This window comes from Leptidea sinapis, chromosome 16, assembly GCF_905404315.1.
Source record: "Leptidea sinapis chromosome 16, ilLepSina1.1, whole genome shotgun sequence".
Classification (NCBI taxonomy): Eukaryota; Metazoa; Arthropoda; class Insecta; order Lepidoptera; family Pieridae; genus Leptidea; species Leptidea sinapis.
In genome coordinates, this window is record NC_066280.1 from 403,893 (window position 1) to 980,608 (window position 576,716).

General features: G+C 35.6%; 9 protein-coding genes and 2 long non-coding RNA genes across 27 annotated transcripts; 6 read left to right on the top strand and 5 right to left on the bottom strand.

Moving 5' to 3' along the window:
• Positions 1-91,371: 91,371 nt before the first annotated feature.
• Positions 91,372-227,500, top strand: LOC126968620 (titin homolog). The gene is made up of 24 exons (XM_050813638.1): positions 91,372-91,647; positions 180,980-181,078; positions 185,232-185,404; positions 188,155-188,380; positions 192,729-192,887; positions 194,764-194,945; positions 197,424-197,595; positions 197,773-204,542; positions 205,497-206,823; positions 207,778-208,731; positions 209,209-209,789; positions 210,267-210,743; positions 211,221-211,697; positions 212,178-212,373; positions 214,288-214,464; positions 215,419-215,756; positions 216,234-217,895; positions 218,601-219,015; positions 219,769-220,220; positions 220,602-220,668; positions 221,392-222,426; positions 222,934-223,107; positions 223,459-223,491; positions 227,493-227,500. Exons 1-24 carry the CDS (start codon positions 91,491-91,493, stop codon positions 227,498-227,500), a joined length of 16,311 nt encoding a protein of 5,436 aa, XP_050669595.1. The 5' UTR covers positions 91,372-91,490.
• On the bottom strand, positions 212,601-213,734 carry LOC126968614 (uncharacterized). The gene is made up of 2 exons (XR_007730263.1): positions 213,615-213,734; positions 212,601-212,654 (listed from the first exon to the last, which is right to left on the bottom strand). It is a non-coding gene; the product is annotated as an uncharacterized LOC126968614 (long non-coding RNA).
• Positions 227,501-229,856: 2,356 nt separating the features above from the next.
• On the bottom strand, positions 229,857-292,665 carry LOC126968589 (myogenesis-regulating glycosidase). Of its 4 annotated transcripts, none has more exons than XM_050813596.1 (9): positions 292,573-292,665; positions 281,280-281,825; positions 266,807-266,901; positions 252,193-252,325; positions 249,131-249,353; positions 238,276-238,455; positions 236,098-237,509; positions 234,350-234,527; positions 229,857-233,500 (listed from the first exon to the last, which is right to left on the bottom strand). In XM_050813596.1, exons 2-9 carry the CDS (start codon positions 281,793-281,795, stop codon positions 233,361-233,363), a joined length of 2,877 nt encoding a protein of 958 aa, XP_050669553.1. In that variant the 5' UTR covers positions 281,796-281,825; positions 292,573-292,665; the 3' UTR covers positions 229,857-233,360. The 4 variants fall into 4 exon arrangements, with proteins under 4 accessions (XP_050669553.1, XP_050669551.1, XP_050669554.1 ...); XM_050813594.1 differs by lacking the exon at positions 292,573-292,665 and adding an exon at positions 285,392-285,539; XM_050813597.1 differs by lacking the exons at positions 281,280-281,825; positions 292,573-292,665 and adding an exon at positions 278,924-279,529.
• Positions 244,667-245,859, bottom strand: LOC126968606 (uncharacterized). Its single transcript, XM_050813633.1, has 2 exons — positions 244,883-245,859; positions 244,667-244,819 (listed from the first exon to the last, which is right to left on the bottom strand). Exon 1 carries the CDS (start codon positions 245,597-245,599, stop codon positions 244,937-244,939), a length of 663 nt encoding a protein of 220 aa, XP_050669590.1. The 5' UTR covers positions 245,600-245,859; the 3' UTR covers positions 244,667-244,819; positions 244,883-244,936.
• An 11,076-nt stretch (positions 292,666-303,741) lies between the features above and the next one.
• Positions 303,742-315,440, bottom strand: LOC126968615 (uncharacterized). The gene is made up of 2 exons (XR_007730264.1): positions 315,384-315,440; positions 303,742-312,348 (listed from the first exon to the last, which is right to left on the bottom strand). It is a non-coding gene; the product is annotated as an uncharacterized LOC126968615 (long non-coding RNA).
• Positions 315,441-316,978: 1,538 nt separating this feature from the next.
• Positions 316,979-335,083, bottom strand: LOC126968599 (sorting nexin-27). Of its 2 annotated transcripts, none has more exons than XM_050813625.1 (8): positions 334,787-335,083; positions 326,951-327,065; positions 325,834-326,104; positions 324,942-325,039; positions 324,074-324,169; positions 321,615-321,765; positions 320,583-320,746; positions 316,979-319,884 (listed from the first exon to the last, which is right to left on the bottom strand). In XM_050813625.1, exons 1-8 carry the CDS (start codon positions 335,053-335,055, stop codon positions 319,609-319,611), a joined length of 1,440 nt encoding a protein of 479 aa, XP_050669582.1. In that variant the 5' UTR covers positions 335,056-335,083; the 3' UTR covers positions 316,979-319,608. The 2 variants fall into 2 exon arrangements, with proteins under 2 accessions (XP_050669582.1, XP_050669583.1); XM_050813626.1 differs by having other exon boundaries at positions 316,985-319,884; positions 326,963-327,065; positions 334,787-335,082.
• A 4,015-nt stretch (positions 335,084-339,098) lies between these two features.
• On the top strand, positions 339,099-381,859 carry LOC126968596 (ATP-dependent Clp protease ATP-binding subunit clpX-like, mitochondrial). 4 transcript variants are annotated; one of them, XR_007730256.1, is made up of 14 exons: positions 339,099-339,513; positions 346,456-346,581; positions 350,989-351,190; positions 357,260-357,438; positions 358,640-358,750; positions 360,180-360,324; positions 362,234-362,325; positions 363,595-363,748; positions 365,537-365,732; positions 367,147-367,239; positions 368,617-368,745; positions 375,638-375,803; positions 376,508-376,570; positions 380,002-381,859. XR_007730256.1 is itself a non-coding variant. In XM_050813611.1 (14 exons), the coding sequence occupies exons 1-13, from the start codon at positions 339,441-339,443 to the stop codon at positions 376,562-376,564; spliced, it is 1,707 nt and encodes a 568-aa protein (XP_050669568.1). In that variant the 5' UTR covers positions 339,099-339,440; the 3' UTR covers positions 376,565-376,570; positions 380,002-381,859. The 4 variants fall into 4 exon arrangements, 3 of the variants coding, with proteins under 3 accessions (XP_050669568.1, XP_050669569.1, XP_050669570.1); XM_050813611.1 differs by having other exon boundaries at positions 375,638-375,787; XM_050813612.1 differs by lacking the exon at positions 376,508-376,570 and having other exon boundaries at positions 375,638-375,787.
• Positions 381,860-382,858: 999 nt separating this feature from the next.
• On the top strand, positions 382,859-394,621 carry LOC126968600 (cytochrome b-c1 complex subunit 2, mitochondrial-like). Its single transcript, XM_050813627.1, has 8 exons — positions 382,859-383,127; positions 385,487-385,716; positions 386,759-387,047; positions 389,320-389,453; positions 390,377-390,546; positions 391,950-392,069; positions 392,921-393,088; positions 394,437-394,621. The coding sequence occupies exons 1-8, from the start codon at positions 382,942-382,944 to the stop codon at positions 394,508-394,510; spliced, it is 1,371 nt and encodes a 456-aa protein (XP_050669584.1). The 5' UTR covers positions 382,859-382,941; the 3' UTR covers positions 394,511-394,621.
• A 2,171-nt stretch (positions 394,622-396,792) lies between these two features.
• Positions 396,793-400,064, top strand: LOC126968607 (uncharacterized). Its single transcript, XM_050813634.1, has 3 exons — positions 396,793-396,961; positions 397,027-397,412; positions 399,733-400,064. The coding sequence occupies exons 1-3, from the start codon at positions 396,931-396,933 to the stop codon at positions 399,970-399,972; spliced, it is 657 nt and encodes a 218-aa protein (XP_050669591.1). The 5' UTR covers positions 396,793-396,930; the 3' UTR covers positions 399,973-400,064.
• A 60,711-nt stretch (positions 400,065-460,775) lies between these two features.
• Positions 460,776-515,110, top strand: LOC126968597 (cytochrome P450 6k1-like). Of its 10 annotated transcripts, none has more exons than XM_050813624.1 (9): positions 460,776-461,022; positions 462,238-462,438; positions 466,924-467,073; positions 470,488-470,672; positions 472,403-472,554; positions 474,024-474,148; positions 475,635-475,737; positions 476,324-476,572; positions 514,925-515,110. In XM_050813624.1, exons 1-9 carry the CDS (start codon positions 460,864-460,866, stop codon positions 515,095-515,097), a joined length of 1,497 nt encoding a protein of 498 aa, XP_050669581.1. In that variant the 5' UTR covers positions 460,776-460,863; the 3' UTR covers positions 515,098-515,110. The 10 variants fall into 10 exon arrangements, with proteins under 10 accessions (XP_050669581.1, XP_050669577.1, XP_050669579.1 ...); XM_050813620.1 differs by lacking the exon at positions 514,925-515,110 and adding an exon at positions 479,362-479,756 and having other exon boundaries at positions 460,778-461,022; XM_050813622.1 differs by lacking the exon at positions 476,324-476,572 and adding an exon at positions 513,366-513,614 and having other exon boundaries at positions 460,779-461,022.
• A 23,393-nt stretch (positions 515,111-538,503) lies between these two features.
• LOC126968621 (cytochrome P450 6k1-like) lies at positions 538,504-544,812 on the top strand. Its single transcript, XM_050813641.1, has 6 exons — positions 538,504-538,517; positions 540,073-540,083; positions 541,029-541,147; positions 541,297-541,390; positions 543,093-543,335; positions 544,592-544,812. The coding sequence occupies exons 1-6, from the start codon at positions 538,504-538,506 to the stop codon at positions 544,771-544,773; spliced, it is 663 nt and encodes a 220-aa protein (XP_050669598.1). The 3' UTR covers positions 544,774-544,812.
• Positions 544,813-576,716: the final 31,904 nt, after the last annotated feature.

Below are 576,716 nucleotides of genomic sequence, written 5' to 3' on the forward strand. Positions count from 1 at the left end.
CTTTCTGTGCAAAGGAGCCTCCCACATACTCGTGTAGTTGCAGCCTATCTTGTATTTAACTGATAACTTTGTTTGTAAGTTATATACTTATTTTTTTGATTTAAAAAGTAAATCAACTCAAAGTGATTTCATACTCGTAGCATACTTACTTATTTTAGCAGGATCAGATAATAGGTGAATTACACACGAAATGCAGCGCCCATTAACACGCGAGGACCAGCCATCGCTCAACACAGTAGAAAATCATTTTTTTCATTTGTATCGCGTTCATTTTGAACTTTTCGCGCTTGTATTTTTACTATCTGTTGTCATAGTAGCTGTACACTCTCTGAAAATTTTGCTGACGGAAAAATAAGTCTTATGAAAAGGACTCCCGTTTGTTACACTTTACTTACGGACCCCTTATGAAAACTGTTCCATCTAGTCTGTAGTAAGTCTCGGGTTAGACATGCGCAGTTCAGTTATTCAATAGTTATTTCAGTTGTGCATAATGTTATTTTGTAAGCCCCAGGACATATTCAGATATTATCTATACATCTATACACACATATAAATAAAATTGGAGTGTCTGTTTGTAATATTGAATAAAACGATTTTTACTACATGTATATGAATATAATATACGGTACACAAAAATAACATTCTTAAAATTTTTGTCTGTCTGTCTGTCTGTTTGTTCCAGCTAATCTCTGAAATTGCTGGACCAATTTTGACGAGACTTCTATTGACAGGTAGCTGATGTAATGAGGAGTAACTTTAGCTACGTTTATTTTAGAAAATTAAAGTAATACAAAACAACGTTTGCCGGGTCAGCTAGTTTATAATAATATCTAGACAACTGCGCCTTGCTCACATTTTTTTTATAATGTACATATCTTGAACAAAAAACAGCTAATAGGAAACTTGGATTCGAACCGGGGTCTTGCTTTCCGGATCACCCAATGTCCCATCTGAGCTATTATAGTCTTGTACATAGTGGCGAAATTTAACTTTGTATTCTAATATTATTGTAGCTGTTTCTCATTAAAACACGGATAAAACTACTTTTTTTTTTAAATTGAAACCTAGCTAGATCGATTTCTCACCCCCGAAACTACCTGTATACAACATTTTATTTCTATCGTTGGAGCCTGAAGGAAGCCGGAGTGGGTGAAGGGCAATGGAATTTCAGTACTACACTAATAATAAACCATCACAGGTTCGCTTTATGCAGAACGTCAATTTTTTTTATATTTAATTAGGTACAAATACATTTGAAATAAATACCAATAGCGTGTTTTAAAACTATTGTACACCAGTACTAGAGCCAACTAGTCATGCCTATGGGAAGTAATATTTAATTGCGGTTACATAAATAAATGGTTAAATTCAACGTTAACAGAGCCGATTCCGAGATTCAGAATATATTATAAAAGAATTGCTCATTTTAAGATATAAGATTACTATCCCACTTGTTACTGATGCTTTTTACAGTTCCATACCCTAAGTCCATATTATGTTTACTGGGCTGATTTACTTACAGCCGATAATCATTCAACGGTAATTCCCAATTGGAGACACTTATTTTTTTTAAATAGTTTATTTAAAACAACAAACCTTATAACTATATTTACAATACTATCATTACATAAAATTAAAACTATCATTACGGGGAAGCGTACCAAGAATACTGGCAGCATTTCCACGTTCGATAGCTAGACTGATCCTTGATGATTTGTGGTAAGTTACCTTTTTATGTCTCAAACAGACTGTAGTTTTTTGATTTGAAATATTTTTTTTTCCACCTTATTTCGACTTAATATCGAAAGAGAATCCTAATTTTAATTAATATTTTTTTCCACCTTATTTCGAATTAATATCGAAAGAGAACCTTAATTTTAATTAATATTTTTTTCCACCTTATTTCGAATTAATATTGAAAGAGAACCCTGCATTTCAATCGAAATTTCTTCCGTCAAAATTCAGATCAAACGGCTGATGATAACTATTTTAAAAACAATTGCATGGCAACTCATAATAATAGCAATGAAGGCTCTATTTATAAATGACCTGCGTAGTAAATAATAATTCGTCTCTATGAATAGTTTAGTTTGACAATGTTCCATTGTGTAGCAACTTTAATCCAAATTAATAGTAATATGAGAACATAATAAAGCAAACGAATTGTGCACACAAAATGAAGCGTTTATTAAAACAAAAAAATAAATTTATTAATTAGGTGCTAACTACTTACTGCCTTATTCATAATAAATTTCTTTTCGAAGGTACATTAGTTAAAACGTGTTTTAAGCCTATCGAACGTTCGATAAAATTCCTTATTCATATTCGTTAGATAAATCTAATACGTCTCTATAGTACGCAATGTTTTCCATTTCGTACAAAAAAACATGATTTTAACTAATTCAATGAGGAACTGTGAATTGAAACATACATCTTGTCAATGTCAATGGTTTGTCAGTTGTCAATTCGATGTCAAAATAATTTCCAACTTCAAAAATCAAAGTTTTGAAGTCTGTCGGCTGTCAATCTATGACGGATATCCAACAACTTTGAGCGAGAAGCTATTTATCACATTATTTAACGAACAGCTGATCGATGTCAGTCATGTTTTTTGCGTTCGAGAGCATAAAATAGGTTTATAGAAGGGTCCTAGCTACTATAAGTCACGTCAGCTTTATCAAAGAGATAATGAGCGTTTAGCTCTAATATGCGAAGATGAATACCATTTTTTAACAAGCGTATATTAGCGATTTTCTAAATCACCACTAAGTCATTATGAATAAGACAGTTATTATATAAATGTAAGGCAGTAAGTAAGTACATCGGAACAGAAAAATAGTATTAAAAATATTTATTGCGAAACTGACTTAAATTCAAAGTCAATAATATTTTATTGACATAAAATCAAAAGATTGCTCGTCAACGTCAATCACAATAAAATACAATTCAGTGACAAACATATTAATTACACAAAAGTTTAAACATATACATATTTATAAAATAATGCAATCCAGTAAAACAATACAAGGCTGAACAATAAAATCCATAAAAAAATCAACTATAATAACTATTCAATTCTATATTTTCGTTACGTAATCTTCAATACTGTAAGCCTTCGACATAAGTCTGCGTTTAAAAAAGGATTTAAATTTATTTATTGATAATCTAGATAAACTTTTTGGTATTTTCTTGAAAAATTTAATACCATCCTAGAGCCTAGTAGGGGGCACTATTAGCTTGTAGTTATTTCTAGTGTTAAAATTACTTATATATGCTTACATAAAATTGTTAATAATAAAACTTCTCAAATTTTAATTTTATTTATTAGGCGTCACAGGAGGACTGTTTTCTTTATATGAGAGCATTTCACATTTTTCTAGTAAAAAAAATATCATCTTTAAAACATCTATAAATATATAAAAATGAATTGCTGTTCGTTAGTCTCGCTGAAACTCGAGAACGGCTAGACCGATTTGGCTAATTTTGGTTTTGAATTATTTGTGGAAGTCCAGGGAAGGTTTAAAAAGTGAATAAATAGGAAAAAAATAAAAACCACAAATTTGTAATTCCTTTGATGTGTTCCCCGTCGTTCAGAAAATAAATTGAAAGAATAGTTTCAAATGAATAACTAACTAGAATTTTTACATTTCTTTCTAACTTTCTCAGGAGGTAAAAAATAAATTGAAACTTAATTTTAGAAAACTATAGTAGGTAGATTAAATACAGTTGTTAACTATCTATCAGATTATGTTTATGTATATTGATATATCTTAAGTTTTGTCACAAATTAAATTTCTGAACGCAAACAATATTAATTGACATACGTACAAAATTTTAGGTCTTTTACTTATCGATTGAGGCAGTACGAAGTCTGCCGGGTCTGCTAGTTAAAAATAAATATAATAAATACACATTATTTCGTTGTTAGTTTGTCAGTATGTAAACGCACATATTAATTTATATAAATTGTATGAATTTAGTGACGCACGGTTTGACAGTTCCACTGTGAAATAATTTCATAATAACAACAGGGAGCATATTTTACGAAATAATTCTTGATATTTTGAAATATTATTGGCTAATTACTATAAAACAGTATTTATTTTTATTATCTACAGAACAACGTCTGTCGGATATGTACATAAACCATATAAAAATAATATTATTAAACCACTATATAATATTTACCAGTGGGAGGCTCCTTTGCACAGGATGCCGGCTAGATTATGGGTACCACAACAGCGCCAATTTCTACCGTGAAGCAGTAATGTGTAAGCATTCTGTGTTTCAGTATGATTGACGCCGTAGCCAGTGAAATTACTGGGCAAATAAGACTTAACATCTTATGTCTCAAGGTGCCGCTCAGAATTCTTGGGTTTTTCAATAATCCTGAGCGGTACTGCATTGTAATGGGCAGGGCGTATCAATTACCATCATCTCATCGTCCTGCTCGTCTCGTCCCTTATTTTCATACAAAAAAAATACAAATTACTTCGTTGTTAGTTAGTTTAGTATGTAAAAGCATATAATAAAGTAATAACCATATGAAAATAATATTATTAAACAACTATAATTTGAAGGTAAAGGATATTGACCAAAAGTTTTCTGAAACATTTATTTCATAACAACTTTCAGATGAAATGGTTCTTATTCCAGAAATACTGAGTGCACATATGTTATAAAATAACGTTGGTATTTCAAATCAAATCAAAATCGAAATCACTTTATTCATGTAGGTCACGGAAATGACACTTATGAATGTCAAAAAAATATTTTTCTTATTGAATCTACCGCTACTTCGTAAACGGTTGAGCTAATGAGAAGAAATAGCAAGAAACTCATTGCCACTCTATCAAGATTAACATTTTCATCGATTTACAAGTCATTTCAATTACAATATAATTTGTAATTTAAATTTAATTAACATATTAGTGTTGTAAGAAATACATTAGATTTTTACTTATCAAATATTTCTGTATATCAGGGTATACTATTCTCATGAAAAAAAAAACATACATACAAGAATACGGGATTGTTTAATTTCCACTCGATCTCCCTCGACCTATCGAAGTCGGTTAAAAATAGTCACGTCACCTGATGATCGAATATAAACTGTTTACTGATCGATATCCTCGACCTTGGGTTCATTGCCCTTTGGAAATGGGTCGAAGGACACACACCCCATCCCAACCCCATCGGCAGGCTGGGGGACACAACTGACAACCTGTTTGCCATTCAATTATCCGAGTTGTTCATTGTGTATTCTCTTGGTTGGTACGTACGCAACATAAGTGCAGTTTTCCAAATTTGAAACGACAATTCGTTTCAAATTTATTAAAAATTAATTACTTACTTAAATAAATTCCTTTGTGTAGAAAATTATTTAGAATATGTAAATACATTTTGAAGTGAAAACTTCTTTTAGCGCGGTACGCATATTTTTAGATGAGATAAAACCTCTGGACTCGCGACACCGTTACGAGACGCGGCTATAGCACCCTATAGTGTGTGCATATATGCATGTACATATAGCAGACCGCGAACGCGTCTAGATATATAAAATGTAGATATATTATTATTATATATTATTCGAATCAAAAATTTATTTCCTATTTTAGTTACCATGAACCTACAGTTTCTATTATAGATTGTAATCATATTATTAAAAATGACGTATAAAAGTTGTTATCGTCATAATATGCACACGTTTCCACGCCACCTATGAGGTAGTGTACTTAGCGCGTTTTTTATAACTTTTTGAATCGTTGTATCTCAGAAACGGTGGCTCGTAAGAAAAAAAGTATTGATACATTTTTTATAGACAATTTTGTGATCTACAATTTTTGTCTGACGTACTTTTATGATAAAACTTACCGTTTTGCTGAAAATGGCGATAAACTAATTTTTTGACCTTTGACCTTGAATAAAAAATTTTCCATACACGGGAATGATGGGGAACTTTTAAACATTATTTATAATTATGTTTTGAACAATTTCACTGATTTTCAGCTTGTTGGGACCTTATGTAACTTCACTCTCATTTTTTGGTCTAAAATGACCGGACTAATGATGCAAGAGTTGTCGAAAATGTGAACGATGATTTATAAAAGAATATTAAATGTATTTTAAGGATTCTAATAATTAATAAAATACAAGTCATAAATAAAATGCAATTCATAACCCTAGTACCCATCTAAAAAATGTCTAACGCGCCAAAATAAGTTTTTACTTCTGTCTGCACTCCCGGAGTTCAACTCGTATTTTTTTTATTAATACAACGCGTGTTTGTTTCTATTCTTTAGATTATGTTACGAGTTTTGAACCGTACCATAGCTAAGCATAATACTTCGCTGTGACTCAGTAAGAACGTTAATTAAATATTATTATAAGCATGAATGTGTGGCTTTTCCACACTGCGATTTTCAAGACATTTTCTGATGTTTCCATGACGAGATGACGTAAAAACCTTCTGAAAAAAAGTATTTTAACCTATCTTTGAGGGCGGTAAACCGCCTGAGAGTCTTCTGGTGCAGACAAAACTCTACGTTAAAAAAAATTCAGAATCAATACCTGCTAGTATTGGAGTTGTTATGACGAATATAATTTGAGTGATATTGACCCGAATATTGCTAAATTTTTATTCCTCACATAACATATAAGTACCTGGAAGTCCGAGACTTGCTCGGATTTTTAAGAAAGAACAAAACTTGAACAAAAATAATAGGACATCTGGATTCGAACCGGGGTCTTCTGCTTTCCAGATCACCCAATGTCCCATCTGAGCTGTTACAGTCTCATATATAGTGATGAAATTTACCTTTGTATTCTAATTATTGTAGCAGTTTCTCATAAAAACACGGATAAAACTTCGTTTTTTAAAATTGAAACCTAGCTAGATCGATTTCTCGCCCCCAAAACTACCTGTATACATTAAAATCATTGGAGCCGTTTCCGAGATTCAGATTATATATATATTTACTAGCTGACCCAGCAATCATTATATTGCCGATATTAAAATCGCAATACAATAGTATTTGTTGATCGTAGATGGATGAAAATTTGAAGTTGTATGTATTTTTTAATGCTGACTCATGATAAAACAAATTTAAAAAAAAATATGTCATAAAATTAAAAAAAAAATCATGTGGACCACCCTTAACATTTAGGGGGATGAAAAATATATGTTGTCCGATTCTCAGACCTACCCAATATCCACTCAAAATATCATGAGAATCGGTCAAGCCGTTTCGGAGGAGTTCAAAGTTTAACACCATGACACGAGAATTTTATATATTAGATATACAAGAATTGCCCGTTTAAAGAGGTTACGTACATAATATAATATTGATTATTATATTGAAGTAAGTTGTGATAAAATCATATTTGCGAAATATCTTATTTATTTGAAATTCAAATTAGTCCTTAAATAGTTGAGATGTGTTGTATTTTTTAGTCATAAAAACATATACGGACGAATTAAGAACTTCCTCCTTTTATGAAATCGGTTGAAAAACATTACATAATATAGTAATGATTTTAACATTCGAATCGACGACCTGCTATACTTACTAATATATACAAACATATATTTATATAATCGTTTTTGTAAGAGAAACTGCGGTTTTATTATGTATTACATTAAATTTAAATTTTTCATTCAAATCATAAAAAAAAATCAACAATTTAGTGACGTGGGAGTTAGGCACTCTCTATTTTGGCTTCGATAGTAATTTATTTATAGTTTACACATTTTATTTAAGGTTAATAACTTCGATTAAGGATTGGTCTCCGCTGCGCTCCAACTAGATACCGCACTACCTAAGAACAATAGCTTTTTTATTACGGCAACTATTAGATTCTTATGTGCGTCGCATCTTGACACTCAATGGCATCTAAAAAAAATTATAACATACACTTCGTGCTATTTTACATTGAAATGAATAAAAGACGAAATACACAAATAAAATTGAAAACAAAATTTTATGAACGGGTCTCGAACGGTTAGCTCAGTTGGGAGAACCACTCGCACGGAACGCGAGAGGTCGTGGGTTCGAGTCCCGCATCGATCATAAAATTTTATTTGTGTATTAATCCTAGAAGTGAGGGTATCACTTTAAGAACTACAAATTGCTTAAATACAAAATACTTACTGATGATTATATGTGATCCCAGTGTTTTTCTTATTAGCAAAGTTTAACAGAACACGTGGCACTTCAACGTCCCACATTGTTCGAGACCGGCTCGAGTACGCCAACTTGGGCATAGAATTAGTTGCCACACTTTACGACTATGCCTGCGGTATCTAATTAGAGCGCAGCGGAGATCAATCCTTAATCTAACCGAACTCAAGCACATCTCACCTATAACTATGTATGTAGTTAGAAGCCTATCTTGGATGACACCGACTCCAAATATTACAATAATCGTAACTAGAATGAGATTGTATAAAAATACGCAAATATTTTTATACTTTTTAGTGCATATTATATCTATTGTTTTGGAATAGTGGTTTTGAAGCCTGTATTTTTTATTTTTTTTTATTTTTAGTGAACTTGAAGTATACTAACTACCAACTTGTCTAAATATGTGCAGATATACAAAATTTTTCTATGCAGCAATGAACGTAAGCGCTTTATTGAAGAGTTCCGTTACTTTGCCATGGATTCCGCATCAGAACCTTACCAAACTCTCACGAAACTATCTTTGAAGTATATCATTTCCAATAAAAAAAGAAACATCGAAATCGGTTGGCGCGATATTGAGTTATTCGTAAATTTATCATCCAATTTGCTATACGTATGTATAGCAAATTTAAGACTTTTATGATTTTTCTCATGGATGCCACTGTCAGATCTGGACCAAATTACAATGGGACTACACGGGAAGCACCAGCTTTCAAATAAAAAGAGAATTATCAAAATCGGTTCACCCAGTCGAAAGTTTTGAGGTAACAAACATAAAAAAAATACCGACCAATTAACCATGCTAAGACACAGGAAAAACTAAATGAGTATTGGTAAAGGTTGGCACAAGTAGAGGTCACTGGAAGGTTATCGAGTAAGCGGACGTAAGCCGGTTTGTAGGCTACGCGTACCACACATCTGTAATTCGATATTAATTTACTGAAAACTGATGCGCGGGGCTTCTCTATACAGGCTTATAGGGTGGGCTACTCAGGTCAAAACATATGTTTTTAAGAAAGTTGAGGGCAAATGGTCATACAGGTTGTCTAATAATTAATCACTATTTCTAACACTCTCTTGCAACCAGTGGCGTGCATTGGTTTTCTGGCAAAGTAGGCACTGTGGATCTAACGTGTCGTAGTTGAACTTTGGAATATGCAAATATTGCTTACCGAAGGTATCTAGTATCTAGCGTAAGGAAAATTTTTAAGACTGCGTATTTAATAGAAGCTTAGTTATAAAATAAACATGGATTGGAATATGGAACCAAATTAAACTAAATTGACTTTAACCAGTGCTATATTTACGCGTTACGTTATATGTACGCCCCTGCTTGCAACACCAGAGTACTCACAGGAGCACTGCCCGCCTCTAATCCTGGTCTGGGAAACACTGCACAAGAAAGGCAGCGCATTATTGAGTATTTCCAAAAACAGATTAAGAAATGTATATAAAAGAACAGTACGTAAAGTGCAATGTGGAGTTAAAAAGTAATAGTCGTTGAGAAGCGAATGTGAACATGTTTTGTGATTTGTCTTGTAGAAATAGATAAAAATAACAAGGCTCCAAATATTTATTTGAGAAAGTGGATAAAGAACTTTCTTTATTAAAAAAAACTTATAACTATATTTACAATACTATGATACATTGAATTAGAACAACTCAATGCACAAGACACTAGGTCCGAATCTTGCAGGTTTCACAACATGTTATCGCTTGAGGACAGGCGCAAGGTTCTGGATTTCTCTTTCCTTCATAATATTGTTCATGGTAGGATCGACAGTACAGAGCTAACTGAACTATTCTTACAATTACGAGTGCCGTCAGTTCGCACTAGACACACGTCTCTATTGCAAGTCCCGCTGAGTCACACTAATTATTATGAAAATTCGGTAATCTGTCGCACTCTATGCAACTATAATAAACAGTACTGAACTTTTTAATAACAGTAAAGTCTACGTTATGAGGACTAAAGAAAGGTATTAATTAAAAGTAATTCACAAACACACACGCACTCAGAGAAAAACAAACACGCACAGATACCACGTCTTATTATAAATATTGTAAATCTGTTATTAGACGTAAGTTGTTTAGTAGTATTATTATAGCCTAAATTAAGTTCTGTGGATTTTGTGATGTATTAAATAAATAAATGAAATTATCATTACGGGGAAGTGTCTAAAGAATGCTGGCAGCATTTCCACATTGGATAGCTAGGCTGATCCGTTGGAATGAAAATTCAAATAATTATAATATAACGAGGAAATAAGATCAAAAAGGGTTTTTAAGCCTCTAAGAATATATTTCAAACAACACAAAGACTAATATTCGAATAGAAATCGGGCAGAGTAACGTCCTAACTTGTCAAAGGTTACAGATATATTATTATACTCTTTGGGTTACAGCGAAAATGTGTCAACGTTAGGGAGACGTCGGTCCCCTTTTATAGACGTCTTCACCCTATCCACCTGTCACTGTCAACACAATTTAAATAATTAATCACAACAATCAATACGAAAACGGACAGAGCTTCGGTGAGATGTGCACAGTCCGACGACAAACGAAGTAATCGTCGCCAACATGGTGGGTCTTCCGCGTAGGTCCTTACGGGCCTCGGGGTAACTGTTCGGGGCGATGGCCCTTTTCAGTAGTATAAACGCCGCCTGCAACTACAGACGGGGCACTGGGTGGGACCGGTTGGTCCGTGGTGTCATGTCCGGTGGTATCTTGCTACAGTGCGATCAAGCCCGCGTAGTGTCGCGAGCGATCTGCGGACTGCAGCCGGTTTGTAGGTCCGTGGTTAGCTTGCGCCCGCCGCTCAGCGAGGTCGAGCCCGCCGGTAGTGTACCGGTGAGCGCCCATCAGCTAGCGGCGAGGAAGCAGTCGTGTCCTAGGAGACTAGGTCACGTGGTAGTCCTCTTATGTCCGGCGGTCGTCGATGGTATGGCGCGATGCCACGCAGATGCTGGGATCGCGCTCCATCGGCGCGCGAAAGAAGTCGTCCAGGCTCCCCATGCGCAGGTCTCTGGAGATGACCTGATTTCGTACGAAGCGTGGTGCTCCGGAGATGGTGCGGAGCGTCAGCGACTGCTGCACTCGCAGCGACTTGCGACCCGTCTCGCTTGTCAGCGCAAACCAGGCGGGGGCCGCGTAGGTGAGTCGCGTGCGAACTGTTATGAACAATTGTCATACGAGGTAAATATACATTAAGTTAACATATTAGTTTTATATAAAAGCGATAGCCGCCACGCGGTGCAGAGAGTTGGCTACACTCGGTCTTGTGAGTAAGTTCTGTATAAAATTGTGTGTGGAGATTAAAGTAATTCGGGAGTCAAAAAGTGTTTTTTTAAAAAGGCCACCAGCGCGTCCATCCTAACAAAATTGGTGTCAGAAGTGTGATTTCGGGAATGCCTATAGTTAGGGAAGACCCGGAATCAAGGATAAAGAGCTACGCCTGGATCCTGTAAGAGATAGCTATTAAGTCTTAGCCTTGTAGTTGCAAGCCAGCATCTCTTAAACACCTCCTAACAGTTGATCGACGATAAGCCTACGCTATCAAGCGTGAGCCCACATCAGACCTCCGACCAGTGACCAGAGGGTCACCTGCAGCCATCCTCCCCGTGACCGTCCCACGGAGAACATCAGGTCATTGGACGAGTATGAAGATTTTATTAATTCTGTGAGTTATTTCCAATCTTTACTAAGAGTCCTAAAGTGAATAAATCACTCAGTGAATTTCAAAGTGAATGGTGAATTTCTATTTTATTTCTCAAGATTTAGAACTTTATTTCCAATTTGATTTTATAATTTTAAATGTCATTTTGAAAGTAAAAAGATCTTACTTTTTACAATTGTTACTATTTTATACAGCTTATATTTTAAATTTTATTGTCTGTTTATAATTTTGTCTGTGTGTTCTGATGCTCTGTACGCTTTTGGTTATTTTATTAATAACTAATGCCTAAAATAATTAAACCGGAACAGTCTGTAGAAGTCGATTCAAATAGCGACTCAGACAGTTCTCTTTCAGAAACAACACCCCAAAAGCCAAAAATTAAAATGAGTGAAAAACTCACACTCTCATTTTTGACGAAGTTCATCAAACCATACAATGGGGATCGCAAATCACTTCCTGCATTTTTAACGAATTGTGAAAATGCAATTTCTTTAGCGAGTACAGAACAACAGAACGTTCTTTTTAAATATATCGTGTCACAACTTGAGGGGAAAGCTCAATTAGCTTGTTGTCTAAAGAAATTTGGAAGTTGGCCCGAAATTAAACAGTTTTTAAAATCAACTTTCGGAGAAAAGAAACACTCAACTCATTTATTACTTGCTTACTGCAGAACTGCAAACAACTTCCCAATGAAGATGTGACGCAATATTCATTGAGGATTGAATCCTGTCTCACGCGTCTTCAATCTGATATACATTATAGTTGTGAGAGTGATAAAGAACTCATCGGTAGAATTGCTGCAATGGAAGACTTAGCTCTCAACACATTTTTCTTAGGCATGAATTCAAACTTTTCACACATTGTGCGCTGTAGAAACCCCAAAACTCTCTCCGACGCGATAACCCACGCGATAGAAGAGGAGAAGTTATTTAACTTAAATAAATTATCACAGAAATCTTCTAAATATTGTACTTTATGTAATAAAAATGATCATTCTATATCTGAATGCTATAAAAATAAGAATAGACATTCAAAGTCTCATAAAGTTTATAATTATAATTCGCATCCTTCTAATTATAATCAAAGTTATAATAACTTTTCAATTCTTACAACGGTAACAAAGTATGCGTTTATTGTAAGAAGCGCGGTCACTTGATCGGTGAGTGTCACACGCTCAAGCATAAGAATGCCCAGCGAAATTCGAAACTTTCTCATGCACCGAATCGGATCGCATTCGCACCGAAAGGTAATAATTCCCATGTGAATATTATTGATGTAGATGGATGTAATGATAATCAAGACCATTTAAACTAAAAAGGGCTTCGGTTCCGTGTCTATCGAAGCCTTGTCATATTAGTAATGTCAATGTAAATCACACGAAAAAAAATTATGTTTCTAAAGGTTCTACTTTTCCCCGTGTTCCTAAATATTATAAATCACGGTCAACATTAAATAATGGCAAAAGTCATAATAAAAGGTTTAATTGTAGTACTGAGCATTCTGATTTTGAAGGACATTTGCCCTGTGGTCAATCCATAGTTGCACAGAGTAATGTTCCTCATAGAGTAAATAATAATCGTAAGTTATTTTATAAAACTCAGTCTTCTAATAGGTTCAAACAAACCGAATCTTCTGATTCTCAAGAACATCTGCTCTGTGGTCAATTCACGGTTGCACAGAGTTGTGTACCACAGAGAAATAAATATAACCAGAATAAATTAAATAAGATTAAACCTTCTTCCTGTGCCTCTGAGTCGTTCTTATTAGCACAGGTTAATAAAAAGGGTAAACCTAATGGAAAGAAAAATTATAATTAAAATAATAATTCCAAGCAATTAATAAATATGGATCAGTTTGTGGTTAATAGAATCGATAAAATATCATTGCCACATGTTTATTTTAAAGTTAATAATAGCGAGAAACCTCTCAGCTTCTTAATCGACACTGGTGCTTCAATTTCGATTATTAAATATTCGAGTTTATCAAATCAACCAGTGCTTAATTCACATACTGTGAAAATTCAAGGTCTCAATGATAGTAACTCATACTGTGAATCACTTGGCTATATTTTATTAAACCTTGAATATAAGTTTTCAACAAAAAGTAAGATGCGTATTAATTATACTTTTCACTCCATCAACGACACAACAAATTTAGAATTCGATGGAATTATAGGAAGTGACTTTATTAAACACTTCAATATCGATGTTCAATATTCTACGAACTCTCTTTTAGTGCAAGGTTATTCTATACCAATAAGTTTTTCAAAATGTTCTTATGTGATACCGGCATGTTCAGAAAGCGTGATCGAGTGTCAAGTTGAAAATTTAGATGAAGTGCATCATTTAAAAGAAGCTTTGGTTTTAGACCAAACTATTAGAGAAGGAGTTTATCTTGCAAACTGCATAGTCCGAATAAAGGATAATAAAAGAGTGAATGTTACTATTTTGAATAGTACTGATTCTCAAATTGAGATTAATGATTTTATGGTGACTGTTTGAATTTTTGAATTTGAAAAAAGAGATACCCTCCTCTTTAAATGCACAGCCTGTTCAATTAATAAATCATATTAATAATTTAAAAAAGGATAGGATCAATCAGGTTCTTGAACAAACACGCTGTTCACATTTAAATCCTCAAGAGAAGAAAAAGTTATTAATTTGCATATCAAATTATACTGATATATTTCATCATGAAGGCGAACCTTTATCGTGTACAGATGTAATTCGGCACTCTATCAATACCGGTGATTCGGCACCGATCTATGTAAAATCCTATCGCTTTCCCGAAGTTCACAAAGATGAGGTTTAAAAACAAGTAAAGAAAATGCTTGTACAAAAAATCATCCAACCATCTACTTCCCCGTGGAATGCCCCTGTCTGGGTAGTTCCCAAAAAAATAGATGCCTCTGGTAAGCAAAAATGGCGTATTGTTATTGATTACCGTCGGTTAAACGATGTGACTGTTTCCGAGGTATATCCTCTATCCCTAATAACCGACATATTAGACCAATTAGGTCATTCCAAATACTTTTCAACTCTTGATTTGGCGTCTGGCTTCCATCAATTAAAATTAAATCCCAGTGACGTTGCCAAAACTGGCTTCAGTGTATCAACAAATGGTATATCTGGACCCTTTGAATTTACCAGAATGCCATTTGGTTTAAAAAATGCTCCATCAACTTTTCAACGTTTGATGAATATTGTCCTCACTGGTCTTCAAGGTCTTCATTGCTATATATACCTTGATGATTGTATTATATATTCCCACGACCTTGAATCACACATAAATAAGTTAGAACTTGTATTTTCTAAGCTTAGAGAAGCTAATTTAAAACTACAGCCGGATAAGTGTGAATTCCTTCGACGTGAAGTCGCTTATCTTGGTCATGTCATTACTGACAACGGTGTTTCGCCAAATCCTGAAAAAGTTAAAGCAATTTCAAATTTTCCAGTGCCCAAAAATCCACGAGATATTAAATCGTTTCTTGGTTTAACTGGTTATTATCGCCGTTTTATTGAAAATTATTCACATATTACAAAACCTCTTACATCTCTATTAAAAAAGGATGTTATTTTCAGTTGGTCTTTTGAACAAGAACAAGCGTTTAATATACTGAAACAAAAACTTATAAGTGCACCATTACTTCAATACCCTGATTTCTCTAAAACTTTTATAGTAACCACTGACGCATCAAACTACGCTGTTGGCGCAGTTTTATCACAAGGTGAAATTGGTATGGCAAACCAATCGCTTATGCGTCTCGCACTTTAAATAAAGCAGAAGGTAATTATTCAACCACAGAAAAAGAACTTCTAGCAATTCTATTTGGTGTGAATACATTCCGTCCATATATTTATGGTTACAAATTTAAAATTGTCACTGACCATCGTCCTTTAGTTTGGTTGTTTAATGCTAAAGATCCTGGTAGTCGATTATTAAGATGGCGGTTAAAGTTAGAAGAATACGACTACGAGATTATTTATAAGCCCGGTCGAATAAATTCAAACGCTGACGCTCTGTCTCGTAACCCGGTTAACGCTGTTGTTCATTCAAATTTAAAGCATTCTACTTATAAACAATACTTTAAAGATCAATTTACTAAATCTTTTTCAAGTGATACTAAAATTGAAGAACTAAATGAAAGTCTTCATTTAACTAAACATAAAATAATAATTTGTCCGATATCTTTAGATTTTGATTACTCTATGCCACATTGTGAGCAATTGTTATCTATGTTGAGTAGAACTACAATAGCTGGACACCCAGGTATTAAACGGATGTACAGTAGGATAAAACAATCCTTTTATTGGAAGAGTATGTGTTCAAACATAGAACGATTTGTTAAAGAATGTAAAATGTGTCAAATTAATAAACCCTTACGAGCATCAAATAAAGCTCTCATGGTTATCACTTCATCAAGTACTAAGCCCTTTGAAAGATTGGCTCTAGATATTGTTGGAATTTTAACTGAAGCAGGTTTTCAGAAATTTAAATATATTTTGACACTTCAAGATGACCTAACAAAGTTTTCATGTGCATACCCTATGGTGACGAGCACTACTGATGAGGTTGCTAGAAACCTTATACATTTTATATCTTTGTTCGGGTTTCCTAAAATGATCCTTACGGATCAAGGCACATGTTTTACTTCAGAATTATTTAAGCAATTAACCAACATTCTTAAAATTAAAAATTTGTATTCTTCTCCTTATCATCCCCAAACTAAGGGTGCCCTTGAACGTTCTCATGCAACATTAAAGGAATACTTAAAATCGTTTGTTAACGAAAATCAAAATGATTGGCATTGCTATCTAGCGACGGCAATATTATCTTATAATACAACGCCGCACTCTACAACTCTTTATACACCATTTGAACTTTTATACGGTTATAAGCCGACTATACCTAGTAGTGTTTTCGAAACAAACGACAATAATACTTATGATGAGTATATACGAGCTCTTCAATATCTTTTGCGATTTAGTAGAGAAAGAGCACTTGAAAATATAAATAAAAGCAAAGAGACTTCAAAACGTTATTATGACTCTTCTTCTTCCTCAAAGTCGTATAAAGTAGGTGACATGGTTTATTTAAAACAGCACCATAGATTAAGAAAAGCGCTCTCCCCAGTGTGGAAAGGGCCTTATAAAATAATAAAGGTTAACGGAAAAAATAATGTTACCCTTTTAATAAATCGCAAGCACGTTAAACATCATATTGATGAAATAAAACCAGTATAAATTATTGTTGTTTCAGATTATTCTTCAATTCATGTTCCACGGAACCAATTCATCCAATTTCAAATAGCCCAGGAATTTATTTTGACCCCACTTCAGAAGCTTACTTTTATAATGACTTCTGGAACATCGTTACTCATATTGATATTTTAAGGTTACGACCATATTTATTGAAAATTGAAAATCAATTTAAATAATTTTTGTGATAAGGTTCAAAACCTAGCGGTCATTAGTATAGACTGTAAGGATTCTATTAATCCCCTTGAAATTTTAATAAATGCTAGTTTTCTTAAATATGACTCTTTATCACATATTACTTCTGAGAACCCCGAAAATCGAACAAAAAGAGCCCTCGAGTTCGGTGGTGAAATTTTAAAATTCTTTTTCGGTACTCTGGACGCCGACGATGCGAGAAAATACGACGAAGCTATTTCAATATGTCAAGAAAGTGAGAAAGAAATCTACACTTTAAACAAATAACATACACATAATGAAATCAACTATAGGAAATTTTAATGAGTATATTATAAAATTAAATAATAACGAGATAAAATTAAATAACCGCATCGAGAAATTAAATATTATATTTCAAGATCAAAGTAAGATAAATTCTAAGATTATTAATATAGAAAAGATAAATTCAATTTTGAATATAATTGAAGGTTCCTTATTATCTGTAACGAATATTTTAGATGCAATTTTAAACTCTATTTTGTTTGTAAAAGCGAACATTTTGCATCCTTATGTTTTATCGCCTAGCAAGCTTTATGATGAACTTTCAAACAGTAAATTTTCTTTAAAAAGAAATGTTGAATTTCCATTAATTTTAACTTTACAAAATATACATACTCTTATTTTTATAATAATAGGTTGATATTTGTACTTAAGATACCATTGATCAGTTTAACTAAGTTTGATATTTATAAAAACCTTCCATTGCCTACACTTCATGGAATTGAGCATTACCAAACTTTTGTTCTTATTCAACCTTCTAAGTCTTACATTGCCGTAACTGATGATAGATTGTACTATGCATTATTTGATGATTGAGGTAAGTGTAAAAATGTTAATTTTGAATACACGATTTGTCCTCAGCCTGCAATCTTGTCTACTATAAATAATCCATCTTGTGAATCTAAGCTATTAAGCGAGGTGACTTTGTCGCTACCTGATATTTGTGTTTCTAAGGTAATTTATGGCAATATTAACTTATGGCAAAAGTTAAATTTTGGCAGATTTTGCCATTGCCTTCGCAGCTTCCTCTTCTCCTCGATCATCGCTTGTATGTAGGCAGGGAGCTGGGGTTGTCTACTAGTAGATGCAGTGTCGAGTCTGGACTCTCGAAGCGCATTGGACACTGTTGCGCTGAGGTCCGTGGCGAGTCGATCAACGTCTGCAGGGCTCTCTACTCTAAAGGACGGCGAATGTTCGGCCATGTGTTCGGCGAAGATTCGCCAGTGCTGGCGATGCTTCGGAGAAGGCAGCGATGTCGTCATCGGGGTTGTCTTCAGCGTCAAGAGGACTGCTTGGTGGTCGGAGATGAGGTGGTCATCCAGAACGTCTAACGACGGTACGGCAGCTAGGCCGCACGTGACGGCTATGTCAAGGACGTCTGGCATGTGGGCTGCACAGTACGGGTAGTGCGTCGGGACCTCTGGTCCTAGCAACTGGTAACCGTGCCGATCTGCGTCGTCCAGGAGGCGTCTGCCACCTGGTCTCACGATATTGGAGTTCCACGCCGTGTGTTTCGCGTTGAAGCACACGGCGTGGAACTCCACCAACTGTTCTGCTACTGCTTATATAGCGGTCTGTCGCCTGCTAGTGGGGAGAGGTGACGTAACGTCTTGATAATTTTCTTGCGATTCTATGAATATAATATTCACTTATTGGGAGAAAGATACTATCTCCTTTTTGGGGAGAAATATGCTTCTAACCATAGAAGCATGGAAAAACTGACACTGGAAGTCCTGACTTGTTAGGTTCATATTTTAGTTATTTTTATTACAAAAACTCTTATCACTCAACTATTTCTGTGATGCTGCCGTAGAAGCATATATCTCGGATATATGGATTAAGGAAATTAATTGTTTACCGTAGTTATTTATAACAATAATTCTATATAGTCACAAAGATTTTGTATAACGCTTTATTATATTGCCACAAAATCTAATTTAACAATAGACCAAAAGTATCTGATAATAAAACTAAATCATAAAATATAATCTAAATGATTTTAACTATTTATGTTTCCGTTAACTTGTCTGAGTCCATTGTTGTGAATAATGCCACTACACTTAAAGTTCTTTTAATGGCGAAAAAGTGAATAAGTTTACCTTTCTTGCTTATAAATTATTCAGTAAAAACTGTATATCACAATATCAGCGCGCAGATTTCCGTGTAACTGTGATAATTTTCTGTGGAAGTCAATGAGATTGTTACGACAAAATAATATCGTATCGTGCTAATTATTATGATATAAATTGATATTGATATATTTTTACATAAATTTTCTAGTCCCAAACGACATATTATGTAATACATACCTCAACACACAAAAATCCATAACTCGGAAACAAACATTCACATTCATCATAATATAAATATTCTCACCTACCGGTATTCGGGCAAATTAGAATATCATCCCTACCATCAGGGTGTATGGCGGTCCCGCACAGTGTGGTTTTCAAGAGGATTTCTTCCACGTACTACAAGCCTGTGGAATGAGCTTCCTTGTGCCGTGTTTCAGGGACGATAAGACATGGGTACCAAAATGCGCGTAAACCTTTCTTAAAGGCTAGCAACTCTCCTGTGATTCCTCTGGTGTTGCAAGAGACTGTAGGTGGCGAAGATCATTTAACAGCAGGTGACCCGTACGCTCGTTTGTCCCCCTTTTTCATAATGTAATTTGTAATTTGTTAACCTAAGTAAATCAAAATTTGGCTTAATAAATCATAGGCCCAAATTTATTAATTCACAGATCATTTTTTTTATGTTATTTTACCCTTTCGGCCATACCAACCTTTGCTTGCCTTTATCGATTAGTATCGATCCATCATGACTTAGTAGTCATGATGGCTCGTATCTTCCAAAATAATAGACAGTAAATTAATTATGTCTTATAATAGTAAGTAATAATAACAAAGAGTTACTTATAATTTTGATGACAAATAAAAATAATCAGAACTCCTTCGGAATAACGTGTTAATATCGTCTCGATAATTTCGTGTCACATTCAACGTGTCGCTCTTAATTTATCGGACATGAAGTACCTCCCCGTTTCTTCTTGCTCTACATATCACACTGTTTGACATCTCACGGTTGATGGCCATTGTGTTTTGCGCTTTGTGTACACTTAACTCGGTGAATATCTTCACAAAGGCTTCAAAGGAATATTATTTTCACAATTCAGGTTGCGTAGAGGCGTGCGTCGCTTCATCGCTTTTAAGTTCTACCTAGTATATTACGAGGTGTGAAGTATTTTGAACAACAGTATAAGTCAGGTAGACTTTGGTAGGAGATAACCAAGATCCCACCAAGCATCACTAATTGACCGCAGCTGAGCGGAGCTCCCACCGGGTGACTCCGATTTCTGTGTTGAATTGTTTCTCCACCATTTTTTGGCCCAATTTTAAAATTTTTGAACTCATAGAAAGCTTTCGAATTTTCAAGTTTTTTTTTATGGAATGGAATAGGTTATTGTCGAGACAGAATTTTAAAATTTCGGCTTGATTAAATTATTATATTTAGAAACAAACATGAATTACAAATTATTCTAAATTAGTACGCGCTATTTTAGAATATTTATTTAAAAATTGAGCCGATTGATCGAATCTTATTTGATTAATTTTGTTTTGTTTTTGTACACAGACTTATATTACCTCGCTTTGCTCAAATATACGCCACAGTACGACGAGCGACTGCGGCATCCTAGTTTAAATACAATCCTTAGTTTTTCAGTTCTTAAGAATATTCAACTATATTTTATTGCAAGCAACATTGGAAGCGACTTTCCATAAACTGAACGGAATACGCATTAACCATAGATAATGTATATGTATAGTATAGGTATACTTGTGACTTTATTTAACATATGGCTTGCGTTGGTGACCTCACTTTCATAACATTTTATCAATAGATGTTTAGTATCTAGGCTTTATATTTATATACTGAACGATATGAAATTTAATCTATTTCTTATAAAATAAAATAATTTGTAAAAATTGTAATAATATGGATCATTCAGAAATACGTTGTAGCTTTATTTCTTACTCCTGTCATTGGTTTAAATTTTTAAGTGATGACTTTTAACAAATTCTTAAAAACTTTTTTATAAAGGACAGAACAACGTCTGTCGGGTTAGCTTATATATATATATATATTTCTATTTCTTATACAGAATTCAATATCTTTTTTTTCTCATTACTTAGAGCCGCGCTCAGTCGTTAAGACGATAATCAGATGAGTTGAAAGAGGTTGGGGTTTGGTGAGGTGGAGAAGTGGCTCCATCTCCATCCAACCAAACATTAGCGGCATCAAGCTGAGTTTGCAGTACGGGCACTTCATTGGGATCACTGTTACAACTAAGAAAAGCATTACCAGCAAAAGTTGCTAGATCTGTATCTGGTGACTGAGGTAGGTCACTAGTAAATATGTTCTAGAGGACCGGACCAAGTACGGAACCATGGGGCACACCGGTCCTGCAGCTAAAAAAGGAAGATGAGGTGTCACAGATCCATTAGCAGGTAGTAAGAGTGTGGAAGGTACGTTTTAATTTGGCAGAGTAGTCCACCATGCCAAATCTGATGGAAAACATGTTGTGCGACGAGAGAAGCAGGCGAACAGTATTCCTTCTTTTCCAGACATTGTATTATTGTGTATATGTGTACCTGCTCTTTGGTCAAGTGGTGCTTGTGGAAGCCAAATTAGGTCAGGTATTACATGACCCATATCTGGGCAAGGGGATAATCGTACAAGGATGAACCTTTCCTATAATTTTGACAGTACCAGCGTCAGGCTAGTAGGGCGATAAAATGAGACATCAGTAGGTGGCTTATCAGGCTTATGGATCATTACAATTGTAATTGTAATTGGGATGTTTTCCACAGTGTGGTTTTCAAGGAGCTTTCTTCCACGTACTACAAAGCTATGGAATGAACTTCCTTGTGCGGTGTTTACGGGACGAGACGGTATGGGTACCTCCAAAAAAAGCGCTTAGACATTCCTTAAAGGCCGGCAACGCTCCTGTGATTCCTCTGGGGTTCCAAGAGAATGTGGGCGGCGGTGATCACTTTACACCAGATGACCGTATTACCCGTACGCTCGTTTGTCCTCCTTCTCCATAAAAAAAAGAGTGCACGGACCTTCTCACTGCCATGAATGTGGCAGTGTGAAGGGTGGTCAAAGAGGCAATGCAATTCTTATGAAGCTCTTTCAGTAGCCTGGGGATGATTAGATCAAATCGAGGTGCATTATTAGGGTCCGTTGTGGTTATTTATCTAGCCATCTCTCTTTGTTGTAGTAGGATTCAAAAGCAGACATAGTTGCAGGTCTTATTTTAAGACTTGATCTATTTCTGAATGTTCTACTATCGATATTGTTGGGTTTGAATACGCCGGCCAGATATCTAGCAAAGACCAGAGATTTATCTTGGTTAGATTGCGCTCACGTATTACCGGATCTACCAGGTGAAGAACTCTGTTCTTAATGTGGGAGGAAATTCGCAGCCTTCCAGAGGTAGTGTTTTTTGCAAAAAAAATATTTAATCACGATCAAAATAATAATTAATTAATATTAGACTTCATAAGGAGAATAGTCCATAGTCATTTGATTATTATTGAAATTTCTTGTTCAAGGTATCGTTACTATTTTATTATTCTTACACTCTTTTCTTAATAATCTTTCTAATATATAAAATTCTCGTGTCATAGTGTTAAACATTGAACTCCTCCGAAACAGCTTGACCGATTCTCATGAAATTTTGAGTGCATATTGGGTAGGTTTGAGAATCGGACAACATCTATTTTTCATCCCCCTAAATGGTAAGGGTGGTCCACACGATTTTTTTTTAACGTTTTTGACATTTTTATTTAAATTTGTTTGATTATGAGTCAGTATTAAAAAAATACATACAACTTCAAATTTTCACCCATCTACGATCAACAGTTACTTTTGTATCGCGATTTTAATATCGGCAATACAACGTTTGCTGGGTCAGCTAGTACTTTATTATAATGTAGATTCAATGGTTATGGAGATATCTCTCTTCTTTGTATACATCACAATATATTATGACGCAATCTCTCTGTATATAAAATATTAATGCGTTCTAAATTATTCAGTCTGTTCCACAGTTATACCACAGAGTAGGGAAGCATACTCAGATTAAATATATTAATAGCTGAACCAGCAAACGTTGTATAGCCATTTAAAGTATTAAAAAAATCAATAATTAAAATTTTTGAGGTATAAAAATAAATGAAGACTGATTCTAAGAAATACCAAATACTAATCAATTGCCTCTTGCAACCCTATTGCGGATCTGTGAATGGAAAATAATAATACAAAAATTGTGATACATAAAAAAACTACGTTTAAAAAAACCGACTTCAAAAACTAAAAAGTATCAAATAACTAAAAATTTAATTTAATACACCTCTTATGCAAACCTTTACCCTTTAAGTAAGCTGCTTATAATATTAAGTATTTTTTTGTTTAGGGCTTGGCACCGACTTCAAAGCACTCAATATGCAGCACATACAAATAATAGTATTTTATTAATATTAAAGGTAAAGGTTTGTATAAGAGGTGTATTAAATTAAATTTTTAGTTATTTGATACTTTTCTGTTTTTGAAGTCGGTTTTTTTAAACGTAGTTTCTTTTTATTTTTTACTTTTTAGTGTCACTTTATAATAATATATAATCAACCTGATTGAAAACTCCAAAAGAAAAAAGCCGTACACAGAAAACAATTATGTCATCCAGGTAGACGAAAAATTTTATATAAATGTTCATAAAATGAAAACTACTGGGCCAAACTATGTAAAATTTTTATGGGACCAAATGGCATCTACTTTGCATCAAACAAAAGAATTGCGTAAATTGGATCATAAATCTCAGAGTAATCGGTGTACATACATAAAAATACCGATCGAATTGATAACCTCCTCCTTTTAGAAGTCGGTTAAAAAATAGTATTTTAAAAAAAATATTTAGGGGTAAGTCAAAAATTCGGTTTTGGTCGATTCTCTGACAAACCCGCTATGCACACAAAATTTCATACAAATCAGCTTAGCCGCTTCGGAAGAATTTGGTAACAAACACCGCGACACGAGAATTTTATATCTAAGATTTTCATCTGAACCGACATTAGTAACAATCATGTGACATTTGAAACATAACCGCTTGAACAGACGCGGAGGAGTTCAATTAACGACATATTAAACAAACTAAGGCGATACGCTGTGCGCCACTTTGTATGGCAAAGCTCAAATTGAGCTCATTATTCGACTTATCTTCGGTTCAGCGATCTTTATCAACAATATTGTAAAGGTAAATAATTTATGTGTATACCTTAATAACAATGAGGTTTTATATTATATAATCATTCATCTGAATGTGTGGCGTTCCTCCACAGTGCGATTTTCAAGGAACTTTCTTCCACATACTACAAAGCTGTGGAATGAGCTTTATTGTGCGGTGTTTCCGGGACGATACGACATGGATATATGCCCGCAAAAAAAGCGCTTCCACCTTCCTGTGATTCCTCCGGTGTAGCAAGAGAGCGGCGGTGATTACGTCTTTACGTATTCTCGTTTGTCCTCCTTTTCCATAATAAAATTTTCCTGGTGGTTTTACACTTTCAATACCCACTATAATTTCATTTTTTTTCAATGAATGTAAAGTCTATACGTTACATTCTATTGCTTAGACACAAAACCTTATTTCATATTAGAATGACCTTATCATGCATTGATGATCATCATCATCATCTGCCGGAAGACACAATTGCTGGACAAAGACCTCCCAAAGATCTCCACGACGATCGGTACCGCGCTTCCCTCATCGGTAACGTATTTCGGAGATCTTGAACAGATCACCGGTCCATCTTGAGGAGAGCCTCACAACACTGCGTGTATATGTATCATGTATACGCAACACTGTAAATAAAAATAAAAACTGTTATACTGCAAAATTGGGATGGACACTTAAGTATTAATTAGTAATACTTAGCACATCATAAGCCATCTCTACCAGTGACAATGACTTTCTATACAAAGACATATTAACTGAATTAACACAATAGTTATTGTGTAAATATGAACACTATTTATTTATCGAAACGTTTCGTTGTCATTTCAATCCAAAGAAACCTTTAGTAAATACTGAATCAATGGTATTACAAACATAAAAGTGTCCTTATCTTTCTGCTTGAAGCGGAAGGCTCTACATCATCTGTCATATGATTCACATGTTAAGTTTCTCATTTCAATACAATACGAATTCTAAAATGGACTTATATTTGTTTATTTTTTTTTATTTATGAAAATAAGGGACGATACGAGTAGGACGTTCAGCTGATGGTAATTGATACGCCCTACCCATTACAATTCAGTGCGCTCAGGATTCTTGAAAAACCCAAAAATTGTGAGCGGCACTAAAAGTGCACTTGTCACCTTTAGACATAAGGTTTTAAGTCTCATTTGCTCAGTAATTTCACTAGCTACGGCGCCCTTCAGACCGAATGAAGAATGTTAACACATTACTGTGTACTGGCGCCGTTGTGGTACCCATAATCTAGCCGGCTTCCTGTGCATAGGACCCACCCACTGGTAAATTGGTTGCTTACTGTAAAGTTAGTGAAACTCCAGTAAAAATAAATTTTAGTAGCAGATTTGGGGTTTTCTGTATTCTTTGCATTTGTCAATTCTTGTCATTCAACTTACATTACTCATGTGGCAGAAGCAGTATCTTGGCTCTCACTGTTGCGGTTGAAAAAGAACCGTTTGCCCATTTTAAAATTACGCGTGAGTTATTTCGTCAATGAAAATGTTGTTTGAGTGTGAACATTTTACTTGTCGCTCGTAAATTATACGTAATTATTTATTCCGTTATCTACCCCTACTTTGTACCTAGTAGGTACCAGCGGATATGTTTTTTTTTGTTTTATAATTAGCTTGACTACTTTATGAATTGAATGTTTGATATAATTTTTCTGTAAATGATTTAAGTTTTCTTTAGTGTTAATTCCGCCAATATTTGTTTTTAAAACAATTCGACACGTGGCACAAAATCTCGTGACTACTAGTCTTCTAGACTACTCAGTCTCGTGCCAAATTTTGGCGAGATAGCACCTCCTGAGGATGCCTCGTGTAGAGGCGAAACACGTGTCGAATTTTTTTAAAAACAAATATTGGCGGAATTAACACTAAAGAAAACTTAAATAATTTGTATAATTATGGATTTCCGCAAAGTAACGCCTAATTCAATAAATTTTCTATAATTTTTCTCTCATATATTTCTAATGATTGCTGCACATTAGCGTGTTAGTGATGAAACGGAAATTCGTACATAGTTTCAAATCAATACAACGAAAGGCTTGCAAAAATATTTTGTAGCGGTATTTCACAAATTCATCCTTTTTGGACGTTTGCCAGCGTGTGGCGCATCGTCCTGGATTTCAGTATGAAACTCACGAACAGGCAATTAGGCAAATTGGGTATGTACGTTGGTATATTTTAATCAATATTAATAAAGCTATTGTGAAGACAGGCGGGTTATATGACACGCTTGGATGATATTGAGACTCATTTCAATATAATATGCCATATTAAAGCTTATCGATTTATAAGAATATCTATATCTACGCCTATGTAAGAAAAATAAAATGTCTGTTTGTAATTTAAAACAACAGATAATCGAAAACACTTTATAACGTGGTAGAGTGATACCGTGTTATAGGAAATCGTGTAATAAGTTATTCTGCATAACGCGTTTTCGCAATCTCGTAATTCGTAATCATAATAATTAATCACTGTTCGTAACAAGTATTTCCAATTGTTTGCCAAGTTTTACTATTTTATTAAGGTTTAATACAGAAATAAAATAAAATAATTTAATTTTGTAATAATACCATTGACACACGTGCAAAGGTACGAGAAGCTAATTATGAATTGTACAAATCATTATAAATTTCACAGTTCAGAAATATGTATGTGGGAAATCCTCGCGTTATATAATGCTATACCCGTGTTAAAAGCAGCATTGAAATAGCGTTATATGAAAACACATTATTTTAAGAGTACCGCCTTATACGATTACTTACTGTATTTGTATATAGATCTTATACAATAATATAGTCTCTTTGGTGCGGCTTGCATAACTTACTAACATGAAACGGCTGAGTTAATTAGACGGAACCTTTTTTCGTTTAAACCATGTTTTGTACAAAATCTGATTCTCTTTGGTGTCCCGGAGATTTCTTTTGTTGATATAAATTATATAAACGTGTTTTTTTTTAATTTATCTGCCTGTAAGTGATCGCCGGAGTTCGTGCAGTCATCTTAAAGCTGGAAGGATTTTCTTTTGGCAGCCCTGATACTTAGATATATGAGCGTCATCAAAGTAAAATGGTTCATCGTGGAATCCAGGCAGTGAATGTAAGACTGCAATATATCCATATTATAATGAGGACGCCATGAGGATTTATGGTGCTTAGACGCGATACAATGGTAACGTACATTTCACCAGTGGGAGGCTCCTTTGCACAGGATGCCGGCTAGTTTATGGGTAGGTACCACAACGGCGCCTATTTCTAACGTGAAGCAGTAATGTATAAACATTACTGTGTTCGGTCTGAAGGACTCCGTAGCTAGAGAAATTATTGGGCAATTGAGACTTAACATCTTATGTCTCAAGGTGACGAACGCAATTGTAGTGCTCAGAATTTTTGGGTTTTTCAAGAATCCTGAGCGGCACTGCATTTTTATGGGCAAGGCGTATCAATTACCATCAGCTTAACGTCCTGCTCGTCTCGTCCCTTATTTTCATAAAAAGAAATGTGAACTAACGGGTTCAGAACTACTTAGCCGTAATCATAAAAAATTAAAAAAATAATAATTGTATTTTATTAAGTTTACAAACAAACAAATTGTAAAATAAAAAAATGTTTTTTTTTATTGACAGGTGTCACTCATCTACGAGTTAAAATATCACTGAACGGCTACGGCGCGCCGTGGGTCAAGTAGGTGTCAGTATCTATGATAGCACCGCGGCTACTAGAGTACTTACAGATTGTTCCAAAATGATATTTTGCAAAATTGCTTTATTTGGGTGTATTATGTATTTAATCTAATATTTTTTTTTGTGATAATGGTTAAGTACCTCTACCTAATAATTATTGTAATACTAGAAATAAGGGATTGCTTGTGTGCATAATAGCTTTAAGGGTAAACGTATGTGACAATTGCGTATTTTTATACAATCTAATTTTAGTTACGATTATTGTAATTTTTGTAATCGGTGTCCTTCCACCGCGACCCGCTCTCGTCTCTCACCTCCTCATTACTCAAGCACATCTCACCTATAACTATGTATGTAGTTAGAAGCCTATCTTGGATGACACCGACTCCAAAAATTACAATAATCGTAACTAGAATTAGATTGTATAAAAATACGCAATTATTTTTATACTTTTTAGTGCATATTATATCTATTGTTTTGGAATAGTGTTTTTGAAGTCGGTTGTTTTTTTGTTATTTTTTTTTGTTTTTTGATTTTTAGTGAATTTGAAGTACACTAACTAACAACTTGACTAAATATGTGCAGATATACTAAATTTTTCAATGCAGCAGTGAACGTAACCGCTAAATTGAAGAGTTCCGTTACTTTGCCATGGATTCCGTAATCAGAACCTAACCAAACTCTCACCAAACTATCTTTAAAGAAATAATAATCGAAATCGGTTGGCGCGATATTGAGTTATTCGTAAATTTATCATCCAATTTGCTATACGTATCTATAGCAAATTTAAGACTTTTATGATTTTTCTCATGGATGCCACTGTCAGATCTAGACTAAATTACAATGGGACCACACGGGAAGCACCAGCTTTCAAATAAAAAAGAATTATCAAGATCGGTTCACCCAGTCAAAAGTTTTGAGGTAAGAAACATCAAAAAAAATACCGACGAATTGCGAACCCCTTTTTTGAAGTCGGTTAATAAATGCTCTTTATGCCTTTTTATTCCGGTGCGTTCATTTCATTATGCCGTTGTGGTTCCACGCTACAACTATACATGAATAGTTGTAAATTTGTTTATGAAAATTATTGAAATTGTAAGAAATCAATAGGGAACTTATTAGTAAAACATCGCAATTCATACACGAATATAAAAGCCGTGAAGCCAATGTTGTACGTAATAGCTTCAGCAATTACTCAACCTTAACTAGTTGTGTAAGTCATCTGAGAAATGCGCTATGTGACAGAAACGGCTCGACAAGTTCTCGCTAGCCAATAAAATCAATAGATAGCATTGAATCCCGAATGAAACAGACCAAGTTTTACTAGGGGTAATATAAGTGCTTCATTTGAATTTAAGGCTTTCAATTAATTATATATAGCTAACAAAGTACGCGGACTGTGTCCACTACGGAGTAGAGTTTTAAGGAAATTCTTTGTAATAAAAAGTTCTTCATTAGAAACATTGAACAAAGTCGCTTTCTTTTCAATTCGACATAATACTTAGTTGTCGCAAAGCTCTTCTTTACGTTAGAGATGGGCCAAATGTTACCAATAAAATTAACAGAATTTTATGTATCGATTTGCCAGGTGATAGTGAAATATAAAAATAATAATATTAAACTTTATTAGCAATATAATTACACTGCAGGACATATGTCAAAACCTCTTACAAAATAAGTAACTTTAACATAATTGTAACAATAAAAAAAAATCCTAGACCTAGTGGAATATAAAAAGAAAAATGAGAATCATAACACTGAGGAGCAGTGCAATCACTTTAGCATTGCCAATCGAAGGCCCACTCAGAATACGTCGAGCCGTCTGAGGCTCGACATTGATTTTCCGTGGGCGCCTTGTTTCACAGCACGGACAGCGACTACGACATATAAATACATCTATGATTTAAATTACCTAAATATGTGACGAACACTCCGACTCTCGCTTATATAAATTATATTTTATGAGACAAATAATGGTAAATGGTAATGATAAATGATAAACCCTTTCTTGCCGCTCGGGATTCTTAAAACTAGATATAAAGTATATCTAAATCAAATCAATCAATAACAGAATTGAAAGAATAATAGGGTGTTTATTTGCACTCTATGAGAAATGACTTCTTCGTACAAGGAGCTCCAATAAATCCGAAACTCTAAAAGAATGATACATTGTAACAACTAAATTTTTCGTAAATAGCTAGTATATTCCTAGACTAGGAAAGTATACAATTAAGACTAACCCCGCATATAAGATACTTATTTTCCTTTGATTAATGCGAGTGTTAAACAATATTTAAATAAAACACTTTTAAAGGATTATAACGCGTGTAATTGTAACTGTGTTAAGTCCCCCTGAAAACGAGATCAGGAAAGGTCTTGAAAGGTCGATTTAACTAAAATAATAATAAAAATGTAGCATTTACGCAAAACTCTAATAATGTAAAAACACAGTTACAACAAACACGCGTTTTAATCCTTTTATTATCAAGGACTGATTTTTCAAAGGCAACCCTATGTAACCGTGTTTGTAATGAAATAAACTTTAATTTTATTTAAGTTTCATTCAATAACCATACCGGTGCAAGTTACTGGTAACCTGCTTATACCTGGCAACCCATGAATTGTGACAAGAAAAAAATAGGCAACCTAACTTTTGCATATACTATAGACTGCATACTTTCAATTGGTATAGAATTTGTCCAGTAAACAAACCGGTGAAATATGAAAAAAAATTGCGTGCGTACAAAGTACACATGTCAGAAGTGAAACCTGCATGTTGCATGAACCTCTAAACTGCATATGAATTCCTGGTACTTGTTTCTAGGATGACACATGATTTCAACCGCTATGAAGGACATCCCTACCACCACTAATCTAAAAACGAGTACTTAATCCGACATTCAAGGTATTTATTTATTAATTAACATACAATACAGTAGAAGAATAACATACCTACTATACTTATTCCTATGAATCATATATGCTAATTCTAAAAAAAATGTTTATAAATCATTAATACGGACTTTGCTTTTGATATTGTAGATATACCGACCATTGCAACCTCTCGAAGGTGCACAGCATAAATTTTTACAATTATACTTCATAGGCACCTTGGAGAATTGGTTTGATCGATGTCAAGAGATCAATGCAGTAATGATAATAGCCATTCTTCAAGATCTGCGGCAACTACTTCATGAACATTTTGCATGTCGTGTTAGCCCGCAAGTCTTTCATTTGCGATCCGTCCCGCATTCGCCCAGAGCATTCAAATCTTAAGGCCAATCCTAGAAAGTTTGTGGTCTGAATCTAGAAAATCAATTTCCCATGCTCAATTAATTATATGTGGCATGTTCACGGGATGGTAGACCATCAGCGTTATTTGCTTTTGCGCATGATAATAAAACAGTAAATGTCGCCTATCACAAGGTGCTTCACTGAAGAGTCCAACCCATGCACCAAAATACACAGCCAATAAAGAATCATTCACGAACTTGATTTTTTTTTATTTCCTTATATTTATTATCCCATTAAAATATTGAAATTAATTAAATCCAAAATCTGCTCATTTATTGCCTATAAGGCGAAGCAATGTTCGCCGGGTCAGCTAGTATATAATATATGTGTCTATGTAGTATGTGTCGTGCGCTTGGAGTCAGAATATATTAAGGTATACTCGCGCCATACTTAGGACAATCTCTTCTTTAACTATGATCACCTGGTACCAAAACATTGTATTATGCTTCCTATCTCATTATCTCCCATGTTAAATATTATGAATTGATGTGACTGCTCTTTTTACTGTCGCTTTTTCGTTTCATTGACTTTCAAATCACAACGGTCGCGCGGGTAATTTAAAAGATTATTTTGAGTGGACTGTATGGAAAAAAGGTAGCGGGGTTCGTCTCCTAGTAATACCAATTAGCTCAAAGCAGTAAAATTCCAGGGACTAACCTTGATATCTTCTGCAGGCCTCGCCAGGACGTGATTCACTTTATTACACCACAGACATAGCTTATTTTCAAATTAATGTAAATTATGAAGAGCTCAAAATATTAAATAAAAAGTTTATAATATGAGGTAGCGGCGCGGGCGCGTATCGAACGCACGTTTTGAGATGCGGGGGTCGACGTATACTCTTCACGGTCGCTTCGCGAATAATGTCGCGATCCAAGTTATCCCTTTCATTCTACGCAATGAAGCTAATTGGCGCAACCAGATGATAAAGAAGTTTTCACTTCAATAGTATGCATATTTCTGTCTCATTCTTTGCCGGCTTCATCCTACACATTTTTGTATTTGTGTCTCTTACCAGTCGTTTTTTCCGATGCATCCGGTTTGAAATTACAACGATTCTAAAGAAGTTTCACTTAAAAATTCAATAATAATTAACCGTATCCTGGACTGAAATTTGCTAGGCAACCCATATGCAATATATTAATTGACATATTAAATTTCATAAATAAATTGTTTCGTCCAGTAACCAGCTCGGTGAAGGTCGTTCTATATCGGAATCCTATACTATTTAAAAATGTTTTATTTAGATACTTCTTTGAAAGTTACTTTTGGAAAAATGTTACTATTCTATTAATGGACCCCCAGGAGGGTACCAGTAGCTTCAGCACTGAAGAATCCCTCCCTGAGCCTAGCTCAGGCTGTCCTTCGTATTCGGGGGGGGGGCAACGTTTTGCGTGATAAACAAATACAACATATATATAAAATAACGACGACAGAAGACAACCTCCACAAAGACCTCAAAAATCCCAACAAAATAGAAGAAACTCAGAGCACGTGGCACCCAGACTGCGCGAACAACACTTTCCTACACTGGAACAAAGATTTGATTCGGACATAAAGAAAAATACTATTTCCACGTTAGAAAGACATAAAACAATATCAGGACAAGGCAAATCCTATGCTGTAATGTTCAAAGAAAAAATGGTCGACAGACACGCGACCATAGCCAGCAGCTTACCAGATAAAACTGAACTGGAAGTAATCATGGACAGAATGTTCAACAAATTCCAAATTATTATAGCGGACATGATTGACAAAATGATGAATCGAATATTCCAACTTTTCAGCAGACTGCAAATAAAATGATTAATAATATTAGAATAACGACATGGAATGCCAATGGCCTGACAGAACGTAAACTAGAACTAGAGACATTCCTAATAATAGAGAAAATTGATATAGCTCTAACATCTGAAACTAGATTTACTGCAAAAAGCCATATTGAATTCATAAATTATAAAATATTAACTACAAATCACCCTTCTGGGAACGCTCATGCAGGGGCTGCCGTTATTATCAAAACAAATATAAAACATTACCGCTTAGAACCCTATTCATCAGAAAAAATACAAGTATCAATCATTAAAATCATCGACACATTATCAGAAATCACAGTAGCAGTAGCACCAAAGCATACCATAACAGTGAATGATTATAAAGAATTCCTAAATACTCTAGGCAACCGCTTCATCTGTGGACTGACTGGAACGCTAAACATACACAATGCGGATATCGTCTGATTAACCCTAAAGGCAACTTTATTATGCAATGGGTGAGTTGAATCTCGACTATCTTTCTGCCCGCGAACCCACATACTGGCCTACTGATAGGGCAAGGCAACCTGACTTAATGGACTTCTTTGTGACGAAAAACCTTGCACTCAATAACATGAAAACAGAGCATATAGCCGACCTCTCATCTGACCATACACCAGTCTTATTGAAAATACCACCGTTTCGCAATCTGAAGACTGTTGGAACTATCCATAAAAATCTCATCCTTATGTCTATTTGAATTATTAAGTATCTGCTCACAAATTATGTGCATAAGTCCTACATTATAAGATATATCTTATTAATAATACATACTGGGATCGAAGTTTTAGTTTGTTTCTACAAATATTTCTAAAATTGCTATTATTTTAATATTTATGTATGTATGAATATTTATGTAATATTCTGAACAAGTAGAACCTAATTTTAAATTATCATCTTTAAAAATAATATTACGGAACCTTTAATAAAACTAAATTTATTTTTAACAATAGTAGTTACTCAATGGGTCACCATTGGAGGCTGCTGAAAATCAGCGCTGTGTTGGTATAATTCCAATGCAGCATGACGCTGAGTCAGTTCCTTTTGATAACAATAACTGCTACACAGTACTTTTAAATTAAGATAATCACTATAATATTATGCATACATTTGTTTCTTTTTTTTATCATTTGTAGATTTATATGCTATAAGTTTTTAATTTTTTTTTTACCTCTAAGTCTTTTTTAGTTGTATTATTCTGTGTGGTTTGTGTTTGTTATTAATAAAGTTTTCATTCATTCATTCAAAATTTTTAGTAATGTTATTCTTCAAGAGGCTCCTTCGAAAATACACAGCCAATATACTAGCTGGGGAAAATATCAAAACATCATATCAAACAAGTTAGAACTAAATATACCTTTAAAAAACTCAGAAGTCATAGAAAAAGCTATAGAAAAATTTAATAGAGTTGTACACATAGCAGCTTATGAATAGACCCCGAAACATAAATCAAGAGTTCCCAAAGAACATATCTATCGAATTTATATAAAAAATAAAATATAAGAGAGACGGGAGCTGAGAAAAGTGTGGCATAAATCCAAATACATCAGAGACAAAGCAGCATTTAACAAATCCTCAAAAGAACTGAAACGACTAATCAGAGAAGTTAATAATAGTAACTTACAGGAATACCTAAGTTACCTCAGCCCTGGCAGCGACACAAACTATTCTAAACTAAAACGTCCTACAATGCAAATAGCCTCTTTAAGAAATCAAGCTGGAACATGGGTCAGATCGAACTTGGACAAAGCCAACGCATTTGCAAAGCACCTAGAGCAAGTATTCTAACCTTTACCTAGCACGAGTAAGGATCATGACGATGAAATACATACCTATCTTAAATCAGCTAACCAAATGTGCCTACCAATGAAAAGTGTATCACCGAAATAAGGCTTAAGTGAAATCAGTAAACTTAAAGACAAAAAAGCTCCCGGATACGATCAAATAAATGCAACTCTTTTAAAAAACCTCTCACAAAAAGGAATAGTCTTTCTGGTCTTAATTTTCAACGCATGCTTAAGACTTTTGTGTTTTCCAAGTCAATGGAAAATAGCTCAAATTATTGTGATATTAAAACCTGGAAAGCCGGCACAAGAACTTTCCTCCTATAGGCCTATAAGTCTACTACCAATAGTAGGTAAATTACTCGAAAAAATCATATTATCCAGATTGACAAATCATCTTGAGAAGGTGTTGCCTCAGCACCAATTTGGCTTCAGAGCCGGTCATGGCACGATCGAGCAAGTCCACCGCCTGGTTGAAATAATCAACAGAACTTTAGAGAACAAACAATACTGCTCTGCCATATTTCTAGACATCAATCAAGCATTTGACAAAGTCTAGCATGATGGCCTTCTTTATAAAATCAAGCGAAATTTTCCTCATTGCTTCTTCCAAATCATCAAATCATACTTGGGAAAAAGATGCTTTGAGGTTAAATACAATGACGAAGTATCACCAATGCATGAGATTAAGTCAGGTGTACCCCAGGGCAGCATTCTGGGACCAGTGCTTTATCTTATTTTCACAGCAGACTTACCAACCCTTGATGAAGTTACCACAACAGCTACATATGCAGACGATACAGCGCTCCTATCTGTACATGAGAAACCACAGACAGCATCTGAAAACCTACAAATACATCTTTCTTTAGTTCAGGAATGGTTTGATAAATGGCGCATTAAAGCAAACAACGATAAATCCATACATGTAACTTATACACTCAGGCGAGAAACATGTCCACCAGTTTTCATCTACAATGAGCCAGTGCCGCCGGCGGATAATGCAAAATATCTAGGGATGCACCTGGATAGACGACTTACGTAACAGAAACATATCTGGACCAAACGCAAACAGTTAGATACCAAAGTCCGAAATCTATACTGGCTGCTAGGTCGAAAATTCAAACTCACATATTAAGTCTCTCGACATAAAAAAACTGCTGATATATGGGGCATTTCTGTTAAAATAATAAGTTCAATAATTGATGTCATAGCACCATATCATGCAATAGTATTTAATAATTGTATTAATCGTGGCGTGTTTCCTGACCTTCTGAAACATAGAAAAATCACACCAATATTTAAGTCGGGATGCTCTTCTGACCAGAACAACTATCGTCCTGTGTCGGTTTTGCCGACCCTTAGTAAAATTTTTGAAAAAATAATTTTAAGCCAAATGCTTACTTACTTTAACTCTCATAAGTTACTTCATTTGAAACAATTTGGCTTTACTAAGGGACGTTCAACAACGGATGCATGTGTTGAGCTGATCAAGAATATTTTTGATGCCTGGGTGGAATGGCAGAATGCACTTGGCATCTTCTGTGATTTATCTAAGACTTTTGATTGTGTTCAACATTCAACGCTGGTGAGGAAGCTATACCACTATGGCATAAAAGGAACTGCGCTCGATCTTCTGACTTCATATTTAAACAATAGAATTCAGAGGGTTAACGTGAATCATTGAGAGCAAAATTCAAAGAAATTAACATCTTGACTGTTGCTTCCCATTATATTATTTATAATGTAATGTATGCTCATAGGCACATAAGTGAATTTGCCAGAAACTGTCATAACCATAATGTTAACACCAGGAACAGACATAAACTGATGATGCCTACTACTCGGCTAAGTCGAGTAAGTAATTCTTTTGTGGGGCGATGTATATGCTTTTACAACAAGATCCCAGAAAATGTTCAAAACAAAAGTATTACGTTATTCATAAGAATTGTTAAAAAACGTTTGTGTGGTAAAGGTTACTATAACATAAATGACTTTCTTAATGATACCACAGATTGGGAATGAAGCGACCGCCCTCAGGCTATTAAATAATAAGTTTAATTGTACAATGTTACTTTAATTGTAAAACATATTTTTGATGAAAAAAAAAGCCCGCTGAGTTTGTTGCGCCCATTCTTCTCAGGCCTGAGACATTCATTTTGGAATGGGTGGTTTTTTGACTTTCAATAAGTGATTTCACATCCTATTTTGAATAAAAATATTTGAATTTGAATTTGAAGGCAAAATGGCTGTTTACAAAGCCATTCTAAAACCTATTTGGACATATGGAATTCAGCTCTGGGGATCGGCACAAACACAAGTAACATAGAAATACTGGAGAGGTTCCAAAGCAAAACAATCAGAAACATGCTTAATATTCCTTGGCATGTTAACAACAAACTGTTGTACGCAGACTAAAAACTGGAAACCATTAAGCAAGAAATAGAAAAGTACAGTAAGAGCTACCAGTTTAGACTTAACAGTCATAAAAACAAACTTGCTTTTCAACTTCAGGGTCCTGGCAGCCTTATATTCACCAGGCTGAAGCGCCACTGTATTCAGGGACTAGCAGCAAGATTTGTGGACAAGAATTGAGAGACTTCTCACCGGAAAAGCCTCCCCTAAACACAACGCCAAAATACAATCATTTTCAGACAGCTTAATGGATCATTGTTGAAAGACAGATTGCCAAGACGCAGAATACAAAATTCTATCAATGAATACCTACAGGAAAAATATTTTTGAATGTCGGCCCATCTGTCGTTCATTGCTATGCCTTATTACTCGTACGAGGTGCATGTGATAATTATTTAGTACTACAATTTTGTTTACTAACTAGGTCGCATGTAACGCAATTTAATTAAATAAATAAATGAAGTCTATCTCGATAGAAATATACGGGGCAAGTGAACTTGGCGTCACCACCATTAATAAAGCTCAGTATTCCAAATCTTCTCCGTATCATAACAATTTATCAACTGCTACACTCAATATATATACAATACAAAATAACTTTGTTGGTAAAACATTCAGTTTAAAATTCTTTTGGCACTTCGCCAACTGCATAAGAATCTCGACTCGTAATGTATGTAGTTTTTATATGATAAGTACTACTTTCCTCTGTTGACAAAGATAATTTGCTCTTCTGATTATATTTCTTTATGGCTGGTGACTTCATATTTGCAACATTTGCACAACAATGAAAGTAGCAAATTGTAAATTTTGATAATTTTGAAGTGAAGTTTTCTAATTTGACTATAACTTTGTGGAAAGTATTGCAGACTGCTTTGCTTTCAAGACATATCTAAATATTATGTCAAGTTAAAATAGCATTGTTAACCAGTTACAGCTCCTTTGCACACGACGCCGGCTTGATGATGGGTACAACAAAGGCGCCTATTTCTGTCGTAATGTGTAAGCATTATTGTATTTCGGTCAGAAGGGTGCCGTAGCTAGTGAAATTACTGGGCAAATGAGACTTAACATCATATGCCTATAGGTAAGGAGCGCAATTGTAGTGCCACTCAGAATTTTCGGATTTTTCAAGTATCTTGAGCGGCACTGCATTGTAATGGCACGGCGTATTAATTACCATCAGCTGAACGTCCTGCTCGTCTTTACCCTTATTGTAATAAAATAATAAAATAAAAAAACCAGTAGGACATAATTACGCAATAGAATCATAAGCATTAGAACTTTTAGTATTCGTCCGATGCAGTACTGCCACGATACCTTAGCACCCCTCCGCTGGTATATGGTAAGTGCATTGATTCACAAGTCTACAGGTGAAGGGTAACGAGTTTACCTACATTACGCAATGACTTAGGTCGCTTGGAAAGGCGTTGTAGCTATAACCAGTGTTACGGGCATTAGACTCCGTTTTACATCAGATAGATAAAAAATCGTCATGACTAATTTTATTTTAATGGAATCTGAATCCGCGGGATATGAATTTGAAAAAATACACTAAAGAGTTGTGTTAAATATTATATTAAGTGTTCTACCTTTTGATTACATATTATTTTTTTAATTAAGAAGTTATCACCGCACATTATCTTGCAACAGAGAAATCACAGGAGCGTTACGGCCTTTCAAAAGGTGTACGTGATTTTTTGTAGATATCATGTTGTATCATCCCGGAAACACCGCACAAGGAAGCTCATTCCAGAGCTTTACTGTACGTTAAAAAATTTCCTTGAAAACCGCACTATGGAGGATCGCTAGACATCCGGGGATGATATCCTACTTTGTATTTGACTTCGCATGAATCAGGTCAAACAGCTCTTCGAAACACTCCCCAAGATAAATGCGATAGAAAGTAAACAATGACCTTTTTTGACCTTTATTTATAACAATTACTTTTGTACGTTAGTAGCTTGTTTGTGAGTGTTACTCGTATTTATTCTGTTACTTGTTAACTGCTTGTTTCTATAATTGTAACCTGAGTACCGATCTAGATGAGATGTACCACCCAATCTCGATTATATAAATCCAAAAAACCTTAAGGGTGATCCGTATCTGCTCTAGTAATTTACGTTCGATTATTCACTCAATCATTTTATACTTTTTTATTTAATTAAGTAATAACACTAAGGCAATGTTGTCGAAGACACTGGCCATTAAACTGTCGAAAAAGTTGTAATCATAAATTTTTGTTTATTTTTTTTCAGATAAGAGTGGGGGGGGGGCAAGATGCTCAGGTGATGGAGAATTGTGAGGATTACCCGTGGACATCCGCAGCATCAGGGGCCAAAGATGCGTTGTCAGAATTTTAGTTGGGGTATGCTCTTGTCATGAAGGCCGCTTGAAAGTTCATAAGAAGATCCTTGAAAAACACGCTGTTGAAGAATGTCAGATGTCAATATGGTGCGGATGGACTTAAGCATTTTGACGGAATTCAGCTGCTGTTTTCAACCGGAACAACTCTGAAATCTCCCCGACATATATGCGGTAGAAGAAGAGAGACCTCACATCTCCACGCAACGCCAAAGAATCAAGCGGATTGGATGATGGTTGCGAACAAATGGAAGAAGCTGGTACCGGGCAACATCTGTCCAAACGGGAAAACTGTACTCCATTTGAGGCTGTTTTTGCATCTCTTGTAGTACTGAGTACACCAAAAGGCTACTTTGTCCTTTTCTTCCAAGTGCCCACTAAACTAACCGTCACTCGATATATTGCTGGACAAAGTAGCCTTTTGGTGTACTCAGTACTACAAGAGATGCAAAAACAGCCGAGTCATAACAATTTATCAACTGTAGCAATTGTTATGATACAATGATGAACAATTTATCAACTGCTACAGTTGATAAATTGTTATGATACGGAGAAGATTTGGAATACTGAGCTTTATGTAATGGTGGTGACGCCAAGTTCAATTGCCCCGTATATTTCTATCGAGATAGCCTTCATTTATTTATTTATTTAATTAAATTGCGTTACATGCGACTTAGTTACTAAACAAAATTGTAGTACTAAATAATTATCATATGCACCTCGTACGAGTAATAATGCATAGCAATGAACGACAGAGGGGCAGACATTCAAATATATTTTTCCTGTAGGTATTCATTAATAGATTTTTTTTCTTTTTGTATTCTGCGTCTTGGCAATCTGTCTTTCAACAATGATCTACTAAACTGTCTGAAAATGATTGTATTTTGGCGTTGTGTTTAGGGGAGGCTTTTCCGGTGAGAAGTCTCTTAATTCTTGTCCACAAATCTTGCTGCTAGTCCCTGAATACAGTGGCGCTTCAGCCTGGTGAATTTAAGGCTGCCAGGATCCTGAAGTTGAAAAGCAAGTTTGTATCTATGACTGTTAAGTCTAAACTGGTAACTCTTACTGTACTTTTCTATTTCTTGCTTAATGGTTTCCAGTTTTTTGTCTGCGTACATCAGTTTGTTGTTAACATGCCAAGGAATATTAAGCATGTTTCTGATTGTTTTGCTTTAGAACCTCTCCAGTATTTCTATGTTACTTGTGTTTGCCAATCCCCAGAGCTGAATTCCATATGTCCAAATAGGTTTTAGAATGGCTTTGTAAACAGCCATTTTGCCTTCATATGTGAGTTTGGTTTTTCGACCTAGCAGCCAGTATAGATTGCGGACTTTGGTATCTAACTGTTTGCGTTTGCATATGTAGCTGTTGTGGTAACTTCATCAAGGGTTGGTAAGTCTGCTGTGAAAATAAGATATAGCACTGGTCCCAGAATGCTGCCCTGGGGTACACCTGTTTTAATCGCATTGGTGATACTTCGTCATTGTATTTAACCTCAAAGCATCTTTTTCCCAAGTATGATTTGATGATTTGGAAGAAGCAATGAGGAAAATTTCGCTCGATTATTATCTCGAATAAAGAAGGCCATCATGCCAGACTTTGTTAAATGCTTAATTGATGTCTAGAAATATGGCTGAGCAGTATTGTTTGTTCTCCAAAGTTCAGTTGATTATTTCAACCAGGCGGTGGACTTGCTCGACCGTGCCATGACCGGCTCTGAAGCCAAATTGGTGCCGAGGCAACACCTTCTCAAGATGATTTGTCAATCTGGATAATATGATTTTTTCGAGTAATTTACTTACTATTGGTAGTAGACTTATAGGCCTATAGGAGGAAAGTTCTTGTGCCGGTTTTCCAGGTTTTAATATCAAAATAATTTGAGCTATTTTCAATTGACTTGGAAAATACAAAAGTCTTAAGCATGTGTTGAAAATTAAGACCAGAAAGACTATTCCTTTTGCGGGAGGTTTTTTAAAAGAGTTGCATTTATTTGATCGTATCCGGGAGCTTTTTTGTCTTTAAGTTTACTGATTTCACTTAAGCCTTATTTCGGTGATACACTTTTCATTGGTAGGCACATTTGGTTAGCTGATTTAAGATAGGTATGTATTTCATCGTCATGATCCTTACTCGTGCTAGGTAAAGGTTAGAATACTTGCTCTAGGTGCTTTGCAAATGCGTTGGCTTTGTCCAAGTTCGATCTGACCCATGTTCCAGCTTGATTTCTTAAAGAGGCTATTTGCATTGTAGGACGTTTTAGTTTAGAATAGTTTGTGTCGCTGCCAGGGCTGAGGTAACTTAGGTATTCCTGTAAGTTACTATTATTAACTTCTCTGATTAGTCGTTTCAGTTCTTTTGAGGATTTGTTAAATGCTGCTTTGTCTCTGATGTATTTGGATTTATGCCACACCTCTTGTAGTACTGAGTACACCAAAAGGCTACTTTGTCCTTTTCTTCCAAGTGCCCACTAAACTAACCGTCACTCGATATATTGCTGCCGAGTATGCCGATACAGGCTGTGGTAGTTAGAGGACTAATTTGAAATCAAGATATGACAGAGGGAGACTTTTAGCGGTGAACAAATAAACTCATAACGTTATGAAAGGTATGTTTCATAATTGGCATTGGCAGTAATTATAGCAATGGTTGACTACAGTGTCTGAAGACGAAGGTTTTTAATCAATGTGTTGCAAGTAATGCCATACGGAACGCAGACGTGGTCGCAAACTATAGGCCTTATGAGGCAGCTCATTGTCGCTCAGCGAGCGATGGAGAGGGCTATCTATGCTTGGAGTTTCCCAACGAGATCGAATGAGCAATAAGGAGATCCGTATGAGAACCAAAGATATAGACGACATAGACCAGATGGTTGCAAAATTGAAGTGGCAGTGGCCAGGGCACATAGCTCGACGGACAGATGCCAGTAAGGTCCTCGAATGGCAACCCCGTACCGGAAGACGTAGTGTTGGTAGACCCCCCACAAAATGCAACGGAGTGGTTTGGATGAAGACAGCGCAGGACCAATCGTCATGGCGATCTTTGGGGGAGGCCGTTGTGCAGCAGTGGACGTCTTCCAGCTGAAATGGTGATGATGATAGCAATGATGGTACAAACAGTAAACCATCGTTATAAAATTCACAAAAACAATTAAATTCAACTTACTCCATCCGAGAAATGGTTACGAATATAAAATAAAACTATGTTAATATATTTCGCAAACTACATTGTAAGTTAGATGTAAAGGTTAATATATTCTAACATTTTCTGTTCGATCGAGAGTCTCAACTTCGGTTTCTGAAAGTTTTAATGGCGCTTTCATATTGAAACAACTTTCACGTAAGCTTCTCGTTCGTTACTGCTACCACCCTTCAGGTTAAGTTTCCGATGCTTTTAATAATTTGGCTGCTTATAATGTTGGCTGTATACAAACGTGTCTATAAATGAATACTTAGATAATTTACACGCCTAGATAGAGTATCTTGCTGTTAGACAACCGATAAAAACAGGCCAGGAATATTAGTTTAGTGTGCGTGACAAGCTACGTCTAACACTCACGAAGTGGGTGAATCAATGGATAGGTTAGTCTTCAAAAATGATATTGAGGTTTCTAATATCATAAAATCATCGCCACATAAAAGACTTGCTAACTTGACTAAGTATTTCGGAATTCGCTTAAACCTGTGAAGTATTGATTATAGAACAATATTCTTTCATAATACATTTCACAATGTCGATGGTGTCCACGTAATAATTAATCTCCTGGCGACAGACTGCCGAAAGTAAATCGATATCTGTCTGAGGTTCCACGACATACACCCGTCGTCTGTATTACGGTGAAGAAGTTTTAAACGGCCTTGTGAACTTGTAATTTGTACTAAAAGCGATATATGAATCTATTTGTCTTAAGTATACATATTGAGAAGTCAAAGTTCGTTATTTGCCAGAAACATTCACAAATAAAGTTGTTACAAATTTAAGAGCAGGCACATGTTTCGTCTTGACAAACATGCAAATATTTTTGTGGTTTCAATTCACAATATTATAAACCTAACATAATCAATAATTACTGCTACATTTAATTTGACCAACGTAAAGCCTACTAAAAGACCCTACAATGCACAATTACAATAATCAATGAAATGCTCAGAGATAATGTAGTAAAAATACTTACAACAAAATATAATATTATTGGTAAAAATAGGATCTGAAGAAGGATTAAGAGTATACGATTTATTTATACAACGTAAATTAAATCAGCGCTTCATTCGTCAACAGTGATTTGTTCTTGAACAAGAAATATATAAATTAAGATTTGGTTTACAATATAAGATAGCTTATGAATAACAAGGGCAATAATTTCGTCAAAATCGGTCCAGCAGTTTTAAGAAAATCATATAATAATATCCTACGAAACCATTATTTTGGTATGAAACAGAAACTTAATTTTTTAAAGTTTTAAGACATAACTTATAAATATAGCAAGAATAATATAAAACTATATAAAGATACTTTAAGCAAGAGAAAGCTATCTTAGCTTATGAAAATAACTCCTTGTCCTTTGCTTGCCCCTTCCCATTCTACATCAAGTCACTCCTACAAAAAATGTCTTATATGACAAATAGATCTGTTATGTCATATCAATTTACTCATGATAGTTTATACAACCTTGATATTTTATGACAACATTTTCCCACTGAACGCTTTCAAATTACCTTAAGATACAGATTGACGAATTCCAGTTAAAAAAAATGTGACAAACTTGTCCGGTGTCAGCATTGTAGCGCCAACGAACGCCTACGAGTTCAAACTGCGTAGCAAAGTCGCGCCGTAGCAAAGAAAGGTGGTTGAATATTGTTAGTACGATGAATTTTCTGAATTGTGTTGCCTTCAATTTTTGAGTCTTCACAATTCGTTTCATCATCAGCCGGAAGACGTCCACTGCTGGACATAGGCCTCCCCCAAAGATCTCCACGGTCCAATCGGTCTTGCGCTGCACTCATCCGGCGATTTTGACCAGATCGTCGATCGGTCTTGTGGAGGGCCTACCAACACTGCTTCTAGTACGTGGTCGCCATTCGAGGACATTTCTGCCCCTCCGACCATCTATCCGTCGAACTATGTGCCTTGCCCAATGCCACTTCAGTTTCGCAATCATTGGGACTATGTTCTTTGGTTCTTCTACGGATCTCCTCATTTCTGATCTCAATACGTTTATCATAGTTAATTGATTGACGTGCTTCGGTAACTTAAATTTACTATATTATTGATATACAACATTAAAAACTACATAGAGGCGTCGCTTTATTGTATATCTTCTACCGCATTTATCACGGGGAGTGTTCCGAAGATTTGTTTGAACTGTTTCCTGTCGCTGAATTTCATTTGCGCATAAAATGCCACTAAATTAGAAATGGCTCTACTTACCAGTGCAGTTTTCAAAAAACTTTCTATTACTTATAGAATGAGCTTCCATGAGCGGTGTTTCAGAAGACGATACAAAGAGTGCAAACATAAAAAGCTGGCAAGGCTCCTGTGATTTTTTTTTTTTTTTATGGAATAGACAAACGAGCGTACGGGTCACCTGGTGTTAAGTGATCACCGCCGCCCACACTCTCCTGCAACACCAGAGGAATCACAAGAGCGTTGCCGGCCTTGCGTTCCTGTGATTCCTGTGGTGTTCTGAGATAGTATTGGCAGCGGAAATCATTACGATATCCTACCTTGTCAAATACTCTGCCCATGTCTGTAAGTATAACGGAATACAACAGTACACAATACGCTGTTACACTCGGATATAGGTGACAGAACATACAGATAACGATACTGTTATTTATGACTATGAGTTGAGAATAAAAAGACTTAAAACATGAAAAAAAATAGATAAGCAAACCTTTGAACTTAGCTATTATTTATTGTGAAATAACAAGTCATTTTTGATAACAGTCGCAAGTGATAAGTAAGTAGGTAAAAGTCAGCCGTCGGAATGTCCCTAAATTTTTGTAATGTTAAATAGCATAAGTACCAGCTTCATAAATAACTTAACAAGTAGAAGAATAGGCCAAAGGTCACGGTTGCTATAACTTGGCAGATGGACACATTACGACCACTAAACGAGCGTCACTCAATCCGATTTTGTCCGTGTGTGTAACGTGTTCTGATCTGATGATATGTGTGGGTCAACAGCAATATAAGTAATGTTCAACTAAATGTAGGAATAACTTTGTGTGTCTTCACATTATTAATTACCAGCAATATTAATGGAGTATATTTCATTTTTGAAAGGCAACTTATACACGATTAAAAAGTGTTTTATTATTTATTATTATATTATTGTTTTATTATATTAATATTACTAAGATTTTTTTATGCCAATACGGGACAAGACGAGCAAGACGTTTAACTGATGGTAATTGATACGCCTTGTTTATTACAATGTAGTGCCGCTCAGGAAGCTTAAAAAACTCAAAAACTCTGAGCGGCACTACAATAATTGCGCTCGTCACATTGAGACATAAGATGTTAAGTCTCATTTTCCCAGTAAATTCATTAGCTACGGCGATAAAAAATTAAATACGCAATGCTTTGGTATTGTGGTTTTTTATTTATTTACTATGAATTATTATTAGAAACGTTATTTCATAACCTTGTCAAAAAATATGCACCTTTTATTTAACCTTGAATTAATTTAATTCCTCTCACGATCTCACTAAGAAAGCATTTGAGCATTCATAGAATGTAAATATTTATTGTTAAAATTTCATGAACAAAATATTTATTTATTTATTTATACCTTAATAAAACGGCGTAAGCCAATTACAATATAAAAGTAAGAATTAATTACAAACTAAACATATTACACAAATAATAGTTAATAAATACAAAGTTTACTGTAAATAACTAACAATTAATTAATATTCAAATAAATCACAAGCAGGGTTGGCTTCGAGAAGAGCGTTGAGAGCAGAGAGAGACGTCGGTATAGGTGAGTTGGTGCGAGAAACAGTACGATGTGTCGGACTCGCGAACAATCTATGCGCCTCGAACAGTAATTTTCCGGTACAAAGATTCTACATAGCTCAACATGCAAACTCGGCGCATCTTTATCACCTCTGAGAACTCTACACATAACTGTGAGCTGCTGTCGTTTTCGCCTAACCTCGAGGGAGTTGTAGCCTAATGTACCCAGAAGAAATTTATATTTATCTGAATTCACAGAAGCATCAGTGCGCTAGTAACATGATTTAAACACTTATCCAGTTATATTAATGATAGTTATTAAACACTGTTCAAGTAATTATTGATAAATGAACAATATTAACGATAAAATGTATTTAATTGTGTAATGCTTTAGTTAACGGCTACTTTCGTGGCCCCAATAACAAGCCGTCGCAGAATAGCCTAGTATCACGCTAGTGGCCAATAACAGACATAACGCCCAACTAGCACATCATTTTGCTTATTTGAACCTTTTTCTCTAGATATAAATACTTTTTAAGCTTAAACCTATTATATATTTTCTTGTCAAAGGGAAAAATTTCAGATATGATAAAACCATGACTCTAGTTTGGTTGAGTAACAAGAGACACTTGCAGAAATATCTCTATTACTGACTCATACTTAGATCTTGACTTATTCTGTAGCAGCTCTGAATCAATTAAGCGTCAGTTAGGAAATGAGTTCTTTGGTCAATTTGGTGGTCGAGCTGATAATATGTAATTAAATAAGTAATACAATAGTGTTAAGCATTTGATGCGTGTACATAAGTCTTACATTGTTTTTGTTTAATATTTTACCTAGCTACTCGAGAGTCTGTAAATGGCTTTCTGTTATATTATCATGTATCTATTGTAAAGTATTCAGCTGTAGATTCTGGAATAACATAAATAAATAAATAAATACCCAAGAATTTATATTTTAGGTTTATATCAGCACAACTCTATGCGTAAAAAAAATGTACCTTCTATAAACATGTTCTTAAATCATATTTGTCAATGAATCATCCTCATCATCAGCCGGAAGACGTCCACTGCTGGACAGAGGCCTCCCCCAAAGATTTCCACGACGATCGGTCCTGCATTGCTCTCATCCAACGTATTCCGGCAGTCTTGACCAGTTCGTCGGTCCATCTTGTGGGGTCCACCAACACTGCGTCTCCTGGTACGTGGTCGCCATTCGAGGACTTTAATACCCCAACGGCCATCTGCCCGTCGAACTATGTGCCCTGCCTGCTGCCACTTCAGTTTCGCAATCATTGGGACTATGTCGGTAACTCATTTCTGATTCGATCTCGCAGGGAAACTCCGAGCATAGCCCTCTCCATTGCCCTCTGAGCAACCATGAGCTTTCTCATAAGGCCCATAGTTAGCGACCACGTCTGATGAATATGGATGTTAGTTTCCGAGTCATTCAAACATCCATGTTTATATCTATTTGTGTATGTTGAAGTAAGTATATTGTGTTAAATATATCGTTGTCTTGTACCCATAGTACCGGCTATGTCTAGTTTTGAGCAAGATAATTTGTGCAAAAGTGTGTTAATATTATTATATTATTATTATTATTATGTTGATTAAAATCTATTAAAGATATAATACAAATAGTAAGCCACGCTTGGAATTAGTTCCGAAGCAATTTCACGCATTACGGGACTGTCAGGTTTAAACGCAAGTGTAGAAGGGGTTGGTAATTTAAACGCACTTAAAATAGAAATCTGCATTTTACTATTTCCACTAATAATTTGGGCAGCGTTACCCCTTACAATTCACAATAATTAATGTTCTCTCGAATCTGGCTTATATAGGTCACAACCGTCACAGTGATGATGCTACAAACTGTTAGTTGGCACTACTGTAGTGCTTACACGAATCAAGTTAACCAAAGAATTGAATACAATTTGCTATTATAGTTATTTCTAAAATTAAAGTTATAATTATATAAAACAATACTAACACAGTAAGTAGTTAAATAAATGTTATATTTATTTGGGATGTCTAATCTAATCATGAACTTAATATAATGTCAAAAATGTCAAATGTCCTATGACGTTGGTACTTCATGATGTTGGTAGTGCTTGAAAGCACATCAAGCTGGCACAAGTATATTCTAAGTGTAACGTCATTGTAATATAAATAAATAAATATTGACTTTAGTTTTAGTTCACACCTGGGCCTTTGGCGTAGTACACGATATGACTCCAAACACCTCGCCCTGCGTTGGTCGGGTAGAGAGTGTCAATGGCTCATGTTTGTTTTTATAAAAATAAGGGACAAGATGAACAGGACGTTCAGCTGATGGTAATTGATACGCCCTGCACATTACAATTTTGTAGAATAAATAAATCATTCATCCATTCATTCAGTGCCGCGCAGGATAATTGAAAAACCCGAAACTTCTGAGCGGCGCTACAATTGAGAATTAAGTTGTCAAGTCTCATTTGCCCAGTAATTTCACTAGATATGGCGCCCTTCAGACCGAAACATAATAACGGTTACACATGACTGCTTCATGGCATAAAAAGGAGCTGTTGTGGTACCCTTAATCTAGCCGGCATCCGGTGCAAAAGAGCCTCCCACTGGTAATGCATCATTATTGACACCAGTATTAGAAGAAGTTGGCGGAGTATGGCCTCTGCTTTACTTTCTATCGATTACATACCAGTGACAGGCTCAGGTAAAGTGCAATGCTATTTCTGCCGTGAAGCAATAATGTGTAATCATTATTGTGTTTCAGTCTGAAGGCCGTGGTAGCTAGTGAAAATTCTGGGCAAATGAGACTTAACATCTTATGTGTCAATGTGACGAGCGCAATTGTTGTGCCGCTCAGAGTATTTGTGTTTTTCAAGAATCCTGAGTGGCACTGCATTGTAATGGACAGGCCGTATCAATTACCATCAGCTGAACGGGCTGCTCGTCTCGTCCCATAATGTCATAAAAAAGCATAAAAATAGCGCAGCATGTATTGGTATTCTCCGCCAGTATGACAATATATCTTAAAAACAATCAACTGATGAGACGCGATATTGATAACTAGAAAATCTTTTTACATTACCGACAGCATCAATATAAATAAATATCGGATAATACGCTCCATCTCTCGCTGGACACGCAAGCCCCTATCTCCCAGACTCCCTCCCCACCTCCCTCCTGGACCGCCCATTAGCCTCCCCACACATCCTCCCTAATGGAAGGTAAGCAAGGAAAACAAACATTCCTGAAAACTGTGCGCTGGCTATAAATTCAATTAAAGTTAATGAAATTAAAAAGTAAATGATCATGAAGAAATCTTGAGTGTACAAAACAATTGATTGTGATATGCGCCTTCGTGTGGAAGACCTACTTACTGTCCTTGATTTAAATTTTTAGGGCCAAATATACTAGTCTATAAAATTAAGTAACGCTTTCCACAAGATGAGAATAGGTGAGTCACAATCTGAAAAACTGGCAAATGAAGTAATGAACATCAGCAGTGAATAAATAATAAGACACTGGTAGTATATTTATAGTGCCGGGTATGTTTTGATTATTAATCCTATCAGGCACCTTAATAGTGAATCTATTTCGCTGTCCGGCTGACAGATGTTTTTCAGGATGCCGTGGTAATGTAGATTATCTGCTTTCAATATTTCTTTCTTTTTTTATTGACAAACTTTTATACAAATTATCTTGCCCTCAACTATTCGTAGATTATCTGCTTTCTTCCACGTACTACAAAGCTGTGGAATGAATTTCCTTGTACGGTGTTTCCGGGACGATACGACATGTACCTTCAAAAAAAGCGCGTACACTTTCCTTAAAGGCCGGCAACGCTCCTGTGATTCCTCTGGTGTTGCAAGGGAATGTGGGCGGCGGTGATCACTTAACACCAGGTGACCCGTTATCTCGTTATTCCTCCTTTTCCATGAAAAAATTAAAAAAAAAACTAGGCATAGCCTATACTATGGGTTGCAATACAAAGATATATTTAATACAATATATATTCGGAAACAAGCATTTACATTCATCACATAAATATTTCCACCTACTGGGATTCGATCGCGCACCCTCTAGCTAAGTAGACAGGGTCACTAACCACTAACCAGGTTATATGAAATGAATGAACCTATGAATTAAATTTTTGATGCACAGTTTGACAATTTTTGCTGTGACATTTTTTTATCACAAGAACAGGAAACCGCCTTATTATTGTAAAGATCCAACTTCTACAGATATCTTAAAACAAAAGAAGATTTTTCATCAAGATTTTCATTCAGAAAGATTTGTCAGTTCTGCCGTATGTTTTTTTTACTTTGATCGAGTAACAATGGTATGACGTGACTGGAGGAAGCCAGAGAGTATGTCAGACCATGTCAAGTCTGAGAACGTAACCTTTATCTTTTAATTGCTAAGATAATTGTGGTGACTCGATGGAGAGAGTTGCAAGGAAAAAGAAGTAGAGGGTACCATCGATGGGAAGAGGAGAAAGATGGATGTGTTACGATCGCCGCCACAAACTGGCGCCAAATAACAAAAATTTGAAAGAATTTGCGTGTTTGGAGGAGGGCTTTAACCAACCTGATAAACTAAAAATAACTATAAGACAACTGACACACTAAAATTTAATCTTACTCGTATATCTAATAAAATAATCTTATATAATTAGTGCATGAAATAAAAGGCTTTTTTATATACATAGAATTTATGAATGTGTGAAGTATTGTTTGTATAAAATATTAAAAATAAATTAAATCAGTAAAGGCATGGCTTATCCGCGTGCTAAATTATATTATCGCGATATCAGGTAAGAGGGATAACAGGGACGCAAAATGATGCGATACTTAATAGTTACTTCACATACTGCATTATTTAATACTAAAACGGTAAACAGTTATGTAAAGGTATGTTATGTTTATATATATATATTTTATATATAACCAATGGCACTGACATACCCCAAGTGATTGCAAAACTGAAGTAGCAGTGGGCAGGGCACATAGTTCGACGGACAGATAGCCGTTGGGGCAGTAAAGTCCTCGAATGGCGACCACATACCGGAAGACGCAGTGTTGGTAGGCCCCCCACAAGATGGATCGACGATCTGGTCAAGACCGCCAGAATATGTTGGATAAGGGCAGCGCAGGAAGAGATGAGAAGGAAAACACATTAATATATTTAATAGAGATAGTGACTTTGGCCGACTAGTCGATTAGTCGGTTGTAAAGATACCGACTAGTCGGCATGTATTGATACAAATTTTATTTAAAAAATTATCACCGACTAGTGGCCGACTACAATAGTTGCCGGATAGTCGGAGTTTTTTGCCGAATAATCGCTGCTAGTGGCCGACTACAATAGTTTTCGGATAGTCGGAGATTTTTGCCGAATAATCGCCGACTAGTGGCCAACTACGATAGGTGCCGGATAGTCGGAGTTTTTGCCGAATAATCGCCGACTAGTAGTCGACTGCGATAAATGCCGGATAGTCGGCATATCCCTATATAATTTAAGTTTCAGCAGACAACATAATGAAACAAAGAATAACATTATTATTGAAAGATGTATTTTTATTACACTAATATAAAACTAAATTATCTACAATGCTGGAAAAAAGATCTTTAATTTACACATAAACTGAGCGCAACACTCAAGTAAAAGTCACAAAGCTCATTTCCATATCATTGATTTGCAGAGAGCGTGTCATAATGTATTTGTTTCGAGTCTACTCACGTCCGCTTTCATTTTGTAATACAAATAGGAGTCCCTGTACTCGTTGTGCGGTTGAGAGGCCCTTTCATAATTTCATACACTCCAGTTTAGATTCTGATTATATTATGTAGAAGGGGTTGATAATTTGAACGCATATAATTAATTTGTTATATATGTAGTCTGAAATTTCTAGTAATAATTAATTACAATCATCACTGACGATCACAATTTGGGGAGCCTTTCCTCTTACAATTCACTTTTTTTTGTGCTCAGACAGTGGGAAAGGACTACCCTCTGGGATAACAACGGGAGGCAGGTGGTGAATTATCATGAATACACTCCAACGCAGCCTAAGTCTGCGTTGGTTATGTGGGACTCACGTAAAACCTAACCTACCCATTAAACACCACCTGAGGTTGGCTTTGGGCAAGTGCCCTCTAAGCCTTCATCGAAGGCGATCTTCTTTTGGGGAGAGAGAGACGCAAGCGGCACTCCCTATGGAGTATCCGCTGGTCTAAGGCCTACTCGAACTTAGCGCACTGGCTTATATAGGGCACGATCATCTACCGTGATGCTACCAACTATTAGTTGGCACTGCTGTAGTGCCAACTTACTTACACGCATCAAGTTAACTAAAGATCTGAATTATAATATGCTGTTATAGTCATTTCTAATTATAGTACTAATAATATAAAATAACGTTACTAACACAGTCAGTAAGTAGTAAAATAAATGTAATGATTGATTGAGATATCTTATGGCAGTTCATGACGTCGGTAGCGCTTGTTAATACATCATCTAAAATCGTCAATATAAAAATATTGCTGACAATCATAATCATAACTGCAAATTATATGTTCAAATCCCGGTAGGTGCTATCATTTATATGATGAATATGGATGTTTGTTTCTGAGTCATGGATGTTTAAATGTATTTATGTATGTTTAAGTAAGTATATTGTATTAAATATATCGTTGTCTCGTAACCCATAACACAGGCTATATATTATGCTTAATTTGGGGCAAGATAATTTGTGTAAAAAAAATTATGTCAATATTATTATATGTCTGTACGGTATACTTAACTTATACTTAACGAATAATGATAATAAATTTTCACTATGGCCTTCTAGCTAACGACTACTATAAAGGACTTGTATCCTATATATGATTCAGGTATACTTTAGCTGTAAGGCTAATAGTACATAATAAGCAAAAAAGTACATAGTACATAGTACATAGTAGTAGCGCTACATAGTAAGCACCTTCATTGTGAAATATTTTTAAACTTGCCGTTCCCGCCCGCTTCGCTGTGCGAATTTTAAAAGAAAATAAATTATTCAATAAAAAAAATAATGTAGCTATATACCATGAATTTAAAAGAATTTTTAAAATTTAAAAGAATCCTTAAAAAACGTTGATGTGGTAAAGGTTACTATAACATAAATGACTTTAATAATGATACCAAAGATTGGGAATGGAGTAACCACTCTAAGACTATTTAATAAAGTATTTAAAAAAAGAACCCGCTGTGTTTTTTGCTTTCTTCTTACTGAGAAGAACGAGCTTCTCAAGTCTGAGAGCGGTCCGAAGTAGTACAACTATTTCTACGGTTGACGGAAAGAAATCGGATGACGGAAGCCGAATCTAGTACGTAAACTACAATAGAAATAGTTCCATGACTACATCGGACCATGTTTTCACGGATACGGATCCGACTCTGATCGGACGGAAAGAAATCAGATTACAGAAGCCGGATCTAGTGCGTAAACTACCATAAAGTTTAAGTTCGTGGAACTTTTTTTGGCTCATGTGACATTAAAATTCAAAATTCAAATTCAAATATTTTTATTCAAAATAGGATTTGAAATCACTTATTGAAAGTCAAAAAAATAACAATCACCCATTCCAAAATGAATGCCTCAGGCCTGAGAAGAATGGGCGCAACAAACTCAGCGGGCTTTTTTTTTCATCAAAAATATGTTTTACAATTAAAGTAACATTTACAAAGTAACAAAGTAACATGTACAATTAAACTTATTATTTAATAGCCTGAGGGCGGTCGCTCCATTCCCAATCTGTGGTATCATTAAGAAAATCATTTATGTTATAGTAACCTTTACCACACAAACGTTTTTTAACAATTCTTTTGAATAACGTAATACTTTTGTTTTCAACATTTTCTGGGATCTTGTTGTAGAAGCATATACATCGCTCCACAAAAGACTTACTAACTCGACTTAGCCGAGTAGTAGGCATCATCAGTTTATGTCTATTCCTGGTGTTAACATTATGGTTATGACAGTTTCTGGCAAATTCACTTATGTGCTTATGAACATACATTACATTATCAAGAATATATTGAGAAGCAACAGTCAAGATGTTATTTTCTTTGAATTTTACTCTCAATGATTCTCTAGGACCTAGGTTATAAATAGCACGAATAGCCCTCTTCTGCAGCACAAATATTGTATTAATATCGGCAGCGTTGCCCCATAGCAATATACCATAGGACATAATACTATGGAAATAACTAAAGTATACTAGTCGCGCCGTATCTATGTCAGTTAATTGTCTAATCTTTTTAGCCGCGTATGCTGCAGAACTAAGTCTGTTCGCCAATCCTTCAATATGGGGGCCCCATTGTAATTTGGAATCTAGAGTTATGCCAAGAAATATAGCAGATTCCACCGGTTCTATCACCTCTCCGTTTAACAAAACATTTGCATTTACATTTTTGACATTTGGTACGGTAAATTTATTGTATTTAGTTTTCTTGCTATTTAACAATAGGTTATTAGCGCTAAACCAGTACACGATGTCAGATAAAATATCGTTCACTTTGTCATACATAGCTTGGTTTCTTTTCACTTTGAAAATCAGTGATGAAAGGGGATTATAATGTATTTTTGCGCAATCCAAACAAGACAGGATCTATTAAGAAGCTATCAAGCCTCGGATCAAGCTACAATCATCTCAACTGAATTCCCTCTTTGTAGTAAGTAGCCAATAAAAGTTTGTAGTTACTAAAATGTTATGTAATAGTGTTTTATGATCAGAATGCTATTACCCGCACGTCTGGCTGTCCAGACTACTAGGCGCGGCTTACCGCCAACCAACAACCCCTTCCCGGAACGTATTGCTGATAGCTTGCAGTTTTATCTTCGTAATAATTTATTATATAGTAGTAACGTAAAGTATAATGTTAGAACTTTCATAAATAGTTTTAAAGTACATAATATTATTTCATTTGTGTAATTTGCGTAGTAAACAAAATGTCAAAATTATATTTTTATTAGTGAACTTTTACATGTATAAATAACTCTTAAGTATAATATAATTTTGTTTGTTATAAATAAAGGTTAAAGAGCGGTGACTCCCAACACAGGCGATTAGCTTAACGGGAGACACCTGCCACTAGTTTTTAAGTACTTTTTGTTAAAGAAATAAACAATTTATTATTATTATTTATTCATATATATATATTTATATATATTATTTATTATATATATTTATATATATTATTATTATATGCATTACGTACATTATAAACCTATTCCAGATACATTTAAGAGTGGGAGGCTTCTTTGCACAGGGACCTAGCTAGATTATGGGTACCACAACGGCGTCTATTTCTGCCGTAAAGCAGTAATGTGTACACAGCAGCAGTAATGTTACTGTGTTTCGGTCTGAAATTACTGAGCAAATGAGAATTTTTGAAAAATTAATAACGTTTCGTGTACTCAAAAGACTGTATCGAATTTAATTGCCAAGTCACATGTCTTCTAGTGTCGGTCTAGTGTGATACTTCATAAAGCGTGGTCGACTTTATAAGGCGTGCAATTAACGTAGATAATAATTTGAAAACCAAACAAACATAAGAACGTGGCTCTCACCTGCCATCCAACCGGGGAGAGTGTGGTTAGAGTTAATCTACTGCGTAATCGACGCTTCTATCGTATCTATATTGTACGGCAGAGATTATCAAACTTATTTCTTTTACCGCCCCCTTTGAAAATCAATTATTTTTCAGCACATGTCTTAAAAACTGCTAGTACAAGTATTTCTAGTTTTATACGATCATAAAGGGCAGAAATATAAACTTATTAAAACGTCTGTGCACTCATACGATTTAAATTCGTATCCGTGATTCACACTGGCCGTCATACAAAAACGTACATTCAATTCGTATTTTTTTCGTGGATCCGTAAAATCGCGGATTTGTGTACAAACACCTTTATTCGAAATTTTAAATATATAGTATCTTAATGACAATTACAAATCAAACATTGCTTCTCTTAAATTAGGCCAATGCCCTCCACAGTTAAAAATAAAACATCGCTCACTTAAATCAGGCCAATGCCCTCAATTTTTTCTGGGCCCTTTAACGTCTCTAAACGAAACGTCACCTTGGGAAAGACTGTTCTACGACAACATTAAATGACCACTAGTAGAGCTATCTAACTATTATCATAAAAAAATAATTATAAAATTTTAAGTAAATAGTTGAAATTACGAAATTTTCAAATAAACAAATGAGAAACATATGAAATAAATGAGAAAACATATGAGAAACAACCCCTTACGTAGTCTCATAAGACAGTACGAAGTAGGTGTCAGTACCTACGCTAGCACTCGGCTACTAGAGTTCTTACAGGTAGTTCCAAAATGGTATTATGAAATATATTTTATTTGTTTATGTGAATTGTGTATTCTTAAATATTTTTTGAAATGAAATTATTCTATTTGCAAGTAACATTGTACTTAAAATGTTAACACAATATTATTAATATTCCAATATATTTCGTCAATTGACATGCAATTTTATGATTCGGACGAATTGGATGATTCTCATTCCGTCATAGCACCACGCTGTATATTGACTACCCAAATAGAATATACTTCTACTTCTCTACCTGAATGAATTATCTTCTATTGTCACCCAGTCAAGTCAATTCTGTTGTGTTTTTATTTATAATAGCTGACCCGACAGACTTTGTTCTGTATATAATAAATAAAATAATGTTTTTATATGAATTTGTCAATAATATGTCATAACATCAAAAATTACTTCGTAAAATATGCACCTTGGTGTCGTAATGAAATTGTTTCACAGCAGAACTGTCATGCCGTGCGTCAATAAATTCTCTCATAGAAATATGTATGGACACATCAAAGGAAAAACAAATTTGTTGTTTTTATTTAATTTAGCAGCATTTTCCTATTTATTCACCTTTTAAACCTTCTCTGGACTTTCACAAATAATTCAAGACCAAAATTAGCTTAATCGGTCCCGCCGTTCTCGACTTTTAGCGAGACTAATGAACAGCAATTCATTTTTATATATATAGATAATTAGCTTATAAATTACTAGCCATTGGCCGTGGTTTTGAACGCAATTAAACATAAAGATAATAATTAGAATAATTCATAATTAAATAGAAATCTCTGATACATTTTTTCTGATGTTAAATGATTTTCAAATAATCTTATAAAGGCCTATTTTATCTTCGCATGTAGTATTTACGTATCTATTATGAAATGTTAAAAGAAGAAACTGTACTCGTGGAAAGATCAGATAATGCCTTTGTACCTTTCCGTTATGGGAAACTCTGATCGCGCGGTATGCCTCAGATCGGCGTAATTTTGGCGCACTAGATTGCTTATAATTATGATGATTTGAGTGAATGTATTAGAAAGCTATTGAAACAAGCTATAAGATCATGCAATATAAACCTATATAAAAAAAATATAAGGGTCAAAACTTGGTGAGGGAGTAGTGTGCCGTACGGCACACTCGGTTTTGGTGTATCTGAATAAATCTAGTGCCCCGGTGCACTTTTCAAAAATCCTGAGCGTGCTACTCGGCTCGTCCCGTATTATCATTAAAAAAATGGAACACCTAGAAAGTTGTAGCACATTCATATATTAGCATCTAGTAAACGTCTATTGTTTTCAAAGGCAACAATGTAGTAGTAAAAGTAGGATAATCTAAAGTGAGGTGAGGTGCAACCATCAATCTAGGTGTCCAATGTCCTGGTGTCGGCCATCAGTGGGGACCGATGAAACAATTATCAGGGACACAGATTGATGTTGGCACAATTTGTTAGCTGAGGTGTCGTCCTCGCCCACCCTCACGGATATATTGATGAATTGTTTCGAGTCCTAGAAGTACTGAGCTATATCCAAATAATGCTGACATCTGTGCGACCGATAATCCTAATTTATGTTTAAAACATATGTTTAATAAAGTTTAGTACATTACTAACTCTTAGATAATTAATACGTCTAGATAGAGTCTCTTGCAACAGCAAGTCTCAGTGTCTAACAAGAGAACCGATAAAAACAGGCCAGGAATTAGTGTGCGTGACACTTTGTGTTTGTGTGCGTGAATTGCTCAAAATAGAGGTTAGTTCAAAATTCAATTTTTTCGAAGTTTTCACAGCTGTCATAGTCTATCTAGACGTAATTTCAGAAAAACGTTCCAAACCACAATCATGTCAAAATTGAGTTAAGAACACAAAACGGTCACGGGATTCATATTAACGGACTGACAAAAAATGGCAGCCTTACTGTCACTCTTTAATTGACATCATCACTTAGTAGCCCAACCCACATGTATCGAATACACTAACATTTATAAAACTTTAAACACGAATTCCTTAAGATGTGATGAATGTGGTTTGGAACGTTTTTCAGGAACTAGGTCCAAATGATCTGAGACATAAGTATTGGAAGTTATTATTTATTGTCTATTTATTTTGTGGGTATCGAATGAGGCTGAGTAGTCATGCTTGGCTGTGTAACGTATACTCGAGGCGACTAAGGAGAGCGTTCAATTAGAGCAATATTTACAACATTTACTTAAACTGTATAAAAATAAGAAAATAAATATATTTGGTATTATTAAGCTCGATGATGAAGATATCACTTATTTCGTGTATGTTTCTTCTTAAGTATATACCGTTTTTTGTTTCTCTAGAGCAATATAGACAAACAGAAAAATTAGTTCTAGCTGCCCCAAATACCCTTTCATAATCATTTCGGCTACTACCCACCTGTATGTAGGTAGGTACATCTCTTCACTATCTAACAAATAACTTGAAAACACTTTGAACACCCAATTCTATTAATATATACTTCAGCAAATATACTGTTATAATTCAAATTATATAAAAGTTACAGCAATCTGGAATTGAATATAATTCAGATTATGTTAATGAACCGTTCACGAATGAATCCCATATTAATTCATCTACGTATTCCAATCAAATTCATCAAATATAAAACGAATTCTGTCAGATGCTTATCTCATCGGATGAAGGATTGAAATTTTAATAAATATGATTGATAAATCAATTCGTAAATTGTAGGAGCAGATTGATGATGATATTACAATCTTTATAATCACGTTATCATCAGATTTTTTTATGGAAAGGGAGAAGAAACGACCAATCAGGTCAGGTAACAATACGTACTTACCGTCATTACATCCACATTCACTTTTACAAATTTGGATTTTATTAGATATCATCATTATTATCACCATCATCATCAGCCGGAAGACATCCACTGCTGGACAAAGGCCTCCCCCAAAGATTTTCACGACGATCGGTCCTGCGCTGCCCTCATCCACCCTATTCCTTCGATCTTGATCAACGATGCGTCTTCTGGTACGTATTAGCGATATGGTCACTCTAAATAAATTATGAATGTCATAAATTCCATTTTATCATTATTTATGAAGATATTAATTATCTGAGCAAATCAAAATGTGTCATTTTGTAAATACACATGTCTTGAACGCATAGCTCAAGATCTGTAGTATGTATTCCGCGATTTTTCATTATTTTCGGCTTAAATTTTTTGAATTTCTGTCTTAAACCTGACACAGTTTAATCCCATATTAATTTAAACGTTAATTATTAATTAAAACTCGTACAAACGGTGCGAGAATGATTAAAAAATCATTGGAAACATTTTTCCCAGACTTTTCATTAAAACTTGCCTGACCAAACGTTGCCCTGTCCCATTTTCAACGTGCGGCTCTGTCTGTGTCATAATTTCAAAAGCAGCCTCCTTTTAACTGCCACTTACAGTAGACACGCACGACGCGGTTATAAATGTCTGTAACTGTAAAGTGTATGAAACTAATTCTTTTTCTGCTTTTCAGTTACTCTGAAGCGGGGTGGTTATGGTCTTATTATATTAAAGTTTCATTTCTATGTTGTGGTTGCTAGAAAAAGAGAATTTTTGAATTAAAAACTAATGCTATTATCATTATGATCATTCAAAAAAAATCATATTTAATACCCGGTGTTATCCTAAGATCGCCCCTATGGTACTATAGTTACGTAGTTGATATGGCATGTAGGTATATATATATATATATATATATCATCCCCACCATCTGGATGTATGGCGGTCCTCCACAGTACGGTTTTCAAGGAGATTTCTTCCACCTACAAAGCTGTGGAATGAACTTCCTTGTGCGGTGTTTCCGGGACGATACCTTCAAAAATAGCGCGTACACCTTCCTTAAAGGCCGGCAACGCTCCTGTGATTGCTCTGGTGTTGCAAGAGATTGTGGGCGGCGGTGATAACTTAACAACAGGTGACCCGTACGCTCGTTTCCTATTTCTCGTCCTCCTATTCCATAAAAAAAAAGATAACTTGACTCATCCAGTTCACAATATCTACGTTTATAACATATTACTCGCAATTCGAGCTCTGATTTAAGTCTCGAGATAATGAAACTGCTCCTCATGTTTGAATGCTTAAAGCTCTCTCCGATATTGTGGAAAATGTCACCCGAATCATCAATCATCGGATTATCATGAGATTTCACTCAAAATTAAAATTGGTCTAAATTTTTCTCATCAGTTATTTGAGTGATGTTCTGTAACTTTTAACATTTTTTTATTGATTTTTATGATGTTTACCCGACGGTACGTTCTACGCCCTGCTCATTAGTTACAAGGCACAGTCGCTCAGGATTATTGGAAAATCCAAATTGTGAGTGACATCACAGTTGAGCTCGACAATTTCAGACATAAGATATTAGATCTCAGTAACTCAGTAATTTCCTACGACACTCTTTAACACGATAATGCTTGCAACCCGTTATTGTGTCCCCTACTCGTCTTCCCATCGAGCGCACGTACTTTTCAAATTCAAATTCAAATAATTTTATTCTTAAATTGGATGTGACATCACTTATTGAAAGTCGAAAACTACCACATATTCCAATACGAATGCCTCAGACCTGAGAAGAATGCGCGCAACAAACTCAGCGGGCTTCTTTTATCATCGCAAATATATGTTTACAAAGTATTATTGTACAATTAAACTTATTATTTAATTGCCTGAGGGCGGTCGCTCCATTCCCAATCTGTGCAATCTGTGGTATCATTACGAAAGTCGTTTATGTTATTGTAACCTTTACCACACAAACGTTTTTTAACAAGACTTTTGAATAACGTAATACTTTTGTTTTGAACGATTTCTGGGATCTCGTTGTAAAAGCACATACATCGCCCCACAAAAGACCTACTAACTTTGATTCCTATTTCCTCCGTGAAGTGGAAACTGAGGCATTAACTAACCAATAAAGTTAGCTAAAAGCTAATATTAACTAATAAAGTTAGCTAAAAGCTAATATTAACTAATAAAGTTAGCTAAAAGCTAATATTAATTAATTAAGTTAGCTAAAAGCTAATATTAACTAATAAAGTTAGCTAAAAGCTAATATTAACTAATAAAGTTAGCTAAAAGCTAATATTAACTTATAAAGTTAGCTAAAAGCTAATATTAACTAATAAAGTTAACTAAAAGCTAATATTAACAAATAAAGTTAGCTCTTGCCCTGAAGAGGAGGCCAAGAGGCACTTTTTTATGCTTTCACGCTTTAAGTATATAGCCAATGATGAAATCTTACGTGCATATTTTTTGAGAAAGAATATATTTTTGAGGGTCACGAGCAGACAATAGTTGTTCATATATAATATCCAAAATATAGCCAATCGCATCATCTAACTATAAACCAATTTCCATCAAGATCGTGCAAGCCTTTTCTAAGTGATTGAAATTCGTGTTTTATTATCACTTGTGGGTGATATTTTTAAATATTATGTAACATCAGCATGTATGGGTTTTAAGAAGGAGCTTACGAAGATAGTGACCCATTTTAACAACCTTTGGGGAGCCCGTAGTACAGCAGTTTCGCTTTTAGCGCTTCACGATATCCCAACTCACCGCCAACGCCTCTCACTTTGACTCAACCTCTTGTGCCCATTTATGGGTAAGATAGGCAAGGAGATCCTGATGGAAACCGTACTGGCAATCGCTGGCCAGCTTGTGCTTCTCTAGGTATCCCAAGAGCTGGCGGTTACCCACGGCACTATCGGGAGCATGATATCGGGCCCGTTTAAGTTATGAATGTCCAAGATGATTAGCGTCTTACATCCAGTATTATGAGTCATACTGCGGAATACCTATGTGTTAGGCCATCAAGAGTCGAGTTGGACCAATCCAGGTTAGTTTGCCCATTCCAGCTAAGACTCCTTTCTCTGTCAAGTGCATTACTTGCACTCTTCTTGTCATTAGTAGTAGAAGGTCAAATCTTATGGTGAAGGTCTGTTACGTCATTGGACAAAAATAGACTATTTGTAGTATTTACTTTATTATTTTACTATGAAGTCGTTTCAAGGTAACAACCAAATATTAATGATGTGATGGAATTTAATGAGCCCACATTGTCATAGAGAAAAGTGGCATGCTATTGATCTCGAATTGGAAATTACTTTTTGTCCACTTTGAGGTATTCGAATTCTTTCTAGTAGTAAATTCGACATGGAGCCTCTAAATCTCAAATAATTACCCGTTGTTACTAGCAGTAGCATTTTAATTCAATATAATAAATAAGGTGATCACCTATCATTACAAAAAAAAATAAAAAAAGACAATGAGAACAACAAAAGCTGTATAATATTTAGAAATAAAAGTGCGACCTGTAAAGGACAAGGCTTTCAATCAATATATTGTGAAGGTTGAGTGAAAACGAGTACGTGCTGATATCCGACACGGAGCTGAAGCCCCACTTAGCGGAACAAACATACTGCTAGAGTTCCGCCAATATTACGGAGGACATCGAGAGTGGGCCTCCGGTGTCTAATAATAATTACTCACAGCTGTATCTTAGGTTTACCTAGATACAATTTCTATACATCTTTAATCTACATTTATAAATCCAGTGTAATTTACATTGACTACCAAGAACAAAAGATTTTATTTGTTTTATCTTAATATATATAAATTACGTGACACGTTGTTTGTCCGCGATGGACTCCTAAACTACTGAACGGATTTTAATGGGGATTACTTCATCGAGTGCAGTTTAGTCCAACTTGAGAGATAGGATAGTTTTTATTACGATTTGAGTCCCATAATTATTTTTAATTTCAATATTTGTTTTGTATGGACATATTTTCTATGAGAGAATTTATTGACGCACGGTTTGACAGTTCTGCTGTGAAACAATTTCATTATAGTTAACAACAGGGAGCAATGACGTTCTATACAGTCATAATATAGATCGTCATTGACAGGGAGCATATTTAACAAAATAATTCTTGGTGTTATGAAATATTATTGACAAATTCATAAAAAAAAACAGTATTTTATTTACTATGCACAGGACATCCTCTGTCGGGTCAGTGTAACGTATGTCTGCGAAGTTTGTGGCAATAACATTTCGCATCATTTATAAGCTTAGTGTAATAACTAATAAGTAATGATTTTTATTTATTCATAACAATAATTTTGATTGTTAGTCACTAAAATAAAAGGTATACATTGTAGATACATATTAATTATACTCTATAAAATATATAAAGTTGTTCCAAATTTATAACTGTCTGTCTTTATCTTACTGGTACCTTTGTCACAACAGAATTACGTGACAGTAGGAGTAAAATTACTCCTACTGTCACGTAATTGGTCACGTAATAAACTTGGAGTAACTTTAATTGCACTTATTAATAACACAGTTTAGGTTTCCGTGGCAGCCTATTGCACAGATAAGCATAAAATAGAATACCTAAATCAAAATTATTATTATCCGGACACTGCAAGCTGAATGGGCACCTAGCTAGAAGGAGTCTCAGTGAATCAAACCTGTGCAGATTCTGCTTTGAAGCCGCTGAAGACCCCAACCTTGAATGCGAAGCCATTGCCAGAATCAGGCTGGGGTATCTTAAAATACCTTCACTCAAAGCAGACGACGTGCCCTGCCTTTACGGTTTTTCCTATGAGGATTCTACGCCTCTTAAAAGTAATACATAGGTTTTGAGGATATAATTTAAATTTCGGAACAGTTCCTCTATTTTTCCAAACCTCTTTTTAGGCGCGCTAGCGCAAGCAGGGGATACAATAGATCCTAGGATTATTTATAGCATCTTAATCTCCAAATCATAATAATAAGAATAAGGTCAGCTAGGTTCTTGTGATTCCTCTGATGTCAAGACATGAAGACAGTATGGGACGCGACTTTCGGTGATCGCTTACCAAAATGTGGCCCTTATAATATGCTCGTGTGTCCTGTCCTTCCTTTCCATTAAAACTAATAATACACTAAGGGATAAAATATTTTCCTGATTTCACTAATAATATATATGTGTACACTTTTATAATCAAGTCCCAGCCACTGTTCAGGCATTATTTATAAATAAATATAAATGTCTTATTAAAAAATGGCACTGTCGTAAATCCTACTACTCCACAGCTGAATATCTGAGTGGTTGGACAGCCTGGGACTAGATTATGATTATTATTGCTAACAATATTGTATTTTTTAAGAATGCTGGTAGAGTTTCTTGAGCCACATCTTCTCTCTCAGAGCGATATATATTAGAAATGACATCAAAAATAATTCTAAAGGAATCATTTATTATTTATCATTATTTATCACGGGGAGTGTTCCGAAGACCTGTTTAACCTGATTCCCGCCGCCGAATTCCACCTTCGCACGACTCGCCACAAGTTAAGATATCATCCCCACCATCTGGATGTGTTGCGGTCCTCCACAGTGCGGTTTTCAAGGAGCTTTCTTCCGCGTACTACAACGCTGTGGAATGAGCTTCCTTCTGCGGTGTTTCCGGGACGACACGATATGGGTACCTTCAAAAAAGCGCGTACACCTTCCTTAAAGGCCGGCAACGCTTTTATGATTCCTCTGGTGTTGCAAGAGAATGTGGTCGGCGGTGATCACTTAACTCCAGGTGACCCGTACGCTCGTTTGTCCCCCTATTCTATAAAAAAAAACTAGTTTGATGATCTAAATGTATATTTAAAAGACGTCCGGTAGGGTAGAGGTAAGGAGATTTAATAAATAATTTTAATTATTTCGACGCCATCTGAATTTGATATAAGGCCCTCTAAGCGTATCGGAGCCGTAAGCGGAAAATACCTGACGTAAACGGAATTTTACGTGCAAATAAATATGATTTAGGGCGAGAAATATTTCGCAGAGTTAATTAAACGTCTGTCATACAGAATCCTATCTGAACATAATTCAATGTAAGATTAACAAATGCTTATAAAATGTTTTAAGATTTTGGATGTTGCTGCGGGAAGTTACATAGTATAAAGCATTTCTATGGACCTCTATAGTCATGCTTACAGCATTATGTATTCAGGTGCATAATATGTATTTTACCAGAGGGAGGCTCCTTTGTAGAGGATGCCGGCTAGATTATGGGTACTACAACGGCGCTTATTTCTGCCGTGAAGTCGCTCAAGATTATTGAAAAACCCAAAAAGTTTGGGCGGCACTACAACTGCGCTCGTCACCTTGAGACATAAGATGTTAAGTTTCATTTCCCCAGTAATTTCAATATCTACGGCGCCCTTCAGACTGAAACACAATAATGCTTACACATTACTGCTTCACGGCAGAAAAAAGCGCAGTTGTGGTACCCATAATCTAGCCGTCATCCTGTGCCGTTCTGACTTTTTGTAAAGTTCTTTTTCTGCCTCGTAAAACCTTCTTGTGCATCTGATGACTGTTGTATTTTCGAACGAATACAATTTAACCTTCTTCCTAATTCTTCGGACCTTCAATCTAAGAGCGTACTCCGAAATTCTAGACCAACAACTCATCTCTTGAGCCCTGGCATTGCGAATTCCCTGGAGGCTCAAATAAAATTTGAAAAACAAAATTTTATGAACGATTCGGGACTCGAACCCGCGACCTCCGGCGTTCCGTGCCGGTGCTCTAACCAACTGAGCGAACCAGTGGGAGGCTACTTTGCACCAGATTATGGATACACAACGGCACCTATTTCTGCCGTGAAGCAGTAATGTGTAAACATTACTGTGTTTCGGTCTGAAGGGCGCCGAAGCTAGTGAAATTACTGGACAAATGAGTCTTAACATCTATTGTCTCAAGGTGACGAGCGCAATTGTAGTACCGCTCATAATTCTTGGGCATTTCAAGAATCCTGAGCGGCACTGAATTGTACTGGGTGGGGCGTATCAATAACCATCAGCTGAGCGTCCTCCTCGTCTCGTTCCTAATTTTCATAAAAAAAAACCGTTCGAGTGACGCATCGTCATAAAATCTTGTATGCTTTGTTCAACTCTCAGGTTGTGGCTTCATCTGCAGGCTGATTGCATCCCAGGAAGCTGATCTTGCACTTCCCATCATGCAAGTCTTCTGCCCGATAGTCTTTTGTCTTGTATAAGTGTCATACTATTCTTGTTACTAGTTCCCCATCTTATTAGTGTGTGCTATCAAAGGTCTCGGCTAAGCTCCGTCATAGGTGGGGTGTCGGCGGCCTGCGTGATGAAGTTACAATCGATCTCGTCGCAATGCGGTGGCACGCGATTCCTCAACTGAATCTGACCTGCCGCGCCGTTCCAACATTTATGTAACTTGCAACGTGGCTATATTGCACTTGGCATCAACACAAATCTGCTAAAAGTACATCAACTTTGCGGTAGTTGGGCTGCGAAGTATCTTAAAAGAAGTTCCAGAATACTCTTTTATTACCACAACGGCGCCTATTTCTGCCGTGAAGCGTTTATGTGTAAATTTCAATTATGTGTAAACATTATTGGTTCGGTCTGCAGTGCGCCGTAGCTAGTGAAATTTCTGGGCAAATGAGACTTAACATCTTGTCTCTAGGTGACGAGCGCATTTGAAATGCCGCTCCGATTATTTGGGGTTTTCAAGAATGTCTTGTAATGGGCAAGGCGTATCAGTTACCATCAACTGAACGTCCTGCTCGTCTCGTCCCTTATTTTCATAAAAATATATAAATAATAAATATATTTCATAGCAGATTTTAGCACAGCACAAGAAACACAAAACATGCTTTTAAGTACATTTTTTTATGAAAATAAGGGACGAGACGAGCAAGACGTTTAGCTCATGATAATGGATACGCCGTACCCACATTAATGCAGGGCTCAGGATTATTGAAAAACCCAAAAATTCTGAGCGGCACTACAACTGGGCTCGTCACCTTGAGACATAAGATGTCAAGTTTCATTTGCCCAGTAATTTCACTAGCTACGGCGCCCTTCAGACCGAAACACAGTAGTGTTTACACGTAACTGCTTCACAGCAGAAATAGGCGCCGTTGTGGTACCCATCATCTAGCCGGCATCCTGAGCAAAAGAGCCTCCTACTGGTACAAAGCATCGCAAAAATGTAATCATATGACGTGCTCAAACACATATTGTATCAGGGCGACGGATAAAGTCGCGAGGGACACACTAGCGATCAATACTGAGAGATTTGAAGGAAGCACTAGTTCGTCGAACAGATTGAATCTTATCGGAGCCCGACATTTCTAGGATTAAACATTTTGTGAAGTTGAAATTGAAAAAGATTTCGAGAAAGGAGATTTTATGTTCAGAGTACATTTACAAAGTCTATGTATGCTATTGAGTCATCTAGTTATATTGCCAATACTTTGTCTAGAAATAAAAATAAAATGGTATAGAGTATATTGTATTCTCTCAAATGATGCGCTGCGTTATCATAAATCTTATTATAGATACTGATGGTAATATAATAAATATTTAAAATCCAAAAAAACTTCTACTTCAAACTACTGACACTGTCGGCAGTCCTAAATGTCCGTTGTTTATTTTTTGAATTAATTTTCAGCACAGATTGCAAACCACATCATGTGTTTGTACAGTCAATAACTGAACTTTTGGGTAGTTTTTACACGTACATGGATTTATATTAACCATAGACGCTTTTAAGCTAACTTTGGAACATTGGAACAGTAAAAATTTTATAACTTCTGACATGCCAAAAAATCCAAGTTAATCTACTTATAGTTATTTCTCAAATATAAAAAGTAGATCCAACCACTCAAAAGAAACGTGTCAGATCTGTCTGCACACTAAAAGCAACTGAATCATGTAAACCTCACTTTATTAAATTAAATATTCTTAGCATGCCATCAATATATATTTATGATGTAGCAGTTATGCTAAAGAATAATATCAATAAATATGAAACCCTAATTTCGAAACGAAACGACAACAAATTACGACCTTTGAAGTCCAGAACAGAGTTGTATCGAAACAGCATCTTTTGCATGACACCAACAATTTACAACAAGTTACCTGACAATATTAAGCGCGAAAATATATTCTACTTTAAAAAGTCACTCAAATCTTACTTAAAAAACAAAAGCATACTACTCATTAAAAGATTTTCTTGACGATAAAATAGTAAATAATAAAAATTAACTTCGACTGAACTCAATATCATTGTGTAGCTAATGATGATAATGATAATGATGTATATTATAAATTAAAACGAATAAGCCTGTGAAATAATAACTATTATATGATTGATGTTGATCTAAGTTTGCTTGGGATGTATATCTTTTTTTAGTATAGTACAGTATATCATAATGGTTACAGAAATTAAAACGTGAACTGACTATGTATTCCACTATAAGTTTGCATGCCTCATGAGTTAGGATAAGAGCACCTGATAATTATAAGCCAACAACATTATTACCTTATCCAATTAAAGATGATTTGATTTGATTTACTATCAGAAAAATGTCTTTGATACTGGAAATGAAATGAAATTATTTATTTTGCTTTCAAATAGGATATGTCCAGATCTTAAATATTACAATGTGTCCTCTATCCAGCTTAAATTATAAGCATGCAAAAACACTTATTTAAATATTCATTAATTGTCTCCTCACGCACAATTATAGATCCTATTATTTAAGTGTTACAACTACAAGTAAAATAAAAAATTATTGTATTCTCCGTCTCCACTCCTCTGTCAGATTTTCACTCCAAGACAATATCGGTAGCAATAATGCTGAAGCCTGTCGCGAAGTTTCATCGAGACGACTCTATTGTTTTGTATTTACTATTTCATTGTCTATTCAGCTTTATTATGAAGAGAACTTTGATTGGTGGGATTTTTTAGCTTTTTTATAATCTGGTGTGGATTGTATCTTACATTTGTATTTCTTGTTAATGTTATTTTGTATTTGTTTTGAATTAATATATTGATATCATGCTTAAAATGTGTATAAGTATCAAATATTATAATTATTATTTTTTGTGTCAAATATATTATACATATTATGTATGTGTAAAAAATTTCCATATTAGGCACACCTAAGGAACTATTTTATTGGTATTGGACCAAAATAACTATTGTCTAATTATTATGTTGATTTTTTTAGATAATATATTTATCTACACCCATGCTTTAAATCCTCTAATAAAGATACTAAAACAGCTTATTGCCAAAAAACAACTGATGTCCTAATAACCATTTGGTGTATTGGATTTGGATGAATCCAAACGAGTGTTGTAATGAAATTCAGTACAACATTACATCATCCGTTTTCATAATAATATTCCTTTGGATGATATTATGGACTAGCTAATTACCAGGACTGGCTTTTTTAATGTCAGCAGGAAGCTATCTGATTCAGAATCTTTTATAGAGGATTCATATTATGAGTGTAGATACAGTGTTGTATACAACTGTTGATAATTAGGAAATAAAACACTCATGTGACTCTAATATCATATTCTAACAATATAGTGAGAGACACCCACAAGAATCAATTATTATAACTCTGCATTCATTCAGTGAAATTTTCACAGATAATTAAATATGTTTCAATTAAATTTACATTCGTTAAAAATATTACGCAACACTTGAAAATTTCATGCTGCATATGCATAATTATTAATTTCATTTATATAAGACCCTGCACGCTAACTTTACAATTCCAAAACGTAATAATTCAAAATAAAAGTTTTAATTAAAGAAAAATATCACTTCGCTTTACTTTTATTCCAGTCTATTAGTGTTCGTTTTCCTAATCCAACTTAACCTACTTAACATAAAATGTTTCTAAGCGCCTGCTGCCATGCATTCGCAAGAATGCTTTTTATAACTTTTGCCGTAGCAAATATCTGGCGCTAATGTATGCAAGCATTGTCTTGAAACGTGACTTGAGAGCAAACTTGTTATGATAAACTTAATGTTATTTAGTATATTTTGTTTTAAGTATAGCTCCAGTGTAGTTTATTATTAATAGTCTTTCCTCTAAAAGATGAACTCAAAATCTTAACCTATGGGTGGCGGCGTCTATACAATCTTGTAATCAGGCAACTTTAGCAAGACTTATTAAAATACTATAAATTACAAACTAACACTTAAGAAAAACTTCATAATGTCAAAGGCAAGGTCAAATTTCTTTACATAAATACTTCTATATTCAATTAATGTGAAGTTGTTACAGATTTATGTGTTTTATTTATTTATTACTAGCTGACCTGGCAAACGTTGTTTTGTCTAAATCTATTACAAAAGATTTCATTGAGATCGGTCGAATAGTTTAGGAATTACATACAAACATACATTCTCTTTTATTTATATATAATAGATAAACAGACACTTTGTACCATAAAATTTCATAGTATTTGGTTCCTATACTAGGCATAGCTTGTCCTGTAGGCAACCAATTTACATTTTATGGTTGCCAATATGAATCGAAAGGTCAAAAAGTGCACTCTGTATATATAATACTAGCTGACCCAGCAAACGTTGTAATGCCGATATTAAAATCGCGATACAAAAGTAACTGTTGATCGTAGATGGGTGAAAGTTTGAAGTTGTATGTATTTTTAATGCTCATAATTAAACAAATTTAAAAAAAAAATGGCAAAAAAATTTAATAAAAAAATTTGGCGTGGACCACCCGTAACATTTAGGGGGATGAAAAATAGATATTGTCCAATTCTCAGACCTACCTAATCTGCACTCACAATTTCATGAGAATCGGTCAAACCGTTTCGAAGGAGTTTAACTACAAACACCGCGGCATGAGAATTTTATATATGCACCCTGTATATATATATATGTGTGGGTGTGTGTGTGTATGTGAGAGAGTATCTGATTAATCAAGTTACAAAGTATTCACATTATATAAATGCTAACCTATCACTTTCAGAATAGCTTCCAAGTCTACATAAGTGTGTGTAATCATCTCTGTATTTGGGTGATTTTATGAAGTAATAGGGCCTATTAGGCCTATTTTTTATGGATAAGAAGTACAAACGAGCGTACAGGTCACGGGATGTTAAGTGATCACCACCGCCCACATTCTCTTGCAGCACCAGAGGATTTTTTTAGAGGAACTTTACGCAAGGTGTCGAGCAATAGTCCCTCTGGACACTGCGACCATATTTGAATCCTTTGTGTCGTTTTCCTATCCATTTAGTCCATTAGTCCTTTACCATCTAGTTAGGTAGTAGGAATTGATTAATAGGTAAGTATCCATTCCTACTCTGTGGTGTTACTAATTTAAAATTAATTCTGTTAAGAGACAGTGTTATCTTGTTTAATTTGACCATTTATTTTTAAAAGCTCGGCGTAATTTGCAACAAATTTACGGAGAGAAAGTAAAGCTTGAACGTGAGTGTATCAATTACATTTTCCTTTCGTCCCTGTAAAGCTTTGTGATTTAATTCAAAGCATTTTACTGGTGAAAGGAATACTTTACAAATGAATTCTAACGACCAACTTGGCTTTGTACCGCTGCTCATAAATCAAAAAGGCTTTGTAAAAATTTTCTCATGTGTGTTTTTCAAAAATCTGAAACTTTTCAGAAAAAAAAAAGATTCTCAGTTCTTCATTCATGTTGCTGTGATACAAACTTCTATCAAAATTATATTCTGTACGAGATGGTAAACCAAGTTGGTCTTGCAAAAGATAGGTCCCGTAGAAGATATTTTATTAACTTTAATAACATTACATAACTTTCATAAGAGAAACATGACGTTTTTAATACATGTCATAACAGCGGATACCATTGTACAAATTCAGTCCAACCATTCAGATGTTTAACTGTTGTGGCTTATGGGAGACCATCCGCTTCTAGACTGGCTGATGGACGGACAGACAACTAATAATAAAAAACAGAGGGGCTGCTGATTCGACTGCCAAAGACACGTCTGCAATCGTCGCAAATCTGTCTCAGTGAATCTTTCATCTTTGTGCCGTTTGGTGTCCAGACACTTTGTCCGTGGGGCCGGAGGCGCGGAGAATGTACAAAGTACTATATTCTCGCCTCAATAAGGCTTTGAATAAATTACATAAAAAATTGATACTTGTGGATACGGAACATGAAGTCGAAAAAGCACTACGTACTTAAAAATACAACATATTGATATACAACTAACTCTAGTTCGTAATTAGCACAAGTTGTTCTCCACATTGATTTTCTGTAGTCCCCGCTCGAAACGTGACCCAACCCTAACAGCTGGAGCAAATAAACACTGGTTGCTAGGGGCTTCCTAACTGGCGATATTACACAGAGTAATTAGTTATTGATGGAAACATTATTAAAAAGATGAATTATTAGTATTAATTTACTAGTAGTTACTAGTATTAATCTTTATCAAAACAAGAATTAGAACAAATCTAATTGATTATTTAAAAACTAATTTCCATTCTTGTAAAGTATCAGACGTAATTGCAACAGGATGTTTCAAATGGCGACCGAACCAGCTCTAAAATTGAGTATCGGATACACCCACATGATACCCTCCTCGAGAAGGGGCGATAGCCACCACTCCTTTTCATTAAAAAAAAATGAATACAATGTGGATTTATTTCCTGTTTCTCTCAGGCACTTTTTTCACCCAATGTGGTGGATGATGATTTATCCAATTTGAATAATATTATATTTATTTGAGATAGCCCTGTATAATTTACCATAATTTGTCAAATAGTAAGAATTTAAGCTAAACCTAAGACTGAGAGAGATTGAGAATCGCATGACTAAATGACCTATGGCGTAGCATACCGTGAAACAACTCCGAATACATCACATGACGCCAATAATTATCATGAGGCTTAGTTATAGAATTTTTAGTAGTATAACTCCGATATAATTTTATTTATTTATTTTAGAGGCTTACAAAAGTGAACACAATTTACACCATACTTCAAACACCAAAGCATTAGACTAAAACTTAAGCCTCTGCTAGGGCTGTCGAAATATCATCGGCTAAATTATAAAAAAAGTTTATTAGTTGATGATGATGAACCTAACTAAATTTAATTATTATTAGTTTAAACAATTTGTTATGTTTTTAAAGTGATAACCCTCACTTCTAGGATTAATACAAATATAAAATTTGAAAAACAAAATTTTATGAACGATGCGGGACTCGAACCCACGACGAGTTCGAGTGAGGTATCGTCATAAAATCTTGTATGCTTTGTTCAACTTTGATTATCTAAGAGATTTCTACGTATACTCATCACGATATCTCTGGAACCATAAGCCGTAGAGACTTGAAATTTGGTAGGAATATTCCTTTCGCTGACAAGACGTAAGCTAAGAACGTATTTCGAACGAAATTCCACTCGCAAGATTTTTTTTTGTAAAAAACAGAACAACGTCTGTCGGGTCAGCTAGACATATATATAGTTAATGAATTCCTCTGATAATAATTCTACTCCGGGGCGGCGATGATCAATAAAGTCATCAGAGAAAGGCTGTGTTGGCGTCGCTCCAAGCTAAGCTTATCTCCACGAGCCGCTCAAGGGCGCACTACTCGTCTGGTTCCGCTGACACTTGCGTCTTGCAACCTCAAGGGCTGCGTTTATGAGCCCTTCTCCAATGTTATATAAATTATGTTACGGAAAGATAATGGAAGAATCTATACTAATATTCTCTAGAGATTTATAGCAATTTTGAAGGTCATTGAGGTGGTTAAGTCATGCGACGAAGATGGATTGATGTAATGTTTTACCAGTGGGAGGCTCCGTTGTGCAGGAAGCCGGCTAGATTATGGGTACCATAACGGCGCCTATTTCTGCCGTGAAGCAGTAATGTTTACACATTACTGTCTTTCGGTCTGAAAGGCGCCGTAGCTTGTGAAATTACTGAGGCTTAACATCTTATGTCCCAAGGTGACGAGCGCAATTGTAGTGCCACTCAGAATTTTTGGGTTTTTCAAGAATCCTGAGCGGCACTGCATTTTAATGGGTAGGGCGTATCAATTACCATCAGCGTCCTGCTCGTCTCGTCCCTTATTTTCATAAAATAAAATTAGTGCACAAGTTTAGAGCTAATCTTGATGGAAGTGATACCACGTGGTTAATTTTAACGCTCCTGTGATTCTTCTGCTGGAGGAAGTGGTCAGTGGTGATCACTTAACTTGACTTTTATGTCTCAAAAAAGTATTTTGAAAGCCGTACGTTCCATGAATAGATCGGGGATATACTAAAAAGGGGCAAGTCAAGATTCCATTGCACTGGAAGAACCCGGTGATATATATCTACGTTGGAGAGCAAGACATAAGGAACTATTATTCCTTTAGCAGAGCTGAGTAATCTAGTCCACATTGTTAAACGCCTAAATATTATACTTTACCACCTATTATTAAAGAAAAGCATTCTGTGTAGTATCGAAACCATCTTCTAAATTGGCAGAGGTGAATTTTCAATCGATAGCTGGCTACAGATCTTTAATATTACTTGTAACGTTACACAAACATTTGTTTCCACACTGTTCAATTGATAATTTATAGTTTACGATAGTTGGAATACTCACCGGACCATAAATAGTTTACATTTAGAAAGGTTATTGGACAACCACATGAGGTGCAATTACTGACGACCGCTGAATTTTAATTACCTACGCCAAGCCATATTGTTGGAACTAATGAAGCCCACAGCCACCGACATTGTGAAGTGACATTTAGATATTTTCATGTAAAATGATCACATGTTGGAGATCCCCATAGCTCTTGAGGTCTGATTTGATTTGTATTTAGGTAAGTAGCAACAAGAAGACAGCCCAAGTCTGTCACCCGCAACTCCAATGATAAGGTCAAGAGACCGTGGGTTAAATTACTAATGAAATAGTTGAAAAATATTTACTTGAGCCTTCGTTAGCGTGTGATTCATATCATGATCGTTCGAGAGCTCATAAAATTTTTGCGATAAAACGTACTAGATAGCCCGCTAGAAGCCTAATCTACGCCTGTGAGGCGCAACCGATTATCGGTTGTGTTTTTGTAACTTTTTCGCCAACTCGGTGACCGATGGGAGTTAGCGGACGATGCCAGTGTCATTAAGGTAAGTCCCACGATTTTTTATTTATCGAAGCATAACACAGTGTGTTACGACCTTATGTAACTTTTAACTAGGTTTGTGTAATTTTACTTTTGTTGGTTTTTTGGATATATATTTGTATTTTCGGCATTGTTCCAGGTTTAAATACGTCATGGCGTAAACCAATCATGGTTTCAAACCAATGACGTAACGTACGTACGTTTGACGTTTTCATTCGTTGATACGAAGATGATATTTTATATCTTAAACCAAGAAGATAATCCTTTAAAAGATTCAGTCTCCCAAAGATGAGGATGACCAGATGTGACCAGTGTGATTATATAGTTATAATTCATAACAGTGTTGTTTTATATTAAGTTTATATTTCTAAGTTAAGTTCCCAATAAATAATATTTCGAAATGCAGCTATTATTGTATACAGGTTGTAATTTATTTGCCTCTGAAACATATATTACGGCTTTGTGTACGCCCAAAATAGATAAGTCTTCTAAGGCTGAGACAAAAAACAACTAGTGCTTGCACGCTAATATTTCGGAGTAGGGTAAAACCTTAATTCAATTATGTAATTATTGTTATTGATTTGTTATTTTGTTGCACAGTGCAATTGTTAGATATTAATATTAGTTTTGTATGAAGATATACGTTACATGTAGTGTTTATAATAACAGTATTAGAAAACTAATGAAATAGATCAATTAAAATCGATAATTATTTATTCGATTTCTTTAACTATTATTTGGCAACATCTATATTATTGTAAAATGCCAACATACAAATCAGCTTCCGTTTGACGTTTTCAATTTGTTTTTCTCTGTTATTGCTATTTAACCGACGCACACTGGTTCCATATCACGAAATCGTGGACTTTGTGTGAGGTCAATTTGAATGTCAAGGAATCGAACAGTTTTGGTGCTGCAACTATTACAAACACCTTTTACTGATGTTGTTTTTCTGCGATATGCATTAATTTAAGAGAAAAAAAAAGACATTGAATTATCTTTTAATTTAATTTCTAAATAAGATTTCTTAAAATCTTATTTAGAAATTAAATTAACCCCAACACGGACTTGGACTCGATTTCTTGTAATTATGATGACCTCAGCTTTCAACCTGGACCAAGTTTTTCGCAGCCCTTAGGGTCAACTCCTGGTATTTGCAACTTATTGTGTATGACCCGTAAATAATGTGTAAGATAGAAAAATGTATTTGCCATTCGATAAAAAATAATATTATGAAATATAAAAATATTTTTTTCTTAAAGACCCATTCTTTTTTTAAGCCAATTCCTAACTAGTTTCTTATTTATAGTTCATATTGTAACACCCTTATAGGTACTTTTCTATGTGTGCATCAACCTTAATTTATTTAGTATATTTAAGTTACGGTGCTCCCACACTGCTGTTATTTAATGTTTACAAACATTCTATAACAAACATATAATCACAAATTGTAACTTTTAGAACAATTGTTGCTGGCAGGGTCGCTCAGCTGGTGGTTGTGTAGGTTGCGTAGAGATGTGGGTTCTCTCTGCATCTTCTACCACATTTTTCGTTGGGAGTGCCCCAGAGGAGGAATACCACAACCGGACGTTGACGTCTGGACGTTTGCAAGAAATTTCTTGCGTCGCACTGTCACTTTGTAGAATTAATTACCAGCTGCTCTTTTCCCGAACCGATACGACTTTGGGACCTTTAAGAAATGAGCATACATTAAAGGCCCGCAACGCATCTCTTGACATTTGATGTTGCGGATGTCCATAGGCGGCTGCCTCAAAACTCCCCATCCTGTAAGACTCTTGTTCGTTTGCTTTTTTTATAAGGTTGTCTATATATAAAAAAAACATGTATTGTGGCTCATTTAAATGTATTCCAAGTTATCTATGCAACAGGCTGATGTGACACTGATGTCTACTGTCCGAGCAGGCCGGGGCTGGTTGCTATTTAATAATATATCTATTATTGTTTAGTTGTTAAGCAAAATATTCAGTTCCGAGGAATCGATAATGTAATAAATAGTGAGTGCGGAAGTGACGTCATTCTCACCCTTCATAGACTTCCCCTTTTCCAATAAGCGTGTCGTGCAGTCGATGTGTCACGCTCGGGGTGGGCGACTTCTGTGGAAAGAATCCTTGCATGGCTCGCATTGTTTAAACTGCCGACGAACACATTCCAACTTAATAAGACCCACGCTTTTTATAATACAGCATTACAACGATAAAAATATTAGTATATTCATATATGTATAACTAGTGGACCCGACAACCGTTGTCCTGTACACACGTCTTAAATTTGAAAAATTCGGTCCAACCGTTAGGAGGATTTCACTAACATACATACACATGGGCAGGAGATTTATATATATAAATCTAATATATAAAATTCTCGTGTCATGGTGTTAAACATTGAACTCCTCCGAAACAGCTTGACCGATTCTCATTAAATATTGAGTACATATGAGAATCGGACAACATCTATTTTTCATCCGATCCGAGATCCACACGAATTTTTTTTTTATTTTTTGACATTATTTTTTAAATTTGTTTGAGTATGAGTCAGCATTAAAAATACAAACAAATTCAAATTTTCACCCATCTTCGATCAACAATTACTTTTGTATCGCGATTTGATTTTAATATCGGCAATACAACGTTTGCTGGGTCAGCTAGTATAGACATAATTTAGTATCTAAACCGTTCTCAAATTCACTGGAACACACAAAAATCATCAGAATCGGCCCAGTCGTTTAGGACGTAGTTCAGTTGTGAATCTAAACCACCAGTTAGGACATGAAGGGAAAGTACCTTAAATATCGAAGATAGGCTATTTTACTGAAAGAAGACTTTATGTTATTTTTAAAAGTTAGTACTTCTGCATTGCAAAATTGCAAAGATTTTCTAAAAATTAATTGCCTCGTCTGGGAATCGAACCGACTGAAATGTAAAAAAAAACACCCCTACTTTTATAATGTCAATCAAAAGAATGACCAAAAACTAATAACTCTTCTTAAGTAACATAGTATTTTAAAAGAAAGTAGTCAATTAAGTGGGTATTTTTTGTAAATTAATTAATTAAATGCTCATAATGTGATCCCTCTTGTCTTACGCAAATCGCCAATCTTTTTATGAGAACATATTGTGATAGGAACTAAATATGTCATAATGATAAAATAAAATATTACAATTATTTTCCAGATAACGATGACTATTTATTAAATAAACATTTATTTTCATTAAATACAAAAATTTACGAATTTATTTCAAATCGTGACTACTTAATTCGTTTAATCAGTGACTTCGGTAATAGTTATATTCGATGTTGCCTCTGAGGACGGTATTACTGTGACAAGGCGACGCGTCGCCACGGCATGCGTCGCCACGCCAGAAATCGGTTTTACGTGCGGCTATAGATGTTTCACATCAAAATCTGAATATACAAGGTTAGGGCAATATGATTGATGCATTTACAAATTCTCTTATAATGTTTGCTGAGTGTTTAAACATTTTTGTGGTCTAGCGATATCGTGATAAGATACCACTCTATTATTATTTATATTTCCAAGTGAATGGAAAAAGGGGATGTTGGTGGGTGCCCCCCATATTCAAAAAGGGTAATAAATAAAAAAATATAGACCACGCTAAGTACACCTGCAAAAATATTTGAATCTTTTGTCTATATATATCTCATGGTACCTAAACTAAAAAAATTTTAACTGAAAATCATAGTTTCTTTAAATACTGAAAGTAGTTAAACTAAAACTCAATCCAAAAAAAGAAAAAGCATCTGGCGTTGTTCAAGGCTCTAATTTAGGCCCATTATAGTTTACACTATTTAAATACGATATTTCCAAAAGTATTCAAGAATCAAATTAATGCGAGAATATGCAGATGATAAAAATATATCGTACAGTTACTTGTTCAGAGGATCAAACGAAACTACAGAATGACATCCATCGTGTATTGTTATGATGTAAAAATAATTTGATGGAATTAAATGTGTCCAAATATTATTTTATAAAATTTTATAGGAAGCGAAAGATATTTGAGAGTAAATATACTATAATATTATTTTGATAAGCACAAATAAATCATATAAACTATATAAAAGATTTGGGTGTCATTTTAGGCGAGGAGTTGATTGTTGACAATTAGCTCATAAAAGTTTTAAAATTCTTGGGATTATCTTTTGCAATACAACAAAAAAATTATCTCTCAGAAAAACAAACTTTCATCCGTAATTATAACGTCTGTCTTACGAATTTACAATCAGGTCACGTGTCCTGACGCGCAATTAACATTTTATACCCACCCCAAGAAAAGTGCTCAACGCCGCTAATGAAGTTTTCAATTTAAAAAGCTATTTTTATGTGAATATCATGTCCCCATAACATAATGCCATATTTAACATACTATGAAAATAACTTAAATACAATTGTCAAAATTACAAATTTTTCTGACTCAACTAGATCAAGGGTGGGCTGGAGGTTTTCATCAAGAGTATAATAATAGACAAGTCTAGCGCACACAAAGTAGATCCCTTCCAAATTTCATGATCACTGCAAACTCAAGGTCGAATCAAGGTCATTGCGAACTGCCTTTGTTTTATCCTAACAAGCTCCTGAGCTTTTTTGACATCTTTGAATGGTCAGTATATTTTAATGCTTATTTCGTCTTGGTTCTTATACCTAATATATGGTACGAGCGATAACTGACGCAGGGTTATTTCATAATCTTTTAGACTTAACTAATGGGAATGATTATTATGTAATTTATTTTTAAAAATCTACATTATCGTATCCATATAATTCTAAACCAACTTCGAAAACAAGGAACTCTGCCGTTTTTGAAACGAATCGTAAACATTTTATGTAATATTTGATTTATGACCACCCACACTTAATGGAAAGAATGAAGTCTTTCATAAGTGGTGATAAGATGGTAAAGCAACTGGGGATAACTTCCAGAATGGTCTTAATTTATAAATACCTGTTTCAAATAATAGAATTTACAAAAATATGCTTTAAAACAAGGTTACCAAAATTTTTTTTATTTAATAATATCTTCCCGTTATTGTTAAGTTAATTCATGGTATTAGCCTGGATTCAAATTTCTTTCACAAAATATTTTTTGCGGTTAACTTTTTTTACCTTGTTTTAAATATAAACTTAAGATTTTTTACATAAATTCTATTCACTCAGATCTAAAGAGCTGAAATTGAGTTAGTCACTAATTTAATTTGAGATCGTTCAGAGATGAGAACACGTTTTCTTGTCTAAGTTAAAACTAATTCCTACAGCTTTAGAATTAAGTTTAAAATTAAAAGGATAAAATGAATTCTCATTTTAAATTAATCAACTATATTTTAAATTGAATTAGAAACACATATTCATAATTAAAAAATACATGGCATCAAATTATTTAAACTGGATTTTAGCTAATGAAAAATTACTACAATGTAACATAATATAATTACTGAATGGTAAAAACAAATTTATAGAATTATTGAAGATCTGTTGATTATTTAAAAGATGAATAATCATTTTATTGAATCTTTTGTAAATACAATCTCAAACCGGACATATTACTTTAGAAGGCAATATATGAGATCATTTATACGTTTAGAAAAACTATAACAGCCCAGAAAACGTCGAAAAAAATTAGGTTTAGAACTAACCTCTATTTTGAGCAGTTCACGCACACTAAACATACACAAAGTGTCATACAAATCGCGAGTGTAAGACGAAGCTTGCCACGCACACTAAACTAATATTCATGGCCTGTTTTTATCGGTCTAACAACAAGAAACTCTATCTAACCGTATAAATTGTTTAAGGGCAATATAAATATATTAAAAAAAAAATATAAATGTGAACTATAAATAAGACTAAAATTATTGTTATTCTTGAATAAAGAATTATTATTCTACATTGAAGAGAATGATGAATAAAATATATATCAATTTATTAAGATGTAATTTTAATTATACCATAATTTCCAGTGTTTAAATCTTATAATATAGGCTTTTGTTATAAGTAATTAGCTGACCCGAGAGTCGCTGTTCTGTCAATAGAAAAAAAAAGTAAGTATTCGATAATTATGTAGTCCAAAACCCACGAACCAGTAAAAAAAGAAGTACTCCGTGTACCTTACATAACAGCGAGGCACCAAAACAAGCCGGTAAACGTGTAAATACATAGTCCCACGCATACACGTACACTAATACAAGCCGATCGGCCGCCATTATGAGATTTGCCATCGTCTTTGACAGATGAGTTTGCGTCGCAATAAAATATTTTAAAAATGCCATCGTGTGTTGTGAAAAAGTGTTAAAGCAATACTATAAAAGTATTTGTGGATATATCTTATATCTTTAAACGAGCAATTCTTGTATATTCTTGTATATATATATATAACCTGAATCTGGGAAACGGCTCCAACGATTTTCATAAAATTAAGTATGCAGGGGATTTCGGGGGGTGATAAATCGATCTAGCTAGGTTTCAATTTAAAAAAAATGGTTTTATCCATGTTTGAATGAGAAACAGCTACAATAACATTAGAATACAAAGGTAAATTTCGCCACTATATACAAGACTATTATAGCTCAGATGGGACATTGGGTGATCCGGAAAGCAGAAGACCCCGGTTCGAATCCAGATGTCCTATTAGTTTTTTTTTTGTTCAAGTTTTGTACATTCTTAAAAATCCGAGCAAGGCTCGGTCGTCCGGATATTGATTATTTAAGGGAGAAAAAATTGTGTAACTGGTATACCCCGTAACTGCACTAGCATAAAGGTGCTTCACTTGCTAATATCACGGCGCGCAGTCCTTCTTTTTTGCTAGTCCGTGTCTAAAACTATCAGAAATATGTAATCTTATTAAGTTAAAAATTAAACAAAAAGGTTTATCTTAGTTATGATACCCTTTAACTACCGTTTTTAAAGTATTAAGATGGAAGTTTGTTATCCTTAAGAGATATACATAATATGCCATCGCGGACTATTCTTCACACCTATATAAGATACAAAATTCCATCAAACATTATATATATCTCAAAGGGTTTAGACAGCGCTTTCGTTGAAAGCTCCCAGACGGCTTATTTTTTCCGACACCTCCAACAAATATCGTAAATATATAAAATAAAAAATTATTAACAAAAAAACAACCGACTTCAAAAACACTATTTCATAACAATAGATTGATGCACTAAAAAGTATAAAAATATTTGCGTATTTTTATACAATTTAAATAATTAATCTAAGTCTAGTAATCGATACTACACTTAGATTAATTATTTAAATTGTTGTCATTTTTGACAGATCTGGGCCAATGGGACCACACGGGAAGCATCAGCTTTCAAATAAAAAAAGAATTATCAAAATCTGTTCACCCAGTCGAAAGTTTTGAGGTAACAAAGATAAAAAAAAAATACCGACGAATTGAGAACCTCCTCCTTTTTTGAAGTCACTTAAAAAAAGGTGATCACAGTGTGAAAAAAAATGCAATGGTATTGGAGTTTATCGTGAACAGAGAGACAGACAGACGTGGCGGTAGACTTTATTTATAATATGTAGTGATGAAAAGTTTTAATTATATTTTAATGGGAAGACTGACAAATATTCCCCCGCCAACAAAATGTAAGGTTGATTTTGCGGCTCAGAAAATATATTATCTGTCGTTTTATTAGTAGAGAATATATTGCTCGGATTTTTAAGAAAAAAAAAACTAAAAGGACATCTTGATTCGAACCGGGGCCTTCTGCTTTCCGGATCACTCAATGTTCCATCTGAGCTATTAAAGTCTTGTATATAGTGGCGAAATCAGCTATAGTATAATTGTAGATGTTTCTCATTAAAACACGGATAAAACTACATTTTTTAAAATTGAAACCTAGCTAGATCGATTTCTCGCCCCCGAAACTACCTGTATACTAAATTTCATTAAAATCGTTGGAGCCGTTTCCTTGATTCAGATTATATATAAGATAAATGAATAACTTGCGGCGTTGTCGCTGTGGTTTCGTCCAGGAGTCAGGACGCGTCGCCCGCAGGAGAGAGGACATTGAAATGTCAATAATCCAAGCTCAGCCCACTGCGCATGATAGAACCGGAGACTTGGAGCCAGGGCACTGTGTACCAACACAGCTTTTGTTTGGATAACATACAACTTCATAAAATCTGTTATGTACTTATTAAGATAAAAGCGAATATTATGAGATACTAAGTGACCCGCCAGACGTTGTTCTGTACATAATAAATTAAATAGTGTTTTTAATGAATTTGTTAATAATATTTCCTAACATCAATAATAATTATTTTCGGTCTTTTTTAAACTAAACCGCTGTTTTTTTCAACTCAATGGCGATCATTTTTACACTGATATTTATCTTAATTTTTTTGTATGAAAATACGGGACGAGAGGAGCAGAACGTTCAGCTGATGGTAATTGATTGACGCCCTGCCTGATTATTGAAAAACCTAAAAATTCTGAGTGACACTACAATGCGCTGGTCAACTTGAGACATAAGATGTTAAGTCTCATTTCCCCAGTTATTTCACTACGGCGTCCATCGAACAAAAATACAGTAATGCTTACACATTACTGCTTCAAGGAAGAAAAAAGCTTCGTTGTGGAACCGATAATCTATCCGGCATCCGGTGCAAAGGAACTGGTAACCTGGCACTCTCCAATTGGTAGTTTTCGTTGAGAAATAACAAATCTTTCACACGTGGGCCTCAAGAAGAACCTCGAAGAAGGAAGAAATATCCAAATCAATATATCATAATATAGGTCAGAAGAAAACTTCTAGCTACCAATTGCCCAGCCCGGAGATACAAAACTAAGCTTTGTGTGTTATGGAGTCAAAAGAACTGGGATAGGATATTGCTCTCCGATGCAGCCAGGATATCTCTGTATCGTAAGACTGACGTGACTTGACTTTTGTCGAGGACCGGAGGCCATCCCTTCCCCCCCCCTCCCCCCAACAACATATGAGAGCGGTCTTAAAAAAGAAATTACCCCAGGAGGCTCTACCAGAGCCGGAGAATCCCTCCCCGAGCACTCTGGCTGCCCTTCGTATTCTGGGGAGGGCACAGAACCGCGCATGATCGAAGACAAACGAGGCAGTAACACCACAGCACCCCGCTCCACGCTCAACGTGGACTCTTGCAATATCAGGGGAATTCACTCCAATTTAAACGCCGTCCACCACCACCTTGAGACGGCGCAACCGGCCTTGTGTTTCCTTACGGAGACTGTGTTCCGGGACAATACGACATGGATACCTTCAAAAAAAGCGCGTACACCTTCCTTAAAGGCCGGCAACGCTCCTGTGATTCCTCTGGTGTTGCAAGAGATTGTGGGCGGCGGACCCGTACGCTCGTTTGTCCTCCTAACCCATAAAAAACATAAAAAAAAACTGATGTCAGCGCGTAATACGAAGGCGGAGGTGAATAAATAGGAAAATGCTACTAAATTACATAAAAACAACAAATTTGTTTTTCCTTTTATGTATATACATAATTTCTATGAGAGAATTTATTGACGGTTTGACAGTTCTGCTCTGAAACAATTTCATTACAACAGCAGGGTGCATATTTTACGAAGTAATTTTTGATGTTATCATATATTATTGACAAATTCATATAAAAACATTATTTTATTTATTATATACAGAACAACGTCTGTCGGGTCAGCTAGTAACAATTAAAAAACGTGGTAATTTTTCTCAGTTACACTACAGAATACATTATAACGTGAAATTCTGAGGTAGCAACCTTATTAAATAAAACAGAGTTGATACCTCATCTTTTTTTGGAGCTATAAAAAAAGTAAGAAAGAAATATTGAACATAAAAGTACGTGAGATTACGGAAAACAAAAAAATATCACGTTCGCTCCGGTTTAGATTGAGTCTGAATTTAATAAAAGTATTGTGTATTATAGAACGCGTCTCAATACTTAATCCATGATCAGTAATAAACTTAATGTCAAAACAGAAATTCAAACTTTTATATTTGTACCATTTACCACCACATCGAATAAATTGATCTATGTGAAGCGAAACAACAAAAATAGTGTAATGTTACGATTTACTTGAGTCATTAAACAATGAAAAATTTAAATTTATCATAAAAAGACTACAAGAGTCATTGAGAACATTATAAAATATAAAGATAATGCTATAAATCAACTTTATGAAGTTTCCACAGAACTAATAGATTTATAGAATAACTTAAAACAACATTAGGAATAGTTCTGGATGATCGTGAACATTTGTCATTGCTCTTAGGCAAACCAGACTATATCAAAAGAAGCTGCAATCATTGCTTATTATGGCTATATAGCATCTATAATTAGGTATGGTATCTTGCTATGGGGTAACTCCACGAACATAAAAAAAGAGATGTATCTCTTTTGAGCGAGTACTCAAAAGAGATACATCTCTTTTGAGCTGTGGCTGGTATAGGGCCCTTCGATAGCTGCAGACCTCTATTTTCAAATTTAACCATACTGACTGTTACCGAAATTTACGTACTAGAGGCTAGCTTATTTGTTAAGAAAAATTCAAATCTATTCATTCCGCTGGGCGACTGTTCTTTGTTTCCATCGCGTGATTCTACGAGACTTCGAGTAGCCCACATTTGTACCAAAAAAAATGTGATGGTATGTGTGTAGAAATATTTATTTAATTACCAAAAGAAATAAGAGAGGACACAGTGTTAAATAGATTTAAATTGTTAACACTATTTAAATACTGTTATTACTCAATAAATGAATATTATCAAACGAAGTGGTAACACTAGCACCAATACTATTTTTACCAATAATATAATATTGTGTTGTAATTATTTTTACTACATTATCTCTGAGCATTTCATTTATAATTGTAAATGTGTATTGTAGGGTCTTTTAGTAGGCTTTACGTTGATTAAATTAAATGTAGCAGTAATAATTGATTGTGTTAGGTTTATAATATTGTGAAGTGAAACCACCTAAATACATATTTGCATGTGTGTCAAGACGAAACATGTGCCTGCTCTTAAATTTTAACAACTTTACTTGTGAATGTTTCTGGCAAATAGAGAACTTTGACTTTGACTATAAAATGCGTTTGAATTGTCTGTGTATTCAAAATTATCAACTTAATCGATATCGAAGCTTTTGAAATTACTTTTACGACTTTTTTTTTTTGCAGATCCTTTTATCATGTGCTGCAGCATCACACAAGTTAGTACGTTCTGTAATTTTTAATGCGAAAAAGTGACGAAAGCCTCGCCTAGTGTCGGAATACTGAATCTCGAAATTTCGAGCGATTGCCAATTCCATGGTCATCTGGAGGACAAAGCCAAATTGGCTTTGAAGAAGCTGGGCGTCATTAGTATTGCACGGCAATACTTCAAGCCGGCGCACATCTTAGCGCTCTACAAGCGCAGGTCCGGCCACACATGGGGTATTGCTGTCATCTCTGGTCTAGCGGACCTCAGTATCAGCTCGACCTATTGGACCACGTGCAACGTAGAGCAGCTCGAATTCTCGGGGACCCAGTGCTCTGTGAACGACTGGATCACTTGGCGTTGCGTAGAGATGTCGCTTCATTGTGTTTCTTCTACCGCATAAATCACGGGGAGTGTTCCGAAGAGCTGTTTAAACTGATTCCTGCTGCCGAATTGCACCTTCGCACGACACGCCACAAGTTAGGATATTATCCCCACCATCTGGATGTGTGGCGGTCCTCCATAGTGCGGTTTTCAAGGAGCTTTCATCCACGTACTACAAAGCTGTGGAATGAGCTTTGTTTCCGGCGAACGATACGGCATGGGTACCTTAAAAAAAGCGCGTACTCCTTCCTTAAAGGCCGGGAACGCTCCTGTGGTTACCCTGGTGTTGCAAGAGATTATGGGCGGCGGTGATCACTTAACACCAGGTGACCCGTACGCTTTTTTTATGGAATAGGAGGGCAAACTGTCCTCCTATTCCATAAAAAAAGAGACGACCAAGACATGGGCAGCGCGTAATAAATATGACACCCTACCTATATAACATAACATAACTACATGGTAGTGACGCTAAGAATTCCAGAAAAATCCCAAAATTGTGAGCGATATTATAACTCAGTACCTAATGTCACTTGGCTACGGTGCCCTTTTAACCGTAACACAAAATATACTAGCACAGTATAGTGTGGCCGTTGCTGTGTGTGTGGGACCTACCAATATTTAGCAGGAGCCCGTGAGCCTCTTGCCCGTTTGCCCCCTCTCATATAAAAAAAAAAAGGAATAGTGTGCGAAGAATCCTGGTAAATTAGGTCCGTTTACAATATCGGATTTCTCATTTAAGATTATTTAGTATCCAACTTTTACGTCCTCCATCAATCGATCCTAAATCCGTATTTCAATATTACAATGTTCCAAAACCATATAACAAAAATAATAAAATGCTAAATATTTTTATTCAAACAAAACATATCCTATAACTATATTTACAATACTATGATTACATTAAATTTAAACCGAAATAGCTGCCAGTGCAGCGATTGGGTTACCAGTACCTCTATTGAGATGCGTAGCAAGTACTTAGTACATCCTCCACGGGTCAGGGCCACATTGGGCCCCACGGGTGAAGTGTCTCGACACCAAACGGCACAAAAATATAAGACTCACTGCGACCAACATATTTGCGATGCTTGCTGTCTTCGGCAACTATGACTAGCATTTAATAGACAACGCTAATCCATTATATTCATATTATAAATATCAATCTTAAAAAACCGAGTCCGAGCATCGACCTACAATGTCAAATAAACTTTATTCAAATAAGCTTAAATTAAGTGCTATTGAATCATCATTATAAATATTTAATTTTAATTACTGAATCTATATCGAACCTTAAGTAACCGACATAGTCCAAGCGATTGCGAAACTGAAGTGGCAGTGGGCAGGGCACATAGTTCGACGGACAGATGGCCGTTGGGGCAGTAAAGTCCTCGAATGGCGACCACGTACCGGAAGACGCAGTGTTGGCAGGCCCCCCACAAGATGGACCGACGATCTGGTCAAGATCGCCGGAAAACGTTGGATGAGGGCAGCGCAGGATCGATCGTCGTGGAAATTTTTGGGGGAGGCCTTTGTCCAGCATTGGACGTTTTCCGACTGATGATGACCGAATCTATCATAATGTTCGGAAATAGTAGAGTTCGAAAAAAACATACAAGAAACTCAACGGCCACACTTTTAAAAGAAATAGATTATTTTACATTTCTATAATATACATAACAAATAAGTTGGTATGATGTTTCATGCAATATAATACGAATCATGTTCAAAGTTAAAAGTGTTTTAAATATCAAATATTTCATGTAAAGTAATAAAAAATAAACTATATGTATCCAAATTATATATGGGATGCATCGACCTTTAGGGCTCGAATTCATTATTAGTGTTAGGATGATTTGTGAGTATGATGGTCGTGATTACTGTCGTAACTAACTATAACAGGTCGACCAACCACCACAAGCAGCACATTCTACCAGCTATCGTTCCCGTCGCACATAAGAAAAAGATACGGAATGAGTCGAGCCCCTTTAGTGAGCATGACGAACCATGTTATTAGCTACAAAATAAAAAAAAACTCACAAAATGGTTTTATATATGGATTTTATATAAACCAACAAAATAAAGATTATACAATTATAACATGGAGTTAAGTGTTAACTGGACCAGGAACATCCATTTTTTTATCCTCTATACCTAATGCTAGTATGCTGGGCCATTAAAGAGGCTGATAGCCATAACCAAACCAAACCAAACGCGATGAAAGGCCAACTATCAGAGTGGGAGATCACCAATGGAAGGTGGAATGGCAGTGCAGACCACAAGACCGCGAGTCAATAGACCACAGCGAAATCCATTACGGTAATTGATCAACCTTGGGCTCATAATTTCTCAGGAAGGCAGGTTATGGCAATGGGCGTGCTGTAAGCCGTATTCAAGCTGGTACCTAGTTTGGATTTCCATAGCGACCAACTCCCGTAACTCGGGCTCACGCCTTACTATTAAAGATTACCGTTGGTTTGGTACAAAATCTTCAATACATTAATTATTTCTTTCTACGTTCTAATAATAACCTTCTCTGAATACCTGCCACTATTACATATTCTATCATAACGCCTTTAATAGTTTAAATATGCTACATTACTACTGATATCGTCAATAAACAATATGAAATTAAATTCTTATATATAAAATTGTCGTGTCCCGTTGTTTGTTACCAAACTCTTCCGAAACGGCTTAACCGATTTGTTTGAAAATTTGTGTGTATATCAGGTAGGTCTGGGAATCGACCAAAATCTATTTTTTATACCCCTAAATGATTAGGGTCACCTACCCCTAAGCTTTTTATTATGTTAAGTTTTCACCCGTCTACGATAAACACCCATTTTTTCACCCGTCTACGATATACGATACGGTAGGTCTGAGAATCGGTCGTCATCTATTTTTACACCCCAAAAATTTTAATTATTGAAATTTTTTTATTTCTTTATATGGCATTACAACGTTTGCTGGGTCAGCTAGAATATATACATATTTATAGTATACATTTATTCGAGAAAGGGATTACAAATATTAACCACTCCTACTTCGATGCATATGACCTTTTGTACTACAAAAGAGGTAAGCTGTATCTGAACCATCGCATGTTGTGTTGACAGCTCGCCCGGTACTGGCAGTAACCGATAGGAACACCGGCGACCGGCAACCGGCAAGCCATACATTCAGGATTATATCATTATCGATCGGGCACGAACAGCTGAGCGAGGCAGCCCGGCTGTTTAGACGCAATGCAGATCACGTGTGCGTCTTGGAGCCTAGACCCTCATCCGAACCCGCCCTAAGCCACCCGTCTCTCTCACTCGCGCGGAGAAAGCAACGCGCGGCGCGAGAGAGAAAGCCGGAGGGATGAACCGAGACGCCAGTCGCCAGTCGCCAGCGCGTCTATGGCCCGCGCATTAGGCTCGGTCGATGCGGAGTGCGCGCGCAGGGGCTGCGGCGCTCGCCTTCTAGACTCATTCTGTGCTCAGATCTCGTCCGCAGCGGTCGGTTCTCGCTAACACTTGGCGAACGGTCGGCAGTGAGCCGGCGCCGCCGTCGGCCATGGACCACGAAGAGGACAAGTCCCTCTCTCTGGGAACAGAAGTTTCCGCTTCCGCGCCGCCGCCGAGCCCTCTCACGGGATGCTACCTGCTGGCGGTGATCGGTGAGCCCCACACGCAGGAGCATAAGGAGATAATTCTGCAGCGCCTCGTTAAAGGTAAGGACTCACCAAATTCGCATTTGCTCAGCGTAATTCTTGGAGAAACTAGAAAGTTGTGGTTCTGAGTAACTGTCAAGTAGTCGCATTTCTGTCCTTCGGATGTTTTTTCGATTTCGCGGCCGATCGCGTTTTGTTGTTGTTACGTCATCCGTGACGAGCTCTGCGGAGACGGTTCTCTAATTGAAGTAACTGAAGCAGTGATCTGATTGTAATGATTACTGGCTTCATTTGTTATTGTCGCGACCGGCGCTAGCAAGAAATGGTTGTATTGTCAAAACATTATCAGATATTTTTTCATTATCAGAGGTTTTTAATTGGATAGTTCTTTATATAATAAAACCGCTGTAAACAGTCTAGATAATAATAAAAGAAGTATCTAGTTTTATTTTTAATATCTTCATAATATTAATTTCAATTCAATCAATCTTTGCCACTAATTTAACATTGTCGAACGTAGAGTTTTACAACCAACGGCTTAATAGGTTATTTTAAATTTATCTCCAATAAAGAAAAAAAAAATTTAAATAAAACCAGAAAAAAAGCCGATGGTTATAGTAAAAATTATTGAAACAAAATTATTATTCACATAAATAATAATAGCAATTTTCCTGTGTCACGGAACGGTCTCGGTCTACATAAACTTATGCTGCAGTATTTACATTTTCTAAATTTTTACACGGAGGCGATGAAATAAAATAAAAAATTAGTGGAGAGACATTATTCACAATTGTTTCATTAGTCATAGTTGTATTAAAAGCATCTTGTGAGAGTGTCACCGAGACTCTATTCTTATTTCCGATGTCTGCATAATATCCTTCCTAGTTCCGCCGGCAAGTACAAATCCATTCATTTAATAAATTTTGGTATATACAAGCTGACGCGACAGACTTTGTTGTATACATAATAAATAAAATACTGTGTTTTATGAAATCTTCAATAATATTTCATAATATCAATAATTATTTCGTAAAATAATATGCTCCCTGTTGTTATAATGAAATTGTTTCATAGCAAAATTCTCTCATAGAAAATATGTCCATACAAAACAAATATTGGAAATAAAAATAATTATGGGTCTTAAATCGAAATAATCTTATCTCTCAAGTTGAACATGAAGTAATAATTCCCATTAAAATCCGTTCATGAGTTTAGGACTTCACTTGAAACAAACATCAGAACACTGGATTGATATATATATATATTAAGATTGTGTACCGTACATATAATAAAATTAAAATAATGTTAATGATTGCGTCACGTATTTTTACGGTTCGAAGATTGCAATATTTTATAATGCTTACTTATTATATAAAACACACAAAGTATGTTATGTGTCTAACACAAAAAATAACACTTTTTAATGAAATGCGTGTATTTGTAATTGAATTTCTATTGGTACTTATATCAAGATGAAGATTTAAAGTTCATGTCATTTCATTTACGACCTTGTGATCACTTTGATGTTATAAGAATGTACTGGAGGCACGGTCACTTAGCGTCACAAGATCTGTATATTTTTCCTTCTAACTTAAAACATTTTCGTCTCTTTTATTCAGAATTATATTTCACCGTTTCTTCATAAATTTTCCAAAAGGCGGACGCTGATACTGAAATGATATTTTTTTAATGAAAATAAGGGACGAGACGAGGCGTTCAGTTGATGGTTATTGAAACGCCGTGCCCATTACAATGCAGAGCCTCTCAGGATTATTGGAAAACACTTAAATTCTGAGCGGCACTACAATTGCGCTCGTCACCTTAAGACATAAGATGTTAAGTCTCATTTGCCCAGTAATTTCACTAGCTATGGCGCCCTTCACACCGAAACACAGTCATGGCAGAAATAGGCGCCGTTGTGGTACCAACAATCTAGCCGGCATCCTGTGCAAAGGAGCCTCCCACTGGGTGACTATGATAAAATAAGAAACATTAAACATTCAAAGGACCCGTGGCAATACATAAGTGAAAATGTATTCGAATAAGTTCTTCAGTTTCTAAAATTTTTGGGCACAAACAAACAAATAAAATTGTTTATTAATATGCATAGATATCTTAGATAGTTTACTAACTTACGTCTAGATAGAGTCTCTTGCTGTTAGATAACCGATAAAAACAGGCCAGGAATATTAGTTTAGTGTGCGTGTCAAGCTACGTTTACACTCGCGATTTCTATGACACTTTGTGTTAGTGTTTTGTGAATTGCTCAAAATAGAGGTTAGTTCTAAAATCTATTTTTTTTGACGTTTTCTCAGCTGTCATAGTCAATATAATAGAAGTATAAATGATCAAAGATAGATATGTAGTATACAACGAGCTATAATCTGGTGGCCAGTGCTGGCAACACATTACTGAGAGTAAAAGTAGTGCATTATTAGAATGCTAGTCTCCGTTTGTATCGCGGTATGTTAAGAACAATAGTTAACTATATTTGTCGGCGGAAGTAACGGTTAATTTAACTGTTGTATACATTATGATATTTTGTAATTATTTTACATTCGAAATTTGAGAACGGCTTAACGACTGCACGAACGAGTAACAGCTCTTTTGCACAGGATGCCGGCTAGATTATGAGTACCACAACGGCGCCTATTTCTATCGTGAAGCAGTAATGTGTAAAGCATTATTGTATTTCGTAATGGGTAGGGCGTATCAATTACCATCAGCTGAACGACCTGCTTGTCTCGCGGCTCATTTTCAAAAAAAAAAATTGCTTCAGATAGACGGATCGGTAATAGGGTTCCCATTGTTTATTAATCCAGTGCGTAACCCTAAAGACGTTGTTCGTTATTAGTTTTTACTACATTGACCTGATGGTCCAGTTGATGTTGAACCTACTATCGTCTTTCGACAGCTGTCATAAAAAGCACGACTTTTTCACACTCTTCGTAATTGAAAACAGCGAAGTGAAAGTTGGCATCGTCTGTCAAGGGTAAAGCTATTTCCTCAGATCAATAAGAAGATAGTAATACTAAAAATAGAAATAAGAATCTACAAATACATAGAATGAAATTATTTTCTCTAAGAATTGCATCCTTGATAAAATATTCACTCGTTTAAATATTTACAAGTAATTTAAGATTTTCAATCAATTTTGAATGTAGAAAATAGACTCAATGTTAAAGTATTTGCAAGTATTTAATAAGGTGGACGTATTTTTTAATTACGGCATTTGAGATGGACAAACATGGCTTTTATGTTGAAGTTTGAGAATATACTATCGATATATGTTTAGAGCGAAAGGCCATTTCAAAAGTATGTGTGTTTATGGGCGCCGTAGCTAGTGAGTAGTGACATTACTGGGCAAATGAGACTAAACATCTTATGTCTCAAAGTGACGAGCGCAGTCGTAGTGCCGCTCAAAATTTTTGGGTTTTTCAAGAATTCTAAGCGGCACTGCATTGTAATGGGCAGGGCGTATCAATTACCATAAGCTGAACGTCCTGATCGTATTGTCCCTTATTTTCATTAAAAAAAATTTAGTGCGAGAGGCCGTTTAATAATTATGACATTGCATTAAATAAAGCATGTCATTTCGTTTTAGTAGCCTCACAGACACCCTTGTGTGTCGATAACCAACGTAAGATACTGCGGTATGCAAAGTCAGCACCCGTTAAAGAAAGTATCTGTAATAATTAGTCATTAGCCAAGTCGCATACCGCGACTATCAGCTATCTCTCTTTGTACGACACTCGGTCTTAACTTCAGGGTTATTAGCTTCATCGAATGCTTTTATTATCTTTCCTCGGATGGTAGTTCAAAGATTCTCGTCACACTTCAGCACATTGCCATATATCAGGTATTTTCTTTGATGAAAATTACATTCAGAAATGAATCATCATAGTATTTGCAAAAAATCAGCATTTAAATTGTCTATAGTGAATATAGACAATTTAAATCAACCCGTAATTAAAATTCAAATAATAGGGTAAATACACAAAAGTTATAGCAAGAAATTTTATAAATTACTAGCTGACCCAGCAAACGTTGTATTGCCGATATTAAAATCGCGATACAAAAGTAACTGTTGATCGTAGATGGGTGAAGATTTGAAGTTGTATGTATTTTTTAATGCTGACTCATAATCAAACAAATTTAAAAAAAAATGTCAAAAAAATTAAAAAAAAAAGTTTCGTGTGGACCTCCCTTAACATTTAGGGGTATGAAATAGATGTTGGCTGATTCTCAGACCTACACAATATGCCCACAAAATTTCATGAGAATCGGTCAAGCCGTTTCGGAGGAGTACGGGAACGAACATTTTGACACGAGAATTTTATATATAAGATAAAGGCGAATAAATTTCGAATACGGAATATACGAATCGGAGAAACTATCGCTAATACCAATAGTTCTGAGCGGTATTTTGATGATTACAACAAAATTCGAAGAGAAAAATAAATTCATTTCTCAAATCCAGTGTCCTGATGTTTGTTTCCAGTGAACTCCTAAACAAATGAACGAATTTTAATGGGGATTACTTCATGGAGTGTAGTTTAGTCCGTCTTGAGGGATATTATAGTTATATATATATATATATATATATATATATATATATATAATATGTCATATTATAGTTTTTATTTCGATTTGGGAGCCATCATTATTTTTATTTCCAACTAGTTGACCCGACAGATGTTGTTCTGTATGTAATAAATAAAATAATGTTTTTTATGAATTTTTCAATAATATATTATCATAACATCAAGAATTATTTCGTAAAATATGCTTCCTGTTGTTATTATGAAATTGTTTTACAGCAAACCGTGCGTCAATAAATTCTCTCATAGAAAATATGTATATACAAAACAAATATCGGGGACACATCAAAGGAAAAACAAAATTGTTGTCTTTTATTTAATTCCGAACACTTTCATATTTATTCACCTTTTAAACCTTCCCTGGACTTCCACAAGTAATTCAAGACCAAAATTAGCCAAATCGGTCCAGCCGTTCTCGAGTTTTAGCGAGACTAACGAACAGCAATTAATTTATATATATATAGATATTTGTTTCGTACGGACATATTTTCTATGACAAAATTAATTTACGCACGGGTTGACAGTTCTGCTGTGAAACTATTTCATTATAACAACAGGGAGCATACGAAGTAATACTTGATGTTATGAAATTTTATTGAAAAATTCATAAATATACAGTGTTTTATTATTACGTACAAAAAACGTCTGTCGGGTCAACTAGTGAATCTATATAAAATAAATCGTCACAAGGTTAACATCTCTATATTATTATGATAGTCTTTGCAACTAAGTTTTAATAAATCACAAATAGTAGAGAATGTATTATAGAATAGTAAATCCTCCGAGTCGCAGTAATTCTTCGTTAACAATGACATTTAAAGCTACAAACACTAATCTATATATATATATACTAGCTGACTCGGCAGACGTTATTCTGTAGATAATAAAAAAAATCTGTTTAGTATAGTTTCATAGGAGCCAATAATATTTCAAAACATCAAGAATTATTTCGTAAAATGCTCCCTGTTGTTATAATGAAATTGTTTCACAGCGGAATTGTCAAACCGTGCGTCACTAAATTCTCTCATAGAAAATATGTCCATACAAAACAAATATTGAAAATAAAAATAATTATGGCTTCCAAATCGAAATAAAAACTATCCTATCTCTCAAGTTGGACTAAACTGCACTTGATGAAGTAATCTCCATTAAAATCCGTTTATTAGTTTAGGAGTCCATCGCGGACAAACAACGTGTCACGTAATTTATATATTAAGATATAAGAGATTTCCACGTATATAGTCACTCATCACGATATCTCTGGAACCATTAGAGCTAAACACCTGAAATTTGGTAGGAATATTCTTTTCACCGGATTTTACGAAATTCCACCCGCAAGAGTTTTTTTTTATTTTGAACAGAACAACGTCTGTCGGGTCAGCTAGTACTGTGATAATTAGGTATCGCTGGACTCGTAGCAATCACTGAGAATCATCTACTTCTCAGCGTTGTCAACGGGCACCGGTGAATAATAAATAAATAGCCCGGATGTACATCGTTGTATTTTGTACCATACGTTTATTGCGTAGTTGTCGATTTGGCGAACTTGTTTATTACATTTGATTCACTTAAAACTTCAATAAAATATATCATCCCTACTAATATTCTAAATGTGAATGTTATTTTGTTTTTTTACGCTTTTACGCCGGAGCTACTGAACCGATTCTAATGAAATTTGGTACAGCGATAGACTAGAGCTTGGGAAAGGACATAGGCTAGACATTTTATCCTTGAAACATCCATGGTTCCCACGGGATTAGTGAAAAACTGAAATTTACGTGGATGACCTATAACTATACAATTATTAGGTTTAGTTTGCCAGAGCAATCTTCTTTGAAATAAGACTCATATAATATGTTGGTAACGGGATAGAAAACGGGAAACGGAACTAGGATAGGACAAGATAATCAGCAATACAAAACTTGGTTATTATTTTTAAAAACCCTTTATCTACACGGACGAAGTCGGGCATCAGCTAGTATTACATATAAGGTACCAGCTTTAAAAACAGAAAGAAAATTAAGGACGAAAACGTGTGTAATCAAGGAAGCCTATTATAGATTAGATGATTTTATAGATGCCAAGATAGCTTGGCCAGATGTCGCTCGATTTCGCAATGACAGCTTGACAATACCTTAGGTTCTTGTAAACCGGTGTAGAGCTATGACTAGTTTTTGTATAATATAGTGCAATAGTATAATTATGGATACAACTTTGTATTTTTGTATATTAGAATAATTTATTTTGTGACGATTCAATGTGATCCTCGAGATTTTATTAATTAGAGAATAAAGATATTCTGATTCTGATTCTGTGCTCTTAATTGTGTTTAGTGTCGTTGAAGCACAGCCAACGTGCGGACGATACCTCAGTGTATTTTATAAGAACAGTGAAAATAACCACCGTAATAATAAGGTATCAAAACAATCCGTATTAATACTGTGTTGGTGCTATTTTCCATAGTGAAAATCGCGTCACTTTATTTCAGCCTATCTGGAAATATAATCATAAAACTATATTTAAACTAGCTGACCCAGCAAACGTTGTATTTCCGATATTAAAGTCGCGATACAAAAGTAACTGCTGATCGTAGATGGGTGAAAATTTGAAGTTGTATGTATTTTTTAATGCTGACTCATAATCAATAAGATAATAAAAATTAAAAAGAAATATTTGGCGTGGACCACCCTTAACATTTAGGGGGATGAAAAATAGATGTTGTCCGATTCTCAGACCTACCCAATATGCACTCAAAATTTCATGAGAATCGAGCCGTTTCGATGGAGTTTAACTACAAACACCGCGACATGAGAATTTTATATATTAGATAATACAAAGATTATGACATCGATCAATCGTCAAGTAATTAAAAGTTGCAACGTGTTAGGAGTATAGGAACTCAATAAAACTTGATTCCTTAGAGCGCTTTTGCACTACGTCCGATCGACTAGTTTATGAACTAGCTTCTTCCGGCTTCTGTCATCCGATTTCTTTCCGTCTACCATTAATATCCGTTTCTGGAGAAGATTATTGATGGACCGAAGTAGCCATAGTATTATTTGTATAAACGCTCCCGCACTGCGTCCGATCCGAATTCAAGGGATGTGTTGTGTTGATCTACCTTCATAAATTATTTATACATCAATAATAATAAATCTTCATAAATAATAAATAAGTTTTACTTACCTTAATGTGACTGCAAGCATGTCTTCTGGCGTTATACATTGTCTAAATTTTATTTATTTAATTAAGGTACAAAAACGATTACAAAGTAAAACATGTGATATAAAAATAAAAAGAAATAAAGATCTTATCACTATAAAATTGTAAATCTAACTATTGTACACAGCGTTATATTATTTACAATCACATTGAAAATATGTAAGTACAACTAATATTTGAGTTCTATGTTACAGTGCTTCTTAATTGTTATTTTAAAATTATATAAACTTTGACTAAATATGTCGATTTTGTGTCTTATCGCAAATTATTATCTTTTATGTGATGTTAAATAAAATCGAAACTCGACACACTCATTCAGTAGTAATCATCAAATTGTATTAACTATTATAACAGTCGGTCTACCAAGAACGGTTGCATTCAGGATTATTTACTTCTTCTGCGCCTTCGTACGTACAAACGCATTAGCAGAAGACGACACCGATGGAAAGGATTCATGATCAACGATGTGAATGCTCTGCTATGGCTTCGCTTAAAATACCGTATGCCAAAAATTTCCCCAGAGTTGGTTGGAATTCGTTTGGTCGATGGATTTGGATCAGAGATCCGACTAGTGCGTAAGTAATATCGGAATTCGGTCCGAGATTTCTAGATCTGTGTTTTCCCGGGTACGGATCGGACTCTAATCAGACGTAGTGGGAAAGCGCTCTTAGTCTTTTTCATTAATTATCATTCATTCTTGATTAAATGTGTACTGGTCAATCTTCCATATCAACAGAGTGCAAGAATGCGACATGGGTCAAGTAATTTGAAGTATTGGGGACAGTCTATATCAAATTATATTTCACCCTTATTTTGACCTTATTGAGGCTTCTCCAATCCTTTGTACGAGTAATCTATACGCCTTTATGACGATGAACAAATAGCATTTTAAGTATTTACTATTGAACTATTTCAGGTTCAAAAAAGCAGTAAGAAATTCGTTTCATACTATTACATTACATTGTTGATTATAATCCGAATTGAAACATTTCAGTATTCGCATGAGAACACAGCCATGTATAATGAACATAGCGTTAGAAACGTTCTGATGGGTGTCGTCCTTGCCCTTCAACCTCGCCAAGTCCCGACCTTTCTCGGCTCAATTATGTGGCACAATATCCTTTTGTCTACTAAAAGGGTTGAACTGATTTACTGTACCTTTGTTTTATTATTATCTTGTTCTAATTGATGTAAGATAATCTTATAATTTTTTTTAAACATAGAAAATAAGTCAAAGGTTGAATATTTTTAGGTTCAAGAGATTTTTTAAATAATTCGCTCCGGTAAGGCTTTAATCCACTGCTCGCAAATATAAATGGACATAAAGTAATATTGTTTTATTTCACTACATATAAGTGAGCCTGACGCTTATCAGGCGATGATTGTCATTTTAATGACGATTAATGGTTCTCAAGTGAGATTATTTTTTGAAGTTATATTTACCACAATAGCTTAGTTAACTAATTCAACTGTTCATTGAAGAGCCTACCATCAAAATAATGGTTTTATTTTTCCCTGTTACTCATTCTGTGGATATTACTTAAAATAGAACAAGAGGTTATATTATATGATTAAAATATATTTTCTCGATAAGAAAAAACACCCAATTCACCTTTGCGTTACATAATTTACTGTTTTTTGTTAAAAAACGATAATTATAATTAATGAATTAAATGTTTATAATTTTTTTTTTGTGTGGTAAAGTTTACTACAACATAAATAACCTTCTTAATGATACCACAGATTGGAAATGGAGTGATCACCCTCAGGTTATTAATCAATAAATTTAATTGTACGATATTACTTTGTATCCATATTTTTTATGAAAAAAAATGAAGCCCGCTGAGTTTGTTGCGCCTGTTCTTCTCAGGTCGGAGGCATACTTTTGGAATGGGTGGTAGTTATTGACTTTCAATAAGTGATTTTTTATCCTATTTTGGATAAAAATATTTATATTTGAACTTGAAACGGTCACCCATCGCTAATTGGAAATTTAGCCTAACGTCGAAATAAATAATGTGTTATTTGTAATTATTGGTAAGATTCAGTTCTAATTAAATACAATTTGAACCCTCAGCAGTGTTTAATGAAAATAAAAATGAGAGTTGAACAAAGCGTACAAGATTTTATAACGATACGACACTCGGTTAGCTCAGTTGGTTAGAGCACCGGCACGGAACGTCGGAGGTCGTGGGTTTATTAATCCTAGAAGTGAGGGTTGTCACTTTAAAAACATAACAAATTGATCAAAATGTGAGTTATATTAGAATGTGTACAATATAAGCAGACCTATACTTTTTTTTGAGTAGCCCCACGCTTATAAGGAAGCGTGCATTGCACGTTTCCGTTGTCAATTATGATTCAGCTGTTGTGTCCCGGCGCGCTCGCGACCCATTGCTGCGACACTTGACTAGATAGTAGATACTACAAGTTTCACTGTCACAGTGTTACTGGTATTATGATATATATGACATAACGGGTAGCACTCCGGGAGTGCCGGCACAAGTCAAAACTTGAACATTAACGTTGTGCATTTTTGAATATTTTACCATGTTTAAGGAATAATTTCGCACGAATTGCTTTGTTTATCAGTCTAAAAGTACTCGTATTTATTTAACTCAATATTCATTTATCGTACACAAAAATGACAGTTATATTATTAATTATATATCACATAAAAGTGTAACACTTCAGAACTATTAGAATTATTTTACATTAAAGAGTTTATCTCTCAGAAATATCAACTTTCATCCATAATCCCAAAGACTGTCTTACGAGTTTTCGATCAGGTCACGTGTCCTGACGTGATTTTAATATATCCCGACAAAAGTGCTCAACGCCGCTATAGAAGTGCTTGCAAACATTTTTTGATAACTCCGTTCATGTGCCAATCTGACCTTTCTATCGGATTTCACCAAATCTTTTTAAATTGCATGGGTCGTGGTCTATAGTCTAAAGAAAGAAGGTAAAAAAAGGCAATGAAAGTATCGTTTAAATCAGATCGATTTCAACGACGAGGAAGTAATAAGCCGAGACAGATTGGCAAAAAGAAATGGTTTTCGGGCATACCTTCTCTTAAAAATGCATTTATATATTAAGCTACAAGTTTATTTTAACATTACAAACATACACTAATTAAATTTCATTTACATACTGTATCGATAGATATTCATTAAAGAATCAAGGAACACATCGTTCTATTTGGAATTCCTTTGATGTTAAAAGAAATCCCGTTTCTTTGAAAATTAAACCCAATAACGACTCAATATTACGGTTCAGCTCTCTAAAAGTGTTTTATGTGAATAAATTATCGTTACAGTAAACTAGACGGATATTAATTAGTTTAGTTTATACGTACGTACAAGGGAACGTCACATGTACACTAAGTACACTTGATCCGACATTAATCCAATTAGCTCAGTGAGGCTTCGTGGAAATTTGACTACTGGACGTTATATTACTAGCCAGACATCTTTGATCACACTTTTATAGGTGACTTGGTCTTACGTAATTTATTTAAGAACAACAAATCCAAAATTATCCAAATGTTTTGAGTTTTCTTTAGAGTTAATTCCGGCAATATTTGTTTTTAAATAATTCGACACGTGTTTCGTCTACACGAGGCATCCTTAGGATATGTTGACTCGCCAAACTCTGGCACGGGACTGAATTTGAGTCATTTGGGTTATTCGTTTACATGTTTAAATCATGTGAAAACTTCATCTATAAAAATGCAACCGTCATCTAAGGAAGATCTAAGTCTTTTCGGGATAAAAAATCATGTATCTTTTAAAATAGACTTAAGTATATTAATCTGCAGACGCGGGGGCTAATGAAACTCGACCCACGTTGTTATGCTTCATATAAGGTTTCTTTAAACACTTAATATTTATTTTTATTGGATGCGAAGAGAGAATCACAGAAAATTTAGATTTTTCGTATTTAAAAGTTTTGCTTACAAAACATTCTGGTATACATTACTGTACAATAAATGACTTGATAAAATTATACCACATTATAGAATTTATATATGCCTATTTGAATATTTGAATTTGAATGCAACGCTTAGTTTCTGGCCTCCGTTCTTCTCAGGTCTGGGGTATGTCTTTTCAAAAGAGCGATAAATTTTAACAGGTAATTTAAATATCCCACCTTGTTTTTATTATTGAAGTGAAAACTTGTTCATTGTGATTTGAAAGTCGATGAAACGAAAAAGCGAGACAGTAAAAAGAGACAGACAGACACATAAATTCATACATCGACAACATGAGAACATAAATGTGGTAGCGGTGATAGTAATGCCTTTAATAACGGTTGAAATCATGTGTCATCCTAGCAACATTTCAATATGTGGAAATAGAAAATACTAACTTCGAGACTGGAAAGATAGACCACATAAGATCTAATAAAGCTCACTTATCAGGATCGATTCCACAGGGCAGTGTGTTGGGTTGTATATTGTTTCTCATATACATAAATGATCTTCCTAACTTAATAGATGATGATTGTACTCTTTTTGCTGATGACATTTCTATTTTGATCCCATGCTCTAATTTAAAACAACTAGAAGAAAAATTAAATATTACAATGGACAAAATCTTTTATTGGCTAAATAATAATAATCTTGAACTTAATATTAATAAAACTAAAATTATACCTTTTAAACCTTATCAAAAATCCCCCTTAAATATATCTTATTCTTACAAAAATTCACAACTTGAAACAGTTGACACAGCTACACTACTGGGAATTGATTTAGACACACACTTGACATGGAAGCCATATCTACAGAAATTAAAAAGCAAAATGTCATCTTTTACTTATGCTCTTTACCAACTAAAACGCGTAACAGATTTCAAATCTGCCCTTGCTGCTTATTATGCATATGCACATTCTAGATTATCATATGGAATATTAATATGGGGAAACTGTAGTGAAATAAAAGATATATTTATTCAACAGAAAAAATGTATCAGAATTTTAGAAAATATTCAGCAGTGGATTCATGTAGACCATATTTTATTAAACACAAAATTTTAACCCTTACTTCAGTTTACATCCTAGAAGCATGTAAATTTGTTATAAAACATTCGGACTTATACTCAACACTACCAAATAACAAGCAAAATAATAGAAATTTAAACAAATTAAAAATTCCCCAAACAAGTATGTCATTAGTGTCATCGAGCCCTCACCACATGGCAATAAAAATTTATAATCACATCCCAAACGAAATTAAAAATAAAGAGAAGCCTTCTCTATTTAAAAGACATCTTAAAAATTTTTTAGTTTCAAAATGCTTCTACGATTTACCCGAATTTTTTAATTACAAGTATGAGAATTAGTTACAATATAGTATAAGAATGTAAAAAATGTATAAGACTTATTTATTTTATGTATAACGTTTCTGTGCCCTTGCAGGGCGTCACATATTGTGTACCCATTAATGTACCAACCATCCTACTGTAAAATGTGACTTGCAATAAAATATTTTGATTTGATTTGATTTGAAACAAGTACCAGGACTTCATATGCAGTTTAGAGGTTTAATGTAAATTTTGCATCGGATACAGCGATTCCGTTGATTTAGTTTTCGGACGCCAAATTTTATTTGAAAACTAGTGGACCCAACAGACGTAGTCCTGTACACTCGTCTTAAATTTGAAAAATCTGTCCAGCCGTTAGGAGGAGTTCACTAACATACACATGAGCAGTAGAATTATATTATATGGACGTAATTGAGAATCTAAACCAATCTCAAATTCACTGAAACAAACAAAAAGACATCAAAATCGGTCCAGCCGTTTAGGAGGTAGTTTAATTGGGAATCTAAACCATTCTTGAATCCACCCGAAGACACACATCAATCTCAAATTCACCGGAACACACAAAAATCTCATCAAAATCGGTCCAGCCGTTCAGGAGGTAGTTCAATTGTGAATCTAAACCATTCTCGAATCCACCTGAAGACACACAGAAAGTTTCAATAAAATCGGTCCAGCCATCTAGGAGGAGTTCAGTGACATACACACGCACACAAGAATTATATATATAAAGATATGCAGCAGTCGCACTGTATCAACAACAACTTTTTTAAGGTTTCATATTTTCCATCATGTGTGAATTGCTCACGTTTTTTTATGGATTTTTGGGAAATAAAGACAGATACGATTCATGTAACTTAAATTACGTCGCATTATAAGTAATGAATGAGAAGCTGCTTTACAGTTTCTATTCGTTAATCGTCATTATATTCGTGTTAAATAAGAGTCATGCGATGTATTTATTTAATTTCTTTTAATTGCGAGCTAACGTTATTCCATCCAAGAAATTTAATAAATATTTTAATGAAATGTTTTTATTAATTTTTACGTAATACCAATCACTCTATACTATTAACTATCTCTATTTTATTATAATCAAAAATTTACAGGTTTTAAAAACAAATAATAGGAAACTACGATTTGATTAAGTATATCATCCCCACCATCTGGATGTGTGGCGGTCCTCCACCGTGTGTTTTTCATGGACCTTTCTTCCACGTACAAAGCTGTGTAATGAAAAAGTATAAATATTTTACAAGCTTATATATATTATATTATGACTTAATTGTGATTGTAATAGAATCGCCACACTAGTCGGAGACTGTATCGTGGGATCAAATAAAGGTATGATTAACAGTAAACCATTATCTTGGGAGTCATCATTGGTATTAATTACTATTAGAAATTTTGAAGATACTATATTATACTGTAAAATAATAATTTAATTATATAACTACTAAGTTATCAATACTAACTAAATTTAAAAGAGAAGAGCTTCCTTGTATGGTGTTTCCAGGAAGATACGATATGGGTACCTTCAAAGTAAGCGCGTACACCTTCTTTAAAGGCTGGCAACGCTCCTGAGATTGCTCTGGTGTTGCAAGAGAATGTGTGCAGCAGTAATCACTTAACACCAGACCGTACGCTCGTTTGTCCTCCTTTTTCATAAAAAAATATTAACCCAAGTTTCCATTACTATAAATTTCAACAATTAATCAGTAATTTTTATTAGTATTGCGTCGCTGATAGATTTAATTACTAAATCAATCCCGCCAACGATTAAGCGTTCTTATCGATCGATTTGATAATTTTTTCATACACACATCACCTAACAGACTACTGAGCACACAAGTTTGCCTGTTGACATAACCTTGGTTGTTCAAGCGATGAGATCACACCACTTGCAAAAATAACTGCATTACGACAAACTCGTACGCTTTCTTATCTCATTCTTTACTCAGATGAACCTTGAGTGAAGCTGGTTTGAGAGCTATATATGATAGCTAGTACATACGATACAAAAGTGATCGACATAGCCCAGATGGTGGTTGTTGAAACCGAAGTGGCAGAGAGTGGGGTCGACGGACAGATGGCCGGTGTGGCAGTGAAGTCTTCGAATGGCCACGAATGACCACGTACCGGAAGACGCATTGTTGGTAGGCCCCACAAGATGGACCGACGCTCTGGTCATCGCTCGAATACGTTGGATGACGGCAGTACAGGACCGATCATCGTGAAGATTTTTGGGGGAGGCCTTTGTCCAGCAGTGGACGTCTTCCAGCTGATGATAATAATGATGATGTTGAATGAGTACGTACGATTTTCAGCTTAATGCAAAAATTAACATCAGAAATTTGCGTTGGCCCAAAGGTACTCCTTCGGAATATTTGGAAATTTAGACTGCTATCCCAAGAACCATTTGTTGACGGTTTATATAAAGCTTTAACTTTTACAAAAAATAGTCATATGTCTACAGAATAAGAGAAGAAAATTAATTTTTTCTTTATATATCTTTAATAGACGTTGCGAAAAAAAGTCACCAAAGTACTCCTAACTTTTACAGTTGGAGCCAACTTAATCATTCAATCTAGATAAAAATTGTATGAAAAATTATTTACTGTTTACCAATACTATTTAACATGATACAGTTTTGTTATTTTGTAAAAAAAAATATGTTATGTTTGTCATAAATTAAAGATGCTTCTAATTCTGAATTAAAACTATTACACGCCTTTCCTTAAGCACATTGGCACGGTCTTCGGCCTTAAATTAACTGAACAGGAAAAGAAAAGGATGCTCGTTTTACCTTTTATCATAGTGTGGAATATAACCAAGAGTAGAGGTGTGAATCACCGAGCATCTAACTGATGTTTATGACTTTGAAAACAATGGCGTCATTGTTCGTGTGAGAAGTTTTATGAAACATGTTACAAAGTCTAGACGATGGACTCTGCACGACCTACATGTCTGTCTGTTTATCATACTGACCATGGGCAACATAATAATAGACTTTATTATAAAAAAGCTGATCGACTTAGACTCTCAGCAGGTGTTCCATGTCGGTAAATATTAAACCAATAAAAATGGGGAGTAAAATAATAAAAGTAAAAAAAAGTACTTTTAAAAAACTGACTTCAAAAACTGAAAAGTATAAAATAACTAAATAAAGATTTAATTTAATACTCCGGGTGATTTAATATTCAATAGGTTGTTCTGTAAACTACAGTAGGGTTTTTCTTGATTACATTAGGTAAACTAACATAAGATTTTGTTGCTTTTTATTTACATAATTATTTTAAATAGATTTTTTTTAAGTAACTATCGGTAGGCCTGCGAAAAGTGCCCCTCGCCGTTAATAATATAGATCCCAAGAAACGGGAACAGAAAAATGGAATCAACTCCGAAAAAATGCTTTTGAAACTTGTTCGTTGAAAAAGAACGTGTTCTAGTGAGACACTGAAATATCGTGAAGAACTATTGTTAGCTTTGAACAATTTCACCTTTTTAAACCTATTTATGAGAAAGTTAACGCAAAAAACGTACCATTTTTAGTTAAAAAAAAATTGTGACCGATGTGAAAAACAAGACTATTCACGATGCGATATTTTACACAGGACGATAAAATTATAATTTATTTTCTCAATGTTGGTGTCGTGTAGTGTAAAACTCATTTTAAAATACATTTTATTTGAACTTTGTGAGCTTCTCTCAAGGGTCCATTAAATGCTAGCCTCCACTTAACATCTTTAGAATTAAAATAAAATCATGAAATGTTTCTCAGAGCGGTTTAGCAAATAACGTTTGAGTTAAGGCTTATTTTGCTCCGGTGATATTTTTAAATTAGGTTAAAATCTTTCCCATAGAAAAACCTTTTCAATAAACTTGCCGAAAGAGTTTATTTCATTAACATTTCACGAAGCAATCATAAATGTTTCTTGTAGTTAAAATGTCTTCAGGCGCACTCAGAACTTTAGATAGGGGCAAAACATCCACGGGCGCGGGGGTTATTTAAGTGTAAAACTAGAGCTATGAGTATAACGTACACATGCGATATTTTTTTGGTGGGTAGTGGGTTCTTAAAAATACCAAAAATAAGTTTAAAAAAAATGTACATTAATTAATAGTGTGCATTTTTTTAAATAACACTAATTAAATATTTGATCTATAAATAGATAAACTTGCCGAAAAAGTTTATTTTATCAACATTTCACAAAGCAATCATAAATGATTCTCGTAGTTAAAATGTCTTCAGGCGCGTTCAGAACTTTAGATGGGGGCAAAACATCCAAGGGTAATCTAAGTATAAAACTATGTCTATTAGTTAAAAGTACATGTGTTTTTTTGGTGGGTAGTGGGTTCCTAAATATACATATATAATTTTAAAAATAATGTTAGTGTTTATTTATTTGATCTTTAAATAGATGCCTTTAGTATAATAACTAACATAATAATTAGTTATTGAATATTTTTAATAATAATCAATTTATACTTTATGCGGGCAAAATCTTTGCATGAATATAATATTATATAAATCATAAAATAAGTTATACACCCATATATATATAAATTAATCTAAATCCGATTAATTAAAGCCCTAATCAGAAAATGTCGCTTTGATAAATATCGTAAGCCCTTATCTAACCCATGTGGCTTTCAGCAAATCTATTTTAAGTTAAACTTATCCAATGAAACACATTACTCTCCAAGGCTAAAAGTTGACCTCATAATAAAAGATATTTACAGGATACTCATCGTATTTACAGACCCCAGAAAAAGCCCATATATCCTTTGATTAATCTTAAAATCACGTCCGAGGTAATGGGTCATAATGGCCATTTAATAGCATTGAAATAGCCTCCAAAAGTACTTTGGTTGCTCGATGTAATGGCCCAAAAGACATCCATAAAATGAGATCACAACGCATTAATGGAAATGTGTCATCATATTAAGGGCGTGTTTGGAAAAGATCTGGGCGAGGGTAAATCGAGGTGCGAGGACAAATACGTCACTCTTTAGGTTTGCGAATGTTCTAGATACTCTTTGCTAGTGTAACTAAAGTATCAATCTTTAAGCTTAAGGTTGACGGACGCAGTCCAATGTGGTTGGAACTTAGTTATATCGTATTATAAAATATATTAAGCTATGATGAAACCGAGCATACTATCAATTAAAAATTAATATAACTTAATATATATATTTCATTAAGTATATTTATTTATAACTATTTGCTTTATCTATTATAAGATATAATAATAATATACCTGATATTTAAAAAATAAATAGTACTATTTACATTAATTATTAACATTAAATAATATTACATAGCAGACGGTAATTACTGGTTGGCTCTGCATAGGAGTTCCTAGACAGCCATCCAGAGGAATTTAATACATTAAAGGTGCCTCTTTGTTTCTATTTTTGAGATTGACACTTTAAGTATAAGGCATCAAGGACAATGTATGTAATTATAATTAATAATAAATAATTGAAATGAAATTTTATATAAAAAAAAGCCCGCTGAGTTTCTTGCGCCCATTCTTCTCAGGTCTGAGGCAGTCTCTTTTGAATGGGTGGTAGATTTTGACGTTCAATAAGTGATTATAAATCCTATTTTGAATAAAAATATTTGAATTTGAATTTGAAATAATTGAAAATGAAATGAAATATTATACACGGTCAGGTCACAATATAAGCAAATATTAATTCAATGGACTTACAGCAATGTAGTCTTAGAAGACTTTCCTTTTTAGTTTTAGTTTAAATTTCGGATAGTAAATTATTGCCAAGCTAGAACTTTTTCTAGAAAATACAAATAAAAAATCTATATCATAAATCAAACAATTTCAAGCCTATATCAAATCATGGTATTATATTAAAAAATCAGATATTTTAAGAATTGGCAAGACTTAAAAAACTCGGTTTACATACGGTTAAAAACTTACCCATGTCCCATTAAAATAATTCTTCTGTATTTGGCTAGGTAATACTTACATAGGAACACTAATTTTACAATACGTATTTTTTTTTTTTTTATAACAATTATATACTTAATATTGTATTATTGTGAGTTAGTTACTACCCTACCTATCTAAAATGATAATTAGATTTTTTTATTTAGATACATATTTTTTGACTTGTAACAATGGTGTTATTAATAAAGGATTTGATTTGACTACTCCTTGAAGTCTGATTAAAATTATTTAATCACCTACTATTAAATCTCCCACAAATATTAATCGTTGCGTCGCATATGGATATAACTGTACAGTCAAGTGTCGATAGCGCAACATGCATATGTTTCGTATAGTCATCTAGAAATCTGTGTCGAATCGATAGATATCTCGATCGTAAACTGTCTATCTCAATGTCTAGCGTCGTAAACTAGGTGCGCGTGCCCAATTATAAGAGTTTGGTAAAGACTATGGCCAAGTTATGAAATTATAGCGATTTGACACGATATAATATAATAGAATAATCCTATATTTCAAATTTTTGATATTCAAATGCGGCGTTTGTAAGTAATATAGCTCAAATAAAATTTGTGAACAAAATTTGATGAAAGATATCTAAGACGTCTATCTAATCCATATCTAATCTGTTAGATTTGTTCATAAAATTTTGTTTTCAAATTTTATTTGTGTATTAATCCTAGAAGTGAGGTTTATCACTTTAAAAACATAACAGGTCCATGTTCAAGTGTGACTAGTTCCTGAAGGTCTTTATACTGATACGCTCCACTCAAACTTCTCAGCACTTAATTACCACAGCTCACAAATAGCTGTGCCAATCGTGATGTAACCTATTTATCTCCTCTCTTCAACTGATTCCAGGTTTAAAATTTAGTTTGTTCTGCATCGAAGTTCCTGCTTTTAAAATTTCAAGATGTCCTATTTCTTTTTTGTAATGTGTAATTTCGTTTTGAACACAAGCGTAACAAACAAATATTCAGATAATATTATATTAATGTAATAAGTAAGTGTGCCGTTGTCTGTAAATTAAATATTTTTTTTAAATAGTACATACACGTATTAATTTACACTAAAATTTAATTTAAGGATAGGCTGTACTTCAGTAATCGAGATATAAAACATAGTTTTTAGGGTTGATTCTGTTTTTGTGAGTATGCTAATCTCAGAAAAGTTATTTCTAAGTTTCACTCTTCTCCTGCAGAGACGAGGTGAGATTTTATTTATAATATCATATTATATTTATTACGAAAAAAAAAAAACAATATTATTATAAGTATTCTTAAAAACACTATTTGCTTGAACATCCAGTTAAACGGTTAAAAAAAATCGATGTTGCTCGCTCAAATCGCTCAACGAATCTCTAGTAGTCCGTTTCATGATGGTTTGACTGAGCGCGCGCTCAACGAATAACGGCCGTTCCTAATATTCAGTCTATCTCTTACTTGAGATAAAACTCGTAACTATCGTTGAATTTTCTGTCCCAATAAACTCGTCGACGATAACTCACCTTATCCGAACAAACTGTCTGTCAATGGGACGACGTATAGCTTACCAGCGATAATTAAGTTTGTATAAAAATTGCAATTCACGCGTCCCAATATAAGGCGATAAGAATGACTTATCGGGTAAATTGGGATAGCTTTAGATTATTGACAGCTAATTACTGACAGTTGAAGGTAGTAATTTACCTCTATCTGTAGATAGTATATTGGGAACGGCCGTAAATAAATACACGTGTTATCTGACAAAACCCTTCCCTCATTCTTTGTGATATTTCAAATTATTATATTTATGCCTCTCTTTAGAGCCTGACGCAATTAACAGACAATCCCTAAGTGAGGCCCAATCAGCAACACAACCAAGACAAGTAATATTTAGCCCTCCTATTAAAGCCTACAGCATCAATAAAATCGTTATTTACGACACAAAAAGTATTGTTCGTAATAAGAGAAGTCTCATTTTCATTTTGTTTGCTGGCAACTTAGCGTCGCCATGTTATTGATTGAGGCATTTTACATAAATTCTTATGAAAATGTCTCCGCCGCCCTCGTCGAGGGAAACGGAAATTTTATGGCAACTCTATTAAACATAATTTGACGGGGAAAAGTATTACAAATGAATTGGACTAATGTTTTGGTTGTACAAGTGTTCCAGCTATTAATTACATATTATTTATACTCACCTTTCAAGACTGAGGCATTACTTATGTCAATAATTTTATATTCGTTCGACAACGCATAGAATTGCAAAAATATATAGCAATAGCTGACCCGGCAAACGTTGTTTTGACATATAAATTGTATTGATCTTTTGCTTGCTAGTTGAAAAGAGATGGCGCTAGTTGTATTCTAAATTATAGTATGTTTTATAAATTATAGCCTATGTGTTATTCTGGTAAGCTATATTAGTGTAAAGTTTCATCAAAATCTATTCAGTAGATTTTCCGTTAAAGACTTTCAAACATACATCCAGACATACAAACTTTCACATTTATAATATTAGTAGGATAGTCATAGTGGCATGTCAGTGCGATAGGATTTTAAAGTAAAGGAACGTTTAATTAATTTGTATTACATACCTCTCATATATATAATAAATATCGCTTGTATATAATATAGATCATTTATACGTCTTATCTAGACTAGTACTTACTATCGGCCGTTTTCAATAATCTATCTTTAGATTAACTTACTAGAGGTAAGACAAATCTATCATTTTTCGCTTACTTAAATTTCAATAAGCTATCGACATAAAGCATTGGACTATAACTATATTGGACAATACTATGGATAGATAAGATCTTGTCATTAAACGGTGACAGCAATGTATCCGTAACTAGAGATACGTTATTGAAAACGGCCGTATGACAGCTGTGAAAATATCGATAAGGTGGTGGGTTTATAAAAATAATAAGCAAGTTTGGAATTGAAGATTATCTCATGTCCTATTCCAGTTTCGATTCCCGTTTTCGCTCCCGTTCCCAACATATTATATGAATCTTATTTAAAGTAAGATTGCTATGGCAAATCAAACCTACTATTGGTACAGTTATAACTCATCGACGTGGGTTTCACTTTTTCACAAGTCCCACGGGAACCTTGGATTTTTCCAGGATAAAAGCTCTAGTAGCTGTAACAAATTTCATCAAAATTGGTTCAGCAGCACATTTATAATGTTAGTAGGTATTACTTATCATCACGAACCAGACCCGAAGCCACTTATTCCATTAAAATAATACCCGTACCTAATGTAAAACAATGTTTAAAAGTAATTGTAAATAATTATTGTAAGCATTCTATAATAAATACTTAAACAACCACTTATAGATAAGTGAAGGTGGAAGTGAGTCAACTCGACGATGGGTGATGAGTTAATTAGCATTCCCGATGTTAATTAGTTAATTATGAACAGAGGAACAATTGTGAATACAGGGTGTTCTCATTAAATACAAGAATAATAAAATATAAATAAATACGCCTTTATTCTGACAAAATACCTAATCTTTCTACACAAATAAAATTTGAAAACTAAATTAATGAAAGATGCGGGACTCGAACCCGCGACTTCTCGCGTTCCGTGCGAGCGCTCTTCAAACTGAGCCAACCGTTCGAGTGACGTATCGGTGATAAATTTTGTATGATTTGTTCAACTCGCAGGTTGTTTTAAAATTTTATTTGTGTTATTAATTCAAGAAGTGAGGGTTATCACTTTACAACATTTGCATATTAGGAAATTGACTTGATATGTCGCTCTTGCAATCCGGGGTTGAGCAGGTTATTAGCTACAAAGTAGACCTGTAGATGAAACCACAACAAAGCGTACAAGATTCTATGACGATACGTCACTCGAACGGTTAGCTCAGTTGGCAAAGCCAGAGGTCGTGGGTTCGCGTCCCGCATCGTTCATAAAATTTTGTTTTCAAATTTTATTTGTATGTTACTAGCAGTCACCAGCGACTTCATCTGCATTAACCATAGTTACCTTATAAGTTTGTATTATATGATGGTAACAGGCATTCATACAAAACATTCATAATATGTCTCTCGTCGTTGATAAAGCGTTCGTAAGATAAGTTTTCGTTCTATCATTTTTTCTCTGACCTACTTTGCAAGTCCGACTATCACAAAAAAGTATTTTCACTTGTCGGGTTAATAGCCTCACACTCACAAATAATGTTTTTTTTTATGAAAATAAGCGAGGAGGCGAAAAGGACGTTCAGCTGATGGCAATTGATACACCCTGCCCATTACAATGCAGTGCCGCTCAGGATTCTCGGTCCAAATTCTAAGCAGCACTACAATTGCGCTTGTCACCTTGAGACATAGGATGTTAAGTCTCGTTTTCCCAGTAATTTCACTAGCTACGGCGCCCTTCAAACTGAAACACATTACTGCTTCGCGGCAGAAATAGGCGCCGTTGTGGTACTCATAATCTAGCCGGTATCCTGTGCAAAGGAGGCTCCTTTACTGGTAACTTTCTTTGTAAAATAATTTTCTGAATTGGTTCAACATATCTCAGGGATTACTCCCTAAAATCTCACAAACATTATCATTTATAATATAAGTATAGATATATCGCTAGTAATTTCTTGGGTTCAATCAGATGATCGAAAAATAAGTAAAATTTTAAGAGGTTATACTTAAAAATATATTATAAAGAGGGCTAAATTGATACAAATCCCTGCTTTCTTCAGGAATCTCACCAACACAAAAGTACTATTTACTATAAGACTTAGTACAATATAATAGAACCAGATGGAAAATTAGCCGCACTTGTCAAAGAATCCAACTGCAGAAATTTTAAGTGTAGATAAAAATATATCTTGCGTGTTTAAATTGAATATACATTTGTAAGCATTTTTACGAAATTTCCAGAAACTATTCCTTGCTAGCTGCGATCTGTAAACGTCTGGTGTCCTGTCTCTGAATTTGCCGCTTATTAGTTGATTCGCTTTCTTGGTCTTTTAACTTAATCTAATATATAAAATTCTCATGTCCCAGTGTTTGGTAACAAACTCCTCCGAAACGGCTACACCATTTGTTTGAAAATTTGTGTGTATATTGTGTAGGTCTGAGAATCGGCCAACATCTATTTTTCATGCACCTAAATATTTTTTGAAAAATCATTTTATTTTTATTTTATTATGATCCAGCATTGTAAATTCATACAATTTCGCCCTTCTACGATCTAAAAATATTTTTATATCGCGATTTTAATATTATGCTTTTCCATCCACAGATTCGCAATAGAGATGGCAATTGAATTTAATGATTATTTCGTAATCTATTTTGTATGCCCCAAAAATTTTCAATATTGAATTTTTTTTATTACTTTATATGGTAATACATCGTTTGCTGGGTCAGCAAAGATGCCAATAATACTAAAATTACAACAACAGCGCACGCGGTGGAGCGTTCAACAGTCGAGAACTGCACACTTAACACAAACGCGTCGGCAATCATTAAACAATTTCAAAATGTAACAGGAAAGTCCAGGCGCCATTAAATGACTCATAGCAACCAAAATTACTTGGACTCGGTTGTTCTACCGACCGCGGTGAATTGATACTGACACGCACAGCGACGGGGGCTCATGTTAAATGGTCGTCTCTCGCACGTCTGGCAAAGTGACCTTCGGAATAATTTGTTTATTACGTCATTGTCACTTATGTGCTGAATTATTTCATTGTTAGGCCAAATTTTTTAATAGGCAGTTTATTAGGGATTCGTATAACATTCTAAGAAATATTACCAGTGGGAGGCTCCGTTGCACAGGATGCCGACTAGATAATGGGTACCACAACGGCGCCTATTTATGCCGTGTAGCAGTAATGTGTAAATATTACTGTGTTTAAGTCTGAAGGGCGCCGTAGCTAGTGAAATTACTGGGCAAATGAGTCTGAACATCTTGTGTCTCAAGGTGACGAGTGTAATTATAGTGCCGCTCAGAATTTTTGGGTTTTTCAAGAATCCTGAGCGGCACTGCATTGTAATGGGCAAAGCGTATCAATTACCATCAGCTGAACGTCCTGCTCGTCTCGTCCCTTATTTTCATAAAAAAAATGAACTAAGATTAGAAATATCTAGAAAACATGAATTTAGTGAACTAGCTCCCTGCTATTAATACCAATATCTCTCGAACAAGGGCTCCTAAAAGCATTTGATTCCAGTTAGTATTCACGTCCTCCGAGGCAGTGTTATGAACAAGTAAGTTATTAATTGGTTTGCATAGTAATATTATAGTTTCGCGTACATCGTACGTTGGTAAAGTTGTTGGATAATTGTTCGGAAACTGGTCTCCACAACGAGCCAGCTCCGAGCTAAAGTTACTTTATGAGTTTTAATTTGTTTCGTTTATGAGCACTCTACTATATCGTGTTTGCTTATTAATTATATAAAAAAGTAAGACCTTGATACTTTTTATTATAAACCTTAAAAATAAGCTTTGGATAATTGTGTATTTTTTTTATCGTTGCTTTTAAGGCCTGACATAAAATATACAAATTTTCAATGAAATAGTCTTTCATATAGTGCAGTCTTATAAAAAGCTGTTACAAATTGCGCTGTCTCTACAAAAATTTAACGGTTACACGAGTAACTGTCTATCTTGCCTATGTTCAAATCTATGTTTAAACTACAATTGCAAAGTAAAGTATTCACAGACCAGCAGAATATTTAATACGATTTCGCGGAATCTCATTTCAAGTTTTTTGTTAACATTTTAAAATTTCAAATATTTCTTATGATATCTTATTGTTCAGCCGGCTCGTTCTATTTTTCTTTAAAATACAGTATAATAACTGTGATAATTAATAAGACAACAGTTAAAAACAGGCCAGGAATAATACTTTACACAGGAAGCCGGCTAGATTATGGTCACCGCAACGGCGCCTATTTCTGCCATGAAGCAGTAATGTGTAAACATTACTGTGTTTCACACTGGAGGGCGCCGAAGCTAGTGAAATTACTGGGCAAATAAGACTTAACATCTTACGACTCAAGGTGACGAGCGCAGTTGTAGTACCGCTAAGAATTTTTGGGTTTATTAAGAATCCTGAGCGGTACTGCATTGTAATGGGTAGGGCGTATCAATTAATATCAGCTAAAGCTATCAGCGTCCTGCTCGTCTCGTCGCTTATTTTCATAAAAAAAAGTGTGCGTAACAAGATACGTCTTATACTCGCAATTTGTATGACACTTTGTCTTAGTGTCTAGGATTTTAAAAAAGAGGTTTGTTTTAAACTCATTTTTTTTTGACGTTTCACAGCTGTCATGCTCTATCTAGGCGTATAAATAATGTTAGTATAATATCAAGTTTTTTTTAATGTTCTACAACAAGTAATTTGTGTGTAATGAATGCTTAAAAAAGTTAATTATTATTGAACCTAGATAGATTCATTTTTGTATATTTTAAATTTATCTAATTGTGGTTAAGCATGAAATAACCCGCTAGGTCGCTTTTAGGAAAATTTATTACCATATTGAAATCAATTCTTATTTATAGATTCCCAAATTAAAAACAAAAAAATTGCCGTAATTGTTATGGTTACAGAGTGAACTGAAAATAAAAGCCAATTATATGGAGTAAGTTTTCTGCGAACGCAAATTTAAACAGAAAATTAACTTTTAAATGGAAAAGGCTCTCAACAATACTTATTGTGGAAAATTTTGCTGAAAACCTTAATATTTCGAAGTGCAATTTTAACGAAACCGACAGAAGTGAGTGAGTCAAGATTAATTAACTTCTCGTTCTTTTGTGAAAAATATTTTGTTTTTCAGGGCTTAAACACACTATTAAGGTAGAGTACTTTATTGTTGAATTTATAAATTAAAATATATATTATTACTTTTATTTGTATGTTTTATAACCATAGATAATCTGAACGTCGAAATAGAGTCTCTTGCTATTAAACAACCGATAAAAATAGGCCAGGAATATAAGTTTAGTGTGCGTGACAAGCTACGTCTTACACTCGCGATTAATATGACATTTTGTGTTAGTGTGCGTTAATTGCTCAAAATAGTGGTTAGTTCTACAATCTATTTTTTTCGACGTTTTCCAGCTGACATAGTACACCTAGATGTATAACCTACCAGTAATGTGTAAACATTACTGTGTTTCGGTCTGAAGGGTTTTCTAGAGTAGGTATTATAACGTATAGATAATCTAAGGTTATTATAACTTGTAATATTCATGAACCATTAAATTAAATTGGACACTACTTTAAAAGATGTAACCTGAAATTTTTCAACTCTTTACCCTTTTAAAATCAATCTTATACTTAGTACGAGAGGCAATAATTCAACACAATATTTTTAAGTACACAATAATTTGATAGGCATATTAACTTTATGAGCACAGAAAATCTCTTAACATTTACGACGACCTGTATAGCCGAGTGGTTAGCGATCCTACCTACTAAGCTGGAGGTCCCGGGTTCGAATCCCGGTAGGTGCAAGCATTTATATGATGAATATGGATGTTTGTGTCCGAGTCATGGATGTATGTTTAAGTAAGTATTTATGTATGTTTAAGTAAGTATATTGTATTAATCGCAATTGTAGCGGATCTATTGGTAAAGGTTCTTTTATAATATGAATTCGAAACAAAATATTCGTTGTGCTGTTTGTACAAATACTATTAGTGATAAGAGATACATAAGTTGCTCTGAATCAAAATGTGTAAAACGATTTCATCTTACTTGTGTAAATATCACAAGTATACACACCGATTCGAAAAATACCTGGGTATGCCCAGATTGCTCGTCTGTGTCTAAAAAGGGCGCAGATAATAGTGCGACACCAGCTCAAAGAGATGAAAACGTTACGATCAGGAAACCTAAAGTGACTAACCCCACTTCAGTGAACCAATTGCAAGAACCACCGTCACCCTTAACGTTGTTGACAGATGAAATCCGTCTGCTTAGGGCTGATATTGGTGCAATGAAAAATGAGTTTGATGTGGCTATATTGGCACTGAGACGCTGTGAAAATAAAGTCGAAGAATTGGCTAGCACTATTGTTAAAAATTAGAAACGTCTTTAGGTAGCAGAAGAAAAAGCAACTAAGGTTGAGGACTTGTATGCAAAATGAAGTACTCCAAGGGCAAATAAATTCCTTATACCAAACAATGATGGCAAATGAACTAGGAATTTGTGGGATACCTGAATCGCCCAATGAAAACCCGCCTCATTTGCTCCTGACTATGGCTGCATTAGTAGGATCTAAGCTGACGGATATCGATCTCGATCATGTCGTTCGAGCAGGGCCCCGAGTTCCCACCTCCAGCAAACCACCCAGGCCGTTGGTGGTGCGATTTCTACGCCGTGAAACCCGTGACCAATTCTATAAATCAGCTAAGTCAAGACGATTATCGACCGCGGATGTTGGTGTTACTAGTTCACCCAAAAATATATATGTGAATGAGCGATTGACAAAAGCCAACCGAATCTTATTTCGTGAATGCAGAAAACGCTTTAATGATGCTGGATTTAAATATTGTTGGACAAAAGGAGGCTCTATTTTGGTTAAGAAGTTTGAAGGTAATGGCAAAGGCTCCGAAGTCATTAATATTAAAAAATTCGAAGATTTTGATCGCGTTCTCGGTTCTCAGAATTTGCTTCCAGACCAACAGCAACAAACTACACAGTAAGCAGTGTATTTCCCTGACATCATTGAATAAGTTCTTCGTGATCTCTTTATGTACTTTTGATTTGCATAGTTTATTTTTGGCTTTTTATTTTGTTAATTACTTTTTCAATACAAACTATACACGAAACACACCCACAACATATAACACAACACAAAACACTCACGCTACCTTCCAAACACCAACTGTTTTATCACATTTAAATATTCACTTCACCTGTTATATCTCTCATAAATACTTAACCGAACTACTTAATTTAAGTAAATTACATATTATATATTATACTACGTCTGGACTATCTTGGCAAACGTTCAGTATGGATATTTTTCCAAATCTTATGATTGATAGAGAACTCGATACGCCCGACGACTTTTGCCATATTGCACATAGTCCTGACTGTTGTAGAACTCTTGTTAACACTAAATTTGATATTAAAATTCTGACCTTTAATATCAGAAGTATCCAACGTAATTTTGATAACTTTTTGGTGACCCTGTCTAGATTTAGTATGCTCTTTGACGTTATAGTATTGACCGAATACTGGATACATGAGGACTCTACCATACCACAAATAGAGGGATACAATTTTTTAGAACTAATAAATACATAAATAGAGCAGGAGGCGTAGTTGCTTATGTAAATGAACGTTGGTCACCGCAAGTTGATGAGCCCGTTTTTGAAGATGCAAATTGCTTAAAAATTACTTTAAAAAATCAACTTGTCGTACTAGCCCTATATCGATCGCCGTCATTTATAAATACATCGCCTTTTCTAGATTCTCTAGCTACAGTAATCCAAGATATTAAAGATGCTCGTTGTGTAATTGTTGCTGGGGATATTAATATTAATATTTGCTCTAATGATGATAGTCAAATGGCTACTTGCGCGAAATATCTGTGTTTGTTAGCAGAGCTAAACCTTCAGCCTATCGTAAATAAACCTACACGAATTAATTCGTGCCTAGATCACATTCACGTAACTTCTAAGTACCACTTGGAGTCAGTTATTTACAAATCAGATATTACAGATCATGATATTGTAATTGCCGGAATAGTAACTAAAGATACCAAACAACATTAAACTTGCAGACTCACAAAGAATTATAATCTAGAGCGCATTGTAGAAGAATTAAGACAGGCTGACTGGACAGAAGTCTACAATAGCATAAACAAAGCAGTATCTGTTTTTAATACTATTCTAACAAACATTATAAGCAAACATTTAGAAGAGAAACGAATAAGTCGATCCAGAATTACTTTCAAGCCTTGGATGACGCCTGGTCTAATTAGGTGTGCTAGGCACAAAGATCGCTTACATTTACCCTTACGTAATAATCCCAACAATAACACGGTCAGACTCATTTACACACGTTACCGAAATTTTTACTATGATCTTTTGCGAAAACTAAAACACAAACATGAGTCATTTGAATTGGAAAAAAACAAACACGACCCTAAAAAGCTCTGGAAGAGTATAAGAACAATTTCTCACACCAAGAAAATAAATCAAGTACCACTAGAACTCACCAATATTAAAGATACTGTAACGGAATCTCTGGATTATTCCAATAAATATGTTGCAGGCATAGGTAAAACTCTTGCAAACAAGATACTCACAGCATGCAATGAAACAGAAGTTTCACTCGCTAGTAAAATAATACTCGAAAATACTCCAGCGCAATCATTTTTCTTAGGACCCACTGATGAACGAGAAATCGAATCCTTGATAAGTAACTCTAATCTTGACAGTGCTCCTGGACTGGATGGAATATCAAACCGCCTTTTGAATATTAGCAAAAAATATATTACTCCCCCCCTGACGAGCATATGTAATCTAAGTTTATCTCAAGGCATTTTTCCTACTGCCTGGAAAATGGCTGCAATTGTTCCTATTCATAAGTCGGGTAACAAATTGAATCCTACGAACTATAGACCGATTTCTTTATTAGGATCATTCTCAAAAATTTTGGAAAAACTAGTACACAAGCGATTGACAAGTTTTCTTGACGCACATAAAATAATATCTGACAGACAATTCGGGTTTCGCACTAAAAAATCAACGGAAAACGCTGTAGACTTAGTAATAAAAATTATTTCTTCCAAACTAGATAAGCAGCAAGCATGTATCGGTATTATTTTTAGACCTCGCGAAGGCTTTTGATACAGTCTGTATTCCTATACTTTTACGAAAACTTGAGCTCCTAGGTATTCGAGGTAATTGCCTGAAATGGTTCAAAAGCTATTTAATGTGCCGAACTCAGTGTGTTATAGTGGATCATAAGAAAAGCAATCCAAGTACAATAGATTTTGGCGTCCCCCAAGGAAGTATATTAGGCCCCACGTTATTCCTTTTGTATATAAATGACATCAAAACTAAAGTATCCAGCTCTGACGTCATCTGTTATGCCGATGATACAGCTCTTTTATTTTACGGGAAAAACTGGGATACTGCACTACACACAGCGGAACAACGAATGAGGAATATTGCAACTTGGCTACAAAATAATCTTCTCACCTTAAATCTCACTAAAACACAGTACATCTGTTTCCATAAAACGAAAACTTCATCCCCTTCCCACATTTTTGATATTAAAGTCCACACATGTCCTGTTGCTCTATCTGGCCCTTGCTCTTGCAATAGTATAAGTAGAACTACTCATATAAAATACTTAGGAGTCGTCATGGACGAAAACTTAAACTTTAAGCAACATCTTAATACAACAGCGAAAAGAGTCCGCAAGCTGATCTATATTTTTAAGAACTTACGCGCTTCGGCATCTTTAAATCTGCTAAAAACCATCTATTTTGCAATCGGTCAATCTGTATTATCTTATTGTATCACCGTATGGGGAGGGGCGGCTACTTCACACATGATACTCTTAGAAAGAGCATAGAGAGCTGTCCTAAAAGTGATTTTTAAAAAACCTATTAGATATAAACTATAAACTATATAAAGACTTAGAACTTCTTTCTGTCCGAGGTATATTTATCTTGCGTGTTATGACAAGGAGGCATAAGGAGGTCTTGAATTTGCCTAATTATAAAAACCTACTAGATAGCCGTTCGTACAAGATTCCAACACCAATAATAAATACAACATTTGCAAGTAGATTTAGCCCATTCTCACATACATATATATACAACAAGGTAAATTTAAAATGTTCTATTAAAAATTGCTCGGTCCATCAGGTCAAATTTAAAATACAGAGATGGTTACACACACTCACTTATGCAGACATGGAAGCTATTCTTAAAGTGATAGCTTAGCATTCATATAATGTTAATACTTTGTAACATGATTAATCAGATACTCACACTCACTCACACCCACCCTCACACACACACACACACACACACACACACACATACACACACACCCAGAGACACACACGTGTATACACACACATATACAGAGTGCACTTTTTGACCTTTCGGTTCATATTGTTAACCTTAGGATGTAATTTGGTTGCCTAAGGGACAGGCTAGGCCTAGTGTAGGGACCAAATATAATGTAATATTATGTGATAAAGTGTCTGTATATAATAAATAAATAAAATAAAATTATATCGTTGTTTTGCAACCCATAAACACAGACTATGATATGCCTAATTTGGGGCAAGACAATTTGTGTAAAAAGTGCGTCAATATTATTATATTATTATTTACCAATGTAGTGGACAATATCAAGTTTCTAATAAAACCAAAAATATATATTTGTACTGTACAGTACTGTTTATCACTGTCTCATTTATTATCTTTGTAATATATATTAATTACGATACACGTTGCTTGTCCGCGATGGACTCCTAAACTAATGAACGGATTTTAATGGGGATTACTTCATGGAGTGCAGTTTAGTGCAACTTGAGAGTTAGGATAGTTTTTATTCCGATTTGGGACCTATAATTATTTTTATTTTTAATATTTATTTTGTACGGACATATTTTCTATGAGAGAATTTAATGACGCACGGTTTGACAGTTCCGCTGTGAAACAATTTCATTATAACAACAGGGAGCATTTTACGAAATAATTCTTGATGTTTTGAAATATTATTGGCAAATTCCTATAAAACAGTATTTTTTTTATTATCTACAGAACAACGTCTGTCGAGTCAGCTAGTAATATATAAAGAAAAGTGAATTGAAATGAATTGAACTGGATCGTCTTTGGTATTATTTAACTATGATACTCATAATATTGACACGCTTTTTACTCAAATTAGGCATATATAGCCTGTGTTATGGGATGCAAAGCAACGATATATTTAATACAATTTACTTACTTGAACATACACAAATTCATATAAACATACATAAATACATATAAACATCCATGACTCGGAAACAAACATCCATATTCATCATATAGATGCTTGCACCTACCGGGATTCGAACCCGGGACTTCTAGCTTAGTAGGTAGGATCGCTAACTACTCGGCTATACAGGTCGTCAAATATACCCATATAAGTATTATATTTATCTCAAAACCATGAATTCTGATAATCTCACTTTCGTAAGTGACAGTGACATGTATATTGTAGTTGATGTGATGGTCGCGCCCACACGGTTTAGCCAGTGTTTATCTGAACCATAATTTGATTAGAGCTGCGAAACTCGTCCTCACTACTATAACCATGATTTCAAGACTTTTATGCACTATCTTTAAGATCATTCATATGTATAGATAGACTATGACAGCTGTGAAAACGTCAAAAAAACCTTTAGAAATAACCTCTATTTTGAACAATTCACGCACACTAACACAAAGTGTCATACAAATCGCAAGTGTAAGACGTAGCTTGTCAAGCCCAGTAAATGAATATTCCTGGCAGTTTTTATCGGTTTTCTAACAGTTAGAGACTCTATCTCGACGTATTAATTATCTAAGCACTATCTCATGCAGAAAAAAATTTTGCAAACAAAGCTCGAAAAATCGTATTTTAATGTATCTCTGATCTCAAGTAAATACTACAAAGTTATGAAATTTAAAAGTGTAGGTAATATATGTTCATATTTATAATAAATAATAATAATAATTAAGCCTTTTTATTTCCTTAACTAACATAATAATATAAAAAAAATAAGAAATATGTATATACATTTAAATAATATTTTTATAGTTAATAGTGGATATAGGCCTCCTCCAACAATTTCCAGGTTGTTCTTGACTTTGCTTTCTGATTCCAGTTTTCTCCAGCAATTTTTTTGATCCCATCAATCCATTGTTCCTTAACAACTACAGATGTTCATATTTACCTTCTCTTTTATCACGAGGAGTGTTCTGAAGAAGTGTTTCACCTGGTTCCTGCTGCCGAATTTCACCTTCGCACGACACGCTATAAATTAGGATATCAGCCCCACCATCTGGATGTGTGAAGGAGCTTTCTTCCACGTACTACCACTACTTGCTTGTGCGGTGTTTCCGGGATGATACGACATGGGTATCTTCAAAAAAAGCGCGTACACCTCCCTTAAGGGCCGGCAATTCTCCTGTGATTCCTCTGTTGTTGCAAGAGAATGTGAGAATGAGTACGCTCATTTGTCCTCCTTTTCTCGTGTCTGGTTTTCTTCAAACTTAAATCGTTGAAAATTCTTCAAACTTGCTGAAGCAAGAGAAAAATCTATCAATATTTATTTTTCAACAAAATTATGTTAGTTTACTGAAACTAGCAGAGCGTACGTCTGTACCAGATCTAATTTACTTCGCATCACGAGCACAGAACCAATTTAAGCAAAGGCTTTCAATGCGAGCTAAAGCATTACGATATTGCTTCGCACACCGGCCAAAATATTAAAACCGTATGTGACTTTAGACATATTGGAAATATAAGCTGCTTTAACTATGTTATTCATATAGAATGCTTTTCTGATCCGCTATAATCCACACTTAATTGACAATATGCACAGTTGATTGGGTTGAAATAAATTGGAATATCATGTTTTGTTTACTCTTTAATAAATGAGATGATGAAGAATGATTTAAATAAAAATGAAACTTTTTTTGCTAAGGCAACTATTTTTATAACTTGAATAGATTTTGATAACACGGAATTGTGTTATCTTTACTATATCTTAATAATATTTTCATTAATTTATATAGGTAAATAAATATTTTAAATAAAAAGTAATAAAAGACCACCAGTAGGAGGCTCCTTTGCACCGGATGCTGGCTAGATTATGGGTACCACAACTGCGCCTATTTTTGCCCTGAAGCAGTTATGTGTAAGCATTTATTAGTTTTTGGCGTATTCACAGCCTTGCCAGTGGGAGGCTCCTTTGCACAGGATGCCGGCTAGATTATGGGTAGTAAACAACGACGCCTATTTCTGCCGTGAAACAGTAATGTGTTTCACTAGCTAATGAAATTACTGGGCAAACGAGACTTAACACCTTATATCTCAGAGTTCCGAGTGAAATTGTAGCTCAGAATTGTTGGGTTTTTCAAGAATCCTGAGCGGCACTGCATTGTAAGGGGCAGAGCGTATCAATTACCAAAAGCTGACCGTACTACTCGTCTCGTTCCTTATTTCCAAAAAAAAGGATAGTTAAAGTTCCAAATATACGGAAGTTAGCTCAGAGATACATTGGCAGTATTCTGTTCTGTGCAGTAAATCTGTTCAATGATTTTCATATAATATTTATATTAATAAATCACATTAATCTACAAATGTTAGTTCTGAAAGCCAGACAACTGTTAAACGATCGTTTGATCATTTATTAAATTGATTTCGACTTCGCTTTGAACATTATTTATGGCCTGGTCTTGCCTTGAACCGAGCAATGAGAAATGCAAATCCAATGAAAAACGAAAACTTGACTCTATTATCAGATGCGGAGCGTTTCTAAAAGCACAAAGCAAATCTAAGTTAAAATTAGATGCCGCATCGTGGAGTACCCAGTGTGAAGTACGAAAGTGGAGCAATTTGCATGTAGCGGGGGCCGGCGGAGCAAATTTAGACTTGCGACAAACCAGCGCTGTTTATGGCATGCGTCATCTGCAAGCTCAACGCTCAACGCGACGTGCGACTTAGATTTTTGCGTCAGAACCTTAATTTCTGGAATTTTCTCGAAACTTCTATGACGATGATGTAAATTACACTAGTGAGTAGATAAAGAAACGTTTATTTTATTTAAGACCACAAACAAATGAGAATGATTTGTATGAACCAAGTGATACCTATAACTAACTGTTCAAATAGTTAAGTATTTGTATAATCAATCCCACCAATATTCTATGCTTTTTTTTTATGGAATAGGAGGACAAACGAGCGTACGGGTCACCTGGTGTTAAGTGATCACCGCCGCCCAAATTCTCTTGCAACACCAGAGGAATCACAAGAGCGTTGCCGGCCTTTAAGGAAGGTGTACGCGCTTTTTTTGAAGGTACCCATGTCGTATCGTCCCGGAAACACCGCACAAGGAAGCTCATTCCACAGCATTTATAAAGTGCTTAACTACTACTTATAAGCTAAGTTTACGAGATGTTTCCTGAAGCAAACAGTCTTAAAAATCTAAAATTTATCTACGAGTATTTTTTCTATTTATTTATTTATTATAAAGAAACAGTTTCTTCTTAAAATAATACAAAGTCCTGTTAAACTGTTTACACAGTTTGTCTACAGGATCGAGCGAGTCTTATCAAATAAATCTTGATACTTATTTTACAGATGTTACTGCAACAATATCTAATACTTAATTCTATAGTTTTTTAAATTTATTTTTATTTGGTGAGCACCTGTATCTATGATTTTTTGCATTAAAAATGGCGATGTCGTTAGAATATTACTTGTATTAATCTACTGCCCTATAGGTAAACTTTATAACACTCTCCGTAATAAATGTTTCAATACAAAGCCAAGGTATTAAGTCTAGAGGTTTTTCTTTATTTATATGTCTGTATGTATGTATTTGATATCAATTAAAACGTCACACATTTTTTTATTACACTAAGGAACATGACGAGCAGGACGTTCAGCTGATGATTATTAATACGCCCTGCCCAATACAATGCAGTGGCGCTCTCCTTTTTGAAAAACCCAACAATTCTGAGCGGAACTACAATTTCGCTCGTAACCTTGAGACATAAGGTGTTAAGTCTCATTTGTAGAAAGAAATTTCACTAGCTACGGCGCCCTTTTAAGACGGAAACACTTCACTGTAGAAATAGACGCCGTTGTGCTACCCATAATCTAGCCGGCATCCTGTGTAAAGTAGCCTCCCACTGGTAAGGTTGTAAAATCTTCGAAAAAAATTGAGTTTAGAGCTAACCTCTATTTTGAGCAATATTTGAGCAGCACAAAGTGTCATACAAATCCGAGTGTAAGACGTAGCTTGTCACGCACACTAAACTAATATTCATGGCCTGTTTTTGTGGGTTGTCTAACAGCAAGAGACTCTATCTAGACGAATAAATTATGTAAGTACCTAGCTCGCTTCGGATGGACTGTTATATAGCGATAAACAAAAAATTTAAATTATCCTTAATATTTTTGTTGACAGCTCATGTTGCCGTGAAGCAGTAATGAACATTACTGTGTTTCGGTCTGAAGGGCGCCGTAGCTAGTGAAATTACTGGGAAAATAAGACTTAAAAGAGTGGCAATGAGTTTCTTGCTACTTCTTCTCATTAGCTCAACCCTTTACGAAGTAGCGGTGAATTCAATAAGAAACAATATTTTTATATTTTTTTTTGACATTCATAAGTGTCATTTCTGTGACCTACATGAATAAAGTGTTTTTGAATTTGAATTTGAACACCTTATAAAAGTCTTAAAGTGACGAGCGCAATTGTAGTGCCTCTCAGATTTTTTTGGTTTTGTAATAACCCTGAGCGGCACTGCATTGTAATTTTCGTATCAATTACCATCAGCTGAGCGCCTTGCTCTTTTTCATAGAAAAAAAGCTGTCACAGTCTATCTATAGCTTTATCTACACCCATGCTTTAAATCCTCTATTATAGATTCTGAAACAGTTAGCTTATAGCCAACATTAAAACACCCAATGTTCTAATAACCATTACGTCATCCAAACGAGTGTTGTAATGTTGTACTGAATTTCATAACAACACTCCTATTTTTTTTTTCATTCCCTTCATGCTCAAAGAGTTTTAACAGACAGCCACATTCTTATTGCTCGATGCATGGCATCTGTATGAATTTCAAAAAAAGAACATTTTGGTTAACGCGCGTTCCACACCACCAGAACGTCGCGCGCCGTAAAAAAAAGTAGGTTATTCGAATCCCCGCCATTTTTCTTCGATATTTTTATTGTTATGTTTGAAAATGAGCGATTAATTTCCAAAAGAACATAATATTCAAGTGAATTTTAATTATTGCACTATACAAAATGTAAATAACTACTAAAATAAATAATTCTTTCATTAATACTTAGTTTATTTGTATATAATCAGTAATGGGTGATATTAGGTTACTAATAGGACTGGCTGTTTTAATATTAGCAGTAAGCTAACTGTTTCAGAGTCTTTTACAGGATTCATATTTTGGGTGTAGATAACAACTTGTATGCAACTGTTGATAATTAGGTATTAAAACACTCATGTGATAATATTATCACACTCGGCTTCGCCTCGTGAGATAAATCCACATTCGTGTTTTAATACCCCTTATTACACACCAGTTGCATAAATAACTATTATATGATCTAAGAATAAGTATTACAAGCTGCTAATCATGATTCACCATACTATTACCTCATTGACCCACCAATTATAGTCATCAAGCAATCAAATCGTTATTCCACGCGCGCGACCCGACGTAAAATCTTCATTGTCTTAGCGCCCAATCTGATTTTTAATTTTTAACCGACTTCATAATAGGACAACTGGGTGAACCGCTTTTGATAATTCTTTTTTAAAAAAATGATGAGAGTGAAATTTTAAGATGCGCTGTAACACAAAAGTAACAGGTTGAAGTTGGTTCCTAAAATTTTCTGACATTTGCGTCATTCGTTTTTTTTTGGTTCCGTTCATTAGGATAGGAGTAGGATAGGCAAAGGGTTCAAGCCCGTACAGCCGTATTCATTATTTAATAATTAATTGTCAAAGCCATCGTTGCAAGATTTTTACAATATTGTTCTTTCTACAATCGTAGAATAGGACGAGGAATAAATAATTTTATGGATTTTTGCTTTGTTAGGCCAAAGAAGTCTTGCGTACATATGTACACACACACTTTTTTATTTGAAAACTGGTAGCTACTCGTGTGGTCCCATTATAATTTGATCAAGATCTAATGGCATCCATGAAAGAACCATAAAAGTCTTTTATTTGCTATAAGTATGTGCGTGACAAGTGGACGAATAGCTCAATATCGCGCCAATCGATTTCAATGATTCATTTTTTTTATTGCATTGTTACTATATACATACTTGTGGGAAGGTTGTAGGTGTTATGTGCTTGTGTCGCACGCGCAACGAGACAAGGCGAGAGGCGAGGGTGGGCCCGCGGCGGAAGGACACTGATTCCAAAAATAACAATAATTTTACTAGAATTACATTGATTGGATTGTATAAAAATGCGCAATTATTTTATATTCTTTTTATTTAATAATACTTCTATTGCTTTGGAATAGTTTTTTATGACGTCGGTTATTTTTTTGTTAAAATTTTTGATTGAATATTATGATGGTTGATGTTAAATATTACCTAAATTTATTTATCGATAGTCTTATTCATCATCTCTATTTAGTACATAATATATATAGGTATTATAGACAGGCATTATTAGATAACATATACTTGAAAAATAATTTCCTGTCTAGTTATTAAAGTTCTGATGCAATCGCTAGCAGTAATTGAGTGACGATTTCTGATTGCACAGAGGATTGAAATGATTGGATTTTGTGAAAATTTTATTACTGTCGCAGAATATCCGTTGACACGTATTTCTGTTGACCTAACTGAAGCGATACAATTAATGCTGTTTGATTGGTCAGTATTTGATGAGAAACCTAACCGCAGGCGTTTTTAATTAAATGAATATCTATGTATCGAAGTACATTGGAAACTGTTTTTATGAAAAAAAAGGGACGAGACGATCAGGACGTACAGCTGATGGTAATTGATACGCTCTGCCCATTACAATGCAGGGCCGCTCAGGATTCTTGAAAACCCAAAAAATTCTGAGCGGAACTACAATTGCGCTCGTCACCTTGAGACATAAGGAGTTAAGTCTCATTTGCCCTGTTATTTCACTAGCTACGGCGCCCATCAGACAGCGCCATTGCGGTACCCATAATCTAGCCGGCATCCTGTGCAAAGGAGTCTCCCAAAAATAGCGCATAATTGAAACCATTTCTTATCAGATATGTGTAAAGCTTTAATTTTTACAAAAATTAATTACATATATATATACAGAAAATGAGAAGAAAATTCATTTTTTATTTACACTTCTATCTTTAATAGACATTGGGAAAGAAAATCACGAAAGTAGCCCTTACTCTTACAGTTGGAGCCATGCTAATCATTTAATATAGATAATAATTGTTTGAATAATTATTAACTGTTTACCAAGGCTATTTTACATGACATAGTCTTGTTATTTTTGTAAAGAAAATTGTATTATGTTTGTAATAAATTTAAAATGCTTCAAATTCTGAATTAAATCTATGGCGATCTTCTACGGTAGAGGTAACCTAGCTCCGTTCGATTCCTCAAGGCCGTTGGCTCGGTCCCCAGCCTTAATGTGCTACGTATTCGACTAATTTCGAAATACGAATGAAAAGTTACCGATGTATATTATTACATTATTATTCTGAACGGTTTAATTATTTCACGAGTGAAGTGAACTCAGATATTATAGACGTGAATGCAGAATTCTCGCGTACATTTTCCACTTGCTCGATTCTGGCTCTTGTCGCTATTGTGATGTTGAGAAAGGAAATTGTTTCACAAAGGAATAGAAAATTCTGCTTTTAGCTTCGTATTACCCGAGGAATTTCTAGAAAAGATTTTTAAATGCACGCTGCTATTGAAATTAAACTTTTCTTTGCGAAAAATGGAACCCTTATAGATTCGTCATGTCTATCTGTCTGTCCTTCGGTATGTCACAGACACTTTTTTCCGAAACTATAAGAACTGTACTGTTGAAACTTGGTAAGAAGTTGTATTCTGTAAGCCACATTAAGATTTTTACACAAAAATAGAAAAAGAAAAAACAAATTATAAAAATATCTATACTTACAGCGCTTTCGCTATATTAAGTACTTTTTGACGATTTTGCGTATTTATTACCAATCACTTTGACTTTATATTGGGTACCTATTCGTATAAGCGGCCATATCATATTTTCAATGTGTGTTTTAATACTACAAAGATACAAAAGATTACTGAAATAATATTTGAAAATCGTAAAATCTGCGTCCACTAAAAGGCTGCTGCTTTAAAGTTTATTTCTTCTTTTAATAATAACCTATTTGATGAATATTAATCTTTTTTTACTATCTTTGCAGGTACGTAATAATTTCAAGATATCAGCTGATCCAGAAGGTAAGTGAGGACATTCTACACGTCGACGAAAATACCTGGAGTAAATTACATCTAGCGGCTATTCTACCGGCAGTGAAGGGGCGTGCATTGGTTTGCTAGAAGGTTGTCACTGTAGATACAACTGGTATTCTTTATGTTCCTAATTCATGAATACCACCTTAAAAAAATTGTACCAAAAAAACAATCGACTTCACAAACACTATTCCAAAAGAATAGATATAATTTGCACTAAAAAGTATAAAAATAATTGCGTATTTTTATTAAAATTACAATAATCGTAAATAGAATTAGATTAATTAATTAGATTGTATAAAAATACGCAATTATTTTATACTTTTTAGTGCACATTATATCTATTCTTTTGGAATAGTGTTTTTGAAGGCGGTTGTTTTTTTGGAAGAAAATTTTTATTTTATGATTTTTAGTGAATTTGAAGTACAATACAACTAACAATTTGTCTAAATATGTGTACATATACCTAATTTTTCAATGCAGCAATGAACGTAAGCTTTGCAATTTGATTACAGGCAGTAAGAAATTGTGCCACAGATCGCACCCTTACTGTAAGTCGTTAAGGAGTCCCATTGATCATCATATTCGAGTACGACAATTACTTGACCATAATTGTGTTATGGTGGATGACTTAAATATGCGGATAGCGTAAAAAAAATTCAGCCGAGTATCGTTAATTTGCTCCTAAGAATTGAAGAGTTCCGTTACTTTGTCATGGATTCCGTTATCAGAACCTATCCAAACCCTCACCAAACTACTTTTAAGTATATCCTTTCCAATAAAAAAAGAGTCAACGGAATCGGTTCGCACGATATTGAGTTATTCGTAAATTTATCATCCACTTTGCTATACGTATGTATAGCAAATTTGAGACTTTTATATTTTTCTGATAGATGCCATTGTCAGATCTGCACCAAATTACAATGGAACCACACGGGAAGCACCAGCTTTCAAATAAATAAAGAATTATCAAAATCGGTTCACCCAGTCGAAAGTCTTGAGGTAACATACATAAAAACAAAAAAAAAACATACCGACAAATTGAGAACCTCCTCCTTTTTTGAAGTCGGTTAAAAATAGGAAACAAAGAGACAAATAGCCTATGCTACTAAACGTAATTTGCAAACAAGATAATAAAATGGACAGAAAATTGGATAGACGATATTTTTATCACGATATTGTGACAATAACAAACACGGTTGAAGAGGGTACGGGTTGGCGATTATATATGTCGCTAAATTGAATATATCTGAAAGGTTACAGTGATCTCATCTCATATTTTATGAATTATAACGAACTTCAGACTTGCCACCGACATGACATATTATTGTTTTTAGAAACAATAATATATCTGTTAGAAGTAAATCCACCGAACAGCATTATATTACAAATATTGTTTAGTAGATAAAATTGATTATTTATAACCATGTGTTGCCTTCCGTAATTCAGTACGCGCATAACCATTGATCGGTCCCGTCCTAGTTACCATTTACCATTCGTCTTTAACCATTACAGGACCGGCCCGAGTAACCATTTTAACCAATTAATAGTCTCAAAAATCCGCGTACTCACAAGTAGAACCCTTAAGTATAGTTATTTAGCAAGTGTCATAGATTAATTTAGTACCTTAAGCATATGCTTAAGGTAATTTCCAGTTCAGTTAACCAGTAACTGAACTGGAAATCTAATAGGTACCAAAGAGGATGAAAATACTACGTGCTCGTAGAAGCGGGACTGCCTAAGGAAAAATTGAAATTTAGTTTAGAATGAAACATGCCGTTTGACATTAGTTTAAAACAGTAGTAATTACAATAAGGCGATTGGCGACGAAGTATAATACGACTAAGTTTGAAAGCGAAGTGAAAAAAAAGTGGCAAAAACGCCTATTTTTTTATATATTTGTTACATTTTCAGGAAGTTATAAATCATTCAAAATTTAATTTCGATTATTCAAAATAGTGTTGCAAGGCGCGTTAAACATTATAATCGAAACATTAGCATACGATTAAATCATTGCAGTCGTTAGTGAACAGCGTCGCTTTGCGGCTCATTGAGTTACAACAAGATGGCGTGTGCTCGTGGCAGGCGCGGGTAAAAACCACCAAATGCAACGCTAATCAATGAATAATTATATAAATGGTTACACATTGATGGACACACTAAGGAAACACTGACTGTTGATTGACAAGCCCGTCCCAAAGTCATCGTGCATTTATAAACGCACAAAATATAAGAGCTGCAGAAATTTTTCTTCATGATTGAAATGATGATTAGTTAGACAGTATGAAATGGGTAACTTATATAAATATTTTTTGAAGTGAGAGCTTCTTAAGCATTATTGTTATTTGAAAATCGATGAAATGAAAATGCGAGACAGAAAGAAGAGACAGACCCATAGATTCATAAATTTATGAGAGAAAATGAGATGGGAAGCATTTTGATACCAAGCGATCATAATTGAAGTACAGATTGGCTAATGTATGACTCCAGTATACCTCTGACGACATACGTACGACGCGCGTAGCTTACTAGCTCATTTTTTTATGGAATAGGAGGACAAACGAGCGCACGGCTCACCTGGTGTTAAGTGATCACCGCCGCCCACATTCTCTTGCAACACCAGAGGAATCACAAGAGCGTTGCCGGCCTTTAAGGAAGGTGTACGAAGGAAAGTATAAAAAGGTACATAAAATTAGAATTAATATTATTCCATTAATAAATGTTCCTATCCGCAAGAAATACTAAATGCCTATACTAAAAAATATTTCTTTATAATGACAAACGTTTCTCCTCCAAATCATTCCCACTATCCCGTCAATATTATTTTGTCGAATATAGAGACATAAGGAGTGGATACAACAGCGAGTTTTGCTATTATTTTTTGTAAGAATAATAACTTTGTGGTGATTCGTGCGGTTGACGTTTCCATTTGTTCCAATACTTCCAGTCTCAGCGCAGTGACCAGGTATCCTACACAAAACAAAGATCTAGGTGTAATGCGCACGCGCAGGCGAAGGCCCGTCTAAATGCGGCGGGGCGACGATCCCGCGAGCGAGCGCCAATGTCAACGAACGAGTCAAGGCGACTCAACCAACATGCTTTCAATCGATTTTTTTTGGTCAAAACAAACATTTTTGCGGCCAATTTAAATATAATTTGTGGTTAGTTCGATTATAATTATAGTTACATATAGTTATATATAGGTTACAAATAGGTAAACGGAAAAAATGGCGAAGAACAAATACTAGATAAATACTGCTACGGGAAAAGAAATAAAAATGGCGAAAGATTGATAAGCTTTGCACTGCAGAATAATTTATTCATTCTGAATAGCTCATGCAACTTAAAAGAGAACAAGAAATGGACATGGATTTCACCCGATGGCAAATACCAAAACGAGATAGATTTCATTATGACGAACAACAGAAAATACTTTAATAAAATAAATATTATAAGTCAATCTCAATTCAATTTCGACACAGACCACAGAATGGTTCGATCAGAATTGATGATTTCTATGGCAAAACGGCCAAGAATATTACAGAGAGCAGAAAGGCCACTACGGTGTAAAGCTAATGAAAATAAGTTAACGCAAATATTAAAGTCTATAAATAACATTACAATGGGAAAATGCACGACCATAGAAGAAAAATACAACAGTTTTATAACAAATCTTAAAACAGAAACAAAAAAACATAATGAATTGAATAAAACCAAAATTTCCGATGATATTAAAGAATTGATGGATCGAAGAAAAATATTATTGGAAAATAGAAAAGAACATATAAAAGAAATTACGACATTAAGTAAAAAAATTAAAGAAAATATAAGGAAAGAAAGGAAATCAAAAAGAACTGCAACATTACAAAGACACATAGAAAAGACAGGAGGAGTAAAGAAGGCTTTCAAAGAACTGATACATGCAAAGGAATGGATGCCAAGTTTAAAAGACAAAAACAACAAAGAAATACTAAAGAGACAAAAAATAGCAAACACAGCAGCAAATTATTACAAAGAGCTTTATAAAAGAAGGGAAAACCAGGTAGACCGAAAAATTAGAGCAAACCAAGGTACTGAAGAAATACGAAATCAAGAACCTGTTCCCAGAGTTCTACTTTCAGAAACCCTAAGAGCCATAAAAACCCAAAAAGATGACAAAGCGCCGGGAGAAGATCAAATAACGAACGAATTATTAAAGGTCACAATAGAAGAATCAGCACCAAGACTAACAGAGCTATATAATGATATCCTAGATTCAGAAGTTATTCCGGCAGACTGGACAAAATCAACTATAATATTAATACACAAAAAGGGTGATAAAAAAGACATTGCAAATTACAGACCGATAAGTCTTATGTCAAACGTATATAAAATATTTTCCAAAATCTTGCTTTCTAGGTGCACAAATATATTAGAATTTAACCAACCGAAAGAACAGGCAGGATTTAGGAGTAAGTTTTCAACTTTAGACCATATCCATGTTGTCAAGCAAGTCCTGCAAAAATACTCTGAATATAAAAAGAAATATTACATAGGCTTTGTAGATTACAACAAAGCATTTGATACGTTGGACCACAATGCTATATGGTGTGCACTTGAACAACAAGGTGTACATCAGAAATTCATTCGCATCCTGAAAAAAGTATATGCCGAGAGTAAAGCTATTATAAGACTCGACCAATTCAGTTCAGAGTTTGCCATAGAAAGAGGCGTCCGTCAAGGAGATCCAATCTCGCCAAAATTATTTTCATCCGTATTGGAAATGATATTTCGTAATATGAATTGGGAGGAATATGGCATTAGAATAAATGGAGAGTACCTAAATCATCTACGCTTCGCTGACGACTTGATACTTTTCTCTGAAAATGGTAAAAACTTAGAGGTTATGCTTCAGCAGTTAGCAGAAGAAAGCATGAGAGTTGGACTCTCTATCAACACCGAAAAAACGAAAATAATGACCAATTCTGACAAAATTATAATAACAGTAAATAATGAACCCATAGAATATGTAGAAGAGTATATTTATCTCGGACAAGTGATAGCTACTAAGGAGTCAACAGAAAAATAAATCAACAGAAGGGTTACAAACACTTGGAAGAAGTATTGGTCATTAAAAGAAGTGATGAAGAACATGGAAATCTCTATAAAAGACAAGAGAAAAGTATTCAACTCTTGCATACTGCCTTGCCTTACCTATGGTTGTCAGACCTGGGCCCTTACCCAAAAACAACTAAGTAAGTTAAAAGTTTGCCAAAACTCAATAGAACGAAGTGTAGTCGGGGTAAAGCGCCAAGACAAAGTGCGATTGGATCATATCAAAGGAAAAACTAAGTTCAAAAGCATAGAGAAAACAATACGCACTTTGAAATGGAGATGGGTAGGCCACTTTATGAGGGATGAAACACCAAAATGGACTAGAATAATAACCGAATGGTACCCCAGAGGAGATAAGAGGAATAGAGGAAGACAGTTCATACGATGGGAGAATGAACTGAAACAGATAGGAGGACCACTATGGAATAGAATAACAAGGAACCGGAAAGAATGGAAGACCTTGGAGGAGGCCTTTGTCGAAGGACAAACAGTTAACAGAAAGAGGACACAGACTGTTTAAAAGTTACTGCTAATAATTAGGTTAATAATATAGTTATGTAAGATAAATTAATTAATTAAAATGTTTTATGGTATGTCTATTAGCTAGTAAGTAAATTTTTGTTTTGTTAACTGTAATAAAGGCTTTATTATTATTTATTATTATTATTATTATATAGTTAAATTTAGTGTACAATTGGGAGGCTCCTTTGCACAGGATGTCGGCTAGATTATAGGTAACACAATGGCGCCTATTTCTGCCGTGAAGCAGTAATGTGAAAACATCACTGTGTTTCGATCTGAAGCGCGCCGTAGCTAGTGAGATTACTGAGCAAATGAGACTTAACATCCTATTTCTCAGGGCGACGACCGCAATTATAGTGCCGCTCAGAATTTTTGGACATTTCAAGAATCCTGAGCACAGAACACATCAATTAGCGTCTGCTGAACGTCCCGCACGTTTCAACTACATAAGAAAAAATATCATTGCGCGCTGCCACTAATACCGAAAGTTCTCTGCGAGACGACAGCGGGCAATGGTCTGTTTGTCATCATTACTTTTGATTGGTGATTTTTGAAGTGTCCGCCTGGAGCTTACGTCACTATGACGTCACTTAGATGGCAGCCTGTCCTCTTGCCTATTAACGGGCGACTGCGACTTTCGTCGTACAACTGGATTGTAATTGAATAAAAACCTGGTACTACGGGAAGATTTCCATAGTAAATGAGTTACCACCGTATTTAACAGCCCTTTAGTCGATCAAAAATTAAAATTATCTAAACTTAAGAATGGGATCCTCCACCTCCTAACACAGGTGCCGTGTAGCTGATCACCACATCAGCTCATTTTTCTACCGTGATGCAGTAGAAAGTGGAAGCTTTTGCTACTGTCACTAAAAAGGCATAAAATGCATTAATTTTCTCAAAATTGATTCCTTTAGAATTCTTTTTGATGTCATTTCTAATAAACTAGACATTACTACCGCTTCGGAAACAAATGGCGCTCTGAGAGCGAAGAAGCGGTGCACGAAACTCCCAGATTTTTTTCGCGCTCTTTTTAATCAAATATAAAATACTGTACTGTCATTGCTTTTCTTGTCTATGCTTAACTTCTTATCTCTCAACGTGACGAGCGCAATTGAAATCTCGCAAATAATTTTGGGTTCAATCAAGAACCCTCATTGGCACTTCATTGTAATGGGCCGAGCGAATCACTGGCCAGAGAGACAGACAGACACTAGGAAGAGACTTTATTTAATACCAGTGATTTTTATTGAATATCAGACTCTTAGATAAGATGAAAATGATTCACGTTCTTCACAATTATTGAGATAAAGGTAATAATATAATAATAATATTGACACACTTTTTACACAAATTATCTTGCCCCAAGTTAATCATATATAGCCTGTGTTATGGGTTACAAGATAATGATATATTTAATACAATATACTTACTTAAACATACATCTATATATATAAAAATGAATTACTGATCGTTAGTCTCGCTAAAACTCGAGAACGGCTGGACCGATTTGGCTAATTTTGGTGTTGAATTATTTGTGGAAGTCCAGAGAAGGTTTAAAAAGTGAATAAATAGGAAAATGCTGCTAAATTAAATATAAACAACAAATTTGTTTTTCCATACATAATTTTTATGAGAGAATTTATTGACGCACGGTTTGACAGTTCTGCTGTGAAACAATTTCATAACGACAGCAGGGTGCATATTTTACGAAGTAAATTTTGATGTTATGATATGTTATTGACAAATTCATATAAAAACATAATTTTATTTATTATATACAGAACAACGTCTGTCGGGTCAGCTAGTAAATTCATATAAATATACATAAATACATTTAAACATCCATGACTCAGAAACAAACATCCATATTCATCATATAAATGCTTGCACCTACCGGTATTCGAACCTGGGACCTCTAGCTTAGTAGGTAGGATCGCTAACCACTCGGCTATACAGGTCGTCAATGAAATGAAATGTTAATGTAATGTCGGTAATGAAACAAATCAAAATGCGAACCAGTAAAAAAGGGCAACGGCAAATAATATTTTACCACAACGCATAATTTTCACTATAATTCAAGCAACTTTAAGCCTAGTTCTCTCATTATTTATAAGTGAAACGAGAAAAAATCGACCGCTTTCATTTAAAAGCCGACATTCACTCATGCATATGTAATACCTCTTTGGCCGTATAATGTGAGTTCATATTGCCACAGTATAGCGACGCCCGGCTCATACAGCCACAGCGTGAATGGGACCTTATGAAAAATTCAATAGCCTTAGTATAAAGTTATTTAGTTTATTCTGGATGGAATTGAATAATATTACGGAGCTCTATATTAACGCACATACATTTGTAAAAGTCCATAAAACTTCTTTTACCAAGATCTATTTAGATCGGTTTACGGCCGTTTTCAATAACGTATCTCGTAATAGTTACGGATTGATTGCTATCGCCGTTTAAAGACACGATCTTATCTATCCATAATTATGTCCAATATAGTTATAGTCCAATGCTTTATGTCGATAGGTTATAGAAATGTAAGTAAGCGTAAAAGGATAGATTTGTCTACCTTCAGTAAGTTAAACTAAGGATAGATATGTTTTTGAAAACGGCCGTTAAACACATACATGCACGCTGAATACCTAATTGATCGGACAGCCTGGGACTAGACTACTATTATGATTATTTAATAATAATAATAAAAAAATAACTATTTATATTATCTGAGAAATTCTTCTAAATTCTTCTTCAGAATAACAAATTCTGACACTTAGCATAATTAAAAAATTCGGGCAAATCATAGAAGGATTATATAACAAAAAAATTTTTAAGGTGTCTTTTAAATAACAAAGGCTTCTCTTTATTTTTAACTTCATTTGGGATGTGATTATAATTCATTGTAAGCCGCTAAAGAACTTTGCCTTTTATTGTTAAATATTTATAAATGCCAGATATTAGAACTTCCCGTAATATTTACAAAGGGATAATTGAATTAAGGCCTATATTATAATCGCTCGTAAAGAGATATTAAATTTTCCAGTCCGTCGTTAGTCGTGAACTAATTTTCAGCTAAAACTCATTACCGCCGCTTAATTGCTGTTGAGATATTTAATTTGTAGGGTCGCAGGTGAAAATTTAATATTAGAGGATGGATAAGCGAGCTGTTACGGGAATGTATGTTATTAAAACGTTGCTATTATACCTCATCCGGGGCTACGTCGAGGAGCATCAAAAACCTAGTTGTTGCAGTTAAATTAAATAAAATATAATCATAATCACTTTATCCATGTAGGCCACGGAATTGAAACTTATATATTTAAATAAAACACTTTTAAAGGATTAAAACGCGTGTAATTGTAACGGTTTTACATTAGATGTTTGTTAAAGTTACGTTTTTATGGTCTAAAATTATCTAACACCTGGGATCCAATAATCTCTAAATTAAAACCCATAACTACACCATACCAAAAAAGAAGACGACACTGTCAGTAAATTTTGCCAAAAACCATCTATGTACAGCAAATACCACCTCCGAGAAAATAAATGGCGCTAAACTTCGTAATGACAACTATGACAAATTCTATCGTTGACTCATTTCATCTGCAGTCCCCCTGAAAACGAGATCTGGAAAGGTCTTGAAACGTCGGGGTAACTAAAATAAAAAATCTAACTTTTACTCAAACATCTAATGTAAAACCGTTACAATTACACGCGTTTTAATCCTTTAAAAGTATTTTATTTAAATGTGTAACACTCGCGTTAATCAAAAAAATACTTATGAATGTCAAATAAAAATATTTTTTTCTTATTGAATCTACTGCTACTTCGTAAAAGGTTGAGCTAATGAGAAGAAATAGCAATAATCTCATTGACGCTCTTTTAAATCAAGATTTACATTTTCATCGTTTACCAAACCATTTCATTGACGATATGTAAAGTGATGCAACCAAAAATACTCAAACGTCAAATAGTCAATGCTTTACACGAGTCAGTCAAAAAAGTAAATGTTAATTAATACAAACCAAAAGTTATTGAGTACAGTAGCTGCATCATCCACACACACCATAAATAAATAAAGGTATTCTTTGAGCATTTTATAAGGGACTAGCTGACCCAGCAAACGTTGTATTGCCATATAAAGTAAAAGAAAAAAATCAATAATTAAAAATTTTGGGGTATAAAAAATAAATGACGACCGATTCTCAGACCTAACAAATCATAAATCGTACATAAAATCTACCAACTATAGGTAGCTAAAATTAAGTTTGTTTTACCTCCTGAGAAAGATATAAAGATTTTATTTAGTTATTCATTTTAAACTATTCTTTCAATTTGATTTCTGAACGACGGGGGACACATCAAAGGAAAAAACAAAATTGTTGTTTTTATTTAATTCCGAGCATTTTCATATAGTTATTCACCCTTTAAGCCTTCTCTGGACTTCCACAAATAATTCAAGACTAAAATTAACCAAATCGGTCCAGCCGTTCTCGAGTTTTAGCGAGACTAACGAACAGCAATTCGTTTTTATATATATATAAATTATATAAAAAATTAATATAATATATTAACTTTTAAGAATCTGTATCCAAGCCTCCGGCAATAGGATCATCCAGGATATAATATCTGTACACCGGAATGTTATACTAACATCAACTGACTATCCTTTTAAATCATTTCCTCGGCAATTTTGTTCCTGACAAGTATCTTAACATTAAAGATACCTTAGCCAAAAGTGTAAAATAAGATCTCGTTCTTGGATTAAGGATTGCTCTCCCTTGCGCTCTACCTAGATACCGTACTCCCTAAGAACAACAGCTTTTTTATTACGGCAACTTTATATTGTAGTGTCTATTGGCTATTTGTAAGGATGCTTGTGTGCACAGCATATTGAAACTCAATGTCATCTTTCAAATTTTGTTACTTATAGACGCTTCGTGTTATTTTACATTGAAATTAATAAAATACAAAATACTTACTAATATGTGATCCCAGTGTGTTTCGTATTTCTTGTATTATTATTTTTAAATAGTTTTACTACGCAACCCGGCATTTTAGTTTCAATTATTAGCAAAGTTTAACAGAACATGTGGAACGTTAACGTCACACATTGTTCGAGACTGGCTCAAGTCAAACTTGGGCGTAGTATTAGTTGCCGCACTTTGCGACTACGCCTGTGGTATCTAGTTTGGAGCGCAGCGGAGACTTAATGTAAGATCCCGTTACTAATAAAACTAGTTTTCCACTCCCCACTCAAAGTCAAAGTCAAAGTCATATAAACATTATTCAAATAGCCCAAACTAAGCGCTTTTGAATCGTTATTATTAATATTTCTTTTAAAGCAATGTATAAGTTTGTATCTGCATCTAATATATGAATCGTATTAAAACTTAAAGCGTTTTAAATATCAAATATTTCATAAAAAATAGTGATAAGTAAACCAGTGGGAGGATCCTTTGCACAGGATGCCGGCTAGATAATGGGTACCACAACGGCGCTTATTTCTGCCGTGAAGCAGTAATGTGTATGCATTACTGTGCTTCGGTTTGTACGGTGCCGTACCAAGTGATATTACTGGGCAAATGACACAACATCTTAAGTTTTAAGGTAACGACCGCTGTTGTAGTGCCGCTCAGAAATTTTGAATTTCAATAATCCCGAGCCACGCATGAGCAGGGCGTATCAGTTACTATCAGCTGAACGTCCTGCTCGTCTCGTACTTTATAATCATTAAAAAAAAAATCCAGTTACAGAACTGAAATGATTAATATACGATATTATAAGTAAGTTAACTGAGTAACATTATTTATACCGATTCCCTTCACACGACCAAATCACCATGTTCTCTATAGGTGTTTCCATCAATCTCACAATACCTCAATAAATCCTCTCCATACCTCTCCTTTCTTCACGAGGATTCCTTCTTTTGTCAACCGATATATAAATATTTTCACAAATTATTCGAAGCACAAGTCCCCTTTGAATATTGTAGAATAATAAAATCATTCCTTACGAATAGATTTCTTAGAGTTAGAGTCAAAAATAGTTTATCCTCCCCACATCCAGTAGTAGCAGGTGTTCCACAGGGCTCCATCATCACACCGAGGGCATTTTTACTCTATATGAGAGACATCCCAAAACCTCCGAACACGGTCCTCGCCCTGTACGCTGATGACACAGCTTGTCTGTGCAGCAGTAAGAACATCAAATCTATAGTCTCACACCTTAATACAGCCCTACATTGTGTAAGCAACTACTTCTCTAAGTGGAAGCTTAAAATCAATGACACAAAGACCGAGGCGGTTCTTTTCTCATACAAAACTTCCCGTCAACTCAATATCTCTTTAAAGCCACATATTAATAACCACCCGGTCGAATGGCAGTCACAGGCTAAATACCTAGGACTTATCCTCGACCGGAAACTTTCCTTCACGCCTCATATTAATTACGCCCGCTCTAAGGCACTTACTGCCTTGAGCCTGTTGAGACCCATTTTCTATAGGAATTCCACTCTCTCAACTAGTAACAAGCGTCTACTATACCAGTCGTACATACGCCCGGTCATGACATACGCAAGTCCGGTATGGATTAACACAAATCAAAACAATTATCGTAAACTACAAACTGTGCAAAATAGATCCCTTAAAACCATCTACTGGACCCACCCGCGTACAAATCTTAAACGACTTCATGTAAAGAAAAACATCCCAACACTAGAACAACACATACAAGAGATATCTCATAACTTCTACAGAGGGCTACGCCGACTGAAGGACGGAATAAACCCCGCCCTCCGGTCGACTTGTAGTCGTAAGTCACTCACAGAGTACTGCCTCAGCATAAAACGTTATAAACATGCATTACCACATCACAACTGGTTAGAGCTCACAGAACACTAGCGTATAGACAAACAAACACTCACGCACACAGAGTTCTAGCTAGGTCTGAATAAATGTAAAACCAATATATTGTAAATTGGTTTAGTTATAAGAATTAAATAACGGCGAAAACTGGCCTCCTATTCCCTCTCCCTCCTTCCCTTTCCCAAGATCCCCCCCCCCCGTCTTATATTTATGTTATATATGTATGTATACATATCTATGTATTTATTTACCTTAGTTTTTAAGTTAGTTTTAAGTTCTAGTCATTAGTCTTAAGTTAGGTTAAGTGATAGGTTACGATTAATATTACGTTATATCAATAGCAAATAGCCAGGTTTTCCCAGTTTCCTGGATTCCCCCCCCCCACAAACCTCATGTATTAGTTTTTAAGCATAATAAAGTTTTATCCCTCAATACGTAGATAGGGTTGTAGAAATAAGTTTTCTGATACCTACATATATAAGGCTTAATTGTAAATTGCTTTAATAAGTAGATTTAAGTAATTTTGTAAAATGTATTTAATACCAAATATAGAAATCTTGAATTTGATTTTTTTTTTTTTCGATATATAAATAACTGTCTCAAAAGAGGTTTTGTGATCACTCCCCTCATTTAAATATTCCTGGATACTTTGTCAGTTTTAAAAGTTTTATCTCATGACACTGTAAAAGACAAAATTTTATGCAAAATTTTATTCATTTAAAGTCCAAGATAATTTTTAATAACATGTATATATGAATAGGTTAAGTCTGATTTAAAACATGGAAGTAAAAGTTTAATGTACGATACAAAGATTAAAAATATAACTAATCTAGCTTTTACCCATGACTTCGTCCATTATGAAGTTGTATCTCTATCCCACGGGAATTCTTAAAAAAAAATGTCACATTATGCCTGAAAGATGTAAGCCGTGTCAATAAATACTCATAATTAAGAAGATTACGGGCACCACAATACTACTACTATTTCTGTCGTGAAGCAGTAATGTGTAAACATTATTGTGTTTCTGTATGAATGGCGCCGTAGCTAATGAAATTACTAGGTAAATAAGACTTTACATCTTACGTCTCAAGGTGACGAGCGCAATCATAGTGCCGCTCAGAATTTTTGGCTTTTTCAAGAATCCTGAGCGGCACTGCATTGTAATGGCTTATCAATTACCATCAGCTGAACGTCCTGCTCGTCTCGTCCCTTATTTTCATAAAAGAAGATCACATCCGCTACTTCTCATTTAGTAATCAAAAACAAAAAAAAAAAAATGAATAATAGAAATATAATATAGCTGATGTAGGCTTTCAATTCGATGTACCATGATAGAAGACATGCAGGCAGAAACATGAGTTGGCTCTAATGGTTTTGGATTTTATCACCCAGACGTACAGAACCCATAGACATAGGTATGATAGTTAATAAAATAATATTGAGTTCGATCTAGGCCACTCTAAGAAACTTGAATTGCTATATTCATGCTCCCAAATTCATCCTCTACTGCTCTGAAAAACAACAACACAACATCCATTATTGAAATATTTGTGTAGATATTCCAAATGCGTTTTTTGTGTCACGAGAACTTTGAAATCGATGTGAAATCATAAAATTATGCGTAATTTTGGAAAAAAGATCTCAAATTCGTTTGACGTCATTCCGAGAATGTTTGAAATTATTTTCACTCCTTCCATAGTTATTTTTCACTCTCATTCCTTATGTGATATGAACTAGGCCTGAAATTCCTATCGCATCTTTTTGAAATAAAAATTTCGAAATAATATTTACCATATTGTCTATTGTTCTATACCCCTGACAAGTTGTGTGCAAAGTTTTATGATGATCAGTTGAGTCGGTAGTAAAGGCGTGAAAACGTAACAAACCAACTTAAATTCGCAAATATAATCAATAAGTATCTCAAAGAGTTTCAATCACGCACGTTTTACGTTGACACATAGTTTGCTATTTTTTGTGCAACAATTTAATCATAACTCACAATCATTGTATCTGTAGTACTGGATTTATTCTGTTCATTCCAACCTTGAATATATTGCGTATTAAAAATGTAATTCACTCTTAGTATTTTTCTACGACATTTATTTACTGACTCAAATATAATTATATAAGTTTTACAAATTGACATTCTTTGTCTGTTCTACCTAGTCTTGCCATATATACTGATATAAAAAAAAAACTATTGCAAATAACATTTATTTCTTTTACATTAATATAAAACAATTTAAAATATAAAAAGCTTATTCGAAGTGGTCTCCATTGGCTGCAATACAGTCCTTTAAACGTTGAGGTCAGTTATCAATAGAAGCACGCATTGTTCACTGCCAATCGAACGTATCGTTATAGGGACTCGAAATTATCATGGTATTTAGAGCATGCCGTAACTCTCTAAAACTGACCATAAATCATAATCCAGCGGATTAAGGTGGGGACTAGACGACGACCAGTCTTCAGCTCTGATGAAACGTTCGTTTCCAACCAAGACTGCGTAGACCGCTTTATGACCCGGCGCGGAGTCTTCCTGGAAGGACCATTCATGATACACTTGTGCCGATGTTTTGATACCTTTTTTACAAAGGTATGGCTCAGTCACTCCTTCATACTTAATATCCCATCAAACTATCATTGAAGTCGGATAGTGCTCACGTTGCACTCTGTCGACTAATTGGGAAGCATCCTTAGAGCTTTGAGCATAAATACCATTATTTTATTTGTTAAAATGTTGCTTAATTATCATATTGAAAGGCAGATTTAGAATCGATTTACAGATACTTAATGCAAACAATACAACATACATTTGTGATGGCGATCAAATAAAATATTATGACGATAATATAATATATGTCATGCCATGTTTAAAGGCTCTATTTTAATTACACAAGCCATGTTCCCGCACCGCTGATTGCAGGCCATAGAGGATTCAAGTTGGATTTAACGTCGAGCTGAGCTCGTTTTATTAAAGTTGTGGTTACTTTGTGATCAGCGCTCGGCGGTACTTCTGAGTAAGCGATAACTTTTCAATTATGTGTTCGTAGATTATTTAATGACAAAATATTAATTGAACCGTTAATAATTGCTTTGGAGCATGTTATGTCCGACTGGGGATTATATTTAGGATTATATTTTCTTCGGATGGGTGTTTGCCCATATCCCTACGAAATTTTGACTTGATCATCGTTGCAACGATAAGACTCGACCGCTCTTCGTTGTATGCAGTCAAAAGGAAGAAGCTGGTACTGGGGAGCACCCGCCCAGAGGTTAGATAAGTACTCCCTATTTATACGTCTAGATAGACTATGACAGCTGTGAAATCTTCAATAAAAATTGTATTTAAAACTAGCCTCTATTTTGAGCAATTCACGCACACTAACACAAAGCGTTATACAAATCGCGAGTGTAAGACGTAGCTTGTCACGCACACCAAAAGAATATTCCTGTTTTTATCGGTTATCTAACAGCAAGAGACTCTACTAGACGTATAAATTATCTAAGGCGGTGGCTTATAGTGAAGCACTGTCTCGCCCAACGGAGTATACCAAGAGTTAATAGCAATTTAATTTAATAAAAAAAAAAATGTTAAGTATATAACATAAATATATTATGTAACTAAAATATGATTCATAATGATATTAATTGAATAAAAAAAATTGCTAGCGTACAAAGTACACGTCATGTCAGAAGTGAAACCTGCAATGTGCGTGAACCTCTAAGATGATATGAATTCCTGGTAGATGTTGCTAGAATGACACATGATTTCAACCTCTATAAAAGACATTATTAGCACCGCTACCATATTTATGTTCCCCTTGTGTCGCGTTATACATAAGACAATCTTCTTTTCAACTATGATCGCCTGGTTACACGTTAAATCTTATTAATTTATGTGTCTGTCTCTTTTTAGTGTCCCTTCCTCGTTTCACCGACTTTCAAATCACAACGATGCTAAAGAAGTTTTCATTTCAATAAAAATATATTGAGTAACAACAGAAGTATTGGTTAAATAATTCAATTATATTTGCAACTGCAATGGCGTTATTTGATTTCATCACAGTGAGCTTTCAATATTACCACTCTTCGCTGATTGGTACATTTATATTCAGTGGAATCCAAATTTGAATAGTTGTCAAAATGTGATATAACGTTATTACAAACTTGATTGGATTCGTAGTTTAAATTAAAAGCGATTCATGGAAATACGGAATTCCATTATTGGGGACGTTGAGTGAAGTCAAACAGCGCTACAAGCGGAGAGTATTTTGAAGAGTAACGCTTCGATTTGAATCATAGAGATAGGGAATATATATCACTCTGAAACAAAACAAATCTTATATCTTATATTTACAATACTATGATTACATTAGATTAAAACTATCATTACGGGGAAATGTACCAAGAATACTGGCAGCATTTCTACGTGGATAGCTAGAGTGATCCGTTGCCCGAATTAGGTGCTAGCACTTCGGTTGCCAGTGGTAGTTTTAAGGCGGGAAGATAGTACTTTGTACATTCTCCGCGCCTCTGGGCCAAGTGTCTCGACACCAAACGGCACAAAGTTGTAAGACTCACTGAGATCGACATATTTGCGACGCTTGCTGTCTTCGGCAGTCGAAGCACCAACTGACGTAACTTGGACATGAGAAGGAGCCAGAGTGTCGACGCATGTAGCGTCCCACACCAGCGCCCTTCCCCGTGCCCAAGCCACCAGGGTCATTCCATCAGGACGCTTTCCATCGCGGCGAGTATTATATTATTATGTAAAAGGCATAAAAGGCGTAAAAGGCATTTATTTTCTCAAAATTGATTCCCTTAGAATTCTTTTGATGTCATTTCTAATACTACTAGATACTACTACCGCTTCGGAAACAAATGGCGCTCTGAGAGAGAAGAAGCGGTGCAAGAAACTCTCCCAGCATTCTTTTATTTTTTCTAGTAGTACTTGTAGATATTAAATATTCGATTTATTTTTTCGATAATTTAGAATGCAGGCTCTATATCATCCTTCAGTCAATCTTAAGTCTGTTGTATTCTTCAATATATCTTTAATATCAAAACCGTATAGTTTGTTTTTTTAAGATTCGACCGCAGCAGTCTAAGAACATCAATACGTCATCCCATGATAACAAAGCTCAAAAAACGTTCCATAGATTTTTATTAAAAAGATAAAAAATAAAAACATCAATTGAATACTATATTGATTGTATGCAAAAATCGGCCCTAGTTAGGTCGTTAATGGTTCAATTCAAAGTTGATTCGTAATGATATATAAAAGCTGATCGGGATCATAAAACATGGTGAAGTTCGCTGAGAGAACAGAACAAGAACGGAGAGAATGAGAGAGAATCTATCTATTGGATAGTAATAATGCGAATGCTACATTTTTTTAAATTAAATTTTAAATCCACTTTCGGAAATAGACAGCTACTTAAATCGCGTACACTTTTCTAAAAGCCAGCAATGCTCCTATGACTCCTCTGATGTTGAAAAGATTATGAGCGGCGGTGATAGCTGTGATACAATAAAAAGGCATAAAAGGCATTTAGTTTCTCAAAAATTGATTCCTTTAGAATTCTTTTTGATTATTTCTAGTGTTATAAAACTTACCTAACATCCATGAATGTTGAAAGATTATAAGAAGACTCAATTTAAATTAATCTAAAGTGACTGTTACTGTTACTACCCGAAGTGGCTGCTTGCGAAATGGGATTCACGAACAATAGGGAATCAAATACCCTTTTGTGAATCGTATTTAAACCGCCTTTTGTGTCGAGCTTTCCGTATCTCCGCGCTACATACATCCTTCGTTTGAATTATCTATATGTCAAGTTATATAAGTACCAATTTCAGTTTATTCGATTCATGTGTTCATAAAATATTACATCTGTATTCAATCTTTTAATAAAAAAAATGGCTCTCCGGTTTGACACCCCTGGTATGTGGTGAATTCGGATATATTATATATACGTTTAAGGAATTTATTTATCATAAGAATTTACAAATTCACTTTTTGTGAAATAATTTTATAAATTAAATGTAAAAGTAAATGCCGGTAAACTCAGATTAAATATAGTAAATAAAAAAAGATAAAATATCTTAGAATTTACACAAATATTTTTTTAATGAACGATGCGGGACTGGAACCTACCACCTCTCGCGTTCCGTGCGAGCGCTCTTCCACTGAGCCAACCGTTCTAATGACGTAAAGTTCATAAATTTTGATGTCTTTGTTCAACTCTCAGGTTGTGGCTTCATCTACAGTATTTACAGTTGATAACCTGCTTAATCACCCAATGTCCCATCTGAGCTACTATATTCTTGTATATAATGGCGAAATTTACCTTTGTCTTCTAATGTTATTGAAGCTGTTACTCATTAAAACACTCATAAACTTGAAACCTAGCCTAATTTAAACCTTAAGCCTAACCTATTTTATGAAAATCGTTGGAGCCGTTTCTAAGATTCAGATTATATACAAGAATTGCTCGTTTTAAGATATGATATAATGATTATCTATACTGGTCCTCAAGGTGTCTTGAATAAAAAACACAAAAGCAAATTGAAGAAGAATTGAAACAAAGAGTGAAATGTCAAGAGAGCGACCCACTGACCTCAATGAGTGCTCTCATAACTAAATGAACATGACTCTCTCCAATTACTCCCGGACTTATCTCAACTTGCACTTAATGCCAATTTAAAATAAAGGTCACTCCTGTCTGGATGGTACGTTTTTTAGTTATTTTTTCACTGAGTTGAGAAACTTGTATGATCAGTAATTACTTGATGATAGCTGAGACTATTATAATAATAAAAGACAAAAAAGGCATTTATTTTCTCAAAATTATTTCCTTTCGAATTCGTTTTGATGTCATTTCTAATGTACTAGATACTAATACCGCTTCGGAAACAAATGACGCTCTGAGAGAGAAAAAGCGACGCAAGAAACTCTCGATAGGGGTTAATAGGGGTAAAGTATAAAATTGCCGTTTTATTGTTATAGGTACTTCGAATTGACATAGAATCTTCATGGTTTGAGATGGTTTAATTTTTTGAGAGACTTATGATTCGATCTTTACCATTATTACTCCAAGATAACGCGACACCTCACACAGCACGAGAAACCGTTTTAACTCTACAGGAACTGCAACTAGAACAACAACTCGTCACCCTCCGTAGTCGTCAGACCTTGATCCAACGGACTATAATTTTTTTCGTGATTTGGAGAATTTTCTACGCGATAAGAAGTTTTTTTCTTAGGAGGCAGTACAAATGCTTTCATATAGTTTGTCGAATCTAGATCACCACAATATTATCGCAAAGGCATAAATGACCTTCCCATTACATGGCAGCAATGTATACATAATAATGGAAATTATTATATAAATATGTTAAATTAAGAAATATATTGAAAAAACAAATTTCATTTTTTCAGTACAAATCGGCAATTTCAAACTTTAACTCCTAATATTATAATCGTCAAACTGGCTAATTGGTTCCAAATTGTTACGATTTGAATATATCATAAATAGTTTCTGTATTCTCCACGCCTCTGGGCCCCACGGGTCAAGGTACACCAAATGGCACAAGCAACATATCTCCGGCAGTCGAAGCACCAGCACCAGCACCTGACAAGCCCTGAAATATATTTTATACTAGTAGCATTACAATACCGCGGTGTTCAATCAATAACGTTAAGCCTTTTATATGTCCACTACACATCTCACATACAGTAGACAGTTGGCAGGCTAATTCAATTAAGACCCGGCCTCTCTTATCCATATTCGGTTAATTGATGAAGGTCACGCTGAATGTAGATCGTAATATCTGGAGGGTTAGGGTTTGTGTCATAAATTTGCAAAAATCTCAAATTTTTACCTGTCTACGAGGCGAACCGACAGGCGTTGACCTGTACATAATAAATAATTTGTACTGTGCTGTAACTGTTTTTTATGAATTTGTCAATAATATTTCATACCATCAAGAATTGTTTCATAAAATATGCTCCCTGTTGTAATTGTTTCACATCAGAGCTCTCAAACCGTGCGTCAATTAATACTCTCACAGAAAATAAGTCCATACAAAACAAATATAATTATGAGTCCCAAATCGAAATAAAAGCTATCCTATCTCTCAAGTTGGACTAAACTGCACTCTATGAAGTAATCCCCCATTAAAATCCATTCATTACTTTAGGAGTTCACTGGAAACAAACATCAGAACATTGGATTTATATATTAAATAAAGATTTCAAACAGGAGTGTAGCCTTATCAAACACAATAATTTAATAAATATAACGCAAATAAGGTTTTAGTCTTTAAACCTTCACAAAATGTCGTAAACCAAGATAAATTATTTTCTAGAAGTATAAATTTTGGTCCACACTATTTTATATAATGGATCACTTCTCATTCAGTTCTTCTTGCATTAGAGACAGAAAAGAACTACAGACATCGGAGCCTATTTGAACAATAACAAGTTTTTAGTTATTAGAGTATGCAAACTTTCATTTCGATCTGTCAAGCCATTTTGTAGTTACAGGTACATGCATGCAGAAATTAATTTAAATAATAGTTGAAGTAGTTTAAGTCAGTCAAAACCAATGCGTTTTACATTTTGCAACAAAATAAATATACAGACAGAACTAACAGATTTATATTATTCCTTCTACAGATCAATATGAAATAATTACGACAGTCAAAATAACTAATGTTGTGATTACATTTGCGTCTATAAAATTCTCATCATAATACCCAAATGCCCCACATAAGATATACACATAGCCACACATACCCACACACAACCCACACACAACCCACACACACACACACACGCAAGTAAACTGAATGTTAAACGTACTCACTTTGTTTTTCTTGATTCAGTTTATCTTTAGGAAGCTATTTAAGAATTTTGTCTTGCCTAAATAATATAAAATCTCTGTTGGCCCATGTTTGTGCTGTAGTTTTTATGAAATAAATAAATAAAATAAAATAAAAAAATAATACCCTTGAACCTTAGATTATTAACTAGATACCGCACTACCTAAGAACAATAGCTTTCTTACTACGGCAACTATTAGATGCTTGTGTGCGTGGCATCTTTCAAATTTTGTAACACACGTTTCGTGTTATTTTACATTGAAATTAATAAAACACGAGATGCTTACTGATGATATGCCATCCCAGTGTCTTTCTTATTTCTTGTAGTATTATTTTTACAAAGTTTTACTACAAAACCCGGCATTTTAGTTTCAATTATGAGCAAAGTTTAACAGAACATGTGGCACGTCAATGTGACATATTTTTCGAGAGTGGCTCGAGTTCACTCACTTGGGCGTAGTATTAGTAGCCGCACTTTGCGAGTACGCCTGCGGTATCTTGTTGGCGTTAGCGCAGCAGAGACTAATCCATTAATCCAATTAAATATACATTGTAATTGTCTGTGACAGCATACCATTCTATGCATAGTATTCAATAAATACTTTAGAAGATATGAAAGAATAAAACACCTATAAATTTAACAATGCACGTTAAGAGTTGGGCGTTGATTGCTTCTCCCATGGAAATGGTAGAATGTCGCTTATTTCCAAGTATCCGTGCGGAGTCGGGCGGGTCGCTAGTATAATATAATATATCGAAGGTGATCATTAAGTACTCGTAACCACTAAATTCCGTATTAAGTAGTACATTATCGTAGGTACTTTAGCTAAGAGGTAGCTAGTTATAAGCGAAGAAAATGTAAATGTTAGTGAACATTGTGGAAAGCTCTCATCGTGCAAGTCTCAATAGGAGAGCTTTCAAGAGCTCATTATTGAGCTCAAAGCTCGTCTCGAGTTGGTACATTCAAATTATTCACGTCTTTATGTCACCTCGTTATGTCTGTACATCTGTAATTGTACTTTAACTAATTTAAGCTTTAATATTGGTACTATGACGTATATATAACTTTCATTTGTTTATATTAAAGAAACTCTTCTTTTTTATTTGTGTATAACATTTTTTTTATTCAAGTTATATTAGGTATACTATTAATCTTAAACTAATCAATAGATAATTATTCCAACATACATCTTTGTGACGTTTGGTGTCGAGACACTTGGCCCGTGGGGCCCAGAGGCGCGGAGAATGTTCAAAATACTATCTTCGCGCCTCAATAAGGCTACTGGAAACCCAAGCGCTGGCAGCTATTTCGGTCAACGGATCAGCCTTGCTATCCAACGCGGTAATGCTGCCAGTATTCTTGATACGCTTCCACGTAATGATAGTTTTAATTTTATGTAGTCGTGGTATTGTAAATATAGTTATAAAATAAATGGATTATTCTAAAATTTAACAATAAAAATTTGCAAATTTAATACAAAAATCTGAAAAATTCAAAATTAAAAATGTAACATATTATAGCTGTGAAGATATTATATGAATGTTATTACAAGAAATAAGCGTAAAACGAAAGTAATTACAGTTTAACATAATTAGTGCTTCTAATAATTAATTAAAATTATTTATATTATTTAAGTTACCACTGCATTAAACTAGGCCGGGCCTGTATTTCAATACTAGTTACTTCCAGAGACATTGTATTTTACAGTTACTTCATTACATTAAAGCTTATATAACAGATCAACTTATATAAACGTCTTGTGCAATTTTTTTAATTAACAATATATTTAAATAATAAAAAATAAGTTACGTGTTAAATGTAATGTATGTTAAATGTGGATGAACAAATTATTCTTAACATGTCGAATTTCTCCAGAAAGACTTGTTAGTCAAGGAACCTGGGTTTGAATTTTCGAGTCGCGTTACAAATGATTTGTTTTTTTTTTCACTATACTGGATTGACTCTTGACACTTCAAATGCGCTATGCGTATACAACTTTCATTGATATTTAAAATTGAATATTAATAACCGATAATTATAACTGACTATATTGGCATTAATGCATTAAAAACGAAGTATTTTCTTTGATTAACGCGAGTGTTACACATTTACGTAAAACACCTTTAAAGGATTAAAGCGCCTGTAATTGTAACTGTGTTTTTGCATTAGTATAAATCTTAAAAATCTAATGTAAAAACACAGATACAATTACACGCGTTTTAATCCTTTACAAATTGTTTTATTTAAACATAAAAACCTTATTTCTGGTATCATGTGAAAATAATCATGTCTTCTTGTATTGTTTGACATTTATTATCGTTCTATACTTACGGCCGTTTTCAATAACCTATCTATCCTTAGCTTAACTTACTAGAGGTAGGTAAATCTATCCTTTTACGCTTACTTACATTTCAATAACCTATCGACATAGAGCATCGGTGTGACTATATAGGACATAACTATGGATACATACGATCTTGTCAATAAACGGTGACAGCAATGTATCCGAAACTAGAGATACATTATTGAAAACGTCCGTAAACGGCAAAGCATGTCATACTACTATTCAGGACAAGCACTTCCAAATTTTGGCGTTGTCATCTGTGCCCTTAATGTCCCTGATTGATATTCTGTAAGAATCTCATTTCGTCAGAAAAACTGTCACTGTTGGCGACACTCGTCACTCGGGTCTCCCGCCTGCGCCTCAATCAATCAGACACTAAATGGATTAGTTCGGCGTCAGGCTGAAAGTTCTGCGGGATTTAATGTGAGGCTTAGAGTAACGATGTGGTGCTGGGAAAATATTAAAAGTATTAAGAGTAAGTTTTAAAAGGCTATTAATTTTATTTGAGCGACTTTTAATCTTGAAGCCCACGTTTCAGGCCTGTGGCTATCAAGGTATCTAGTGACCACCAGGGACTAGTAAAAAAATTAAGACTCCGTGTGTATAAATACATAGCCTCACGCACACACTTACACTACTACAGGCCGATAGGCGGACATTATGAGAACTGTCATCGTCTGTGACAGATCAGTTTGCGTCTGGATAAAATATTAAAAATATGCAACAGTTATTGTAACCAGTGTACTGCAAAATTACTACATTAATGAAAGAAAACTGAATAATTTATTGGAACTGACTTGTAAAAATTATAAAAATTGTACATACTTGACTTTAGCAAAATCGTACCCTGGCAAGAAACACTTCATTCATGATTTTTGTTATAGAATAAATAAGCTTATCGACTCAATGTATTATAGGCAAAAATATTTAGTACCCGGTAGTAAAATTATCATGGCTCGTAGTGCGAAAGGCAGTCAACATCAAGCTCAAATATCGCAGTCTGCCAAAACTATCACCAATAGTAAAATAATAAAAGGTACTATACCATATTATTTCAAACTAAAAAGTAAAGAACAAAATAATGACCTCAAAAGCGATTCATTTTTTCGAGTCCAAATTTTATCTTAATATAATGCATCAGAATATAGCAAGCGTTTTAAGTAAAAATGATCTACTAAACATAGCTCTAACTGAACTTTTTGAAAATGGAAAAGTAGTAGATGTTATATGTCTATCCGAAACATTCGTGAATGCAGAAAACAGATCTAATATTAAGTTGAATGGATATACAATGGTATCTGCTTTTTGTAGACTTAAGCAAAAGCGTGGTGGGGTCTGCATTCTAGTCAGAGACTATATTGAGGCTGTAAAATTTGATGTCATGGATGAGCTATGTGTAGAATATTCTTTCGAATGTTGTGGTTTAAGAATACCAAAGCACAAATTAATCGTAATATGTCTATACAGGACGCCGAATTCGAAAGTTGCTGAATTTTTGAATAAGCTTGATTTACTTTTACACAAATTAAGATATTGGGAGACCAGTAATATTGTGATTGTTGGTGATTTTAATATCGACACTCTAAAAAATACTAAAACGAATCTGGAGTTTACAAATTTATTGCGAAATTATAATTTTTTTAAACATATTAATGAACCTACTCGGCAAAAATCCTGTATTGACCTCTTTGTTAGTAATATAGAAAATGCCACAGGGGAGATTCGTCAGTTAGGCCTATCGGATCATGACACAGCACAATTCTTATTAGTACCGACAAAAATAAATAATTCAACACCGTCGTATAAGTTAATTTTCAAAAGAGATTTATGTAATCAAAACATAAACAAATTTAAGGACTGTATAAAAAGTCTTAACTGGATAGACGTGTATGATGCCCAGAAATTGGACGAATCTTTTGATGATTTTTACAATACATTAATCATATTTTATAAATTATGTTTTCCTCTTCTTAAGTATAAAATTAATGTTTCAAATTCAAAAATAAAATGGTTGTCCAGAGGTATAAAAAAAATCATGTGCAACAAAACGAAAATTAAGGTATCAATATTATAAGAATAAAATACCTGCTAACAAAAACAAATTTAATAATTATTCAAAGATTCTCAACAAGTGTATAGACCTAGCTCAGAGAAGTAGTAACAACAAATATATACTTTACTCGAAAAATAAATGCAAAGCGTCGTGGAATGTGATTAAAAATAAAACTAACTCTAATGTAGGAAGTATCGATGAAATTAAATATGAAAATAAAATTATAAATAATCCAACTCAGATTGCTACTATTTTTAATAATTATTTTATAAATACAGTCACACAAAGTCAAAGTCAAAATGTAAAAAATAAAAAACCTACATATAAATTAAAACATAACAATTCAAATATTTTCTTAATGCCAACTGATGAAATGGAGATAATAACCGTTATTAAGTCACTTAATAATTCAAATTCCACGGGCTGCGAAGAAATAGCAACAAAGGTAATAAAGGAATGTGCAAAGGAACTAGCTCCAGTCCTAGCCTACTTAATAAATCTATCTTTTGAAGAAGGTACTTTCCCATCAAATTTAAAAAAGGCAAAAGTAACACCTTTACTCAAAGCGGGTGATAAAAAGGATATTAACAACTATCGACCAATCACACTCATTCCTGTTATCTCAAAAATTTTTGAAAAGATACTGCACAAGCGATTAACATCTTTTTTAACTAAACATAATATCATTTTGGAGGAACAAAATGGTTTCCAAAAAGGAAAATCAACAACTTTAGCGTGTTTTTCGCTAATAAAAGAAATATCGGAATGCATGGATACAAAAATTCCAGTAACATCAGTATTTTTTGATATGAGCAAAGCTTTTGACAATGTTTGTCATGAAAAACTATTAGATAAATGCGCTCAATATGGTATTCGAGGTCTAGCAAATGACTGGCTTAAAAGTTATCTTTCAAACCGTACTCAATACGTTGAAATTGCTAAATTAAATAATAAACAAGAAGTAATACCTTATCGATCAGAACTTAGACTTAAAACAAAAGGTGTACCACAAGGAAGTATATTGGGTCCACTTCTATTCATAATCTACATAAACGACTTACCTAGCATTACTACTAATAACTGTACTCTTTTTGCTGATGACATCTCTATTGTAATTAAATGTAACAATGAATTGACATATGATATAGAAATTAATAAAACAATAAAGGACACAATTGAATGGCTTACTGAAAATAACCTGACTGTAAATATAAAAAAAACAATGTATATGCAGTATTATAATAAGAATGGGAAAGGAAAAGATATTAATGTTAATTATCATAATGAGAATATTAAAGAAGCACAACTTGTCAATTTTCTTGGTATTTCTTCAGACAGCAACTTGTCCTTCAAGTCACATGTTGACAAAATTAGCAAAAAAATTAACCAACATGTATTTGTCCTCCAACGCGTATCAAAAACAATAGGTGAAAAAACAGCGCTAATGGCATATCATGCACTCGTGGTTTCAGCTTTAAGATATGGATTGGTCATATGGGGCAACTCGGTGAGCATAGGACATTTATTTATTGGACAGAAGAAGTGTATCAGGGCGGTTTGTGGAGCCGGCCCCCTAGATTCTTGTCGACCGCTATTTAAAAAATTGAAAAATCTATCTCTGCCATGCCTACACATTTATGAAATAAGCCTATTTGTTCAAAAACATATGTGTGATTTCTATACAAAAAAAAGCCAGAAGGTTTTAAATACAAGGTATCCAAATAAACTCATAATGCCCTTCTGTAGAACTGCATCTTTTAGTAGAAATTGTTTCAGCATGTCTGTGAAAATATATAATAAATTGCCCAATGAATTGAAAGATTTACCGTTCAAAGTTTTTAAAAGAAGACTGCATCAGTGGTTAACAAATAAGTACTTCTATAGTTTAAATGAATTTTTCAATACAAAATGAATTAGTCTATTTGATAATAATATATGTAAATTAATATACTTTTATGACATTGAATTTGTTAATATTATACATAGGTACTAAATGAATTATTAAGTTATTTACGTCTCATATTATAATATTATATAAGTATTAAAATTTCATTTTATAAATATTATTGATATCATTGAGAAATCCGACATGTTTCAATATAACAGTACGATTAGTGTTTAGACAATTTTGTAACATATTTTGCATGTCAATTGACGAAACATATTGGATTATCCATTATATTGTTAACACCTTAAGTACAATGTTTCCTGCAAATAAATTTCATTTCATTTCATTTCATATGCCGTCGTGCGTTGTGAAAAAATGTAAAAACGATACTATAAAGTATTTGTGGACATATAAGATTATTTATGGAAGAAAAAATTGTGTAACTAGTATCTCCCGTAACCGCACACACACTAGCATAACGGTGCTTCACTTGCTAATCAGGGCGCGGAGTCCTTCTTTTTTTAGTCGTCCGTGGTGACCACTGTTATCGGCGATGTTTATAGCTGGCTTCACTTCTTATTAACGAGCACTTGCCCGATTGCATCCTCTAATAAGCCCGAAGCTGTAGTAGTATCAAGTATATTAGAAATGACATCAAAAAGAATTGTTAATGAATCAGTTTTGAGAAAATTAATGCTTTTTATGCCCTTTTATGCCTTTTAATAAATAAAATAAAATTGTTGTTCAGAGTTACTGTAGGTACGTACATCGGCGGTGCTGAACATTTCAAAATTGATATTTTATGCAATATCTAAGCGCGTGTTAAAGTAATACCTACAATTAAAGAATATTCTCATATTACAGCTTTAACATTTGCATTAAATATACATAAAAACACTAAAATATCTTTCTCAATTAACACACAGTTGATAAATTTCTTTCACCTCAAGCATAATTCTACAAAGTAAATGAGGACAGGACATATTTTTCATCATACAATAGATTTGAAACTATTTATTTATATAAAATAACATTAGCCACTTTATTAGTCGACTTAATAAGTTGTTGCATCGCATAATATTTGTAACTAAAATTATAAATAACGCCTAAGCCTTATTTACCGTTCATCATGTTCAAATATAATTTTACTGTATACATTTATCAGGCGCTATACAAAACGTGCTTACAATAGCTCTTTGTTGCGAAACTCACGTGTACTTATTATATTATGATATATTATTGTTATAAATTTGATTGAAGACTGAGCTCGTGAGCTGAATATTTATAGTAGTAGGAAGATTTGGTAGATAGAATTTCAAGTAATCGTGTTTCTGTTAACATTTATAGATCTATCGCTCCAAGACTGTCTCTTGGAAAAAGTAAATTGATATTAAGTTATTACATATTATAACACTAGAAATAAGGAATTGATAATTCTAGTAGGCTTCATTAGATACATAATAGCCTTAAGGGTAAATGTATACACTTTCATAAGTCCCAGCCACTGTTCAGGCATTATCAATAAATAAATTTAAATGTTTTATTAAATAATGGCTCTGTTGTCAATACTACTACTCCACAGCTGAATATCTAAGTGATCGGACAGCCTGGGACTTGATTATGATTGTTTTATAGCAATAGCAGTGACAATACAATATTGTATATTTGATTAAAAAGAGCGCAAATAAAATGCTGGGTGAGTTTCCTGAGCCGCTTCTTCGCTCTCAGAGCGCCATTTGTTTCCGAAGCGGTAGTAGTGTCTAGTATATTAGAAATTACATCAAAAAGAATTCTAAAGGAATCAATTTTGAGAAAATAAATGCCTTTTATACATTTTATTAATAAGTTAGGTATTTTAATATTAATTTCATCTTGATTAACAAAAACTCTAACATCTTAAGTGGGATATATATTGACTGATTGCTACAAATGAATTAGGTGCTCATTCAATTACTTGCTAGAAGCTTGCCGATATATTCAAGGTAACAAAATATGAATGGTGTGATAATATATGGGCTGCCTGCTGTCACTCCTAATAGGATTGCCATCAGCTGAATCAGCCGCATGACCAGCCAACATTACGCCCTTTACTAAATACAAGTCATTGTAGTTTTTCTTTTATTATTTGATGAATTCGTAATTATGATTCCAAACAATATGTTATGTCTTTAAAGTGACAACCCTCACTTCTAGGATTAATACACAAATAAAATTTAAAAAACAAAATTTTATGAACGATGCGGGACTCGAACCCACGACCTCCGGCGTTCCGTGCCGGTGCTCTAACCAACTAAGCCAACCGTTCGAGTAACCCATCGTTACAAAATCTTGTTATGCGTTGTTTCATCTACAGGATCTACTTTAAAGTTGATAACCTGCTCAATCCCAATATTTGCATATTTGGAAATTGACTTGAGATGTCGCTCTTGTAAATCTAAACAATATGTTATGTTTTTAAGTGATAACCCTCACTTCTAGGATTAATAAACAAATAAAATTTGAAAAAAAAAACAACTGTAAAGTAGATCCAGAGATGAAGCCACAACCTGACAGTTGAACAAAGCAAACAAGATTTTGTAACGCTACGTTACTCGAACGGTTGGCTTAGTTGGTTAGAGCACCGGCACGGAACGCCGGAGGTCGTGGGTTCGACTCCCGCATCGTTCATAAAATTTTGTTTTTCAATTTTTATTTGTGAATTATGATTCCCTTTCAAAACAGATCAGCATATAGGAAGCGTGTTATTGAAAAAGTGATCGGGCTTACGATTCTTTTTTCCTATTTAAGGCAGTCTTGAATCAAGAAATCGCCAAAATAGCGCATAATAGAAACCATTTCTTAACAGTTTATATAAAGCTTTTATTTTGACAAAAAATAGTTAATGTGTACAGAATATGAGAAGATAATTCATATTTTCTTTACATTTCTATCTTTAATAGACATTGCGACAAATAATCACCAAAGTAGTTACCCCTAACTTTTACAGTTGGAGCCTTCTTCATTCAATCTAGATAAAAATTGTATGAAAAATTATTCACTGCTTACCAATACTATTTAACATGACATAGTTTTGTTATTTTTGTAAAGAAAATTGTGTTATGTTTGTAATAAATTTAAAATACTTCTAATTCTGAATTCAAACCATACCGCTCGATTTCTCAAGGCCGTTGACTCGGTCCCCAGCCTTAAGAAAAACTTAAGTCTCAATATCTCTATTCTCATGGAATCTAATTTCGACAGCTTAATATGTCTTTGTCGACGCCAGATTTCCTATCGTCGACTGGATTAAATTTTATTTTATTATTATATCGAGTCATACACCTAAGCCTATCAAACAATCACTCTTATATTACTTCATTTACCTACTCTGTCAATTATACTTCATCCTTCATCTATCTGTCAAATACAACATTCATTCATTCACTCTTCTACTTCAACTACTTGCACACGACACCTCAACTACACAAGAACATACAAACATACATTCTCTTTTATATATATAGATTTCGCGTAGCCTGAAGTCAACAATTGTTCATGGGTAACTGAAATAAGTTCGTTACGATCAAAATACAGTTAGTAGGTACATACTGAATAAGATGTGAATAAATATTCAAGTCATCTTGCCCGTTTGAATTTACGCAGCTGAATAGCATGTTATTGAAATGGCGTTAAAGTGAATGAAATGTATAGTTCAATAAATCCCGTACCAATTGGATCGCAGAATGGAGAGCTGTTGAGTGAACGACGCACTGCTATTAAAATCGATCTCCATTGTGTCGGGTTTCTCTTGTAGCACCGCTCTGTATGGCTTCGTTAAAATGTTGCTCATATCTGATGTTCAAGTTTACTTTGTAAATTGAACAGTTTTGAGGGTTCCGTAGCCAAGTGGCAAAAAACGGATGACGTCATGCCTGCCTGTCCGTCACAGTATTTTTTTCCGAAACCATAAGAACTATGGTGTTTAAAATTGGTAAGTAGATGTATTCTGTAAACCGCATTAAGATTTTCATACAAATATAGAAAAAAAACAAATAAATTTTGGGGGTACCCTACACTTAGACTGAACTCAAAATTTTTTATTCATCAAACCCATGCGTCTATCTATGGCTAGGGCTTCAAAAAATATAATGAGGTTTCTAATATCAATTTTTTCTAAACGGAATAGTTTGCGCGGGAGACACTTTCAAAGTGGTTAAATGTGTCCCACCCCTGTACCTTCTTAAATATGAGAATGATAAAACTAAAAAAAATATGATGTACATTACCATGCAAACTTCCACCGAAAATTGGTTTGAACGAGATCTAGTAAGTATTTTTTTTTTCAATACGTCATAAATCGTTACATCGAAGTACAAGAACTTTTATAATATGTAACTTGTTGCTACGGAACCCTTCATGGGCGAGTCCGACTCACACTTGGCCGCTTTTTGAGTTGCTTTCCCCTGAATCTATCAAACCAAATCAAAATCGAAATCACTTTATTCATGTAGGTCACGGAAATGACACTTATGAATGTCAAAAAAATATTTTTCTTATTGAATCTACCGCTACTTCGTAAACGGTTGAGCTAATGAGAAGAAGTAGCAAGAAACTCATTGCCACTCTTTTATAACAAGATTTACATTTTCATAGTTTTACAAATCATTCCAATTACAATATAATATGTAAAGTGATGCAACAAACATACTCAAACGTCAAATAGTCAATGACTTACACGAGTTGTTGCATGTCGCGTGACGGTCGGGCGGCGCCTATAGTTCGCAGCAGCTGACCGTGTAGTGTATAGACTCTTACTCATTTGCCAGTGCTCCACGCTATTTTGTTTTATTACATTGTATTTTATTTTCTGAACATAAAATGTATACCATATATACATATATATATGTGTGTGCGTTTTTTTGTAATGCTGATATTAATATGCAATTTTGTGAAAATTAGTTTCACTTGCATCGTGGTTTCATAAAAACCCACACAATTGCCTTTTTTATTTTGCTTTGGAATAGGGTATGTCTAGCTCTTAAATATTACAATGTGTCCCCTATCCAGCTTATATATCAAAAGTATGCAAAAACTTAACACTAATTTAAATATTCATTTAAACTACAAAAAATTTATTTGAAATTGTATAAACATTTTATTTGACAGTATTTTAAAGTCCTCGGGCACTTTGTTATATAGTTTTATACACATGTTATGCCTGTGTTTAAGAAAAAGTGTTGTTTTAGGACAATGTTTCAAAACCAGTCTATGCGGCTATCTTGTTACACTAGCATTCACCTTAACAGCTGATGTGAATAGATAACTGTTTATCTTTCTATCTTAGTGTCACGTCTTACGGAATTATATTGTGGGGTAGGGCTGCAGATATTGAAAACATATTTGTGCTGCAGAAAAGAGCAATTCGAGCAGTCTATAAAATGCGTTCAAGGGATTCATTGAGAGAAAAGTTTAGTGAAATAAATATTATGACAGTACACTGCCAGTACATATACGAGAACCTCCTATACGCTCATAAAAATATTAGCCAATTTAAAAAGAATAGTGATGTATCAGTGTCAATACTCGAAACAAACATAAACTCGAAATTCCATCTACTAGGCTCCGTAAAATTGCTAAATCTTTTAAAGTGGATTGTGTTATATTTTATAATAAACTCCCAAATGAAATTAAAATGTTACCTATTAAAAAATTTAAATATATCGTAAAAAATAAATTAACATCTAAGGCCTATTATAATGTGAAAGATTATTTGAATGATAAAGATAGTTGGAATTAATGTTCTAAATTTTGTTAATGAATATTGTTATACTCATTTCAATGCTATTGTAACTTTTGAACTTCGTCCTGACTTGCACTAAATAACTTATAAAGTCTTACGGTGAATAAAGATTTCTTGACTTTGACTTTGACTTATCTTTGTCATTCTCGTAGTGTTCTTGTAGACACATCGTAACACACGTAGCAGTGAACGTAGAACGGTTTCGTAGTTCAACCTCATAGCCTAGCGGTTACTAAACCTGACCTGATAGCGAAGGTTTGAATCGCGGTACGAGCAAACATTTGTGTGATAAAGTTGGGTTAAATCCCGGTACGAACAAACATTATAAAAAATATATGATAAAAAGAGATAAGATTGATTGTTTCTGAATCTTGATTCTTCCAAATATGTTTGTATTCAAATTCAAATATTTTTTTCAAAATAGGATTTAAAATCACTTATTGGACGTCAAAAACTACCACCCATTCAAAAGAGACTGCCTCAGACCTGAGAAGAATGGGCGCAAGAAACTCCGCGGGCCTTTTGTTTAAATATAAAATATGGATTACAATGTGATATCGTACAATAAACATGTATAATTAAAGAGCCTGAGGGTGTTCACTTTATTCCCAGTCCGTGGCCTCATTAAGAAAATCGTTTATGCTATAGTAACCTTTCCCACAAACGTTTTTTAACAATTCTTTTAAATTTCGTAACACATTTGTTTTGTACATTTTCTGGGATCATATTGTAGAAGCATATACATCGCCCAACAAAAGACTAACTAGCTCTACCCAACCGAGTAGTAGGCATAGCAAGTTTATGTTTGTTTCTCGTGTTAACATTATGAATGTCACAGTTTTTAGAAAATTCCTCAATGTGCTTATGAACATACAAAACATAAACATATGTGAAAGAATTAAATGATTTCATTCACTTGCCGGCAGAAGTAATAACTTGAGCACATTGTGTATTTTTGAATATTTTGGAATGGTTAGGGAATTTAAAAGTACTAGCATTTATATGGTTAAATACAATATTCATTTATTGCGCTATCATACACACACATGAAAATCTATATAACATAAAAAATTTAACACTTCAGAACTTACATCCATAATTTCAATGAGTGTCTTACGAATATTCGATCAGGTCACGTGTCCTGACGCGACTTTAACATTTTACACCCATCCGAACAAAAGTGCTCAACACGGCTAAAGAAGTTTTCAATTAAAAAAATTAAAACTTTTACAAAGATTTACGCACGATGAGTCATTAGGACGATAAACATATCGGTAAGAACCGTTGGGTTAGAGAAGCGAACTCTATAGTCCATAAAGTTTCAGTAGGTATTTATTGTATTTAAAATATCACTGTGTGGCACCCATAGTAAAGGCTGTGCTAAATTTGGGGCTCGAATATTATAACTAAAAAAATAAATAAAAGAAGTATACCGCCACATCAAATTCAAATTCAAATTTAAAAATACTTTATTCATGTAGGTCACGGAAATGACACCTATGAATGTCAAAAAAAATAAAAAAATTGTTTCTTATTGAATTTACCGCTACTTCGTAAAGGGTTGAGCTAATGAGAAGAAGTAGCAAGAAACTCATTGCCACTCTTTTAAGTCAAGATTTACATTTTAATTGTTTTAATCATTTGAATTACAATATATGCAAAGTGACGCAACAAAAATACTCAATGTCAAAAACTTAAAGGCTTACATCAGCTACTACCATTATCAGATTTTGAGTAATATATCAGTCTCATTAAAATCCATACATAAAACCATGTTAAAATAAAAATATTTATTGTGGTCTAAATACAAGTCTTACATCATTTATACATCTAGATAGACTATGACAGCTGTGAAAAAAATAGACTTTAGAATTAACCTCTGTTTGGAGCAATTCACGCACACTAACACAAAGTGTCATACAAATTGCGAGTGTAAGACGTAGCTTGTCACGTACACTAAATTATTATTCCTGGCCTGTTTTTAACTGTGGTCTAGCAGCAAGAGACACTATCTAGACCTATAAATCATCTAAGATATAAGTCTAAGTCCGCAGAAAGTTTTGGTAGTTTCCATCTCTATCATACAAGGATTATAGTACTCAAGGTCGCCGCTAGATGGCACTGAACAGCAAAGAGCACAATCAGCTGAGGGCAACAGGATCGATACCGGTCTCTAGCCCCGCCCTGAGCCTTACGCCCTTCACCCCACTATTATATATTATATATAAGTTAATATTGATGGTCCGGAGACCTATTTTTAGGTGGTTGCGTGCCACCCGCGTTCCAGTTACGTATTTGTTTAGCGATTAAAAGATTAAAGTTCTGGTTTAATTTTATGCCTCAAAAATTAACTTAAATAATTAACTAATACTGTTATATTTATCTAAGGATTTCCTTTTGTCGTTAATTTTGCATTTGATATTAGGCAAGTTATTGTTGTATTTTTATTTCAATGTACAAGCTGCATTTATGCCAAAACTATATCCAAAAATTGATCGCTAAATTTTGGTCAGTCTTTTCCTCAGATATAATTTTTATCACCGATACTTTGCTTTTCAATGGTGATTTCTTTACAATTTTAATAAGCCTTCATTCCTTTACATAGTAATGTAGAGCTTGATTCAATTACGAGATATCCTTCGGGACAGGCTGTGCTTGTGAGTTAAAATTAGTTCACTTACTCATACTTACAACTGTAGTGAAATTTACCGATAGGCCGCGTCACAAAGAATATTGTAACAGAGATATTTTTTTTAATAATTTAAAAAAAAACACAAGAAAAAACAACTGACTTCAAAAACACTATTCCAAAACGATAGATGATTTAATTGCGTATTTCTATACAATAAAATTAATTAATCTTATTCTAGTAAGGATTATTGTAATTTTGGAATCGGTGTTCTCCCGCCACGGCCTCGCTCTTGCCTCTCACCTCTTCACGGCGCGCGTGCGACTCAAGCACATCTCACCTAAAACAATGTATATAGTTACAAGCATACCTTGGCTGATACCTCCTCCTTTTTTTAAGTCCGTTAAAAATGTAAATATATTTCTGCTATTGCCCGATGATTCATGCTTCACACATAATTATCTTTAAGGAAATCAAAGTAATGAATTGATTAGTATAATTTATTTTTTAATTTAATTGTTAGAATATCAATTCTTAAAGTTATCTGTCGTTGGAAATTGTTTCGGTTTTGTACTGTAAATATTTCTTTCAAATGATATTTCAACAAATTGGACTCTCTTGTCTACAATCAACAGAAATATAATCAGGCTGTATTTCGTTATGTAGGTCCGTTAGCATACGAGCAATTTTTGGTACAGTAGGTTTGAGTCATCATTAATACGTCTAAATAGACTATGACAGCTGTTAAAACGTCGATAAAAATAGAGTTTAGAACTAACCTCTATTTTGAGCAATCCACGCACACAAACACACAGTGTCATACAAATCGCGAGTGTAAGACGTAGCTTGTCACGCACACTAAACTAATATTCCTGACCTGTTTTTATCGGTTGTCTAACAGCAAGAGACTCTATCTAGACGTATAAATCATCTAAGGTTTGAGTGATTCATTAGTTATTTGATCAAAAGAAAAGAAATGACTCACTCTAAAAAACTATTTATGTATCGATATATATATTTTAGAGAGAACCCGAGGAATGCGATGTAACAGAAACGTCTCGATTAAATTAAGTGTGTACTCAATGGTGCCTTGGCTCAAGACGCCGCCATTTTGCGTTTCGAGAACATTCCACTTAAATTATTCAAATGAACCCCTTTCAGTGAAATGGCATGATAAAATGTTGAATTAAAATTAGCTCTGTTATATGCTTGGTGAGATTACCTATTCAGAGAGGTGTCAGCTTCAATTATGTTTGAATTATTTAGGCATTTATTTCGTGTATTTTGTACATAGTCTCATTTGCTTAATTTCACTAGCTACAATAATGCATACACATTACTGCTATACGGCAGAAATATGCACCATTGTGGTACACATAATATAGCCGGCATTCTGTGCAACGGAGCCTCCCACTGGTGAATAGCCATTATACGTTGTTTTAATTTATCTCGTATGCAATTCTTACAATATGAAATACATTTATTACTTACAACATAATATGGTTTAGCTTAGCAGGTACCTACTTGTATAAACTTTGTAAATAGTTTATCGAGTTTGTTACAAAATCTAGTTTTAGTAATTATAACCGCTTTATGCCTACTTTTTTTTTTTCAATGTTCCTAGACCTGCTGCTTTGCCTTCGAGTTACGGCGTTGTCAGATTTTATTAGTGCAAGAACATGAGATAGTTCTTCTTTCTAGCGTAGTGGTAGACATAGTTTCAATAATTTTTATCTACACCCATGCTTTAAATCGTCTTCTAAAGATTCTAAAACAGTTAGCTTATTGCCAACATTAAAACACTCAATGTCCTAATAACCATTACATCATCCAAACGAGTGTTTTAATGAAATTCAGTACAACATTATATCATCCGTTTTCATAATACTCACTCCTTTGGATGATATTGTGGTTACTAGGACTGACTTTTTTTTATTTTAGCAGTAAGTTAACTGTCCAGATTTTTTTATAGTTGATTCATATTATCAGTGGAGATAAAATCTTGTATGCAATGCTCATGTGATACTATTATCAACCACAATCGTGTTTTAATACCCCTTATTATACAATAGTTGCATAAATAACTAAAGTATTGCCATCAAGAACAGCTTAGAGAATTTTAATAACGTTATGACCTCAACATAAATGACGTATAATTTTAGTCTCTGTTAGACGCATTTTTTTATAATGGTAACGCAACATACGAGCAACATTTAAGTAAATACGTTATTTAACTTATAATTTCAAGTTATAATGTTAGTAGGGCACACTTGCCTCACTAACATTATAACTTATAAAGAAACGGACTTAGCAATCAAGGGGCGAACATAATCAAGACAATAAAGGGCGTGGCTCCAGACTGGGTTGTTCAGAGTTAAGATATCGGTCGATGATCTCCTAACCTATAGAAAAAGGTTGAATATAGGTCGCTCAGTATATTTGGGTATTCTGTGTATTCATAGAAAGAGAAAAACTTTTCTATGGAAGCCATTGGTTATATGATGGACATGTTCCATTACCGCACATAAACTAGTGAACATACTATTGCGAGTAAATGTGATAGAATTGAGTTTGGATAAATGACTTTCTTTCATCAGAAAATCTATTTGGAATCAGTTCCTCACGTGGAGTAGGAAGGAAGTATGCACGATTTCCGACGAAACGCGCCGTTCCGGTAATAAACGTCTTTAAATATGCATAGACAGACAGAACCTTATAATTTTTTTCCAGTTTTAAAATTGGTACTAATAGTTAAGAAACATCACCTAAGTATGGCTAGCGTTGTCAGAAATCCAGTAGATCGCTAGCAGTCTGGTCTCTTGTCGGAATGTAGTGCGTCTGCTTTCTCATCCATCTTGGAGCAGGTCGAACGGTGATCCTGGTCGTTGCTGTGTGAGGAGGCACAATCAGACACCTTGCTTTTATTAAGGAATACGAAAGAAGTTTACTCAAAGAATCTGTATACATGACTATGGTCAAAAATGGAAGGGCTTCGTCCCCACTTACCAACACACATGGAACAAATACCAATGTTCCTAAATTGCTCCTTATTTGATTAAAATACATTGTTCAGATAAATCAATATTAAAAAAAAAAACAAATTTACAAATATTAATAACTTTTTCTTATTTTTATATTACATTTGTAAGATACTTTGATTACCCCTTTCACCTGGGCAACGTCGCTATATTTATGTATTTTTTATGAAAATAAGGGACGAGACGAGCAGGACTTTCAGCTGATGGTTATTGATACGCCCTGTTCATTACAATAAAGTGCCACTCAGGATTCTTGAAAAACCCCAAAAATTCTCAGCGGCACTACAATAATAGCTACGGCGCCTTTCAGACCGAAACACAGTAATGCTAACACATTACTGCCTCACGGCAGAAATAGGCTCCGTTGTGGGTCCCTTAATCTAGCCGGCATCCTGTGCAAAAGCCTCCCTGGTAAAAAATTTAAAATACAATTAAGCGACATTTCATGTTTGTTGATGGGTGGGGATGTTTTCGCCCATGGTCACAAGCAAGAGCACAAATAGTGTAGTTAACAGAATTAATTAGAACACATCTCAAAGTTGCAAAGAACAATAGGTTTGCAGATACGAGCTATGTGCTCGGAGACAAAACAGGCTCTCAACTGGGACGAGACATGGCACGTCAACTGTCACTAACACTCCGCACAATAGCTTCTCTATTCCCACTCATAATTCACACTGTTTCTCAGATATCAGCCTTACTTGTATATTATTAGAAGACCTTGCGGATACTTCGCAGTATTCGCAATGCATTTTAAAATTAGTACAACTTCGGAACTGCGAAAATCTAACTGTTGTTAGTGTTAATTTATTAAAAACATTAATTTTATATTTGCGGACATTAAAGGAAAAATAATTTTGTAACAGTGTTAAGGGAGATATTTCGTACCGAGTAATAAAATCACGTTTGAGAAATCTTTTTCTTTTAGTGCCAGTGCAATCATTAACGACCATTTCCAATATTCAGTCTATCTCTTACTTGAGATAATCGTAACTATCGTTGACTTTTCTGTCCCAATAAACTTAACGACGCTAATTCACCTTACCCGTACACGCTGTCTGTCAATGGGAGGACGTATAGCTTACCAGCGATAGAAGTTTGTATGGAATTTTGTAATTCACTCGTCAATATAAGGCGATAAGAATGACTTATCGGGTATATTGAGACAGCTTCAGATTACTGACAGCTAATTACTGGTAGTAATTTATCGCTATCTGTTGATAGTACCTATATTTGGAACGGCCGTAAGGCTAATTGGATTTTGTTCACCGCTGCCCTAATCAGTGATTTTGTACTCGTACTGAACCACTGGGGAAGGTATGAACCTATGAAGGTATGAAGGCGAAGAGTAAGCAGAAAACACGCAAACATGGTATTTTTAGACAAGTTTTGTGTTGAAAGTATAGCATTTGGAGCTATGAACACTACTTAATCCTGTTACACATATACTTAAGACTTATTTGTAGGTTGCTAATGCTTGTTGTTGGTTATAGTTAACACTGCCGAGCCTTTTTGAACTACCACTTTTCTTTGAAGTTAAACAAGTTTTTTGGCATGGCGTGACGCATTTTTTGGTACTTCTCTCAGAAAAGTTATTCTTATAGCTTGTACTTTTTTGTGTAGGTTCATTTATTCAGATTAGTAGTGAATAACGAGGATTGTAAGCATATAAACTGTTTTCCACCCAAGAACTTTGAAAATATTGGCTTTGTTACATAGATGGCGGGCCGGCAGCCGTGAACTCATATCGCTCAAGGTCGCTGGCATTTAGTGTCGCCTTAAATCAGGATGTTCGTCTGCAGCCAGGTCTTTGTTTGCCTTTTATCTTTTAGCTTGAGAAATAAATATATTTGTTTTAACAGCAGACTAGAGAAACAATAAATTAAAATATTAAATGAAGTGAAGGAAGTAAATCACGAAGTATGAACGAATTATCAACACATTTTGATTTACCACCGTGATTTCGTTTCATGTATTTCTGCAATAAAATTGAGGACCTTAACATAAAGTTTCATCGGGATCATAAATAAAGTCGTAAAATACGCAACCTAAGTTTAATGTGATCAGTATTGTAAAACGTGAATATTTTGTACATGAAATGAAGCGCCGTGATTGGTTACTTTACTATACTATTCTACTTCAATTTTTTTTTATGTGATCCTCTTCAAATTGCCTTACTGATGATATAAATGCATGTTGCCGTAGGGCAACCCCGTGCCATATTGTCCAAACCGAAATTGATTAAACAATGCAAGGAATTGTTATTTTTCAACCTTTTTTATATTTTCTATTAAAATACAAATAAAAAATGTCCTATGACTATTCACGATAAAGTTAATATTATTAGATTTATGAATTTTTAAAGGTTTGATAAATCTCAAATTTGCGAACTTTTAACCCATAAAAATATATTTAAAAAAACACCTGCTCATGCGCCGATTCCTCCGGGACTATATGTGAAGTCTGCAGACTTCAATACATATTGCCTTATGTACTGTTTTTAGACAAAATTTGCCTTCAGATATTATGCTACATTAAAATGTTCTTAATGTAGTGGGTCTATAGATTACAATATTGTGGCTACATCTTGCTATAGAAGTATATTTCATTTAGAAGACTTTTTAAGCAGTGAGATTGTTTATTTTATTTTAATGTAAGCTGTATTATTGGTTAATTTATCATGTTTTTAATGTGATAACCCTCAATTCTGAGATTAATAACACAAATTTATGAACGATAGATGAAGCAACAACCAGAGAGAATAACACATAGAAGATTTATCAACGATACGTCACTTGAATGATTAGCTCAGTTGAAAGAGCGCTCGCACGGAACGCGAGAGGTCGCGGGTTCAAATCCCGCGTCGTACATAAATTTTGTTTTCAAATTTAATTTATGCATTATTGGTTATTTAATTTTAATCACAACTGTAACCAAGATTAGCAAAAATGAAAAAAGTAATCCGATGAATATTAAAATATTAATTGTTACGGATATCAAGACTCTTCTGATTTATTTCAACAAATCATTAAAAGTTTCCCAACGTTTTAATATCGCGGAATATTTTGTCAGAATTTGTATAATTTGAAGGACAAGCCGGTGTTATCTCCTACCCTTTGTTAGAACAGGGGGATAAGGGCACGAAGTTGTTTGAGGCTTTTGCCTTAAATTACTTTGTTTTGTTTTAGAACCGACGATAATAATGTACATAAATAATAAGAATTGTTTGTCAGAACAAATGCAAAGCCTTTTAACGTAATCTTTACGTAGGTACACATAAGTACCTAATCTCAATATACAGGTTGTCCCAAAGTTATGGGACGCGAAGGGAAAGTACCTTAAATATCGAAGATAGGCTATTTTACTGAAAGAGGACTTTATGTTATTTTTAAAAGTTAGTAATTCTGCATTCAAAGATTTTCTAAAAATTACTTGCCTCGTCTGGGAATCGAACTGACTTAGATGTAAAAAAAACACCCCTACACTTATGATGCCAATCGAAAGAATGGCCCTTCATAACTTTGGGGCAGCCTGTATACTAGCTGACCCGGCAAACGTTGTTTTGTCATATTTTTAGAGTTACACCGTTTCTTGGACATAACAATACTACTTTATTTTTCTAAAACAAAAGATTTTTTCTAAAATAAGCGCCTAAGTTACTCCTTATTACATCAGCTATAAAAGCCTCGTAAAATCGGTCCAGCTATTTCAGAGATTAGCCAGAACAAACAGACAGACAGACAAAAATTATAAAAAATGATATTTTTGAGTATGTACCAATGATAATAAATAAAATAATATATATTCATATGCATGTAGTAAAAAATGGTTATTTCAATATTACAAACAGACACTCAAATTTTATTTATAGATAAATCCAGTTTTCTGATGTTTGTTTCCAGTGAACTCCATAACAAATGAACGGATTTTAATGGGGATTATTTCATGGAGTCCAACTTGAAAGATATGATAGTTTTTATTTCGATTTGGGACCTATAATAATTTTTATTTCCAGTATTTGTTTCGTATAGATATATATTCTATGAGATAATTTATTAACGCACGGTTTGACAGTTCTGCTGTGAAACAATTTTATTATAACAACAGGGAGCATATTTTACGAAATAATTCTTGATATTATGAAATATTATTGACAAATTCATAAAAAAAGTATTTTATTTATTATGTACAGAACAACGTCTGTTGGGTCAGTTAGTTTTACTATAATTATATTTATTTAGGGTAAGTTTACCAGATATATACATATAATTTTTAATTTTAATCAGCTGATTCATTTGGGATTTTTTACTGACAATTTTTAAAATTAAATCATTAAATTTATATTATTATAAAATATAGTCATTTTTTTTTGACAGACAGAGGAATTCATATGTTTACTTCATTTTACAAAATGAACTAGCAATCATGTAGTAACTAACTGTAAAATTGTGATCAAAATCTACTTCGATCGTCTGATTGTTATATAATTTCTAGCTGACCCAGCAAACGTTGTATTGCCGATATTAAAATCGCGATACAAAAGTAACTGTTGATCGTAGATGGGTGAAAATTTTAAGTTGTGTGTATTTTTTAATGCTGACTCATAATCAAACAAATTAAAAAAAATGTCAAAAAATTAAAAAAAAAACGTGTGGACCACCCTTAACATTTAGGGGTATGAAAAATAGATGTTGGCCGATTCTCAGACCTACTCAATATGCTCACAAAATTTCATGAGAATTGGTCAAGCCGTTTCGGAGGAGTACGGGAACGAACATTGTGACACGAGAATTTTATATATAAGATTAATAACACATAATGTACACAGGTATATAATTATTAAACTTAACAACGCTTGTTTACCCTGTACTGAATTTATTCTGTTTTTTATGTTTTTAATAGGCCTAAGTACACACAAAACAATATCTAAAATCACGATACTGTACTACTCGGATCTACATTTTAATATTGACACACTTTTTACACAAATTATCTTGCCCCAAGTTAAGCATATATAGCCTGTGTTATGGGTTACAAGACAATGATATATTTAATACGATATACTTACTTAAACATACATAAATTTATATAAACATACATAAATACATTTAAACATCCATGACTCGGAAACAAACATCCATATTCATCATATAAATGCTTGCACCTACCGGGATTCGAACCCGGGCCCTCTAGCTTAGTAGGTAGGGTCGCTAACCACTCGGCTATACAGGTCGTGGAACTGTCTACATACACTGGTTTTGTACATAACTTAATTCACTTGTAATAATAATAATAATAAAGATATTTTGAAATTGAAGTTGAAATTGAATGTCCACAGGTTCGTATGTATCACGTATGCATTAACTTTGGTACAAATTATAATCTATATAATATAATTCTAGTTGGAATATATTAAAATTAGAGCGTCGGAAGTCAATCAGGGACCACCAGCTAACGAGAATACATTCACCCTTCGGCCACCCTTCGGCCACCCCACGCCAACTGACGAACTAATTGTACAATAACCTACTTTTTAACAATACAAAATTAAAAGTCAACGCTGCGTCCGAGTTTCCACAATGGACGCGCTCTTAATTAAAACTTATATTCTCAATACATGCGGGGCTGGAAACATTAGTAATCCCACATTCAACGACAAATCTACTCTCAAAGTTACATGTATTGTAGAAGTACCAAAGAACTACCCATTCTAAAATGTCGAAATGAAATGAAATGCAATTTATATATAGCGTCGAATACAGTATACGTTATAGACCTTAAATTTGTTGTAGTGTCTTCTATTCGGCTAATTTAAATTAGCATACAAAAAGTTTACTTAAAATTAAAAAAATCCTAAACAAAAAACATTTTGTAAATTCACCATTTAAAACCAGGAGTCCAGTAAATCATTTCTGTTGAAGTCTGTAATATTGTTTCCTATTCTTATGCTTAAGATCTTTCTGAAGTATTTGTTGCTGACATACCTATCGATTGAAACGAAGTAATGACGATTAAACCATATTATGAAAGTTATCACTTTTTAATATGCAGGTATACAAACATATACTATAATTCACACACCAATATTGCATACGAAAACCTAAGATCCGATTACTAATTGTGACAGTAATCACGAATATCATGTTCTCGAAGCATCCTTACACAAACAATGAGTTCAACTATAAAGGTTGATGCATCCAATACACGATCATTTATATTTATACAGTTAATTATTTTTTACTTTTTATGAAATAATTTATATTATTTAAATACGACTCATATATTGGATGCAGCACCTTACAAACTAATTTGTTAAGTATATTACAGCCATTGTAAAATACTCCATTTTCAATGAAAAGAGTGACCGTTGAGTTTCTTGTATGTTCTTCTCACGAGTTCAACTTTTTACGTAAAAATCGGTTTGAAATAATTATTTGTAGTGAGGATGCATAATCGCTTAGTTAATGCCTAATTGAATAAAGTTTATTTAACTTTAACTTTGAATTCAGTTGATTCTTCATTTTAAGTTAAGTACCAGACTCAGGTTAAATGATATTTAAGCCTAACCTGGTGTACTTACTCCTGGAATCTCTCAAGGGAGATGTTATTATGTTTCATCCATCGCATAGAAAACCTCCTATGTGACCTTTGGCTCGCTAAAACTTTATTATGATAAAAAAACACTGCATTATAATTAAGTAAGTAAGTAAGTTTATCTTTTTTTTTATGAATTAGAATATAATTCCTCATTTGTAGCAAACAAAGAAAAGCTGAGGGGCATCTACAAAGAAATGGTAGCGTTATATTTGTTATAATTGTATTGTACGTTGTGTGAATATTTCCCCAAGGATACAACCTCATTGTTAGGGGCTACATATAGTGTATTGCCACTAATGTAATGGATTATTGTGAACTTTCACCTTTTCACAAAGTTCATAGTAGGTCACAAAATATCAGCCAATCAGATAAATGCTTTTTGATTTTAATAAACTAAGCTATTAATGTGTGAATCTTTTATTAATATAATATAAGATTCATAATAGTAAATTCATTTTGCATTTGCCAACATCTGCCCAATGGAATTCATACAAAACATCTTACAACTTCTTAATATTGGCAATTATTCGATGGAAAATGGAAGAACCCATATTAATTATACTTTTAATGCTTGAATCTGCTATAATGTGGTAATACACCGCTTTACTTAAGAAGTAATGGACAGGGCTGTAATAATCTCCACTTGTGGTGTACGTGACCTCAAACTAAGAGGCTCCTTTGCACAGGATGCCGGCTAGATTATGGGTACTACAACGACGCCTATTTCTCCCAATCGAAACACAGTAATGTTTAAATATTACTGTGTTTCGATCGGAAGGGCGCCGTGGCTAGTAAAATTACAGGGCAAATGAGACTTCACACTCTTTGTCTCAGGCTGACGAGGGCAATTATGGTGCTGTTCAGAGTTTTTGGGTTGTTCAAGAATCCTGAGCGATACTAAATTGTCCGATCTGTTTTCGTGAAAACACGGTCCGAAGTAGTCGTAAAACTATTTCTAGGATTGACGGAAAGAAATCAGATGACGGAAGCCGGATATAGTTCATAAACTGTCAGAGAAGCAAACACATAAAGCTATATGGATAACAGCGGGCCTACCATGAACTCTTATTGCGATTCAATTGACAACCTAAAATGAACTGCTTTGTTATTTCGTACCATGACGTGATTCGAGCTATCTAATTTAGGTTGACATCAAATCAACTGATGAAATCGCAATGATGTCGATTGAATGTCAAAAATGATATCAATCGAATCGCAAACTGATTTAGTTCGTTCATTCATTCTTATGTGTCAAAGTGAGCGATTCAAAGAAAGTTGCTACTTCCTTAGATAAAGTGAATCGTGTTCTTAATAACTTTTAAAAAATCGTAAAAATATACAGAAAAGGAAAATTTTATTGATGAAACATGAGATGAGAATACTTTATTGGACTTTTTTGTAAAAAAAAATACTGCAAACAAAAACCAAAAAAGAAAATACTAAAGACGAGGTAGTAAGGGCTCGGGCTTTAGCCAGTTTGCAAGAACGAATTAAAAAAAATGTACTCTGTGGTCCTGTCAAATCAAACATCAATGGAGGTTTTTACATTTAATTTATAATTCAAAGAACTATATTTATTTATATTACTATTATGATAAAGTACAAAAAAGGTCTTAATGATTTATAATTTGACGCTATAATGCGCAATTTTAAAATGTATTTTTAATATTTTCTTCGCAGAAAACCCCTAAAATCATATCAATTTAGGTTTCGAAACGCAACGCATATGGTTCGAGTAAGAGAGACAAACTAATACAACGACTGTAGAGCATCATATCTTTCTCACACCGCGAACCACAGACAAATTTATTTCATTCATTCTTCATGCGATCCAAGCGCCATTCAGTAAAAGGCACTTCATGGTACTATTTTAGTGATTCAGTTTAGGTACCTAAACTGAGCTGCATCGAAATCGCATCGCTTATTAAAAGTTGATGGAGGCCCTCTGATCAGTTTATTTTGTCCCATTGATTTATTCCAGTCCAGATCGTAGGATTTATTTAATGATAATAGCAAATGATCAGGAGAAATGTAGGACGTCGAGAATAGCATTTGTGAACGCAAGGCAAACTGTAGCCGATGTCGATAGAATTATTGTTTAATGTTAATCATTTATTAACTATTTGCTATTATTAATTGATTTTCCTCACTACCTGGATTTTGCTCACTGCGATTGTAATTGCCAGGGTGTTTAATTTTCCTTCAGGTAAACATTTTGGTGGTGTCGCCACTTCTCATAAAAATATAGATTAAAAAACAAACGTCAGCAACCATAAATTTTGATATAAATTACAATTTGTTTACGTTTCAATAAAAATACCTCAATCTACAATAATGGTTAGGTTAAAGTAAATATAATAAGGTGTTTACTTAAATAAGAGTGACAATATAGGATTCTGTTTGTTCCAGGACTGCTATCATGGGACTCCAGCGAACACCAGGTCGACTTGGAGAAGGAGTTGGCCACCCTCACGGCGCAGGCACCCGAGGGGGAAGAGGCCAGAAATGGTACGTAAGAGATTCTAATTATTCAAATATTTTTTTTCGAGAAGAGGTGCCTCATACCTGAGAAATTGAATTACTATAAAAGTCAATGAAGTATAAAAAGTCTTCATCGATTCGACACCTGGGAAAATGAATATTTTTTTTTTTAAATTACGTTACATGCGACTTAGTTACCAAACAAAATTGAAGTAGTAAATTATCACATGCACCTCGTAAGGCATAGTAATAATGTAGTAGTAATGAGCGTAGGGCAGACATTCAAAAACTTTTTTCCTCTGAGTATTCAATAATAGAATAGTAACGGAAAAACCAAAAGGAACTTTTTCAAAGACCTTATGAATGTTTTAATATTGGTTTTGGCTTTTAAGTGTTCTGGTAAATGACTATAAATTTTGATTGACATCATTTTATTTTACTCGGGGTCACGATAACGGGTTTTTCGCGATTTCCAGCAAAACGGTAAAAAAGCCGAGACAAAAATTGTAGATTAGCTAAATATCTATAAAACATGTTGTATAGTATTTTTTCTCAAAGCCATCGTTTTTGAGATATACCGATTCAAAAATTTTAAGGAGTTGTTATAAAAATTTGAAAAACAAAAATTTTTTGTACGATGCGGGACTCGAACCCACAACTTCTGGCGTTCCGTGCCAGTGCTGTAACCAACTGAGCTAACCGTTCGAGTGACGTATCGTCATAAAATCTTGTATGCTTTGTTCAACTCTCAGGCTGTGGCTCTACAGTTGATAACCTGCTCAACCCCAATATTTGCATATTAAAGTAGATCCTGTAGATGAAGCCAAACAACAACAACAAGACAACCTAATTTAACATGACTTTATATTTATTGTAATTGTATTTTACAAGTATCTTACATTAGAATTTCGCGTAAAAGTTCCATCCTAATTTATCTAACCTGAAATTTTATGACCTAAGAAAGGTTTTGCTAATCTACAATTACCCGCGTCTTAATCAATTAGAAATATATTTTAATAAAATATGTGTAACATTCATGTTAATTAAAGAAAATACTAAGTGAATAAATATTTAAATGAAAACATCTTCTCAGCATATCAACGAATGCCTTTTAAAACAGATTGTCCTTTTGACCTTTAATCCTCCTTATGAAGGGCAAAAGGACAGACATCTCCAAAATTGTAATAAGGATTCGGAAAGTTGGGCAGTTGTGCGTGAAATATGACCTTCAACCTTTTCAAGGTCAACGAAGTACACAACAGAATCTAATGTCCCTTTGAATAATTGTTTAAAATATCTTATTACATAATGAGATCTTATTTTTAAAGTAAAAGAAGAATAATATTCTGAATACATTCACTAATTACTATAAGCAGAGATGTTTTTAAGTGCACAGGTATATCATCATTCCATATTATAAAACAAAGTCCTTCGCTGCGTCTATCTGTCTATCTGTTCGCGATAGCCTCAAAAACCAGTGGGTAGCATGGTTCTCGAGCAAGGTTTTTAGTATATAATTTGTTAGGTTTATGTATAAAGTTTTGTTTACATTAATGATGTTTGTCGGAGGTGTCGGAAAAAATAAGACCTCTGGGAGCTTTCAACGAAAATGCTATCAAAACCCTTTGAGAATTTACAAAATAATTTTTGGTGAAATTGTGTATCTTATACAGGTCTACACAAAAGTTTTAAATTACATATGTCTATCTCTTAGAGACCCCGCAAACTGCAGACTTTTTATCGGCCGATAGTTTGGTTGGTTTCTTAATCAGTATGAAGATGTATGAGAGTGCGCACATTATAACGATTCGGTATTGGCAAACTGAACCGTCAGCAAACTATCGGCCGACCGTTTAATCAGTACAGCGCTCTTCTAGGCGCGCACACCACCGATTGTTTAGTCGGCCGGACTCATCAATAGCCGATTTAAAGCTAATAGCGAATCGTCCCTAAGACTGTCGGCCGATAGTTGTCTAGTGTGCGCACTCATCACAGACCCAACTGTTTATTCGGGCCAGTGTGCGCACTTAACAGCCGAACTCAACCAAACTATCGGCCGATCGAAAGTCTGCAGTTTGCGGGGTCTCTTAAGGATAATATACTATATCCATTTTAATTCTTTAAAAAATTGGTAATTATAAAGCGACAATGTAAAAGCTACCCACATATACACAGTTCCACCATACATTATTTTATTATATCTCAAAGGGTTAAAGACAGTGTTTATGTTGAAAGTTCCCAGACGGCTTTTTTTCCGACACCTCGAATAAATATCGGTAATGTATACAAAAATGTATAAAAAAACTAAATAAATTATATACTCAAACCTTCCTCGAAACCATACCATACCGTACGATGGATAGCGCCATTAGTGAAAATAGCATGAAAATCGGTGCAGAAGTTTTTGAGTTTATCGCGAACAGACAGACAAACAGACGCGGCGAAGGACTTTTTTTATAGTATGTAGTGATAGTGATAGTGCATAGAATTATAAGTTGGCTTTTTTAATATTATTATCATGTATATAAATAAACTACATTTCAATGACTAAAATCCGTTATATATAATTAATATCACCAGAGATCACGCCACAAAGTTAGTAAAAAGTCATGATAAATAAATTATGTAACAATTCCAAAAATGGTGAAATAAATCAATTACACGTGCATAAGTCGTTCAAACCCTTGGTATTAATTTAAATAATTTCAATCAGAAAACTGAGAATATAGATTTAAATAAATGTTGTATGTAAATCGTCATAAATTATATTCTTTATGTAAGAATGTTTAATTTATTGTTAGCAGACCAACTTAATAAAGTCAAAGTGATAGGTATAAATACGAAACTCTCATTCAAATTCAAAAGTTTTTAGTCAAAATCACTACTGAATTATTACTATAGAACGTCAAAAACCAAAGAGAATTTAAACACTACCTGCAAGAGACGGGAGTGCCATAGAAAATGATGAGAAATGTTGCTTGTATGAAACGCGTACTATATCTTGATACCAACATAATCACATAGTGACGTAATAGCAGAGCTACCAATATAATAAACCAATGTAAGGGTTTTTATAATCAATCCATAATTTTTATCAATATATAATTTTAATTCAAGTTTATTAGAAAGCTGCACCAGGCTGGTCAAAACTACTCATTCAAAATATTCGTGAAATACATCCCGTGTAACTTTTTTTAAACGAAATAATTAAGGCCTTTTTGATTTTTGAGAAAGAAAAAAGCAGTTGTTAACGATATTGTCTAATAAGAGAGTCAGTAAAAGTAAGAAAACCTTTGTAAAATGTTCATTTTCCCTTTGAAACAAGATTAATATTACTCCTTTGAACTCATAAACATCTTATAAATAAAAAACTTAAATGTAGTTCATACCTGCCTTCGTTCGCGTATCAGAGTTTCTAGTTCAGTGGTTTCATTTAAAACCGACCCATTCGAGCTACTAACAAGCTAATGAAGATAAATGACGTACCTACTACTGCGCATTACATATTATTAGGTGACCCTACAGACATTGTTCTGTAGATACTAAAAAAAATACTGTTTTATAGGAATTTGCCAATAATATTTCAACTAATCAAGAATTATTTCGTAAATAATGCTCTCTGTTGTTATAATGAAATTGTTTCACAGCAAAACTGTCAAACCGTGCGTCACTAAATTCTCTCATAGAAGATATGTCCATACGAAACAAATATTGTAAATAAAAATAATTATGGGTCCCAAATCGAAATAAAAAGTATCCTATCTCTCAAGTTGGACCAAACTGCACTCCATGGAGTAATTATTATCCACTAAAATCCGTTCATTAGTTTAGGAGTACATCGCGGACAAACAACGTGTCACGTAATTTATATATATTAAGATTATTTATGTCAGTATGTGCTATCAAATTTCGTATATTCAAAGACAATAAGGTGCGGTTGTTACTGTACTATTTTACTGGTAACATAAAGGAAACTATAATATTAATAACCACATAATTATTTTGTCCGTACGAACAAACACAGTTTCATATTTATAAAGTAGATAATGTAAAGCGCATTTTTGAATTTGTTTTAGATAGTGTTGGTATTCATAATTTGTGTTTATAAAAGGTTTTACAAATTAAAGCTTATGACCCAATTTTAAGTTTAGGTTTTACACTAAAAAGGTACAATTTTCAGGCGAGCGTCTGATCCAGTACGCTTCAGAGAACCTCGTGACAGAGATCCTCATCCATCCTCAGATGAACACGCTGATGCAGTGCATGAGGAATCTGCTCAGCTCATTTACACGACATAGACACTTGGTCCACGCTGGTTACACCTTCGGTGGAAACGGCTCCTGGATCATGCAGGTGAGCTTTCCGATGGTCTATAATATCCTGTTAGCTGTCGACGATAACATCTCAAAGATTTTTATTCTATTTATTGATACATTCTTTCTTTTCAAATTATAACCCATGAAATGGCTAAAAAACCATTCTAATGTTCAGTCCGCAAACACATTGCCAGTCTGTAAAATTAATATTTACAGATTCTTCATTTGACTAATTATATAGAGACACAATAACACTCAAACATTTCTACTTGTCTAACTAAAAACACATTAAACTGATTTGCCTGTTGTTTTTTCTCATTTCATAATTTAAAATTATTAAGAATCCATAAATGTAATTAATTATTTGACTAGTCAAATTCTATCAAAATCTATATATATAAAAATGAATTGCTGTTTGTTAGTCTCGCTAAAACTCGAGAACGGCTGGACCGATTTGGCAAATTTAGGTCTTGAATTATTTGTGGGAGTCCAGGGAAGGTTTAAAAGGTGAATAAATGGTGAAAAATTCTGCTAAATGAAATAAAAACAACAAATTTGTTTTTCCTTTGATGTGTCATATATATATCATACATAATTTCTATGAGAGAATCTATTGACGCACGGTTTGACAGTTCTGCTGTGAAACAATTTGATTATGACAGCAGGGTGCATATTTTACGAAGTAATTTTTGATGTTATGATATATTATTGACAAATTCATATAAAAACATTTATTTATTTATTATATAGACAGAACAACCTCTGTCGGGTCAGCTAGTATATAATAATTATTTATTTCTTTCTTAAAGAATAATTATATTGTGATTTGTATTTCAATTTTAACTTTCACCCCTCAAGGCATGACCACTTCCTACAACCTTTTCAGGGTCTCAAACTATATTAAAATAAAATTTAATCTAGATCGATTTAGCGGTTTAAGCATGGAAAAGTTAATACATAGACGATAGAGACAGGAAACAGAAACTTATAGAAAACGAATTCTCGGATTTCTAATCCGAGAAAAGCAAAATATAGAGATGATATTCCAAAGAAAATTGAAATGAAATCGTAATTCTTGTGAAAAGTTCGAATCTATTACCTCTTTTGGTTCATTACTTCTACATCATTAAACTCGTTTTGACATTTTTTGTGTGAAATCTCTTCAAATTTAGCAAGCACTCATTAAAATTATCCTTACAATACCTTTTATAAAGAAAGAAATTTGCGATAAACTTGTTCCGAGCCTGCTTCTGATGGTCCTACTTCAAACTCCATTACTTCAATGGATTCTTATCTGAAGATTTCGCGCAACTTTTCTTGATAGCGCAAATATTAAAGAGAAAATTTTTCTCCTAAATGACACTAACTTCAACTCAAGGTTGTAATAAATTTACACTTTTACTTTCTTACGTCAAGAGAATAAAATCTTTTAATCCATATATATAAAAGAGATTTCCACGTATATAGTCACTCATCACAATATCTCTGGAACCATTAGAGCTAAAGACTTGAAATTTGGTAGGAATATTCTTTTCACCGAGTAGAGGTCAGCTAAGAATAAATAGAAATAGGAATTTACGAAATTCCATGTTTTTTTTTAGTATGAATAGAACAACGTCTGTCGGGTCAGCTAGTGAATTAATATATTATTTGGAACAGAATTATCTTGCAGCTTTTATCAAATTAAGGGCGATACTGAGCATTTACTTTTTTAGGATTTGATCATCGATCATTCGCTCATTGTAATATTTGTTAATATCAGCTAGCCGTCTTAATTCAACTCAGCTTGGGAAATTTACACGTCGCTTCAACGGTGATAAGTAAATGTCGGCAAAGCTTAAAACCACAAAATCGTAATGTCTTAATCCAAACATTATATTATTTTATGTTTCTCTTCTGTACCTGCAAATAAGCATGCTGTGCAAATAGCTATTCCAAAGAAAATTAATATCTAAATCACGGCTCTTGACGAAAATTCCCCTTAAAGCCTTGCCTTGTATCAGAATAGTGTAAACAGGAAGGCAAATCCAAATGGGTTTCGACGAGACTGGTGAAGGTGCCTGGGGATCGTCCATAGAGTGAGACACTACATCAAGTCGGTCTACGTTTTAGTGCTCTATAATGCACAGGGCCGGCTACTCATGGAGTGTTGTTGTCATGTCTGGTGCAACCCCATTATCAGCTTAAGCCAATTGATCGTGTGATACGCAGTACTGCCCGAGTAGGCTTGAGCACTTGGCGTTGCGTAGAGACGTCGGTTTGTTGCATGTTTTCTACCGCATTTGTCACGGGCGTGTTACAAGAATCTGTTTGGCCTACTCCCTGCCACCCATTTTACCTGCCATCAGCCAGAGACCTAATTATTATCCTTACCCTCTGGACGTGTGACGTTTCTCAACAGTGCGAATTTCAAAAAACTTTCTAACACATACTACTAAACTTTGTAATGAACCTTAAAGGCCGGCAACGCTCCTGAGATTCCTCTGGTGTTGCAAGACAGTGTTGGTAGTAATTATTACTTTCCATCAAATGTTTCGCTCGCTCTCTTTGTTTCCATGTTTTGGAAGGAAAAAAGAAAAAATCTTGTTGGGATTGAGGGAATGGACGCTTCAAACTCGAGAGACCGATATAACATAATAATGTACAATAATGCTTATATTTTTTAGTAGTATGTTTATAATACATGATATAAAAAGCTGTTTTTATCAAATTAATTATCAAATTATTTAATAATTTTTAATTTATGATTGTGTATTATCACCCAATTTGAACTATATTACTTTACAGGACGGAACATTTTCCCTTGCTGACTTCACAGACGCGTACCAAGAAAATGAGGTGCAACGCGTCATACGTGCTTACGAGAATTCCATCTCGATTGATATACATTGCTCAGTGGCAGGTGGCGAGTGGACTAACCTTCCTAACATGCCTTTCGTTAAGCACTGCAAGATTCGTGTTAACCCAACAGATAAATTAGACTCCGGCTCTAAAGCCATCAAGGATTTTACTGGTAAGATGCCAAGCTGTTTTTATTAGATTTACGGCCGTTTTCAATAACCTTTATATCCTTAGTTTAACTTACTAGAGGTAAGACAGATCTATCCTTTTACCCTTACTTACATTTCAATAAGCTATCGACTTAAAGCATTGGACTTAAACTATATTGGACATAACTATGGATAGATAAGATCTTTTCATTAAACGGTGACAGCAATGTATCCGTAACAAGAGATACGTTGTTGAAAACGGCCGTTAATCGATCATTAATAATCAAAGAAGTTACCTTCTTTAATAAATGACACTCAGAAAGGCATGAATAATAAATGTAATGAGTATTTCAATTTATATCCTTAGAATATGGCAAAATTTACAGACAAACATTAAAGCTCTTTTCAGACTACAACTATAGTAAAATAATAGCACACAGTTCATAACACAACAATATCACGCACCATATATTATTATGGGCTCGTTCACACTTCACTGTACGATATATTATTGGCTTACTTCTTCTTCTACTTCAAGTGCCTCTCCATTACTGGACGTCAGCAGACAGTTTTTTAAACTTTTCCTTATCCATGGCTAAGTGATATAGTTCTTGGTCTGTCTTGATGCCAGTCCACTCCCTTATATTTCTGAGCCATGATTTCTTTCTTCTTCCATTTTTCCCATCGATATAGTTTGCAGCATGCGGTTCCTATAGTTACGCAGTAGGTATATGACCCAGGTACGGTATCTTACGCTGTTTGATAGTTCTCACTAACTCGATGTTCTTCTGCATTCGGATAAAGACCTCTGCGTTCGACACTTTAGCCTTCCAACCTATGCGGAGCATTGGCTTTTGTATACGCAATTATATTGAGCATGTGATGAGTTCATGCTTTGCTTTATCGTGAGCCGTCTGCCCTCTTCCTCCTTCTTCCATCTGCAAAGTTCCAATCACCACGTTCTCCTCTGAACTTTATATCATTTGATATCCATGGTCTAGCATTGTTCTTCTTTCGTAGCATTAATGACAAGACAGTGTCTGATTCCGCATTGTCATCACCGTTCGATGAGCTTTCAAAACTATCCAGTTTTAAATCCATTGTTTCGATCGTGTGCACACTCTTCATAGATCGCAGTCAACTGAGCTTGCCATATACTATAAATAAAAAAAAAAAACAAAAATCAAAATCAAAAATTTATTTATTTAGTTATTATTTAATAAATAGTATTTGAAGGACTTCCCTTTTAAGTTTGCAGAACCTGTGTTAGGGAAGACCGCTCTTTCCAACTGATAAGAATGCTTACATATAAATACTGGCGTAATGTGAACGCAATGCTGTATGCTAGGTATAGCAATAGTTCCTTATTTGCTATATATCACAATAGTATAGCAATTCAATTTCAAAATATCTGTATTAACAAGTAAGTTAAGTTATGTACAAAACCAGTGTAGGTAGATCCTAATAGTACAGTGTCGTGATTTTATTTATTCTTTTGTGGCTACTATAGCGTACTATAGCGTAGTCTGAAAAGAGCTTAATTTTATTGACTTGTCTAGCACTATGATAATTTCGTGAAATTATAGCAAATTAGTACGTAATATAATATTATATGGGTGTAATAGATAGACATGGCAACTCTGTCGTCATTAGTACACTTTGTACAAGTGAAGTGACGCAAATTGTTTTATTCAAATGCTAATACATAACGTGAACAGGCTGAATTCAAGTTTATTGGTAGAGACCTTATTTATTCAAAATAGATGATTTTAGTCCGAGGTTCAGGACGATTTACTGCATGTGTATGGTGGACACATTGCCGTAAAGTTCCGAGCTTTTTTATTTTACTTAAAATTAAAAATTATTTTTTATATATTTATTTATTTCATAAAATCTACAGCACATTTGCTAAAGTATTGTATAGCAAAACATGGGCCAACAGAGATTTTATATTATTTAGGCAAGACAATTTTTTTAAGTAGCATTCTAAAGATAAACTGAAACAAGAAAAAAAAGTAAGTACGTATTTTACATCCAGTTTAATAAAAATAATAATTTTACGTTTATAGAGTACAACATTATAAACATAACCATTACTACGGAATCCCTAATCAAATATCAAATACTACGTATAACTTGCGACTTGGTCCACGCAAAGCTCTCTGAGAAACTCTTAAAACTATACATTCGCCTTTTTTGTACCCCTAACAACGGTTATTCAATCAATATTACACATCAACTTAAATACATAATACGTCAAATAGTAACAAATAATTAAAGTCACATTACTATTAGTATAAGTAAGGATTAAAATAAAATTAATTTCTAACATCGACAATTTCTATTCTAAGTTTAAAAAGTAATAATGTTTATACTTTTTTATTAATTTAAAAAGACGCAATAATTAATAACAGTCTTTAAGTAAAAAAATAATAAAATAAAACAATAATCTATTAAAATATCACAATTAATTACTTACAAATAATATCGCGAAGATCGCTGTCGGCAGCTAAGGCTAGAGTTACTATGGATGCGAGTTCTGACGAAAATTTGTTCTGACGAGTTCTGACGGATTCGTCAGAAGAAACAAACGCCTGGTATCCAATTACAGTGTTTAAACTGGCAACGCTCGAGCGGTTCTGACGACGTCGTGCATGTTCTGACGCGTTCGTCTTTGCCAGTGTAAACACTGTGATTGGGTACCAGGCGTTTGTTTCTTCTGACGAATCCGTCAGAACTCGCATCCATAGTAACTCTAGCCTAAGGCTGGCAACCCTGGGTCACCTGTCAAATCGGTTAGAAGCTTGGATGACTCTGTTATGTTATAATGTCTTAATCATGTTGGATTTTGATACCTACCATTTATTGAAAATCAGTCTCTATCTAATTCGCATTAGACCAGAGCCGAAAAGTAGTGAGAGACTCAGCGGGATCTTCTTCAACATAGTAAGCTACGCTTGCTGAGGCGAAATATAAAATAGGAGATCCGGGATCAGATATTAACAAGTCAAAACATTATTGACCGACATTTCTGCGGTAGCGTACCGGGTGCCGGGATGACGTAGTCAGTGACGTGGACGATAGCCTGCACACACTAGGTCACTTTCCGGAGATATCGATTATTGACACTTGATACAATTTATGTAGTGATCGTGATGAAATTGCTTAGAATATATAATTCTGTGACATTGTATTGAAGCATTTCTTTATTTTGATCGATTTCAATGAAATATACCGCGAATGAAAAATACGATAAATAAATATATATGTAGCACTGGCATAATACTTAAAGCTCGTTTGTCCCATTACAATAAAGGGCTCTATCATCATCATCAGCCGGGGACGTCCACTGCTGGACAGAGGTCCTGCGCTGCCCTTATCCAACGTATTCCGGCGATCTTGACCAGATCGTCGGTCCATCTTGTGGTGGGCCTACCAACACTGCATCTTCCGATACGTGGTCACCATTCCAGTACTTTTCTGCCCCACAGGCCATCTGTCCATCGAACTATGTGCTCTGCAAATTGCCATTTCAGTTTCGCAATCATTTCGGCATTGGTTCTCCTACAGATCTTCTCATTTCTGATTCGATCGCACAGGGAAACTCCGAGCGTAGCCCTTTCCATTGCAGTCTGAGTGACCATAAGCTTTTTCGTCAGCGCTCTACCTACTCTGATTAAAATATAAGCGACGCATAGGCAGCCCCTAGTCGTTATACCGCGGTTACGCCACTTGAAGTAGCAAATTTTATAATAGTTTGTATCTGTATGTGGCCACAGATTTGCTGATGCACATTTTTATACTAGTGTATGTATTGTTGGGAAAATTATGGGGCTTATTAGAGGTAGACTACCAGAACTTGACATTGTAACAAAATTACTATTGACTTCGTTAAGCTCTTGCCGTCATTAGAGTGGGTAATTTCTGATTTGGAAGTACTCACTCCGGAAAATATTGAGCGCGAGATGACCTTTTTTTTATATAAGAGGGGACAAACAGGCAAGAGGCTCACGGGAAGTGAAGTGGAGAGGCAACACATCTGCAACAACAGGCAAGGCATAAAAGGCATTTATTTTCTCAAAATTGATTCCTTTAGAATTCTTTTTTAATATCATTTCTAATATACTAGATACTGCTACCGCTTCGGAAACAAATGGCGCTCTGAGAGATGAAGCGGCGCAAGAAACAGGTGTCAAGATTTGCGTAGCTGGCCTTTAAGTGGGAGTATGATCTTTTCTTGAAGGTCCCTAAGTCCCTTTCGTATCGGTTTGGCAAGACCTACATGAAGACCAGCTGTCTGGCTTATTATCAAATACGTTCTGTATTGTGTTAGCTGTGAGTGTAGTAACATGTGTATATATATATCTGCAGCGTACTTGGAGCCGTACGTGGTTCCAGCCAGTCTAGAACAGCTGCTGGTTCCCAGCGATGTGGTGGGAAACATCCGCTTCACTCACCCCACCCTCTACGTGTTCCCGGGGGGACAGGGCGACGCCGCACTCTTCGGGATCAATGGATTCAACATGCTTGGTACTCACTAAATCTTAAGATCAACTTACACTTACATCTAGATACTTAATGGCTTACCCCCTTATTCATAATGGTCCGCTAACTTTAAACAACCGCTAAGGAGTGTTTTTTCTCATTCTGACTTAGGTCAATAGAAGAAGACAGAGTGAGAATTAGCAATGCTTTAAGTTAGCAGACTATTATGAATAAGGGGGTTAATGTTTACTGTACACAATAAATATATTATCTATATCTAGTAAAGCTAATATTTAAGAGAGAAAGAAAGCTAAAAGTCTTTTCAATGCAAAAGCATAAAAAGAAACTATTTTAATTTGCCAATGTTGATGAATAGATTTTCTTTATATAATTTCAACAGGGGAATTAAATAGTCTGTAAAAATGCTTTTATCCCTAGACACTTACCATAATCTTATTTTTCACATTGACATTCACCTGATGGTAATTGATACGCCCTGCCCATGATATTGCAGGCCGCTCAGGATATAAAAATCAGGCACTATAATATTTGCGCTCGTCACCTTGAGTTATAAAATGTTAAGTCTCATTTGCCCAATAATTTCACTAGCTACGGGGCCCTTCAGACCGAAACACAATATTACTTTCACATTACTGCTTCACGGCAGAAAAAGGTGCCGTTGTGGTACCCATAATCTAGCCTCCCACTGGAAAGAATGTTAATGTAAACAACGTTCCTATAATCGAGCATTTTTTACAGAAAACTAATAATAATTGTTATTATTTGTGTCAATTTGCTTTCTAAGCATTTCAAAAATAACTTATTCAAATTATTTTATTAAATACTGCCTGGATGACTTCGTTCTGTCAAAAATTAATAGAAAAAATTAAATAAATACATAATGAAATGTCCGAGTAATCCCGAGTTATTTATATCTTAATAATAAACGACAATAACATACATAATATACACAATATGTTTCGTAGACTACAATACTTTATAAAATTGATGATACTCGTTCAAATATTTTCCTTGCTGGTACCTTCGCAACCGCTATGTCCCTGCATTTAAATCAGGAATATCTTCGAAAATATTCATTTTAATTACATGCTTTAACAGGCTATAATAATCTATTTTAAATGAACAATATATTCATTAAGGCACTTAATTGTATTAAGATTAATGCTGTATTGCTTAAAATCGCTTCGCATTAAGTCATCAGTAGGTATTTCTAGTAAAAAGTAAAGGATAAAAAAATGGCTATTGTGGGTTATACCTAAGAGATAGACTACTACATTATTGTACATCTTAATTTATCTTATGGGGTTGAGCCACTCAGGGGGTATCCTCTAAAAATGTATTTATTGACGTTATATATTGGAAATATAATATTGGAAACCTCTAAATGTATCACTATCTCTACTATATTACGCAAGTATTATACATATGAACCTTCCTGTTGAATCACTATCTATTGAAAAAACCGCATTAAAATCTTTTCCATAGTTTTAAAGATCTAAGTATACATACGGACACACAGCGGGAAGTCACTTTGTTTTATACTATGTAGTGATGATAATTATGAGTAAATATGGCTCAAGGGTTTAATTCACACAATATGACAATCGTGTCAAATTAAATAATCAGTTAAAACGCTAACAGTGCACAGATGCAATGGTCATCTGATGTTGAGATGATGCCCTTTTCCCGTCAGTACTGGCGTGATAGGAAGGCAACGGGGTCTCCCCCCCCCCCCTTTAGGGGAATTCAAAGCCAGAGTGATCGTAATACAGCCCATAACTGGAAAAAAGTAATGTAATGGTTAATAGTAAGTGATTACCTGCTCCATGGTCCCGTGTCCGCCTCCTACCTTTTGGGAGAAAATTTTGCCTGGAGTAACGAAGGTCATGTTGGTGTGCAGTGGACGGCGGGTTCTCTCGCAAGGCCTGCTGGTGGGATTTCGCGCGGCACCTGGACCGTCTGGACGCCGTGCTGCTCACCAGGCTAAACAACTGCTCGGCGTCAGGCATAGCGGCCGTGTTGCGCCGCAAGGCCACCGCCAACGTGTACCCGCAGATCGGACACTTCTTCTGTAACCTAGAAGTGAGTACCGTCTGAGATAAATTTGGATAAGATACACCTACAGGATGCCGTAGCCAGCTGGAGAGTACCACAGCGGCCCTCTGGAGCCTGACACTAGAGTGCGACCATGCCGTCGCGCTGTAAATCTCATAATTTCTACTGATTTATAAAAAGCAAACACTAGCTAATTATCAATATTAAAACAAATAAAAATCACAAAGGAAACGGGCGGAAATTTGTATTTGAACTAAACTTAAGGTCTTCCTTAAAATTTCCATAAAATTAATTAAACACGATACATAATATAAGTGAAACAAAAAATTCATTTTGTCATTTGGCCTAATTAAAGTTGCTGCGTTTCTATTCTTGTTTTGAATTCTTCTGCGGGTGACACAGGCGAGATGTCGTTAATTATAATAATGTCTAATGTCGGGATTTCAAGTGGCCCCAGACATAGAAAGCAACCGGCGTTAAGTCCGGATTACTCGCAGTCCACTAAATTGGTCCTCCTCGCCCTATCCAATGTTGCAAAAATTTCATATGTTAAAATTTTTTCGTAAGCAGCAGGATTTAAAATGTTCAGAAAAATTTTGATAAATCAAATGTTTGACGTCGTCGAAGAGGTGCCTTTGGCTACAAGGCAGAACATTGGCATTGGAATGCCGATTTGTGACGTTGAATGTAACAGGAGGAATGAATGAGAAACTGTATGAAATTTACGAGTTAATGAATGAAGGAAAATTTTATTAAATTTAAAATTAATGTGAATGAGACAAAGGGTAAGGGAGAATGACATGCTGACGCGCGGCCCGTTCACAGAAATATGGTCATGAGTTACCTATGAAGAACATGGTAGTAAAGGCGTCGGTATAATTATTTCAGAACGAATGGCAGAATGCATGCCATGAGTTAAAATGAAATGAGTGCGTAAGTCCTGCATTATCTGGGTCCGGATGAAAGTAGGTCTGACACCTCTATGTTAGGTAAGAGAGAAATTCTGGGAACAAACCAGAGAGGCTTCACTATTGCGTAAGTGGAATGAACGTACAGTCATGCTTGGAGATTTTAACGCAATTAAGCGAGCTAATTTGAGTACCTCGATGAAAGTGATTAGGAATGAAATAAGAGCTGGAAGAACTATTTTGACAGTTTATTCGAGAAAGATATAAGAGAAATTGAAAAACCCAATTATTTTGAGAGACACTACAGTTGCGCTCGTTACCTTGAGACATAAGATAATAAGTCTCATTTGCCCAGTAATTTCACTAGCTACAGCGCCCTTCAGACGGAAACACAACAATGCTTACACGCCACTGCTTCACGGCAGAAATAGGCATCGTTGTCGTCCCCATAATCTAGCCGGCATCCTGTGCAAAAGAGCCTCCAAAAAGCAAAAGAAGTTGAAAAGTTTGTATATTAGAGTAACATGTTTACAAGAGATGGCATTTACGAACTTCCAGAGTGTGTCAGAAGAGGTGCTATTGGCAGTTCATAATGGAGTATTTGTTTATGTATGGAAGAGAAACTTAGGCATGGATTAAAAAGCATGAAAGCAGAATTAATGCAGTTGAGATGCGATCACTGCAAGTAATACGAGTGCACTATGGTTTAAAAGAGGATGTTGTGACAAGGATTGAGAAAGTAATGCTCAAATAGTTTGGACACGTGGAGCGAATGATTCACTCATTGTCAAGAACATCTAATCATTCACAAGAATTTCTAATCAAAAATATAAGGTACGTGTGTGTGAGCCAGTCGGTCGCGGGTGACATCGTAGGACATTCGTCGACTAAATTGGGGACGTTTTGAAAAAAGGAAATGTCAGAAACACCTGGAACCGGCGAGCATGTATGAAAAGAGTAATGGATGTAGAGGAAGGGCGTGAGGTTTGTAAGGATAGAAGCAAGTGGCGTTCTGTTGTCTCTGCCTACCCCGACGACTTTTTGTGTACTGTTCGTAACAGAAATTAATCATTTGTTTGCCGTCTTTACAGTTGTGCTTTTATGCTTGGCTAGTATACAGTAGGTACTTTAAACCTTTTTTTTTGTTCAAGGAACTGATCTTTAATTAAAAATGAACACAACAATTAAAAATAGCTAAATACAGCCACAGTAATGTTACATGGCATGACGTCGTACAAGAAAACATGAGTCATGACTGCCTGAAGCTTTTTCGAATCAATCTTAAAAATGTTTTTTCAAAACGCAACAAATAAGTCTAATAAATAATACCAATTTAATTAAATGTTCAATTATTTTAGAATAAATACAAATAATAATGTACCAAAGCCAGTCACACTTTGTTTATATCAACATAAACAACTACGCTTCAGGCATACCCACGACCTAGCGGCCAATCGCAGGTGTCATCCCGATGACTGATAAATTCAAATAAATTATCTTTTTTGAAACATATCCTGGTGTTCTCCGTACAAGTTTATATAATTTATATGTAGATACTAACCTGGCGTTATTTGAATATCCTGGTTCTTTGTTTCAGGAACGTCGTGGAGCGTCAAGTCCTGACGGTGACAAGGATGGCGACCCGCTCCTCGTCTCCCTCATGCAGATGGGAGGGGACATGATGGGCGACCTCCGACACATCAACCTGAAGCCACAACACTGCTACCGGAGCCCTGACCCCGTCAACCTGTACCATAAAGTTGGACACGGTAAGTACATCACCATAGACATGCTTTTGGGTTTGTGTGTTAAGGGATCTCATAACTTCTTTAAGTCTGTCTGGGCAATTTGCTATTGCCGAATTTCTTTATGATCTAAGATTATTGCCATTGATTATTAGAACCCAGATTTGATTAATATATCAAACTTAATTATCATTATTTCAGGAACGTTGGATATGTACGTACTGAATCCGTCCAAAGACTCCAAATATGTGCGAGAATTTTTAAAAGAGTGGCATAACAGCGAACATAAATTATTTGAAGGTGCCACTGCATCAGGACCTTTTAATTTTCCAATTCCAAACTTAGTTTCAATATGTGCATTATTAGTCTGGCATCCAGCTAGTCCCGAAGATAATATAACACGTATAATGTTCCCTGGATCAACACCTCAGCACAAAATTTTTGAAGGCTTGGAAAGATTAAAACATTTAGAATTTCTTCAGCATCCAACGTTTACCGGTAAACAAATGACACCAACGCCTGTTATCAGTCAAACTAGGACTGCAGCACCTGTAAAATATAGTAAAGTTGTTTCTACAAAAGTAGTGAAAGACAAAGTACCATCCGACAAAAAAGATGAGAGGTTACTGGAGGCTGAGTTCCAATCATTAAAAATTGATAAGATTAAAGATGATGTGTCTAGAAATATTATTGATAATAAACTAATAAGTGAGCTGGTGGATGAAGGGGAGAAACAACTAAAGTCTGTAATTCAAGACGCAATAATAGCGAGAGGTGATTTGCAATTAGATAACAAGTTTTCACATGATGAAACCACAGTTGTAGATGGATTAACAAAAAAAGGGGAATCTAAAAAAAGAGATAAAGTTTTCGATAAAAAATTAAAGCGTTCTGATATTCCTGATACTTATAAAGATGTAACACATAAAGGTGAGTTAAAAAAAGGAACTGACATTGACGATAAACCTAAAATTGAAAGTAAGAAAAAGAGTGAAAAGTTCCGAAATGAAACAATGTCCACGGCCATTCACAAAAGTGGAAAAATAAATCAACGGCTACAATCTAACAAAGTTATTGAGAAAAAAATATTATCTTCTGTTATAACTGAAAAGAAAGCTACAGATGAAAAGAAAAGTCCACCAATTACACCGAAAAAAATAACTGATATTAAACTACATTCACAAGTTTTAAAAGAAAAATCAAAAATTAAATTAAGAAAAATGAGTCCAGGCAGTACACCTGCAAAAAGTGTCAAAGATGCTAGTAATAGAAGAGTGGTAGAGTCAAGATATAAACAAGTTTCTCCAAAACGAGATCTAACTGGCAAGGCACCTGAAAAAAAGGAAACAAAAACAAAGCGAGAACCAATTTCTAGAAGGCCAAGACCTGTATCATCCCCAGTAAAAGGATTAAAATCAAGCAAGAGCCCTATAAAATCAACAAAAACAACCAAAAGTGAGCCATCAAAACTGAAAGGCTTGCAAAGGGTAAATTATGAAGACATCTTAAAAGAAGCCAAGAAGTCGGACGAAGATACTTCCAGGTCTTTTGATGATATAAAACAACAAGAAATAGATGAAAGAGAAGAACAAGAAATCGTAAGAGAAATTGAGGCAGTCTTCAATCGTGACAGTGAGGCAGAGGAGAAAATTGAATTTGTGGGTCGATCCGATATAGAAAAAATCACTTATCTTCTTAGAGAAAATAAAACAAATGAGATTATCGATGGTGATTTTGAAGATGAATATCTTATAATTGAAAAAGAAGAAGTGGATGCACCTGAAAATATTGACAAAACTGAATTACAAAAACACCTACAAGATGCACAAGAAACCGAAAAAAACAAAGGGTTTCGAGATGATGACGCAGACGATGGGTGTAAATATATTTCAATAGAACAGGCAAAGAAGGCCGAGTCAGAACATTCAATAAGTGTTGAGGAAAAACAAGATAGGAGTAGTGAGAAAAAGACTTTAGATAGCAAAGGTGCTGTTGTGAAGTTAAAAGATTCAGTCGAAAATATTCTTCACGAATCTCATCACGACGAAAAAATTTCAAATACAGTAGAATCGGGTGCTACAACTGCACCCACGCTTCCAGAAGATGAAAAAATTACGCTAGATGAAATTAAAGAGAATGGACAGTTTGAGCAAAAAGATGTTGAACCATTGAAACAAACAACATCTCAACAAGTTATGGAGAAATTACAAAAACCCACTAACTTTGAAAAAAAAACATTACATGATTCAAAGCCAATGCCAATAAGAGATATCGTCAAAACGCCCGATGAAGTTGCTGACTTACCACTGCATGAAGAAGTTGATTATAGAACTTTTGACGATAAAAAAATATCACATAAATTCGATCCTAATATAAAAGATCTAAGGACATCGCCCAAAGATTTAACACTTCCAATTCATAAAGATATGACGGTTCAACAAGATTTAGTTATTAAAACTATAGAGCGTCCGTCCCATGCTGAATTAGTAACTGTTACTCCGGGCTCAGCACCTGAGTCACCTATGTATCAAGAACAATTTAAGATAGAACAAGACTCTGTTAAAGAATTTGGAAGTACTGAATTCAGTTATCAGCAATACACAGAAAAATTAAGCGAAACTCATATAACAACGCTTGATTCTCCCAATAAGAATATTGAAGTAGTAGTAGACTTACAAAATGTACAAACAGACAAGATACCATCGATACCAGAAGATATTGAAAAAGAAATGGAGGAAGAGCATGGATTGAAACATTCTGAATTGAATTTAGTAATTCAAAAAGATGTTGATAAAATAGTAGCTGATGTAGCTGAAATATTAAAGTCTGACAAAAGTTTAGAAGAATTGATTGCAGAAAAATCTCCAATAATTACCTCAGAAGACAAAAAGAATAAAGATGATACTACACCAAAACTAATGACTACAGAATTTGGTGTTACACCGCAATCATTACAAAACACACCGAAAACAGATAAGCTTTCTATGGTGGTCAGTGATTCATCGGAAAAAAGTGCAGAGAGGATGTCTCAAATCCAAAAACAAGTATCTCCGATAAAGTCAATCGAATCTGAAGAAATAAGTGATATTTCTGAGAAAACCATTTTAAGTGATGGTAAAAAGACATCTGGTTTAGTAGAGGATAATAGTGAAGAAAAAAGTGAAAACGACTCCTCAAAGACACGTATCAGTGTAACCTTGGATTCAGCTAGAACACTTGAGAAATTAGAAGAAAAAATTGCAGAATTAAAGGAATTAGATTTATGCCAGATGGAATCATTCATAAATGAAACTAAAGACGATATCAAAATTATTGATATTAAAAGGCTAAGTGATAATTTTAAGCATGAATCGAAAGATGCAATTGATAAGTTAACGGAAAAAACAGAGATTTCCGTAAAAGAAAAGAAAAAAGAAGGAAAGTCTGTTATTGGTAGTTTTATGAATAAATTTGATGAAAAGCTAAGTAAAGCTAAAGGACTTTTTTCACGGAAACCTACTCAGAACATGTCCCAAGAAAAGGATGTACAAAAAATAGAAGAAACACAAAAAGAAACTTTACATAATATTGAGGAAGAGTTTGAAAAAAATTTAACAGTAGAAGAAAAGTACTTGCTAGAGTTAATCCAATTTGACACAGATATCCAAGATTTTTTGAATCAATATTATATTTATTCAGAGCCTGACTATAATATAAATGAAAAATGTGAAGAAATAATTGAAAATGGTATAAAAATACAGCGGTTCACAGTAACGAGAACCATAAGAACTAAACTTACAAGTTTTAATGGAACTGTACACAAAATGAAAACTACAGCAATTGTAACAATCAGAAATGTCTACCCTAATGGTACTTTTAATGTCAAAGTAAGCGGAAATACTATTTTAACAGATTTAGATGGCGATGATGAATTTTTAGTAAATGAATTAAATGATTTTAATTTGATTGAGCACAAATCTATAAGCGAAGATAAAAAACAGAAAGATCTAAAAATAAATGATAAATATATTAAAGAAATTATAGAAATCATAATGACGAGTGAAATATTGACTAACAAGTTAAAAAAAGCTTATAAAATAAAGAACACAGCAACAAAAACGAAACATATTTTGATATCTGATTTACGATACATAACACAAATAATTTCAGTAACTTTAGCTGATTATGATATGAAAACAAAAAAAGCTATTGGAAGAGAAAAGGTTACTAAATTCCTTGTGACATACAATCAACTTGAAACAGACTTAGATCATACAAAGGATGAAAAGCAAACGCAGAAGAGCCCCGTTATAGATCGTGTGCCTGAGATTAAGGGTCAAGATTTATTGGCTGCTGCTAAGGTCAGTCATTTGAAGGAAGAGAAAGATAGATCGCCTGAAAAAGATCTAGATGAAGCGAAAGATATGCCACTTGTCGTAGAGCATGCAAAAATGGATGCTGCTAAAAGTCCATCTCAAGTTGAAACTGAACAAAAACCAGGTAAAATATCATCACCTGAATTAAGTGAAGCAAGTGAAAAAGAAGTGGTCGAGGAAAAAGTCAGTTATTTGAAGGAAGTAAAGGTAAAATCACCGGAGAAAAGCCTAGATGAGGAGAGAGTGTCGCTTAGTGTCGACAAACTAGCCAAAGTGGCTATAGGTAAAGTTCCATCCCCAGTTGATACGGAAAAAGAACCCGAAAAGCCTTCATCGCTGGCATTGATTGACGCAAGTGAAACAGAATTGGATCATACAAAGGATGAAAAACAAATGCAAAAGAGCCCTCTATTAGATGATTTGCCTGAACTTAAGGGTCATGATTTATTGCCTGATGCTAAGATTAGTCATTTGAAGGAAGAGAAAGATAAATCACCTGAAAAAGTTCTAGATGAGGCGAGAGCGATGCCACTTGTCACAGAGCAAGCCAAAATTGATGCTGCTAAAAGTCCATCTCCAGTTGAAACTAAACAACAACCCGGTAAAATATCATCACCCAAATTAAGTGGAGCGAGTGAAAAAGAACTGGTCGACGATGAAGCCAGTTATTTGATGGAAGAAAAGGAAAAATCACCCGAGCAAGACGTTGATGAGGCAAAAGTATCCCTTAGTGTGGACAAACAAGCCAAAGAGGATATCGGCAGAGTTCCATCCCCAGTTGATACAGAAAAAGAAACCGAAAAACCTTCATCGTCGCCATTGATTGACGCAAGTAAAACAGAATTGGAACGTACAAAGGATGAAAAACAAACGCAAAAGAACCCTGTATTAGATGATTTGCCTGAACTCAAGGGCCATGATTTATTGGCTGATGCTCAGATCAGTCATTTGAAGGAAGAGAAAGATAAATCACCTGAAAAAGTTCTAGATGATGCGAGAGAGCTGCCACTTGTCGCAGAGCAAGCCAAAATGGATGCTGCTAAAAGTCCATCTCCAGTTAAAACTAAACAACAATCAGGTAAAATATCATCACCCGAATTAAGTAAAGCAAGTGAAAAAGAACTAGTTGAGGAAAAAGTCAGTTTTTTGAAAGAAGTAAAGGAAAAATCACAGGAGAAAGACCAAGATGACACGAAAGTGTCGCTTAGTGTCGACAAACTAGCCAAACTGGATATCGGAAAAGTACCATCTCCAGTTGATACGGTATATGAACCTGAAAAGCCTTCATCGCCGGCATTGATTGACGCAAGTCAAACAGAATTGGATCATGCAAAGGATGAAAAACAAACGCAAAAGAGCCCTGTATTAGATGATTTGCCTGAACTTAAGGGTCATGATTTATTGGCTGATGCTAAGATCAGTCATTTGAAGGAAGAGAAAGATAAATCACCTGAAAAAGATCAAGATGCAGCGAGAGAGATGCCACTTTTTGAAGAGCAATCCAAAATGGATGCTGCTAAAAGTCCATCAATAGTTGAAAGTAATCAAACACCAGGTAAATTATCATCACCCGAAATAATTAAAGCAAATGAAAAAGAACTGGTCAACGATAAAGTCAGTTCTTTGAAGGACGTTAAAGAAAAATTACCCGAGAAAGACCTAGATGAGACGAAAGTTTCACTTAGTGTCGACAAACAAGCCGAATTGGATATCGAAAAAGCTCCATTCCCACTTGATACAGAAAAAGAAACGGGAAAACTTCCGTCGCTGAAATTAAGTGACGCAAGTGATACAGAATTGGATCATGCAAAGGGTGAAAAACAAACGCATCGGAGCCCGGTAATAGATCATGTGCCTGATGTAAAGGGTCAACAAGATTTACTAGCTGATGCTAAGGTTAGTCATTTAAAGGAAGAGAAACATAAATCTCCTGAAAAAGATCTAGATGAAGCTAGGGAGATACCACTTGTCGTAGAGCAATCCAAAATGGATGCTGCTAAAAGTCCGTCTCCAGGTGAAACTACACAAGAACCAGGTAAAATATCATCACCCGAATTAAGTGAACCAATTGAAAAAGAACTGGTCGAGAAAAAACTTAGTTCTTTGAAGGAAGAAAAGGAAAAATCACCCGAAAAATACCTAGATGAGACGAAAATTTCGCTAAGTGTCGACAAAGAAGCCGAATTGGATATCGGTAAAGTTCCACCCCCATTTGATACAGAAAAACAACCCGCAAAGTCTACATCGCCGACATTGAGTGACGCAAATGATACAGAATTGGATCATGCAAAGGATGAAAAGCAAACGCAGAAGAGCCCCGTAATAGATCATGTGCCTGAACTTAAGGGTCAAGATTTACTGGCTGATGCTAAGGTTAGTCATTTAAAGAAAGAGAAAGATAGACCGCCTGAAAAAGATGAAGATGCAGCTCGGGAGTTACCACTTGTCGTAGATCAAGCTATAATGGATGCTGCTAAAAGTCCATCTCCAGGTGATACTTACCAACAAGCAGGTAAAATATCATCACCCGAATTAAATGAAGCAAGTGAAAAGGAACTGGTCGACGATAAAGTCAGTTCTTTGAAGGAAGTAAAGGAAAAATCACCCGAGAAAGACCTAGATGATGCGAAAGTTTCGCTTACTGTCGACAAAAAGGCCGAATTGGATATCGGTAAAGCTCCATCCCCAATTGATACAGAAAAACAACCCGCAAAGCCTACATCACCGACATTGAGTGACGCAAGTGATACAGAATTGGATCATGCAAAAGATGAAAAACAAACTCAGAAGAGCCCCGTAATAGATCATGTGCCTGAACTTAAGGGTCAAGATTTACTGGCTGATGCTAAAGTTAGTCATTTAAAGGTAGAGAAAGATAAATCTCCTGAAAAAGATCTATATACAGCTTTAGAGATACCACTTTTCGAAGAGCAAGCCAAAATGGATGCTGGTAAAAGTGCATTACCAGGTGAAACTAAACAACAACCAGGTAAAATATCATCACCCGAATTAAGTAGAGCATATGAAAAAGAACTGGTCGACGAAAAAGTCACTTATTTGATGGAAGAAAAGGAAAAATCACCCGAGAAAGACCGAGTTGAAACGGAAATTTCGCTTAGTGTCGACAAAGAAACCGAATTGAATATAGGTAAAGTTCCATCCCCAGTTGATACAGAAAAACAACCCGCAAAGCCTACATCGCCGACATTGAGTGACGCTAATGATACAGAATTGGATCATGCAAAGGATGAAAAACAAACGCAGAAGAGACCCGTAATAGATCATGTGCCTGAACTTAAGGGTCAAGATTTACTGGCTGATGCTAAGGTTAGTCATTTAAAGGAAGAGAAAGATAGATCGCCTGAAAAAGATGAAGATGCAGCTAGGGAGATACCACTTGTTGTAGATCAAGCTAAAATGGATGCTGCTAAAAGTCCATCTCCAGGTGATACAAAACAACAAGCAGTTAAAATATCATCCACCGAATTAAGTGAAGCAAGTGAGAAGGAACTGGTGGACGATAAAGTCAGTTCTTTGAAGGAAGTAAAGGAAAAATCACACAAGAAAGACCAAGATGAGACGAAAGCTTCGATTAGTGATAACAAAAAAGCCGAATTGGATATCGGAAAAGTTCCATCCCCAGTTGATGCAGAAAAACAACCCGCAAAGCCTTCATCGCCGACATTGAGTGACGCAAGTGATACAGAATTGGATCATTCAAAGGATGAAAAACAAACGCAGAAGAGCCCCGTAACAGATCATGTGCCTGAACTTAAGGGTCAAGATCTACTGGCTGATGCTAAAGTTAGTCATTCGACAGTAGAGAAAGAAAAATCTCCTGAAAAAGATCTAGATGCAGCTAGGGAGATACCACTTGTCGAAGAGCAACCCAAAATGGATGCTGCTAAAAGTTCATCTCCAGTTGAAATTAAACAACAACCAGGTAAAATATCATCACCCGAATTAAGTGATCCAAGTGAAAAAGAACTGGTCGAGGAAAAACTCAGTTCTTTGAAGGAAGTAAAAGAAAAATCACCCGAGAAAGTCCTAGATGAGATGAAAGTTTCGCTTAGTGTCGACAAAAAAGCCGAATTGGATATCGAAAAAGTTCCATCCCCAGTTGGTGCAGAAAAACAACCTGCAAAGCTATCATTGCCGATATTGAGTGACGCAAGTGATACAGAATTGGATCATGCAAAGGATGAAAAACAAACGCAGAAGAGCCCCGCAATAGATCATGTGCCTGATGTTAAGGGTCAAGATTTACTGGCTGATGCTAAGGTTAGTCATTTAAAGAAAGAGAAAGACAAATCTCCTGAAAAAGATCTAGATGCAGCTATGGAGATACCACTTGTCATAGAGCAATCCAAGAAGGATGCTGCTAAAAGTCCATCTCCAGTTGAAATTAAACAACAAGCAGGTAAAATATCATCACCCGAATTAAGTGAACTAAGTGAAAAAGAACTGGTCAAGGAAAAAGTCAGTTTTTTGAAGGAAGTAAAAGTAAAATCACCCGAGAAAGACCTAGATGAGACAAAAGTTTCGCTTAGTGTCGACAAAAAAGCCGAACTGGATATCGGAAAAGTTCCATCCCCAGTTGATACAGAAAAACAACCCGCAAAGCTATCATCGCCGACGTTGAGTTACGCAAGTGATACAGAAATTGATCATGCAAAGGATGAAAAAAAAACGCAGAAGAGCCCCATAACAGATCATGTGCCTGATGGTAAGGGTCAAGATTTACTGGCTGATGCTAAGGTTAGTCATTTAAAGGAAGAGAAAGATAAATCTCCTGAAAAAGATCTAGATGCAGCTTTGGAGATACCACTTGTTGAAGAGCAAGCCAAAATGGATGCTGCTAAAAGTCCATCTCCAGGTGAAACTAAACAACAACCAGGTAAAATATCATCACCCGAATTAAGTGAACCAAGTGAAAAAGAACTGGTCAAGGAAAAAGTCAGTTCTTTGAAGGAAGAAATGGAAAAATCACCCGAGAAAGACCAAGATGAGACGAAAGTTTTGCTTAGTGTAGGCAAAAAAGCCGAATTGGATATCGGAAAAGTTCCGTCCCCAATTGATACAGAAAAACAACCCGCAAAGCCTACATCGCCGACATTGAGTGACGCAAGTGATACAGAATTGGATCATGCAAAGGATGAAAAGCAAACGCAGAAGAGCCTCGTAATAGATCATGTGCCTGAACTTAAGTGTCAAGATTTATTGGCAGATGCTAAAGATAGTCATTTAAAGGTAGAGAAAGATAAATCTCCTGAAAAAGATCTAGATGCAGCTTTGGAGATACCTTTTTTCGAAGAGCAAGCCAAAATGGATGCTGCTAAAAGTGCATCTCCAGTTGAAACTATGCAACAACCAGGTAAAAAATCATCACCCGAATTAAGTGGAGCTTATGAGGAGGAACTGGTCGACGATAAAATCACTTATTTGAAGGAAGAAAAGGAAAAATCACTTAAGAAAGACCTAGATGAGACGAAAGTTTCGCTTAGTGTCGACAAAAAAGCCGAATTGGATATCGGAAGAGATCCATCCCCAGTTGATACAGGAAAACAACCCACAAAGCGATCATCGCCGACATTGAGTGACGCAAGTGATACAGAATTGGATCATGCAAGGGATGAAAAACAAACGCAGAAGAGCCCCGTAATAGATCATGTGCCTGAACTTAAGGGTCAAGATTTACTGGCTCATGCTAAAGTTAGTCATTCAAAGGAAGAGAAAAATAAATCTCGTGAAAAAGATCTAGATGCAGCTAGGGAGATGCCACTTGTCGTAGAGCAATCCAAAAAGGATGCTTCTAAAAGTCCATCTCCAGTTGAAACTAAACAAGAACCAGGTAAAATATCATCACCCGAATTGAGTGAACCAATTGAAAAAGAACTAGTCGAGGAAAAACTTAGTTCTTTAAAGGAAGTAAAAGAAAAATCACCCGAGAAAGACCTAGATGAGAAGAAAGTTTCGCTTAGTGTCGACAAAAAAGCCGAATCGGATATCGGAAAAGTTCCATCCCCAGTTGAAACAGAAAAACAACCAGCAAAGCCTACATCGCCGACATTGACTGACGCAAGTGATGAAGAATTGGATCATGCAAAGGATGAAAAGCAAACGCAGAAGAGCCCCGTAATAGATCATGTGCCTGAACTTAAAGGTCAAGATTTACTGGCTGATGCTAAGGTTAGTCATTTAAAGGTAGAGAAAGATAAATCTCCTGAAAAAGATCTAGATACAGCTTTAGAGATACCACTTTTCGAAGAGAAAGCCAAAATGGATGCTGGTAAAAGTGCATCGCCAGGTGAAACTAAACAACAACCAGGTAAAATATCATCACCCGAATTAAGTGAAGCAAGTGAAAAGGAACTGGTCGACGATAAAGTCAGTTCTTTGAAGGAAGTAAAGGAAAAATCACCCGAGAAAGACCTAGATGATACGAAAGTTTCGCTTACTGTTGACAAAAAAGCCGAATTGGATATCGGAAAAGCTCCATCCCCAATTGGTACAGAAAAACAACCCGCAAAGCCTACATCACCGACATTGAGTGACGCAAGTGATACAGAATTGGATCATGCAAAGGATGAAAAACAAACTCAGAAGAGCCCCGTAATAGATCATGTGCCTGAACTTAAGGGTCAAGATTTACTGGCTGATGCTAAGGTTAGTCATTCAAAGGAAGAGAAAGATAAATCTCCTGAAAAAGATCTAGATGCAGCTAGGGAGATACCACTTGTCGTAGAGCAATCCAAAAAGGATGCTTCTAAAAGTCCATCTCCAGTTGAAACTAATCAACAACCAGGTAAACTATTATCACCCAAATTAAGTGAACCAAGTGAAAAAGAACTGGTCAAGGAAAAAGTCAGTTCTTTGAAGGAAGTAAAGGAAAAATCACCCGAAATAGACTTAGATGAGAAAAAAGTTTCGCTTAGTGTCGACAAAAAAGCCGAATTAGATATCGGTAAAGTTCCATCCCCAGTTGATACCGAAAAACAACCCGCAAAGCCTACATCACCGATATTGAGTGACGCAAATGATACAGAATTGGATCATGCAAAGGATGAAAAACAAACGCTAAAGAGCCCCGTAATAGATCATTTGCCTGATGGTAAGGGTCAAGATTTACTGTCTGATGCTAAGGTTAGTCATTCAAAGGAAGAGAAAGATAATTCTCCTGAAAAAGATCTAGATGCAGCTGGGGAGATACCACTTGTAGTAGAGCAATCCAAAAAGGATGCTTCTAAAAGTCTATCTCCTGTTGAAACTAAACAAGAACCAGGTAAAATATCATCACCCGAATTAAGTGAACCAATTGAAAAAGAACTGGTCGAGGAAAAACTTAGTTCTTTTAAGGAAGTAAAAGAAAAATCACCCGAGAAAGACCTAGATGAGACGAAAGTTTCGCTTAGTGTCGACAAAAAAGCCGAATTGGATATCGGAAAACTTCCATCCCCAGTTGAAACAGAAAAACAACCAGCAAAGCCTACATCGCCGACATTGAGTGACGCAAATGATACAGAATTGGATCATGCAAAGGATGAAAAGCAAACGCAGAAGAGCCCCGTAATAGATCATGTGCCTGAACTTAAGGGTCAAGATTTACTGGCTGATGCTAAGGTTAGTCATTTAAAGAAAGAGAAAGATAGATCGCCTGAAAAAGATGAAGATGCAGCTCGGGAGACACCACTTGTCGTAGATCAAGCTATAATGGATGCTGCTAAAAGTCCGTCTCCAGGTGATACTAACCAACAAGCAGGTAAAATATCATCACCCGAATTAAGTGAAGCAAGTGAAAAGGAACTGGTTGACGATAAAGTCAGTTCTTTGAAGGAAGTAAAGGAAAAATCACCCGAGAAAGACCTATATGAGACGAAAGTTTCGCTTACTGTTGACAAAAAAGCAGAATTGGATATCGGAAAAGCTCCATCCCCAATTGATACAGAAAAACAACCCGCAAAGCCTACATCACCGACATTGAGTGACGCAAGTGATACAGAATTGGATCATGCAAAGGATGAAAAACAAACTCAGAAGAGCCCCGTAATAGATCATGTGCCTGAACTTAAGGGTCAAGATTTACTGGCTGATGCTAAGGTTAGTCATTCAAAGGAAGAGAAAGATAAATCTCCTGAAAAAGATCTAGATGCAGCTAGGGAGATACCACTTGTAGTAGAGCAATCCAAAAAGGATGCTTCTAAAAGTCCATCTCCAGTTGAAACTAAACAAGAACCAGGTAAAATATCATCACCCGAATTAAGTGAACCAATTGAAAAAGAACTGGTCGAGGAAAAGCTTAGTTCTTTAAAGGAAGTAAAAGAAAAATCACCCGAGAAAGACCTAGATGAGACGAAAGTTTCGCTTAGTGTCGACAAAAAAACCGAATCGGATATCGGAAGAGTTCCATCCCCAGTTGAAACAGAAAAACAACCAGCAAAGCCTACATCGCCGACATTGAGTGACGCAAGTGATAAAGAATTGGATCATGCAAAGGATGAAAAGCAAACGCAGAAGAGCCCCGTAATAGATCATGTGCCTGAACTTAAAGGTCAAGATTTACTGGCTGATGCTAAGGTTAGTCATTTAAAGGTAGAGAAAGATAAATCTCCTGAAAAAGATCTAGATACAGCTTTAGAGAAACCACTTTTCGAAGAGCAAGCCAAAATGGATGCTGGTAAAAGTGCATCGCCAGGTGAAACTAAACAACAACCAGGTAAAATATCATCACCTGAATTAAGTAGAGCATATGAAAAAGAACTGGTCGACGATAAAGTCACTTATTTGAAGGAAGAAAAGGAAAAATCAGCCGAAAAAGACCTAGATGAGACGAAAATTTCGCTTACTGTCGACAAAGAAGCCAAATTGGATATCGGTAAAGTTCCATCCCCATTTGATACAGAAAAACAACCCGCAAAGCCTACATCGCCGACATTGAGTGACGCAAATGATACAGAATTGGATCATGCAAAGGATGAAAAGCAAACGCAGAAGAGCCCCGTAATAGATCATGTGCCTGAACTTAAGGGTCAAGATTTACTGGCTGATGCTAAGGTTAGTCATTTAAAGAAGGAGAAAGATACATCGCCTGAAAAAGATGAAGATGCAGCACGGGAGATACCACTTGTCGTAGATCAAGCTAAAACGGATGCTGCTAAAAGTCCGTCTCCAGGTGATACTAACCAACAAGCAGGTAAAATATCATCACCCGAATTAAGTGAAGCAAGTGAAAAGGAACTGGTCGACGATAAAGTCAGTTCTTTGAAGGAAGTAAAGGAAAAATCACCCGAGAAAGACCTAGATGATACGAAAGTTTCGCTTACTGTCGACAAAAAAGCCGAATTGGATATCGGAAAAGCTCCATCCCCAATTGATACAGAAAAACAACCCACAAAGCCTACATCGCCGACATTGAGTGACGCAAATGATACAGAATTGGATCATGCAAAGGATGAAAAGCAAACGCAGAAGAGCCCCGTAATAGATCATGTGCCTGAACTTAAGGGTCAAGATTTACTGGCTGATGCTAAGGTTAGTCATTCAAAGGAAGAGAAAGATAAATCTCCTGAAAAAGATCTAGATGCAGCTAGGGAGATACCACTTGTCGTAGAGCAATCCAAAAAGGATGCTTCTAAAAGTCCATCTCCAGTTGAAACTAAACAACAACCAGGTAAACTTTTATCACCCAAATTAAGTGAACCAAGTGAAAAAGAACTGGTCGAGGAAAAAGTCAGTTCTTTGAAGGAAGTAAAGGAAAAATCACCCGAGAAAGACCTAGATGATACGAAAGTTTCGCTTACTGTCGACAAAAAAGCCGAATTAGATATCGGTAAAGTTCCATCCCCAGTTGATACCGAAAAACAACCCGCAAAGCCTACATCACCGACATTGAGTGACGCAAATGATACAGAATTGGATCATGCAAAGGATGAAAAACAAACGCTGAAGAGCCCCGTAATAGATCATTTGCCTGATGGTAAAGGTCAAGATTTACTGTCTGATGCTAAGGTTAGACATTCAAAGAAAGAGAAAGAGAAAGATAAATCTCCTGAAAATCTAGATGCAGCTAGGGAGATACCACTTGTAGTAGAGCAATCCAAAAAGGATGCTAGTAAAAGTCCATCTCCAGTTGAAACTAAACAAGAACCAGGTAAAATATCATCACCCGAATTAAGTGAACCAATTGAAAAAGAACTGGTCGAGGAAAAGCTTAGTTCTTTAAAGGAAGTAAAAGAAAAATCACCCGAGAAAGACCTAGATGAGACGAAAGTTTCGCTTAGTGTCGACAAAGAAGCCAAATTGGATATCGGTAAAGTTCCATCCCCATTTGATACAGAAAAACAACCCGCAAAGCCTACATCGCCGACATTGAGTGACGCAAATGATACAGAATTGGATCATGCAAAGGATGAAAAGCAAACGCAGAAGAGCCCCGTAATAGATCATGTGCCTGAACTTAAGGGTCAAGATTTACTGGCTGATGCTAAGGTTAGTCATTTAAAGGAAGAGAAAGATACATCGCCTGAAAAAGATGAAGATGCAGCACGGGAGATACCACTTGTCGTAGATCAAGCTAAAACGGATGCTGCTAAAAGTCCGTCTCCAGGTGATACTAACCAACAAGCAGGTAAAATATCATCACCCGAATTAAGTGAAGCAAGTGAAAAGGAACTGGTCGACGATAAAGTCAGTTCTTTGAAGGAAGTAAAGGAAAAATCACCCGAGAAAGACCTAGATGATACGAAAGTTTCGCTTACTGTCGACAAAAAAGCCGAATTGGATATCGGAAAAGCTCCATCCCCAATTGATACAGAAAAACAACCCGCAAAGCCTACATCGCCGACATTGAGTGACGCAAATGATACAGAATTGGATCATGCCAAGGATGAAAAGCAAACGCAGAAGAGCCCCGTAATAGATCATGTGCCTAAACTTAAGGGTCAAGATTTACTGGCTGATGCTAAGGTTAGTCATTCAAAGGAAGAGAAAGATAAGTCTCCTGAAAAAGATCTAGATGCAGCTAGGGAGATACCACTTGTCGTAGAGCAATCCAAAAAGGATGCTTCTAAAAGTCCATCTCCAGTTGAAACTAAACAACAACCAGGTAAACTTTTATCACCCAAATTAAGTGAACCAAGTGAAAAAGAACTGGTCGAGGAAAAAGTCAGTTCTTTGAAGGAAGTAAAGAAAAAATCACCCGAGAAAGACCTAGATGATACGAAAGTTTCGCTTACTGTCGACAAAAAAGCCGAATTAGATATCGGTAAAGTTCCATCCCCAGTTGATACCGAAAAACAACCCGCAAAGCCTACATCACCGACATTGAGTGACGCAAATGATACAGAATTGGATCATGCAAAGGATGAAAAACAAACGCTGAAGAGCCCCGTAATAGATCATTTGCCTGATGGTAAAGGTCAAGATTTACTGTCTGATGCTAAGGTTAGTCATTCAAAGAAAGAGAAAGAGAAAGATAAATTTCCTGAAAAAGATCTAGATGCAGCTAGGGAGATACCACTTGTAGTAGAGCAATCCAAAAAGGATGCTCCTAAAAGTCCATCTCCAGTTGAAACTAAACAAGAACCAGGTAAAATATCATCACCCGAATTAAGTGAACCAATTGAAAAAGAACTGGTCGAGGAAAAGCTTAGTTCTTTAAAGGAAGTAAAAGAAAAATCACCCGAGAAAGACCTAGATGAGACGAAAGTTTCGCTTAGTGTCGACAAAAAAGCCGAATTGGATATCGGAAAACTTCCATCCCCAGTTGAAACAGAAAAACAACCAGCAAAGCCTACATCGCCGACATTGAGTAACGCAAGTGATAAAGAATTGGATCATGCAAATGATGAAAAGCAAACGCAGAAGAGCCCCGTAATAGATCATGTGCCTGAACTTAAAGGTCAAGATTTACTGGCTGATGCTAAGGTTAGTCATTTAAAGGTAGAGAAAAATAAATCTCCTGAAAAAGATCTAGATACAGCTTTAGAGATACCACTTTTCGAAGAGCAAGCCAAAATGGATGCTGGTAAAAGTGCATCGCCAGGTGAAACTAAACGACAACCAGGTAAAATATCATCACCCGAATTAAGTAGAGCATATGAAAAAGAACTGGTCGACGAAAAAGTCACTTATTTGAAGGAAGAAAAGGAAAAATCACCCGAGAAAGACCTAGATGAAACGAAAATTTCGCTTAGTGTCGACAAAGAAACCGAATTGGATATCGGTAAAGTTCCATCCCCAGTTGATACAGAAAAACAACCCGCAAAGCCTACATCGCCGACATTGAGTGACGCAAATGATACAGAATTGGATCATGCAAAGGATGAAAAACAAACGCAGAAGAGACCCGTAATAGATCATGTACCTGAACTTAAGGGTCAAGATTTACTGGCTGATGCTAAGGTTAGTCATTCAAAGGAAGAGAAAGATAAATCTCCTGAAAAAGATCTAGATGCAGCTAGGGAGATACCACTTGTCGTAGAGCAATCCAAAAAGGATGCTTCTAAAAGTCCATCTCCAGTTGAAACTAAACAACAACCAGGTAAACAATTATCATTCAAATTAAGTGAACCAAGTGAAAAAGAACTGGTCGAGGAAAAAGTCAGTTCTTTGAAGGAAGTAAAGGAAAAATCACCCGAAAAAGACCTAGATGAAACGAAAATTTCGCTTAGTGTCGACAAAGAAGCCGAATTGGATATCGGTAAAGTTCCATCCCCATTTGATACAGAAAAACAACCCGCAAAGCCTACATCGCCGACATTGAGTGACGCAAATGATACAGAATTGGATCATGCAAAGGATGAAAAACAAATGCAGAAGAGACCCGTAATAGATCATGTGCCTGAACTTAAGGGTCAAGATTTACTGGCTGATGCTAAGGTTAGTCATTTAAAGAAAGAGAAAGATAGATCGCCTGAAAAAGATGAAGATGCAGCTCGGGAGATACCACTTGTCGTAGATCAAGCTAAAATGGATGCTGCTAAAAGTCCATCTCCAGGTGATACTAACCAACAAGCAGGTAAAATATCATCACCCGAATTAATTGAAGAAATTGAAAAGGAACTGGTCGACGATAAAGTCAGTTCTTTGAAGGAAGTAAAGGAAAACTCACCCGAGAAAGACCTAGATGATATGAAAGTTTCGCTTACTGTCGACAAAAAGGCCGAATTAGATATCGGAAAAGCTCCATCCCCAATTGATACAGAAAAACAACCCGCAAAGCCTACATCACCGACATTGAGTGACGCAAGTGATACAGAATTGGAGCATGCAAAGGATGAAAAACAGACTCAGAAGAGCCCCGTAATAGATCATGTGCCTGAACTTAAGGGTCAAGATTTACTGGCTGATGCTAAAGTTAGTCATTTAAAGGTAGAGAAAGATAAATTTCCTGAAAACGATCTAGATACAGCTTTAGAGATAACACTTTTCGAAGAGCAAGCCAAAATGGATGCTGGTAAAAGTGCATTGCCAGGTGAAACTAAACAACAAGCAGGTAAAATATCATCACCCGAATTAAGTGGAGCATATGAAAAAGAACTGGTCGACGAAAAAGTCACTTATTTGAAGGAAGAAAAGGAAAAATCACCCGAGAAAGACCTAGATGAAACGAAAATTTCGCTTAGTGTCGACAAAGAAACCGAATTGGATATCGGTAAAGTTGCATCCCTAGTTGATACAGAAAAACAACCTGCAAGGCCTACATCGCCGACATTGAGTGACGCAAATGATACAGAATTGGATCATGCAAAGGATGAAAAACCAATGCAGAAGAGACCCGTAATAGATCATGTGCCTGAACTTAAGGGTCAAGATTTACTGGCTGATGCTAAGGTTAGTCATTTAAAGGAAGAGAAAGATAAATCGCCTGAAAAAGATGAAGATGCAGCTAGGGAGATACCACTTGTTGTAGATCAAGCTAAAATGGATGCTGCTAAAAGTCCATCTCCAGGTGATACTAAACAACAAGCAGGTAAAATATCATCACTAGAATTAAGTGAAGCAAGTGAAAAGGAACTGGTCGACGATAAAGTCAGTTCTTTGAAGGTAGTAAAGGAAAAATCACCCGAGAAAGACCTAGATGAGACGAAAGTTTCGCTTAGTGTCGACAAAGAAGCTGAATTGGATATCGGTAAAGTTCCATCCCCATTTGATACAGAAAAACAACCAGCAAAGCCTACATCGCCGACATTGATTGACGCAAGTGATACAGAATTGGATCATGCCAAGTTTGAAAAACAAACGCAGAAGAGCCCCGTAATAGATCATGTGCCTGAATTTAAGGGTCAAGATTTACTGGCTGATGCTAAGGTTAGTCATTTAAAGGAAGAGAAAGATAAGTCTCTTGAAAAAGATGAAGATGCAGCTAGGGAGATACTACTTATCGTAGATCAAGCAAAAATGGATGTTGCTAAACGTCCATCTCCAGGTGATACTAAACAAGAAGCAGGTAAAATATCATCACCCAAATTAAGTGAAACATGTCAAAAGGAACTGGTCGACGATAAAGTCAGTTCTTTGAAGGAAGTAAAGGAAAAATCACCCCAGAAAGACCTAGATGAGACGAAAGTTTCGCTTAGTGTCGACAAAAAAGCCGAATTGGATATCGGAAAAGTTCCAACCCCAGTTGATACAGAAAAACAACCCGCAAAGCCTACATCGCCGACATTGAGTGACGCAAGTGATACAGAATTGGATCATGCAAAGGATGAAAAGCAAACGCAGAAGAGCCTCGTAATAGATCATGTGCCTGAACTTAAGAGTCAAGATTTACTGGCTGATGCTAAAGTTAGTCATTTAAAGGTAGAGAAAGATAAATTTCCTGAAAAAGTTCTAGATGCAGCTTTGGAGATACCACTTTTCGAAGAGCAAGCCAAAATGGATGCTGCTAAAAGTGCATCTCCAGTTGAAACTATACAACAACCAGGTAAAAAATCATCACCCGAAATAAGTGAACCATGTGAAAAAGAACTGGTCGAGGAAAAATTCAGTTCTTTGAAGGAAGTAAAGGAAAAATCACCCGAGAAAGACCTATATGAGACCAAAGTTTCGCTAAGTGTCGACAAAAAAGCCGAATTGGATATCGGAAACGTTCCATCCCCAGTTGAAACAGAAAAACAATCAGCAAAGCCTACATCGCCGACATTGAGTGACGCAAGTGATAAAGAATTGGATCATGCAAAGGATGAAAAGCAAACGCAGAAGAGCCCCGTGATAGATCATGTGCCTGATGGTAAGGGTCAAGATTTACTGGCTGATGCTAAGGTTAGTCATTCAAAGGAAGAGAGAGATAAATCACCTGAAAAAGATCTTGATGAAGCATGGGAGGTACCACTTGTCGTAGAGCAAGCCAAAATGGATGCTGCTAAAGTTCCATTAATAGTTGAAAGTAAACAATCACCAGGTAAAATATCGTCACTCGAATTAAGAAAAGCAAGTGAAGAAGAACTGGTCGACGATAAAGTCAGTTCTTTGAAGGAAGAAAAGGAAAAATCACCCGCGAAAGACTTAGATGCGACGAAAGTATCGCTAAGTGTCGACAAACAAGCCAAAGTGGATATTGGAAGAGTTCCATCCCCAGTTGATACAGAAAAACAACCCGCAAAGCCTTCATCGCCGACATTGAGTGACGAAATTGATACAGAATTGGACCATGCAAAGGATGAAAAACAAACTCAGAAGAGCCCCATCATAGATAATGTGCCTGAACTTAAGGGTCTAGATTTACTAGCTGATGCTAAGGTTAGTCATTTGAATAAAGGGAAAGATAAACCATCTGAGAAAGGTCTAGATGAAGCGAGAGAGAAACCACTTGTCGTAGAGCAAGCCAAAATAGATGCTAAACAACAACCAGGTAAAATATCATCAGCCGAATTAAGTGAAGCAAGTGAAAAAGAACTGGTCAATGATAAAGTCAGTTGTTTGAAGGAAGAAAAGGAAAAATCACCCGAGAAAGACCTAGATAAGGCGAAAGTATCGCTTAGTGTCGACAAACAAGCCATTGTGGATATTGGAAAAGTTCCATCACCAGTTCATACAGAAAAAGAACCCGAAAAGCCATCTTCGCTGGCATTGAGTGACGCTTGTGAAACAGAATTGGATCATACAAAAGATGAAAAACAAAAGCAAAAGAGCCCTGTAATAGATCATGAGCCTGAACTTAAGGGTCAAGATTTATTGGCTGATGCTAAGGTTAGTCACTTGAAGGAAGTGAAAGTTAAATCTCCTGAAAAAGATCTAGATGAAGCGATAGAGAAATCACTTGAATATGATATCGCAAGTGAAACAGAACCCGGAAAGCCTTCATCGCCGGCATTTATGCACGCACGTGAAACAAAATTGGATCATACAAAGGATGAAAATCAAATGCAAAAGAGCCCTGTAATAGATCATGAGCCTGAACTTAAGGGTCAAGATTTATTGGCTGATGCTAAGGTTAGTCACTTGAAGGAAGTGAAAGTTAAATCTCCAGAAAAAGATCTAGATGAAGCGATAGAGAAATCACTTGATTATGATATCGCAAGTGAAACAGAACCCGGAAAGCCTTCATCGCCGGCATTGATTCACGCACGTGAAACAAAATTGGATCATACAAAGGATGAAAATCAAATGCAAAAGATCCCTGTATTAGATCATTTGCTTGAAATTAAGGGTCACGATTTATTGGCTGATGGTAAGGTCAGTCATTTGAAGGAAGAGAAAGATAAATCACCTGAAAAAGATCTAGATGAATTGAGAGAAATACCATTTGTCGTAGAGAAAGCCAAAATAGATGCTACTAAAAGTCCATCTCCGGTTGAAACTAAACAACAACCAGGTAGAATCTCATTACCCGAATTAAGTGAAGCAAGTCAAAAAGTTCTGGATCATAAAAAGGATGAAAAACAAATACAGCATAGCCCTGTATCAGGACTCGGTACTGAAATTGACGATAAGGACTCAGTAAATGATAAAGTAGGTCAGTTAAAAGGAAAAAAGGACCAAACATTTGAGAGAGATCTAGATGAAGTGAGAAAATCGCATACTGGCGTTGATCAGGTTAACATCGAATCTTTTAAAATAACATCCCGAATTGAACCCAAACAAGAACCAGGTAAAGCTTCAACGCCGGAACTAAGTGATGTAGTAAAACAGGAATTGGATCATACCAAGGATGAAAAACTAAAACAGCATATGGAACGTGTTACCGATGTTTCGCCATCAAAACTTTCTAGTGCAACACTAGCAGACGATGATGATAACTTAGACCTACAAAAATCTTCGAATTTACATAAGGACTTTGAAGATGAATGTTCATCTTATGATAAACTTGTCGTAGAAAATGGTTTGAGTATACAAATTCGAGATAACGTGTCAATATGCGGTAGCTCTGAGGATATATCAAAAGAATTCAGTTTAGAAGAAAAATATAGATTTGAAGAAAATGAGAAAGAAAAGAAGCTCAATCAAACAAGATTTCATTCAATACCATCACATTCAGAACAATCTTGTGAAAAAAATGCAGACATTTTGATGCAGTCTCTTAAAACAGCAATTGTAGATAATTTGGTTCGGCAAGGAATTAAATCAGAGAGCATTGACTCCTTGTCATTACAATGTGATTATGAAAGGACGTCTACACCACCTACAGTCCCTGTCAGTCCATTGCCAAAAATACATTCAGCTTTTCGTGATATCAAAGTAAGTGATGGCGTACAAAGCGAAATTTCCTATGATAGGTCTGACGGTTCAGATGAAACAATTACAAAAGTTGTACACGTTGGTGAAGACGTCCTGACCCAAAAGATTTCCACATCCACTGAAAAAGCTCAAAAAAATGCCGTTGAATCAGTCGATGATTCTTTAGTTTCACTTACACATAGTGTAGGAAAATTAAAAACAGAAACAGACACCATCACAAAGATAATTAAAGAAGGAGAAAACGTGGTTACTCAGACAATTACTACAGTTACAACAAAAGAAATTATATCCAAGGATGACGGCACTCCACAAAGCATTAAAACAACAATAGAGACAACAACTCTTAGTAAAAGTTCTGATGGATCCACTACCACCACAAAAGATACTCAAACTACTTTGTCAGAATGCTCTTCTTCCCTGAAATCGATTTCACATATGGACGTGGACACAAGAAACGAAACATTGGAAGGTGATCTTACAACATCCAGTGAAATTAACGCCTTGTTAGATAATGGATGTATTGAAATCGTTGAAGATGATAAACATAAAAAAATATTGAATCAATACTCTTCTAACAAAATGGAAGATAACATTCAAGATTCTAATATAGACACAAATGTTAGCAAAAAAATTATAAAAGAAAACGATACGGACATAATTGAAACTATCACAACTGTAACTAAAAGGGACACTTTGATATCTGAAAACGACAGAAAAATCATCAGAACTACAACAGAGACAAATATCTCGAAAGAGCATCCAAATGGATTTACAGATGAACAAAAAAAAGTTGAGGTAAAGACAGAAGAATATCCTGCTGAGAACAGTAATATAGAAGATTCTCTTCATCACCTCATAGTATCGGAAATACCGGAAGAACATATAACTACTGATACAGAAGAAATACTAGAGGGAAACATACCAATCAAGAGAATTACAATAACAAAAACACAAAGAACGAAATACCAAGATAATGATGGTTATTTGAAAAAAATAAAGAAAACTGTTACTGTCACAACTACTGACCATTATCCCGATGGTTCATCGCAAACAAAGGAAGAAAGAAGTATTACGGTATCTGATATAAATCAGTTTGAGCATAATAAAAATGATGAGTTGGATGATTACATTATACTTGAAAATAAAACTGTTGACATTGATAAAAAAGAAAAAAATGTTGTTATAAATGAAGAAAATGTAAAAGAACTAATTACAACAATTACAACAAATGAGCTTTTTTCAACAGAGAATAATTTGTCCAAGAAACTGAAAACAACTATTGAAACGATGACAGAAATAAAATACCCGAACGGATTAGTCGAAATTACAAAGGACGTCCAGGTTTCTATTAAGGATGCCACCATTACAGATACAGATACAAATAATTTTGATGGATTCGTAGCTTCTGCAGAACCTCAACAAGAAACTAAAGAATTTATAGAAAACATACTTGAAAATGGAATTAATATTATTAGAAAAAAAGTAATAACGATACTTACTCAAGAATATTTAAATATTTCCAAGAAAATTAGTCGTACTAAAGTTATTACTACTGAAGTTGTAGAAGATAAATATCCAGACGGATCAGTAGTATCTAAAACTACCGAAAAGATGTCTATTTTGGACGGAGAACACATAAATACAGATATTGAAAATGTGATAGACAACGGGTATTCAATGGGTAGAAAAACTATTGAAACTACAAATGAGCAAGAAATTTTAAACCAACAATCAAAAAATAAAAAATTTCCAACGACGAACCAAACTGCAACTACCGATAAACATCCAGATGGCAGTGCTTTAATTCAAAAAGTTGAAAATGTCAATATAACAGATATTCCTAAATTTCCTTTAGATTCTGTTGAAAAAACTTCAGAAAGGAGCGCAGATGAAATAGGAGAATTAATCGAAGATTGTGATATTAAAAATGAACTTATTCAACAAGGACCCTTGACAATTAATCGCACCATCACAACAAGAACAAGAAAAGAAAACTTACCAAGCGAAAATGAAAATTTGAAGCGAATACGCACTACTGTTGAAACCACAACGGACGACCAATATCCTGATGGGTCTATAGAGACAACAAAAGACGTCAAGGTTACGATTTCTGAATATCAGAAGGCATCTGATAATGATTTAGAAGCGGCACTATTTGGGTTTGTACAGACAGGAAAAACAAAAAGCTCTGTAGACAAAAAAGTCAATAATATTATTTCTGACAATGGTGAGAATATAAAGCAACATATAACAACGAATATTAGAAAAGAAGAATTTAGACATAAAGAAACAAACGAAGTTGCAGTGAAAACCGTAACGGAAACGATCACTGAAAATATTAGGGATAAAGTTTCAGTGGAAACGACTAAAGATGTGAGAACACAAATGATGTACTTACCTGTTGGAACAGAGTTTGAAGAATTGTCACCTGCAGCGTCTAATGATGAATTATATCTAAATACAGACAACGAAGAGGCACCGGAATCCTTAACTGAAAAAATACCTATTCTTACAAATTTAAATTTTGCTGACCAAAGTCAAACTCAACACTCGTCTGATGCAAAGACGAAAAAACGTTCACCTGTTGGCGAAATTACAACAGACACTGAAACGTTTACGAAAATTATCAAAGAAGGTGATAACGAGGTTAAACAAACAATAACTATCGTGACTACAAAAGAAGTTATCAGCCCTGAAAAGGTCAAAATAACAATTGAAACAACAACTGTAAGCAAGGGAAACGATGGCGTTACGAAAACGACAAAATCGACGAAAACAACTATATCCGAATTTAAAGAAGAATTTGAGGAAATTATTGATACCGGTGACAGCGAAAAATCATGCTCTAAGCAATCATCTAAAGCTAGTGTTATAGTTAGTTCATCAGCGACTAGTGATGACGTTGATCACCATGGCATATCGTCTCCACCATCGGATGTCAGCTCTAGAGCAGCAACTCATATCTGGGGAACAGAGAGCAGTGGAATATATTATAGTGATGATGATGGCCAAGCTAGCCCAAGTAGCACAAAATCACAAATAGCTCATTCTCCACGATCAAATTTAAGCTACGAATCATCTCAGCGTAATGAATCACGACAAGATTTAGTCGCCGAAAGAGATTTTGATCTTATGTCTGCTTCATTTTACGGTACATTACCAGATGAAAAATCATCTAGGTCTTATGAAAAATTTGAATTTAGTGAAAAATCACCTACAAAATTAACTGACGAATTTTTATTACATGAAAAATTGTCGTCCAGTGATTTAAAACAAAGTCAGGAATCGGCTTCAACATTTTTAAAGGAAGCAGATGAACAATTTGAAAAAGCGATTGAGGAACACAAAAAAATAAGTGGTCCTGATGTTATAACTAATGTAACAGCGAAATACGACATTGATCAAGAAAATGCACCAGTATGCGAAAAGAAAGATAGCGTCGTAATCTTAAAAGAAATTAAGGGTGACTCAAAAAAAAAAGCATCTACAAGTTCCCATGAAACAAGTCAAACACAATCAGATCCAATAGAATCTTGGGGAAAGCCACTTGGACTACCTAGTCCAATTCTACCTGGAAACCAGGTTGATGGTAAAAGTACACCAAAAAGGGTAGCTCAGAATTCAACAATATCTAATAAAAATAGAATTAATCAAGAAAAGAGCAAAGAAGCCAAAGCAACTACAGAATCTCCCAATAAGAAAAAAACACAATCGCCTATATATATGGACTTAACATATGTACCACACCATGGGAATTCATATTATTCTGCTATCGAATTCTTTAAAAGGGTCCGAGCACGCTACTACGTTTTTTCCGGTACAGAGCCATCGAAAGAAATTTATAATGCTTTATTAGATGCTAAGAAAACATGGGAAAATAAAGAATTAGGTAAGTTGGTGGCTTTATGTAGATAATTCAACCTTCTAAAATATTTTCCTTGATTCTATTATGAATTCTCAAATCAAAGAAAACATTAATTTATAGTTTTAGTTTTGCAACTTTAAAATAAGGTGGAATGCATAAGTTTTTACAACATTTGAAGGTCAAGTTAATCATAAAAATTACGACATCCGGTGTGAATAGTATTTTTTTAATATTATGATAGAAGATTGGTCCTAAACAGTTATGTTTATGTATTCAAGAAAACTTCTATTAATTTTATCGTATCCGAAAATAACGGAATTGGATACTATTACAAATAGCTGCAGTCCATCCGTCGACTGACTTGTGAGCATAAGAGTAATGTCTGTGACGAGTAAGCGCTGTTAGATTTCTGACACACATAATTCAAACCATATTTATATGAATTTAGATCAATTTTTTGGATGAAAAGTTTTTAAAAATTTGGTGATAAATCTTCTACGGATCAGGTCTATCTGGTTTTGTAGTACTAGTATGTCTTGATAGATTCGTTTATCCTAGGTTTCACACAGGACAGAGATCGATCACCTAGATCCTATATTTTCAAAGTCGATATTCAAATATGCAAAAGGTAGACGTACAACGAAAGTAAAAAACGACAGTAGTAGAGTAAAATTTTGTTGAGCACAATAAAATGTATGTGACATATATTTACTAAATTAGTGGTTGGAACTTAATGTTCACATTACAATAATCTATAGAAATAGACCTTTCATAATATAGTCATTTCAGTAATCAAAAACCATCAGTTTAATGGTACTGTTCTCACCATTTAATTGTATTTGGTAGGTAGATAGCTCTTACTATAACCATATTATACTTTCTTATCTTCACAGCTTCTCTAAAATTGCTAGGGTATAGGTATGGTCTACTCCAATTATTCCACTTTACCATATTCTGACTTGTTCATGAAAATACCACTTTTTTTAAAGTGAGGAGCAGACCTAACTTCTCAAAAAAACTGTGTTTTTAAGTTACTAACAGAAATAATACTCACGGCATGAGAGTTCCTTTTTGAAGTCAGTTTGAAATTAATCATGTATATCATATTACTCTGATCTTATAAAATAAAAAGAAAATATTTTGAGGTTACTAAGCACAACATTACCCGTAGATTCAATAACAGATAAGGGAACATTTAGTGCACCCATATTTTCTACCATTTTGAGTAATGGAACCTTAAGACTCCCTGCAGTAATACTTGTCTTGCGATTGTTACAGAAGTAACCATCATCCCAACATACGACACCGACGTGCTGGGCTACTGGGTAGCGGAGAATGAAGAAGCTCTAGAAAAATATAAAATAGATTTGTCACCATCGGCGTCTCGTTGCACTATAAATCTGCAGGACCACGAGACCTCCTGTGCGGCGTATAGATTAGAGTTCTAGGTGTCAGGTCATTTGTAGCTTTCTCATCGGAGGAGTAGGGCTTTTTACAATAAAACGTATTACTCCGTATGAGAACGTTCACAAATAGATAAGTATTTTGTGATAGATTACGACGGACCTTTGTAAAATATTGAAGAGATTTATTTACACGGAAATATCTCGAACTTTCACACAGAACGTCGAAGCTATCCTTACATTAGAAAGTCCACAATTGCATCCGATATATCTTGCGACCTAAAAACGGAAACGTCCATTTTTTTCTAAAATAAAACTGTTTTCTAGTAGCGACATACATTTGCCATTTAAATCTTATATTTCTGATAATGTTTATGAATTTGGTCTTATACAAACAGTAGTGCTTTGATATACAATTTTTAGCTAAACCTGTCCATTTTATTTAGCCAAAACACTGCTTAAGCGAAAAATCTAAAATGTAACATTTTATTTTGCTATCACATTATAATTAAATAAACGTTGTGGAATAAAGCAAACTTTTAGGGACGTGATTCAGAAAGAATATGATTATTGTAACGCATTAGATACATACTAATTTCTTTGATACTACTGAGGAAAATAATTTTATACGAGAACGTAATTACCATAACAATATAATCGTGTTGTGTCTTGAAAAGGCATCGCGTGCTATTAGCACTTCCTTCTATAGAAATAATAATTCCTTCCTTCTATAGTTTCATTTTTCTGCAGAGGCAACAGTTATTTTAATAACCATACTGCTTAGATCATATTTGCTGCCCTGGGATAACGTGATAGAGCGACATCAGCATTAATTAAAACTATTAGCTGATAATGATGACGGCTCCCACAAATTAATCCAATTATTTTGCATCAATATGCAAAGGAAACGCATTATTATTTTAATGAAATATATAAAAAAATAACTATTGCCTTTGCTAGATTTATCGTGAGCCTAAAACGATAGAGAGCTTAATTCTTTAAATAAATGATGTATTAGAATTATTAATAGATCAACCAATTTATATTTAAATTCTGTTAAAACCTTTATTATATATTTACGTCGTTAATTTTAATTTGAATATATTTTGAGTATTACCTAATAATATATCAAAATCTTATTTTTTTATAGTTGAGCTGATTGTTTCCTATACATGTCAATATTTATTTAAATTTTCTAGTCGTTCCCCAAATATAAAGTATTTAGTATAACATGTTCCTGTTTGGATTTATTTTTTATTATGTTTGTGGTTTGATGATTAATTATGATGTTATTAAAAATACATATTCCAAAAGAAATTCCTTATCGAGTGATTGGTTCGTGCGATTGTGACATTTCACTAATATAACCTTAGGACGTAAGCTCCTTGACTGTTTTATTAAATGTATTCATTTCGTTTGGCCAACAAATAAGGTTTTAAGTCAATTAATTTTAAGTCATCTATAGCTGTAAGCTAAATTTTTATGTAACTGTTGCTTTTTTCGCCAAATTCTTATAAAATAGGAAACTGTATGCATCAGCACAATATGAAAATAAATGCTAAAACGAATGCTATTATATATTTTAATGTACGAACAAGGTTATACTCAGTTTATATTTTGTTTATGATTGTTTGTGTTAATTGGAACGAGGCGGATGAAACAGGGAGAAGAAATGTGGGAATCATTGATCTGATGTATCAGTCACACTCAGGAGCATTATATGAAACTCACTAGTTTGACGTTTGGAGCTTGTTAAGACATCCAAATGATACATCAGATGAAATGGATCGGTTTTGTATGAATTACTTAGGCTTCGTATCAGACAGTCTTCGGATACGACAACTACACTATCTAGCTAGATCTCTTATTGCGTAATATTAGGAATATTAAAATGTTGTTTAATTAAGAAATGTATCAGCTTAGTGAACATCAATAGCTATGAATTGGTCATTATTGAAATTACTAAATGTTAAATTGACAATGTTGATTTTCTCTGATGTTATAATATTAAACTGTCTATGACGATGTTAATGATGAAGCGAGCATCTAGATTGTTTTGGGCGTTTCAAATACTCGGGTATAACAACCTATTATTACTTACCACGTAAATTTAGTCTCCGAGAATTTTCTTTATCATATTCTTTTGTAATACTCTAATCTAGATGTCTTTGTTAAATAAAGTATACTTTTATGTCATATTGAGATTCTAGTTTGAAGCGCCTACCATTATTTATTTATTCTCTATACGAGATATTTTGTAATAAATGACATTTATGTACGCTTTTGTTCCTATTGCTTTGCTGACATGTGATTTGAAGTCGAAATATTATTTATTTGCGACTTCGGTTGGTTGTTTAGATAGGTATCGGCCTGTAGATATTTTGGATCGTAAGCTTGTGGTGCTAACAACTGATGTGCTAGATATATTGTACCAGTATTGACGGTAAATCTGCTGTCGCTTGGACAAACTGCACGTCCTTGCTCGCTCGGCACAGGTCAGACAAACAAAAGACACTACAGTGACCTAACTCGAAATTAGGGTAGCGTAAAATGGATGCATTCCACTACGTTCTCAGACAACTTTAGCGCATTTATAACATTTCAAATTTCTGCTATTGATAGAAAAGTGATCCTCTGGGAAGACAGTGTCGTTTACCGTCAAAACTGAAATAACACGCTTAATGGTAAGGACTGATTGTATATGAAAATGATTGGTTTTCTTTCAATAAACAATGTTGTAATATTTAATAATTTAAATAATGATGTTAGTCCCCCGTGGATGTTAGATATTTATAACTTATTATGTAAATTGACATTAATTGTATCAATCACTTCGCTATTACCCATTCGGCGTGTTTGGTGATGTATAAAAGATAAAGTACATAAATAAAATATAATAAATTCATCGTCGTTTTATTTTACTTTGCTTGACAAACGTGGAACCTTCTTGTACGCAGGAGATCATCCAGATCTATTTCATCACTGCAGCAATATATTTGATTCCTTAACTTCAACTGGTTTCGTAATTTTGAAACGTAATTGAAAACGCGGGAGGCACAACCTACCCAAACAATAATTCCTTCATTAAGTAACTTATAATTTTTAAGTACTATGGCGAGATTTATTTTCTTTAATGGAAAAGGAGGACAAACGAGCTTACGGATGATGTGAAGTGACCACCGCCGCCCACATTCTCTTACAACACCATAGGAATCACAGGAGCGTTGTCGGCCTTTGAGAAAGGTGTTCGCGCTACTTTGTATGCTCATTCAAAAGTTTTCTTTGTACATGGTAGAAAGTGGCTTGAAAACCACAAGTGTAGAGGTACTCCAGACATCAATGTGGTGGAGATGGTATCCAAACTGTAGCTGGCGGTGCGAAGGTGGAATTCCATGGCGGGTATCAAGTCAAACAGCTCTTCGGAAACTTCTCTGCACTCGCAGTGATAAATGCAGTTTAAGCTGTCTCTCGCCAAGTAATCTAGCCGTTTGCAGAGCTCTGGATTCTCGCAAATTCAGCAATGTATAAGAAAACTTATTACAATTTATCAGGGACCAGTTTAGATTAATATCATTTCTATAATTATTTATCAAACCGAAAACGAAAAAGCTTTTACTTTATTATTTTTATTAGTCAATAATGCAATTTTTGTAATAGGTAATTATTTTCCTAATTTGAATAGATTTTAAAATTATTATATTATGTCTTTTGAGCAAACTAATTAAAATTATAAAATCATTATTGTTTGAAGAGCACACGGCTATTTAATCAAGCCAGTGGTAAGCCTCCTCTTAAAAGGCCTAGTACTAGCTCCTTGGCTACACACAGATAATAGAGGCTACATAATATACTGACCATAAAGATTAGTCATCTCTTAGCTTGTATCTTTCCACAGAGTACTAAGATTTCAAAGAAACATGGAGTCTCTCTGGAAGTTCGAGCGCCAAGTGGTGTTGCTTGCGGCAGCGTCCTGTGCCGGGGTGTTCTCCCTCTCTAAAATATGCGCGAAGGGAACGATGGCTGGTCCATGCTTCAACTCGTGAACGGATGCTGCTTGTGGTGCCAGGTCATCCTGATATAGTTAAAAAATCATTGTATTTGTTGTATAGTTGTAATCACGACCATCATGTTCACGAAGCATCCCACAAATATAGAGTTCAAGATCTAAAGGTTGATGCGTCCAATATACGATAATTTATATTTATACAGTTTATTCTTTAGTACTATTTATAAAATATTTGGTACTAGCTGACCCGACAGACGTTGTTCTGTATATAATATATAAAAAAAATCTTTTTTATGAATTTGTCAATAATATATCATAACATCAAGAATTACTTCGTAAAATATGCACCCTGCTATCGTAATGAAATTGTTTCACAGCAGAACTGTCAAACCGTGCGTCAGTAAATTCTCTCATAGAAATGATGTATGGACACATCAAAGGAAAAACAAATTTGTTGTTTTTATTTAATTCCGAGCATTTTCCTACTTATTCACCTTTTAAACCTTCTCTGGACTTCCACAAATAATTCAAGACCTAAATTTTCCAGATCGGTCCAGCCGTTCTCGAGTTTTAGCGAGACTAACGAACAGCAATTCATTTTTATATATATAGATTGAAAACACTTTCAACAGGCACAACTCATATATTAGATGCAGCACCTTACAAACTAACTTGTTTTGTATGCTACAGCCATTGTAAAATACTCTACTGTTTGGAAATAGTGGCCGTTGAGTTTCTTGTATATTCTTCTCACGAGCTCTATGTCTAAGTATTTCCGAACATATGGCAGATTCATTTAAAAGAAATACATATAATGACGTTTCAAAAGCACTTAATGTAAGCGTAATTGAATAAACTTTATTTGACTTTGAATTTATACACCGCAGCCTATTTATTATAATAACAGTTACATAATAAAAGGCATAATTCTTAAATAAATTTATTAATTCTTACACAGCCTTCCTTGACATTATTACTTAATAGTAATTATATAATTAATTACAATAGTAACGTGTAAATATGGAATACGGTCATTTTTATTTGCTTAACATTATTGCTATTAAAAATAAAGACTAGATTTACTAATTTGGGAATCGTCCCAGTCATCTCTCTTATATATAATAATGTTACTATGTACGTCCTCTAGCCGACAGGTAGGTATGTACTAAATAGCCTGATGTATTGAGTTAAATTTAATAGCGCGATAACAATGACGTCTCTACTATATACCACTGGACTGGCGGCTGTCAAAGAGCTTTTGTGACTGTTTGATATTCGCCATTTTGGCTCTGTTGGCCATGTAGCGAGAGTCTGCGGTAATAAAACTAGTGATGATAACCGCAGCTAAACAAACATCGATAGGAAAACTAATTACAAAAAAAAACGTGCACTTTATAAGTTCAGTCCTGAAGTATAAATAACAGGGAAAACGACCGAAATAAATTCACATTGCAAAAATACTTCGTAGTATTGTACGCTTCTCTTGCAGCCATTTGTATTATTCGCCAAAATTAGTTCTCTGGACGCTCGCGAGTGGCGCATCAAATAGGCACAAAAAAATGGCTGTCAAACATATAGAAGAGCTTGTCCAGTGGTATTTAAACAGGCCAGTGCGCAATGATTAACATTAAAATATTAAAACACCAATTGTCAGAATTCAAACGGTGCTTTTGATTGGTGGTCTGCCTGGAACTGACGTCTTTCTTAAGCGCGGGAATTATAACTTCCTCAAAACAATCCATTTTCATGCTGAGTATCATCAGCTCCGAACAGTTCCGAACCAATTGGACTAAACATAATGGTCATTTTATAAAACATGAACTGCTCTAAATGACACGCCAACAACGAGTCTCTGAAGGAATATCTAGAAAGTGCAGTGACTGAATTTCCAAAAGAAACCGTGCGTAAATTGAAAGATTCGTGGCCAGACAGATGGAAGGCCTGCAGTAAAGATAATAATATAAAAATTTTAATATAGACTTCAATCAATAAATACATATAGGTTATGCCAAGATTACATTACGTTATAAAAATATAAATGCATTATTATTTGTAACATAATTTATGGCCAAATTACATTCTTGGAGAGTTCAACACACAAAAAAAAATTGATTAGGATAAGTCTATCGAGTTGTGAACTCAATCGTAGAAGGTCATTCCATATGTGGAAGTCGCGTAAGAAAATAAGCACTTATTGGAGCTTTTCTTAGCCATATAGAAGTAATTACATTGAAATCAATTTACTCTATATTGAACCCGTATTAAAGCTTGTCATTGACGAGCCAAGTTCATAAAAACAAGGCCGATAAAAGCTAGAGTTTAAAAAAAAACAATGCATACATACAGGATGTGCCAAAGTTATGGGACATGAATGAAAAGTACCTTAAATATCGAAGATAGGCTTTTTTACTGAAACAAGACTTTATTTTACTTTTAAAAGTTTGTACTTCTGCATTCAAAGATTTTCTAAAAATTACTTGCCTCGCCTGGGAATCGAACCGACTGAAATGTATAAAAAAAACATCCCTACTTTTATAATGCCAATCGAAAGAATGGGCAAAACCTAATAACTCTTCTTAAGTAACATAGTATTTTAAAAGAAAGTAGTCAATTGAGTGGGTATTTTTTTCTAAATTAATTAATTAAATGCTCAAATGTGATCCCTCTTGTCTTACGCAAATCGCCAATCTTTTAATGAGTCCGCTGCCTGTTGATTTTCTTATTATTTTATGGTGAATACTCGATATGATATGGCACAATTCTGTTGGTACTTTTCCTTCATGTCCCATAACTTTGGCACATCCTGTATAATCAATACACGACCCTGCCAAATTGCTTTCATATGAAAATGTCTGAATTCGTACAATCGAATCAAATAAAAAGCATAAGATGAATGTGGTACAAGCTTAATGTTGTAGATGATCTAATTGTAATGCCATCTTCCACCTTCCTAGAATCATTTCCTTTCTTCCAATTTTGACAAGCTAGGCCTTTGAGTCCAAACAGGTAGATACTACTTATGAAATTGTACCGAGCGAACTAAAACATATTTTTCTAGATATATAATTAAAATAGTCTTTCTTTGAGGCTCTTTCACGCCTAAACCACTGATCGTATCGAGATGAAACTACCACTATTGGATGCGAAATTTATCCTAGCTGGTTTATTTTTTCAAATTCCAACGCTCCTACCTTTTAAATTCGCCCGGCGGGATCTGTTAGTTATATATATAAATGACAACATTATATAATCACAACTCTTTTGGCAATGGATAAACAAAATTTGCTATATATTAAGTATATATACATAGCAAAATACTATACTTAACACATATCAATTTATAAAGAGTATTTAGTGCTAGTCAGCTCTGATACAACATTCAAAATCTTTATAATAACATGCTGTTAGTTACACAAGTGATATAATAAGTTATTAGTATAGTCTCATATGTCATAAAGACAGATTTTATATTGACACCAGTTAGCAACATAGTAAATAGTCACGTAAATGAAAGTAATGACTAATTACAATTGTAACTTATTTTTTTGATATCAATATACGGTTTAATATATATATATATTAAAAAATTTAAATGTGTCGTAAAAAATAAATTAACATCTTGGGCCTATTATAATGTAAAAGATTATTTGAATGATAAAGATAGTTGGGATTAATGTTCTAAATTTTGTTAATGAATATTGTTATACTCATTTGAATGCTATTGTAACTTTTGTACTTCATCCTGACTTGCACTACATAACTTATAAAGTTTTACAGTAAATAAAGATTTTTTTACTTTGACTTTGACTACATATATATATACGTTATCAGAAGTATCTGTACTATGATGATCATTACAAAAAAATTGATTCGTACATGAAATAGATAAGAACCAATACAAAGTTGAATAAATAATTGCAAAATTCAGTATTAAGACACGCACATTATCGTTTTAAAATTTCAAGGTATCAAATGTATATAAATCAATATTGTATTCTTATATTAAGGATTGGTCTCCGCTGCGCTCCAACTACATACCGAAGGCGTAGTCGCAAAGTGCATCAACTAATATTACGCCCAAGCTGGCGTACTCGAGCCAGTCTCGAGCAATGTGTGACGTTGACATGCCACATGTTCTTTTGTTCTGTTGAACTTTGCTAATAATTAAGGACTGAGAAATACACTGGGATCACATATCATCAGTGAGTACTTTGTAATTTATTAATTTCAATGTAAAACCACACGAAGCGTATGTTACTAAATTTGAAAGATGCCGTTAAGTGTCAAGATGCCACGCTACAAGCATCTAATATTAATAAAAAAGCTTTTTGTTCTTAGGTAGTGCGGTATCTAGTTGGAACGCAGCGAAACCAATCCGTAATCTATGGTTATATTATTAAAGTGTCTAAAATGACATTATCGACTCTACTTAGTGAGATGATATATTGATGTAGTCAACATGCAATTTTGGAATGCTGCATTATTCATCTGAATCTCATATCATCAGGCTTCCTGAGGAAGTAAGCTACACGATCGGTCGGTACTTTGTACTCGTGCATCCAACGATTCCCTTTTCTCAAGGAGCCATCTATACCATCCTGCCACAAGCCGGTCGGGAGATACACTAGAACAAACAGAATTAATCAAGTTTACAATGTCTATAATAAATTTTCAAATTCGATTTAAAACAATTTCATTTAAAGATTTAGAAAGTTCAGTCAGATTACTGATCAAATATGCATCAGCCACAAAGTAATGTGATTGTTTGGGAGGAGACCAACATTCAAAACCCGATTAATATTCTTAAAAAGTCTTAATATGCCCCGATCTTAGATAATTTATACGTCTAGAGTCTCTTTCTGATAGAGAACCGATTAAAACAGGCCAGGAATATTAGTTTAGTGTGCGTACAAGCTACGTCTTACACTCGCGATTTGTATGACACTTTGTGTTAGTGTGTGTGAATTTCTCAAAATAGAGATTAGTTCTTTTTTTCGACATTTTCACAGCTGTCACAGTCTATCTAGACGTATAACGGCCTTTCCCAATATACTATCTACAGATAGCGATAAATTACTACCTTTTACTGTCAGTAATTAGCTGTCAATAATCTGAAGCTGTCCCAATATACCCGATAAGTCATTCTTATCGCCTTATATAGGGACGCGTGAATTGCAATTTCCATACAAACTTCTATCGCTGGTAAGCTACACGTCGGCCCATTGACAGACAGTGTGTACGGATTAGGTGAGTTACCGTCGATAAGTTTATTGGGACAGAAAAGTCAACGATAGTATCGATTTTTATCTCAAGTAAGAGATAGACTGAATATTGGGAACGGCCGTAAATGATGTAAAGCCCCGACCCCTATGTTTCTAGTAGTATTGCGCTATCGATTGAGTCAATTCAATAAATCGATTACGAAATATTAGTAATTCAATAGTTAAATAGTAATTAATAAACTGCGGTTCACCTTCTCTAGTTGTCTGTCCTTGATGCAGCACCGGGGCCACCACAATCTCATCACCAATAGCGAACTCATCTTTCACAAGCAGCGTGGGGTCTCCATCCGCCACCAGCCACAGAGGACGAATCAGCGGCAAGCCTTCCTCCAGAGCCTCCCGCTTGTACTTCAACAACAGTGGTGTTACCTGGACGTAATGAAAACAACAATAATACATTTATTAATGCCTTCTGTTACCATAAAAAACTTTTGCAATAATATCATCAATCTCATAGTATAATAAAGATGAATTTATCCTTACAAACCTCACGCGCTTACTCTACATTCAGTACTCTTTTCATACATGCTCGCCGGTTGCGGGTGCTTCGGACCTCTCTTTTTCTCAAAACGTCCCCAATTTGGTCGACGAATGTTCAACGAGGTTTCCCGCGACCGACTTGCCCACACACACTTGCCTTATATATTTGATGCGTCATTCTTTCTTCAGTCATTCGCTCCACGTGTCCAAACCATTTCAGCATTCGTTTTTCAGTCGTATATTCAAATTCAAATACTTTTAATTCAAAATAGGATATGAAATCACTGTTTGAAAGTCTTTTGACTTTTCCACTTATTCGGAAATTAATTCCTCAGATCTGAGAAGAGCGGGCGCAAGAAGTCTCTAGCTGTTCTTTTAATAATTTTCGATCCAATAAAATTTAGCCTTCATGTCGGTGCGGTGTACCACAAGGCTCTGTACTGGGACCAATATTATTCACATTATTCTTAACTGACTTGCAAAATGTTATAAGTCTCCCATTTTCATTATTCGCGGATGACACCAAGTTCTTTGGGAACCCTATACATCAACAGGGTGATATACAACAAAATTTAAAAGCTATTGAATACTGGAAAAAGGAATCGTTACTTTCACTGAATGTCAACAAAACCACTGTTCTACATATTGGAAAAAATAATCCCCGAGTATCATATTGGTTAGACAATAAGCAACTAAAAGCGGTTGATACACAAAAAGACCTAGGAGTGATCTTAAGCAATGATCTCAAATGGGAAGCACACATTGTGGCTACTGTGAAGAAAGCCAACTCAATCCTGTACCTAATCAGAAAAGCATTCTTCAACATTACCAAGAAAACATTTCTAAAAATCTATAAAACTTATATCAGACCATTACTGGAGTATTCATTTCAGGTCTGGAATCCATATTTCGTTAAGGATATAGAATTGTTGGAAAGGGTACAGAGGCGAGCCACTAAGTTGCCTAGGGAACTGAAAAATCTTACATATGAACAAAGACTTACACAGCTTGGACTCAGCACCCTCAAAAGCAGACGAGAAAGAGGCGATCTAATTGAAACATACAAAATACTAAATAATTATTATAATGTCCCAAATTTTGAGAGCATGTTTCTAAGGAAGAGCAATCCTAGATTATAATATAGATTATAATAAGATTATATTGAAAGGCAACAGTTGAAACAAAAAACAAAACAGTTGTTTATTTCTTTAAAATTTGCTCTCATAATAATTCTATTAAAGGCCGGCAACGCTCTTGTGATTCCTCTGGTGTTGCAAGAGAATGTGGGCAGCGGTGATCACTTAACACCAGGTGACCCGTACGCTCGTTTGTCCTCCTATTCCATTAAAAAAAAATGTTATTAATCTATATAATATACATATAAGTATAATATGAATGTGATAATTCAATGTAATATATTTCTCATTCTTTACTAGTTTGTACCAAAAAATATACTTACAAATTTTTGCCTCAGTAAAGTTAGATTCTTGGCCATTTCTAACACTCTCTCGTCATTGTATTTACTCGGTAGATGAGTAAACTTCATTACTGGCAAAAATGTCGCCATTTGTAACCATCTCATGTACAACTCTTTCTCTGGTAAGGCTATACCATTTTCTTGAGTCGAGTTAGTTGCATTCGAGTCAAGAGATCCTTTCGCTGATGGAAGAAATTGTTCACTTCCGGGCCAATATATATCACCACCCACTGCCCCCGGCATAATAAAAGGATATCCGTTAACACCGTACGTTAACATGGTAGGAATAACTGTTCTTAAAGCGTCCCAAGAGGACTCAAATGGTGGTAAAGAAACAAAGATGGGAGGTCTCGGCAAACTGATTGCAGACGAAACACCTATTATATTTAAAGTCCTTTCAAATGATTTTACAAACGCAGTCTTATACTGATCAGGATTTATGAGACGTTTTTCACACCGGTAGTAATGTGGCATATCGTATGCTGTGCCTAAATCAAAATAAAATGCATCAATATGATGTTCATCTATGACCATTTGCAATTTTTCTAGTATCCAGGCTTTAGCTCTTGGGTCAGTCACATCTAACACCCCTGCACTGTCTAAAGACTTAAAACGTGTAAGAGCTGGTATTCTTCTATCGCCATTACGTTCAGTTATAAGCAATCTTTTCTGGACAGTTTCAGCAAAGTTAACACTTTCTGTACTTATATAAGGTTGAAGTGTAAAAGCTACTTTAAATCCTCTTCTGTGTAACTTATCAACAGTTGAATTTAACGTTAGAAACCGATTCATATCTATACTTAGATCACCAATTTCATTCTGCCAAAATTCATTTACCAATACATGGCCTAGTTTTAAAAATCCCAAATCAATGACATCTTCAGTATATTTAGAAATTGTTTCAGCTCTTAGTTCGTGTTTGAAGCGAGGAGCTATTTGCCAAACAGGTTCTGATATGAGAGACTCTAGAGATAGCATGTCAGCTGGTTTTAGCCCATCCCACAAAGGAGCTCTTCTATGACTATGGATAGAGGAATGTAAAGACTTCATATCAACGGAAGTGCATATGTTATATTTCATTTCAGCAAATTCTGTCAACTTGTTGGCAAAAGCAAAACCATCATATTCAGCTTTGATACATATTTGCCTTCTTCCATTATTCACAGATATATGCAGAGGTGTGTCATCGTTAATGATAATGGCGGCTCCCTTAGAGTTTATCAGATATCGTGTGAGAACATTTCCTAGCTGCTGTTTCTGCATATCTCCAGTTATAAATGGGGTGAAATCGAGGGTTCCTGAATCTAATGGCCAAGTTAAGTTAAGCGATTGGCCACCACCATACCAATGAGTTTTTGTTTCGCTCCAATCAAAGCAGTCCGTTGGCGTGACATCTGAAATGATAAATATTTACATGAAAAAATCAATTTATATCTCTTATTTCATGTCTCACCAATAAAAATAAATGAAAACTTTAGTTTTAATATTAATATGATCACTATAAGATGGTGCCTAGTAAGCTAATTACGTAATAACTTACGACACAAGGACCCTTTAAAGGCCTGAATAAATTGAACGACTTGGTATTACAGGGGTCTCACAACTTTTTCAAGTTAACTAGGATTTACAAACATAGTTATGAGATCTCTGTTTCTACTAACATACTGTGGATAACACTTATCTGAAAATAAACTTTAATTTATTTATTTATTGTTATTATTATTACAACACCTATTGATCAAAAGATTGGTCTAAACAGTATTACTATACTATAATGTAGACGATGTAGAAATAAAAAGCTTTGGAGAAATACAATAATCACACCAGTGAGAGGCTCCTTTGCACAGGATGCCGGCTAGAATATGGGTACTACAATGGCGCCTATTTCCGCCATGAATCAGTAATGTGTTACCATTATTGCGTCTCGTTCTGAAGGGGCGCCGTAGGTAGTGATATTACTGGGCAAATGAGACTTAACATCTTATGTCTCAAGGTGACGAGCGCAATAATTGTAGTGCGGCTCAGAATTTAAGATTTTTCAAGAATCCAGAGCAGCACCGTTTTGTAATGGGCAGGACACATCAATTACTTACAGCTGAACGTCCGGCTCGTCTCGCCCTTATTAACATAAAAAAAAATCTGACATATCATAGGACTCACCTGATCGTAGAGCTTTCCAATGTATTGCATAACAAGTTGTGTTATCAACTCCAGGGTCGTGTGGCAACGACTTGAGATAGAATCTGAGGTTGTTCAGCCACTCCAAACATTCGGAGCCATCTGACCGGCGATCTTCTGGCAGACATGGAAACGCTTTCTTCTTGCCCTCTAACCCTACCGCTGATGATTGAAAAAGTTTAGTTTTAAAAAATATTAGAAATATAAATTTTAATAGTTTGCAATTATATCGTGTAAAAAAACCAACCGCCTTCAAAAACACTATTCCAAAACAATAGATATAATGTGCACTAAAAAGTATAAAAATAATTGCGTATTTTTATACAATCTAATTAATTAATCTAATTCTAGTTACGATTATTGTTATTTTTGGAATCGGTATCCGTCCGCTGCAACCCGCTCTCGCCTCTCGCCTCCTCACGACTCAAGCACATCTCACCTATAACTATGTATGTAGTAACAACCCTATCTTGGATGACACCGACTCCAAAAATTACAATAATCGTAACTAGAATAAGATGAATTAATTAGATTGTATAAAAATACGCAATTATCTTTATACTTTTAAGTGCACATTATATCTATTGTTTTGGATTAGTGTGTTTGAAGGCGGTTGTTTTTTTGCTAAAATATTATTTATTTTATGATTTTTAGTGAATTTAAAGTACACTACCTAACAATTTGTCTAAATATGTGTAAATATACAAAAATTTTCAATGCAACAATGAACGTTAGTACTTTGCAATTTGATTACAGACAGTGTTCCGTTACTTTGTCATGGATTCCGTAATCAGAACCTAACTTAACTCTCACCAAACTATCTTTGAAGTATATGCTTTCCAATAAAAAAAGAATCATCGAATTCAGTTGGCGCGTTATTGAGTTATTCGTAAATTTATCATCCACTTTACTATACGTATGTATAGCAAAGTGGATGAAGTGAATGGCTACTGATATACAGTTACGACATTTGTCGATTAGTGACATCATATTATCAAAAAATAATTTTTATTAGTCCTTTTATGAATCCCCAAACACCTTTAGCATGCGCTTCTGTATCAGGGATGTCTCCTTTTTTAATTAGAAATATTTTGATCCCGGCATGATGCACGATTTTCAGCATATTGCTAATTTCTACCGACATGACGTAACCAACAACGTGAGAATTTTTTTATTTTAAGAAAAGGAAAAAATTTAAAAATGGAGAGGGCTATGTTCGGAGTTTCCTGCGAGATTGAATCAGAAATGTGGAGATCCGTAGGAGAACCAAAGTCATCGACATAGCCCAAATGATTGCGAAATTAAAGTGGCAGGAGCACATAGTCTTCGAATGTCGACCACGTACCGGAAGACGCAGTGTTGGTAGGCCCCCCACAAGATGGACTGACGATCTGGTCAAAATGGCCGGAATACGTTGGATGAGGGCAGCGCAGGACCGATCATCGTGGAAATATTTGGGGGAGGCCTTTGTCCAGCAGTGGACGTCTTCTGGCTGATGATGATGATGATAAAAATGTAGTAGCCAGTACAGTTTTGAATCTTACTTTGTGACGTAGTCTGTTTATGAGCAGTTCGATATTTGAGTGCGATTGCGAGATCCAACTATTTAAGTATACAAACCACACCTATCTTGTAACGTCAGGGCCAGACATAAGTACTCCTCAAAGATCGCCAACCAAAAGTGCCTATTGCAAACTGCCTGCGGAAGTAATGTATACAATAAAGAGGAGGACAAGCTAGCGTCGGGTCACCTGATGTTGTGTGATCACCGCCACCAAGGGTGGGACAGACGCCTTAAAGTGACGTTTTCAGAAGACTGTAGTGTCATCTGTTAGTTGGCCCGAAAATGAAAGCTTTGTCAGCTGTCACTCGCTTTGAAACCTTTCAACTTTTCTTTAATTGTGTCACTGCCCACTGGTCATAAAATGGCGGCTAGTTCTAGCGTTTGCGCATGTATGTAGCTCTCGTGTTCCATTTTGCATACTAAATCAATCCTCTATGTTCTATGTTGTGACAAAATTAAATAACTAACTCTACACGCAATTTCAACATGGTAAAAAATTGCAATTCCTACATTAAAAAGTACAGTTAGTTATTTAATTGCGTCACAACATTAAAAATGAATTTTATGAAATGAAATGAAATGAAATATATCTTTATTGCATACCACAAAATAATGAAAAATAACAAAAATCGAGACTACAAAAAGCAATAGGCGGCCTTATCGCTTAAGAGCGATTTCTACCAGGCAACCTATAAATAATCAGTTATAGTTGAAAAGATAACAGTAGGTGGTGTTATCGATATGCATATAATTTAAACATACAGTAAATAATTCCAAGAAAAGAACTAGTATTGAAATTGTCACAGTAATAAATAATAATTATGGAGCATTGTTTTGAAAGATTGGAGAGTTTGAGCCTTTCTGATTTCAGAGGGAAGAGAATTCCATAGGTTAACAGCTTGCACAGCAAATGAATTGTTGAAAAAGGATGTTTTATGAACAGGTGTACAAAGCAAGAGATTATGGACAGACCGAAGATATAGTTGGTGAGAACTTAATGCTGAAAATTTTTCCTTGAGATATATAGGAGTTTTAGGATCAAATAGGACACGATACAGATGTATAAGTATATGGGAATTTCTACGCAAGCGGATAGGGAGCCATTTGAGCTTTTTGCGAAATTCAGACACGTGGTCATACTTACGTAGTCCAAATATAAAACGAATACACATGTTCTGCAATCGTTCAAGCTTATCCAACTGAAGTTCGGTTAAATCGACATATGAAATGTCAGCGTAGTCAAGAATGGACAGGAGAAGGGATTGAGCGAGTAAAGTTTTCGTGGGAATAGGAAGAAAATTTTGGAGTTTTTTTAATGAGTGAGAGGCAGCATAGAGCTTCCTACTAACTTCTTTTAATTGATGGTGCCAAGACAAATTCCGATCAATGAATACGCCCAAGCTCTTGACAGAGCAGCTAAAAGGAATAAGAGTTCCACCTACACAAGTGGGAGGTAGATTACCCCACTCAATTTTATGGGTTAGTTGTGAGCTACCAACAATAATACATTGAGTTTTCGACGGATTCACTTTTAGTCCATGGGCAGTACTCCATTCCACGATTGTAGTTAAGTCTTTGTTAGTGTTTTTAATAGCTAAAGGCAGACCCTCGATAGAAGATTGTGAGTATATCTGGAGATCGTCTGCATACATATGATACCAGGAAGTTAAATTTTTAGTTATAGAGTTAATAAAAATTGCAAAAAGAAGAGGAGATAGTACACCGCCTTGTGGAACTCCAGCGGAAAGGTTAGACCAGGTTGAAGTGTCATCATCAATCTTAGTCCTTTGTCGACGCCCACGTAAATAGCTTCGAAACCACCCTATCACTGTTGGAGATACGTTAATGGAACTCAACATGCTCAGCAAAATATCAAAGTCAACAGTGCAGAAGGCATTACTGAAGTCGAGTAGTGTCAGTATTGTGAGCTGTTGCTTATCCATGCCAGATCGGATATCATCGGTAATTTTTATAAGTGCAGTAGTTGTACTATGTCCTGGACGAAAACCAGATTGGAGAGGGTTAAGAACACTGTGCTTATTAATAAATATAGAGAATTGTTGATGGACTAAGCGTTCAAGAACCTTGGAAAGAATAGGTAGTATAGATATGGGGCGATAGTCAGAAAGATTAAGTGGTTTAGAAATTTTAGGTATTGGAATAACATTAGCGTCTTTCCAGGCTACAGGAAATTGGCCAGACGTTATAGAAAAATTAAGAATATGGGAGATTGTAGGAACTAGGATATCTATGATAGGAAGGATCATATTACGACTAATGCAATCACTACCAACGGCCTTAGATGTAACAGACAAAATGTTTTTTTTAACGTCAGAATCAGTGAAGGGAGAGAAGTTGAACGGTGGAAAATCAGGGGTTGGGATTAAGGATAGGGATTTAAGCGTTTTTGATTCCTTAATCTTATATACTTTTCCCATTTAAGATCAGAGTTATTCTGCTTATAAATAGATTTAGCTCGATTTTTAGAAGTTTGCAGTTTTTTAATATCATCAGTAAGCCAAGGAGCAGGTAAATGCTTTATCTTCACGGGTTTAACTGGCGCATGCTTATCATACAGCTGTATTAACAAAGAATTAAAAATATCAACTTTATCATTGATACTATTAGAATTAAAAATGATATCCCAATCAATAGTTTGTGCGTCTATAGAAAGACGTTGCATATCCATCCCAGAAAAATTTTGCTGCATCAGTATATGGGGTTTACGTTTAGGGGGGCGTACTTTATAGGAGAGAAAAATGAGATCATGGAAGGAAAAAGCATCCGCAGAGCATTGCCCATGCGAGTTTACATACTCGGGCTTAGAGACTATGATGAGGTCAAGAAGAGACGGAGTGGAGTGAGGAAAGAAGTGGGTGGCTGTAAGAGGAAGGATATGGAGATTGTAGGAATCAGTAACGGACAAAAGCTTTTTTGAACGATGGTCATCTTTAAGAAGACAGGTATTAAAATCACCCATCAAAATCAAGTGATCATATAGTGGTACAAATTTCTCGAGGATATGATCAAAGGAAGAGAAATAATCGACATTAAGTGAAGGACTGTAGAATACTCCAAGAAGGATTTTTGTATGTGAAAGGATAACTTCAACAAGAAGATACTAAACTTCATTCTTTGACAAGGAATCACTAGAAGAACTTATGATTGAAAACGGAAGGTAAGATCGAAGATAGATTGCAACGCCGCCACCAACTCTACCCACACGGTCGTTGCGAAGGAGGTGGTAGCCTGGAAGGTAGTAAGAGGAAGAAGGGAGGCTAGGCTTAAGCCACGACTCAGAAATAAGTACGGCATAAACATTGCTAGAATCAAACGACGCCTGAAGGTCAAGATAATGTGCAGGAATGCTTTGTGAATTTAGGTGAACTGTATTAAAGTTTTTCTGTGTGTCGGAGAAGTGATTACTGAGAGCAACTTCAATAGGAATATAAGATACACTTTGAAAACTTTCTTCACCACTAGAACCAGAAGAGACTATAGACTGAAAATCATCAAGGCTAGAGTTATGTGACATTTTGAATCTTGATAATATGTAAAAATTATCTACTGTATATTACTACTTATACTATTACACAAAAAATAATCCTATATAAAATAATATCCAAAAGTATACCTGCAACGAGTTTCCTAAACTAAAAAATAATATACAAAAATAATTAAATTAAATTAAATGATTACCGAACCCACCCGCCAGTTGCAAGGAGAGATTAATTCACTTCTTAAAACAAATAATAATAAAATAAAAAAATAAAAATAAAAGATAAAGTAAAAACAATCAAAAATGAAAAAGTAACCTTTTTTTTCCTTTTAGCAAAAATAAACTATTTATCTCAAAACCCTCAAAAAACATAGGTAGGTATTAAATAGATAACTTAGAGGACTAAAAACAAAAAATTACAATAATAAAAATGAAGTACATATACAAATTAAAAGAATAAAAATAATATAAACTATATCTATGAAGCTGTTTTGAGAAAGACTTCCACGTAAATTATTATAAAAATGAAATAAAGATTGCACGCCTCCATCTGAGTACTCCATTTTTATGCTGTACAAACTTTATTTACGGTGAAAACATGATGCAATAATTAAAACATAATATTTTTAATACCTTTAGACCCACATTAAGGGTGAGAAAAATAAATAATAAAATAATAAGTGGCGCTATCTTACAGCTTCAATAACTTAGCTTACTAATCATGTAATTCTATAATCTAATTCTAATAATCTATAAATGCAAGCGCAGTGATGACCAAAAGCCTTGTATCCAAAGCAGTTATTTAGTCTGCGGCTGGTATGTCAAATGTCACAGCTGTCATTAGATGACAGTTGTCACGTACATCTGCCAGTCACACAAGACACTACAGTCTACACAAATAACAATGGTAATTTAATAGGTACCTATTATGTAACAACTACAGTTTTCATTTTCTAGTATCAAATATATTATACACAGGAGAGAAATAGCATAGGCAATATAAATCTGATAATTATGTACATTACATTTATACTGTGTAACAATTGAAAATGTTTGAAATATAAGCTGCATTTAGTAATATCAAATTATCAAATTTTATGGAAAATTGTTTATTTAAAATGTTTAATAAATAGCATTTAATAGTAATAAGATGTTCGATTTTATTTTTGGTATTAAAAAACAGAACAGGAGGTAAATGATTACTGCAGGCTTGTTACCAAACTATTAAACTATAACACAAATGTTACAATGTGGGGCATTACAAGTTAGGTATATGCATTCTTTATGTATTATCTTAATTATCAACACAGGATGGTAATGAAATTTTGTAATAAGTTATAAATACTAAATAAAAAATAGTTTAATTCATATACATAACATAAAGATTCATACTAGGATAGCTTAGGCTTTGTGGTAGTGACATAGGTAATTAGAAGTTACAAAAAGCTTACAGTTAACTAAACCTATGAATTGTACAAGTTATTTAAAGGTTACATTACCTTAAAATACTTACAGATTAATGATACCTATTACTTATTTTTGACCGTTCTTTTGGACCTGGAGGTGAGACTGGCAGTACACTAAGTCAGAGGCTTAGATGTCTGTTTAGATGTCTGTGGTATGCTGTGTAGGTCAGCTTTCCACTCAACTCGGTGATGTGAACCATCTGGGGCTATAATATGGATGCATCCATCCCTTGTCCAGCACTTGTTTATGCCGAATCTCTGCCTTGCCTCCATAAATAAGTTATGACGACTCTTTGTTAAACACTCTGACACAGTTAAACCGCTGCCCTTAAATCCAGTTTTGGAGAACCAAACCTTATCCCGCAATGCTACATCCGCAAACTTTACCACTATAGGACGAGGTTTCTTTTCGGAAGGACGTCCTAAGCGATGGGATGACTTGATGGAAGCAACAGAGAATCCAGTCACACCAAGATGTTCCCCTACTACTTTACAAACACGTGAAGTAACATCTTCCGACTTATCTTCGCTGACTCCGTGCACTAGTAGCATTTTGCGCCTTCTACGCATCTCCAGACGATCAACCTCTATACCAAGGAACTCCACCTGTCTCTGCAAAGTATTCATGGCAGAGAGCACAAAGGTCCTGAAGCTGTTAAACTCTGCAGCCAAGGATGTGTTTGTAATGGGTCCATTATCTAGGCCCTGCTGGAACTCGCTCATCTTCTGTTCGAACATTTCAGCCAAGGCGTTGAGCGAGTCTTTTAATGCATCCATGATGACTGGTAATACGTAGTGATCGGAACAAAGGGATATAAAAGAAGTGAACTTAATTGAATTTCACTAGGAGAATAAGTACTGTCTGGTGGGTACTATTTATCACATTTATCACACTTAACACTAAATCTACTAAAATAATGGTATAAAATTACTATTTTTTAATTTTATGATGATTGAAAATACGGAGCTCTTTAAAAACAGTGTTAACTTTTTTCACACCTACCCTCGAAAAAAGGATTTATAATTTGGAGCTTATAATAGTTATTTTCAGGGCCAATCTCCAGATGGCGCTAGTTTTCAAATAGACAGCTCATAATGCGTCGAGAGGGCTCTCTTTTCCCTATATACTTATATATTTATATACTTATACTCTTATACTCTTTGACCGCCACCGAGTCAATTCCGTGTAGTTCTCAAAAGACGAACGACTTGTTCATAATGAACTTTATCCTGTTGTCCATAGTACAATTTTAGAGGAGCAACATGGTTTTGTTAAAAAGCGATCTACTATTACCAACCTAATTATTTTCACTTATCTTCTATTTAATAATATGGACAATAACGTTCAAACAGATGTGATTTATACTGATTTTATGAAGGCATTTGACAAGGTGGACCATGAAATTTTGTTAGGTAAAATTGCTTTTAATGGTATACTGTGTAATTTGTTACGCTGGTTTTCTTCTTATATTACAAAAAGAACTCAAAAAGTAGTTATTAATGGATTTAGGTCTGAAAGTATAGATGTCACTTCTGGCGTACCTCAGGGATTCATACTTGGACCTCTCCTGTTTATTAATGTATATTAATGACATAAAGCAGTGTTTTGATAATTGTAAATTTTTACTATATGCTGATAATCTAAAAATATTCAAGTCAATTACAAACCTCAACGATTGTGAGTTAATCCAACAGGACCTAAATAGATTATCTAATTATTGCAGAAAGAATAAATTAACATTAAGCCTACATAAATGTAATTCTATCAACTTTTCAAAAAAAAATGCATTATTAATTATAATTATTCTCTTTGTAATGTTACATTGAGTAAAGTTTTATCTGTTAGGGGATCTTGGATAATAAATTACACTTAAATCTTCATATTGACAAAATTGTTAACACTGCTTTCAAAATGTATGGATTTATCATGAGAACATCCATTGACTTTAAGAAGCCCTATACTTTTTTACATTTATATAAATCCCTTGTACGTTCCCAATTGGAATATGCCGTTCCTATTTGGCACCCTCTTTATAAAAAGTATTACGAAATGATAGAAAATTTCCAACGTAAATTCTTAAGATCCATGAGTTACAGATGCTATGGCAATTACAATATGTCGTACGCAGATTTGATAGATAATTATAAACTACTATCCCTTCAATCAAGGCGCAAACTTCTTCAATGTATGTTTCTGCACGGCATTACACATAGCAAATTTGATTGTACAGAATTGACCAACAAATTAAATTATGTTATTCCTAGAACATCCCATATCCGAGGACTGTGTAATCGTAAACTTTTTGCAACTCGTAAATTTCGTACTAATGCAGGAATAAGATCACCTCTGCATGAATTAGTTGACAATTACAACAAAGAATTCATTAGTGTTGACATTTTCCATTTATCCGAGAGCCAGTTCAAGTGCCAAATTAAAAAAAAAATACTGGATAATATTTGATTTATTTACATATATTCTTTTAAATACCTACTAACCATCATAAGTACTTTAGGTTAATATCATTGTATATATAGTCGTAATTTAGTGTAGATTTGTGTAGATAATTATTTCTTTTGTTTTCCTTTTTGTGTTTATTAATTGTTTGATTTTTATAAATTAAACATTTCTTTTTGTACCTAACATTGAATACCCTTTTTTTTATGGAATAGGAGGACAAACGAGCGTACGGGTCACCTGGTGTTAAGTGATCACCGCCGCCCACACTCTCCTGCAACACCAGAGGAATCACAAGAGCGTTGCCGGCCTTTAAGGAAGGTGTACGCGCTTTTCTTGAAGGTACCCATGTCGTATCGTCCCGGAAACACCGCACAAGGAAGCTCATTCCACAGCTTCGTGGTACGAGGAAGAAAGCTCCTTGAAAACCGCACTGTGGAGGACCGCCATACCTCAAAGTTTTTCATAGTAAGATGTGGATAGCGTATCTGACTACAATTTTATTAGACTTAATTGTTATTTCTTTATGTATCTGCTTTGTAAGTTGTAGTTGTTTGCTTTTCCAAATAAAAAAAAAAAAAAAAAAAAATGAGTACGTCTTTTTTTGAAAGTATGAGAACCTTTGTCGTATCACCGCGCAAGGAAGGTTGTGTGGTATAATAATAGTTGGCTTGCACGTGGAAGAAAGGTCTGCTAGGTGGAAGAAAACCTTTGTAGCGGGTTGTGCGAGCAACTTGATATAATACGGAAGTTATATATACAAATACTTCTAGAGACAACTAATACAAAATACGGATTATTGTAAAAACTGGGCAAAAAAAACTTGCGTCAATTATAACGTATAAATATGCGGGTAGAAAATTCATTATTTACTAATGTGTTAATCAACACAATTGCTTGTAACTAATTCTAGTAGGCTTCATAAGATACATAATAGCTTTAAGGGTAAATGCATACACTTCTACAATAAAGTCCCAGCCACTGTTCAGGCATTATCTATAAATAAATTTAAATGTTTTATAAAAAAATGGCTCTGTCGTAAATCCTATTACTCCACTGCTGAATATCTAAATGATCGGACAGCCTGGGAATAGATTGTGATTATTTTATAGCGACTGTACAATATTGTATATTTTTATTGAAAAGAGCGCAAAAAAAAAAGAATGCTGGGAGAGTTTCTTGCGCCGCTTCTTCTCTCTCAGAGCGCCATTTGTTTCCGAAGCGGTAGTAGTATCTAGTAGTATAAGAAATGACATCAAAAAGAATTCTAAAGGAATCAATTTTGAGAAAATAAATGCCATTTATGCCTTTAACAGTTTTTTTTTGTTTGGATGATGAGCATTTTAAAGGAAGTCTATAATAGCTTAAATTGATACTTTGACAGATTTATCTATGATAAAGTACCTTTAAAAACGGTTTAAAATGATTTGTTTAAATTATAATTATTTTATCTTTTACTGGAAAAATCAGACTTAACATCTTGTCTCAAGGTGACGTGCGCTATTGTATTGCCACTCAGAATTTTTGGATTTTTCAAGAATTCTGAGCGACACGGAATTCTTATGGGCAGGGCGTATCAATTTCCATCAGCTGAACGTCCTGCTCGTCTCGTCCCTTACTGTCATAAATAAAAAAAGTTTGTAAAAGGTTGTGCGAACACCTTGATATTATAACAAAGTTCCTCCCCTCCCCTCCCTGACTATAACGGGCGGTTGTTATATCTACAAGTACATATAGAAAACAACTAATACAAAATATGAATTAATGTGGAAACTGAGCAAAACTTGCTTCATTTCAACTCTGAGGTACTCCTGCTGAGATGGGGGCACAATTCTCATGTCTATATTAATTACCTAGATGCGCTCTCAGTATTTCGACGTCATCTCTATTGTAAATGCGGATCATTCTCTTGGGTTCGTTGAACTGCACGCTCTGGAAGTAGGCCTTCGTCAGCGCCTTCTGGTGATACAGTGTGTACGCGAACCCGATGAAGAAAGCGACCGCCAGGAACATGAGGAGAACGAACGCTCGGAGCTTGTAGTCAGTGGGTTTCTTGCGTATCTTTTGAGGAATACTCTGAAATATAACATATGGACTTTACTATTTTAATGGTAATTTGATAATTTATTACCAGAATTAAGATACATTCAAAGTAATTAAAGTTAACACAATACACTTTAACAATTGTGAATATTTGAGGACCTTTTACGTTATTTGTAATGAGTGTTGGCTCTGCACTAAGCAAGATGCTTGTGAGACAGAAGCCGGGTAACACAGTTACTAAAGAAAGTTACTTATATTTGACTCGCGGAACATAGCATGGAGATGGTAGAAAAATAATAGTAAATTAGTAAAATTAATGAAAATAAATATTTTAAAGATCCCGTAGATGAAGCCACAACCTGAGAGTTGAACAAAGCATACAGGATTTTGTTACGATACGTCACTCGAACGGTTAGCTCAGTTGGAAGAGCACTCGCACGGAACGCGAGAGATCGTGAGTTCGACTCCCGCATCGTTCATTAAATTTTGTGTATTTTAATGGTAGTTTTACTAACAGGGCAGTTCTGTTACCTCACTATTTCTGCCGTTAAATAACAGTGCGCTACTATTGTTGTACGTTGTTCATGGACAACAGGGAGCGCCTAATAGAAGGTTATCCTTATACATAAAAAATGCACGCACTTGCCTGGCAACGCTCCTGTAATTCCTCTGATGTTACAAGAGAGTGTGGTTGGTAGTGATCAATTGAACCGTACATAGATCCGCTGTATTGACAATAACTTAACGCAAGTAATGCAATTTTGTGTTTTTTTTAATGAAAATAAGGGACAAAACGTGCAGGACGTTTAGCTGATGGTAATTGATACGCCTTGCCCATACCAATGCAGTGCCACTCAGGATTCTTGAAAAATCTAAAAATTCTGAGCCACACTACAATTATTGCGCTCGTCACCTTGAGGCATAAGATGGTAAGTATCATTTGCCCAGTAATTTCACTAGCTACGGCGCCCTTCAGACCGAAATAAAGTATTAATAATTAAACTTTAAGTAACAACAGGCTCCAAATCATGTTAGTGAGACTTAAATAAATAATTGCTTAAAAAAATTAAAAAACACGCTTTATATAAAATTCAACTAAAAATAGAAAATAAATTTTAATGAATTTAAATTGAAAATAGTACAAAAAAAATATATATCACTATAAAAAAGCGTGGGGTGTAGAGAAATTATTATTTTAATAATATCTTAAAAAGCACCCCACGCTTTGTTTACAATAAAATAGATTTTTATACACTATTTTCAATATAAATTTATTTTCTATTTTTTAGTTGAATTTTATATAAAGCTTGTTTTTTTAATTTTTTTAAACTATTATTTATTTTTCATTTTTAAGTTAAATTTTCTATAAAAGCGTATTTTTAAAACTAATAAGTTTAACGTCAATTCCTGCTTTATCGACAAAAGATAAAAATTATATAAATTGACAAAAATCTTAGTTTGCAAATTGAATAATGGAGTAATCTTATCAAAATAGTGTATTGTCATCGGTCCTCCATAAATCTACAAAGTCGGAACGATATCTGGCCGTTGGCCACTAAAGTGGGTCAAAATTGCGTCTAAAGAATTCAGTTACAAACATACATACAAACATACAAGTGAAGCTAATATAAAGCATATAAAAAGTACCCTAGTACTAAACCTAATCTTAAATAACTACTTATTACTATTATTTGAGTCACTATTTCTCCATTTAATTAGAGTGGGAGGCTCCTTTGCACAGGATGCCGACTAGGTTATGGGTACCACAACGGCGCCTATTTCTGCCGTGAAGCAGTAATGTGTAAGCATTACTGTGTTTCGGTATGAAGGGCGCCGTAGCTTGTGAAATTACTGGGCAAATGAGACTTAACATCTTATGTCTCAAGGTGTCGAGAGCAATTGTGGTGCTGCTCAGAATTTTTGGGTTTTTCAGGAATCCTGAGCGGCACTGTATTGTAATGGGCAGGGCGTATTAGTTACCATCAGCTGAACGTCCTGAAAAGAAAAAAAAAACAAGAGCTAGTGCAGCAGTGACTCATATTTCCAGTCTATCCTGCTACCTAACCTAATCATCTTCAGGATGTCGTTAGTGCTGCCCCTAATTTAACACCAGAGAATCACATCTTTTGCACATAGTTGCGTAAAAACAATCAACTCGCGCCGTCGCGAACATCTTCAAAGCACTACAGAAACGAGGCATTGAAGTATGTAATTATTCGGGTCCGGGTTACCTGACAGAATCATCGTCACCGGCACTCCAACACCAGAACAATCATGGAAGCGTTAAAAGGCATAAAAAGGCATTTATTGCCTCAAAATGTATTCCTTTAGAATTATTTTTGATGTCAGTACCAATATACTAGATACTACTACCGCTTCGGAAACAAATGGTGCTCTGAGAAGAAGCGGCGCAAGAAACTCTCCCAACATTCCTGTTTTGCGGTATTTTTAATAAATTATACAATATTGTACTGTCATTGCTATTGCTATAAAATAATCATAATCTTGTCGCAGGCTCTCCGATTACTTAGATATTAAGCTGTGGTGTAGTAGGATTTACGACACAGTAATATTTTTAATAAAACATTTAAATTTATTTATGGATAATACCTGAACAGTGGCTGGGACTTTATTAAAAGCGTACAATCCTTAAAGCTATTATGTATCTTATGAAGCCTACTAGAATTAGTTACAAGCAATCCCTTATTTCTAGTGTTATAATAATGAAAATCACCATTAAGAGCAAAAAGCGTCGGCGGCCTTTTTAGTTGTACGTTGAAAAAATTTATTTGAGAACTGAATTCAGTTGATGAGGTTAATGTTGAAGATTGGGACATGGTGAATTTCGATTGCAAAAATCAGTAATATGTACCTGAAGCTTCTCCTTGAGTAGGGAGGCGAGTGAGTTGACCGACGTGACAGAGTTGTTGGGAGAGTAGTCCTCATCCATGCTGAACTCCGACCGGTAGCGCCGGGACTTCCGCCGCGGAGATCGCAGAGGTGATCTGCGATGTATGAACAAATAATGACAATAAGGGACGAGGCGAGCATGACGTTCACCTGATGGTAATTGATACTCCCTGCCCATTACGATGCAGTGCCGCTGAGGATTCTTGAAATATCCGAAAATTCTGAGCGGCACTACAATTGCGCTCGTCACCTTGAGACAATTTAAGTTGTTAAGTCTCATTTGCCCAGTAATTTCACTAGCTACGGCGCCCTACTTATCTTGACCTTGAAGCCAGTACCGTGCAGATGGCCTCATTAGTGCAGATAACAGGGATGTTAACTCTTAAGTAGACAAATGAGACTTTCCGAAGTCCGTATTAACGTAGATAATGTCACTGTTATATGTCATCGTTAACAATGAATGAAAAAAATAATAGTTTAAATCTAAAAAGCACGCTTTTTATAAAAAAAATAGGTATTATTTAAATAATAATTAAAAGTAGTATGGAGACACTGAAGAACAGAAGAATTAGAAGTAGACAAAATCCTACGATGCAAGAAGAGATTGCGTGTCATTGAAGTACCCATAAACTTTGTATACTACCGTATTAGACGAATAGATGTGTGAAAATGAGATAACTATCCTTACATAAAGACATAAGTGTGAGAAAAAGACGGAATAGATGATGACAACGAAACCGTTCTGAAACAATTTAGTGTCCATTAGTCTTCTGTCAAATTGGACCATGTTTAAATTTGTTTAAATTAGTGTTTTAATCTTTATTGCTCTGTGTTTTAAGGGATATTAATAATAAATATATATGTATTATGAAATGGTGTCGCGTTCTGTATTAGATTGTGTTGTTAGGTATAGCAACAATACAACTAAAGAAACATTTCACATGAAATATTGATTGTTCAATACTACTTTCGTGATGTTTGTTTTCGTAGAACATATGCACTTAAATATCTTGTATTAAATTTCATAGACGCAGTAAATACTCTATTTTCTATAGATTATATAAATCTAAAAGAAAATTTGTTAGAAAATAAAATATTGTATACATGAATATGACACTGTTTATCAATATTTGTCATAAGGATTATCTAAAAGCAAAATACTTCACACTCCACTAACTCACTAACACATCTGTAAAACTAGCACACATGAATATTTTAAATTTATTCTCGCCGTAATGAGTAGAGTGTTTGTCAATCACGCTAGTACACTAGGTTTATAATAATAATAATATTGACACACTTTTTACACAAATTATCTTGCCCCAAGTTAAGCATATATAGCCTGTGTTATGGGTTACAAAACAACGATATATTTAATACAATATACTTACTTAAACATACATAAATTTATATAAACATACATAAATACATTTAAACATCCATGACTCGGAAACAAACATCCATATTCATCATATAAATGCTTGCAATGGTTTATGGAAGTACGTTGGCGTTAAAAAATAGAGGAAAGAAAATCTTCACACTAGCAAAGGATAATGGAATAAGTCAATAAAAGCTTTTTATTACAATAACGGACGTAAGATTAGACGTTCAGCTGATGGCAATTGATACGCCCTACCCATTACAATAAAATGCAGCTCAGGATTTTTGAAAACCCCAAAAATTCTGAGCGGCACTTCAATTGCGCTCCTCACCTTGAGACATTAGATGTTAAGTCTCATTTGTATCCCTGTAATTTCACTAGATACAGTGCCCTTCAGACCGAAACACAGTAATGCTTACACATTACTGCTTCACGGCATAAATAGGCGCCGTTGTGGCACCCATAATCTAGCCGGCTTAATATTTTAGGATGTTCTTGGGATTACCACGTTTTAGTAGTGCAAATCATATGTTTGCCTTATACAAAGTAGATGATTTTTATGCTATTCTGAGGAAAAAGCTTTTTTCAATTAGGGATAGAATTAATAAAAATGAAAATATTATATTAAGAGTCTTAAATAATGTACATAATTTTATTAATAGAAAATGGAATATTATTCTTAAATCAAAAAATAAATCTTTGTAATATTACTAATCCTAGAATAAGTTAATACTAACAATATATGGGCAATGCTGCCTGAAATAAATAAATTTATTATTATTATTATTATTAATGTGCAAAGGAGTCTCCCTCCCAAGCTGATTTATTTTCAAAAGGACAGTAATAGTGAATAAGCCACCAATTAACAAAAACCATACTCAGGATCTACCAATCAGAGCGGTTTTCAAGGAACTTTCTGCCACTTACAACCAGGCTGTGAAATGTGTGGTATTTCCAGGGCGATACGACATGGGCAGCTTCAAAAAAAGCGCGTACACTTTTCTAAAAGGCCGGCAACGCTCCTGTGATTACTCTGGTGCGGCTTATTAATTTTTATAAGTGTAATGTTTAAACAACATTTTTGTATTTTTAAATAATTGTATAATATAGACTGGATAGAAAGAAGATATGAAAAGAAATTTAAGTAAAATACCACTTATTCAGTTAACGGAAAGTTAAGATCGCTTTCTATTTTGATGTTATGTTATATAGCAAACGTAGAGTTTAAGGGCGCACTTTCTAAAAATATTGAACAAATCAAGTTCAGCGCCATATACTTATATATTTATAGCTTGTGATAATATTAATATTTTCATGTTCAGTTAAACCCCCTCATTCATAATGGTCCGCTAACTTTAAACAGCCGTTTAGGAGTGTTTTTTCTCATTCTGAATTAGGTCAAAAGAAGAAGACAGAGTGAGAATTAGCAATGCTTTAAGTTAGCAGACTATTATGAATAAGGGGGTAAGTGACTTTCAAAGGATTTGAAACGCCAAAAAATTTTAGTTAACCCGACGTTTCAAGACCTTTCCAGATCTCGTTTTCAGGGGATCAATTACACCCTTTTCAATCCTTAAGTATTTTATTTAAATGTGTAACACTCGCGTTAATCAAAGAAAATACTAAGTTTAAGTGAGTTTAAAAGTCTACTTAACTTAGTCTTAAATTCTTAATCTTAAACTCCAACATAGCATTAGATTACTCCACAGGTTATATAGGTATACTAGTGGACCCAACAGACGTTGTCCTGTACACATGTTTTAAATTTGAAAAATCGGTCCAGCCGTTAGGAGCAGTTCACTAACATACACATGAGCAGGAGAATTATATTATATGGGCGGAATTGAGAATCTAAACCAATCTCAAATTCACTGAAACAAACAAAAAAGTCATCAAAATCAGTCCAGCCGTTTAGGAGGTAGTTTAATTGTGAATCTAAACCATTCTCGAATCCACCTGAAGACACACACCAATCTCAAATTCACTGGAACACACAAAAATATCATCAAAATCGGTCCAGCCGTTTAGGAGGTAGTTCAATTGTGAATCTAAACCATTCTCGAATCCACCTGAATACACACAGAAAGTTTCATTAGAATCGGTCCAGCCGTCTAGGAGGAGTTCAGTGACATACACACGCACACAAGAATTATATATATAAAGATTAACCTCTACCTGTACAATAATCTATTAAAAATATCTTTTGAACTAATAGAAAGTTAATGTCCCAGATAGTTTATCTAAGCGGACACTTGAATAACTTACTCCAACAAGTAGGGTACCACAAACACTATCGGCCTGTAACAGGTGATATATTCTAGGCTTCAACGAGGCTATGTTTACGCGCGCACACGTCCCAGCGATGGGCGAACTGACCGCTGTCGTGCCGACTGCTGTGACGTGGTTCGAAGTTGAACCACAGCTTATATTTATCAGTTTGACAATTCAAATTAAAATATTTTTATTCAAAATAGCATTCGAAATCACTTATTGAACGTCAAAAACGTAATATCGTACAATAAACATTTATCATTAAAGAGCCTGAGGGTGTTTGCTTCATTCCCTGTCTGTTGTATTACTAAGAAAATCGTTTGTGCTATACTAACTTTAACAAACGTTTTTTAACAATTCTTTTAAATTACGTAACACATTTGTTTTGTACATTTTCTGGGATCATATTGTAGAAGCATATACATCGCCCAGAATGTACGTGTGTTTACTAATAAAGCAAATAAAATGCGTGTAGGTTGCAAAGCACGCGAGGTAAATCCCCTAAACTTCTTCCTTTTAAATATTGAGCAAAATAAGTAATATTTCCAGAAATATTGGTTATATAACTGACATTTCCAATGAAGACTTTATATAGTACTATAGATTAAATATAGGATAATGATGCATGGTTCTGATTTGGTTCTGCGCAGGCAATTAAATTGTATATATATTATATTAAGAAGGCTAAATTGATTTATAATTTAAAAGTTGGGCTAAGACTTCCTTATTAGTTCTTCTCCCCATATCAAAGCCCCTTTACTATATTATGTAGCTTCATCACATTTACCATGTGTTGTTGAAATATGTTATGTTTCTAATCCATTCCCACTAACTTTTGTGCTATTTTTAACTACCCTCAGTGTCAGCTGACTCTATTGATTGTTCAACAAAGCTAACGCAAGTGACAAACTTATGCACTCGCTCACTTAATGCTTTGCAAAGCCGTTTACATTATTACAAACGTATAACTTTATATCTCATACATTTAATCTCTTACATTTTTGCTCTTAATAGTGATTTTCATTATTATAACACTAGAAATAAGGGATTCCTTGTAACTAATTCTAGTAGGCTTCATAAGATACATAATAGCTTTAAGGGTAAATGTATACACTTCTATAATAAAGTCCCAGCCACTGTTCAAGCATTATCTACATATAAATTTAATTGTTTTTTAAAAAAAATGGCTCTGTCGTAAATCCTATTACTCCACTGCCGAATATCTAAATGATCGGACAGCCTGGGACTAGATTGTGATTATTTTATAGCGACTGTACAATATTGTATATTTTTATTTAAAAGAACGCAATAAAAGAATGCTGGGAGAGTTTCTAGCGCCGCTTCTCATCTCTCAGAGCACCATTTGTTTCCGAAGCGGTAGTAGTATCTAGTAGTTATTAGAAATGACATCAAAAAGAATTCTAAAGGAATCAATTTTGACAAAATAAATGCCTTTTCATAATGGCTATGGAGTTGTAGTTAGCGTTACCATATTGTCTTGACATCTATAGTTGTTTAAAGGAATGACAAATATTGTTATATTATCTACCATATTGGTCCTGTTTTCTTATTTACACCAACTTAATATTTGATGTAAAATAAAATTAATTAATAAATAACAAGATGTATAACAATTGATGATTGTTGGTTGTCAGCTGGTGGTAGGTAATTGTTACACAACTACTTGTAACTAACCTGTGGTACCTACTATTCGCTGCGTAAGTAAAGTGCCATTACATTAATATATGCGCTGGTTTAAATTAACAAGCATTAATATTTAATACTAAGCCACAGGTTATACAGTAGTGATGACTAACCGATTATGCATTATAAATATTATATTTATAAATTTCAACACGATTACAGACCGGACAATATGAGTGGTAAGAACTTCCAAAGTATCTAAACTTTTATGTCATGTCATTCATAACCTTACCCTAAGACTTTTTACCAGTGGGAGGCTCCTTTGCACAAGAAGCCGGCTAGATTATGGGTAGCACAACGGTGCCTATTTCTGCTATGAAGTAGTTATGTGTAACATTACTGTGTTTCGGTGTGAAGGGCACCGTAGCTAGTGAAATTATTACTAGGCAAATGAGACTTTTTATTTATTTATTTATTTACACACAGAAAAAGTATTTTACAGTTTTACTTAAATTTAAGTACAAACATAAACCCATTCAGGTTTTACCGTGTACTACACTCGTCGCTGCACTAAATGACATAATATCAGTAGGTACTTAAAACTAATAACAATGTAACTTCAAAAATGTTTTACAATCATTAACATTAATCACTTATTCTAATTTTTACAAACATATTATATTAAATTACAAGCAAACCAAGCTAGTTCTTACAGCATAGATATTTATTAACATATACATTTACATTCCTTTATTTACTGTATTGTTGTTCTCTGTTGAGGGTAAGGTAGTTTTATTAAGACATATACAGGATGTTTGTGTTCCATACTTATTGCATTCATCTATTTATTATGTAATTATCAAGATAACTTAAAATCTTATGTTTCAAGGTGACGAGCTCAATTGTAGTGCCGCTCAGAATTTTTGCTTTTTTCAAGAATCCTGAGCGGCACTGCATTGTAATGGGTACGGCGTATCAATTACCATCAGCTGAACGTCCTGCTCGTCTCTTCCCTTATTTTCATTTAAAATAAAACTCTTAGAAATGATATTGATTGCCCTCCACTATTGAATTGAAACTTTCCATTTGAAAGTCTCACGCAGAATCAAGGCTTAAAAATATTTAAATTGTATTAGCAAAGAGGTGACATATTTCATGATACGTTATCCAAATTTAAAAAAAAAAAAAGCATTAAGATTTTTAAGACCTGTAACCCTTAGATTGTTTACATTTAAGACGGTTCGAGTCCCAGACGAGGCAAGTAATTTTTAGAAAATCTTTGAATGCAGAATTACTAACTTTAAAAAATAACAAAGTCGTCTTTCAGTAAAATACCCTATCTACGATATTTAAGCTACTTTCCCTTCGCGTCCCATAACTTTGGGACATCCTGTATATACTAATAATACCGATGTATATTATTTTAATACCTATATATTCATAGTATAACACTTTCATTAAATATTAAGTATTATTTTTATTTTGAATATTGCATTTTTTTATTGTTTTTTATAATAATTACATCTAATAATGTATTATTGTATAGATTTAAGTATTTTTTTTTGATTTACTTAACCATTTTTGGTAGACCTAATAAAAAATATAAATAAATGTATATTCATTTATATAATCAACAGGCTACTAAATATCATAATAGATATGTTGTGGTCTTATGTTATTCTAGAGCAAAATAGGACAAAATAAAGCAGATTTAGGACCGTATTCAAGGTGTTACTTTTTTCGTAACTGCGTAGAAGAAGCAAAACACACTATAGGTACCAAGGTTGACGTTGTGTATGTATTTATATAGCTGTGAAAACGTCGAAAAAAATAGACTGTAGAACTAACCTCTATTTTGAGTAACTCACGCACACTAACACAAATCGCGAGTGTGAAACTAATATACCTAGCCTGTTTTTATCGGTTGTCTAGCAGCAAAAGACTCTATCTAGACACATAAATTATCTAAAGTCAATAAAATACTTGTGTATATGGAATATTTTAATTTTTTGAACTACCTTCAAAAATATTGCTTACTAATTTACTACTACTATCGCTTCGGAAACAAATGGCGCTCTGAGAGAGAAGAAACGCCACAAGAAGCATTCTCAAGCTCCCAGCATTCTTTTATTGCGCTCTATTTAATAAAAATATATAGTATTGTACTGTCATTGCTATTGCTATAAAATAATCATAATCTGGTCTCAGGCTGTCCGAGCACTTAGATATTCAGCTGTGGAGTAATAGGATTTATGACAGAGCCTTTTTTTATAAAACATTTAAATTTCTTTATAAATAATGCCTCAACAGTGGCTGGGACTTTATTATAAAAGTGTATACTTACCCTTAAAGCTATTATGTATCTTATAAAGCCTACTAGAATTAGTTACAAGCAATCCCTTATTTCTAGTGTTATAATAATGAAAATCACTATTAAGAGGTAAAAGGTGACGCATGGCGAATTTTTGTGAACGTATATTAAATTTTCATAAATGTACAGTCATAATTTAAATATTATATTTAGTAACTACCAACATTACTATGTGTATTGTAACGCGTGGGGTCCTCCTCACACGCGGGATCAATAACAAGAACCTAATACTTTCTAATTCATTATATTCATTTCAAAACTTAATACATTTTACCATTATATTTTATATTGGGCCGAAGGCCGACCTTTCCTTCTTTACTTCATTCTCTCTTTTTTGTCTCGTCATTGAGTAACTATTAGATTGTCTTTTTCGCGTCACTTGAATCACTTTTAAATATTATATTTTAAATCTTTACGGCCATATATAAAACAATGAGTTCTTATATGCCAATAAGAACTCCTTGTTACAGTATGTATATTTTAATCAAGAGTTGCAAATATAGACAACTAGGTGACCCGGCAAACGTTGTTTTGCCATTTAAATTATTTTTAGAGTTAGACCGTTTCATGGACATTGCTTTATTTTTTTAAAAATCTGAAACGTTTTACAATTTTAATTAAAAAGTTATAAATACACGTCTCGGTTATTGCTCTGAGCTATAAATATATTTACCGATAAAAGATGTCGCGCCGTTGTATTAATGATCATCTTCAATCTTTTTTAACTCAAATACTGCCGTACTTAATACAAAACACAAGAGTAACATTTACTTAAACATATTATAATTTTTAACTAAATAACTAAAACTCTATTCGACCGTATCATAATAAGAAATCATCAATCATTTCTTTTTTTCTTATTTTGTAACTTCCATTTTAGCCGGTAAACGTCCACTGCTGGAGAAAGGCCTCCCCCAAACATCTCCACAACGATCGGTCTTGCGCTGCCCTTATCCAACATATTCTGGCGATCTTGACCAGATCGTCGGTCCATCTTGTGGGGGGCCTACCATCACTACGCCTTGCGGTACGTGGTCGTCATTCGAGGACTATACTGCCCAAACGGCCATCTGTCCGTCGAGCTATGTGCTCTACCTATCACTTTAGTTTTGCAACCATCTGGGTTATGTTGGACTTTGGTTCTCCTACGGATATCCTCATTTCTGATTCTATCTCGCAGGGAAACTCAGAGCATAGCCCTCTTTATGGCCCGCTGAGTGTCTGTAAGCTTCCTCATAAGGCCCATAGTTAGCGACCACGTCTGCGTTCCGTATGTCATCACTGGTGATTAATATTTTGTAACTATAGTGGTATGTATTTTGTGAACTTTTATTAAATTTCATAAATTTACTCGAAGTTTCGCTCTTCATGTTTTATTTTAAAGACCAATAACAAGATTAAACTTAACGTAAGGTCTTAGTAATATATAATTAATTGAAAATATTTACTTTATGGTAGTTCATTATCATTTGTAATAAGGTTGTGTTAGAAAATAAGAGGCTAGGATATTCAAATGTGGTAATAGTTAGTAGCTGTGGTAATACTTATACTTAAGAAATTAGGTTAATATCGCTGTGTGTGTTCCTTTCTAAAATCTTTATCTTTATAAGATACTAACTAGCTGACCCGACAGACGTTGTTCTGTACATAACAAATAAAATAGTGTTTTTTATGTATTTGTTAATAATTTTTCATAACATCAAGAATTATTTCGTAACGTATGCTCCTTGTTGTTATAATGAAATTGTTTCACAGCAGAACTGTCAACTCGTGCGTCAATAAATTCTCTCACAGAAGATATGTCGATACAAAACAAACATTGGAAATAAAATAATTATGGATCCCAAACCGAAATAAAAAGTATCCTATCTCTCAAGGTTGACTAAACTGCATTCCATGAAGTAATCACATAATTTATATATATTAAGATATAGATGGAGTGTCCTCATGTTTGTTTCCAGTGGACTCCTAAACTAATGAACGAATTTTAATGGGGATTACTTCATGGAGTGCAGTTTAGTCCAACTTGAGAGATAGGATAGTTTTTATTTCGATTTGGAACCCATAATTATTGTTTTTCCAATATTTGTTTTGTATGGACATATTTTCTATGTGAGAATTTATTGACGCACGAGTTGACAGTTCTGTTGTGAAACAATAACATTAAAACGACAGGGAGAATATTTTACCACATAATTCTTGATGTTTTGAAATATTATTGACAAATGTGTATCAGTGTATTATTAATTAGGTACAGAACAACGTCTGTCGATGTTACAGAATATTTCTGCAATTGTGACACTGGGAACATAAATCAATCCACATGGAGATGGGAGACGGATGAGAGGCAATTCAGAGCGCTCTCACGAACTGTGTCAATTGGTTATTTAGCACCAACGTGTCGGACGCCCATCGACAATGCAGACTAATGTCTACTTCCTACCAGATATCTTCATAGATTAAGTATGACATTAGTCTAGACATGACAAAAATTCATAAAAATAATCACCGAAGTGCACATAAGGTAACATTTTAGAAATAACGGAGATATAAAACTGTTCAAACCAATAGATGAAACCTGATTAAATCGAGCTAGTTGAGGTAGAGTTGGCTCGTGGATACTTTGGAAGAGTTTGTAGTTTCACTCCTGGCGTGTGGTTTTAAGCGCACAAAGAACAGAATTCTTATATCATTGATGGAAAAATATGGTCATATGGTCATATTTTGTGCATGGAAAATTTTAATTAACTAATCATCATCATCAGCCGGAAGACGTCCACTGCTGGACAAAGGATTCCCCGAAAGATCATCACGACGATCGGTCTTGCCCTGCCCTCATCTAACGAGTTCCGGCGATCTTGATTACAACGTCGGTCCGTCTTGTGAGGGGTCTACCAACACTACGTCTTCCGGTACGAGGTCAACATTCGAAAACTTTACTGCCCCAACGGCCATCTGTCCGTTAAGCTATGTGGCACTTCAGTTGGTCAAAGTCAGTGACTTTGGTTCTCCTACGGATCTCCTCATTTCTGATTCGATCTGGCAAGGAAACTCCGAGCCCTCTCCATTGCCCACTGAGCGACAATTAGCTACCTCATAAAGCCATTATATTCACTAATATTAACAAAATTTTTTCCTGACAATACATTGCTCAATGTGTATATAAGATTGCTCGCCGTTTGTGGAGCGCCTTAGCTAACTCAGTGCAGGACAAAGGGCGGTGGTTACGGCTCTTGGGGTCATCGGTCGGATGCGCTTCCTGATTAACGAACAATCTCTCCCGATCTACTTACACCGTACGCCTTACTGACCTTACCTACAGACATACGTATTACTTATAAAATATTCTGTTGTATTCCTATTGATGAATTGCTTTGAAAGCAATTTGACACTTGTGATCATAAATTCAAATATGTATTTATAGCAAAATATATGGACAATGTAGTATTCGAACCTGTGGAGATAACGCCTCTAACTCTCTTTACCCAACGAGTGTACACTTCACCAACTGTCTTACCAGTGGGAGGCTCCTTTGCACAGGATGCCGGTTATGGGTACCACATGGGCGCCTGTTTCTGCCGTGAAGCAGTAATGCGTAAGCATTACTGTGTTTCGGTCTGAAGGGCGCTGTAGCTAGTGAAATTACTGGGCAACTGAGACTTAACATCTTATGTCTCAAGGTGACGAGCGCCCTTCAGACCGAAACACAGTAATGCTTACACATTACTGCTTCACGGCAGAAATAGGCGCCGTTGTGGTACCCATAATATAGCCGGCATCCTGTGCAAAGGAGCCTCCCACTGGTAAGTTGATAGATTGCTGAACTTCAATTGTTTAGATGTGATGGAGCCACATCGCAAGTCGATTGACTTGATGTGTGACCTAAAATACAATTAGGTCCTGGGATTGAGCCGCTTATGACAAACATACCAGAGACAAGAACTGCTACAACGATATTAAGACAATTAGATAATGAAAGCAGGAAAGCAAGTCCTCCTCCACGTCTGTCTGTCTGTTCGCGATTAACTGAAAAATATCGCACCGAATTTCAAGCTGTGTTCACCAATGGACAGCTTGATTCTTGGTGCAGGGAAGGTTTTAGTGTATAAATAGTTAAGTTTTTGTACAAATGAACGGTATTTTTGAAGGAGTCGGAAAAAAATATTGGTACTATATCGACGTGAAAATCAGTTTTTCACAAAACCCGCGGGAACCATGGAATTTTCCGGGATAAAATATTTGTCCTTTCCTAAGCTCTAGTCTATCGCTGTACCAAATTTCATCAAAATCGGTTCAGTAGCTCCGGCGTAAAAGTGTAACAAACAAACTTACAATCACATTTATAATATTAGTAGGGATGCCTTGGTAGTTGACTTCAATGACAAAAGAGTTAAAATCTAAATGGTTGCCAATTTCTATAGTCAGTCCTGCAAATTTATTTATAACAACATTAAAAATATTTTATGGAAAAATAAAATATCATTTCTACTGGTAACTTAATATGGAAAACTAAAGTCTGCCTTGGCTAGTTCTGATAATAAATTTTCTAATTTCTGATTCTTATTATACTGAGTGTGCCTTAGAAAACATACCTAGTTTAGTACCTACCTAGATGCCAAATTTGAACTTTCTAGCTCATCTAGATGTGGGCTACACTTTTGTTCTACAAGTCAGTTTATTTATTTATTGGAAAAAAACAGCTTAAGTTATATACACATTGAAACACATAATTTATATTACACAAGCCAATAAAGTTTCCACTTAAATATAAACAAAGTAGGAGTGAATATAATACAAAATATAACGATTTGATATACAATTAAACATAAGGCGAAAAAAGTACACAAAAATACTAAAGAAACTAAAATTTATCAAATTTATCGGTTGGACATTTAGTAAAAGTTCGATAGCTGCTATGAAAAATGTCTAAGTGACTATAATTATTATTATAAGTGTTGCATGCTCTTATAATAAAAGAAATGCAACTATAATTAGTTCTACGAACAGGGATAAAGAATGTACTATAGAACTATAGAACGTGTATAATGTTTTGGACAGTTAAGTTTAATGTTACTTAAAATAGGATTGGAATCAATTAAGTCATGTAATATTTTGAAAAGGAAAACTTGATCTCTGTATTCTCTACGCTGTTGTAAAGATAGGTAAATAAATTGAGGAGTATTACAATTTTGAAACTTATAATTTAATCTTTTAATAAATTTATTTTGTACACTTTCTATAGCATCTATATATAGCAGTTAGTGATAAACATGACGATTTTTGGACTTATATGTCTCAATAACTTTTTGAGGAATGAAATTTGGAGAAGAACTGTATCTTGCAAGTCTCAATATATGTGCCAGTTTATGTGAAATAGTTTTTGAGTATATTTCGGGTCGTGTAGTGTAGTAATAGGGCTACAAGTCCAAATGGTTCGTATAATATTGCAAATGGTGCTGCTCGAAGGTTCTGTTTATTAGATTGAACTAGGTTTGACACGCTACCAAGTGTCTAAATAATACAGTCAACAAGAAACCAAATATCTATTTCAAAAAACCAGAGCTCTCAGAAGACCACTTAATGCGTGGCAATGAGTTTCTTGCCACATCTTCTTCTCTTTAAAGCACAAGCCTCAAAGGCGGTGGATATAAAAAGAAAAGAAAACTTTGAACATTCATAAGTGTCATTTCCTTGACCTATATGAATAAAGTGATTTTGATTTGATTTGATTTGAGAGGTAGATAAAGAGGCCCTTAAGCGGCATCGTCTGCCCGTAGCACTCATTACTGGAGTCGCTACGTCCAGTGTATCACGACTAAGGAACTTTATGTTAACCAACTTAAATCAACCAATTATTAATTTCTATTGGTTTATATTATTAATTATAAAATATTCGCATGTCTGCCAAAACGAAACACGTCCCCAGTCCTAAGTTTGTAACATCTTAAGGTATAAATTATTCTTGTAAATAAAGAAGTTTGAACTTTGTCACTCTGGTAGAGCGTAGTTAAACTTTGCTCAGACTTTATTTACGTAAAACTTAGCTCTACGTACTACGTACGCTCTGTTTATCTGAGACTAAGACCGTTAGATATAATCTGTGATGAGCCCGTGATAGAGCACTTTCGCACTACGTCCGATCCGAATGCGTTCCGTATTCGTGAAAACACGGTCCGAAGTAGTCGTAGAACTATTATTATGGGCTTCCATAAACCACGTAAACTATTACGAACTAGATCCGGCTTCCGTCATCCGAATTCTATCCGTCAACCGTTAGAAATAGTTGTACGACTACACCTGTTCGGCTCAAGGAATAATGTCTGGGACTATATTAAGGTTTCCTACAGGGTCGCTGGTTTTTAGCTCGTTTAATGAATGAATTTATGTAGGCACTTGCAATGAACCAAGAATCATGAGAAAAGAAATAAAATCACTCGACTAACCTTTGAACCACGCCACTCATGTGGCAACGGCGCAGCAGCTTCAACGGTCCTGATTCTGGTATTCCAAGGTGAACGTCACACTGGCGATCACAAGCTTGCAAAGTTTGTATGAATGATTACGTAGACACTAGCATTGAACGTCAACACTTGTGAAGAGTCATGAAGCTTATGGTACACTTAATGTCCACAGGATATCACTCGAGGTAAACACGATTTACAGATGTAGTGCTCGTGACCACGCCCGAGCACAGCTCAACAGCCTCTGTCCGCTTGTCAACCCAAGCGCGACTTGTGTCATCAGCTAGCGGAGCACGTACAACTACCCTCATGATTCCAAATAAAATCAGCAAGTAGCGTACAACACAGGACCGTTTTTCACGGGTACGGATCGGATTCGGATCGGATTCGGATCGGACGTAGTGCGAAAGGGCTCTTACACGTGCACAGAAAGCAGAAGGAGACTCACTTGGCGCGGTCATCGTCGGAGAGAGCGGTGGTGTCTTCGGCGGTGTTGTTGTCGTCGCTGAACCCGGAGCCCGCGCTCTGGTGGTGCTCCGGTATCTGTAGGGGGCACAGGAACCACATTACTACCGTCAAATCAAACATGGTTTACATTCAAGATCACGGAGCACGATATACGACCACTAATAGACGTCATTTTAGGGTTCCGTATCCAAATGGCAAAAAACGGAACCCTTACAGATTCATCGTATCTGTCTGTCTGTCCATATGTCACCACAACTTTTTTCCGAAACCAATAGAACTATGTTGAAACTTGGTAACTAGATGTATTCTGTGAACCACATTAAGATAATCACATAAAAAGAAAAAAGTATAACTTTTAAGGGTTGTACATACTTCGAACTGAAACTCAATTTATTTTTGGATTTCTTAGGTCTTCAAAAATGATACTGAGGTTTCTTATATCATTTTTTCTTCAACGTTCGTCATAAATCGAAAACTATATATTTCAAAAAAAAGTTAAAGCTCTGTTTATTCTAGTGCCAATGAAACCCTTTCATTCGCACCCCACATTTCTTGCATAAGAACCCTATTTTTATGATTTAATTACAAATGTTTAGTTACAGATGTTTTTATTTATAACAGAGAATATCATAAAAAAATACATTTTTTAGCAGAACTTGTGGGTCAGACGAAAATGAATAAGAGTAAAGCACGGACGAGTAAAAAAAGAAAGACTCCGCGCCGTGATATAAGCACCTTTATGCTAGTGTGTGTGCGGTTACGGGGGATACCAGTTACACATTTTTTTCTCCCTTAAATAATCTAATAAAGCCACTAATACTTTTATAGTATTGTTTTTACACAACGCACGACAACATTTTTAAAATATTTTAGTGCGACGCAAACTGATCTGTCACAGACGATGGCAAATCTCATAATGGTGGGCGAATGGGGCTATGTATTTACACGTTTACCGGCTTGTTTTGGTGCTTCACTGTTATACAGTACGATGTCACGGATTCCTTCTTTTTTTACTCGTCCGTGGAGTAAAGTATATAAATCAAATGAGTAATATAATTATATTGTTTTGACAATTTCTGCTCAATAACTAGAATTTAAGTTTGCAACACTACATTATAAATTATAATGTGTTTTTATAAGTAAAATTACTGCTTCGGTCTTGTAACTTTTAAGATACAAAATACCGTTATAGGCCCCTTGTATGTCGTAGTTTTGTTACACTTTAAAATCTTTTCAAAATTAGATGTTTAGTTTTACAGCCAAAGGGGCTAAGTATTTAACATCATCTGAGTGTAACTAAAATAAATAAATAAAAATAAAAAAGCCTTTTATTTCTTACAGCTTATAAAACATGAAGTATATTAGATTAAGTTAGTTTACCTACATACAATTATTAGTTTTGTTAGTAATTAACTTTGGTTCCTAAAATTTACTTGTGTTAGTTTTTCCTTAATCCTATATTATTATTCTTCATTCTGTAAGAACTCTTCTGTAGGTGAAGGCCTCCTAAGATAGCCAGTCCTCTCTAGATTTTTTTTTTTTTTATGGAATAGGAGGACAAACGAGCGTACGGGTCACCTGGTGTTAAGTGATCACCGCCGCCCCCACTCTCCTGCAACACCAGAGGAATCACAAGAGCGTTGCCGGCCTTTAAGGAAGGTGTACGCGCTTTTCTTGAAGGTACCCATGTCGTATCGTCCCGGAAACACCGCACAAGGAAGCTCATTCCACAGCTTCGTGGTACGAGGAAGAAAGCTCCTTGAAAACCGCACTGTGGAGGACCGCCACACATCCAGATGGTGGGGATGATATCGTAACTTGTGGCGTGTCGTGCGAAGGTGAAATTCGGCGGCAGGAATCAGGTTGAACAGCTCTTCGGAACACTCCCCGTGATAGATGCGGTAGAAGACACACAATGAAGCGACGTCTCTACGCAACGCCAAGTGATCCAGCCGTTCACAGAGTACTGGGTCCCCGACAATTCGAGCTGCTCTGCGTTGCACGCGGTCAAATGGATCGAGCTGATACTGGGGTGCGCCAGACCAGAGATGACAGCAATACTCCATGTGAGGCCGGACCTGCGCTTTGTAGAGCGCTAGAATGTGGGCCGGCTTGAAGTATTGCCGTGCTCTATTTATGACGCCCAGTTTCTTTGAAGCCAGTTTGGCTTTGCCCTCCAGATGGCCACGGAATTGGCAATTGCTCGAGATTTCGAGACCCAGTATTCCGATACTAGGCGAGGCTTTAAGGGAAGTGTTCTCGAAGAGCGGTGATACGGCAAATGGGGTTTTTTTAGTGGTAAACGCGCAAACTTGAGTCTTCTGGGGGTTAAATTGGACAAGGTTCAACTTACCCCATTCCGCGACCTTCTCGAGAGAGGACTCGATAGAAGACACAAGTTTCACCCGGCACTGGTCGACGTTTTCCCGAGAGAGACCTGCATGGCCCGTGTATACGGCATCACCAGTGCTGTCGTCTGCATAGCAATGCATGTTGGCGGTGTCCAACATATCATTGATATGCAGAAGAAACAGCGTGGGAGATAGCACACAGCCTTGGGGCACTCCAGCGTTCACGGGCTTGGGATTCGAGCAATAACCGTCGATAACGACCTGTATGCTGCGCCCAGTGAGGAAGCTGGAGGTCCACTTGCATAAGCTCTCGGGAAGCCCAAATGATGGAAGTTTTGCGAGGAGCGCCTTGTGCCATACACGATCAAAGGCCTTCGCTATATCCAGACCAACTGCCAGGCCTTCCCCCTTGCTTTCAATATCCGCCGCCCATCTATGTGTTAGGTATACCAGAAGATCGCCAGTCGACCGACCATGGCGAAAGCCGTACTGCCGGTCGTTGATCAACTGGTGACCCTCAAGGTATACCAAGAGCTGGCGGTTAATTATGCTCTCCATAATTTTGGAGAGTAGTAGTTTGCCGGATCCGAACTGTCTCCTTTTTTTGGGATCGGATGGACAAGGGCTGACTTCCATGAATCAGGGACTACGCCTTTTGAATAAGAGTGCCGGAATAAACGCGTTAGCACCGGCGTCAACTCAGGGGCACACGTTCTAAGCACGATTGGAGAAATGCCATCCGGCCCGCTCGACTTCCTGACGTCCAACGAAAACAGAGCTCGCCTAACAGTTTTCTGTCGGAACTGTACTTCAGGCATGGAGCTCTGACACCGCGGGATGGTCGGCGGTGTTTTTCCGTTGTCGTCAAGGGTCGAGTTGGAGGAAAAAAGAGTGCACAGGAGATCGGCTTTCTCTTTTGCCGTATGGGCCAGGGTGTCATTCCTCATGTGCAACGGCGGCATGGACGGGGCTTGGGCTACTTGAATCCAGTTAGGGCCAGCTGTTTTTTTTTTGATGTTATCTTCCCAACTAGCTATAGGAGTGTAAGTACTGGTATATTATGTTAAGTATTTGAATGTTGCATCTTGCAAAATATACAGTGGCAACCACTAGGTCGAATTATAAATAATGCCTTGGTAAATGTTCTAAAAATTAAAACTTGGAGAAAGTAAGCCTATAATTAGATATCTATTTAAAAAAAGGGTATTTTTAATATTTTTTATCGAGTGAAGTATTTCAAACTATGTATTGAATTTGTGATTTCAAAAGATAAAAAGCTCAAGATTATCATATATTTTTTTCTTTTCGATTACATTAAGAAATCTTATAGAAAACTTTAAAATTGTAGAGCTGGATAGCTCGAGCCTTAACACTAAAGATTCGCTAACGAACCCCTTCTATTTATTGTAACAATATTAAACTATTTGTTATGTCTTAAAGTGATAACCCTTACTTCTGAGGTTTCATAAATACACCTAAAAACAAAATTTTATGAACTTTAGATGCGGGGCTCGAACCCGCGACCTCACCCGTGATAACCCACACTTCTGGGATTGATGAAGCCACAACCTTGGATTTGAATAAAACATACAAAATTTTATTACGTCACTCGAACGGTTGACTCAGTTAGAAAGAGCGCTCGCACGGAACGCGGTCGAGAGGTCGTGGATTCGAGTCCCGCATCGTTCATAAAATATTGTTTTCGAATTTTATTTGTGTAACAATATTAAGAAAGAGTAAATATATTAGTTTTAATTTGGGTGGTTGGCCCAATTTGACAATAGTAGGTAAATCTGACCTGTGTGAGCGGAATGCAGTCGAGTTTGCAGTGCTTTGTGACAGACATCGCTTAATGAACTAACAGAGCACTGCAAGAGGTGCAATGTTAACCAATTAATTAATTAAGTGTCTGTGGAGTGTCTACGACATGGTTATTTATGAACGCAAGACGCAGTTCTAAAGAATCTTATGATAATTAACTAAAGAATATTATGATGCCGATGATAATTAATAAAAAAAAAGTGTGTGTGTATTATGTATGCACGCAAGAAATTATACTTCTTTGGCCTAACGAAGCAAAAATCATTAAAATGATTTATTTCTCGTGGTATTATAAAGATTGCTATTTTATAGATAATTATAAGAAACTGAAAAAAAAATAACGAATGACACAAACGTTTAACTTTAAATTGATTTTAGGAACCAACTTCAACCTGTTACTCTTGTGTTACAGGGATGCGCGCGCATCTTAAAATTTCACTCTCATAATTTTTTCATAACGCGCCTAAAGAAGTATAACTTCCAAAACGCATTAAAAAATACTTGTATTGACTCACAGCTAATTAATTTAATTAAACAATACAAATAGCTTACGTTACATTAATAATTTATACTCTGAAATGAAACTCCTGTTTAAAAACTGTAGCAAACATTTCTTGAGGCAATATTGCTGACTGAACTCAGCGCCATGTGCACATCTTTCAATATCTATGCTATATATAGCTACAACATTCGATTCAGGCGCTATAAATATTTTAAATTTATTCTAAACTATTAACTATTTTATTATGAACGTACAATAATTCATGATTGAATTTTAAGTTCACAGAAACATACAAAACATTTGTCTTTTGTATGTTTGTAATGAATAAACATGCTTATATTCTTCTTTCGTAATAAGCAACATGGGCTGTACTTTATTTTGATAAAACAACTGATTCTAACTAATCTAATTCTAACTTCTACGAAATTGTTTTCAAATTCAAATATTTTTATTCAAAATAGGATATGATATCACTTATTGAAAATCAAAAACTACCACCCATTCCAAGAAGAATGCCCCAAACCTGAGAAAAACGGGCGCAACAAACTCATCGGGCTTCTTTTTTTTTTCATTAAAAATATGGTTACAAAGTTATATAGTACAATTAAACTCATTATTTAATAGCTTGAGGGCGGTCGTTCCATTCCCAATCATTAAGAAAGTCATTTATGTTACAGTAATCTATTATGTTTACGAAACAATTTCTTGAATTTCTTAATACATTAATTGTTTTGAACATTATCTGGGATCTTGTTGTCATAGTATATATACAACTCCCCACAAAAGACGTAACTAAACACGTAAACTAAAGACGTAACTAATAATGCCTACTAACTCGACTTAGCCGAGTAGTAGGCATTATTAGTTTTTGTCTGTTCCTGGTGTTAACTAATGTTAAGATTATGACAGTTTCTAGCAAATTCACTCACTCACACTTTTTAAATTTTGCTCTTAATGATTCTTCTATTTTAATAATATATAGAGAACGCACTGTCGCTCAGGATTCTTGAAAACCCAAACAATTCTGAGCGGCACTAAAATTGTACTCGTCACCGTGAGACATAAGATGTTAAGTCTCATTTAATTCCACTAGCTACGATGCCCTTCAGACGGAAACACAATAATGCTTACACATTACTGCTTCACGGCAGAAATAGGCGCAATGAATTCTGTCATGGGCACTATTTATTTGTTATAATTTGGAGTGAACTTCTCTCAAGTTAACTAACCTTTGAATCCAAATAATTATTGACACTCCCCGACGAACTAGACGAGTCACTGTGTGAGCTGCTGGTGAGCGAGGCATCACTCTTACTCAACTCCGAGTCGGACTCTATCCACAGAGGAGAACGATATTTGAACGTGTGCGCCGGTGACTTACTACCTTTACTATTCATTTGGTATTACTGTTAATTTACCGATACGATGATACACAATTATTTTTATATTTACTAACAAATCACTTTACCTCACTGACACTTTTAATATCGAATCGTAAATACTCATTTCTTGATAATTCAATATATAAGAGACACAAAGCAAACACTTTTATTATATATAAATAAAAATCTAATCCTGAGTAACTCCGGACACAAATCAATTGTTCTTTGTACACTTGAGGCGCGATAAATACCGTAACAATATTTCGAATACTTGATCTTTTGACAATTTGAATGTTAGATTGTTTGATAAGATGTGTAGAGCCGCGACGGTAAGATCAGGGACGAGCAATTGTGAGGATTTGTGAGACGTACAACTGCGGCCTTTGAGTTTTATGGCTACGATTAGTGTGCCAGTCTCATGGCTCGAAGATTAATAATATATTGTTAAGCCAACAAACATTGATAATGCTCTATATGTTCATAAACACATTGAGGAATTTGCTAGAAACTGTGACAATCATAATGCTAACACGAGGAACAAACATAAAATTGCTATACCTACTCGGCTAAGTCGAGTTAGTAAGTCTTTTATTGGGCGATGTTTTTACAATGTGATCCCAGAAAATGTACAAAACAAATGTGTTACGAAATTTAAAAGAATTGTTAAAAAACGTTTGTGTGGAAAAGGTTACTCAAGCAAAATCGATTTTCTTAATGATACCGCGGACTGGGAATACAGCAAACATCCTCAGGCTCTTTAATTATAAATGTTTATTGTACGGTAATACATTGTAATCCATATTTATATTTAAAAAATGCCCGCTGAGTTTCTTGCGCCCGTTCTTCTCAACTCTGAGGCAGTCTACTTCGAATGGGTGGCAGTTTTTGACGTTCAATAAATAATTTTGAATCCTATTTTGAATAAAAATATTTGATGTTGAATTTAAAGCCCCATCTAGTAGTAGTTGTTGACGTTCAATAATAATAAATAATTTTGAATAATATTTCAATTTGAATTTGCATTTGCATTATTGACGTCGGATAGTAGGCTGGTAGCACTCATAGCAACCAACTTACCGACGTTATCTTGTTTATTTGTTATAGAATAGGAGAATTATTATATTGCTGGTACATAAAGTTAATGCATTTATAAGTAAGTTTCAAGTTCGATAGCGGGCTTAAGAACACATTCGTTTTTTGTAACCGACTTCGAAAAGGAGGAGGAGGTGCCAAGCCAATGAAAGAAAATACTTTGAGCTGGATAGCTTTGTCTAGAACCAAACAAACCAAGCAGGCAAGCACCGACTTAAGCCCTATCAGTAGGTAGCACATAAAATGAATAGTATTTTATTAATATTAAAGGTATAAGATTTGCATAAGAGGTGTATTAAATTAAATCTCTATTAATTTATTTTATACTTTTGAGTTTTTGTAGTCGGTTTTTTTAAACATAGTTTAAGTTTTAACCTTGTGCTTGCATGAGTTAATAAAACACCTGAAAACATTGTTGAGGATAATCCAAAGCCTGCTCATAAGCTTATTACTTCCCTAAGCCAGTGGGAGATAGGATATAATGTTCATTTCAAAGATTATTGAGAGAGGAGACACAACACCGTAATAATAGAGGTTATAATTAGTCCTATATATCCCGCTTGCTAGCTTGCTAGTGACTTAATAGGTTTGGAGTCGAGACAAGATGGTCATGCTGTAGACATACTGTTGTTGCATATGGTGTTTGTGTTGCAAAAACATTATATTTTTTCATCCAGCATCAGCTAGGCTCAAGCTTATCAGCATCATCACTGAGCAGAATCCCAAACTTCGACTGAGACATACAATCCACATTTTTGATTATCCACAGCAGAGCAGTTCAATGATTCGACGTTTTTTAAGGTCGTTCAAGTATCACCACACGTGAAATACTCACTTTCAAAAGGTTCCCAGGGTCTTCTTCATCAGTTGCAGTATACCAAACGGTTTTAACTATATACAAATGATTGTTTTGTTTAAAAAAAAGCGAAAAACGCTATTTTATTTAAATAAATATAAATTGTAAGGAGTTCCCTCAATTACTCAATAATTCTATCTTCTGACCTTTTTTTGTTGGGCCAATTTAATCAAAAGAAAAATTCATTGCGGTAAACGGCGGGAAAAGATATAAAAATACAGCAAATTGAGAAGGAGGTTCTTCCTTTTTGAAGTCGGTTGAAAAAGTAAACGTTATATTATATTCTAACCTCCTTATTCATAATAGTCCGCTAACTTTAAACAGCCGCTTAGGAGTGTTTTTTCTCATTTTGACTTAGGTCAATAGAAGAGGACAGAGTGAGAATTAGCAATGCTTTAAGTTAGCAGACTATTATGAATAAGGGGGTAAATATATAAGAGATTTCCAACTATATATTGACTCATCACGATATCTCTGGAACCATAAGGCGTAGAGACTTGTAATTTTGTAGAAATATTCCTTTTGCCGAGGTTAAGAATGGATCTTACGAGATTTCACCCGCAAGGGGGCAGCGAGGGGGGCTAATACATAGAATAATATGGATCAATCAAAAATGTTTTTGTTTTATTTCTTATTTCTTTCACTGGTTTAGATTTCATTTAAGTTTTTATTTATAAACTAGCGGACCCAGCAAACGTTGTTTTGCCATATAAAGTATAATTCACGCGATAGTTTTATTAGTAATAATAAGTAAGTAATTATAGCCTGTACATCATTTTGTTCTATTGTCAATAGTTTTTGCAGCGCACGCAAAAATAGGTTATCGATTTTACACCTTGTGTTACAAAATAGCAATTTTATTACGGATCCCTAATTTAAAAAAAAACAGCCTATAGCCTTCCTCGATAAATGGACTACCCAACACTGAAAGAATCATTCAAATCGGACCAATAGTACCAGAGATTAGCGCGTTCAAACTAACAAACACTGCAGCTTTATAATATTAATTAATAGTATAGATAGAACAAGGTTGGTCGAGTCAGCTAGTATTAGGTATATGGGTTCATGAAATTTACAAGTAAAGTAAGGTTTTCGGAGAATTTAAAAATCATTTTATAGACAGATTATAAATAAAGTACCTATTGCGTTATTTAAGAACGATAAACGAAAAGAATACAAGCGTTTTGAAATATTAATATTTTTTTATGAAAATAAGAGACGAGGCGAGCAGGACGTTGACAATTGATGTTAATTGATACACCCTGCCCATTAAAATGCAGTGCCACTCTGGATTCTTGAAAAACCCAAAAATTCTGAGCGGCAATACAATTGCGCTGGTTACCTTGAGACATAAGTCTCATTTGTCCAGTAATTGCATTAGCTACGGCGCTCTTCAGACCGAAACACAATAATGTTTACACATTACTGTTTCACGGCAGGAATAGGTGCCGTTGTGGTACCAATAATCTAGCCGGCATCCTGTGGATGGTGGATCCCAAAGGAGCCTCCCACTGGTATATCAGTTAACAGAAGAGCACTCAGCAGTATACTTAACGTCTTCCAATGGTCACTGAGATGGGCCGCTCTGAGACGCATGAAAAATCTCATCCTGGTGCGGCCTGCATGCTTAGATAATTAATACGCCGAGATAGACTTTCTCTTGTTGTCAGACAACCGATAAAACAGGCCAGGAATATTAGTTTAGTTTGCGTGACAAGCTACGTCTACACTCACGATTTGTATGACACTTTGTGTTAGAGTGCGTCAATTGCTCTAAATAGAGATTAGTTCTAAACATATTTTTTTCGACGATTTCACAGCTCTCTCTCTCTCATAGTCATATAAATTTTTATGCGATGCGGTGTAGTGCAGCTGCACAGGCGTAGATTGAATAAAACTAGAGCGGGCCCAGTTGAACATCCCGCACAGGATGTCCAGTGATTTGGATAAACCACCGCACAGGGTCACGAGATTCAGTGTCACTACTTATTACTTCTGCAGACGTTACTGACTACAAACGACCTCCTTATGTAACTTATTACGGATACCTAGCAAGCATTTAATTATATTATCAATTAAATTATTATTGTTTTAATATTTTTTTTAATTTTCCTTTTTTATTGCTTATAACTGTTTGCATTTTCTTAAATTGTTATAACAACCCATTCATTAATTCGAATTTGGATTCCTTTTGTCATTTATTTTTTTGAACAGAGTGTGAGATCTGACATAGTGAAAGTATATTTTTTTTTTATGGAATAGGAGGACAAACGAGCGTACGGGTCACCTGTTGTTAAGTGATCACCGCCGCCCACACTCTCTTGCAACACCAGAGGAATCACAGGTGTATGTGGTGAGGGAGTGCATATAGTTATAACGAATTACTTTCTTAAATGTTATTTATTACCAAATTGTACAGCCCAGTGGTAACCGACCCTACCTACTGAGATTAAGACCTCTTGAGTCTTAATCTTTTTCAGACTAAACACTTATAACGAAATTTTTCTTGCCAATGCACGAATAAAAGAAACGTTGCATTAATATTTTTTTTATGAATTAAGTCCAATTACAACGTACCAATTAAAGTGACCTATGGAACAAAAAAGTAGCGCATTTGAAACAAAAGAACAAAAAACACATGGAGCTTCATTATTATATGAATATAACAAGAACACTTGATAATTGTCGAGACACTTGGAACGTGGGGCCCAGAGGCGCGGAGAATGTACATAGTACTATCATCTCGCCTCAATTGAGTTACTGGCAACCGAAGCGCTGCTAGCTATTTCGGTCAACGGATCAGTCTAGCTATCCAAAGTGGAAATACTACCAAAATTCTCGGTACACTTCCCCGTAATGATAGTTTTAATATAATGTAATCATAGTATTGTAAATATTGTTACAAGATTTGTTTTGTTTTGAAAAAAAAAATTAACACTTAATTAGTATTTGTAAAAATAAAAAACCAGTCTCAGGCAGATGATTCGGTGTCCAAGTAACGATAAAGCCTTATTATCTGAAAACCACAGAATACGTAAAATACGTAAATGTTCTGTGCTAAAAACCATAATATCTTCTACTAAGCCGATACAACACCCATAATAATTAAAGTTTCTATATAATCCAAACACCTATTTAAAATGATGTCGGTAAATAAACTGAATCTATTCCTTGTTCTTTGACCTTAATCTATTAAGAACACACTAAGAGTATATAAGTCTTATAAAGATAAGTTCTCAGATAGCCTTTATAGATTACAGATGATTGCATATTTGACTTTACCAGATATAAAACTAATATTATTGTTTGCCAATAGTACCTACGCGGTGAAATTAATTTCTATTTATATTTCAAAAAAATATATTCTTATACAAATAAATCATTCGTAATGAGACAATTAACTTCCATACCTATAATATTTCGTCAACAAATATTATTACAACGTCAAAACTCCTTTTTTTATTTTTAAATTCAAATTTGCCACGATATCATAATTACTAAGAGAAATGTTAAAAATATGCGTTATTTACTGTTTAAGTGACTCGTTCAATTGGTGTGTATAAAAAAGTTTTTATAATGTAATTCAATTAACACAAGTAGCTTGTATTATGTTTCATCGATTTACCTAACATTGTATTGCATTGTATACCTACCAAAATCATTGTTTTTAAGTACGTACCTTAATTATTGTTAAAATCTCATGTAAGTGACTTAATGGAAATAAAATTATTTGAACCTAAACCTAAAGGTTACAAACTGGGTTCAATGGAAGTAGCCATATTTTTTTTTCAATGAATTTCTTCTTCTAATCATCAATTTTTTCGAAGCGTGATTACGCTTCTGGCGGTCTTAACCCTGTTAGGCACAGTTTAGAATCTCGCATTATCCATTAGAAGAAATAAAAATAACCCTAGGAATAGGGGATTATTTCTAACTTTTCCAGAAGTTAATGATCTGAAGTTTAATACATTATTACTAGACCTCAAGCACTTCAACTAAATCAAGGATCAATTCTCAAGAATGGTATATAGAAAAAAGTATTATTAATTTTGTGTGTTTACGCTGTCAAGTTTGTATTACTGTGGCAACTTACATTTTCGTTGGCTGTTTCTTTGGCTCCATAGTTCTTAAGCTGAGTCGGGGCAGAGACAGAATTTCTTCTTAGATGATTCCTATACACCACTGGACTATGTTTGACACTCTGATCGTCATCATCAGCACTATTAACTTTACCATCTTCTTGAGTAACTAATATTTTAACTTCTGGTGTTGTTGAACGAAAATCATTTGCGTTTTCTGAAAGTGCCGGACTACCTACAGAGAAATGCACGCTTTGTGGCGGTGTATCTTCATCTATATACTGTATGTCGTTAGAGGATGCGTTTGCTTCTAGGATCAATCGTTTAGTTTCTGGTGGCATTTCAACATAATCATGTGGATATGAGGGAATATTCAAACGCAAATCTGGCTTCTTCCTTACTCTCATATTTACTTATATTTATTTATCTTGAAGAACAAGATCACCTGACCGTGCTACTTCACACAACACAAATATTGACTCGACCAGCTAATAAATTTGTTAGCTCGTGTCTTAAAAACGAAGATGGCCTTATCTTTGATCACCGTTTTGTTTTGTTTTAGAGGTAATAACACAATCACTTTTAATAATTATTATTTAATATGTACATTATTTTCGCCACACACTAAAGATAGCTGTTAAGTACTGAAGCAAATTTCTTTCTCACATTTATCAAATTTGTTATCACTGTACAGTGATAAACAATGACGTATCGACAGCAATATTATTATCACAAGACTTATGTCTCAGAAAAGAATCCTTGAGTTAATCAAACTGTGGTCTTAGAGTGTGCTATAAAGTAATAATTGGTGCTTACGTTCGAATGTTGACCAAACTTTGTATGATAAGAAAAGTAAATGAGGTTAATGTTATGTGATAACCATGCTTTTATGAGCTTTATAAGTCCGTTTTAAACAAAACACACCAAATAACAAAATATTTTACAAATGCTCGCAATATTAATCATATTTTATTTTCGCACCCACATTTAGAAGACTATATTTGTAGTTCCCGAGTAATGGAGGCTTGTTGCCGAATTACTAGCACAATTCCAGAATCCATTTTTTTTTTGCTTTCAAATATTCTTTCCTTCCTTTCTTTCTCTCCTGAAATTTCTACAAAGTATGTAGAATAGAATAAAAGTTTTTTGATAACAAACTACCACCACACCATGAAATAGAACAAACGAGAACAGAGAGTAAAGCCTTAAAAAAATAAAAACTAATTTAATTATAGTTATCATGCGGCAATTATTGTCACCAAATGGAGCCAAGTATCACTGGCGAGATGCCTATATGTACCAGTGGATTTTAGTAGCCCCAGAAATTATCTACAAGAATTACTACTCCAAGCACCTACTATTATCAGCGACTACGCTAATAGTCGCTTATGAATTTATAAATAATACGAACACAACTGTGTTCATTGATTGTTATATCAACAAATAATAAAAACTAAGATGGCGAATTTAAAAATGTCACTGCAATTAAGAACAATGTTTCATTAATAAATTTAATTAATTTTATATTTTGTTTTATCCCGTTGGATTGTATGGGACCCGTGTTGTGCGGTTCGTACTTGGCCGGTCTTTTTCTGTGTTTAATATTTTGTGTTTTATTTGATATTTAAGTGATTATTATTATTTATTATATTATATAATATGTTCTACTATGTTATTTTGTCGTATAAATCTTTAAGGGGAGGCGTTTGTCCAACAGTGCACGTCTTCCATGATCATGTTTAACTAGCTCATACTATATAAACATACAAATAAAATTTATGAACGATGCGGGACTCGAAACCAACTTATCAACTGTAAAGTAGATCCTGTACATTAGAATAAGTAAATAAATACACGTACCTCGGTCAAACAGTAAGATTTACTTGGGGTTGGCAAGACATAGACATAGAACAGAGGATACAACTAGGATGGAATAAATTTTGGGCACTGAAATATATACTAAAAAACAAAGACGTTCCTTTCAGCTTGAAATCAAAAACATTTAACAGCGGTATCGCTCCCTCGCTAACATATGGCTGCCAAACCTGGGGGAGGCCTTTGCCCAGCAGTGGGATGATATATAAAAAAATATTTTAAATAAATTAGTAATAGTTTTAATATTGTAATAGGCTTTAATAAATAAATAAATTAAACTCAAAAGTGAGGGTTATCACTTTAAAAAATAATATATTATTTAAACATAGTTTAAGACTAACATTAACATGTCCAAAATTAAGAAATTTAAATGCTTCTGTTCAATAATTTTGGCAGTAAATACACAGAATGTATAAATTATAGCTACCCAGTTTGTATTATCAAATAGGCACTGTACCATCACAACTTATTTACTAATAATTGGAATTCACTTACCTTTTCCTGAGTGTTACTGATATACCCTTGTCTCAGTAACTCCAGGTTCGGTAAGGTCGGCATCGATATCGAGTTTCTCCTCAATCCAGTCATCCTCTGTTCTATTTCTCGTTCTGATTGTATCAATTCATCAGGATCTTGGGCTTTGGACGGCGTTGGTGAATCAGTCACATCTGTAGACTGTGTACTAGGACTGTTGGGGCTTGTAACTTTAGAAGACCTAGATGAATCTGGATCTAAGGTGATGTATAATGTTCCTTCAGGTGTATCTACAACAATGGTATCTTTGTTGGGTGTGTGTATCGCACCTAAGTCTGCTGCATGGATTTTAGGGTTTCTAGCTTCTCTCCCAGGATCGCCGCTTTCAATATCAAATGGTTTTGGCTTTGCATTGTTTCTGACGTACTCTAGCTCAATGGTGTCATCGACGAAAGGTATGTTATTATTATTTCGGACATCAGGTGAATTTAAGCCATGTGCTATTTCTATGTGTGAGTTGTTTTGGTCTTTTTCCATTGTATTTTATAAATGTTTCATAGTTGCAAACTGGAACAGAAAAGATCTTATATGTAGGTATGTAATACTTTACCATTGTGAATATTTCAATCATTTAAATTTTTAGTTTAGAAACTTAGTGCATTAAAATTCAATTTTAACGCACACACAATATTAATAGTGCAATCACACTAAAAACTACAACATAATATAAATAAATAAATTATTTATGCCATACAAAAATTATATGAATAATAAGGCTACCCGATGAAACAACAGGCAAAAGGGAAAGGCTCAGTTTCACCTGACATGGAATCATGGATTTTTGTTACCACGCAGCGCTGTTTTTCAGCCAGCCCCTCCTCTCTAAGCTATCTTTTTATAAAATGTAATATTCAAAAAAAAGTGTTCTTATTACCCTTGCAAAGTGTATGTAAGTGGTTGTGCTTCAGTCACTCCGCAGCAACTTGCTTTTTTAGTAGAGAAATACGGTATTTGTTTTGAAGCACCCGATACTCATAATATGTATGTTGTAGTTCAGTAACACGTGTTACACTATTAAATATAAATTATAATGGATAATTTCATGTATATGAAAATATCTTAATGATATTTGAAGATTTAGAGGTTGCAAAATAATATAACATAGCTTTGTCAATTGCTTTGTGCAACACTAGCGTCAAGTGCCCGCGGCTTTCATTAGTAACTTCCATATATGTAAGTAGAGGCAAAGAATATATTGTAATAGTTGGTACAGTAGAGGCGGTTTACATTACTATTACTGTCTACCGGCCGTTCCCAATATACTATCTACAGATAGAGACAAATTAATACCTTTTACTTTCAGTAATTAGCTGTCAATAATATGAAGCTGTCCCAATATACCCGATAAGTCATTCTTATCGCCTTATATTGGGACGCGTGAATGCAATTTCCATACAAACTTCTATCGCTGGTAAGATATACGTCCTCCCATTGACAGACAGCGTGTATGAATAAGATGATTTATCGTCTATAAGTTTATTAGGACAGAAAAGTCAACGATAGTTACGTTTTTTTATCTCAATATGAGATAGACTGAATATTGGGAACGGCCGTTAAATCGCCTAACATTAACTGATATATTATATACTAAGCATTTTTTTGAAATACATTCTAATATACATTTTCTATGTGTACCATGCGTGCGCACTATTTCTCTCTAATTTCAAAAAGGAGGAGGTTCTCAATTCGATCGGTATTTTTTTATGTATGTACACCGATTACGCTGAGATTTATGGAGTATTATGTAAGATCAATAAATTAATAATAAAACAGAAAATGTGTCTATTATATGAAATTGCGAAGTAAGTTGTGATAGATTATTACCAAATAACAACGTATACAATTAAAAATTGTATTCACAGCTACTTGAATTATAAATATATCGGTGGTGTTCAAATCTCACACTATCTTCAGCCCCGGCGAGGTCGCGGCTTGCAGTAGTGTTTGCGCACAGATTAACGTGTAATCTTGTGTAACAAACAGTTGGTGTACACAGTCCCGTTATTTAAACACAAGTTTCGTTATCTAACACATTTCGGTGGCCAGTTTTCTTCAAAACAGAAAACTCAGATCTAAAAGAAGATAGGACTTGAGGACTTGGGACATTAAAATTATTTAAGATAATATTCCGCAAAACCTTTAGAATTATAACTAACGATTGATGTTGAAGTCAATGTGTCGTTTAGAGCAGACCATGTTTTCTAATGTCTAAAACTGATCATAGTTTGTAGTCCAGGAGGTTCAGTCTTCAGCTCTTTTAAAGTCGAACGTTAACTTCGAGTTAAGTCACATTTTGGCTGAAGTATTCATATCTTATTTAACAGAAATGAAACTTAATGAGTGCTTGATAAGAACAACCCAAATCATGACTGACTCAGGGTTTATTCCACGTAATTTTTTTCCGACCGTTTGTGACTTGCTTTGTTATAATAATTGTACTCTTCTATTGTGAAAAAACTAAAAATATTGAACACCGGGAAATGATCGATGTTTGTAACATGTTATAATATGTTGTACCCAGATGCTTTAATTAATATGTCTATAATGCTATAACTCATATTTTCTCCTGTTGCAATAATAAAAAATACCAGTATTTTTATCACATTATTAAACTTCTCTTATAGTGTTTTAAGTTTTTAAAATAATTTACTTAAGAAAAATAAGATAGATGGGGTAATATGCGACCAAATTCTAAAAACGTATAGTGCAGGTGCTGGTGGCCTCTAATGCACCAAGTGTTTTTTTATCTGTAGAATTAATAAAAAAAACATTTCGGTACTTATATTGAAGTAATTAATAAAAATAAAACAAAGGTAACTAAAGCAGAATCAGTTATTATTTAGGTGAGTCATACTATGAAAATAATTTGATTAAATTATATTAAATATGTTTATAACAATAGGCGGGTGTTTACGTCGTTACGTTTTGATTTACGTTCTCATTGATTATTCAATCAACGAATTATCTATATAAATAAAAATGAATTGCTGTTCGTTAGTCTCGCTAAAACTCGATAACGGCAGGTCCGATTAGGCTAATTTTGGTCTTGAATTATTTGTGGAAGTCCAGAGAAGGTTTAAAATGTGAATTAATATGAAAATGTTTGGAATTAAATAAAAACAACAATTTTGTTTTTCCTTTGATGTGTCCCCTGTCGTTCAGAAATCAAATTGAAAGAATAGCATAAAATGAATTCATATATATATATATATATATATATATATAAGAATCTTTATATCCTTCTCAGGAGGTACAAAACAAATTTAACTTTAGCTACCTTTTTTAGTTAGTATATTAACTACAATTTTACAACTTTAGTTAGTTTATTAACTACAATTGTAAAATGCTATAATGTCTATGACAGAGTAGGGATAGTACTATGATTCTATAGAAAGGAATAGAATTTATGATAGAATCATTTTTAAATGTCGTTTCCAAGATAGAAATTACAGAACGTAGTAAAACAATCTGTGTTTTGTTTTACCGTTTAAGTTACAGAATATTACTAGTTACAGTTTCAATATAATCTTAATATACATATTTAAATCCAGAGTCCTGATGTTTGTTTCCAGTGAACTCCTAAACTAGTTACGGATATTAATGGGGAGTGCTTCATGGAGAGCAGTTTAGTCCAACTTGAGAGATGAGGTAGTTTTTATTTTGATTTGGGACACATATTTTTTTTTCCAATATTTTTTTTTGTATGAACATTATTTCTATGAGAGAATTTGAGAGAATGCTTGTTTTGAACGCTTGAATTGTTTCACAGCAGAAATAATTTCATTTTAACAATAGGAAGCATATTTACGAAATAATTCTTGGTGTTATGAAATATTATTGACAACTTCGATAATTTATTCATCTAGATAGAGTCTCTTGATGTTAGACAGCCGATAAAAGATAAAAACAAGCCAGGAATATTAGTTTAGTGTGCGGCACAAGCTGTGTCTTACACTAGCGATTTGTATGACACTTTGTGTCAGTGTGCGTGAATTGCTCAAAATAGAGGTTAGTTCTTGTCTGTCGGGTCAGAAAGTTTGTAAATATTTAATTAACATAAACATTGATCTTACCTTTACAAATATAACGTGAAGTATAGAAAAATACCCAACAATATCAGGGAAATAACACCAAATAATATTACATCCATATAGTACGAGTATATGCTACGATCGCATTTCATAGCACAATAATTGTTTAATGTGCTTCCACAATTACCCATAATTATATTAAAATATAAGATTTAACAGTCCACTCTTGTTAACTGCTAAGTAATGTGTACATGTAATAGAGGAAAATAAAATGATTAACATAATATTATTAAATAAATAATTACTTTTTCCTCAATTACCCGGAATTACGCATTGTTACATGAGACATCATTTAGTTACATTTTATAAATCGCAACTACGAGTATATTGTGAAAGCAGTGATAGTATATTTAAATCAAAATCACTTTATTCATGTACGGTCACGGAAATGACAAGAAGTTGAGTTAATGAGAATAAGTGGCAAGAAACTCATTGCCACTCTTTTAAATCAACATTTAAATTTTCATCGTTTTACAAATTATTTCAATTACAATATGTTATGTGAAGTGATGGAATAAAAATACTCAAACGTCAAATAGTCAATGCCTTACACGGGTAAGTCAAAAAAGTTAGTGTATACATAACAGATGTTGTGTACAGTAACAAAAATATTTCCTCTTTATAATATTAGTATTAGCTATAAACCGATTGTAGCTTGGCTGAGCCCTTAGTTAATCTATTCCTTTTTAGTCTAAAATTTACTTTTAGAGTCAGCTAGTTCGAGTCATTGTTCATAGGACCACGTACGAGTAAAAAAGGAAGGACTCCGTGTCACCTTACATAACAGTGAAGCACCAAAACAAGCCGGTAAATACATAGCCCCACGCACACACACTACAAGCCGATCAGCCGCCATTATGAGATTTGACATCTGTGACAGATCAGTTTGTGTCTCAATAAAATATTTAGAAAATGCTGTCGTGCGTTGTGAAAAAGTGTGAAAACGATACTATAAAAGTATTTGTGGCCGTATATGATTATTTAAGGGAGAAAAAATTGTGTTACTGGTATCCCCCGTAACCGCACACACACTAGCATAGCAGGTGCTTCACTAGCTAATATCACGGCGCGGAGTCCTTCTTATTTTACTCGTCCGTGCATAGGACCTGCAATATTTATAGGATTTGCAACATTCTACTTGGTTCACGGAACTTGTAGATGTTCATACACTTCGCCGTTCCGTGTGACCCACAGGGCATCTCTAAGTATCTTTGTAGAATTGTAAAATATCTCTGTATTCAGTGGCAGGCAGACCCTACAGCTCCATGCTGTAAGCGAACACTTTTTATAACTGGAGGTCTACTCGCAAAATCGACAACGATATATTCGGAACGATAAGATTATACTCCGAATATATCGCACCTACCCTACTCTAACAAATGTTCGCATTCCATATCATACCATAGACTAATATTTTGATTTTTTACCATGTTAGAGTGAATGAATTATGCGCAAACCTTGAAAAACTAAATATTATATGTGTGCCATGTCGTTTTAAGTGTCAAAAGTCAAAACATAGTTTAGGCGTTAAGGACCATGCCAGACTCTGCTACACCAATTTGGTATCATTTACACAAAATATAAATATTCAAAAATTATAAAATGAATATAATATAACCATTTAAAATTGAATAACTTTAGAAGAGAACTTAAACTATTCAAATAACGCGTCACATAATGGACAATGTTGAATGCCATTTTATCCCGAATTTCAAATAAATTTAACCACAGAAAACTGTAGTTTCATTAGAGGAAGAACTCAAAAATGCAAGAGTCACTTAAAGTTACAGCTGTTGATTGTTCTCATCGTAGGGTCAACGACGAAATGTTTAAAAAGTTTTACTCCACCTGGTGAAGACTGGCTTGAAACAATAACACACGTAACTATATTGAAACTCAATACACGGACAACAGGAAAACCAAACTACTAGCTATTTGATCATAATAATACTCCCAACCTCATTGATTGCTATAAAACCAATGTGATGGCAGGGACTTACCTACACATAAATAAAATCTTTTCTGATCAAACACCACATTATACTATTCCTTTGCACAGGAAGCCGGCTAGATTATGGGTACCACAACGGTGCCTATTTCTGCCGTGAAACATTTATGTGTAAACATTACTGTGTTTCGGTCTGAAGGGCGCCGTAGCTAGTGAAATTACTGGGCAAATGAGACTTAACTTCTAATGTGACGAGTGCAATTGTAGTGCCGCTCAGAATTTTTGGGTTTTTCAAGAATCCTGAGCGGCACTGCATTGTAACGGGTATGGCGTATCAATTACCAACAGCTGAACGTCCTGCTCGTCTCGTTTCTTGTTATCATAAAAATAATAATCTTATCAAACGTGAAACTAGTAGACAGTGGCTCGTACACAGCTCATAACAATCCTCTCTCTCTAAAGCTAAAAAATAAATTAACATTGCTGGGTCTACATTAATTTATTAAGTCAATGTTCATAAAAAAATCCAAACAGCTGACTAGGTATTTCTTAATACCAATAACCCTTAAATCGTTGAAAAAGACGATAAAACAGAGTTATTATATGAATCTCTGCAGTTAGAACAATCTAAGAATAAGGTCTTAACAAACAAACTAAATTGTTTCCTCAATGTTGTGAGAACGGTCGTTTATAAACAACAATACACAATATACATAATAACTCCATATAACACATAACTACTTCAATTTCTGTAAATCTTTTCATATTAGGAGCGTCACGCGCCGTTGTGTACTAAACTAACTGTCCCACTAGACTCTTGAAAAGTGATACTAAAATTATTAATATTTTCTCATATTTGATTCTTTTACGACTTTAGTTAAAAACTACTATTTTTACTAGTTACTACCGCTTCGGAAAAAACAAATCTAGAAGATGAAACCAAATAACAAAGATGTATCATCGGCAAACAAAACTATATGAAACTTGTTATTTATAAAAAATGGCAGATTGTATATACTAGAAACAGGAAAGGTCCCAGTATTGAACCTTGAGGCACGCCCATTGAGACCAAAGAACCAGAGGATTCCATTTACATTAACGAATTAGATTCTACCTTGTAAATATGATACTAATAGTTTCAGCGAGACTCCTCGTACACCGTAATGATAAAATTTATTAATAAGAGTTTCATGGTGAACACATTCAAACGCTTTTGTTAAGTCACACCCAAAGCATCCAAAGAATCTTCCCAAGCATCAAAAATATTCCTTATTAATTCGACACCAGTATCAGTTGTTGATGAACCTCGAGTAATCAAATTGATTTCTATGCATTAAGTTGTTTACATAAAATGCGTCGTCAACTGCAGTAAAATAATTTTTTGAAAAATTTTGCGTATAGTTGGTTGGTAAGACTGATATAGATCTATAATTATTAGGATCAGTTACACTGCCAGATTTAAAAAGTGGACTAATTTTGCAATATTTAAGTAAATCAGGAAAAACACCCTCATCAATACAGCTGTTATAAATTAAGGCAAGTCAGGAGCAATAATTTCAATTAATGATTTATCATTATGAACTGAGACTCCCCCTTCGCTGTAGGGCTCTGCCCTAACCCCGAGCTAGTCATATCTGTCAGCAGCATAACTGTGCTGGAATGACTGACCATCAGTTGATGACCAGTCACCGAGCGTTTAAATGGATGAATACCGGATTATTACAATTAATGTAAATAGCACTAATGATATGACCGCGGCTCTTATTTATATGTTAATTATGGACTACTGTGGCCTCGGCCGGACACTCGCGCGGCGTCACTGCTGCTATCACTACTGACGTGTATCTTTTTATGATTCTCTTCGCTTCAGTCTGATATATACTAAAGGATATGAGGCCAATTGAGCTTGTCTTATGTGTTGATGAATTATTACTTTGCCCGTGCTCATTTTCTTACAACATCAGAGAAAACTGTAAGCACCAAAAGCAAAGGTAATGCGTAACCATCAGCTAAGCTGAGCTGGTGTGAACCCGGTTTTTAGTGACCGATATGCAAGTTAAATCAAGTTATATTTGAAGCCACTTGACAGAAGTTAAAAGGTGTCTGTTAGATTTTTCACAAGCAGAGGAGGACAAAAAGAACAAGTGCGTTCCATATCCATAGGTGCCGTAAGGCTTTTTGATGTCGAAGAGTCACGCTGCCGTCTTAGGCTGAGAGCAATTGCGGGTCAGACTCGGACGGATTAGAACGACACTCGAACGGAAAACCAGCGTGAGGTAGCAGCCGCTATGTTCCAGATTATCATTTACCAGTGGGAGGCTCCTTTGCACAGGATGCCGGCTGGATTATGGGTACTACATCACCGCCTATATCTGCCACGAAGCAGTAATGTGTAAACATTACTGCTTCGTTTCGGTCTGAAGGGCGCCGTAGCTAGTGAAATTACTGGGCAAATGAGTCTCAACATTTTATGTCTCAAGGTGACGAGCTCAAATGTAGTGCCGCTCAGAATTTTTGGGTGTTTCAAGAATCCTGATGAGTACAGCATTGCAATGGGTAGGGCGTATCAATAACCATCAGCTGAACGTCCTGCTCGTCTCGTCCCTTATTTAAAAAAAAATCAGCTATTGTCTAGAACCGGTGCTGGGATGGCACACTACCGCTTATCGCTGACGACAAACGAGGTAACATTATTGAGTGTTCCTTCGCATCAGTTTGTCGTTCGCCTACAGGGAACTATCTCCCACGTAGTGTGGTTGTACACTATGGAATGATGTACTTCCTGCCTGATGTGCGCGGTGATTAAAGGTCGATACTGTAAAGATACCTCAGCACGTACACCTTCCTTCCTCACTTCCCTACCTTCCAAGAATGTGGGTGGCAGTGATCACTTAGCATCAGATAACCCTTACGCTCATTCATCCTGCTTTTCCATTTAAAAAAAAAAAACATATAAAACGCGTGCAGCAACCTATAAGGCCTTGCCACTCGTGTATGATTTCTTTGGAGTTACAACACAAATCGAAGGATTATAATATCCAAGTCGGTCTTATTTTAAAACATACCATAAATATTATATGACTAGCGATTTCTTAGAGGAAGTAAACAATGGTGATAATAATTATCAAGATAAGCCGAATATAGATACGGAGTTCGTTATCTGTTATATCACACGCCGTACCTGGTCACTGTACATACACATAGATGTACAGAACATGTAGACTTAAGGTACACGAAAATTATAAATATTACTAGCGGACCCGAAAGACGTACGCACGTCTTAAATTTAAAAATTCGGTCCAGCCGTTAGTTGGAGTTCACTACCATCCACATGGGCAGGAGAATTATATAAAGACTGAATTGAGAATCTAAATCATTGTCGTATCCACCTGAAGACACAAGAAAAATTTCAATAAATTCACCCCAGCCGTTTAGGAGGAGTTCACTGTCAACACACGTACAGAAGAATTATATGTATTATATAAAGATAAATGTAACTATTTTTATTTTGGAAGTTGTTAGTACGTATATTATAAACGTACTCGTCAAAATACTGTAAAATAACTTCTATCTTTTAACTTTGTAAATAATTCTTAGTTTAAGGATTGGTCTACGCTGCGCGGTTCTAACTAGATACCGCACTACGTAAGAACAATAGCTTTTATTATGACGGCAACTATTTGATGTTTATTTGCGTGATATTTTGACACTCAATGGCAGCTTTAAAATTTTGAAACATACGCATCGTGTTAGTTGGAGCACAGCGGAGACCAATTCCAAATCTTGATTTGTGAGTATTGTGTTGTACGAAACCCTATTTAACTATTTAATTTTCTGTAGAAACTTCTATTTTTAATGGTTTTGCAGAACAAAACCTGCCTGGTGGGTAAAACTTTTTTGTAACTAAAATTATAATGTTTTAATGAATATCCGAAAAAATCATCACATAACTGTTATATTTCATTGTATTAATTACCTTTAAAAATTAGCAAGAAACAAAAACTAACTTACAGTTTGAGAAAAAAAACAGATTTCTTCAAATTTTAGTGATAATATATATTTTATACCAGAATATATATGTTGTAGAGTTTGTGTTAAAGAATGACGATTTTTTTTTTCAAAATGGCCGCATCAATAATATTGGTTTTATAAATATAACTCAAAATATTTAATATTATTTATGAGTTTGTTTGTTCTGTTTTCACGATTTAACTAACAGCCCGTGATGAAATTTTACACCTTGGGTAGGAAAAGACCTAGGGTGCTTTTTATTCCGAAGTTTGATCTCCCGAAGATGCACGATTACGAATTTAATATGGAAAAAGTCACAGGCACAGAATCTACTGATAATACTTAATCAAACCATAAGCCAATCACATTAACTACCATTTTTAGGGTAGAGTACCGTAGCCAAATAGTAAAAAAAAGGAAGCCTTATGGATTCGTCTGTCTGTCTGTCTGTCACAGCAACAAAATTTCGGACAAACAATGTGTGACACAAACACTTTTTTCCGAAACTATAAGAACTATTATACTGTTGAAATATGTTAATTAGATATATTCTATGAACTGTGAAAATAAATAATTATATATACTCAGACAGGCGAAAAATAATTAATATGTTTAACTTCCATATAAATAATACTAAAAATAATACTTTATTTAAATATTTTACACTCACTGCAAATAACATAAATTACTAAATTTGCAATATTTATTATATAATACTAATTATTTTCATGTTACTATTGTTAATAGTGATGAGATTAAAAAACGATTTTGCAGTGATATTAAAAGTGATGGACCTGTTTTTCCGAAACTTGTTAAAACTATCTCTCCGGGGTCAGCGATTCCTCGAAAATGAAACATAATTATAATAAATAAAAATTAAATGTGTATGTGTGTATCTATTTAATTCTTAGTATTTAATACATTTATTTATTTTGATTTATTTATAACACTAACACTATTACAATATTATATTTTGTACTTAATAGCGTAACTTTACTAATGACCTTAGTACTAAACAATGTAATACCCAATTATTTAAGAAATCACATAAAATATTACGTGAAAAAGGTACTAAAACTATGGTACCTGAAAATTTTCACTTAATAATAATTATATATAAATAATTCGTATTAAACTTTCAACATATTTACTACATGCATCAGTTGTACGGTATTAAAAAAAAAAAAAACAAAACTATACATACCCCAATGTATAAGTTTCACAAGTTCACTGAAACTATAAAAATGAAATAATTCACAGTGCGTGAGAGTCGAATGCGCGGTGATCACTGCCCAATGTTACTGAAGAAAACAATCGCTCGCGTGATGCTGCGAGCTTCAGTATTTTGTAATCTTGACTTTAATGCTTAATTTCCAGTAATAGAACAGTTTCACCATTAGGTGATATTTAATATTATTAGATAATGTGAAATCGAACATTCATTTCATTTCAGCTAAGATAATTAATACATGCCGTGTTTTTTTTCTCCTACGATCATATTTGACACATGAACGCGTTACTGCTAAACGGAAACATGAAATCTAACGAACTTAACATCTTTATTCATACCGAAATATGTATAATTACGAAATTAGAATTATCAATTGATCCCGACTTATTTATTTTAACTAAATTAGTTTAGTATTAATCGCTACACATTTCTATATCTAGACTTAGATTATAGACAAGTAGATTTCAAAATGATTATTATTTAAATTTTAGCATTATTAATTAATACTGAATTGTTTATTACAACGGAATTAGCGTTATTTATACTTCACGATATGAATACTTCTCTCACTCATACGGGGAGGCTGTACGGAGGGAAGGGTAGAGGGGAATGCCGTCTGGGTAGGACCACAGTAAGGGGACTCTTTAAACAAAAAGTTAGTTCTATGAAGTAATTCTAATAATTTTATATTTTTAAACAAAAACTATAAAATTTACCAAATTACTGCGCTCGATTGCTCATTACCGCGTTGTTGTATGAAACAAAATGGCTTTTTTGATTTGCCTTATCAATACTCTACATGTGCAAGAATTATTGTGTTTCGTATTGAAGGGCGCCGTAGCTAGTCAAATTACAGGCCTAATGATGTTTATGGAGAATATATACCACCATTTACTTAGGGTGACACTCTTATCAGGAAACCAATCGGTAGATTAGTCAAGTTAGCGTAATATGCTCATGAGAAGATAATCTGCGGAACCCCCTTTAAGGCTGGGGATCGAGCCAACGGTCTTGAGAAATGGAGCAGAGCTAGGTAACCTCTCTCGTTCAAGATCGTCATAGTTTTAATTAGAAGCATTTTTAATTTATTACAAACATAATACAATTTTCTTTACAAAAATAACAAAACTATGCCATGTTAAATAGGTCTATGTCATGGTAAACTATCAATAATTTTTCATACAATTTTTAACAAGATTGAATGATTAAGATGGCTCCAACTGTAAAAGTTAGTGGTACTTTGGTTTTTTTTTGCAATATCTGTTAAAGATAGAAATGTAAAGAAAAATGCATTTTCTTCTCTTATACTGTAGATTATTTTTTTATAATCTATATATATAAAAATGAATTGCTGTTCGTTAGTCTCGCTAAAACTCGAGAACGATTGAACCGATTTGGCTAATTTTGGTCTTGAATTATTTGTGGAAGTCCAGTGAAGGTTTAAAAGGTGTATAAAACATGAAAATTCTAGAATTTAAATAAAAACAACAATTTTGATTTTCCTCGGAAGTGTTCCCGGTCGTTCAGAAATCAAATAAAATTAAAATAGTTTAAAATGAACTAATTAGAATTTTTTATATCTTTCTAAGTTTTATAAATTCCGAAGGTGGTAAAAAATAAACTTCCTTAAAACACGGGTAATAACACCTAAAAAAAAGGATTCCTTTTGTTTGTTTTAAGTTTATTTTATACAAAAGTTTAGGTCTTTTATTTATCGATTGAGGCAGTACGAAGTCTGCCGGGTCAGCTAGTAACTTTATATAAACCATTAAGAAATGGGTTTAATTATGCGCTATATGGGCGATTTCTCGAGATAGCGGACTTATGTCTTATATACTTATGTCTCAAAGTGACGAGTGCAATCACAATGCCGGTCACAATTTTTTGATTCAATCATGAATCCTGAGCGGCACTCTCTAATTTAAAACTTCGTACAAAGAAATCACTACGTTTTCCACTGAAGATATATTTATTTGTAACAACCGATAGATATATATTTCTGTAGCGGTAATATTATTGTGTTAGTACGTGTATGTAGCGCGTGTTATGTAGCTATAAGTCCGGAAAAGGTCATATAATCGCGTTATGGATCTAGTTAACGTCTACTTACCGTCTGTCTGTCTGCAGCGGAAATATTAATATTACACGTTTAGCAGATCCATTGATGACTTGGCTGAATACAGCAAAGAAACTGATTGTATGCGCTGGTTCTAGGTTAAAATTTGAAATAGAAAGCCGGTGTAAGGAAAGAAGAGAGGAGGACTTACCAGAGCAGCAGAACAAACTTCCACCACGTGCCGGGTCGCGAATTTCCCTCTTTAGTTTATAGGCGTTTTCTTTGAGTGGCCACTCTTTCTTTCCGAATTCGTTAATAGTAAAACTAGGGATCACAAGAGACTTAAATGATTTATCTCAAGAAAAATTAAGATAAGAATACTCTCACAGCATAGCCGCTATTCCGAAATGACGTAAAGATACGTTTTGGGCGTGTAGATCTCCATTCGGATTCGGTTCCAGACAACTTTTTTATGAAAATATTTATGAAAATAAAGGACGAGACGAGCAGGAATTTCAGCTGATGGTAATTGATACGTCCTGCCCATTACAATGCAGTGCCACTCAGGATTCTTGAAAAACAAAAAAATTCTGAGAGACACTACAACTGCGTTCATCACCTTGAGACTTAATACTCGTATGTCAAGTCTCATTTGCCCAGTAATTTCACTAGCTACGGCGCCGTTCGGACCGAAATACAATAATGTTTGCACATTACTGCTTCACGGCAGAAATAGGCGCCGTTGTGGTACCCATAATTTAGCCGGCATTCCGTGCAAAGTCCATTACTAGTTACAAGATACAAGAAGTTCTGTGATCCAGTGTTATTCTAATTTTCTGAAGTGGGTGTACTAATCTCCAATACCAGTTATTGGAGATTACTACACCCACTTCTCGACCCTTGTGTTCATTCCTAGATAGATACTTAAAACTCGAATATATTACTAAAATACAGGTCATTGCTAGTAGTTATATTATGTTATCACTACATAGTATAAAACAAAGTCGCTTTCTCTGTCCCTATATCCCTATGTATGCTTAAATCTTTAAAACTACGTTACAGATTTTGATGCGTTTTTTTTAATAGATAGAGTGATTGACGAGGAAGGTTTATATGTATAATAACATCCATTAAATAGTGGAGAAATACTGTAATTTTTGAGGTTTCTAATGTGATGTAAATAATTACATTTTTTCAGCTTACATTGAAACGCAGGCTGAACCCTACGAGATTTATCAAAATAATGTACTTAGTATTGTACACATTGTAAAGGTTTACAGAAAACTCCGCTATGGTATATTATGTCTATCTCTTATGGATATCCCACAGTAACATTTTTTTGTCCTTTACTTTTACGACAAATAATGGCTAATTTTCGAAGCGATTTCAACCAATACAGCATTAATTCTTATCTAATTAAATACCTTAAATACATTGTTGATTTAATATAGATCTATATGGCCCTTTACAGCATATGATTTAAATGAATATTTTTGATGATACTACAGATTTAAAAATTGCGGGACATAGCGTTTGCGGCGGTTCCGGCCGGCCGGGAGGGCGGGAGCGTGCATATAAATAGCGCGTGGGAGGCCATGGTTCTATAGCAATTTGAATTTAGCAGCGATCGGACATAGGCTATATATTTTATACCCGTGCGAAACCGGAGCGGGCCGCTAGTAGTTGATATTTATAGCGATTTTATAGACCTTTGATAAAGCTGGGGTGTGTACCAACACCACGATGGCTTCATGTCATTGGTCGTGTAAACCACAAGCTTGCGGTTTCATCTGTCACCAAGTGTTCTGCCGAAAGTGATTTTAGTCTGCTGTGACAGTGTGACAGAGTAGGTGGAGTGGAAATTGTATGACCCATAACACGACCCAATATATTAGAGCCCTAGTTTAATGTCTTGTGTCCAAAACAAATAACAGAGTACTAAAGGGGGGTCTCATCCCTCCTCCCCTCATGCGGACAGGAGGTTAATATAGACAGCGGATATATACCCCCCCCCTCCCCCCTCGCTGTTTCTTCGAAAGCGAATTTGGACAAAGAATATGTAATAGTAAAAGTATTTGGATTTGTCTTCCAGTAGACCGCGGATTTGGTATTCGCGCGCAGGCGCGGCCCAAAAGGTGTATTATCGAAGAGCGGTGATACAACTGGTAGTGGTTAACACGTAAACTTGAGTCTTCTGGGGATTGAACTGAACAAGATTCTAACATTAATCCATTTCGCTTTTCGCCCTAATAATTAACATTTGTTGTATGCTAATACGGGATGAGACGACAGGACGTTCAACTGATGGTAATTGATACACCCTGCCCATTACAATAATGTGCCGCTTAGTATTCTTGAAGAACCCAAAAACTCTAAGCGGCACTACAATTTCGCTCGTCACCTTGCGACATAAGATGTTATGTCTCTAAGTCTCATTTGCCCAGTAATTTTAATAGCTACGGCGCCCTTCACATCGAAAATCAATAATACTTGCACATCGTACTGTGGCTCGCACCAGCTCACCTATACCGAGGTCTCTCTCTGCTCTCAACGCTCTTCTCGAAGCCAACCCTGCTTGTGATTTATTTGCGGATGGATGGCAGACGATTTTAACAGAGTGCTTGCGTTTTTGTGAGAGGAATGGATGAACGGTATTTGGATGTTAATTAATTGTTAGTTATTTACAGTAAACTTTGTATTTATTAACTATTATTTGTGTAATATGTCTAGTTTGTAATTAATTCTTACTTTAATATTGTAATTGGCTTACGCCGTTTTATTAAAGTATAAATAAATAAAATAAATAAATAAATTACTGCTTCACGGCAGAAACAGGTGCCGTTGTGGTACCCATAATCTAGTTGGCATCTTGTGCAAAGGAGCCTCCCATTGGTATATGGAAACATAGAGAAAACAAGGTTATTTCAACAATAATCGACAATTTCTCGAGAGACTTTCATACCGGCCGGAGCATACAGTATCATCAGTAGTTTACTATCGGTCGGTATAACACTGCATGTTGCAAAAACTCTTAGGAAGCCATTAAATAAGGGTTTCGAGAAGAGCGACTTGGGATATACTTGATGATCGGCCGGACTTACGTATATTAAAACTACTTGTCATTCTTTTGATAGCATCTATGTTTATCGTATAGGTTCATAGCAATCTCCAGCAGATCAACCATAGCTAAAGTATGAAGAACTGGTGATTCTTTAAACATGCTATTTGGTGGCGGTTCAATACTCATTAGGTGATGATTGTAGAAAGGGTTGGTAATATAAGCGCACTTAATAAAATTGAAATATCTGTATTTTACAGTTTCCACTTATAATAATAACTGACTCAATTAATTTGGGCAGCGTTACCCCTTAGAATTCACAAGAAGTAATGCCCCCTTGAAAAAAAAAACAAATTTCAAATTTCTATATTTGTTAATAATATATGAAGTACATAATTACTTATAATCTACTTATTGAGGCAATTTACAATTAAGCCTATCTACGTGTTGAGGGATAAAACTTTATTATGCTTAAAAAAGTAATACATGAGATTTGTTGGGGAAAATCCAGGAAACTGGGAAAACCTGGCTATTTTCTATCATATGCCCCCTTGAACTTAGCGCTCTGGCTTATATAGGGCACGACCGCCTACCGTGGTGATGCTACCAACTGTTAGTTGGTAGGTACTGCTGTAGTACCAACTAATTTACACGAATCAGTTAGAAGAAGAAATTAGAAGTTGGAGAGTCACGCAGCCGTCTTTTGACGTCAGCACAATCGGGCCAGACTCGTCCGGGTTAATTACCACACTCGCACAGAATACCGGCGTGAAGTAGCGGCCTAGTGCCACTATGTTTCGCATAGGTTAGTGTCGAGGACCGGAGGCCATTCCCCCCCCCCCCATTCCCCAACAAAGATTATGAAAGCGGTCCTTAAAGATAAGATAGTACCCCAGGAGGGTACCAGCTCTACCAGAGTCGGAGAATCCCTCCCCGAGCACTCTAGCTCGGGCTGCCCTTCGTATTCTGGGGAGGGCACAGTACCGCGCATGACCAAGGACAAACGAGGCAGTAACACCACGGCACCCCGCTCCACACTCAACGTGGACTTTTGCAATATCAGGGGAATTCACTCCAACTTAAACGCCGTCCATCACCACCTTGAGACGGCGAAGCCGGCCTTGTGTTTCCTTACGGAGACGCAGATATCTCGACCTAGCGATACGTCATATTTAACGTACCCCGGGTACAAAATTGAGCACAATTTTTTGCCTCATGCCGGGGTATGTGTGTATGTTAGGGAGGATATCTGCTGTCGCCGTCTCGGCAATTTTGAGGGTAGGGACCTGTCCACTCTCTGGCTCCGCGTAGATTTAGAGGACCGCGTCCGCATCTATGCGTGTGTCTACAGGTCCCATACTGGTAACGCAGAAACCGATCATCTCATGGGCTGCGTTCAAGCGGCAATTGACGACGTGCTTGCACAGATCCCCTCCGCTGAAATCGTAGTCTTGGGTGATTTCAACGGGCACAATGCCGAATGGCTTGGATCACGTACCACAGACTACGCAGGGCGATCTGTGCATAATTTTGCATTGGCGTACGATCTGTCCCAATTGGTTGAGTCGCCAACGCGGCTCCCGGATGTGGATAGCCACATGCCGTCCTTATTAGATCTTCTGCTGACTACACATCCCGATGGTTACCAGGTCATTGTCGACGCCCCTCTCGGAACGTCCGACCATTGCATGGTCAGGAGTGTAGTGCCTATACGACGCCCACGTCGCAGACCACCAGCGACCCGCCGCGTTTGGCACTACAAGTCAGCAGATTGGGATAGGATGCGTTCCTTTTTTGCATCCTACCCTTGGAGCAAAGTTTGTTTCCCTTCGGATGATCCTAGTGCCTGCGCCGTTGCAGTAGCCGATGTGATACTACAGGGCATGGATATTTTTATACCAAGCTCTGTAGTACCGATCGGTGGCAGATCACAGCCCTGGTTCGATGCGTCAGTTAAAGCAGCATCTGACTGCAAAAAACAGGCGTATCGAACTTGGGTTGCGGCGCTGGACACAAAGGATCCGAACTGCATAGTTCTAAAGAGGAAATACAACCGTGCTTCCAGATTTATTAAGCGGCAAATCGCCCGTGCAAAGTCAAAACACGTCGTCAAAATCGGCGAGCAGCTTTCCAGTTACCCGACCGGAACATGCAAGTTCTGGTCGTTGTCGAAAGATGCTCTTGGTAACTTCAGCCAGCCGTCCATGCCGCCGTTGCACATGAGGAATGACACCCTGGCCCATACGGCAAAAGAGAAAGCCGATCTCCTGTGCGCTCATTTCGCCTCCAACTCGACTCTTGACGACAACGGAAAAACACCGCCGACCATCCCGCGGTGTCAGAGCTCTATGCCTGAAGTACAGTTCAGGCAGAAAACTGTTAGGCGAGCTCTGTTTTCATTGGAAGTCAGGAAGTCGAGCGGGCCGGATGGCATTTCTCCAATCGTGCTTAGAACGTGTGCCCCTGAGTTGACGCCGGACGCGTTTATTCCGGCACTCTTATTCCAAAGGCGTAGTCCCTGACTCATGGAAGTCAGCCCTTATCCATCCGATCCAAAAAAAAGGAGACAGTTCGGGTCCGGCAAACTACAGGCCTATTGCTATTACCTCCCTGCTCTCCAAAATCATGGAGAGCATAATTAGCCGTCAGCTCTTGGTAAACCTAGAGGGTCACCAGTTGATCAACGACCGACAATACGGGTTTCGCCATGGTCGGTCGGCAGGTGGTCTTCTGGTATACCTAACACATAGATGGGCTGCGGCTATTGAAAGCAAGGGGGAAGGCCTGGCAGTTAGCCTGGATATAGCGAAGGCCTTTGATCGTGTATGGCATAAGGCGCTTCTCTCTAAACTTCCATCATTTGGGCTTCCCGAGAGCTTGTGCAAGTGGACCTCCAGCTTCCTCACTGGGCGCAGCATACAGGTCGTTGTCGACGGACATTGCTCGAACCCGAAGCCCGTGAATGCTGGAGTGCCCCAAGGCTGTGTGATATCTCCTACGCTGTTTCTCGCATATCAATGATGTGTTGGACACCTCCAACATTCATTGCTATGCAGATGACAGCACTGGTGATGCCGTATACACGGGCCATGCACGTCTCTCTCGGGAAATCGTCGACCAGTGCCGGGAGAAACTTGTGTCTTCTATCGAGTCCTCTCTTGAGAAGGTCGCGGAATGGGGTAAATTGAACCTTTTCCAATTTAACCCCCAGAAGACTCAAGTTTGCGCGTTTACCACTAAAAAAAACCCCATTTGTCGCATCACCGCTCTTCGACAACACTTCCCTAAAAGCCTCGCCTAGTATCGGAATACTGGGTCTCGAAATCTCGAGCGATTGCCAATTCCGTGGCCATCTGGAGGGCAAAGCCAAATTAGCTTCAAAGAAACTGGGCGTCATTAATAGAGCACGGCAATACTTCAAGCCGGCCCACATTCTAGCGCTGTACAAAGCGCAGGTCCGGCCACACATGGAGTATTGCTGTCATCTCTGGTCTGGCGCACCCCAGTATCAGCTCGATCCATTCGACCGCGTGCAACGCAGAGCAGCGCGAATTGTCGGGGACCCAGTACTCTGTGGACGGCTGGATCACTTGGCGTTGCGTAGAGACGTCGCTTCATTGTGTGTCTTCTACCGCATTTATCACGGGGAGTGTTCCGAAGAGCTGTTTTACCTAATTCCTGCCGCCGAATTCCACCTTCGCACGACACGCCACAAGTTAGGATATCATCCTCACCATCTGGATGTGTGGCGGTCTACCACAGTGCGGTTTACAAGGAGCTTTCTTCCACGTACTACAAAGCTGTGGAATGAACTTCCTTGTGCGGTGTTTCCGGGACGATACGACATGGGTACCTTCAAACAAAGCGCGTACACCTTCCTTAAAGGCCGGCAACGCTCCTGTGATTCCTCTGGTGTTGCAAGAGAGTATGGGCGGCGGTGATCACTTAACAACAGGTGACCCGTACGCTCGTTTGTCCTCCTATTCCATAAAAAAAAAAGAATCAAGTTATCTAAAGATCTGAATATTATATGCTATTATAGCTATTTCTAATCATAGTGATAATTATATAAAATAGTTTTTAAATATTAACAGTGGTTCAATAAATGTAATTATTAGTTGGAATATCATAAGGCACTTCATGACGTTGGTAGCGCTTGTTAGCACATGAAGCTAATATGATGGTGACGCCTTTTTTGTCATTTGAAAATTCAAACAAAGTATGAAAACATAACTATTAAAAGGCACTGCAGTCTGAATAGAGCTTGTCCTTAAAACTTCACATAGAAATTATAACACATGAATACTACTCATTAGCAAGTCGTGCGAGACTTGTTAGCGAGTCATTAGACGCTCATGTGAAATTATTTCATATTTCCCAGCGATCGTAATGGACGAGGCCGAATCACATTTCGACCTTCGCCAAAGTTACACAGATTATATCTGTTTACATAATCGTAATAGGTACTTACTCGTATTAAACAGGGCAGATCTTGAGCGATTTATGAAACTAATGTAGATACCTACTTTAAGGTAACATATTAACGTCAAAATTGTTATTGAAGTGCGCCACCAACGCTGCCAGCATAACAACCACAAGCAGATGTGATCCCTCGAACCCTCCTCCAGCGAAATTTAACATTGTCTTGAAGAGCATATCAGAGGAGCGTGTAGGCAGGTCATTTACAGCACGGTTTGCGGTTTTATGATACGTTTTCTTCAACCTTAATCTACCCAATACTGAGTAAAGGTCTCTTACATTTTAGACCATTTTGTGCGGTCCTGAGTTTTCCACATCCAGCCCTTCCCAGCCGCTCGGACCAACTCATCCGTCTATCTTACTGGCTGTCTCCCACAATACCTGAACCCCTTTCGTGGTCTCCACTCCAACAACTTTTTGCCCCATCTTCCATCGGACGTACGATAAATATGGACCGCCCACTTCCACTCCCTAGAGGCTATGGTCTTTGCTATGTCAGTTAGTCCCGTTCTCTTGCGGATTTCAGTGTTCCGGACGTGATCGTGTAGAGAAATCCCCAACATCGCTCATTCCATACCCTTTGGGAGACTTTTAGTCGGTGAAATAGCTGCCGAGTCAACATCCAACTCTCGGCTTCATAAACCATTACAGATAGGACGCACTGTTCCAATGTGCGGCGCTTGAGGTTTAAAGGAACTCGTTTGTCCCTGAACACGTCGGAAAGTTTGCGAAAGCCCCCAACCCATCCTGTCCTGAATACGTCGCTTTATCTCACGTTCCTGTTGAGACTTATAACTTGACCTAAATAGACGTATTCGGCAACACTGTCCATCCGTTGACCGTGCAAGGTCACATATTCAGCCTCGCATTGCAGCACATAATTTTTGTTTTTAGGCTGTACATTTTTAGACCAACGTTAAGAGATGCAGAATATAGCTCCTCCAACATAGCCTGTAGATCCTCAGTGTTGCTGGCTAACAGTGCAATATCATTTGCGAAGCGTTAGTGCGACAGGTATTCTCCACTTTATTACACGCTACGACTCAATTTATAGTGTAAAAAGATCGATTCATGAGTGTGTGGGTTAATATTACTCACAAAAGAATTAAGATTAGGTATATGTCTTTGAAATTAAATGAAATAGAACAAAAACTTAATTCTGAAATATAACATTGTGATACATGGGTGGAAAGTAGGTTATTGCAAACGAGCTGTCGAGGGTTTTTAACACAGCCGTGTCACATGAGTAAATAAATGGTACAGAGATTAAGCTTCTTAAGAGCAGGCAATATAGTTATTTATTTTGGTAGGGTCGTCACAAAAAGTTTAGATAAATTAATCAAAAAAATTTCTATTCGCTTTTTTACTGGGTTTGATATAAAAAGTTATTTTATGGAATGTCTACATTCCAAGTTCGTTAGCAAACACTCTTCTCTCACACACATTAGCACTGCTGGCTCACTTTTAGAAAATGTAATGAAATGTGTATATTTTAATTAATTTTCAGTTTCATTAGGCCCGTAGAAATAATTAAAACTCGAATACAACATATTATTTATCACCACTTTAATTATATCGTTATAATATTTAGGTTACAATGATCCATAATCCATACACATCAGCAAAAACTATTATAAAATTGATAGAAAATTTAAATTTAACATTCAAGACTGATATTCGTATTAATAATTATTTCATTAGTCATAAAGTACATTACATGATTACAGTATTAAACGACACACACAACTATAAGATGTGCGACACAAGGGCGGCGCGCGGCACCGGTGCGGCAACTCAACACCAACAGTATTTAACACAAACTAATGATATTTTCACGGGAGTCATACATTTCTCAAGTATTATAGCGGTTAATGATCCAGAAACGGCTAGCGAAGAAGCGGAAACAGTATATAACATGATTTTTATATTATATTACTTTAGGTAAGTTCGACACCAATCAACAGTTACAACCGTAAACATGTTATACTCCACCAATCCATTAACAGGCTTGGGGTTAGTCGTTACACCATAAACTTAGTATACTAGCGTAAAAGACGAACCCTGTGTGAGAGTGAGATACCTATCCTTACACAAAAACCTAGGTGTGAGAAAGAGACGGAATAGATGGACCGTGAAACCGTTTTGAATCAAATTAGTGTCCATTAGTCTCCTGTCAAATTAGACTGCATTTTCATTTTTTGTGTTTATATCGTAATTTTTGTGTTTTAACGGATATTAATTAAAAAATATTTAGGTGTCGTGCTCTTAGTTAGATTGAGTTGTTATCTACAGCAACAATCCAAATAAAGAAACATTTATTTATTTTCGTAGAACATATTCAGTAAAATATTTTGTATTACATTTTATATACGCAGTAAAGATTATATTAATTAAAAATAAATATGTGATAGAAAATAAAATATTATATACGTGAATATGACGCCGTTTATCAATATTTGACATAGGGATTATCTAAAAGCAAAATACTGCTCACTTCACTAACTCACTAACACATCTATAAAACTAGCACAAATGAACATTTTAAATTTAGTCTCGCCGTAATAAGCAGGATTATGTCTATTGCGCTAGTATACTGAGTTTATGGGTTGCACGAGCGAAAATACATTTGTAAATAATTAAATAAGCCATTTTTCTCACAACATACATAAAGGAGTCATCACGTATCCACGTAATTGTAGGAAGGATAGGAGTTCGTAAACCCGCGCCGCGTCAGCTCTGTGTGTAAACGCTCTTTGTTATGCTCTCTTAATATTAAGTACATGCAAAAGCTGAACTGCGTAACGACAAATTTGATATAACAATAGCCAGCCAGCTGTCCTTTGAGGCGAGTGATTATTGCACGTGTTGCTACATTAAGGTACATACACACTGGACGCTGGTCTTGCGTGTTAATAGTAACATCAAGACGTGGCTAACCTATGATAGAAGCTGAGCTGCCAATAGTAAGAGCAAATTATATTTATTGTTAACGCACTATGAGATTATGATTCAAATTGCTGCTGTTGCAAACAGCTGTTGACTATTGACGATGTTTGCACATAGACTTACGAAATATCCTACGGGATAATCATTTGTTTTGCGATTTTCGTGGCGTATACACCAATTAAATCTTTATACATGATTTCTTTATTGTTTATCGTTTAGAACTATCGAGCATTGAAATATTCATTGTATTATGTCCAATAAATATTTTATTCAACTAAACACTCTGAATAGTTAAGACGAATAAATTAATTATTAAATAAATATTTTAAATAATATAGTATTAATGCAATGTCTCTGTGTTTTCAGCTCATGCCGTCCCTGTGGCAGATTATACAATAACGTAGTATATATTACAGACATAGGAACTAATAAAAATGCTCGTCTAACAGGTCGCACCGCATACTCGGCTGCTATTATATTCGGGATCGTATTCTATATTTATACAAGCACGAAAATACTGTGAAGTCGCTGTTATTATTCACTACTGTGTATTAAAGAGAAAGGCCTTGATTGATGCCTTGGATATGTGGTGCTGGAGGCGTATGTTGAGGATACCTTGGACGGTCAAGAGAACAAATGTGTCGATTATCTCACAGCTCTTTTATCTTGATCATCGTTATCTTGATAAAAACCTGTCTGTCCACGATATTCGACCAACGAATTCTTTCGTATTTTGGCCACATAATGCGAAGGGGTAATGATAGCCTGGAGAAATTGATAGTAGTTGATCTCTTACTAGATGGAGCGACCAAATTAATGACTCCAGGTCCCCGTGGTTTAGCTCCGTCGTTTAGGGCCGCGAAGGACAGAAGCCGATGGAAACAAATAGTCCACTCCAAGTGTGGACCACTTGTTGATGACCACGATCCTCATTCATGAGGGAACGACTAGAGAGAGAGTGTATTAAATCTCCAATTTCAATAAAATTCATAGAACTATATAATATTATAAAGCTACCACCATCGACTCAATTCCAACCAAGTAAGCTAAGTACACAATGTCATAAAACGAACGCTTTATAAATTTATAACTGTTCGAACACTATATAAATACATCTATATACAAAAACCATACATCAAATTGGTTAAACTATTTGAACTCGTAATAAATACTGTAATAAAGTATATGTGGCCCGCGTCTTAATATGTATAAATAAAACACTTTTTAAAGGATTAAAACGTTTCAAGGGGGACGTTACAAAAACGAGATCTGAAAAGGTCTTGGAACGTCGCGTTAACTAAAATAAATATGAAACTTTTACGCATAAATCTAATGTAAAAACAGAGTTTTAAGTTACAATTACACGTCTTTTAATCCCTTAAAAGGTGTTTTATTTAAATGCGTAACACTCGCGTTAATCAAAGAAAATACAACTAAACTTGTCTGTGTCTAACTTGTTAGGGGCACAAGTACATTCAAAATATAATGACACGGTATAGGCGGGGCTATCTCTTTTACTCTTAACTTAAGTAAAAGAAATAGCAAGTGTGAAAAGAATTCAAGAGGTATTCTCCTTAAGTATATATTATATGACAATTCTTCAATAAATTAATTTCAATATAAATCAATTATAATTAAATGACACTATTTTGTTATATTTTAAAACAATAAAGAACAAACAATTTGTTATTTTTTAAAGTGACAACCCTCACTTCTGGGATTATAGACACAAATTAAATTTGAAAACAAAATTTATCATCGATGCGGGACTCGAATGGGCGACCTCTCACATTCCGCGCGAGCGCTCTTCCAACCTGAGAGTTGAACAAGACATACAAGATTTATGGTCGTGGGTTCGAGTACCGCATCGGTCACAGATTTTGTTTTCAAATTTAATTTGTGTAATAAATAATAATAAACAAGTATATAAAACTGCACGTTAACATCAAATGTGTAATACTTGTGTTAATCAACGTGAAAACATGTATTAAAATAAAAAAGTAGAAAGCATTTATAGTATTATGTTTGTAGGGTGCAGGACTCCATTGATATTGTGACAAACATCAACTGCCGTAAAAAAATACAGGAAGTATCACCTAATAAAATCGTAATATACTTTCAACAAAATTTTGTAAACCACACAAGCACTCAAATGAGTGTTAGATGGGACGTTACCGCGAGCACACTAGGACCTCTGAAAGATCCGAAACTAGTCGGTACCATCACCGATGAACCGTGAACAAGTTGATTTAAATCAATAATGTACCACGTAAGGTCGTCCACAATAAAAATGGACACCGAAGATTTTATGAGGGCTTCCTTGGGAAGAATTCATTATTATTATTATTCTTAATTCATAAAAACGGGAAACAGCGCAATAATATTTAAACAGAAACGAGAAGAACGCAACACAGGACAGATACGTGTGGCCACTGACCTGTATAAATACCACTGGACAGGCTATTTCATATGTTTGACAGCAGAATTTTTTGTGCCTATTTGAAGCGCCACTCGCGAGCGTCCAGAGAACTAGTTTTGACGTTTAATACAAATAGCTGCAAGAGAAACGTACAATACTCTGAAGTATTAGTAAAGTAGTAAATAGTTTTCCTATTGATGTTTGTTTAGCTGCGGTCGTCAACACTAGTTTTAGTACCGCAGACTCTCGCTACATGGCCAGCAGCGCCAAAATGGCGAATATCAAACAGTCACAAAAGTAATTTGACAGCCGCCAGTCCAGTGGTAAATAGTATAGGTCAGTGCGTGTGGCACAAATATCGATTAAAACGCGTACGATGCAAAATAAATTCCCTCAAATATAACACTACATTTCAATGACCAACAATACCGATATACAAAAACCGTTTAAATATTTAAAAATATGAATTTTATTCCAACTTAAGCTTAACTGTTAAAACTTATCATATAAACATCATTAGTTTTATAAATTTCTAAATAAAACAATTTGTTTAACGTTATCTCAATTAATATCACTGAACTTCAGCCTGTCAATACTAACGACAAACTTCTGTGATATTATAATTTCGTTAAATTAATCACAGTGAAACTTTACATTTATAGATCACTCCAGCCAAGTCCTTCAAGCAAAATATATTTCAAATCATTATACCATTAAAATTAATATATTTTTAATAGAATTCAGTGCCGCTCAGCATTCTTGAAAAACAGAAAAATTCTGAGCGGTACTACAATAATTGCGCTCAACACCTTGAGACATAAGATGTTAAGTCTCATTTGCCCAGTAATTTCACTAGCTACGGCGCCCTTCAGACCGTAACACAATAAAGCTTACACATTACTGCTTCACGGCAGAGACAGGCGCCGTTGTGGTACCCATAATCTAGCCGGCTTCCTGTGCAAAGGAGCCTGGTATAGATAACATAAAACCTTATTTAAATATTACATGATAATTACTCCCCACGTATTTTAGATTAAATTACTGTGATCTGACTCGAAGGACCAATAAAATAATATATAAAATACATTTCACTAAATAGAAATCGAAGTTCCTTTGATTATTATTTAATAATAATAATAAGTAATTATCATAAAACAAAATAAATTCGATAATCTAAAAAGATAAAACGCGACTTCCTGTCGACGTATTTCTAATGATTTTTCTCAAACTTATTTAAATCCCTAAGCAATTAGGTGTCTTATATTATACTTATGACACTGACCTATATAAATATCACTGGACAGGCTGTTCCATAAATTTGACAACAAATTTTTTGTGCCTATTTGTGTTTGCGAAGTGCCTCGCGAGCGTCCAGAGAACTAATTTTGACGTATAATACAAATGGCTGCGAGAGAAGCGTACAATACTCTGAAGTATTTTTGCATTTTGAATTAATTTTGGTCATTTTTCGTGTTATTTATACTTCAGGAATCAACGTTATAAAGTACACAATTTTATTTTGTAAATTGTTTTCCTATCGATGTTTGTTTAGCTGAGGTGGTCATTATTGGTTTAAGTACCACAGACTCTCGCTAAATGGCCACAAGCGCCAAAATGGCGAATATCATACAGACACAAAAGCACTTTGACAGCCGTCAGAGCAGTGGTAAATAGTAGAGGTCAGTGACTTATGATCATTTGTTACTAGATAATTGACGCACGCGGCGATAGAAGTTAAAAAGATAGAAAGTTAAGTTTATAGATTACAATTAATATACGCTACCAGGATATGTAAGGCGGTACAGGGAAGCGAACGGTTCCATAACCGTAACCAATAATAATTGCTATTCTAACGCTTTTACAACGTAAACTAATTTACATTGGCTATATGAACAATATTGATGAGATCACTCTAACTACAAACACTGCTATCATTAGGACAGTTTTACAATAACAGTTATTATATTGTAAAGGAATAGATTAATCGTCAAACAGATATAGACGATTTTACACCGATTTAGATAATGCAGGATGGCGCCGACATTATAATATTTAACAGTTGCCGATAGTCTTAGAATGGTTTTAGTGATACTGCAATACTTCTAGTATATAGTACCACTAAAATCTTCTGCTAAGGTTTTCCATAAGGTTGACAGAATCTGACTTTTAACTCTTTCTCTCATATTGCTGATCAGACAATGTCTCTTTTCATAAACATCTACTTAGGAGTAAAAGGTTCATTTTATTTTCTCTATCACAAAGAAACAAATATATCGTTAACATCAATTATCAATAATTCCATTCAAAACCTAGCAAGCAAGAAAAATATTAAAATAGCCACCATATGGACCAGTTGAATGCACAAATCAGATTGTTTGACAGTACACATCACAATATTTCTTCCAACGTCAATGTTTCAAGCAACCTTTATGGAGTAATTGCTTCAACACACACACATACAAGTTGTTTCAGGTACCCTATTGAATATATTAAAAAATCCAACAGTCGACACCATAATTTATGTCCGCCTTCATACTTCATTTGAGACTACTTTCAATACTATTTGTTCAAAACGTTCATTATTGAAAACAAAACGAATGTTTATATTCTAAATAAAAATAGCTGGCACTCAATCTCGCTTCGTCAACTCCTTTGTTCTGCCTGTGTAGTCGCTGAAGAAATGAAAGGGTTGTGACAAAAACATTGTATATATAACATGTTGCCTCATACCTATGAACAGCACATTTGATACGCATATTTAAATTTACAGGTTTTTTTTTCTATGAGAAAAACTGTGATACGCCCAGCCCTTAGACCCCGCTCAGGATCCTTGATTGAACCCAATGTTATGAGCGGCATCCCAATTTGTCGTTCGCTCGTCACTTTGTGGTATAGGATGTTAAGTTCTCAAACCGAAAGACAACAATTCTTGCACTCTGCCGCTTCACGGCAGAAGAAAGTGGTGGAAAAAAATAAATAAGGATAAAAAAAATCCCTAGCAGCATAATCGTATGATGGCATGAAAATACGAAATACGTGCAACTGATTCCATGTACGTAATATGCCCAAATACAAGATATACAGATACACCAAAACCGGAAGTGCCGTACGGCACCCTACTCCATCACCAAGTTCTGACCTTTATTTTGTTTATAATATGATTTATTTTGCATGGTCTTATAATAATAATAATTATTTATTTACATAACGTGTGTTTCAAAGTCCTATACGAATCAACACATTAGCCAAAAAGGGCATGCAAATTACATTACCTCCAACATCATGTAATAAAAAAATTCTAACATTGCACATAATATTTCATTGTTACATTATATTAGCATCTACACAAAATATACATGTGATATACATATGTACTCAAAGTTAAACATAAGATTATAAAAATGAAAATCACAAATTTAAAAAGTGAGATACAGCATAGAAATTGTAATTAATTAGACATTCATATAATTGAGTTTTAAAAGGACCGATATTCAACATTTTAATAGCATCGGGAAGTTTATTAAATATTTGAACCTCATGGCACGACAATTTTTGAAAAAAAAAATTATAGAATTAGGCGTTACTTTGCGGAAATCCATTTATACAAATGATTTAAGTTTTCTTTCTGGCAAATTTTACAAATGATTTAAGTTTTCTTTCTCCAAAATCTGGCACGAGACGTAAGTCTTCCTTATTTTGGCGAGACAACAAGTCCTGAGGATGGCTCGTGTAGAGGCGAAACACGTGTCGAATTGTTTTAAAAACAAATATTGGCGGAATTAACACGAAAGAAAACTTAAATCATTTGTATACTTAAATACAGTCTCGTGCCAGATTTTGGCGAGACAATAAATCTTGAGGATGCCTCGTGTAGAGGCGAAACACGTGTCGAATTGTTTTAAAAATAAATATTGGCGGAATTAACACGAAAGAAAACTTAAACCATTTTTATGACAATTTTTAGTAAACAAAGTATAAAATCATAGCTGTAAGACTATGCAAAATAAAGCTTTCTCGCATACATTCACTCAAATCATCCTAATTATAAGCAATCTATTGCTACACGTAAAATAATACACATTGAAAGAACGCTGCGCGAGCGCCAAAATTCGCGTCGATCTGAGGAATACCGCGCGATTAGTTTTCCAGGACCGGAAAGGCTAATGGCAATGTTGACTCGCTGTAACGAATATTACACTGTAGCAGTTGTTTGTGGCTGTTTGCACCAATTAGTTTACATATTTGTGACAGCATCTCTTTCACTCTATTATTTTAATATAGTATTCGATATTAACTCAAAATTAAATCTATGTTACATGCTTATTTAGTTATACTTTTATATAGATTTATGTCTTGTCTACATAAGCTACGATACACCGCGAAGGAAACAAAATACATCTTAATTAACTACAATAGACATTTCACTATATTTCATATTGCGATTGTTCATTTATTATAATTGTAAAAATCGTGTAAAATTAATGTTAAAATTTTAAATAATTTAATTATAAGTACGATTTTATTTCGATAATAATAATATATCTCTAATATAGTTATAATACGAGAAGTAACATTTAATACATATGGCGTTGTATAATTTCACTATACTTGTAGGAATGATACAATAAAACAATATACAAATTATAAATACTGGATATTAGACGGTCGTCGAGTGAGTCGAGTGAGTCGAGCGATGTCATTTATTAGTTAAGTCGTGGGCAGCTAGTCCCCCGTGTCCGCCCACTGCGACTCCTCGGCCATTCGATCCAAGCAGTTGCACAGAAATTGATACTAGAACAAAAGTTATATAAATACTATTATTAAAAAATATATACTTACTAAGTAATATAATACATTCAAACTAATAAGAATGCAGAATATCTTAAACAATAAAAAAATATTTTAACTAGGTGGAAAATTTTTCGAAAAATTAAATATTTGACCTCCTCGAAAACGTGCTTTTATATATTTAGAAGATCCATGTGAATGGCAGGAGATCTTCTGGGACTTTCAATATGATGGTACCCCACAAGGGTCTATTGTTGGACCGTTCCTCTTCCTTATATACAAGAATAAACTACCTTATCCGGCAGAAAAAACAGGAGGTAGTATTATTTGCATCCTGCATATGTGCTCTATGTGACATCTTGTACTGGTTTAGTGGCAATAATATAATATTAACATGTGTTCGCGATGAATAAAAGAAAGATTGATGTCTTCTGAAAGATTTATATTTCGTCTGTCTTAACAGAATAAGATAAAATAGTTCTTGTGTAGTTGAGGTGTCGTGTGCAAGTCGTTGAAGTAGAAGAGTGAATGAATGAATGTTGTATTTGACAGATAGATGAAGGATGAAGTATGATTGACAGAGTAGGTAAATGAAGTAATATTAGAGTAATTGTTTGATAGGTTTAGGTGTATGACTCGATATAATTATAAAATTAAATTTATCCAGTCGACGATAGGAAATCAGGCGTCGACAACATGTTTTCTTGTTATTTAATATTATGTTATTTGTAAATTTTATATTAAGTTATTTGAAAAGAGCTTTATAGCCCTTTTCCGTCTTGCAGCGAGCAATGCAAAACATGATATATATAAGGTTAGTGTCAATGTTAGGCGATGGCTCGATAGTCATTGGATCGAACGAGGAGGACCCATTGTGTGGCCTGCGAGTAATCCGGAATTAACGCCGGTTGATTTTTATTTGACTATGACTTTGAACGACCTTAAGTGCCTTTTCATACGTCCCGGTTGCCGAATGCCGTACACACACCTCGTTACACGTGTCCACATAGCTCGCTCGGGTGCTCGTCGGAGCCACAGTGTTGTATAGAGCTGTACTGTTGTAACAAGCTTTCATAAGCACCGGCGGTCAGTCGCCCAGGTACAGCCACGTCGTTATATCTCACAACTTCATGTCTTATAATTTATGCGAAAATTGTAAAATGGAGATGTAACTAATCGTATGTCAAAACGCTGTAAATGGTTTTTCAAACTGTGATATCTATATATATATAAAAATGAATTGGTGTTCGTTTGTCTCGCTAAAACTCGACAACGGCTGGACCGATTTGGCTAATTTTGGTCTTGAATTATTTGTGGAAGTCCAGAGAAGGTTTAAAAGGTGAATAAATAGGAAAATGCTGCTTAATTAAATAAAAACAACAAAAATGTTTTTCCTTTGATGTGTCCATACATAATTTCTATGAGAGAATTTATCGACAAACGGTTTGACAGTTCTGCTGTGAAACAATTTCATTACGACAGCAGGGTGCATATTTTACGAAGTAATTTTTGATGTTATGATATATTATTGACAAATTCATATAAAAACATTATTTTATTAATTATATACAGAACAACGTCTGTCGGGTCAGCTAGTAATTGATAAAAGAGCATATTGTTATCCTAAAGTACGTGAACAACCTGTTCTCATCATTTTGTAGGTCTGGAAATAATTTGTAGAATGCTCCATAGTGTTCTCTTTTCATGTTAATCAGATGAACCCAATAATTTCTTGACTTCCTTTTACGGCGATAGTATCCTCGGTACAAAATCCACATTGTGTGTGGCAATGTCAAGTTTAAATCAAGTTTAATTGTTTTTATTTGTTGTTAGTTTTAATTTTAGATCCGAGTTTCACTATATTTTGTGCTTTGTTTTCATAAAGAATTAATAGTTTGTACACTTTCGTGTGACAGGACTGCGCGTTAGTAGCGCTCTCGACTGGGTTTCCACGGAAGACCAGCGTTGTGGATTATTTCGAAACCACAACTATGTTGAGTTGTGGGCCCATTGGCGTCATTAGATCATAATTAGATTAGTATAACTTTAAGAATTATTATGGGAATGTATAATGACGTCAGTAAACATTTTTTCTTTCTTTCTTCTTTCTTTACATGGCAATTAATGGATCACAATCCATTTTTAGGGAAGATTGAAAATGAAATTATGAATGCGTAGTTACTACGCGACTGTATTAGTGTTGACGTTGAGAAGACTACCGGAGACAAAATCAGGTCGTGTGAAAGCTGAACGTGTTACTGGACAGTCGGCGCTGGCTAACCGGCATCTGTGGCGTATGAAAAAGCACTAAGTTTAGTTCGAATACGAATTTCCGCCTACTTCTTTTGTAATATTTTTGTAGTTTTTTTAAAATAAGTTCCTAGTTGTTATGCATTGTAGGAGAGCTAAGAAAATGGCCATCTTTTAAAATTATTTTAAATAAAAGGAAAGTTTATTTTGTTTTTCAGGTATTTAAGTAAAAAAATCTGAACAAAATGTTGAAATAATATCGTTTTTGCTTAAATTTTTAAATTTGGATTGATAATTGTTGTTTTAACACTGTCAGAATGTTTTTAAAAATGTGATTAAAAATGATATTTTCTTTCAAATAAATTTATATGTTGCAATTTTGATTTATTTTTAAAAACTTTTCATAATAAATTTTTCATAATGCATATGGGGTTAAAATTATCGCGAATAGTCATCTCTATAACCTCCCAACGGGAATACGTCGGATAATAACCTTGTATAAAAATATACACGACAATCTTGTAGCAGTCGCCTAATGACGAGACAGTCTTTTTTTATGAAAATAAGGGACGAGACGAGTAGGGCGTTCAGATGATGGGAATTGATACGCCTTACCCATTACAATGCACGCTCAGGATTCATGAAAAACCCAAAAATTCCGAGCGGCACTACACTTGCGCTCTTCACCTTGAGTTATGGTTGCAAAGTCTCATTTGGCCAGTAATTTCACTAGCTACTACGTCGCCCTTCAGACCGAAGCACAGTAACGTTTCCACATCACCACTCACATAGGGCGTCCGCAGTGTGAGCGCGGCGGGCCCCGCGCGGGTGGCCAGCACGGCGGCGGCCGCCCCGTCGTCTCCGCGCCACTCGCGCAGCTCGCCCCGCCGCAGCTCCAGCGCCGCGCCGCCGCACGAGCCGCCGCACGCGCCGCCGCACGAGCACCACGCCTGTATCTTTAACCCCGTCCAACCTGTGACATTATGAACCGCGCGGCCTACGATTATGACTACAATAATAAACAGACCTTAATAATAACATATAATACGAATGATCTAAGTTTTCTTTAGTGTTGATTACGCCAATATTTGTTTTTAAAAACAGATCGAGTCTCGTGCCACATTTTGGCGAGACGACGCGTCCCGTGGATGCCACGTGTAAAGCGAAACGCGTGTCGAATTTAAAAACAAATATTGGCGGAATTAAAACTAAATAAAAAATTAAATCTTTTGTATGATTATGGATTTCCGCAAAGTAACGCCTGATTCAATAATTTTTTTTAAATAAATAATATATAAATAATAAACAAATTTAGCGGATCTCAAACGAAAATTACTTGAAATTGCTCAATATTGTCATAAAATTTTCTTGAACATATTCATAAATTGTTAATTTCAATCATATTTTAAAAAAATTTAATTTAATTTATTAATATTTTGTTTTAATTTTTAAGTCTCATTTTTGCCTATTGCCTATATCTATTATGAAATGCTGTGAATGCCTTTAAGTAATAGATATACTACATTATATATAATCACAATAACGTGTAAACAAATGTCATATATACCTTTTATTGGTGTTCCAATACATAAAATAAATAATATGTAATTTATTTCAGGCATTTAATACCAATATATAACCGATATAACTTATTATTATATTATTATACATGACAATACTTAATAACTTAAAACTAAAATTACCCCAAAGGTTGTTCGTACAAAAATTAATATACTGATAAAACTATTTCCGGTTAATGTTACAATGCTAATAATGGAATATAAGATTCTCTGGGTTCTCAGACCATATACAGAGAGATTCGTATTTTAAGCTACATATATTATTAATTAGCTATTATATTCAATTAACTCCTATAATATATATTATATTCAATTAACTCCTATAATATATATTATATTCAAATAGGTGAGAAAGTGAAGATATGGGAATTTGTGATAATGTTTTCAGATGAATTTATTTACCTAAGACAATAAATACAATGTTTCAATATTATTATATTTCATGTCCATTTTATTAATGATTTTTGGCAGCTACGACTGACAAGTAATAGTGATGACATAAAGAACGTAAACATCGATATAGCTTTTTTAGTAAAAAAAATTATATAATATAATATTTATTAATATGAAATTAAATATTACAATCGTAAAATTTATATATATGTGCGCAAATTGCCACCTACCGTCAATTGTTTGTTATTTATTCTTAAAATGAATATATTATTATAGATATATCTGAAATATATAAGATTTAAATACAAATAACTATTTGTAAACATAAAACTGCTATTTATTATTTAAAGTCTAACTAATTTAATAGACACTGTTTTGACTGTTTGAATGTTTTGAAGTTGTTTGATTTCATTTATTGTTAAAATACTTAATTGAATGTGTAAATGTTTAATGCATTCGAATTAATATCGTTATTCTGTATCAAGCTTTATTATTTTATGCAATAAGTCTTTCTTAATTGTATTTCGAAACTTGCTTGCAGCGACATCTTCTTACTTCGTAATGTTTGTTCAAATTAAATGCATACGCTATTATATAAATCATTTGAAGTTATATAAATTCACTGAAACATTTATTGAGCTGTATTTAGGAATTATTTTACAATACCTACTTTTATTTATGTTTTAAAAGAAGTTGTATCTACTCTGTTTCATCTATTGTACAGAAGCTATAAAAACGGTTATTTTATGTAAAGACGGTTCATATCTATGCTAGCAGTTGTGCTTCAATAAACTGAGAAATTCTTAGTGGTGTTGTATTTCTTCATAATGGACAATTCAAGGAAACCCTGGCGTAACGCCGACATATACGTCAACTAGGAACATTAACCGACCGTCCAACCTGCCGCCATTTTTACCATAGTTTATCACTCGCAACAAACGCCCGTGCTAGTCATACGCATTTACGTTCGGTGAATGTTCTCTCGCATTTTTTATACCTCGAGTTGACTTGTTTTACTCCAGGGTAAAACCTTTAGGTGTCCTTCGATGGGCTGAATTAATAAATCGTGAAAATGCCGAAAAGAAGTGTGTCGAAAGGGCAATCGAGACAATTAGTGCTACAAATTCATGACAGCAGTTGACGATTTTGACGCTGACGCCATTCGTCGTCATGTATGTATATGACTACTATCGAAAAAAATTCCAACTTTAACAAAACTTATTGTTTCTTTGAAGTAGTCTATTTTGTTGTCAAAAATATTCTTTGGCCAAAGTATTTTTTTCCTTTTTATCGTATAAAAATCAGATAAAAGTAAATATTAACGGAACACACAGATAATGCTTTGGCACGATGTGACTTTTTAAGAGAGGCAAAAAATTCATGATTGGACAAATTATATACGGATGAAACATAGCCTAACGCTAACCACACCGTATCCAGGACTCACGACGCTGATGCTTCCACCTTCGCAGCACCAATTGGAAAAGGTTCGCCTTATCATTTGCCACGCAGGTACAGCAAAAGATTTTGTACAAGACGCACTGCTCTCATTTAAATCAAAGAAATCTGGCGATTATCATCATTTTTTTTATACCTTGACATTTGTCCCGTCCTATGGTTGTTTCACAGCTTTAATTATTTTGATTTGTTCCTGTTTCGCCCCGGGTTTTTGTCCCACATTCCTGTTTCATCCCATGTTGATTTTTATTCCTGTTTCGTCCCACTATTTAAAATGTTTTTTTTTACAGACAGAAAAAAAGTGAATTACAACAATATTATTACAGGAAATTATGTTCTTGAAGATTGCGGCACAGCTGGCTTAGGTTGTCTCAAAAAAACTTGGCACAAAAATATCATAAACGGACCAAGTACATAGTAAAATTATCTTGATTCCGAAGTCCATGCATCAAGATGAAGGTGGAAAAAGCGGTAGATAAAAGTTAGGATTTTAAGCTATAAACTTGCTTGTTTAGCGGGCACACGTTGTATACGTTTTTTTCAAAGATATTGAGTTTTTAAACCAGTTTATATAACAATTTGAATAAGTAAAACATGAATTAGTCAAAAGGCTCCTGTTTTCATTAATTGATTTCTGGTATTGAATACTAACTTGTTTTGTTGGAGATGTTTATTTTGCAAAATAAACATCTCCCAACAATTGAAGTTCTATCTTATTACGAGAATACGCATCGTGCAATTTCCCTACATTGGAACGTAACTTTATCACAATCGGAGTTGAACCGTCAATTTGTGTTACAAGAAAACGAAGTGAAATCTTTTGACATAACTTACGAGAATAGGCCTACAGATCTTATTCCATTGATTTTTAGTTCAATTCCTATGTTAGATAGTGAGCTCTCTCGGTATTGTAACGCGCGAGTCCTCCTTTACACGCGGGATCGTTGTACAATAAAACATTCTTCCACTTTTAATACGTATATTCTTTTACCATATTTTATATAAATATAGATTATGTACTCATAACTTTATTAAATATAAAATATAAGCCGAAGGCTGACCGTTCTAACTTTACTTCATTCTCAAATCAGTATCGTTATTCAAATAACTATTCGATTGTCTTCTCATTCGCATTAAAATTTGAACGTAGAGAACTTCTGGATCTTCTGTTTACTCATAAACTATTGAACGACTTTATCGACTGTTCCGAACTGCTAAATAAATTTGGTCTAAGAGTACCAGTAAGAATTCCACGTAAGCCTATTACTCCACTTTGTCCTCCACTTCGTCGAACGATTCTAGGTACCAATTCCCCAGTCCCTCGATTATGTAAAATTTTAAATTCTTATAGCATAGCTGATATTGATATATTTGCTGATTCCTTAGCCAAATTCCGCAAGACCATTTGCAGCATCATTGGTAATCTTTAATAATGTTATAATTGGAAAATTGATGTAACTGTGTAAAACTCATTTATTAATTTAAAGAAAATGTTTTATTTGTAACTTATTGTATATAATACCTAAAATTAATTACTTCTGTGCATGCTGTGTTTATTTGTAAGTAATCACTACATTTAGTTCTACTTTTCTATATTTGTGTGTATTATTGTAAGGGATTGTAAATAAACAAAAAAAAAATCTAAATTATAAAATAATATTCTATTCTTTAGCTTGACGGCCGACCATATCGTACCCAGCGACAGCGGCGCGGGCGGCGGGAAGGCCAGATGTCCGTAGCCCGGCAGCGCGCGGGCCAGCGCCAGGTAGTCCAGAGCGCGGCGCGGCTCCTGTAGCGCCTTCAGCTGGTACAGACGCGCGCCCGCCGACACCACGCCGCGGTTCACATCCTCCACCGCCTGTGTGGCGCCACAACTTTTATTCTAATAAATTGTGTACGTATCGAACCCCTCCGACTTACTCGTGTAAGTCTATATGAGTATGTTTAAATTGTAATGATTTGTAAAACGATAAAATGTAAATCTTGATTTAAAAGAATGGCAATGAGTTCCTTCCTACTTCTTCTCATTAGCTCAACCCGTTAAAAAGTAGGGGTAGATTCAATAAGAAATTTTTTTTTGATATTCATGTCATTTCCGTAACCTACATGATTTGATTTCATTTGGTGCGAATCTGTTTGAGTAATGAGTACACGTTTCGAACGGTATCAATACTAATATAGTACTATTTGCCCAGTGATATTGACGTTTGAGACACATTTGAAAAGTCGCATCAGTAGTTTTACCCGTGGGAGGCCCCTTTGCACAGGAAGTCGGCTAAATCATTGGTGCAACGGCGCCTATTTCTGCCGGGAAGCAGTAATGTGTATACATTACTGTATTTTGGTCTGAAAGGCGCCGTAGCTAGTGAAATTACTGGGCACATGACATTATAGTACTGCTCAGAATATTTGGGTTTCTTCACGAATCCTGAGCGATATCAATATCAACTACCATCACAACGTCCTGCATGTCTCGTCCCTTATTTCCATAAAAAAGTGATCAAAATCTTAATAATTTGAGTTAACAATGAAATCGATTTGACAATAGTTGTCTACCTGCCAGAATATGAACTGCGCGGCCTTCTCGTCGCGTTTGATGAGAGCGGCCTCCACGTCCGGGTTGAAGAGCCACTTGCGCAGCGACAGACACGAGCTGTTGGCCGTGGAGTAGTTCTGGATGTAGATGGAGTGAGGACACTCGTGAGGACACAGCTTGCGCTCTGTCAACCAGTATACCTCATATTGTATTCGTTCAAGTAATTTTGTTATTTCTTCTCACAACCTGAGAGTTGAACAACGCATACAAGATTTTATGACGATACGTCACTCGAACGGTTAGCTCAGTTGGTTAGAGCACTGACACGGAACACCAGAGGTCGTGGGTTCGAGGCCCGCATCGTTCATAAAATTTTGTTATTCAAACTTTATTTATACTTTAGTTGTTGTTTAACGGCTGTTTTCAATAACGTATCTCTAGTTACGGATACATTGCTCTTACTGTTTAATGACAAGAATTTATTTATCCATAGCTATGTCTAATATAGTTATAGTCCAATGCTTTATGTCGATAGGTTATTGAAAGCGGCCGAAAAAGAATAAAAATTGCATCTTACAATCTGGCATCGTTCATAAATTTTCATATCACTTCAAAATAAATAATAGCTAAATCTAATATATAAAACTCCTCCGAAACGGCTTAACCCATTTGTATGCAATTTTGTGTGCATATATCTGCCAAATCCTATTTTTCATATCAATAAATGATAAGGTTGACCCACCCCTAAATATATTAATTTTTTGACAATTTTTTTTATTTTTTTTTATTATGATTCAACATTAAAAATACATGCAACTTCAAAATTTCACCATTGGTTTTTATATCCATCCACAGATCCGCAATAGGGTTGCAAGATGACAATCAAATTCAATAATTGTAGTACGACAAATTTTATGTACCTATAATATATTTGGTAGGTCTGAGAACCGTTCGTCATCTATTTTTTATATTTTAATTATTGACTTTTTTATTAGTTTATATGGCAATACAACGTTTGCTGGGTCTGGTAGTATGTCATAAGTTCAGCCCACCAAAGTTGTACTCCACGATCTCGAACAGGTAGAAGTACTTCTGCACGTGTCGCGCCAGCCCGATCTTGTCGGCCACGGCGCGGTACACGTCCTCCGCGTTGGTAGACCGCACTACTGACACCGTCACCACCTCCTTGTCCGGCAGGAGCACCTTCGAACATTACAAACACTTCATTTAATTTTCTCAAAAACATCTCAAACTTAATTTGATATCATTTCAAACACTACCACTGCTTCGGAAACAAATGGTTTTCTGAAGAAATGCACAAATCACAGATGTCCTTGGCATCCAGAGGCGTGCATATCATATAGGTAATTAGGCAGTGCCTACCTTGTTAAGAACCTAAATAAATTTAGCACTAGTGTTTGAGGTAATTTACTACTTACAGTATGCAGTCTTAAGATAGCATATACGAAGCACGCTGCGTTTCATATAACTTATGTCGTACTGTCGGACAAAGGCTCTACAACGACTATTTAAATCTACAGTGCCTTGCTAGAAATACACTGCACCCCCTGTTGGTATCTACTATTCTTAACTGATTGATTGTGTTCAACAATCTATGCTGATCAGAAAGCTATGTCATTGTGCCATAAAAACTGTGCTCGATCTTCTGATTTCATGTTCAAATAATAGAATTTAGAAATTCGATGTGAATGGCAAATCTCCAGGGACTTATTTTCAATATGGTGGTACCCCACAAGGGTCTATTGTTGGACCGTTCCTCTTCTTTATTTACAAGAATGAACTACCTTATTCAGCAGCGGATGACATATTATAAAGTAAACAAAGCTGTATGTGACATAGTGTACTGGTTTCGTGACAATAACACAATATTAACATGTTTTTTGCTATTGAATATTATGTTATTTATATAATTTATACTAAGTTATTTGAAAAGGGCTCGATAACCTCTTTCCCAATCATTTCCTTTCGTCTAACATCGACACGCGGTGCAGGACTTCCATCTTGCTGGTATTTCAGCGACATCGATCGACAGCGATCATATTGTTTGCAGAAAAATGGAGTTTGGTTTAATTGTCGTCAATTATTTTCGTGGTCGCTAATTAAGGACCTTATGGTCGCTCAGAAGGCAATGGAGTCGGAGATTCCCTGCGAGATCGAAATACAAATGTGGATATTGACAGGAGAACCAAAGTCACCGAAATGGCCCGGATGATTGCGAAACAGAAGTGGTAGTGGGCAGGGCACATAGCTCGAAGGACAGGCCGTTGGGGCAGTACAGTGGCAGTAAAATGACGACACTGTTAATAAGCCGCCCTTCGATTCACCGATGATCTGGCCTAGCTCGCCAAAATAGATTGGAGTAGGGCAGTGATGACCTATCGCCGTGGAGATCTTTGAGGGACGCCTATGTCCAGCAAGCAGTAGTCTGTTGGCTGAAATGCTGGTGATGCTGATATAATTATTAGCCTGGTGTGCAATGTATCAAATAAATAAGCCCAATTTTATATTATTATTACGTAAACATAATTAATATGTTTATATCGAGGTTATACACAATAGTACCTATTCCCACTTTTAAAATAATATGATATACAACAATTTATAATATATTATATTATATGCATAGTACCTAAACATTTGTCGTTAGCAATGATTCAATTCATAGTGTTGAGAATTAATAATTACAGGTTCCCAATATTGCTCGTACTGAGGGTACTTTTATGTTTATTTTTGTCACTCGCACCCGTATTCTAGCCAAATTATTCTCTACTGTTCTAAAAACATCTACTGCTTAATTTCTTTGTTAAAATAATAAATATACGAAATTTCAAACAATTGTTGAGTTTCACTAAAGAAATTCCAATTTAGATTCTTAACCAAAGATTTCTATGTATACTACTAGAAACGCTCTGTGGCCTTAAATAATTGCTCAATGAGTTTCGGTTCCGACGCCGTTACTCGTTTAGTCCACTGCGAGCAAGCGAGAAGACCAGTGCACTGTTTTGTAAGCCGTGAACGTTGTTTTCAACAAACTAACACCGATTTTGTTTAAAGTGACCAATAACCAACATTGTCATTATTATTAAATCTGAGTTTGCAAGGCATATTTACCATGCCTGCTCCCCTCTCTGCCCGGCCACATTATTCCAATCTTCTTGTCAATAGGGTGACGGAGTCATTGCGATGTCACATAGGTACTGTATGCCATATTCAAATGTCTATTTGGATTTGAATTAGATTACAAAACTTTTTTCTCTAGTAGGAATCTAATCGAAAAGACTTTCCTCAGACCAAATGAACAAGCAATGGTCTCACCTTATTAAGAATTTTTTTTTTTGTAAGATTGAGGCTTCTATAATATTTTTTTTTTCTTCTTCTTTTGGCAATAGCGTTTACTTTTTGCCAATAACGGGCTTCTATAATATATAATTAACATAAATATAAAGGTTCATTGTTGAGCATTCAGCTGAGTGGTCCGACAACACCTCACCTTGAGCTCGACTGGCGAAGGATTGCTGCAGTCATCGGAGTCGGTGAGGAACTCCTGCACCGCGTCCGACTCCGCTATCACTCTCACCGCACACACCTGCGACAAAGGACACTGTTGAGATCAAACTCAAATAAACTTTATTCAAAAGGCATTAAAGACATTTACTCACTCAAAATTGATTCTGTTAGAATTATTTTTGATGTCATTTTTAATATACTAGATAGGTACTACCGCTTCGGAAACAAGTGGCCCTCTGAGAGAGAAGAAGCGGCGCAAGAAACTCTCCCAGCATTATTTTTTTCTGAGCTCAATTAGACAAACTAAGCGCTTTTGAATTATGTTCGGAAAAGATAGAGCTCGTAAGAAGAACATACCTGAAACTCAACGGCCACGCTTTTAATTACATCAATTTGTATTTTACAATAGTTGTAATAAACTAACGTAAGAAAATAGTTCGTAAGTTGCTGTGTCCAATATATGAATCATGTTCAAAGTTAGGTGGTAGTTTTGGACGTTCAACCAGTGATTTTAAATAAAAAATATTTGAATATGTTAAAAGGCGTTTTGAACATGAAACGCTTTATAAAAGTAATAAAAAATTAACTGTGTTTTCAATGATTATGTAAGGATCTTTCGAACATGATGGTCATGATTACTGTCATTATTAACTACTGGCTGACCCGACAGACACTGTTGTCAATAGAAAAAAAAAGGAGAAGGGGATAATGTAGTCTAAGGCGATCGGAAATATGTAATCAAAATTAATGAGTTAAAAATAATCAAAAAAATACAAAACGTATATCTGACTAATTTTATGATCCAGCCATCACCAGCCACCAGCCATCGCTTTCTTCGCAACACCACAAACCTTTTCCAAATATTGTTCGAGTCCACGTCTTCTGGCATCCAACTGCTGCTCGCTCAGCGTGAAGGGCCACTTTCCCGGTAGCTTCGGGAAATTGAATCCTGTGAAGATATTTCGCAAACATTATAATGGCAAATTAAATTTGTATTTGTCATAGTGGTGTACCCCTAAACACACCCACTCTACTAGTAAAATTCGATAGGTAGGTATGTAATTTACTTTACCAGTGGTTGGCTCCTTTGCACAGGCTGCCAGCTAGATTATGGGTACCACAACGGCGCGTATATCTGCCGTGAAGCAGTTTTGTGAAAGCATTATTGTGGTTTAGTCTGAAGGGCGCCGTGGCTAGTGAAGTTATTGGGCAAACAAGACTTAACATCTAAGTCTACAAGGAGACCAGCCCAATTGTGGTGCTGATCAGAATTTTTGGGTTTTTCAAGAATCCTGAGCGGCACTACATTGTAAAGGGCAAGGCGTATCAACTAACATCAGCAGAACGTCCTGCACGTCTCGTACCTTATTGTCATAAAAAAACCTGAGCAAAATCCTAAATCCGAGCTCACTTTAACAAAGGCGATGTTAAGAGATTTACATAATATACATTAGCTGAAGATTGTTGTTTACGGGGTGACCACATAACTATCACATATACCTGCACCTAACCCATTATCACCACCCAGTCCTGATAAGATGATATATCAGGATGGTAATAGTGAAGGTATCGCTTCTATTGACTGTCTGCACCTTGTGAGATTTGCCTGATCTGGTATTGGCGTCGTCGTAAGTCGTTTCTGAAAGAGTATATCCATCTACGTATATGGCTTGACGGTAGTAGGAATACTGTGCTTGAAATGTGTATAGAATGCCGGTTAACGTCGGGTGGGTTGTTCCTCACCTAAGAACTCCTTCCTCAGCACCTGATGCAGCGCCGCGAACTCTCTGTACCTCCTGCTGCACAGATGTCTGCCAGCCATGTGCACGTTGAAGGCCACGTAGGAGCGGCCCGAGCTCTCCATCACCACGCGGTAGTCGGGCACGGACACCGGCAGCGACCGCTTGTCCGTGTAGTCATACCGCTGGTAGACTGTCGCGCGGGAGTTGGCGGCGCCTCCGATTACTCCCACGGGCGCTGAGCCATCGTCACCCGGCTCCAGTCGTTCTGCTTCCTGAGCACAAGGTCAGAACAATAAATACCCTGAATAGGACCAACACTCAACTATTAAAGACAATGTTAAAATACCGTCGATCATTCTGCGGTGTCAGAGCTATGCTTGAAGTAATTGCATACATTAAAAAGTTTGGCGAGTTGTTTTCCTTGAACAAAAAGTGAGGCAGACATCTACATGACGGCAGTATACAGCGACCAGCTATCTTTAAGGGTTTGAGCTGCTCGAATTTTCGCGCGAGGCATAAGAATTTTAGCACTGTAGAAAGATCATAATCGAATATAAAATCTTATTGCTATACAGCTCACCAGTGAGGCTCCTTTGCACAGGAAACCGGCTAGATTATGGGTACCACAACGGCGCCTATTTTTGCAGTGAAGCAGTAATATGTAATCATTACTGTGTTTCGGTCTGAAGGCCGCAGAATATTAGGCATGTTTCTAATTGTTTTGCTTTGGAACCTCTCTAGTATCTCTATGTTACTGGTGTTTGGCGATCCCCAGAGCTAATTCCCATATGTCCAAATAGGTTTGAGAATAGCTTTAGTAATAAATGGGTTTTCAGTTTTTTAATTCCACGCAATGTCAGTACCTAGCACTCTTATGACTCAGATGTTCCAGCAGTTGCCCCATATATATGCTATCATCAGCCGGAAGAAGTCCACCGCTGGACAAAGGCCTCCCCCAAAGACCTACACGACGATTGGTCCTGCGCTGCCCTCATCCAACGTATTCCGGCGATCTTGACCAGATCGTCGGTCCATGTTGTGGGGGGCCTACCAACACTGCGTCTTCCGGTACGTATGCTATTCTATCTATCTATATTCTAACATATAAATATGATTACCAATTGGTTCACCTTTTGTGTGACAGATATGACGGTCAGCGTGAGACAGTCTCCACCGGACTTGATCAGGTCCACTACCTGCTTGTGAGTGGCTCCCTCCACGTTCACTCCATTGCTGAAACACGGTTGGAACATTTATTATCTAATAAAAAGCCACTCCATGAATATTAATAAGATGGTCTATACAGTTTCCGTATCTTAATCGTAATGTCTCTTAGAATTGAATTTTTGATATCATAATATTTAGAATTATAACGAATTGTTGGCGATTTATTATATTTGATAATGTTGCCATTCCACTGAATCCTTCACATAAGAGCAACTGTCAACTTTAATTTTTTTCAGATTGGGTTGGAAACTCAAAGCCTACTATCAAAATCCAGCCTGTAAAATAAGCGCAATAGTCGGAAGACATTTGAAAGCTCATTCAAGTGGAACCACACTTCCCAAGTTAATATATTTTTCTTATAATTAATGAAAAACCTAATAATGCTAGGACACTAATTTTATAATTAAATCTCAACTTATTTAATACTTTTTCAATTTATATGATCTAAAGGGCTAATATGTACATTGCTTAGATCATTAATATGTCGAGATAGACTATGAGAGCTGTGAAAACGCCGGAAAAATATAGGTTAACAGTAAACCTCTATTTTGAGCAATGCACACACACTAACACAAAGTGACATACAAATCGCGAGTGTAAGACGTAGCTTGTCACGCACACTAAAGTATTAAACCTGGCCTGTTTTTATCAGTTGTCTAGCAGTAAGAGTATCATCTGAGGTAAATTGTCATTTACTGTCAAAAAAAGAAACAATAATTTCAGTTACAATTATTTACCTAAGTAGGGCAGTTTCTTTTTTGGGCAATTCCAAATCGTAAATCTCAAACCCTGTATTATCACAATAGTAGAAGTAATATTTAAAATCACCCACAACACCCATTTGAAATGACATCGTGTTAGCATTAACACAATCTTCACAATCACAATTCTTTGTTGTATTTCAACTAAATTCACACATACATTAGAGATAAATAATACACAATATAAATCGCAATCAAATTATTCAAGTATTATGAATTAAAAAACAATTCTAATAACAAAACTAACTACTCTACAAATAAGCAGTATTAACGACACTAACAGAGTTTGAATTGTAAATCAATATTACTTCCTTCTCATAACACTATATAAGTATATGATAGTTCATAACAATTAAACTTATCTCATTTACAAGGTCTTTACAAACATTGCCCTACTTAGTGTCCCACTACAGCTGCACATTATTACAATAATAATAATCATATTGACATATATTTCAAACTTATCTACTTAAATAGCTGACCCGACAGACACTGTTCTGTTGATAGAAAAAAAAATATGATGTATTTTTGTATAGAATAGGAGGAAAAACGAGCGTATGGGTCACCTGGTGTTAAGTGATCACCGCCGCCCACATTCTCTTGCAACACCAGAGGAATCACAAGAGTGTTTGCCGGCCTTTAAGGTAGGTGTACGCGCTTTTTTGAAGGTATTATTACTATTAGTATTCGGCAAAAATGTTTTTTTATGAAAATAAGGCACGAGAAGAGCAGGACGTTCAGATGATGGTTATTGATACGTCCTCCCCATTACAATGCAGTGCCGCTCAGGATTCTTGAAAAACCTCAAAAATTATGAGCGGCGCTACAATTGCGCTCGTCACCTTGACACATAAGATGTTTAGTCTCATTTGCCCAGTAATTTCACTAGCTACGGCGCTCTTCAGACCGAAACACAGTAATGCTTACACATTACTACTTCACGGCAGAAATAGGCGCCGTTGTAGTACCCATAATCTAGCCGGTATCCGGTGCAAAGAAGCCTCCCACTGGTAAAAAATGTAGTCTAAAGCCATCGGAAATATATAAACATATTTAATTAGTTAAAAATAAAACAAAAACGGATTTCTTAATGATTTCTACACTTAATACACTTCAACTACCTTTCCTTGTTTGTAGTAGGCAAGACGGTGCGGGGAGATGGTCATATCACATCAAATAATTCTATGATGTAAAAGAGTAACATATTTAAAATGATAAGGATTAATATTGTATTTCTGTAAACAGCTTTTACATTAAGATGGATAATATATAGCATGTTATCCTTAAGAGATAGACATATGCTATCTCGGACTCTTTTGTAGACCTATATAAGATACACAATTCCACCATATATTATTTTTTTATATCTCAAAGGATTTAGAAATCGTTTTCGTTTTAAGGTCCAGGATGGCTTATTTTTTTCCGACACCTCCAACAAATCGTTAATGTATACAAAAACTTAGCAAATCATATGCTAAAACCTTCCTCGAGAACCACGCTATCCACTGCTGAAAAGAGCATGAAAATCGGTGCAGTAGACTTTGAGTTTATCGCGCACATACAGACAGACGCGGCGGAGGACATATATAGTGACAGTATTTTATACAACAACTTTATATGAAGGGTAAAAAACGTGTTCGCCCGCGGCTCACATCGCAATCCACACTGCTTTCAAATTCAAATTCAAATTAAAATATTTTTATTCAAAATAGGATTTATAATCACTTATTGAACGTCAAAATCTACCACCCATTCAAAAGAGACTGCCTCAGACCTGAGAAGAATGGGCGCAAGAAACTCAGCGGGTTTTTTTTTATATAAAATATGGATTACAATGTAATATCGTACAATAAACATTAATAATTAAAGAGCCTGAGGGTGTTCGCTTTAATCCCAGTCCGTGGTGTCATTAAGAAAATCGTTTATGCTATCTTTCCCACACAAACGTTTTTTAACAATTCTTTTAAATTTCGTAACACATTTGTTTTGTACATTTTCTGGGATCATATTGTAGAAGAATATACATCGCCCAACAAAAGACTAACTCGACCCAACCGAATAGTAGGCATAACAAGTTTATGTTTGTTCCTCGTGTTTGTGCTCTTGTTCAAAGACCCAATAAAGTCAACTTACAAAAGTGATCGTGGTTGTATAAATGACAGATAAAAGGAGTGAAAAAATAGATGATTACATGTATTGAATTATTGCAACATCTGATGAACTTCATAATTTATACACACGGAAGCTGTTAATTTATTGATAATAATATGTAAGGTTATCAACTGTAAAGTAGATCCTGTAGATTGAACCACAACCAAGACACAAGAGTTGAACAAGACATATCAGGATTTACGGTTGATGCGTCACTTAGAATGTTGGCTCAGTTGGTAAGAGCGCTAGGACAGAACCCGAGAGGCATATGACGGGTTCGAGTCCCACATCGTGCATAAATTTTGGTACAATTAAATTTGTATATTTAATCCTAGAAGTGAGGGATATCCTAGTGTGAGGAAGGAATTCCAGAGTGATGGGCTGACATTATGGATCGCAGTTTGTCATATTACCCTAGCTACTTCCATTCTTACGAACTTCGGTACATCCCTGAACTAATCTATGAAATGTTTGCTTAAGTTGGTCTTTCTAATACTTTCACCTTTATTCAATAAATTTGTGTATACAAATTGTGCATTCACACTTTCAGGATTTTTGAAAATCTATTATCTTAACCAGTGGTCCACGGACCACCGGTGATCCGTAGAAGTAAGACTATGGTCTGCCGACCGATTTCAATGCATGCATGCTGTACATTGTGAAGAATTATTGATTTCACGAGAACTGGATACAACCTCAAAAGGTATCGACGTCATGAATACGACATCGGAATATTTTCAGAAACATAACATTAGCTGGGAGAAACTCCTTGGTTTCTGTACGGAGTGCGCTCTGGCCAGCAATGTTGGGATCACGCTCTGGTCTGGCAACATTGGTAAAACAGAATAATCCTATAGCAAAAACAACCCATTATCATCCACCGTCAAGCGTTAGCTTCGAAGACTCTTCCTGGATGCCTTAAGAATGAAATGCAATGCAATTTTTAAATTCTACTATTTCATTTAACTTTATTTTCAGATTGATTCAGTTTATTTTTCTTGTACATCGTGGTCCTTGCTAACAATAAAAAAATCGAAGTGGTTCATGGCCAAGAAAAGGCTGGGAACCACTGAATTCTAAACCAATTAATAATTGCTGTGCCATCAACATAATATACATTATGGTATTATTTGAGCTCTGTCTGAACTCTACCATCAGGTGTTCTCCAAGGAAGCGTTTTGGGACCCATGTATGACTTTTCACAGCAGACCTGCCTTCTACCATAGGTACAGATAACACCGCAATCGTATCTTCTCATAGCGATCCAATTGCGGCTTCACAAATACTACAAAGAACGATACCAAATCTGTAAAAGTCGTATTCACACTAAAAAGAGGAACTTGCCATCCTGTGACACTCAATACCACAGAAGTCCTCCACCAAAGCCGCCACAATGCGCTGCCACTCGTATTATAGACTAAACACATGGATGGATTTGGTCCGGCCGAAGCATCGGACGCGGTCAGGTACCGGACCATATTCGATAGTATGTCGCATTGTCCATCACACAAAATATTATTATTACCGTCCGGACCGAGTACGACGGTGGACCAATGGTGCGAGGCGTCTACCACGCCCACCGGACTGTCCGATGATGTTCCAGCTGTACCAAATCCGACCATGTGTTTAGGCTATAATACACGTGCCGGCTTTACTCTTTGGTGGTGGCGCTTTTCAAAGGACACAGTCGAACTTATGACGGCGTAGGCTAAGACATCTTCTATCGATAATTAGCTTGCTGAAAAGTTATTGATAAACAAAAAGCTGTTTAAGTTTAATTTGAAATTGTTCCCTATTGATCATTGTAAAAACACTACACCCTCAGTATTTACTGCTAAACAACTGACAATGTCTTGTATTTTTATTTATTTCATTTTATTTCTCATTACGTATATTACACTAATTTGAAAGAAGAATGTGATAATAGTTATTTATGCAACTGTTGTGTAATAAGGGGTATTAAAACACGAATGTGGATTTATCACACAAGGCGAAGCCGAGTGTGATAATAGTATCACATGACTGTTTTAATACCTAATTATCAACAGTTGCATACAAGACTTTATCTACACCCAGAATATGTATCCTCTAAAAGATTCTGAAACAGTTAACTTACTGCTAACACCAAAACACCAGTCCTAGTTTCTACTAATACTAGGGTACTCCCTAATATCATTCATTACTGAATATATATATATAAACTAAGTTTTGAAACAATTATTTATTTTAGTAGTAATTTACATTTTGTATAGTGCAATAGTTAAAATTCACTCGAATATAATGTTCTTTTGCAGCGTTTAAAATGAATCGCTCATTTTTTGTAAACAAAACAATAAAAATATTGAAGAAAAATGGCGGGGATTCGAATAAAAATTTACGGCGTGCGAAGTTCTGGTAGTGTGGAACGCGCGTAAACAAAAATGTTCTTTTTTTGAAATTCATACAGATAGGTACCTCGCATCAAGCAATAAGAATGTGGCTGTCTGTTGAAACTCTTTGCGCATGAAGGGATCGAAAAAAAAACATAGGAGTGTTGTTATGAAATTCAGTACAACATTACAACACTCGTTTGGATGATGTAATGGTTATTAGAACATTGGGTGATTTAATGTTGGCAATAAGCTAACTGTTTCAGAATCTTTAATGGAGAATTAAAAGCATGGGTGTAGATAAAATATTATATTACATAATGTGTATATGATAGGAATAAAATATATAGGTTAGGTATATGAAGCATTGAGGTCATGCAAGCAGACATGATTTAACAACAAAATGTGTATGTAACAAAATTCGGGTTGATAGGTCAACTATAACTACCAGATTTATCAAGATTTTATTATGGTGGGAACAAAATAATAAATGCTGAAAGTTGCATAGTTTTTTATTACTTACTGATTGATTCATATTTGACAACAAACATACAAATACAAAGAGACAACAACATACTATATACTAATAACGCAACCGATTCACCGCTAGTACTTATTATTATTATTATTGTTTGGCTTGATTGGCAATGGGATGTTGGCATACAAAAGTTAACAGAAAAAGGGTGCTGCAACTTAAGTCTTTTTTGACCGCCCGTGCTGACACCAATTTTTGTTAGGTTATGTTTATAATACATCCACATGATATTTTTCAACAATATTCTTAACAATTTTAGAATCTCTATATTTTTAAGAAATATTTTTTCAATGTCCTAATTGTTTTATATCCCACCAACAAGTATTAAATATGTTCAAAATACTTTTATATATCGGGCTTGTAATATGTATAATGAAAAATTTTATAATATTGATTTACATACTTGCTCAATCACACAGTTTAAGAAATATATTAGAGAATACTTGTATTTATAATTTCCTTGAAGCTAGCAATAATCCATTTGTTCTTTTTTGTTTTCTTCTTCTTAAAGTTCTGTAAGTTATTTTTTTTTGTTTGTCCTCTTTTTTGACTTCTCACATCATATGCATATTAGTGGAAGCTTTATTGGTGTCTTTACAGTGTTTGAAATACTGTTTGATTCCCAAATATAAATACATTCAACTTGAAAATTTCAACATTCAAATTAAGGATGATGAAGCATCATTTCTGTTGTCTGTTTTTTATTGTTTATTTATTTTCGAATATGTTTACTTGAAAAATTATCATAAAATATATTTCAGCAGTTATTTTGTCCTAATATAGCATAAAAACATTTTATTTCATACACAAGCCATCTCACACTTCAAGGTCGATCAAGTTGTGATGCTCAAATCAAATCGCAACCGCAACATGATAGTTTAACAAGAAATACCAAGATTTACAAAGCATATATATATTCATACTGTATGTATAAGCGAACAAATGGTTAGCTTTTACAAACAGTATGAATTTTACATAATATATGCAATATATTACGGGTACAGAAATAAACAAAATGCATAATGCATAATTTTGAAAGAAGTAACTTTTCGTTTTGAGCTAATATGCTGTAGAATTGGTCAATGATTAACTTTTAATTCAATTTGAATATTTGAACATCAGGAGTAGCCTAAATTATACTGACTTTGCCTTTGGCAGTAAAAAAATCACTCAAAGAAATCAACACTATAAATAGGACGACACCATTCAAGTGAATTATTGTGAGTTATATTATACAAACTTTAATTTTGCAATAATAGTACTGAGCCCTAAAATGCAATAAATATAATAAATAGCTGAAAAACAGAGGATATAGAGAAAAATTAAAACAAGTCTGAGAATTGAGAAGAATATCAAGCAGAACATTATAAAAGTTTTTAATTTGTAGTTAGAACAAATAGATAAGAGCAAAGTTGGAAGGATTTTTTTTATGATACATGTGCATTTTAATTAGAGAGTTAAAAAATCTTATTGATTTATCCAGTGTTTGACAGCTACTGAATATTGTCACACAACTGATATAGATACATATTATGGTACTTTTAATATTCTAACTACACACAGAATCTGGCAGGCTAAAAACTAATGTTATATTAAGTGAGTTCCCTCGCTTTTGTTAGGTATAATACTAAATGTTTGCCCAAGAAAGGGATGTTCTAAAAGATATAAAAATACTTAGGCTGTCTAAATCTCCTAGCCTAAGTATATGCTTCTTACAAAATTGCCAGCATTGTTTTTTTTATATTGTTTAGTTTAATAGATAACTGATAAACATTAGTTTTTTTTAAGACATAATAAAGGATAAATTATAAAAATTGTTACGTTATCACATTCAACTCCCCGCTATGCCTTGTTTTATATGCCGAATAATACCCCGAAAGCTTTACATGATTTCTTCTAAAAGTTACTTACACTTCAAGGATCCTGTCTCCTTTTCTGATACCTGCCTGTTCAGCCGCTCCTTGCTCCAGAACAGCGCTTACATGTTGCAAAGGAGCATACAACTCCCCGTTTATAGACCTCAACTGTCCACCTTCAGACACTTGACCTCGCACATTAAAACCAAAGCCCGTCTCTGTTTTATATATTGTAACGCGACGCGGGCCATTGCTAAGAACAGAATTTTTTATATTTCTTTCTGGCCTAATAATACTGTTTTCAACAGTTTCTGTCTCGGCCATTTTGGACAGTTTGATTTGTTTTTTTTATTTATTGCGTGACCATGGATACTAGTGATTCAGTCTTCAAAGAATATATTATACTCGTCTAAGTTGAAAGTGAACTGTGTTACCATGTTATCAAATATCAGTGTCCATATTTTGTTACTGCTTCTTCTTTGTTGGCCCGCGCGTTGTCAAAAAATTCTTGTTGTCATTAAAAAATCTGCTGGTGATAATCTAACGCTTTCGATTGTGTTAAATATTCAACGCTGGTCAGGAAGCTATGTCACTATGGTATAAAAGCATCTGCACTCGATCTTCTGATCTCAAATAAAAATAATAGAATATAGAAGGTCGATATGAGTTGCAGGATTTTTCCTAGACCCCACTCGATATAGGGGTACCACAAGGGTCTATTTTTGGACCTCTTGCCTCGTGCCTCTTCCTAATTTACATAAATGATCTACCTAACCTTGTAGACAAAAAACACAAGGTTAGTATTGTTTGCGGATGACACTTCGCTCATATTCAGAGTAAAAAGAAGCCAAGTTTTATATGACGAAGTGAACAAAGCTCTATATTACATCGTCTACTGGTTTAGCGCCAATAACTTATTGTTAAGTAGTCATAAAACTAAATATATTAAATTAACCAAATGTTAAAAATGTAGATGGAAATATTTTCGTCCATTTGATGGAGAGGTGGTAAAGCCGGAGGTATCTGCTATATTTCTTGGCATTACTCTTGATTTCAAATTGCAGTGTGGCCCCCATATTGAAGGATGGCGAATAGGCTTAGTTCTGCAGCTAACTTTAGTTTACTTTAGTTATTTTCATAGAATTATGTCCTATGGTATATGGCGATGGGGTAGTGCAGCCGATATTAATACCATCTTTGTGTTGCATAAGAGGGTTATTCGCGCTATGTAAACTGTCCTACCATATTTATACCGACCTATCCAGATGAATACGAAACAATTTTGAAAGATTTTCACAATGACGTTCTATATACAATGTAAGCACACTTTTCTGCTTAGCCGCGTGTCAATCAAGAAGCCTAATTATGCTACAAAAAGTGTTAAAATAATACGCTTACGACACTCAAAAAGATGTTGTGACTTATCACCGATAAGTTAATTTTATTTATATAAGATTGGTTTGCTAAAAACGTAAACAATTGAGTAAAATATTATAGTAATATAGTATATTTACTCATTAAATATGGTACAATTTTTGACAAGTATTTACATCCCTTTCTCTACCGCTTGTCAGAATGAGACGCTCTTCGCTCTTTTTTTAAAAGGCCCAGTGAACAATGATAAGCAATACTCTATTTTGTGTAGGTACCAAAAGTCATTGCCGGAGAATGTGAACGGCTAACAAGAACGTGAACAAATTAGTGCTGTATACACGGTATCACAGACGTATCGTTACCTAGTGCTAATTAATACTTATTTACATCGCAAATAAGTAAAAGCTAATATTTTTCAGCTTTCCCGTACACAATATAATGACAGAGAATTGGCGCCAGTTGGTACCAAGAGAGAGAAAGAGAAATTTACAAACCAAATAAGCATGTTTATATTTAACCACTAAGGGATTTAAGCGTTTAAAAATTCATGCTCTTATTGAGATTAACCTTTTTAACATTAAAAATTTTGAAATCTCTTTTGAATATATTAATATATTCATTCAATTTAACGCACACACAGAAGTCCAATTTAACCAGATTTCAAATAATTATTAAAAGTTATTAGGACCTACATGCAAAAGTTTTTATTCTCTCTAAATGATTGGTACTTAAATTATTTTATTACTGCCACGTATAGATTAAATAATTCATAAGATATATAGAAATGCCTAAAGCCCAGTCCACCCCCAAAATTTGAAGCAAACCTAATTGCTTTAGGAATTCCTAACAGAGGCTATCGCGACCGGCGACGTATCTTCAATTTGTAAAACTTAAGCCTAGCCTAATTATTACAGTAAAGCAAACTACAGGTATATTATAAACGACATGTTGTAAATATACACATTAAAATACTTCATCAAATGCAGCAAGGCTTTTTAATGTGGGTTGCCGTATAATACAATTATGTGGATTATGTAGTAATGATATTTATCTATATACCCACTATGGGCACGCTGTCCATGACTTCCTAAATGTTTAAAAGAATAGTTTATATTATATTATATACGCCGCAATGCAGGACACTGAAAACAAACGAAAATTTTGGCAGAGATATATGAATTAGTATGAAGAACGAATATATAGTTTGCGACGATACTTTTTCAAAGGCATATTCAAATAAACTTAATTCAATTAGGCTTAAACTAAGCCCTTTTGAATCGCCATTAGAAATATTCTTTAAAATTACTGAATCAACCATAATATTAGGTTCGGATAAAGTAGAGCTTGTGAGAAGAACATACAAGAAACTCAACTGCCACTCTTTTCAATCAATAGAGGATTTTGTAATGGTTTTAATATACATAACAAATGCTTAGTTTGTAAGATGCTGCATCCAATTCAAAGTTAAGCGTTTTATGTATCAAATATTTTCGTATATCGTGTATTGGATGCATCAAACTTTAAGGCTTGAATTATTTCTATAAGAACGCTTCGTGAACATGATGGTCGTGATAACTATTATAATTACTAATACCATCCTACAAATAGAATGATTTATTAATACTATAAAATGTCGACCTACCTACCTTTAAGACAAAAGCTATCATACAAATATATGTTGATGTTTGCTTACACTACATATACCAAAAAGATACCCTGGAGAAGATATCTAAGTCTAAAAGACAAATTTAATTTAATTCAGGGAACTTAACATTTTAATAATCAGTTTATCTAATTATTTTATGTTAATAAAAATATTATATTTGAGAGTTAGTTTCTCTCATTACAGTTTACCTTAACTTATTATAATATCAAAATCCCTTTAGAACGTAAAGAAGTAGCAACTATAAACACAAGCCACAATCCAATACATAAAATTAAAAACTTTCTCCTTTATAATATGAGTGTGATTTTTTGATTAAAAACGTAAAAACATCCGAACAGATCTTGATCGAAAAATAGTGACAGATTGACAAACGTAAAACTTATATTAGCCATATTTCGGCTTTGATTTTGTATAACGTGCATTGTCTATATTATGTATAGAACGTCATTGGCACTCACAAAAAATTGGCTCTCTATTGGTAACATAATTTTCGAAATCGGTTCAGTAGATCCAGAGAGAATTACAAGAGCGTTGCCGGCCTTTAATTCCTTTTGTGTTGCAAGAGAATGTGGGTGGCATGTCATATAATACCAAGTGGACCATACGCTAGTTAGTTACCTATCCTTTTCCATAAAAAAAAAATTTAAGAGAAAATTATTTTGATAATTATTTTAAATAAAAGAAAGTATCTTCTTTATTCGTCAAGTTTTCAATGATTTTATTGTTATTCTGCTAATCTGGTTGGAGATAAATCCAACAAATTAAAAATCATGAATATCGGATAGGTAACTACTCACATACTCATATAAACTTTGTTAAACGATTTATTTCAGTCAGCCACATAGAGTTCGCCTTAGAAAAACATGGCATGCCCCAATGTATGCCTGCTTCATTTAAGGTTCGACCCTGCAATTTGTTGATAGTAATGGAGAATGCCTTTCACGTCAAAATGTATCGGAAGGTATATGTGAATTTTGTATGAAGAGGGCTCCCGGATCAAGCTACATTAATTTAACCTAACAGCATGTTTCTTTATTTTTTATATTCATCTTTTCGGGTCGGGGAGCTTGTAAATGTAATCACTTTCTATCCTTTTTTTTATCGATATTTATTATAGCGGCAAGCACTACCTTACTGGAATAAGAAATGGCTACATATGGATTACAATTGAAGTTGATTGCCGTCGTCTCTTTCTATTGCATTACTAGGTGTATTTGATGAAGGAGTGCTAATAAATGCGCACTTTCTAGGTTATTACCTATAGAGTATAGCTCCAAGCTGTTAAGCTCACTGACTGACACTGTCAGACGTTTTAAAAAAATTCAATTCTCCCTTACAGTCTCACACATCAAAATCAGCTGTGAATATAATCAGTATGGCCGCTGTAAGAATAAAAAAATAAATATTTTCTTCAAATTTAACTAAAATCACTCAAGCAAACAATAGGAAAGTGGAATACTTGCTTTTTATTTGTTTTATTTTTGAGTTTCGGTGTTGATGCTACTAAATGTGTTGCGTCATGACAGAATAGACCTCTCACTGACAAAATACAAAAAAATACTTTGATAGCAATTTATAAAGTTATTGTTTTTCAATCATCACGTATCTTTGTGCCGTGTAAAACGTCGGGCTCATGTTAATCGCGAACTAAGTTGATAAAATTACAAAAATGAGCAGCGTTCGCTTGAGTTTTATCTCCGTCGGTAGAATAGCTGTAAGGAGAAATTCACAATTGACATCGGGTAAGTACTCGAGTGTTTGTTATTGGCTGTTTTCCAGCTTAATGCGTTGCAATTTCATATTATCCTCGTGTAAGCTACTATGTTTCATCACATTTCAATTATTTTTGTTGTTGAAGTTACACTGTTATGAGCATAGCTCTCTTAGGTCACAGTAGCATTATGGTATCAAAACTCCAAACGAAGGTCATTAAAATTAAAATAGCGATTGGCATTGAATATTGTTTTTATGATGGTCATAATTAAAATTATATTACATTTATTATAAAGTACATTAAAACTAATATTATTAACGTCTAGCAAAAATAATAATGCTCATAAAAAGTAACAAAACAACATGTAATAAGTGACAAGATTTGTATGCTTGTGGTTGTAAACATACATTACATTTTAGTAGTATTGTTAGGCATACCTTTACATAAGAAACAATTAGGTGATTCTTATAAGAATATTATTATAGTAGAAATTAACTATCTGGCAAATTAACCTATTACCAATTACGACCTACAAGTCAAATTTATGCAAATGTGTCGGAACTGGTATTGCACCATCCTATGTAAATGTGAATTGATGCAGAACATCTTATGATGAAGATCTTCAGGCCTTGGAAACAGCTCTGAAGTAGATTGAAATCAAATAGAGTGATATGGTGAGTTTACAACAGCTGAAACAAATTTGTGATATAGCAGCAATGAACAAAAAGTGGCTTAAATCAAATGACAATTACTAAATATCTTTTCCAAATTAGACTTATAATTTTATTTCATAATTACCATATGAAAATTACATTGTGTAAACAAATTATCTTAATATATATAAATTATGTGTCACATTGTTTGTCTGTGATGGACTCCTAAACTAATGAATGGATTTTTATGGGGATGACTTCATGATATTATATATATATATATATCCATGAAGTCATCCTATATATATATATATATATAACTATTTTCCGAAACTTATCAGAACTATACTGTTGAAACTTGATAAGTAGATGAATTCTATGAACCACATTAAGATTTTCACACAAAAAGAAAAAAAAACAATAAATTTTGTGGGTTCAATACATATACACATATATATATATATTATATATCTACTTCAATGCTCAAACCTTTTGATAGTTCAAGTGTTGTCTTAACTGTGAAATTATCTTGAGTGTATGGTATTTAGGTACCTATATTAGATATTCCCTTTTTTTTTCAAAGACTACTTTCAAAATATTATGTATGTATTATTATATTGTATTAGTATGGTATTGAACCCGCAAAATTTATTGTTTTTTTTTCTTTTTGTGTGAAAATCTTAATGTGGTTCATAGAATTCATCTACTTATCAAGTTTCAACAGTATAGTTCTGATAAGTTTCGGAAAATAGTTGTTGTGAAATACAGAAAGACAGACAAGATGAATCTAGAAGGGTTCTTTTTTTTTTGCCATTTGGCTAAGGAACCCTAAAAACCAAATCAATGACCCCTCTGCATGTAATTTATATAATTGTGTCAAATAGCATTTTGACTGATTAATTTTTGTTATCAGTCATTGAAATGAGTACCAGAATAGACTTTTTTGTTGATAAGAATTATTAAAGTTTTTGTTATTCTGTCTTCATGTATGTGTGATACCCGATCATTATTATTTAGTTGAAATAAAAAATATAATAATAAATAAATAAATAATAAAGTTCATTGATCTTTTGATATTATATTAAGTATGAAAATAAAAAAGAGTTCAGCAACATTCTTCAACACACTTCCCATTCCCTAACCATTCCAAAATATTAAAAAATGCACAACATTAATGTTCACATTGTAGATAATTGAAATCCATTCAGATCTATCTTACTTTATCTTTACAAATATAATATTTGTAAATATATATATATAGAAATGTTAAAACTTTTATCACAAATTTTTTAAGCCTGATTGGAGGACTCGGCTAAACTAACCAAATTTATGGCCTACCTATGGATACAAGTTTGGTGGAAAAATTTAACTGATTAATTAATAATTAATTTCTTATATATATATATATAATATCTGTATATTATTTAAATAATAATTACTTAACTTCATAAGAAATAATTATTACTTATTCGTTTTCCTGCTCTTTTTCTGTTGTTGCTATGCACATAATATTATGTTTTGTGAGAACTGTGTAATATATATATATATAATACTAGCTGACCCAGCAAACTTATATAAACAAACGGTATTGCCATATAAAGTAAAAAAACAATACTTAATTAAAATTTTTGGGGTGTAAAAAATAGATGACAACCGATTCTCAGTCCTACCAAATATTATCGTATTGCAATAATTATTATATTCGATTGCCATCTTGCAACCCTATTGCTCGAACAGAACAGAATAATATAAAGATGGCTATACAAAAATAGGTGTTGATTGTAGACGGGTGAAAATTTGAAGAATTTATCTAAAAATTAAAAAAAAAAATAGGGTTGGACTACTCTTAACATTTAGGGGGATGAAAAATTGATGTTGTTCAATTCTCAGACCTACCCAATATGCCCACAAAATTTCATGAGAATCGGTCTAGCTGTTTTGGAGGAGTTTAACTACAAACACAGCGACACGAGAATCTTATATATTGGATATAACTAGCTGATCCGACAGACATTGTTCTGTTGATCTCAGCCGACCTCTACTCCATTTCAGGCTAATTCAAGTCTCTACGCCTATGGCTCCAGAGATATCGTGATGAGTCAATATTTATATTGTGGTGGAAATCTCTTATATATATAATTATCTATATATATAAAAATGAATTGCTGTTCGTTAGTCTCGCTAAAACTCGAGAACGGTTGGAGTGATTTGGCTAATTTTGGTTTTGAATTATTTGTGGAAGTCCAGAGAAGGCTTAAAAGGTGAATAAACATGAAAATGCTTGGAATTAAATAAAAACAACGAATTTGATTTTTCTTTGATGTGTGGGAGGTAAAAAATAAACTTAATTTTAGGTAACTGTAGTAGGTAGATTAACTACAGCATTTTTATGTAGATTGATAAATCTTAAGTTTTTTCCAAAAATATATCTGAACCTAACCGCACCAACAAAACAAAACCAAACGTTTATCAGCAAGCTTTAAATTGATTAACAGACTGTATCATAACAGTGTGAGTGTCTATCAATATCAAATTGAAACCTTATAAATAGCCAGTATTTCAAGAAATATCTGTTTTGTAAATTAAACGAAAATAATAATAAAATTTCATTCATACCGAGGAATTAAAATGATTCATTTTGTTTGTTTTAAGCTTATTTTATACAAAAGTTTAGGTATTTTATTTATCCGTTGAGATAGTACGAAGTCTGCCGGGTCAGCTAGTATAAAATAAATTTAAAAATGGCTCCATTATATCATTTTCAATAATTTCAATTAACTTTTTATTTGTGAAAAATCTATTGAAGATGACGAAAGTATATCGTGTATTTATTGCTTTTAAGTAAGTACTAAATGTGTCTCAAATTTCATGATTCTAGTTAGAGCGTGAAAGCATAACGAACAAAAAAACTCACGTGATAAAAAAATATAAGTCTGTGACAGTGTGGGCTGTAGGAATAGAGTCTATTAGCCAGCCACATGATCTAACTACACACAAACATTAAATGTGCAAGCCGCTCTTGAGTTTTTAAAGAGAGGTATCAGTAAGTCTTAAAAGTTAAAACGTATATTTATCACAAAAATTTCAAAAAAGTAATCACAGACCGAGATTAAATAATCAAAAAAATCTTGCTATCATATAAAGTTACTAAGAAAAATTGGTTCAAGTAGTAAAACAATAATTATTGTTCACTAAAGGGTGAAAGTTAGCGATTCCTAACGAGGGTGAAATTTGTAGGAAACATACGGAGCCGAGGGCCTCAAAACAGGAATCCAGTAACTTTTGCATTTATTTTGGTAAAAATTGTGTGCAATAGGTAAATATTAACAGCCAATTCAAGCGGGAGCGAACCTTCCACCCGTTGCTCGACAGGCAGATACGAATACCGAATACCAGTGGGCGGCTCCTTTGCACAGGATGCCAGCTAGATTATGGGTACCACAACGCCTAATTCTGCCGTGAAGCAGTATTGTGTATACATTACTGTGATTCAGTCTGAAGGGCGCAGTAGCTAGTGAAATTACTGAACAAATGAGACTTAACATCTTATGTCTCAAGGTGACGAGCGCAATTGTAGTGCCGCTCAGAATTTTTGGGCTTTTCAAGAATCCTGAGCGGCACTGCATTGTAACGGGCAGAGCGTCACAATTATCAATTACCATCAGCTTAGAGTCCTGGTCGTCTCGTCCCGTATTTTCATTAAAAAAAAAAGAAAAACACTCGGCCAGTTCGGGTGTAGTTCAGATTATTTTGACACCCGTAGGTGTTTAACTTTGACTTCCGCTTCACACTGAAGCTAACGTTTATAAATGATCGTACAAAATATGTCTATTTAAGTAGGTTCTAAAGCTCAAAAGTAGTTGATGTTCATGTCGTTGAAAACTTTCGTATTGAAAGTAAAAGTGCCTCTGCAGTTTGTATGTCATGTCATTATAAAGTCGTTACTACAGTTTTGTTTAGGCTAATACTGCTCGCTGATTCGCAGACTATATTCAAATATAGTTGATGAGCACAAGAATAATATTGTCGAATAAAGGTGCTTGCTATAGTAGCAAGTTTGTTACTATCAATTTCCGAAGGTGTGACCCACGACGATTTTTTTTTATGGAAAATAAGGGTCGAGTCAAGCAAAACGTTCAGCTGATGATAATTGATACGCCATGCCCATTACAATGCAGTGCCGCTCAGGATTCACCTTGAGACATAAGATGTTTAGTCTCGTTTGTCCAGTAATTTCACTACGGCGCCCTTCAGACCGAGACACAGTAATGATTACATATTATTGCTTCACGGTAGAAATAGGCGCTGTTGTGGTACCCATAGTCTAGCCATCATCCGGTGCAAAGGAGCCTCCCACTGGTATTCAACACATTGGCGAGATAACCAGTACAGTATAGGAGATGAAAAAACTCTTTGTTTATAAATATCAGTCAGAAATCCGCGACAATTTGACGGTTCTAATATGAAAATGGTGAAATTAGAACTATACCTATCGCCCCATTAGTAAAGCGTTTCCAAGATAGAACAGTCATTCAACCTATGTTGTGAAACTTATTGGTGGGGGGATTCTTACATAATTTTTGAAAGTTAAAAAACAACCTAAGTTTTTTTGGGCGGGAACTTTCGTATAGCTAATAGAATGCCATTATTGTTCAAAATTCAAAGAAGGAAGGACAACTCTCCTTTTAACCGTTCAATAATCATCATGAGTGACTCTGAACATTGAAGTAACAAATATACCTACTACTTATATATTATAACAAATTTTTTGGAGGAAATATTCGGAAAGTGCCAAAAAGAGGCGTGTATATCTAATATATTAAATTCTCTTGTCCCGGTGTTTGTTAGCAAACTCCTCCGAAACGGCTAAACCAATTTGTTTGAAAATTGTACAGATTAAGTAGGTCTGGCCTGGCCCGGCATGGACGGGACCAATTTAATTTAAAAATAGTAAAGGATACGTATTTTACGATGTATGGTGCGAATTTCACAATGCAAAATTTATAACTTTCAAACGATGTGTCCTCATAAATACTTAAAAAAAATCATCTATCATCATCAACTAATAATAGTGAAGAGCATAAGGTTGTCTATCTCGAGCTCACACGAACTGACGATCAATTGTTCTCAGACCGACAAGTTACATCACGCGGCGCCAATGGAATCCCCAAGCTACGTCACACGTATTAAGTTTCTTTTGTAACCTACTTCACAATACTCGAGCTTTTGAATGTTCACACGAGAGTTACTTACTTATCTTTTGTTTTGTTTTTTGAATTATAATATGTTGATCGTATACAGAAACAATAAAAAACTGAGATAAACCGTTTTTTACTCTAAAAGAGGGGGCCTTTTCCACTTCCCGACCTCAGATCGCCCGTAATTCATTTTTGCTTTAATTTTTTTTATATTCTCTTTCTTTTCCAATAGGTTTCATCCTACTATTATTAGTTTTTCACTTTTATCATTTTCAAGGGCTTAAGCACTGGTCTTTTTTAACAAAATTTTGCAGAAATCGTAGCTAGTCTGTGTCAGTGTCAGATATCTATTTATTAGGAAATTTCACAAAAGTCATGTAATTACATTCAGATGCTAGAGATTTATATACTTTAGTCTTAGATTAAGGATTGGTCTCTGCTCCGCTCCAACGAGATACCGAACTACCTTAGAACAACAGCTTTTTTATCACGGAAACTATTAGATGCTTGTGTGCGTGGCATCTTGACATTCAGATCTTTAAATTTTTTTAAGATACGTGTTATTTTACATTGAAATTTTAAATACAAAATACTAACTGATGATATAATAATAATAATAATAATATTGACACACTTTTTACACAAATTATCTTGCCCCAAGTTAAGCATATATAGCCTGTGTTATGGGTTACAAGATAATGATATATTTAATACAATATACTTAAACATACGTAAATTCTTATAAACATACATAAATACATTTAAACATCCATGACTCGGAAACAAACATCCATATTCATCATAAATGCTTGCACCTACCAGGATTCGAACCGATATGTGATTCCAGTGTCTGCGGTATCTAGTTGGAGCGCAGCGGAGACCAATCCTTAATCTAAGACATCAGTGGTATGGATACCTAAAATAAAAACCTATAAATTATATTTTAGAAGAAATATTTTATATTTATATACGGAACTCTATGATTAATTTAATTTTAAGACTATCGAAAGTTCGAGTATTTCAGTTGCATCACCTAGCACTATAATATAACTTTTAATTAAGAGTTTACTACGTGAGAACATGATGTTTGAGGTTGTTGGTGTGTGTTCCATGTGACAGGAGGCGGCGGGTGTCGCGCGCTCCGTCGGCCCGCTCCTCGCTCCATCAGCACGTGCGCGGTGCTGTGCAAGAGTCCCACCGACCAGCCCCCCGCAGCGCCCCACGCCAAGGACAACGCCGGCGCCGGTACGTCCTCACTCCTGACTTGTGCCATACCTCTCACAAGTTCCCATTATCTCTTCACCTCATTGATGCCCTCCTCAAAACATAATATGAACTTATTGGCGAACAGACTTAGTTCTGCAGCATACGCGGTTAAAAAGATCAGACGATTAACTGACATAGACACGGCGCGAATAGTATACTTTAGTTATTTCCATAGTATTTTGTCTTATGATATATTGCTATGGGGCAACGCTGCCGATATTAATACAATATTTGTGCTGCAGAAGAGGGCTATTCGCGCTATTTATAACCTAGGTCCTAAAGAATCATTTAGAGCAAAATTCAAAGAAATTAACATCTTGACTGTTGCGTCTCAATATATTCTTGATAATGTAATGCATGTACAAAGGCATATAAGTGAATTTGCTAGAAACTGTCTTAGATAAAATTTTAAAACAAAATTTTATAAACGATGCGGGTCTCGAACCCCGGACTCTCGCGTTCCGTGCGAGTGCTCTCCCAACTGAGCTGTCCGTTCGAGTGACGCATCGTTCATAAAATTTTGTTTTAAAATTTTATTTGTGTATTAATCCTAGAAGTGAGGGTTATCACTTTAAAAACATAACATATTGTTTAGATTTACAAGAGCGACATCTCAATTTCCTAATATGCAAAAATACTGGGGTTGAGCAGGTTATGTAGTACTGAAACTGAACTGTAAAGTAGATCCTGTAAACGAAGCCACAACCTGAGAGTTGAACGAAGCATACAAGATTTCATGACGATACGTCATTTGAACGGTTAGCTCAGTTGGCAGGGAACGCGAAAGGTACGTTGGTTCGAGGGTTCGAGTCCCGCATCGTTCATATTTTTTTTTTTCAAATTTTATTTGTGTATTCTACCATACCTCTAACAAGTTCACGTTATCTCTTCACCTCATGAAATGTGATGCCCTCCTCAAAACATTAGTTTATGAAGTTATTTTTTTTTTGTAGTCTTCAAGCTGTCCCACTCGGCTATTTAACGCTCGTTCGGCTCGAGTTGCCTTACAGCCGTTTTCAATAACCTATCTATCCTTAGTTTAACTTACGGATACATTGCTGTCACCGTTTAATGACAAGATCTTATCTATCCATGGTTATGTCCAATATAGTTATAGTCCAATGCTATATGTCAATAGGTTATTGAAATGTAAGTAAGCGTAAAAGGATAGATTTGTCTACCTTAAGTAGGTTAAACTAAGGATAGATAGGTTATTGAAAACGGCCGTAAGAGAGAGTCAAGACTAATGAGTATTAAATACCCTTTAGTTAGTCATGTGGTCAAGAGGTGAAGTTCGTAAAATCTGGTTGCGACTTGCGCCATTGGCAATAGTGACGTATGGTTCGTAAATCGTAGTTCGTAAAATGGTATTCCTGTTCAACTCTCAGTTTTCTCTCGAACGATTGGATCATGATAGTGCGCTCGAACGGAGCTCGAGATATCATGTTGTTAACAAATTTAATTTAAAAATGAGTGAATTTCACAAGATTTGGAATGGGCGAGGAGAACAAGCATTAATTAGTGGTCCGAAGGCTCCGCAATAAACATCGAGGTGGTCAAGAGCTTTGCTCGGAGTCGTGTTACAACACCTCCGATGACGTCGACACAGGTCGTCAGACAAGGTCCATGTTAATGTCGCGACTCTGTGGCTTTAGGCCTTTTTTTATGAAAATAAGGGACGAGACGAGCAGGACGTTCAGCTGATGGTAATTGATACGCCCTGCCCATTACAATACAGTGCCGTTAAGAATTCTTGAAAAACCCAAAAATTCTGAGCGGCACTACAATTGCGCTCGTCACCTTGAGACATAAGATGTTAAGTCTCATTTGTTCAGTAATTTCACTAGCTACTGCGTCCTTCAGACTGAATCCCAGTAATGTATACACAATACTGCTTCACGGCAGAATTAGGCGTTGTGGTACCCATAATCTAGCTGGCATCCTGTGCAAAGGAGCGTCCCACTGGTAAACTGGTGTCCTATGAACTATGTGCTATTATATTATAGTTGTAGTCTGAAAAGAGCTTAACGCTTGAACGTTTCGTCTGTGTGTTGCATGTCGCGTGACGGTCGCTCGACGCCTATAGTACGCAGCAGCTGACCGTGTAGTGTATAGACTATTACTCATTTGTGCCAGTGCTCAACGCTATTTTGTTTGTTTTTGTCAGTGTTTAATGTAAATATTATTCCAAAAATTTTTAGTTAAATGTCTATAATGTGAAAAAAAGTTTCACTTTTACCGTGGTTTCATAAAACCACACAATCGTTTTTTTGTGTTTTAATCCTAGAAGTGAGTCACTTTAAAAACCTAACATATTGATTAAAATTAAGAGATTTTGTTTGGGAGGTGTTAAAGCATATGATATAAAGCACTCATTTGCGCATTTATTCGCACCTGTTTCGGTCTCTTCATCATTCTTTAGGCTGTGTCTGGTCATCAGGAGAGTTGATGTTCTTGATCAAAACTAGTCGAGCCGAGTAGCTACTGTTAGATGGGTGACAACAAAAGGCAGAGAGTTCAATCACCCCGCGACCAATGTTGCTATTGTTTTTATATCACGTTATCGTTTATTAGCTGCCGGGTGTGACGTCACCACGCTACCGGCTCACGAGAGTTGAACAAGATATAGCAAAGGGTCAGTTGGAGAGAGCGCTCGCACAGAACCCGAGAGGTTTTTGACTTGACTTGAGATTTTGGTTACAAATTCAATTTGTATAATTAATCCCAGAAGTGAGGGTATCACTTTAAAATAACAAATTGCTTAATAAGGGATAACCACGCGTTTAAGCCACGCCTGTCCCACAGTCGAGGTAGTAAGTCTTTTGTGAAGCGTCGTATGTTTTATTTGCTTTTACAACAAGATCCCAAAAACTGTTCGAAACAAAAGTATTACGATATTCATAAGAATTGTTAAAATCGCTTGTGTGGTACAGGTGACTATAACATAAATGACTTTCTTAATCATACCGCTCATTGGGAAATGAGCGACCGCCCACAGGCTATTAAATAATACATTTTACTGTACGATTTTACATTGCAACTATATTGTTATATAAAACAGAAGCCCGCTGAGTTGTTGCGCCTGTTCTTCTCAGGTCTGAGGCATACCTTTTGCAATGGGTAGTATTTGACTTTCAATAAGTGATTTTAAGTCCTATTTTGAATAAAAATGTTTGAATTTGCATTATTTATTAGGGCAGGTAATCCTTGATTCGCTTATATTGTTGGAATTATATTCAAGAACTGTGTTCAAGTTAGCGATTGCAGCAATGTTATCGTAGTTGGCTCACTAGTTCAATGATATTGATTTTATGACGTGTATGTATTTCTTTTTAATCGACTTAAAAAAAGAGGTTCTCAATTCGTCGGCATGTTTTTTTTATGTTTGTTACCTCAGAACTTTCAACTGGGTGAACCGATTTTGATAAATCGTTTTTTATTTGAAAGCTGGTGCTTCCCGTGTGGTCCCATTTTGATATAGATATGGCAATAGCAACCATGAGAAAACCATAACAATAATCGTAACTAGAATCAGATTAATTAATTAGATTGTGTAAATATACGCAATTATTTTTATACTTTTTAGTGCATATTATTATATCTGTTGTTGTGGAATAGTATTTTTGAAGTCGGTGTTTTTTGTTAAAAAAAAATTAATATGGATTGGGTTATTATTTTCATTAACGGTCTGGGTAACGGTCCATAATTAGCCAGTAGCACTTCTTTTGGAAGTAGTTAACCCTGATTGGCCTCTAAATCTCCATAATATGAAATAAGTACATGTCTTTTCACACGTTCCAGTTGCCGGGTATCTCGAGCTCTGGTGTAGAATTTTATATATGAAAATAAGGGACGAAACGAGCACGACGTTCAGCTGATGGCTAATTAATACGCCCTGCCCATTACAATGCAGTTGCCGCTCAAAATTGTTGAAAAACCCAAAAACTCTGAACGGCACTACAATTGCGCTCGTAACCTTGAGACATAAGATATTAAGCCTCATTTGCCCAGTAATTGCATTAGCTACGGCGCCCTTCAGACCGAAACACAATAATGTTTACACATTACTGGTTCAAGGCAGAAATAGGCGTCGTTGTGGTAGCCATAATCTAGCCGGCGCCCTCTGCAAAGGAGCCTCCCAATGGTAAATTCCGAAGAAGTTGGTCATTATTGGCAAATATATCGACGCTTCCTTTCTTCGAACGAGATCGTTCTCGACCGCAAATCCATAATGGCGAATTATATTTATAATATCAGCTAGGTATATCATAATAGGACTTCGGGAATTCCCTGGGGCTTCCAACCGGGACGTGTGAAGATGCATTTACCTTCGCCGGTCAACGTAGCCCTTTGAAAGTGTCAGTGATGAGTGGTAGTATTCGACAGGTTCATCAGGCGGCAAGAAAGGCGGTAGTGGGGTCCTGACATGCCCCAAGTGCGGTGACCCGTGCACCCACGTGGAGACCTTCGTCAGCTCCACGCGCTTCGTGAAGTGCGATAAGTGCCACCACTTCTTCGTGGTGCTCAGCGAGGTCGACACCAAGAAGAGCATCAAGGACAACGCAGAGAACAAATCTGGTTTCTACAGGTGAGTGCTCTCTCCTAAAGAACCTAATATTCTTTTATATTTTTCATAAGCACATTGAGGAATTTGCTAAAAACTGTGGCAATCATAATGTTAACGCGAGGAACAAACATAAACTTGTTATGCCTACTACTCGGCTAAGTCCAGTTAGTAAGTCTTTTGTGAGGAGATGTAGGTATATGCTTTTACAACAAGATCCCAGAAAATGTTCAAAACAAAAGTATTACGTTATTCCACGGACTAGTAAAAATAGAAGGACTCCGCGCCGTGATATATGCAAGCCTTTATGCTAGTGTGTGTGCGGCTACGGGGTATGGCAGTTACACAATTTATTCTCCATTAAATAAACATATATCCACAAATTCTTTTATAGTATTGTTTTTACACTTTTTCACGTCGCACGACGGCATTTTTAAAATATTTTATTGCGACGCAGACTGATCTGTCACAGACGACGGCAAATCTCATAATGGCGGCCGATCGGCTTGTATTAGTATTTACACGTTAGTGGCTTGTTTTGGTGCCTCACTGTTATGAAAGGTGACACGGAGTCCTTATGTTTTAATTTTAATATATTTTTTTATGAAAAAAAAAAGTCCGCTGAGTTTGTTGCGCCCACTCTTCTCAGGTCTGAGGTATTCTTTTTGGAATGGGTGGTAGTTTTTGATTTTCAATAAGTGATGTCACATCCTAATTTGAATAAAAATATTTCAATTTGAAATCTAGGATGACGATCGAGATAGTGTTACCCGAAGATATGTCTTATGATTTATCTTTCCTTACCGTGCAGGTATTTTATGGTAACAAGAGACGAGTCGACCCAATGGTATATTATACGCTGTCCGCTCCCAATAATTGGTAAACCTAATAGTCTAGTCGACAAGTTGAAAATTGTTAACTAACAAAATTTTCTCGAACTACCGTCTTAATTGTAAGTGAAAAAAAAAAATGTTTAAACAATGGTCGTAAAAAATATTGGTAAAAAACGAAATTCCATTTTTTTTGTTTATAACTTTTGCAATTTTTTATGTGCTAATACACGCTTTTGGCACATTTTTCTAAGCGTCATTCCGGATCCAATGAGCTATCGCACATAATTTTAAGAGCAGTATCTCTATTTTCTACCATTTTCAACTTGTCGACTAGACTATAACTTTGTGAGTGGCACTGTGTTTGCGATCATAACCTTGATATATCTCTCATTAATCTTTCTCTATCCCTGTGAAAAAGAGCTGCCCACCGCGCCGGTGCAGGTGCGGTGAAAAGTAAAGGTATTTTTACCTCAACTCTTGTGATTGGGAGTGTGATGCATTTCCTTAAAAGTTTGACCATCGTGCAAAGTAGAACAGCGAAAACTCGCAGCTACTCACAACAATACGATTAACATTAATGCTCACATTAATTGCCAATTGTTGCTATTCCAGTTGAATGAATTGTTTATCGTGCTTGATATTTTATTTGTAAATATTGTAGATATCTCACCAAAGGTTACATGGTTGACAGCAATAATAGTTTACAAACTTAGATAAATGATTGGTCTCCGTTGCGCTCCAACTTGATAGTCGTAAAGCGCGGCAACTAATACTACGCCCGTATGCGTACTCAAGCCAGTCTCGTGTGGTCTCGTGGCCAATAATGTGTGACGTTGACGTGTCACAATGTCATGTTCTGTCAAACTTTTAAGCTATTGCATAGCTTCTATCGCGGGCCTTGAACGTGGGGACCGATTCCAGAAATTCCGTAACGAAAATAACCTAACACTTACTTACTACATGTATATAGATATTTCGGCACGCTTTTACAGTTGCCGTGGAACAGCGGTTATCACATATGCTCGTTGTGCAGAAGGTCCCAGGCTCGAGCCTGGGGTACATCTAGATTTTTTTTTAATTTCTTTATTTTTTTTATCACGTTTTTTTAATTTTTATTATTTTGACAAGCATTTTTATTTAGTTTCACCTGTCCCGTTGTCTGTCTGTAATCAAATCTTGCAAGTTAAATTTTACTCAGTTCCCGGTTGTTTTAAAATTAATTTTATTAAAAAAAACTGCATAAATAAAATAATAAAATAATTATAATTGCATAAGTTGATAAAAAATGCTATGCAATAGCTTCACCGCGGCAGTCCCCGAGTGCCACACGTCTTTTTATTAATGTCAATGTAAAATAACACGAAGCGTATGTTACAAATATTTGAAAGATGCCATTGAGTGTCAAGATGCCCAGCACACAAGCATCTAATAGTTGCCGTAATAATAAGCAATTGTTCTTACGTAGTGCGGTATCTAGTTGTAGTGCAGCGGACAATCCTTAATCTAAGTTCACAAATTTACGAGATTGATTTAAACAGTTAATTTATTGGCTTGACTGTACGTATAGGCCTCATTTGATATAAGCTCCGTCTGTAACATGATTGTCGTGTTGCTGATCAAGTGTAGGTTTTTATTTTATTTTATTTTATTTTATTATCAAATGAGTCGCGACGTCTGATCGTCAGTGTTGCCTCATCATCACGAGCATGCTTTGGCGATTGAGCCCTTATGGTTGAGAGTTGTTGTATCGCGACTTCTCGGTGTTTTACTCTACAGATCCGGCACATCTGAAAAAAATATGTTTATTGGTGAATTTTCATCAATTTATGCTTAAACACCATAAAAAAAAGATTTTGTATGAAAATAAGGGACGAGATGAGCAGGACGTTGAGTTGGTGGTAATTGATACACCCTGCCCATTACAATGCAGTTACGTTCAGGATAATTGAAAAACCCAATAATTCTGAGCGGCACTACAATTGCGCTCGTCACCTTGAGACAAATGATGTTAAGTCTCATTTGCCCAGTACAGACTTCAGATCGAAACACAATAATACTTACACATTACTGCTTCACGGCAGAAATAGGCGTCGTTGTGGTATCCATAATCTAGCCGGCATCCTGTGCAAATGAGCCTGCCACTGGTGATGTAAGCGCCCTGTTTCAATTTTTGAATGTACAAATCCAAGTTCTGAAAAAAAGTTTAGTGAAAGCCCGAGTTTCTTGGGGCCGTTCTTCTCAGGTCTGTGGCATATCTTTCCAGTCGGTGATAGATTGAGTAATGAAAATTGTTGTGTGTTTTAAAAATAGTACCTACTACAACCAAAAAGTACTTTATAAATTTTTTTCTGTTTATTTATGCGTTTGTCTGTTTGTCTGTATATTATGTTGGGGTAAAACGTAAAACTACTGTAAAAATATTTTATTTGATTCTTGTTTTGCATTAAATGAAAACAATAGGTCGAAACAACTTATATGGCTACATGTTATCATGCTATATGCATGCGTAGTATTTTTTCATGGCATACGGCATCGCTCAGTATTTTTTTTAAGACGAGATTAGCTGGACGTTCAGCTGATGGTATTTGATACGCCCTGCCCATTACAGTGCAGCGCCGCTCAAGATTCTTGAAAAACCCAAAAATTGTGACATAAGTTGTTAAGTCTCGTTTGCCCAGTAATTTATTGTAAATTTGGAATATAACATCTTATGGCTTTTAAAAGGTTCTAGGATAGACTTCTTATAAGCCCGTAGTATACTAACGGCCGTCCTCAATAACGTATCTCTAGTTATGGATACATTGCTATCACCGTTTAATGACAAGATCTTATCTATCCAGTTTTATGTCCAATATTATTAGTTATAGTTCAATGCTATCTGTCGATAGGTTATTGAAATGTAAGTAAGTGTAAAAGGATAGATTTGTCTACCTCTAGCAAGTTAAACTAGGGATAGATATGTTATTGAAAACGGCCGTAAATGTATATTAAAACAACAGTTATCCGAAATTGACTCATATATACATAAATGATGTTATGTTGCTGAGGTTTGCGAAACCTTTAGCACGCTCGATCGTAAGAGAAATCGCTCGATATATAAGTGATTGTTAGTGGCGCGAGTCGAGGAAGTTGCGTCAGCCGCTCGTAATCCGCCGCGGCCGTAAGGATTAACAACGTACGTTAACACGTCGGTAATAGTCGCTATGTCATCGTAGATGATGAGATGTCCAGACCTCCAGAGAATTATACGTAAACATACCCGAGTGCATTGATTAACTCCGAGATATATTAGGTTTTATCTGTGTAGAAGGGGTTGGTAATTTAAACGTACATACTAAAATAGTTATATCTGTATTTTTATACAAATGATTTAAGTTTTCTTTAGTGTTACGAGACGATCTCGTGCCAGATTTTGGCGAGACAACACGTCCTGAGGGTGCCTCGTGTAGAGGCGATACACGTGTCGAATTGTTTAAAAACAAATATTGGCGGAATTAACACTGAAGAAAACTTAAATCATTTGTATAATTATGGATTTCCGCAAAGTAACGCCTAATTCGATAAATTTTCTGTATTTTTAAGTTTCCACTTACAATTACAATAATCACTGACAATAACAATTTGGGCAGTGATTCCCCTTACAATTCACAATCTTACAATTCACAATCTTACAATTCACAATCTTACAATTCGCATACTTTCTTGCCTCGCACAGCCACCTTGTTGGAAACAATTACCGGCTGCGGTTTACCGATACGACTTAGGGACCTTCAAGAAATGAAGGTTCAAGGATCTCTTGAACCGTGTTGTTGCGGATGTCCATGGGCGGTTGCCTCACCTCTCCTCATCCCGTGAGCCTCTTGCCCGTTTGCCTCCTCTTATATAAAAAAGAACACTCGAACGCTCTGGCTTATATAGGGCACAGTCTACCGTGATGATGCTAGCAACTGTTAGTTGACACACTAACTTACACGAATCAAGTTAACTGAATATTATACGATTTTAGTTATTTCTAATCAGTGATAATTATATAATTTAAACATTACTAACATAGTAATGAGTAACTGTAGTTAAATAAAAGTAATTATTAATTGAGATATCTTGGTAGTTACATGACGTTTGTAGCGCTTACATCAAATAATCAATAAATATTTCTGACATCTGTTTAAAAAATAACATATTGTTTAGATTTACAAGAGCGACATCTCAAGTCAATTTCCTAATATCCAAAAATACTGGGGTTGAGCAGATATTTAGTACTAGTAGTGAACTGTAAAGTAGATCCTGTAGATGAAGCCACAACCTAAGAGTTGAACAAAGCATACAAGATTTTATGAAAATACGTCATTCGAACGGTTAGCTCAGTTAGCAGAGCACTGGCACGGAACGCCAGAGGTCGTAGTTTCGAGTCCCGCATCGTTCATAATAATTTGTTTTCAAATTTTATTCGTGTATTAATCCTAGAAGTGAGGGTTATCACTTTAAAACCATAACAAATTGTATAGATTTATAAGAGCGACACCTCAAGTCAATTTCCTAATATACAAATAATGGGGGTTGAGCAGTTTATCAACTGTAAAGAAGTTCCTGGATACAACTGGAATGAGCTTCCTTGTGCGGTGTTTCCGGGACGATACGACATGGGTACCTTCAAAAAAAGCGCGTACACCTTCCTTAAAGGCCGGCAACGCTCTTGTGATTCCTCTGGAGTTGCAAGAGAATGTGGGCGTCGGTGATCACTTAAATCCAGGTGAGTACGCTCGTTTGTCCTCCTATTCCATAAAAAAAAATATCCTGGAGACACAACCTGAGAGTTGAACAAGACACATATACAAGATTTATCAATGATACGTCACTCCTACGGTTGGCTTAGTGAAAGAGCACTCGCACGGAACCCGAAATCCGCATCTTTCATAAATTTTGTTTATAAATTTAATTTGTACAATAGTACGCCCACTTGGTAGTACCTAGTATTGGTTTCCGCACTTTGCGTCTACGCCTGCAGAATCTAGTTGGAGGGCAGCGGAGACCAATTCTTAATCTAAGCATCATCTCAGTTTTATAATGTTAGCAATTGTCATACACACAATGCCATTACAAAGAAAGAAATGACATCAAAAAGAATTCTAAGGGAATCAATTTTGAGAAAATAAATGCTTTCTATGCCTTATTATCATGCTCTTATAGATGCATGATAATATATTAGTCAGAGGTTTCCAAGCTAGTCCACCTGTATTTAATATTGAAATGTGTATTCCAGAAAACCCCCTCCCCCGCCCAAGAAGATATTCGAGTACCTGAACAAGCACGTGGTGGGCCAGGAGTACGCCAAGAAGGTGCTGTCGGTGGCCGTGTACAACCACTACAAGAGGATCTACAACAACGTCAGTAGCAGCGCCGCAGCCGACGCCCATCACCCGCTGCACCAGGCCCACAAAGGTACCGCCACTGCTGGGAGGATCCTCTGCACAGGATGCCGGCTAGATTATGGGTACCAAAACGACGCCTATTTCTGCCACGAAGCAGTGATGTGTAAGCATTGCTGTGTTTCGGTCTGAAGGGCGCCGTTGCTAGTGAAATTTCTGGGCAAACGAGACTTATCATCTTATGTCTCAAGGTGACGAGCGCAATTGTAGTGCCGCTCAGAATTTTTGGAAGAATCCTGAGTGGCACTGCATTGTAATGGGCAGGGCATATCAATTACCATCATCTGCTCGTCTCGTCCCGTATTTTGATAAAAAAATATTTATATTATTTATTTATAAAACAATTCTAAACTAACTGCTATTTAAAGAATTAGGGCGAACAAGTCGCGAGACGCTAAAGACTGTTCTGGCAAATTCGTAACTGTGAAGTAAAAGTGTAACGAATTCATATTTCATTCTGTTAAAAGCGGTTTGTTTGGTCACGTTCTATACAAAAAGTGGGCAGTTTATCGTTTGTGCTGTCACGACGGTTACTACTCTCAAATTATTATATTGATGTTTATGATTTCTTTACAAAATATGCGTCACGACTCACGCTTTTAGGCAACGTAACGACCTAGTGGCGAATTATGTTGAAGTAACATGTTTCTTGATACAAAAATCCATCCATAAAAAGTATAAAATAAACAATGTGTTATGTTTTGAAAGTGATAACCCTCACTTCTAGGATTAATACACAAATAAAATTTTATGAACGATGCGGGACTCCAACCCACGTTCGGCGGCGTTCCGTGCGACTGCTCTTCCATCTGAGCTAACCGTTCGAGTGACGTATCGTTATAAAATCTTGTATGCTTTGTTCAACTCTCAGGTTGTGGCTTCATCTACAGGATCTACTTTACAGTTGATAACCTGCTCAACTTACTGCTAACTTGAGAAGTCGCTCTTGCAAATCTAAGCAATTTATGTTTTTTTTTTGTGTATTAATCCTAGAAGTGAGGGTTATGACTTTAAAAAAATAATATTTGCGCGAATTAATTCTGATAAAAAATCATTTTGGTGGCCGGACTCGATTCTAATTCTTCTTTGATTACGGAAAACGTAAAAGACAATTAATTGATTTATGCAAGGCTTTTCGGGAGACATTCACTCAGAGCGGTTCTCCTAAATATGCTTTTGAGTTGGCACTAATGTTTTACAATTTTTGTTTCCAGATTTGGTCCATTTAAGCCAGGGCGGCGGCGGGGCGGAAGTTTTGGACCGACAGAACCACGAGCTCCGACTTGACAAGAGCAACGTGTTGCTCCTGGGGCCTACTGGAAGTGGTAATTACATAATTTCTTTTTGTGACATAATAGAGGTCACTTGAACATTATGGCCGTGCCGTACGTAGTATTGATTTGACTGAATGTGCCCAGTGGACAAGGAATTTAGCTGAGTTACCCTTAACCAATAATTAATGATAATGTAATAGCCCAAATGATTGCGAAACTGAAGTGGCACTGGGCAGGGCACATTGTTCGACGGATGGCCGATGGGGCAGAAGAGCCATCGAATGGCGACCAGTTACCGGAAGACGCAGTGTTGGTAAGCCTTCCACAGATGGACCGACGATCTGGTCAAGATCGCCAAGATGGATAAGGGCTGCGCAGGACCGATCGTCGTGGAGATTTTTAAGGCGTTTGTCCAACAGTGGACGTCTTCCGGCTGATGATTTTATTTATTTATTTATTTAACCAATAAAGCCCCTTATCCTTATAGAGTGACCTATTGGGATAGGCTTGATTTAAATTTAAGTATTTAAATTAATATAAACATAAATCTTAGAGCTATTGCTAACAATCTATACCTACTATACTAGATTATTACTATTACTAGAACATACAACAACTACTCTAATTCTAAACTCGTTCAGTGAGCAAATAAATAAGTCAATCCTATTCGAAAATTCGTTTAAATTTCGTTAAGCGACTGTAAAAGGCGTGTCTCGCATAAGATTGGTTCTCGCTCGCGGAATTACGAGCAGCTGCAAGCCTTCGCCTTGTAGTGCGTCCATCCGGTACCCACAGAACTATTCGCTCCAGTAGGCTGGACGACTCACCATAACCACGCAAAATTTTCCATAAATGTATAACCAGGAGTACGTCCCTCCTAGTTTCTAGTTTAGCATACCCAACCATGCCAAGAATAAAAAGTGTAGGATATAGAAGTGGATATCCTGGTTATACTTTGTAGAGTTTTAGATGTTATTTACATGAAGTGCCTTTCGTAGTAAATAAACTTTAAACCAACATGAGAGTATGGAACACATAGTTCCATATTCTTGTAACACTTGCATCAATAGTTTCAATGTACAGTATCGAGGATCATGAACCTCCTTCGATTTTTTTTTATGAAAATAAGGGACGAGACGAGCAGGACGTTCAGTTGATGGTATTTAATCGCCCTGCCCATTACAGTGCATTGCCGCTCAGGGACTACAATTGCGCTCGTCACCTAGAGACATAAGATGTTAAGTCTCGATTTCCCAGTAATTTCAGTAGCTCATACGGCGCCTTTCAGACCGAAACATAATAATGTTTATAAATTACTGTTTCACGGCAGAAATAGGCGCCGTTGTGGTACCCATAACTTAGCCGGCATACTGTGCAAACTGGTATTAAGTAATTTTTAGCCTATCAATATATAATAGGAATCATATATCGTGAATTTATTATGTGAAATAATATTGATCCCACGTGGTGTTTGTTGCAGGGAAGACGCTCCTGGCACAGACGATAGCGCAGTGCCTGGACGTGCCGTTCGCGATCTGTGACTGCACCACTCTGACGCAGGCCGGCTACGTGGGCGAGGACATCGAGAGCGTCATCGCCAAGCTGCTGCAGGACGCCAACTTCAAGTGAGTGCCTTCTGGCACCAAGTATCAACTTAAATATCATTCTCATCCAGGGGCGTGCATTGGTTTTTTAGCAAGATAGATCTAACAAGTTGTAGTTGAACTTTAGTCCAACAGTACGACATAAGTTGTATGAAACGCTGCTTGCTTCGTAAATGCATTCTGTATACTGCCTACATTAGGCAGTAAACAGATGAGGGGGGTGCAACTTCCCTACATGGGCACATGATAAAAATTTACAGTGAAAGTGCTACCATCTATATCTATAGGTACGCTGAAAATTCATCACGATGGCGATAATTTTACATACATGATAGCTAGTGATAATAAAAAACTTAAGTTTCTTATTACAACAAGACTTGACTATCGTGTGGTAATCAAAGTAATATAAAGCACCACTATAAACACAGAACACAAACTCGAACGAGATTAAGAATTTCCATCCACAAATAAAGAACAATTATAATATTAATCAAAATCGCAATATGCAATCAAAATCAATACGGTCTAAAATAATAGATAAAGTATAAACATAATGAGCGCCATCTAGCGACGGTAGTCGGTACACTACGGGCGTAAAATATTATTACTCAAAATAACGCTGCGCCATCTCTTAGCCTGGGTAACTGATTTTACATAGTAAAAACATCAGTGGCACATCTGTCTCTGGTATATAGTGTATTATCTATTATACAGATACTACTTCGACTTACTAGGTAGTAAATTAACTTTAACACTAGTATATTATTTAGGTTCATAACGAGGGGTAGGCACTGCCTATATGATATGCACACCCCTATTCTCATAATCTGGAGGCGTAGCGTTTCTCTACAATGTGGTTTTCAAGGAAATTTATTTCATGTACTGCCACACTGTTTTCTTCTTCTGTAATTTCTAGGGTGTTGCAATAGAGTATAATTGTAAGTGATCACCGGATGACTACAACACACTAATACAAGTGGGAGTCTCCTTTGCACAGGATGCCAGTTAGATTATGGGTACTACAACGGCGCCTATATCTGCGATGAAGCAGTAATGTGTAAGCATTATTCGATCTTAAGGGCGCCGTAGCTAGTGAAATTATTGTACAAATGAGACTTAACATCTTGTTTCAAGATGACTAGCGCAATTGTAGTGCCGCTCAGAGTTTTTGATTTTTCTAGAACCCTGAGCGGCACATCATTGTAATGGGAAGAGCATATCAATTACCATCAGCTGAAGGTATTTAGAATCCGGTATTTTTCGTAAGTTGTTCGATTCGAAATGCAGGGTAGTCTATGAAGAACGTAAGGTATATATTATTCTATTCTTTTGAAAAAGTGGGGCATTCTGATCGAGCGTCTAGTCGGAGACAGACGTCGAATATTAAGCTGTGCTATTGTTAGTAATTGAGTAAGAAGTATAAGTAGGTAATAAGCGAGAGTGATATAAATAATATAATATATTATTGATGTCACTAAGCAAGCAGTTTTATTATACACCAGTAACTTGATTGTGACAATTCGTCACAAGCTATTTGACGTCTTATTTGTAATGGTAGTATGTGATGCCTTTTACATCTTATTATATAATCTGTATCATATTAATTATATTATTAATTTATATTGGCTGTCTGTTGAAACTCCTTGCGCATGAAGGGATCGAAAAAAACATAGGAGTGTTGTTATGAAATTCAGTACAACATTACAACACTCGTTTGGATGATGTAATGGTTATTACGACATTGGGTGTTTTAATGTTGGCAATAAGCTGTTTCAGAATCTATAATAGAGGTTTTAAAGCATGGGTGTGTAGATAAATGTCTTAAAAACTTCATATTGTGGGTTCCAAACCTGAGAACAATATTCAAGGGTAATTTGGTACTATGGCCAGACTAGTTATACCAGGATCCATCGTGGTCGTTTGTCCGTAGCGTGGAGCGCGCGCAGACCGGTATCGTGTTCCTGGACGAGGTGGACAAGATCGGCGCGGTTCCCGGCATCCATCAGCTACGGGATGTGGGAGGTAAGTCCCTGCCTCATTGGTCTCCATCTTAACTTGATAAAAATCTACTCTTAGAGCGCTTTCGCACTACGTCTAATCCGAATCCGATCCGTACCCGTGAAAACACGGTCCGAGGTAGTTGTAGAACTATTTCTATGGTAGTTTACGCAGTAGATCCGGATTCCGTCATCCGATTTCTTTTCGTCAACCGTTAGAAATAGTTCTTCGACTACACGGGACCATATTATCACGGGACGGATCGGATTCGGATCGGACGTGGTGCGAAAGCGCTCTTAGGCTCGTTGCCTATTTATACCGCACCTCAAAGTTTTCATGGATCATTAAAATAATTATGATTTACAGTGGAGTCCAGCGAATGCTTTTCAGGAGCCAGATTTTCGGATAAGTGAACTACAACCTTGACTCTAAAATATTATTTTACTTTGACCATTGATGATTTTACTGTATTAAAGATAAATCGTTTCTTTTTCTTTATCAGGCTTTAACTGTTAAGCCTTATGTACAGTAAAAAGGCATAAAAGGCATTATTTTCTCAAAATTGATTCCTTTAGAATTCATTTTGATGTCATTTCTAATATTCTAGATACTACTACCGCTTCGGAAAATAATGGCGCTATGAGAGAAGAAGCGGCGCATGAAACTCTCCCAGCATTCTTTATGTTGCGCTCTTTTCAATAAAAATATATAATATTGTACAGTCATTTCTTTCGCTATAAAAAATCATAATCTAGTCCCATGCTCTCCGATCACTTAGATATTCAGCTGTGGAGTAGTAGGAATTACGACAGAGCCAATTTTTAATAAAACACTTAAATTTATTTATAGAGAGTGCCTGAACAGTGGCTGCGACTTTATTATAAAAGTGTATACATTTACCTTTAAAGCTATATTGTATCTTATGAAGCCTACTACAATTAGTTACAAGCAATCCCTTATTTCTAGTGTTATACTAATGAAAATCATTATTATAACACTAGAAATAATGAAGCCATAACCTGAGAGTTGAACAAAGCAAACATGATTTTATAACGATACGTTACTCGAACGGTTGGCTCAGTTGGTTAGAGCACCGGCACGGAACGCTGGAGGTAGTGGGTTCGAGTCCCGCGTCGTTCTTAAAATTTTGTTTTTCAAATTTTATTTGTGTATTAATCCTAGAAGTTAGGTTTATCACTTTAAAAACATAACATATTGTTTAGAATCACTATTAAGAGCAAAATAAAATATCGGGTATCCGTCGTGATGATCAGTTACCCCTGGTGTGTGCAGGCGAGGGTGTACAGCAGGGCATGCTCAAGATGCTGGAAGGCGCCGTGGTGTCGGTTCCGGAGCGTAACTCCCGCAAGCTGCGTGGAGACGCGGTGCAAGTTGACACCACCAATATACTCTTCGTGGCCAGTGGCGCTTACAACGGCCTGGACCGGTGAGTACTCCCCCAAACCTGCCTAACACTCTTGTAAAGGATTAAAACGCGTGTAATTGTAACTACTTTTACATTAGATTTTTGCGTAAAAGTTACATTTTTATGTCATAGTATGTGAACACATAACAGACCGTCCAAACCGCTACATCCGCCTCGACCAATGAAAAGTTTTCGTAAAATAGATTTCTCCCAAGACTGGTGACGTGAAGGCATTGAAATAAAAAAAAAACACCCAAATGTCAATAGAGAAGACGGTCTAAAATTATTTAACACCTGGGATCAAATAATCTCTAAATTAAAACTCATAACTACACATACCAAAAGAGAAGACGACACTGTCAGTAAATTTTGCCAAAAACCATCTATGTACAGCAAATACCACCTCCGAGGAAATAAATGGAGCTATACTTCATAATGACAACTATGACAAATACTATCGTTGACTCATTTCATCTGCAGTCCCCTTGAAAACGAGATCTGGAAAGGTCTTGCAACGTCGGATAAAACTAAAATAATAATAAAAATGTAACTTTAACGCATAAAACTTATGTTAAAACAGTTACAATTACACGCGTTTTAATCGTTTAAAAGTGATTTATTTAAATGTGTAACACTCGGCGTAAATCAAAGAAAATACTATGTCCTAAAACTCTTTCTACAAAGTTCTCCGATTAAATTTTAAATATAGAGCACTTTTAGGCGGTAACGCTCTTCCTTCAAAAATATTCGCTTAAAGGGTAAGCTAGCCTTGGGTTAGCTTGAATTCAGCCTTATATTTTACCATACAGTAAATACCTAGTAAAAACCTTTGGTGCCCACAAGTCTACTCTGTCGCATCTCCATGTTAATTTTACGATACGCCTCCAATTTCGGAACCTTTTGATCGTTCAGAGAGGGCAGCGTAGTCGCGAATTGAGGACTGCTTTAATAAAAAAAAATAAGGGATGAGAGTCGACCCAATTCTATATACAAATATACCCTCCCCAGCTAGACTAAGATGTTACGCCCAATTTACATTCTTGTTTTTAGGCAATAATTAAAATTCCTAGCGGTTAAATTCCAACGGTTTGTCAGTATCTTCAATCAATTGATCGAACTAATAACCCTTATTCTTTCTAAAACGAAGCTATAATCAAAATGAGTTTATTCTTATACGAATACGACTCTGGCTGAGAAAGTCAGCCTGGCCTCTAACGAGGAGTTTATAAGTCTACCAGGTGAAGAGACAGGTCCGTGTAAAGCATAATTTGTTGCATATTCTGAAAAGGGAGGAAGCTGCAATCAAATCTTACCACCATCTGCTATGATTCGATAAAGCGAGACCTTTAATCCAATAAGGCACAAACAGTCAAGAATCGGGCTTTCGAATTAAATACATTGACTGCAACTATATCTAGCAACATCTTATGGTTAATTAATTAGATTGACTTGGCCATCGCACTGAACAATCTAATTTAATATAATATGTATTACCTACTTGTGAGATACATTATATTTTCATTAAAAAGAGATACATTGAGTTTTCATGCGAGGGCTTAGTTAATCTATTTACTTTAAGTCATACTATTTTAGGTCTCAAAGATAAATTTGCTCAAATCTCAATTTGAGGTCCCGAGAAAGGCGGTACAACACAATATGAAGTTATAAAAAGTTCCAACGATCCGCTGGCTGGTCCAATTTCTGACAGTTCCAACCTTACGATGGCCACACATGATTCCACATCAGCCAATCTCCCCGTTTAAATAGTTCCGGGAAGTGGGGTACTTAACAGTATCACATGCTCTACAGACTGATCCAGCGGCGCAACAACGAGAAGTACCTCGGGTTCGGTGCGTGGGACCCCAAGTCGGGGCGTCGCGCCGCATTCGCTGCCGCGGCCGCAGACGCGTCGCCGCTGGACACGGCCAGCCACGAGTGTGACGAGCGGGACGCCTGGCTGCGCAAGGTGCAGGCGCGGGACCTCATCGACTTCGGCATGATACCGGTACGTCAGCTGAACACTGTACATGTAATGAAAGTAAAAGCCTTTTTATTAGACCCATCATCAGCCGGAAGACGTCCACTGCAGGACAAAGGTCTCCCCCAAAGATCTCCACGACGACCGGTCCTGCGCTGCCCTCATCCAACGTATTCCGGCGATCTTGACCAGATCGTCGGTCCAACTTGTGGGGGGCCTACCAACACTGCGTCTTCGTTTGTGGTAGCATTGCCGAACCCGGGGATTCTTAGCACCCCCCCTGCCCGTCTTTTATGTGACTGCTACCGTGGCCACCACGAGGACTGGGGGCTGGGGCCTTACTGTGTATGTCATGTTTTTTCATGGTTTTTTTTGCCATAATCGCCACTATTCGCTGGCGGGTTGGCGATCGCAGTAAATATTGGTGCTTCTCGGAAGGATGCTGCTGCCCATCCTCCTTTCTTTGTATCCCATAGTCGCCTTTTGTGACACCAACTGGAGGAGATGGGGTGGTGCTATTCTGGTGCGACTCCACAAGCATAATTTATTTAGACCCACAGTAATTAAATCCTTATGTTATTAGACTATTTAGATTTTCACTGCTCTCGGTTACTGATTGCCATTAGGGTCATCATTCCACAGATTTTTTGATCTATCGCTTTTCTTTCTCGGAAGTAGTAATAAAATTTTAAACAATATGTTATGTTTTTTAAAGTGGTAACTGATAACACTTCTAGGATTAATACACAAATAAAATTTGAAAAACAAAATTTTATGAACGATGTGGGATTCGAACCCACGACCTCCGGCGTTCCGTGCCGGTGCTCTAACCAACTGAGCTAAAATTTTCTTTTTTATATTTTATTTGTGTATTAATCCTAAAAGTGAGGGTTATCACTTTAAAAAAACGCAACATATTGTTTAGATTTACAAGAGCGACATCTCAAGTCAATTTCCTAATATGCAAATATTAGGGTTGAGCAGATTAACTGTAAAGTAGATCCTGTAGATGAAGCCACAACCTGAGAGTTGAACAAAGCAAACAGAATTTTATGACGAGGCGGTACTCGAACGGTTAGCTCAGTTGGTTAGAGCACCGGCACGGAACGCCGGAGGTCGTGGGTTCGAATCCCGCATCGTTCATAAAATTTTGTTTTTCAAATTTTATTTGTGTAATAAAATTTTACTCCATTTTCTTATCCTCTATCAAGCCCATCGCCATTTACCTTCTTTAATTTTGAAACCCCTAGATAGTTCTACAACTTTTGTATTGATTCTGATGAAGAAGGTACTAAATAAAGGGCTTAAAGTCCTTTCGTGGCTGTGTTAAGGTGGATCGGGTCGTCGACACATATCATTTATATTATTTCTTGTTGTTAAAGATACATTACCGTTAACCGCAATCTGGACATTATCCAAAAATGCATATTATATATTTCAGGAGTTCGTGGGTCGGTTTCCGGTGCTGGTGCCGTTCCACAGTCTGAACCAGGATCTCTTAGTACGGATACTCACTGAACCCAAAAATGCTATTGTGAGTATATTGAATATATAAACTTATATTTTCTAAATATAAATGAAATATACACTATATTTCACCTCTAATTAAATGTAATATCCCAAAAGTGTACTTGAAAAGTGACCGTCTCTCGTGCAACAACTGACAGAAGAGAGAATCAAAGGGAAATATGCGATAGTTAAATACGACAATCTCGTTGTCCGTGACGACAACATAATCAAAGAACAACGTAAACCTAATATATGGGAATCAGCTAAAACTGTAGGTCAACCGCACGAACATCTACTTACGAATACAGTAAAAAAATTGGATACGTTAAAGAGCTTGTGACATCATCAGAAGGAGAAGTAACTTACTGACCACTCTTGCTGCCTGCTGTCGAGTTCCTATGTATTTTCGACCTCTACATCAAAAAATATAAATTATCTTGAAAACCGGATAAAAAATCTCCGACCACAAACTTAAGTAAAAATCAACATCAAAAACAAAAAAATAACGGGTTGCACTCCGGAATGCGGATAGAAGTGAAAACTTGAACATTAACGTAGTGCACTTTTGAATATTTTGGAAAGTTTAGGGAATAATTTCGCACAATTTATTTATCAGTATAAAAGTACAAGCATTTATGTGGTTAAATATTGGTAGGCCCAGTCGAAAGTTCTGAGGTAAGAAAAAAAGAATACAGCCGAATACCTCCCCCTTTTATTAAGTTGGTTTAAATGTAAGACTTTCGTGCGATATTTTTTTTACACCATCTACAGTTGGATCAACGAATTCAAGTGCAGTCGTCTAACTTTCCAATAACAAAAGGAACTGTCGTCATCCGGCGGCCATTACCGAAGAAAACCGTAGCATGATTAGTAAATAAGAAGCAGGCTCTCCTCGGTACGTTTACTGCACGTCGTCCGAGTGGATCACGTGTATCCATATAAGAGGAGTACACAAATAAGATTTTGAAAACAAAATTTTATGAACGATGTGGGGCTCGAACCCACGACCTCTGGCGTTCCGTGCAGGCTCTCCCAACTGAGCTAACCGTTAGAGTGACGTATCGTCATAAAATCTTGTATGCTTTGTTCAACTCTCAGGTTATGACTTCTCAACTACAGGATCTACTTTACCGTTGGTAACCTGCTCAACCCCAATATTTGCATAATAGGAAATTGACTTGAGATGTTGCTCTTGTAAATCTACAGATTTCAAAATTTTATTTTTGTATTAATCCTAGAAGTGAGGTTTATCACTTTAAAAACATAACAAATTGTTTATGATAGGAGTAGCCTCCGAGTAGTTACCGAGTGTACTCTGCAGAGATCACACCGCTTTAAGGGTGTTATAAAGGTTAGTTCATAGTTGGTTTGGTGCCGTTTGAGAGAATGTCTTTGTTTGCAGGTGGCGCAGTACAAGCTGCTGTTCTCGATGGACAAATGCGAGCTGTCGTTCAGCGAGGAGGCGCTGCGAGCTGTCGCTTCCCTCGCCATGGAACGTAAGACGGGCGCGCGCGGCCTGCGGGCCATCATGGTACATATCACTTTTTGTTTCAAAATATATCAAATATCTTTGCACGGAGCTTACTGCATCACAATAATTAGTAGTAAGCTCATGGTCGCTCATAGGGCAATGGAGAGGGCTATGCTCGGAGTTTCCCTGCGAGATCGAATCAGAAATGAGGAGATCCGTAGGAGAAACAAAGTTATCGACATAGTCCAACTGATTGCGAATCTGAAGTGGCAGTGGGCAGGGCACATAATTCGACGGACAGGTGGCCGTTGGGGCCGTAAAGTCCTCGAATGGCGACCACGTACCGGAAGACGTAGTATTGGTAGGCTCCCCACAAGATGGACCGACGATATGATCAAGATCGCCGGAATACGTTGGATGAGGGCAGCGCAGGACCGATCGTCGTGGAAATCTTTGGGGGGAGCCCTTTGTCCAGCAGTGGAAGTCTTCCGGCTGATGATGGAATAATAAGTACCATCGGTGTTTCTTTTGGCTGGCTTTCGGCCGAGTATATATAAGAAAAGACGACACCTCACCCGCTATTTACATTAAAGATATCATGAGTCTTGAGAAGCTAATTTTGTGATATATATTACTTATTGTTTTCTATAAATATTTAGTTTTAAGGTTATACGTTTATTACGTTATTTGGATTTTTAAATATCAGTTTTTTTTTATCAGAATGTTAACCGAATAAGAAGTAAATTAACGGAATTGTACAAAAATATCCTAATTGAGAATTATGATATTATCTGTTTATGCGAAACAAACCTAGATAGCTCTTTCTCTAATAGTGAATTTGTGGATGACAGGTATACCGTATTTCGTAGAGACCGCAAATCTACTTGTTTGTCAAAGCAATCCGGTGGGGGCGTTCTGTTAGCACTTAAGAAAAATCTATTTGCAATTAGACATCCCGAACTTGAAAGCTCATTAGAGGATATATGGATAACAGTACGAGAGAACCGAGGACCTCGTGGATTTAACTTAAATATATACCTCGTATACTTACCTCCCGATCTGAATGTCACTCAATGTCGCACTTTTTATGATAATTGTTGTAATACGCTCTTAAATCTAAACAATTCTAAAACTATTATTCTCGGTGATTTTAATGTGTCTGGTATTACATGGTCGTTTGATAACATTTCCCTTCCTCGTCTGTGCCCTAGTAAAGCCTACAATACCAAATCTTCGCTACTTATTGATCTACTGGAGGTGGGTGGCCTGTCGCAATATAATTATGTTCGCAATTCAAATAATCGTACTCTTGATCTTTTTATGACAGATCTGACAGACGTATCTTTATCTGAGAGTTCCCCATTATGTGTGCCCGACCGACACCACGCAGCCATTGAGATCGATGTGTCTAATGAATCCAATATTAAAAATATACAAGACAAATCTATAATGGTGCCTAACTTGAAAATGTGACACAAAAAGTTGTATACTACAACTTAATAATAACACATGGGACAGTATTTTAAGCCATAGTGATGTCAACTTGAGTGTTAAATGTTTTTATGAAATACTTAACGACACAATAAAAAGAAACACAAAATATAAGCGAATTGGTCGTTTGAACTATCCTATTTGGTTTTCAGAATCTTTGAAAGCCTGTATAGAAGAGAAAAATCGTATCCATAAAAAATATAAAAAAACCAATAATCCGAGGGACTTCGACGAGTTTCGGTTATTACGCTCTAGGTCCAAGGCTCTGATTAAGGCTTGTTATAACTCATTCCTTTTAAGTGTGGAAGAGTCGCTTAATAATTCAACCAAACTATTCTTTTCTTATATTAAAAGTAAAAGACTTGGACCGTCAATCCCCGAGACCATTAAGTTTGGTGACAAAATTGCAACTGGTGGTGAAGCCGCAGCCGAACTCTTCTCCGAGTAATTTCCATCAGTTTTTGAACCAGATAGGCACATGAACGATTCTTTATCAAGTCAGCCTACTATTAATTATCCTCTATTTTGAGTACACATATCTAAAGAGGATATTTTAAAGAAACTCATTGCATTGGATCCCAACAAAGCAGCTGGGCCAGATGGCATTCCTCCCTACTTTATTAAGCATTGCTCAGAGGCTCTGGTGTTTTTCCTCATGCTTGGAAAGAAGCACACATCATACCAATACACAAATCGGGTGACCCTAGCGACTGTACTAATTATAGGCCTATAAGCATCTTATCCAGTTTTGCCAAAATATTAGAGTCCTTAGTTTACGACCTGAAACAGGTTTAACAGCTGACATTTCAAGCAATGAAATAATCGATAATAGATATTTAGTGTTTCGAGCGGATCGCGATCTATTTAACTCAGACAAGAGTCGTGTAGGGGGTACTCTTGTCGCTGTTCGCCGCGAACTAAATGCGACTACAGTTTACATCCCCATAATACCGTCAGTTGATTCTATAGCTACATCCGTGCCATCGATTAGTAATAGTTACAGTGGACGGAATAAAAGCAATTATAATTCAGAATCATTACTACTTATTGCCACGTACCTTCCGCCGCGTACTAGCTCCACAGTATATAGTCAACACTTCGAGATGATTTGCAACTTATATACACAACTAAGCCCCCGACATGTCTGTGTCATTGGTGACTACAACTTACCTGATATACAATGGCTTTATGATGCTCACAACATGTGTATGGTGCCGCAGATATCCAGTGTCACTACCACAAGTATTTCACTTTGTAATATGATGTCGTACCTTAATATACATCAGTATAATAAGGAACCAAACTGTAACACTCGGATACTGGACCTATTATTATGTGATACTACTGTTGATTGCTACGGTGTATCTCCATTAGTTACGGCTGACCGGCACCATCCTGCGATATGTTCTCACCTGAAAGTAGGTAGCTGGAATGGTTTACATATAAAGCCAATATACAAATTTTCCTATTTTAAAGCGGACTACGACGTTATAAATAGTGAAATTTCTTTAATAAAATGGCATAGTATACTTAGTAGCTGTGCCACAGTTGATGATAGCGTTAAAATTTTGTATGAAAACATATATGAAATAATCAAATGTCATGTGCCGACTAAGTTTGTTAAGTCCTCAAACTTTCCTCAGTGGTTTAACCATGAACTAATAAAGCTATTTAAGCTGAAAGAAAAAGCGTGGACTGCACATAAAAAATCGCCCCATGATACCGCCCGATACCAATTATTTTCCATGTATCGAGCTAATTTCAAAAAAAATGTAAAGAGGTACACAAACACTTCATGAAGATAACTGAAGAAAATATCTCAACTAATATTAAAGCCTTCTGGAAGTATATGAAAGGTATGAAAATGGATAATAGCAGTTATCCAAAAAAGAGATTGCAAATATGTTTGCAGAATTCTTCAACTCTGTATACGAGTCTAGTGACCTGGATATTAACACATGGCAGCCTTCTACAGTTACATCTGAAAATGCTGATATCATAGCCGATATTACATTCAAGAGATCTGATGTTATTAACCAATTGAAGTCTCTTGATATTACAAAAGGCTGGGCCTGATGGTTTGCATCCCTATTTTCTAAAAAAATGTGCTGAAAACATAGCAGTACCTATTCATTTTATTTTCAACAGAAGTTTAACTAGTGGTACATTTCCTGCAAGATGGAAGACAGCAAACATTACTCCTGTCCATAAAGATCAGGCTAGGGACAACATTGAACACTATCGGCCCATATCTATACTATCAACATTAGCGAAGATCTTTGAAAAGTTGGTACATAATCGAGTTTACCCAGTAATAGAACCGTGTATAGTACCACAACAACATGGTTTTGTCAGAGACCGCTCAACTGTCAGCAACCTGGCGGTTTACACGGGTTTTATATATGAAGAAATGGGACGCTGGTGAACAAGTTCACTCAGTCTATACAGATTTCATGAAAGCGTTTGATAAAGTGGACCACTTAAAGTTATTAGAAAAATTGGCATTTAACGGCATAAAGGGAACATTATTGAGATGGTTTATGTCTTACATCAACAATAGAACGCAAAGAGTAGTTGTTAACGGCTATCAATCGCAACTCTGTAGTGTATCTTCTGGTGTTCCACAGGGCTCAATTTTAGGCCCTTTCCTCTTTGTTGTATATATTAATGACATTCGTAATATTATAAAAAATTTTGAATTCTTGATGTGTGCTGATGACTTAAAAATTTACAAAATTATTAAGAATAATAATGACTGTTGTCTCTTGCAATCTGATTTAGACAGTCTGGCTAAATATTGTGAAGGTAATAAAATAAAATTTAGTATAAATAAATGCAAATCAATGACTTTTACAAAAAAGAAAAAACCCATTAATTTTACATATAATATTAACAACAACAAACTTAGTAAGGTTGACGAAATTCGTGATTTAGGAGTCATTTTAGATTCAAAAATGCTAATGAATAAACACATTGATAATATAGCAAACAAAGCATTTAAGATGCTTGGTTTCGTTTCCCGAATAGGAAAAAACTTCCGTAACCTAAAAACTTTTATATATCTTTATTGTACTCTCATAAGGTCAACTATTGAATACGCAGTCATAGTTTGGGATCCTGTGTATAATATTTACACAGATACTTTGGAAAAAATTCAGAGAAAAATGCTTAAAATAATTAATTTTAGATGCCTGAAAAATGTTTTTGATTACAGAAGCATACTAAAACAACGTAATATGACATCACTTCATCACCGTAGAATACAACTCGAATCACTCTATTTATACAAAATCATTCATAATAACATAAATTGCACTGACTTAGTTAATAAAGTACATTACAAAACCACGAAGCGTGCACGTGACACGACTAAAAGACTTTTATATACCACCATCGCGTACAAATGCTGGAATACGATCACCCGTCCGTAGAATGTGTTATAGATATAATGAATACTTCACTAATTTAGATATTTTTCATGACAAGCAGTCCACATTTAAATCCCAGGTTATAAGTATATTAAGAAAAAAGCAAGAAGACGAATACAAAATTTAAATATGAACTATACATAGAATACAGGCTCCTAAAATGTGTATAATATAGATAGTAGGTATAATATATATTTTAATGTATTACTATAATATGTATAGGTATATATTATTATATATCTTTGATTATATTATTTTTATTTTATTTTTTAATATTTAATATGTATATATGTCACTATTACTATTACTTATAAATATTATTTTTAATCTTAATTTTTAAGCATTAGTAGTATTAAGCGTAGATAACGCAATATTGTTAAAAATCAGCGGAACACGTGGTTTAGAATACATGTATTATAATTCTTATAACTTATTGTCTACACATGTATTTGTATTTCTGTTTGTGTTTTTCCAATAAAATAAATAAATCACTGAGAAGCAACACGGTTTCTTAAAAGGATAGGTCAACCGCCAGTAACTTGATGGAGTATACAGACTTTATTTGTAGAGCTTTCAACGATCATGGTCAAGTTGACTCTATACTGACTTCCAAAAGGCTTTTGATAGAGTAAATCATAGAATATTGGCCTGTAAATTAGAGATTATGGGTCTGCATGGTTGCCTCTTACGTTGGATAAAATCTTATATATCCAATCGTAGTCAATTAGTAGCTAAAGGGATTCTACTCACGACGAGTCTCTATCATATCCGGCGTCCCTCAGGGATCCCATCTCGGTCCATTGATGTTTATTATATATATTAATGATCTGATCCCTAGGCTAAGAAATGTTTCCCTACTTTATGCGGATGACCTTAAAATTTTTTATCGAATTAAAACTGTTAGTGACTGTATTGATCTACAATTGGATCTTGATACTCTACTCGATTGGTGTAGTGCTAATAGTATGAGTTTGAGTATAAAAAAATGCTCCATTATATCCATTATATGTTTCACTCGTATTAAAAACCCAATTTTGTTTGACTATAAAATTGATAATATACCACTTGAGCGGAAGTTTGTTTTACGGGATCTAGGTATTGCTTTTGACTCGAAACCAACTTTTAAATATCACTATGAAGCAATAGCCAAGAAATGTAATAAGCTATCTGGCTTCATATGCAGAGCTACTAAAGAATTCAAGTCACCAAATAGTTTACTGTTACTCTATAAGTCGCTAATCCTGAGCCAAATCGAGTACGCCTCCATTGTCTGGTCACTATAATATAATACATATACTGATATGCTTGAGTCTATTCAAAGACGTCTTCTTCGCGTATTGACGATTAGGTTTGGTCTAAAAAGGGAGCTGACTACATATGAGGAAAGGCTATCTCACTTCAAGTTACTGAGCCTCGAGAGTCGTCGCAAATTGCATGGCCTAACGACTTTATACAAAATACTCGATGGAACAATTTCTACTTTCCTCTTGTCGAATATTCATCTAAGAGTTCCCAATCGGTCTTCAAGACATGAACATCCTTTTATCATTCCGTTCTGCAATAATAACGTGTCCTTCCATAACCCTATCTATAGAATTTGTCGTCAATACTATGCACTACTACTCGAAATCAGTGAAGTACCTGACATCCACAGTTCATCTGTTTGTAAATGGAAATCTAGTTTATATAAATTCCTTAATTAGTTTAAATTTTTAAAAAAGCATCTTAATATAACTACCATAATTATTCACTTCTATTTGTCCAAATATATATTTTCTCTATCTTTTTCTTTTATAATACTACATTACCTAAAGTTAGTTTTAAAATCGCTATTACTGTTGTATTTGCATAGTTATTAATTTATGCTAAACATGCTGAGTACACACCCTCGTGGAGTTGCAGCCTATCTTGTATTTAGCTGATAGTTTATTTTGTTTATTATGTATTTGTTGTAATTCTGTTGTGTGTACCTATTAAAAAAAAAAATAACAAGTAGCTAAGGTTGATGTTGCTATTAACGCTTCAATTTTCAGGAAAACCTATTATTAGAAGTGATGTTTGAGATTCCCGGCTCCGACGTTACGTCTGTACACATACACGAGGGGTGTGTCAATCGCAGCGAGCCACCACGCGTCGAGCGACGCCACGAGCACGAGTCCAGCGACCTCCGACACTGGCCCTCGGTGCGACTACACAACTGTACGTACACATACACGCGCGCACACAATGTGACAGTACACACAGTTGTAGCAATATACTACATTAACATTCTGTACAACACTGACTCGCTATCTCACTTCACAACTACACATTCGAAACAGACTCGTTATCTCATTCCACAACTACACATTCGAAACAGACTCGTTATCTCGTTTCACAACTACACAATCGACTCAGACTCGCGGTGTTACTTTACAACCAGACTTACGATACTAACGCGCTATCTCACTTCACAACTATACATTCGATACTGAATCGCTATCTCACTTCACAACTATACATTCGATACTGACTCGCGGTCTCATTTCACAACTTCACAATCGACTCAGACTCGCGGTGTTACTTTACAACCACACTTACGATACTGACTCGCTATCTCACTTCACAACTATACATTCGATACTGACTCGCGGTCTCATTTCACAACTACACAATCGACTCAGACTCGTTATCTCATTTCACAACTACACATGTCGAGCTTTACTGGAAATTAGTAATCGTAGGAAGCTTGATATTTAATTGCTAGTTTTGCATTTTTATCTATCTACAAATACTGCATAAGCAAATTGAATGGGACTATCGCCTAGATTAAAAATTTGATTCGAATTAGAGTTGTTATCGTATGAATTCCGTTCAGAAAGCAAAGTGGTCCGAAACGTGACCGATGTGTGGTTGTTTTGCAGGAGTCCCTCGACAACACCGCTCTATTCTCACGCACGCAGGATGGCTTCAATATCTGAACAAGTGTTAGTAGTGCCGCACTTGATTTTTTTTATAATTATTTATTTCGTTGTGATAATTTTTTCATATTAATTATTTTAAACGTAGCGGTGCTATCGATGAGTAGTTTTGTATATAATATATTTTATTAATTTCAATGTAAATTTTTATTTCAATCTTTCAACAATTTGATTTGGGTGTGTTTATATGTTTTTGTTTTTTTACATGTGTTTAATAGAATCCATTCATATAATATTTTTCACGAAAATGGCTCGGGTTGTGGATTTAGGTGTTGGTTATCTCAACGTATATATTATTTTTTATAATGATCATCAGGCTTTTCAAAATATTGAGATATATTATACTAGCTGTCCCGGCAAAGCTGTTTCGCCATATCAACTAAGTATACTGTGTCCGCTCATCACAGTTGCTTGACTATATACGTAATTAAAAAAATATATATTTACTTACTTGATTACTAACGGCTGTTCCCAATATTCAGTCTACTTGAGAAAAATCGTAACTATCGTTGACTTTTCTGTCCCAATAAACTTATCGACGGTAACTCACCTTATCCGTGCACGCTATCTGTCAATAAGACGACGTATAGCTTACCAGCGATATAAAGTTTGTATGGAAATTGCAATTTACGCGTCAAATATTAGGCGATAAGAATAACTTATCGGCTATATTGGATATATTTAATCACCAACATATCATATACCAATACTTCTTATTCCAAAACACGCTGCATCTCATGGTATTAGTATTATTCCGATCGGTTTAGTCGTTTTCGCAGTATAACCGAATAAAAAATCGGGCTCTTCATTTATTAGTATAGTTTTTTATTTGTTATTACGAATTTATTACAATTTAAATAGTTTTGTCATGTTTTTCTCCGAGAGGTAACGAAGACGTTCCGGAATGAAAAGAAGGGTTCCGGAAGACCTGGTGTTGGTAGGACTAGATGGACCGACGATCTGGTCAAAATCGCCGGAATAGGTTGGATGAGGGCAGCGCAGGATCGATCGTCATGGCGATCTTTGTCCAGCTGTGGAAGTTTTCCGGCTGAAATTATGATATAGGAATTGTCGGTGTTATATTATTCCACGTTAACCATTGACAATTGTATTTATAAATTCTGTCTCGGACAATGATCTGCGTTGGTTAGTATTTTGTACAGGCTCTTAAATTCGCGCCGCGAACTGTGACTATGGCTGGTTCAAGGGTTCCCGGTTCTTGTCGTTCCCCTATTAAATTCTATTGCAAATAACATTTATTACTTTTACAGTGTGTTAGTTTAATACATAAATATAAAACAATTTAAAATATAAAAAGTTTATTGGGAAGTGGTCTCTATTGGCTTCAATACGATCTTCCTTTAAATGTTGAGGCCAGTTATCAATAGAAGCACGCACTCTTTCCATGGGAATATTCTTCTCTGCCAATCGTACGAATTGTTTTATAGACACCAAATTCATGGCGCTTAGAGCAAGCCGTACTCTCTAAAACTGACCATGAATCATAAACTAGCGGATTAAGATCGGGACTAGACGACGGCCAGCCTTCAGCTCTGATGATGACCGAAACGTTCGTTTCCAACCAAAACTGCGTAGACCGAGCTTTATGATCCGGCGCCGAGTCTTGGTGGAAGGACCATTCTTGGTTATTGAACATGGTGTTGTTAAGGGTCTTCACTACCTTCTCAAGAATGGTATCTTGATACACTTGTGCCGATGTTTTGATACCTTTTTCACAAAAGTATGGTTCAGTCACTCTTTTATAGCTAATACTCCCCCAAGAAGTCGGATAGTGCCCAGGTTGCACTCTGTCGACTAATTGGGAAGCTTCCTTAGAGCTTTGAGCATAAATACGGTCATTTTGTTTGTTGAAATATTTATTTCATAAAATATACAGCACATTACATCCCTTATTAGCTAGGTAATAAAGTACACATCATTAGCCAACAGTGATTTTATATTATATAGGCAAATACTAAAAAATAATCATGAATACATGAATAATCTACTCGAGATAAAACAAATATAGCAAAGCGAGCAAGGAAAAAAAATGTACGCATAATATCATGTTTTCTGTGTGTGTGTGTGTGTGTGTGTGTTTGGGTGTGTAGTGTGTTGTTATTATCAGTGTTTTTTTAAGAATTTAGGTGGTTTGACTGATGTCATATTTGTTTAACAATATATTTTTAATATTCAAAATAGATTTATTTTTGGTAAGGTAGAAAATATCTAAGCCTGTGAAGGGCCTTTTATAGATGTTGGGAATGCGGCTCGTTAGACGATTTTGAGAGTATCTCGAGTGACACTGTGATACAAAAAACATGGGCGTATGGCGGGTGCGGCGTGTTGGCGCTCTTAGTTTGAGGATAAATATTGATTTAATAGTTCAGAAGTATCTATGGTGCCGTGACAGATATCGTATAGTAAGGACATATCTGATATTATCCTTCTATCTTTAAGAGTTGATAGTTTGAAATGCCTACACGAACTTAAGTAGTCTTTATCTTTATACTGCGATATTCAAGGTGATGTATGAATTTTTATTGTATTCGTTTAATATTTTTCTGGTTTACTACAAAATGCTGGTTCCAAATTGAACAGCAGTACTCAAGGTGACTGCGAACATATGCGTTATATAATAGTTTGATGCATGCAATATCTGAAAATGGCTGACTTGTACGGATAACAAAACCAAGACTTTTATACGCTTTGTTGACTGAAGCATTTATCTGTCCTGGGAATAACAGAGTTGTTAAGGTTGTAGTTATATTTAATTGTATTCATTGTATAAAATATTGCTCAATTGTAAAAAAAAATTCATCCGTAAACACAATTCTTCCGTGGCTTCCCTTTGAGTACCGCTTCAGTAGTTGTTTTGATCTTACCACCCTATTCTTCTTTAAATTGTCCGTTAAGAAATTACTAGTAGGTACTCTTATAGGTTGCAAGTCCTAAGTCATGTTTTAAATTACGCGACATGGTTCTAGGTGCTATCTTCTTTCAATTCCTTCCCTTACTGGTTCGACTTTACTTACTTGATCTTTTTCGCACGAACACTACGCGAACGGCCAGATCTTTTTGTGTCACAAACAGAGGAGGTCTCGTTGTACCTATTAATAGCGCCGTACACAAACATTTTACTAACACCAAGCGTATGGAGAGTTTTAAAAATTGCATTTGGCTCCATACCTACTTTGTGTAATGTAATCACAGCGATTCGGTTCTCTTTATCACCCCACTCCATTTTAATATCGCAAAATATTGTACAATGTATTTGGCGCCAAAATGAGAAAACTCAATGAACAATCATAATATAAAAATGACAGATTTCTAATTCAAATGTAATATTTTGTCTATTTAAATGTAACAGTTGTTATGGCCAGACTTAGTATAGTGTATATGGTGGATACATTTTAATGAACTGTTTTTTTTTTCAGGAGAAAGCTGAAGCTGAGCCGTCATTAACACAGTACGCGTTGTGACACACACCCGACGACACACAGTATCACACATTACCACATAACACCACACTAGATCACCTACTGCCCACGCCTACATTAAATGATTCTCTATGCGCGGACACAACAATATCATAGGTCAATTACAAAAGAATAAAATGTAACTCCAGGTGTGTCAAAGTATAATGCTATTAGTTACATCGAAGTTAAACGAAAAGAAAGGGATGTAAGAACGCATTTCAGTTTAGTTATTTGTAGTTAAAACTCATGTTACTGTTTTTGTACATGCTCATTGTGTAACAACGTAACAAAATACTCCATTTTAAATCCCAATTTAAGATCGTACGTCGATGGCTGTGTTCATTTACGATAAACTTGTTATGTTTGTATGTTATATTATCATTACCAAACTAAATTGTAAATACAGTACTGTGCTGACAATATGTTAACTTATTAAAAAAAATGGGCTCAGCTAGACATACATAAGGACATTACTCATAAGACGTCAATAAAAAACAGAATAAGATTAAAATTAAATAAAAAATAATAGGAAAATCTTATGGTTCAAATTTTTTTTTGTTAGAACTTGTTTGTTTCTCGAGCAAGCAGTTGAGGTTTTATTCAGATAGAGATAAATACAATACGATGATCTTCGAAGTAGTTCCTTACATTAATTGATTAGGTTGTGTGTGGTTTGCCATGGCGCAGCGCACCACACCGTGTGATGTAAATTACTGTAAATATTAATAATAACAGATGTAACTGTATTTAAGATTAGATTAAATTCATAGAAATAGTGGCTGGCAAGGGTGGCAACAACTTATCGGTGCGCAACATAATATTATCGATAAAGATGATATTTATGCAACTCTTGTGTAATAAGGGTTATTAAAACACGAATGTGGTAATAGATACTACATGAGTGTTTTAATACCTAATTATCAACAGGTGCATGCAAGACTTTATCTAGACCCATAATATAAATCCTCTAAAAGATACTGAAACAGTTAGCTTACTACTAACATTAAAAAAGCCAGTCCTAGTAACCATAATATCATCCAAAAGAGTGTTATTGTGAAAACGGATGATGTAATGTTGTACTGAATTTCATTACAACACTCGTTTGGATGATGTAATGGTTATTAGGACATTGGGTGTTTTAATGTTGGCAAGTAACTGTTTTAGAATCTTTAATAGAGGATTTAAAGCATGGGTGTAGATAAATGTCATACAATTCATAATTGTGTTACGTTTTGTAAAACATTGAAAGGCCAAGATTACTCACTTATTGTACAACATGATTAATTGGTCAAAGTTACTCTAGTGCCAATAATAATTTTTATTTCTATTCTTTAATTCCATTACCGAGTGACATTCCTTCTACTTCAATTAAGATCATTAAATTGATATAGTTTTGATGTTCATCGATAAAACTTGGGTTACAAGTAAAATTCGTTCAATTGTTTTCAAACATTGTAACCTAACCAAACTCAATATTGCCAACTGTAAAGACTTTACCGATTAATAACAAAATACGATCTCATAGCAAGTCCGGTAGCTGAGCAGTAAATGATATAAACCGAGAAATATTTAGTAGTAATGGGAGTGATCTGCCACCTGCCACCTGTCAGGTGTCACCAGCAGCTGGCAACACTGTGAGAATAACTTTCGACACAATGTTTTTGTTACACGTTTTATTTACTCTATGATGACTGTGTTGTTGTGATGTGATTATAGACTAACATAAATTTTAGTAACATTTTAGAGATATATTGATTTAATCACATTACAATCAGATACATAGATTAAGCTTATTTTCAAATAAATTTACAAAAGACGTACTTGTTTTATTATCTTCTGTCCCCCACCGCGTCTGTCTGTTGGCGATGAACTCACAACCTGTTATCAATGTATAACATATCGCACACAACAATTAATAGAATAAAAACTGCAAATTGCTGTTTATTTAGCTTTGTAAATTTAACATTACATCAAGGATTTAATTAAACAGGTTGTTAGAAAACTACCCGGTAAAGCCGAAAGGAGGTTAAATGGGGCTTTATAACGAGTCCATTCACAATATTTAAGTACCGAAAAAGAACTTAACCAAAATAATGACAAGACCAACCGGAAATAATACGCATGATAGACTCACCAGGATGATGGCACGATTGATGCGATGTTTTGGGAATGGCTTAGTGACTTCGCAATAATTATGCATGAGTTGTGTTAGCGACATCGAGTAGGGTGACATAGCAGTGACGATAGACTTCATCGAATAGGAGAAACGAGCATACTCGGCTGATTACAATAAAATAGTCAGATTACTATAAATACTGAACCGATACACTAGCTCATTCAGGACTGTCGTAAAATTCCATATTGTTTTCTGATTCGGTATCTTGTGTCACTATTGAATGCAAAACTGTTTAAATATTATTATCTGGGAGTTAATATTGCTTCAAGTCAAATATTGCTTTTCATTAAAGCTATTTTTGATACTGTAATGTATGTTCATAGGCACGTTAATCATAATGTAAACACAGAGCAAACATAAATTTGATATGCCTAGAAGTAGTTCGGTTGAACGTAGCGTTTAAGTTCTCTTTGGATCGGATATGTATAATTTGTATGGTTGTAAAATTTAATTTTCAATAAATTCGGACAGTTAGTTCAGCAACGATATTTAAAGTGGGTTTTTTAGTTTATTAAGGCTTTATCGTAGTATCGAACCTTTGTAGACGAACTCTTTTCCATTTTTACTATATTAATAAATGACAGCTGTCGAAATACCCTAATTTGTAAACCTGTCAATCAATGAAACATCATTGTCTAATGAGAGTTGTAGGTATATTATGTGCTATTGATGTTAAATATATACTTGCAAAGATTTTGATATCGTAGTCATAGTGCTGAACGATGTTTGCACCAGTTAATCAAGGTATAAGAAGAATATCAACAAGCAAAGTTGCTTACACGATGTGCTGGCCAAGCAACGAGTTTGGGCCCGACCGCGTACAAAGAACGTTTATGTTTAACGGCATCAAGGTAGCTGCATCGAAGACTATGGGGAACCAGATGGCTGCCTGTACTGTTATGTTTCAGGTTCATGTTTTGTGTGCTAATTGAAATAGTTAATGATACGGTTTCAAATGATGGTTGGGGAAATAACGACATAAGAGACATATAGTAGACGTCGAGTTGCTGAGAATATCCCTACCTATTTATCTCCTCGTAAAACTCAGAATCGACAGATTTGTGTAGGAGTTTTCTGGACTTTAAAGCTATCAATATGTAGCACATACAAATAATAGTATTTCTTTAAAATTAAAGGTAAAGGTTTTCATAAGAGGTGTATTAAATTAAATTTTTAGTTATTTGATACTTTCCAGTTTTTGAAGTCGTTTTTTTTTTAAATGTAGTTTATTTTTTACGTTTTAGTGTCAGTTAATAATTATATATTATCAACCTGAATGAAAACTCAAAAAAAGCCGTATACAGAAAACAATTATGTCCTCCAGATAAACGAAAATTTTCATATAAATTTTCATAAAATGAATACTACTGGGCCAAACTGTGTAAATTTTTTATGGGACTAAATGGGAATGGGAATAATTTATTTCAAACAAAAGAATTACTTAAATCGGATCACAAATCTCAGAGTAATCGGTGTACATACATAAAAAAAATACCGATCGAATTGACAACCTCCTCCTTTTTGAAGTCGGTTAAATTCACTTAAAATATTTTTATTGAATATAAGAGGTATTCACAAAAACTTCAACCCACGTGCAAGGTGTTTCAACTACCCTTAGGAGGGCGATCCTCTTTTTTTATGAAAAAAGTGACGAGACGAGCATGGCGTTCAGCTGATGGAAATTGTTACGCCCTGCCCAATTACAGTGTAGTGCCGCTCAGGATTCTTGAAAAACCCAAAAATTTTGAGCGGCACTTCAGTTGCGCTCGTCACTTTAAGACATAGATGTTAAGTCTCATTTGCCCAGTAATTTCACTAGCTACTCCGACCTTCAGACCGAAACACAGTAATGCTTCACGGCAGAAATAGGCGCCGTTGTGGTACGTATAACCTAGCCAGCGCCCTGTGCAAACGAGCCTCCCACTAGTCATGATCCTCATGATTTCAGCACCACTTGATGCACACATTAATTATTGTAAATTCTAGTTTTATCTGTTCTTTAAAACCCCGTTCGAGCAGGTTCCTATCGTACTCACTCGCCTAAGCAACTGCTCCGCGAGCCGGTACAGTTTGTAAGCCCTGCCCATTATGGTATACCTAGTTTAAGTTGCGTTTTTTTTTTAAAACGTCTGAAATGCCCATATTTAATAGGCGTTCACTAGAATGACGAGCATCTACATACAGCACCTTGCTGTTAGCCAATGTAAGACAAGCAAGGTTTAAAACCTAAATGTGCGTTAAAGGCTACGTCTTACACTCGCGATGTATTCACTTTGTTTTAATGTGCGTTGCAGAAAATAGAGGTTAATAGTTCACCGCTTTTGTTTTAGACGTGTTCACAGCTGTCACAGTTTATCTATTAGACCTAAAAACGATCTATGGTATTTTTATTTATTTTCTAAGACTAATAATAACATATAGGCAGAAAACGACTTCTCCGTCATCGATTTAGCGACTTTTTTTCGTAATTCGCAAGAAATTACAAGAATATGTAGGTCACACTAAAAGTTATGCGTAACTTAAAAAAACAACAGATTGCTGTTTTTTATTCGGCTTCAAAACAATAAATCCACGTGTCGTCTCCAGTGACAATGTTATAAACAGCATTAGAATGTCCGTGGTCGTACTTCATTAGCATCTGTGAGCACCATTCCACGCGTGCCCACTTCAGGTCCGCTGTCAATTCATGAGGGATCCAACGACAACAAAGTTTCCGAACTTTCAATTCTTCGTGTAAAATTTTCTGAATATGGCTCATAGCAATCCCCAATAGTCCTGGAATTGTCTCATAGGTACTTCGCGGATTTTCTTCAATTAGCCGCATAACAGTAGCCACATTTAGGCCGCCCTTCACGAAATTCGTCATGTAAAGAAACCCGATCTCTCTTGAATTCAGCAACCATCACCTCACGGTGCCCACGCAAGGTGCTTCTCTCCCAAAAGCATTTTAAAGACAAACGGCACAGCCTTGCGGAGAGAGAGAGAACTTTTAAAATCATAAAAAAATCATCGCTCTAAAATCTTTTCGACTTAATTCCATTTTCGTTGCGTACCTAGAACTTTGATGTGTGATAAAAAACAATTGACAAATGATTTCCCGCCAATTGCAACGTCGAGGTCCGATGTGGTGCTACATTGCGGTCTTTCTGAAGCACCACGTCCCACGATATCTGCATTTGATTATTTAAAAGACTGCCAAAGATAACTTTGACATTCATAATTGTTATCTATGAACTTGTTAAATCAATAAATTAGTTGACACATCAGGCAGGGTCCCGGCACGAGGTGTGCGACGACCTGGGCGTGTCGCACTTCCTGCGTGTCATGTCGGCCGCCAGCAGCCAGGGCTGCTCCTCCTTCTCCAAGGTTCGCGTGCTGCAGCAGCTCGGAGCGCACCTCACCTGCACCTCCACCCGGCAGTACACGGCGTACACCCTCGCCTGCCCGCCTCCTCTGTTCCCCGACATTAAATACTATCTACTTGACACGGCCACGAGGTAACACGATCTTGCATATTTATTTTGGAATATTTATATTATACTAGCTGACCCGACAGATGTTGTTCTGTTGATAAAAAAAAAATACTGTTTTATAGGAATTTACCAATAATATTTCAAAACATCAAGAATTATTTCGTAACGTATGTATCCTTGTTGTTATCATGAAATTGTTTAACAGCAGAACTGTCAAACCGTGCGTCTCGTAGAATATATGTCCATACAAAACCAATATTGGAAATAAAAATAATAATGGGTCCCAAATCGATATAAAAAGAAATAAAAAAATATCCTATCTCTCAAGTTGGACTTAACTGCACTCCATGAAGTAATCCCCATTAAAATCCGTTCATTAGTTTAGGAGTCCATCGCGGACAAACAACGTGTCACGTAATTTATATATATTAAGACTAGCTGACCCAGCAAACTTATATACAGTATATGCCATATACATTAAATCATATTAAAATACAGATTAGTTAAATTGTAATTATCAAGTACATATATATAATATTTATCAGAAAGTATATATAAAATTAACAGAATAATATAAAAATAGCGATACAAAAATAGGTCAGAATCATAAAATCAAAATTAAGTTTTCAAGGAGCTTTCTTCCACGTACTACAAAGCTGTGGAATGAGCTTCCTTGTGCGGTGTTTCCGGGACGATACGACATGGGTACCTTCAAAAAAAGCGCGTACACCTTCCTTAAAGGCCGGCAACGCTCCTGTGATTCCTCTGGTGTTGCAAGAGATTGTGGGCGGCGGTGATCACTTAACAACATGTGGACCCGTACACTCGTTTGTCCTCCTATTCCATAAAAAAAAATTAAAAAATAAATGTGAAAAAAAATAAAAAAGCACCCCTATCGTATCACACACACACAGAGTGCACTCTTTGACCTTTCGGTAATTGTAAACTGGTTGCCTACAGGACACGCTATTCCTAGTGTATGGACCATATACTATGTAGTATTATACTACAAATGAAAAAAATTATAAATAAAACTATAAATTTTTACTTACACTATTCCTTTCAGAGGCTGTTTTAACGATTGGGATATCAGTGACGTCAGGCCACACATCCGCGACGACCTCACAAGACTGAGTCCTGAACAGCGCGTGATAGACCTGGTGCAGAAAGCCGCCTTTTCCGGGCCCTTGTCTAACTCCATCTACTGCGAGGAAGACAGAATCAACGACATATCACATTCTAAGATGTGCAACTTTGTCCACCAAAACTTCAGGACCTGCGAATGTACTGTCGCCAGCGTCGGGCTACCTTTCGAGGAAACTTTGAAGGTTGCCGACAAGATTGACACGCAACAGGTTGGAGTCACTGGGAGATGTTGTTGTAGCGGTGTCTGTCTGTTTGTTGTCCCTCTTAGTTTCTCTTGTCGCTACAAAATAATAAAAAAAAAATAAAAAATTAAAGGTGATCGAAGGATATAATTCATTTTATAATATAATGGCAGTCATAATATAATAATATAAATTAAAATTCTTATATTTTAATTCAAAGGATTCTTAAATTACTTATTCAAAATCATTCCACAGTCATACACATTTGACATGATAATATACCTAATACTTGAGATGAACGGGCGTAACAAATTAAATCAACAGAATTCTGTACATTTTCTGGGGCCATGTTATTATATATTAATGTTTTTTATTGTAAAATGTATTTACAGAATTAGATTTTGTAAGACGATATGGAGTCGGGTTCTTACTTCACCGGTTCTTCTAGCTTGCACTGGAATAATGTAGGTAATTGGAAACATTTGTCAGACTGATAAATTAATAGAATTTTACAGATCTTTCTTTTTAATAATATTTTTATTTCTCTTGCATGCAACCAAGGCGTCGCGTTTGGTTTATTACGAAAAAAATTAATATAAAATAATTCACAAAGCGAATTGATAAAACCCACGATGAATATTTATAAATAGTAATAAACTATCGAGTAAAATAAGTTTTGTGTTTATAGCCATCATAGTTTTATGATAATATAAAACAATTCATATAAAAAAGCCTATTTTTCAAGAAATAAATCTATCTAGATTTGTTTTTGTAAACGTGTTTTCGAAACTGCAATAATTTAGTTGAAGAAATGAAGATAAACATGTCAAAAAATTGGAACCGTAGTATTTGTAGAAGTATTTTAAGTAGATTTTCAAAAATGTTACTTTTTAGGACTATAGCGCCTTAATATGAACTTGATCAACAAGTTAATATTTTCGCACCATCTCAGTTCGGTTATTCTGTGTTTTATGTATATATATATATATATATATAAAATATGACCTATAACAAAATACGTAATATTAGGGGTAAAACTATGAAATTGCCGTTTCTTACTGTAAAATTAAAATATTTATTTTGTAAGGTAAATCATATTTATTTAATGGAATCCTACAATGTGGTCATTCATGCACTTTCGCTAGAACTCTGATGACCTGGAGTCAGTAAACGATGTGAAAGACTTCCAACCCAGGCTGATGACTACGGAGGAGGACGGAGTGCCTCAAAATTTAGATCCTCGAGCCGTGTATGCTATTGCGTTATCCTGGAGCAATAAAGGTGAAGATTGGTTGACGAGTCGGGGCTGTCTCTGCGAGGTTCGCCAACTTCGCTCGAAGTTGCCATAGAAATTTGTTTTTATACTACACTACGTTAGACATCAACTTCATACATCGACCCTTATTAGAACTCTGTGTAAAACACTTCTAATGAAATCCAGAGAGAGAACCTACGGCAAGCGGCTGCTATGACACGAACGTCATGAATAATTTTTATTTATCACACCAAATAAAATATAGATCTCAGCGCAGCTTTCCACTGCACACTGTTTTGCAGCAAACGCCTCCATGATATTCTGGCGGCCCTCTTTTAGGTTAAAATAACTTTATTGTCATTAAGACCTATTGTCACTTACATTAGAAATTAACATTTTAACAATTAAAGCAGGTACTTAAAAACAATGATTTTGGTAGGTATACAATGCAATACAATGTTACGCTAATAGATAAGACATAAAACAACCTACATATGTTATTGAAACGTTTCATAATTATTGAGTATATACCTTTGAAGGCTCGCTTTAAAAGAAGACAATGTTTTGGCATTTCTTATTTCTGTGGGCAGGTTATGTATCTAAACTCCCTCAAAGGTTATTGTCTATTTTCCCTAATAACTTCTGATCATTGGCAGCTCAATATGACTAGCTCTTCGTGTAATAATTCTGGTATTATTTTTTAAAGAAGGATTCACACTAACACGTAGTGTGAATTTTTTTATTTAAAACATGTAAATGAGTAAGCATGTAGTGTGTGTGTATAATTGTCTGATGGTCATAAGTTTTGATTCTGTGTAGATTTTTTCAGTTGAAGTTAAGTGGGGATAATGAAACAGTAGCTTTACTAGCAGCTTTACTACTTTTCCGCTTTCCTGCTGCTAAATTAGGGTCTGCTTTAGAATGTGTTTGGAATCTGTCTCAATGTGATTTTAAATGATTAAACTCTCTTTACTTCCGTGTCAATAATTGAAATGTTATATTACTTATTCCTGAACAAGTGTAATGAATATTATATAACTTAAGAGACGGATGGGAGAGTCTGCTTGCTGCTACGCGGAGTCACGCCCGAAGAGAGGATTTGAGTCCCATGATCTGGGGAGCTGTAGCGAGACATGGATAGCGGCGGTCTTACCTGGATGTGGCACCATGGACTTTGGGTAAGATATCACATATTGTATTCACGATGACTACAATAAAATGATCCGTATATGGGCTTTCACAAGCAACTGCGGTATCTGGGGGTACGGTAGTGACCCCGCCAAGTCGAGCAAAAACAAGCAAATTGAACGAGTAGTTTATGAATTATAACAAAGTTTATTAACTAAGTCACTCACTGAATGAATGACTGACCGATCATCAAAAGTCTAAGGCGCTTCTAGCAGACATAGAAGCTTCAAATTTAAAATAAATTAGTGTTTAGTATACACTAGGTATGTTAAAAAAACCCTGTACGATAAATGACACGGATGTGAAGTTGAATAAGGAGACACCACTCAAAATAAAAAGAACATTTCATATTAATTTTTTCAAAAATCTTGAGCACCCCTGCATTATAAATTCTACCAGTAAACTAAGGTCATCTAATGGCGTATATGGTGGGCAATGTTTATTATTAATACAAAATGCTGCCCGCACGCCCTTTGCAGGGTACATGAATGAAATGGGTGTGTGGGTGGGGAAAAAAAATGACCGCAGGCAGATGATTCCAAACTTTTATAATTGCGCACGTTAATAATATTTTTTTTTTAACTTTTTTTAAGATGCTTATTTCCTGAAAATCAATATTTATTTATTCTCACTACTTGATACCAATATACGCCTCAAGATTGAGTACAGGATTTATTAACAGCCTGTATAAGTCAAGGGAAAACTAAAAAATTTTCAGTAAGGTGATCACACTAACAGGTGACCACTCTCTCTTGTAACATTAGACTTCAGGATAATCACAGAAGCTTTGCCGGTCTTCTGTTTGGGGAGATACGCCATTATTTGTATCCAGTCGTATCGTCATTGGAACGCACCGCACGGCTGCCTAATTCACATCTTTTTAGTTTTGTTTGCATTATTGATGATGTTGTAGGAGACTTATGAAGCTAGCGGTTGTAGCGGAGGCCTGCGGGACGGGCAATGTTTCTCAGGGCCAGCACGATACGGACCGCGTGGGTCAGGGAGCTCTCAGCGACTTCTCCAAAGACATATTCACAGACTACAGAGCTTTTAATATCTCTTACTTCGAAACTGGACTTTTTGGTAAATACTCTTGGTAACAAAATTATTATGTAGACAGAAAAACCTAATTATGAACACAGGTAGGTACAAGGTATTTTTCATTCAAATACTCAATATATTTTTATTCATATTAGGATTTGAACACTACCAAGGACCACCTATTTGAAAGTATAAGAAGAACGGAGGGTGGTTCTATTTTTTTCAATAAAAATTCGTAAATACCTTCCTGTGTGAACTGACATTATCTTCAGAGGTTGACATTAAAACTAAAATGAGAAATAGACTTCAATTTTTAACATTTCACAATAGTATTTTCTTTGATTAACGCGAGTGTTACACATTTAAATAAAATACTTTTAAAAGAGTAAAACGCGTGTAATTGTAACTGTGTTTTTACATTATTTTTTGCGTAAAAGTTACATTTTATTGTTATTTTAGTTTACTCGACGTTTCAATACCTTTCCAATCTCGTTTTCGGGGGGTCTGCAGATGTAATGAGTCAAGATAGTATTTGGTATGGTTGTCATTATGAAGTTTAGTAAAATTTAAATTTCACAACAGCACCACGATTCGATAATTTTTTGAAACTTAAACATACCTACCTACCTGGCTACCTGCTTACTAAAATTGTTTTTTATTGGCCTTTTCCTTCTGCCGGCGACTCATTGATTTGTGCAGTCAATAATATTATGTTTGAAATACTCTTGTATACAATTATATATATATCCGGATATATCCTCCGTGTTGCAAGTGAACATGCCGCCCGGCAGTGATCACCTAGGATCAAGTATCCCGCAGACTGTCGAGAAAAAGAAATAAATCAAAGTAGCGTGGGGTACTGTCCTGGCCCAAGTATCACAAGACAGAAAAAGGGATGAGTCATCAATTGAGTAAAAAAAATTATTAAAAAAAAACTAGCTTTAAGTACAAATATTTCGGTGACAGTAAGTACGTCTGATGTTAGCTGTCATCTTCTAGCGCATTATAACAATTATTATTAATTATTTATTTTATGAAAATAAGGGTCGATACTAGCGGGGCGTTCAGCTGATGGTAATTGATACGCCCTGCCCATAACAATGCAGTGCCATTCAGGATCCTTTAAAAGCTCCAAAAATTCTGAGCGACACTACAATTGCGCTCTTCACCTTGATACATAGGATGTTAAGTCTTATTTGCCCAGTAATTTCACTACCTACGGCGCCCTGCAGACCGAAACACAATAAAGCTTACACATTATTGCTTCATGGCAGACATAGACGCCGTTGTGGTACCAATAATCTAACCGGCATCCTATGCAAGGGAGCCTCCAACTGGTATATCCCTCTTCTACTTAGTTCCTTACACAAGTAATATTCTAAGAACATTCCCCGCCAGAAGATCCCTATTTCTGCTCAAATAAATAATTCAGCACAAATTTAAAGGTATCGTCGGCAAGTCCCTCGCATCAAATGCATGCACCACCGCGAAAAATGTAGTCTGTTTCTTATCAAAACTTGACTGTTTGACGGAAGATCAACTGGAACTTGGCAGACGGAGATTGAGTGAGTACACTACACCTCAATATTAACATTCAGCTCACTTCCCACCTTGCTGGAGCCTTTTCTGGACTGTGGTGATTGTCGGCTGTAATTCCTTCTAACGTTGGAATTTTTTATTTTGCGCAGAATATGATATTTAATATACGTAACACAAGAGTGTGTACCTAAACAATTAGTCAAAAACAAATTAGGTTTAAACTAAGGACTTTTGGATCGTCATCAAAAATATCTAAACAGGTAATTTGAATTACTGAATCTACAATATGTTCGGAAAAAGCTGAGCTCGTCAACATACAAAAAACTCAACGGCCACTCTTCTATCAATAGATTATTTTACAACGGTTGTAATAAGAATAACACATTAGTTTGTATGTTGCTGGATCCAATATATGAATCGTGTTTAAATAATATCAATGATTTCATAAAATGTAATAAAGAATAAACTGTATAAATACAATTTATCGTATATTTTATGCATCAACCTTTAGAGCTTGAATTAATTGTTTGTGTAATGATGCTTCGTAAACATGATGGTCGTGATAACTGCCACAATTAGTTATCGCATCCAATAAATACAATGATTTATTAATTATAACAGTTCGATCTGGCACCACAAGCAACAACCTTCGCGAGTTGACGCATGGACCAGCCATCATTGGCTTCGCACATATTTGAGGGAAGGAACCCGGCACACAACGCAGCCGCATGCAATGCATTTTAATGAGTATGACGAACGTGTTATAGCATAGGACGTACTTACATTACCCACATAAAAAAGACATTATTGTCTTAATTCAAATTAAATTTCAAATTCAAAGTCTTTGCAGCTTAAAGTGATCCATTACATATTGCAGAGCTAGCTCTCGCCCAAGAGTACGACAATTGTGTCGCCGAGAGCCACAGCCTAGCGCTGCAGCTTGCTAACAACGTGCAGTTCAACAATGTGCAGGAGCTTTTGGCGTCTGTAGACTGTATCCCGATCGAAGAACTCTCCGCAACTGTAAAAAATTTGTCGAGCAAGAGTAAGCTTAACCACATTATTTGCCACTTTGTCCATTTCATTAATAGTTTTTAGACAGCTCACGCCCATGAAGTTTCGCATTGATTACGTTAAATTTTCATCAGAACCATCATACTAGATTCGTTGGATGAGGAGTCTTCTAGTAATATTAATGATTAGCATTATGTGCATAAAATATCAAATGCAATGTCACGGTCCCAAACAGATATTATAGACAGCCCAGTTCTCGGCTATCACGTGTGTGCACGCGTTTTTGAGTAAATGCAAACATAAATATGTTAAAAGTGGAATTAGTAAGTCTTTTAAAAGAAAACCAACCAACTAAGATCCGATACGTCATTTACGAAATAGCGTTAGAACATGGGCACAGACTTATACGGTTACCGCCTTACCATTGTGAATATAATGCAATGGAGTTGATGTGGGCTCAAAATAAGGGATACCGCACAGAATCCCCATTTACCCACAACAAAAATGCTAAAAATATTAGAAGAAGCTTGTGCACATGTGAGTAAGGACACTGGAAAAAAGGTTGTGAATAGAACTGTTAAATTAATAAGGAAAGATTATGAAAGAGATGTGAAAATAGATAATATTTTAGAAAACGAACTTATAATTAATGTAGGTGATGATAGCAGTGACGACAGTGAAAATAGCAGTATGGACGAATCTGATTAAATCTGGCCTTTTGTTACACCTTTTTGGGTCTCTTTTTGTATTCATATGTTTCGTGCATATAAACTATGTATATTCATTTTCATTCCAATATTCAGTTCGTTCAAATATATTAAGTAAACATTTATATTTTAGTTTTATTAAACCTTTTTAATCAGGCAACAAAAACTAATAGATTTGATTATATTTTTTCTAGAACTAACATTTCACATCACTATTATAATATGTCAAAACGGCCATCATAGCGTGCCGCTAGTATAGTAGTTTTGATTGTCCTTTCAACACACGTCCTTTCGGAATTTTCACGATCAATGTACGTAACCCAATCTAAGCACTCTCAAAAGTTGCATCCAGGAATAAAAGTGAGTAGCACGGGCGTTAGTTGAGAATGACAGACAAAGTCAAAATGGAGGCCGGACGGACGGTCGGTTGAAACATCAACCGACCGTCCGTCCAACAGGCAATTGAAGTATATGTAATTTTTATGATTATAATACTTATTCATTTTCATTTTAGAAAATATGAAAATTAAAATTATGTTATATTTTTTACAAAAAAAGCGATATCAATTATTATGTTAGTAGTTGTAATCAAAAAACTATAAATAAAATGGACAAATTATAATAACTAACAACCCATAAAATATTATTTTTATAACCACATTTCTGTTTCAGAATGTGACATGGCTCTAGCAATAGTCGGTGACTTGGGAGCTGCGCCTCATGACAAGGAACTTTTAAATTTTTAGAATCTACTATTATGATTATGACTATTGAAGCCTAGTGTATCTGAAATTGTTATACGTACTAAAACCTTCTTTATTAAATCACTTAAATAAATGTTGTTTTTATATTTTAGAGTTAGGTTGAACTATTAATTACTGATCGTAAGTGCATATTCTATGCTGTTGTGTCAACTGTCGTGTACGAGTATTTGGACACAGAACACTATAAATTCATATAAAATGGAAGCTATTCTTTTGAGCACTCTTTTTGCCTCTAACTCCTGACGACACCAAAAGATCTGTCCTATCAGGGCACTAACCTGAAGTAAATTTTAGACAGAAAACTGTGTGAGTGAAAATTTTTCCTTAGGACGCTAAGAAGTCGAATGCGCTTTATTGTATTTCTCCCATCGCACTCAATGTTTGTCCTTGAGTTGACGCCACTTCTTATGCGTTTATTCTGGTTCTCATACCCAAAAAAGCATAGTCCCGGACTCAAAGATCAGCCCTTGTTCATCAGACCCGAAAAACAATGAAAGCATAATAAAAACCATGAAAAGCATTGAGAGGTTAATTGACCGCCATCTCTTTTTATACCTTTAAATATAGAGTGTCGCTAGTAGTTCAACGACCTACAGTAAGGCTGGCGATCTTCTGGTATACTTAATAGATAGCTATTGAAAGCATAGGAGAATGTGTGGCAGTTAGGCTGGATGTAGCTAATATCCTCCATCGTAATATATATATGGCGCAAGGCGAAGCTACTATAACGACGGAAATCGCTTGAATGCTAAGTCTGTGTGTATATTAATGATATGCCCAGCCTTCAACATCCAACATCACCATTGTTATGAAGATGAGAGAACTGGAGAGTCTCTGTCGGGAAAGCTCTTAAGAAGGTCGTGGAACGAGGTAAAATTATTAACCTTTTGCTGATTCCGCTGTTTAAATAGAACAAAGCAATACTTTAAGCAGGCCCATAATCTAGCGTTCTAAAAAGGTTCTGGTCACATTTAGTAAGTATATTGTCGGTAATAATAAAGTGAATAGCAGAAAGTTAGCTAGTTACCTAAGTGAAATATTCTTCCCATAACATTATGTTCCCTGGTGTATTTATTATATTAGTGCTTTATTTATATTATTGGAGGTATTTAATGAGTATTACATAATAATATGTAGATGAACATAAATAAATAAACTCCTCCTATCATTTCTGTCTCAGTTTAATTTTTTATTTTTTTTTCACTTATAGTTATGGTTCAGTCGTTCAGCAGATTACCCGGGATAAACAAACAGAGAGTCAAAATTATTGTTTTTATGTTGTTTTGATGATGAAACAATTTTTTATTTTATTTATAAACTACTGGTTCATCTGTCATAAATATTCTTTTTAGTATTACATTAATTTTTACACACAATATTTTTTGTATACATGTTATCTGTTCTGGAATTGAAGGAATCTTCAAAGTTAGACAGAATTAAATAATAGAGTCACAAAGAAAGCTTTGACCTATCCCTAGAAACCTTCAACCTGCTGTAGATCAACCATCAATGTCAAGAAATCCGTGTACTCCGCCTATTATTCCTGAATCATTACTGAGCCAAATATTGATAATACTCAATAAAAAAAGAGGTTTGCAATAAAATTGCTGAAGATTGAACATAGAAAATAATAGTAAAGGTGATTTAAAATACAAAAAATTTAAAAAGTAAAAAACAGTTTGCAGACCTTATAAAGCGTTAAATAAACGTTATTATGCATTCAAAAATATTTTTTTTGTCATTCAACTGCTGTTTTAGCTGGCAGCGAGCAGTCGGAATCTTCTATTTAGTAATAATCGCTCTTCAATTATTATTTTTTACGGGTGTCATCTAGAGGTGTAAGGTCTTAATGTTTTTTTTGTATATAAACACTTTATTATAGTTTAAATGTAAAATGTGTAATATACCCAATACTATAGCATATAAATGAGTGTAAAATAAGTTCATATAGCTTAAATATCGTATTAGAAATTGAAATTTAATTATTGTATTACAGATACACAACCAAATAGCCATACTATATATGTAGCCACTACTTAGAAAATGTTCATTTAAATGCGCGCTCTCCATCTTCATCATCTAAATAAATCTTAGAATATTATCGTTATTAAATTAGAAATTAGAAAGAAATTCATTTGCTGACAGCTTATAGTTTTCTTTGGTGTTGACACTGACAACTGTTTAATATTACACAGTTGTCAGTGCTTTCATTGCTGACAATTAATAAATAATATTACAAAGTTGAAAATACATACCTACAATTGTCAAAATAATAAATATACTTTAAAGTATAAATTCACCTACCAATATTTAATAGACTTGTTATTTAATTGTTTGTTTTAAAATCAATAAACAAAATAATAGAATTATTAACAAATTTTGAGTATATAAATGTATTGAAAATGCTGAATAGCTTTCGAAATACGATTAAATGTAAGTATAACTTTTAAGGTTATGTTTCGATAATATAATTAGTTAAGAAATATTCTGTTTTTCAGATTTACGATTTTCTGATTTGGCTTTAACGGCAAACAGTACAAAGCAATCTAAGACCTTAAATATTCCATATAAATTGCACGATAACCATGAATTCATATCAAAAGCTAAGGCAATATACTTCACTCCTAGATCTATCAATTTGGAGATAAATGAAAAGCCTACTATAAATAAAACAAAACGGGATCCCATTTCCTACACACCAATAGTTAATCCTAGATCGATTTTACCTTTAATTGACTCAGCATGGAAGAAGGATGAAATAGCTTTGCCAACTATTGACAGGGAAGAGAAACAGGCAGTACGGCTTATTGTGATTAGAAGAAAAAAGATGAAGAAGCATCAAAAGAAGAAGTTATGGAAAAGGATGAGATTTCGCTGGGCCCGGGTAAAAACTATTATTTTTAATAATATTATGTGATGATACATTGTGAGCAATCATTTGTTATACTTATACAGTTACCCCCTGATTCATAATAGTCTGCTAACTTAAAGCATTGCTAATTCTCACTCTGTCTTCTTCTATTGACCTAAGTCAGAATGAGAAAAAACACTCCTTAGGGGCTGTTTAAAGTTAGAGGACCATTATGAATAAGGGGGTTATTGTTTTTCACATTGTTATCATATTATTATTAGTATTGTGTTAATGTTGCTTTTATTCAGATTAATTTCATGTGATATTCATGAATGCATATTTTGTGGTACATATACATGGTGGCATGGAATCTTGGCCAAACTCATAACTTGCATTAAACTTTTTAAGTATGTTTAACTTTCCTTCATAAGTGAATACATCAAAATTATTGTTATGTTAATCATATGAGTATTTTGGTTTGTGTTTTGAAGTTTTTATTTGATTCATGTCATTTGTATTATTCAGTTGTTGTTTTAAACTGTGTTTGGGAATTTGAAATTGTTTAGTTATCCAATATTTTTGGTTTTGTTGTGATTACTGCACACCTAAATGGGCACCTGAATTCCATATAATATAACTCATTTATAAAGTACTGAATAATTTTTTAGATAGAGATAGTGAATGTCAGCTTATTAGCCAGGACAAATGTTTGAAATTGATATCCACTTCTTTCCTTTATCATCCGATTTGTCCATGTTATTAGCCAACTATCTAGACAAAGCCCAAGGTCTTTCATACAGTATGCTTTTGGGAACATGTTGACTTCAATGTTACGTTACAGTTGGACATTCTTGTCTATGAAGTGTGAATGTGATTTGTAGAGATTTGGATATAATACTTTTAATATAATTCTCCAATTTATCAGCCACTCATCTATTTATACAGATGAGTTTGTAGCATTTTTCACAATAGGCGTTATTGCTTGGTTGGTAGGCAGGTAGGTCTGTATATATTGATTTTACTTAATTTTCATTTTTGCAAGGAAAGTCTGTTGTATTTATTGAGTATAAGACAGAACATGGAAAAGAGTAAGACAAGCACAGACAACAGAGCATGGAACTCCCACTGGTAAGAGAATATAAGACAAAATATTTTCCATTTTGCCTTAAATGTTATTTGGATGTCTTAGGATCATGTTTCTGTTTGGTGAATACATGTTCACAAGTTTTTGTGTTGGCCAAGTTTCTGTGCCAGTGAGTATCTAATAACAGTGGGAGGCTCCTTTGTACAAGATGTTGGCTAGATTAATGGTACCACAATGGCGCCTATTTCTGCCGTGAAGTGTAAAATTACTGTTTCAGTCTGAAGGGCGCCATAGCTAGTGAAATTACTGGGCAAATAAGACTTAAAACCTTATGTCTCATGGAGACATGCACAGTTGCAGAGCCACTCAGAATTTTTGGGTTTTTCAAGAATCCTTCATTGTAATGGGAAGGGCGTATCAATTACCATCAGCTGAACATCCTGCTCGTCTCATCCCTTATTGTCATAAAAAAATCACCTTTATGATGGTTATATAAGCATGAAAGTGATTATTGTTGTAATTATTAAATGGGATATTTTAATGAAAAGAAAGTTTGGGAGACAGTTTCCATAAGGTTATGTTTTATTAGTTAAAATATGACCTATAAGTTATTAAGTTATTGCAATGAACATTGGGCTTTAAGATTGAAAGGCTGAGTTTTACAAAAGAGGACAACTTTGTTCTTCTTAAATTTATATATTAAATTAAATAAACAATCCTTTATATTTCAGACCAACACTTATGTGGCACCATGCTTATATTGATCTCAGCAAAATATTAAAAGATAAAAATAAAGAAAGAAATGTAGTAACATGTTTTATTATATATTATCTATTTTTTTATTATTTCTAGCTTGTCCACTGGTATGGGCCTCCTCTAAGACCTTCCAGTGCTCTCTCTCCTGCGCTTCTCTACTCCATACTGGTCCAGCAAACTTCTTTAGATCATCTTCCCACCTTAATATCTGTCTGCCTTTCTTTTAGCATCTCAGGGTACCAGTTCAGGGTTAGTTTCTATGACCATTTATTTGGGCCTCTGGTCACATTACCTGTCCATCTCCACTTAAGTTTTTTGACAATTTTTGTTATTTTTATGGGGATCACCTTTGTATTTTGTCTTATGTCCATTAGTATTTCTCTGTCCTATAATTTTATGTCCAATAGGCTCCTCTGCATGGAGTCTTGGCATACTTCTAGTTTTCTCATGTTTTTGCATGTAAAGGCCCAGTTTTGGCAGAACAATATTTTACTACTGATAATTTTGTTTCAGGTCAAGAACAATCGTAAAATAAAAAAAGAGAGACTGTTTCAAAGTGAACTGGCACTGATGGTAAAGCAGGCAAATGAGTTCTCGGCTGAAGAGTATGTAACCAACAAGATCCAGCAAGCCAACCATGTGCCCCTGCCCACACGCTGGAAACATAAACGACTTCCACAATTCATTATACGACAGTTGCTCGGCATTGACAAGAAGATTAATTACAAACATACAGATGTTTATAAAGCTTAGGAGAAAATGGTATTGAAATTGTAGTGTTGTGGAATGATTTATAACAAATATCTGAGAAATTTGCTTGAAAAATAGATGTTCTTTTAACCCAATATGTATTATTTTATTTTGTAATCATTTTAAATTAAAATATATAAAAAAAGTTGATGGTTATTAACTTGTAAAGACTTTGTAATATATTTGATTGGTGGCTTAGCATTTGGTATGTGGGGCTTAGTTAATGTTACTACCACTTGTATTTCTCTCGGAGTAAGAAAAAACACTAACATTTATGCCATACTTGTAACATCTGGTTTGTGTATTATTGAATTGTACATTACTCAATGAGAAATGTTAAGAAATTCTTCGTCTCTCTTTAATCTTGACTACTCATACATTTTGACTTGTGCAAGTTAAAAAAATGAAATAGAAGTTATCAATCATATTTAAATAAACTCAAAAGAGTGCAGTAGATGTATTAATTCGCATACGCTATAAATAAGTAAAGGTGTTATGCAAGCAATAATACTATATTTAAATTATAACTTTCTTTACAGGGAAGTGTACCAACGCAGCATTTTCGCTTGGATAGCTAGGCTGATTTGTTGATTGAAATAGCTGTCTAAGCTTTTGCAGCGTTTCCACTATCCGTAGTATTATTAGTTGCCAGCACTTAAATTATATTTTTTTTTTAAATTGGCATTGTTTTGGACGGATTTGTATCGTTATTATTCTGAGATATTAAGTTATTTATTAGGTATATTTACAAAAAGTAAGATTCAATGATATTATAGTAATAAAAAAGGTAGATATGTCACTAGCGCGCCGAAAATCAATTGAGTCAATTGGTTCCTACTTCCTTTGGTCGTAACTCGTAGTCGCTCTCTCGATATAAAAAACGGTACACACGCGTTTGTTGTTGACAGAATTGCTTACAATTTGATATAGGAACAACATTAAAATGAATAAAACAAATCATAGAATTACATACCACAGTTAAGAAATCATGAATTATAACAATGATATTATATACAATAAAGAGATAGATATCGCACTAGCGCCCGCAAAATGTTGCAGACAAATTCAGACAATTGTCGTAATTTCATTTAGTTGGCTAATAGCAGCGAACTAAGCCGAACGTTTTCGTGGCGTGACAATAATAATCTAAAATGCCAACCTGTGTCTTAAGAAAATGTAAAAACTATGTTTGCAAGATATATAAGAGTGAAGGTATTTCATACCATACGAAATTATATAAAAGAACTTCGTATTTGTATTTTATCACGATTTTATTTCCTATTTACAAATAAATCTCGAATTATTAAGGTGGTGGTTCGAGCAAGATAGAGAATATGATGTCAACTGCAGCGCGACAAGGACAAATAGTATGTGTCATAGATTAATCAACCAGAAGTGAAATCGTAGGCAGGATACATAGCGTTCGTAACCGCTTGATTGCGAAACTTGAGTTTTCTAGTTAGCTAAGGAGCGTCTTTCTTAAATAATATTATGATGATTATAATAAGATCTGGCTTTCAAAGTCTTATAATAAAGGTGGAATAGAATGAGATTAGTAATAGCAGGCTATTTGATATTTTATTAGTACTTAATCTTGGAATGTATGTAACGTACCAGGAGGTCTACTCGCAAAATCGACAACAACACATTTGGAACGATACGATAATACTCCGAATATACCGCAACTACCCTGTTTGCTGCGGGATGATCGAGGTAGTATATTTTAGGACAATTTAGGAAATGATGTAAAAAAGGCGTTGTTGCAGTGAATGTAATACGAAATTTAATATTTTTTAATAAACAAGTGCGTATAGCTGAACTATCAAACTACAAAAACAAGTTTTAGGGTAGATAGCGGACGTATACAGTAAGTGCTATCTGCTTGCGTAGGAGATTTTTCAGTAACACTGCCCTTTCGGTATATCCCTTGCTAAATGCAGAAGAATCAATGGATCATTTTCTGTTTCTCCCATTATCTTATTGTAATAAACCCTCAACAGAAATACATTCATAAATAATATAATATACAAAAAATAATAATTGTAATCTTAAAACTTTTTGGGAGCCGTCGTTTGTACAATTGTAAAAATGGAACCCTTATTGTTAATACATTTCGGTTTTGTTTTCATATGTCTATATGATTTTTCTTCTAGTGTGCTATTGCAATGTTAAATTATTCATGTGTGCGTTTGTGTATCATTTACAAACACCGAATGTTGTCTAGGTAACCTATCTATACTTTTAAATATCATTGAATTATAACATTTTATTTGATTTCATTATTTATCTAACAAAATAAATGTTGCCATGACAACGCCGATCGCCGCCAAACCGATAATAGATTAACGTACAGAAATGACAAAATATTGATGCTGTCTGTTGCGGGATGATCGAGGTAGAATATTTTAGAAAATGATGTAAAAAAGTCATTGTTGCAGTGAATGTAATAATTTTTAATAAACAAGTGCGTAACTATATAGGTAGCTGAACTATCAAACTACTAAAACAAGTTTTAGGGTAGGTAGCGGATGTAGACAGTGAGTGCTATTTGTTTACGTAGGAGTTTCTTCAGTATATCCCTTGCTAACTGCAGAAGAATCAATGGATCATTTTCTTCTTCTCCCATTGCCTTATTATAATAAATCCTCAACAAAAAGACATTAATAAATAATATTAGATACAAAAAAAAAATTGTAATCTTAAAACTTTTTGGGAGCTGTTGTTAGTAAAATTGTACAGGTACCCTTACTGTTGATACCTTTCGGTTTTGTTTTGGTGTCTGTATGTTTTTTTATTATTTTATGTATAAATAATTTATATCATGTTGTCTACGTAACCTATCTATACTTTTAAATATTATGGTAAGATTAAGATTAACTAAAATTATTATTTTTAATTACACGCCATCTATGGCACTATTTTTATATTTTTTTGAGCCTTGAATAGTAAACTGGCAGTGTTTCATAATAGTTTGTGTATTAGCTCACAGATATCACTCAAGTGTTTTATATATTCTACATTGCGATGTTACGTTTATTAAAGTTTAATAGCCTCGCTTAGTGTGTGTGCATATTTTAGTATTATTGAGAAAGTATGCGTTTTATAGCGTTAGGTGATCATAATTATAAAATTTCATATGTCACGTTGCAAATTGAATCCTTCGGGCTTCGGGATCAGTGCTTGGTTTTGCAGCTGAATTTAAGAGAGCGCCACCAACCAACTAGGTGCTAAAATTGATTTTATAAAAAATATGCATACAGAAAATAAATTTTCCGCGTTCAAACATAGCAGCATACCAATTATCATCATAGGGATCTGGATAGGGTAGGGACTAGGGATACAAAAGTCGGTATTTTGCAGTTCCACATTGTTGAGCTTTCAACAGAGTGATTAGCACAAAAACCTGCTCCACTAGCCATAATATATGTGAATAAATAGCCAATTTACTAATTAGCGTATTATACACATTTTATATTTCGATTGCACCTACTTCAAGAAGTCCGAGAGGTAATAGGAATTCTTCAAAATTTTCACAAGTATATTAACGACAGTAAGTATAATATTTTCATTATTAATTAAAACTTAAAATTGAAATACAATTTTAGTAACTCTAGACGGCGCATAGACCTCCATCTACACCCTACCTACCTCTACACCACCTGTCTAGCCACTGAGTACCTACCGAGGGGTTCCGGGCGGTGGTTGTTCCCGCTGAGAACATTGGGCATTCCTCTTGTCTGAGTGTATTATTGTGTTGATATTAGAGTATAATTCAACTGATAAGGATTTTTGATTAATTAATTCGGCCGTCTAACGAACTGTACACAAACATAAATGACGCATGACCACATGCGCAATTCTTAATTTGCGTGTTAATTTGTAAATCTGTACAGTACTTGAAGTTATAATTAAATCTAGTTTAAATAAAACTATCATGTAGGTATAGATGAAGATGATAGAACCTCACAAACATCCTGTTATTAACATCGTCAATGTTAAATATATATTGACTCTGCGAAACCCAGTTACTCAAAGGTTTTGATGTCAAATAGATATTCTATTTTTACACATAGAACAGATAAAATAGAAGTAGAAGAACTACCGATCACCGAGTCGGGTTGGGGGACGTCGGGGACCCAGTGCTCTGTGAACGGCTAGATCACTTGGCGTTGCGTAGAGACGTCGCTTCATTGTGTGTCTTCTACCGCATTTATCACGGGGAGTGTTCTGAAGAGCTGTTCAACCTTATTCCTGCCGCCGAATTTCACCTTCGCACGACACGCCACAAGTTAGGATATCATCCCCACCATCTGGATGTGTGGCGGTCCTCCACAATGCGGTTTTCAAGGAGCTTTCTTCCGCGTACTACAAAGCTGTGGAATGAGCTTCCTTGTGCGGTGTTTCCGGAACGATACGACATGGGTACCTTCAAAAAAAGCGCGTACACCTTCCTTAAAGGCCGGCAACGCTCTTGTGATTCCTCTGGTGTTGCAAGAGAATGCGGGCGGCGGTGATCACTTAACACCAAGTGACCCGTACGCTCGTTTGTCCTCCTATTCCATAAAAAAAAACCGAGTCCCTCAAATGTAAATACTGTCGTGGAAATGATGAAACACCTCGTCACACTGTAAACTAACGCAGGGCGCTGCATAATACGAGAAACTAGCAAGGACATTAACTCCAAACGGAATTCATTAAATTCTCCTCTCCAGGGATGTTATTAGCTTCATAGAAGTAGTACTTAGGTCTCAAGGAGATGAAACATGAATCGGCGATACAACAGATTTGATAAGGGTAACGGTGTCCACAGGAAATAAAACACTACACTTGTCAAATTCTACCGTTCTAATTTATACATACATACATACATATATATATATATATATATATATATATATATATATATATATATTCACCTTCATTTCACTCCATTCACCTCATTATCAATCTAGGGCAGTAGGTTTATGGAAGCAAACGACAAACATCGGTAACTTGATAGTAAGTGGTCACTGACTTAGGGGAAGTACCACAAATTACTAGATTACCAAAAATTGTAGCAGCTTACATCAGACTCCATATTATGTGACTGGACCTGCGCGTTATATATATATATACAATAACAATATAAATAGCCGTGGCAATCTTACATGAAGTTATGTATGATGTTAATGGATATGAATGTGTTTAAAGGTCGGGTAGTTACATTTGTTAAAGTAAATCCACACTCCGTCTAGTTAAATCAAGTCAACGTCAAAGATATAATAATATTATAAAAGAGAATTTTTTATGATAAACTTCTTAATTACGAATTCGACACCCTGTTGACACAGATAAATGATTCCTCCGGGAAATTTACTTTTTACGTTGTTTTTGCTTAGGTTCGGCTGTCGCGAGGGTTTTAGCAAAAAGGGCTTTGTTTATTTTCAGATCATTCGCCCGAAGCTAAAACAGGCTCTAGGTTGTCTATGGCGATGTCGTTTCATATTTTTTTTAATAAATGTCAAAGCTTATAAATCTGTGCACATATCTAGTCCCGTAAAAATTGATAATTTCGCCGAAAACATTAAAAATCATACAAACTTGTTATCAAAGTATAAGTACGTAAAACGCTATCTGAAGATTTTTTTTAAATGAGAATGAGGGATGAGACAAGGAGGACGTTCAGCTGATGGTAATTGATACGCCCTGCCCATTACAATACAGTGCCTCTCAGACTTCTTGAAAAGCCCAATAATTCTTTGCGGCATTTCAATTGCGCTCGTCAACTTGAGACATAAGATTCTAATAACGATGTACCGGCACGGGATGCACTTCATGACTATCAAGGCTGTAGCTAGAATTTTGGTAAGGGGGAGGGGGGGGGGGCAGGCGTAGACAAACCAGGAATATATCTAAGTTAAATGCGAATCTAGATTCAAGCATTCATAGTACAATCATATAAAACGTTGTTAATTGTTTAATAATATGCTACCGACATAATATTACATTACGGTTGGTGAACATTCCTACAATTTCTAAAAGGGGGGTGGGGGCGGCACTGTAACAGCCGAACACTATTGATACGCCGTAGACCTTCGACCCGCAATTCCCTACGAGAATATAGAGCAACCTCGTGAAGTCACCTCCTGGCAGTTTGAGTGTTGCCAGTCTGGTGATGCAATCGAAGCCTCTCCACAAGTTAACGCGTAGTAGTTTTTAGCTCCGGCATTATTCACAGTGAGCAGGTAACATTGCTACAATCTTCTACAAACCATTACGCACGGCACGGTCAAATACTAAATAACAATCAGAATAAGATTAATTCCGAAATAGGTTAACCGGGAAACAAATAGGGCATTCATTTAAAGTTGAGGTAAAATTAGGTCCAACAAATTTTAAAAATTTAATTTAGAAAACTATTTCATCAGGCTTTTATTTTGATTAAAAGGCTTCCTGTATTGTATCCTGTAGATTCCAGATCACTTCAGTGCAAGTGTACCTGCAGGTTGGCGTCGATACATTTCAATATATCACGCCCCTGGCACGGGTGACATTATTTATAATAATAATAGTAATAAAGTTTATTGGCAACATAATTACACTGCTAAAATATCTCGTAATGCGAACGCAATGCTATATAGTATATATTTCAATAGTATAGCGTAATCTGAAAAGTGCTTGAGCATTTCGATAAATAAATGTATGGGGATAGATACCGTATTCTATCGGCGCAACTTTATGTGGTGGGTATAAAGCCACCCAGATATTTTCATGACGACGACCACAAAATTTCTTTAATCTGAGTTTAAATAGAACGTTTGATGTAACTCGTATTGTAATCACAGCGTACTTACATATAATATTTAGATATTAATTAGATTTACAAAAGTGGATTTCGTAACACGTGTTTGGAGCCCGCAGCGCCTGGAGAGGTTCCGTGTTGTAATCCGGGATTTACTGGATCCGAGATTCGTAGACGCTATTAGGATTAATCCCTATCTCCTACACTGTGGCTAGATTAGAGGCTTCCGCTACACAGGAATGAAAAACTTAAATTATGTTGAGTATGATGTACATTGGTTGGAATCTAATATGGAGTTATATGAACCTTTATCGTATATTATACACTCCGATCCTTAATACATCTAGATAAAGTATACAGCTGTGAAAATGTCGAAAAAAATTGAGTTTAGAACTAACCTCTATTTTGAGTAATTCACGCATACTAACACATAGTGTCATACAAATCGCGAGTTTAAGACGTAGCTTGTCACGCACTAAACTAATATTACTGGCCCGTTTTGAAGTTATACTTCTTTAGGCGCGTAATAAAAAATGATAAGAGTGAAATTTTAAGACGCGCGCGCATCTCTGTAACACAAAAGTAACAGGTTGAAGTTGGTTCCTAAAATTTTCTGACGTTTGCGTTGTATTCGTTATTATTATTAGGACTGGCAAAGGGTTCCAGCACATTCAGCCGTATTCATTAATTAATTGTGAAAGCCATCGTTGAAAGATTTTTACAAAATTGTTTTTTCTAAAAACGTAGAATAGCATTTTAATGATTTTTGCTTCGTTAGGCCAACGAACTAAAACTTCTTGCGTGCATACACACACACTTTTTATTGGTTGTCTAACAGCAAGAGACTATCTAGACGTATAAAGTTTCTAAGACTATACGGATATATATACGAATATTTATGTTCATCATAATATATACTGACGGCCGTTCCCAATATACTATCTACAGATAGAGATGGATTACTACCTTCTACTGTCAGTAATTAGCTGTCAATAATCTGAAGCTGTCCCAATATACCCGATAAGTAATTCTTATCGCCTTCTATTGGGACGCGTGAATTGCAATTTCTATATAAACCTTTATCGCTGGTAAGCTATACGTCGTCCCATTGACAGACAGCGTGTACGGATAAGGTGAGTTACCGTCGATAAATTTATTGGGACAGAAAAGTCAACGATAGTTACGATTTTTATCTCAAGTAAGTAATAGACTGAAGATTGGAAACGGCCGTAAGGGTATTTCATATTTAACTGCATCTACAGATTGAAAGTTGACAGCATTTGACGCGGTACAGCTCTTATGACTCCAATAAAAGGAATAACTTCCACACATAAAAAAAAACAATCTTCTGCGCTTGGTTTAAGAAACTCTCACGAAACTTATAAATTTCGTTAATAACTAGGGTCTGATAATCGGTAGAGCTGTTTATGCGCGAATTCGTTATCAAACAAAGTCACATAATTCATATGCGAGACTGACTATAAAGTACAAGTGACCGATATATGGTTAGTTTACCTTACCACCTTTACACATTGACAAAGTTTTCATAACGCAGCAGCTATTTTGCGAAGAAATTCTATATACGAGGAGTGTTATTTATAATTTAGTTAATTTATTTTATAGAGAGTTTATTATGCAATAATATATCTTTTGTGTATTGACTCACTATCTAGTTTAATATGTATTTTAACAATTATATACGACTACAAGTAATTATAGTTAAGACGATCATAAAAACATTGTACTTTTGAATTTTGTAAGTAATTTAGTTTTAACTTTTTTCATTCATTATGTATTAGATGCTATTGACAGCTTGATGTGTTTACAAGTGCTACCAACGTCATGAACTGTCAAGACATTTGACATTTGTGACATTTGACATTTTAAGTTCTCGATATATGATTGATTAGATAAGACATCCCAACCACTTATAACAATAACAATTTTATTTAACGACTTACTTTGTTAGTACTGTTTTATATAATTATAACTATAATTTTAGGAATAACTAAAATAGTATATTGATCTTTGGTTAACTTGATTTGTTTAAGTTAGTTGGCACTACAGTATTGCAAACTAAGAGTTGGTAGCATAATCACTGTGACGGTCGTGCCCTTTATAAGCCAGAGCGTTCAGTTCGAGAGAACATTACACATTAACAAGGGGTAACGCTACCCAAATTGTATTAAGTTAAAAGCGGAAAGTGTAAAATACAGATATTTCAATTTTAAGTGCGTTTAAATTACCAACCCCTTCTACACAAGTGAAAATATAAAAACAACCTGTGTATAACGGTGTGGGTTTTCACTAGAACTTAATTTAATACTGTACCTACTTTGAAATTGTAAAGTGTAGTGTGTGAACTCTTTGTTATCTCAAAGAAATATATATCTACAATCTAGGATTCGTTGGCTGATGCTCACATTAAATCTAACTCTATCCATATAAAAGTTAATTCAAACTTTAATTGTTCATATTTATATTGGATTTTAACATAATTAGGTAAATCATTAACAGGCCTAAAACAAAACAAACAAAACAAAACAACATTAAACCCTTGACTAAACAGATCGTGACAAATAAATGAAGACAACTTAGTTGCGGGATTAATATTAAGTAATATAGATAGACCGATATACTTAGATTAAATATTCAAGAAATAAAACGCGTTACATATAAAATATGTTATCTTTATTTATTGTTATGTAAGATGTGGGATCTCTCTGCATCTTCTACCGCCTTTAGCACGGGGAGAGCTCAGAGGAGCTGTTCGGGTTGATTTAAGCGGCGGAATTCCACCACCGGACATTACGTGCAAAGTACCACCCGCATCACGTTGACGTCTGGCATTCCACAACCGCGCGTCTTGCAAGAAATTTCTTGCCTCGCACAGCCAATTTGTGAAATCAATTACCGGCTATACCTTAAAGGCCGGCAACGTATCTCTTGACACCTAATGTTTCGGATGTCTATGGGCGGTTGCCTCACCTCTCCCCATACCGTGAGCCTCTTGCCCGTTTGCCCCCTCTTATGTCTTATATATAAAATTCTCATGTCGCGGTGTTTGTAGTTAAACTCCTTCGAAACGGCTTGACAGATTCTCATGAAATTTTGCGTGCATATTGGGTAGATCTGAGAATCGGACAACATCTATTTTTCATCCCCCTAAATGTAAGGAGTGGTCCACGCCATTTTTATTTAAATATTTTTTTAAATTTTGATTATGAATTAGCATTAAAAAATACATACAACTTCAAATTTTCACCCATCTTCGATAAACAGTTACTTTTGTATCGCGATTTTAATATCGGCAATACAACGTTTGCTGGGTCAGCTAGTATATCTATAAAAAAAAAAGAACTAAGAACACTATGAATGAAGAATGATATAAGAAGGCTCCTATAGGTCTAGGGACTGGTTATTTATGAAAATATCTTTATTTTTCTTCTTTGCCTGGCCCTTTCCCATTTATTTGGGGTCGGCCCTCAGTATCACGCGTCTCCAGGTGGCTCGGTCCTGGGTCGTCTTTTTGTTGATTTGAGCTTCCTTCTTACTACAGACATCCATGTGATTCGGGGTCTTCCTCGTCCTCGGGGCTTTCTATATCTAGCACTTTTCTGATCATGTGGTTGTATGGTCGCCTCATAACGTGTCCATACCACCGCAGACGACTCTCCTGCAGTTTCTCTGGGTTAGGTGTCACTTTGGAGGTGCCTCTTATGTGTGTGTTTCTGACCTGATCCAGTCCTCTTACACCACCTGTCAACCTAAGCATCTTCATCTCTGCGCAGTGTTATTGATTTTCGTGCTGCTTTTTGAGTGGCCAGCATTCGGCTCTGTATGTCGTGGCCGGTAAGTAAATCTTTATTATTTTTCTAAATTTTCATTTGATATAAGATGTACCTGCAAGACTCTTGTTGTATCTTGATGTTTGAACCAACATAAGTGTTCCGAAAAGTTGCATACATGATTCCTGCCACCGAATTCCACCTTCGCACTGCATGCCACGAATTAGGACATCATCCCCACCATCTGGATGTGTGGCGGTCGTCTACATTCTGGTTTTCAAGTAACTTTCTCCCACATACAACAAAGCTGTGGAATGAGCTTCCTTGTGTTTCTAGGATGTTATGAGTATCTCCAAAAAATCGCGTACACCTTTCAAAAAGGCCGGCAACGCACTAGTGAATCCTCTAGTGTTACAAAAGAACATGGGCGCTGTACGCATGTTTATATTCTTCCATAAAATTACATGCTAAGATTTAGTAGGCTTAGCAGTAGTACCTTTTTGGCTAAGGTTGCCTCCAGAGTTCAAAACTAATGGATGATGCGGGATCCAATCATTTTGATACATATTATCATTTGTATTTATAATACCATTAGATTGATATTACTCAACAATAACAATTATTATAACAACAGTTAGACCGAGCGCTGCCAGTTAGTGTGCGACGCGATGACCATTCACCATCAGATGATCCACAATATAATATTATCTTCTCCTATCTTCCACAAACAGAATAGATTGCCAAGTCAGCTCTGTCTATAGTTTTACAAGAGTCCGCGCTACGATGTTCAAGATTATTAAATGTAAATTGTATCTCGTAAATTTTGTACAAGTTACCGCAATAAAAAACTTTAATATCCCGACGCAGAAGTTTGAGCCGTAAATTGTGCAAGTATTTGTTTATTTGATACAGGCGTTACGAAGCGGAAAAAAATAACGGCTCAGGTGTTCCTGAACTGTGGAAATTGAAAGGAGGAGGTTGTGTTGTCTCCTGGTGGTGGATGAACGATTATTTATTACATAATTCCATAATAAATATTACAATGTTCTGATTATTTTTTTAAGGAACAGAAGGACAAACGAGCGTACAGGTCACCAGGTGTTTAATGATCACCTCCGCTCACATTATCTTGAAACACCAGAGGAATTACAGGAGCGTTGCCAGCCTTTAAGGCAGGTCTACACGCTTTTTTTGAATCTACCACCAATGTCGGATCGTCCCGGAAACACCGCACAAGGAAGCTCATTCCACAGCTTTGTAGTACGTGGTACGTGTTCGGATTAATAGGTATGCTGTATTATTGATGTGTGATATAATTTAATATATCACTACATATTATAGAACAAAGTACTCCGCGTCTGCCTGTCTGTCTATTCGCGATAACCTCAAAAACTGCTGCACTATTTTTTATGCTGTTTTCACCAATAGATAGCGTGATTCCCGGGGAAGGTTGTAGTATATAATTCGTTAAGATTTTGTATACATTTTTGGAACAATAACGATATTTGTTGGAGGTGTAGGAATATAAGCCGTCTGGGAGCTTTCAACTAAAACGCTGTCTAAATCCTTTGAGATATAACAAAATAATGTAGAGTGGAATTGCGTATCTTATATAGTTCTACAGAAAAGTCCGTAATGGCATATGTCTATCTCTTTAGGGTAACATACTATATCCATTACAATACTTAAAAATTGGCAACTATAAAACGGTAATGTAAAAGATGTTTACACTGACAGATACATCTTTTTTTTATTGACAAAACAGCGTCTGTCGGGTCAGCTATCTAATACATAAAATTCTCGTGTTCCGGTGTTTGTTACCAAACTCCTTCGAAACAGCTGGACGGGATGAAATTTTATGTGCATATCGGATAGATCTGAGAATCGGCCAACATCTATTTTTCATACCCCTAAATGATGGACCCACCCCTAAATATAATTTTTTTAATTTTTTGGCTACATTTTTTTTTTATTTTATTATGATTCAGCACTGACAAATACATACAACTTAAATTTTTCGCCCTTCTACAATCTACTACTATTTTTGTATCGCGATTTTTATATTATTCTGTTCCATCCACAAATCCGCTATAGGGTTGCAAGATGGCATTCGAATACAATAATTGTAGTACGATTTATTTGGTAGGTTTGAGAATTGGTTGCATCATAGTCCAAAATTTTTATTTACTTTATATGGAAATACAACGTTTGCTGGTTCAGCTAGTTATATTAGAAATACATCAAATTATCTGTAAAGCACCACTTTATATACTACATTTTAGCCTAATTGTTACCTAAAAATATATCAAATCTTAATTTTATCAATTCAATTTATAGCTAAAACTTTTCACTCCAGACATTTCGAACTTTCCGCTCCTGTCAAAATGTTATTCTTTACCGAACATAAATTGAATTTATCTCCAAAGTGAGGTGAGCCGACGGTTAAAATATAACTCTGTTATATACAATTCCAATTAATAAGTAATTATTGTTATTAATTAAGTTATAAGGTGTTCACGTTGAGGAGGGAACAATTCTTATCATCTTAAATGTTCTGGATTGCCCTTGATGTAATTTAAGTAAAATGTTTGAATTAATAACAAAACTTGGTTCTGCGTTACTTAATTGACTTATTTTACGAGGCTGCCTCGGAAGGTACTGCCTGTTAGCAATGAAATTATACTAATAATTTAACGTGTGTTACTTGGGTATTTATTATTTAATTACTTAATAACTTATTTAACCGAAAGAACGAGAACCAAAGGCACCGACATAGCCCAGATGGTTGCGAAACTGAAGTGGCAGTGGGCAGGGCACATAACTCGACGGACAGATGGCAGTTGGGGCAGTAAAGTCCTCGAATGGCGACCACGTACCGGAAGACGTAGTGTTGGCAGGCCCCCCCATAAGATGGACCGACGATCTGGTCAAGATTGCCGGAACACGTTGGATGAGGGGAGCGCAGGACCGGTCGTCATGGTGATCTTAATCTTCCGGCCGAAATGATGATGATGGTATTTTAATTATTAGTAATTTCTTGTATTCTGATTTTTCCAATATATTGTAATTTCTTTCTTATGATTACGTTATGTAGCGAGCACACTTGTTGGGTCCACCAGTACACAACAATTTAAAAGTTCCTACAAACAACACAATTAAAAAAAAATGAAGAATGCGATTACGAATTTTGCACAGACGGGCAGAATATAGTCATCATATTATATTGCCAGTATATAAACATATCCATTAACCAGTCAATGATCTAACAAGACACGAATTTTCATCAAGATCGTGGATACCATTATTGAGTTATAAAATGACATACAGAAAGACCGATGTTTAAAAAATCATAGAATTTGTGTCAGTCAGTCATAAAACGTTTACTTATCTCAAAATTTCACAAGAAATGGAAATACAATCAGAGGCTACTACAGATTTATATAGTAGTAAAAAACTTAAAAGTTATTTTTTTTTTATAAAATCGCTTATAAAATGCTTTTATTTACTTACGGTATGTGTGGATGATGCAGCTACTGTACTCAACAACTTTTGTTTTGTATTAATTTAGCTCAGCTGATGGTAATTGATACGCTCTACCCATTATAATACAGTGCCACTCAGAATTATTGTAAAACCCAAAAATTCTGAGCGGTATTCACCTTGAGACATAAGATGTTAAGTCTTATTTGTCCAGTATTTTCACTAGCTACGGCGCCCTTCAGACCGAAACACAGTAATGTTTACACATTACTGCTCCACGGCAGAAATAGGCACCGTTGTGGTACCCATACTCTAGCCGGCATCCTGTGCAAAATCAAATCAATAATTTTTGTTTTGTTTTAATTTACATTTACGGCAATGACTATTTGACGTTTGAGTATTTTTGTTGCATTACTTTACATATTATATATGATTCTATATTTGAAATCATTTAAAAAACGATGAAAATGTAAATCTTGATATAAAAGAGTGGCAATAAGTTTCTTGCTACTACTTTTCATTAGCTCAACCCTTTACGAAGTAGCATTAGATTCAAAAAGAAAAAAAAATTATTGTCATTTATGTGACTTACATGAATAAAGTGATTTTGATTTGATTTGATTGAGTATAGACATGAATTTGTAGGATTTTCTCTGTTGGTAATCCGACAATTGATATAAAATTTCCATACATTATACATCCATTCCATAAATTGTTGTATTAGATGAGTCCAAGATATTATCATTATCTCACGTTCATTGTTCACGCTGGCAACCGTTCAAAGCCGGACAATGAGGTCATAATCTACAAATGAGGGTCACGTTCCGTCCTACAGGAAATTGCTTCCTTTTCCTAAAAACTATGTCCTTTCTCTAAAAACATATATTTCAGCGGAAATCGAACCCGCGACCCCTTGTTAGTAATAAACAGAGACGAATATGGAGCCGAGACAGAAGAAATATGTAAAAGTATCATAAAACGAATGCCGGAAGTTTCGCTCGAGGTTTCTTCCCGGTCATACTTTTCCTTGAACATTTTTAGTTACGTTCAGAATAAATGGATATTGATTTTGTATTGTTCGGAGCTATTTCACGAGAGTAGCCGCTGTGCGCCCGCTGCCGTATCTACACCTCCCACCTTCATTGTAAGATGTATCTTTGTAAAATATTGTGAGTGTTGTCGTGACCCTACTTTGCCGCATATTTTTGTGTGCCATAATGTCGACCTTTTTCCCTCCCTGGCATTCAGAAATAATATATATAAATACACGATTTTCAATTAGTTATAAGGCTAGTATACGCAAATTATTTACATATTCTGTTCTTAAGTCAAACGCACTCCGGAAACAAACATCAAGGCGTCCCAATTAAATCACTTCAGGAATACTAAATTGGATCCTGTAAGAAGGTATTGCCTTTTATTTTTTTATTGTTCTGATAATGGTAATTAGTAATTCAGGGAGTTTTCTTGTAGAAGGTGTACCTACAAACAGAAATTTTAATATTTAAAACAACAAATCAAGCAGTTGCATTCAGGATGCATCATCGCTTGTCAACTGTCAACAGTGGAACTTGTGCTTAGAGATTTTAATTATATTTTTAGTGTCTAACTTTACTAAATTGCAGACTTTTGTAATGTATTTGTAGTATAAAGTGTTTTGAACCTTGGTAAATGTTATATTGTGAAAGTGTACAGTATTTACAGTGATAAACTTTTATTAAATTTACAAACAATCACATAGTGAACAAAAAATTTTCATGTACCCTCAATTTTCGTAATAATTGGTATTATTTCGTCGTCAATGCCGTATCCATACAATTGCCAAATAATCATGGTTGGAGAGTGTTTGGCATGTAATATTGGTGTTCTACTAACACAAAAAAGAATTAGATGCACTAAATGTAATGGTTTAAAACCACACTGAATGCATATCCTCAAATTCAGTACAAATAGCCCGTATCAATTGGGTGTGTCCTGCATGTACTGCTGTTACTTTTAAGGGTGGTGATAACACTAATACACCTATAAGAGTGCCACTACGTATAGAGACATCGCCGTCGACATTGAGTATAATAAATAATCAAACTGATTGCTCTACCATACTGTCGGAACTTAAATCATTTCGTAGTGAAATGCATTCAAGACTAACCAGTCAGGAGGAGAAGTTTGATGCTTTCAGTAATGGCTTTAATTCCTTGCAGACTGAGTTGGCTGATATGAATAAAAGTTTTCAGTCACTTCGAACTGATCTCGATTCGGTTATTGAATGTTCAAATAACATAAAAGAAAGCAACAATCGGAATACAGAAGTTCTTAATGACACAGTAAATTCAATTGGAGTCATTCAAAGTCAAATTAAAGAACACAATGACTCATTAGATTTTTTTTCCAAAAAAATTGAGGCACTACAAGTTGAATCTTCATCCCATTCTTATGTAATCTCAGATTTAAAGAATGACTCCTCTACTTTCCATCACAATTTCAAATCCCTTCTGAGTAAGGTTATGCAACTGGAACGAATATCAAGAAGCCACAACATAGAAATACAAGCTGTGCCAGAAAGGAAGAATGAAAATTTAAATACAATTATAAAAAAATTATTTGATAAAATATCTGTGTCACTTCCAGATGATGTTGTTATCTCATGCAATTGAGTAGCTAAACGTACTGTATCTGATCGTCCCCGCACCATTGTAGTTACTCTTATGACACCGAAACATCGTGATTTAATTTTATCAGCGGTTCATAGATATAATAAAGCTAACCCAAAAGATATGCTTTGTTCTTTGGACCTTGGTATTATAGGAGAAAGAAAGCCAATATATGTCGCTGAAAATCTTTCACCTGAAGCTAAACATCTGCATATGGAAGCAAGAAAAGCCTCAAAAGTTTTGAATTTTAAGTATGTATGGGTCAAATTCGTATAATGGTATACATGAGAAAGGACGAACACTCTCCAGCTATTAATATTAACAGCTTAGATAAGCTCAAAAGTATTTCTTAGATAATAAGCAATTATCACTTTATTTTATTTTTATATATATTTCATATCCTTTCCTGTTGTTTTTAACATTATGTTAATTTATTATCAGAATGTAAACAGATTTAAAACGAAGCTATATGATTTTTATATAAATGTATTAAATAACAACTATGATGTAATCTGTTTAACCGAGACTAATCTGAACTCTTCTATTAGGGATAATGAGTTCTTAGACGATCGTTACAATATTTTCAGAAGAGACCGTGATGTTAACACTAGTCATAAAATAACTGGTATTGGTTGCTATAAAAAAATGTTTTGTAGCCAATAGGGTTACTGTTTGGGAATGTAACGTTGAATGTATTTGGCTTAATCTTGTTACTAAAAGTGACGATAAGCACAAAACCATAAGTACTAAATTGGGTCTTGTATATCTGCCGCCGGACCTATCTATAGAAAAGTTAAAAATGTTTTATCATAAAACTAGTGATATTCTATCAAACACAGATGAGTCTTTAATTTTACTAGGTGATTTCAATACGCCCAATCTAAACTGGCAAATAGATAATGTATCAAAAACTGTAGAGTCTAATTTTGCAATTATGGACACACGAGTTAGATTTTTATTGGACTTAATGTCAATTGGCAACCTTAAACAACATAATTATATTAAAAATAGAAATAATCATACGCTTGATTTATTTTTCTCCCGCCAAATTTCCGTATCACTTGAGCCATCTCAAGCCTTGTCTCGAGAAGATGTACACCATCCTGCCTTTGAGGTCAGTGTGAATCATGGTATATCTAAACCAGTACTTAAATATTGTCAACGTAGTCAGACATTTAATTTTAGGAAGTGTAACTTTGAAAAATGTAAAGAAGAATTTAACAATATCAATTGGCATTCACTTCTCTCATCTACTGACATAGATAATGATCTGGCTAACTTCTATAAAGTTCTAAATAATGTAATTCAAAATAATACACCTTACAAACAGCAACGTAGATCATCTATACCAGTTTGGTTTAACAACTCTTTAATTAAATGTTTAAAGGAAAAGGATAAATATCACCAAAAGTTCAAAAAATTTAAAAACCCCCGGGATTATGATACCATTTCTTTTCTGCGTAAAAGATCAAAGAAAATGATGCAAGATTGTTACATCACTTATATAAGTAATATCGAGTCTAGTCTTAAAAAAGGTAGCAGTAAGCTATTTTGGAATTATGTAAAAAATAAAAATAAATGCTCACTTATTCCACCTACTGTTCAATTAGATAACAGAATTGCTATAGATGGTAACCAGATATGTCAAATTTTTGCAGACTATTTTCACACTGTGTATGAGGCTAATATGTCATGTGATTTTGTTACTAACGCCCATAATAATAATTTAGACTGTCTCAGCAGTATTGTTGTTCAAATGGATGATGTAAGTAGAGTTATGAAAAACCTAAATCCGAATAAAGGACCCGGTCCGGATGGAATACCGTCACATTTCGTTAAATTATGTCATGTAAACTTTCTACACCCCTTTCTATTATTTTTAATAAATCCCTATCATCTGGAGCTTTTCCTAAAAAGTGGAAAATTGCTCATGTAATTCCTGTTCACAAATCTGGTGAAAAGACAGATGCTCGTAACTACAGACCTATTTGTATACTTAATTGCTTTGCGAAAATATTTGAACGCGTTATATATAGACATATTTACAACTTTATTAAACCTATACTGATTCATGAACAACACGGATTTGTATCATGTAAATCAACAACATCTAACATAACTGAATATATTGACTATCTATTTGAGACCATCGATGACAAGGGACAAGTAGATGTTATATATACAGACTTTCAAAAAGCGTTTGATAAGGTCAACCACGAGCTCTTACTTATAAAGCTAATGGAATGTGGTATACATGGTGATTTAATGCGTTGGATCACGTCATATATTAAAAATCGCACACAAATTGTAGCTATCAATTTCTGACGCCATTTTGGTTCCATCTGGAGTACCTCAAGGGTCTCATCTCGGTCCTTTATTGTTTGCTTTGTTCATTAATGATGTCTCATCATGTTTTACTTGCAATAGTAGATATCTGTTTTATGCAGATGATCTTAAACTATACAGAAAAATTGAAAACATTGATGACTGTTTCAATCTATAGCGTGACCTTTCTGCTCTCAGTACTTGGTGCCATAATAATTTAATGAAACTAAATGTTGACAAATGTCATGTTGCCACATTCACTAATAAGATAAATAGCGTAAATTTTTCCTATCACATTTCGAATTCAGTTTTAAGTCATAAAGAATTTACTAGAGATTTAGGTGTCATTGTTGATAAAAAACTATCATTCATTGAACACATTGATACTACTGCTGAAAGAGCAAATCGGATGCTAGGTTTTATCTTGCGCATTTCAAAACCTTTCAAATGCCAACATAGTGTTGTAATATTATATAAATCTCTAGTTCGTAGTATTTTAGAATATGGTTCAGTAGCATGGTCACCTTTTTATAAAAACCACATTGATACCGTGGAAAATGTTCAGAAACGTTTTTTGAGAATTTTGTGTAACCGTTTCAAACTTAGAAAATCACTGCATAGTTATGAAGCTAGATTAAAATATTTTAATCTAGACTCACTTGAAATGCGCCGTAAATTAATTGATCTAATATACATGTATAAAGTTGTAAATCATCATATTCATACTAAACTGTTGTCCAGGTTTTCACTATACTGTAATCCTTGTAGGACTAGAAATGGAAGGACTTTCTTTGTTCCAACTTCTCGATTGTGGACATCACATAATGCACCAGTTACTAGATTATCTCGTTCATATAATGACTTAGCAAATATCAATAACTGTATTGATATTTTTTCTAATAGTCTGTGCAGTTTTCGACGCCTAGTTTGACACTCTGCGCCTGTTAGAGCCTTAGCTTATCTTTATGTGCTTCATATTTATGTTTTTTGAAATATGTATCAGTTTCGCTTTATTGTATGTTATACTTATAATATGTAGGATATAATTTTAGTTTGTGTGTTTTAAAAATATGTTTATTTTATCTCAGTTAACAAGTTACATGCATTTTCCTAAGTCGTGATAGTAACATAAAATTATTTATTGTTTTATATAACTCTACATTTATTTAAGTTAAATATCACGTGTTACAATCATAAGTGTTTCCATTTAATTGACGTATATGTTAATAATGATTTACTTATACTAGCGTTATTTTGTAATTATTAATACATGTATGTTGTATGGGAACCAATAAATAAATAAATAAATAAATATGATAAATCCTGGTATTTGACGTAAAATACCACAATACAGTAGTGAGACTTATCTTTAACAGTTATTACACGAGTAGCCACAAAACAAGCGAATATAATCAACAAAATTGAATTCCTTATACCAGCATAACATTCCATAATATGTAATTAACATTTATATACTCGTATGTACTAGCCGTTCCCGCGCGCTTCGCTGGGCGAATTTTAAAAGGATATAAATTAAATTTTATTAATCTTATTACAAATACAATAAAAAAAAGCTAGCAGCTATAAACCATAAAGGATAAATTTCGCATCGAATGGTGGTAGTTTCATGTCGATACGATCAGTGGTTTAGGCGTGATTGAGCCTCAAACAAACACCATTTTCACTATATATAATTAGAAGAAGAGTCACATTTCATTCAAATATTTACTCTTATGAAACAATGAACATTTATACAGTCCGATGTGGCCCCTCGCCGTAGGTTGTATTGCTTACATTCGTATATGCCTGCATACAGCGAACTTTAAGATACAGACATCTGTAAACGTCGCGGCAAATCCTAACAGATGTCCGACCGTTCGCAACTCTTCTCAAACAGAGCGCTATTCTGTTTCAGTGATACCAACTTGCACTCATAATAACTAATATTGAATAGAATAGAATAAAAATTTATTGATAACAAACCACCACCACACTATTATTAAATAATAAACCAGAATGAGTAATAAATTCTTAGAACTAACGAATAAAACCAATTAATTAACACAATTTATAGCTAAAGACGAAAAAGGTACTGTGCGGCAGTGAATGTCCGCAAATGGAGCTAACTCAGTAATAAGCTGCAATGTCGTGGCGCCAATGTAGCACTGGTTTTCAGTAGCCCCAACATTATCGAGTACTGGAGTAGTAGCAACATGTGATTTTTTTAATAATAGATATGAATATAATTCAATAGAAGTTAATAACTAAGTAAGAAAATAAGTTTACTCATTGTAAATAAAGGCAGTATAGCTCTAATTATTGCTTATGTTTTGTATCAGTAAAAAAAAACTGATAACCTATCTTGGTAATACTTGTCAGTAATTAAATTTAAGTTTTAAATAATATAATAACATGCTTTCTTGTTACATTGTAAATCAAAGAGGATGTAAATACTACTAGAGGCGGGGCTGCCTAAGTAAAAATTGTAAATAAGTTTAGTATGAAACGTGCAGTGATTTCACATAAGTTTGAAGTAGTGGTAAGCGATGAAGTATAATCCGGGTAGGTTTGAAGGCAAACAGTTACTTAAAACGTAGTGGATTTCGGATCTTTGTATTTTACAAGATTATAGCCGTCACCTGTCTACGAGTATCTATCAATGACTGCACATACAATCGAGTGAATTGCTTTTTTCTTAGAGAGTTTCGCTAGGCTGGTAAAATGACAATTACATAGTACCATTTACATAATATGTTTCTTCTTCCTGTCTTTTCGTACTTGTATAGTTTTCATCAGTAAATTGTGGCCAAGGTAATAATCATTTTGTAGTTCAAAGAATAAGATATTAATTAATGAAATTCTTGAGGTTCTCTATAACGTATTTGCTAAAGTAGTCGTGCTTTTTATAAAAGATAGAAGAATTCTGAATTTTTATACCTGAATTCTTACTAAGTTTTATAACACTATACAATACTTATTCAATTATGTTACTTTTCTATGTGTTATTCCTAATAGTCTGCAACAATTTCAGCCTTTTTCAAAATGTTTTCTGTATTATGCCTGTGTTTTTTTTTTATGGAATAGGAGGACAAACGAGCGTACGGGTCACCTGTTGTTAAGTGATCACCGCCGCCCACAATCTATTTCAACACGAGAGGAATCACAGGAGCGTTGCCGGCCTTTAAGGTGTACGCGCTTTTTTTGAAGGTACCCATGTTTACCTAACTGAACGGCTACAGATAACCAACATTGCAGATAATAAGTCTTTTTGCTCTTAATAGACATCATTAGATACATAATAGCTTTAAAGGTAAATGTATACACTTTTATAATAGAGTCCTATCCACTGTTCAGGCATTATTTATAAATAAATTTAAATGTTTTATTAAAAAATGTCGCAGCTGAATATCTAAGTGATCGGACAGCCTGGGACTAGATTATATATATTATTTTATAGCAATAACCAACAGTATAAATTTGTATATTTTATTAAAAAGGGGCGTAAAAAAAGAATGCTGGGAGAGTTTCTTGCGCAGCTTCTTCTCTCTCAGAGTGCCATTTGTTTCCGAAGCGGTAGTAGTATCTAGTATATTAGAAATTACATCAAAAATAATTCTTAACGCATCAATTTTGACAAAATAAATGGCCTTTTATTGAAAATTTATTGAAATAGGCGTTACTTTGCGGAAATCCATAATTACACAAATTATTTAAGCCAAAATCTGGCAGATTTTGGCGAGACAACACGTCCTGAGGATGCCTCGTGTAGAGGCGAAACACGTGTCGAATTGTTTTAAAGACAAATATTGGCGGAATTAACACTAAAGAAAACTTAAATAATTTGGCCTTTTATTGATTCACAGACGAATCCTACCCAAAAAAGTTCTTATCCATTTACCATCATATACTGATAAAACTACTAGATAAAAGTACTGGCCTGTTATGTTTTAAATAATAATATAATAAGTAAAATTGGAGTGTCTGTTTGTAATATTGAAATAACCGTTTTTTACTACATATATATTAATACATATAAGCAAAATAACATTTTTTGTCCGTCTGTTTGATCCGGCTTATCTCTGAAATGGCTGGACCGATTTTGATGGGACTTTTATTTGAAGGTAGCTGATGTTATAAGGAGTAACTTAGGCTGCGTTTATTTTAGATTTTTTTTAGTAAAATAAAGTAATGATGCAATGTCCAAGAAACGGTCTAACTCTAAAAATAATTTATATGGCAAAACAACGTTTGCCTGGTCAGCTATTTACCAATAAGTTTAAATAATAAAATACAAGTAGCAGAATACAGCCGCGCAGACGAAACGGTCTCAAATCTAACTACACGATATTTCTTCCCCAACGGATACCATTTGTCTTTCGCTCTAATCACATTAGGCTTAGTAAAAGAGTTTCCCGCTCCGATACCTGGATCAAACGTAGCTCTTATTGACGAACAAATACTGGATCACTGGCTCTTACGACATCACAGTGGGATTGTGGAATATTGTTTGGATTCTTGTTGTACTTTTTATATTGAAAGACAATTTTAAAGATATCTTCTATACATATAAATAAAAATGGAGTGTATGTTTGTAATATTGAAATAACCGTTTTTAAAGTGAAAATTTTATTACATTGTCTCAAACTTTTTCGTCTGTGTGTTGCATGTCGCGTGACGGTCACGGAAAAATAAAGTAATGTTGCAATGACCAACAAACGGTCTACCTCTAAAAATAATTTATTAGGCAAAACAACGTTTGCCTGGTCAGCTAGTTTTAAATATATATAAATACAGTGACCTGATTTTTGTTTCCAGTGAACTCCTAAACTATTGAACGGATTTTAATGGGGATTACTTCATGGAGTGCAGTTTAATCCAACTTGAGAGATAGGATAGTTTTTATTTCGATATGGGACCATAATTAAATTTATTTCTAATATTTGTTTTATATGGACTTTTTTCTTTGAGAAAATTTATTGACGCACGGTTTGACAGTTCTGCTGTGAAACAATTTCATTTAAACAACAGGGAGCATAGTTTACGAAATCATTCTTCATGTTATGAAATGTTATTCACAAACTCAAAAGAAAAAACAGTATATTATTTATTATGTACAGAACAATGTCTGTCGGGTCAGCTAGTATTAAATGAGATTTTTTTTAGAAAAGTCATGATAAATGCTTCCTTTGTGTTTTGATCCCAATAGTATTAAGTATGTGTAATTGTGTATAGTAATTAACAATAAACTAAGCTATTATCACTGAGACTAGTTTGCAGACTCTCAGAGCATGCTGTCCTACTAACACAAGTGTCATAAATTGGATTAGCTCTTTTGATATAGGTATTATAACTATTGCTGTTTTTGGATAATGGGTACTTAATCCTTGCTTGGATACTCAGACTGTACTGGCAGTCAGTAACTTAACGCAAAGGTTGTATGTAATGCGTAATACAGTCTTGAGTCCTCATTCGCGTAACATCTGTTGTTTGAGTGTCTTCACCACGCCCAATACGATTACACTGGTAGGTTACATATGAGGCTTCTCTACGTGACGTCATTGGCTACGCGCTACAGTTTCCGGGCCAGCGCTACGAGCTATGATTCCCACGTAGCGCTACGATGAAACACAGATGACGAGATATTGAGTCGAGGCGGTTTCGGGACGTCTAAAAAGAATAAGAGAGAACTTTTAATACGCGCAACGGACGCATTACAACCATCAAGAGGAAACCGTCAACAGCAACAGTTTGCTACACTTCTGGAGAAGATACCTACTTCTTTACAGCATAGGGGCTCCTTTGTCAACTTCCAATACAACATTGTCAGCAGGGATCCTGAGGTGGTGGAAGCTTTCCTGCAATCAACATCTTCAATAACCGAAATTTAGTCCTGACAGCACTCAGCGAGCTACCCATGTCACTAAAAGGAGAAGCTGGAGTTTAGTGACTTAGCTTCAAGAACGAGGTTACATCGTCGATAGACTTCGAGGCACTGCGTCAAAACTTTGCACCTGTTCGCGAGCCCTACTTGTTCAACAATCAACCTACATAAGACAAAAACGACTGCTGTTCTCACAACTGCCGAGCCCTGGACAAACTGAAACAGTTACGCCTAGAAATCAGGGATAGGGTTCCACGTGCGGACCTAAAAGGACTTTAAGGAACTTCTGAAAGCTGCTAAGGTTGCGGAACAAGTCCTGAATGAAAAAGCCGCCGTAAAAATCTTGTGAACAAAAACAAGAGATCCGCCCAACACCCATGCGGAAAACCTCTGAGGTAGCTAGCACGTAAGGACGGCGTGCTAAAAGAACCTGCGAAAATTGAGAAGCTAGATGCATTTATGCAAAACCGTCACCAGCTACGCCACGATCCAAACGTTATGGATTTGGTACACCTGGAGTAGTTCGAAGTAACTACCCAACCTGCCATTCCAAAAAGACACAATCATCAGCACCAGAAACGGAATTTTGCTCGGTCTTAGCTGCAATTGACGCCAGAGATCGGTCACTAATTTACGTGAACTATAATAATATATCATCAACCTGAATGAAAACTCCTAAAACAGCCATACACAAAAATCATTTATATCATCCAGGTAGACAAAAATTTTTATCAAAAATGTTCTTAAAATGAAAACTATATCAATTTTTTATGGGACCATATAATACTGACACGGGAGTGGGTCAGGGATTGGAAATAATACTCCGCTTGTAGGAATGAGTCTTTATTTGCGTTCACTTTTTCTGAACTTGCACTTCGCCAGTCTGCCGCTGTTCCTCTTGTGGGCGGCGGTACCTTCAACGCGTCACACCGCACCGAACACTAAGTCTCTTCTATCTTCTTCTTCTTGGAACACTTCCACTTTTCACTACTTCTTCTTTTCTTCTTCTTTTTCTTTACACTTTCGAGTCAGAACTAGAACTGCCGTAGGCCACGCTTAGTACGGCTTATATACCCCCGGATCCGTTCTATTTTCAAAATGATTCTCCCATTCCATCTTTAAATTTAAATAGTACTAGAAAATTCTTTTAACTATTTTTATCCTGCTTACACATTTTCCATCCCTTTTTTTCTGTTCGATTTGATCCTAAACTTACTAGAAATTTCCTTTAACTTTACACAACCCAAAAAAATCCATACACTGGTAGGTGTATCGAACCCGGGTCTACAGCGTCTAAAGTAAACACTTTTCCGCTGAGCTACGAATATTGCTGACGGAGCTGTTGAAATTAACAATGTCTTGAAGTTAGACAACTCTCGTCATATACTTCGAAGCGTTGCTACGCAACACTGCCCCCTCCCAAGACATGATCGTCCCGATCATCGTTGCTTCCGTAGTACTTAGCCACCCGATCGACATGTACGATTTTCGGGGGACTTCGAGGGGTACGCTGGATCCTGAGAGTCACATCATTTATCCTTGTGATTACTTTGTGTGGTCCCTCCCAACTTGGTTGTAGCTTCGGAGACTTCCCCTTTCGCCTTACAGTTCCCTCTTCAAAACTAGGAATATTAGCTGTTCGATCGTAGCGGGTCTTCATCCGTTCACTTGCCTTAAGCCCAGTTGTTCTAATTTCCTCGTAGATGTCAACCATCTTTTTCCGTAACTCATCCACATATTCTGTTATACTTTTCGGAGTATCCGGTGGACAGCCTGAGAGTAAATCAGCTGGCAATTTCAATTCCCTTCCAAAATTGGCGTACGCAGGAGTCACCGTTGTCGTCTCGTGTATTGCGCTTCTATACGACATAAGAAACAGTGGAATGTACTCATCCCAGTTATCCTGATGACTGTCCACTACTTTTGCCAGATGTCGCTCCATTGTTTGGTTGAACCTCTCCACCATCCCGTCCGACTGTGGATGATATGGTGTAGTTCTGGTCTTATGGATTCCCAAGATCTTGCAAACTTCTTGAAATACTTGTGACTCGAAGTTCCGCCCTTGGTCACTGTGCAACTCCAAAGGCACACCGAATCTGCAGAAAACTTCATTCACCAGCTTCGTCGCAACGGTAACTGCTTCTTGATTCGGTAGAGCAAATGCTTCCGGCCACTTCGTGAAATAATCCATCACCACCATTATGTAACGGCTTCCAGCTTTGGTGACTGGAAATGGTCCGGCTATATCCAGAGCTACTCTCTCCCATGGAGCCCCAACATTATACAACTTCATAGCTCCTCTGCTCCGGGTTTGAGGTCCTTTGACAGCTGCACAACTCTTGCATTTACGGCACCAGTCTTCCACATCATCACGGCAATGCAACCAGAAAATCGTTCTTTAATTTTTATGAGAGTTCTTCTTATTCCCAAATGTCCACCTGAAGAACCATCGTGATAAGCTCTCAGAATCTTGTTCACCTTCTCCCTGGGAACGACCAGTTGCAGATGGCAATCCTTTCCTTGCGGGGTTCCCCATTTCCGGCAGAGCAACCCGTCATGCATCACCAAACTATTCCATTGTGCCCAGAGACTCTTGGTAGCCGTACTGTGTCTAGCCACATCAGACCATTTTGATTTAAGTGATCCACTTGCAAGCCAATGTAAAAGTGGTTGAAGATCCTTATCGTTTTCCTGAGCTCTCCTCATTGCATCGTTGCTCCAGTTCCCATCGATCGAATCTGTTCTGATCAGTCGGATTATTGGATTTTCTTTCTCCTCCTGACGAATGCAATGTTTGCATTCCGTCGGACAAGGTCTTCTAGATAAAGCATCTGCGTTTCCATGAGTTTTTCCTCCTCGATGTTCGATTTCAAAGTCATACTCTTGAAGTTGCTCAATCCATCTGGCCACTTGTCCTTCCGGATTCTTGAATTCTAGTAACCACTTCAAGGCGGCATGATCAGTCCTTACGAGGAATTTGCGACCCAACAAGTACTTTTTAAAATGTTGTAATGTCTTCACCACGGCAAGTAACTCCCTACGAGTTACACAGTAGTTTCTCTCCGGCTTCGATAAAGATTTGCTAAAGTATGCAATTACAACTTCTTGATCTCCCCTCTTCTGAGATAACACTCCACCAATTCCAGAATTGCTAGCATCAGTATCTACTATGAATCTTCCCTCCGTGTCAGGATATCCGAGGATAGGTGATTCACATAGTCGTTTCTTTAACTCTAAGAAAGCTTGTTCGCAGTCTTCATCCCAGGAAAACGCTCTTTTCTCCTCCGTCAGTCGATGTAAGGGCTTAGCAACATCGGAAAACCCTTTCACAAAGCGTCGATAATAAGAGCATAGTCCTAGAAATGCTCTCATATGTGTCTTTTCTGTCGGCGTCGGCCAGTCTTTGCCAGCACTTATCTTGGCAGGATCCGTCGCAACGCCTTGCTCCGAGATAACGTGCCCCAAGTAATTCACCTGACGTTGAAAGAAGGAACATTTCTTTGGACTCAACTTCAAGTTGGCACCCTGCAGTTTTGCGAAGACTTTTTCGAGCTTCTTAAGATGATCTTCAAAACTTCGTCCCATAATGATTATGTCATCCAAGTAGACAAGGCAGGTTTCTCCCAACATACCTGCCAGCACATGCTCCATCAACCTTTCGAAAGAAGCTGGGGCGTTGCATAATCCGAAGGGCATTGTTTTGAACTGCCATAACCCTTTTCCGGTTGAAAAAGCAGTCTTCTCCTTGTCTTTAGGGTCCAGATCGACTTGCCAGTAGCCACTTTTCAAATCCAGAGTAGAGAACCACGTCATGCCACAAAGTGAATCTAAGGTGTCATCGATTCTTGGCAATGGATAACTGTCCTTCTTAGTAACATCATTCAGACGCCGATAGGCCACACAAAATTTAGTTGATCCATCCTTCTTCATCACCAGAACCACTGGAGAACACCATGGACTCGACGACGGTTCTATCACACCATTTTCTTTCATATCCCGAATCATGTCTTTCACTTCTTGTTCGCGTGCAAACGGAATACGTCTTGGTCTTTGCCGTATCGGAACAGTGTCTCCTGTGTCGATCTTGTGTTTCACCAAACCAGTTCTTCCGATGTCCCCGTCGTTCTTTGAGAAAATCCCGGAGTAGCGTAGCAGGAAATTTCTCGCTTTTATTAACTGTAGCTTGGTAAGATTGTCCTTACAGCCATCCAGAAGTTTCTGTATGTTCACATCCTCGTTTGCAGCTACGGTTTTCCTCCCTTCTTCACACTTTCTTAACCAAGCTATCTCCTCACAAGCTCCGATCACTGTTCCCTTCCTAATGATTTGCTTGTTCTCATGAGGATTAAACACGGGAACTATCGCAATCTGGGAGTTACCCACAACAGTCCTGGCTGGGATCCATGTCGTGTCCAATGTCTCTCTTTCTATTATAGCGCATTTACAAGGTCTTCCTCTGTCATCCCTTGGCAGGACTACCGGGACTAGGGTCTGCGATCCCGGATTTAAAGTAGTGTCTCTTAAGCACAACACTTTCCCAACAGTACCACCTTTTATTGGAATTTCTTCACCTCCATGCTTCAATACACCATGTTTCATGTCAATGGTACACTGATGATTTCGAAGAAAATCCAACCCAATGATGCAGTCATCTGTGATATCTGCTATTACCACTTTTTGCAAGTACAACGTATCCCCGAGTTTCATGGCCACGACCTTCTCTCCCTGGACTGGTATGCGCTGGCCTGTAGCTGTTGTCAGTGTTAAGTCTACATTTTCTCGCATATGTCGTCTTCCGATGCTCTCTAGTCTCCTTTGGCTAACGACTGTACGTGAGGCTCCCGTATCCAAAGTGAAACGGCAAGATTTTCCATTTATCATTCCTTCTATAACCAAAGTGTTTCCGTCACATGCTTGCTTCACGAAGATCCTTGGGGATTTCCTTTTACCGGCCAGTGCCCACCCCGCTGCTCTGGCCTTTTCCTGATGCTCCAGCGGTGACGTTGAGATTGTCGCATCCTCCCTACCTTGCGTTGTGCGCTTACGTCTGGGGCAAGTGCTCCTGAGGTGTCCTCGCTTCCAACAGCCGTAGCATACCGGGTTGTATTCTCGCATTCGGCTGGAATCAGCTGGTACAATTTCGCGGAGTCTCAACGCCCGAGAATCGGGGCGAACCGCTTCCACTTCCAACGCATGTGCCACCGCTTCCTTTAAACTGGTATGATGACTCAATCGTACGGCTGCTCTTACTTCGGCGTCCCGTATTCCATCGATGAACACTTGGAGCAACATTTCTTTTATTGCAGCTGGCGACGACTGATATGCTTTACGCACTAGCTTCTCAGCTTCCACGGACCACTGCTGCAGAGTTTCATTGGCCCTTTGACTGCGGTCCTTAAGTTGCGCCCGATACACATGCTCAAAGTGTTTATCGCCATAACGTGCCTCCAACGCGTCAAGAAGTTCTGTGTATGTCACTTCCTGCTTCCCAGCGCCGAGTGCTTCCAATACGGAGAGTGAATCGTCACGGAGAGCTAGTGTGAGGGCAGAGTGCGCTTCTTGGTCACTCCAACCGCAGGCTCTTCTGACCGTCTCCAATTGTAGCTTGAAGGCAGCCCAGAAGACTTGCCGTCGTAGGGAGGTACTTTTAAATTTCTGGTCGATGTGGATCCGCAGGTGAATCCTGTGTTGGTTGAAGGACACACGACCCTCCCACTGAGCTGATGAATGGTTACTTCCACCTCTCCCATCTTCCGTTGAAAGTTTTCTTCAACTTTGTCCATCTTCTTTTCCACACTGTCAATCCGGGCGATCCCTTTTTAACAGCGTCAATACGAGTGGAGTTTTTCTGCACAACGGATAAAATGTCTTTGGAGAGGCCTTCATGCAGGCCTCGCAGCTGCTCCTCCTGTCGGCGTGCTTGTTCCTCCTGTTGGCGTGCTTGCTCTTCTTTCAAGCCCTGTAGCTGCTCCTCCTGTCGGCGCGCCTGTTCCTCCTGTCGGCGCGCTTGCTCCTCTTGCAAGGCCCGCAGCTGCTCCTCCTGTCGGCACGCTTGCTCTTGCATTATGGCGGCCATCTGCTGCATGAGCGCGCTGATGTCTACGGCAGGAGCCTGCGGTGCTGACACGGTCACACTGAGTCCAGAGCCAGATGTTTCTGACTCGTCCTCTGCCGCTGCAGCTGCTCCCGCTTGCGTGGTCACTCCCTTCTCGTTCCTGGGTACTAATGGCATATTTCCAATCCCACTTCTGACACCAATTGACACGGGAGTGGGTCAGGGATTGGAAATAATACTCCGCTTGTAGGAACAAGTCTTTATTTGCGTTCACTTTTTCTGAACTTGCACTTCGCCGGTCTGCCGCTGTTCCTCTTGTGGGCGGCGGTACCTTCAACGCGTCACACCGCACCGAACACTAAGTCTCTTCTATCTTCTTCTTCTTGGACCACTTCCACTTTTCACTACTTCTTCTTTTCTTCTTCTTTTTCTTTACACTTTCGAGTCATAACTAGAACTGCCGTAGGCCACGCTTAGTACGGCTTATGTACCCCGGATCCGTTCTATTTTCAAAATGATTCTCCAATTCCATCTTTAAATTTTATTTTTTATTTAAATTTAATTTGTACTAGAAAATTATTTTAACTATTTTTATCCTGCTTACACATTTTCCATCCCTTTTTTTCTGTTCGATTTGATCCTGAACTTACTAGAAATTTCCTTTAACTTTACAAAACCCAAAAAAATCCATACACTGGTAGGTGTATCGAACCCGGGTCTACAGCGTCTAAAGTAAACACTTTTCCGCTGAGCTACGAATATTGCTGACGGAGCTGTTGAAATTAACAATGTCTTGAAGTTAGACAACTCTCGTCATATACTTCGAAGCCTTGCTACGCAACAATACTAAATACGTAATACTAATAATAAAATACGTAAAATTGATTAAAAATCTCCGAATAATCGGTGTACATACATAAAAAAAATACCCATCGAATTGAGAACCTCCTCCTTTTTGAAGTCTGTTAAAAAACCAAAGAGCCACCTCCAATTGTAGTGACTATGGTATTAAAAATTACCAAATTCTTAAATTTATTGTCAGGAAGTCAGAACGTCGACACATTTAGCAAAGATGATGTATGGTGATACAGTAAATAAATACGTAGATAGTGAATAATAGCGATCACTGAACAACATCCTTGCCAACACTTGTCTCTGGCACTCTTATCAAACTAAACAAGAGAGGCCAATACGAGGTATAGCGAAAAAGTTGTATCATACATGCAAGTTAAGGAAGGTTTAGTATAGTCGAGGAGTTTCAGCTAGCCACCATAAGCAGCTACCGTTCACGAGCATGACGCATGGGCCAGCCATCGCCTGCCTCGACCATATTTTAGGGAAGGCGATGACCCGTCCCATGTCGCCTCCACAAGTAATGACATTTAAGCGAGCATATAGAAGCCTGTCACGAGAATTCAAATAAATAACAAAAATAAATGTTCATCTACATATTACGCAAGAAGATACTATTTCCCGGACGATACGACATGGGTTCTTTCGAAAAAAGCGCGTACACCTTTTAATAAGGCCGCTGGTGCTGCAAGAAAATGTGGGCGGCGGTGATCACTTACCATCAGATGACCTGTACGCTCGTTTTACCTCCTCTTCTGTTAAAAAATAAGGTATGTTATAATATATTATCTAAGTTTTCTACAATATTTTCCATTTTATATTCGTTTCATCGGACAGAAAGTTGGTGTAATTCATCAAACATCTGAAAATTATTTACTTTCCATTCAGAAGCACCATCAAGTAATTATAATTTAAAAGATGGCGAGCCTCGGCCGTTCTTTGAAGATGAAACACCCCGAAGCCTTCCTTCCTCCCAGTAAATCTCCTATAAACTTGAATAGAGTTTTATTTAGCACCCATTTTATAAGGGTCAGTGTTTTGTGAAGTGAACGTAAACAAGGATAACTGGCGCATTAAATATTAACCTTTAGATGGTCCTTTGATCTGTTTGAAGCGGTTTAATATGTTTGTGTTGTGTTGCTGTAAGTTCTTTTATTGCATGCTTAAGCATTCTGTGTACACTAAAGGCGATAGACTGAAGGGTTTTACAGAAAAATGTATTATATGTAATCCAGTTATTACCTGACCGTTTCTTTAATGTGGTTTATTATTTATAATATTTCGCTTTTATGTTACGAAAATGCTTATATAGCTTTAATCTTAAGGCTTTTATTTAAATTACTTTGTCAGTTTGGAACTTTTGTTTCGATAAACTGAAATTAGAAACGTTGCCTGCTATTGCTATCCGTTCATTTAACTAACTTCTGCATTGTTCTAGTCGTTCTGTGATGGATTTACTCCATTTAGTTGTAGTAAGTAGGATTCCCTCGTCTAGTGCCACTTTAGTTTTATTAATAACATATGTGATATGATAATTTTGACTTATTCTTTACTAGCCACTGACCTATATATATACCCCTAGACAAGCTGTTCCATATATTTGACAGCAAATTTTTTGTGCCTATTTGAAACGCCACTCGCGAGCGTCCAGAGAACTAATTTTGACGTATAATACAAAAGGCTGCGAAGGAACGTACAATACTCTGAAGTATTTTTGCATTTTGAATTAATTTCGTTCGTTTTCCGTGTATTAAAATTGATATATGTAGTATGTTACCCTTAAGAGATATACATATACCCACGCGGACTTATTGTTTGTTAAATCTCAAAGGGCCAAAGGGTGTTTTCGGTGAAAGCTCCCCGATGGCTAATCTTTTTCCGACACGTCCTACAAATATCGTCAATGAATACAAAAGTGTATACTTAACAAATTATATCCTAAACCTTCCTCGAGAAGAACGCTATCCATTGATGAACATATCATGAAAATCGGTGCAGTAGTTTTTGAGTTTATCGCGAACAGACAGACAGACGGACGCAGCGGCGGACATTGTTTTATAATAATATGTATTGATGAAATAAAAGTTTCTCCATCAATATTTGATCAAACTCTAGTCTTTTACTCTCTGTTTGCATATGAAAAAGTCTTTAAGTATAATATTTTTTTTTTATTAATTTAATATCTTTTCTTTTCATTCCTAGAGTGCCTACTCGAACTATTTTTAACCACGCATTTCCTTGCATTCATTTCTTTTCCTAGTCAAGTTTCTGGTGCAACTGGCCTAGAAAGATAGAAGCTCGGGTATCTTGCCGTTGTAATAACATCTTTGCCTCAAAAATCATGAAGCGAACATGCCATAAGGAATTGCGAGTGTTCACGGCAAACCCTTGGCATATCTAGATGATCACCAGTAGATCAATGACTTGAATGAATTGGTTGGCGATCTCTTTGGTGGCTTAAGCGGCAAAAACCAACGGAGAAGACACCAGAGGCTCCTTTGCACAGGAAGCCGGCTAGATTATGGGTACCACAACGGCCCCTATTTCTGCCGTGAAGTAGTAATATGTAAACATTACTGTGTTTCGGTCCGAAGGGCGCCGTAGCTAGTGAAATTAGTGGGCAATTGAGACTAAATATCTTATGTCTCATGGTGTCGAGTGCAATTGTAGTGCCGCTCAGAATTTTTGGGTTTTTCAAGAATCCTGAGTGGCACTGCATTGTAATGAGTAGGGCGTATCAATTGCCATCCGCTGAACGTCCTGCTCGTCCCTTATTTTCATAAATAAAACACCCCAGAAGATTCTGAACGAATGCAGTGCGATCCCTAAAAGAAGTTGGCACCTGGGATAACATTAACTACCACCAACATTGTTGGTCTTGAAGAAATACATGGATGGCCAAAGAGTATGTACAACAGATCCGAAGAGTTGCTATATGAGAACTGTCCTTTAACCACATCAAAATAGTTAACAGAAAATATTTTGAGTCTACGTAATCAAATAAATAATTAAAATAAGTAATAGACGCATTGACTTTAACCCGGCTTACTGTCTACTTTTAACTGTTTTAACATACATTACAGTACAAAAGAGACGAGAGAGTTTAAAATAAAGTGAATTGTTTTAAAAGGATTTGCATCTGATACAGGTCTGTTTGTGAACGACTGTTGTCTGCATTATCAGAGCACTTCGAAAGGCACGCACCGAATATGTATGAGGTTTGCCATGAGACATATAGACGGGGGGTGCGCCAAAGTTCACCTAAAATTTCAACTCCGATAATTGGAAATCCGAAAATGTTCTTCCTAACATTTTTCATCCTAACAATCACGATTCCTAATGTTAATTGTTCTAATGTTAATAATTCCGAAGCATTCAACTTCATAATGTCAGTAGCAATAAACATCTATTATACTTTTATATGTTTTCCTATTATTTCTCAACATAACCATCGTTTATACTATTATTCAAAGTCATATCTTTTTTGTTTAGATTTCTTTTTATTCATAATAATCAATATTATATTTATAATTTTTGCGTAACTTTGTTTTCACATAACATGTAGGTACCTATAACATATAAGAATAATAGTACCATGGTACAAGTAGTAAAATACATGTTTTCAGATATACATTTCAATTAAATAAGTATAATACAGGGTGGCGCAATAGAACGTGCATATTTAAAATATTGATTAAAAAATAAATACAAAAGGTATAGTTAAAATAAAACTGAGGTATTATTAAGAAATAACTGAGGTTTATTTTTTAAAAATAACATCGTCTAAGTTTTTGACCCTCTCTACGACGACACTCCTCTAATCGCAAACGGAAGTTATTGAAAACTTTCTTCAGTAATGCTGGTGTAATTGCTGCCATTTCACCACGGATATTCTCCTTGAGCTGATCGATGTTTTCGGATTATTACTGTAGACTTTGTTCTTGAGGCATCCCCACAAAAAAAACCAGGAGGCGTCACGTCTGGACTACGTGGGGGCCATGGGATATCACCTCTTTTCGAAATCAGTCTGCCAGGGAACATCTGTTTCACAACCGCCATGGAGTCATTTGATGTGTGACAGGTAGCTCCGTCTTGTTGAAACCAACTCCTAGAATTCACTATTCTTGAATTTTCAAGCTCGGAGCCAAAAAACCTTCCAACATCGCAACATAGCGTTCGGTATTAACAGTGACGTTTTGCCCCCGCGCATTTTCAAAGAAAAACGGTCCAATTATTTTTCTACCAGAGATTGCTGCCCATACTGTCACTTTAGGACTATGCAGTGGTTTCTGGTGCTTGAGTTTGGGATTCTCACTGTTCCAGTAACGACAATTTTGACGGTTTACGAACCCATTGATATGGAAGTGGGCCTCATCTGAGAAAAGGATAGTGTCAAAATTGGAAAATCGATTAAGCATTTCATTAGCATTGCTCCGAAGTCAGACTCTTTCAATTCTTGTGTTAACTGCAGCTTGTAAGGATGTAGTTTAAGATCCAAGTTTAAAATTCGTTGCAAACTTCGTCTCGATAAGTGTAAGACAGACGGTCTCTTGCGAGTAGACATTTGTGGATCTCCTCGTACAGACTGCATAACTCTCTCAATATTGTCGTCGGTCCTAGATGTTCTTGGACGACCTTTTGCTTGTGGTTTAAACGTTGAACCAGTCTCTTCAAAACGCTGTACCCATATTTTAATTAAATTAGCACTCGGAGCTTCACTAATTTGCCGTAGTCCATATTAGAACAATATAAACGCCTAGTAACGATGTATGAACGAGAGTTCTCGTAAAATGCGCTCACGCAAAATGCGCGACGCTTCCCGTCAAAGTGACTCATAGTGACTAAAACTCCACGAGCCCGCCTACCCAACGATGCAGACTCTTCCCGCCCGCGCACTTTCTACCCCGCGAAAAAAGATGATGCAATATGCACGTTCTATTGCGCCACCCTGTATTAGCGGTTATAATATAGCTTTCAAATAATCACTTTTATTGGTGTATTGATGATAACCTCTTTATGAAGTTTGACTTTGACAGTTAGTGATTGCAATGAGAAATATTTTATAATTCTGTTCATATAAAATAATAATAATCCAAATCATTTTCCAGAAAGTAAAAGTAGGTTAGGTTAAGTTAGAACATAAATCCTAATAAATAAATAAACAGGCATTATTTATAGTCATCATTTCAGCTGGAAGACGTCCACTGCTGGACAAAGGCCTCCCCCAAATATCGCCATGACGATCGGTCCAGCGCTGCCCTCATCCATCCTACTCCGGCGATCATGACCAGATCCAATAATAATCATTAAAACTATAATTATCATCTTCTACCCACATATATTTTTTATTAGACTGTAAATGTTTCTTTCTGAGTATGGCTGAAAATATTATGGTGAGTATGTTTAGGGATAAATTAATTACAATTTTTCGGAAACATCAGTGTTATGAACATCGCCAGTAGCACAACAAATAGTATGAATGAAAACTTTAGGATGAAAATTTTTAGGAAGAATAATCATTCGGATTACAAATAGTTAGGAAGAACAATTTCGGGTAAAGAACCTTAGATGAGCCAATATGGACCCATAGAGGGACGTGAGTGGTTGTCGATAGTGAAAATAATTGTCTTGATAGTTGCTTTTAATGTCTCGACTTATACGGTAATATATTGCTTGGTGACCACTATTCTAAATGATAAAATAAAGTAAAGTATTCATTTATTGATGACAACAAAAAACATTATATACATAGTAAAGTTAACAAATTTAAAAATACAGCGTCATGAAAAGGACACCCACTCAGCATTTTTGGAATTTAAGGATCACCCTAATTCCAACACTGATTTTCAGTAGGTACCTACCAAGTCGACCTGTTGACAGCAGCCGTAGACAACACGGTTACTTTATTTATAGGTCTTAAAAGTGAGCGTCTACAAATATTACAAAAAGAGAAGAAACTAAATAGATTGAATTCTTATCGGAGTTTTAAAAGTATTAATTAATAATACTTTTAGTTTGTATTCATTGTTACTGAAATAATTTGGGTACAGTACCTTAGTCAGAAAAACACCAACACTTTTTCACTAATTATAATACGCCATTTTAAAAAGTAGTACATAATATATAAAGAACTTACACAAGCACTGATACTATATAACTCATTAATTACAAGATACAAAATACAAGAATACTTTAGAAATTAATTAAGAATATTATGTAAAGAAATTACAATTATGAGATGAGGTGAGCTTATACTTTCAAATTGAAAAAAATTAGTGACATTCAAGTATTTAGTTCAGATCATGTGACCAGAAATATTTTTGTCTACCCGCAGAATTTCAAATTATTTAGTCGCGGTACGCATACTACGCGTATACCGCGACTCTGTCATAAAATAATAAATATTATAATTATTTTGTATGAGTGTAATGAATGTCTGAATTTTCTGTGTTTTATTATAATACCTGATTGTGTTGTGTTTTAATAGGTATATAAATATGAAAAAAAATATTTAAATACTTGTTTGTGTAGTATATACATATTATGATAAAATACATATACTAGAATAATGTTTGTTAGCCACATACTTGTGAACCAATACTGCGAGACAACAATTTCAAAAATTATTGGGAATTTTTTCCTAACGCAAAGCATTACACACACAAAGATGTACGTGTCGCTACAATATCGCAATAATATTTATGTGCATACTGTACTGCATACTGTCCTTTGCACAAGATGATAGATGTTAGGTTATGAGTACCACAACGGCGCCTATTTCTGCCGTGAAGCAGTAATGTATAAGCTTTATTGTGTTTCGGTCTGAAGCGTGCCGTAGCTAGTGAACTTACTGGGCAAATGAGACTTAACATCTTACGTCTCAAGGTGACGAGCGCAATTGTTGGGCTTTTCAAGAATCCTGAGCGGCACTGCATTGTAATTGGCAGATCGTATCAATTACCAGCAGATGAACGTCCTACTCGTCTCGTCCCTTGTTTTCATAAAAAAAACACACATAAATAATACACAACTCCACGTTGTTTCTTAAGATTGCTGCATCTGAGTATATTTTATTAATCTGTGGTTTGAACCTTGGCCTCTGTCTGTTTTTGTTTTAATCTGCGCATGAAGAGAATGCTATGATAGTGAGTGTACTGGCCTGTTATATATTATGATAATATGATCATGTAGTCTCAGCATGACATGCTAATTGTTGAAATAACAACAATTTTAGTTGATGTTTATATATAAAATTAAAAATATTATAAATAATATTAAAAATATGCCTGTGACACTCTGTAAATCGATGATTTTAAAATGAAATTGTCTAAAGCCAATAGAAATAAATTACCATTTAATTAAAAACAGTTAATTGAATTACGCAAATAATTTATCTAATTGTATCATTATAACACGTAGAAGCAGATCTGCTGTTCCTTTGACTTTATACCGCATGTATCACGGGGAGTGTTCCGAAGAAGTTCTCTTTGACCTGATTCCTGCCGCCGAATTCTACCATCGCACGACACGCAACAAACTTGGATATCATCCCACCAATCCCCATCTGGATGTTAGGCGATTTCGAAACGATGGATTTAGCTTACTTGTGCGGTGTTTCCAGGTTGGTACATCATGGGAACCTTCAAAAATACCTACTGTAATTTCATTGTCGTTGCTGGAAAGTGTTGGTGGCGGTGATCACTTATCCCCAGGTGAACCGGACGCATATTTATCCTGACTCATTTAAATATTCCAGAAATCATTTCACCTTCGCACGAAACGCCACAAGTTACGATATCATCCCCACCATCTGGATGTGTGGCGGTCCTCCACAGTGCGGTTTTCAAGGAGCTTTCTTCCTCGTACTACGAAGCTGTGGAATGAGCTTCCTTGTGCGGAGTTTCCGGGACGATACGACATGGATACCTTCAAGAAAAGCGCGTACACCTTCCTTAAAGGCCGGCAACGCTCTTGTGATTCCTCTGGTGTTGCAAGAGAGTGTGGGCGGCGGTGATCACTTAACACCAGATGACCCGTACGCTCGTTTGTCCTCCTATTCCATAAAAAAAAAGAAAAGTCTTTTACATCTACGTAATTTAAAAAATGAATAAAACAGCAACCATAAATGGAATTATTAAAGGCGCGCAGAATTATTCATATTATCAGGGTTGTAGGGTCCTCCCTCGAGCTGAGCGGGAAAGTAAATAAGTCATAATTGATTCCCGGCTGAATTGAAATAGCTGTCAATTCGCTACATACTTTCCGAACACTCGACTCTGTTTTCTTTCAGGTTTAGCCTTCGAACGAGCAACTTGTATTATTTTTCACCCCTTCAAGTATTCAAATTAATTTAACGTAGAGATTTCTTTGCAAGTACTAAATGTAGTAATTTTCATTGGAGCCGAAATATTATTTGCCAGTTGGTTGCGCTTGAGAGTTTTAAGTGGACTGTATTTAAAAAAGTACTCAGGTGAATAGAACAGGAATCATAGAAATAAAAGAAAGAGCAGGTACTCATCTCGAAATTACAAAAAAACAACCGCCTTCAAAAACACTGTTCCAAAACAATAGATATAATGTGCACTAAAAAGTATAAAAATAATTGCGTATTTTTATACAATCCAATTAATTAATGTTATTCTAGTTACGATTATTGTTATTTTTGGAATCGTTTTTTTGTTAATTTTTTTTTATGATTTTTAGTGAATTTGAAGTATACTTACTAACAATTTGTCTAAATATGTGTAAATATACAAAAATTTTCAATGCAGCAATGAACGTAACTACTTTACAATTTGATTACAGACAGTGTTCCATTACTTTGCTATGGATTCCGTGATCAGAACCTAACCAAACTCTCACCAAAATATCGATGAACTATATGTTTTCCAATAAAAAAAGAAATATTGAAATCGGTTGGCGCGATATTGAGTTATTCGTAAATTTATCATCCACTTTGATATACGTACGTATAGCAAAATTTAAGACTTTTATGGTTTTCTCGTGGATTCCATTGTCAGATCTGGACCAAATTACAATGGAACCATTTGGGAAACACCAGCTTTCAAATAAAAAAAGAATTATCAAAATCGGTTCACGCAGTCGAAAGTTTGGAGGTAACAAACATAAAAAAAATACCTACGAATTGAGAACCTCTTCCAATTTTGAAGTCGGTTAAAAATCATTTTATTCGTGTAGGTCACATAAGAATGTCAATGAAATTAGGTACTTTTCTTATTAAATTTACCGCTAATACTGAATAAATATATAACTTACCCTAAAGAGAATGCGAAGTTCATTCTTTATCGCTTGATAGTGATAGTTGCTCGCTTAAATGTCACTGCTTGTGGCGGCGACGTGGGACGGGTCGTTCCCTTCCCTAAATAATGCCGAGGGAGGTGATGGCTGGCCCATGCGTCATGCTCGTAAACGGGCGCTGCTTGCGGTGGCAGGATGATCCTGTAGCCGGAAACTCTGCCTCATAGTTTTAAAATTAAAATTTTTATATTTTTATAATTGCTAATAAAATGTTCGCTAAATACCTTTATTTATTTACGGTGTGTGTGAATTGATGCATCTACTGTACCATGGCCTGGTATTATTGTTGATACAGTAGTAATCAGCCGTGAATGTACTCAATAGCTCTTGTTTTTTACGTATTAATTTATATTTTTTGTTTGAGTATTTGTAGTTTGAGTATTATTGCTGCATTACTTTACATATATTGTAACTGAAATGATTTGTGAGTGATTGCCACAAAGAGTTTCTTGCCACTTCTTATTAAAGCTCAACCCTCAAAGGAGGTGGATATAAAAAGAAAAGACATTTCATTGACCTGCCTGAATAAGATGATTTTGATTAGATTACCCTAAAGGATTGAGCTTTTGATTACTGTTAATAAAAATATAATATTAATTACAAGTTTAAGCAGAATTATCAAATTGTAAGTAGAGGTATTTGGTGAGTATTGCATGATATGTAGGATTATATGGATGTATTAGGATTATTTTATTGTTGTTTGCTGAGTTCTCGTAACAGGTTTCATCATGCTCGCTTAAATGTCACTGCTTGTGGCGGCGACATGGGACGGGTCGTCCCCTTCCCTAAAATATGGTTGAGGGAGGCGATGGCTGGCTCATGCGTCATGCTCGTGAACGGGCGCTGCTTGTGGTGGCGGGATGATCCTGTTGCCGGGGACTCGGTTTCAGATTCTTTAAAGTTATAGTGTATACATATATATGTATGGATATATACATGTTTATTTATTTATAATCGCTTATAAAATGCTCACAGAATACCTTTATTGATTTATGGTGTATGTGGATGATGCAGCTACTGTACTCAATAACTTTTATATTAATTTACATTTTTTTTTTGACTTACTCGTGTAAGACATTGACTATTTGACGTTTGAGTGTGTTTGTTGCATCATTTTACATTTTACAAATTATATTGTAATTGAAATGATCTGTAAATCTTGATATAAAAGAGTGGCAATGAGTTTCTTGCTACTTCTTCTCATTAGCTCAACCCTTTACGAAGTAGCGGTAGATTCACTAAGATTTTTTTTTTTTGACATTCATAAGTGTCATTTTCGTGACCTACTTGAATAAACTGATTTTGATTTGATTTGAATGATTTGATTGAGTGAAATCCACAAATTAATGTGGTTGAAATATGTATTATTTTAAATTAAATAATGTATTGGTGAGGAACGATGCTGGTCATGCTAGAATTATTAGCATCGCAGAGTGTAACCTGGATTGAGACGGGATAATTCTAATCACCATAGGCGTTATTTTAAGATCAGAGGAAGTTGCAAGCGTAAGCCTGTTATAAATAAAATAGATAACTTTACTACGTTTATTCGAAAAGGCAAATAGTTCACTATTGGCCGATAGCCTTGTAATCTTAGGTTAAGTCCACGGCATCATGATGACATTCAAATAAAGACTACGTAATGAATTTAAACAAAACAAATCTTAACAGTATAATTAAATTACTATTATTACAATAATTAAAACTATAGTTACAGGGAAGCGTTGGACAGCTAGGCTGATCTGTTTACCGAAATAGCTGCCTGAAATTGGGTTTCTAGTACTACTGAGGCGCGTAACGGCACTTAGTAGTAGCTGTTTGGCCAGTCTTACTTTAGGCCCGTGGCCCGTGGGTTTCTTTTTATAACTAAATACATCTTATATTATATCTAATATTGGGCCGACCGTTCTTACTTTACGTCATTCTCTTATATGCTATATTCGATTGACTTCTCATCCGCGTCAATATTTTAAATTTAGTGTAAAATCTAATTCTTTTCTTTTTCTTGACAGTCAACCATAGAACAATGAGTTCTAATATGCGGATAAGAACTCCAAATGGCACAAAGATGTATGACTCACTGAGACCAACATATTTGCGACGTTTGCTGTCTTCGGCAGTCGAAGCAACAGCCTCACCAATTGAAGTAACTTGGACATGAAGAGGAGCCAGATTGGGTACGCAAGTTGTGTCCCACACCAGCGCCTTTCAGCCAGGGTCATTCTATCAGGTTGCTTGTCATCGCGACGGGCAATACCATTTGGGTCTAAAACAGCTAGTATATTATGAGCGGCAAATGCCCTGCGGATGACTTTATTAATGCTGGCATGACGACTGATACGGCCTGCGGACTTTGGGCAGGATAGCCCGTGATGCCCAAGAGCATCTTCTTTGCACACCACATCGGCATTAATGTGGTTCATTTAATTGAAGCTGAGTCGGAGTGATACGCATATTCACAATATCATATTTTTAAGGAGCGTTCCAAATGACGCAGATAGAAACGTTTGTAAGGAAAAGCCCGAGTCATTTCGTGTCACGGTCAAAAGACGAGCATTCTCTGTTGCGTATTTGCAAAAGATCATCAAAGGCTGACTTCAAGAGGTCCGTCCCATGTTTAGGACACTTTAAATTGTCTGGAAATTTTTGAATTTAAAACATTATTAGTTTCATTCAAATACGAAATCTCTGACTTACCTACATCATTAACAATCATAAACAAATTCATCATCGATCAATAAAATTTAAGCAGGCCTGTCTCGGCGCGCTTACGACATTGTGACAGGTGACGAGTCCTGGATTTATTAATAGGATTTGTCAGTCAAATATAGATGCGTGCTTGAGACTTCTTTTTATTCTCAAAAATGAAAATATACTACTGACTGACAAAAGTATTTCAAAAACTGGTTTAGACGCATGAAACTTTGTATAGAGGCTGGTGAAGTGTACATTGAAAAGATTTAGTAAAATTCTTTTATCTATATAAGATGATAATATGTTAGTTCCTCAAAACTTTCTGAGTGCCCCACGTGCCCCCTTTATTTAAATACAACATGTGCATCTACTGTACTGTACTTGAAACTTTTCGAAAGTCGAACCTCCTGACTATTTTTGTAGCACCACTGAATACATTACTTTTGACATTTTGTTTAATGCTGAAGTTTTACATATATCTATATGCTCTATCAGCTCAATTGGTTATTAACCGGTGCGGCATTAGATGAGCCAATCAGATACAAATGCGTCTGTTGGCCAAAGTTATCTTTTCGATTATCTACATGATTCTATCTGCACTATAGTTTGCCATAACAAAAAATTAAAACAAAGATAATAGACAATTGCGGGGCAACCAGTGGTGGTAAATTGTAAATAACTTCGACTGAACGATGACACTTATGAATTTCATATTTGACCTAAATTAAATTATTTTGAATTTGATTGAGCAATAATTGAAGGAAGAACTTTTAAATTTGCCATGTATATGTGATGTTGTTACAAATTCAAGTCACAATAACATACTATAACAAACTATTAAACAATTTTGTTTTCATTAAACTAATTAAATAAATACATTTTTCTAGCTTGAAGGCTTAAACGGAACACGGGGAGCACTGATTGTTTCGTGAGGCTTATCAAATTTTTATACAGAGAAAACTACACAATAGAATACATGTTTTGTTCAAATCTGCAAAGCATAATATCATAAAAACCAGCAAAAATATAAAAGCGAGCAGTCAATTAGTTTCCTCTCACTGGCATCTGTTAACAAAATGCAACATCTTCATTAAAAAGAGAACAAATTAAAAAAAAACAACAAAACATCGCGGCAGAATGATTAATGCTCTTCGGACACATAATGCTTTTTCTATTTTAAACAGTCGCAATTTCCGTCTGCTTCTGTTGCTGTCATGTTGTGAAATACTCATTATTTAATATTGCCCGTGTTCGAAAATGTCGATCCGCTCATCTCGTAGATTGCCCCCTAAAAGATTAAAAATCCGTAATCAAGAATATTTTAATAAAAAAGGCATTATACTGTGAATGATTGCCTAAATTCCAAAGCGCGTGGTTGCTTGGTGAAACGCAGGGAGAGATGCATACTGTCACAATGATAATAATTTAATTTAGATTAATATAATAATGAATACTACTGAAGGTTCGAAAGCTTTGCACGAGATAGAGAGATGTGTCTAAGTTTATTAGGTTAAAATTAAAATTTTTAGTTTAAGTTAAAATTAAAAGACGAATTCCACCACCGGACATTACGGACGCATCCTGTCGACGTATTTTACAACGGCGTGATTTGCGAGAAGCTTCTTACCACGCACACTCAATTTGTGGAATCAACCGGGTGCAGTCTTCCTGAACAGATATGACAGGGTCATTAATTAAGCTAAGACCATACATACATAAAGGCCTCTTGACCCCTGGTCTTGCCTCACCACTTTGTCGTCACGTGAGTCCCATGTCTGCTTCCACCCTCTTATATAAAGAAAATATCGTCACTAGTAACGAAACCTAGGTATATTGCTTTCAGTGGGTCTTTCCTATTGAAGATATCCCGTCTTAAGTTGATAAAAGTTCAACAATATTCTTATGAAAATGGTTGCTTCTTTTTTTTAGGAATATCGGGATATTCTTTGGAAACCAAAGGACAGTTACTGCGGATTGGTATATACGAATAGGCCTGAAACATACAACTGATGACGGACCACACAATCCTAGCAAATAATTTTTTCTTAAATCCGAAAAATAAAGATCAGCTATGTGGTATATAATTTACAAGTGTTGTGAAAAATATTTTAATCCTGATTCTCGTCCCTTATTTTCATAAAATCTCTTTTGCTCCTCGAGTGTATGCAATGTTTGGAATGTCCAAATGTGTCGCTGTACCGCAGCATATGTATTTCATTCCGTACAGCGTTGGTTCCCCAGACGCACCAACTCTCTGCCTGTGAATATTTAATGTTTGTGAAATAATACCAAATACAGTACACACTGTACTTTTAATATTTTTTGCGATTTATGGAGACGGGAGCGAGCTCGTGGGAATTGTCGTTATAATTTATTTTATTAGTACGTAACTAGGTATTTACACACCATGTTATGTATTTAGGTGGCTTTTTATCAGGGTGTCACTGCTAAGGGTTATGGTCGATCCTCCTCCAAACATTTGTTTTACCTTTGTACTTATCAATTAGTGATGTTCCTATCGGCGTGAATAAAGTATCATTCCAAAGGTGCTCAACTACAGAGTAAAAATGAACTCAGAATAGAAGTAGTATATTTATAGATTTATCGACTTTAAAAAAAATCAAATTTGTTTTCAGAGAGTCGTAAAACAAATATTAATCACAAAATTTTACAAATAAAATTATGTACATAAAATTATGTACAGACAGAACCTACATGTTTATATTGTGGTAGTATTAAAATAACTGCTATTTTAAAGTAAAATTATTTGTAGAGACGTTTTGTTACAATAACAGAAATATGTTTTGTACCTTGCCGAAGTTATACCTAATGTTGAAATTATTATAACATTTTTTAAGAAATATTACAAATTTTGTGGGTTCGAAACCTGGATATTATTTTAATATTTGTATGAAGTCAACAACAACAATTTTACAAATACTTGTTCAAATCACATCAAATCAAATCATCTTTATTTGAAAGATAAGGTTATAATAAGGTGTTGTTGGTTTAAAATTAACAGGTGCCCTTCTCCTAACCCATAAGGCATGCAAACTTATAGTGGAATACAAAGTCATTTCACGTTTTAATTTACTAAACGATACTAATAAAGATATACATCCCAAGCAAACTTTAATTAACGTCAATCATTCAATAGTTATTATTTCATAGGCTTATTCATTTTAATGTTAAATAGAATATAAATAATTTTATTATTGTTTATATTTTTAATTGCGAGCCGAATAGAACAAGTTATTTTCAAGGCAGGAACGTGTGTGCTGTTCTCCAATTACAGTAAATGTAATATTGAAAGGCTTCGAGCAACGTGACATAAATATAACGGCCGAAAGAACAGATAATTAATTACCAACTGACATGATATACAACATACCATTCTATACATTACTAAATGGGGCCATTAGCTATTATAGATTAAACAGTGGCGCTTCTGAATAAATTATGAAACTACACAACGCGATGAGCTACGTTTCAGGATATAAATATACGGTATATATGCCTGAAATTTTTGCGTTTCGTTATATATAAGATAGATTTAAAGAAAAATCAGACCTGACCAAAACATACGACCATTCGCTACAAAGAAGATGTAAATACTACGTAATATGAGGCGGGTCTGCATAAGTAAAAATTGAAATTTAGTTTAGTATACATATGGACACATCATTCGCAGTATGATAACGGAACGGCAAAAGTGTGCTTAAAAACAATGTAAGCACACTTTTCTCCTTAGTCGTGTGTTAATCAACAAGCCTAAGTGTGCTATAAAAAGTGCTTATATAATACGTTAATGACTCAAAAAAAGATGGCGTGACTTATCATCAGTTAGGCCATTTTATTTCTATAAGATTGATATGCAAAAAGCGGAAGTAATTTAATAAAACGAATATTTTTTCATTAAATATGGTACAATTATTGACAAGTACCGCAGACAAGACCCGCTTGTCAGAATGGGACAGATGAAAGCACACAGTCAGAAATGAATACAATAGAGTCCTTCTTTTCAACCGACTTCAAAAAAGGAGGAGGTTCTCAATTTGTCGGTATGTTTTTTATGTTTGTTACCTCGGAACTTTCGACTGGGTGAACCGCTTTTATTATATTTATATAACAATAAATATGAGGTATACTTTTTGGCATGGGTGGTAGTTTTTGACTTTGAATAAGTTATGTCATTTTGAATAAAAATAAATGAATTTGAATATTCGCTTGTTCTTGTGGCTTCTTATAAAACAACTGTTATAAATAAGTCTCACCACTATATTGTGGTATTTTACGTGAGTTGCGCTATCCCATTTGATTTGTTGTTTTAAACAATACAACTTCTGTTTGTTATTTGTTCCCTAAGAACTGATCCCTGTATTACAAATAAATACCATCATCAGAACAATAAAAAAAAAAGTTGATAGAAGGAAGCCCGCTGAGTTTGTGGAGCCTGTTCTTCTCAGGTCTAACCCATACTCTTTGGAATGGATGGTAGTTTTAGACTTTCAATAAGTGATATCACATCCTATTTTGAATAAAACTATTTGAATTTGAATATGAATAAAAATATATGAATTTGAATAATATATTTGAAGATGGACGTCGCCGCCTGTGTAATGGCCTCACCTTAATAAATAGTGCACGTAATACACTCCCATCTTAATTCTGTATAGATTGAGTAGCGTAAGATTTCACACGTGCGCCGACTCTCAACACCGAGCCCCCTGCCATACAACCTCACGGGTCACTCGCAGATTTTATTAACTTAGCCTCTGTGTTTTTGCTATTAGCCCACGTTAAGACCTTTGCTAAACTTTATAGAAAAAACAAAATAAAAAGTTGTTTCCTGTTAATTTTATTTTTAACTTAATTATAATGCCGGCAAGATTATGGGTATTACTGAGTTTTGGTCTAAAAGGCGCTGTAGCTAGTGAAACGACAAGGAAAATGAGACTTAACATCTTATGTCTCAAGGTGATGAGCGCAGTTGTAGTGCCACTCAGAATTTTCGGGGTTTTTAAAAACCCTTAGCAGCACTACATTGTTATGGGCAGAGCCTTCAGCTGAACGCCCTGCTCGTCTCGTCCCTTATTGCCATTAAAGAATTCTCGACCTTTGTAATTTAAATTAGAAGCATAGTAAGTAAAAACCGAATTAATTAACTTAACATGCGATGAATTACATACAACTTACATTGATACTGTTAGATATACGCACAAAAGAGGAGATTTTTTTAACAAAAAAAAAACAACCGACTTTAACAATTACTGTCCTCCTGTCGCCTTTCGCCTCGCCAGGTCGCGTGTGACTCAAGCACATCTCACCTATAACTATGTACAGTAGTTACAAATCTACTTTGGCTGACAGCGATTCCAAAAATAACAATATCTGTAACTACATTATAGTGTCGTAATAATATTGAATGAATCTGAGAACTTTTAAAATAAGTAGATTATTAAGTTGTAGAAGAATACGAAATTATTATTTTTTTACTTTTAGTGCATATTATATTACTTGGGAATACATTTTTTTAAGCCGGTTGTTTTTTTGTTATTTTTTTATACTTTTTGTATCTAAGTACACAAAATAATTTGTCTGAATGTTTGTAGACCTTACTAAGCATGCTGCTCATATGAGACAGCGCCGTTTCAATGAAAATTCAAATTCAAATAGTTTATTTCTCAAAATAGGATAACCGCATCACTTTTTGAAGTCAAGAAAATACAAATAATAGAATAATATAGTCCTACTGCTAAATTATTTACATTGCTTTAATCCCATGCACTTTTATCTGTTATATAATCTTTAATTGTATAATAAGCTTTTTTTAAAAGTTTCTGTTTAACAAATATTTTAAACTGTTTTAATTGTAGTTTGCAAATTTCTTCAGGGATTTTATTATAAAAACGGACACATTGTCCTCTGAATGATTTGTCTATTTTCGTTAGCCTTGTGTGAATCAGAGCAAGATTATGTTTATTTCTAGTGTTGCAGTTTTTAATGTCACTGTTTTTTTTAAAACGACCTATATTTTTATGCACGAATATTAGGTTTTCAAATATGTATTGACATGGTACTGTTAATATGTTGATCTCCTTAAATTTATCTCTCAACGAATGTCTACTGGACAGATTGTAGATTGCTCGAACAGCTCTTTTCTGCAGCACAAAAATCGTTTGAATATTACTGACGTGTCCCCACAGTAATATACCGTAAGACATAACAGTATGGAAATAACTAAAATATACGACACGTGCCGTGTCTTCGTTTGTGAGCTGGCGAATTTTCCTTACAGCAAATGCTGCAGAACTAAGTCTATTCGCCAAACCAGCTATATGTGGACGCCAATGGAGTTTTGCGTCTTAAGTAATACCCAAAAAAACTGTGGTGTCTACAAGTTCCAAGTACTCCCCGTTCACAAGCACATTTGAATTCACCTGACTGACATTTGGGGTTATGAATTTAAAACATTTAGTTTTCTTACTATTCAAAAGCAAATTATTAGCATTGAACCAATGAACAATTTTGGACAAAGCATTGTTTACATCATCCAATACTGATTCACGTCTTTTAATCTTAAATAAAAGGGATGTGTCATCAGCGAATAGAACAATTTCATGATTATCCTAAATAACATATGGCAAATCATTTATATAGATCAAGAATAGAAATGGACCAAGAATTGAACCCTGTGGGACACCCATTTTTATGGTTGATCCAGGGGCGCGCTTTCCATTTATATCAACAGTCTGAATTCTATTTTCTAAATAAGAACTAATAAGTGTCAGCGCATTGTTCCTGATGCCATAGTGTTGTAATTTCCTGATAAGAGTCTCGTGTTGGACGCAATCGAATGCCTTAGATAGATCACAAAAAACACCGAGCGCATCCATTGAATCCTCCCAGGCATCATAGATATGATGAATAAGCTCAACACCCGCATCAGTTGTTGAGCGACCTTTCGTAAATCCAAACTGTTTACACGTCAGCAAAGTACTAAAGTGTGTCTGCATTTGATTTAAAATAAGTTTTTCAGAGATTTTACTGAAAACAGGCAATACAGATATAGGTCTAAAATTTGAGAGATCACTAGTATTACCTGATTTAAAAACAGGTATTGTCTTACTGTATTTCATCAGATCAGGAAAGGTACCACAGTCAATACATTTATTAAATATTATTGCTAATCGTGGAGCTATGCCAGTGATTATAGTTTTAATTGAACTGACAGAATGACCCCAGAGGTCAATTGTATTTTTTAATTTTAAAGAGTTAAATACTTTAACGACCTCAGTATAGTGCACATATTGAAATTTAAAATATTTAGAACATTCTTCGACATTTTCTTTCAACATAGTTTCAGCTAGTAGAGGTGAAGAATTTAGGGACTCAGTTGTTGAGATTGGGATATTCAAAAAGAAATTGTCAAATAATGAAGCTATTTCAGTTTCTGATTTAACCGTTTTCCCGTTATATTGTAGGCAATAATCAGTCTTATGTGATTTAGACTTTCCTGTCTCAGCATTAATAATGCTCCATGTGGTTTTTATTTTATCATAGCTGTTCTTAATCTTTTCACTTAAAAAACGAGATTTAGCTGTTCTACATACTATTTTAAATATTTTGGAATATTTTTTAACATAACTTATGAATTTAACACTTGTGTTAAATTTTTTCTCATTATATAATTAGAGAACGACTGTATCGTTTTCTACTTTTATGGATGCCTACAGTAGCCCAGTCACTAAAGCATGGCCTTTTATTTATAAAAATAGTCTTGGATGTAAATACTGAGTTATATTCCTCACTAACAATTTAAAAAAATGCATTATAATGTGTATTAGGGTTTTCACATACTTTAAGTGATGGTAGTTTTAACATCAAGTTATGTTTAAACATTTCAAAGTGTTTTGTGGTTTTTGTTATCACAGTACATTCTTCTTTAGATTTATTTGTAATACTAGGCAATTTAAATTGTACTTGTTGACCACAGTGGTCAGAAGTAAGCTTACTTATAATATACTTATTAGTTATTGTATTACAATCTGTAAAAAAATTGTCTATGCATGTTGCTGAAAAAGATGTAAGTCTAGTAGGTTCTAAAAATATATTTTTACAGTTAAATGATTGAAACAAACTTTTTAATTTGATGTACAAAGAGGAATTTTCCAATAATAAATCTACATTGAAGTCTCCACATATGAATTTTTTTTTGTTTTTATTACAAATCATTGATAGAGCTTTCTCCATTACATTTTCAAAACTGTCATATGGTGCCGCGGGTGGTCTGTATATGCTCATAATAATTAATTGCTCCAATTCAACACAGGCTATTTCAATAATCCGTTCTATTGAGAGTCTGACAATGTCTTTCCGCTCCTTGTATTTCAGTTCATTACTGATCAGTATTAAAGAGCCACCATGTATGGCTTGTTCTCTACTGAATGAACTACCAATCTGGTGACTATTTAAATTTAAAATTAACTGATGACATTTTAGCCAATGTTCTGTAATGCACAGTATATCTATGTTGTCACAGTTCATGAATAACTCTATTTCCAAATCTTTACCTAGCCTAGCCATACCCTGTATATTTTGGTGTACTAAGTTTATAAGTTTAACATTTTTTGTATTTCGTTTAACATTTGAATGTTTAAAAGAATAAGTATTTAACAAAAAGTCTGAGCTAGAGGCATTCTCTATTGTACACTTATCTAAAAAAAATTGTTTGGAATGCTTTCCAAAGTCTTAAAACTATTTGCTTGCCCAATAGAGGTAATTTGGCAATCATTAGTTAGACAATTTTCCATACATGTCTGTAAACTACAACTAGTATGTTGCCCAAAAGAGGCAGTCAGGCTAACCAAATTTTTCGTTGAGTTATAAATAACTAACTGCATTATCATACTATATAAATATAGTATGATAATGCAACAGCTATTCTGTTTTTGTGAAATTTGGAAATACAATTGTACTTTTCTATAAAATAGTTACTATTTATATAATTATTGATGTCAATTAGATGTAATTTGCTATTATATTGGGTCATCATATGCAGTGATAAATTTAATGCGTATGTTGAATAATTTTGTTCATAGGACAAGTTTCTACTATATGGAAAAGTGAACAATACTAATTGCCTAACATTTAATAAACTCAGTTTTTGTACATTTTATGTAGTTCTTTTTTGTTCATATTCCTTGTCTGTCCTATAAATACAATTACAATGCTGTTAGGAAAAAATTTAAAATTACAAATATTCTTAACAATGCCCCGGTAAGTAAGCAGGCATACAGTAGTTAGTTATCTGATAATTCAAATATTTATTCAGTGGATGACACATATGTCTTCCAACTTCGTCACTAAACATAACAACATTACAACTATTATTTTGTTGAGAATACTTATTAATTGTATTATGATTTTTGACTTGGTCCTTACATCTAATAGGTTTACATATGGATGATTCATCGTTAGTAATGGGTGACGCATTCACCTGCTGCCTGGATACCGACGAGCTGCCAACAGGCTGCATAGGCTGTGTGGTAGATGAATTCTTACAGTTACATATGTAGTTATTTGTCAAGGATTCGAACCTATCGTAGTTATATTTACTGAGATCGCAAAGTTCAGTCATTTTAAGAATATGTTCTTCGGTCTCCAGTTGAGCTTGCTCATATCTACTTTTTAGGATCTCATAATATTCCGACATAGTATTTAGTTTTTCTTCAAGTTGTAGTATAATGTGTTGGCTATTCTTCGTGCAGTTGTAATTGTACTTCATGTTTTTCAATTAAATTTAATAATTGCAAGCGTTCTTTGCGTAATACTGTGTTGTTACAGAAAATTTTATTTTTCCTTATTAATCTATTTGTTTTTTTAATATATCTATTAATTCTTGAGTATTTTCTCAGTTTATTTTTGCTAAGTAATAAATAGCTCTTTAAGCAGTTATCATTGTTGGATGTTTGCCCCAAAGGTTTGCCCCAACTAATATTATTTGCAATATTTCCGGTATTAACTAGCTCATCAAATAACGATTGTCTTCGTGAGGATTGGTAATCCTCGTTTTGAGCCTCAAGGGCCAATATGTGCCTACGGGCATTGCCCAGCTCTGACTCTAGAAAGTTACAGCGTTGTAAAGTGTTGTCAAATAAATTGCTTTCTTGGTCCATCTTATTTAACAGCTTCTGTAAATTATCTCTTTGTTCTTCAATTTCAGTCGATTTTTTATATATGTCTGCCATTTCTATTTTCAAAGTTTTATTTTGATCCAGAATTTCTAAAAATTCTCTTTTGCTATCTTCTCTTTCTAATAAAAGTTGTTCACATTGACTTTGTATTTTTTTAGTACGTCCAGCGATTGCCCTAATTTGCTCTCCAGTTGTCGAGATATAAGCTTTCTTGCGGTGATGGAAGACATCGTAGAATAATAATACATTATTTAATACTAATCTAGAATATTATTATTATAATACAGAAATCTTTGACTCGAATTTTTATTTAATTTGTTTGCAGTTTCGTTTTAGTGCCCTCTAGTCATAAGAGGAAAAATCATAACAAGTAGTCTCCACGGATCGATTGATAGACTAATATGAAGGTACTTGCAATATTCTGATGCTTGTGTTATGTTTTATTATTTATTATGAGTTAAATTGTCCTTTTTCACCTTGTATACTTTATAATTTACAAATGTGCTCCTAAATGTGATCAACCTCAGGCATATGTTTTATATTATAATGAGTTTAAAAAATTGCAAGATTGTCTAACTTTTAGCAAGGCTCGAAATTAGTTTATATACACAATATGCGAAAATCAGCCAGTAAGTTCAAGTTTTTACACTATAGTTATTATAACAATAATACCTGATGATTTATAGTCAGATTTAATTATATCGGCGATCAGCTCTCGCGTAAGTTTCGGAACTTGCGTCGGATCCTATATAGACACTTAATTTAATTAAGTCAGTAATTAATATCTATTGTTTACACTACAAAAAATACAAAAAATACTTCTCTTTCAGCTGGCGGTAATGTAACAAACGAAGTCGGGGAGAAACGCCTATATCAACAAAGGAAATCTACCTCGAGGACAATTTTAAAAGAGATTTGCGAAGAACGCAAATATAGATGGATCGCTTGCGTCATCTAGCAATGCAGCAACGGACGTAAGCGCATTGCAATTTGATTACAGACAGGGAGAAATTATGCCACAGATCGCATGCACCTTTACTGTAAGCCGTTAAGGAGTTCCATTGATCATCGTATTCGACAGCGATAATAAATTGACTATTACTAGACGGTAGGTGACTCAAATATCCGGATACCTTAAAAAATATTCGACCGAGTATCGTTCAGTTGCCCCTAAGATTTGAAGAGTTCCGTTACTTTGCCATGGATTTCCGTTACATTATCAGAACCGAACCAAAATCATCCAACTACCTTTAAAGTATATCCTTTCCAATAAAAAAGGAATAATTGAAATCGGTTGGCGTGATATTGAGTTATTCGTCCATTTGTCGGGCATATACTTAATGTATATTTATGGTTTTCTAATAGATCCCATTGTCAGAACATTTATTTTCAAATAAAAAGAGAATTATCAAAATCGGTTTACCCAGTCAAAAGCTCAGAGGTAACAAACATAAAAAATACTGTCGAATTGAGAATCTCCTCCTTCTTTTAAGTCGGTTAAAACTACGATGTAATAACTACAAAAATAATAAGATAAAGTATATATATACTTGTATATTATAGTTAAACGATACATATTCACTAGACCACTTGTTCTATGAAATAGTTATTTATTATATTTTTAAATACAATGACCGTTTGAACTTATACACAAGTAAAAGTTGACTTCAAACTGAGCTAATTTGTTTACAATGGACCGAATAACAAAATAATACTCTAAGATTATCAGCGACTTGCTAAATAAAGTGAAGGAACAACGAACTTCTGTTCTCGAAGCGAACACGTAGGTTTAAAATGAGGACCCGAGTTGTTTTTTATCGCTTGGCCTTAGTTTGTGAATCTTTCTAGAGCTTGTTGTACATACAATTTAAACTGTAAATACTTTTTTATTCCACTGTAATACGTAGGACACACTAAAAATTTTGCGTAACTTAAAAAAACAACATTTTATATCCAAAATATTATGTTTATTGCTTTTCAAAATACTCTCCATTACAATTTAAACATTTTTTCTTGCGATTGAACCATTTTTTAAAACAGGAGGACCACAGATCTGAAGGCATGTTTTCTACTTGCTGATTTGGCCGTGTGTGAAGAAGCTTTGTCATGATGTAGGAGAACGCGTTTTTTTTTCGTCTTTTGCGAACTTTTTTTAACACCCTGACTTAATTAATAAATTTAATAATTACATTTTCCTTGCGTACGCAGAACTTTGAGGTGTGATAAAAAACAATTGACTAATGATTTCTCGCCAATTGTTTTTTTTTTATTACCAAGAAGGTTGAAATGTTTCAAAAAATATAACATTCGTAATTCAAATAGTTCCGATTAGCTAGAAGTGCAAAACTTTTAGTGTGCCCCATGTATTAATTGAAGTCATTAATAGAACCTTCTATTAAAGACTTCAATCACCTGATTGTATCGTCGCTTTGTTAGATTAGAGAAGTTTAGAGAGCTAATTTATCAAAACAACTAAACAATAATCTGAACTTTGTAATCTTAGGTTATATTTAGAATAATAGGAAGTGACCTACAAAATACGTTTTGCAATTAAATGATATTTTAATTCAATATCCAAGCTCTGTAGTACCGATCGGTGGCAGATCACAGCCCTGGTTCGATGCGTCAGTTAAAGCAGCATCTGACTGCAAAAAACAGGCGTATCGAACTTGGGTTGCGGCGGTGGGCTTAAAGGATCCGAACTGTAAAGTTCTGAAGAGGAAATATAACCTTGCCTCCAGATTTTTTAAGCGGCAAATCCACGACCTCTGGCGTTCCGTGCCAGTGCTCTGCCAACTGAGCTAATCGTTCGAGTAACGTATCGTCATAAAATCATTTATGCTTTGCTCAACTCTCAAGTTGTGCCTTCATATACAGGATCTACTTCACACTTGATAACATGCTCAACCCCAATATTTGCATATAAGGAAATTGACTTGAGATGTCGCTCTTGTAAATCTAAACAATTTGTTATGTTTTTATAGTGATAATCCTCACTTCTAGGATTAATACACAAATAAAATTTGAAAACCAAATTTTATGAACGATGCGGGACTCGAACCCACGACCTGTGGCGTTCCAGTGCTCTGCCATTATTATTTATTATATTTATTTTTTTTGGTCATAAAGTTTTGTTTTCAAATTTTATTTGTGTATTAAAAACATACCTTAAACATTTAAGAATGATAATTAATTTTTGATACTTATAATGTGCTTACATTTATGACTAAGACTATTTGTCTATCTTGTATATATAAATTATGGCGAAACAAAGTAAAAAGCAGCCTTCAAAAGCCTTTAGAAGCTTGACTACATCAAAAGCGTTCCAAAACAATCACCGGAACAGAATCCCCGACCGGCAATTGAGTTATCAACCCGTTCCGTTCAATGAACGCACACAAAGGACGATCACAAATTTTCCCCAATTCGTATTTTCTGCTTTTGTATTTATTGTTATAATTTGTTTCCTTTTTTCATTACTGTGTTGATTTTGTGACAATTTTATTCAATTAATTTAGAAATATATTTGTCAGGAGTTTGGAAAATTGACTATTGGTTTATTAACTTTGACCGTGTAGATAGATAGGATATTGATACGAGAGTGGGTCAGGGATTCGAATAATAACTCCAATTGAAGGAACGAGTCTTATAAATTTACGTTACCACACAAACTATCCTGTATATCGCACATTATAATATTTATTATTGTTTCCGAAATTGTAATTTTTAGTTATATCATTTTATTTATTTATACTATTAATCAGTTACAGAAATAATCTTAAAAGCTAACATAGTCCCGCAAAACTGTTTGGACAGTTTGTCTGCAGGATCAAGTTTCTTGTAATACATTAATGCTTATTAGAACATTGATTTTATACAAGTGTAATTAACAAATATTGATAAAAATATAATAAAAATCTAATTTTAATAGTAAGGCAGTGTTGACAATAAATATTTATTAAGTTTTGTTTTAAATTTTCTTTTACTTTATGTTTTACATATTTTATCTTATTGTAGTATAAGACAGTAATCACAAGAGTTGCTGTAATGTGGATAAAAAGTTTGAGAGTGTGTTCTTTTCACTGATACTGCTTTTTACCCTGGGATCCGTCAAAATGTATCGGTGGTGCTATAGTAGATACTATTGACTCTCACCACGGAGCCCCAATTAGATCTTCGCTCACCACGTACCAATCTATTTTTGGTTTTTGAATTCATAATAAGTACGTTTATTCGATGCTTCATAAGGTCGGTAATGCTCTTGTGATTCCTCTGGTGTTACAAAGAGTATGGGCTGCGGTGATTATGTACCATCAGGTAACCCGTATTCTCGTTTGTCCTCCTGTTCCATAAAAATAATCCCTGGGAGTTTTCTTCGCGCATTATGCCGCCACGGGCCTATTTTTGCACTGTGACTGACGCATGACGTAATAACGCAGTGACGCAGCACTATTGTGTTTAGGTTTGTCTCTGTAGCTATGGCTCATGAAATTACAGGGTTACGATTTAACATGTCGTGTCTCAATGTGACGAGTACAATTGGGATGCCGTTCCAAATTTTAGGTTTAATCAAGAATCCTGAGTGGAGTGAGATTGTAGCATGCACCAGTGGGAGGCTGCTTTGCACAGGATGCCGGATAGATTATGGGTACCAGAACGGCCGCGGCGCCTATTTCTGCCGTGAAGCAGTAATGTGTAAGCATTATTGTGTTTTGGTCTGCAGGGCGCCGTAGCTAGTGAAATTACTGGGAAAATTAGACTTAACATCTTATGTCTCAAGGTGACGAGCGCAATTTTAGTACCACTCAGAATTTTTGAGTATTTTAAGAATGCGGAGCAGCACTGCATTTTAATCGGCAGGGCGTATCAATTACCATCAGTTGAACATCCCGCTTGTCTCGTCCCTTATTGCGATTAAAAAAATGCACCCACAATACATGCTTCATTCCCTGGATCTTGTTCAGGGCGTGTCACTGATCAACGGGTGGCTCCTAGCTCATCTCTTCACTGTTTCTCATATAAATTGACACTTCATTGGTGTCATAGATTATCAGAAAATCATAGAATTCACAGAACAGGTATATATAAATACTCTTAACGACAGTACTATTAAATTCTCTTCTTAAATATAAATACTACTCAGCGAGGTCTGTATTATCAGTTATTGCAACAGTATCTTATTTTGCACCCACGAAATATTATTGGAGCCATCATTCATAATTTTTGTAAAACTTATAGCTAACAAACATCTGTAAATTATCTAACTAAATTTTGAAGGCCAAATTACCTGCAAATATCCACGTCTTACAAGAGATCAAATAGAAAATTTTAGACAATACTACATACAAAATTAAAACATTGTAAAATAAAATACATACGAATAAACACATAAAATTAAAACTCAAAATGGCGGAATGTACAAAATTAAAAACAAATGTTTCTTGTAATCTTAATAAGCTAACATAGCTAGCTTCACTACACATTCACATTAATTTAATTTCCATTAAATTTTAATACATGTACAAAAGTTCAAAAAATAAAAAAATAAATAAATAAGAAAATAAATAGGAATTGAAAAACACACCACACGTATCACGATATATATGTCAGATGAACCGAAAATAATTATATTAATAGGACCATATCACTAATAATTCTGTGAGCATTATATGAAAAGAATATCGTTCATAATTCTCTAAACTTTAACAGATGAAATATGGTCATATTTCTACTTGATACAAGCAATTTTTAATACCATACTATACAAAAGTTCTGCTTGTAATTGATAGACGTACATGTAGCATGAGTACACGGGGTTTTTAGTGATACTAAGTCAGTTTTGACTTCTGAATAAAAGTGAAATAAACTTTATTCAAATTAAATTACCGAATCCACCATGTGTTCGGAAAAAGTAGAGCTCGTGAGAAGAACATACAAGAAACTCATCGGCCACTCTTTTCAATCAATAGAGTATTTTACAATGGCTGTAATATATAAAACAACTTAGTTTGTAAGGTGCTGCTTCCAATATATGAATCGTGTTAGTCAAAAGCGTTTAAAATACCCCATTCTCTAGAATCCCTACATCCTAAGCCCTAATTGTTCAAGTAGCTCCGGACGACAGTACACGATGTCAGAAAGAAAGCTGTTTAATTCGTCATACATAACCAGATTTCATTTCACTTTAAATATCAGTGATGTATCATCCGCAAAAAACACAGTCCTATGTTTTTTCTATAAGGTTAGGAAGATCATTTATCTCGAGAAGGAAGAGTAACGGTCCAAGAATAGATCCTTGTGGTACCTCCATACTGAGAGGAATCCCAGAAAATCTCCTGCAATTCACGTCAATCCTTTTAATTCTATTGCTTAAATATGAAATCAGAAGATCGAGCGCAGTTACCTTACTACCATAGCTTACCGGTGCTTTAGTTTGATCTTTAGTTTTTAATTTTTCAGCCTCAGTATTTATTTTTAACTATGTTAGTGCTATTTTTAATTTAATTACTAAAATTATTACATGTTCGTTCTCAAAAAGTGAGGCGGAGGGCATTACTGTCTGTAAAACCATGAAGAGAGATCGCACCCATATTTAGGCTAAGTGGCTATAGCATTTCTTTCCTCCCAATGTTTGACATGGTTTAATCATAGAACATTTAATCATTGGAAATTTTATATTCATAATATGAACTGTCATGTTTGTTTACATTATTATATAAAAGTTTATATTATTATTATTATATATCTACTAATAAGATAAAGTCGACTCAAGACTGTAAATCATTATTTTAAATTTTCTTGATCCAAACAGTCCTCTGATAGCCCAAGTTTAAAATTCAACATTCATTTATTAAATAGATTAGTACTTATAAAATGTTTTGGATTTTGATAAACTGCTTTGGTATAAGTGTCTGCATATGGGTTTATTATAAATGGACAAGAGTGAAGCGATATTGGGCAGAGAAGGGGGTACCTCACCTAACCCCACATCCAATACTGGGAAGTTTGAGTTTTTTGCAAAGGGAAAATCCGGTGAGTACTAGTGAATCAGTGATAACAAAAATATCTCTATTACATCACAAAACCTGTTAAATGTTCATGTATTTTTTATTTATTTATTGAAGTAGGCGTTACTTTGCGGAAATCCATAATTATCCAAATTGTGAGTCTCTGGCGAGTCAACATATCCTGAGGGTGCCTCGTGTAGAGGCGAAACACGTGTCGAATTGTTTAAAGACAACTGTTGGCGGAATTAATACTAAAGAAAACTTAAACCATTTAGATGTTCATATCGTATTGGAATCATAAAATCAAATAATGATTATTTTGTTTACAATTTTTTATATTGGAGAATACGTTAAAGTGAAAATACTGCAGCGGGCAGATAATTCCACAAAGTACTTGTGCGTCCAAAGAAGTTTCTAAAGAAAGTCTTGGTTGAGTAGTAATCAAACATTAACGTGGTGCGGGTGAAATTTCGTATTATCATATGGTATACGGTGATAAGATTCGGCTGCAGGTACTGAACAATCGCTCCAATTACTCTCGATAATATTTGGGTAATACAGATTGACCCCATAATATCTCTAAGTAACGACAAGCCACTATTTTGTTACATATGCACTACGAGCTATTCAAAACTATTTTAATTTCGAATCTTATATATTTTGAAACGTTGCAAATTTCTTAGTAATAAAAAAAAAACAATTGGCGGGAAGGGCGTTAGATTCAGAAATTTAAAAGAAATATTTATAGCGACGATTCAAAAGCGCTTATGTTTAGCTTAATTGAATAAAGTTTATTTGACTTTAACTTTGCAAGTCCGCCGTTGCTATAGATACAATAATTAGAATTGCTGTCTTTGAAATTCTCCATATACCAAATCCCATTGATTTCTATTTCTATGCTTGAAGGATTATTAAAAGGGAATTTAAAATACTGGGGTACTGGAAAACGCTGGCGGTTATGCCCTTGTTCGGCGTTGGTTAGTAAAGGGCTGTATTTTATATTGTGTATGGTACAGGGGCTCAAAACGTAGGCGAGAATATGAGATGCACGGTTACTTTGACATCATCTGAACAAATGAAATAGATTTAAGATATTTTTTGGGTCACTTAAGTTATCAATATTAACTATATCCAAATAATTTGAAAGGAGACAAATTTTATAATATCAATGATTGTATCATATCTCTATCTAGTCATATTATATATCGGATATTATAATTCATACTATATCTTGTTTTAGGGCGTCTGGATGCGCAAAATATATGAGAACCATAAACACCCTTACTTGGGTGCGTGGTGGTTCTGGAGACCAGCTCTCATTGTCAACTCACCGGATATCGCTCGTAATGTTCTTGTCAAAGATTTTCCTGTATTTCGGGATAGATTTCTTAGCTCGGGAAAGACAGACCCTATTGGAGGACTCAATTTGTTTACAACAAATGTAAGTTTTATGTGTTATCTATTTTATTTTATCCACTATTTTTAGCTTTAGCTACTTCTTTATCATTAGCGGTTAGTAAGATAAGAGAATTAACTGATTTACTTGTTTTAACTTAGTTATTTTTGACTGTATTGTCTCCTATGGTATATTCTTATGGGACGACGACGCTTAGTATCAATTTTTGTGGGACAGAAGATGTATAATATTTGAATATGTATAATATTTTACCAGTGATAGGCTCCTTTGCACCGGATGCCGGCTTGATTATGGGTATCACAACGGCCCCTATTTCTGCCGTCAAACACTAATCTGTAAGCATAACTGTGTTTCGGTCTGAAGGGCGCCGTATGTAGTGAAATTACTGAGCAAATGAGACTTGACATCTTATCTCAAGTGACGAGCGCAGTTGTAGTGCCACTCAGAATTTTTAGGTTTTTCAATATTGCTGAGCCGCACTGCATTGTAATGGGCTGGGCAATTGATACGCCCTGCCCATACCATCAGTTGACCGACCTACTATTCTGTTCACTTATTTTCATTAAAAATAATCTCAAGATTTATTGCCATAAATTTAAATAAAACGCATATGAAAAAATCAAATAAAAGCTCAATTAAAAAAAAACGGGGTAAAACCAATAAATTCTCGATTTTTGAAAATATCAATTTCCTAGGGGGAAGTTAAAAAAAAAAGAATATTTTTTTGAATAATTAGTCCCCGTTACAGAATTACACACTATGAATTGAATCATGACAAGTAAATGTATTCAAAGAAAGTTTATTTAATATCCTATGTGTACATTAAAGATTTTCTTCGAATAGTAACTAGAGAAAGTTAAAAGTAAGTAAGCTATCTTTTGATAATGTCACAGTTAGAACTTAAATTAACTAATCAGCTTTTTAAAAAAATCAAAGTAAGGCCTGACCTAGTCTGATGATGTTGAACAATCAATTGTTTTAAATGAAAATTTATTTATTTATTTATTTATGAAGGCTTACCAACTAGATACATAATTTTACATATACGAAAAGTTAAACATTAATAAGTGTTACTATTTACATATCCAAATTTAAGGTATGCACATCGTTACTAAACTAAAAAACTAATGCTAAAAACAAATTGGAAAAATAACAATAATGAATTTATTACTAATACTACATAGTTACTAATCTATATTTATGCCTTTTAATGACAAGGACACCTGTTTTTTATAAAAGTTAATATTTTAAAATACATCGATGTTATTATCTAATTTAAATATTTGATTATAGCTTATACATATGAGTTGAATGGGAGAGTTTAATCCGTAGTTATTTCTATAAAATTTAATAAATATTGGGGAATAAGTACCTATTCGACAATTAAATGACGGTACACAAATGCCAATATTTTGAAGAATATCTGGACAGTCTATTAGGTTGTTTATGAGTTTGTAAAGAAAAATCAACTGGGCCGCCTTTCTACGCATTTCCAGGGAATCAATTTCAATATTATTTAGCCTTTTTTGGTAACCATAAATATGATAGGTTTTATCGATATAACTGAGTCTAGACACGAATTTTTTCTGCACTGATTCTATTCGAGCTATGTATTTTTTGTAGTATGGACACCAACTTACTGAGTTATATTCAAGGATAGGTCTCACTAAAGAATTAAACAGTATTTTTAGCGACTCAATGGATTTAAAGTCTCGAGTATTTCGAAAAATGAAACCAAGCATTTTATGACTTTTTTGTGCAATTTTATCAATGTGGCTGCTAAAACTAAGTTCATTGTCTATAATTACGCCTAGATCCTTAATTTCATCAGTATTATTAATCAAGACGTCATCTATTATACGTGGTTTTAAACTTTATATGCTTCCTTGATATTTTTAAATGATTTCATTTATTTTTATTAAGCTGCATAAGGTTTGTAGCGCACCAAAGTGATACACGATCGATATCATTTTGTAGCTTAGTTTGATCAAGACGGCAATTCACTGTTCTATATATTTTTAGATCATCAGCATATAACTCATAACTAGAATCAATAATATTTTTTGAAATATCGTTAACAAAAAGTGTGAAAAGTAACGGGCCCAAATGAGAGCCTTGGGGGACACCAGAAAGTTGCTGAAATTCATTGGAATGATATCCACTGAGTTTGACAACCAGTGGTCGATGTGATAAGTAAGATTTTAACCACGCTAGAATTTGTTTCGGAATTGTGTATATATTTTTAAGCTTTTTTAGTAATATGCAGTGATCAACTTTGTCAAATGCCTTACTAAAATCAGTATAAATTACGTCAACCTCATTTCCATCGCTTATTTTACCTATAATTGATCCAGTAAAATTTAACAAATTTGTAAGAGTGGATCGATTTTTTACGAAACCGTGTTGTTTTTCCGTAATTAGATGTTTAGTTTGCCACGAAATGAGTGGATAAATAAGCGATTCAAATATTTTTGCAGGGGTGGACAAGACAGTGATAGGCCTATAATTTTTAATATCACATTTGTTGCCCTGTTTAAAAATTGGTACTACTAGACCTCGCTTCCATTCCGTCGGAAAGAATGAATTGTCTAGAGATGCATTGTAAATGGCTGTTAGCGGCAATGAGAGTTCAGCTGCACAACTTTTATAAAATATACAGGGTATACCATCAATACCAGCTCCTTTATTTTTATCAAGTAAAATTAATTTACGTATTACCTCTTCAGTTTTAATTTGTAATTTGTTATAATCGTTTTTGAAATTAGTTCTTAATAAGCTATTTGACGTAAATGAAGAAGACAGTGGTTTTATATAAACCGAAGAAAAATATTCTGCAAAACATTTTGCAATGTCATTGCCGTCGTTTGCTGATATATCATTATATTTCATAACTACAGGAAAGTTGGAAATATTGTCTCGCTTAGATTTTATATAAGACCAGAATGCTTTTGGATTTGTCTTAATATCGTTTTGAATTTTCATTATGTATTTATCAAAGGCCTTATTTAAGATAACTTGAGTTCTGTCTTATTCAAAGTCAAATTATACTGTATTTTATCCATTTCATTTTTATAATTCTTGTATCATCTACGAAATTTTTCTTTTTCATTTAGTAACCTAATAAGAGAATTTGTAAACCAAGGAGGGTATTTCGAATTTCGTTTACGCTTTAGGGGAATATGCTTTTTGATAAGTTTGTTTAGTACAGAGTAGAATTCTAAAACCATTTTATCAACGTCCATACCGTCAACAAATATAGATGACCAGTTTGTAGATGATAGTTCTTGTTTTATACTTTCATAATTCCCTTTATGAAAACTAAATGGTTGCTTATAATCAGATTTATTTACATTTAAATATCTGGTAGGCAGCAGATTTAATGATATGATTAATGGTGGATGGTGACTATCTACTATAGAGATTGGATCTAAAGTTCTATTGACTGCCACAGTCTCAATATCAGAGAGTACTAAATCTAATATCTTATTGTTGGAATTCGTTACATTATTGTACTGTCTAGTGTTACAAAGAGCTAAAAAGTCAATTAAAGAGCTGCTTGTTGCATTGTCCCTGTAGTCCGGGAGTAGGAACTCATTGTCACTATCTTTAATCCAACAGATAGAGCTCATATTAAAATCGCCTACTATAAGATGATTGTCCGCCTCATTGGCAGCGACAGAAGAATGTGTAAAAGGACTGTGCTATTGATTGGAGGTGGAATATAGACAGCGCAGAGATTGAATTTTTGTATTAAATGAGTGTTAGATCGAATTTCTAATCTCACCCACAGATCCTCAGCAATACTTTCAAATTGACTCATTCTATATGATTTAATAGATTTATGAACGGCAATCAAAACTCCTCCTCCATCCTTGTTACTATAAAATGAATTCGATTGCCTATCTCTTCTGTAAATTTCATATGGACTATCAAATATTTCGCTATCAAAGATTTTATTGTTTAGCCAAGTTTCGGTCAAGATTATAATCATAAAATTATTTGTTAAAACATTTTTGTGCACTTCTTGCTTCGTTCTTAGACCCCTAATATTATGGTAGTAAACATCACAGGTATGACTTATACTATATTTACGGCTTAAGTTTCGGTTTTTATACATATGAAAGTTTTATGAGAAATATAAACGAAAGTAATGGAGAAATAACAAACTGCTCAAATTAAAAATAGCTACTTAATTAATTGTTCAAGGTGTTCAATACTCAAAATATTCTTCGCTGGACTAGACTCCTCAAGTCGAATGAAAATTTTGCCGTTTCGCACTCAAGTAAACTTAAACCCGTTACTTTTAGCGCGCTTTCTTGTTTGAGCGTGCAAGATTTTGTTAGCACGAGTCAAGTGTTCATTCACATATACAGGCGTTACAGGGCCTGATATACCCAAAAGAGAAGAAGAAATTTACATTTACATAAAACCATTTTGTATCAATGTTATTGATTAAGTTCGCCTAAACGCTATCAATAATGAAATTAACTCAATAAAATTTTATTTAAGGACCCACTCTGGTCGTGGATACGTCGACGCCTCGCTCCAATTTTCACAGCATCGAAGTTGAGAGCCTTGCAAAATTTGTTTGATACGAAGTCCAAGGAATTGATTCAACGCATCAATAATGAGAAGGATAAAACTAAAATTAATTTAAAAGTAAGTACCACCAACAGACAATATTACACAGGTGAAATTATTACTGATAATTATTTGTTTATTATATTTTTAAGGGAAACAAATAGTATAAAAAATAATTACATTACAAATCTTATAAGTCGTTCTCAAGCAAATGACGTTTGCACAGATATCAAATAGATGATTTAAGCTTACCACCACGATATGATAATAGCATATGACAATTTTGAATATAAAACGAACTTAATGGTACTACGCAATAAAGCTAATAAAAATAGGTACTTATGAAATTTAAAGTATTAAGTATACATACAACCAAGTAACAAGTAATAGAGCAAAACAACCTATTATAAATTGAGCTTTACAATATTTTTTATAACTATCATATTTAAAGTGAAAGATGTCTAATTCACTATATTAAATTAAAATTGTTACACGCACGAGATACAAAATTGTTTGAAGCACTATGATTTTTTTAAGTTTTAATGGGTCAAGCGGTAGATGAAGCGTAAGTCTATCATCTGCATCGGTTGGACAATTGTTCCTCTGCTTCCTAGGGGTGTAAAATGAAGTCCTGGGCCCAAGGCCAATAAGAGGCGACTAAGGGCTTTTCAATGTGGGTGAGTCACTCTGCTGTCCTATGACAACAGCACAAACAGGCCGGACTAAGTACCACACTTGCACAGAAAACCGGCGTGAAGTTGCCTAGCGCCGTTATGTTACACATAGTAGATCTTATGCCCTTGCGCCGCCCGGCCCTGGTAAAAAATTAAGTATATTTTTTGCGTCACGTCAGTGTGACGTAAAGTTGTTTTGAAGCTTGAGAATATCCCATAATGGCAATGTAGAAATCGTACGTTATTGATCCCTGCAATTGTAGTCTAGGGTTACTTCAATGGGAATATTAATGCCCAATCGGTTCGGTTACGCACCACAGACTAATAAATAACAATGCAAAGGTGTATGGTCTGTCCCAATTGGTTGAGTTACCAACGCGGCTCGAAGACGTCAATAGTCATATGCCGTGCTTATTGGATCTGCTTTTACTGCTATCATTCCGATAGTTACCAGGGCTCCGTTGTCCCCCCCCCCCCCCCGAAACGTCTGCCATCCGGCCCGCTTGACTTCTTACGTCCAAAGAAAACATATCTCGCTGGACAGTTTTCTGTCTGAACTGTACTTCGACTTTCTCTATTGTCCTATGAGCCCGGGTGTTATCCCCTATGTGTAGCGTTGGTACGGATGGTTGGCAGAAGTTACCCGAGCAGCTTTCTAAAATGCCTTTTGTGAACTGTCGTGTTCGAGACGGTAATGTTGAACGCTGCTCACCTATTTTACGATGTGCTTTGAATTTGCAGGGAAAATTCCCCACTGCTTTTAATATAAACTTGCTTGAACCTTCGGCCAATTGGACTTAAAAAATATTTGAAAGTTTTAATTTGTTTAATGTATTTTGGAAACCTACTAGAATCACTTCTACAACAGCAACCTGTTTAGATAATATTTTTACAAATGTTACTATTACTAGTAAATAAATATAATTAATAATATATAATTAATAATCTTCAGTCCGACCATAGTGGGCAACTTTTAAAAGTAAATAGAAGATTGGACAATATCAGACCAAAAAAGGTGACGATTATACCAGTTACGGGTACAGCTGTCTTAAGAAGCTTAGAAATAATTTGTTAAATACGATACTATTTTTACACAGTGGTGAAAATGCTAATTTTCACTATAACTTAGTCTTCAATTCCTTCTGTGGGGAATTTAACAGGATTTTTACTCCCATAACGGTAAAAGTAAACAAAAAACATTGTTTTTATTATTGGGCAACAATGGGTATTACAATAATAGTGAAGAATTTAAAATATATTTAAAAAATACTCCAAGCTCTTTAAAGTAGTTCGTCATGAAGCGAAAACACGTTTCATTGCAGTAAAAATTAAAAACAGTAATAATAAAGTAAAAGCGACTTGAAGTGTAATTAACAAGACTTGAAGTGTAATTAACAATGAAACTGGAAAATCGAATTACCGTAACACCTCTAACTTTTTAAATATTAATAATCGCGTTATAAATTCGGAAAAAGAAATTGCAAATTAAATTGATAAATACTTCTAAGAAATCCCGATTATCACGACCAAAGACCTTAACTCTTCACCTAAAGCAGAACATGATATGCTTAAATTACACGTACCAGCATCTTCCATTGATTTGAAATTATGTATGTTACAGGTAGCGATATAATAAAAAACTTCAATTTAATTGACCTAAAAAATACAAAAGACCTATGGGGTCATTTGACTATTATTGTATAATACATACTTGTCATTATAGCACCTGAATTAGCAAAAATATTTAATGAATGCATAGATGAGGGTGTGTTCCTTTGTTTAAATTGGACAGTTCTTTTACCCTGCTAATTTCAGGCCTATTTCGGTGCTGCCTGTTTTTAGTAAAATTTTTGAAAAACTTTTGCTTCAACAGCTACAAATGCATTTTTGTAAATTAATGAACAAAAATCAATTTGGTTTCACTAGGGGCTTATCAACAATTAACAATTAATTAGCGGGTACTAGAATTATTGAGCACATCTTTGACGCCTGGGAAGAGTCACAGGATGCATTTGGGATTTTTTGTGATTTGTCCAAAGCATTTGACTGCGTCCACCATGAAACTTTACTCCTAAAACTAAAGCATGGAGCATTATGGAGTGGAAAATAGAACCCTAAATCTGTTAAAATCATATTTAAGCGAAAGAATTCATATAGTCGATGTATGGCAAACGGTCTTCGGGTAAACCTGTGGGAATAGGTGTTCCACAGGGTTCTATTCTCGGTCCTTTCTTGTTTCTTATATATATTAACGATCTACCGTTACGAGACAGCAGATACGCTCTCTAATAAGCACACATATGTAGACGTAACTCAAAATAAACTCAATTTTATACACAGGGGTAAATGCTCTGTGTCGCTCGGTTGTCGGTTGTGTCATATTATATTGTTATATTTATTTTCGAGTAACGAAAAACAAGGTCTTGGTGGGGGTATCTTCAAAAAAATACATAAACTCACCTAAAAGGCGGTCAACGCTCCTTTTATTCCTCTGATAATGTGATCACTTACCGTTAGGTGACCGTGTACTCATTTGTACTTTCCATAAAAAACTTTTGTTCCGTAAAACTGATATTTGAAGATGAAATATGAAATATTTGCAACACACTTGTGTAGAAACACATGCTGAGTGGCTCCTTTTTTAAATACCACACGTTTTTATATTTGTATATTTTTAAGCTGCTTCATTTTATTATTTGTGTCTGTGTTGAAATAAATGTTCTTTCTTTCTATCAAATATAATAAACTTTCAAATAGCAACACTGTAGTAATCTTCTGTATAGTCAACAATATTTTAGTCTTCTGTCGTGTCTTATAGATTGTATTCACTGACTTCACAACGGACATTATCGGGATAGCCTCATTCGGTATCGCAAGTGACTCTACACTAACAGGGGAGGGCCCTATGAGGACGGTCACTCACGGTTTTATGAACTTTGACCTCTACAGAGGCTTATGCTGGAGCAGTATATTCTTCTGGCCAGAATTGGTTGATATATTCAGGTTCGTATGACTTGATTCACCTGCTTCCTTTATTCTTCTTCGAGAATACTTTGAAAACCATGTTGACTCATGCCAATACCTCGCACCGATAGTGATGAGTTAAGTATATAATTAAATAGAAATAAGTAAATGTAATACTCGTAGTTATTTCTGCAACTTTTGTGTAATAAGGGGTATTAAAACACGAATGTGGGTTTGTGACACGAGGTGAAGCCGAGTGTGATAATAGTATCACATGAGTGATTTAATACCTAATAATCAACAGCTGCACACAACACTTTATCTACACCCATAATATGAATCCTCTAAAAAAGATTCTGAAACAGTTAGCTTACTGCTAACATTAAAAAAGTTAGTCCTAGTAACCAATACATCATCCAAACGAGTGTTGTAATGTTGTACTGAATTTCATTACAACACACGTTTGGATGATGTAATGATTATTAGGACTTTGGGTGTTTTAATGTTGGCAATAAGCTAACTGTTTAAGAATCTTTAATAGAGCATTGAAGGTATGGGTGTAGATAAAAAATATAAGATAGTTACAGAATTCGTACTAAGCAATGTCTTAATGAACATAATATTAATACATATTTTATAATATTAAGATATTGTTGTATTTTTTTAAATGTTTGTGTGCATTTCATTATCTTTTGGAATAAGGGGCGCAGTAGATAATTTTTATTTATTATGATATTTTGATGGAAGTTAAGAAAAGATATTCCTGACATATATTTGTTTTCTTGTGTTTACTGTTGTTGAGAATCAATGTTCAAAAATGTAAAACGTTGGCAATGAGCTTCTCTTTTAAGCTGTAGTCCATGCTGCTTTTCTTCGTATATTTTTCCGTGATATATTCTAACAGGATATTGATATATTACTAAAGGCTACTTACTAATAGCTTGTCAAACGGGTGGGAGTAGATATTCCCCCAGAGTATGCGGCCCACTTTATTTGATTGGCTTATAACCATTTCGACTGCTATGCAATGATTGTATAATTTAGCTTTTTATAGATTCTTTTGTAAAGCCATACGTATGTTTTACGTACGTATTCGTAATCTTTTGGAGAATAACAATGTAGTGTCAGCACAAAATTACGAAGTGATAGGATATATTTTTGTTTCGATTTTCATCCAGACTTCTTTATAGCCATACGCTGTGTCAGTTCTTGAGCCTGTTCAAAAAAAAATAGACAAACTTTTTAATTTTTAATGAAGTTAAGACAACGATCGACAGCGGCACATATAAGACAAAAACAGATACCTGTTATATTACATTCATCTCCCCATCTTTCAAACATACCTTTTCTTGAATATTAATTAAAATTTCCTCTATTTTATCAATTTTTTTTTTCAAACTTCTATTCTGAGCTTCTATTGTTTTAACTTGCAATCACCCTAAAAAAAAAATTAACAATACGATAGATGGCGTTTCATAAAATAGTATAAGCGCCCATTCTTAAATTAACACTTCAATATAAATTTGATAAGCAGTCAATACATTGAGCTGTTATTTTTCATATTAAAATAACCTGTAACTTCAAACCATTTCATCTCTTTCAACATCTATTTTTCGTCAATAGCGGCAAACATACGCTTTCAAATGATGTGTGATCTTTGAGTCATTTGATGAAGTTTAATTGTGGAACCCATGGCATTCACATAAAACCAACCTTAAATATAAAAATATTATAAAGATCATAATCAAATATGTTTTTCCTTTTTCCAGGTTTTCATTTTTTCCTAAATCAACTACCGATTATTTTTTGAGAATTTTTCGAAGTATTGCGCAAGAAAGAGCGAATAAAGGGGATGACGAGCCTAAAGATCTTATGGATGCTTTGTTGAAGCTAAGAAATAAAACAATTGATGATGATGAAGGTAAGGAAATCCATCGTTCGTACATTTTTCGATTGCTCAAAGAATGCTACTAGTGGGAGGCTCCTTTGTGCAAAGGTGCACAGGATGCGGGCTAGATTATGGGTACCACATCGGCGCCTATTTCTGCCTTGAAGCATTAATGTGTAAGCATTATTGTGTTTTAGTCTGAAGGGCGCCGTAGCTAGTGAAATTAATGGGCAAATGAGACTTAACATCTTATGTCTCAAGGTGTGACGAGCGCAATCGTAGTGCCGCTCAGAATTTTTGGGTTTTTCAAGAATCCTGAGCGGCACTGCATGGTAATGGGCAGGGATATCAATTACCATTAGCAGAACGTCCTGCTCGTCTCATCTCTTATTGTCACAAATATATTTATGGTGGAGGTCGGCAACGTTACTCAGATGCCTTCGGTTTCGTAAGAGAGTATAGCGGTGGTGATCATTTAACATCAGGTGATTCTTGACGAATACTAATTCTCTTATAATCTGTATGATAAGCAGTTCAATTATGCATGCAGCAAATGCAGTATTAGTGTACCTTATCACTACGAACCTTCGTGGAATTCCATCGGTGTCTGTTTGTAAAGACCCTTTTTATATGAACGCGTGGAGTTCCAATTAACATGAATTACCTATGTATGTGGTCCCTGAAGGGGCGAGAGAAATGAGCTTGTACATTAATCCAAACGAACGACATTTACGTCTATGATTAACACTTCAGGCAAATCGAATCTTGGAAGATAGTTCTCAACTACCATTGTCTGTAGAGTAAAAAATTCAAATATCTTAATTTGTTTACTGTTAGCCCTTCAAAATGTTCTTTTTAAATATAAAGTTATCTTATAAAAATAAATAAATTAATATAATAATAAGCATTACACAGTGTTTTGGTACCAGGCGATCATAGTTGATGAAGAGATTGTCTTATGTATGACGCGAGTATACCTTAATATATTCTGACGTCATGCACTCAACATATTACTACACAGACACCAGGAGAACATAATTATGATAGCGGTGATAGTGATGTCTTTCATAGCGGTTGAAATCATGTGTCATCATAGCATCATGTACAAGGACTTAATATGCAGTTTATAGGTTTAATGTAAATTTTTCATCGGATACAGCGATTCCGTTGATTGAGTTTTTGGATGTCAAATAAAATTTGAAAATGTGCAGCAGTCGCACTATATCAACAACAAGATCAAACACAGTAATTGACATAGTATTCCAAAGATATGGACCAGATCAGATAGGATATTTAGACCAAAGTATTTAATTCATAATTTCGTTACTTTAATTTATTTATTTAAGCCCAGAAGTGAGGGAAATCATAATAAAAACAGGTTGCATAAAATTATTTGTCTTCTTAAGAATAGCATTTTTTATATCTTGTAACCAGTGTAACTTATCTTAAGCTTGTACATATAAGCAAGCAGTGTTGTTGTAAATTTTTTGTATTTATTTCAGACATAGAAGTATCTGAAGACGTCATAGTCGCTCAAGCTGCTGCTTTTGTATTGGGAGGATTTGATACTTCTGGAAGTTCACTTACTATGGCCATATATGAATTAGCGTTTCACCCCCAAATTCAAGTAAGAATTCATGTCACAGAGAAGTATTTCATTGTATAATAATTGTTGTCTTATTGAAACTACCTAGTAAATACCTAGAGGAAGTAGGTTACGAAAAGACTGAAACATTTTTGATCCCTTGTATTTAATTTGTAACATACATACACACACATACACACAAACATACACAAACACACATACACATGTTATACCGTATTTAATTTATTTACCTTCTTTTAAATATAGTATTCATAATATGTCGTTATTAATTTAAATTATTATTTTTTGAGTATCTTCAAAATTTGCCACAGTAATGCCATTGATGACTGACAATATTTTATCTACACCCATGCTTTAAATCCTCTATTAAAGATTCTTAAACAGTTAGCTTATTGCCAACATTAAAACACCCAATATCCTATAACCATTACATCATCAAAACGAGTCTTGTAATGAAATTCAGTACAACATTACAACACTCGTTTGGATGATGTTATGTTTACTAGGATAGGCTTTTTAATGTTATCAGTAAGGTAACTGTTTCAGACTCTTTTAGAGGTTTCATATTCTGGGTGTAGATAAAGTCTTGTCTGCAACTGTTGACAATTAGGTATTAAAACACTCATGTGTGTCACTATTATCACACTCGGCTTCGCCTCGTGTAATACACATGGTGTATTACACAACAGTTGCATTAAAACTATAAACTTAGTGTAATTTTATAACAATGCATATGTAAAAAGATCGATTTAAATAAATTATTCTTATCCCTGGGTTTCCACGGAAAATCAGCGTTGTGGATTCTTTCGAATCACAACTACGCTGAGTTGGGGGCCCATTGGCGTCATTATATCATTATTAGAATAGTATAACTTTAAGAACGTCAATTCACATTTTTTCTTTCTTTCTTTCTATATTCTTATTTGGTGAGTCATATTAGTATTTTTTCGAAATGATTTAGAGTTCTGATGGTCTGGTATCAAAAATCGATATTTGCATAGAAAAGCAGATGTCCTTTAGTTATTGTAATTGCTAGCAAGTTTAATTCGTACACACCTCTCACCTCATTTCTGAAAACCTTACTGTTCAGCAAAGCCACGAACGCTTTAGTCACCGTACATTATTTGTACGGTTAACCTTAAATTAGATACATCGTAGCATTGCTACTAAAAGTCCCTTAAAGCCTACTAGAGTAATCTGCACCTCAAAACCTATTTTCCAGTCAATCATTACTAAACTGAGCTTAGAGTTTCTTGTGCACTTGTGTTCTCAGGTCTCAGGCATACATTTTCGAATGGGTGCTAGTTTTTGGCGTTCATTAAGTGATAAAAATATGATTGTGATTTAAAATGTTTGAATTAGAATTTTTCAATTTAATGACTTAATTATGAGTAAAAAAAATACAGTAATATGTGTGCATTTACAATTATATAACGTGTACATTCTATTAAAACATTTTATTTATTGTCGGGAACAGTTGATAAATATTATTGTGTTTTACTTACAGGATAAACTTTATAAAGAAATTAAGCAGGAAGTAGATGATGGAACGGGTATCCTTAACGTAACCAAACTTGCAGAGGCCACGTACTTAAATTGTGTTATCAAAGGTAACTTTGAATATAAGCTGTGAAGTTATTTACAGACATTCCGCAATAGCTTAAACCAGCGATTCCGATTTACCAGGTCAGGACCCGGTACCAATAAAATAAAATACCAGATCGCAACATTCTTGGCTTGCCTTAACACTTTCGTACCACAACGGCTTCTATTTCTGCCGTGAAGCACTAATATTTAAGTATTACTGTATTTCGGTCTGAAGGGCGCCGTAGCTAGTGAAATTACTGCGCAAATGAGATTTAACATCTTATGTCTCAAGGTTACGAGCGCAATTGTAGTGTCTCTCAGAATTTTTGGGTTTTTCAAGAATCCACAAGTGCCGCTCAGCACTGCATTGTAATGGGCAATGCGTATCAATTACCATCAGCTGAACGTCTTGCTCGTTTCAACTCTTATTTTCATAAAAAAATGTAATAAGGATTGATTTTCCTTAGTAATCATAAAAAATTAAAACTATTCCTAATCACCTAGGGTCCTATGATCAATTCATATGATTATCTCATAAGACAGTTCTTAAATATAAACATTATTATAACTGAAATATTAACTGACTTATTTAATTTTGGCAATTTGCAGAAACACTACGAAAATTTTCTCCAATGGGTTGGTTAGATAGAGTAGCACTGAACGACTATAGAGTTGACGAAAACCTGATCATATCGGCGGGTACTCCAGTATATATCAACGCCATCGGAATGCAGTATGATCCTGAGCTTTTCCCAGAGCCAGAACGTTTTATTCCAGAGAGATTTTTGCCAGAAAATAAGATGGATATTAAAAGTTTTACTTACATGCCTTTTGGTGATGGACCACGCAATTGCATAGGTAAATTCTTTTCATATAATGTTTAATTTGCTGATGATAAGACCATTTCAAAAAATTTTTATCAAACTGTACGTCTAATGTCTGAGCATAGAAAAAGCAATACTGGAAACCGAGTCAGGGGGATGAAAGAAGAGAATTACAACAAAACCAGATTTTTCCAATTTTTGTTTCGCTGCCTGTTTGTCGGTTTATTTGTTGGACCGAATCTCTGAAACTGTTTGACCGATTTAAATTATATTTTGCATGGTGGTGCCTTATATTCCTAATCAACATCTTACATACTTTTCATCCCGGAAAACTAAAGAATTGCCGTGCGATAAAAAACTATAGTAACTTGTATAGCTTAGTACACAACAACTTTTGTACCTAATTTAGTAGAATTTGGAATGTTGATACCATAAAGTGGGTCGAAAAATGTGTATTGAAAAATTGTAAATCCCATAAAAGTGACTGGTTCCCGTGCGAAAAAAACATCCAGATAGATCCAGCATAGCGACTTTCATATTAAATCATTTGTGTGTGACCAATGACGTATGTATTGTATTGTTTCTTGCACCCGTTCTTCTCAGGTCAGGTCTGAGGCAGTATTTTGAATGAGTGGTAGTTTTCGACATTCAATAAGTGATTTTGAATCCTATTTTGAATAAAAATATTTGAATTTGAATATAGAATGTCATTGTTTGTGAAGGACGTCATTTTTACCTATTCGTTAACGTTGGTCCAGTATTACCAGACATAATAAATAGGTACATATATTCGTACACACTAAACTAAATCTTACAAATACAAAATTATAGCGGCTAAATTCAATATTGCTTAGTTCGAACACGCTAAAGTGAGTATATAACATAAAACATTACAAATAGTTCTCTAAAAATTCGTTACATCACCCGAGTAATGGAGCAAGATGACGCTACTAACTGTCCAGATAAATTCCTTAAATCTTTGATCACTTCTGGATTTCCAACACAAAAAATCAATTTCAAAATGGCGTCCCGATTATTCTCTTACAAAAATTATGCAACGGGACAAGGCAGAAAGTTACTTCTCTACACCGTAACATTATAGAAGACGTGAAGCTTTTGACGAGATGTGTTGCCGGCGAGAGAGTTTTTATAACCCGAATTCCACCATTCCGAATACTGACCCCTTCAGTTTCACACATGTACAGTGGGTTTATGCTAAGCAATGACAATAAACAAACCCAAGGGCAGCCGCTACGTGTTGTTGGTGTGGACCTCAGCGTCAGCTGTTTCTCACCCGACCAGCTCTATGTGGCTTGCTCCCGTGTCAGTCAGACAACCAACTTGGTCCATGATCCGAATCTTTTTACGTTGAACGTCGTCTATAAAGAAGCATTATAAACTATTAGTATTTATTATGCCATAATCTTACCTAAGCAAAATTCAAACTTTTCATCTATCGTCGTCAATTTATACTCATTTCTCTTTCCTGCTCCATCATCAGATTTTAATAATCATCTATCTGTAACCCTATAGAAAGATGATTATTAGTCTACCCCTGAGACGATTCCAATAAGCCCCAAAACAACCACCTCTGTTGTAATTTGGTGAGATTCCGTGCAGGGTGCCCAACTCAGTTGATGCCTCAGCATTAGGTTGAGGTTATCATGATCTTGCAATATGCTTTTTAACAGTGGGAGGCTCCTTTGCACAGGATGCCGGCTAGATTATATGTAGATATGTACCACAGCGGAGCCTATTTCTGCCGTGAAGCAGTAATGTGTACACATTGCTGTGTTTCGGCCTGAAGGGTGCCGTAGCTAGTGAAATTACTGGGCAAATGAGACTTAACATCTTATGTCTCAAGGTGACAAGCGCAATTGTAGCGCCGCTCAGAATTTTTTGGGCTTTTCAAGAATCCTGAGCGGCACTGTATTGTAATGGGCAGGGCGTATCAATTACCATCATCTGAACGTCTTACTCGTCTCGTCCCGTATTTTCATTAAAAAATATATATTTGAAGTAACAAGGGGCTAAATACACTCTGGATAAATTCAGCTTATACACAAAAAAAAAAACATAATCAGTTTTTCCCATTTGGGAACTACGATGCCACAGATAGACACACTCCTATACAATCAGACATAAGACTTTTAATGCTTCTAATTTATTGCTGACACATAAAGTCTCTTAAGTTAGGACCGTTATTTCGGAAGGTTTGTGTCGAGTATACTACAACTACAAGGCATAAACTTATGCCTTGTAGTTGTTTAACAATTTTTCCCTCATTAACTAATGAGGGAAAAATTGTTAATCGAAGCAGTAATTACTCATAACTTATCTAAACTTTGAAGCTATTATAAGTTACTTATCGCTTTGGTAAGCACTAAATAGTTCTTTATAAAAGTAACAATTCATATTTCATATTATGAACCAATTCACTGAATTTATTTATTTATATAAGACGTTACCTCTTCGGGTGTCACCAATGCTGATAATTTATTTATATTAACCCCAACAGGAAAATCGATCAATTTCATATACAACAGTATTTTATAATGTAATTGTCGCATCATTGCATTGTGATGGGCAGGGTGTATCAATTACCATCAGCTGAACGTCCTGCTCGTCTCGGCCCTTATTTTCGTAAAAAAAAACACAATTAAGGAAGTTTTGACAGAATTGTTCATTTTCTATACCAAGAGTGTGAATTCCACCCGGACGAAGTCACGGGCACCAGCTAGTACTTAAGATCATATCAGCGATGTGATCTTCAGGACAGTAAAAAAAACTGTTTAATTTAAAATTGATTTTTTTTTATTTCAGGTCAAAGATTTGGTTTAATGACACTACGCCATGCTATCTCCCGGATCATCCTGAATTATACATTGGAACCTCTTCCTGGATCACCACCTCCGAATGAGATTGAGATTGAGAAACGTGGTCTATTTCTTTTCCCTGGAGAGCCGTTACATGTCCAATTTTTGCCAAGAGAATAAATCCCTGAAGATATTTCTTTATTGATGTGAAAACTTCATTAGCGCGGTACGCATATTTTTAGATGAGATAAAATCTCTGGACTCGCCACACCGTTACGAGACGCAGCTATAGTGTGAGCATATATGCATGTAGATATAGCAGACCGCGAACGCATAAATAAAATGTAGATATATTATATATTTATTATTATAATGTAATATAATAATATTATTCGAATCAAATTTTTTTATTTCCTATTTTAGTTACCATGAACCTATAGTTTCTATTTTAGATGTGGCAGTGGCAATCGGGCCAGACTCGTCCGGATTACTTACCACACTCGCACAGAATACCGGCGTGAAATAGCGGACTAGCTGCCGCTATGTTTCGCATAGGTTAGTGTCGAGGACCGGAGGCCATTAGTAGATTGAGATAGGATGCGTTCCTTTTTTGCATCCTACCCTTAGGGCAAGGTTTGTCTCCCTTCGAATGATCGCAGTGCCTGCGCTGTTGCAGTAGCCGATGTGATACTACAGGGCATGGATATTTTTATACCAAGCTCTGTAGTACCGATCAGTGGCAGATCACAGCCCTGGTTCGATGCGTCAGTCAAAGCAGCAGCTGACTGCAAAAAACAGGCGGATCAAACTTGGGCGCTGGGCTCAAACGATCCAAACTGCAAAGTTCTAAAGAGGAAATAAAACCGTGCCTCCAGATTCTTTAAGCGGCAAATCGCCTGTGCGAAATCGAAGCACGTTGTAAAAATTGGCGAGCAGCTTTCCTAGACTGGAACACGCAAGTTCTGATCGTTGTCGAAAGCTGCTCTTGGTAACTTCAACCAGCCGTCCCTGCCGTCGTTGCACATGAGGAATGACACCCTGGCCCATACGGCAAAAGAGAAAGCCGATTTACTGTGCGCTGTATTTGCCTCCAACTTGACTCTTGACGACAACGGAAAAACACCGCCGGTCGGTCGGCAGGTGATATTCTGGTATACCTAACACATAGATAGGCAGCAATTGAAAGCAAGGGGGAAGGCCTGACAGTTGGCCTGGATAAAGCGAAGGCCTTTGATCGTGTATGGCACAAGGTACTCCTCTCAAAACTTCCATCATTTGGGCTTCCCGAGAGCTTATGCAAGTGGACCTCCAGCTTCCTCATGTGTACCTCAGTGATTGCTAATTCCGTGGCCATCTGGAGGGCAAAACCAAATTGGCTTCGAAACAGCTGGGCGTTATTAATAGAGTACGGCAATGCTTCAAGTCGACCCACATTCTAGCGCTCTGCAAAGCGCAGGCCCGGCCACACATGGAGTATTTCTGTCATCTCTGGTCTGGCGCATCGCAGTATCAGCTCAATCCGTTTGACCGCGTACAACGCAGAGCAGCTCGAATTGTCGGGGACCCAGTGCTCTGGGAACGGCTGGATCACTTGGCGTTGCGAAGAGACGTCTCTTCATTGTGTGTCTTCTACCGCATTTATCACGGGGAGTGTTCCGAAGAGCTGTTTAACCTGATACCTGCCGCCGAATTTCACCTTCGCACGACGCGCCACAAGTTAAGATATCATCCACACCATCTGGATGTGTTTGTAGTTTAGTTAGTAGTACTGTTTGTAGTTTTTTCAGAAATCATATAAAACATCAGACAATTTTTACAATCTATTAACTTATCGTTAGTCCTTTTTGTGTTGACTGTATGTTGTTTATATTTTCTGTTTATGGCTTGAGGCATTATCGTGCATAGACTTGATAATCAGAGATATTTCCAGCGTCCGTAGGCTCCATCTACAATCTTAAATAGGCGTATGTAATCGGGCGGGGAGAATAAAAACACAACACGCGATTGAACGTAACTCATATTGTCTTTTTATTAACAGGAAATATAGCTTAGACTTGATTGCTGGATAATTAAAGACCCTGATTCGATGGACACTCACAAAACACGTAGCGCACTGATTTCGTGCGACCAGCCCGACGACTCGGAACGTACCAGCCTTGCAAAACTCTCTAAGAAAAAAGAGATCCGTCTTTGACAGATGACGGCTATAATATTTTAAATAACGGAGATATTCGAAATCCACACGGGGTCAACTGACATTTAACGTAAGTGACAGTTGATACTTCGTTCACTCAAGGTTCACCCCTATCAAACGCGCCGTCAGACTCAATACAAATTACAAACTCAATAGCACTAACAGTGTGTACAAAAACAAGAAAGATGACTAATTTTCAATAAAAACAGATTTGCTAATACTCGGATAAATTATCGGAGATAGGAAATACGATTTGGTAGAACATTGGTCCACTGCAATGATGTTAGAATATATGAAATATAAATGTGTGTTCTGTGGTCCCATGTGTATGTCACTATAACAACAAATTAAAACGTTTTGACTTGTTCTGAGTAGCATTTGTTAACACTTCCTCTGTACTGATAAATATAAGCCGTTTTTATCAACCGTAGTAAAATAAATGAATTTGCTCGAAATATTTTGTTTTCAGATGTTTTGTAACATATCCCTATATCTATATTTAAATTATTAAGGGTCCATAATTTCTATTTATAATGTTGTCAAGCCGACACGAAGTTTTATGTAAATACTTAATGTTCCCCCGCCCGCGCCGCTGTCTCCGCAATGCACTCAAAATAACGTGCAACTAACTATCTGCCACCAGAACATCAGAGGACTTGCTGGAAAAACGAACAAGAAAGTTGTCCTGTAATGTAATAATTATGACATAGCATTGGCTTAGTAGAAGCTACGAATCAGTGTCTGTTACACTTAATAATTTTGGCCTAATATCTAGTTATTGCAGACCAACGATCATCCGTGGCGGAAGTTCACTCCAATCTTACTAGTGATACTACTTACTCCAAACTATTTGAGATCGTTCTTTCAGAAATATGTGACGAAGGCCTAGACGCAATAATTTTAGCCAACTAGTCGACTTTTCTACTAGACGAGAGAAAAACACTGTTATGTCTAATAACTTAAAAAATCATTTATAATACTGACTTAATTGCTATCGCCGAAAAATATTCAATAAAATATAATCCAATGTTAAAAGAGAAAAGAACTAAATACTACTCTGCTCTGATTCACGAACATCCGAATAAAGCGATATGTATGTGGAATGTAATTAATTCGGAACTTGGCCGTGGAAACCGTGAGAGAATCGATTATACCGACCTAGTACGGGAACCTGATGGAGCTCCTTTTAGAACTAGGTAGCAGTTGGTAGATGCGATGAATCTCGAGTTCACAACCGCGCGAGCAAGTACGGCGCCCCGTTACCTAATATTGCTTGCGCATGCAACTGTCTCTGTACTTAATCGAATGAAATACACAAATAAAATTTGAAAACAAATTTCTATGAATAAAAGGCATAAAAGGCATTTATTTTCTCAAAATTGATTCCTTTAGAATTTCTTTTTGATGTCATTTCTTATACTACTAGATACTACTACCGCTTCGGAAACAAATGGCGCTCTGAGAGAGAAGAAGCGGCGCAAGAAACTCTCCCAGCATTCTTTTTTCTGCGCTCTTTTCAATAAAAATATACAATATTGTACAGTCGCTATAAAATAATCACAATCTAGTCCCAGGCTGTCCGATCATTTAGATATTCAGCAGTGGAGTAATAGGATTTACGACAGAGCCATTTCTTTATAAAACATTTAAATTTATTTATAGATAATGCCTGAACAGTGGCTGGGACTTTATTGTAGAAGTGTATACATTTACCCTTAAAGCTATTATGTATCTTATGAAGCCTACTAGAATTAGTTACAAGCAATCCCTTATTTCTAGTGTTATAATAATGAAAATCACTATTAAGAGCAAAAAGGTGACGATTTTTGTGAACATATATTAAATTTTCATAAATGTACTGACAATAAACAGTCATAATATTTATTTCTTTAAATTTTTCTTTGAGAGACTGTCTATAACCAAGCTGATATATAGCACGAAAATCTCTCTTTTGCAGTGCAAACACTATATCAATGTCAGCAGCATGACCCCATAGTAATATACCGTACGTCATGATGCTGTGAAAATAACTAAAGTACACTAATCTAGCGGTCGCAACATTCGTGTACTCTCTAATCTTTCTAACTGCATATGCCGCAGAGCTGAGTCTATCTGCTAGATGGGTAATATGTGGACCCCACTGAAGCTTTTTATCTAACGTGATACCCAAGAAGACCGTAGTGTCCACAAGTTCCAATCTCTGGTCATTTATAAGTACGTTGGTTTGTACCTCCACTGTGTTTGGTGTAATGAACCGTAAACACTTTGTTTTTTTTACTGTTTAAGTGCAGATTATTCGTCTCAAACCAACGTACTATCTTTGAGAGTGCATTGCTTACCTCGTCATCAATATCCGCACGTCGCTTCACTTTAAAAATAAGTGAAGTATCATCAGCAAACAATACAATCTCATGGCTATCATCTACCACAAACGGTAGATCGTTAATATATATAAGAAACAAGAAAGGACCGAGAATAGAACCCTGTGGAACACCTATTCCCACAGGTTTACCTGAAGACCTTTTGCCATTTACATCGACTATCTGAACTCTTTCGCTTAAATATGATTTTAACAGATTTAGGGCTCTATTTTTCACTCCATAATGATTTAGTTTTAGGAGTAAAGTTTCATGGTGGACGCAGTCAAATACTTTTGACAAATCACAAAAAATGCCCAATGCATCCTGTGACTCTTCCCAGGCGTCAAAGATGTGCTCAATGAGTCTAGTACCCGCATTAATTGTTGATAAGCCCCTAGTGAAACCAAACTGATTTTTGTTCATTAATTTACAACAATGCATTTGTAGCTGTTGAAGCAAAAGTTTTTCAAAAATTTTACTAAAAACAGGCAGCACTGAAATAGGTCTGAAATTAGCAGGGTCAAAAGAACTGCCCGATTTAAACAAAGGTATAACTTTGCTGTATTTCATGAGGTCAGGGAACACACCCTCATCTATGCATTCATTAAATATTATTGCTAATTCAGGTGCTATAATGTCAAGTATGTATTTAACAATATTAGTCGAATGGCCCCATAGGTCTTTTGTATTTTTTAGGTTAATTAATTTGAAGATTTTTATTATATCGCTACCTGTAACATACTTAAATTTCAAGTCAGTAGAAGATACTGGTACGTGTAATTTAAGCATATCATATGCTGCTTTTGGCGAAGAGTTAAGGTATTTGGTCGTGACAATCGGGATTTCGGAGAAGTATTTATCAAATTCATTTGCAATTTCTATTTCCGAATTTATAACGCGTTTATTAATATTTAAACAGATAGAGGTGTTACGGCAATTCGATCTACCAGTTTCATTGTTAATTACACTTCAAGTCGCTTTTACTTTATTATTACTGTTTTTAATTTTATCTGCAATGAAACGTGTTTTCGCTTCATGACAAACTATTTTAAAGAGCTTGGAGTATTTTTTTACATATATTTTAAATTCTTCACTATTATTGTAATGTTTCTCATAATAAAGGTCATATAAGCGTTTACGACTTTTGTGGATACCCATTGTTGCCCAATCATTAAAACTATGTTTGTTGTTTACTGTCACCGTTACTGGAGTAAAAATCCTGTCAAATTCCTCACAGAAGGAATTGAAGACTAAGTTGTAGTGAAAATTAGCAGTTTCGCCACAGTGTAAAAATGGTATTGTATTTACCAAATTATTTCTAAACCTCTCAAGACGGCTACCCGTAACTGGTATAATCGTCACCTTTTTTGGTCTGACATTGTCCAATCTTGTATTTACTTTTATAAGTTGCCCACTATGGTCGGACTGAAGATTATTAATTATGAGTTTACTAGTAATAGTAACATCTGTAAAAATATTATCTAAACAGGTTGCTGTTGTAGAAGTGATTCTAGTAGGTTCCCAAAATACATTGAACAAATTAAAACTTTGAAATAAATTTTTAAGGCTAGTACAATTGGCCGAAGGTTCAAGCAAGTTTATATTAAAATCTCCACACACTATAATTGACTTAATTATATAATTGACTGAATGATGCGGGTCTCGAACCCGCGACCTCTCGCCCGTTTTGGCGTGTCGTGCGAAGGTGGAATTCGGCGGCAGGAATCAGGTGAAACAGCTCTTGGGAACACTCCCCGTGATAAGTGCGGTAGAAGACACAAGATGAAGCGATAAGTGATCCAGCCGTTCACAGAGGACTGGGTCCCCGACAATTCGAGCTGCTCTGCTTGCACACGGTCAAATTTTTCGATCTGATACTGGTGTGCGCCAGACCAGAGATGACAGCAATACTCCATGTGTGGTCGGATCTGCACTTCGTATTGGTAATCGATCGAGATTTCGAAATCCAGTATCCCGATACTAGGTGATGATTGAAGGGGAGTGTTGTAGAAAAGCGGTGATACGACAAATGGGTTCTTTTTTGTGGTAAACGCGCAAATTTGAGTCTTCTGAGGGTTAAATTAGACAAGGTTCAATTTACCCCAATCCGCGAACTTCTCAAGAGTGGATTCGATATAAGACACAAGTTTCTCCCGGCACTGGTCGACGATTTACTGAGAGAGACCTGCATGGCCGGGTATACGGCATCACCAGTGCTGTCGTCTGCATAGCAATGTAAGCTGGAGGTGTCCAACATATTATTGATATGCAGAAGAAACAGCGTGAGAGATAGTACACAGCCTTGGGTCATTCCACCGTGCACGGGCTTCGGGTTCGAGCAATAACCGTCGATAACGACCTGTATGTACGCCCAGTGAGGAAGCTGGAGGTCCACTTCCATAAGCTCTAGGGAAGCCCAAATGATGGAAGTTCTGAGAGGAGTGCCTTATGGACACGATCAAAGGCCTTCGCTATATCCAGGCTAACTGCCAGGCCTTTCCCCTTGATTTCAATAGCCGCCGCCCATCTTTGTATTAGGTATATCTACCAGAAGATCGCCTGCCGACCAACCTTCTAGGTATACCAAGAGCTGGTGGCTTATTATGTTATGACTTCCATGAGGGACTACGTCTTCTGAATAAGAGTGCTGGAATAAGCGCGTTAGCGCCGGCGTAAACTCAGGGGCACACGTTCTAAGCACGATTGGAGAAACGCCATCCAGCCCGCTCAACATCCTGACGTCTAACGAAAACAGAGCTCGCCGAACAGTTTTCTCTCTGAACTGTACTTCAGGCATAGAGCTATGATACCGCGGGATTGTCAGCGGTGTTTTTCCGTTGTCGTCAAGAGTCGAGTTGGAGGCGAAAAGAGCGCACAGTAGCTCGGCTTTCTTTCCTCATGTGCAACGGCGGCAGGGACGGCTGGTTGAAGTTACCGAGAGCAGCTTTCGACAACGACCAGAACTTGCGTGTTCTACTCCGGTAACTGGAAAGCTGCTCGCCGATTTTGACAACGTGCTTCTATTTCGCACGGGCATGGGCGATATGTCGCTTAAAGAATCTGGAGGTACGGTTATATTATTTCGGATCTTTTAGCCCAGAGCCAGGCAACACAGGTTCGAAACGCCTGTTTTTTGCAATCAAATATTGCTTTGGCTGTCAGCAGAAGATCCAACAAGGACGGCGTGTGGCTGTCCATATCCGGGAGCCGCGTTGACGACTCAACCAATTGGGGCAGACCATACGCCAATGCAAAATTATGCACAGATCGCCCTGCGTAGTCTGTGGTACGTGAGCCAAGCCATTCGGCATTGTGCCCTTTGAAATCACCCAAGACTACGATTTCAGTGGAGGGGATCAGCGCAAGAACGTCGTCAATTGCCGCTTGAACACAGCCCATGAGAAGATCCGTTTATGCGTTACCACTATGGGACCTGTAGACACACGCATAGATGCGGACGAGACGGCGACAGCAGATATCCTCCCAAACGTACACATATACATATACCCATCAAGAGGCAAAAAATTATACTCAATTATGTACCCGGGGTACATTTAATATTAAGTATCACTAGGTCGAGATATCTGCGTCTCCGTAAGGAAACACAAGGCCGTCTCAAGGTGTTGGTGGACGGCGTTTAAATTGGAGTGAATTCCCCTGATGTTCCAAAAGTCCACATAAAGCGTGGTGCGGGGTGCCGTGGTGTTACTGCCCTGTTTGTCCTTTGACATGCGCAGTTCTGCGGCCTCCCCAGAATACGACGGGCAGCCCGAGCGAGAATGCTCGGGGAAGGATTCTGTTGATTCGAGTGTGGCCCGATTGTGCTGACGTCATAAGACGGCAGCGTGACTCTACCACTTTCAAAAAGCCCTTTGTCGTAAGAGTACGAAACCCTTGGGCCTGGGACTCCCCTATTCTTTTTCCCCGGGCAAGCACAGGGCAAAATGGGAAATTATATGGGACAAGAAATAAAATATAAAGATTCAATACATAATATAATAATATGTAATATATATGTGTGTTTGTCATATGTATAATGTAAAATGTAAATAATTGTGTAAATAAAATATAAATTTACTATTTATTGAAGTGCTTCTTATTTCAACTTATAATTATTTGGATTCAATAAAAGGTTAATTAATTTGATACACTTTACACCGTATGTTAAGTGGTCGAATAAGGTGATAAGTCTTATTATCTAAGACAGAAATCCATGATATCTATCTACTTTAGAAAAAGGATCCTTAAATATTTCTTATACTATTAAAAATGCGATGTTAATTAACCCGAGCAACGCCGGATTTCACTGCTAGTTTACTTCTAATTTTAGGCTAATAATAATATGGCTACATAATATTATAATAATACAGAACATGTCACTCATTATCTTAGCATTCTCTTCATGCGCAGATTAAAACAAAAATAGAGGCCAAGGTTCAAACCACAGATAAATAAAATATACTCAGTTGCAGTAATCTTAAGAAACAACGTGAAAACTATCTGAATTCATTTTCATGTTTATGTCAGCTGATCACGTATAGAGGCATTTTTGTCAGAAGCCACAACTATAGAAATATCGTCCGCAAAGAGGACACATTTTGTATTTTGTTATGTTCAGAATGTTATTAATATAAATTAAAAATAGAATCGGGCCAAGAACTCTTCCCTGAGGAACCCCGTGTTTAGTTAATTTATGGTCAGATGCGTATGACTTCATCTCGTTATATTCATCAAATTTCGTGATGACAAGATATTGAGGTCTGTTTGAAAGATATGCACTTAACCAAGAGTGGTTCTTCTAATGATGATAATTAACCTACAAATATCCGTTTCACGTTTAACAAAGTTCAAACAGAAAATTTTAGAAAATACTACACATAAACATATAAAATTATAACAGAAAAATAACAAAATAGTGGAATATATAAAATAAATTGGTGCTTTTTCCTTTATTTTTATATAAGAGGGGGCAAACGGGCAAGAGGCTCACGGGATGGGGAGAGGTGAGGCAACCGCCCACGGACATCCGCAACAACAGGTGTGTCAAGAAATGCGTTGCCGGCCTTTAAGGTGGGATGCTTTTTTCTTGAAGGTCCCTAAGTCGTATCTGTTCGGAAAAACCGCAGCTGGTAATTGATTCCACAAAGTGGCTGTGCGAGGCAAGAAATTTCTAACAAAACGCGCGGTGGTGGAATGCCAGACGTCTACGTGATACGGGTGGTACTTTGTACGTAATGTCCGGTGGTGGAATTAGGCCGCTGGAATCAACCCGAACAGCTCCTCTGAGCACTCCCCGTGATAAATCCCGTAGTAGATGCAGAGAGAACTCATATCTCTATGCAATGCCAAAGAATCAAGCCGATCGGAGATGACTTGATCGTCGATTATTCGAACCGTTCTTCTTTGTATGCGGTCAAATGTAAGAAGCTGGTACTGGGGAGCGCCCGCCCAGAGGTGAGAACAGTACTCCATGTAAGGTCAAATTTACGCATTATAAAGTTGCAGGCGGTGGCTTAATTAAAAAAATAAATCTCAGCTGAATATCTCCGTTCTGAAACGTTGCGAATATAAGTTGAATACCAGTTTTGTCATACACATACTAATTGGGAACGAACGAATGAGCAATCCAAAATTTTTAAAGTTCTTAAGCTACGAAATTCTCAAACATCTTCTGTACAAATCTCAAAGCCTTGGTTGCCTTTTTAATTATATTGTTTATAATATGTTCAACGAAAAGGGGCTTAGTGGCAGTAATTTTTTTTACTTAAATCCTTTATCTCTTTTAATCTAGTTAGAATTGTATTTTAGCTGTGCAGTTTTACACAGTTGTTTTCCCTGTATATGAACAAAAAAATCTTTACGCTCGCAGTAGTTGTGGAGTCGGTCAAGATCTGAGAGCCACAGGAACGATGTAAAAATATTGAGCGAAGTAAAGTTAAACTATCTGCACAATTCACATTGAAAATAGCTAGGATATTATCGGGACCAGCTGGCTTATTTAAGTCCAGTAATTTATGCACTTCGTCTTCACAAATTTGTATGTTGTAATATACGCTGATGTATCATAAAATGTTGATTGTACTGTGTGTGAACGTTGATAGTTAGTTGAGCCATTAAGACAAATTGATTGAAAGTATTCACCGAACATATCACAGATCACGGGGATGTCGATGATGAGGTTAAAAGAAAGATTACCATAATACATCACTGACAGATAATTTCCTACTATACGCTTAGTATATTTAAACTTGTTTATTCTTAAAACAATTTTAAGACAACAGATCAGCTTTAACTTTGTAAAATATAAAGAAAAACAGAACCAACAAGAACGACATCGGCAAAACGAAAAAAACCTTTTATATACAAAAGGTCTTTTACGAGGTTAAGTTTAGGGCTGCCTAAGTAAGGAAGTTCTATTGCTGGTAAGTTTCAACTTTATTCAATTTAAGACGAATGATAAATTTAATTGACCTATTAAAACATCTTATTCTTGCAAGAAAGAACAATAACATGCTACTCAGCCTAGATTATGACCAAACTGAAATTGCCCAGTATTAATATTATATCAAATAAATATGAATACATATTTATTTATTATATTTGGTTATCTCTATTTTATTTAAATTTTATCTATTTCATTTTCTTGCTGTTTAACATTAGGTTATTAGCGCTAAATCAGTACACGATGTCAGAAAGAATGTCGTTTACTTCGTCATACATAACCTAATTTAATTTCAATTTAGATATCAGTGATGTTTCATCCGAAAACAACACTGCCTTATCTTTGTTTCTTTAAGGTTAGGAAAATCATTTATAATTTATATGCCGTATACATGGGCCATGCTGGTCTCTCTTGGTCAGTGCCGTCGAGCAGTGCCGGGAGAAACTTGTGTCTTCTATCGAGTCCTCTCTTGAGAAGGTCGCGGAATGGGATAAATTGAACCTTGTCCAATTTAACCCCAAGAAGATTCAAGTTGGCGCGTTTACCACTAAAAATACCCTATTTGTCGTATCACCGCTCTTCGACAACACTTCCCTTAAAGCCTCGCCTAGTATCGGATTACTGGGTCTCGAATCCAATTTCGTGGCCATCTGGAGGGCAAAGGCTTCGAAGAAACTGGGCCTCATTAATAAAGCGCGTCAATACCTCAAGCCGGCCCACATTCTAGCGCTCTACAAAGCGCAGGTCCGGCCACAGATGGAGTATTGCTGTTATCTATGGTCTGGCGCACCCCGGTATCAGCTTGATCCATTTGACCGCGTGCAACGTAGAGCAGCTCGAATTGTCGGGGACCCAGTGCTCTGTGAACGGCTGGTTCACTTGGCGTTGTATTGAGATGTCGCTTCATTGTGTGTCTTCTACCGCATTTATCATGGGGAGTGTTCCGAAGATCTGTTTAACTTCGGAAGTGGTAGTGCCATGTTGCGTCCTCACGGACACAACCGAATTGGCTGGCCCGGAGAAATACCACTCCCCCACTCGAAATCGGCGTGAAATAGCGGCTTAGCCGCTGTGTTTCGTCCGGTGAGTGGGGTATCCGGAAGCCTACACCCCCCCTCCCAAATACAAATGGCAGCACGGACTAAAAAAAATAGACTACTCCAGGACGGTACCAGGCTATGCAGTCCATGAGAATCCGTCACTGGGCGTCCACAATTAGGGCCTGTACCTAATAGTGGTTGCCCAGGCTGCCCCGCGTATTTTGGAGGGGGCAAATCTGTGCTGACTCGGGGCAAATAGAGCAGGAGGCTCAAAACACTCTCCTCCACACTCGCTGTGGACTTCTGCAACATCAGGGGTCTTCGCTCAAATTTAAATGCCGTCCACTTTCACCTGGAGACGGCGAAGGACAGGACCTATCCTTCATCTGGCTGCGTGTAGACTGCGATGACCATCCGCGAATCTACGCATGCCTGTATAGGTCCCATAGCGGTAACGCAGAGACTGACCGGCTCTTCGAACACAACCAAATGGCTACAGATTCCGTGTTGGAGCAGATCCTCACTGCAGAGATCGTGTTTCTTGGCGATTTTAACGCAAACATACCACCAATCATGCAGGGAGATCTGTTCACGACTTCGCCTTAGCATATTATGGTCTGACGCAACTGGTTATTGTGCCAACGCGAATCCCAGATGTGGAAGATCATACACCTTCACTGTTGGACCTTCTGTTGACCTCACATCCAGACGGCTACCTAGTTTCCGTTGACCCTCCTCTGGGATCGTCGGACCACTGCCTGATCCAGAGCACCGTGCCGATCACGCGTCTAACACGGCCCCGCTTCTTAGACTGTCGCCGCGTGTGGCACTATAGGTCAGCAGACGAGATGCGGTGCTTTTTTGCATCCTACCCGTGGAGGCAGTTCTGTTTTCCACTGGGCGATCCAGATGCTGCTGCTGAAGCTGTTGCTGATGTGGTACTGCAAGGCATGGAACTCTTCATTCCATCCTCCTCTGTGCCTATCGGTGGCAGGTCCCAACCATGGTTTGGCCGCTCCTGCAAAATGGCCTCTCGCCGAAAGCAGGAGTGCTATCAGGCTTGGGTCAATGCGGTGGTATCTAATGATGTGAATTCCAGCGAACTTAAAAAACACTCCAATCATGCCTCGAGGTCCTTCAAAAGAGTTATTGCTGACGCAAAGTCGAAGCACATTGGCAGAATTGGCGAGAGACTTGCACGCCTTCCCTAGGGAACTTGCGCGTTCTGGTCGCTCGCCAAGGCTGTCCAAGGAAACTTCTTCCAGCCAGCTATTCCACCACTACACAGGGATGATGACTCGCTGGCCCATGACGCGAAAGAGAAAGCTGATCTCCTGGGCTCCCTCTTCGCGTCCAACTCGACTCTGGATGACCAAGGTGTACCACTAACGCATATTCCGCGGTGCGAGTCATACATGCCGGAGGTGAAAGTCCGGCATAGCACCGTGCTAAAGGCGCTTCTAACCTTGCACATTCAGAAATCGAGAAGGCCCGATGGCATTCCTCCAATAGTGCTGCGGACATGTGCTCCGAAACTGGCACCGGTCCTTACCCGTCTTTTCCGGCTCTCCAACTCATCAGGAGTAGTCCCGAAATTATGGAAGGCGGCTTTAGTGCACCCGATCCCTAAGAAAGTTGTACGCTCGGATCCGTCCAACTACCGCCCCATTGCCATTACCTCCATTTTCTCCAAAGTAATGGAGTTGATCATCAATCGCCAGCTCTTGGGATACCTATAGGAGCACCACATGATCAGCGACTGCCAGTATGGTTTCCATCAGTGTCGCTCAGCTGGTGATCTTCTTGCATACCTCACCCGTAAATGGGCGCAAGCGGTTGAGTCGAAGGGAGAGGCGTTGGCGGTGAGTTTTGACATAGCGAAGACCTTCGATCGGTTGTGGCATAAAGCGCTTATAGCGAATCTACCATCCTATGGGCTTCCCGAGATGTTGTGCAAATGGGACGCTAGCTTTTTGGCCGATCGGAGCATCAAGGTTGTTATACACACCCCTACACTGTTTCTTCTGCATATCAATGATATGCTGCAAATCAGCAGTATTCATTGATATGCAGATGATAGCACAGGGTATCCTTCCTACACCGGCCGTGCCAACATGTCCCGGGATAGCGTCGACGAGAACTGGAACAAACTTGTGCAAACTTGTGTCATACAACATGGGTTCCTTCAAAAAAAGCGCGTACACCTTCCTTAAAGGCCGGCAACGCTCCTGTGATTCCTCTGGTGTTGCAAGAGATCGTGGGCGGCGGAGATCACTTAACATCAGTCGACCCGTACGCTCGTTTGTCCTCCTATTCCATAAAAAAAAGGAAGGTCCAATAATAGACCCGTGTGAAACCCCGTTACTTAGAGGAATTTCAGGAGATCTCCTGCCATTTACGTCGACCCTTTGAATTCCATTGTTAAAGTATGAAATAAGAATATCGAGCGCAGTTGCCTTAATGCCATAGTGACATAGCTTTCTGACCAGCGTTTATAGTTTTGATCTTTAGTTTTCAATTTTTCAGTCTTACCATTTGTTAGTGCTATTTTAAATAGTAAATTATTACATTTTGCAGACTGCTACATAGGATTATGTACTTTCGCGTATGTTAACATTATTATATAAAAGTTTATATTATAATAATATGTTATCCACTTATAAGATAAGTCGAGTCAAGAGTGTCAATCATTATTTAACATTTTTTTGATCCAAGCAGTCCTCTGATGGCCTCCTAAGTTAAAAATTCAATATTTCTTATTAAATAGATTAGTAGTTATAAAATGTTTTGGATTTTGATAAACTGTTTCGCTATAAGTATCTGCTTCTGGGTTTTATATAAATGGACAAGGGTGAAGCGATATTGGGCAGAGAAGGGGGTACCTCACCTAACCCCACATCCAATAATGGGAAGTTTAAATTTTTTGCAAAGGGAAAATCCGGTGAGTCCTAGTGATTACAAAAATATTATCTTTTTTTTTACACGCGGCTCACACCAGAGTAATTATGGTAGTTTCATCATAAAACCTGTTAACTATTCATTTTATATTGGAATCATAAAAACAAGTAAATTATATTTTTATATATTGGAGATTACGTTGAAGTGAAAATACTGCAGCGGGCAGATAATACCACAAATACTTGTGCATCCAAAGAAGTTTCTTAAGAAAGTCTTGGTTGAGTAGTTATCAAACATTAACGTGGTGCGGGTTAAATTTCGCATTATAACGATATATATGTACGGTGATATAATTAGGCTGCTGGTATTGAACAATCCTTGATCTTTTTGTGATATTACTTGTCCTAGGTAAGTGTATTGATGTACATATTCGATATTGTTATAACTTACTACAATTGGTTCTTCTGTCCTGTTTGTTACTGCTTTAGTTTTGGCAATAATCAGAGTCAGACCCACTAGGCGGCTTTGTTTTTCGAGGTAATGTATCATTTCCACTAGTTCCTTATGAGAGGAGGCAAAAACTATTAAGTCATCCGCAAATCTTAGATTGCTTAATTTTATTCCATTGATATTTAGGTTCTTTTCCATCCAATTAAGATTTCGGAAGATTTCTAGAACTGCGGCAAAAAGTTTTGGTGATAAGGGGTCACCTTGGCGTACACCACGAGTATGTATAGAGATACATATTTCTTTTCCTTCTTTTTCTAACTTTACTTTAGCTTTACTGTTGTTTTGTTCTTGCAAACCCCCTCGTTTTTGAGCGCCTGCCATATACTGTCATTTTTAATTGAATTAAAGGCCTTGCTGTAATGTATAAAATAACAGTAGAACGAAATCGAAAAGGTAACGAAATCGAAAAATAGAATTCCATTTATTTCAAATTTGCTGGCACATGTTTTCAAAATAGCACAAATTCTGGATACATATTTATAACTTTTAAACTTATTTTCACAATGATTTTAAAAGATTTTTGTAATAATCACAATTTGGACGTTTGGAACAAAGTATGACGGTTGATTTAAGTATAATAATTTGAAATGTAGTGCAATAATCTCTAATGCGCAGTCATATCGAATATGGTAGCATTATATAGAATCCCCCATATACAATTCATTCGCAATGCATTGAGAGTATCCAAAGAGCATTCACACGACACCTTGCATACATTAGTACTGCGCCTCAGGAAATTTATTGTAATTTCATTGCTCGGTAGGAGATGTCTTTCTGACGTAATAATAATAATCCTTTATTCAACTAATAATATGTGGTACAAAATGTTTTTGTGCCCTACCCTCTGCGATAGGATACCCTGAGTTGCAGAGGCTAGGTCCTTCCGAAAGGCTATCCATTATTAAACAGAATTAGCAAACTCACTAAAAAGAGGTGTGTGTGTGTGCGTGTATGTGTATGAGTGCGCGTGTGCGTGTGTGAGTGTGTTTTTTTTTTTTTTTTAGTATTTGTTAGCATGTCAAATTGTGCACAAGATTAAATAAATGTTAGCAATTGAATTTTAAGTTTTAATTTTAAGAACATTTTCTGTATCTTCGTATTTTAATACTATTAGCCATGATTTTAAAGATTTTGTTAACGAGAATTTATTTACTTTACTTATATTTTTATTATATTTACTGAAGTAGTTGTAAGCGTATGCCGAATTAAATTCATACTGTGACTGAGCAAAGCCTGTTTTAGTGATTGGGGTACGAAATGTGTTTATTCTGTTATTATCATTAGAATTAATATTACTTTTTACATAAAATCCTGAAATTATTAAATAAATATATTGCTGACGGACACTAAGAAGTTTACTCTCTTCATGTAATTGGTTGGTTGGGTACCTAAACGGCTTATTGAAAATTGTTTTTAGTAGAGTTCTGTGCGCTCGTTCTAACTGAAGCATAAACGTTTTGCCAGCTCCACCCCACGCACAAATGCAATAGGTCATGATTGGAACACAGAGAGATTGATACACCATCATAGTTGTCTCGACTGGTGCCACGTCTCTTAGGTTTGTAAATAATGGAATGAGACGTTTTATTTTATTTTTTGTATTATAAATGTGGGCCGTCCAATTAAGGTGTTCGTCTAGCGTAACACCAAGGTATTTTATGGTTTCCTCTTTGGCTAGGATGTTACATTTACAATAAGATCGATTGTTTTTCCGGTTACAAGGATACGTGTGTATTGGGAGAGTAAATTGTCCGTCAGGATTATTTCTGTTGGAGATATTGAAGCACATATATTTAGTCTTAGCAGTATTGACAGTTAGTAAACTATTTTCCAGCCAAGACGTGATTTGGCTCAATCCTTCTTCAGCTAACGATTTCATGTCATCCCACTGATTTCCATGAAATAAAACCACAGTATCATCGGCAAAGCAAACGATACGTCCTGATGTGGGAGAAATCTTACAAAGAGGGTTGATGTAAGCTAGGAATAGTGTAGGGCCCAAAACACTTCCCTGGGGAACTCCATAGTCAATGGTGATAAGATCACTAGTAAGATCGCCTATCTTAATACACTGCTGTCTTCCATTAAGATAATTTTTGAACCAGTCCAAAGCTATTCCTCTAATTCCCAAATTGGAAAGTTTTATATAAACCTATCAGTAATATGATTAATCTAGTAGCGTATAAAGTTTTTATTTTAATATAGTAATACTTACGTTGCAATGATTTCGTTATTAAGTATCTTAATGGGAGTGCACGAAATAATTTATATGAATGAATGTAAATATTGTTAAGTAAATCTGTGATGTGTATAAGTTGTGTAAAATTTGTATTTGAACATGTACTGAGTTTGCTAAGGAGACACCGTCAGTTGTCAGCGTCACCGGTTGGGGTGAGGTGGGTGGGGGACGCGGGCACGTCCAGCAACGGTATATCATATTCTTTGCTGTTTTCCATTATTTGTCTCACTACATGTATGTGATCTTCTGTTGAATAACCGCTTCTAAAGCCAGCTTGTTCGCGGGGTTGGTTTTCATCGAGTACTCTCGTTATTCTACTGAGGATTATTTTTGCGAAAATTTCATTTATATTCGACGTTTGGCTTCTGGGTCTATAGTTACTGATATCGCTTTTATTGCCTTTTTTATGAATCAGTGTTATTGTCGACGTTTTCCTGGAATGTTTTCTATGAATATAATATTATTGAATAGCTTTTGTAGAATAGGAGCTACTGATTCTTTACAAGATAGGAGCATTTCATTAGTTATGCTATCGGGTCCAGGGGCTTTGGCTCTTTTTTGGGTCTCAATGGCTACTTCGATATCTCTCAGTAGTATTTCTGGTACTTCGTAACTATCTGTCAAGTCCAATGATTCTATCTGTTTTCTACTACTTGCATACAGCTTATAGCTATGGCTATAAGATCTCGTCGTTTCGTTTTAGTATCTCCTTTCTTATCAGTTAACTTTTTTTTTATCTGTCAACCTCCGTAAAGCTTTTTTAATGCCTCTAGTTTGTACTTTGTTTTTTTCGAATGATCTTAATCTTTGCACTTGTTTGTCTTTTATAATATTTTTTTTTGTTTGCTAAGACAAGCAATTTCTGTTTGCTGCAATTTTGTCTTGTTTTCTTTTCTAATGTACTCAGCTCTCTTATCCAAAAGATTCATCGATAGATTTGGTATATCTCGTGTGTTTGTTTATCTCTCTTTTATAATAGATGATTTGATGGCATTGCAAAGTGTGTTTTAAGCATTCTGTGTATTGTATTCCTCTAAGTACATATTTGTCTTTTCAAGGTGTACTTTCAATATTTTGCAATCAATGTTGTTTGAATTTACTAGTTTTGCTCGAATCACGCTATGGTTACTATTACAATTAATGTTGTTCATGACTCTACAATTTTCGAATAGATTACTTATATTAGTTAGAATGTAGTCGATTTCATTATGGTAATTGCCTCCTGGAGAGACCCGTGTCCATCTATTTGATTTCCTGTTTTTATACAGTGTGTTTAATACTTTTAAGCTATTCTCGTACGCTAAGTCAATTAGTTTTTCACCATTTCTTGTGCGCTTTCCATAGCAGTAGGGTCCTATAATAATTTCCTCACCGAGCTTCCTCTCTCCTATTTATGCGTTGAAATCTCTCATGACAATCATATTTTTATGTGTATGTTCCTTTAAGGTTTTATTTAGTTTTGTATAAAAGGCATCGATTTCCCCTCTACTTGATTGCTCTGTCGGTGAAGAAATTTGAACTATTGACCACATTTCTCTATTTACTGATATATTTAGTACTGCAATCCGTTCCTATATGTCAATTATTTCTTCAATACTTTTTTTAAGCTTTTTTTGTATCAAAAATCCAACGCCATATAGACCTGGTGTTTCACCTTTATAATAAAATATGAAATCGTCATATTCCGCGATAGATTCCCCATGTCGTCGAACTTCGCTAAGCCCAATGATTGTCCAATTGATACACGTCAGGGCTTGACTTAGTTCTTTAGTTCTTTAAACGGCCGTTCCGAATATTCAGTCTATCTCTTACTTGAGATAAAAATCGTAACTATCGTTGACTTTTCTGTCCCAATAAAGTTATCGACGGTAACTCACCTTATCCGTACACGCTGTCTGTCAATGGGACGACGTGTAGCTTACCAGCGATAGAAGTTTGTATGGAAATTTCAATTCACGCGTCCCAATATAAGGCTATAAGAATGAAAATATATTTATAGTCACGATTCAAAAGCGCTTATATTTAGCCTAATTGAATAAAGTTTCTTTAACTTTGACTTTGGAAGTCCTCCGTTGCTATGGCTCCAATAATTAGAAAGAAAGAAAGAAAAATTTATTCCATGCCACATGCCACTAACTAAATATGCTTTGTAGCAAAAGAAAAAGCCGAAACTCAGCTTATGCTGTAAACCAATACTGGCTGCAGCGCTGATTTTCAGCATCTACCTGCTTAACTGTCGGAGTGCCAGTTAACAATAAAATTTTAAAAAGAAAATAAACACATTAAAATACTTACCTGTCTGCCATCTTTAATATAAAAATAATTTTGTAAACATATTATATACATAGCATACTATAAATGTTATGAATGTGATAGAACAGAATATATATATATATTAAAGGATTGTACAGTGTATATGCGACTAAGGTTGGTTTTTTGTAGCATTGTTTAATTACAGTTTTCGATTAGAGATATCTGAAATTCTCCATATTCCTCCACCTATCCCGGTGATTTCTATTTCTAAGGTTGAAGGATTATTTGAAAGCAATTTAGCTATTGGGTTGGTTCGGCGTTGGTTAGTAAAGTGCTGTATGTTTATGTTGTTTATGATACAAGGGCTCAAACGCAGGTAAAAATATGAGATGCACTTTGACGTCGTCTGAACAAATGAAATAGATTTCAAATGTTTTTTGGGTCACTCAAGTTATCAATTTTTACTCTATCCAAATAATTTAAAAGGAAATTAATCCGAGATTATCTACACGTCGTTGCATTCGATGGAACCACTGAGAAAAGCAGTAGGCCCATTTTTCCTTAGGGGTCTCTTCTATGGCATTTTCGTACGCTTTTACCGCATCTACAGGGCTCGTAAAGCGAATACCTCGAATATTATCTTTAGTTCTTGGGAATAAATAAAAGTCGCAGGGCGCCGGGTCAGGACTGTATGGCAGATGACTCATTATCTCGACACCTGCCATAGTCAAATATTCAACAGTCCGTTTTGCGGAGTGCGCTGAAGCATTGTCGTGGTGAAGGAGGATTTTGCTTCGAGGGCGCTGCTGTCGAATTTTTTCCAAGACAACAGGCAAACAGCGATTGACATACCAGTCTGCAGTAGCTGTCCTTCCATCTTCTTGCACAACTATCGCGAAATGACTTTTCCGACCAAAGAATGAGGCAATCATCTTTTTTCCTTGACTTCTTCCTTTCTTTACCTTAGTTGGCCGATCCTTGAAAGGAAACACTCACTGAGCTGAGTGTCTTTTGGTTTCGGGTTCGTAGCAATATATCCAGATTTCATCACCGGTGACGATGTCAAATACAGTATTTGAGTCATCACCGTTGAACTTCTCTAACATTTGGCGACACCAGTCCATGCGAAGGTATTTCTGGTGGTTGGTTAAAGTACGGGGAATCCATCTAGTACAAAGCTTCCTGACGCCTAAATGTTCGTGTAATATTTTTCTGAACTTGACTCATACCAATGCCACGGCTTGCCCGTATCTGCTGATAGGTCACTCTCTTATCTTCCTCTATCATGCGTCGCACATCACTGATGTTATCTTCAGTAGTCGCTGTTAAAGGACGTCCCTCATGCGGATCATCATTGAGATTGCTACGGCCATGTTTTAACTCGTCAAACCAATTGTTAATACTTGCACGAGATGGGGCTGTATTAATAAATGCTTATCGCAGCTTATCATAGCTTTGTTGTTAAGTAAGCACACGACGAAAGCCATAATAAATCATTGTCCGAAAATTTTCTCGCGTTATGTTTATTTTCACGGGTAACAAGAGTTTAAGATTTGCCGCCAATTCATAAAAACAAATGACAAATGAATGCAATATAATACATTAGTTTACCAGTGTTCTAAAATTGAAATTCAAAAAAAGATTTCACTAGCAATGTTTCTAACTAGCCAGTTCTAAACATTTTCAGTGTAACCCACGTATTATATATCGGATATCATTATTCATGCTATATCTTGTTTCAGGGCGTCTGGATGCGCAAAATATATGAGAACTATAAGCACCCCTACTTGGGTGTGTGGTGGTTCTGGAGACCAGCTCTGATTGTCAACTCACCGGATATCGCTCGTAATATTCTTGTCAGAGATTTTCCTGTATTTCGGGATAGATTTCTTAGCTCGGGAAAGACAGACCCTATTGGAAGACTCAATTTGTTTACTACAAATGTAAGTTTTTTGTGTTATCTTTTTTATATTATCTGTTAATTTTAGCTTTAGCTAATTCTTTAGCATTAGAGGTTAATAAAATATGCGTATTAACTAATTAATTTGTTTTAACTTAGTTATTTTTGACTGTATTGTCTCTTATGGTATATTGTTATGGGACAACGAAACTTAGTAACGATTTTTGTGGGACAGAAGATGGAAAGTATTTTAATATCTATAATATTTTACTAGTGGGAGGCTCCTTTGCACCGGATGCCGTCTAGATTATGGGTACACACCACAACGGCGCCTATTTCTGCCGTCAAGCAGTAATTTATAATCATGACTGTGTTTCGGTCTGAAGGGCGCCGTAGCTGAAATTACTGAGCAAATGAGACTTGACATCTTATGTCTCAAGGTGACGAGTGCAGTTGTAGTGCCGCTCCGAATTTTTGGGTTTTTCAATAATTCTGAGCGGATTGTAATGGGCAGGGCGTATCAATTACCATCAGCTGACCGCCCCGCTCGTCGCTTCGCTTATTTTCATAAAAAAAATCTCAAGATTTATTGCCATTAATTTTAACTGTTTATTTTATGTGACAGCATACAATATGAAAGAACAATAATATTTTTCTCTGTAATTGCAATATTCATTAATTCAAATTAATAGCATAAACAAATATTTCTTATTGTGCCTACTACTCGGGTTATTCCGGAGAAGTGTACCTACAACATTTAAATTCACAAATAAAATTTGAAAACAAAATTTTATCAACGATGCGGGACTCAAACCCACGACCTCTGGCGTTCCGTGCCAGTGCTCTAACCAACTGAGCTAACCGTTCGTGTGACGTATCGGCATAAAAACTTGTATGATTTGTTCAACTCTCAGGTTGTGCAACAATCTGTCATTCGGAAACGTCAACAAGGGCACACCATTACTTGCTCACTCCAAGTTATTTAATTCATAAATAGTGTAAAGGGTTACCGTTCTTGTCAAAAACTTTTATTACCTTAATCTAAAGAAAGTTAGTAAACCAGTGGCATAAACAGAATTACAGAAAGTGTTCAAATAGTGCAACAATAATCAATATAATTTGAAAACTAAGTGTCGAAACCATTATAAACATTTGTAACTACCTACAAGTTTATTCGTCGCGTCGCGAGCTCGCCGTCGCGGTCGCCTTGTCGCTGACTCGTGTACCACGAAACTGTGATTTTCGAACGATAGCGACTGTCGCAATTGTAGCGGATCTATTGGTAAAGGTTTTTTTTTATAATATGAATTCGAAACAAAATATTCGTTGTGCTGCTTGTACAAATACTATTACTGATAAGAGATACATAAGTTGCTCTGAATCAAAATGTGTAAAACGATTTCATCTTACTTGTGTAAATATCACAAGTATACACACCGATGTGAAAAATACCTGGGTATGCCCAGATTGCTCATCTGTGACTAAAAAGGGCGCAGATAATATAGTGCAACACCAACTCAAAGAGATGAAAACGTTACGATCAGGAAACCTAAAGTGACTAACCCCACTTCAGTGAACCAATCGCAAGAACCACCGTCACCCTTAACGATGTTGACAGATGAAATCCTAACTATACACGAAACACACACACAACATATAACACAACACAAAACACTCACGCTACCTTCCAAACACCAACTGTTTTATCACATTTAAATATTCACTTCACCTGTTATATCTCTCATAAATACTTAACCGAACTACTTAATTTAAGTAAATTACATATTATATATTATACTACGTCTGGACTATCTTGGCAAACGTTCAGTATGGATATTTTTCCAAATCTTATGATTGATAACCATGACAATGGCTAATTCGGAAATTCTTAGAGAACTCGATACGCCCGATGACTTTTGCCATATTGCACATAGTCCTGACTGTTGTAGAACTCTTGTTAAAACTAAATTTGATATTAAAATTCTGACCTTTAATATCAGAAGTATCCAACGTAATTTCGACAGCTTTTTGGTGACCCTGTCTAGATTTAGTATGCTTTTTGACTTATAGTATTGACTGAATGCTGGATACATGAGGACTCTACCATACTGCAAATAGAGGGACACAATTTTTTTAAGAACTTATAAATACATAAATAGAGCAGGAGGCGTAGTTGCTTATGTAAATGAACGTTGGTCACCGCAAGTTGATGAGCCCGTTTTTGAAGATGCAAATTGCTTAAAAATTACTTTAATAAATTAACTTGTCGTACTAGCGCTGTATCGATCGCCGTCATTTATAAATACATCGCCTTTTCTAGATTCTCTAGCTACGGTAATCCAAGATAATAAAGATGCTCGTTGTGTAATTGTTGCTGGGGATATTAATATTAATATTTGCTCTAATGATGACAGTCAAATGGCTACTTGCGCGAAATATTTTTGTTTGTTAGCATAGCTAAACCTTCAGCCTATCGTAAATAAACCTACACGAATTAATTCGTGCCTAGATCACATTCACGTAACTTCTAAGTACAACTCGGAGTCAGTTATTTACAAATCAGATATTACAGATCATGACATTGTAATTGCCGGAATAGTAACTAAAGATACCAAACAACACAAAACTTGCAGACTCACAAAGAATTATAATCTAGAGCGCATTGTAGAAGAATTAAGACAGGCTGACTGGACAGAAGTCTATAATAGCAATGATATAAACAAAGCAGTATCTGTTTTTGATACTATTCTAACAAACATTATAAGCAAACATTTAATAGAGAAACGAATAAGTCGATCCAGAATTACTTTCAAGCATTGGATGACGCCTGGTCTAATTAGGTGTGCTAGGCACAAAGATCGCTTACATTTACCCTTACGTTATAATCCCAACTATAACACGGTCAGACTCATTTACACACGTTACCGAAATTTTTACTATGATCTTTTGCGAAAACTAAAACACAAACACGAGTCATTTGAATTGGAAAAAAATAAACACGACCCTAAAAAGCTCTGGAAGAGTATAAGAACAATTTCCCACACCAAGCAAATAAATCAAGTACCACTAGAACTCACCAATATTAAAGATACTGTAACGGAATCTCTGGATTATTCCAATGAATATTTTGCAGGCATAGGTAAAACTCTTGCAAACAAGATACTCACAGCATGCAATGAAACAGAAGATTCACTCGCTAGTAAGATAATACTCGAAAATACTCCAGCGCAATCATTTTTCTTAGGACCCACTGATGAAGGAGAAATTGAATCCTTGATAAGTAACTCTAATCTTGACAGTACTCCTGGACTGGATGGAATATCAAACCGCCTTTTGAATACTAGCAAAAAATATATTACTCCCCCCCTGACAAGCATATGTAATCTATGTTTATCTCAAGGCATTTTTCCTACTGCCTGGAAAATAGCTGCTTCCTATTCATAAGTCGGGTAACAAATTGAATCCTACGAACTATAAGACTTATTATATTCTTTATTAGGATCATTCTCAAAAATTTTGGAATAACTAGTACACAAGCGATTGACAAGTTTTCTTGACGCACATAAAATAATATCTGACAGACAAGTCGGGTTTCGCACTAAAAAATCAACGGAAAACGCTGTAGACTTAGTAACAAAAATTATTTTTTCCAAACTAGATAAGCAGCAAGCATGTATCGGTGTATTTTTAGACCTCGCGAAGGCTTTTGATATGGACCAAATATAATGTAATATTATGTGATAAAGTGTCTGTATATAATAAATAAATAAAAATAAATAAAATAAATTTAAATTTAAGAGAATTATTAAAATACTACTGGACCCGACAGACGTTGTCCTGTATACACGTCTTAAACTTGAAATTCGGTCCAACCGTTAGGAGGAGTTCGCTAACATACACATGAGCAGAAGAATTATATGATATGGACGGAATTGAGAATCTAACCCAATCTCAAATTCACTGGAACACACAAAAAAATCATCAAAATAGATCCAGCCTTTAAGGAGGTAGTTCAATTGTCAATCTAAACCATCGTCGAATCCACCTGAAGACACACAAAAAGTTTCATCAAAATCGGTCAAGCCGTCTAGGAGGAGATCAGTGACATACACACGCACACAAGAAATATATATATTAAGATATTGCGTTTTTGCATACATATAAATTTCAATTATAATACAATTGAGCTTAAAAAATAAATGATTTTCCCGCGGACTTTTATTTGACGTAAGATGTTAATGTCAGGTTGGGGTCAATTCTTTCCTGATTTTGTCAGTGCACTAACTAATAAAAATAAAAAATAAATTAGAAAAAGGTTATCCCTATAGGCCATCCCTGCAACTTCCCGCTAATTCCATACCTAAACACTTCAAATTGTACTTATTACGATTTTGTAATTCGTGTTATTTTGAGCTCGTAGAGCTGTTTAAACACATTTTTTTAATTTTCAAACGGCCGAATTTTTGAATAAATGAGCCAATTTTCACGCGGATGGCAGCATTCGACGCAGCTTTTTTGAGCCTCATAAAGAAACTTTGAGTTTCAAGTGATCGAATTTGGAATTTTGAAGTAATAATAAGTCAACGATAACTCACCAACGACTCAACCGATTTTGATCGTGACGTGGTTCTTTGATGTTAAGAGAGATTTTTAAATCGATTGGTAAAGCTGTTTATAAGTAATTCCAAAAAAAAAACACATATGAAAAAATCTGATGAATGCTCGATTTTTAAGAAACGGGGTAAACCAATAACTTCCCGATTTCTTAAAATATCAACTTTCTTACCGGGAAGTTAAAAAAATTTAATAAAATTTTGAATCATTAGCCCTCTTTACAGAATTACAAACTATGAATTGATTCATGATAAGTAAATGTATTCAAAGGAAGTTTATTTAATCTCCAATATGTACATCAAAATATTGCTTGAGAAAGTAAAAAAAAGTAAGCTATCATTTGATAATGTCACAGTAAGAACTTGAATAAATTAATCAACTTTTTACTAAACCAAAGTGAGCCCTGCCCTAGTCTGATGATGTCGAACCATCAATTGTTTTAAATGAAAATTTACGTTTACATAATACCAATCTATACTTGGATACATTTTGTATCAATGTTATTAATTAAGTTCGCCTAAATACTATCAATAATGAAATTAACTCAATAAAATTTCATTGTAGGATCCACTCTGGTCGTGGATACGTCGTCGCCTGGCTCCAATTTTCACAGCATCGAAGTTGAGAGCCTTGCAAAATTTGTTTGATACGAAGTCCAAGGAATTGATTCAACGCATCAATAATGAGAAGGATAAAACTAAAATTAATTTAAAAGTAAGTACCACCAACAGACAATATTACACAGGTGAAATTATTACTGATAATTATTTGTTTATTATATTTTTAAGGGAAACAAATAGTATAAAAAATAATTACATTACAAATCTTATAAGTCGTTCTCAAGCAAATGACGTTTGCACAGATATCAAATACATGATTTAAGCTTACCAACACGATATGATAATAGCATATGAAAATTTTGAATATAAAACGAACTTAATGGTACTATACAATAAAGCAATGAGTACTTATGAAATTAAAAGTAATAAGTATACAACCAACAAAGTAACAAGTAATAGAGCAAAACTACCTATTATAAACTAAGTTTTACAATTTTTTTTATAACTATTATATTTAAGGCGAAAGTGATTCACAATATTTCAAATTAAAATTGTTACATGGATGAGTTACAAAATTATTCGAAGCATTATGGAATTTTTAACATTTTAATCGGGTCAAGGGGTTGATGGAGTGTAATAAAGTCTATCATCGTTTGGATAATTGTTCTAATGTGATGAAAATTATATAACTGTGCTTCCCCGGCACGTAAAAATAAAGTCCTGGGCCCAAGAACGACAAGAGGTGACGAAGGGCTTTTTCCATGTGGGTGAGTCACTTTGCTGTCCTGTGATAACAGCATGAACGGGCTGGGCCAGACTCACCCGGATTAAGTACCACACTTGTACAGAAAATCAGGGTGAAGTAGTGCCCTAGTGCCGTTATGTTACACATAGCTGAACTGATGCCCATGCGCCGCCCGGCACTGGTACAAAATTAACTATATTTTTTGCGTCACGTCGGTGAGTGTAGGTGTTTTGAAGCTTGCGAGTATCCAAAATAGATAATGCAGAAATGGATTGTGTGTAATTGAGCCCTTCTAGTCGTAATCGTAGTCTAAGTTGACTACGATTGCAGCCGAAGTTGAGTTGTTATTGGGCATGTTAATGGCGAATGGGTTAGGTGACGCCCCACAGAATTATACATACTATAATTTTTTATTCGTTTATGGTCTTTCCTAACGGTTGAGTTGACAACGCGGCTCGAAGACGTCAATATTCACATCTCGTCCTTATTGGATCTTCTGCTACTGCTATGAGTCCGATATTTAGCAGGGCTCAGTTGATACCCCCTCGAAGCGTCCAACCATTGGTTGTTTATGTGTGTCTGAAACTCACGTATGAGTATCAGAGTTACACTTTCTGAGCACGATGGGAGGAATGCCATCTGGCCCGCTCGACTTCTTACGTCCAAGGAAAACATATCTCGCTGGACAGTTTTCTGTCTGAACTGTACTTCGACCTTCTCTTTTGTCCTATGACCGGGTGTCATCCCCTATATGTAGCGTTAGTAGGGATGATTGGCAGAAGTTACCAAGAGCAGCTTTCGACAATACCCAGAACTTTCGTGTTAAAAACGGTAATCTTGAACAATGCTCATCTATTTTACGAAGTGCTTTGACTTTGTACGGACGATTCGCCGCTTCAAGAATGTGATGGCACGGTTGTCTTTCCGTGTGCTAACGCAGGCCTCAAGAATCTAGGTGCAGCCTCAAAATTGGAGAAATAGACCGACAGCAGATACCTCTCTAACAAGCACACATATGTAGACGTAAAGCAAATATTATACTCAATTTTATAGCCAGGGGTAAATGCTCTGTGTTACTCGGTTGTCGGCTGTGTCATATTTGTTTTCCGATTAACGAATAACAAGGACGGTTTCACCACGTCTTGGTGGTGGTATCTTGAAAAAAAAAAAAGTACATAAACTCACCTAAAAGCGGTCAACGCTCCTTTGATTCCTCTGATAATGTGGTGATCAGTTACCATTAAGTGACCGTGAACTCATTTGTAATATATAAAAATTTTTGTTCCCTTTAATCTGATATTTGAAGGTAATAAATTTTAACACTGTAATAATCTTCTGGATGGCCAACAATCTAGTCTCCTGTTGTGTCTTTTAGATTGTATTCACTGACTTCACAACGGACATTATTGGGATAGCCTCATTCGGTATTGCAAGTGACTCAACACTAACAGGGGAGAGCCCTATGAGGACGGTCACTCATGGCTTCATGAAATTCGACCTCTACAGAGGCTTATGTTGGAGCAGTATATTCTTCTGGCCAGAATTGGTTGATATATTCAGGTTCGTATGACTTGATGCAACTGCTTCATTTATTCTTCTGGGAGAATACTTTGCAGAATAACGATGTAGCGTCAGCGGAAAGTTATGAAGCGATAGAATATATTTTTGTTTCGATTTTCATCCATAATTCTTCATAGCGATACGATGTGTCCGTTCTTGAGCCTGTCCAAAAACAATTGTCAAACTTTTTAATTTCTAATGAAGAACGATCGACAGACACATCTTCCAAACAAAACTTTTCTTGAATATAAATTGGAATTTCCTCTATTTTATTAATTTTACTTTTCTTTCAATCTTTTATTCTGAGCTTCTATTGTTTTAATTTGCATTCACCCTAAAACAATATAACAATACGATAGATGGCGTATCATAAAAAAGTCTATGAGCCCATTCTTAAATAAACAACAATACACTATAAATTTACTTAGCAGTCAATACAGGGAGCTTTTATTTTTCATATTAAAAAAATCTATGACTTTATTTTTTTTTTAACATCTATTTTTCGTCAATAGCGGCAAAAATAAGCTTATAAATGATCTTTGAGTTATTTGATGAAGATTAATTGTGGAACCTATGGCATTCTCATAAAAACACCTTTGAATATTAAAATATTATAGAGATTAGACTAAAATATCATTTCTTTTTCTCTTTTCGATTTCTCCAGATTTTCATTTTTTCCTAAATCAACTACCGATTATTTTTTGAGAATTTTTCGAACTATTGCGCAAGAAAGAGCAAATAAAGGGGATGACGAACCTAAAGATCTTATGGATGCTTTGTTGGAGCTAAGAAATAAAACAATTGATGATGATCAAGGTAAGGAAATAAATCATTCGTACATTTCTCGTTGAGGCCGGCAACGTTACTCAGATACCTTCGGTTTCGTAAGAGAGTATAGCGGTGGTGATCACTTAACATCTGACTGTTACGATTATTTGTTCACCCATACTAGAAAAATACTTATAATCTGTATGCAAAGAATACTAACTTTTGCATGGAGGAGATACAGTTTTAGTGTACCTTATCTCTACGAACCCTCGTGGAATCCCATCGGTGTTCGTTTGTAAAGACCCTTTTTACCCGTGGAATTCCAACTAACATGAATTACCTATGTAGTCCCTGAAGCGGCGAGAGAATTGAGCTTGTATATTAATCAATCCAAGCCGCCGAATTCCACCTTCGCACGACACGCCACAAGTAAGGTTATCATCCTCACCATCTGGATGTGTGGCGGTCCTCCACAGTGCGGAATTCAAGGAGCTTTCTTCCACGTACTACAAAGCTGTGGAATGAACTTCCTTGTGCGGTGTTCCCGGGACGATACGACATGGGTACCTTCAAAAAAAGCGCGTACACCTTCCTTAAAGGCCGGCAACGTTCCTGTGATTCCTCTGGTGTTGCAAGAGATTAACCGGACCAGAAACGGACCGACATCAGATACTTCTCTAACAAGCACACGTATGTAGACGTAAAGCAAACATTATACTCAATTTTATACCCAGGGGTAAATGCTCTGTGTTACTCGGTTGTCGGCTGTGTCATATTTGTTTCTCGATTAACGAATAACAAGGACGGTTTCACCACGTCTTGGTTGTGGTATCTTCAAAAAAGTACATAAACTCACCTAAAAGGCGGTCAACGCTCCTTTGAATCCCCTGATAATGTGGTGATCACTTAACAACAGGTGACCCGTACGCTCGTTTGTCCTACTATTCCATAAAAAAAATCTATAATTCCAAGATTCACACCGCAGGCAAATCAAACAAGAAGGTAGTTCTTCAATCATTGTCTGAAGAGTAACAAAATTCCAATACCTTAATTTGTTTACTTATAGCCCTTCAATGTGTTCTTTTTGATAACTTTATCTAAATAAATAATTTCAATAAATCGTTTAAATTGTTTATACACAAAATTAATCTGTTATAATATATGGACGTCATGCAACCTTCAACCGCCCTGTCAGCTAAACGTCTGGTAACTCATCATCCATACATCTTTGGTATGATTCAACTTTCCAGGCGTATTTTATTTTTAAAATAAAATATAATTTGTATATTTAAGCCCAGAAGTGAGGGAAATCACAAAAAAAACAAATTATTTTGTCTCGTTAAAAATCACCAGTGGGCTCCTTAACAGTAACACAACGGCGCCTATTTATGCCGTGAAGCAGTAATGTGTAAACATTACTCTGTTTCGGTCTGAAAGGCGCCGTAGCTAGTGGAATTACTGGGCAAATGAGACTTAACATCTTATGTCTCAAGGTGACGAGCGCAATTGTTGAGCCGCTCAGAATTTAAGAAGAGCCTGCTGAGCGGCATTACATTGTATTGGGCAGGGCGTATCAATTTCTCGTCCCTTTTTTCATAAAAAAAATCACATTTGTTTATCTTCTAACCAGTGAAACTTATCTTAAGCTGACACATATAAGAAAGCAGTGTTGATGTATTTTATTTTATTTATTTTAGACATAGAAGTATCTGAAGACGTCATAGTCGCTCAAGCTGCTGTTTTTGTATTGGGAGGATTTGATACTTCTGGAAATACACTTACTATGGCCATATATGAATTAGCGCATCACCCCCAAATTCAAGTAAGAATTCATTTCACAGTAACGAAATTCATTCTATAATTGTTGTCATATTGAAACATTCCACTTTATTTAAATAAATAATAAGAATTAGATTACGAAAAGATTTTGAAAAAATTTTGATCCCTTGTATTTAATTTGTTCTATCTGCATGTATTACATACACACACACAAACACACACACTTTCTTTTTAATTTAGAATTAATTAATTATTAAATTAAATTAAAGTTATTCAATTAAATTGTTATTTTACAGTATTTTCAAAATTTGAGTAGTTAAATGATTTTTTGTTAATTGCACTATTTGATCCCACGATACAGTCTCCGACTAGTGTGTCGATTGAACGACTATCACAATGTAGTCATTTAAATAAGCTTGTAAAATATTTAAACTTATTGTTATTTAAATGAAAAATACATTATTCTTATTTGTTGAGTCATATTAGTATTTTTTCAAAATTATTTAGATTTCTGATGTTGATTGATTATCAAAAATCGATATTTGCATAGAAAAGCAGATGTGCTTTAGTTATTATGATTGATGGTAAGTTTAATTCATACACACCTCTCACCTCATTTCTCAAAAGCTTTCTGTACAGCAGTGCCATGAACAATTTAGTCACCGCACATTATTTGTACGATTATCCTAAAAGTACATGATAGTATTACTCCTAGGTATCCTAGAGCCTACTAGAGTAATCAGAACTTCAAAACCTATTTTCCAGTCAATAATTACTAAACTAAGTTCAGACCACTTATAAAACAAGCCCACTGAGTTTCTTGCGCCCGTTTTTCTCAGATCTCAGGATTTTCGAATGGGTGCTAGTTTTTGGCGTTCAATAAGTTATAAAAATATTATTGTAATTTAAAATATTTGAATTTCAATTTATCAATTTAATGACTTAATTATGAGTAAAACAATACAGTAATATGTGTGCATTTACAATTATATAACGTATACATTCTATTAATACATTTTATTAATTATCGGGAACAGTTTGTAAATATTATTGTGTTTTACTTACAGGATAAACTTTATAAAGAAATTAAGCAGGAAGTAGATGATGGAACGGGTATCCTTAACGTAACCAAACTTGCAGAAGCCACGTACTTGAATTGTGTTATCAAAGGTAATTGTGAATATAAGCTCTGAAGTTATTTACAGACATTCCGCAATAGCCTAAACCAGCGTTTCCCATTTTCCAGACCAGACGAACAAAATAAAATACCGGGTCGCAACATTCTTGGCTTGCCTTAGAACTTTCGTTATTTTCTGCGACCTTGGATTCTTTAGGAAACACTTAGCAGCACTTTGCACTAACAGTGCAAAGTTTGGGTCTGCACAGGATGCCGGCTAGATTATGGGTACCACAACGGTGCCAATTCCTGCCGTGAAGCACTAATGTGTTTTGCATTACTGAGTTTTGGACAGAACAGCGCCGTAGCTAGTGAAATTACTGGTCAAGCTGTTATGTCTCAAGGTGACGAGCGCAATTGTAGTGATGCTCAGAATTTTTGGGTTTTCCGAGCATCCTGAGCGGCACTGAAATGTAATGGATAAGGCGTATCAATTCTCGTCCTGCGTCCTGCTCGTCTCGTCCCTTGTTTTCATAAAAAAAAGAGAATTAATAGATGGTACCAAAGTATATGTTAGGAATAAAACGTATTATTTTACCCTAATGGAACCAGCTTGGGTTTAAAAGTATAAAGTGAGTAAGGAAAGGGTAGTGTGAAAATTTCCGGGCAATGGCAGAACAATGTTTGGGTAACACTTACCGAAACTTTTGAAACTAATAAGTTTATTACAAAATTGTGATGAACTCATTTCCTAAACCGATTGAGAAAAAGATGGCAGATGTTAGTTTGCTATATATATCTCTTACCATTACTGTCCAGTAACTCTGCTTCTTATATCTTTAGAATCACTTAATCTATGTTATGACCACCCAACCCAACTGTCGAAGATCGGATAAAGCATTGAATCAGACTTCGTTCTTAATTAGCTTTTAAGTATGAGTATGATATGAGTATCTCTTAAGAAAGTTCTTAAATATAATCGTTATTATAACTGAAATATTAACTGACTTATTTAATTTTCGCAATTTGCAGAAACACTACGAAAATTTTCTCCAATGGGTTGGTTAGATAGAGTAGCAATGAACGACTATAGAGTTGACGAAAACCTGATCATATCGGCGGGTACTCCAGTATATATCAACGCCATCGGAATGCAGTATGATCCAGAGCTTTTTCCAGAGCCAGAACGTTTTATTCCAGAGAGATTTTTGCCAGAAAATAAGATGGATATTAAAAGTTTTACTTACCTGCCTTTTGGTGATGGACCACGCAATTGCATAGGTAAATTTATTTCACATAACGTTTAATTTGCTTCATTCATATGATGGTCCCGATATATTTGACTACGACTACTTAGATGACGCTATATATTTGGTCACTTTCGGTGAATCGATGTATATGGTAACGATAGTCTTTGCAATGTTTTTGAATACAATAGGATGACGCAATATCTATGACGCTGACGGCTTTATCGATATGTGGATATGTTACTTTATCCATGTCATATCAATATCCAAAATTAGGCCTAGTTATCATTATAGTCGTTATAGTATTATAAGTTTGTTATCGCTTTGATAAGCACAAAATACTTCTTTATAAAAGTAACAATTCATATTTCATACTATAAACTAATTAAAAAAAAATCTGTTTCATTTATACTGGTATCTTGATACACTTGTACCGATGTTTTAAAACTTTTTTCACAAAATAATGGCTCAGTCACTCCTTCATAGCTAATACCCCACCAAACCATCACTGAATTCGGAAAGGGCCCGCTTTGCACACTGTCGAAAAATTTTTCTGTGACCTTCCTTTGCGTACCGCTTTAGTAGTTCTTTCGATTTTACCACCCTATTCTTTTTTAAATTATCAGTTAAGAAATGACCAGTACGTTCCTCATAGATTGCAAGTCCTAAATATTTTTTTAAAATACGGTTCATGGTTCTAGGTGCTATGTTCATCTCTTGACATAAAAATCTTTTGCTTTCGGACAGGATTTCTTCGAATTCTTTCCCTTACTGTTTTGATCACCTTTCTCGTACGAACGCTACGTGGACGGCCGGAACATTTTCTGTCACAAACAGAGGACGTCTCATTGTATCTATTAATAGCCCGGTACACAAACATTTTAGTCTTAAAAATTGCATTTGGCTCCATACCTACTTTGTGTAATGCAATCACAGCGATTCGGTTCTCTTTATCACGCGCTCCATTTTAATATCACAAAATATTGTACAATGTATCGGCGCTAAAATGAGAAATCTCAATGAACAATCATAATATGAAAATGACAGATTCCAAATTCAAATGTAATGTTTTTTTATCAATTGTAACAGTATTTATGGCCAGACAAAGTATATTTCCCCAGCAATAAACTTTAAATTTTTATATGCAACGGTATTTTATAATGTAATTGTCGCATCATAATTAAGCAAGTTCTGACTGAATTGTTCATTTTCTTCACCAAGAGAGTGAATTCCACGCGGACGAAATCACGGGCACCAGCTAGTACTAAAGATCATATCACCGATCTGACGAACCGATGTGATTGTTAAGAAACTGTTCAATTGAAAAAAAAAAAAATATTTCAGGTCAAAGATTTGGCTTAATGACACTACGGCATGCTATCTCCCGGATCATCCTGAATTATAAATTGGAACCTGTTCCTGGATCACCACTTCCAAATGAGATTGAGATTGAGAAACGTGGCCTATTTCTTTTCCCTGGAGAACCGTTGCATGTTAAATTTTTGCCAAGAGAATAAATTGTTGAAGATACTTCTATTTTTATTTAAATATCTTATTTGACTAAAAGGAATATCGAGCGAACAGATGGGTTACGCTACACAAACTCTTTATTTTGCCGTTTAATAATAATGATTCGAAAGCCCGTGATACTAATATTATGAAATTTCATTAGAAGCATTTTATCAATACATGAGAGAATTGTCTAACAATAATATATAAATTATACCTGACCTTGTTATTTACAAATTCTAATAATAATTTACAAAATATTAAAAGAAAGGTGTAAACTGTTAGGTCTGAAATCCATTCACACATTTCCATATCAATGGGTAATATTTCACGAGTATTGAAGGGTTAAGATGATATATGTGTGCGAGTATAATAGAAGTGAAACTCTTCAATTTATGTTCCTGGTTCCTACCGTAACCCTTACTTGCTAGTATTGTCTGCCATGCCGAGATTTTTCACAAAATTATTTTGTAGTGATTTCTAAACCCATAAGTATTTGTTTGCTTTTTGGTGATTTGTCAATTAAGATTTATTTGGTTATAGATAAAGAAGGTTCGTTACTAATGTAAGATTTACTTTTTTTATGGTAACAGGAGGACAAAGTAACGTACGGGTCACCTGGTGTTAAGTTATCACAGCCGCCCACATTATCTTGCAAAACCAGAGGAATTACAGGAGCGTTGCCGGCCTTCAAGGAAAGTGTACGCGCTTTTTTTTAAGACAGGCGTAGGCGGGGAGAATGAAACACAATAGGCGATTGAACTTAATGAATATTGTCTACTCAATTATTAACAGGAAATATAGCTTAGGCTTGATTACTGGATAATTAAAGACCCTGATTCGATGGACACTCACTAAGTACGTACTGATTCCGTGCGACCCGCTCGACAACTCGGAAAGTTGTGTCAGATAGTCCGATGCGTCTGTCGTCTGTCAGCGGCTGACTGCAAAAAAAGGCATATTGAAACTGGGTTGCGGTGCTGGGCACAAAAGATCCGAATTGTAAAGTTTTAAAAGGAAATACAACCGTGCCTCCAGATTCTTTGAGCGGCAGATCGCACGTGCGAAATCGAAGCACGTCGTCAAAATCGGCGAGCTGCGTCGTCGTCGAAAGCTGCTCTTGGTAACTTCAACCAGCCTATTGGCCTATGCGGTAAAAAAGAAAGCCAATCTTCTGTGCAGTCTTTTTGCAGTACAGTTCAGACAAAAAACTGTTCTCTGTTTTCTTTGGATGTAAAGAAGTTGAGCGGTCGGGATGGCATTTCTTCTATCGCGCTTAGAACAGGGGCGTGGGAAGCGGCTATCGAAAGTAAGGGAGTAAGCCTGGCTTATTCATATTATTATTATGGCATCCCGAGAGCTTATGCAAGTGGATGACCAGCTTCCTCACTGGGCGCAGTATACAGTTCGCGTTTGACACTGTGGTGTTCGACGGTTATTGCTCGAACCCGAAGCCCGTGATCGATGGAGTTCCCCAAGGCTGTGTGTTATCACCACACTGTTATTTCTGCATTATCAATTATATGTTGGACACCTCCAACAAACATTGATATGCAAATGATGGCCACGCAGGTTTCTCTAGGAAAATCGTCGACCAGTGTTGGAAGCATCTTCCCATCTATCAAGTACCGACTCTCCTGAGAAGATCGCGGAATGGGGTAAAAAGAACCTTCTCCAATTTAACTCCCAGAATTTGGGGGTTTTACACAAGAAAAACCACCACCCGTCAAAAAAAGTACAGCTTACTAAGTGGCCAGCAACGCACCTGAGATTCCTCTGATATTGCATAAGAATGTGGGCGGCGGTAATCACTTAATATCACTCTCGTGGTGACTCGTACGATCGTTTGTCCTCCTCTTCCATAAAAAGGTGTCCGAACTGGTGGTAAGACGTTAATAAACGGTGCCGCACTGTGCCTATTTTCTATACATAAGCCATAATAATGTTTATACACGAGTAAAATCGCGGGACATAGCTATTTTGTTGCAATGAAAAAATTATAAAAAAAATAAACAACCGACTTCATAAACACTATTCCAAAACAATAGATATAATATGAATTAAAAAGTATAAAAATAATTGCGTATTTTTATACAATCTAATTCTAGTTACGAATACTGTTATTTTTGGAATCGGTGTCCTCCGCCGCGACCCGCTCTCGCCTCTCGCCTCCTCACAACTCAAGCACATCTAACCTATAACTATGTATGCAGTTACAAACCTATTTTAGATGAAACTGACTCCAAAAAATACAATATTCGTAACTACAATTAGATTAATTAATTAGATTGTATAAAAATACGCAATTATTTTTACACTTTTGAGTGCATATTATATCTATTGTTTTGGAATAGTGTTTATGAAGTGGGTGGTTTTTGTGTAAAAAAAAATGTTTTTTGTTTTTTAGTGAATTTGAAGTACACTAACTAACAATTTGTCTAAATATGTGTATAAATAAGATACGGCCGAGTATTGTTAATTTGCTCCCTTAGGAGTATTAAATTGAAGAGTTCCGTTACTTTGTCATGGATTCCGTAATCAGAACCTAACCAAACTCTCACCAAACTATCTTTGAAGTATCCATTCCAATAAAAAAAGAATCATCGAAATCGGTTGGCGCGATATTGAGTTATTCGTAAATTTATCATTCACTTTTCTATACGTATGTATAGCAAATTAAAGACTTTTATGGTTTTCTCATGGAAGACATTGTCAGATCTGGACCAATGGACAATACAATGGGACCACAAGGGAAGCACCAGCTTTCAAATAAAAAATGAATTATAAAAATCGGTTCACCCAGTCGAAAGTTTTGAGGTAACAAACATTAAAAAAAAACTACCGACTAATTGAGAACCTCCTCCTTTTTTGAAGTCGGTTAAAAAGATAATTCACTGACGTCGTATATAGCATTATACTATACTATCTATATTTTATTCGCTACAAGTATCTGCTGCAAAAGAATGCGTGTATAGTAACCTCGATTGATAGTGTTTATAATATTATGTGATGTAACTTTTTTATGAAGGTCACATATGTAAGACGTATAATTATTATTTGACGCTGTGAGGAACGTGACTTTAGTAAAGGAGGTACTTTCGGTAAATCAAGCATTCTGAAAGGTGAGTAGATAATATTTAATCGAAAGATTCGTAATAAATATCTTAAATTCAACATGATTTCTGATTTTATTCGATCGACTTTTTTTTTTTTGAGAGGAGGAAATATGGTTACGTATTTACGCCCCGGAACGGGGCGTAATATGTCGGACTCGAGTGTCCGCGTAAGCGGACACCCCATACCGACTAAAACCTCCTCTGTGCTGTTAGCAGCCCTGGCTTTCACAGCGAAGTAGGACGTGGGCCGTGGAGGCCGCAAAGACTACGCAACAAAGTCGCGGGGCGTCTCCTAAGGAGACTCGAACCTCAGACCGGCTGTGTGCTTGTGGGAAGGTGAGAGAATGAAAATGAAGATAAAATGAAGATGAAAGATGAAAAGGTGATAAGAACACACTCGCCGGCGAATGTGGTGATGTTTTGTGTAATGTATGTAAGTGTGTATGTATGTGTGTTTGTATGTATGTACGCAGTGTAAATGTTTGTGTGCATGTATGTTTGTGTTTGTGTCTGTTTGTGGAGTGTGTTTGTGATTGTGTAAGTGGTGTATGTCAGTCCGTCAGTCAATCCGTGTGTGAGTGAGTGTAGTGAAGCGATTACAGGACGAGGACTAACGTCTCGTCGGGTATCAAAACAATGTGTGGTGTATCTAGGGTGCGGGCCGCTGGCCATCGTCAGAGCGACGAGTGCAAGTGGTTTGCGGTGGTTGACCGCGCCTACGCCTGCGAAGGTGGTGTGTGCGTGTCTGTGTCGGTGTTTGTGTGGGTGTCGCGTTCGCGATGGTGATGTCGACATCCGGGTCTACCGTTACGTGTCTGGGACGTCTTATTGGGCTGAGACTATGGTGAAGGGGGGTGTACGCGCATGCCTTCCTAACCAAGATGTTGGGATGGTTAGGCGCCTTGTCATAGAAGCGTCGCGAGATCTCTTTAAAGTGTTGAGCTATCGTCGGAAGCTCTAGGTCGCGGTGAAGGTCAACGTTTCGGATGAACCACGGGGCTCCGGTTGCCATGCGCGTGAATTTATTTTGAACTACTTGCAAACGACGTAAATAGCTCGGTCGGGTGTGCGCGAAAACGACGCTTGCGTATGACAGTATGGGCCGTACGATAGTTTTGTACAGCGTCACTTTGTGTTTGAGCGGAAGTTTGCTTCGCCCACACACAAGTGGATAAAGGCGACTGAGGACAAATCGGGCTCTATTGCATAACGTATCAATATGTTTCTTGAAGTTCATATTGCTGTTGAACGTGACTCCTAAGTATTTGTAATCCTCCACCCACGGTATGGGTGTTTCATACAATTTAATGACGTCTGTCGGTCGTTTTTTAGCGCGGATGCTATTCGCGTTACCGAAGAGTAGCGCTGCACTCTTGGTGGAGTTCACTTCAATCCGCCATTTTCTGAACCAGTTGCCTAGTTCATCGACGGCGGCTTGAAGCACTTTAATGTTCCTGCTCAAGGTTGAGCGGTTCAATAAAGCGGAGCCAAAGTACAGTGCCGTATCGTCAGCGTACTGAGCGAGCTGGACACTCGGAAACTTGGGAATGTCGCTCGTGAAGAGCGAGAAAAGAGTGGGAGAGAGGACTGAACCCTGTGGCAGGCCAGACCTGATGGGTCTGGGTGAGGATAGGGTGCCCTCTACTCGATATCGGAAGGAGCGATCAGTAAGGTAGGCTCGTATGATGCCCACGAGCCAGTCTGGCACTCCCAGTTGATACAGCTTGAATACTAAGCCGTTGTGCCATACCTTGTCGAATGCCTTCGCGACATCGAAAAACACGGCTGCCGTGGTAGCGTGAAGTTGACGCTGTACGAGAATGTACTCGGTGAGTCGGTGAGCCTGCTGGGGACACGAGTGAGCGGTTCTGAATCCGAACTGTATGTCGGGTATCAGGTTGAGCTCCGCGATGTAATGATTAAGACGCGCGAGAATTAATCTTTCGTAAAGTTTCCCGATCGAGTTAATTAAGCTAATAGACCTATAGCTACTCGGATTAGCTTTAGGTTTATTGGGTTTTGGGATACCGATAACAATGGAATCCTTCCATTGTTCGGGGAACGCGCTATTAGACAATAGAATATTAAAAATGGTAACCAATAAAGTAATAAGAGTCGAGGGTAGGATTTTAAGAACCCTATTGTTTATAGTGTCGGGCCCCGGGGCCTTCTTGGAGTGAAGCTCCTTAATGATTAGCTTCACCTCTTCGTAAGAGGTGGGTTTTATTACATCGCCTGAAGGGCTCACAGCGGAGCGACGTTCAACTTCACGATCAACTTCGTCGGGTCGGCTGCTGCATTTGGAGAGCTCTGACTCTCGAGACTATCGGCGAGGCATTCAGCCTTATCATCGTCATCGAGCGCCGGCTGCAGTCCCGGTCTGTCCAAAGGAGGCATGACAGTGGGCGGCTCCTGTTGGAACGCGCGAGGCAGCTTCCAGAAAGCCACATGTGATGGCTTAAGGTTGCCGAGCAAGCGGTCCCAACGTTCGCCGCGAAGTTCCGCGATACGTTCCCGTACCACCCGCTGTAGGTAGCGGAGGTGGCGCCTATTCTCGACCGACGGATACCTATCGTAAAGTCTAGTGGTTCTGTGCTTCTGTGTGAGTAAGTTCCTGACCTCTGGAGGCAGGTTTAGGCGATGCGGTTGCATCGTCGGAACCTGCCTGGAGCAGGCCTTGATCCTATTCTGTATATGTGACGTCACATGAGAGATAGCACTGTGAGCCGTGTCGACCGAGTCGATGACGTCCGGTATAAGGTCAAGGTCGTCGGACTTGATAGACTCGAGATCCTTTTCCAGCCGTTGCCAGTCGATCACTGTTTTCGTCGGTGGTTGAAAGTTAACCGGTGGGCCTAGATTTAGGACGAAGGGCCGGTGGTCTGACTCTAATTCGTGAAAAACCTCGATTGAATTTACATTGAGCGTTACGTTCTTAAGTAACGCAACGTCTAGAATGTCGGGTCGGTGCGAGACGTTATCCGGATAACGTGTAATGAAATGAAATGAAATGAAATGAAAATGAAATGAAATGAAATTTATTTGCAGGAAACATTGTACTTAAGGTGTTAACAATATAATGGATAATCCAATATGTTTCGTCAATTGACATGCAAAATATGTTACAAAATTGTCTAAACACTAATCGTACTGTTATATTGAAACATGTCGGATTTCTCAATGATATCAATAATATTTATAAAATGAAATTTTAATACTTATATAATATTATAATATGAGACGTAAATAACTTAATAATTCATTTAGTACCTATGTATAATATTAACAAATTCAATGTCATAAAAGTATATTAATTTACATATATTATTATCAAATAGACTAATTCATTTTGTATTGAAAAATTCATTTAAACTATAGAAGCACTTATTTGTTAACCACTGATGCAGTCTTCTTTTAAAAACTTTGAACGGTAAATCTTTCAATTCATTGGGCAATTTATTATATATTTTCACAGACATGCTGAAACAATTTCTACTAAAAGATGCAGTTCTACAGAAGGGCATTATGAGTTTATTTGGATACCTTGTATTTAAAACCTTCTGGCTTTTTTTTGTATAGAAATCACACATATGTTTTTGAACAAATAGGCTTATTTCATAAATGTATAGGCATGGCAGCGATAGAATTTTCAATTTTTTAAATAGCGGTCGACAAGAATCTAGGGGGCCGGCTCCACAAACCGCCCTGATACACTTCTTCTGTCCAATAAATAAATGTCCTATGCTCACCGAGTTGCCCCATATGACCAATCCATATCTTAAAGCTGAAACCACGAATGCATGATATGCCATTAGCGCTGTTTTTTCACCTATTGTTTTTGATACGCGTTTGAGGACAAATACATGTTGGTTAATTTTTTTGCTAATTTTGTCAACATGTGACTTGAAGGACAAGTTGCTGTCTAAAGAAATACCAAGAAAATTGACAAGTTGTGCTTCTTTAATATTCTCATTATGATAATTAACATTAATATCTTTTCCTTTCCCATTCTTATTATAATACTGCATATACATTGTTTTTTTTATATTTACAGTCAGGTTATTTTCAGTAAGCCATTCAATTGTGTCCTTTATTGTTTTATTAATTTCTATATCATATGTCAATTCATTGTTACATTTAATTACAATAGAGATGTCATCAGCAAAAAGAGTACAGTTATTAGTAGTAATGCTAGGTAAGTCGTTTATGTAGATTATGAATAGAAGTGGACCCAATATACTTCCTTGTGGTACACCTTTTGTTTTAAGTCTAAGTTCTGATCGATAAGGTATTACTTCTTGTTTATTATTTAATTTAGCAATTTCAACGTATTGAGTACGGTTTGAAAGATAACTTTTAAGCCAGTCATTTGCTAGACCTCGAATACCATATTGAGCGCATTTATCTAATAGTTTTTCATGACAAACATTGTCAAAAGCTTTGCTCATATCAAAAAATACTGATGTTACTGGAATTTTTGTATCCATGCATTCCGATATTTCTTTTATTAGCGAAAAACACGCTAAAGTTGTTGATTTTCCTTTTTGGAAACCATTTTGTTCCTCCAAAATGATATTATGTTTAGTTAAAAAAGATGTTAATCGCTTGTGCAGTATCTTTTCAAAAATTTTTGAGATAACAGGAATGAGTGTGATTGGTCGATAGTTGTTAATATCCTTTTTATCACCCGCTTTGAGTAAAGGTGTTACTTTTGCCTTTTTTAAATTTGATGGGAAAGTACCTTCTTCAAAAGATAGATTTATTAAGTAGGCTAGGACTGGAGCTAGTTCCTTTGCACATTCCTTTATTACCTTTGTTGCTATTTCATCGCAGCCCGTGGAATTTGAATTATTAAGTGACTTAATAACGGTTATTATCTCCATTTCATCAGTTGGCATTAAGAAAATATTTGAATTGTTATGTTTTAATTTATATGTAGGTTTTTTATTTTTTACATTTTGACTTTGACTTTGTGTGACTGTATTTATAAAATAATTATTAAAAATAGTAGCAATCTGAATTGGATTATTTATAATTTTATTTTCATATTTAATTTCATCGATACTTCCTACATTAGAGTTAGTTTTATTTTTAATCACATTCCACGACGCTTTGCATTTATTTTTCGAGTAAAGTATATATTTGTTGTTACTACTTCTCTGAGCTAGGTCTATACACTTGTTGAGAATCTTTGAATAATTATTAAATTTGTTTTTGTTGGCAGGTATTTTATTCTTATAATATTGATACCTTAATTTTCTTTTTGTTGCACATGATTTTTTTATACCTCTGGACAACCATTTTATTTTTGAATTTGAAACATTAATTTTATACTTAAGAAGAGGATGTTGGTTCGTCGGGTGCTATTACTGAAAAGTTCTGCGTGTCTGTCAGTGAATCTAATAAGATTCCGTTTCTATTTGTGGCTCTACTGTTCCAGCTGGAGTGTTTGGCGTTAAGATCGCCGCCCACTATGACTGCGGCCCCGTGGCCGTGTAATGCTTCTATATCTGTGTCTAATACTTGTTTGTTAGGCGGAAGATAAGCTGTAATAACAGTGATCGGCTGGTGATTCGCCATACTGACTTGGATGGCAGAGGCCTCGATGTTAGTGAGGACCGGATGATCTATAGGTATACAGTGTAGAGACCTTTTAAAATAAATGAGGGTACCGCCCATACGGGTGGTGCGATCGTTTCTGACTAAGTTATAATTAGCGATACCCGGATCGCATATACGTGGTTTTAGAAATGTCTCTTGCACTAAGAATAGGTCTAATTAATGTTCGTGAGCGAACTCCTTCACCAAGTCTAGTTGAGGCTTAAGGCCTTGGGCGTTAAAATACGCTATACGGAGCGTATGTGGTTTAACCCGTCCGCTTACGTAATTAGGCATCGCGAATGTTTTTATACTTTCGCCCTATATCGGTGAGGGCACGGAATATTTTGGCGTTGACTGCCATAACTTGCAGGAGCGACGGCGGGTCGTCCCGGACAGCCTCGAGCCTGCTGGCCAGGGCTGTGATTTCGTCAATGTCGAACAGCTCTGAAAGCTCAAACTTGAAGGCAAAGGCGCTGCCGCCTTGGTTGCTTGTTGCCGCGGAAGCGGGCGCCGGGGGCCTCGGTCGCGGGACCGACGCCGATGGGCGGGACGCTAAGGGCGGCCGGAGGGTCGCGGGGGCCGTGGTAGGCGGTGGTGCTGTCTCCTTGATAGGAGACTTTTCCCAGGCGTTTGTCTTGGGCGGTGGGGCCGGAATGAAGGCCTCTGGCTTCTTGTTCGGCCCCTGGGCCTGACGCAGCCTAGGCGGACCCTTGCGCTTCGGTTTGGGTGCCTTGGGACACCCGCGGTAGTTTGCAGGGTGTCCTTCGGCACCACAGAGCACGCATGCCGGAGGCTCCGCGCACACTGTAGGGCGGGTGCACTCAGGAGTTCCATGGTTGCCAAGACACTTGACGCAGCGAGGTTTCTCCTCGCAGTTGCGGGCAGAGTGGCCGTATAACTGGCAGCGATGGCACTGCCCTGGACCGCCGCTTTTGTGCGGAGCCTCCACTTTGATGCCGTGTAGAGAGCACAAGGCCTTCAGATTGAATATCGCCTTGCCCTTCTTAGTGAGGTCGAGAACGACCAGCACCAGGTTCAGCGGCGACCTATCAATTCGTTTGTGCATGCGATGGACTTCATTCAGGGTAGCCCTGCTCTTTGAGGTCAGCGTGGATCTCTTTAATATCGAGTTCCTTTGGGATGTTCCTAAGAACGACCCGCAGTTTTTTGTCCTCAGGGAGGGCGTACGTGTGGAAGCCAATACGTAGCTCCCTGAGTATAGATGTTAAAGAGCGGTGGTCCGCAATTGTCTTCAGCTCTATCTTAATAGAGCTGGTATAGGCCTTGGCCGTGTATTGAAGCGATGAGGGTATCGCTCTGCGTATTGCATGCCACTGGGCCCTGTCGCTTATGAAAAGAGGCGGGGGCCGCACGGCTTGCGGATGGTCGCGCGGAGCGCGTTTTGCGGGCGGCGGGGAGGAATGAGCGCTAGACGCTTCCTTTGTCCGCTTCTTTTTACGGCTCACGGTGGTGAAGCCATCCGTGTCCGACGCGACACTCTCTGCTCTCGACGGAAGAGCGGTATCCGGCTGGGCCGGTGAAGCACTGGAGGCCTGAGGGGCTTCCGTGCGGTCGAGAGTACCTACCGGGACCTTAGGGGTCGCCTGGGCGTTAAAATATGCCTATAGAACAGGCGGACGAGCTGACCTTAAAATCATTTTCCTCGGTTTAACCGAGGCCGCGGAGCTCGCGTCAGAAATGCTTCCGACTTCCATATCCGATTCGTCATCCGACGACTTATCGGATGCCGAGGCGTAATTTTTGGTTTTGGTGGCGGCTGCCACCTTATTTATCTGATCCGCTATGAGCGGTGCCAGTTGAGCCATGAGGGCCTTGAGGCCTTGAACCCTCGTCAAGAACCATTGGTGAAGCCATGGTTCATATAATGTTGGTTTATGTTAATTTAAAGGTAACAACCCCCGCTGCCCGAGTCAGGTAGAGGGGGATATATTGATTAAGTGGACAACTATAGTTTAGTTTGACACTTGTACATTAATAAAACAATATTAATAATAATATAATATAGCGAAATTAAAAGAAATTAATAATGGTAATTAAGCCTAAGACTTAACTTTACTCGATGTAGACTAGCTGGGCCGGAACCCCGATGCACGCTGTGCAGGCCCCCGCGGCGAAGACACACACGCCACGAACTGCAACTCACAAACATACACGATTAACGTGCAGAATCGCGAAACACAGCACAGGTGCTAACTAACACGATCGTAAACCGGGTATTTAACACTGATAATAACTAAGCTTCGTTCTGCGAAGGAACGTAGCAGATGCGAGACTCAAAGAGTCCCGAACAATAGCGTGCGATAACAATAGCTAGCCCAGGTGGCCTGAGCAGATAGTGCGATAACGCAGGTAATAAGTATTCGAAGGAGGACAGATAACGCGGCACGTGTGCTCGCGTTGCCTGCCTGAATCGAACTATTCGATCGACAGCTAAAATCTGTTAGACCGTTCAGTTAGAGACAGATCAAGTTCTAGTGATGGCGTTGTTCATAATGCATACATGTCGTGATATCATCTTTAGTTTTCAGTAATCGTTACCAGAACATACAAGATTGTGATATTAAATAGTCACAAATGTATAATTTTAAGTAAACATAACCTACTCAGGTTTCTTTGGTGAGAGTATCACGGGTAATTAATATTATTCATTTCAGTTCCCGTAACCCCTATCTGGGGCAGAGGGCATATCTCTTAATTTCTCTCTAAGTCTTTCCGATGTATTTGGCTTGCCTTTTCTTATGGTTTCCCGAGAGCTTATGCAAGTGGACGACCAGCTACCTCACTGGGCGCAGCATACAGATCGTGTTCGACACGGAACAGAAAAAACTAGTGGATGTGGCATGTGGGCGTTACCCTGTCGCCTCTATTATGTACAAATGTACATTCTCGAGGCTCAAGTCAGACCAGTCATTTGATGTCAAGTCAAGCAAAATTATCTGTAAAAAATACAAATATGCCTTATTGTGCCATTTTGGACTGTAAAAATCATAGCAGCAATAAAAGTATGTCCAATGAAGGGATTTCCTATCATCGGGAATCATATTAATTTTACAATTTAAATACAATTAATATTTTTATGTGTTGTGCAAAATATACAATTAAAAATTAACCATAATATTACGACGTATAGTTCATTCACCTTTACGTTTAATCGATGTAACTTATGTTGGAATGATAAGTGTAAACAATAAAAATATCTTGCAACTCAAAATGTGCATGCATGTACATATCGATATAATTTTATCTAAATAAATTTTATCTTTACAAATTGTATGTATGTTACAGAATTCCTAATACTTGAAGTTTTTATATGTTATTTTTCGCAATTTAAGGAAAAAGTTCTGAGGTTGTCATAATCACTTTAAGAATATGAGATTAGCGTTAAGTTCCAAATTGATGTAAATAAATTTATAGTTATGTCTTTTCTTGATTAACTGTGTGCATTACATATTTAATAGATAAATGTGGGAGTTTAGCGACATCGGTTTCCATAGTAAAATCCATCCATACTTCTACTAGTTTTTTCTGTTCTGTGATGTTCGACGGTTATTGCTCAAACCCAATGCCCGTGATCGATGGAGTTCCCCAACGCTGTGTGTAATCACACACTCTTTTTTCTGCATTATCAATGACATTTATTTATTTATTTATATTGTTGGAGAATCTACAGCTGAATACTTTACAATAGTAACGTGATAAAATAACAGAAAGCCATTTACAGATTCCAATATAAATCAAAAACAAAGTGAGAGTTACGTATACAAATCAAAAGCTTAACACTAATGTATTAATTATCTAATTACATATTGACAGCTCGCCCACCAAATTGACCAAAGAACTCATTTCCTAATTGACGCTTAATGGAATCAGAGCTGCTACAGAATAAGTCAAGATCTATACGTCAATTGTTACACAACAATAAGTCAATTGTTTTGATAATTTGTTGAAGTTATTGCTGACACGTACGATGAATGAATTTTGACGATAATTAGTGCTGACGGGGGATATAAAGATAGAAGCATATTTACGAGCTAAAATTAAAGGTGTGTAAAAAGATATTTTCGATAAGAGATCTGGACAATCTATTTTATTAGTTGTAATAGCTATAAGCAACAAAATATCCGCAATTTTACGGCGATATGATAGAGGTAAGAAGTGAAATTTTTTGCAGACATCTAAATAATCTCCAGATTTATAAGGGACGTGTTGGACACCTCCAAAAAACATTGATATGCAGATGATGGCCACGCAGGTTTCTCTCGGAAAATCGTCGACCAGTGTTGGAGGAATGAGGTACAATGAACCTCGTCCAATTTAACCCCCAGAAGTTTGCGCGTTTACCCCAAGGAAACCCACCACCCTTCAAAAAAAAGCACCTGTGATTCCTCGGATATTGCATGAGAATGTGGGCGGCGGTAATCACTTAATATCACTCTCGTGGTGACTCGTACACTCGTTTGCCCTCCTTTTCCATAAAAAGGTGTCCGAACTAGTGGTGAGACGTTAATAAACGGTGTCGTACTGTGCCAATTTGTTATACATAAGCCATAATATATTTATAAACGAGTAAAATTGCGGGACATAGCTATTTTGTTGCAATGAAAAAAAATTTTAACAAAAAAAAACAACCAACTTCATAAACACTGCACAATATGCACTAAAAAGTATAAAAATAATTGCGTATTATGCAATATAATTCTAGTTACGATTATTGTTATTTTTGGAATCGGTGTCCTTCCGCCGCGACCCGCTCTCGCCTCTCGCCCCTCACAACTCAAGCACATCTCACCTATACCTATGTATGTAGTTACAAACCTATCTTGGATGAAACTGACTCCAAAAATACAATATTCGTAACTAGAATTAGATTGATTAATTAGATTGTATAAAAATACGCAATTATTTTAATACTTTTTAGTGCATATTATATCTATTGTTTTGGAATAGTGTTTATGAAGTGGGTGGTTTTTGTATTAAAAAAAAATGTTTTTTGATTTTTAGTGAATTTGAAGTACACTAACTAACAATTTGTCTAAATATGTGTATAAATAAGATTCGGCCGAGTATTGTTAATTTGCTCCCTTAGGAGTCTTAAATTGAAGAGTTCCGTTACTTTGTCATGGATTCCGTAATCAGAACCTAACCAAACTCTCACCAAACTATCTTTGAAGTATCCATTCCAATAAAAAAAGAATCATCGAAATCGGTTGGCGCGATATTGAGTTATTCGTAAATTTATCATTCACTTTTCTATACGTATGTATAGCAATCTTAAGGCTTTTATGGTTTTCTCATGGTAAAAAAAAAGCCCACTGAGTTTCTTGCGCCCATTCTTCTCAGGTCTGAGGCAGTCTCTTTTGAATGGGTGGTAGATTTTGACGTTCAATAAGTGATTATAAATCCTATTTTGAATAAAAATATTTGGATTTGAATTTGATGACATTGTCAGAACTGGACCAAAATATAATGGGACCCGGAAAGCACCAGCTTTCAAATAAAAAATGAATTACAAAAATCGGTTCACCCAGTCGAAAGTTTTGAGGTAACAAACATAAAAAAAACTACTGATGAATTGAGAACCTTCTCCTTTTTTAAAGTCGGTTAAAAAGATAATCCACAGTCGTCGTATATAATATTATAATATACTATCTATATTTTATTCGCTATAAGCTATCTGCTGCAAAAGCATGCGTGTATAGTAACCTCGATTGATAGTATTTATAATATTATGTGATGTGACTTTTTTATCAAGGTCACGTATGTAAGACGTTTAATTATTATTTGACGCTGTGAAGAAAGTGAATTTAGTAAAAGAGGTACTTTCGGTAAATCGAGCATTCTAACAGGTGAGTAGATAATATTTAATCGAAAGATTCGTAATAAATATCTTAAATTCAACATGATTTCTGATTTTGTTCGATCGATAGCTAAAATCTGTTAGACCGTTCAGTTAGAGACAGATCAAGTTCTAGTGATGGCGTTGATCATAATGCATACATGTCGTGATATCATCTTTAATTTTCAGTAATCGTTACCAGAACATACAAGATTGTGATATTAAATAGTCACAAATGTATAATTTTAAGTAAACATTACCTACTCAGGTTTCTTTGGTGAGAGTATCACGGGTAATTAATATCATTCATTTCAGTTCCCGTAACCCGTATCTGGGGCAGAGAGTATCTCTCTTAATTTCTCTCTAAGTCTTTCCGATGTCTTGCCTTGTCCTTCCATTGTCCATTTGCGGCGTTTTATCTGTTGGTCGATTGGGACTTCATGACAGCGTTGCCAAAGATGATCGTTGGAAATTTTGCCGGGCCAGTGAATACCGAGGATATTTAAGGATTGGGTTAACGAAAACATGAAGTTGATGAGAGCTAATCAACATGACTGTTGCATTTTAGCTTACATTTTGTATTTTTATTTTCAAATAACAGTTTATTTTCTAGACAAGTAAAATACGTTATTTCTATTATTTGATGTAAATGTTATTCGCTAGATTGGTAAGTACTTTGGTGGCACTATAATAAATTTCATTTCAGAACGGAAATAATGTTCTGGATCCTCCTAAACTGCATTGCTGTGAGTGTCTGTTTATGGCTTTATGTAAAATGGAAAAAAGTTAAGCAATATTGGGCAGAGAGGGGTGTTGCTCACCTAGAACCACATCCTATTATGGGAAGTTTAACGTTCTTACAAAAAGAAAATCCAGTAAGTATGTACTGATGCACTTTCATTTGCAAATTTAAATCTCTACATCATATACGTACGCCTAAGCTGAAGTCCCGTTCATAAAAGATTTTGGAATGAAACCAAGAGTTTAACAGTTTTGTAATTGATTCAAAAAATAAGTTGTACATTGTGTTGGGATATAAGTTATATTATTAAAATTTTGGACAAGGTTCTAATGGATGCCAATCGACTTCGCAAGAACACTGTTCCTGAGCTAAAGCTGCGGTCTGAAGCTAACCGAATTTTATGTGTTCCTCATCACACCATTACCTTATGTTCGAATTCATTTGTGGTTGAGGATATCAAACTATGCAATGCTCTCCCTATTTATAGGTATAAGAAAAACGAAGACGCTCAATGCACTTAAAATCTGAATTAAAAACTATTTCTTAGAACAACTCATGTAGTGAAAATTTATAGTATAACCACGGACGAGTAAAAAAATAAGGACTCCGTGTCACATTACATAACAGTGAGGCACCAAAACAAGCCGGTAAACGTGTAAATCCATAGCCCCACGCATACACTTACACTAATATAAGCCGATCGGTCGCAATTATGAGATTTGCCACCTTCTGTGACAGAAAAAAATTTGTAACTGGTATACCGCGTAACCGCACACACACTAGCATAAAGGTCCTTCACTTGCTAATATCACGGCGTGGGGTCCTTCTTTTTTTACTAGTCCGTGAGTATAACTATTTTATAAATATATATTATCTTATTATTTTCGTGGTTCTTAAATGCTAATTTCTTCTTGTGTTTTGTGGGTATATGTAACAGTATAAATGTATGTTTTATGTATACGTGTTTTTGTGTGTATATATTCTACAGTATGGTCATTTATTGCAAATTATTGCAAAATCTCCTACACTTTTAAGCCAGCTGGAAAAGATTACTGAATAGTTATGAGGTCGCCTAATTATGCTACTGTTTTTTTTATGGAATAGGAGGACAAACGAGCGTACGGGTCACCTGGTGTTAAGTGATCACCGCCGCCCACAATCTCTAGTAACACCAGAGGAATCACAGGAGCGTCACCGGCCTTTAAGGAAGGAGTATGCGCTTTTTTTGAAGGTACCCATGTCGTATCGTCGCGGAAACAGCGCATAAGGAAGCTCATTCCACAGCTTTGTAGTGCCACACATCCAGATGGTGGGGAAGATATCCTTACTGTTTTGTAAAAATTGTAATTGTTGTTTTAGTACAATAATTTTTTTTTACGAAATCACTAAATCATACCCAAAAAATTTAATTGAATTCCTTACCGCTGTTGAAGTGGAGTTCGGTGACAAAAACACAGGTCAGACTACTCGAATTTATCCATCACAAACAAAAAAAACTTTTATTTATTTATTTAGTAATGAACTACCAACAGAATTACATATGATACATTAACATTAAACAAGTCTTAGGTGCGAGGGATACACATAATTATATTTATAGGCAGTTACAGCATGTACACAAATACAAGTCGTACAAAAAGTTAAAATTTATAAAATAAGTAAAGGCTAAATAAGGTTATGTAAATGTTATGTTTATAAAATGAAAGGTATATAAAAAATAAGAATACAATAATAATGAAAAAATATTCACAATTTTAATATCTATGAATCGAGTGTCTTAATTAATTTATCTTTAAATTTTGTTATATTATCGCTGAACAGATCAATGGACTTGTCTCTACTAATAAATCCATTATATAGTCTACTTAATCGGGGTATTAGGGAATGATGACCGAGATTGGTCCTGTGGGTTGGGTACGTAAAAAGTGAAATAGGATGCCGTGGAGTACGGGGGGGAACCTTGATGCATATTTGACTCAAAAGATCAGTGTTATTTGTGATGCCGTTGAGGAGCTTAAATAAAAATATCATATCATGTATTTTTCGTCTATCTATCAGTGAGTTTAATTTGAAAGTTTTTAGCCGCATGATATATGGTAGTTGCTTGTCTTTTCCAATGGAATAAAATTTTGTGAATTTCCTTTGAATGCTTTCGATCCGATCCTTATAAACTTGGTAGCCAGGGTTCCAAATTACCGTTGCATATTCAAGTTTGCTTCTAACTAGTGAAGAAAACAAAATTTTTTTCGTTTTAAGCTTTTTGAAAGGCTTCGCGTTTCTCAACAAGAATCCTAGCATCTTGCGCACTGATCTGCAAGTGTTTTCGATATGAACATTAAATCGTAGTCTTGCGTCTAGTGTTATTCCTAGATCACGTACAGTTTCAAGTTTCTGCAGTGGGCAGTTGCTTATTGTATATATGTGGTCGATTGGAGAGCGTGTACGAGTGAAGCTTATAATGGAATATTTTGCAGGATTTAGATCCATGCCATTTAAATTACACCAGTCAGCAATTCTATCGATATCTTCCTGCAAGGATAGAGCGTCATCATGAGTAAGGATTTCTTTTGCAAGCTTTAGATCGTCTGTAAAGATCAAGCATTTTGAATTTATTACACATTTGGTGATGTCGTTTATAAAAATATTGAATAAGAGTGGTCCCAAAATTGATCCCTGGGGAACACCCGATGTAAATTTGAATGGTTGAGAACAATAGCCCATTAAAGAAACACATGAACGTTTTTCCATAAGATATGATCAGAGCCATGATAAAATTGATCCACCAAAGCCAAAGGAGGAAAGCTTTGCAACTAGCAATCTATGATTAACTTTGTCGAAAGCCTTCGAGAAATGTGTGTAAATAGCATCGACTTGTCTACGAGATTCAACAGAACTAATAAAATTCGACAGGTTTGTCATGGTTGATCTGGCAACGACGAATCCATGCTGGGCTTCCGAGAGCTCGTGAAGAACATGGCATGATAATATTGGGTGCAACAGAGACTCGAATACTTTTGACAAAGTTGACAGAATTGAGATCGTCCTGTAATTGGTAATATTCTCACGACCAGGGTGGTTTTATAGATTGGGACAATTCTAGATTGTTTCCATAAGTCTGGGAAAATACCAGTATGCAATGATTTGTTGTAGATCATGCAGATTGGTACTGAAAGGGGGACGGCGCATTTATTGAGCAGTAACGGAGGTATTGCATCAGGGCCAGCTCCCTTCTTCGTGTTCTTTTTAATTTGAGGATGACTTCCTCGACCGTGACATAAACACGGCACAGAAAGTTATTAGATTTAGGTTGAAAATAAATATTGACGTTTGGGGGATCTATAGTATCGTAAACTGATGCAAAAAAAGTTGCAAATAAATTGCATACACTTGGACCATCAGTAGCTACCCTGTCATTATAGACCATTTTAGATGGATATGTGTTTGATGATTGTCTTAAATTTTTTAGATGAGCCCAAAAATATTTTGGATTATTTGCCAAATTATGTTCGATTGATTCAATATTATTATTATAGCATTCTTTAATTAGGCTATTACTGATAGTTCTTAAGGTTTCGAATTTAAGTTTGTGTAGTGGATTGTTGTAAATTTTTGCTTTTATCTTTATAATAAGTTCTGTATTGTAAGCTTTAGGCTGGGGATTGAGCTAACGCCCTTGAGGAATCGAGCGGAGCTAGGTAACCTCACTTGCACAAGACCGCCATAGTTTTAATTCAGAATTAGAAACATTAAAAATTTATTACAAACATAATACAATTTTGTTTACAAAACTATGTCATGTTAAATATTATGTGTGAACAATTAATACATTTTTGTACAATTTTTAACTAGATTGAATAATTTGCATTGCTCTAACTGTAAAAGTTAGGGGTATTTTTTTCGCACTCTCTTAATATAAAAAACTAGAAATGTAAACAAAATTGAATTTTCATCTCATATTCTGTAGATATACAATTTTTTCTGAATGTAAGCTTTATATAATATTATTTAAGTACTGCCGGTACGGACAGGTAATATAAGCTCTGCGGGTACCCCCCTGGGGTACATTTACAGTATTTTTTCCTACAGCCATGTTCTCGACGAACCTTTCTGTGTGTTGTTTTTAATTATTTTAATCAATTTGTCATATATATGGGTTACCAGAGCCGTTTATTATTAATATCTATTATGATTGAAAAGCTAATGTTTGGTGAATCAATTTAATAAATACATAAATCATACGGTTATTATATATCGTTATTCAAAATGTCGACTCTATGCCATAACACGCCTATTTCTGCCATGAAACAGTAATGTGTAAACATTATTGTGTTTCGGTCTGAAAGGCGACGTAGCTAGTGAAATTACTGGAAAAATGAGACTTAACATCTTATGTCTCAAGGTGACGAGCGCAATTGTAGTACCGCTCAGATTTTTTTGGCTTTTCAAGAATCCGGAGCGACACTGCATTGTAATGGGCAGGACGTATCAATTACCATCAGCTGAACGTCCTGCTCATCTCGTCCCGTATTTTCATAAAAAAAATAACAATCCAATTTATAGGGAATGTGGATGCGCAGAGTCTACGATGAAAATAAGCAGCCTTACATCGGAGCGTGGTGGTTCTGGAGACCAGTTCTGATTGTCAACTCTCCGGAGATCGCTCGTAACATTCTTGTCCGGGATTTCACACATTTCAAAGACAGATTTCTCAGTTCAGGAAAGTCCGATCCAATTGGTAGTCTTAACCTTTTTACTGTAAACGTAAGTATTTTTTTTAATGTTTCTTTGATTGATCTTTATATTTTCAAGGAATAATGATCACTACTAGATCAAATTATTTTATTACTACTATTAATACACTAGGATTTAACCCACTTTAAACGGCCAGCTTTCGTAAAAACTTCGTAGATTTGTCGAGGACCGATGACAATAATTTAATTTGATAAAATTATTCAATTTTTAAATTTTCAAAATAAGATTTTTGCTAATTTATATATTTTTTTCGTTTATTCGTCGATAAGACAGGAATTGATGTTCATTTTAAATTTCTACCATTATCTTTTAAACCAAAGCGTGTTTTTTAGTTTTTTTAACTACTTTTAATGTTATAAAAGTCTTCTGGAAGTCCTACACGTCACGCCGGTCGGAAACATAACTCGATAAAACTATTTAACATGTAAGTAAATAGATGTCCATGTGTACGCAATTCATATAATAATAATATTGACACACTCTTACAGAAACTATCTTGGCCCAAACTAGGCATAATAATAATAATAATTGTTTATAACAGGCATAAAATCCCATACACAATATTGTATAGCCTGTACTATGGTTACAAGACAACGATATATTTAATTCAATATACTTATTTAAATACAATTAACATACATGACTCGGAAACAAACATTCAAATTCATCATATAAAATATTACACCTACCGGGATTCACACCCGGGACCTCTAGCTTAGTAGCCAGGGTCACTAACCACTGGGCTATAGGTTTATCTACTATACAAATTATTTAAGTTTTCTTTAGTGTTAATTCCGCCAATATATTCCCGAAAAATCACACTTCGCGAAACATTTAATTGATACAGGTCACTCACTCGGAAACAATAATAACTTTAATATTTTACATACATGTGAAAAAGGATTTCGCTTAAAAGTGTTAGAGCAATTAGAAATAATAAAACACAAAAATAACAATATGTTTACATTGTTGAATGAACAAACAAATTTAGTCCCATCACCTTTGTTACGTGTCTCTTCCGGGGGTAATACGTCACAACAGCCGACCAATCACAGCGCGTCTAATATTGGCGGAATTAACACTAAAGAAAACTTAAATAATTTGTATAATTATGGATTTCCGCAAAGTAACGCCTAATTCAATGAATTTTCTTTATCTACTATACTTATGAACTTTTGTGATAATTTAAGTTTTATTTCCGGGTGATACGCTGATAAGTATTTTATTACTGCTAAAGTCAAAGCAAATTAAACGACGCTAATAATCAAAACCAGATCAATACTATATGTATCAAACTTAGTTTTAACAAAGAATATATATAAAAGTTCAAGTACGAGTCTCACTCCGAAAAATCAATTAAAGAAATACGGACTCTTGCCGTCATACAATAAGGTGTAATTCAGATCGCACAGCGCTACTTACCTACATTTTTATACACCTAGAAGTTACCTCCCTTTCTATCGTGTTACTTACCTCTTCTTACGACATTAAGGTTGACTTCTTTACCTGACTTCTTTAACTGAAAGGTCATTTTATAAAAATAGATCAGTTTTTCCTACAATATAAACAGGGATGACGTTATTATAGTAATGTTTGCGTTGGTACACCATGATATAATACCTACTTAGTATATAGGAAATAAATAGGTAGCTATTATTAATAGTAATTGTATTGTAATAATAATGACTTTAAATTAAATTGTTTCGTTGTCTTTATGAAGCTTAAAAAATATTTAATATGCCTTGCATAATTTGTTTCTCCATTTTTAAAATATCGGTTGGATCTGTAAACTAGGTGACAACAAAGCTAACGCGTGCGTCACTGCTGACTGCTCGCTCGTGAGTCCGTACTGAATGGCTTACTGTGTAGTGGCCGCCGCACGTACTTACGATTTCGATACCTTCATGGGGAGTGAGAGTTAAGTTGAATCCTCTTAAGGCGACACTAAATGCCGGCGACCTTGAGCGATATGAGTTCACGGCTCCTATAAAACAAAGCCAATATTTTCAAAATTTATGCGTCGAAAATTTATCATTTTAACAGGCGCAAACTGTTTAATTGCTTACAATCCTCATTATTGATAACAAATCTGAATAAATGTACCTACATAAAAAAGTAAAATCTATAAGAACAACTTTTATGATAGTAGTATACTAAACAAATGCATGATGCCGAGAAAAAACTTGTTTAACTGCAAAGAAAACTGGTAGTTCATAATAGCTCTGGAGTGCTAACTTGTACCAACAATAAGCATTTGCAACCTACAAGTAGGACTTAAGGGTATGTGTAACAGTTAAAGTAGTGTTATATATCTCCAAATGCTATATTTTCACCATAAAACTTGTCTAAAAACACGTTGTTTGGGTGTTTTCTGTTTACCCTTCGCCTTAATAGTCTATTTATGTTTATCGAAACTATTTTCATTGAAAATAGGATCCCTTGTGGTCATCTGTACGACGTCGCTTGACATATATATTCACGGCTTCGAAACTAAGATCAATGCAAAGTTTACTGAACAGAAAAAGTAAAGAATTAATAAGAAGAATCAACAACGAAACTGATATGACTAGAATAAGTCTAAGAGTAAGTTATTTTGGAATATTATATTTAATTATTAGTTCATAATATAAGGAAAAGCCTTAAAAAAGGCCTGAAGTTTTATTTTATTACTTGAGAACAGGATAATCTCAGCCTTACAAATAAACTTGCTATAAAGTTATAACTGATGATAAACAAAAAAATGCAAAATGTTTACAATATCGTTGACAACACTGTCAATACAATGATAATTCTGAAGTTTTCTGAATGACAAGCTGCCTTGCAAATAAACACTGGAAACCTTATACGTCCGAACAAAACATTCGTAAGCAAAATGTCCATTTGTAAACATTTTACATATTCTTGGTTAATGCTTAGTTATAACTTTATGCCAATTTTATTTGTAAGGCCGTCTATCTATGTATACATATATATAGTAGTATATCTATATATACATATATATAGCAGTATATATATATATATACATATATATCTTCATTATATATACATATATATAATTAAAATGGTCTTTTTTTGAGGCTCTTTCAAGCCTAAGCCGCTGATCGCATCGACATGAAACTACCACCATTCGATGCGAAATTTATCTTAGATGGTTTATGGCTACTTATTTGTTGAATTCCAATATTCCTTAATTTTAAAATTCACCCAGCGAAGCGGGCGGGAACGGCTAGTATTATATAAGTTGATAAAAATATCACCATTGTTCACTGCTCTTACAAACGAATATCTTTGAAAGTATCTGTGTGATTTTTGTTTTTTTATGAAAATAAGGGACAAGACAAACAGGATGTTCAGCGGATGGTAATTGATACGCCGTGTCCATTACAATGCTCGGCATTCTTGAAAAACCCAAAAGTACTGAGCGGTACTACAGTTGCGCTCGTCTTCTTGAGACATAAGATGTTAAGTCTCATTCGCTCAATCTAGTCCAGAAAATCAGAGTCAAGGTGCATAAAATCACAACAAACTGAAAATCAGTAAAGTTGTTTAAAACATAATTCAAATTCGAGGTCAAAATGCCGAAAACATTTTTTTTTTACTTTTGACCTCGAGTAATTTTTTTTCCATACACGGGAATGATGGGGAACTTAAAAAATTTATTTATATATCTTATGTTTTGAACAATTTTTCTGATTTTCAGCTTATTATTTTATGCACCTTCGAATGTCTAAATTGACCGGACAATAAGAACTGCATTGTCTGCTGTGTTACTAAATTCTAACAATAAAATCATTATCCAGGTTATCTAGTGATATCTTTGCTTTTTGCAGATTTTACTTATCGATTACACAACAGATATTATTGGAATGTCAGCATTTGGGATAGACTCCAACGCAACTCTAACGGGAGAAGGACCTATTAGAAAAATCACTAATAGTTTTATGACTTTCAATCTGTATAGAGGAATCTGTTGGAGTTGTATTTTCTTCTTCCCAGAACTAGTAGATTTATTCAGGTATATTATTATGTAATTAATCTAAACAATATGTTATTAAAGTGAAACTTTTATTACATCGTCTCAAACTTTTTCGTCTGTGTGTTGCATGTCGCGTGACGGTAGGTCGGCGCCTATAGTTCTCATATTGGATGCAATTGCGTTCGGGTGGAAGAGTAGGTTCGAATCCGACACACTTGATAAAGGTTTTTTTTATTTTATGAAAATGTAAAGCATATTATATAAATTTGTTTTTTTTTTCTATGCTGATATTAATACCTATGTTATTTTGTGAAAAAAAGTTTCACTTGCATCGTGGTTTCATAAAACCATACAATTACTTTTTTTTTCTAAAGTATACACTCACGTTTGGGATTAATTACACAAATTTAATTTTTAAGCAAAATGTATGAACGAGTGACGCATCGTTGATAAATCTGGTATGTGTTTTGTTGAACTCTATTTCAACAAGATATATCAACGTTACTCACTCAAGCGGTTGGTTTAGTAAAAGCACTCGCCCGTAACGCGAGAGGCCGCGGGTTCGAATCCCTCATCGTTCATAAATTTTGTTTATAAATTTAAATTGTGTATGTAATTAATGCTTGAATACAAAACACATATTAAATTATAGGAAAATAAGGATATATCACACGTATTTATTATATTTAAATGAGTCTATTTCTATCATCAGGTTTTCGCTCTTTCCTAATTCTACGGCGGAGTATTTCAGAAAGATATTTGAAAAAATCAAGTCTCAAAGAAAACAGCACAAGGATGATGATTCTAAGGATTTGCTTGGTGCTTTACTGAAGATGCAGGAGGACGCGGAACATACAGATGAAAGTAAAAGCACGACATTGATTAATAATTTTAAGTAATACATACGTGGATTTAGCTTATCTCTAAAATGGGGTAAAGTGATAAGTGGGGTAAGTGTCACCCCTTCGACTGGCAACGTTTTTAAGTCATTTTCTACTTTTAAATCACTGATCGGTTTTGACCAATCAAAATAAATTGGTCTGTTCACAAATGATTTAAGTTTTCTTTAGTGTTTATTCCGCCAATATTTGTCTTTAAAACAATTCGACACGTGTTTCGCCTCTACACGAGGCATCCTCAGGACGTGTTGTCTCGCCAAAATCTGGCACGAGACTCTTGCCATCAGGTCTCGTTTGTATAATAATGGATTTCCGCAAAGTAACGCCTAATTCAATAAATGGTCTGTACACATTCTGGGTTACTTTACCTTTCCCAAAATTGCTGTGAAAATTGGGATGGGATTTATGGGGCTCGCCCCGGTACTCGGTACTTATGTTAAGTTTTTTCCTGTGAGTGTGGGGACACCAATGGTCCATGGATACTCACGTCTAGTTCCCGTCGGGGTAGGCAGAGACAATAGAACGCCACTTGCTTCTATCCTTAAAAACCTCACGTGCTTCATCTACATTAATTACTCTGGTTCTACATTGTAACGGGCAAGGCGTAGCAATTACCATCAGCTGAACGTCCTGCTTGTCTCGTCCCTTATTTTCATAAAAACACACTCGCAATTTGTACGACACTGTGTTAGTGTGCGTGAATTGCTCAAAATAGAGGTTAGTTCTAAACTCATTTTGTTTTGACGTTTTTATATCTGTCATAGGCTATTTAGACGTATGAAAAATCGTATCGTAATATTTTATTATATGTAATGTAAAAAGTCTGGCACGAGACTACTTTGAGGATGCCTCGTGTAGAGGCGAAACACGTGTCTAATTGTTTAAAAACAAATATTGGCGGAATTAACACTAAAGAAAACTTAAATCATTTGTATAATTATGGATTTCCGCAAAGTAACGCCTACTTCAATAAATTTTCATATGTAATGGTTTTAGAAATATCTGATGACACATTGGTTGCTCAAGCTGCTATTTTTCTGTTGGCGGGATTTGACACTTCGGGGACGGCTCTTGCTCTTATTATTTATGAGTTGGCGTTCCAACCAGAGATACAGGTAATTAAGAGTTACTTTTCAACGATTAGACCAAGCAATAAAAAGTCCTGAATTTCTAGAGGACAAGAAAGTGTCCTTGTAGTGGGTTTTGTGAAGTTTGATGCGTTCCATCAAGAATAATATACAAGAATTAGTAAAATTGTTTACAGAATAAATTATATGAAGAACTAAAGGGATTTGGCAAAGAAGATTTAGAAGTTACGAAATTAGCAGAGGCTGTGTATCTTAACTGTGTGATTAAAGGTTGGTTTACCTATCCCTTAAACATTTAAAAAATTACTTAAGCTACTGAATGATATTTAGAATTAAAATATTTTATATGCAATTATATAAGTTAAGTAATTTTTGTGTTAATGTAAAACTATGATCTTTAGCCAACGTGAAATAGTTTTCTTGTGGTATTTTAGGAAATACGACCAAAAGGGATTTTTATAACAAATTTTAATTTCTACTAAAATTCATTAAACAAGCTAAATAAAAAGTATAAAGTTAGATTAATGTAACAAAACTAAAATAAATAAATTTGCTTTTTACTTCTAAAATATAATATATTATTATCTCTTTTTATAATGACACAATGATTAATATTAAAAACTGTAATCGGGCAGTGTAACGCCCTAACGGCCGTTCCCAATATTCACTGTATCTCTTACTTGAGATAAAAATCGTAACTATCGTTGACTTTTCTGTTCCAATAAACTTGTCGACGGTAACTTACCTTATCCGTACACGCTGTCTCTCAATGGGATGACGTATAGCTTACCAGCAATAGAAGTTTGTATGGAAATTGCAATCACGTGTCCCAATATAGGGCGATAAGATTGAATTGTCGAGTATATTGGGACAGCTTCAGATTATTGACAGCTAATTACTGGCAGTAGAAGGTATTAATTTATCTCTATCTGTAGATGGTATAGCGGAAGTGAGTCAACGTCTTTTTTTAGACTTAGAAAAGAGTTTGGAACCTAAAATAGGGCTCATATGTTGGACTCGCTAACGTGGACACTTTCTATCGAATAAAAACTTTTTTTTATGAAAATAAGGGACGAGACGAGCAGGACGTTCAGCTGATGGTAATTGATACGCCCTGCCCATTACAATGCAGTGCCGCTCAGGATTCTTGAAAAACGCCAAAAATTCTGAGCGGCACTACAACTGCGCACGTCACTTTGAGACATAAGATGTTAAGTCTCACTTGCCCAGTAATTTCACTAGCTACGGCGCCCTTTAGACCGAAACACAGTAATGCTTACACGTTACTGCTTCACGGCAGACATAGGCGCCGTTGTGGTACCCATAATCTAGCCGGCATCCTCCAACTTACCCTATGCTGTTCAGCTCAAAAGACTTTTATGTGAAATAGGACGTGGGCATTGGACGCCTCAAATACTACTCCAGATCTTAAAGAGACTCGAACACCGGACCGGCTGTGTGCTTGGGGGTAGCCCACCTCGGGTTGAGCCGACGCTAGTGAGATGTCGCATTTTTTTGATATCCCCACCCTCTATATATAGTTTCCACAGCGAATGAAAAATAATTTCACGTAAATGAATACCAGAGTTCAACATCAGCCGGAAGACGTCCATTACTGGACAAAGGCCCAAAGATTTCCACGACAATCGGTCCTGCGCTACCCACATCCAACGTATTCCGACAATCTTGACCAGATCGTCAGTCCATATTGTAAGGGGCCTACCAACACTGCGTCTTACGGTAAGTATATTCCCACAGCGAATGAAAAATAATTTCACGTAAATGGATACCAGCGTGCTTTTATGTGAATGATTAAAATCGTATCTCTTGGTCTCTGAGCTGTTGTAACGTAAGAGAATAAACTTTATAAGCTAATTTTAATGTATTTTATTGTAATGCATTGCTGAGTCAAAGACTTGGTGATAGTAATGGAATTAACAGAAATTAACATTTATGATTTTCTTATCAACAGAACTCCTTAGGAAGGTTCCTCCGATGGGCTGGATAGACAGGGTAGCCCTAAGTGATTACAAAGTTGACGATAATCTTGTAATCCCAGCTGGAACACCTGTTTACATCAACGCCAACGGAATGCATTACGATCGAGATTATTTCCCAGATCCAGAATCATTTAATCCTGATAGATTTTTGCCTGAGAACGAGATAAAACAATTCACGTACTTGCCTTTCGGTGAAGGACCACGTATTTGCATAGGTACCCTGTATACATTTTATTACTATTTTTTATGGAAAAGGAGGACGAACGAGCGTACGGGTCACCTGGTGTTAAGTGATCACCGCCGCCCACAATCTCTTGCAACACCAGACGAATCACGGGAGCGCTGCCGGCCTTTAAGAAAGGTGTACGCGCTTTTTTTTAAGGTACCCATATCGTATCGTCCCGGAAACACCGCACAAGGAAGTTCATTCCACAGCTTTGAAAACCGCACTGTGGACGTCCGCCACACATCCAGATGGCCGGGATGATATCTTAACTTGTGGCGTGTCGTGCGAAGATGGAATTAGGCAGAAACACAAAATAACTGGTTATCGAGTGAATAATATTGATATTAAATAATGTTATATTACTTTACCGTGAACCCAGCCAAATCTAAGGTTATCCACCCGATAAGGGACCTCGGTTCCTAAGCAATGTTATCAATTTTTTTAACCACGCTAAGACATATTTAAATATTCTGTATTTCACATGCAGGAGCACGATATATCTGTGGACTTAGCCTACCTATACACATGATAATAATAATAAAAATTATTCTGTAACTGGATTTTGTACTTAGATCTTATTACCGTACTTTTATAGTATTAAAAAAAAGTTGACACAAAGTGCAAAGACCAAAAAAATAACTTGTATAAGTTTTTAACTTGATGGTCTAGGGCTGATATCTACTTTATCTGAGCAATCAAATATTATTCAACCAGTTTTGGTAACTCCATTGGTCATGTGGTAAAATTGATACTTAATACTTATACTTAATAATTGATACGTTTATTCGAATTATTTAAGTTACAAGTTAACGTATACGTTCACAAAAATCGTCACCTTTTTGCTCTTAATAGTGATTTTCATCATTATAACACTATAAATAAGGGATTGCTTGTAATTAATTCTAGTAGGCTTCATAAGATACATAATAGCTTTAAGGGTAAATGTATACACTTTTACTTACATTTCAATAAACTATCATAAACTATAACTATATTGGACATAACTATGGATAGATAAGATCTTGTCATTAAACGGTGACAGCAATGTATCCGTAACTACTAGTAACTAGAGATACGTTATTGATAGCGACCGTATAACTTATATTGGACATAACTATGGATAGATTAGATCTTGTCATTAACCGGTGATAGCAATGTATGTTACTAGAAATACGTTATTGAAAACGGCCGTGTATAAGCATTGGGATATGTTTACAAGATTAATGTATTTATTTATTATTTCAGGTCAAAGATTTGCCTTAGTGTCTATGCGACATGCTCTCACCAAACTGGTGCTCAACTTTACCTTCAAGGCACTACCAGGAACCCCGAAACCTTCTGAAATTGAATTTGAGAAACGAGGATTATTTCTTAATCCAGCGGAACATTTATATGTTGATTTTATTCCAAGAGACATAAAAACTTAAATTAAAAATACACAATATATAAATATATGATAATAATAATATGCTATTCAATTATTTATAAACTATCCTGGTTGTTATGTTATGATGATAACTATAGTATCATCTATTAAGGCAAATTATATTTGGGGTTTATGGTAAGTTAGATTGACATAACTATCTAACAGCCATTTTCAATAAACTATCTATCCTTAGATCTACATGCTAGAGGTAGACAAATCTATCCTTTTACTCTTATTTACTTTTCAATAGCCTATCGACAGATAGCATTTTCTACGGAAGTTGTTTATGTCATGTGTACATAGGGCGTACCGACTCCAAAAATTACAATAATCGTAACTAGAATAAGATTAATTAATTACGCAATTATTTTTATACTTTTTAGTGCACATTATATCTATTCTTTTGGAACAGTGTTTTTGAAGGCGGTTGTTTTTTTGTTATTTTTTTTTTTATTTTATGATTTTAAGTGAATCTAAGTACACTATCTAACATTTTGTCTAAATATGTATACGAGTAGATATATTAAATTTTTCAATGCAGCAATGAGCGTAAGTGTTTTGCAATTTGATTACAGACAGTGTTCCGTTACTTTGTCATGGATTCCGTAATCAGAACCTAACCAAACTATCTTTGAAGTATCCTTTCCAATTAAAAAAGAATCATCACATCGCCATCGCCTCTCGCCTATATGTATGTATATAGTTTCAAACCTATCTTGGATGACACCGACTCCAAAAATTACAATAATCGTAACTAGAATTAGATTAATTAATTAGATTGTAAAACCCAGTCGAAAGTTTTGAGGTAACAAACATAAAAAAGCCGACGAATTGAGAAACTCCTCCTTTATTTAAAGTCGGTTAAAAATTATAACATACGTTAGAAGGAATAAAAGCCACTTGTGAATTATATAACTAAACTTAACGACTACGAATTGGCATACAGATTTAGACTGAATAAAAGTGATGTGAATCAGTAAATTTATTAGTTTCAACCATATTTAAGTGTATCTAGAACGTCTGGTATAGTTTTTCCAAGGTATGTACTAATAACATAAAGGCATACCTATAATATATCAGCTTTATATATAAAATTATAATTTTTTCCAGAAATAATGGCCAGCCATTCATCAGATACTATTGGCTCTGTTGCAGATGTTATCGAATGTTCATAGAATCCGCTACTCGTATTTTCTATATGTCTCTAGAGCTACAGCAAAATTGTACTTAAATTTTGTTGAGCTACAAAATCGTACTCAAATTTTGTTGAACTACAAAATCATACTCAACAAGACTTGCATAATATTGCTGGATTTCCTAGAGTATACGGTATCATAAATGAAGCTAATATACTAATACAATCACAAAGAGAATTTATTCAAATAAAAAACAATCTTATAAATATATAAACATAATACTATGACTATATAAAATTAAAACTATCATTACGTGGAAGCGTACCAAGAATACTGGCAGCATTTCCGCGATGGAAAGCAAGGCTGATCCGTTCACCGAAATAGCTGCCAGCGCTTGGGTTTCCAGTTACCCTACTGAGGCGCGAAAATAGTACTTTGAACATTCTCCGCGCCTTTGGGCCCCACGGGCCAAGTGGCTCGACACCAAACGGGACAAAAATGTATGACTCACTCAGACCGACATATTTGCGACGCTTGCTGTCTTCGGCAGTCGAAGTAGCAGCCCCAGAACCAACTGAAGTAACTTGGACATGAGAAGGAGCCAGGATGTCGACGCAAGTCGCGCCCCACACCAGCGCCCTTCCCCGTGCCCAAGCGACCAGAGTCATTAAGCTATTATAATTATTATTCTTATTACTAAGTCAGTATTAACACTCAATATCTCTCTATTCCTTATTCATTACCTCTACTATTTAGACTAGGACACTTTCAGCTATACTATATTGCTCCCTGGTGATCGGGTACTACTGCTTTCCGTTTCCACTGCACTTCTCTGCTTGCTGTGTTATATTAATAATTCAAACACCCTCTCTATGTTTCACAACTGCCAGACGTCCGATAACGGCAAAACTCTTTTTAAAAATAACCAATGGACCGTGATACCACCAAATTTAAGAGATAGTACTTTATCTGTAACGTCGTATTATGATCACTTATGGCCGTTCCCAATATTCAGCCTATCTCTTACTTGAGATAAAAATCGTAACTATCGTTGACTTTTCTGTCCCAATAAACTTATCGACGGTAACTCACCTTATCCGTATACGCTGTCTGTCAATAGGACGACTTATAGCTTACCAGCGATAGAAGTTTGTATGGAAATTACAATTCACGCGTCCATAAGGCGATAAGAATGGCTTATCGGGTATATTGGGGCAGCTTCAGATTATTGACAGCTAATAACTGACAGTAGAAGGTAGTAATTTATCTCTATCTATAGATAGTTTATTAGGAATGGCCGTTAATCATCCACGTGACCAAGTGTATCGATACGAAGTACATTTTACAGAGAAGCCTGATCGATCAGCAGAGGTGATAAAACGCCTTTTTTTAAATAAGGGACGAGACGAGCAGGTCGTTGAGCTGATGGTAATTGATACGCCCTGCCAATTACAATGCAGTGCCGTTCAGGATTCTTGAAAAGCCCAAAAATTCTGAGCGGCACTATAATTGCGCTCGTCATCTTGAGACATATGATATTAAGTCTCATTTGCCCAGTAATTTCACTAGCTACGGCACCTGTCTGACCGAAACAAAGTAATGCTTACACATTACTGCTTGGTTGTGGTACCCATAATCTAGCTGGCATCCTGTGCAAAGGAGCTTCCCACTGGTCAACTTCTGTTATTGATGACAGCGAATTCTGAAACGATAATAGTTTTATTAGTATTATTTTAACTTACCAGACTTAGTACTCAAGAAGCACTCATAGCATTTGGTAATGAATTAAATTTACAATAATTTTAACTTCTTTAAAATTTTACCGAAGTAACTGAGTATATCCTTTGAAACATAACGCAATAATTTTCAAAAACTTTATCCTCACGGAGTCCTTCGGGAACCCACAACACTGCGACAAAATCAATATTCCGACAACGGATCGCGATCCAATGTATCTAATGGAAAATTTCCTTATTCCTATTTTTGTGAATAAAACAGATTTTGAGCGGGTTACTAACTTTATCGGATAAATTGAATACTTGAAAAATTATCTAGGTTTTTGGCCTCCCTTTACAAATCGTATGAGGACCCTCAACTACAGAAATGTTAAATAAATAAAGTAATCAGATGAACATCACACGGGTCAAATAATTTGAACAAAAGGATTATATTTTATTACAATGTAAAATCAATTTTTTATTTTTATGAAAATAAGGGACGATGATGCTGCGCAGCAGAGCATAAGCAGGACGTTCAGTTGATGGTAATTTATACGCCCTGCCCATTAAAATGCAATGCCACTCAGTATTCTTGAAAAACCCCAAAAATTCTGAATGGCACTACAACTGCGCTCGTCACCTTGAGACATAAGATGTAAAGTCACATTTGCCCAGTAATTTAACTAGTTACGGCACCCTTCAGATCGAAACACAGTAATGTTTACACATTACTGCTTCACGGCAGAAATAGGCGCCGTTGTGGTACCCATAATCTAGCCGGCATCCTGTGCAAATGAGCCTCTCACTGGTAAAACTTTCTGTTGATAAGTGGACAGGACAAAATACGTTAATGCACCGTACGGTCGTACATTTACGTTCACCGATGGTATGTTTTAGTATCTATAGTTAATGTTTGCTAAAATAGGAAAAGGCGACAATGTAATAATACAAGTCATTACCTGACAACATTAATTCAATCAAAAATTCGTTTTAACATTTCTTACATTTGTCGCGTTCTACAACGTTTATAACTGTTGTGAAAAAAGTGTGGAGGTCGGGGTACTCCACCTGGGAGTATAAATGAGCGTACCAAACGGTCAGTCACAACCATAGCCAAGCTTACCTACACTACCTCCAACACGACCGCCCTGAGATACATGAAACGTCCATATGTCACAGCCTTTTTTTTCCGAAACTTTAAGAAAATTTATTGAATAAGGCGTTACTTTGCGGAAATCCATAATTATACAAATGATTTAAGTTTTCTTTAGTGTTACTTCCGCCAATATTTGCTTTTAAAAACAATTCGACACGTGCTTCGCCTCTGCCACGAATCTGGCACGAGGCTCGTGCCAGATTTTGGCGAGGCAGCACGTCCTGGGGATGCCTCGTGTAGAGGCAAGATCATTTGTATAAATATACATTTGAAACTTGGTATAAAGATGTATTCTGTGAACCGCATTAATATTTTCACACAAAAATAGAAAAACCATTTTTTTGGGGTTCCCCATTCTTAGAACTGAAACTCAAAATTATTTTTTCATCAAACCCATACGTGTGGGGTACTATGGATAAGTTTTCAAAAATTATATTGAGGTTCCTAATAACATTTTACACATCCAAAGTGGTCAAACCTGTACCTGTAACTTCTAAAATAAGAGAATGATAAAACTAATAAAAATATACGATGAACAATACCATGTAAACTTCCACCAAAAAAATGGTTTGAACGAGATTTAGTAAGTAGTTTTTTTTATACGTATAAATGATGAGAGCTCATTTGCACTGTATGATTTTGAGCAAGGATTTATGTTATGTTACGTACGGCTAAGGAACCCTTTATGGGCGAGCCCGACTCGCACTTGGCCGTTTTTTATATAATTGTTAACACACGTTACATAGCTGTGTTTTGACATTTGTTTTTGCGTAAAAGTTACATCATCAAAATAATAATAATAAAAAGTATTATAAATTAAATTTTTTTTGTTTAACGCTCGCGTTAATCAGAGTAAATACTACATTAATTATCAGTTTATACATTAATTAAACTGTGATTTTTAGTATCGTCCCGGAAACACCGCACAAGGAAGCTCATTCCACAGCTTTGTAGTACGTGGAAGAAAGCTCCTTGAAAACCGCACTGTAGAGGACCGCCACACATCCAGATGGTGGGGATGATATCCTAACTTGTGGCGTGTCGTGCGAAGGTGGAATTCGGCGGCAGATATCAGGTTAAACAGATCTTCGGAACACTCCCCGTGATAAATGCGGTAGAAACCACACAATGAAGCGACATCGCTACGCAAGGCCAAGTGATCCAGCCGTTCACACAGCACTAGACCCGACAATTCGGGCTGCTCTACGTTGCACGCGGTCAAATGGGTCGAGCTGATGACAGACTGACCAGAGATGACAGCAATACTTCATGTGTGGCCCGACCTGCGCTTTGTAGAGCGCTAGAATGTGGGCCGGCTGGAAGTATTGACGTGCTCTATTAATGACGCCCAGCTTCTTCGAAGCCAATTTGGCTTTGCCTTCCAGATGGCCAGTATTACGATACAAGGCGAGGCTTTAAGGGAAGTGTTGTCGAAAAGCGGTGATACGGCAAATGGGGTTTTTATTGGTAAACGCGCAAACTCGAGTCTTCTGGGGGTTAAATTAATACTTTCCAACTTTCAACAGTATAGTTCTTATAGTTTCAGAAAAAAGTGAAAATCTATAAGGATTCCGTTTTCTGCCATTTGGTTACGGAACCCTAAAAACGACTCGGCAGCAGTTAAAACTTCGTGAAGGCTATATTAATAATACGAAATACAGTTTTCGCTAATTCTGTATTCATAAACTAGTAATTCATTTAATATTTATCTAACTATAATTGAGTTTAATTTAATAAATGTTAAATTATTTACTTACCGATGTAATCCAAACAAGCATTATTTAACGTTCAGTTCGTAACAGATCAGTTTAAATTAATAGTGAATTGCTCGGGGTTTTAATGAAATATTCACTTCAAAACTATTTTATTTAAGGCGCTATAGTCCTAAAAAGTAACATTCTTAAAAATCTACTTAAAATACTTCTACAAATACTACGGTTCCAATTTTTTGACAAGTTTATCTTCATTTCTTTATCTAAATGATCACTGTCAAGGAAGGTACTGTGTTCGTGTCTCTCGGGCTCACATTACGTAAGATTTTAGCAAACAAGTACAAAGCGGGAATCATAGTAAAAAAATAATGATGATGCGACAGCGTATTTGTTGAAATATATAGGTAAATGTAAGTCGAAAAGTACTAAAATAAAATTTACGTAATATTATTTTGAATATTATGCCACGCGGGATTTTTGTATATATGTACTTTAGGGAAGTTAGATAAATCCAAGACCGCCGCACAAAATTATGATTTCAGCAATATGGGTATCGTGTCCGAGGTTCTTGAGGGTGCAGAGAACGATTCTGTGATCATTTTTTAATTCAAAGATGGCCGCCGCTCAAAATTATGATTTCAGCAATATGGATATCGTGTCCGAGGTTCTCGAGGGTGCAGAGAACGATTCTGTGATTATTTTTGAATTCAATGATGGCCGCCGCTCCTAATTATGATTTCTGCAATATGGATATCGTGTCCGAGGTTCTCGAGGGTGCAATAAACGATTTTGTGATCATTTTTGAAATCCAAGATGGCCGCCGCACAAAATTATGATTTCAGCAATATGGATATCGTGTCCGAGGTTCTCAAGGGTGCAGAGAACGATTGTGTGATCATATTTGAAATCCCAGATGGATGCCGCACAAAATTATGATTTCAGCAATATGGATATCGTGTCCGAGGTTCTCGAGGGTGCAGAGAATGATTTTGTGATCATTTTTGAAATCCAAGATGGCCGCCGCACAAAATTATGATTTCAGCAATATCGATATCGTGTCCGAGGTTCTCGAGGGTGCAGATAACGATTTTATGATTATATTTGAAATCCAAGATGGCCGCCGCACAAAATTATGATTTCAGCAATATGGATATCGTGTCCGAGGTTCTCGAGGGTGCAGAGAATGATTTTGTGATCATTTTTGAAATCCAAGATGGCCGCCGCACAAAATTATGATTTCAGCAATATCGATATCGTGTCCGAGGTTCTCGAGGGTGCAGATAACGATTTAATGATTATATTTGAAATCCAAGATGGCCGCCGCACAAAATTATGATTTCAGCAATATCGATATCGTGTCCGAGGTTCTCGAGGGTGCAGATAACGATTTTATGATTATATTTGAAATCCAAGATGGCCGCCGCACAAAATTATAATTTCAGCAATATGGATATCGTGTCCGAGGTTCGCGAGGGTGCAGAGAAAGATTTTGGGATCATTTTTGAATTCAAAGATGGCCGCCGCTCCTAATTATGATTTCTGCAATATGGATATCGTGTCCGAGGTTCTCGAGGGTGCAGAGAACGATTTTGTGATCATTTTTGAAATCCAAGATGGCCGCCGCACAAAATTATGATTTCAGCAATATGGATATCGTGTCCGAGGTTCTCAAGGGTGCAGCGAACGATTCTGTGATCATTTTTGAAATCCAAGATTGTCGCCGCACAAAATTATGATTTCAGCAATATCGATATCGTGTCCGAGGTTCTCGAGGGTGCAGATAACGATTTTATGATTATATTTGAAATCCAAGATGGCCGCCGCACAAAATTATAATTTCAGCAATATGGATATCGTGTCCGAGGTTCTCGAGGGTGCAGATAACGATTTTATGATTATATTTGAAATCCAAGATGGCCGCCGCACAAAATTATGATTTCAGCAATATGGATATCGTGTCCGAGGTTCTCAAGGGTGCAGAGAACGATTGTGTGATCATATTTGAAATCCCAGATGGATGCCGCACAAAATTATGATTTCAGCAATATGGATATCGTGTCCGAGGTTCTCGAGGGTGCAGAGAACGATTTTGTGATCATTTTTGAAATCCAAGATGGCCGTCGCACAAAATTATGATTTCAGCAATATCGATATCGTGTCCGAGGTTCTCGAGGGTGCAGATAACGATTTTATGATTATATTTGAAATCCAAGATGGCCGCCGCACAAAATTATGATTTCAGCAATATGGATATCGTGTCCGAGGTTCTCGAGGGTGCAGAGAATGATTTTGTGATCATTTTTTAAATCCAAGATGGCCGCCGCACAAAATTATGATTTCAGCAATATCGATATCGTGTCCGAGGTTCTCGAGGGTGCAGATAACGATTTAATGATTATATTTGAAATCCAAGATGGCCGCCGCACAAAATTATGATTTCAGCAATATCGATATCGTGTCCGAGGTTCTCGAGGGTGCAGATAACGATTTTATGATTATATTTGAAATCCAAGATGGCCGCCGCACAAAATTATAATTTCAGCAATATGGATATCGTGTCCGAGGTTCGCGAGGGTGCAGAGAAAGATTTTGGGATCATTTTTGAATTCAAAGATGGCCGCCGCTCCTAATTATGATTTCTGCAATATGGATATCGTGTCCGAGGTTCTCGAGGGTGCAGAGAACGATTTTGTGATCATTTTTGAAATCCAAGATGGCCGCCGCACAAAATTATGATTTCAGCAATATGGATATCGTGTCCGAGGTTCTCAAGGGTGCAGAGAACGATTCTGTGATCATTTTTGAAATCCAAGATGGCCGCCGCACAAAATTATGATTTCAGCAATATGGATATCGTGTCCGAGGTTCTCAAGGGTGCAGAGAACGATTGTGTGATCATATTTGAAATCCCAGATGGATGCCGCACAAAATTATGATTTCAGCAATATGGATATCGTGTCCGAGGTTCTCGAGGGTGCAGAGAACGATTTTGTGATCATTTTTGAAATCCAAGATGGCCGCCGCCCTCGAGAACCTCGGATACGATACCCATATTGTTGAAATCATAATTTTGCGCGGCGGCCATCTTGGATTTCAAATATAATCATAAAATCGTTATCTGCACCCTCGAGAACCTCGGACACGATATCGATATTGCTGAAATCATAATTTTGTGCGGCGGCCATCTTGGATCCCATATTTTTAGCAAAGTATAACAGAACATGTGGCACATAAACATTACAAATTGCTCGAGACTGGCTCAAGCGCTCGCACTTGGGCGTAGCATTAGTTTACGTACTCTGCGACTCCGCCTGCGGTATCTAGTTGGAGCTCAGCGGAGACCAATCCTTAATCTGAGTTATTAATTATGCAATATGGATACAACAATAAACATGGAACTAGTAAATGATTCTTTCGATCAGGCATTAACATTTTTAAATAACAGTTGTGATGACATATTAAATATAATAGTACCTCGGTCCACCCGATATGCAGGTCAAACCACAGACCACAGAATTGCTCGAACCCGAAGTCCGTGAACGCTGGAGTACCCCAAGGCTGTGTTGTATCTCCCACGCTGTTTCTTCTGCATATCTATGATTGTTAGACACCTCCAACATACATTATTATGCAGACGACAGCACTGGTGATGCCATATACACGGGCCATGCAGGTCTCTCTCGGGAAATCGTCGACCAGTGCCGGGAGAATCTTGTGTCTTCTATCGAGTTCTCTCTGGAGAAGGTCGCGGAATGGGGTAAATTAAGCCCTGTCCAATTTACCACCAGAAGACTCAAGTTTGCGCGTACACCACTAAAAAACCCCATTTGTGGCGGTCCTCCACAGTGCGATTTTCAAGAAGCTTTCTTCCACGTACTACAAATCTGTGGAATGAGCTTCCTTGTTCGGTGTTTCCGGGACGATACGATATGGGCACCTTCAAAAAAATCGCGTACATCCTTAAAGGTTCACTCCTACAATGCTCCTTTGATTTCGCTGGTGTTGCAAGAGACTGTGGGCAGCGGTGATCACTTAACACCAGGTGACCCGTACGCTCTTTTGTCCTTGTTTTCCATTAAAAAAAAGAAAACTAAGAGCAAAACATACTGGTCACATTCATATTGTAATTCCTTTAAAACATTTAAATCCAAAAGGCTTACGCGAACATCTCAACAAAGGTTCATAAAACCACACAAAATCTTGTAGAATATAAAACACTTGAATGCCGAGTGAATATACCGAGTCCGTTGCATTTTATTTAAGCTGTAAAGCAGCTATGTGGCTAGTTGTGCATTTCATGTAGCGGTCCATGAATAGAATTAGCCGACCGCGAGCGGTGGTCTCCAGTCTCATTACCATACAAATGTCGAAGGACACTCCGCAACTCGGCAGTGTTGGCACGTAAGTCTGCTGAGCCGTCCGCCGTGTTAGACGTTGCAAATTTGAATTTTAAACTAAGCGTTCCGTTTTATGCGGAAGGTAAATATCTCGGTAGCATTTTTAGCACCGCGGAATAGATAATTCCTATTTTGAATAATTTTATTCTACCAGATGAGACATTTGAATTTCGAAATTATTCATTTAGTGGTGTTCTTGGGAATTCCTACGTTACTTTACTGCACGTGTGTAAAATGTATGAGTGACGATGATCTTGGCCCACAACGGGACAGATAAAGCTGATATCCTAGGCTCTCATTTCGTGTCCAACTCTATTATCATGGACATGGTCTTATAGAACACATGTTCCTTTTGTATAGTCAGCTGATGATACAAAAGGAATATCACTGATAGTAAGTTACAAAGTTGGCTTGGTAATGTAACAATTTTTTTTTATCTCTTCAGAATGTAAATCTACAATGATTTCATTCCATTTCAATTTAAAATATTAAAATATATGTATTAAAAAGAAAATAAGATGAAATTAAAAGTAACACACATCACATGGATAAAAGCAATTTATGTGTGATATATGTTGATGAATCATATTCCTAGCAAAATATTATGATTTTATGTAGGTGTGAATATTTTCCTATTATTTTTTAATCCAGTTTTATAACATTAAAATATGTTACATTAGGGACAACACTATTGTCATCACTGCGTCACGATATTTAATACACTATAAACTATCATGTCTCTAAATGGATATATATTTACACGACGTATCCACTTTCTGTCTGAGTTTACTGGTGCTCGAAACTTATCTTTATTTGGTTATAATATATTAAGGGGGGCTGCACGTAAGTAACTCCATTTCCAAGCATCCAAAATTTATAAAATACTAACTGATGCCCGCACTTCATCCGCGTCGATAAAGCGTTTTCAAAAATAATAAGCAATTTTGTAATCCATGATTATCTCATGTCCTGTTCCAGATCCGGTTCTCGTTTTCGCTCCCGCTTCCAACATATTATATGAATCTTATTTCGAGGAAGTTTGCTATTGCAAACTAAGCCTACTATTCGTATATAGGTATAGCTCATCAACGTGAATTAAAATTTTTAACAAATCCCGCGCGAAACATGGTTTTTCCGGGATAAAATGTTGCCTATATCCTTTCCCAAGTTCAAGTCTACCGCTGTATTTAAATTTCATTAAAAGCATAACAAACATTTTTACATTCACATATATAATATTAAGTAGAAGCATCAGTATCTGTTTGACTTCTTATCGTATTAAATGCTATCTGATAAATATACATTCAATAAACCCAAGTAAAGTAAGTAAATTCTGTAGAATAGAGCAAATAATTTAATATATTTCAGCATATTAAATAAACATAAACAACGAAACTTTACCGGAGCAACTGATTAATAATATTCGTGAACAGTGAAGATGGCGGAGTTAGTTATAAACGGAAGCAACAGAGTGAGATAATTCGTTCCCCGCAGCGACTTGGTCTCTCCTGGCAGCCTGCCATGGTCGACCACAGCCTGACCACCGCTGGACTTTACGACAGAGCCCCCGTCCGATTTATTGTTGCCTTAACTTTATCTTTACATTGTTTGACGACCCATATAGGTGAATGGTTAGTGACCCTGACTACTAAGCTAGAAGTCCCGGGTTCAAATCCCAGTAGGTGCAATCATTTATATAATGAATATGGATGTTTGTTTCCGAGTCATGGATGTTTACATGTATTTTAGTATGTTTAAGTAAGTATATTGTATTAAATATATCGTTGTCTTGTACCCATAGTACAGGCTATGCCTAGTTTGGGCCAAGATAATTTGTGTAAAAGTTGTCAATATTATATTATATTATGGCAGTTCATCGTTTCTGAATATATAAGCAATGGAAAAAAATAAAGAAACGATACATTACTAAGGTAATATCCACGACTTGACACATTTCCCTAGTGTTACAATGTTCTTGCAATTCATCTGGAAATATAAAATAGTTTTTATGGCGCTAGACACTTTTTATGCTGCCCGAAATATGCGTGTATGATCTCTCGGTTTATAGAGTATATATCTTAAGATTGAATCCGCTGGATTCACTCAGAAGGTACAACTATCCAACAAAAACACAATTGATTGTGTAATTTGTACCCCTTTATTACTCAAGCTCCGCCAGGTATTTGAGCTAAAAACAGGGCAATGCCAGACAACATCAGTAGCTCCGTGCTATAAGCGGGTCTGGTGGTATGATTCGACCTGATCCTGGGATGGTTCAGATTAAGCAAAATAATATATTGCTACAGGGGCGCTTTGTAGAGCGATACAAAATGTCGATTGAGCTTTGCTTTCTAGGTAACCACGGTATTGGCAATCAGGTATAATTGAACAAGGTTCTTTTTTGATCCAGTTCATTGTTCTGCGATTTTCTCAAGGCAGAACTCGATAGAAAATAGATAGAATGGAAATCCATCCAGAACTTGCGTGTTCTGAATGAATTTCTTAAAACCTGCTTGCCGAATTCGATGGCATATATAGATTTGCAATACCTGAGGAACAGGGATCATCGAGGGCGAAACAAACTCTGCACCGCGAGTAGGATTAAAAATAGAACGCAATTTATCCGAATCAGCTTGATTTTTTTTTATGACATACGAGGACAAACGAGCGTACGGGTCACCTGGTGTTAAGTGTTCACCGCCGCCCACATTCTCTTGCAACACCAGAGGAATCACAAGAGCGTTGCCGGCCTTTAAGGAAGGTGTACGCGCTTTTTTTGAAAGTACCCATGTCGTATTGTCCCGGAAACACCGCACAAGGAAGCTCATTCCATAGCTTTGTAGTACGAGGGAGAAAGCTCCTTGAAAACCGCACTGTGGAAGACCGCCACACATTCAGAATTATTATTTATTAATTATATTTTATTAACAAATATAGCGTCACGTTTGCGAACAACGACGTATGTGCTCAAGCGATTCGGCATTCGGCGAGGGGATCTCTTTGCAAGTCATCGATTACTGATTAAATCCACCACATAAGATTTCTTTACTGCAGCAGAAACATCTTTACTTTACCACCGTAGGACCAGAAGATACATGCGTGGATGTGTCACTCAAAATCTACAGGCAACCATAGCTTTATGTTAAGTTTTTGTACAATTTTTGTCTCGATTGAATGATTAGCATGGCTCCAACTGTAAAAGTTAGAGGTCATTTGGTGATTTTTTTTTGCACTGTCTATAAAAAATAGTAATGTAAAGAAAAAATGAATTTTCTCGTCATATTCTGTAGACTTTTAATTATTTTTGTAAAAATGTAAGCTATTAGTTATGTATTATAAACCGTCAAGAAATGGTTTCAATTATGCACTTATTTGGCAATTTCTCGGGATAGCGCCTTAACGATAAATACTTTGGCCTTCCCAAAATACGACAGGTCACCTGAGCAGTAATGCTCTCCCTGACACTTCCGGGATAGAATTACTTAATTTTCTATGACTTTAACTTTAAATAGAAAGTCAGTAGTCATCTCTAACAATACCCATAATCCTGGGATCACCCTATTATTGTATACCTCGGTGAAGCATAAGGCAATTTATAAATACATAAATCTTCCTCATTAATAAGATCAGTTCTAAGTAACTGTTGAATTTCAATGCATCAGAACCATATTTAATAATGGGAAAGATGTGATTGAGGAAGGAATACTAACGGCTTAATTAACGATCTCACAAGGTTTCATTAAAATTCCTTAAGTAGGCTTTCCGGTTCCAAAATGTTTTAGCGGGAAGTTTCTCTAATAATTAGCATAAGTTGCGATAAAGGCGAAATTTGATTGGTGCGCCATATTAACTAAGACTTTATCTTTCTTCTCATGGCATTGGAGCGTAAACAATAGTTATGCAACAAAACAAAATACAAAGAATAAGTGGAATAATAAATATTACAGTGTTCCTAGGAATTTTTGAAAATTTAAGTTCTAATTCGAATTCAAATATTTTTATTCAAAAAAGGATATAATGTCATTACTGAAAGGTAAAAACTACCCCCATTATACAACGCCCTGCAAGAGTTCTTGGTGTTAACATTATGGTTATGACAGTTTCTTGCAAATTCACATATGGGAAATCCTAAAGTATAAGAGATACAGGGAAACTGTCTTAGGAAACTTTAGGTACTTTTTTGTGAAAAAAAAATTGGTATAGTCAAAATTTTGGTCAAGTGTGAGTTGTCCCTAAAAATGATTAATTTTGATGAAATTTTTTTTTGACGCACATCTACTCAGTTTCACGAGGGGATCATTTTATTGTATGGGAAGAAAAAAATCGGGACAGCAGAAGTTAGTCAAATTTAAGAAAATCGTTTTCATTATTACAACCCGTGTAAATTGCCTACCACTGCCCACTGCAAGGTTTTTATTTAAAAAAATATTGCCTATTCCAGTTTTACATTTGAATTTGGAACACTTTATTTGCTTTAAAAAGGATTAAAATACTTTAAGGTATTCTTACGCGAGCACCTTACCTTACAAATCTAATAAAAAAAAAAAAAACAAATCTTCTTTAGGCGCGACTTGAGGGTAACCCTGATACGACCCGATAATTATCTTACAAAATTTAAGCCCCTCAAATATATACAACGCGGCAAGAATCTGAATTCCAAGAGGACAGTATCGCGGACACCAGCTTTATTAATATACATTAATTCATCTTGTCTTTATATTTGTTAATTTCCTAATATTAATTATTATTAAGTTTTACTTCAATCGCGCGTAAAGGTTACACGCACACACTTTTTCACCAATTGTTATTACTGCAATGATATTGCGTTCATAAAAAATTACTTTAATGTTATTTATCTGGAGTTATGTTAATAATAATTTTACAAAAAATAAATTAATTACAATTACTTATATTTTATTATTTTACACATATTTATATTACACATATTTTATTTTTATCAAGATGGATGTCCATCCATCTTTTGAAAATATCGTTATTATAAACATTGTTAGAGACAGTCATCAGAATTCCGTTGCTGGAGCGTCTCATTCGATCCCAAAAAGAAGCAATTTTCGTGCGAATTATTGCGAAGTAGTCGGGCACTCCCGCTCTCGCAAACATACTTGCAGTCCTTGGAAGTTTCATAAGAGCTCTATAGGAATCATTATATTGTACTCTTAGTGAACTTAAGGTCTTGTTTGAATAATTACACCAAAGTTGGCAGGTGTACATACACAGGTAATAAATTAGTTATATTATGTCCAGTGAGATTCTCATACCTTTTGTTACAATGTATTCTTATTTTGTTAGCTTAGTTGTGCAGCAGCTTATTATTATAAAAAGTGGGCAAGTGTGAGTCGAACTCAACCCATGAAGGGTTACGTAGCAGCAAGTAAAATAAACGATTTAGTACGTATCAAAAAAACACTAACGAGATCTCGTTCAAACCAATTTTTGGTGGAGGTTTGCATGGTACATCATATATATTTTTTAGTGTTATCATCCTCGTATTTTAGAAGTTACAGGTTTTAGAAGTGTCAGTCGCGCAAACTGTTCAGTTAAGAAAATTATAATGATATTAGAAACCTCAGTATTATTTATGAAGATCTACGTTTGGGTTTGATGAACATTTTTTTTTTGAGTTCTATGTATGGGGACCCCAAAATCCCCCCTCTGTTTTTGTGTGAAAATCTCAATGCGGTTCACAGAATACATCTACTTATCAACAGTATAGTTGTAATAGTTTCGGAAAAATGTGGCTGCGACATACGGACGGGCAGACAGACAGACATGATGAATCCATAAGGGTTGTGTTTTTTGCCATTTGGATACGGAACCCTAAAAATTATGGCAAAATACTTAATAGATAGAAAGTAATTATTATTAAGCGTTAATAATTAATGAAATATGCAAGGAAATCAAAAGGGAAGTTAACTTATTGAACTAAATTGGGGATAGGATTATACGGGGCTGGTTGCCCTCGGAACACCTCCGAATCACGCAGCTTCCACTCGATATGAATATGCATGATGTGTCCTTGTTTTGGCGACTAGGTTCTTCTTTTTTTTTATGGAATAGGAGGACAAACGAGCGTACGGGTCACCTGGTGTTAAGTGATCACCGCCGCCCACATTCTCTTGCAACACCAGAGGAATCACAAGAGCGTTGCCGGCCTTTAAGGAAGGTGTACGCGCTTTTTTCGAAGGTACCCATGTCGTATCGTCCCGGAAACACCGCACAAAAAGCTCATTCCACAGCTTTGTAGTACGTGGAAGAAAGCTCCTAGAAAACCGCACTGTGGAGGACCGCCACACATCCAGATGCTGGGGATGATATCCTAACTTGTCGCTTGTCGTGCGAAGGTGGATTTCGGCGGCGGGAATCAGGTTGAACAGCTCTTCGGAACACTCCCCGTGATAAATGCGGTAGAAGACACACAATGAAGCGACGTCTCTACGCAACGCCAAGTGATCTAGCTGTTCACAGAGCACTGGGTCCCCGACAATTCGAGCTGCTCTGCGTTGCACGCGGTCAAATGGATCGAGCTTATACAGGGGTGCGCCAGACCAGAGATGACAGCAATACTCCATGTGTGGCCGGACCTGCGCTTTGTAGAGCGCTATAATGTGGGCCAGCTTGAAGTATTGCCCTGCTCTATTGATGACGCCCAGCTTCTTCGAAGCCAATTTGGCTTCAATTTCTTCTATCTGGGTTCAAGTTAGTGTCTTCAAAATAAGCGCATCCATAATTTTGTAGCAATGTATAAGCTGTTTACCAGTGGGAGGCTCCTTTGCACAGGAAGCCGGCTAGATTATGGGTACCAAAACAGCGCCTATTTCTGCCGTGAAGCAGTTATGTTTAAACATTACTGTGTTTTGTCTTTCTTTATTAAAACAAAACATAGCAATATCATTTAAAAATAAAATTGGTAGCACTATTAATATTTTTTTATGAAATTAAGAGACGAGACGTGCAGGACGTTCAGTTGATGGTGTTTGATGCCCTGCCCATTACAATGCAGTGCTGCTCAGGATTCTTGAAAAACATAAAAATTCTGAGCGGCAATACAGTAGCGCTCGTCACCTCGAGACATAAGATGTTAAGTAAGTTAAGTTAAGTGTTTCATTTGCCTAGTAATTTCACTAGCTATGTTGCCTTTCAGATCGACATTACTGCTTCACGGTAGAAATAGGCGCCGTTGTGGTACCCATAACCTAGCCGGCATCTTGTGCCAAGAGCCTTCAACTGGGATAATATTTAACTATTTTCTGTTCTTGTGGTATGAATACAAAAATCTATTTGTTTGATTCCCATTCTCCGTAATGATGTGATTGTGAAGGCATGAATGTAATTAAAATACTTATAAATCCATCTACATAAGTAAGTTTAAAGAGTAACTTATAATTACCACCTAAAATGTTTCATTCACGAAACCGGAATATGAAAATATCTTGGATAAATTATTAAGTTATAAAACTTCCTCGAAACTCTGATTAATGTAAAAACTAAAACTGGCTCTGCATTACAAATTCAATGCGGTAATATTGATTATTCTTTCTCTTTAGTATTAATTATTCAACTTCTCTTGAGATTTCTCTGCCATAATGTTTATTTTGTTAGTGAAAAGTATGATTTTGCTATTCTTTTACTAAGAATAGGTTTTAAGTAATTCTATATTATACTATCTAATATATGACATGGCATAGTTCGACGGACAGATGGCCGTTGGGGCAGTAAGAATGTCGACCACGTACCGGAAGACACAGTGTTGGTAGGCCCCCCACAAGATGGATCGACGATTTGGTCAAGATCGCCGGAACAGGTTGGATGCGGGGAACGATGGACCGATAGTCATGGAAATCTTTTGGGGAGGCCTTTGTCCAGGATGATGATGATATGATATGATGAAGCCACAACCAACCAACTGTAAGGAGTTGCACAAAAAGACATAATATTATCAAGATTTATGAACTTTAAGTCACTCGAATGGTTGGCTCAGTGGAAGAGAGCTCACACGGAACGCGGGAACGCTTATTTCACTTATTTTTTTTTCAAATTTAATTTGCGTTATATGTGACATATATACGGTTTCATAAGAATCCAATCCACAGCTGATGCTGAGTACAATATTTTGAGCATATAAATATTTTAAATGGGATAAATCTTTAAATGAGTCAGCAGTGTTTTAGAACTTATTAAAAGCGTTTGATTGCGTTGTTTTATTTTTTTAAAAGAACTACATTATTTATCATTCGACATAACACTTAGAGAATAAAAGGCAACCAGTGAATTTTTAAGGAGTCGCAACCACTGGAGCAGCAATGCTATGTGCCTCGGGGCTAAAATATAGGTGCTTTGCTTTTGAATTTTTCGTGCATATTTACGATCTAACATATTATTTCGTATAAAAAATTTGTAAAACTGCTTTAATTTGATGTCTACTTTCTGTCCACATTATTTTTTTTGCATACATGGGTTTGTGTGTCCATTCACTTCATAGAAGAATTCTGTTCTTGACGCCTGCCTGCGTATTCTTGAAGAAATGCCTATCCGTTCTCTGTCGGCTCGTAGACTCTGATGACCGTTTTCGAATATTGAATTTGCTACACTTTGCAACACCTCTCAATCCTAGGCCTTATTCATATTCATTTATTTGCAATTAAATTAAAGTATCTCCTATTTAGCCATTACCAATAGCATGCAAACTTGGTCTTGGGCAAAATTTTTATTACAATATTAATTAATTTTAGATTATTGCAAAGCGTGTAGATTATGTTATAGTACACATGAAACCCCGTAATGCATCCTCTCCTCATCCTTGAATGTGGTCCTTAAAAATCCAATTCTTGAGATACGTCACCTGACTGCAGATATAATAAGATTCATGAAAATAATCAATCTTCGCAGTGACCTATAGTTAACATTGGCTATCATAATAGATCACATTGGTCGCAGTGAAACAGGACTGCACTGGAATACATATGACTCCGTCATAGAGGCTCTTTCCACCTGGGATATTCATAAATTCACTAAGAATATATTGAGAGGCAGCAGTCAATATGTATATTTCTTTAAATTTAGCTCTCAATAATTATTTAGGACCTAGGCGTTATAAATAGGGCCTCTTCTTCAAATTTTTGCATATTTCAGGTAAGTTTGGACATAGCGGCGAAGGTTTTTGAACGGATGTGTCATGAAGTGCTTATAGCGAAACTGCCATTCCATGGGTATCCCGAGAGGTTCTGCAAATGGATCACCAGCTATTTGGCTGACCATGGTGTATGCTCCGACGTAAAACCCATAAATGCTGATGTCCCGCTATCCACTACACTGTTTGCTCTGCATATCAATTATATGCTGCAAGCTAGCAGTATACAGATTGACATTACAGACATGGTATGTCATTTGCACCGGCCATGCTTACATCTCTCGGGATAACATCGACGAGAACCGGAACAAACTTGTATCTGAAATCGAGACTATGCTATACAATGTTCTGTTTATTCTTTAATCGAGTTAATTAAAGCTTTCTTCAATGGTTATAATGTCGAAATAAAACAAAAATCTTTTATTGTATTTACATTATAACAACCTTCAGATTTCTCAGTGATTCATCAGTCCAGGAGGCGACAAAAAAATTATTAAAGCAATTAATGTTCTACTCCGCATCAGTCCAGTGAATGTAAGTACAAAGGAAAAATTCAATAAAGTCTTACGGTGGGTGCTTCAGGGTATTAAATATTATGAATATTCAATAATTTTGTATCCACAAAGGCTTTTGAGGGTAAAGTAGATAATTATAACGGTCTGATATTTCTTAGTCGTATTTCGGACGTTTTGAATATTTTGTGTTTTGTTCTCTAACGAAGGTTACTCGTAACTGTTCTATTGTTGCTGTGAATTCTGTTTAATTTTTAACTTGAATTATTGAGTTTAATGGGCTTACTGTTGGAGAAATCGTTTTGGATATATTAATTTATACTTTACTGATAGAATTTAGTTACGTAGCCTTCCTCTAAAGGCTTCAGAAAACTTGTGTTTATACGATTGATGGAGACAATGTAATTAGCAATTTATTTATTTTTCAAATCAAATCAAATCGTCTTTATTTGCAATATAATGTGTTCTTGGTTTATAATTGACAGGTGCTCATAACTTGACATGAGGCATGCAAACTTATAGTGGAATACAAAGTTAGTTCACGTTTAAATTTCTGTAACAATCAAAACATATTTTACTATCCTAAAAAAGATATAAATCCCGAGCAAACAAACGTCAATCATACAATAATTTCATAGGCTTATTCATTTTAATTTATAGTAAAATGTCATATAATAGCTATACAATGATATTGATTTCAGTCGAAGTTAATTTTTTTTTTTTTTTATGGAATAGGAGGACAAACGAGCGTACGGGTCACCTGGTGTTAAGTGATCACCACCGCCCAAATTCTCTTGCAACACCAACAGAATCACAAGAGCATTGCCGGCCTTTTAGGAATCCAAGGTACCCATGTCGTATCGTCCCAGGAACACCGCACAACACACATTTACTGTTTTATCGTCAAGAAAATATTTTAATGAGTAGTATGCTTTTTTAATAAGTAAGATTTGAGTGACATTTTAAAGTAGAGTATATTTTCGCGCATAATATTGTCAGGTAACTTATTGAAAAGTGTTGGTCCCATGCAAAAGATGCTGTTTCGATACAACTCTGTCCTGGAATTCAAAGCTCGTAATTTGTTGTCGTTTCGTTTCGAAATTAGGGTTTCACATTTATTGATATTATTCTGTACCATTACTCCTACTACATAAATATATATTAATGGCATGCTAAGAATATTTAAATTAATAAAGTTAATTAAATTTTATTAATTACTTAATTCGGTTGCTTGCAATGAGATCTTTTTTATCATTTTTTTATCATACAATATCTCTTTTTTAATAATATTATATTTATATACTACTTTTATATTAATAAAACTTTTATAAAAATAAACTTTTTTTATCATATTCAAACACTTTCTAAAACTGGAAAATGAAGGAATCTATGTACGTTTAAGTAAGCCATTTATCCAATATAATAAAATACGTCATAACTGTATTTTATTTATTGAGCGGTATATCAATACAGTTCTATGAAAATTCCTGGTTGATTGATAGCACTCAATGCTATATAAGAAAAAATTGTTTTAATTGTAAATAAATTCAAAAATATCAAAGTCGACGGACAGACAGACATAGTTCGACGGACAGATGGCAATTGGGGCAGTAAAGTCCTCGAATGGTGACCACGTACCGGAAGACGCAGTGTTGGTAGGCCCCCCACAAGATGGACCGACGATCTGGTTAAGATCGCCGGAATACATTGGATGAGGGCAGCGCAGGACCGATCGTCCTAGAAATCTTCGGGCAGGCATTTGTCCAGTATTGTCTAGTGGCTGATGATGATGATGAAATACAAAAATTAAAATATCCACCAATAGACAATTTAGTCGTTTTAGATTAGGCAATAGTCTTAAATCACCGACTATTAATAAAAAATGCACACCCTTCTATGAATATTATGAGGGATTTATGTAACACCAAGTTTGAGAATGTCTCCCTAAGACTCCGGGAGACGCAGCAAACCTCCATAGATCTATTTATTTCCAGATGCATTTATTGCCAAAATGTAAAATATCGTCAACTTTGTGGTGATGTATGTCATAATAGTTAAACAGTAAAACTAAGTGATAAATGACCACTTGCAGGAAGGCTGAAATTTAATATTATTTTAACATTGCTTGGTTTTTATCATTGTTAGCCATAACATATAATTGAATAAAGTATTTTTTTTATAAAATTCCACTCCATTTTGGTTTCGATTTACTAGTTCAATAATAATTCGACTTATAACTTTTCAATAAATGAAATATGAAAAATATTTCTATCACAGCTACCATATTTATGTTCTCCTGGTGTCTATGTAGTAATACGTCGTGCGCATGACACACATGTGACAGCTTCAAGTATGATCGCCTGGTACTAAAACGCTGTAAAATGCTTCCTATCTTATTCTCTCGCCGGCTGAATCCTATACATTTACCTGTTTGTGTTTCTATCGTATCACTTTTTCGTTTCATCGAGTTTTAAATCACAACGATTCTAAAGAAGTTTCACTTAAAAAAAAATTGATATGCTACAAATATTTTTCACCAAAAACAAATTCAATGGCGACGAGATGAAGAGGTAGGTACTATGTGGCAAGCTATAACAGTTCTTAAAAATGAACATCGTACGGCGCTCCGTCTATCAATACAAAGACATTGAGTACAATGTTTGAGGCTTCATTGAATTTCATAAGAGAGGATTACTAGTGGCAGTTGCTTGGAACTTATGCGTTACTTACAAGCTCCTGTTTGTGGAGTGGATTAGGTACAAGTTAAGCTGCCCGAACATTTGTTAGAGAAACAATGTAGACACTTTTACTGTGTTGAGATTGAGACAAGTTTATAACGTAGGGAATAAAATATTTCAAATTATTCCATTATCTACTTTTTACGTTAAAATTTATGATATTGAACATTGGACCGTTTCTATTCTTGAAATTATTATTTGTAAAAATGGGATATCGTGTCTCGTGCCAGATTTTGGCGAGAAAACACGTCCTGAGGATGCCTCGTGTAGAGGCGAAACACGTGTCGAATTGTTTTAAAAAAAAAAAAATGGGCGGAATTAACACTAAAGAAAACTTAAATCATTTATATATTATTTATTTATTTTTATAAAGATTAATAAATAAATTCCAACAACAATTATTGTGGAATATTACTCATTTATTGCGACAAATTACTAATATTTCAATTAGGGTCGCGGCGACTGATAGTATTTAATTAGGTAGGATTTCTAGTGATAGCGATTATTATGGGTTTTATCACCTTGGTAAATTATTATAATATAAAGTCAACCTTATAAAGCTTAGGTATTCACAACTATTTAATGGTTTATTATTATTTAAAGTAATAATCCTCACTTCTAGAATTAATTACACAAATTAAATTTGAAAACAAAATTTATCATTTAAAGGCTGTAGATGAAGCCCAACCTGAGAGTTGAACAAGACATACAAGATTTCTCAACGATACGTAACTCGAACGGTTGGCTCAGTGGCAGAACGCTCGCACGGAACGCGAGAGGTGGCAGGTTCGAGTTCGTTCACAAATTATGGAGAAACATAGAGGTAATATTTCGGTCAAACTCTCAAATATGTATTTGAATTATAACAGTAATCCAAATAGATGCAAGGTATGTTATTTAAAATAATTAAAATAGAGTTTATTTCTATATTTACTTCGAAGTCAGTCTACTCATGCGGTCTCTTGTCATTTAATGATTGGGCAACAGCTGGGCATTCATAGGAGCAGACGTTTATAAGAAGTTGAATGTGTAGTGAGAGATCATTAATTATAATCATCATCTATCTTGTCTCGTGTATGTGAAAAAATACTCTTAATTATTTTTAAAAAGTACTAATCCTAAATCAATGCATAAATTTTGTTTTTAAATTTAATTTGGTTAATATGTTTGTTAAGATTGCGGGCTGAGGACAAATCATGTGCATTCTAAATAAACGATGAAATGTCAAATAATGTGCAGTACTCGTACAATCCATTATCCGCTACATCCATCGGTAACTTAAAAAAGAATATAGAAGAACATAAGTGTAGTAATGCTCAATTTCATTAAAATTTATCTATTCAAAGCTAAACATTTTCCGGAATGGTGTTTAATGTGAAAATAAACAGAAAACTTTTGTCTTTCATTTCCTTGACCTACATGAATAAAGGGATTTTGATTTTATAATATTTGATTTGATCTGAATTCACAATCCATATTTCGTTCATATTTTGTAAATATATTTTAAGATTATGTCTATATTTTGTTAAAAGTGTTGGCCCGGGTCACAAACCTTAAAAAAGCGAAAAGTATTCAGTATATTTGAATAAGTCTTTTGTTGTTGTAATCAATGTAATTTATCCAGTAAGCTGAGTGAAACGGGGCACTCTAGGGGCCCTCAAAACCTTAATAACCAATGTACCTTGATTCAGCCGCCTTCCTAATTGGGCACTGTCTGTTATCGTATTGGGTTTCGCACCCCAGCACTAATTGATACAATGCGTCGTGCATTTGGGCGTTGTCATTTCTAAGGCCCGGTTTCCATCAAAGCGGAGAGGAGAGAAGACGTGAGGAGATTAGCCGCGAAGCAGTCAGATTATTTCCACCAAAGCCGAGAGGAGAAGTGTAGTGGGGAGGAGCTGTGAGCTCTGCATAGCGGAGATGTGAGCTATAAGAGCTCCAAATCAGTCAAATGATATCTACGAAATTAAGCCACGCCGCCCGACTATAGACATCTGCGCACTGCCGCGTCGCTTGCTCGCTCGCGGCACAAAATCAAAGAAAAATGAGACATCTCATCAACCCTCCGCTTGATCCATTTCCACCGAAGCTAAGCGGAGAGATGTAGAAATAACGAAATCTGATTGTTTTTCAAAATACATCTCCTCTCCCCTCTGCTTTGGTGGATGTGCGCCTTAGTATTAACAATATGTTCTCAAATAAATTTAATCATTCATTATTAATTTCTTTATACATTTGAAAATCTACACTCAATGCTCTAAGATGCATCTGATGCAATATATCTTCGCCCTATGGTCTTTATATATGTTCCATAAATCAATCGGGATTCATGGGAATGATATCTGGTAGAGAAACATGAGATGTTTCGCCGACTCTGTTGGTCTGTATAGGCAATACCTAAAACAATACTTACAGCTTGAAGCTGACCTTAATTTCAGTGCTTGTTGTAAAGGCGTGTGTTTTTTTGCGTGCTTTTAAAATAACTGTACTACTGAACGAAAAGTATATTTCTAGTAATAATGCGCTTAGGAGGTTGTCCACGGCCGTTCCCAATATACTATCTACAGATACATATAAATTACTTTAGATAAATTACTTTATACTGTCAGTAAGTAACTGTCAATAATCTGAAGCTGTCCCAATATACCCGATAAGTCATTCTTATCGCCTTATATTGGCACGAGTGAATTGCAATTTCCATACACACTACTATCGCTGGGAAGCTATACGTCGTCCCATTGACAGACAGCGTGTTTCGATAAGATTAGTTACCGTCGGTATGAATATAAGGACATAAAAGTCAATGACAGCTACGATTTTTTATCTCAATTAGGCCTCAACCGGAGATAGACTGAATATTGGGAATGGCCGTTAAACAACAATACGAAACAAGATATTTCGCGCTTCCGTCTCCCTGCGACGTACTGAATTTAAGCTCGATAAGGTTGTCAGAATTGAATTGATATCACTCATTATTATTATTATTATTATTTGAAGAGGGTGGCTATTTCCTGGTCCTAAAAGGTTCCTAGTAAAACCGCGTCCAGAATTGGACTATTGTGTTCGCCACTCATACTAAAGCTCATCGTCAAGCCCTACCGCCTTTACGAACCGCAGTAGTTCCTTGACGCGAGTGTTGCAAACACTATCTGGTGGTACGAAGTAGTTGCCAAAGATTGTGTTACGCTTATGCATTAGTGGGCCGCAGTCGCAGAGTAGATGAAAAGGTGTTTCATCATCCTCAAGGCAGAACCTGCAAGCCTTGTCGCTTCTGATGCCGACCACACTGAGGTGCTTGTTTAGGCGACAGTGCCCGGTTAGCATCCTAGTGAGTATGCATAGATTTTTCCTGTTCAATGATAGGGCTTCATTCGCATAGCTACTGTTGAATGCCCTTATCAGTGCTTTAGAGTGGTTTAAACCTGAAGAGTTGTTCCAGCGTTTAAGTGCTTCTTGTTTACATTGGTTACTCAGGGTGTGTCGGATTGCGCTCTTTGGCAGTCCACAAATGGGTTCCGGACCATATCGGACTGCTTTAGCCCCAGCTCTTGCGAGCTCATCGGCCATTTCATTGCCTATGATTCCGGCGTGCCCTGGGACCCATCTGAGAATCACTCTGTTTTTCATGCCTAATGAATTCAGGCATTCGACGCAATTATTGACTAACTTAGACGACGTCAAGTCAGCGTCTAAAGCCAACAATGCTGCCTGACTATCAGAGTGAATGTATATGTTATGATTGAAGTAGCTTTTTTGGATATTGGTTTCCGCGCATTCCAGGATGGCGTACACCTCTGCTTGAAATATGGAGGTAAAGCTTCCCAGGTATGTGCTGGATTTAAACCTGGGGCGTTCTCCATAGACCCTACAGCCGACTTCATTTTCCATTTTGGACCCATCGGTGAACCACATGAGGCTCCCGTCCTTCCACGTGACTTTGTTGTTCATCCAGTCGTCCCTGGAAGGTAGTTCCACGATATAGTGTTTAACAGAGATTAATTGTGGAATCATCTGATCAGGTAACATGCCTAATGTGTGGTCTCGCAGAACTAAGTCCTCTAAGGTCCTAAGCGTTTGCGACATCCAGTTACATGAACCCCCCTGGGCGATTGCCCTCAGCATGCTTGCATTCGCCTCTTGCTGTATGAACAGTGGAAGAGGCGGTAGGTTTAGCATTGCTTCAATGGCCGCACCAGGAGAAGACGTCATGGCTCCGGTTACCAACATACAGGCAACATAAAGTCTCTGCAGGCTATTTAGTCTGTCTGCAGTTGTTTTCTGGTTGGCTTTGTTCCACCACACAATGGAGGCGTATGTGATTGTTGGTCTCACAATTGCTTTGAATAGCCATAAGAGGATCTTGGGGCGCATTCCCCAATGTCTCCCTACCAGACGTCGACATACACCCAAGGTTGTTTTAGCCTTTTTCACGGCTTTGTCGATGTGAGAATTCCATGTGAGTTTCTGGTCGAATGTGACTCCCAGATACTTAACCTCAGCTGAGAATTCCAAAGTAGAGCCGTTCAAGGTGGGAGACTTCAGTTTGTTAAGTGTCCGTTTCCTCGTGAATGGCACAATAACAGTCTTTCCTGCGTTGACTGACAGTTTGTTGGCTGTACACCACTGTGAGATGGTGTTTAGCGCCTTTTGCAGTATAGAGCTTAGTAAGCTTTGGCAGAAACCTCTGACGATAATAACTAGGTCGTCTGCGTACCCTAGTGCATCAATTCTGAGTTCTGCCAGCTTACTAAGTAGTTCGTCTACTGCTAGTGTCCATAGAAGTGGCGGAAGAACGCCACCTTGTGGGCAACCTCGCGTAGTGTATAGCTCCAGTGATGTCCCATGGAGGGAGATTAGAGCTTAGCGATTTGAGAGCATTGACCTTACCCATTTGACAGTGGTGGAGTCTACATTTTTGTTAATTAGTCCCTTCACTAGCGTGTCTGTCGGGGTATTGTCAAAGGCGCCCTCAATGTCTAGAAACGCACAAAGTGCAATCTGTTTGTCTTGTAACGCCTTCTCGACTCTATCCACAAGTTGTAGAAGGGCCGTTTCTGTAGACCTGCCTCTACAGTAGGCGTGTTGAGAACTATGAATGGGCTTTAGGCTTAGAGCATGCTCTCTTATGTGTCTGTCCAAGACTTTCTCAATAACCTTCAGGAGAAAGGAGGTTAGGCTTATGGGTCTGAAGGAGCTTGGCAGGGAGTAGTCCTTTCTGCCTGCCTTAGGTATAAATAGTACTTTAGCCCTAGTCCATTGCTCTGGAAGATAGCCCCAGGCAAAGCTTATCTCGACTAGTAGCGGTACTAGGATATCCAGGCCTTTTTGAAGAAGCGCTGGAAAAATGTTGTCTAGACCGCTTGACTTGTAGGGTTTCAGAGTCTTGATGGGGCACCTTATATTCCGGGGTCTGATTATCTTTGCCGCTCTACGCCAGTCCTCGTCAAGAGGCCGTTGTGTAGGCGTTGCTACAGTTGGTTGATAGGTAGCCCCCGGAAAGTGGTGGGCCATCAGTACTCTTACGTTTTCTACGTCGTCGGCTGTAAAAGATCCATCTGGTCTCTTAAGCAGGCCGATTTGGCTAGGTTTGTCCTTGGCGAGCAGTTTGTGTACTCGGGATCCTTGGGGAATTTTAGATAAATCCTCGCAGAACCTCTTCCAAGATGCTCGTTTGGCCTTCCTAACTTCTCTGTTGTAATCTGTTAGGGCTTCTTTGTAGGGTTCCCATTCTTGGGTCTTTTTAACCCTGTTAAACAGCCTTCTGGATTTCTGCCTTAGTTTGTTCAAGTTTGAATTCCACCAAGGCACTTTCCTGTTTGAGTGTTGTAAGGAGAGAGGGCAGCTAGCCTCGTAGGCGTCAGTGATGCCATCCGTGGTTACTTTCACTGCCAACTCTAGCTCATCCAGGGTTCTGATGCGCTTAGGGATATTCTCCAAATTACTCCTGAGTTTCTCTTTATAGACAGTCCAGTTTGTTTTCTTTGGATCCCTAAACGTATATAGTTGTTTTTTGAGGCAAGTCAAGATGTCGTATGCTATGTGTCGGTGATCCGATAGCGAAATTTCATCACTGACTCGCCAGTTTGATATTCGCCTGGCAATGTTGTCAGTAGCGAAAGTAATATCTAGAACTTCCTGCCTGTTTGAGGTAACGTTAAGGTGAGGTTAGTGTCTAAGAAATTAAGAAGTTGGTCACCTCTGTGGTTGACGTCGCTGCTTCCCCAAGTTGTGTGGTGCGCATTGACGTCGGCCCCGACAATCAGTTCGGCGTTGTTGCGTCGTGCATACTCGACCACTCTCGCCAATTCTGTTGTCGGGTCTCTTTCTTCATATGGAAGGTACGCCGAGCAAACGATCACTTTGGTGCCTTCCCAACCTTCGAAACAGAAATACGCCGCAACAAGGTCGTCGGTGCAGACCTCTGTAACATGTAAGAAATTAGTGTTCTTGTTGAAGACTATGCAAGCTCTGGGTTTTGATCCGCTGGTATTGTAAACTAACTTACCAGCGGTGTTCAGTCCCAGTATTTTGCCGGTATTGACCCACGGCTCTTGTAGTAAGGCAAAGAGGATTTCACCACTCGCAAGGCAATTCTCCATTACTGCAGTAGCAGCTTTGGCGTGGTGGAGGTTTGCCTGGAGTATCCTCGCCCTATTTCTGCGGAGCGTCATTGGATCCCACCGGAGGTGGAAGGCTTAGGTCGGTCTGTCTTCTGGTATGGGTGTTTCCGCCCGCGGCCAGAATTAGCCCGACTCTGATCCTTCCCTCCCCTGAGGGGACCTGGGACGTTCCTCGACATCGGCCCTTTGCCCCGGAACGTAGTTGTGGGGGCAGCCGGCCGTTGCGGGGTCCTTGAGATCCCGGATGTTCCCGGTCGCACAGGCCCGCTGGTCTGGGTGGGTTGCTGTCCACTCGCTGCTGCGGAACCCTCAGAGACGCCTTTGATCTTAAAATTGATCTTTCTAAAACCAAGGGCAGCTCTGCACTCGGACTCTTTCAGAGTCTCCGCGGAGGGATCGTCCAAGGAAAAAGTGACCACTTGGCATCCCTTGTCCTCCCTCGCGTGGAGCACCTTCCAGTGTTCGGTGTTCAGTCCCGCATTTTGCGCTCGGATCAGCTTCAGTGCCTCTTTGACTGTGTCAGCCTCAGTATTCGGCAGAAAAGTCGTGGCTATGGAGGGTTTGGGCAGTTGTTCCTCCGACATGCATGAGAGCTCTGCCTCCGGCCACGGCCTCAGATCCTTGACTTTGTCCACAAGCCACTCTCGGCTGAAATCATTTTCGCAAGTCACCAGAATCCAGCCAGGCTTGTGGGCAAAGCCCAAAAATGTCGGCCCGGTACCTTGTTCAGCCCCGGTGATCAAAGCAAGAAGTGCGCGGCGCACTTTCCGCATTTAGTCCTCGCTCATAGTATGGGTATGTCGAATGCCCACACGTGAGGACCCGGTTACCTCCTTGAAGCTAGGTCTTCCCGAGGTTGACTGAGTGTCATCTAGCCTGGGTACCTTCTTCGGCTGGGTTTTTGGAGAAATCTCCTCTGACCTGCCACGTTTTTCAGCTTTCGCTTCAGGTGGTGGAGGGTTGTGACCTGCTTTCTGTAGGTCATTCCAAGGCATTTTGGCTAACGCCTTGGCTTCCTCTACAGGCATATCCGTTTGGAGAAGCTTTCTGAATCTTTTCCGGGCTGCACCGGACAGCTTCTTTGGCTTCGTCTTTATATTTCTCAGTTTCGAGTCTGTTTCCGTATGCGTTGTGGTTTCCTTAACGGTTGCCAGCACGCCTGGGATTAGTCTCTCGGCCTGAGGTAAGTTTTCGGTTCCCTTGGGGGCGTCTAGCCGCTCACCCTCGGGTTCCGAGATAGATAGGTTGGCACCTATGGTAGACAAAATAGAATTTAAAATGTTATTTTCCTCCACTTTGTTCCCACGAGAAGCTAGGGAAATAAAGGTCACGAACCAGCAGAGCCCCGCTTACTGGCCGAAGGGCATAAAATAACACTCCGAGGTGCCCAGGTATCGGAGGTACACCGTTAAAGTCTGAGCTCTCCCCCAGACACGCAGCCCTCGTCACGGTACGTCTCACAACTTGGCTTGGATTCCCTCCTCCTGTATCCGGGCTTGGGACCGGCACCATACCTACCCTTTGGTATAGGGAAGGATATGGAGGCGGAGTTGATATCACTCATAATTGAAGTTGGAATTTCAGCTGGCCGGTTAAAGAGCAAATACGACGAATTAATAATTGTTCCCGCTTAGTAGCATTGCTTCCAGCAAACTCGACTTGTTTGTTGGAATTTACAATAAATAGCATATAGCTTTGCATAAATAGGTACCTATGTATTTACACAATTTAAGACTAATAAAATAAACGTTTAACTCGAGGCAAATGCATCAGAACATACAATTACAATACTTCAACGCGTACAATTATTATTTAATAACACGAATAAAGTGAAAAACTTGTGAAAGAATATTTTCTGCTTTTATGAGAATATTAATTTCACAGCTCTGTGCCACACTAATATAAAGCAATATAAAACGTTTAAGCGAAATTCATGATGCCATAATATATTGTCACTAAGTCCGTGATTTGTTGGCTCGAATGATTGTTCTTGTATTCTTGGACGAGTCTAGAAGTCATTGTTAATATTATGTATATTATTTTGTTTCAAGTTGGAGTAATCCGTTCAAATAATTGCACCAAAACTAAACACTGATCTTAGATAAATATGCTGCTCAAAATAATTAGGGCAAATTTCTGCTTGTTCAAACTACAGTTAGGGTTAAAATAAATCTTATTTAATACGAGTTACTTTTTAGTTACTGCAATTAATAAAAAAACTTATTTCTATATTTAAAAAGATGTACATTGTTGGCTAAATAATAATTGTTGCTAAAAAGGTAATTTATACCTGTAGTTTTTTTGTTTTCATTCTTCCAACTTTCTAAAGGTCTACCTTCGATGGAACGGAGACGAAATCATTACTCTGCATCGAGAGGTTGCCTATTAACGTGATTTTGCGCGATCCGTCGGCGAGCTTGTCTGAGTTGAATTTTTAGATGCAGAGCAGGCAGCAGGAGCAACTGATCAGCGTTATCTTAAATCGGCTTCCATTTACCTATTTCTTACCGTTGACGATGCAGCGATTTTGCAACTCTGTAGTTTTTCTCTTTGGGCCTTGACTACTTCTTCGTGAGTATTCCTGTCTCATGTTTTTTTATATAAAAATAAGGGACGAGACGAACAGGACATTCAGCTGAATGGAATTGCCTTCAAAATTGCCTAAAACAAAAAAAATAATACACCCTGCCCATTACAAAGTAGTGCCGCTCAGGATGATTGAAAAACCCAAGAATTCTGAACGGCTCTACAACTGCGCTTGTCACCTTGAGACAGATAAAATGTCAAGTCTCAGTTTCCCAGTAATT

Coding starts and splice junctions, on each gene's coding strand:
- LOC126968620 (XM_050813638.1), top strand. CDS start 91,491: ATGGACCACGAAGAGGACAAGTCCCTCTCTCTGGGAACAGAAGTTTCC. Junction 91,648..180,979: donor TCTGCAGCGCCTCGTTAAAG/GTAAGGACTCAC, acceptor TGTTTGTTCCAG/GACTGCTATCATGGGACTCC. Junction 197,596..197,772: donor GTACCATAAAGTTGGACACG/GTAAGTACATCA, acceptor TCATTATTTCAG/GAACGTTGGATATGTACGTA.
- LOC126968606 (XM_050813633.1), bottom strand. CDS start 245,599: ATGGATGCATTAAAAGACTCGCTCAACGCCTTGGCTGAAATGTTCGAA.
- LOC126968589 (XM_050813596.1), bottom strand. CDS start 281,795: ATGGAAAAAGACCAAAACAACTCACACATAGAAATAGCACATGGCTTA. Junction 238,456..249,130: donor AATACTGAGAGCGCATCTAG/GTAATTAATATA, acceptor TTCAATCATCAG/CGGTAGGGTTAGAGGGCAAG. Junction 237,510..238,275: donor TTGGAAAGCTCTACGATCAG/GTGAGTCCTATG, acceptor TTATCATTTCAG/ATGTCACGCCAACGGACTGC.
- LOC126968599 (XM_050813625.1), bottom strand. CDS start 335,055: ATGGCCGAGACAGAAACTGTTGAAAACAGTATTATTAGGCCAGAAAGA. Junction 324,170..324,941: donor TCGAACAATATTTGGAAAAG/GTTTGTGGTGTT, acceptor CCTTTGTCGCAG/GTGTGTGCGGTGAGAGTGAT. Junction 319,885..320,582: donor CGCAGTTCATATTCTGGCAG/GTAGACAACTAT, acceptor GGCGCCACACAG/GCGGTGGAGGATGTGAACCG.
- LOC126968596 (XM_050813611.1), top strand. CDS start 339,441: ATGAGCAGCGTTCGCTTGAGTTTTATCTCCGTCGGTAGAATAGCTGTA. Junction 360,325..362,233: donor CTGCAGGACGCCAACTTCAA/GTGAGTGCCTTC, acceptor GTTTGTCCGTAG/CGTGGAGCGCGCGCAGACCG. Junction 375,788..376,507: donor ACCTCCGACACTGGCCCTCG/GTGCGACTACAC, acceptor GTTGTTTTGCAG/GAGTCCCTCGACAACACCGC.
- LOC126968600 (XM_050813627.1), top strand. CDS start 382,942: ATGTTTGCACCAGTTAATCAAGGTATAAGAAGAATATCAACAAGCAAA. Junction 385,717..386,758: donor CTACTTGACACGGCCACGAG/GTAACACGATCT, acceptor TATTCCTTTCAG/AGGCTGTTTTAACGATTGGG. Junction 393,089..394,436: donor AAAAAATTTGTCGAGCAAGA/GTAAGCTTAACC, acceptor TTTCTGTTTCAG/AATGTGACATGGCTCTAGCA.
- LOC126968607 (XM_050813634.1), top strand. CDS start 396,931: ATGCTGAATAGCTTTCGAAATACGATTAAAT. Junction 396,962..397,026: donor CTTTCGAAATACGATTAAAT/GTAAGTATAACT, acceptor TCTGTTTTTCAG/ATTTACGATTTTCTGATTTG. Junction 397,413..399,732: donor TGAGATTTCGCTGGGCCCGG/GTAAAAACTATT, acceptor ATTTTGTTTCAG/GTCAAGAACAATCGTAAAAT.
- LOC126968597 (XM_050813624.1), top strand. CDS start 460,864: ATGTTTTGGATTTTGATAAACTGCTTTGGTATAAGTGTCTGCATATGG. Junction 462,439..466,923: donor TCAATTTGTTTACAACAAAT/GTAAGTTTTATG, acceptor ATTTTATTTAAG/GACCCACTCTGGTCGTGGAT. Junction 476,573..514,924: donor TGGACCACGCAATTGCATAG/GTAAATTCTTTT, acceptor AAAATATTTCAG/GTCAAAGATTTGGCTTAATG.
- LOC126968621 (XM_050813641.1), top strand. Junction 541,391..543,092: donor TCTTAACTGTGTGATTAAAG/GTTGGTTTACCT, acceptor TCTTATCAACAG/AACTCCTTAGGAAGGTTCCT. Junction 543,336..544,591: donor AGGACCACGTATTTGCATAG/GTACCCTGTATA, acceptor TTATTATTTCAG/GTCAAAGATTTGCCTTAGTG.